Genomic DNA, 574399 nt, shown 5'->3' with positions numbered 1-574399 from the left:
TGCTTCAGATGGAGAGTCAGACCTATGCCCCAGCTGGATCCTGAGCTGGCTTGTGCTTTAGATGGGTGGTGTGGGGGTGTGGGTGTGTCTATTTAGAAAAATGCATAAAACATATTCTAATGGTGGTAAATGGCTGGATATTTCTTCTGATTTATTGGAAACAAAGCACAGTTCTAATGGAAAGGAGTGGCATAGAAGAGACAAGGACACGCTGATCCAAGCCATCCCAGCCCCAGAAGCAGGTTCCTGAGACAGACTGGCCAACAAAGAAGACTTTTTCCAGCTCTTGCCCCTCCTGAGGCTAGAGTTGAGGAGGAGGGCTCATACTACTCAGGGCTCAGCTTCTGGGTTGTGTCTTTTTTGCTCTACTTTGTCAAGAATTAATACCGTGCTCATGTCTGTGGAGATGTGAATGGCTGCCTATCTTGTGTGTCTGCCCAAGAGAACTGTTGCCCAACAGAACTGCAAGTGTGAGGAGAGGAGGTGGGAGGGTCAGCAGAGACATGAGAAGTGTTTCTTACTGAGGGCACAAGGCCTGATGAACACCCACAGGCATGGAGGGCCCCCCGGGAAAGGAGTGTGGAAGGAGCACCTGATACAAGTGGGCTACATGTCACCACTGGTCAGGGCCATCTCTGTGGGAACTTTGGAGGATGTCTGGAATTACCATGGAGTCTCTCCTTCTTTTCTTCACTTAAAAACATGTATTAAATCTCACCATGTTCTAGACTCTGGAAATCTAGCTGTGACCCCAAGATACAAAGCCTTGTCCTCATGGAGCTTACCTTCTAGGAGGGAGAAATAGTCAATGAACAAATGAACATACACACAGACTATCAGATGTTGGCATATTAATAAAGCGAGTCATGGAATGTAGGAAACAGAAGTGGAAGCGGGGTGTTATTTTGCATTGGATGATCAGGGGAGCCTCACTATCACTTGACCTAAAGGAAGTGAGAGTAAATGGGGAACAACATTCTGGGCAGAAGGAACAGTAAATGCAAAGGCCCTGAGGTGGAAGTACACCTTACATAGTCAAAGAATAGCAGGGAGGTGAGAGTGTTTGGAGTAGAAAGGAAAAAGTATGAGGAGATGAGGTTTGTGCAACAACTCAGCACCTGAGTTTGGGAATCAGGGATTCAAGGCAGCATTTCCCAGAGCATATTCCATGGAATGTCAACATAGAGCAGCCTGGTTTGGGAGGGGCTACGCCTCTGGCTGTAGATTCCGCTCTCTGCACTCTTGGTGCTCTTCTCTGTTAATCTCCAGTGTTCTCCTCACTTACAGGGGACTCCTGAACCCAGGCCAGTCTTCACCCTAATCCTGTCATCACACAAGGTGATTTAAGTGGCAAAGGTGAAAGTCCTCCTTCTCTCTGAGCTCCGAGTTCCCCAAAGTGTGTCCCAGTTACAGGAGACATTAATGGATGTAGGGATGGAGAGATTAATTGAGATCTAGGACCAAATAAATTTGGGAAATGATGAATAAGCAAAGAGCAATGGAGAAAAAGGAATTTTCACTTAAAATCAAAGCTGAGGGAAGCTACTGCTTATCATCTAGGGAGGGTGGCCTGGTCTATTTAATAAGAACATCGTACTCTATGGCTCCATTCCATTCATGAGGAATGACGAGAGGAGGAAAGGGTAGAAAGGAAACAATAACATTTCCAACCCTCTGCCACCTTTTCTGTGTCAATCAAGGGCAAGTCCAGGAGTAGACAGCCCTTTGTTGTAGTGGAGATGTATGCTTGTCATGTGCCCTGGTGTGCCAGGGATTTGCCTGGTGTACACCAGTTGTCCCGGTGACATCATTATGACATCCCCTTTCACTCAAAAGTCAGAGTTTGGATGGTACGGTAGGCAGTCACCCATTAACAATACTTTCAAAGTGCAAAAGTAGGTCTGAGACCAAGGAAGGAGGGTAAAGTGAAGATATTTTGTACAATAAAGTGAGAATGAGTTGAGTGGGGGTAGAAGAAGCTGGAAGAATCATGATTTAGGGGGATAAAGGGGAAAGTTTTGAGAGGAAGGAAGGTCAAAGTCACATAAAAGACTTCTACCACTACAAACCTCAGGAAAGCCTGCTGAGCACACCAATGCCTCGTGCAGGTATTTTGGGGAAGGGGAAGGGGGCCTGAAATACACGTCTTGGTCAGCATAGAGCAGAAATAAGAGGGAAGTGGTGAAAGGTGCTATATGAATGAGTTGGACAAATCGGGAGGAGGCCGAACTGAGAGCTGGAAGTGAGTACAGGAACACAAACCCTCTGGAAATTCTCAGAAATCTCAGAGAGGGCCCCAGAGTTTCTAAACCAACGGCTAGAATATTGAACCAATGATATTTAAATCTTAATGGGTAGATTGACCTTCTCATAAATCTGGATCGTAAAATTTATTTATTTATTTATTTATTTATTTATTTATTTATTTATTTATGAGAGACACACAGAGGGAGAGGCAGAGACACAGGCAGAGGGAGAAGCAGGCCCCATGCAGGGAGCCCGACGTGGGATTCGATCCTGGACCCCAGGGTCACACCCTGAGCCAAAGGCAGATGCTCAACCACTGAGCCACCCAGGCATCCCAAGGATTATAAAATTTAGACAGGACTCTTTATTGCAAGGCTTCTCAGAGCCTTCAATATGTAATATATTCTGTGAAAGGCCATGTAGTATTCTTTAAACTCCCTTTCATTTCCCTAAGGGGCATCCATAGGACGGGAAGTATTCCTTGTAGTGCTCATGGGAAGAACTGGTAAAAGAGGACACCTGCTCAGGTGGCACTGTCGCAGAGGGACCGAGTGACTAGGCTAACTCTGCCTCTGCTCAGGGAGGGTGCAGAGTAGCCATTAGGTTTTCATCGTGGCAAATGGGGTGACTGCTCAGCCTGAAGCCAGGACACCCTCTCTACCAACACTGATTTGTGCACAACAGCTCCAAATTCTTAGTGAGGCTGCAAGAGACATCTCTCTATGGCAGTGGCTCTCAGCTGGGAGAAATTTCACTCCCCCCTCCAGGGGACATTTGAAAATATCTGGAGACATTTTTGATTGTCACAATGAGGTGGGGTGTGTGTGTGTGCACGTGCGCACGTGGTGTGTTACTGGAATACATTGGGTAGAGGCCAGGGATGCTGTTAAAAAACCTAAGATGCACTGGACAGACCCCCCTCCCCCGAAACTAGAATTATCCTTCACAAAATGTCAGTAACACTGGTCTTAAGAGATCCCGCTCTAGGGTCTTCCTGGAGCTCATGTGTGAGCCTGTCTTGGCGCTGGCTCCTATAGATATCTAAAATAAAGATATTTCTCAGGCTTTCTCTAATCTTTCCCCTAATCTGGGGGCCCATGGTGATTTTAACAACAGCCAAATGAACACTTAGAAGTAATTAAGAAATCTTAGCAACTAGAAGGAAGGATGGTCAACCATCTCAATTTCCTGGGGACTGTCCCAGTTTTAGCACTGAGAATTTGAGGTTCTAGGAAACCCTTCAGGTCTGGGCTAACAGCTGGGACTCCAATCCTAAATCAACCTTTGTGACTTTGTAGAAAACAGCTACTCTTCTCAGTTTGGAAGGGAGAATTCTGGATATTTCCAGCTAAAGCCTGGAGGGCAAGTAAATTATGTGCTCCAAGAAGGTCCAGGTCTTGGGCTCTAAGATGATTTCCTCCAGCTTATCCTCAAAAGAAGTTGTCCACAGCTCCCCAGCCTGGTAGGAGCCGCCTTCCTCTCCCTGCTCTCTACCTGCACCCATGGCTCCTGCATTACATCTCTCTGAGGAGCTGCTTAGTGCATTTGGTGAATGAGTGAATTGATGTGAGTCTTCTCTTCTAGAAGATTCTTGGGAAATTCTGTTAAGTAGGTTGAGGAGCTTCTAGACATTGTGTCCACTGTTATTTCTCCTGAAAAAGCACAATCCTGCAAGGCTCTGAAAATCCTCAAAGAGAATGTAACTGTTTTAACAAGGACGGGGATTTGGAACATAAAATCTTTTCCAAAGTCCTGAGAGAAATCTCTGTGTGTGACTGGAAATAAGGCTCACTTGCTCTCTTAATGTTTCTATTAGAGCAAGTTTCTCGGTGCCCAGAAGTAACAGTTATCACTGACATTATTTAGAATTACTGGCGCATGGTGATAATAAAAAATAAATTGCCTTTAGTTTTATTGTTTTAAAATCCTTAGAGACAACACACCCCTTTAATGCCCGCTGCCAAGATGGACAGGTCCATTGCCACCTGCACAACCCCGTTGAGTCATCACTGTTGGCTCTCAATCTCAGCCCTTCACTTACTGTGTCCAACCTTTCCCAAGTTAACTAATTTCCCTAAGTTCAGGCTTTCTCATCTGTAAAATGGAAATAATAATGGCTACTTCCACAGGTGTTTTCTGATAATGTCTCACGAAAATATTCTATAAACTATAAGATACAGGGGATCCCTGGGTGGCTCAGCAGTTTGGCGCCTGCCTTTGGCTCAGGATGATCCTGGAGTCCCGGGATCGAGTCCCACGTCGGGTTCCCGGCATGGAGCCTGTTTCGCCCTCTGCCTGTGTCCCTGCTTCTCTCTCTCTCTCTCTCTCTCTCTCTCTCTCTCTCTCTATGTCTATCATAAATGAATAAATAAAATCTTTTTAATAAACTATAAGATGCAATAGAAAATGTGAAGAATTAGTAACTGGTTATTACAATTGATTGTATTATAAGGAGTTGTGTCTCATTGGTTACTTGAGGGAACTAGATCAGCAGGACTATGTTGCCAACATTAGAAGGGACTGGCCATTATCCATTACCAGAGGTTTTTTTGTTTGAGAACCTGCCTCAGGTATCATTCAGCAGTAGCTCCTCATAATCAGAAACTCTGCCAATAAATAAATCACATGACCCCCACTTTTTCACTTCCTTGGTTGCCGATCATCTGAGTGGAGAGCCAACATGGACTCAAAACAGTGGAAGAAAATTTATGTGCAAGGTAGGCGAGGCCAGATGGAGGAAAGAACACAACGTACTACAGTGCAAATTTAACGAGACTGATGAGTGCAGAGGGATGTCCTTCATTTCCAAAGGATTCTTGTTTTTAGAAAAGGGTGTATTTCAGGCTTTGCAAAAATAGTGTACTCCTCTAATATACTCTGAAAATATGTTCCTGGACATGGAATGTTGAAAACTTGATCCAGTAACTTCATTGACATCCCCTGGAAACACACCAGCTGGGGCAATATTGACTGCATAAGGGAAGTGGGGGGACAGCCAGGAGCCCCAGATGTTAGATGGATGTCCCTTGAGGCCTAGCATCTGTCCACTCCTGTCCTGTTCCTGCTATGTCTTCATCATGATTTTGGGGTCTCCTGCTCAGGCTCCAGCTGTCCTTCTGATATTGGAGCATCTCAGGGCTTTCTCTTGGGACCTCTGTGTTCTCACTCTACTCCCAAAGTCTTCAGGAGCATCTGCTTGCCTGTGCCACTGAAATCTGTGGCTCTACCTGCAGACAGAAGCTGAGGCTTCTCTGACCAAAGACTGTGATGAGCCCCACTGCTGTCTGTTCACTGACTCCTTTCAACTTTCCAGAATACAGCCTTCATCACACCTTTGTGTGACTTATTTTTATTTATTTATTTGTTTATTTATTTTTATGTTTTGAGACAGAGAGAAAGTGAGAGCAAGAGCAAAATTGGGAGAACGAGAGTGAGAGCAAGAGCCAGAGAGAGAGAGAGAGAGAGAGAGAGGGAGAGGAGGGGCAGAGGAAGAGAGAGAATCTTAAGAGGGCTCAATTTTGAAATCCTGAGATCCTAAGATCATGACCTGAGCTGATCATGACCTAAGTCAGACCCTCAGCCAACTGAGCCACCCAGGTGCCCCCCCTCTTTGTGACTTCTTGCCTGAAGTCTATGATCCCAGTCACATGAGGATAAGGACCACGTCTATCTTCTTCACTCTGTATCCCAAGCACTTAGCATAGGGCCAGACACATCACAGACCATCAAGAAATAGCCACAGAATGAATGGGTGGCAGAACCATTTAGGGGGAATAACACAGATGCCATAGTAGGAAAGCCTTCGATTTTTTCCATAATTCTTTTTTAATAGTAGCTTCATTGAGGTGGAATTCACATACCATAGAATTCACTCATTAACAATCTTGTGGTTTTTAGTACATCGGCAGAAATGCACAACTAGCACCACAATCAATTTTAGAACAATCTAGAAGGAACCCTGCTCTCGGTAGCTGTCACTCTCCATTTTCCTGTATGTTATTTTTAAAAGATAATATAGCCTGGGGTGCCTGGCTGGATCAGTCGGTAAAGCATCCAACTCTTGGTTTCTGCTCAGGTTGTGATCTCTGAGTCGTGGGATGGAGCCCCACGTCAGGCTCCTTGCTCAGCGGGGACTCTGCTTGAGAGTCTCCTCCTCTCCCTCTCCCCTTGCCCTTTCCCTGCTGGCATGTGAGCTCTCTAAAATCAATCAATCACTCTTTGAAAAGGCAGAAAAAGAAAGATAATACAGTCTAACATTTGTAGAGTGTTTTGTAGTTAACAGAGTACTTCATGTGGGCTCATTGATTCTTGAACAACTCTGGAGGTGGTCATTGTAGGGCATCTGTCACTGAAGGTAAGCTTTAAGTTATGGAGCAAGCCCACCAATCAATAAAAAGTTAAAGCTGAAAGAGGGGGCAGAAGTGGTGGGGGTGACCAAAGGCAAGTAGCTCCTGGCTGTAGACCACTGACTCTGGAAAAGTGCAGGGCTCGGTGATTCATATTGTTGTCATGCGAACTTAGGGCTCTGCAGTGCACGCTGCCCATGGCATGTTGAGTGTCGACCTACTCACCAATGCACAAAGTCCATTAGGGGGTACAGAATGTGTACAAATATCGCATAAAGCAAATGGCTTTTGAAATAATAATGAAAGATCTGAATTTGAATCCTTGTTCTGCTATTTACCAAACTCTCAAGAACCTCCCCAATTTTCAGTTTCTTCATTTTAAAATAATACCCTTTTCGCAAGTTTGTTCTGAGGATTAAATAAATTAGTGTACAGGAAGCAACTGGTACAGTTCCTGGCACTCAATAGATAGTAAAACATGTTATGACTAATGATAAACAGATTAGAAAAAATAAATTAAAGCCCTCCTGGCGGGCAGCCGGGGTGGCTCAGTGGTTTAGCACTGCCTTCAGCCCAGGGTGTGATCCTGGAGACCCGGGATCGAGTCCCACGTTGGGCTCCCTGTATGGAGCCTGCTTCTGTCTCTGCCTGTGTCTCTGCCTCTCTCTTTCTCTCTGTATCTGTCATGAATAAATAAATAAATCTTAAAAAAATTAAAAAAATAAAACCCTCCTGGCTGTAACTATCATTACTGAAAAATGATAACTCATTGCTCTCCAGATTGTAGATAAATGAACACGCTCAAATACTGCTAAGAGGATACATCTTCTGAAAGCAGAAGGTCAATATGATGCAAGAACCATAAGTGCACTTTCCTTGAACTTAGATATTCAATTCTAGAACTGAATCCTAAGGAAATAGTCTGAAATAAGGGGGAAAAAACCAGTGTGTACAAAGTTAACTATGACGGTGTTATTTGCAAGAGTAAAAACACTGGAAACAACTAGTGATGACCCAAGGAACGGTTTGGAATTTAGGGTTATGCCAGCAAGGTGGGATATTACATAGCCATTAAAAATGCGGTGACGGGGCACCTGGCTGGCTCATAAGCATGCCACTCTTGATCTCAGGGTTGTCCGTTCAAACCCCACATTGGGCGTAGAGATTACCTAAAAATAAAATCTTAAAAAAAGTACCATGAAAACCACTTGGGCACAGAGGGACCCATTTGAGCAGACAGCCTGTGATGGAGGGGGTCTGGAAGAGGGTGGAGAGAAAAAACCAAGCAAAATACCTGAGCTACAGCTTTAAAAGGGCAGGCAGCTGCCAGGTAGGGGGAGCCTTATAGATCTTATTCAGGATCTTGGATTTTGTCCTAAGTACAATGGGAAGCCACGGGAGAGTTTTTAAGCAGAGAAATGACATAACCAGAGCTGTGGGTTTTAAAAGTTCATTTGATATAATGTGGAAAACAATTTGGAAAAGTATTTTTAAAAGACAAGTATGCAGGGGAAGTAGTGTGGAGAACGTTTTAAGGGGATGGCATGGTGAGCAAAAGGTTTTCCCTTTGCCAGAAAATCCCTACTCCCGTTGCAACACCACCTTCCTCTCTTATAGATGGGGAGACTAGATCACTTCTCCTGCAGACTGTACTGTGTTCTCTGGGAGACACCGTGTCCCGCAGGGGTCGGAGACATTGCGCAGGGGAAAGGGCTTTGGGAGGGATGAGGTCTCATACACTGTCGGGGGAGTATAGGGGAAGGCGTGTTAGCGACGACCATCAGCCACTCCAGCAGGTGATAAACTATCAAAAATAACTTCCTGTTGCTGTTACAGATGTTATAACTTCATTTATCACTGTTCTGATCTCCCCCCAAGTCCTGCCTTTGGGGCTGGGGTCTGTTGAGCTCAAAGCAGACAGGAGGGCCCTTGTCATGTGGGACTCGGCAGACGCAGCCCAGAAGGGAGCCCGGGCGAGGAACGCGTTCCCAGGGGCCTCCAGGCAGGAGCAGGCTAAGTGCGTTTGTGGGTGAATCCTCAGCTCATCCTCGTGTTTGTGTTTAGATGGGATGTGAGCTGCAGGTCTGCGTGTGTAACTGAGCACTTGAATTTATTCACTCTCTTATTCATGCCCCTGCTATATTTGTTGAGCCCCTACTATAGATACAGGCAAAGGTCTGGCCACCCAGGACCCAGAGAAGAATAAGACAGAGACCCTCAGAGCCCCTTACTTTGCTGTGCAGAGTCACGAATGATCTAATCAGAACTCCTTCTAGTTCTATACCAGGAAAATGCAGTCCAGACCTGCCAAGTGCCTCAGATCTCTGGGGCACTGACGTCCAAGTCAAGTGGACTTTTTATTGTTGCATCACTGTCTAGTGAGCGTGCACACATGAGAACCCCACATACGTCTCGTTCAAAGATCCTCAATAACTACATGGCACTGTGAGCCTCGGAACGGCGTCATGGAAGGTTCAAGAGTGGTCCACACAGAGGAGCTGAGCGACGTGAAGCTCACACAGCTCTGGCTGCTGCCACAGCTACACCGGGTTCATGTCACACGGTGCTGGAAATGTTGAGACTCAGCTTGGTTCCCGTAAGTTAACTGTGGCTTGAGTTAATTACTCAGCGAGCAAGGCCAACCCGGAGCAGAGGGGAGAGTATTTGATATTGGCAGGTGAACCCGGAGGGTGTGGAGAGCCCAGTTAGGAAATCACTCTTGTGGGCTCCTAAATCTTGAGTGATAGCAGGGCTCTGTGTCCTTAACACAACTTCTGTAAAGGAAAGAAAACGGTAGCTCCAGCCGCAGACTTACTTCCACAGTGAGCTGATGATACATCAAGAGTCACTGAGCAAGATTCAGCCTAAGGGATGGCTTTCTAGAATAAAAATATAGATGGCTACTATTTGTTGTTTACCCCAGAAAGGATCTTCTGTTAAGTGTTTTGCCGATCTATTTGTATTATTTAACTTTAAACGAACTTAGGAGATTTTTTAAAAATTAGGTATTTATTATTATTAACCCAATTTTACAAAGGAAAAAGAGGTTAAGCAACTTTAAGCAACTTTCCTCAAGACGCACAGCCACCAAGTAATATAGCAGGGTTTACATCTGAATATATCTGATTCTGAAGCCATTGTTCTACACTGGTTCTAACTTGTTCTCAACAGGGAGGTGATGTCACAGAGACCTATACATTTCTGCTTTCTTCACTTTATAGCAGGATCATTTTATCCTCCTCATGTCTTCTTCACCCCCAAATTTGAATCCTGGGGCTTTAGCTTGAGACCCACGAAAAGCCTGCAATTGGCCTTCCTTGCCTTCCTGGTGTGATCATATAAACTGCAACAACCGTCTTGGGTTGGCTTCATTTAATGTTTAATGGCAAAGAAATTGTCTTTGGAAAACGATCCTCATCAGCTCCCCAAATCTGTCACACGCATCTTTTAATTTGGGGCCACATCACACGCAGATTCAAAGATGGGCCAGGCTGGAAGGGACCTTTGCTAATATCGAGACACCTGTTTCTTCATTTTATAGAGGAAGAACACGGGTTGTCTGATGGAAAGTGATATGTTTGAACTCATGCAACAAGTTAATACAAGAGATGGGACTTGAACCCAGGCCTCTTGGCTCCCCCATCAGTGCTCTTTCCATGTTACCAGGCTACGGGCATATTTGTGGTCTTTAAATGTGCGATCACATGGAGATAAAGAGACTACTAATCTCCTCCATCTACGTAAACTGTCTGCAAAGAGGAGCAGGGTAGAGCCCTGCTGAGAGAGATAGAAGGTGTTATCTATTGCTTCACTCTGCTCTACTCAACTGAGCTAGATTATTATCTTCCAAGCAGCATGCCCCCGCCCTTTTGGAAGTGGTGAAACATTTGTGACTGACCACCAATGACTGAGAAGCTTCTGGGTGGGGCTGGGGTGTTGGTGGGGATGATGTTTCCATCGGGACATTGCTGAAGCACAAGCTGGGGTCAGTTAGACCTTGCTCGTGGTCCTGGGGGTAAGTATTGTCCGGGTCAGTAGATTTTTACATTAGTTGGAGGAGTGTGTGTCTGTGAACATATATGTGCAGACGTCTCGGAGGGGATTCTCTGTCTCTGTGTTGGGATTCCAGAGTGTGGAAGTCACTTGTATTTGGCATGGCAGGAGCCTAAGATGGAGCAATTTGTATTTGATGGACATTAGTCTCTTGTTCCTGAGACCTGAGACCTAAGATGTATCTACGCTAACCAGCAGTTGTAATCAGGGCTCCGGCTAAAAGGTGCACAGACCTTGGATTCAGACAGAACTAGAGCCAAAGAACTCTGTTAAACCTGTGCAAGCCTCAGTTTCTTCATCTGTAAAATGGACATACAACCAAGCCACCTTACAGTGTTGCTATGAGGATTGCAGACCAGTAGTAGATACGGTGCCCAGTGAAGCCCTCTATCAATATAATAGCTATAAATTAATCACTCCTTTTAAGTCGAAGGGAAGCAGATCCCAGGAAACATCTCCCTGCAGAAGTATTTTCCTTTAGATTTGCTCTGAGTTGCAAAAAACGGGCATATGCGGAAGGGCAAGCCTGGGGTGGCAATTTGAAGCATTATGAATGGGAGTCAGAATGCAGGCTGCTGCAGAGGAAAGTTGTAAGACAACAGCGAAGAGTAGTAGGTGACCCTTACAGAGAGTTTACCCCCGACAGGAACTGCGCTAAGAGCTTTACAGAGATTAATTCATTTTATCCTCACTGCAACCCTGAAAATGCCGATGCTATTAATAGCTCCTCTTTACAGTTGAGGAAACTGAGGCACAGAGATGTTAAGTGGCTTGACCGAAGTTAAACCGGGAAAGCAAATCTCTGTTTAGTTAGTGCCGAAGAGTGTGCTTAGAGCCATCCTCTGGGAGTTCAGAAGGCGCAGGGCTCACGGGTGTAGATGAGGCACTCAGGGGAGACTTGGTGATTGGCTGACCTATTTCTTGCTCTGTATAGTGACCTTGTTCGAGCTTTGGCAACTCTGCTCAAATCAATACCGTGACTGAGGACGGCTGTACAATAGGCAGGGTCCAGTGTAAATGAAAATCTGAAAATCTGGGGTTCCTTTTTAAGAAATTATTAAGAATCTAGGGATGCCAGCATGGCTCAGTCAGATAAGCATCTGCCTTTGGCTCGGGTCAGGGTCCCACGGTCCTGGGATCGAGTCCCACATTGGGCTCCCTGCTTGGTAGAGAGCCTTCTTCTCCCTCTCCTCTCCACTTGCTATCTCAGTCTCTCTCAAATAAATAAATAAATAAAATCTTAAAAAATAATAAAATAAAGCTGGCAACAGCAGAGTGGTAAACCAATTGAGGGGCCCTTGCATGACCAAACTGCATAGGTTGGGATGCCCATGAAGCTCTGAGACCCAACAATGAGGCAGGAATGGTGTTGGAAGCTTCCGCCGTCTCGATTACCTGCCTTGAAAAACTTTAGGAGGCAGGCATTTGACTCCCCAATTAGCAGAAGAGAAACTGAGATTCAGGACATTAAGTGGCTCCCCCAGGGTTAGTGTTTCCTCTAGGTAAATTGATTGAATTGCAACAGAATGTTGCAAAGTGCTTCTCCTACCCATGGTCTCTAAGTATTGTGCCAGGAATTGTGGTGTGTAAAATATGGACAAGACATGGTCTGAGCCACCAAAGCACTCACAAACTGATCGTAATCTGTAGAGGTGCTTAGCTTCTCTGAAAAATAGCTGGGTGATCTATGAAACCAAATGACTTGGCCCTTTCAATTCACCCGGAGCTTCGTGGGAACCAGCAAAAATGAATCCAGGAATACTGCTTGAGTTGCTCGCCATTCTTTGTATACTCGCTGATTTAGTTTTAGAACTAAGTTACATTCAGGTTACATTTATCTATGGTCATTGCTGATAAAAGTGCCTTCCCCAAAATTACGAATCAGAAACTTTGAATGATTTGTTTTCTTCCTTAAAACTTGGCGATGCCTGTTCCTATAAATATGTATTATGAGAGGTGTGGTGTATCTGGTTGAAGCTTAAAGTTGTATTTCTGGTTATTTTGAGTCTCTCATCATTGATGCCCATGGTAGACTCAGGGAATTCTAGTACAACAAAATGCCCGAACTAGATCTATTTAGCACACACACACACACACACACACACACACACACACCCGCTCAGTTTTAGACAGAGAAGTTTAGACAGAGGCTCAGAAAGAAGCAACATACCCAAGGTGGCTGAATTTACAAAGTCATCATGCTGGAAAGTTGATCTGGGTTCTCATTTCACATTCCAGATGTGTCCCAACCACCTGGGGTGAGGCCCCTGCCATGGGGCACTGAAGGGAATCCAGAGACGATTTTTCTGACACCCAGGACAAAGGTGATGCCCTAACTCTCTGCTGTCTCCTTCCCCGTGGTATTTGGCAGACTCCATTCCTCCCTTCTCACTGCTGGATATTTTTACTTTCTCTGTCCCCTGGTGAGTGGACATGGCAACAGTCATGGGAGCAGGGACCATTTAGGACTGAGGACTTCCCAGGACCATATGCCTATGTATCTTGGGTTGCTTATACCTCTTATCTGAAAATCATGGGTGAGCCCAGTTTTTTTGCAGGGCCCTATGGAAATGGGTACGATTTTACAGTTAAACCAGTTTGTGTTAAGTCCTCTGTTTGGGTCTGAGGATCACCATCTGTTGAGCACGTATATAAGCAAGGCACTCGACTAAACTTCTTAAATATTGTATGCAGTATGGTGATGGCTGTGGCCCCAAACAGCCCGGGTTTGAAGTCTGTCCTCCTCGTGGGGAATTAAAGCCTGGCTTTCTCCTATGTTACATGGTGAAAATAGTAGCTACCTCATAAGTTTGTTGTTCTGATGATTAAATAAGATAATTTGTAGGGGCACCTGATTTGCGCATCAGTAGAGCACGTGACTCTTGATCCTGTGGTTGAGCCCCACATTGGGCATAGAGCCTACTTTAAGAAAATTTAAAAATAAAAAATAATGAGATAGTTTATGCAACATGTTTTGCATGATGCTGGCATAGAACAAGCACACAACCAACACGTGAGTTAAAAAAAGAAACAGGTGCTGTCCTCATTTTTCAGATAAAACACTGAGGCCCAGAGAAAGAAAGCATAACTAACTCATAACCAGGAAGATCAGAGCTGAAATTCCAAATCCAAGCCATCTGGCCACCAAGTCCCTGCTCCTCACCATCTTCCTGCACTTATTTGTGAGGATGTCTTGCAGCGTATCCAGCTTTCTCGCGCAGTATCTTATTTATGTGTGGCCAAATCTATACCAAACCTTGTTGAAGGCAGTGGCTTCCCCGACAGTCAGGGCTGGCAGACACATTTAGCTGGACTGCTCTTCCCCCACTTCTCCATCCATCCATTGCTTTTTCTTCCAAGATCCTACTCAATGACTCCTCTCTGTGGAGTGGGGATCAATTTCTCCTCCAAGATGGTACATATTATGGATACCATTCCTTCTGATGATTCATCATGCTTTGTTGTGACATCTCTTCTGCTTTTTGATTTTTCCCATATTAATATCTTGATTTTCCAAGTATAATGTGAATTCCTGACTGTTCAGGTGGTGTTTTCTCTTTCCTCTTGCCCATCAAACTATTACGCATAAGGACATACATCTAGACCACTCCATATGTATTTGATTGATTGGAACTCACACATTTATCTGATTATCTCAATGTTTTATTAACATGGTGAGATACAATTTAGATGGTAGATAAATTTTTTACGTAGATAAATTTGGTACTATGCTAACTGAGGGGCTCAGAATTTCTGGGCTTGTTTCAATACTCTTAAAATATTTTTTTCCTTGATTAGAAAAAAGATACGGTAATTGCAGAAAACTTTGACAATGACAGATAGAATAGTTAAATAAAACATTGTCCACAATCCCAACACCCATTTTTGTTAACATATAGGTGTATTTTTTTTCTATTTGCTCTTTTTGAACAAAGTACATTTAAATGAAATCCCCAGTTTAATTTCCATATTTACATTCATGAATAAATCTATATTTGATAAGCAAAATTACTGTCAAAAAACTATTCTGGATTTGGTGAACTGAATCAGATGACTAGGGGTTATTACTAAATTAATATAAAAAAAGTTTAATGATCCAAAGTTTTCTTTTTTTTACAAATTTTCTTTCTTTTTATATTTTTAAAATATGTTTTGTATGTAGCTCAATATACCTGCATGGTACTTCTTCATGGAACAGATTCCTTCCCCAGATTAATTTTTTCTCAATATAATTTTAAATGTTGGTGTAATATTCCATTCTATACCCTCACCGTAATTTATGTAACCTTTGTTTTTCAATTAGATTGTTTCCCATTTTCACTTTTATAATCAATAGTGGGTAGGGCTACCATGTGATAATAGCTTTGGTTTCATTCCAGATTGTTTGTAAATTGTTTGTTCCATTTATCTTTTTACCATTGGAGATGGGAGGGTTTTTCTTAAGAATTTTTGTAAAAAAAAATCTAAGCCTTTTAAAGTTATATATTGCATACATTGGTTCTAACGTTTTTGTCTATTTGCCTTTAAATTTTGTTTATTTGATTTAAATACATGAAATTTTAATATTTTAGAGTAAAATGTATTTTTCCTGTCGCTTTGTTATTTCTTTCATTGTGTGTAAGCTGAGAAAGTTTTCTCAGCTTTTTATTAAGTCTAGGATTTAATAAATGTTATTGAATATGTGAATATCCAATCCATTTCCTTCTACTTTTAGTGCCTCAAATTGAATATATTTACTTCTTTAATCCCTTTGGAATTTATTTTGTTATATCATGTCTGGATGCAAGTTTCTTTTTTGTTTTTCTTATAGGAAGCTAATTCATTATTCTGTGTGCAACGTTTCTTAAACGACACTTTCCTTCCACAGCTTTGTGAACCACTTTCGTTACTTATTTATCATACATACCAGTGAATTTTTTAAAGTCTATACTACCCTTTAGAAGTGGTATGTCAAGGGGCACCCAGGTGGCACAGTTGATTGAGCCACTAACACTAGGTTTGGGCTCAGGTGGTGATCTCAGGGTGGTGAGATGGAGCTCTGTATTTAGCACAGGGTCTGCTTGAGTTTCTCTCTCCCTCTGCCCACCCACCCCAAATAAATAAATCTAAAAAACAAAACAAAACAAAAAAAAACATGATATGACAGGAACCCACCTGGTCACAATTCCTTTTCACATGTTTCAGCTCTTCTCAACTGTTATTTTTTTCCCCAGATAACTTTCAGAATTAATTTGGAGTTGTAAAATAATTCTCACTGTAATTTTGATTGGAATTATATAGAACCAACAAATTAATTTCAAAGTGATTTTTTTAGTTTTCTGGATTTCCAATCTGAAGTATCACGTGTCTATTAATGTCTTTTTTTACATTATTTATTTTTTAAGAGATTTTATTTCTTTTTTCTTTAAAAAAATAATTTTTTTTTTTTTTTTTTTTTTTTTATTTATGATAGGCACACAGTGAGAGAGAGAGGCAGAGACATAGGCAGAGGGAGAAGCAGGCTCCATGCACCGGGAGCCCGACGTGGGATTCGATCCCGGGTCTCCAGGATCACGCCCTGGGCCAAAGGCAGGCGCCAAACCGCTGCGCCACCCAGGGATCCCTAAAAAAATAATTTATTTATTCATGAGAGATACACAGAGAGAGAGGCAGAGACATAGGCAGAGGGAGAAGTAGACTCCTTGAGGGGAGCCTGATGTGGAACTCGATCCAAGGACTCCCGGAGCACACCCTGAGCTGAACGCAGGCGCTCAACCACTGAGCCACCCAGGCGTCCCTAAAGATTTTATTTCTAAGTTTCTGCAACCAACGTGGGGTTCAAACTCACAATCCTGAGAATGAGAGTCGCATGCTATACTGACTGAGCCAGCCAGGTGCCCCAGTTTTTAGATATCTCAGCACATTTTTATTATTTTCTTCAAATTCTTCTTCTTTTTTTTTTTAAGATTTTATTTGTTTATTCATGAGAGACACAGAGAGAGAGGCAGAGACAGAGGCAGAGGGAGAAGCAGGCTCCATGTAGGGGGCCCGATGCAGAACTCGATCCCAGGACCCTGGGATCACGACCTGAGCTAAAGGCAGATGCTCAACCACTGAGTCACCCAAGTGCCCTCTTCAAATTATTCTTAGCTCTATCTGGTGTGATGGCTGCTAAGGCTCCTGGTCCCCACACCCCCTTGCAATTCTGTTTCCTAACTGGTTATTGCTGATATAATAGGAAGAATAGCTGGTAATTTTAGAATATTTATCATGCTCTCAGGACTTTTTTGAGTACTCTCATCAATTTCACTACTTTTTCAACTGATTCTTTGGGGATGTTTAGTTATGGAATCACATCTTTTGCAAATAAGGATGATTTGACTTGCCCTTGCCCGAAACCATACCTTTTTTTTATTGCTTTCATGTATCCATTAATAGCTCAGGCTCTGGTGCCAACCTGCCTGGGCCCAAAGACCTATCATTTTGAGCAAGTTATTTAAACTTCTCCATGTCTTAGTTTTACTCTACATAAAATGGAAATAATAATTATGCTTCAATTTTTAACAGAAGAAAAGGAAAAAAGAATAAACTACCTCTTGGTCATGAGAATTAAATGAGTTAGGTTTGTAAAAGTGTCACAGAATATGCTCAATAACTATTCCACACCCCTATTATTATTGTAGGTTTGAGGTTGGAGGAACTTCCAACTTCTCAAAGTTAGAATTTCCAGGATTAATTTTTTTTTTTTTCAGGATTAATTTTTTTAAATGGTTACAGCACACATGCTTGTTTTCAAATCACCGCTAAAACATTTTGCCGCTTGGTAAGATGTTGATTAGGTATAGAAGGGATATTCTTTATTATAGTAATAATTATCAATCACATTCTTATTTCATTAACTTAAAAAAATAAGAAATGAGTATTTTATTTCATCAAATGAATCTTTTTTGACACTTTAGTGAGATCATCATTTCAAAAACTTGATCTATTGATGCTCTATTCATATTATAAAAGAGGCAGTTCCCTGCAATGATGGAGAGCTGAGCTTGGTTTGAAATTTGGTTCTTCCAGCAGAGGGACGAGGGCAAATTGCTCAACATTCTCAAGCCTCACTGTCTTGTCTAGGAAACAGTGATTAATGTCTATTCTTGCAGAGCAAGAGCATAAAAGAGCATGGTAAATACTCAACACTAGTATTCATTATTGTCATAGTTGATTTCCTGGATGTCCCTGGAGTAACTTCGTGATATTATCATATATTTAATCCTGTGTTCATAAGGTGTTCATAAATGACATGATCCTGCAGAGTTTTCCACCTTTTTCCTGTGCCCTGGGTCTGTATATATGCCACAAAAATTACATGTTCCTCAAAAGTTTAAAATAATTCACTTCCTAAAACTATTTGGACACCAATTTTGAGTAGATTAATTCCAAAATGCTTTTAATTTCTAAATAAATAACTATCATTTGTTCCACACTTATTACTCTGTGACAAAAGCCATAATAACTACATCACATAGCTCATCTATGTCATCCTCAGAAGCAAGTATCATTTATATTCATCTTATTCAAACCTGAGAACTAGTTACTATCGCTCCCATCTTACAGATAAGAAAACTGAGACTTTGAGGAGTTTAAGAACTAGACCAAGCTCATGCAGAGAATGAGCTGGGACATGAACTCAAGCTGACTCCAGTTCTCTCCCTTTCACTGCTAGATATCATGCTGCCTCCAAAACTTCTTTCTTGTTTCTTTGGTTTGATTTTGGTCTCGTTAAGTTTCCTGTGCCTTGTGGAATCAATTTTGCTAATTTATATTTTTCTAGGAAATCATTAATTTTATTGAGATCTCATTTTAAAAAATACACCTTAGGAGCCTCGTAATTTTTTTATCTCCTCTGTTTTTGCAGCTAGATTCATTATGAATTTGGCTTATTTATGTTTTCTCCTCTTCTTGATTATTCCAAAGTGTGCATTAAATTAGGGGAGAAAAGCCTAGCAATGTGGAGGAGACAAGATGATATTATAAAATGAAAACAGATATTTTTTTCTTTTAAAATATCCCATTTCCATCCAAATTTGCTTATCTTCCCTCTTCCTTACCTCAGTCTTTAAAGAGCAGAGTGCCTGGAGCTCAAAAGAGCCTGAGGATGACTTTCAAGTGTCTAGCACTTCATTCTCCAGGGCCTAGCAAGGACTTCTACCGGTCTCAGCTCCACGATGAACAAGGGGCAGGGCTGGGAGGAGAAGCCAGGCTCTCATCTCCTTGGCTTGTTCTCTTCCCACACCACTCAGCTGTGCTATGGCTCAAGTTTTTAATTTTAAAAATAATAAATCAATGAAGATTGCAAAAAATATTTTAAAGGCTCTTAAAACTCTTTAAATCTACTTAATTTTATTTTTTATTTTTTAAGATTTTATTTATTTATTTATTCATGAGAGACACAGAGAGAGAGGCAAAAACATAGGCTGAGGGAGAAGCAGACTCCCTACGGGAAGCCCAATGTGGGACTCAATCCCAGGAATCCGGAGTCATGACCTGAGCCAAAGGCAGATGCTCAACCATTAAGCCACCCAGGTCCCCCTTTAATTTAATTTTTAAAGGTTTTATTTATTTGACAGAAACAGAGAGAGAGAGAGAGAGAGAGAGAGCACAAATAGGGGGAGTGGGAGAGAGAGAAGAAGACTCCTTGCTGAGCAGGGAGCCCGTGTGGGGCTCAATCCAGGACCCCAGGATCATGACCTGAGCCAAAGGCAAATGCCTTACTGACTGAGCCACCCAGGTCAGTAAAGCTACTTAATTTTAAAAGATCAGTAATGCCTTAACAATATGAGAGCAATTATTGATTATTGCAATCCATATTATTTTCATATAAATAATTTTCTATTGTGCTCTAGTTTTAAACTACTCTTCATAAAATGACTCTCCAAAGAAAGCATGTCAGGCAGGAATGAGGTGCATCTTTATTATTTTACCTTAGTGTTGGGCTGTACCAACCACACAGGTCCCCAAGAGCTCCTTTATCAGTCTTGGGATTTCCACCCGGGGCCTGAAGCGAACAGAGGAAGTGTTCCCAGTACTCTGCTGGAGTGTGGTTGGGAGGTCCCTGACACAGCGCTATATTACTGTTGGTCCAAGTGTCAAAACTCAGCCAGTGAAGGAGGGCAGGACTATCCCAATCTTAATGATGGAATGAGCCGGTGGCAAACTCTCTCATGGTCCAGGAACTCTTTTCACAACATAATTACCCTAATTTGCTCATTTCCTGGTTATTTGGTATGTGTGTGGGGGGAGGTACAAATAAGCAGATGTTTTTGCCCACTGTCTGATCAGCAATCTGCAATTAGACCCCAAGGAACAACCTGTTCATTGCGGTTAGGGGCCATTAGCCACTTAAATAATGACATCTGTCATCATTTTCATACCTCATCCTGTCCCGGATCTTATCTTCAAACTATACTTAACATGAATGCCTGAGTTTCCTAAAGCAGACCACTCAATTTTAATAGCTCTACTCAAGTTGCCATCTTGGTGAAGCATTTCAGGGTTGAACAATATGGAATCTGGATCTTCCTCCATTTACGTCGGGGTTAGGTACCAGTAATCCCATCATAAACTGAAAATATCCTAAATCAGAAATGCATTTACTCCACCTAACCTACCAAATATCGCTTCACCTAGCCCACCTTAAGTGAGCTCAGAACACTCATATTAGCCTAGAGTTGAGCAAAGATCATCCAACACAAAGAGCCTACTGTATCGTAAAGTGTTGGATATCTCATGTAGCTTATTGACTCCTGCACTGCAAGTGAAGAGCAGAATGCTTATGTGGGTACAGAAGGGTTGTGAATGTATGGGATGGTTGATCTTCATCGTTGCAGAGCTGACTCGGAGCTGCCCAGCATCAGAGAGGGTAGTGCACAGCCCACAAACAGATCCAAATTAAAAATTCCAAGTATGGTTTCTACTTTTCCACCACTGTAATGTCTAAAAATCATTAAGTCAAACTGTCATGGGGACCCATCTGTAATCACTGAGTGCTTCCTACATGTCTGGTGTTGTATATTGGTCTTTAGAAACAGCATAAGGCACTGAGCCCACACAAGAATGCTGTGGTGTAGACATGATCAATCTCCACATCTTATAGGTACAGAAGCTGAGGTACTGAGAAATGTAATAATTCACATTTAGAAGGGAACAGAACTTGGATTCTTACTGAAGTCTGTTGGGTTACATACTGACACAGGTACTGTGTGTCATTTGGCCAGCAAGATGTTCATAATATATTAAAACAATGGAAGGAAGTATACGCATTATAGTTTTGTGTAAAGAGCCCAAATAAGATATTGGTTTTAAAATAATGGAACATTGATTTAGTGCAGTGATTCTCAACAGGGTGCAAGAGCTGCTGCCTTGGGATGAAGCATTTGGAAATGTGCGGGGCCATTTTTGGTAATTTTGGTTGTCACAGTAACCTGGGATGATGGTGGTCTCCTATGATGCTGAATGTCTAGCACAGCGCAAAATAGTTCTAGACAACAATGAAATGTCTGGCACTAGATCTCAGAAAGTGCTAAGAAACACTGATAAAGGGGAATCATAGTAATTTACAATGATGCCATAAAACTCAAGAGTAGTAAACTCAAATAGCTTCAGGGATCAGTGACTGAAGGATACATAATCCTTCTTAGGGCATCCAAAACTCAGTCTTTAAAGCAAGCAAAATCACCTAGGCACCAAATTTGGCCCGTGGGCCTCCAATTTGGAACTTTTTAAGGGAGGTTTTTCTGATCTGGAAACATGTTTACGACATACTCAGTGAAGAGGAAAAGCTGCTAATCAGTATGATGCCATGTTTAGAAAAGATTGTATATATGGATACATATATTTACATGCACACATATACAGAATACTTATAGAAATCTGTAGAAAATGTTATGGGATAAAATGCGGGTGATTTTGTGAAATGTTTTGCTCATTTGCATTTTAAATTCCACCACAAATGTCTATTAGTTGTTTAATTTTTCATAAATAAGGAGAGAGAGGAGCCTTAAAAAAATTAAAATTTGAGTGTGGTTTCAGAACACAGCCCTTAGTGGCTTTCTGGCCATCCCCTTTGATGAAAGGAGAATAATTTCTGTGATTTAAGGACACATAATTTCTGTGATTAAGACATTGAAGATGAAGTCATCAATACTAAAGCACTAGAGCGCTTTAAAACTGAAACAACGCTGTTGGTTTCCCAGACACATTGGCTTTGCTTCTAGCCTCTTTCTGTGATTTTCATGTCTTTCGTCATGCAATAAAGCTCTCCTGGTAAAGTCCAATCACCCTTCTGCAGCTGCCTCAGAAATCAATACTGGAATCCATTTGAGAGATCAGAACCTGTTGAAATTTTAAAAGGCTTTATTCAAAATGAGACAAAAGCAAGGCATTAAAACCCTATCTCTGCCTTTTTGCAGTCAAGTTGCCCAGTCCTTCAAGATCATTGTTTTTTTCCTGAAAAATCCCCATTTGCCTCATCTTCATCATTCTTGTGTTTTATTTCCAGCATCCTGGCTCTGCAAATTTTATTTTGTGCACAAGTCATTTTTGACTGAGCTCTCTTTCTGGAGTTTGCTGACTGCTGTGTGTGTGTGGGGGGTGGGGGTGGGGGATATACTGGATTTTCTACTCACTTGTCTGTGGACTTTGGGATCTTCCCAGAGTCCTTTCTCCTCTGTCTGTCTGGGTTGTGTCTACTTCCCGCCTCCCTGCAGCCCCTTCTTACCAGCACCTGATTCTTACAAGGCAACCTGACAGATTTTAATTTGAAAAGCAAAGGGTAGAGTTAGGTGCCTTCGGGAGAAGTAGCTAGAATTTATTATGTCATAAAGGGGGGTAGGTTGAGGAAGTATGATGATAAATTGGGTGTGTGTTGCTCCCAGCTTTTGATCTTGTGAAGAAAAGTCACTGCCAAGGGCTAGCTTGTAGGTAGGTATGTGAAAGAGATGGCGGTGTTTTCTCTCTGGAAACTTCTAACTGGCCAATGCCTCCAGCCCTGGGGAGGCTTTGGTGGCAAATCCCACATATCTTCTTGCCCATCTCTGCTTTCTCTCTCTCTTGACTCTTGGTCCAAATTCTTAGAAAGCCCCAGTGTGAGAACCACAATCAAAACAAAAGTTTTCAAGACTTTCCACACCACCCTTAGCATTTGGAAACTCTAATGGGGAAAATAAGCCTCGGTGGCACTTAAAGTCTTTTGAAGGTTTATGGGCTGCTGCGGGACAATAGGTGGTTGTGTCCCTGTCTCAATGCCGAGTATCATTTTGAAGGCTTTGAAAATATCTTACCTTTGTCCTAGAGTAAACTCCATATTTGGCAACATGCTGATGAAATTCAAAAGCTTGATTTTTAAAATCAACATATTCATGAGATATAATGGCATCCAGAGTCTTGGTCCCCAAAACCCCATGAAGCCATGCCTGGTGTGCATGTGAGTGCATGTATGTAAGATTTGGATTTCTTTTTTTTTTTTTTTAAGATTTTTATTTATTTATTTGAGAGAGAGAGAGAGAGAGAGCATGAGCAGGGGGAAGGGCAGAGGGAGAAGCAGACTCCCCGCTGGGTAGGGAGCCCGATGTGGGACTCGATTCTAGGACATGGATCATGACCTGAGCCGGAGGCCGACACCCAACTGATAGCCACCCAGGCACCAAGATTTAGATTTCTTTAATGACTCTCTCCGACTCTATTTGCTTGAGTTGACTCCCCTGGTACTTCTGGCAGCAGACTCTCCGGGAGCTGAGGCCAACGGGCGAGGATGCAGGCTTGGATTTAGAACCCAAATCCATGCCCAGCCGCTGCCAGCTGCGCGACCTCCAACGTGTCCCCCTGCAGTCTGAATCTCCCACTGCTCGTCCTTAAAGGAGGGGTCGTGATATCCCAGACACGGGACCGTGTGGGTTAGGTAGGTGTGTGTGCCAGTGGCTCAGCGCTGTGGCTGGCACAAGTGCATGCCCACCCGCTGTCAGGTGCGACTATCTAACTACTAGTTACTGCCTATTTTGTAGGTTCAAAAACTGAAAGCTGGGGAGAGCAAAGACTCCCCCCACCCCCGGCCGCTGAGTTTGCCTGAGGGGAATTGGGGCATAGATTCCAGGAGTCCTGACCAGCCACCTTGCCTCCTGCAGTTCTCCTGGCCTGCCCTGTGGGGGACGCAACGTGCAGACGTGGTGCCCAGAGTGGTTGCTCCCAGCTCTCTTCCTTCTGCCCCCGTAAGAGCCTGAGCTTCGTTGATTCCCCGGGCTGCCCTGCAAGCTCATCATGCTGACAGAGTGAGTGGGGTTCCAGTGAGACTGACTGGTAAAACTGGCTTTGGGGCATGCACACCACCCTCCCCGGCTCCCCATGCCTTACTGTCCGGAGAGGCAAAGGGACGTGCCCTGAGACACACAGTAGCACCAGATGGCTGGCTCTGGCTGGGGGCAGGGACGGGTTTGCAGCTGCATTAGAATCTCTGCAACCTCTAACTCTGACCTTTCTCCTTTCCCAACAGAGACATGAAGGTCTGGCATGGTTTAGTGATTGCAGTGGTGTCCTTCATCCTACAGGCCTGCCTCTTCACTGCCATCAACTATCTGCTCTGCAGGAACATGGGTAAGTGGCCTGGCATTTCCCTCCTACCACTTGCAGACACCATCCTCCAGCCTATAGCACGACGATCCCCCGAGGACCCTTTTGAATACCTCCTTGAGGATTCACTGGGCAGATCATCCTGTACGGGGTAATCTCCACTCTGACCCGACCTATTTCCAGTTGGGGATGACAGCCCAGAGCCCTTCCACCACCCAGACCCTCTACCTAGAGACAACCTCCTGCAATGCTTAGGATGATGGGCTCATATAGCCTGGGTCTGACTAATTTTCTTCATCACTGCCAAAGGACTCAGTGTGGTGAAGAAATGGCTTTGAATTTCAACAGAAGGAAGTCTGGCTAGACTAAGAGATTAGCTTAAATTCTTAAACTGATTCACAGTGGAAAATAGAGAAGTTCTGTTCTGGGACGGTATTAAAATTAGGGAAAATAAAATAAAGGAAGTCTAGGTTTCTCTAGCCATTCATTCATTCATGCATGCATGCGTGCATTCATTCAATATAGCAGGAAACAAAACAAAAGTCCCTGTCCTTATATAACTTATATTCCATGGGGGGCACAGACAACAAACTAGATAAACAGGTATACACACGTGTGTTGGATTATGGTGAGTCCTAGGGAAGAAGAAGAAGATGAAGCCAAGCAAGGAGAGATGAATTAGATGACGGCCAGCATCACTGACATGCCGACATTTGAGCATAAACCTCTGGAAGTGAGGAAGCGAGGGACATCTGCAAAGGCTCTGAGCAGACGGGTATTTGGTGAACAGCAGGAGCAGAGAGGCCAGGGTGGCTGGAACTGAGAGGAGGAGGAACAGTGAGGCTTGTACTCCAAACGAGTTGAGGGGTGCTGCAGGGCTTTGAGTGCAGTGGGAGGTTTGAAGAGGGCTCTCTGAACGTTTTGCCCTATCGAGGGTGGTGCCAGAGGCAGGATGTGCCTGGCCTGGAGAGCTGCCACTTTTGACTGTGGCTTTGTCCGCTTTAGCCAAGAAGAGTGAGCGGATACTGAAAGGGGCCAGGCTCCAGACCCCCGGGCCCGGCCCTGCCCACCGTCAGCCACTCGCTGCCCAGGAGAAGGAGACTCGGAGCACCCCTGTGTCTGAGCCCCATTATAGACGTGAGTGAGGGGGGGACAACTTGTCATAAAGCTTATTCTTCTGTGCCCGGGCCCCTGGGGAGCCGCCCTGCAGCAGCGAGCCCTGCCCCTGCCAGCCCGACCCCCGGCTGGAGGATTCCTTGCACCCACCTCCGTGAAGGCCCCAGCAGCCTGCCTTTTTCAGTAAGCTGCTCTTCCTCTCGCATCGGGCCATCCCCATGGGTTTGTGTGGCTCTAAGTTCTTGTCCAGGTTTGGTTGAATGTGAGCCACTGCAGAGGGGGACTGGGCTTGTCTCTGCTCCTGTCTTTGAAATATTATGGTGCCTGTTTTACCTGGCCACTTCGTGGGACAGCCAGGATGTCTGCCTGCGTCTGGCCACGGTATCTGGATATTTTAATAAACATGAGTCTTGGGAATGGCTCAAATCTCCATTCCCATGTGGTGAGTGACCCAACAAGAACGCTGCCCTCTTGTTTTCTCTCTCAGGGCCAGGGAGACGCACCGGGTCACTGGTCACACAATGGAAATCACTGCTTCCACAGCAAAACAACTGCCGCACTTTACTCACCAAGGATCACACTTTTTCTAATGATTTATCTCTTGGTTGATTTGCATTTGCTCCAGCCTTCTAATTTTATCTTTTCAGTTGAAGAGATCTGGTTGTCAGGCTTCCCCTGCACTGAGGTAAGACCTCAGAGAACCACAAGAGACCACTCACAAGAATTCAATGTTCCAATGGAAACGGAGGGACCCTGGCCCCATCGTGACCCTGGCCCTAGGGTTTCCCCGGAGCCTGGCCAGAATCTGAGACTCTGGTTGCCAGGGACCTCAGAGGTCATCATCTAACCCTCTTGCTTCACGGGGAGCAAAGCCAGACACAAAAAGGGATATCACTTGCCTAGAGTTAGTGACACATTTAGTGCCAAACCTGTGCCCAGGACTGAGGAGGCTAGAGCTGTTTGCCCGGGGCCACACCGTGTCAGCGTGTCCCTGATTATCCCTCCCAACACAATCAAGCCCAGAGTGTTTGCTATTCATTTCAGATGGAGCTGGATGGAGCAGCGGTGCCTGGACTCTTGGGCACGTTCCTGCCTATTTGGAGAGGCTCCCAATCCCTCTTCTCCGCTTACCTTTACGTGGCTGGCTCTGCCTCTTTGTCTCCTTCTTCCTTCCATTGTGTCCATTCCCTGCTAACACCCTCCAGCTTTCCTTAGAAGAACAGTTTCTATTTCTCCCTAGATGGCAGCGACACATCCTCAGATAGCTCCAACAGCTCCGACAACTCCGACAGCTCGCCTCAAAACTGCCAGGTAATGGATACCCCTAGTGACCCCAGCCCTTTGTATGCAGTTGGGGTCCTTGCTGTACAAGACTGAGCAGCCAGGTCACCCCTGCTCCAGAGATGGGAGCAGGGAAGGAGGGGCTTCTTAGCTTTTACAGCATCCTTAGGTGACAGGTGGTCAGGCTCGTAGCAATATGGATCATCCCCACACAATGGGTCTGGGTGGGCTGTAAAAATGCAAGTGCCAATGGACCACCTCCTCCTCCCCATACGCCAGTCACTGGGCCAAAGTCTGCTTTGAGTCCTGAGACTGAGTCTCCACATCTTTCCTTAAACTGATGAATTCCCTACAGACAGCATTGGCAATCTTCCCCACTCCCCCTTCCCTGCTCTCCAACACAGACACCTGCAAGCCACTTCTTTCCCTTCCAGCCTAGGGTGAGCTGAGCCTCCTGGAGTGAGAGTTCCATCCTGGGGTCCCCTGGTAGGAATTTTGATGCATATTTCTCTGTTTCCCCCCCACTAAGGCCACCAAGGATGTGAATTACACACAAGTGGTCTTTTCAACCCCTGGAGGACTAAAAAATGAATCTGCTCTGGACTATGAGAACCTAAAGGAAACCACAGATTATGTCAATGTCTATCCGAAAAGCCACAAGCCCAATTTCTGGACTTTTGCGAACCCTGCTGACTCTGAGCCAGTGGAATACACTCAAGTGGCCATGTGAATTCTAGGTTTTAAAAGGGGTGAAGTTCTCTACAAATTCTTGCACTTACTTTGTAGGGGAATTACTTTTTTCTTCTTTAAACAAGTCATAGGAGACTAAGTAGGCCTGTATCTCACTCAGCAAGAAAGATTGAGATCAGATGTCAGGAAGAACTTCCAAGATAAGTATGGATGAGTGGAGGTATCAGTAGAGAAAGCAGTAAAGTCTTTCTCCACAGAAAATTGTGGGGGGAAAAGTCTTTAATCAGCTGTAGTAGAGTTCTGTTTGGCAATCTTACCATTTAATAACTCTTTGAGCTCTTTAATGTTTGGCAACAACTTCCTTAAAAGTTTTAAATAAAACAGCAACTGCCACTTGCCACTTCTTCGTCTCTCTTGCCCAACCCTGCATGTGACCCCTCCTTGGGTCTGTGTCTTGCTGAGCAATCCTGCTCTGTCCTCAGCACTTTGAACAGGCCACTTAGAAAGCTCCCTATCCTTCAACCTTTGAATTCCCTATTTCTGAAGAATGAAAGCTGACAGAGTCCTGGTAAATACCAGCTAGCATCACAACCTGTGATTCCAGGGAAAAATCTCCCCAAACTCAACCCAATAAAATGTAATATTCTTTCCTGGTTTGTTGTTTGTTTGCTTTAAGCCAATTAGGAATAAAAGGACACTTTCTTAACTTGATTAAGAACAGCTTCTCTCAGGGCTGCCTGGGTGGCTGACTCAGTCAAGTACCCACTTTCAGCTCAGGTCATAACCCCAGGGTCCTGGGATCAAGTCCTACATTGGGTTCCTTGCTCAGCGGGAGCCTGTTTCTCCCTCTGTCTCTCTGCCTGCTGCTCCCCCTGCTTGTGCTATCTCTCTCTGTCAAATAAATAAATTAAATCCTTAAAAAAAAAAAAAAAGAGCAGCTTATCTCAATCAGCTGATTGCATGATACTTATCAGTAAGGTCACAGGTGCAGTTTTATTGAATCCTGAAAGAAGTGTCCACAAGCCTGTCATTTCCTTCATCGAACATTGCCATAAAAGTTCTAATTGGTGGAATAAGACAGTTGACTAAAATGAGGGCTATTATAAAGGAGGATAAAATTTGTCATCGTTTGTAGATACCCTCGCCCTACGAGAGCTCAGACAATTAACTTAAAATGTTTTAATTGATAACATGCAGTAAGTAAAAACTAGATAAATATACAATATATTTTTCCAACAGCCAATTAAGACATGAAATGAAAAAAAAATTTGCTCACAATAGCTAAAAAACCATCTCAAGAAATGGATGACCTAGGAACATGCCTGGCCAAATTCAAGCACTCAGGTCTTAGAGAGGATTTGTTACCCGTGCTCTACCTGCTGGCCATAATCGACCTTTCTAGCCCTGGAGCACAGGGGGCAGCTTTCATCTTCCCAGGTTCCTCTTCCCAAGATGATCTGAAGAAATGGTTCTGGCTTCAGTGTCTGGGCCTGCGCAGTTTTGCCAGTCTACGTGTCCCTCCACCTTTTGCCTACCACTGTTGTTACTTTCCTGCTATAATTTGAATATTTGTGCCCCTTAGAATTTAAATGTTGAAATCCTAACCCCAAGGTGATGGTATTAAGGATGGGGCCTCCGGGTGTGATTAGATGGGGAGGGTGGTGTCCTCATGTATGGGATTAGTGCTTTCATAAAAAAGACCCTGCAGAGCTCCTTAGCCCCTTTTGCTTTTTGAGAATATAACCCATGTAAAGTCTGGGTTTCTGGTTGAAACCCAGAAGAGGGTCCTCACCAACCGTGCTGCTACCCTGATTTTGGACTTCTAGCCTTCAAAATTGAAAGAAATAAATTTGTGTTGTTTACAAGTCACCTAGTTCATGGCATTTTGTTATGGTAGCTGGAATGGACTAAGACATCTTCTTAGGAAGCTTTTCTTAATAGAGAAAAAGAGATTTTTATTGATTAGGGAGGCAGAATGAGGAATAAACACCAACAATGTCACCACCAAAACACTGCCTTTGTATCTAGAAATGAAACTGCTTCTTATTGATCTCTTTTAAAAAGGAAAAAAAAAAAGGAATTTACAGGTATGTTGAAGAGGTTCAGATGAGTCACCATACACACTGAGTCTGGGCAGGGACACCTCTGAGACAGGTCCAACACCAAGAGAGGGGACAGCTAAGGTAGCGTGGATGGAGTGCCTGCTTTCTGCAGGATTCTGGAAAGGCCCTGGGATTTGGAGAAGCATACATTTAAAGAACACTTGAACATCTGGGTGGGTGAGGTCAAGGCACTTCAGACCCAGTTGCGGGGACAGGCAAGAGCATGTACCAAACCTGTGACAAAAAGGAACTAACACAGAGCAATGAAAACAAACCCTAGAAGTGTTTGGGCAGAATGGGTATGGAGTGTTAAGATCAGATGTCATCAGACTAAACATCCCAGAGAAGGGTGATTTCTGACCTCAGTTTAGAAAGATGGCTAAAAAATTGATTGATAGGAGAAAAGGCAGAAGGAAAGGGAGCAGGCCCACCTGATGCAGGCTCTCCATAAATGCTCCAGGGACTGACCTGTACGGAACTACAGGAGAACTATCTGTGACTGGGCCCCTCGGAGTGAGGAGTGATGTCGGGGAGCACAGGGGTCTGAATGCTACTGACCATCTAATCAAGGTCTGTAATGAACTCTGCTGTGATTGGCTTCAAAGGTATGACATTTGTAACAAATGAATACGTCATGGAGGTTAACAATATCTGGGGATGGCATTCTTAGAGAACACCGTCTCTGCATGCAGTTGAACACGTGACTCTACCCAGTGAGTAATAGAGACTGGGCTGACCGTCGGTGACGCAGAGGACTTCTCCGATGCCCCGATAAGGGAAGAGGCAAGTTCATCTTATGTCCTAAGGAGTTTGGGCCAATAAGCTGATGACTGAGGCCAGCTAACAGTTTGAAGTGATCCTCAAATTCATTGCTAACCATGTTGCTAGAAATAAAATGTCCTTTTGTATGTAATATCTCCGTGAACTTAGAAGGTCAGCTGTGTAAATCTGTACCAATGGTTGCTTGTATGAGTAATTACTTTTCGAAGAACTCAGTGTTCAGCAAAACGAAGTCACTTTCTTCCATGTCGTATGCCATCGGAACATCCAGGGAATGACCGAGTGCCCCACTCTGGATTCCTCCATGAGTGTGCACTGGATAAAGATCTCTTCCAATTTATCTTACAGGGGCACCTGGGTGGCTCAGTCAGTTAAGCATCTGTCTTCTGCTCAGGTCATGATCCCAGGGTCCTAGGATTGAGCCCCATGTCTGGGTCCCTGCTTGGCGGGGAGCCTGCTTCTCCCTCTGCCCTTCCCCATTCCCCACACCTACTCATTCTCACATCTCTCTGTCTCAAATAAACAAATAAACAAATAAGTAAAATCTTTTTTAAAACTTTCTCTTACAAGATACAGAGAAGCTGATTTGCTACTAGCAACATGTAGATGGTTGATTACACATCATTAATGTACTGGGACTAGATAGTGGACCAGAATAAATGTGACTAGTCTTCAACGGAGTCGTAATCTAAAGGAGCAAGCATCCAAATGCCCACTATTACTGCAGTAGAACTCCGTGTGGTATTACGGGCCATCGGGACCTACTGGGGTGAGGAGGTGTTTTACGTCCGCCATCAGTGGGTTTTTTGCTCCCGAGATCAGGACACATTTCTGGGGCCAGCCGGACTCTCAAAAGGCCTCCTTCCGGGCAGCCCTGGTGGCCCAGTGGTTTAGTGCCACCTTCAGCCCAGGGTGGGATTCTGGAGACCCAGGATCGAGTCCCACGTCGGGCTCCCTGCATGGGGCCTGCTTCTCCCTCTATCTGTGTCTCTGCCTCTGTCCCTCTCTCCCTCTCTCTCTCTCTGTCTTTCATGAATAAATAAAATCTTTAAAAAAAAAAAAAAAGGCCTCCTTCCCCATGCCCCAGTATCTAAATTGAACACATTATAATAACTCCAGCTCCTCTGTGTTTTTGAGCTCTCTCAAACACTCATCTTTTCAGGCAACAATTTCTACATTTGGTCCCTCACCTTGCCTTTGTTCTTTGCCCTTTCTTGACAAATATATCCTCCATGAGAGAGAGAAGCATGTGTTCAGGTTATCTCTGGAGAACTGGGTCAAACAAGGAGCCAAGACTCCAGAACTGTAGGGAAAGGTAGCAGATACTAGAGTGAGAGGCTGCCGGCTTCCCCAGCCTGCCCTGGGGGTCAGCTCAGCTTCACTCACTTTCAGCTCCAGACTGCCACCGTGTGGCCCCAGGGCAAATGCCAGGACGCTCCTGTTTTGCTCTTAAGTGGGTGAAGGTCCCTCCCCATCCCTCAAACTCTCTTCCACATCACTACCCTAAGCAAGGGGAACAAATCTTATTTCAGCTTGAACATCCTGTTGTCACTGCCCCTAGGAAACAAACATGGCCAGACATTTCCTGGTTATGGAGTTTTATTGGTCACTTTCAACCCCATCTCTGGATTCCTCACCTAGGAGTGAGCCACTGCAGCCTGGGCTGAGTCTCGAGCTCCTTGATAAATAAAAAGACCTATTTACATACAAAACACAGACACAGACATCTGGAAACATACTGGCCTATATACCAAACGACATAAAAAACCCTTCTGAGAAATCTCCATAGTCAACCAATTCGCCTCCTGCCATCCTCTGTCCTGCCCACCCCTACCCCCTACTCCCACGGGGGTTCTAAGGGATTGAAGTATTTCATAGAGTCCACAGGATGGCACAAACATTTCACAAAAGTGCCCAGCCCGGGGACAGCCTGGTTCCACTCCTCCTAGGGTTAGCTGTCAGAAATGAAAACAGAGACCCTCCTCATGCTTCCCACAGGAGCTTACTCACCAGCTGCAATCTGGAGCCAGGCCATGGTAGACTGTCCTATAGTCCAAGGTCTTATAGCAACTCCCACCCGCAACAAAGTAGACATTATTGTTTCTACTGAGCACAAAAGGAAATCATTGAGCAGAGAGATTAGAGGACTTGCCCAAGATCCTGTGAGAGCAGGACTCAAACCCAGGGCTTTGGAATGCAAAGCTGATGTCCCTTCTCCCTCCTGGTCATCACGATGAGCCATGGTTTACTCGGCACTGACTAGGGCACGAGGGATGGGATCCGTGGTGAGAAAGGCAGGGGCTTGGCTTATGTACACAGGGCAGGAGGACCTTCAGCAGCTCATGCTGACAGGGGAGGCCCCTGAGCCCAGCTCCACCAGGACAGATGCACAGGGAAGGAGCAGTTGGATGTCAGGGACTGATGTAGGCAACAGAACGTAGTGAAGAGAGGCTGTGGGCCCTCACGTCTGCCCTGAACCTGGGTCCCATTAGGGTCTGTGTCCCACTCCCTGGTTCCTTAGCACTGAAGGCTTGGGATGCTTTGCTCTCTCATAACTCAGCTTAGGTTCTTTTCTTTTAAGGAAGCCGAAGAAGGCTTCTCAGAGCTGAGTGACCTCTTAAAGCTCAAAGTTGCAGTCATTTCCTACAGCTTCCCTCAGAGTGAAGGGCAGAGAACCTGTTCCCTGGAGCTGCTCTCAGGAGCTGTTTGTTAGCCTGGCGGCCTTTCCACTGGTAGACAGCTCCTGAGTCCACCAACCACTTTTACGTCCACAGTCCTATTTGACCTCATAACAGAGATGAAGGATCAGTCAACATCCTCCCCATGTCGGTTATCATGGTGGCAGAACCAAGACCCGGTTCTCCTGACTTTCCAGCTGATGCCCTTTCCACTGCCAAGACCATCTCTTAGTTTAGAACCAGAATTCGGGTGGGGAAGCCACCCCGAGATTTAAGTCCCACTGGAGATAATGAGGAGGAGCAGGGCAACGTCCCAGAGTCTATCTGCTCTGCTGCCTCTCCCACTTCAGTAGCACTGAGTTGAGGGCAAAAGTAGACAGTCTGGCCATTGCAGGATTCACAGCCACCAGAATTGAGTCAAAGGGTATAAATGTCATTGCCATGAGAATCCAACAATTCTTCTAGAGCTTGCTGGTTAGAAAAGGCTCTGCTGTAACCCCAGGCCCCAGTCTTGCAAACTCACGACAGGGTAAAGCTGGGAAAGATCTTTTGGATCATCTCTGTCCTAATAAGTGAGAAGACAGAGGCCCAGAGAAGGGAGGGGACCTTCCCGAGGTCAGAGTCGTGTCTCAGATCCTGGGCTCTTGACTTCATCACAGCATGCATGGCTCATAGGGAAGCCCTGAAAAACCTCAAGGAAATCCAGAGCCATGATTCAGCCACATTTTCTGTAAGGTTGTTTCCTCTGGGCCAGCCCCGAGGAGGGCGAAGTGCAAATTCCCTTAGAGAAGGAAGGAGAGCCACCAACGAGTGCTGCCTCAGAGGCTTCGCCCACTCTTAATCTTACTGTGATCATTTTCATCTTCTTCTTTCCTCCCTCCTTCGCATACTCCCTTCCAGTGGGTCACACCGATGAGTCTACTTTGCCCTATTACCTGTCCTGTAAAGGTGGATGATACGGGGAGAAGGAACACGAGCATTTGTGGAATTTTTACTAGCTGCAGGTGCTGTGCCAAATCCTGCATCTCCCTTCAGTAGACAGGTGGGCACAGCAGGCAAAGCCGAGGTACCTGTTCACCCACCCCTCTTTGGTTTCCTTCATTAAAGAAGCCTCCCGCTACAAAACAAACAGACAAATCCAGGATGGAGATAGAGAAATAGGATCCTTCTCACAGGTTTTCACTCCTCCCCTCTCCCGGCTGGCTGGGTGTGCTAGTCGGGATAGGATGGGACAAAGAGTCAAGGCGGGAGACCGGCCTGAGTCCCGGTCCTCTGTGAACCCCTAGTCAAGGCCTTCCTAGGCCTGCCTGAGATCTGGGGCACCACATCCACCACATGGGTGAGTTCCAGGTACACTGTAAATGTGCGGGATCAGGGAAACAGAGGCTTGACTCTCCCCGATTTCCAGGGTGTGAGACTGCGAGCACACGAGGGTCCGCCGGCACACCAGAGGCACCTGTAACATCAAGGGCAGGGCAGCCATTCTGGCCTCAAAGTGGTCTCCCCCGAACTCCAACCCCAGCCCCCCCAGCATTTACACCCAGTGCTGAGATTAGCAGAGATCCTCTGCTAGCCCCATGGGCGCACCCTGCTCTGGCGAATGTTCTCTAAAAGGCGACGGTCTCTGTGGAGGCCTCTGCGTCCACCTGCGCTGAGTCTTTGGGTGAGCCTTCAGGCCCGGGGCCCCCACTGAGGCTGGGGCTGAGGGTGAGGGGGGGCAGGCCGCTAGAGCGGGTCAGCAGCGTGGTGCGGCGGCTCGAGGGGCTGTGGCTGGAGAGCTGGGGGCGTGCCTGGGGCCCCCAGCAGCAGGGCAGGCGGCGCAGCGGGCGCGGGCGCAGGTGGCTGTTGAAGCCCATATAGATCCAAGGGTTGCAACAGCTGCTGAGGTTGCCCAAGAGCATGGAGATGGTGAAAGCCACATTGGTTGAATCTGCAGAAGAAGAAGCACGAAAAGTCTTGGAATTACAGAGCTGGATGGCACCTGGGAGAGAGTCCAAGACCCCACTGCGCAGAGTGGGGAGACAGAGGTCAGAGATCCGAAGGCGGGGAAGGACTCCCTTGAGTTCTACCATGAGAAAGGGCATAGCAGGGACTTGGAGCTGCCTCTCTGGCTCCAGAGTCCTTCATCTCTGGGTCTTGCTTGTAACTTCAGAATAAGGTTAGGAGCTAAGGTTTACTCCAAGTTGACTTTGGAGGTGTGAACATAGTCTGGGAGAGACCGGCCTGAATAGGAGGTAGTATCTTTGTTCCAAAACTTAGACCTCTAATGGATGGAGATCTAGAATGACAGCTTCGGGCTTCCCAGGTGGCTCAGTGGTTTAGCGCTGCCTCAGCCCAGGGTGTGGTCCTGGAGACCTGGGATCGAGTCCCACGTCAGGCTCCCTGCATGGAGCCTGCTTCTCCCTCTGCCTGTGTCTCTGCCTCTCTCTCTCTCTCTGTCTCTCATGAATAAATAAATTAAATCTTTAAAAAAATAGAATGATACAACTTCTGTAAATCATGCAGGGAACATAACTGTGATTCTAGACCAAGTTCAGACCCCTTTGATTCCCATTCTCATTTATGTCAAACAGATGGGTGCATCCTGTCCTCCTTGGCCCTAGGGACAGTCCCACTCATCAGGCAGTGAGCATATGAGACCTGACAGTGCCAGGGCTCTGGTGGGGGCTGGGTGGGCAACAAGCCTGACTGTCCTGCAGGTGCCATTGCATCATCTCCAACAGCAGTGGATGGGCAGCTTCTAGGTACAGAGCACCCAAGCATCTTATTCCAGACAAATACTTGTTCCACGTCCACAGAGATTATACCCAGGGAAGCACCATCCTACAGGGAAAAACTAATTTCTCTCTTGGGCAGTCAAAACGTGAGGATGCAGACTGAAAAGATGTCTTCCAGACACAATATTCTTTCTGAAGACTATATAAAGCTCTACATACCAGGAGGAAACTTCCAGGCTGGACCCTGAGTACCCGCTAGATGCACCACATTCCAGCCATGGCACAGGCTGCACACTGAGGTAACTTATTCTTCAGCAGAGCTTATAGAAATAACTGAGAACAATGTCAAAGCTCTAGTGAATCTTAGGGGTTATGGCATAGACTGGAAGCCAGGTCCACGGACTCTAAGGCAGCAATCCCAAACCCTTGTGCAGTTTCAACCAACAAACTCTAAGGCAGAGCTCCAATGCCTGCTCTGTAAAGCTCTGTGAAATCTTTTTTTTTTTTTTTAAGATTTTATTTATCTACTCATGAGAGACACAGGCAGAGGGAGAAGCAGGCTCCCCGAGGAGAGCCCGATGTGGGGCTCGATCCCAGGACCCTGCGATCATGACCTGAGCCAAAGACAGACGCTCAACCACTGAGCCACCCAGGTGCCCCCAGCCCTGTGAAATCTGCAGATACTCTGGTTCCTTGGGCATCTCTCTTCCATAGCCGGGCTGTGAGACCAAGCAAAGGGAAGACACAGGGTCAGAACATTTGAGAGAAGACATGAATCACAGTGGTGAGAAGCTAAAGTCATCTCGGCCTGGACTGACCTATGAGGGCATAGAAGTGGGGGTGTGGTGGGAGCACCTAGAGATGCAGGAAGGACCAGCCTCAACAGCAAACAGAGCCTCCTTCATTTTCCCTGCATTCTGGTCTGCTCCCCAGTTCACAGAATACCGGGGAGCTGTGGAAGATGTGAGAAGTTACTTTGGTGAAGGGGGTGGTGTTCACCCTAACCACTCCATCAACACATATTCAATGCCCAGATTAGGCCGGGGACTGAGGGGATCTGCAAGTGCCTTTGCTTGGGAAACATCTGTTTGATTTGACTCCCTCTGAGCCAGGCCCAGCACAAGGGCTGGAAATGTGGCCGGAGGAGCAGGGTCTGCAGAGGCTCCACCTCTCAGCCCTTGAGGGCAGACCCATACTGTACCCTGCAGGAACTCAGCTGACAGTTGTGGGGAGGGCAGCAGGAGCAAGGGCAAGGAGACAGGCAGGCCAACCAGAGACTCAGGGACGAGAGGCTAGGAGGCCAGCATACTATGGAGAGGAACTGAGTGTACTGGAGAGTAAGTATTTTAAAATAATGGCTCTCAGCTCAACTAGAAGGCCCTCAAAGGGCTTCCAGTTTTCTGGGAGAGCACATTGTCTGTAAGGTAACACTTCATTCCTGCTCTCCTTGCTCAGAGAGGCCATTGGTAAGTGGAAAATCACTCTATGCAGGTGAGCAGGTGAGGCACAGGTATGTACTGAGGGGCAGCCTTGTGATGATAGTGACACAGCAGGCCTGCAGGGAAGCCTGCACTGGCCTGGTGGCCAGGTCTCCATCCTCTTGTGGGTTTCTCAATGAAGGATCAAATGACTACTCACCCCTCTTCCCCCCTGCCACTGGCTAAGCTGGATTATTGAAAGTAAAGCCATGTCACAGCTAATGTTTGGACCGTGGGGATTCGAATCCTGACTCCATGTCTTACTCGTGGTGGCACTTTGGAGATGGCCCAGTTATTTCACCTCTCAGAGTCTCAGGTTACTCACATGTAAAGCAGGAGAAGGCTACCACTAAGTACCAAGGACTGGATGTGCTGCTTGGCACTAGGAAACCCTCCTCCTTTCTGTTCTGTGCTTGACTAGAACAGGGAGGTCCCTAAAGTTGGTTAGAATCAATACATTTATTGCTTAAAGGGTAATTTGCAAATAGCCTCTTGTCCAGAGGGATGTTCCAAAAAAGGAGGATAAAACAGGACTGTAACAGTTTGGTATTGTTTTCACACTTCTCTTGCAGAGTTGTGCTCAATTCATGAACAGTCTGGCCCTACTCTCTCCAGAAAAGCAAAGTATTTGGCTTGAGTGTGTCCTAGGATAAGCAAAATGAGATTAGAAACAAAAGCATAAGGGAAGGGGGAACTACTCCCTAGAAGCTGGTAGGAATTGGTAGTCTGGATCTGCTGGTCAGCAAACTGTCAGGAAGCTTCCAGGAGAATCTATGGATAGGGCCTCCCTAGGGTAGTTACATGCGGCACCCATTGTACATCCTGGGCTATGTGCATGACAAGCACTGTAGAGCACACAGTCACCCCTATTCCCAAACACTCAGATGAATTGACTTGCACTTGTCCCCATGTCCCACTCTACTTGGGAGCAGAAAAGGGTGTCTTTGAACACTACTCTTCGACATTTAGGCTGCCCAGACTCAGCCCTACCTTCCTGAGTACACACCGTCCCCAGGTGGCTAGACCATCTGGCAGTGTCTAAAACTTAGGAGGCTTCCTTCTACCTCACCGCAGAAAAATGACAATAGCAAGACCTCCCAAGTGCCACCTGGAGCATGGTGTTCATGGAAGATCCCAGGATCCCATTTTGTTTTTCACATAGGAGGAAGACCCGGCTTCTCAGGACATTCAGAGCCAGAATTCTGAACAGAGTAGGGGGTAAGGGAAAAAGACGAGATAGCAGGCCTAGGTTTTACTTTTCACTTCGCCACTCCCTAGCTGTGTGGCCCCGGGCAAGTCACATTTCCCCTCTGAGCCTTTCTTCCACATTAGCAAAATGAAAGGGCTGAACTCAAAATTTCAGAGCTGTCATGTGCCAACAAGCTAATCAGTTGGAAGTAGCTGTTGAGAAGGAGTTCAAAGTCATGCCCAGGCTCAGGAAGGTAGAGGGCTGAGAGACACAGCTCTCAGCTGTGGTCACGAATTGTCATCCTGGACAATTTGAAAATTCTTTTCAATTCAGCCATTCCATGATTCTAATGCTCATCTATGCAACTGGCAGTTAATTGGTTGGCCGAATCTGTCAACAGTCGTATTTCATTAAGGCCATGTAACAATTTCAAGCGTTTATATTTATTTATTTAAATTATTTTTGAGCATTTAAATTAGGTGCCCAAAATTTAAAATATGGAAATCTTACATAAAAGATACATGGCATCTGCGGGCTGCCCGGGACTTATAGCTACCGCTTTTCACGGGGGATAGGCACCACCTTTCCTAATTCCTTCACTCATCTGCTCCCTGCCCAGCCCTGGGAAGCTGAAGAACCCTATCCTAAGCCTGCTCTTCTCCTCTCCTTGCTCTTTTCTGCCCCCACTCCCCCACAAACACACACTCGCCTTCATCAGGAGCGTTCTTGTCCCACACGGACCACATCTGGACGCTGAAGAAGGGTGCCCAGCAGGCGATGTAGGCCAACACAATGACAAAAGTCATTTTCACAGTTTGGATCTTGGCCCTGGAGATGGTGCTGATGCTGCTGACTCGGCACGGCAGCCCCCGAGTGGCTGCGGCTGGGCCAGAAGGCAAGGTCCTGTCCCAGGCCTTCCAGCCTCTTCCTTCCACCTTCCGAGCCTGCGTCTTGACTTTTAGGTTCTTACAGATCTCATGGTAGATGAGGCTGTAGCAGGCTGTGAGCATGGCCACGGGCAGGATAAAGATGGCCAGGGTGGTCCAGGTGATGTAGACCCGAGGCCCCCAAGGGAAGCGGAAGTCTGCCCAGCAGTCCAGCACCCCGGTGCCCTCGATCACTTCCCGCAAAGAAAAGATGAAGACTTGAGGCAGGCTGAGGACGGCAGCCAGCAACCAGGGAGCGGCGATGAACGGGTAGGTGGACTGACTGGGTTGCTGGAGGCTGCGCAGAGGGTGACAAACAGCCAGGTAGCGGTCCAGCGTCATGGCCAGCAGCATGTAGGTGGAGGCAAACATGCTGAGCACCTGGAGATACTTGACAGCCCGGCAGAGGAGGTCAGGGCCCTGGAAGCGGTAGGTGACGTCCCACAGCAGCTGGGGCAGCACCTGGAATAGTGCCACGCCCAGGTCAGTGAGGGCTAGGTGCAGAACAAACAGGTGCACGCGGGAGCGCTTGCGGCTTGGCTGTCCCAGGGTCAGCAGCACAGTCAGATTGCCCCCTGTCGCCAGCACCAGGACGGTGGCCAGGACTCCGATCTCCACCTTGGCCAGCTCCTCATCCCGGCCCAGCCAGGGTGTGGTGGCATTGGGGGCAGAGAAGGCGCCCCCGGGAGTGGAGCTGGCAGCCCAGGTAGGCCCAGAAGTCATGGTTGACTTTGCTGGGAGGGAAGAGGAGGAGGTAGAGAGAGGGATGGATAGTGTTGGGGGTGGGGGGGAGAGTGGAGGGCTTTGATGGGTGAATTGGAGTGGGAGGCTTCAAGGTTTTAGGAGGGGAGAAAGAAGACAATGACAGGGAGAAGGTGAAAATAGGTAGAAATGGTTAACAGGATCAGAGAGAGAAAGATAAGGAAGGAGAAGACGCTGATCACACAGTGTGGAGGTAAGACCTAGGAGCGAAGAGAAAGAGGGCTCAGGGATGGAAACAAGGTGTCAGGAAAAGAAGAATGGATGAGGCTGTGCAGGATGAAGCTTCTGGAAGGGAAAGGAGCCTGGGGAGCTGCTACTACTTCCCAATCCATTCCAAATTCACTTTCTCCCAACTTTTCTGGAAGCCGAAACCCATGTCCCTAAGCCTGCCTGGAGGCGAGGTTGGGGCCTTTGGCATCAGGTGCTGGGCTGGAAGCCCCAGGAAGCCCGCGGGGCGGGGAGCTGCGGCCAGGGGGCCCCGAGCGCAGCCACCGGAGCGGAGCGGGTTTTATGGGCTCGCAGCAGGTGCCCAGCAGCCCCTGGGCGCGCGGGTTGGCTCGTGCAGAGGGGGGCGGAGTGAGGCTCCCGGGGCTCAGCCCGCAGGAGGGCCAGAGGCTGGGGGTGGGGGCGTGGGCAGGGAGGAGGGCAGCGGGACCGCCAGCTGGGAAACAGGAGACGCTCGCCAGGGCGTGCCAGACCCCGACTCGCAGACACAGGACCTCCCCCGCCCCGGAGCCCACGGCCTATCTCCCGAGACAGGTGCTCACGCAGGGAGTAGGGGGGTCAGTCCCCGACGCGGGGCCCCTGAGGCTGGCCGCACTGTTGGCGTGTGCCCTGCCCCAGGCTCCCTGTTAGCTCCAGAAGGGTCCAGACTCTGCAGGGCTGGCCAGGTGGGCGAGTGGGTGCCCCCTTTGACAGCAGCCGCTGGTGGGAGACGTGGAGCCCTGAAGCAGGAAGAAAACGCGAGCCCGCGTGGAGAGGGAGGGGTGGTGAGATAGCAGGGACTGGACCTGAGAGCCCGGGGCCCTGGGTGGGAGGGGCCCACCGGAGGAATGTCGCTGTGTGTGTCCCTAGAAGTCTCAACCCAGCAGTTAACCACGGGGGAGGCAGGATACAGGCCCAGAGAAGTGGCATGACTTGCTCTAGAAGATCACGGAACCAGGATGCTGGAGAGGCAGGGCTGGACCCTCGCAAGGAGCGTTTCCAGGAGCAGACTTGACCAACGCCCGGTATGTGAGAGACGCTGGTGCTCCAGGGGACAGATAAATCCACAAGGTGGATTATTGGAGTAGATTAGAAGTTGATTAGGAGTGACAATAGGGTCCGCCACCCTCAGAAAGCACAAGACCTATCATTGCTCAGAGGTCCTCTTGTCTCTTCCTTTAATCAAACCAGATGCCCCTTTACATTGTCACCCACCCACCCAGCAATTACCATCGCCCTGGAAGAGGGGTTGCCTCCTAAACACCTGCAAATTCATGGCCACTGCATCCCAGTGCCGTGGTTCAAACACCATCTCTTCCCCAAAATACGGTAGCGTCCTCCTGCGCTCCACCTTCTTGAGGATTTTGCTCTCTATCACTGACAATTTTGTCTCTCTACTGGTTCATTCCTGTCTGCAGGCAAACAAACTCTAGCATTATCTATTTAAAAAAAATGTCATAACCTTCCTCAGACACTACATCTCTACCTCCAACTTCAGCAATCTCCTCCCCTTCACAGCAAAATTTCTATAAAGGGCTGTCTAGCTGGTCTCTATTTTCTGATTCCCATTTATTTCTTGATATATTCATTAAAATTATATATATTTATAGGTTTTAAAAATATTATATATTACATAAATGATATCATACTAGAGATGGCTCTCTAGAACTTATTTTTAAAATTCTACTTGATCTTTCCATGAGGGTACATAGATCTAGTTCATTCAGTTTAATTACTGTGTGGTATTCAACCGTGTGACTATTAACACATTTAATTATCCCCAACCCTACTTTTCTCATTGAATTTATTTCCAGCTCTCTTTTTTTTCTTCTGCTATTTTTTAAATGCTACAATGAATATTCCACGTAGGCCTCCCTCTGTTCATGTGTGAAAATTTCCTTGGGTGTACATCTGGAAGTACAGGCTGGGTATTGGTATTCTTGGGTCATACAATGTATGAATTTTCAATTAGGTAGGACCATGTCCTAACTTTTATCTCTAAGTGTGTTGTATTGATTTATTCTCCCACTGGCTGCCCTGAACTTTCCCGACATCCTCACAGTCAGACTTTTCATTTTCATCAATTTGATTAGTGTGATATAGCATCTCATTTTGCTTTTATTTATTATTTCTCCGATGCCTAACTATTGGGGATATCTTTCCATATATTTATCTGTGGTTTGGGTTTCCTCTTCTGTGAATTGTTTCACATCCTCTGCACAATTTTTTATTAGGTTGTTTTTCCTACTGATTTGTAGGACTTCTCTACACATTCTGATATGAACTTTTATGTATTCTGATATGTCACAGATATTTTCCTCTATTGGCCACTTATCTTTTAACTTTGTTTTTGTTTTTGTTTTTGTTTTAAGATTTATTTATTCATGAGAGACACAGAGAGAGAGAGGCAGAGGCACAGACAGAGGAGAAGCAGGCTCCATGCAGGAAGCCTGATGTGGGACTCAATCCCAGGACTCCAGGATCCTGCCCTGGGGTGAAGGCAGGCACCAAACCACTGAGCCACCCAGGGATACCCCCATCTTTTAACTTTGTTTATGGGGTCATTTGTGACAGAAAAAATTTAAAATTTTATGTCATCAATACTTTCATTTATCATTTGTACTTTTTTGTCTTGTGTTCCCTATCTCAAGAACAGAGGTATTCCCTCTGTTTTTTTTTTTTTCTAATGTCATATTTAGGTCTTTAATCCATCCAGAACTTATTTTTGTATATGTGTCAGGTAAGAATCTAACTTCATTTTTTTTCCCACGTGGCAAACCAATTTCTTCATTTATTGAGTAGTACATCATTTCTCAACTGTCATCTGTATAATAAACATATCAAGTTCAAAATATATATGAGCCTGTCTCTGGGATCTCTGTTCTGTTGCATTGTTTTATTTTCTTTTTTTTTTTAATTTTTTTATTTATTTATGATAGTCACAGAGGGAGAGAGAGAGGCAGAGACACAGGCAGAGGGAGAAGCAGGCTCCATGCACCGGGAGCCTGATGTGGGATTCGATCCCGGGTCTCCAGGATCGCGCCCTGGGCCAAAGGCAGGCGCCAAACCACTGCGCCACCCAGGGATCCCTATTTTCTATCCCTGCTCTAATATTTCACTATTTTAGGCACTAAAGCTTTGTATATGGTAAACTCATATATGGTAAAACTTAATATGGTAAAACTAAGTCTGACTCTCTTTCTTATTTTCAAACTGTTTTTCACAATTTTAAAATTATGAATTGAGGACAGCCGGGTGGCTCAGCAATTTAGCACCACCTTTGGCCCAGGGCATGATCCTGCAGACCCGGGATCGAGTCCCACATCGGGCTCCCTGCATGGAGCCTGCTTCTCTCTCTGCCAGTGTCTCTGTGCCTCTCTCTGTCTCTCTCTGTCTCTCATGAATAAATAAATAAAATCTTTAAATAAATAAATAAATAAATAAATAAATAAATAAATAAATAAAATTGTGAATTGATATCAGTTTGTCTGTTTTCACAAAAAAATCTGTTAAGCTTTTGGTTGGAAGCATTCAGTTTAGAGAATAACTTGGGGAGAATTCACATTTATGATTTTAATCAGATCTATTTTTATGTTCTTCTATCATGTTTTATGATTTTCCTCATAAATATCTCATCTTTTGTTAGAGTTCTTTATCTATACCTAATAGTTTCTGTTGCCACTATATACAAAATTTTGTTTTATCACATTTTCTGGTTAGTTCCCAGCATATGGAAACAATATTTATTTTTGTGTCTTGCTCTTATGTTTAGCAATTTTGCTACAAAAAATTATTAGTAAATTATTTTGGATTATCTGTGCATTTAATATTGTCTGCAAACAACAGTCATTCTTTGTCTTTTATTCCTAGTCCATTTCTTTTTTCTTGTCTTATTGTAATGGCTAAGATTCCAGTAGAAAGTTGAAGCGCAGGCATCATTGATATTTCTGCCTTTAATGAGATTGCTTCTTAAGTTTTACCATTAAGTATTATATTCATGGCAGTCCTCTTCACTTTTAATTTTTAAATATACTTATTTTTACATGTACATAGTATAAAAAGTCAAATGATTCTATAGTGATTGTTATGAAAAAAGCAATCCTTCCAAAATTGCTCTATTGTTTAACTCCCTAAAAGTAATCATTTTCTTCTATTTTAAAAGTTTTTTATTAAATTTTTTTAGCCATATAAAAGTAGAGAGACTAGTACTTCATAGGAGAACATAGTTGTTCCTCTTTCCTTTTTGCAGTTGCTTGTCACTCCAATTTGTGGACCTACCATACTTTATTCATCCAATCCCTTTTGATGGGGACTTTGATTGTATCCAGTCTTGCTATTACATATAGTGCTTCAAAAAATTGCCTTGTATATATTTCTTTCTATATTTTGCCAGTGTATCTCTGTGGTAGGCTTCTAGAAATGAGATTGCTGGGTTAAACATTAACAGTTTTACTATATATTGCCAAATTCTCTTCTCCAGGGATTGGGCCAAATGCAAGTTGGCCCAACTTGCATTCCCACTAGGAATGTATGAGGGTACCTGTTTCTTTATAGTCTTGCCAAGAGTGTGTTCTTAAATTTTGGATTTTTGCCAATCTGATAAGATAAAAATAGTATCTCAGTATAGTTTTAATTTGTGTCTTTTATTATGAGTGACGTTAAGCACCATAAGGTCAAAAGCTGTTCTTTTTTTTAAGATGTATTTATTTTATTTGAGAGAGAGAGTGAGAGAGACCATGCACAAGTAAGGGAAAGGGCGGAGGAAGAGGAAGAGAAGCAGACTCCCTGTTAAGCACAGAGGACTGGAGCAAGACTCAATCTCATGATGCTGAGATCATGACATGAGCTGAAATCAAAAGTCAGCCGCTCAACCGATCCACCAAGTGCCCCTGTCAAGAACCATTCTTATTTCTTTTTCTAATGATTACTGATATCTCTAATGAATTTTTCTGTGATTATTGGTCTTTTTGTTTTCTCCGTTGGAAACTTTACATCCTTTGGTAATGAACCCTTATCTGACATTTAAATTGGAAATACTTTTTCTCATTTTGTCATTGATCCCTTTACTTGGTTTATGGTATTTCTTGGCAGAGGCCACCCTTTTAAACTTATTATTAGATTTATTTGCTATCAACTTTCATATTTCTAAATAACAAAATACACCGTTCCTTCTTCAGCTTTGGGTTTTAAGCATTACCTATTGGTCTTCCCTTAGGTAGGTGAGCATATAGTACCCTTTTAACACAGACTTGCCACTCACATACATACTTACTATATTCCCATCTTCCCGATGTAGTAATGGGAACAGTGACTTGTGGGTGCCCACTGGAAACTGACCTTGCATAAATTGAAAGTTGAATCTTTAAGGAATCATAAAGACTTGTAAAGCCTTCTACCAAAAATATTTTAAAATTAAAAAAGACATGATTTGTCCTCAAATAATTTAACCTAATCCTTTACAAAAGGATTTGCTTCCTTGGATTTGAATGTTGGTTTCTGTATTACTAACTAGTAGACTAAGATACAGAGAAATCAAAATCAGAATTGGTAAGTGTCACTTCAATTAAAGAAGAAAGAACTGTTCTATTTCCATACATTCATCTTGAACACAGCATTTTCAGGAATAGAGCTATCATGAGAAAGGAAATTTGTTTCTTAGAATATATATTTGACAGTATTTCTTCTCTAAATAATCTTCCATTTTGGGTGAACTCAAAACCCTTCCTGCATTATTACTAGCCAGTGAAGTGTGGGGCATGTGTCCCTCTTATGTGACACCATGACCTGGGCAGAAGTAAATGGATAAGGCCATTTCTCTCCTGCAGTTTCTGGGTGCCTGGACTGGGGGCGGGGGGTCTCTCCTGGGTTGGGACTCAGAACACATTGAGTTACTTGCCAGAGCTGGGATTTCATAGAGATGCCTGGTCCCTTCTCATCATACTTGTCATCTACCAGGCCCTCACCTTTCTGCCTGCCTGGGTAACCCTTGATTCACAATCCCATAAACATCTAGATGGAGGAAGTGGTCTGGGGAAGATGGGCCATTACTGGGACTAATGCATCTTTTACAGCCGGGAGCAGGCCTTGCTGTTGCCACTGTCTTCTGTTAAGTTTGATTAACTCCGAGATTGATGGAGAGCCGATGAGTAAAAGGAGTACATATAGAGGACAGGATGACAGACTAAGCAGTATTGATTTCAAGGACTCCCAGAAAGTCTCTAGTTGTTCCTCTTGCCATAAAATAGCTTGTACAATCACAGAATGTTGGAGTTGAAAGGGAATTTATTTTTTGTTTCAGAACCAAGAGGCTGAAAAGTGATGGAAAGGACCTCAAAGACTATCAAGTTCCATCCTCCCATTTTCCGGAAGAAAGTCCAACCTGAAAGCCAAAGATGCAAGTGAGGGTCTCAACACCACATGGCTATGAAGGTGAGAGTCAGGACCCAAGCCCACTCATGTGCTCTTTTCCCCATCTTTTCCTCAGAGCAGTGATTCTCCACTCTGGCTGCATATGAGAATCTCCTGAACAAAGTAAAATGCCTAGGGCTCATCCACAAAGATCGGATCCACTGCTGTGAGGCAAAAGTTTCAGCATTGAAACTAAAAGGCCAACTCCGTGCTTGGTGTATACTAGAAGCTCAATAAACTTGTTGAATGTGAATTCACAATTTAATGGGCACAGATGTGTAAATGAGATATCCCTGCCAGTTAATGTTCCTTCATTTTTTTTACTTTACTTTAGAAATGTTTAAATATTCACAAAAGTAGAGAGAGGGGTATAATGGTTTGCATGGTATATAATCTGACTTTTGACAGGTTTTCTGGAGAGTAGAGGGAAGGAGTGACTCTAATGCCACTGAGAATTCCAACAGCCCTACTAGGCCAGACTCAAGTTACCTGTGTGCAGCATCTTTGGGAACCTCTCAGACCACATCCCACTGAACATGTGGCTGTGAGAGGTACAGGTGTGGGGATCCAGTGCCCGGACATCCTGGCACTCAGAAACCTCGAAGGTAGCTAAAAATGAGTGGCCCTTCATATGATCCAGTGCTACCCTTGCCTGGCCCCAGGGCAGAGCTTAGCTGCAAGGGAAGAGAGGCCTACTTAGTGCTGGATGGTATCCCAGGTGCTGGGATTGAGTCTCCAAAGGGTGCCTGGCTTTCTGGCATGGCTCTTAGAACAGCAGATGACTCTGTCATGCTCAAATAATACCGCCCTTGACTCCCTTTGCAGGTTGGTTGACACTTCTCCTATTAGTTATCATCAGTTCATGAGAAAGCTTTAGTTTTTCTTTTAAGCTCATTGTAGCTCTCAGATCTCCACTAAGTTTTCCTGGAATTTAATAAAATGGTGGCAATGACTCCCAGAGAATCAAGAGCACAGCATAGCTTTCTAGTTTCTGGGAAAGGTGGTTCCCCTCTGACTTAGTAGGCCTGACTGCTTGAGGCTAGGAGCCCTGGAGGGAGCAGCCCTGGGGGTGGGGACAGGAGTGGGGAGGGGTACAGCTGCTGAGTCCCAGAGGCAGGGACTGTGGAGAACAGCTGCTAAATGCCATTTGCTTCTCCGGTGCTCCCCTTGCCCTGCCCCAGAGAAATAGCATCAAGATGTATCGTTAAGAAGTCCGATGTACCTGCCCCACCACCCGCTTCAGCTCACATGCAAGAGGGGGGTTTGCGCTCATAGCCCTCACAAGCCTATTTCCAGCCATCTGCACTGTTTTCCCCCATCCTTCTTGCCCCACCCTCCTACCATGTTCCCTGGGTACTACCACCAGGCCCAGCACCCCAAGTACCCCCACAGCTAGTTTTACTGCCTAGGTTGGGCCGGTGGATGGGTAGATAGTAGCCCACATTAGAGACACTCCTCTCCATTTTTCTTCTCACTCATCAACACTTCCCAATTCTGTGCCCCACCGGGAGGTGGCCAGTCAGGGAGCCCATTCATGTTGCTAATGTGTACAGGTAGGTCGTGTGAAAGGGCCAAGGGGTCTATTATTCACCCTCCATGACAGTATCCCCAGCTCTTACCACGTTCTTGGCACGTGGTAGGTGCTCAATAAACACCTGCTGGAAAGATGCATCAGGAAAGATCATTGGCTTCGAAGCTGGGAAACTTGACTCACCTCTTGTTACTGTCAGGAGTTTGGCGCTGTGCCCATGATGAGGTCACCTCCTCACTCTGGCGTCAGTTTCCTGTCATGTAAGGTAGTTGAATTGGTTGAACTTGAGGGTACCTGCAGGGCGTCTTTTTTTTTTTTAAGATTTTATTTATTTATTTATGAGAGACACACAGAGAGAGGCAGAGCCACAGGCAGAGGAAGAAGCAGGCTCCCCACAGGGAGCCCAGTGTAGGACTCGATCCCAGGACCCCGGGATCATGACCTGAACTGAAGACAGATGCTAATCTGCGGAGCCACCCAAGTGCCCTACTGAGCCACCCAGGTGTCCCACCTCCAGGGCCTCTTTTATGACTCTCTGGTAGGACAATTCCACCCTCTCCTGACCCATGCTGAGCTATTCCAGCTAAATATTACCCATCTCAGGACGGAGATAAGTTATCAGGAGATAACTTACTTTTAAAACAGACCATCTGAACAACAGTACCTAACCCAAGAAGGAGCTCTGATTCTGAAAATTCAGAGCCGAGGAGGCCAGGAAATTCAAAGCCATGATGAGCCAGATTAGTTCTGTGGGGACAGATCCTGAGCCTGCGTCCCCATCAGCCACTGGTTTCGGCAGCGGCCCCACAGAGGACAATCTGCATGTCACACAGCGGCACCAGGCTGCAGGCTGTTGTGGGAACTTGGGGCAACAGAACTCATCCTGAGAGGCCGTGCCACCCCACAAGATGCCTCCCACCTTGACCCTCACCGGTGTCCCCTTCCCAGAATCAGACCTAAATTCATACCTAGATCGAACATATTTCATTTTGGTCACCATTGAGGCAGAGCTGAAGGAAAAACTGCAAGAAGCAGAACGAGCATTTAGCAGAGCTCGACACCGGGCCAGGGTGACCGGGACGTGACCGGGACGGAGTCCGAGCTTACGGACATCACACGGGGTGTGCGGTGGGCGTCCAGGCCATCTTCTCCAGATGCGGGGGAGCAGGTGGTTCAGCTGCTAACGAAACGAGCACAAGAGCCCCAAGCTGACATCCTGGCCTCTCGAAGCCCCCTCTAATGAGCCCCCTTTTCTGTTGCCTGATTATTTATTCTGAAACACGGTTCCCATCACGACCTTTCCCCATGCACATAGCCACATGGTTTCCGGCTTATTAAATCACATCAAATTTCTTAAGCCTGGCCCCTGATGCTGTTGTTTGTGAGCCTTCTGCTTTGCTAAGGCTGGTTTTCCATGGCATTTCCCGTCCACACTGCTGCCCACGCCTTGTCCCACACCTTGGCTTTGACGTTCTCCTCACTTGAAGATGCTTTCCCCCGCCCCCCTCGATTTACCCGAATCCTGCCAGCTTTCAGGGCTCCCCTTGCCCACAGCTCTGAACTGCACAGCTCTGAACTCATCCAAGGAGGAAAGGGTGACCATCAGTGTGCATGCGAGCCTCTCAAAGCAGCAGAGCACAGTGGGCCCCAAAAGCAGCTAGGCAGGGATCCTCAGGAGAGGAATATTTATGAAGTAGAAGAGTGAGAACACAGAGCAGAGGCCACTCTGGCTGGGCACCTTATAACAAATCCTAGCACTCAGTGGGGTGACTTTGGAAGCAAAACAGGGAAGTCAGCACGTCCACTTGGAGGCAGGAATGACACCCTTGTCATGCAACCAAGCCTGTCAGTCCTGTGACAGGAGAACCTGTAAGGAGTGGAGGACAGCAGGAATGAGTGAAGGAGGGTGGGCAGAGATGCCAGCCAGGATCTGGGAGCCACTTGGTGAGCATGGGGAATCCCAGAGAGGGAACTTCACCAGGTGACCAGAAGGACTGCAGTTCTGCAGTTCAGGAGTATAGGTGAGGAGGACCCCCAAGGTGAGCAGAGATTTCAAGCCTGGGATTACAGCAATTTTGCTGATGGGTAGTCTGAGCCAGGGAGTTGTTTTTATTTCTGAGCTTGTAACGTTGATTGATCAATGAAATGGAATCAGTGCCTGAGGCGGTGTCAGTTACCTTTAAAGACTCATCTTTGGCTGGTAATGACATGAATAGATCATAGAGCCCCCAACATTTAAGGCCTGTTGGGATATTCATACCTATGCCAGAAAAAGTCAGTCCATGAGCTCTTGGGACCAGAAGGGTCATTTCCTACCCCTTTAGGGAGCACCTTTAGACTGAGCTTTTCTTCCCTCTTTAGGCTCTTTCTCCTTTTGGAGCTTCATTACAAACGTGCCTGATGGTTGACTCTGGAATAAGTGGTTATGTTTCATGCCGTTTTTTTTCTTTTTTTAAAATATTTTATTTATTTATTCATGAGAGACACAGAGAGAGAGGCAGAGACATAGGCAGAAGGAGAAGCAGGCTCCATGTGGGGAGCCCGATGTGGGACTTGATCCCAGGACCCCAGGATCACGACCTGAACCGAAGGCAGACACTCAACCACGGAGCCACCCAGGTGTCCCTAATACCCTGTTTTTTTTGTTTTGTTTTGTTTTGTTTTGTTTTTCCTAACTGCCCTTCCTTGAGTCATTGTGATGTCATGGAAGGTAGGCAGGTAATTTCCTTATCTATGAAATGGGGACACTTAATACCCATTTGCAGGTTATTAAGGATTATATGTGCACGGTGCCTACCAAAGCTCAGTACATAGTAAGTGCTCAATGAAACACACACTGTATTATTTTTTAATGTTGTTGCTGCTCTCTGCTGCTCCTTCCGGCTCTGGCTCTCTTTTCTCTTTTTAGAAAGTGAACATTCAGGAATGCCTGGGTGGCTCGGTAGTTGACTGCCTGCCTTCAGCCCAGGGTGTGATCCTGGAGTCCAGGGATCGGGTCCCACGTCAGGCTCCCTGCATGGAACCTGCTTCTCCCTCTGCCTGTGTCTCTGCCTCTCTGTGTGTGTGTCTCTCGTGAATAAATAAATAAAATTAAAAAAAAAAAAGAAAGTGAACATTCAGATGGGAAATTAGGGCCTAAAATATATTTCCATCAACTATAGCTACTTTTGGCATTGTGCAGTGGAGGGGCAAATAATGGTGGGGCAGGCAAAGATGGGAAAGACTTAACGGCCAGACATCACTGACAACACCGTTTGCCTCTGCAGTACCACCTTTCTAACCCCCCAGGGGTGCAGTGGAAGCCATTGAGATGCCCCTTCCTCCTTTTTTCTTCTCTGAATATTTTTAAAAATCACTTCAGCATGAGATTAATCAATACTCTACTAGATTCTGGGGTGAAGGAAAGGGGAAGAAAATCTTTTGGGGGCACCTGGGTGGCTCAGTCAGTTAAGCATCTGCCTTCAGCTCAGCTCATGATCTCGGGAGCCCTAGGATCGAGCCGCATTGGACTTCCTGCTCAGCAGGGAGTTTGCTTCTCCCTCTCCCTCTGCCTTACGCCCTGCTTGTGCCTGTGTACTCTCCCCTCTTTCTTTTTCATAAGTAAATAAAAATTTTTGTAAAAAGAAAGAAAATCTTTTCAGGGCAGATAAAGTACAGACAAATTCATTTCAGAATGACTCAACTTTTATCCATTTATTAGGTCCTTACCAGATTTAGAAGATAACGCTTCTCAGTTTGTAGTGTAGTCTATAGACCTCTGGCACCACAGCCTTCTGGGGGGACGTGCCTGGAAATATAAGGTGGATTCCCAACTTCATCCTGGTCCTACTAGATGAGAGTCTTTGGAGATGAGAAGCAGGCAGTTACATTTGGAATAAGTTCCCCATCAAAGTCTGAGAGGCACCACGACATAGGAAATATAAAGAAGTGTAGTTTATGCCTTAGGCAGCTTGCCATGCAGGTGGAAATGACCAAAAAGCAGGAAGGTAATATAATCACTGTGTGTTTTAGAAAGATTATTCTGGCAGCAGTGCACAGGATGGCCCTGCGAGGGGTGTTAGAAGCAGGAGGTCTATTCAGAGGTGTTGGCAGTAAGCCTAGCCGGAGATAAGGGCAGGGGTGCTGCAGAGGAGGGACAGATGCCACATGTCAGCCCTCGTCATAGATGTGAGTTTTTTTTTATGGCAGGTGGTCACCAATTCCTTTTGGTTGCTGGAAAGCTGTAGATGACAAACATATAAAAATAGTCCAAAAAAACACCAATTCCATTTATGCTAGCAGAGGCCCCAAGCCCTGAAAAGATGACGGTCTGGCTTCTCTGGGTGTAATCCAAAATAAAACCACACTGAAGGTTCACATGGCTGCTGACATTTTAAAAACTTTCTAGATTCTCCAGTTGTAGCTTTCTGGACACATTCATTAGAGCTGTGCTTCTCTTCTCTTTTTGGTTTCTGCTTTGCTGGGCCCTAAGTATGGGCTTAGTCTTTCTATGAGGTTATCAGAACCAGCAAGGGAGGCAGGCTAGGAGGGAGCAAGTCAGGAAGTACTTTGGGAGGGGTGGGTGGTGGTGAGCTTTGAGGCCGATTTAACATGGAATGATGAACATGGGCTAAAAGCAAGAATGAGGAAACTCATTGTGGGAGGTGAGATGACCTAGCTGAGGAACTGCAGCTTCTGGATAGAGCTGAACTGTTCTAGAATCTAGAAATTGAGCTGGGTGAAAAATGGGAGCATTCTTCCAGAGTGGGGACAGGCTGTCTCTGATCTTGAGTTCCACTGCTGTCAGCATGGGTGCACGGGCTCTGAGACCTCAGAGAACTGTGCCTCTGAACTCAGGGGAAAGGTCAGAAAAAGCCACAGGCTAAAATGAAACCAAATGAGCTACTGAAAATGCACACTTGGCCATCTTTAGACATTGTCTTAGGCCATGCAATGAGCCTGAGTTGGAGACCCAAATACACAGTATCTATAAGTATTTATCTATCTTACTAATATTTAAAGGGCCCTGCTAAGTTCTTTTTTAAAAAAAAGATTTTATTTATTTATTTGAGAGAGAGAGAGAGAGAGTGTGTGCGCAGGAGCACAGGGAGGGAGGGGCAGAGGGAGAAGCAGACTCCCAGCTGGGCAGGGGGTGTGCCCCTGGGCTCGATCCCAGGACCTCAGGATCATGACCTAAGCTGAAGGCAGACGCATAACCGACTGAGCCATCGAGGTGCCCCAGCCCTGTTACGTTCTATAGTTAAAAAACAACAAAAATCTGCCTGGTTTTTTTCTGCCTATTTTATTTTTTAAAACTAGTATTTTCTAAAACATTTAATCATGGGATCCTTTAATCATCCAAGACAGAAGTTTCAAACTGACTGCCTGACTGAATCTGGCCCTGGTATGTTTTGTTTATTTAGTGGAGCATTTGCAAAAAAATTTAAACTGATTGCTGCCATTAAAAAATCAGGTGATTTCACCTAACAATCCAGATTCCCAACTTCTCTTGAAAAAAATCAGATCTGGTCATTTCAGGACCTCATCCCCATGTGGCCACCCACCTGCTGGAGCTGAGCGCTGATCATTTTGAGAAGGGACATGCCCCCTTCTGTTTGCCAGAGTCCCCAGGGCTCACCATCATCCCCTCACGCCCCTGAGCATCAGCTGCCATTTATCCTCACATCTGTGCTATTTTTTTCTTAGGAAAGAGCGCTAAGAAGCATATTTATACTGAAGCTCCGATTGAAGTTGTTCTTTTATCCAGCCTGCGTCACTCCTTTGTACGCACACCTGGCCCTGTGACACTAAGTTGGGAGCCCTGTTCTAACCTCTGTTATCATCACACAGCACCAGAGGGAGAGGAGGGCTGCCAGGCTGCATTTGCAACCAGTCCCTCTGTGCATCGGGACAGAAAGGCCAGAACTATGAGAGGATAAGAAGCATGGCATCGAGAACATGGTCAATAATATTGGAATAACCTTGAATGGTGACAGATGGTGGCCACACTTACCGTGGTCAGCATTTCATAGTGTATAGAATTGTCTATACTGTGTTGTACACCCTGAAACTAATATACAATGTGTCAACTATACTTCAATTAATTTTTTTAATTAAAAAAAATGCTAGAACTGGTGCATTAGAGACCCTTGGGCAGGGAGTTTCCCAGATGGTCATTAAGTCATCTACCCCCCACCTAGAATCTCAAGACAACCTCAGGAAAGTACAATTGAGATGAACAAAGCTGTAATCTTCCGAGATGTGTTATATGGCTACCAAACAAATAGGTGTTTAGAAAGAAGCATATTGTGAAAAGAGTCCCCCTGAGGTATTCTATATGTGGAAAGATCTGAGTGGAAAAATCCGTCTCTTCGCAACCTGAGTAAAACCTCCTTCGCAGCCACCCCCCTCCTCTGGGCTGATTCTGTGCTCACTAAGCAACCTCCTGGTTATAAATGCCATTCTGGGAAATGGGTGTCTCAGAAGGCAGCTGTGAATATTCTGGTTACCGGACAGCCATGCTCATTCATTACTCATTTGCAGATTGGCCTTCCAGCACGCGTGCTTCTCGTGACCTGTGATTACACAGGCCTGGATCCCGCAAGACCTGAGCTCCTGACCTTGCAACGCTAAGGGCAGCATATTGACAAGGACCATCCTCGCCAATGGGCGAATCACCTGCCAGCCGCCCACCTCTTCCCTGCTGCAGGGAGAGGGGCCTGTCTGGGGTGCAGAGTGGGGCGGCTGCCGCCCCAGGCATGGGTCTGCAGTCAGGGGCCGGGGTGTCTAAGTGTCCAGGGGAGCAGGAAGTCTCTTAGTTGTTTGCTCCTGAGTTCTCACTGTCCCTGGAAGATATTCCTGGCCTCTGGCCCTGACGAGGGCCCTGTGCTGTCCCCGACACAGAGAAGCATTCTGTAAATGTTTGTGGGAAGGGTTTCAAATGGAGACATTTCAGCAGAAGCCAGGTGACCCCTATGCTCCCATCAGCGATGTCTGAGGGGCTCCTTGCTCTGCTTGGGAGGCTGTACTTCTTGATTTCAGAAGTCCCTTCTGTCCCAGAATCTATAGCTCGGCTCCCTAGGCTGACTTTGGCAGAGGACAGAGCAAGAAGGAGCAAGAACAGCGCTGGCTTCAGCCAGGGGTTAGTGGAAGATGGTTCTGTGAAGGGAAAGGGCTCCCAGGAGGGTCTCTGTCAGCTTCCTGGTAACGAGAGCCGCTCTCCTAGGGTCCCTGGATACCCAGGACAGGGAGAAAAGGCACACACTGATCAGCTCAGTTTTCATCTCAGGCAGCAGGTGCCAGGGTAGAGCAAGGCACAGAGGCACTCCTGCCTGCACGGAGGAGAGAGGCAGGAGGGGCCCAACAGCCGGGGAGGACGCGCCTGGGGCCAACTCAGCGCCTCATGCTAACAAATGTTGTGCATCCTTTACCTAAGGACACTTTTGGGGTGTAGCCTGATGTCCTGTCAACACTCCAGGTGGTGAGTGGCTGCAGAGGACACAGGAGACCCCGCCCCATGGCCTCTGTGCCCTGCCCTGCACCTGGCTTCCGAGGCCTCCGAGGCAATCTGTGTGGGTGACCTATTCCTTCCTACTGTGATGCCCGTGACCCTTACAGCCTAACGCACTGCTTTTGCGTTTTTCAGAAAGGATATCATGATAGTGCCACCTGGCTGTAACATTTTCGTGTTTCCATATTTACTTCTTTTTTATGCAAATCCCAGACATCGTGAAATAGGAGTCTTTTAAAAACTCAGGACATTTTCTCACATAATGATACCATTGACTTTCTCACATAGCTGCAATACCGTATTATACCTAACATGAGCAATAAGTCCTTTGTTTCATCTAATCCCCAGTCCATATTCCAGTTTCCCCTATTATCCCACAAATGAGTTTGCCTGGTTGGTTTGTCGGCAGCAAAACTTTCTAAACAGTGTTCCCAGCAGCCTTGGGTTTCTGCACAAATGTCTCAGAGACCAGCCCAGCAAAGGTGAGGCTGAGGGGGCAGGCCCAGGCCCCCTCCTCTGTTTCAGCCAGGGCAGGTTTTATTATCAGGAACAAAAGGGGTTTTCTGTTAAGAAAAAAAAGGTTTGAAAACTGTTTCCATAAGGACATGCTTTCATACTTTCAAAGAGAATACCTCCTGCTATAATTGCCTTAAATCAAAGGGATAACTTTGGATACTCCAGCAGTGGGGTGGTGGGAACCCAGGGGTGGGACACAGAGATTTGACAGAGTCCAACAGTTAGAGAAGGAGAGATTTTATTCCCACTGGACATGAGCCTAGACTCACAAAGTCGACTTTTCCAGAATTTGGAATACATTGCATCCACTTGGTAGTTCCTCCTCCAGGTACTAACTCATAGAATATTTTCACTCTTTCCTATCTAGGTGCCTAGATCCTGCTCTATGAACCCCACCTCATTCTTGCTTATTCATAGGGCAGATTGGCACATTTTCAGCCAATGAATTTTTTTTTGAGATTTTATTCATTTATTCATGACAGACACAGAGAGAGGCAGAGACACAGGCAGAGGGAGAGGCAGGCTCCCTGCGGGGAGCCCGATGTAGGACTCAACCCCAGGACCCCAGGATCATGTCCGGAGTCGAAGGTGGATGCTCAACCGCTGAGCCACCCAGGCATCCTGAGGCAATGAATTTTGAAACCTCCCTGCTCAGTTCATACTTCTGACTAATTTTCTAAGTCTACACTACAGGACCTGACCTCAGAGGAATCGTCGTCCACGGTTTTAATCATTACAGTTTGGCATTACCAAAACAAAATTAACACAGAGTACCAGTAACACAGACCTGTTGGTAGCAAAGCAAGAGCTCTTCTTATCACAGATGCAGCACATGAGTGAGCAGCTGCCGCTTTGTTATACTAGCCTGGGGAACACAAGCCCTGGCAATGAGAGGAGGGAGAAATTCTAGCAAATTCTGACCTTTTCAGGGAACCTTACTAATCGTAGCTATCAACAACAGCTCGAGACGTTTCTCCTCCTCCAGCACATGTGCCCAGATGAACCTGTCAAGATTTGCTTTCGAGTTCTTGAGGTTATATTTCAAAAGATGATATTTGCCCATCTTGTTCAACTGCAGAATGCTAAGTTCCATACAGATAGTGACAGTGTCCATTTTGTATATACTCACATATATCAGTGAACATGTGTTTATCCACTAATATGTGGATTACACACAAATAAACCTAGCTTGGGTAGAGAAAACCTTGGGACATCTGAAAGGAATCATCCTTTCCCATCACCAATATTTTTGTAATTTTTCAGTTAAAGGCATATTAAATTCTAGCTTGCCTTTGAATCTGACTAATATTTATGACCATCTACTAAATACCTAGTTCCCAGGGTGGGAGGTCTGGGTGGTACAGTCAGTTAAGCGTCAGACTCTTGGTTTTGGTTCAGGTCATGATCTCAGGGTTGTGAGATTGAGCCCAGCAGCAGGCTCGGGGCTCAGCGCAGAGTCTACTTGAGTTTTTCTTTCCCTCTCCCTCAGGCTCTCTCTCTCAAATAAATAAATAAAATCTTTAAAAAAAATACCTAGTTTCCTTTAGGTTTTTTTTTTTTTTTTTTAGATTTTATTTATTTATTTGAGAGAGAGAGAGAGAGAAAGCAATCACAAGCAGGGTAGTGGCAGGCAGAGGGAGAGGGAGAAGCAGACTCCCTGCTGAGCAGGGAGCCCAATGTGGGGCTCCATCCCAGAACCCTGGGATCATGACCTGAGCCAAGGCAGACATTTACTGACTGAGCCACCCAGGCGCCCACCTAGTTCCCTCTGAATATAAGAGATGCATAAACCATCCTTCCCTAGGATGTTTGCGATTTAGTTGGTGACACAAAGCTGCCCACAAGAAAGTCGAAGCCACGTAGGACAGGATACACTCTCCCTTCCTGCCTATTCAAACATGGCCCTGCTTTCAATGTCAAAATCAAACCTTCCTGTCACACAAAGCATTCCTATACTCAACCAGCCTCTACTGAGGACCTATGAGTTCCAAGTATGGTATTGAAACCAGAGGTAGAACGGTGAAGGAAATAGTTGTGCTTCCTATTCCAGTACTTAAACTGATCTTGGAAAAGTTATTTAATTACATATGTAGTCATGCTCAATACTATCAAAATCATATGCTCCTACAAGGTGGTGACCATATCTTACATTCTTTTGTCATCCCCTCACTAGCTAGACTCTAGTCATAGAACTTATTAAATACAGTTTGAAAGGTTGGGTTGTATAGGATTTTCAGGAGACATGAAAAGCTATATATTGAAAGTAAAATCTTAACACAGAGAAATTCCAAAATGCTGAGAACTCCTGCCCACCCTTCAAAACACAGCTCAAAAGTCATCTACTCCATGATACCTTCCCTCACTTACTGAGGCAGATTTAGTTCCTGTCTTCTCTCTGAGTCCATACTCCTTGGTGAAAACTCTATGGATAAAATTTAGCAGAGTAACTATAATTATTAGTTTACCAAGTTTCCCCTGAGACAAGCATAGTTTGGGGGAATAAGAATGGGATCCCATGCCCTGCCCAGGAAGATAGTTCCTCCCTGTTTCTTGGATGGAGGGTATATAGAGGATACACATGTCTGCAGGCCTTTTCCTGACAGGATAACAGATGTGCAAATACACATTTGCAAAATTACCACTCCATGTAAATACATAACAGTCCTCCCTAGCCTCTTTCCTGAAAATATAAAGAAAAAGCATTCTAAGGGGAAGGGAGGTGAGAGGTAGTGGTCAAGGGCAGCAGCTTTCAGCTATGCAAGATGACTAAGTCCTAGAGATCTACTGTACAGCATAGAGACTATAGTTAGTAATACTGTGTTGTGTGTTTCAACTTTAGCCAAGAGGGTAAGTCTTAGTGAAGTGTTCTCATCACAAAAATATATAGTAGTAATAATAAAATATAGGCTGGGAGGAAACTTTTGGAGAAGATGGATATGTTTATGGTATAGAGTGTGTTGATGGTTTCATGGGTGGATACTTATCTCCAAACTCCTTGAGCGGAATACGCTAAATCTGCACAACTTTTTGGATGTTGGTCATATCTAATGAAGTAGTGGAACAACAACAACAACAAAAAAAGAATAGAGTTCTAGGCCTTTGAAAGAGAGAAAAAGAGAAAGAGATGATCTAATCAGAAGGCTGTAGATTTTGAGGTTGAGTGAAGTAAGGACACTTGGGAGAGTGCTCACTCAGCATTTCCGAAACAAAGAAAATAGTCATAGTAGATAATATTGGCCATCAGAAGGGGGTGACATCTCAAAATTTTACCTGAGAAGGTGGGCATCTGAGGGGAAGAAATCTGGTAGCCACAGACATTGTTTTAGTGGACAGGCTCCCAGGGAATGGGAGGTGATGGCCAGGGGCTGAGGGTAGCAGGTATCTATTTCAGGAGGTGGAGTCAGAGACAAGACAGTGCCCCGAAGGAGCAGGAGGGACAAAGCAGGACTCTGATTCCAGGAACTTCATTACCAGAAGAAAAAAAAAAAAAAAGCAAAAACCCAGGCAGCAATTCAACTTTCAGGGACAAGGAGAGGACCCAGGCATTGTGACTGGTGAGGAGGGCACTATATTACAGTGGCTTTAGAGCTGAACCTCTGGAGCCAGAGACACAAGGCCGGACTGATCCTGCTCATTTCTCTCAGTGGTCCCAGCTCAGGGGCTGTGGTTTGGGGTCTGGGGGACAGAGGCTGGGGGAGGAGTGGCGGAGAATTAGCTCACCATTTTCCCCCTGGACCAGAAACCACCTCCAAATGATGCTGGCTGTGACCCCCAGAAAGCTAAAACTCACTCTTGAAGCCAAACTTTGAGTTAAAAGGAAGCTTGAGGGATCCCTGGGTGGCGCAGCGGTTTGGCGCCTGCCTTTGGCCCAGGGCGCGATCCTGGAGATCCGGGATCGAATCCCACATCAGGCTCCCGGTGCATGGAGCCTGCTTCTCTCTCTGCCTCTCTCTCTCGCTCTCTCTGTGACTATCATAAATGAATAAAAAAAAAAATTAAAAAAAAAAAAAAAAAAAGGAAGCTTGAGAATCTTTCTTTCACTTCCTTGGGCATTTTGGTTTTAAACTCATTTGTAAATGTTGGTTTGAGAGGAAGCCTGGAGTAGATTGAAGATCCAGGTTTGTGATTTTAACTTGAAGCCAAATTTCTAGGCTTTCTTGTAGCATACCCAGCTAACTGGAAAATTTGAAAGTAAATACATTTTGAAGAGAAAAAAAAAAAAGATGTAAGTTCCCGCTGCTCTCAGAGGAGGGCTTTGCAACCTGTGAATGATGTCATCGTTTTGTTGCCTGTGAGAGAACTGGATGGAAAGTCCTGTTTTCACTTTCTTCCAAAGCATTTATGTGTCTAGGAGGGTGGTAGTGGGTCTCTAGGAATTATTTCTTAACTGCCCTGGTGCCCTCCTTTGGAAAACAAAGACACGTTATCCAAGTAGAGCACTCAGTGAGATGGCTCTGGGCACAGCCCTGCGGTGTTTGCTTTCTGTGGACATCTGGAGTGGGAGCCATGGTGACTAGGCATATCTGATAGCCGTACATCTATCCCCCATGACTTAAGGGAGCCATCACATGGATACTGGATCAAATGCACATTTTAAAGCCTGCTAATGCTCTCATCACAATGTATCCAACTTGTCTGGTGGATCTGGTATTTGAGTTGAAGATGGGGGTGGGTGGCCACCTGCCCTATTGTTAGGACTAAGGGATTACCTGGAATGTGTGACTAAAAGCAGGACAGTACCCCACACAATGGGATGGTGGCCACCCCACTAAAAAGCATCCCCATTTCCCACTGTTGATGCCAACAAGAGAAGACCAGATGGGAAGAGGACAGTATAACTCCTTAACTCAGTGGCTGTCAAACATTAGCCTGAATTGAAACCACCTGGAGGGCCCATTAAAGTGGATTTCTGGGTCCCATTGCCAAAGCTTCCGATTCAGTGGGTCTGGGTAAGACCCAAGAACTTGCATTTCCAACAAGTTCCCAGATGCTGCTGCTGCTATGTTTAAGAACCTCTGCTCTAATACACTGGGTTCTTGGCTGCCCATTGAAATCATCTGAGGATTATATATATATTATATACATACATAGGTGCTGAGTCTCACCCCCAGACATTCTCACCCCTAGCTGTTCTGATGCAACTATCCGCTATGGGGATTTTTAAACCTCCGCAGGTGATCCTAATGTGCAAAAAAGTTTGAGACGGCTGTTCTCAAGCTCTGCTCCCCATGAAGTGCTCTGATCTGAATTCATTTCCTGACATTTATTCCTTTGACATTTAATATGCATTTGTTGAGCAGCTACTACGTGTCATGCACTGTGCCAGAAGCTGGGATGGCTAAAATAGACATGATCCCTCCTTAAAGGAGCTACTGTTTAAGGAAAAACAGTATAAACAAGTCAACAAAAAACGCTGCACAATGAAAATTTGTGACAAGAGCCTTGGAGAAGAAGAGCAGGAAGGAGGTGGAAGAGAAGGTGAGGGACTTTGGGGGTGGGGGGTGGGGGGTGGGTTATCTGGGATAGAGATGTCTACGAGGATGTCGACTTCGGAACCGGATATGACAGGTGTGGAGAGAAAAGCATCCCAGGGATGAGAAACAGCTTGTATGAAGGCCCTGGGCTGGGAAAGTGCTTGGCATATTCTCGCTGCTGTCAGATGGGAGCACTTCTGGAGACACAGCACCAGGGCGGAGCAGCTGGGCCGCATGCAGCAGGGTCTCCCAGGCTATAGGGGCGAGCTAGGGTCAGAATCTAAGGCAACAGCCAGCCATGGAGAGAGAGTAACATTACTGTTTATGTTTTTGTATATTTTTAAAATATTTTAATGATAAATAAATAAAATCTTAAAACAAAACAAAACAAAACAAAAAAAGGTGCCTGGGTGGCTCAGTCGGTTAGGTGTCTGACTCTTGATTTTGACTCAGGTCATGGTCTCAGGGTCATGAGATTGAGCCCCAAGTCGGGCTCTACACTCCGGGGGACATCTGCTTGGGATTCTCTCCCTCCCTCTCCCTCTGCCCCTCCTCCTGCTCATGCTCTCTCTCTGTCTCAAATAAATAAATAAATAAAACCTTAATAAAATAAAATATTTTGATGACTGTGGTGTGGAATGGAGGTTGGAAGCACCTGGCTCAGGTTTTTCACCAAAGACCCATGAGGGTGAGAGATTCGGGCACCTGAGAAGTCCCGAGAAGTGCCCGCGGCAGGCAGCCAGGGCTCCGGAAGGGCTGTGCGGGGCTGTAGCTCCGCGGACGGGTGGCCCTGGGATGGCCCATCACAGACTGGAGGTGGCTGGCCTTGCGTCTCCTTCGTGCCCTGCATGGGCTAACTCACCAGGTATTAGGTTACGTACAGCGGTTTAACACCTCTGCCTCTTTTCCGCGTGGACTTGGGCTGGAGGCTGTTCTAGCTAGGGGCCAGCTTTACAGCTCCCTGCTAGATGAGCTGGGGCTTCCAGGGCTGCCAGCCAAGCAGGGAAGTCCAAAGCCAGGCCCCATGGCCCCGGGGACTCGGGAGTCCCAGGTGCACGGCCATCTGCAGCGGCCCTCGGCGCTGGGTGGGGGTTTGTAATCTATTGCCCAGATGGAGAGCTGCATGAAATGCTTCTGGCAGGTACACAGACACCTGAGGTGGGAGGGCAGCGTCGCAAACAAACTGTGGAAAAGCCTGTCCTAAGTAAGTAGGTGCCGAGACCCTCAGGGCAAGACAAGGGGACCATTGCTTGATGCATAGGTACACTCTTTGTCATTCAAAACTAATTGCAGAATCTATATGAGCTGAAAGTAATGGTTCTTCTTTTTTTAAAAAAATATTTTATTTATTTATTCATGAGAGACAGAGAGAGGCAGATTCATAGGCAGAGGGAGGAGCAGGCTCCCCCCATGGGGAGCCTTATGCAGGACTTGATGTGGGACTCAATGTGGGACTCAATCCCAGGACCCTGGGATCATGACTTGAGCCAAAGGCAGATGCTCAACCGCTGAGCCACCCAGGTGTCCCTGAAAGTAATGCTTCTAAGGAGTAATTGAATATGCCTCAGGTAGTCTTCTGTGGTCAGAAACTCATACCCTGTTCTCAGCCTCATGCAAGGGAAAGACAGAAGGGCAGGACATGCTTGACGGTTTTATAGTCAGGCGGACAGAGACTCAGAGGAGGCCTGCAGAGCAAGAGCTGAGATCAGGTGCCAGGGCTACTGTTCACCGACTGTCTTAGCCTAGTCCCCAGCACACTGCTTCCCCTGGGTATAGCTCTGTAAGGAAGGATTGGTGTCAGAAGGTGCAGCATACAACACTTCATCTGGGGCCTGAGGGGGGCAGGACTGGGGTGAAATGTGTGAAGATAGGTCTCAAATGGGTACTCAGTAAACATTTACTGATGATGCTGGGCTAGGTGCTGGGAACAAGAGAGGCCATATCCTGGGCAACGGAAAGAGATGGAGTAAGTGCTTGGGCACAGGGGCCATATTTTATCCATCTCTGTATTGTCAGTGCCTGTCACATAGCAGACACTTAACACAAGGGATCGAAAGAAATGCTTTAAGGATTTAAAGAGTCCAGCAAAGCATCCCTGGCTATCAGTAAGCTCTCCATGCCTTTTTCTTAAGCACATTGGAGTGTTTCCTTGACAGAACTAGATCTCAGTCAGTTAAGGGTCAGATTCTTGGTTTTGGCTCAGGTCATGATCTCATGCCCCATGTAGGTAGGCTCTGTGCTTAGCCAGGAGTCTGCTTGAAGACTCTCTCCCTCTGCTCCACCCTCTGTGCTCGCTCTCTCTCTCTCTTTCAAATAAATAAATCTTTTAAAAAAGAGAATAGGTGAGATGATGAAGATTTGAGGAAAATAAAAGAGAGGTGAGGATAAAGGAAATAGAATGAGAAAAAAGAAAGAACTGTAGACACTCAGGATGGGGAAAAACTAGAAAAGAAATGTAATCAGAACACATTCCATGTCCTGGGTCAACAATATTTCAGGGTCATAAAAAACTAACAGTATGGCAGATGGCAGAGAGAAGCTGGGAATGCATAAATGTGTGAAAGACTCATCTACCACTGCTGGAAATAAATAATGTCTAAGTATGGAGGTTCCTCAAAAAATTAAAAATAGAATTACCATATGATCCAGTAATCACACTACTGAGTATTTACCAAAAGAAAACACTAATTCAGAAAGATGCATGCATCCCTATGTTAATTGCAGCATTATTTACAATAGCCAAACTGTGGAAGCAGTCCAAGTGTCCACTGACAGATGAATGGGTAAAAAATATGTGACATATATATACAATAAAGTATTATTCAGCCATAAGAAAAAAAATGGAAACCCTGCCGTTTGCAACCACGTGGATGGAGCTAGAGCGTACAATGCTAAGCAAAATAAGCCAGTCAGAGAAAGACACTCATGTGTGGAATTTAAGAAACAAAACAAATGAACAAAGGGGGAAAAAGAATAAGAAACAAACCAAAAACCACCCCCCCCAAAAAAAATTCCAGACGTAACTGTAGAGAACAAACAGATGTTTACCAGCGGGAGAATGGGTGAAATAAGTGATGGGGATGAAGAATACGCTTATCTTTTTTTTTTTTTTTTTTTATGATAGTCACATAGAGAGAGAGAGAGGCAGAGACACAGGCAGAGGGAGAAGCAGGCTCCATGCACTGGGAGCCTGACGTGGGATTCGATTCGGGGTCTCCAGGATCGCACCCTGGGCCAAAGGCAGGCGCCAAACCGCTGCGCCACCCAGGGATCCCAGAATACGCTTATCTTGATGAGCGCTGAGAAATATATGGAATTGCTGAATCACTAGATTATACACTTGAAATGCATGTAACACTCTATGTTAACACACTGGCATTAAAATTAAATTTAAAAATGGATATTTAAAGTTGAAAAATCCACACAAAGCATTAGAAGTTTATTTTTCAGGTATACGAGGGACAAAGAATTCAAAGTGGTTGCCCTTTGGGAACAGGATAGGAGATGCTCTAAAGACTTCTTCCAGCCCCAGGTTAGTCTCCCGGCCCTAATACTCTCCTCTGCTCAGACCCAAGCAGCAACCTTATCCAGATCCGAGTCCCCCAGGCAACCAACCCCTGTTAACCAAGGCCAGAACTGTAAAATGGAGAAAAGGCAGGCCCTTGAATAGGAAGAGATCATGAGGCACCCCAGGCAGCTGCAAGGCTGACTTCCTAAGCTGAGATCTGTTAAAATGATATTTGATTTTCTGGGTTGAATGGGAAACTTCAACCAAATAAAAAAATACCTTCCTTGGGCAACAGCTGAAATCATGGAGGAAGCCGCAGGAGGTAGGATGTCAGGAGGTCAGGGTGGGATCAAAGCTAATCTTCAGGTTGCTTCTTGCTCAAATGGCCCAGTTTGCCCCAGACTAATTGGGCCTCACACAGCTTGAACACAAAGGCAAGAGGCACTTCATAGACAGGAGCACAAAATAGAGGCAGAGAAGAGAATGCCAGGGCTGGAACCAGTCTCAGCGAGCATCTTCGCACAAAATAGAAGGTGGGAAAATTCGTTATGGTTGAACAATCCAAAGGACACAGAGGCAGATGGGGCAGACCTGTCAGCTGACTTTAGGCGTTCCGATTCCTGTGTAGTTCTCTTTTCCTTTCCACACCACTGCAGAGGGAGCAAGATAAGCAGAACAACAATCTGGTGTTGTGAGCACCAGCTGGAAAGCTGGAGACTTGGGTTCCAGGTGCAGATCCAATGAAAGCCAATCGCTAAAACTTCAGAAAGTCACTCAACCTTAAGCCTGAATTTTCTCAGTCATAGACTAGATGAGATTTTATAAGGTTCTGGTTTCACCCCCAGAAGGCCAAATTCCTATCTTGGAGAGAGATATTTCATATTCATGTCATGCCTAGAAGATCTAATTCCATATCTAACAGGTCTCTACACAGAAAGGCCCAGATCCCACAACTAGAGAGTAGATTCTATGCCCAAGAGGCAAGAATTCACATCAGGATACACTTTCCATGCCTAGAAAGTCAGACTTCATACTTGGAGGGCCAAGGTTTATGTCTACAAGGGCAGGTTTTGTGTGGAGGACCAGATCATATACTCGAAAAAGCAGAATTCACACCTAGGGAAGCTAAATCAATGCCTCAAAGTTCAGATTTCATAAACAGAGCTCAGGCTCCATGCATGCAGAACCTACCTCTATAATCCTTATACCAGGTGCCGTGCCAGGAGTTCGAGGCTCCACACATTTTTCATGATCAGACATTGACTTCTACACAAAGAGTGCCAGATTCCAAGCTTGGAGATTCGGATTCTGCATATAGAGTACCACGTTTCCTGTGAACAGGGCAAGATTTGATTTTCTTGAGAAGCAAATTTCTACTATTGAAATCCTACGATTCGTATCTAAAGTTACATAGCCCACATTTGTAAGGACATGTTCCACACTTGGAGATTCAGGTTCTATACATGGGGCACCAGTCTCCATGTTTGTAGGGTTATGTTCAGTACTTGCAGATTGAGATTCCATACATGAATCGCCAGTTTCCAGCTTTGGAGAATGGGTTCCATGTCTTCGACTTTTTAAGAGAATCAATTTCTAATTTTCAAATTTCTAAAAGTGCTCCTTCTCAAAATTAATCTGCCTTCCAGTGTGCCAGAAGTTAAGATGCCACACTGGCTTACCTTTTCTGCCTCCCCATTCATAATCGCTACTTTCCATTTTGGTGAAACAGAATGAATGAATGAGTGACTAGTACCCTTCCTGTACTGAATTTGGAACACCGCACTGGGGTGAAATAAACTCCAGAGTGGTAATGCAGCAATTTAACATATTGCTGTTAGGGAAGCTTCCTTTATTCAACACACTGTCATCCTACACTAGGGCAGTGTGTCTTTTTCTGTCTTATCCATATTTCTGATGAAACAAGTGTAGAAACAAGATATTTTGGGATGTCTTGAATTCAGGTATATTATAGAATGAAGTGGCAGGAGGGATGACAAGTTTTGTTTAATGATCTTGCCTTTTCTATCCCCTGGTTATTGTTAAAGAATGCATTACTACTATGGGAGAGTTCTGTGAGAGCCAAGCAAAGAGGGTCAAACTACTAAATTTAGCAGAGCCTTTTCATCCAGGTGACAAACTCCTGGCAAGGCAATCCACCCCTTCCTCCCTCCCTTCCAAGGCAATCCACTTGCCCTCCTTTCCTTCCTTTCTTCCTTCCTCCTATCTGTCTTTTTACGCATCTTAGAATTAATAAATTAGAATGTATTAAAAGTATGTCGGAGAGTAGCAGTATGCTACAAAATGTCACCTGCATTCACCCAATCTGAGTTGACTATTTTGCTTTATTTCCAAGAGGAGAAGATGAGAAGCCCCACGTTCACTTCCAACATATCAACATTTGATATTCAAGTTGGGAAATGACCTTGAAAATAAGTAGAGGTGCTCTACATTTCCTTAAACACTCATTGAGACTTGTAGAAAAAGCATGTTCATTTATTTTGGCCAAAATATTACTGATATCATAGGGACACATAGGTGGCTCAGTCAGTTAAGCCTCTGCCTTGGGCTCAGGTCATGATCCTGGAGCCCTGCATCAGGCTCCCTGCTCAATGAGGAAGCTGCTTCTCCCTCTTCCTCTGTCCATGCTCTCTCTCTCTCTCATTCTCTCTCTCTCTCTTGCTCATTCTCTCTCTCAAATAAATAAAATCTTAAAAAAAAATAACCAATTGATATCATAAGCGTATATTCAGTTTTCACGTAGGTGCAATCTCCTGCTATTCCTTATCAACCACTGCTCTGTTGGGCCAGTTATTTGTATTATGTAAGAATTGGACTTAGATGAACTTAATGGAAATACATTGTGAAATCAACTGTAAATAATGCACTTAAAATAAGAATTAGTATATCTTTTGTAAGCACCACATTTACCAGTGGCTCAAAACCTTTTCCTTTTGATGTTTATTTCCGTGAGGTAGATTAAACTGCACTCTTAAAGGTAGAATGTTTACTTATGTAGAAAAAAAATGTTCCTAAAATGCACCTAGTACATAATGACCGGAGCACTTTAGAAAACCAGGTTCATTAAATTTATTTTGGAAGTACATAAATTAAAATGTTTAAAGACCATTATTTTAAAGGATGTTAGGTCGTTTGCATAATCTCAAGGAGAGAGAGACTGGAGTGTGGGCAGCCAGAACCAATCCTGTTGCCAGGCAGGGAGACTCTGTGAAACCCCTGCTGCTACTTGGTCTGGAAGCTGGATGTCTCTCTGTCACCCCTGCACTCTCTCCCTGGGTCCTGCTCACAGTCCCGGTCCCATTGAAATCACCTGCAGGAGCACCACTGGGAGGAGCCTGTGCTGCACGCCTGATCCCTAGCTTTAAGGGAAATTTGGCTTCTATTTTTAAAAAACAGACTCACTGGATAGGAGAGTTCCCAAAGCATCTAGATGACTAAAAAGAATGATAAACGTTACTACCCAAAGTATGGAATAATGACATGATTTTAAATACAAATATTTTACTTTAATCAGCACATGCTTGAGGACTGCATTACGTTCATTTTACTACAATACTTTATTGTCACAATTCCCTGCTTTTCCTCAGTTCACGAATGATGCATGCTTCTTAATTTACTTTAAATTAATCACATTAAATGGAATAATTAGTCGACAGATAAATCTTTTTTAAAAAGACATGTTTTATAGTGTTTGGTCTGGGGTTTGCATATTAAAATACACACTGAAATTCAAGGCTTGAAATTTTATTCTCCCATTCTGTACTTGAGAAATGTATTAATTTTTATAGAACTTTTAAAAATTAAGTAGACACTAGTCCCACTTAAGTATGGAAAGCCCCTGGGACAACATAATAAACCTGGTAGGTGTCACAAGTCCCTGGTTGGGAAACACTGCTTTCCTCTTCTTTGGGGGATACTTGAATCTCAACCTTCTGTTGCTTACGCATCAGCTTGTGACATAATCACAGCTGGAGTGGCGATAGCTAATACCAGACTCACCTGCTGCCGGAGATCCGGCTAACTAGTCACCCTTCCACCTCATCTTCGCTCTCTTGCTGTTGAAATCCTATTACATGCTTGAACTGATCAAGAAATGGATGACCAGGGCCACATTGAGTGGCTGCCTTCCAATTCCCCCCCAAAATTCTACAGGAAATGAATGACCCAAACCAAGGAACCAGAGGCCTCGCCAGATCCAGAAATCCACAGTGGCTCTAGAGCGCCCCCAAAACCTGGAACTGGAACCCTGCAGCCTATGCTGTATGGTCGAGTGCAAGGGGTCTCAGGTGGACCTTATAAAAGCCTATCCCATTTGGCTTTTCATTTACTGGGAATGAAGACTCTTTACACCCACAACGTGCTATTTGCTGAAAAGTGCCTATAAATCGCACCCTGTAACCTTTTGTCATATTTGTTCATTTAGAAACAAAACGGTTGAGACCTTATCTTTAGTTAATGCATATGGTATTCCGGTTGTAACCAGCGACCTTTTAGTTAACAGACAGTGACAGCAGCTTTTGCTTTCAACCAACTCATAAAATGGAGATGAGGAAACAGATTAAATGTTAAAACAGGGACCTAATCCCTTAGCAGCCCAGTCGGTGTGAGAACGGAGGACTTCACTATTGAGTAGACACCTCTTGGAGGTCGTGGAAGATACAAGTTGGCAAGGATCCCACTTTATCTACTGCTTCTCCTTGAGAGGCCCCAGCCCAGAGTAGCCAGAGCCTGTGGTTGTGTAGATGGTGCCTGGAGAAGTGTGCCCTTATCCTGCCACTCAGAGCCCACGGCAGGGGGACATAGGCAGAGGGAGAAGGAGACTCCCTATGGGGAGCCCGATGCAGGACTCGATCCCAGGAACCTCAGATCTAGACCGAAGGCAGATGCTCAACCACTGAGCCACCCAGGTGTCCCTGTCCTGCCACTCTTTAAGAGAAATGTATTGTTGCTGTATTATGCTGATTATAGTCTTACTAAATTATTGTCCTATTGTGCACGGGTAATGGGTGGACACTTACTAAAAAGAAAACCACAGGCTACCTGGGGTGCCTGGCTGACTCACTTGGTAGATAGAGCATGTGACTCTTGATCTCCAGGTCGTGAGTTCAAGTCCCACTGTGCTGGGTGTGGAGATTACTAAAATAAATAAATAAACTTAAAAGGAAAACAAAAAAACACAGGCCCAAAATGGTGCCCCTTAAGCCACATTACAACCCCTGTCCCCCTGAAATGTAGTCTTAACCAGGTTAGTCAGGAATTTTCTGATCAGCATGAACAGGTCCTGCATGATCTGGCTTCCACCTACCTTTCAGATTTCATCTTCTGCAGCTCCTACCATGACACAGCAATCACTGACTCTCTCCTGGTGAGCCTCTTGAGCCTCATCTGAGGCATACTATTGCTCCTCCTTAGGACAAACTCATACTTGTCCTTCAAGTTGTAGTTTATGTTGCTTCTTCAGGGCAAATATCCCTAAGAACATCTCAGTTTTCATTTCCTGCCCTTCCCCAGGGGATCCCATCATCCAAAGCCTCTCTCTTTGTGGCACTGATCACTCTTGGCTATGGATGTCCGTTTGACCACCTGCCTCCCCCACTGGACTAGGAGCTTCTAGAGGCAGAACTAGTGTTTTTTGTCTATTTATCCTTCTCAAGCCTCAGCCAGCACCTGGGATGCGCAATTGGAACCCAGTTATTATTTGTTGGCTGGCCGATTGAATGAATGATGTATGAGATTTCTAAATCGAGCCTGGGCCCAACTGGGATCAAAGGGGAAAGTCCAGGTGGGTTGCATTGCATTCCCCTGTGGCCTGGGGAGACAGGGTTCCCAGCCTGACTGGCCAGAGTGCAGGCAGGCCTCTCATACAGTACAGTCAGTAAAAAATGGAGTGGGTACTTGCCCTAGGCCTCCTGAGACTTTGCACATCCTGCTATGGGGAGTTGATCTCAACATAGAATCTGTCAATGTTGCCTCCTCTTTAGGTCCTGCTTCAGAAAAAAAAAAAATTCATGAAGTCACTTCAGGTTTTGCTTAAGTAGGATCCCATTTGGAAGCCAAATTCAAAAGGTTACAAATATACAGGACATTTGGCACCTTTAGCAGGTATTTGCTGGGTGACCCTGAGCAAGTCACCTAAACTCTCTGGGCCTCCATGTCCTCATGTACTGTCAGCCCAGTGTTCCTGACCCCCACACCCATGGGTACCAGTGAGGCCACATTAACACCAGTGCTGGAATGGATTGACCTCTTGGATCTAGCTGCGTAACAGCAGAGCCACAGGGCCATGTTTCCATCTCCTCTGTTATTTCTGGAGTCTAGAGGAAATCTCTCCCATATGTTCATGTTCTGCTGACAAGTTATTTGGGGAGGATCCCTGGCCACTGTCACCACTGCCAGACCTGAGGTTTGATTTAAAAAACAAGTTTGTATGAACTTTTCTTGTTGAGAGAACTTTAGAGGCACCCTCTTATGATGCATTTTCAAGGGACCAGACCGCTAGGTAGAAAGCATAAAAACATGGACATACAGGAGAGACCTAAATCGATAAACATAACCTCAGGGAAAGCCTAGTGAGGACTGGAACTCTCTCGCCAGTTGAACACATTCAGAACAAGGCCCTATCTTTTCCAAAGTTGTTTCTGGCGTATGGACAGCAGGTGGCAGCAAAATCAAGTTTTTTTGATAGCAGAAACTTCTGGAGCTTTGCATGATTCTCTGAAGGAGGAGAAGCAGCTTTTAGTGAAAACCTTTCACCTAAAAATCTAAACTCGGCCCAAGAACAAAAGCAAAACAGAGCGAGGAACTGCCATAACCAGCCTTAAGTCACTTCAGATCCAGGCGTCAGTTCCTGCCTGCCACCCACAGAGCCACACCTTGCCCCTCTGAGGAATTCTGGAATTTCTGTGGATGGGGGCCAGGAAAGGAACCCTGGGGTCTGTCTCTCCTTGACTAGATACTCAACAGGATTCCTGTCCTGATGGTGCCCTTGTCACATGGTGAAGCTGGTTCACAAGGAAACAGGCTCCGGTCAGGGTTGGACTCACTGGAGAACACAGCCCAAATTCAGAACTGACTTGTACATGAAGGAAGGGTTGTTTTTTTTGTTTTTTTTTTTTTAAGGAAATTTTGTGGGCAATGAAAGGAAATGGAATACTGATACATGCTACAACATGGATGAACCCATAAACATCACACTAAGTGAAAAAAGTTGTAGAATACCACCATTTATAGGACATGTCCAGAAGAGGCAAACCTAGAGAGAAAAAAAATCGATTAGTGGTTGTCTAGGCCCGGAGAGGTGGTGCTTGGAGAAGGACTGCTAATGAAGACATGGTTTCTTTGGGGGGTGATGAAAATTCCAAAATTAAGTTACAGGGATGATTGCATAGCTGTATAAATATACTATCCAATTATACACTTTAAATGGGTAAACTATATGGCATGTAAATAATCTCAGTAGAACCATTTAAAAAAAGAAGAGAAAGGGGAAGGATACTTCGATCACTAATATATTTCAAGTGAAAATAAACTTCGACTCACTATCCAAGACCCTGAAAATGGAAAAATAGGTCAATGATAATATTGAGTAGGAGGGACCCCCACTCCCCAGCTACCTGAAGCACAAGACAAGAGTGAACAAGATATGCCTAAAACAGAAACGTGGACAACAACAGGAGGATAGAAACACTGCCCCCACCACCACAACAGGTTTCATGTTAGAGAATTTAAGGCATTATCATCAGAAGTATTTCTAGAAATTATGGAATATTAGGATAAGTCAACACGTTAGCCAGTATTGTAACTTAAATTCATGCAAGTTATTAACTCCTTAGGCATCCTACTAACTTTGTCTGGGGGTGGGGGGGGGCGTAAATTATACTGTTCATGGCATAATGAATAAAAAACTGGGTTTCAAAGCCAGGCTGCCTTATTCAAAACTTGGCTCTGTCTGCTGTGACACCAGGTCAATAGAGGGAATAACAGTATCTATCTCATAAGGCTTTTGTAAGGATTCTACATGTAAATGCAAATTGCTTAGAATAGTGCTTGATATAGTAAGCACTCAATAAATTCATTCATTCAACAAATATTTATCGAATGTAGTGGTGGTTCAATATGTGACTGTGTTAGATGTTGGGAATACTAAGGTCAATAAAACAGATTCAGTCCTTGCTCTCATGGAGCTTACTTCCTGGAGGCAAGAGGCAAACAGCAACAAAAATTACACATATATCGCTATGGGGTGAATTGTTTCTTCCTCCCCAATTCATATGTTGAACCCCTAACCCGTGATGCAAAAGTATTTACAGGTGGAGCCTCTGGGAGATAATTTCAGTAAGTTGAGATCATGAGGTTAGGGCCCTCATGATAAGATTAGTGCCCTTATAAGAAGAGACACAAGAGTGCTCCTTCCATCATATGAGGACACAGTGAGAAGGTGGCCATCTACAAACTAGAAAGAAAGCTCTTACCAGGACCCAAATCTGCTGACACCTTGATCTTAGACTTCCAGCCTCCAGAGCTATAAGAAATAAATATCCATCATTTAACCATCCAATCTATGTTATTTTGTTATAGCAGGCTGAGCAGACTAACTCAGATTTGTATATTAATATGTAATTGATGTAAGAACTTTGCATAGGAACATAACTGGTTTAACTGATAGAAGGAGCCATATATGGACTCACAGTGAGGAGCCTCCATTCCCATTTTAGCAGTGATACCTGCCCTTCCACAGTGTAGCCACTTGAAGGCTACATGTATAAATCGATGACCAATAAATAAATAAATAAACAAACAAACAAACTAGATGATCCTTGAAGTGTTTGGTTCTGTCCATGTCATAGTTGGAATCACAGTTCACCTTTTAGGTAAATCACACACACACAGGTATGCCAAATGCAGGATGACAGAGAGGACACCCTTAGAGTGGATATTGATTATTTCAATTGTACTCTCTAAATGGAAGGTTAATTAAATCCTTAAATTTGGATTTGACTTCCTAGTTAACAATGTTTCCTTCCTGGAAAATAAATAGTGTGTGTCAGACACAACAGCTCCTTTGGACTTTTTTTCCCCCTTCCTTCGCTTATTATGAGCTCTGACTGTGTTCTCCTGGAGTCTCTTCCTTACCAGATAACAGCAGAGAGAATAGAGCTCTTGGTTTCCCTGAGGTTCTTCTGATAAACGACTGACATCTGATTGATCCATCCTCATTTCACTTGTTACCTGCACAGGAAAACCATAGAAAGTGTGATGGCACAACAGAATCATTTAAAAGTTATTCAAGGGACGCCTGGGTGGCTCAGTCAGTTAAATGTCTGCCTTGAGCTCAGGGTGTGATCCTGGGGTCCTGGGATCGAGTACCACATCGGGCTCCCTGCATGGAGCCTGCTTCTCCCTCTGCCTGTGTCTCTGCCTCTCTCTCTTCATCTGTCATGAATAAATAAATAAAATATTTAAAAAATAAAGAAATAAAAGTTATTCAAACATTTTGTAAAATTTGATTTTTTTGCTTCTCTCACCTCTGAACACTTTCAGTTGGGTGTCTTGGACTTAAGAGATTTATTCAAATTATTTTGCTCTTGGACTATCCAAATTCTCTGAGCAGGTTACAGCCTGTAAGAACTGTATCCAAGGAAACATCTCATTTCCATCTTTTGACCTCCAGAAAGCTTCCACCACCAAATATACTGAAGGAAACAAAAGTGTTCTCCTGTTGTCTGTGGGGCAGAGGAATTGAGGGACAACCCCCCAGAATTCAAAGAATGCAGATGTCTCTTGCTTTTTGAAAGTTCCTGTGACACCGCTTTGCCTTTATGAAAGACCTACATTAGTACCAATTTTGACTAACTGAAAGAAATCCAAGGAGAATTTATGCTTTTATGAAAAATGCAAAAAAAAGTGAAAATAACATTTTACTGTGAGCCCTTACACGGGCAGCGTACACCCCTGAGCAGCAAGAGAGGGACCCCCGCCAAGCCCCTCCCCTTCACTGGGAGCCACACTCAACACCTCAGTATCCAGCCGCCAGAGCTCTGAACTGTGTCTGGGAGCATCTGTGGCTTATCTCCATTTATTTTGTGCCTCTGTTAGCAAGATGTGTCCCAGCGTATCAGGAAAGCCTAAAACAGGTTATTTCTGGGGTCTGGAAATACTCAAAATTTTTCCATATGAATTAATGGTAATTACCGCTTTGCTTTACATCATCTCAGGTTAAGAAAGGTTTTGTAGGAAAACTCTACTTTCAGGTAGTGAGGAAAGCCTGTTTTGTGTAATGGAACAGCCAGGTAGCTTGTGATTGCAGAAAATTTTTCTTCTGGAGGCAAGACTAAAAGGGTCCTCATCAAACCAGCCATATCTATTATTATTTTCACTTATGAACAGTCCATTTTATAATAGACTTTCTCAAAAAGAAAATAGAAGTGAGATTTTTAAAATATAAAAATATTCTCAATCCTCACTCTGAAATGCAAACAGAAATTATAAGAGGATGTTTGGTGGATTGGCAAAAAAAAAAAAAAAAAGTGAATAACCTCTTCTGTTGGCATTTTCACATAAAGGTTGTGGGAGTATCATTCATTGTAGGGAGGGCACTTCAACAATATCTACTACTAAATTTTATAGTGCACAAAACCTTGATTTCAGTGATTCTACTTTTAGGAATTTACTCCACAGATGTTCCAGATGTGCTCAAAGAGGGTAGGTATGAAGATATTTATTGTAGAATTGTATATGAGATCAAAACCAAATAAGCCAATAAACAAACACCAAAAATTTTTTTAAAAAGTTTTTTAAGCCCTTAGAGGTCTATGAAGAAGACTGGTTAAGTGAGAGAGTAAGCTAGAGCACATTCCTACAATGGGACATCATTATTAAAGAATGACCTTCACCATGTATTGCTGAGGGAGAAAAAAGGTACAGAAACATTTGTAAGTAACTACATTTGTTTGATATACAGAAACTACTGGCACAGGTTGCATCTGGAGAGGGAAATTAGAAAACAGTTTTTCATTTACACCCTGATCTTTCATTATATATCTTTTTTTTTAATGTTTGGGTTTTGTACCATCTCTATGTATTACATATCTTAAAAGATAATTAAAATTTCAATAGCCACAAGAGTGACACAAAAATTCTGTAGGAGTAATATATGCACTGAATTTTGCTAGATGTCAGGTACTGATTTTCTAACACTTTGTTTATGTTATTTGGTTTGATTCAACCACAACCATGTAAGGTGGGTACTATTTTGTTTTTAAGAGAGGGGGTCGGGGGGTGGGCAGAGGGAGAGGGAGAGAGAGAATCCCAAGCAGTTTCCACACCCAGCACGGAGCCTGATGCCAGGGCTCGATCTCACAACCCTGAGATCATGACCTAAGCCAAAACCGAGTCAGATCCTTAACTGACACAGCCACCCAGGTGCCCCAGGAGGCTACTATTATCTGTATTTCATAGAGGGGGAATATTGTGGTAAGAGAGAGACTGTAAGTTATTCGGATTCACATCTATCTTGTCAGTGGATGAGCTGAGATTTGAACCCAGGCAGCCTGGTTCCAGAGACCAGACTCTTAGCCACTCTACTATACTGCTCCTATATAATCTCAGACCTTCATAGTGAACTCTTCATTATAGTGTAGCCAGTATAAAACTTAAGTGACAAACTCAGATGTGCAAGAAATAGCTCACTTCTTTATTTTCTTTGAATCAACTAACATCTGATTCTCAGTCCCCATCCAGCTTTATTGGAAGAAAATATAATCTCAGTCATTTCCAAGGCTTCCCCATCCAAGGGTTGTGCAGGATCTTGGGGGTCTTACCTGGAAGCAAAGCCTGGCAGAGACCCTGCCAGTTGTCAGTCCACAGTGATGATCACAGAGATGTCCACCAACCCAGTTCAACGTTCTCCAGCCACAGAATGGAGTCTTGCTAACTCTCACACCCAAGCTGCAAACATCTTTATATTCTCAGGAAATTTGCTCTTTCCTTTTTCACACAGCCTTCAAAGGTGTGAAGAATACTCTCTTCAATGAGCTCAGGTTTTGTCTAAAGACAGCAAGATCATTCTGCTGAGAAATTACTTAGAGCCTCTCTAACTTGCTTAGATAAAAGGGGAGGAGAAAAGTATAGAAGAAGACCAAGAAATTCATATCTTAATAAATTATCCTGCCACAGAGTCATAGTCATGAAAAACAGCATACTTTTGGATTTGGAATTCATCTTCCTCATCATTTGCATCTTCAAGTGTTTTAGCTTGTGGTTCTGGAATGATGATTGTAATAGATAAATAAAACTATGTCTTCCATTGGTAGCAGATTTAGATTGTAACGTGGGACAGTTAGTTTGAATGCAAAAGCACACAGAGTTTATTTTGAGGAAGGGACAAAAACCTAAAGGAGAAATGAGGATATTTCCCCTTTACACCTTAAACGACCTCAAATAAAAATCAGTCAAGTTCCCAGCCTCTGTTCAGCTCATCAACCCATAAGTGCAGAAAAGAAGACAAAATTGGAATCCAAGGCAGTAAGTGTTAGAATCCATAGGTCTGGAATCAAAGAAACCATATTTAAATAGAAACCAGGTTGATAGCAGAATGTTAGCATGGTTATAGCAGGCAGGAAAAAGAAGACATATGATCTAAGCATAGGATCCTTTGACTGTAGGAGCCTGGGTGAGAGGTCTGCCCCAAATTCCATCTGCCACCAATGAAAGCAGAAAGGAAATGTGTAGGGAGAGCCAAGCCATGGGGAAAGGCTCCAAGATGGGTGTGCCTCCTGTGTGTTTAGTAATCATGTCCAACTCAGCAAATCTGAATTTCTTTATTCTTTGGACTACTATTTGTTTTAATGAGCAGGGAACATTTGATCTTAAGCAGTTTCCACAACCCAATTTTCCCCTAGCCTTTGTAGAGGAAAAGAAATGTCTGCCCTGCTGGTCATATTTGCTTGTGAAGGCTTTTGGTCAGCTAATTCCTGGTTCTTTGCTCCACCTAGTGGATTTGCAGGCTAGAGAGGATCTGAAAAGAGACCACTGATGCAAAGGATGTGCTTTGCTGATAAATCTGGACTTCTGTTGGTTTCTTTATGGACTATACCCTGTTCCACCCTAATCTGTCCTTGTTCATCTTGAGTGGGCTCTTTTATTTATTTTCATTTAAGCAAATGTGTAGCTGTGAGTCAGCAGAATCTAATGCATTCCTTTTCTCTTCTCTATATATCATATAGCATTTTATGATCAGGAAGGAGGCTCAAATCAGCACAGAAAAGCCTATTCTACTCATAATTATATCTCCCGATGGCCAAACTCAAGCAAACATCCACAGGGTCATTTAGTTAAATAATGGCCTACCTACTTGTTAATCCCCATGGGGCTACTTTGAGCAATAACTGGTTAAATAGTCATAAGGCTTTTTTTTTTTTTCAGAAGTTTCACATGTATATAAAAATAGATGAAAGAACTTTATAAAGCATGGCAAAGGTAAGGACTTCAGGTACAAAGGGATTTGGAGCTGATTCTTACACAAAATCCATATGTGGAGCCAAAGATAAGTACAGTGTAGGCTTAAATCATTAGAGTATACAAAATAAATTCAACAATCTATACTTATTTATTGCCTACTCTGCCCCTGTCAGCTACCAGCCTTAAAATCAATCAAATCATTGTTCTTTATTTCCTACATAAAGGTGATATTTAATAGCTTTTATGGGTTGTATTGTGTCCCCCCAAATAATCATATGTTGAAGTCCTAACCTCGAGTACCTGAATGTGACCTCATTTGGAGATAAGATATTTACAGAAGTAATCAAGTTAAAATGAGGCCATTAGGGTGGGCCCTATTCCAATATGACTGGTGTCCTTATAAAAAGGGGAAATTTGGCTACAGACATGCATAAAGGAAGAACACCACATGAAGTTGAAGATGGCCATCTACAAGCCAAGGAGAGGGTTCTGGAACAGATCCTTCCCTCCTGGCCCTCAGAAGGAATCAACCCTCTCACCCTCTTGCTTTCGGACTTCTGGTCTCCAGAACCATGAGATGATATGTTTTTATTGTTTAAGCTACACAGTTTGTGGTACCTTCTTTTTTTTTTTAATTTATTTATGATAGTCACACACAGAGAGAGAGAGAGAGAGAGAGAGGCAGAGACACAGGCAGAGGGAGAAGCAGGCCCCATGCACTGGGAGCCCGACGCGGGACTCGATCCAGGGTTTCCAGGATCGCGCCCTGGGCCAAAGGCAGGTGCCAAACCGCTGCGCCACCCAGGGATCCCCTTGTGGTACCTTCTTATGGCAGCCCAAGCAAACTAATAGAACTGCCTCTGGCAAATGATTAAGGAGCTCTCTGCAAAAAACAAAATTAATCCATAGAATGCTTGAACTAGAAAGGATCTCTGAAAACATATTGCTTGACATCCTTGTTCTGAAATGAAATGCCTGAGGTCACACAGCAAGTTGGTGACTTAGTCACTCTTAGTTGCTCAACCTTTAGTTCATCATGCTCTGTCATAGCCTACTGGATGTTTCAAAGATGATGGCAAAATCAGCCTCTGGTGGTGATTAGATCCAAAATTTTGTTGGAAAGAATTTCCTGGGAGACAATATGCAAGCACTGGCCCTCTCTAGGTATCGGCTAACGGAAGCAGGTGCTAAGTAGATGAATTAATTGCTGGTTGGATGCCAGCCTGATACCCAATGGAATAGTAAGACAGGTAACTTCACCTTTGGCTCGGCTGATAGGCTCATGCCTGTAGGGCAGGCACTTGGTGGTAAAGGTCTGGCTCTGGCTAGAAGTCTATACCCCCACCCCAATGAGGATGATTCACCAAGAGTGACTTAATCCTCTGTGGGTCAGAAGCTCAGGTTCATGTGAGCAGGGTGAGGGCTCGGAGAATAAAGCCTGAGTAATGCTTCACAGTGGGTGTGGAGACTTGTTATAATAGTAAGCATGCTGTTGATTAAAGCACATGACACAAGTAATTGCTAGAGATCCCAAAACAGCTATCACCTAGGATTACAGAGATCTGATCTAATGTCAGACAGAAAGCCCAGTTTCGACTCTGCAGCAGAGGCCTTTGAAAAGTGTCCAGGAGTAATTGGCATTTAATCAATGCAATCATTATCACAGCACATGGCTCCTGCAGCTTCCGACTCCCTTGCAACCACTGAACTGCAAAAGGGAGAATATGTCCATACAATTTTTACTAGCAATAGCATTTGATTCACAGTCCCAGACTAGATCCAAGTGGAAATACATTCATATCTTTATATTTGAGAAACACAAGTTCATTGTCAGTAAGAATTCAGTCTTATATCAATGATGGTATAAACAGTGATGGTTATTTTTCCCATAGAGAGGCCTAATCAGCATTCATTTTGATAGAAGAGGAAAAGCTACAGCAAGCTATTGAGCATTTATTTGCTTTTCATCCAATTTTCTCTAAAACTACCATGCAACATGAGGAATAATAGGACTGCTATTTCCTCCCTGAGATATGGAAGGAGTATATACTAATAATTGTAGAAAGAAAAATACTGACTTTGCTCTCATAAAGTACATTTTGCTTTGTTAAGTGTTACTTCTGGGCATCAAACTGGATATTTAAAGGAGAATATACCCCTTTTGGAGGGTAGACGCGACTATGTTTAGGCCTTATCCTCTCTCCTTGCCCTGGCGGGAGTGTACGGTTTGCTTTCGCCTACCCTATGAAAGGCGGTAAGAAAAAAAGAGAAGGTCCAACTTCCCCTGTGAGCACCTAACAAGTCTTTTATGCATGACTGATGAGAGGAAGTGCAGAGAAAGAAGTATCCTTGAACTTAAGGACCTATAAGAGGTTTCCTAAAATGATCGTAATCTATTTCAGTGCTTTTCAAAGAGTACTTCCGAATTACCCATTTCAGAATGACCTAAAGAGCTTGTCAACAATGCAGACTGTCAGGCCTCCTTATGTGCTCGAATCAGAATTGAGGGGATTAGAACTCTGGAATCCACATTGTTAGCAAGTGTCTCCGGGGCCTCCTATATACATATATATATATATATATATATATATATACACTAAGATGGATTCTACTCCTCTTCCCAGTCTCAAAGAGCTATGCTCTGAGGCTCAAACCCTTTCTCTATCTACACTCCTCCCTTGATTACATCAAGTCTCATGCCTTTAAATGTTTTTATATGCAAATGGCTCTCAATTTATCTGCAGCCCACAGTTTTTTCCCCAAGCTCCGGAATTCTATATCTCACTGCCAGATTGGTGTCTAATAGGCACATTTAAAAACAAGCATTTTAATTTTCTCTCTGAACTTGTCCTTCCTTGTTTCAGCAAATAGCATCACAACTCACGCCAAAACCTTGGAGTCACTCTTGACTCTATGCTTGATATCTTCCTCACTTTCTCTTCTATTCACTTCCAGTCCACCAGAGTCCTGAGCCCTGTCAGGCTATGCCCTAGGCTTCTTCTGCCTCCTGGGTTATGGCAGCAACCTGCTACTTGGTCTCTGTGCTTGCTTTCTATAGCAGTCAGAGTTCAGTGGCCATCACAGTAGCCATTCTAGCTGTTTGAAGCAGAAAAGGGATTTAACATGGTTGTAGTAGATTGATGCTACAATGGTCCTTTTTATCCATGTGCCTCTTTGCAGTGTGACTTTGCCACAATTCCCCAAAAGAAATTAAGTCTGATTTTCCCTTCCCTTGAATCTGAGCCACCCCTCTGGTTGATCAACAGAATGATGCAGCAGTGATACTGTGCAATGCCCAGACCTAGCCATAAGAGGCTCTAGTGGCTTCCATTTTTACCCTCTTGGAAGGCAGCCTTCATATAAAATAGCTCAGCTAGATGATCGAATGATGTGAGACCACATGGAAAGACAGGGTTCAGACTTTTAGGCATCTGTGCTAAGATCCCAGATGTGTGAGGGAGGCCATCTAGGACCCTCCAGCCTGATGTAGCTGATAGCCAAATGCAACCACATATGTGAGCCCAGATGAGATCAGCAGAAAATTAGGCCCAGCCAAGCTAAGTTTTGGGTAGTATTCATTACACAGCAACAGATAACTGAAATGTCAGTGAAGCTGGAGCTTGTAAAACCTTTGGAAGGCTATAGGGGCAGGCTTGAGGCTAGGCCTGCCAGAATAACTCTCAGAACAATGCTGCAGAATTGGCCTGCCAGAAGAACTGCTAGTTCTGCCATAATCTAGAAGCTAAGTGTCAGGAAGCCATCCAGCACTTTCTAGCCCCAGAAACCTACAGCCTCAGTTATAATCTGGGCATCAGGAAATCACCACAAGCTCTGCTGGCTGTGGAGCCATACCATAGTCATGTACTTTAGAATGGCTAGTTCAGATGCTGCTGCCACCTTTCCTTATTAAGTTCGTTCTGAATTCAAGACTTGTGTGAGTGCATAAGATGGGCAAAAGGTAAATCATGAACTTTTGGCTGCAAGAGGATCTGGAAAATGTACTTTATAGTGCTTTAGCCTGTACACTGCTGAAAAGCACAGAAGGATTTTTAAAAAGTGTTTATTCACTGTTACAGCACCCAATGCCTGCACATAAGAGATGCTCATTAAATATTTGTTAAATGATCGAACTACAGTCTGATAAAGAAAAGGCATAATTTAGAGATGATTGTCTCTAGTTAGCCCAGAGAATGATATTCTGTATGTTTAAAACTCTGTCTCTGACCTTCCCCTTTATGACTATATCCTGGAATATCAAGGAAGATTTAGAATTTAAGACTTTTGGGGGGGAGAAAAAAAGAAAAAAAAAAGACTTTTTGGAACACCTGGTGGCTCAATTGGTTAAATGTCCAACTCTTTTTTTTTTTTAAATAATAGATTTATTTTTTATTGGTGTTCAATTTGTCAACATACAGAATAACACCCAGTGCTCATCCCGTCAAGTGCCCCCCCTCAGTGCCCGTCACCCATTCACCCCCACCCCCTGCCCAATGTCCAGCTCTTGATTTTGGCCCAGATCATGATCTCAGGGTGGTGAGATAGAGCCCTGCCTGAAGAGTCTTTCCCCTTCCCCTCCCCCATCTCGCACATGTGTGCACAAGCACTATCTGTCTCTCTCAAATAAATAAATAAAAATAAAGATAAAATAAAAATAGAATTCAAGATTTTTTCAGCCTAATACTTGCCCCCCCCCTTACCGTTACCATAGAACCATCTTGAATCATACACACTGAACCCTTTTTTGTAACAAATTTTCATTTAAAAAGGTGAATTTGGAAGGATGGGAAGAAGTTCTTGAAGTGCAAACTCTTCCATCTTTCCGGCTTCCCATGGCTTTGGCCATCTCTCTTTGAGAGCTGTTCTTCAGGATACTGACAGCTTGATTTCTCTGGGTAACATCATGCAAAGGAAATTAGCTCAGTGTGTCTTCTACTGAACTCCATCTGTAGCTCAATGTTTTAAGGTATTTGTTAACAAGGCTACAGAGCGATTTTGGTAAGACAAGGCAGCATTCCAGTCTCTGAGAATTCTCCTGAAAACCCTTTTTTTTTTTTAAATACCACTGAACAGCCTGAAAATCCGCCCACACATGAGCAATCTCCTGCAATATACAGAAAGCATTTCAGGTGTCACAGCCATAATAGCAGGTGGTTCCTTTGGGTAGAAAAATCATGGCAAGGATATAGAGACAGAAAGCAAACTGTTTTGATATTCTGGGTACAGCTTTCCCTGAGTGAATCATTCCCATATGCCTTCTTTTACCATGGGCCCTTTTCCAGAGGAAGTGGGTTGTGTGAATAGAGGTGTAGAGATGGATTGTGGTGGGCAAAATTCTATGGTGCCCATATTTGGCAAATCCAATTAATCTTTTGATATTTGTCATCCCACTCTTAATACAAGTTAAGGCAAAATTCGAATATAGATTTAATACCTGTTTTTGCTGTCCTCAAAATAAATACATAAACTCATTATGAAGGCTCAGTAGTGCTCACCTGTGGCAAGGCTGCTTCTGAAATTCCATACAAATAGATTTTAAATACAGGCTTATAAGGAAGTCTGAAACTACAACCATTTGCAAACGGTAGTCATTTAATTCACTGTTTTACATACAAAAAGTTTAAAGAATAGGTATATACTCGTTAATGAACATTTGTTGTGTTGCTTCTAAGATAAAAATCTGAGTTAATGAAAAAAAACTTCATTTCCAGATAAAAGTGAAGCAAAGTTGGAAATTGAGTTTTGCCTAAGTTTTTTTCTTTTTCCAGAGTGTGTAAGACTAGCATTCTTATCATGTACAGGCATACCAAGTCTTCCTTACTGAGAAGGGAGATGATGTTGCCACCATCTTAATTAAGAGAAAAAAAAAATCAACTAAGATCTAATAGCAAAAGATGCATACAGGAAGCTTGTTAATGGAAAACTTGACTTTTTTGGATGGAAGACAGCTACATTGAAGACCAGAAAGGAAACATGGTCATTAAGCTAATTAATTTGGGTCCTTCAAATCTTCAAGTGGTGTCAGTATGACATTGGGCCAGTTCCTTAGTCTCTCTATACCTCAGTTTCCTGAACTGTGTGGTGACTATACCAATAGGATTTACTTCTTAGGGTTGTTAGATGTCAAGCCCTTAGAACAGAGCTGAGATGTAGTGAACCCTCAATAAAAGCTACCTCACTTTCTCCCACTTTCTCAAAGAAATGTTAGCATCACAGGAGAGGAGGAGCTTTGTCTTACTTAGTGCTGTGTCCTCAGCTTCTAGCTTTCCCACAGTAGGCACTCAATAAATATTAGGTGGATGGATAATTAATGACAATAGCGAGGTTTTGAGGCTGAAAGGAAAAAAGTCCTGAGTTTGACAGCTAATGAGGAAAAACTAGACCTTGGGTTTAGAATAAGCTAAGGAGGGAGGAAAGAACCCTAAACTAAGATTAGAAGACTCACATTCAAGTTTAAAATCTTTTTTAATTTTATTTTTTAAAAAATTTAAAAAGATTTTTTATTTATTTGTGGGGGGAGAAGTACAACCAGAAGGGAGGGGCAGAGGAAGAGGGAAAAGCAGGCTCCCCACTGAGCAGAGAACCTGACTCAGGGCTTGATTCCAAGACCCTGAGACCATGACCTGAGCTGAAGGCAGACACTTAACCAACTGAACCACTCAGGCAACCCCTCAAGTTTAAATTCTTTTAGGTCTCTGGGTGTTGAGACTAAGATTTTCTTTCTTAACTTGTAAAATGGAAATAATTCCCAAGGTTATTCTGAGGATTACATTAAGGTGTATGTAAAAGTTCGCAATAAATTAAAAAGGGATATACAAACACGTGATGTTATTAATTTTTATCTCAGTAAGTTTATCCATTGGATGACAATAAAATGATTCTCTGAGAGTCTTGGAAGAAAGAATCTTTAGCTAAAGATGTAAGTACTAAAAATATTCAACCCCAGAGGTACCACAGACATAGACTAATTTTTTCCATCTGTGCAGTTTAGGGTAGATTTGGCATACGCTCAATACCAGGCAAGAAAGAAACTATGGTTTAGGCTGCTTTGAAAGTTAAAAAAAAAAAAAAAAGGCAGAAAAGGAAACTATTTCCTTTTATAAGCATGAATGTTAAAATAGAGAAAACCTTCATCGAATAATTTACCACTGAAGCAGGACTATTTGAGCAGTATTCTCTCTCACCTTCCCCACTCCCCACATACGTTCTAATTAGTTAGTTGTTTCATACATCATGATTTATAGATTATGGTCACTTCCTCCTCACCAAAGTAAAACAATATAGATTATTCTTTATCAGCCATGTGTGACTCAGAGGTCAAAAGAGCAATTCTTTGTAGGATACTCTCCCTAGATTCATACTATTTAAAGACCTGGTTTTCAGACCCAGGGATTATATAAAATATTATGGCCTTAAGATTAGCCCCCACCCAAGATGCCTCAACAGAAGAGCCTGAATTTGAGGTTGAGAAACTGACATGAGGAAAAAGATAAAGGAGAAAAAAAAAGCCACAGTGGGTCAGCAGATGACTCACTGTCCCTTCCTTGAACTTCAGGAATGACAGGATGGAAGAGGAAAAAAAAAGAGGCGGTGCCCCACTGCAGACCAGATGTTCCATGAAAGTAAAGAACCTCAGGGAACTTCATGATCTATGTATGTTCTTAGGGTAAAGGCAATGAATACAATTTCCATGGTTGAGTTGTTAAGTGCATCCACGAAAGGACACCAGGAGAACTAAGCTTGATTGCACTTCACCCTCAGAGCTACCATCCTAAATCAGATGGTCTTGTCCTCCCACTTTTAAACCTCAGTCACTCCACATTGCTATTGGACATAGTCTAAACTGAACAGTGGCATAGACTGTTCTCCATTGCAGCATCTCAACCTTCCTTGGTAGCTTTATTTTCTAATTACTTTTTTTTTTTTTTTTTTTTAGTAGGCTCCATGAGACACCTGGGTGGCTTGAGGGTCTGCTTTCAGCCCAGGCCGTGATCCTGGAGTCCCAGGATCAAGTCCCGCATCAGGCTCCTTGCATAGAGCCTGCTTCTCCCTCTGCCTGTGTCTCTGCCTCTCTCTCTCTCTCTCTCTACCTCTAATGAATGAATGAATGAATGAATGAATGAATCAATAGTAGGCTCCACGCCCAGCATGGAGCTCAACACAGGGCTTGAACTCACGACCCTGAGATCAAGACCTGAGCTGAGATCAAGAGTCAGATGCTTAACCCCTGAGCCACCCAGGCACCCCTAAATGCATTCTTATCACATATCTTGGAAGGTATAGGGGACTACTTATAATTTGCCAGATAAAGCCAGATATGTTTAAGCTCCAGTGCATTTGTTTATACTATTCTCTCTGTCCAGAACTCTCATCCCAGCTGGCAAACCCCTAACTGTACTTCAAAGCCTGGCGAAAGTATTATTTCTTGTCTGTAGCTTTCTCGACTCCCACTCGCTCCTACTACTCAGAGAGATTGTTCTTTCATCTATGGTGTCTCTGAACTCTGAGCATTTATTTGTTAAATCACTTATCCTGATGCATTAGGTAGATGCATCAGGTTTATCCTCTTTCCAACTTACTGCGTTCTCCACGAGGGCAAGTGTGAGGCCATCATTGTTCAATTCTTGGCACACCATATGGGCATAAGACAGATTTGTTGGATTGAATTAAATATTAGAAGAGGGCCAAAGCATAAATGGGTTTTCTAGGCCTACGAATTATGCCAGGTCTAGGAACTCTGCTAAATCTATATATACGGTTCTGCTTTTGTTCTTATCAAGGTGTGTGTCATTTGCTTTTATTAAGAAAGTGTCAAAAAAAAAAAAACCCACCAATGTCACGAATATATTTCTTTAGATAAAACATTACTAATACATTTGTAGCTTAGAACTGACCTTCCCATAACCCCGTTAGCTAAAAGGTAGTTGAATAATTTGAAATATTCTCCAGCTGGAATGGGATCACCTTTGGGGGTTGCTTTAATCACTGCACCCCTGTCTTGCTTTTGCTCTTCAAAGAGCCCCTCAACCATAGTCTTTGAAGGCATGAGCACAAGGAAAACCAGATGAACTCTGCTCAATTTTAAACTTGCCATTTTCTCTCCTCTAGTATCAAACTTTTCTTCTCTAATTAATTGAACAAGTGAACTGAAGATGTATATAATGTAGTATCAAAATATTTTTTTAAGCTCTATTCATCATGCCACCTTGTTCCAAAAAGTCTTTAAGAGAGGCTAAAGGGAAAAAAACCCAAACAAACCCCAAATCCCAAACCAAATTGTTACACATTTGGTCCACATTTGTCTATAGCATCACAGCACCGATCATCAGTCCATGTGAAAGACTTTTGGAAAGTTTTCTGGGTACTAGTAATAGCATTTCCTGAAGTTGGATCTTGGTTTATAGCAAAGGATTCTGTTGATGCCACAGGTTGCTTCTATCTTATGATCCAGTATGAGTGTTCAACCTTGAAATCAACCTCAGAGGCCTCCTTTTAGGATACATAACAAGGTACGTGTTCCCTAGCATGGATCCTGGCTAAATAAAATTGTAGCTGATTCATGCCTACAAATGCATCTGAAGACAGCATAACAAACAAGAGCAGGAGCTCTGGAGTCAGTCTGTCTGAGTCAGAATCTGGCCATACCTCTGACCGGTTATCTGACCTTGGAGAAGCTGCTTTAACCTCTCTATGCCTCACCTGTAAGCTGCTTTAACCTCTCTATGCCTCACCTGTGTCATCCGTGAAAATGGAATAATATCTACCTCGTGGGTGTGTCATGTGGAATAAGTGAATGAAATCTGTAAAGAGTTTAGAACAGTGTCTGGTACATGGTAAGCGCTCAATAAATGTCAGCTCTTGTGTGACTTTCACATTTTGGGGTAAGAAAAATGGGTATGATAAAAAAATCAAAGGAAGGCTGGTAATTTTTACAATAGAACTTTATTCACAAAACCGTAACTCAAGTCTGTTTTGGTATCACTATCAACAAAATGCCTATGGCCAAGTTATTACAAAGGCAATATACTGATTTTAGCTATACCTAAAACCACAATCCAGCACTGTCCCATTTCCTATTCCTGTGTGGCTCTGAATGCAGCTTAAAACAAAAACAAAACTCTCTTTATAGTGTACAATGGCTTAAGCAAAACACTTCTTTAGTTTTTTCCTATTCAGGGTTGGAACTGAGACTACTCATTTAATTTGCTATTTACAGAGAAAGTCCTAAGGAATAGAATAACTTCAAGTTGGATCTGCTTTCATGACATAATAACCAGAGGACTTTAGAAAAATGTAAATAAATAATGTTGGCAAACAGTATATATTGATAATTTTGTGACAAATTCATTTACCTAACATTGTGCCAAGGAATTAGGAGAATTTCTCCAAACATTTTAAACTTTCATTATTCCATTTGCTGATTCACAAAGTCTTACTCCATTTTAAGGAGTTTTCACCAACATAATGCAGGATAACCAGTACCTATGGAAACTCAACAGCTTGGTTAAAAAAATTTCCTGTTAAACTTTAATCCCCAGTTGAGCTTGTCATATGTATACATGGTTACACGCATGGATATATGCTTGGTTGACATACACACATATATACGTACTAATACCTCTTATTCAAGAATGTAAAATCAATGGTATCCTGTATCTAGTTGTAAGAAACTCCCCCCACCCCCAAGATTGTGAGGTAGTTGAGTGACACACGAAATGACCTTCTCCAATCTGAATTCTAGAATACACCTTTACCACGTGGAGGGGTGAAGAGAGGAAGAGGAATCAGTAGAAGGAAAGAACTAAAAATGGCTCAAATTAAATTCATGTAACAAATCTGAGATAGCAAATAAATAAATCAATAAATGTCCCATTTGCCCTCCCCAAAAGAGAAATTGGTAGTAAATCCTTACTAATACTTTTACAGTTGATCCATTACTGTGTATTTTAAATAGGAAAGAGTCTGAATATCATACATATCATAATCCCAATCATCGAATACATTCCTCTGCTGAGATATCTAATGTGTCTTCATCTGTGCTCTCCTCTATCTCTGGCAGGTTGCCCCAAAGTAGGAAGTTCACACCTGAAGAGAAGAGATCATATAATTACTCAGTACTATTACAACTCAGAACATGCTATATGAAACCATAGCGTTAACAGTAAAGAGAAAAGGTATTAGAGAGGGTACCGTGCGTAAAAATGATCTTATATATATATTTATTTGGGACATAGACATTTTTAAAGCCCGTTTAAGCAAGGCTTTGAATTCTAAAATCTGAGCTCCAAACGACCTCAAGAGGCCATTTCCTCAAACCCTGCCCCCAACTATATTATGCCATAGTCACTTTACACTGATAATTTTCAAATCTATTTTATTGATCTTTAAGGATGGCAATCTCACAAGATTATTTTATTTTTAAGGTTTTATTTATTTACTCATGAGAGACACAGAGAAAGAGGCAGAGACATAGGGAGAGGGAGAAGTATGCTCCCCCACAAGGAGTCTGATGTGGGAATTGACCTCAATACCCTGGGATCACGACTTGAGCCAAAGGCAAGATGCTCAATCACTGAGCCACCCAGGTCCCCCTCACAAGATTATTTTAGATTAAGTATCTCTTTGGAGGGCACAGGGAAAAGGCTTAAATAAGTCTCCTCATCTCCTCAACAAGCTTGGAAGTAGCTGATGGCTTTTTTGTAATTAAAAAAAAGCAAGGTTTTGAAGTCAGTTCTAATACGAACTGCAATCCTTTCATTTAGGATTTAGGCTATAGCTGCCAATACAATAAACAAAACAACAATGTAAAGCCTCATAGTGAAAGGACAGTCAGACTTTATACTGAAGAATCTAGCATAGGCATATAGTAAAATATGACACACAATAGAAGATAATGAGATAGGGATTCCTGGGTGGCGCAGCGGTTTGGCGCCTGCCTTTGGCCCAGGGCGCGATCCTGGAGACCCGGGATCGAGTCCCACGTCGGGCTCCCTGCATGGAGCCTGCTTCTCCCTCTGCCTGTGTCTCTGCCTCTCTCTCTCTCTCTTTCTGTGTGTGTGACTATCATAAATAAATAAAAAAATTAAAAAAAAAAAGAAGATAATGAGATAGTTTATTCTGGGCACGTACTATATTACATAACTTGGAAGTACTAAATTGGGGAAAAAAATGTTAGGAGAGCTGATGGTGTCCAACAAGGAAAGCAAATCTCATGCTCTCCAGTTGTCAGTGTGGATACAAGGACTCGGTAACCTGGATACTCACTCCATACACACTGAGATAGTGGCCACGTAGTGAAATGGAATAACCAGGGTTTGGCGATTTGGCTTGAATCTAGTTTCCACTACTACCAGTACCCTATGGATGTTGTTACTACCTTTACTACAAATGTATGCAACTGCAGACTATATATTATTTTGTGTGTGTATTTAAATTTTTTATAGTATGGTATTATATGTATCTTTTCTAATTGGCTTTTTTCATTCAACATTATGCTTTTGAGATTTACCTATATCCATATATATAGCTTTAGCTGATTTCTCTTAATTTCTGTATTCTGTTGTGTGAATTAAATATATAAATAGCAAATACAGGGGGATCCCTGGGTGGCGCAGCGGTTTGGCGCCTGCCTTTGGCCCAGGGCGCGATCCTGGAGACCTGGGATCGAATCCCACATCGGGCTTCCAGTGCGTGGAGCCTGCTTCTCCCTCTGCCTATGTCTCTGCCTCTCTCTCTTTCTCTCTCTGTGACTATCATAAATAAATAAAAATTAAAAAAAATAAAAATAAAAAAAATAGCAAATACATACATATATAGCAAATAGAGCTCATCATTCATCACTTCCTCTAACTGCCTATCTTCCGCAAGTATTCAGGGAGACATGTCCAAGGAGGTGCATTGTTGCATTGCTGAAACCATGTAAATAATCAACTGTCTCTCTTGGTTGAGATACTAGAATCTAATCTGGTAAGAAGTTAGCATCTATTTCATGCAGGGGATGGGGGGCTATATAGATGTCTATCATATTACTTTCTGTAATTTTTTGTGCGTTTGCATTGTTTATAATAAAAAACACCCTCCCCCCCCCCCGCCCCAGACTGAACAGTATTCTGCTTCTGGTAATATGGCACTGAGGAGCTAACAAGAATTACTAGGCCAAAATCTAAGGGATTATTAGAAACCATAAGGGGTGAATGAGAGCTGAAGTCAATTTGCCTTTGAGGGCATTTGCCAATCCCAGGGAATCTAAAGGTTTCTCAAACTCCTCAGTAAGTTTCAGGAAATCGGGTCGACATGTGAAGCCTAGCTTAGAACAGAGACTTGGGGCCTTTTCAGTCTAAACATTCTAGAATTTCATAAACCTTGTGTATATATTCCTTTGATGCTGCTGACTCAGGTGATTCAAGGACAGTCCCAGCATCATGAGAAAAGCTGTTTTATAGCAAGCATCTAGAAAGTCTTGCTTTAAATCACAGTATTGGGGTTACAAAGGAGAAGTTTGATATTCTTGGAGTGAATACTTAGAGACACAAGTAGCTCGGCACAATTGGTTCAAAGGAGAAAAAATAAACTAAGAGATTGGATCTGACAGAAGGAGCACCTTCCTTTCTCTGTTAAGAAGGGAGGAAGGAAATCCTGTGATACATCTGTTTCTCATGGATTAGATTCAATGCGAATGGAAGAATGCGGGGCTTTTATCTTTGAAAAATTGACCAATATTAAAAAGTAAATCAAAATGGAAAAATCCCCACCCTGTGTTTTGAATTCTATGATGCAAGAAAAATAGTATCAAAGCAGAAACTTCCTTTAATGTGTCCCATGATCAACATAAATATAAAACTAGAGCCCTAAGCTAGGAGCCTGTATCTCAGGGGAGTTCAGATAAGCCCTTCCTCAAAAATGGCCCTCTTTACATCCCAGAGTCTGAAATTAAGACCTGCAAATGATGGGCTGAGAGCTACAATTGAACACCAGGTGATTAAAAAAAATCAGAGTCTATAAAAACCCAAGCGTAACTGGCGGATTTGAGATCCTGAGGACCTAGCTTACAATTCATGATCATTAGTCTGTGAAGGCAAATCATCCTTGAGAAAAGGAATATATTTTAAGTTCTGAAGTACATTTAAAAACCTGAGAGTGTGAGTGCCAACCTGGATTGTTGAGTTCTTTAAATTTGTTCTGTCAACTTTAGTTTCCACTAAAAAAATCCCACTAAAAGTCAGCTTGATCTGTTGTGCAAAATGGATAGACAGAGAAAACAGGTGTCCTACAACAAAATGACATCATTCCAGACAATATAAAATGCATTATGTAAATATCCTTTAAGAATTGATTGTATATTAAGTAGTAATTAGTATAACATACTGGCTTTAAATATTTCCCTTGAATAAAATTCCATCATGTTTATTAATATAGATGTCCAAGTGTCTGTTTTTATCCTGGAGCAACATCACCAACTACAAAGTACCCAGTCATCCTCCCTCCCAGCTCCCTCACACACACAACACACACCACACACACACACACACACACACACACACACATGCCAGTAATCTAAAATCTCCAAAATTCTCTGGAGCTATAAGGTACACCAAGGCAACAATTTAGAGCAACTAACATATTAATTTAGGAAGATCAAGAAGAGCCTATGGCCATACCACCGTGAATGCACCCGATCTTGTCTTAAAAAGACCAAGAAGAGCCACATTTGAGGCTCTTATACACAATAATGACAACAGACATGGTGATGAATCTTGGCTAGTAGTTTCCCTAACTGAATGTTTCAGAAAGCACTGAAACTGAAAGCATCAAGTTTCACTCTTTCAACCCACATAAGAGGGTTTCAGAGGGAGTCCTAAAACGATCAATTGGGAGTTTCACTCAGGTATTGATAGACATTTAAGTGTTAGGGGAATATCTGAGTCAATTGTTTCTTACCAGTAGAGTCTAGTCTGTTGATATCATAAACTGCCTGGCTGTGAAACATCCAGAAGTGCCCATTGTTGCAGGAAAGAAGGCAGGAACAACATGGAACAATCACATGATAACCTACAATGTTCCCACTGAGACAGAAAGCAAACATGGTTAGATACCACCTAATAACTGGCCATATATGCATTTTTATGTGCTAAAGTAAATACATAGACCATATGAAGACCTCATTTCCTCCTAACAACCTCCATTGCCAGGACCTTTGGGATAGGAGTTACTCTGGTAATGTTAAATTTGACAGTGCTACTGCCAAATGGGAAAATGGCCTTTCAGTGAAGTGAAACAGTACTAACACATTCTCCATTTCTTCGCTAGTATTAGTTTATGTGTTCTCCTTCAGCTAGCTTCTGGATGCCACGCTCTAGGGTTGTGGTGTGTTCTGTAAAGTACCCAAAGCAGATGTGCCATACACACAAAATACATGAAATAAACTCAGATCTCTGGGTCAAAAGGGTTTTTGCGATCCCCCAGGACTGTGGCAGGTCAGGTTCTTCTATGTTCTAGTTCTATGCCAGCACCTAAAATTGTTTCAACAGATGGAGGAGTAGGAAGACAGCATGAGCCCCTGTAAACCAAACACAAGCTGCCTGCTCTAATTTTAGTTTTAGTGTTTTTGAAGGAATTCAGAAATAAAGCAAATCCTTAGCTTCTAGAGAGTTGCAAAAGTTTTTACTGTCTTTAGGATTATCCATCTGATCATAAGTACCTCACTTTTCCAGATTTTTTTTTTTCCTATGTGGTCACTATTATATAGAGTGAATATGCAGGGCATGTTTTAGCTAGTGCTTTAAAAAAAAAATGACAACATGAACTACTTATACCTTGGGTTGTAAAAATTCTTATTTATAGCTTGTTCCCACCCTGTGAGATGTGGGAGTCAGCCATTTTTGTAAGGCCCTATCAAAGATACTATAAAAGGTACCAGCCTACCTAAAATATGTCTTCAAACCATAATCTGCTTGAAAGGCAAACAAATGAAAGCAAGTTGTTCTTGGACCAGGACTGACAGTTATTTGTAAGACTATATTGCAAAAGTAGATTCTATGCCTTTAATCATCATCCATATTCATTCACTCATTTAACTCATGTTTATTGAGCATCTACTATGTGCCAGGTACTGTTCGAGGTGCTGGGAATATAGCAGTAGACAAAGTCCTTGTTCGCACGGAGCTAACATTCTAGTAGGGATACATCAGATCATTTTGCACCCTTGTTAAAAAGCCCTCGGTGGCTTCCCACTGGCAAAAAATCAAAACAAAAAAACCCCTTCACACCAAGGTCCAGATCTGTGCTATTCTAAATGTGGCTATTGAGTACTTGAAGTTTAGCTAGACTAAAGTTATGTATAAATTTAAAACATACACTAGATTTCAAAGACTTACAATAAAAATAGACAGTAAAATATTGTGTTAATAATAATTTATGTCGTTTACATGTTGAAAATATTTTGGTTATACTGAGAAATAAAATTTACAATTTAGTTTCACTTGCTTCTTTTTTACTTTTAAAAATGTGGTTATTAGAAAATTTTATTTATTTACTATTTTTTAAAGAAGACTTTAAATTACAGATGTGGCTTATAGATTTTTATTGGACAGTGCTGCTCTAGATTACCTGGATTCTAACTACATCTCTAATCTACTCATATAACTCACCCTGGATGTTCACAATGTCTCAGCCATGCTGGCCATCATCTTCTTATTCCTTGAACAGAAGCTTCTTCTTGTCCTGGGTTCTCTGCACTTGCTGTCCCATCTACCTAGAATGTCTTTCCTTGAGGTCCTTCTCATCCTTCTGGATTCAACTCCAATGTTACCTTTTCATGAGAAGGCTTCCCTGACCATGCTGTCTCAAAGAGCTCTTACTTGCTCTCCCAACTTCTATTATTCTTTATCATTTATTATTATTATTTCCTTTGGAGCATTTTCCATCCTATTCAATATCTTTTTTTGGGTTAAAGTAGGCTCCATGCCCCATGCAGGGCTTGAACTCATAATAACCCTGAGAATCAAGAGTCGCATACTCTACCAACTGAGCCAGCCAGGAACCCCAAACTAACTAACTTTCTTTTCTTTCTTTTTTTTTTTCTTTTAATTTTTATTTATTTATGATAGTCACACACAGAGAGAGAGAGAGAGGTAGAGACACAGGCAGAGGGAGAAGCAGGCTCCATGCACCGGGAGCCCAACGCGGGACTCGATCCCGGATCTCCAGGATCGCGCCCTGGGCCAAAGGCAGGCGCTAAACCGCTGCGCCACCCAGGGATCCCTTCTTTTCTTTTCTTTAACATAGGCTCCACACACCCAGCATGGGGCTTGAACTCATGACCCTGAGATCTAGGGTTGCATGCTCCACTGACTGGGCCAGCTGGCGCCCCTCAACTCTATTCAATATTTTATTTATTTAAATCTTACTGACTGCCTTCCCACTAGAATATAATGTCTAAAAGCCAGTGACTTTCTTATTTATTGCTAGGTTTCTAGGCCCCATATCAATAACTAGCACATAGTCTAGACTTCATTATATAGTTTGAATAAATGAATTTATTCAATAAATAAATAAAAGAATGAATTTAAGTTATCATCAGCACATAAGAATTTGAATTATTAGGATTGTAATTTATAACCCAAATCCCATTTAAATGTAAAAAAACCCCTCAGCTTTCTTTTCTCTAAAATGGGACTCTCAAAAGATAATAGTAATAGTTTTCATCTATGTTATCATTTATAGTCTTTTTAAGCCTTTTAACATTCATAATAACAGTCTATAGGGTAAATACAAAAGATATTTAAATTTCTATCTTCTTAAGCTGGAAGATAGTTTCTGTCTTCTTAAGATATAAATTAAACAAGGAGACAGAGGTTCAGGGTTTAGAGGTTTAAGGGGTTTACTCAAGATTACACTGAGAGTAAGAGTAGGGCCAGGGCTCAAATCTGATTTTTTTGATAATTGCAACTCTATGTCTTTTTTCTTCCTAAACTACATTTGCCTTTTTCTGAAAATGAAAGCAGATATTTGTCAATGCACTTTGAGAAATTGTAAAATGATATACAAATGTGCCACGAGACCCTTTTAAAAAATCACTCTAAATAACAAATGGTTTTTCAATGGCTCATTGCATGGGTTATAACCAGTGCTCGATGCAGCCCACTGAACCTTTCTCTGTGCTGTGGTGTTAACATCCGTCTTCCAAACGTGGGGCTACATCTAGAATCTTGCCAAAAATTACCATTTTAAACATGCGATGTCCTTCAGTTTACATTTGCAGATTTCAGTGAAATAACATCTTCCAATGAAGTCCACTGCGCTGGAAAGGGAAATGTGCAAACACAGTCAAAGGCACTTTTTAAAAAAATTGTTGTAAAAATCTCCTATCATGTAAAATTTACTAACTTAACCATTTTTAAGTATATGGTTCAGAAGTATTCACATGGCTGTATACTCACATTGTTGTGCACTGAATCTCCACACCATTTTTATCTTGCAAAACTCAGACCCTGTACCCATTAAACAACTCCCCATTTCCCTCAGCCCTCAGCAACCACCATCTACTTTCTGTTTCTATGAATTTGACTATTTTATATAGCACATATAAGTGAAAGCACATAGTATTTGTCTTTTTGCAACTGGCTTATTTGATTTAGCATAATGTTCTCAAGGTCCATCCATGTCAGAGCATGTGGCAGGACAGCCTTCCTTTTTAAGGCTGAATAATATTTATTATATGCATAGACCACATTTAATTTATGCATTTTCATCTGAACATTTAACATTTGTGTTGTTTCCATCTCCTGGTTATTGTGAATAATACTGCTAAGAACGTGTATGCAAATATATCTTTTAAATTCTGCATTGAATTCTTTTGGATATATATCCAAATATAAACACATACTCAGATATACACACACCCAGAAGTGGGATTCCTGGATCATATGGTAATTCTATTTTCAATTTCTTTAGGAACTTCCATGCTATTTTCCATAGCAGCAGCACCATTTTACATTCCTACCAATAGTGCACAAGGGTTCCAATTTTTTCATATCCTTGTCATTAAGTGTACTTTTGGTTGTGATTTAGCATGAATTTCGTAGACCCAAAGAGCTGAAAAAGACTCCAAAGTAGAAGAATAATATATTGTGTATATTTGTATCACAGTTAATAGTTGTGATTTTACCATAAAGGACACATTTCCATTTAAAAAAATCTTATGTGTTCATTAATTCGTACACATCTTAACCCCTTCAAGGAAGAATAGGCAGTAGGAAAAAAACTGGTTCTATTCTAGACTCTGGTCTAACCTCTAACAATTCATGTATCTGAGCCCTTATCTTATCGTTTACTACATCAATTGCAAGATGAACGGGTTAATATTTTAGATTTGTGTGTGCGTGTCTCTGTCTGTGCTACTAAAAAGAAAAAGCACTAGACAATAAATCATAGAACCTGTGCAATAGTAGGTTCTAGATTTATTGTCTAGTGCTTCTCCTTTTTTGCAACACACACACAGTGGTATTCAAAACATCAACCCAAATATCTTTGCGTAAGTGAGAGCTGTTGGCTTTGTCATTAGGCATGGCTGCACTTAAACCACTTCAGAAAAGATTTCAAGAAAGGGAGAGTTCACAGCTTGAAGTAGATTTTTTTTTTTAAATGTTCAAGTTTCTATCATCACAAAGTTCATTTTAAAATATGATTATTAGCCTGCCTTCCTCTGACTCTGTGTCCAAAGAATAGCTGTTCACCCATATTCTGGATAGTTACTCTTTGACTTTAATGATAAAGTTTCAGTTGAGACCTAAGTCTTGAAAATTATGTAAGGGTATACACATATATGCTGACTACGGAAAGAGAAAGTACCTTTTAGAGCTAGACAAAGGTATGTTTGAGTCAAATAAAATGGCTATTTTCCCAAATAGGCAGCAAGATCTCAAGCACTCTGCCTACGAAAGTGAGTAGTGTCTGAAAACAGACTTTAAGAGGATTTAATAATGCAGACGAGTGCATAGTATTTGAATCGGCGGACAAGGACTGTTTCAGGGCCAAGTCTCTATTTCGTCGCATTACAAATCTACTTCTCACTCATTGAGAGAGATTTGAGTGAAGAACACCCACTTACAAGGGCAAAGGATCTGATTCAGCCTGCCAAGGGCAAATGATGGCAGAAAATCATGAATATTCTTTTGGTCTAAAACTTTATGGATAAGAACGAAACACTCAGAGGCCTGTTCTCTTTAGCAGTGCAGAGAATCTTGCTGGACTTTACCTAGAGTCTAGAGTCCAGGTCATGGACTGGGTCCAGTGAGATCAGGATGGTTGGGCAGGGCCCAGCGCCAGGGAGTCCACTTAAGGGATGTGGCCACATGACTATAATTGAACTAGAAGCATTACATCAGGACTGACCACTCTGGCTAAACCACAGACTTTGTCCAGACAGTCTGCCCGCTTAGTTATGCTCCAGGGGGGATCATCAGACTGTTGGGAGTGGCTGGAACACCAAAATGATAACCTCCTTGTTGACTTCCCAGAGGGTCAAACCATACACTTTTCCCATTTTAGTTAGAGGCTACCGTGGCCCGCCACTGGAAGACTTACTTGGTAGGAGGGATGTCTGTAGAGAAAAGGTCTATTTCGGTATCAGCCAGCAGCACAGCCTTCATGCCCCTAGAGCTGAGCACTTGTTTACAGAATTTGCAGCACAGGATGGACACGCACCGGTCCTTGAAGCTACAGGTGCTGGTAGACATGACGTCCCGGCGAGGATGCAGGATGCGGCGCGGGATGGCGACAGAAGGAAACGAGAGCAGCACCTTTCCCAGTTTGGTCCCCCCCACCCCACCCCCTACCCCCCACCCCAGTCCAGGTTCAAAAACCAAATCGCGAGGTCTGGGGCTGGGAAGGAGACCAGTCCTTTTCTGTTTTCCCTGGGGGCGGTGAGAGCAATGTTTATTGGGGAGGAACAGGGCGAAGCAGCAGATGGGGCTTTCCTGGTAACTTTCGGGGGAGGGAGTGGGGTGCGGAGAGGGGAGGCGGCTGCACTCCTCGGCCCCCGCCCCAAGCTCTCCTCCCGCCGGGTCTCTGCGGGGCGCCCCCCCGCCCCCCCGCCGGCCCCTCCCCGGAGCGCTCTAATGCCTCGCCCGCGGTCGCCGGCCAAGCGTCCCCGACCACGCCGCCTCTCTGCACGTCTTCCTCCGCGTGCCGGGATCCGGGAATCCGCTGGGCTTCGGTTCGCCCCCGCCCGGGAGCAGCCCGTGTCGCCTCCGTCCTCCCGGGACCCTCCGCCGCCTTCCCCCGTGGCAGCCCCCGCCCCAGCCCTCGGCGCGCCGGCGGGCTCTCGCGCCGTCCCCCCGCTCCGACCCCGCGGCCCCGCCGGCCCCTTGGGTCTCCGTCGGAGCGGCCGCTCGGGGCGCGCGGTGGTGCCGGCGGGACGGGTCAGAGGTCGCCTGTGGGGCTCAGTGGGCGCCGGGGTCTCTGTCACCGACGCGTCGTTTTCTGCTCGCTCTTCCGCTCTCTCCGCCTTCCCAACCGGCTGTCAGTTTGAATTGCCGGCGCCGCGCACCGATTGGGAGAACTAGAGCTCGCCCGCGTCCCGCATTGGCCGGCTCGGGAGGCTGCAGAGATCTTAGTGGCTCGGAGACCGTAGGCCCCGCCTCCGCAACGGTGCCGAGACCAGCGCGGCTTCTGGTTGGCCGAGCTTGGCTCCGCCTCTGCGCTCATTGGGCGGCGGCCAGGCTGGGCCCGCCCTCCTGCCGCCCCCGTGGAAGCGGCGAGGCCCGCCCTTCGCGCCTCTTATTGGGAGGCTTCCCACAGGGCCCGCCGGCCTCTGCTCTCCATTAGCTGCAATTCTCCGCAACGCCCCTCCTCCCTGCCCCGGTCCAATTGGTCGTGCTTTCCCTCAAGAGCGTGTGCTTGGCTGTTGGTTCCCTTTTAATCCCGCCCATTAATTCTACCTCGGGGCTCGGCGGCTCTGGGAGGAGCTTACCCTGTGACCACGCCTCCGCGGGGCTAGTCCCGCCTCCAGGTTTCGCCAGCTCCTCCCCCCATTCCCGTCCTCGCGGGATCGGCCATTCCTATTGGCTCCCGGGTCCATCGGTCGATAGAAAGTGGGCGTTGATTGGTAAGGGGGCGGGCTCCGCTTCCCGGCGGGGTCCTGCGGAGTTGGCGGAGGCTCCTCTGGGGACGAGGGGACCGATCTGCGTAGAAGCGGGTGGCGGGGAAGAGGGGAGGAGATCTCCGAGTGGGAAGCGGAGCCGGGGCCCGAGACCCGTCACGTCAGAGCCAGGTAAAGGCTCCTTGCCTCTCCCCTCGCCTCCTGCGGCCGCGGGGCTGGAGCCCTGACTGGACGAACCCGGGCAGGGGCGGGAAGGACGGGGCGCGGATGCTGCTTGCGGCGTCGCCCAGCGGTGCCGCCCGGAACCCCTCTGACCTCCCCCCGACCCTCTCCGGAGCTCCCAGGACAGCCCGTGATGCTGTCGCCGCACAGCGGGGCTCTGCCCTGGGACCGTGCCTCCGCGCAGCCCGCACCCGGCCCGCTCCCCAGCCCTCCGCGCGCGGGCAGCCTCGGCCACTGCTGGGCAGCCGTCGCCGGCGTCACCCGTAGCCATCGGCTGCCCGCTCGCCAGCCGCCTTACAGCCGGGACCCAGCCCCCGGCCCGCCTGGGACGGCTCCTTTCACGCGCTCGCGCTCGCAGACCCGTCGCGGGGCCCCCGCGCTGCCCGCACTGCCGCCCCTGTAACGCCGCGGCCCCCCGTCCCGCGCTCCCCCCCGCCCCGGCCGCCCAGGCCGCCCTCCCTGCGCCCTCTCTCCACCCCCAGGCGCGCGCCGAAGCTCCCGTTATCCCCGGCTCCGGTGCAGCCGCTGGACCCCACCTCACACCCCTCCCCGCTTCCTGCCGGCCTGAACCAGCACGCCGCCCGGGCTCCCTCCTCCTCCCCGCGCGGGAAGTGGGAGCCCCGGCCCCGGCGGGAGCCCCCCCGCCCCCCGCCCCCCGCCGAGGAGAGGGTAAGGGGCGACCCAGGAGGGAGGGGCGCCTCCGCGGCACGGTGGGGAGCCTGACGGCCGACTGCGCTCCCGCCGCCTCCCTCCCGCCTCCCGGGCCTGGGCCAGGGCGGGATTTCCTCCGGCACCTCCTGGTGCGAGGAGTCGGGACTGCGACCCTCCCAACACCCCCCCCCCCCAGCCTGGGTCTGGGTGCGGTATTCGGGTTGGCCGGGCACAGTGACAAAAAAATATTGGGGGTGGCATTTAAGAGTCGCTCTGGTCCCTGGCTGGGGGGAGGCGGTGGCTGCCTCCCGTCCCCCGCCTCCGGGTTTTCCCGACTCCGACCCTAGCCTCTAACCCGTTTCCTGCTTCTGTCCACCACATTGTTTTCCTGGATGTGCCCCGTGCCGAGCAGGCTTTTTCCTGCAGGTCTCCTCCCCCCCCCCCCCCCCCCGCCCCAAACATTTTGCTGCCAAGAGAAGCTAGTAACCAAAAACAAAACAACTGGGAGGAGGGGCGGGAGGGGAAGAAAAGTTGTGCCCGGGTGGCTTGTCCCTCCCTGGCTTTGATCCCTTTTGATGTCCCGGGAGTTGCCCCAGCCCGGGGTCAGGGGCCGCGTCGGAGCCACTGCGGAGGGTGCTCCCCGCGGCTGGCCGCTCCCCAGCGCTGGCGGGGCTCGGAGGCCGCCGAGGTGCCGCAGTCCCCGCCCGGAGCCCCGCGTTCCCGCCGCAGTCCCCACCCGAAGCCCGCGCAGGCGGCTGCTCCAAAGTGTTTTCTTCCAGCCCTAAAACAAAATCCGGAGGGAGCTTCCTTCCTCCGCACCTCGCCGCGCCGGGCTCTGTGGGCCGGGCGGTGTTTGGCCGAGATGAATGGGCCAAGGCCCGGCTCGGAACGACGTCCCCTACCCCACCCCCGCCGCGCTTAGGATCTGCGCTGGGGCTCATCGCCCCCTCCCCTTTTCCCTGCATTTACAGGCAAGTGAACCGGAGCAAACGACTTCCGATCCAGTCTGCGCTGCTGCGGCTCCCGTTTGGGATTTGATTTGCAGCATCTTCGAGCCTGTGCAACAAAAACCCGCGAAGCACGCCCAGCCCTCCCCCGGCACCCTTTTACGCACCCACTCCCTCCCGGGGACACAGCTGGGCGCGTCCACACCCCCGCACCCCCCACACCATGTTGTGCGGAAGGACTTCCACTCCCTGCCTCTGTCGTTGATGTCAGACCCCGGGCCAGCCTCCGGGCGCTGCAGTTCTCCCGGCTAATGCTGAGGCTGCGGCTCCGGCTCTAGCACAGAAACCAGCCGCCGCCGCGCCCGGCCCCAGCGTCCACCGTCTGCATGTGCCCGCCGTAGCCTTCAGCCCAGCCCGCAGCCCGCGCTCCCCGGAGCGCTGGAGACCACCGCGGGGGGCCCCTTCTGCCCTTGGGAGAAGCGGTCTTGGAGGTATTGATTTCGGTGGTTGGATTTTTCCCGTGGATCTATCAATTCATAATTTGAATTTGGAAGAAAGAAGGAAAACATGACGTCTCCAGCCAAATTCAAAAAGGATAAGGAGATCATAGCAGAGTACGATACTCAGGTCAAAGGTAAGGGCTTTGAAAAATTGCATGATGCATATGCTCTGTGGACCATTGAGGCATGTATTTCCACCCTGATTTGCAGGATGTTCATTTCTCTGGGTGGAGCAGGTGGGGGCAGGCTGAGCCCAGAGGTGGTTTCATAGGTGGGTTTGAGCCTCCAAGGGATGGGCTGTGCCAGGGGCCACCGGCTCTGGAAAGGAATTTTTAGAGTGGGCTGTAGGTTTGTTCTTGTAAGGGCTGGCCCTGATTTTGGCAGCCCTCTCCCACAAGCTAGATAGGGTGGGGGGAGGGGCGGGAGGTTCTTGGGGGAGAGAAAGGTGGCAGTTTGCCTCTGGGTGTCTGGGTCAGGTTTCCTTGAAGGACAACTGAAATCTGACAGGTGTTTGGGAATTTATGTCAGAGGTTGAAGAGGAGTCCAGGTAGAGAAAGGCAACCTTGAGAAGGTATACCATTTGGGGAGCCCCTGGAGAGGCGGGGTTTTTTTCCGATGCACTATATCAAAAGGAGACATTTGCTATGGCATCGGACACTGAAAGTCTGTAGCCACCTTGGGTGCACCTTGTACCTGCCAGGTCTCTGGTTGCTCTGTATTCAGTCAGAGATCAGAGAACAGAAAGAATAAGGTCATTTCACACCCGGTCTCCGCCCTCACCTAAACATGAATGGAGTTGGGATGTTAGGGTTGCTGGGTGGTGCTGATTCTGGAGAATGGGAAGACATAATTGTTTAACCCTTCTGTGTTGTCACTCTCTGCTCCAGAATGCATGCTTTTAAAGGCCCACTTGCCTCTGCAAAAATGTGAAGGCTAAAGCAAAATGTGGACCTGGAGAAACCAAGTGATCTGTCTACACATTTAATTGACTACCTGACTTGGTGCTGCATGAATCAGGGCCCCTTCCCAGACAACCTTTTTTTTTTTTTTTTTTTAACCAGCCATTCCCATAGGACGGGTTCCCGCCTGTTAAAGAGCCCCAGGATGTGTTTGTGCAAGGCACTGTCCCTTCCTGGCCAGTCACTGGGAAGAGCCATGTGCTCTAGCCCATTGAGACTTCAGCTGGGGAGTGGGAGAGGTGGGTGGCCTTGAACGTTACACCACATGGTTGGAGCTCTGGGTTTTCCTTTGTTTCAGAGTACAGAGGGAGGGGCCCCTCCTTCTTTGCCTGCACCAATGCAAGGAGACCTTTTCTATCATAGAGGACTTGGGAAGGGCCATGTCTCCCTTCTAATGATTGCCTGGGGTGGGGATAGTGTAGAGCTTGAAATGGGCAGCTGCCTTATCTCTTGGAAGGTTGGAATGTAGTTTCAAGCCCCCGTTTTGCCTGTAGGATCTTTTTAATGTCATCAGCTTGGTCAATGCTGGAGGTGCCCTGAGGGACCTTCTATCCACTTGGCTGCAAATATTGGTGGGTTTATTACAGAGGTGGGGGAGTTGATTGATTGATAGCTTCAGTTGAGCAGGGATTGGGAGAGGTGTGGTTGTGAGTTATAATTGAGGTCTTGGCCTCCTGTCACTGTTCATAATCTGGACCTGTTTTTGTAAACAATAGGCCACTGGCCTCTGTGTCCTGTCCAGATGCACTGTATTCTGCTCCTGGAATCCCCCTTGCCATTTTAACCAGATATGTCATTCTATTTTTTTTTTACACATCCTATTCTTAACTGTTGCAGTAGGGAACGTTAATAACTTTGACTTTCCCAGATTTCTCTCCAGAAGCACACCATTTGACTAAGGTGCAAAGTGATTTTATATGTTTATTTTTTGGAAGGTTCAGGGCTGATAGGTGTTAATAGAACCTTGTCTGCTGATTCCTATTGGTGAAAGATTTCTCACGAGTGTCTCAGAATTGAATACTTGCGTATTTACAAACATTGCTCATTGAGATGATGTAATGCAGTTGGCTATTTGGGGTTTCTCCTCAACCTTGCCGCAAGCAGGAAAAATGTTTTTGCTTTGCTCTGATATTTTCCACTGACACTTCAGGATCATAGAATTTTATAGGTGGCCGAGCATGACGTCTTACTTAGAGAAGCTGCCTGATAAAAAATGGATTTAAATGATTTAGTCCCTCATTTTATAGTGGAGGGGAGTACAGAGAAATTAAGAGGCTTGTCCAAGGTCACACGGCTAGGTGGTGGTAGCTGAAAGTAGAAGCTGGTTACTGACTTCAAATTCTCTGTTTTGCCCTATTCTTATTTACTATGAAACATCATCTGACCAGAGTAGGAAAAAAGAAATCCTTAAGAAGCCCAAATCTATCAACAAATAATAGTAGTGGTAATAATAATAATAGATTACATTTTGAGTGCTCATGATGTTCCAGCCTGTCTCAGGTGCTTCATATGAGTTGTCTTGTTTAATTCTGACATCAACCCAGAAGATAGATATTATTTTACCCTACATTCACTGCATGAAGACACAGGCTTCGAGAGGGTGAGAAGACTTCCCAAGGTCACACGGCCAAATCCTGGCAGCTTGACTCTGTTCCCTTATTCACCAGCCCTTTATTTAGTGAATTCTGTGCGTTCTAGGGGTTGGCGGTATAGCAGTGGCTAAGACAAAGACCCATCTCTTATGGAGCATAGGAACATATGTTCTAGAACCCAGGTTCTTCGTTGAAGAGCATCGAGATTGGAGACAAAGGACCCGGGTTCTAGGTTGGCTCTGCTCCCCCACCAGGTAGAAGCCCTCAGTCAGAATTCTGCATTTCAGGTTTTAATGTGTTACATGAGCCTGGTACTGCTGCTGGCCTTCTCTTACAGATGCCAAGATAAAAAAGAAAATTGCTCTTTTGGTCTGGTGGCTAAGAGCACACAGGTTTTTTTGAGTTTTTGAGCTGACCCAGGTGTCAAATCTCAGTTGGGTCACTTGCTCATCTTGCGCCGGGGGTGAGGTCCGTGACTTGTTTGAGCCTTAACTTCCTAACTGGAAAATAGGCAAAATAGTGTGCATCTTAAGGTAGCTGTGAGGAGTCCATGAGATGGTCTGTGGAAATCATTTGGCATGGTATGTGTGCTCGCCACCCACTCTGTTAGCGAGCCCTGCGTCCTGCCACGTCAGGCTAACCGTAAGGCTAACTGGCCCTTCACCCTCAGCGTGACCCCTGTTCAGGGATGGGAGACGAATCTGGGTATGAAGCTTGAGTTCTAGGTTAGGTTCCTCCAGTAGCAGTGAAAGGTATCTTGAACCCCAGAGCCCTCAGTTTCCCTTTCTGCAAAATGAACAGATAAACTGTCTAGTTGTTGGCAGCCGTTATCTTGTTCCTCTGACCAGAGTCCTGGGCTTTATGCCTTTTTCTGTCAGAACGGCTTGAACCGAGTGGACTCGAAATGGGCTCTGCGGGATCTTGTCTGCCCTGTGGCTTTTGCTTCTCTGTCAGCCACCTGCTTGCACGGGCCCCCGAGGGCTTCTGAGGCCGCAGCCCCAACCCGAGGCCGAGGCCGTGGCCAGGGTACATTTATGAGGGGCGTGCCTCCTTCATCAGCCTGCCTGTAGCCGCCTTCTTCAAAACCATCATTGTTTCTGGTTTGTGGGTGTTCAGATTCCTTTGAAAGTTCATGCCTCTCAATGTCTGACTCAAAAGCAATAATATTCATAGTGCTTTTACATGGCTCTTTCCAGTTAATGAAACGCTTTCATATCCGTGAATCTCTGGAAATTCTTGACAACTCTGGTCAGGCTCCTGGTCATAACCTGAGGCCTTCTGGCCTATAGCCTGTTAGCTTCTTGCAAGGTTGGAGCTGCAAGAGGTGGTACAGTGCAAGACACGGTGGAGATGATGATCTGGCGAGCCTTGGGGAGGCTTCACATCACCCTGTAGTCTCTCTGCGAGTGTTGTCCTCGGCTTCTTCTGGAACCCTTTCCTTTACCCTCGCCATACCTTGAGTTTTTCTAGTGCCCCAGAATGCTTGAGATTGACAGTTAATGCAAATATTCCAGGAGGAATCCTCTGAAACAGAGTGGCACTGTGTGCCGAGCAAATTTTCTTTCTTGAGAACATTGGGGGTCTTGTCCTTTTTTTTTTTTTTTTAAATGTCTTAGAAGGGCAGTATGTGTGCACCACAGAGCTGAGAAGTGAAATTCTCTAATTTCCATCTGGAGCATTTTGGTAGAACAGCCTCAGGCCTTTGCCTGAAACAGTTTAACCCTTTTAGGACCCTTCCAGAGCTGGAGACGAAATTTAAAACTCCGCACATATTGTGGGCGTGCGCGCGCACGCACACACACACACACACACACACACACTTGGAAATGTGGATTGCTGGTATTTAAACAAGGTTGTTCCCCTGGGAGGTCTGAGCGGTTCTTCACTCATGCCAACAAAGGTCTTCTCTGAAGCTTCTTTCCTCCCAGCCCCCAGCCCCCAAGGGAGCTTTAAATATAATCAGTTTGTGAAAAGCTGCAGTAAAACATCTCCTTGGAATCCCCAAGCAGATGCTATCATCTTCCTGCGAGATGATTGAAGGCTTCTCTTCCATTGCTCAGGGAAAATAGGGCTCTGCAGTAAGCTGAACTCCTGGAAGGAAAGGAAGCTCTGGGAAAAATGAAGCACTCTGTGTGTAAGGGTCGGAGGAAGGTAGTGGGCAAGGAGCTGGGATGTTGTGTGCTGGGCAAAGCCGCAGTGTTGAGACGTGTGTTTGTGAGCAGCCCTTTTGAAATTTCAGACATTCTCCTAGGGCACGGGAACAGAAATCTCTTTGGAGAAGCCCATCTGGTGGTTATGGCCACATCCTCATGCACCGCACAGATTGAAAGCCAGGGCAGGACCCAGTCATTTCTCTGCTGCCAAGTTTACAGAGTCAGACCTGGCCCTGATCTGTAGGATCCACACCCTTTAAAATCAGCAGGTGCCCAGCTTCTGACTCCTAGGCTCCCATTGTTCACTCCAGATAAACATGGGCTGCCAGTGGTACCTGTAGAGCCCTTCTTCCAGAAGAGAAGTTTTTGTCCTGGGAATTGTGCCTTCTTTAACACCCTAGACCTCCCAGGGCTTTGTTCTGGAAGTATTATGTCACATGGCAGGGGAAAAGAAGTCAATATGTAGATCTCTACTGGTAATAAAATTCAAGTAAACAGTTTTAATGATGTAAGCTACAGAATTGGTCTTTTAGGGTATCTGGAAAGGGTACTTCGGAAGGTATTTGACTTAAATATCAATGAAAGCGCTGAGTGAAGTAAGTCAGTCGGAGAAGGACAAACATTATATGTTCTCATTCATTTGGGGAATATAAATAATAGTGGAAGGGAATATAAGGGAAGGGAGAAGAAATGTGTGGGAAATATCAGAAATATCAGAAAGGGAGACATAACGTAAGACTGCTAACTCTGGGAAACGAACTAGGGGTGGTAGAAGGGGAGGAGGGCGGGGGGTGGGAGTGAATGGGTGATGGGCACTGGGGGTTATTCTGTATGTTGGTAAATTGAACACCAATAAAAAATAAATAAAAAAATCAATGAAAGCACTTAAAAGCATTTTTAAGAATTACAAAATAACACCTTTACTGATTTTACAATATTGTGTAGGAACTTTCATCTCTTTACTTGTGGGAAAATACACACAACCTAAAATTTACGATCTGCATTGTTCTTTTTTTTTTTTTTTTAAGATTTTGTTTATTTATTCATGAGAGACACAGAGAGAGGCAGAGACACAGGCAGAGGGAGAAGCAGGCCCCTCGCAGGGAGCCCAATGTGGGACTCGATTCCAGGACCTTGGGATCACACCTTGAGCTGAAGGCAGACGCTCAACTGCTGAGCCACCCAGGTGTCCCTATCTGAAGCATTCTTTAGTGTACAGTTCAGTGGCAGTTAGAACATTCCCGCTGTGCAAACCAGCACTACCATCCATCTCCAGAACTCTGCATCTTGCAGAATTGAACTCGGTACCCATTAAACAATACCCCCTTACTCCTACCCTGGATGTCTGACTCTCACCCTGTATGTCTGACTGTTCTAGGTATCACATATTGTAGGTGTATACCACATTTTGTTTATCCATTCATCTTTCCATGGACACTTGGGCGGTGTCTGCCTTTTAGCTATCGCAAATACTGCTGCTGTGAACAGTATGATGTACCCCTATTTACAAAAATGTCCTCTATAGCCAAGTTTTACAAGCCTGTATACGTATTTCTATATAATCACGTGTCCTGATAAGTCTTGTTAGAGTTAAGATTTAAATGTACGTGTTCATGTTTTCTTATTATGAATATGTATTTATGCTCTAATATGAACATTGTATGTAGATAACAATTTAATACCTCTTAATAATTACATGAATTACTAAATTTTTATTGTATTTTTAATCGCTTTATTAAAGTTTAATTGACATGTAATAACCACACATGTTTAAGGTATACATTAGATACATTTTGACATATGCTAACACACCCATGAAATCATCCCAATCAAGATAAGTGAGCAGAATGATCATCACCAAGAGTGTCTTCATTATAGTATATTATTAAATGAGTAATATAATAACTACATTACAGAAATGACATTAACTTAAAAATAAATAAGTAAAAACCAGGTCTTAATTAAATTTAAAAAAGTAATAAATAAACAGTGATCCAAGCTACCCAGGTTAGTTCCTGGAAATTTTATTTATTTATTTATGTATTGCCTTAGTGAATAAAGACAGCCTTCCAGAAGAGCTTGGTTAATAATTGTGCCTCAGCTATTACTATGTGCTTAGGAGGGGAGGGGGCGAGAAAAAAAAATCTTGGACATGTTAGATGTTGATGAGTGACAGTATCTGTTTTTCCTAAAGACCTTACTTGAATCAGTCTCTAGGGCCTCACACTTCTTCTGAAAGGGTCACAAGTGAGCCAGATGCCAAGGGGTGGGGCTGGGGGCTCCCCTGGGAGATCTGCTCAGAATGCCATGAATGTGGCTTATTTCCTCTCATGATTGATTCCCTGCTGAGAAGAGACCAACTTCCCAGGTGAACATTAACTGGGTCCTCAATCTTAGTCTCAATTCTATCATCAACCATATCTCTTATTTTACTGTAAGAGGATTGGAGGCCTATCTGGATGATTTGCCATACTTGAAAGACATCTATTAGCTAACATTCTGCTGTTTATTTGGGGCTTACCATGTACTTAGGCTAAGTACGTTACATAGATTGTGCCTAAACCTCACACCAACCCTAGGAGGAATACATTGTTCTTACCCCATTTTGCTGATGAATAAATGGAGGTGCAGGTGAATCAGTGACTTGCCCAGGGGCTACTGCTGGTGCATGATGGGACAGGAATTAGGACCTGGGCTCTCACCAGAGTCTGAGTCCAAGTGCTGCTCCTGGAGTGCCCCTTTCTCCCTGTCCAGTTCCACAGTTTTGCCTACTAAGGTCTCAGGCTGCTGGGTGCCTTCCATGGTCACTCTGACTAGAAAGGACCCTTCTCTCTGGGATGACTGACACAGCACTATGGCATTCATCTTGTACTGCCTTCAGTTCTAAATATGTGTCTAGGTGGGAAGTTTTGAAGGTGCTTAGTGCAGTGCAAAGAACCCAGGCCTTGGAACAGGCCCTCAGTGGGAACCTCAGCAGCAGCACCTCCTTGCCCTGTGGCCTTGCTCGGGTTACTCAGCTTCTCCTCCAAGCGTGCTCTCTTGTGACGTAGAGATGGCAAGACCTACCTGGCTGGTTTATTGTGAATGTGTGTCAAGTATCTGCCAAATAGAAAATGCTAAATACGTAGCTCTTTTTATAGGGGACCCTTCAGGTAGGAGCACATCTAGAACAGTATTGTAGCCCTCAATGGTGGCTCTTGGTAAACATTATCAAGTATTATGATAAATGCATAAATTACTGTAAATAATTTTTAAAAAACGGTTTCTTATTTTGATCTTGATGGTATATCTTACATAATATCACCAAGGTGATTTATTATTTTTTATTTTTTTAAAATTTATTTATTCATGAGAGACACACAGAGAGAGGCAGAGACATAGGCAGAGGGAGAAGCAGGGAGCCTGCAGGGAGCCAGATGCAGGACTTGATCCCAGGACCCCAGGATCATGACCTAAGCCAAAGGCAGATACCCAACCACTGAGCCACCCAGGTGCCCCACTCAGCTGATTAAAAAAAAACAACCCACTATTATACTAAGATCATAACGTAGAAGACTATTTATACCCATCACTTTGCCCTTACTCTGCTTATGTCTTTCACCATCACAAAGCTGAATTGCTTCTAGTTTCCTTACCACTTACCGTGTTACATTATTTCATGCTTCTTGTGTTATGCATGCTGTGTCCTCTCTTTGGAATGGGTTCTTTCTCTTGGACTTGGAAAGCTCAGTTATTCCTTAAAAGCCAGCTCAGATGCCACCACCTCCAGGAAGTCTTCCTTGCTTCTCTCTTCACAGTGATCTTGTGCAAGATGCCAAGCAAGGTTCCTCAGCATCTCCCTTTACTTTCTGCACAGGGCTAATCAACACAACCCAGAGCATTTCCTTAGCAATGTCCTGATGCTTCTATGCATTCATTATATTCCATTGTAATCTCTTTGTTTACATCTTTTTATTTACAGCTCACTGAGCACCTTGGGAACAGACCTATCTTTTATTTGCTGCCATGTGTCCAGCTTCTGGCACAAAGAAGCTCTAAAAAATGCTTGTAAATAGAACCAGACATTTACTGAATTGAGGTTGGATGTGCCTGTGCCATATTTCTGCCTTTCTCCCCCTACTCCAATAAAAAGCCTTCTCCTTATGTTGATGTTATTTGAAATTCAGAGTGGATCAAACATGATGAAAATTGTCATTATGGAAGGGCAAGTACACACCATGTAGCATGTGAAGGCTCCCCAATGGGGGAGGGGGGTGTTTTTCCTTATGTACTACCCCCTCTTCCCTCTTGAAAATCACTGCCCTGGAACTGTAATTGAGTTGATCTTCAGTCACATTTCTTTCCTTGGAAACCAAGAAAAATATTAACTCCCAAGTTCCAGAGTGTAAAACAAAAAGTAAGGTTTTCTGTAATTGAAGCAAAACAAATTCTACATTTGTCCAGGATTTATTTATCATTTTAAGCAGATATTTGAAATCTAAAGTTGAGAAAGTTGAGGTCTATTTTAAAACAGTTGACTCAGCAAAAGGACTTTGTGATACTTTTTTGAAGCATGTGTTTGGAGAGAGCTATTGGCTCCTTCGAAGCAGCTGTATGATCTATGGAAAAACGGGGAGGAAAGGTTCAAAGGGACTAACAGGGAGACTCTCCCCTCTGATTTTCAAGTCATTTGGTATTCAGTTGCCTTGACCTTATTTATACATTGTGAATGAATGGTCCTGAACTTGAAATATATATTCATGAGGAAAGGAAAACAGCTGGGGAGTGTGCCTCCTGCGTTTCTGTGGGTATTTTAGGATGCCATCTGTTAGGGAGAAGGCAGTCTTTTAAAATAACCTTTTCTTCTAAAAATGCACTAATCAGTGGGCAGGTGACCCGAGAGGCATTATGAAAGTTGGAACTGAGTCTTTGCTGTCTGATCCCAGATCCTGCATCTCAAATCACCACTCGTAGGGCAGGGTCTGAGCGCCCTCTCCCAGGAGAAGGTGATCTCATCAGCCACAGGCGTCTGGGTGGCCAGGGCTCCACAGGAAGACCAGGCACAGAAAACAAAGGGGTCTGAGAGCATGAGTTGGCCAAGACATGCCATGCCATCAGCTTTAAGAAGTACATCCTGTTTCTGAAGACCTGGCAATGATTTCTCCAAACATTGGGATCCTTTAGGGATCTGTTCTCTTTTCCACTAGTCTTTCTCTTGTGTTTTGATTGATTGATTGATTGATTGGGGTGGGGTGTATTGGGGCAGATCTTGTCCCATGAATAAGGTGCTCTTTGGGGAAGCATCCTGACTCAGGTACTTGCTTTGGACCAATACTCTGTGCAGGGAGAATGGTTCCAAGGGAAGGAGTGCCATTTGGAGGCAGAAAGTTTGGGTGTTAGTTTGGCTTTGTCATTTACCACTGTGATTTTGGGGGTAACTCACCCTTAGGTCTCAAGGCTGCTAGAGTCCTCATCTATGAAATGGAGACAATCATTCTTGGCCCCAGCTAACAATTGATGATGATGACAGTGGCTGGCATTTATTGAGTGCTCCTTATATTTAAGCTCTAAGTGCTTTATGTATACTAACATGAATCTCCCAACAGCCCTACAAGGTAGTTGCTTTTATGATCCCCGTTTCACAGATGAGGCACCAGTAGGCTACAGAAGTTACTCCAAAGCACATAGCTGGTAAGTGAGAGATGGGCGATGAACCCAAGCTGACTTAACATTGTCCTGGTTATAGATCTCATTTCCTAGGATCAGGATGCAAAAAGTAGTTCATGCAGTGTTCTAAATGTCTTTCTGGGACATACCTCCTTGACCCCCTTCCTCCCCTCCCTGCCTTGGTTTTCTCATCCAGGAGATTTGGGCTTGGATTAGAAAATTTCTAATACCCTCCCAGCTTTCATGGTTCTTATTTTTCTACCTTAATATATTGACAGTTTTGCCCTATTAAGCAGGCGCACTTGTAAGAACAAAACCTATTATATTCTGAGCTTCAGTCTCCTCAGTCCCAGAGTTGGCCATGTCTGCCTGGCTGCCGCACACGTACAGGGGCAGCAGGGGTGGGGTGGTGGTGGTGGAGACAGCAGGTGGTGGCAAGGTGGCAGCTGCTCTGGAGAGCAGTTGAAGTGGTACTTGGTCAGGTGTCACTATCTGTTAGGAAGATGTGCTTCACAGTTGGAGAGATGGAGGGAAGGGATGGTTACTTGACAGGCCTCGTGGTGGACCTGTGGCTGGATTACTCGGAACAATAAATACTTTAATCAGGATAAATATGTTAAACCCTGGACTTCTGGTGAGCTCAAAGGCCTATGGATTTGAGACAGTTCCTTGCCGTCACCAGTGTGGATGGTTTTCTTTGCCCATGTTGGTGGGCTAGAGGTAGAACTTGTGTAACCCTTGGTATTGTAGACATGTAATGTTGCTGTGTGCTGTGCTTGAATTAAATAAGAAAAAATAGAAAAAGGAAGTTAGGTGCTTGTCTTTAGTTACGATTTAAGAAATAAGGAAATGGGAGGCTTTTAAATCCCTGACCTCTGGGCTGGGCTGAACTAGGGGGAGGCCATGTGGATGTGGAACTGGAATAGGGTTAATGTGGACATCTGGGTTGTGGGGGAAGTGACTGCAGGCTCTCCTAGGATGCAGGATGGCCTCTTGCCACCTACACCCTTCTTCATGGGTTCGGCCCTTGGTCAACTAAAGGATTTGTGTGGGGATCGTGATGAGTTATGCTGTAATGTGGAGTTGAAATGTTTTCCCGTTTGTGTTTGTTTTCTTTTCACCTAATGAACAGGCTAAGTCTGTTGTTTTTAAATGAGTACTATTAATAATAATGACAGCTCATATTTTTATCATTATAGCATTTAAAAAAGATCATTCATAGGGAGGCAGGGATGGTTGTAGGGTAATGGAGGACTAGCTGCGTAATGTCAGACAAGTCCTTCCACCTTTGGTATTCCCATCTCAGCTGGAAAGTAGAAAGATGGATTGCTAGTTCTTTGCTTCATCGTTTTTAGGACCTATGACCAAAACCTGGTTATTATAAAGTAAGTTGCTGCATAGCATTTCCATGTTGATTATTGTCCCGAGGGAAGGATAGAAACCAGAGAATAGATACCATAGATTCTTCCTGCTTGTCTCTCCTACTCCTGGCTTAAAGTTTTTATCTTTAAACGACATTAATAGGTTTTGTGTGTTAGTCGTTGGAGTCAATTGTGCTGTATCTCTTGATCTGTCTTATTTATTCATTGATTTGTGGTGATGTAACTTATCTCAACTCTCTGCTGTCAGCAATTTTCAACGAAACATTGAAGCGTTTTGGGTAGATGGTGTGTGTTGCTTTGATTAATGAGGTTCTTGATCTGGATATTTTAAGGCAGTTAACAGCACAGTTTAAAAATACCTAGTATTGGGCAGCCCCGGTGGCGCAGTGGTTTAGTGCCGCCTGCAGCCCGGGGTGTGATCCTGGAGACCCAGGATCGAGTCCCACATCAGGCTTCCTGCATGGAGCCTGCTTCTCCCTCTGCCTGTGTCTCTGCCTCTCTCTCCGCTCTCTCTGAATGAATAAATAAATAAATCTTTAAAAAAAATAAATAAAAATAAAAATACCTAGTATTCCTTAAAACTTCAGTAGCACTCCCACTGCCAAAGTCTGAAACTGATTTGTGCCACTTATTTCCTTCTAACAGTAAATATGTGCATGTGAGCCCATATTTGTTCTTTTGACGGGGCAGCAGGATTGCTACTACAGAAATGCCAACTCTTCTGAATTTAGCAGCAAAAAGAGTTAATCATTATTTAGGTAGGAACAGAAACCTCCCAAGTTTCTAACCTGCCGTGGCCCCACATCTCCTCCTTACTGCTCCTAGAAGACCAGGCACTCTTGGGCACAAGCCTGTGCACACGTGTGCATGTGCACACATACACATGCACACAACTTAATGTAAAACGATCTCATGTTTATAAGAGCTGGAATTACTTGGAAATACTTGTGCTCTGTAGGCTCAGTGGACATGATGTGAAAGCAGGCCTATTTAGCCTGTGGAGATTGCAGATAACAGCATGATATGTAATTGAGTAAGAATTTGAAAAATTATCCAATAACATTAGGAGCAACAAAGCACCCGCTTGTTTGTGTTTCTTTTTTTTCTTTCTTTTCTTTTTTTTGGGGGTGGGGGGGTTCTTTTTTGCTGAAAAACTATCCAGAGGAGGAGTAAGGAGCTAGTATTGTTTTCAGGGTGTGGGAACCCCCTCCCCCGCCTCCCCCCTTAACCAACTATGTTTGCCCAGGCAGAGAGTGTGAGGTCTCAGAGATCTTGACAGATCATTTAGTACATTCTTTTGCCCTTCGGGCAATTCTTCAGTCTAATCATTTCAGGAAAAGAGCTGTCAGCTAACCTTTAAAATCTTTTCCAGAAGAGTACACCACAGCCTACCTTCCCATCTTGTTCCAGTGACCCAAACTATAAATGGTCAATTCCTTCATTTGCAGAACTTGAAACAGGATAAAAAAGGAGGCCTGATGAATGGAACTCATATTTTTGCTGTCGCCACCACACCCTCTGTACAGACCTTTGCTTCATTTGGGTTCTCAGGCTTGAGGAAGGAAGAGGTCATTGATGAAATTCTTGAGGCCTTAGTACAGGCTTCTAGTGTGTTCTTCTCAGCCCCTCCCCTCCTCACTTCTACCAGTGTTGGGATACTTTGTGTTAAACACAGAAATCATGAACTAGTTTCAACCAGTACCCATTTATCTGATACCCACTCTGTGCTTGGTTTTGTGCTAGGTTGCAGGCATATAGAGATACAGAACAAGGTTTTGGCTTTCAAGGAGCTTCAGTGTATTAAAAGGGATAGACAGATTGCATTAATACAGTGAAGGACCACAGTGGAGGGATAGGAAAGCCCAGTGGTTGGACATTTAGTGATGTGGCCAAGGCTGATTGAGGTGGAAGATGGTGATTGTACCTAGTATTACCGTGTGCTTGGTGATCTGTGAAGTGCCTTTCCGTACTTTATCTCATTTAACCTCTGAATGGTGCTATAGCAGGGCAGGGTGATTTTAGGCCTTTTAATAATTTTTGGTCACTTTTGAAATATTTTATTTTGAGATGATTATACATTCACATGCAGTTGGAAGAAACAATAGATTGTAGTACCCTTTACTTAAAATCTTTAAAAACTATAGTACAATGTCACAACCAGGACACTGACATTGATATAGTCAGAATATGTACAGCCTCATTACTACTGGGTGGCTCATGTTGATTTTATAGTCCTGCCTCTCTCCACTATTCCCTCATCCTACCTCCCTTTATCCTTAGTCCTTAACTCCTGGAGCTGCCAGTCTGTTCTCATGACTGTAGCCTTGTCATTTTCAGAATATCATTCAGGGAATCATATAGTATGTAGCCTTTTAGAATTGGCTTTTTCTCACTCAGCATAATTCTCTGGCAATTTATCCAGGTTGTTGTATGTATCACTAGTTCCTTTTTATTACCCATGATAGGGATGTACATGGGTTTGCTAACCATTTACCCATTGAAGGACAGCTGGGTTGTTTCCAGTTTAGGGTTAGTATGAGTAAAAGTGCTATAAACATTCATGTATAGATTTTTGTGTGAACATGTATTTTTTTAAAAAGATTTTATTTATTTATGAGAGAGAGAGAGAGAGAGAGAGAAAATGAATGAATGAGGGAGGGGCAGAGGTGGAGGGAGAAGCAGACTCCTTGCTGGGCAGGGAGCCTAACTCATGGGGCTTGATCCCAGGACCCTGAGATGATGACCTGAGCTGAAGGCAGACAGTTAACCAGCTGAGCCACCGAGATCCCCCTGAACATGTATTTATTTTTAAGAGTGGAGGCAGTTTTGTCTTTTTTTTTTTTTTTTTTTAAATGGAAAGATTACGGATTGGAAGGTGGAAAATCTAGGTTTTGCTTCTCACTAGGAAGTGCTGTATATGTATCCCCGAATTTATCCTTTGCCTTCTTGAGTCTTGATTTCCTTGTCAGTAAAACGTTATACTATGTGTTCTGCCTACGTGCCAGGGTTGTTGTGTGGATAAATTGAGATAATAATATGATAACAAATTTATAAATGGCAATAAAATATACAGAAGTGGGATAAGATGCTACCTCACTGTTTCTGTCCTTTAAAGTCTGGTAGATGAGCTGGAACCTTTCCCCGAGTAGTTCTTGAACCTCAATCTAGAGATGGCTCTGTTAGGTTGTTTTTCTTTTTTTTTTATTGCTGTGTACATATTTCTTACATATCTTTGTCACCCATCCTTTGTTGGTGATACAGATTATGTACGCCTCTCCCAGAGCTGGCGTATCTTTTCACTTTTTGCTGGATTCTCTGATGTATAAGAAATTTTGTTGTAAGATACTCACATCTATCTAGCATTCTCTTTGTTGTTTGGACTTTTATTTTTTTTTAAACACATGCAGCCTTTGCTCTCCAGAAATTATAAGGATATTCGCCTGTATTTTTCTAAAGGTTTTTAAGTTTTGCTTCTCAAATACTTGCCTTGAATAAATGAGGAGTTTATTTTTATGAATGGTGAGGTAGGAATCTCACTTTATTTTATATTCCATATGGCTAACCATTTGTTCTGTTTCATTTATCAAAAGAGTCCATGTCTTTCCCCATTTATTTGTAGTGTCCCATTAGTATGGATGTTGAGTTTACACATATTTGTGGGCAAGATGACTCCTCAGTCCTGCTGTAGTGGTGTTAACACTTTGCCACCTGGGATGAGAACTTCTTTCACTTGCAAAATATTTCCTAAGGGTTGAAACTATGGTTTTAGCAAATTATGTTTTGAAAGATTTTCAGACACCCAGGGGTCTTCTATCTCATCTTGAGTAGGACACAAAGTTACCCCTGCAGAAGCCAGGGCCTAGCAAGCTGTGAGGGGAGCAGGTGTTTGTCACAGTTAAAAGAATACATATTTTGTGGTTGTCAGTATTTCCAAATATATCTCCCATGCCACAAATAATTACTATGTAGGTTTCATGAGAGATTTAGAGGTGTCCAGAGTCTCATCTATATCCTCCTTGATCATATAAACTGGTGGAGAAAAACAGCCAATGTATACGAAAAGTAATAAAAAAAAAATTAACCCACAGCAACAAAAGAGATGACATCAGCCAGTGGATGACTGAAGATGAGTCATGTTGATAAGAACTTGAGGAATTCAGAGATGGAGAGGGGTGGGCCAGAATGAACAAGATCTTGACTGATGGCATAGGCTCTTGGCTGACTCCAGAGTAGGAGGGAAGAACAGAGGCAGTGTGTGCGCCTCCCTCGGTGTTCCCACAGTCCCCACCGAGCTGACCAGTCCTACATCACTTCCTACACCACAATACAAGGATGGTTTTATCCGTCCTCATGTCCACCTTCAAGCCCCTTTCCTTAGAAACAGGCTCCCTGCCAAAAAGCCACTTGTGAGCTCGCGAGGGTAGACAACCTTTCATTTCACATTCCCAGCAATCAGCACCGTGTTTGCTTGTGGTGGGCACCAGTAAATGTTTGGCTGAGTCAGTGGGCACACCCCCCCCCCCCCCCCCCCACCGCTGAAGAACAGGAGGCCAAGACAGATGAGTAGTATGGGGCCAGATGATTTTGGATGATCTGGACGGTCAGCCAGAGTCTGGCTGTGTGCTGAGGCAGTGGGGAACAATAGAGGCAGTCTGATGGAGGACTGGTGTGATGAAGTTGTGTTTCAGAGAGACTCCTGGCTTGCTCCAGGCTGGCAAGGGAGGCCTGCTTCTGCCCACACAGTGTACTCTAGTAGTCTGTGCCGGCCCCCTGCGGTGGCTGCTGGGAATATGTTGGTAACTGTGACCAGTTCTTAGAGCCACCACAGAGGGAAGCAGTGATTCTCCATTAACTAGAAACTTGTGCTCAGGCCCTTGATCTATGGTGACTGGGGACTAACGCCCAGGTCTGTAGGACTCCAAAGTCGGTCTATTCTTTTCCCCTTGGTCCGTGCTGGACCACACTATGTAGTCCAGAGTTTCTACTGAGATGGGGGAGCCTAGCTGCAGGGATGAGTGTGGGAGCCAGGGGCCAGGCGAGAGTCACGCAGGGCACAGGGTTCTGAGCTTGGGGCACAGCGAGAAGGCTGGTGGCAAAGGGAGAATTCGCTGTGGGGAAGTCAGGAGAAGATGCTGCACTCTGCAAGAGAATGAGGGTTATTTTAGACTTCTGAGTTTGAGGTGACAGTTCCATTCAAGGAGGAATATCACCAGGTAAGTGACAGTGCCAGTCCTTCCCCACATCCCCCCCTTCATTAAATCTGTCATTTTCTTTCCTAAATTGGGAATGTTGCAGAGAAACTGCGAGATAGATGGCATCTCACCTACATGCCAAATACCTGACCTCGTTTGCAGCTTTTCTACATTTCGGTTTGAAAAATATCTCCCCCCCCCCCTCCTAGGGGACTCACTGTTTGTGTTTGGGAATTAATAGCATTTTCTTTCCCAACATCCTGTAGGGGATGAGCCCTGGCTGAACAAGGAAAGGAAAAAATTGCGTTCTGAGTCTCTGCTCTGCTGATGAGCATCTCTCTCCTGCTCTGAGAATTACAGAAAAGTCGATTCAAGCCCCCCCCCAACACCCCATCCGCCCCCCCTAGCTCCCATGGTTGACAAAGAGTTGGCTAACGAACAAGTTATTTTAAAAGCATCCCAGGGAGTGTGGGAGAGGCTGAGTTCAGCAAAACACGACTGGGTGGTGCTGGTGCTGGTGCTGTTTCGAGGTGTGGAGGCAGGAGTGGCTAATTCACCTTAATTTGAATAACTTTGGGATGGTGAGATGGCTCCTGGATAGAGGGTTTGATTAGAGATTGTGATGTGGGATTTGTTGGGAGAGGGGATCAAACTAAAGCTATTTATAGGCAAATATATTTTAGGTATTGGCAGTGGAACTGAATGTCTTCCATCATCACCTCCAAAGGCTTTGAATTTTTAGTGTTATTTCTATTCTGAACAGAATGGCCTGTGATTTACTGTCATCCAGTGTGTTGGATCCAGGGAGACTGGAGGAATTCTTGTTCTCCTTTTTATTTTTTCTAAGTGACAGAGATTACCAACCGTTGGCTTGGGAATCTTAAGCCCCAATTTGGTAGAAGGAAACACCCAACTGGGGGGTCAGAAGGCTTGAGTGCCAGATTCAGCTCTGACCCTTGCCATTCATCGCACGGCCCTGCATAATACCCTAACCTCTCCTGGCCTCAGCTTCTCTAGATTAAAGATGACCATATAATACTTACAATGAGGGGTTGCCATGTTACTTAAATTAAGAGATAACCATTTCATAAATGCTTTGTAAATGACACAGCCCAAGCAAATATAAACTAAGATTTAATTTGCTGTGACAGAAGAAGGTGGATGGTCTTTTGGAGTTGTTTCCATGGGACTTGACCTACATAACATTGACTTGAGCATGTTTGTTAAAGTGAATCACCTGTTGCTCCCTGGGCCATGCTTGAAAGGACATGCCAGTGCTGTGGTGAGCCCTTCAAGAACCACTCCGAGTTCAGGTCGTTCTTACACAATTTGGGCGTCATTTACACACACACATTCTTCCCCCTTGGAAACAAAACAGTGACTTGGGCAGGGTAGACATCGGGCAAGTGACTTAGCCAGCAAATATGTGATTAATAACATAGATTTGGCCTAAGTGTCAGTGTGAGCCTCTGTATATAGATGGGTAAATGATAAACAGCAAGTCTGCCAAGCAGAGCGTGCTGGGGAAGCCACTGGGCTCTGTTTATGCTGGAAGCCTCCTGTGCCAGGGCTTTGGTCGCTGAACTAAAGGAACTCCTAGCAGTCGACTATCTGGCACTTGTTTACGGGTACATCCTTCTTGCCTGCCAAACCGTGAGCTCCTTGAAGGCAGGGGCTGTCTCCGCTTACGGCTGTTTTCCTGGCATCTGGTGTGGCGCTTGGCACGTAGGAAATGTTCATTGGATTCGTGGACGAAGGGATGAGACTCTGCACCTTTATTCAGTTAGAGGGATTTTTGTGGATTTCACAGACGTGTGATAATTTGTGTGGTCACCTGATAATGTCGTAGATGTCTCCTCAGCATCAGCCCTTGCTGAGGGGGAGAGGCCGTTACTTCTGCGCGGCTGGCTCACGGCTGCTGGCGCCTCGTCCCTCGTAGGCCTTGGCCTGATGGTGCGTGGTGAGGGTGAACGGAACACTCTTCCTCATGCACGCTTTACTAGAACGCTGCCTTCCCTCGGCTTCCAGCCCCCTCTGCCATTTTTCCTGGGCTGGCAACTCAACTCATTCTCTGTCACACCTGTGTCCATCGTCCTCATCACCTCTTTTCCAGTGCTTACCTAGCTATCAAGAAATTCTTCTCAGACCTTTCTGGATGGTGTCTTCCTGTTTATGAGTTAAAACCCAAGGGCAGCCCCAGTGGCTCAGCGGTTTAGAGCCGCCTTCAGATCCAGTGTGATCCTGGAGACCCGGGATCGAGTCCCACGTCGGGCTCCCTGCATGGGGCCTGCTTCTCCCTCTGCCTGTGTCTCTGCCTCTCTCTCTGTGTCTCTGCTTCTCTCTCTCCTCTCTGTGTATTCTCATGAATAAATAAATAAAATCTTAAAAAAAAAAACAAAAAACCCAACCCAACCCCCTCCTCCATGTACCTGAAGCATGGCAGGTGAACTTGAAAAGGCAAAGACAGTAAGGCCCAGGGCTGTCATTGTCTAAAGTTTCTAAAAGTGCCCTAAGCCTTATTTTGAATCACTAAAAGTTTCCTTTTACCTCCTCATCTTTCTCCTGTGAAATTTCCTGTCTCAGGCACCAGTCTTCAACAATAAAGCAAAACCAAACACTCCATGCCTATCTCTCTCTCTCTCTCTTTTAGAGATTTTAGTTATTTACTTATTCATGAGAGACCTAGAGAGAGAGGCAGAGACACAGGCAGAGGGAGAAGCAGGCTCCCTGTGGGGAGCCCGACGTGGGACTCAACCCGAGGACCCCGGGAACACGACTTGAGTGGAAGGTGGCCGCTCAACCACTGAGCCACCCAGGCATTCCATCCCACACCTATTTCTCATCCCTGTCTCTAGCAGATTGGGAACAGGATCTGGAGTTGGAAGAAGAGCCTTGGAGTTTCCTGTTGCCACTGTAGCAGCCTTGTGACTTTGAAGCAGTTTTTAGGCTTTCTGTGCCTCCACTTCCTCAGCCGTTGGAAACATTACCATTGTTCTACCAAATACCACCTATTCACAGGGTCATGGTGACATTTATGTATATGAGAAACTAACAAAGCACCATAAACACGCTAGATATTTCTGGTGTTAAAGCAGTTTTCTATATCAGGTTTCATCTGCACATACTCGGTATTCCAGTTACATTATGAGCCAAGTCAGTTCGCTACCCACCTGAGAACTGAAACTAGTGAAATGTGTTTGAAATTACAAATAATCTTACTATGTAACGTATTCTGTTGGTAAATTAATTGAGGGCTGTTTCTAGATTGTTAGGACTGGATAACAGGAATTCTATTTCATATTTCTTTGGTACTCATCACTGGAGTTTAACTAGTGCTGGGCTTTTGCAGGTGATTGTGACATACTGTTGTTGATTGTTTGAAAAGCCAACTTAATCTTGATTTAGAATCATTCTTATTTACAGCAATCTAAGCGTCCTGACTTAATGTTAAAAGAAATTTATTTTAGAGCTGAGAGTGGAACACTGGAGGATCTTAGAAATCTGTTTCGGTGTTGTAAACTCCAAAACTGGAGACATTTGAGTAAAGAAAATCAAATCTGCTTGCAAAAATGCTGTACAAAAGAATGGCATGGATCTGACAGTTCCCAGTACTTATGAGGGCCTTTTTTTTTTTTTAATCTACTTCTTCCTTCTTCCTTCTTTCTTCTTTCTTCTTTTCTTCTTCTTCAGTAGGCTCTGTGCCCAGCGCGGAACCCAGTGCCAGGCTTGAACTCAGGATCTGAGATCAAGACCTGAGCTAAGATCAAGAGTCAGACACAGGGGGATCCCTGGGTGGCTCAGCAGTTGGGCGCTTGCCTTTGACCCAGGGTGCGATCCTCGAGTCCTGGGATTGAATCCCGTGTCGGGCTCCCGGTATGGAGCCTGCTTCTTCCTCTGCCTGTGTCTCTGCCTCTGTGTGTGTGTGTGTGTGTGTCTATCATGAATAAATAAATAAATCTTTAAAAAAAAGGAGACACAACCAACTGAGCCACCTATGTGCCTCCCTCTTTTTTTCTTTATAAAGTTGACATTCCTTCTCAATCAATCGAGGGAGCCATTATCTCACCTCTTATCTTATTGGGGTGTTTTAGACCAAGACATACCAAGTGTGAGAACCTGTAAGCATGGAGTTTCTTAATCAGCTTAAAACCAGTTTTCTTTCAAGGAGGTGATCTTAAAGGCGACCATTGTACTTTTGTCTACAGGAAACAACTCAAGTTTAGTCCTGTCCCTTAGTAAATGGTTGAGAGGCAGGGTTGACATCAGGCAGAAGCCAGGCATTTGTAGCACGATAGGATGAAAGTACGAAGGAAGGCTGTGGAATAGTCTGTTCAGGAGAGTTTGGAGAAGAGAAGAGAATGCTTTTTTTAAAAGAAATGTATGGGTGGGCTTCCATGGGGAGGGTATGGAGGCATACGATCTTCTGGCCTTCATCCATTCTTTTCTGGAAGCTTCCTGAATGTGTACCAGGGTTGTATAATTGGATATATTCTTGGTTAGGTTCCTTTTGTCTTATCTCACAAGGATATCGCTGTGCCTACTTAAATCATTAACAATTCATTAAAACTCTTTTGGCCATTTTCATTTTCTACCAAGCTGAAGCCTGGGTGTGGTGGAAACCTGTGCTGGCCTGCTTGGCCCGGCACGCCTCAGCCCCTGAGCTGCTCGAAGCATTCTGGCTGTCAGAAAGTCCACCCAGTCAACAGCCTATCGCGAGGGAGTCTGATCACTGCCCATCCTTGAAATCCTTGAAGAGAAGAGCTGGGTGGCCAAGGGCGGGGGTGGGGGGGTGTGGGGGGGGTGGAGGATGGCTCTCTTCAACCTGAAGGGCTCTTCAGTAAGGAGCACCTTGATTCTCTCTATATGCAACATCTCCCCTCCGCTCCCATAGAGACTGTATTTGTACTTCTTTTTTTCCCTTCTTATTCTTTCAGGATTTCTTATAGCTTCTTTCTTGCAGGGTCTCAAAACACTTTTAGTTCTGTTAACTCATTTGTTCTCGATGGGGCCAGGAGTCTTCACTCCTGTTGTTGTTGGAGATGCCTTCCTGGCCTTAGAGTTAATATCCTGCAGGCATTGCAGGAGGGTATTGAGGTGCTGGTAGTAACTTCTTTTCGAATTTATAGATACATACATACATACATAGGTATATGTGTGTATATAAATACATACACATCCATCCATCCATCTTACCTTCTTCCAAACAAAATGGGTGATGGTGTCACAGTGTAGTGTCTCCTAAAAGAAAAAATTAAGTATCAGTAATTTTCTGTATTTTCAATTATCTTACTTAAGTCTTGTAAGTAAAGAAAGAAAGAAAAGGCTTTCTGCTTCTGACTTGAGTTGTTGAACTATTTGTCCCTTGGTAAGCTGATCAATTGCCACTTGGATTGTGAGAAAGATGTGCAATCAATCAAAATATTTCTGCTACATTGGCATGCTTTGTAATGGAAATGAAAATGACAGCATGCTTTTGTCAGCTTAAATGAATAGATTTCCTTCAGATCGATGCCAGAGTTGGTGTTATGGATATCTCAGACTAGGAGTGTCGATGATTAATTAGGGAAATGCCTGATGGAGGCACATGATCTCCACCTCCCGTCTTACAGATATGTTTCCCTGTTGGTAAAGTGTGTGCCAGTGTTGGTATTTCTTGTGAGTATAGGTGTGACCCTGGACATTGACTCTGTGGGGCCTACCAGAGGGTTTTACCCAATCTTGAAAGACATTCACTTTGTATAAAAAAATATTCATCCATTCATTTTTTTCATTCATGTACTCGACATGTAGTGATGTGTGTCCACGCTGTGCCAGGCTCTGGCCTGGTGCTGGAGATAGAGTTATCAACAAGATGGAACAGCTCTGCTTTCATGGAGCTGTAATCTTAGTGGGAGAAATATACAGTAAACAGATACATGAAGGAGTGAAATCCAGGAAGTTGAGTGTAGTGAAAGAAATAAAAAAGAAGGTGGTGTGCTCAGAGTGGCTGGCAGAGGCAGGGCATTGCTTACTTAACCCAGGTGCGGTTCAAAAAGCCTGTTGGAGGTGATATCTGAGCTGACCATGGGATGGGAGGAAAGAGTCCGCCAACGACACATCCGGGGGCAGAGGGAGCAGCCAGTGCTAAGGTCTGAAGGTGCATAGAACTGTGCATGTTTGGGAAACAGAACCAGAAAGAAGGTCTGTGTGATCAGAAGGCAGAGAGTAAGCAGGCAAGGGTCTGGAGTGAGGTGGCTGGCAGGGTCAGACCACACGGAGCCTACAGAGCAGGGCCATGACTCTGCATTTGATTCCCAGCAGTGGGAAGCCCCTGGAGGGCAATAAGCAGGGGAGTAGTGGATACATTTGATTTGTTTTTTTTAAAGATCACACTGGGGCAGCCTGGATGGCTCAGCGGTTTAGCGCTGCCTTCCGCCCAGGGCCTGATCCTGGAGACCCGGGATCTAGTCCCACTTCGGGCTCCCTGCATGGAGCCTGCTTCTCCCTCTGCCTGTCTCTCTGCCTCTCTCTCTGTTTCTCGAATAAATAAATAAAATATTAAAAAAAAATAAAGATCACACTGCTTGCTGTGGGGGAAATAGATATAGGTGGGCAAAAAGTGGAAGGAAGGGTGCCAATTACAAAACTCTTGGCGGGAATCCATTGAGAGATGATGGTGGCTTTGACTGGGTTAAAAGTGGTCAAAGAGGGCAGCCCGGGTGGCTCAGCAGTTTAGCACCACCTTCAGCCCAGGGTGTGATTCTGGAGACCTGGGATCGAGTCCCACGTCAGGCTGCTTGGAGCCTGCTTCTCCCTCTGCCTGCGTGGAGCCTGCTTCTCCCTCTGCCCATGGAGCCTGCTTCTCCCTCTGCCCATGTCTCTGCCTGTCTCTCTCCCTCCCTTCTCTCTCTCTGTGTCTCTCATGAATAAATAAATAAAATCCAAAAAAATAAAAAAGTGGTCTAAGAGATCTGTTTTCTCTCTCCACCAGGTGAACCCAGAGTGAATGGTATTCTTAAGACATGGATTGAGAAGGAGCATTTGCAACAAAGAATGACAGGCTGTGTACAGAGGCCTGATTTCCATTTAGGCAAGACCTCTGTAACACACCTTTCCGTGGGACAGTGTTACTGCTTGTGGGGCAGGCTCTAGAGGATGATAAGGCAGGCTTTTGGATAAGCCCTGAGCTCTGCAGGCCCACTTGAACTTCTTTGTTAGCCCACTTGAACTTATCTGGGAAGGGTTTCAAGCTTTAGTTCTCTATTTGCCTAAGGTTGGAAAGAAAACCAGCTATTGGGTATGATTTGGGGGCTTTTGCCTGGGCCCCTGTATGAGGATGGGCTGAAGACATCTCTTCCACTATTAGCTTGACCTATTAAAGAATGATCTCTGCCCCCGTCTTACTCAACAGTGCCACTTGTTTATTTACATTTTGGTGTGAGATCACATTTGTTTCCCATAAGAGCTTTGGATAAGGGTCTAAGGCTCCTAGATGCCATTGTGGGGAAGGGAAGGACCTTAGGGATAGTGACTATATATGGGTGGGGGGAGGTTTGTGGAGAGGTTGAAGCACCTGCATGGGAACCTACCTAACAATTTTGCTTAGCCTTGAACTCTTGTTCTCTCAGGGAATTAATTTCCTAGTTTTTTTTAAAATGAAGGTTTTGGATTCGATCATCTTAGTCCTTTTTAGCTAACCCTCCCAATTAGATAAATTTGTACCTAGCTGCTCAGGCTTCTGTGCTTCCCCCCCCCCCCCCCATTTTGTCCTTCTATGAGGAGCTTTCTGTGGCAACATGTGAAATGCCAACTCACTAGTTTCCCCAGGAAGGGAAGAGTCCACAGTTTCAGAATGGTATTAGCCATGGCGTCTGCAGTCTGGTCAATCAGCTGTGTTCAGAGGCTGTGTGTGTTCCCATGTCAGGGTGCTTATCCGTGGGAACCAGAAAAGCCTATGCACCCACAGTAAGTCACATTTACAGAGTGAAGAGGTGGGCAAGCAGATAGCCAAGAGCAAGCAGAAAGAATTCTCAGGTTAAGGTGTTGCAGGGGAAAGATTTCTGAACCATTAACAATTAATTAGAACAGAATTTCCCCTCCATGCCTTATGATCATCAGGAAATGTATAGCAAGGTATGTCCCAAGTGTCACAGAACAAACATTAACTACAAGGACCTCATATTTGTTTAGCATCTTGTGCTGTGTGATGTAAATTCATAAATATGATGCCATTTGATCTTAAAAATCCTGTGACGTAAGCAGGGCAAAAATTATTAACCCCGTTTAACAGATGGGATAACTGAGGCAGTAGGTAGACTAAGTTTGTCCAAGGTTACACAGTTAAGAAGGGCAGAATTAGACTTTTGAATGAGATTTTTTTTTAATTTTTAAAACTTTACTGACGTGTAATTTATATACTATAAAATGCACCTATTTTAAATGCACCTATTTTAAACTTACGTTCCAAATGAGTTCTGACCAGTGCACACACTCGTATAACCAAAATCATAATCAATGTATCAGACATTTCTATACCCCAAAAGTTCCTTCATGTTCCTTTGCACTAATTAATCTCCCCTATCCTCACCCCTGCCAGGATCTTTTGATGTCTAGTCCAATGTTCTTTTACTGTCCTACACTCTGATTTGACAGCCTTTTCAGCTCTATCCTTTTAGGGAGAATACTGGCTGGCAGGCAGCCAGCCAAGCCTCGTCATGTTGAGTTATGAGAATGAATGGGAAGCTGGTGGGTTGGTTACTCCATTGTTAGTTCCTTCCTTCCCTTCTTTTACCAGCTCCAGGCTATAGAAAGATAATGTGGGTTCTCCTTGCCAGGAGAGCTTGAAGAACAGGCCAACTGCTCACCTGTCTGTTCTGGCTTCCCTGTAGTCTGCAGATGGCAGGTGGGAGGTGATGGTCTACTAGAGGGGATGACCTCTAGAGGAGGCCCCACTCCTGCATCATCTGCTGAGTCTCCTCCTTGGAAACCAGCTCTCTGCTGCTTAGTTGCAATTCCCTAAGGCCTTTACCAGTCCGAAACCCACATCTGAGGAATGAATCCCAAAGGCATTGAAGATCCTGCTTTGAAAAATGAGCAAACCCTGGATTTCTTAGCTGTGTAGGGCAGGTCCTGGATAGAGCCACCCCTTTGCACCTGAGTTAGGTTCTAAAGAAAGACACTTCCCAATATGCTGTTCCCAGGTCCTGGATTTTTTTTTTATTTAATTTATTTATTTATGATAGTCACACAGAGAGAGAGAGAGAGAGAGAGGCAGAGACATAGGCAGAGGGAGAAGCAGGCTCCATGCACCGGGAGCCCGACGTGGGATTCGATCCCGGGTCTCCAGGATCGCGCCCTGGGCCAAAGGCAGGCGCTAAACCGCTGCGCCACCCAGGGATCCCGCCAGGTCCTGGATTTTGACCACAGTGTCCAGCACATTCCAGAGGGTTAAGTTTCTGGCCAGGTGTTATGTGGCATTCGGGGGAGGGGGGGTGGAGGGTGGGGAGGCAGGGGGAGGACCCTAGGTCGCCTGGGTGGCAAAGTTGGTTAAATGTCCAATTCTTGATTTTGGCTCAGGTCATGATCTCAGCATTGTGAGATTGAGCCTCACATCATGCTCCACACTGGGCATGGAGTCTGGTTAAGATCCTCTCCCTCTCCTTCTGTATCATCCCCACCATCTGCCCCGTTCATGTGTGCTTTCTCTTGTTGAAAAAAAAAAAAGGGTGGGGGAAGGAGCCTGACCCCTTTCATAGCTGGCTTTGCCCCCAGACCAGCAGGATAGGAGATGGTGCCCTAGCCAAACCCCTAGGGTGGCCACAGGAGATAATTCAGAATGCGGTCTCTGCTTTTCTTGGTGACATTGCTTCTATTTGTTGTGAGCTATGTAAAGTTATAGGGCCCTTTGATGTCCACTATCTTCTCGTTCTCTTCAATAAGTCAGTACCTTCTTTATATATATATATATAAGATTTTATTTATTTATTTATTTATTTATTTATTTATTTATTTATTAGAGAGAGCAGAGTGAGAGAGCAAGAGAGAGAGAGCAGCAGAGGGAGAAGCAGACTCCCCACTGAGCAGGGGGCCTGACAGGGAGCTGGATCCCAGAATCCTTTTTTTTAAAGATTTTATTTATTCATGAGAGACACACACAGAAAAAGAGAGGGGCAGAGACACAGGCAGAGGGAGAAGCAGGCTCCATTCAGGAAGCCGGATGTGGGACTCGATCCCGGGATTCCAGGATCATGCCCTGGGCCAAAGGCAGGCATTAAATCGCTGAGCCACCCAGGCATCCTAGGACCCCAGAATCCTGACCTGAGCCAAAGGCAGACCCTTGACTGGCTGAGCCACCCTGGTGCCCCAAGTCTGGTACCTTCTTTGAGGGTAAAGCCTCATCTCATTTGACCTAGGACAGCTGCCAGGACAGAACAGACTCGAATTTCTCTTCTGCAAAAGCTCATCTTAAATCTGGGGCTCTGGAGTATTGATTTTCTTCTAGTTATCTTTGCAAATTTCACTGGCTTTGCTGAAGAGGGAGAAACATCACCAGGCTGCGTGCTTGAGCTTCAGGTTTCTTCTCAGCTGGCAACACCAGGCAGTGAAAATTCTTTTTCAAAGAATTGAGCCCCGGCGCTGGTTTTGCCCTGTCCGGCTCTCAACAGCTGGTGGCCATTCCTCACCCCTATCTTCAGTTAGCTGCCTCCCTCGGCTCAGTGAGTCTCTGGTCACTGCCCTCTCTCCCCGTGCAGGGGCCTCTTGCGCTGTGTGGCCTTAGGAAACAGGGAGCTTCCTGTGTTGTATCTACCAGCAAAGCTGGTTACCCAAAGGCCCATGTTGACAGCGCCACGTGTCTGACTCCAGTGCACTGTGGGAACACACAATGTGGGGAACAAAGACTTACTTGAAAGCCCCAAGGGTGGACATTGGAGGTGGTTGCACAGAGTTGGGGGTCAAAGCGCTGCTTGTGTCTGCAGGGAGGGGGTCATGCCAGTTTTGCAGAGGCTACCGGCTATAGCAGTGCTGTTTCTTGCGTTTCCCATTGGAGTTCGGTTTGTAAAGGTCCATGAAGGTCTTGTTCCTTTTTGTGCCCCAAGAGAGCTTTCCAAAGCAATGAAAGAAATGCAGGAAATGGGTAGGATTACTTATGGCCCAAGAAACAAAAGCACTTTATTTTAAAAGAAAACTTTTTGGAGATGCTCCGTGGGTGCTGCAGCTTACCTGGGAAGGTCTTGGATTTATTTGACAATTCCCATCCTTCCCTTTGGCTTCATGTATATACCCTTTTGGGGACTAGGGAGGGAAATAATTCCCTTCCCTAGGATCTGTGGCTGAGCTCCCAGTCCCTGGAACCAAATGGAGCTGCCACAGCTAGGATGCATATTGGCTCTGCTCTCCCTGCAGAGCTCTGAGCCACGTGGCTATTTCCTTTTTCCCCTAGTATTTTCCTCTCCGAAGTCATCATGTTCCCTTTGCCACAGGAAGTCTCGACTGCCTTGTCCACAGATGGACTTCTGCTCCCTTCCCTTTTTCCTTATCCACCTTGTCACTTCTTGGTCATAGACTCCCTGGGAGGGAAGCAAGGGTTTTGTTTTGTCACTGCCTCCTGGAAGGGCTGCACCCCAGCGGCACAGATGCTGCCTGGGCTATTTTTAACTGTCTCTAGGGAAGAAGATTCCGAAATCTATTTTGGAACCTGTTCCCCTGATTGACAGCTCTTAAATTAGGAATTTCTGGCTGATACCTGACTTAAAATTCAACAGCTGTAATTGAAACTCTTTTTTTTTTTTTTTTTTTATTCCTTTGGAAGGAGAGAAATCCTGGAAGTCATCTAGGCTTACCCCTAATGAAGAAAAGGCGACCCACAGATTTTCTGACTCCGAAATGAAATGGAAAATAGCTCCTCATCCTCTCACTGAAAATCCCATCAGTTTGGGGAATCTGCCTTTGAAAGCACACGTTTGGGTGCCATTCTGAGACTCAATTTAATTTTCTCGGGGAAAAACAAGTGATACTGGAGTTGGAATTGGAGATGTAGAATGCAGGCATTAACTGCCTTCCTCTGTTTTGTTTCTAGGGAGAAAGTTAAATGATGCTTATAGAATTACCTTGCCTCTGTTGGCAGAGAGAGTAAAAATAAACTCAGCCCTCAATATACAAAAGCTCCCCCAGTTTTTTTCCCTCCTCTCATACCAATTTCTTGTCTTTAAAGGAAAAAAGAAAAAAAGGGGGGGGCTGGTATTTTTCTCTCTATATGGGATGCTCTGTATATTAAATATTTTTTAAGAATATCATCAGGTGACTGAAATATTCTGCGGAAGCATCCCTCTGCCCCTGTTCCATGCTGCTGCAGACTGCGCTTGACAGGACACCCTGCACAGCCTCCCCTGACAGATTGCATCTCTATGGCATAAAGCTCCAGCAGGAAGCTAATGATGTTGCTTCAGTTTCAGTGCCTGGAATTGTCATGTGGCATAGAAATCCAGCGTTCTATGCAAATAAACAGAAACCTACTAGACTGGTGATCAAGGGGTCTTGAGACAGGATCTCACCCCCTTCGCACTCCTTGATACTTGGTACTGGTGCCTTTTCTCCATAAAGCATCACTTGAGACATTTTCTCCTTTCAAAGATGGCATTGCATGCTGGGGTTGAAACATCAGAGGTTGAATCGACCAATGGGCTGTGTCCAGACCTGTGGCCAAAGCTGAGCTGGCACTGGGGGACATCCCTCATCTCACGGCCTGTGCTTCAGACTATGAGTAGTCTGTGTGGCTCCTGCTTACAAGAATAAGCATCTTGGGCTCTGGAAATATGACTAAAATTCAGTATCCTACCTGCACGTTTTCTGTATGAGAGGTATTTAACAGGTCTGTTTTATAAAATCCCAGGTCAACTTTCTCTGCCACCTGGTTAGATTGGACCAAGAGAACATGAATTCATTTTGCTGTCGACCTAAGAGAAACAAGCAGGTATAGAGGTAACATCTGGGACAGTTGGACGAGTAGTTGGTTAGTCAATCCCAAAAGTCCATTGAATAAGAGAATCTGAAAAAGAAAATAGAATCCCTGAGCATTAACTTAAGGATATATAAATGTACCTACATTTACAAATCTCCTGATGTGGGCCAGAACTTTTTCTTCAAATGTGAGTCTTCGGAGTGGAATTCGTTTGACTTTATTTCATAGGGTACATTTCTGACACATCATCTGTGGTTTCCACTTTCACTTTGTTTTCTTTAACTTTCTTTAAGATTTTATTTATTTATTCATGAGACACATAGAGAGAGGCAGAGACACAGACAGAGGGAGAAGCAGGCTCCCTTTGAGGAACCTGATGCGGAACTCGAACCCAGGACCCTGGGATCACACCCTGAGTTGAAGGCAGACACTCAACCGCTGAGCCACCCATGTGTCCCTCCACTTTCACTTTCTTTAAGTGAAGTGAGTTCTTAAATACATTGAAGAAATGAAATGCATAGTATTTCTAGATTTTTTTTTTTTTTTTATGATAGTCACAGAGAGAGAGAGAGGCCGAGACACAGGCAGAGGGAGAAACAGGCTCCATGCACCAGAAGCCCGACGTGGGATTCGATCCCGAGTCTCCAGGATCGTGCCCTGGGCCAAAGGCAGGCGCCAAACTGCTGCGCCACCCAGGGATCCCGTATTTCCAGATTTTTAAAGTTCCACCACCACAGTATTTAACCATTGCCTTGCCCACAATAATTTATTTTTGGCAACTTGTCTTCATCAAGTCTTTCCAAAGCATTCAACTTATTTTTCATAGAAACACTTTTTTGTACTCCTATTTAATCAGTTTCTATAATGATTTAATAACTAATTAAAATGATAAGTAATGTCTGCTATGAACAGACTATTGACCCTGGGTAGGTACCCAGCCTGGCTGATGGGAGCAGAAGGGAGCAGATACACAAAGAAAGAGCCTGCTAGCAGCCCAGCCAGTGTAGTGTAGAGTAAGTAAAGTCCATGTCTTATTAATCTGTGTATCTGTAGTGCCTAAGATAGTGCTTGGCTCATAGGAGGTGCTAAAAAATGTTAAAAACGTGTGTGTGCATATGTGTATATTTAGTGTAGCATTCTACGCATGGTTAGTGCCATATAGCTCCTTCTTGATAAATGGATCTATGTATGTATCACTGCACATATTGTACTCAAAATCTGAATAAGAATCTTTAGAATATTTATTGTTTAGGATTTTTTGTCATACTAGCTTTTTTTGTTTGCATGAGAAACTGAAAATTGACCATGGAATGTTTATACTTAGTTAGAATGACATGCCTTTTAGAAAGAGTTTTTTCTCTTTCTTTTTTTTCTTCTTCTTCTCCTTCTTGTTCTTGTTCTTCTTTTAGGAAGATACTTTCTTAATGACCAGTATACCTCATTTTTATCATAGTAAAAATAATACCAGTGAGAACTAATGTATTGAGTACTACCAATGTGCAGGCACTGTGCTAAGTGTATATTATCCCAGTGAGTCTGTACCACCCTGAAGAAGACACAACAAAGCCTGTTGTTATTCCTCCTTACAGATGACGAGTGTTCAGGGGCTGGTGAGGATGTGGGAGAAGCCTAATCTTTAAACGGTTGAGTAATGAGTAGTTTGTTTTCAGAGCACTGCTTCTCATTTTAGGGATCACGGGTCCCTCTCGGTGGGGTGAAAGGAGCCCTTGAATCTAAAGAGGCTGCCTGGAGGGAGAAACTGATACTTGCTCTTGGCTTTCTGGGAACCAGAGTTGCTCCGAGTGTTTGAATAGCTTCTGGCAGGTGGTGAGGTAAAGCCAAAGTGGCAGTGAAAACAAGCTACTGAGGGTATTAGATCCTGCCTGTCTCTTTCCTCCCAGGTCCCTCACTTGTTGGAGGGCCCTTCTGAACTCTCTTGTTCTAGTAGTCTGGATGTGTGTGAACAAGCTGCTTGCAGGTGCCAATACAAACAGCACTGTGGATCCCCAAGGGCCTGGGCTGGGAGCTGGGCAGAGGGTGGAGGGGCTCCGTTTTGGAGCAGTGATGATGGAAGTTATTTTCCGAGCTGTTGGCATCACATTGGTTCTGGGCTGAATTTAAGAGCGAGCTGTGGTCTTTTGTCTTTCCACACTTTGGGGATCCAGCAGATACCACAAACCTTGTCTTTACAAATTCACTCAGAGACAGAAGTGAATCTGAAAAAGCATTAGTGTGTGAGCCTCTTGTTCAGGAGGGTGGGGACAGCAGCAAGGCCAACAGACAGAGACACCCGTGGGCTTGCAAACACAGTTTCTCTGCAGGGCTAGGTCTGCATGTCAGACTCATTCCTTCGTTTAGGTTGGGAGAAGAGAGCATTTGGAATCACCTTCTCTCAGGGCAGCCTGGGTGGCTCAGCAGTTTAGCGCCGCCTTCAGCCCAGGGTGTGGTCCTGGAGACCCCGGATCGAGTCCCACGTCAGGCTCCCTGCATGGAGCCTGCTAATCCCTCTGCCTATGTCTCTGTCTCTCTCTGTGTCTCTCATGAATAAATAAATAAAATCTTAAAAAAAAAAAGAGAGAGAATCACTTTCTCTAATCCCTCTTCTCAAAAGAGAAGCAGCAGCTAATTTTGTGGTTAGCTTTAAATTAATCTGGACACCCTGGCCTAGAAGTTAAATGAAAGAACTCTGGATGTACTTTTCAGCCAAAGGAGTTTTTTGCTGCTGTGTGGCCGTTTTCTCCTACTTGTCTGCAACAGTTATAATTTTTGACAGATGTCTTGACAAGACTAGATTGTGATTGAAGAGGGTGATTTTTATTTAATAGCAAGGCTGATTTCATGTTAGAATGAATTCTCTTGATCCTTCTTGGTTTCCTTTATGTTCTTTGAAAAGAAAGACGTTGACTGGTCTTGGCAGTCTTTGGGTTTTATCCTGAGCTGGATAAAGTTGGCTACCTCAGGAATTCTAGAGTAGGGAGAGAATTTTGCAGTGGTGTGGACCATGTCTATGGGAATGTGCTGTGTCCACCATGGTAGACAGCTTCTTCAGTTTGGTTTCCTGAAATGCCAGCATCCTAGCCATGCACAAGGGTGGAAATGGTCCACACCCAGGCCATATCTGGACGTCGTTCTTTATCACTTTCGTATTTGGCCAGAAACCACTGGCCTTAGCAGCCCCCCAAAAACATAATCTTCACAAGAGCCTTGGAAGGTGGATATTGATGTTATTCATTTCATGTTACAGAGAGGAACCTGAGGCTTAGAGAAATGAAGTCACATGCCTGAGGTCATATAGATCCTCTGAGATTCAGGATTCCAAAGTCCAACTTAAAGTCTGTGCTTTCCCTATAGGGCTTTTGAACTTGATTCAACCCTTTGCCATTTATGTTGCCTTTTGCATTCCTTGGAAGTAATGGACTGAAATGGGTTTGAGAGAGAAAAAGGGAGAAGAAACCTGACTGTGAGGGTTCAGTCAGGTGCTTGTGGAGGACCCTCGCTGTCAAACAGGAACAGCCAGCCCTGTCATTTTCATTGATGCTGACAGACTTGTTCCTCCCCTGCTGGTGGCCAGTGGGTAGGAATAGGGATGCTGCTGCTGGGAAGAGAAGCTAAATGTGGCTTCTTGTGATTTACATAATCAAATAAGAATCTCCCCAGTGGCCCTTCCTGTCTGCTGGTGGCTGTGGTAGAGTGGGCCACCCTGGGGACAGTCTTACTTCAGGGCCTCCCTGGGTCAGCAGACTCACAAAGGGCCTTGGGATCAAATGTGCAGTTAAATTGATGAGACCAATTCATTAGGATAAAGACTCCCTCTACTTCCAAAGCAGCATGGGGGTCGGGCCAGTCTCTTTCCTTTAGAAGTCAATCTAAGATTTCCTATCAGGGAGGAATCTATGCTACCCTTTTCCACAGCTTTGATTATGTGATGGAGGGAAAGATTTCTTCAGACAACATCAAAATATTCAACTTTGAAAGAAGAATTTTTTTGAGGATAGTTTTCTACCTGCTGTTTCTTTTGGAAATGATTGCTCTATAGGTTTAAAAGGTAACACAAGTGACTTTTTTTTTTTTTTTAAGTCCAGGATGGGTTTTGCAGATATTGTGTGTCGTGTGTATGTGTGTGTGTGTGTGTGTGTTTTACCTCCTTCAACTGTGACTGCCTGACAGCTGGCCTAATCTTTTCCCTGCTCTTGATCCTTTAATCCAACATTTAATTACCTATTTTGGTACCCATATAATGAGTTTTGTTTTTTTGCTTTTTCTGAACTCATAAAAGGCACCCCAGCCCCCAGAGGGAATAATATCACTCCCCTGGCACCTCCAGTGGACACTCTTTTCCAAAAGACAAATGAAGAGTGGTTTGGGTTCACAAAACACCTTTCATTCCTTTGGTCTTGATGGTCTTCTACTTGTAAAGTAAGGAAAATCAATTGAAATCAAAAGATGTTAAATTGAGAGAGAAAAAGATGTGGCCACACTCCCAGCTAGAGGCTGACTTTAGTCTATAATTTCAGACTTAACTGTGATTATAAAGCATAGCACCCTCCCTCCTTTTATTCTACTTTTCTTTCTAGTTCTATAATCAGAAGTCTGCTATTGTCTTTCTAGTGCTATATAATTCATAGTCTGGTTAAAATCTAAGAACCTTAAAATTCTTTTTTTTTTTTTTTTAATTTTTATTTATTTATGATAGTCACAGAGAGAGAGAGAGAGAGAGAGAGAGAGAGGCAGAGACACAGGCAGAGGGAGAAGCAGGCTCCATGCACCGGGAGCCCGATGTGGGATTCGATCCCAGGTCTCCAGGATCGCACCCTGGGCCAAAGGCAGGCGCCAAACCGCTGTGCCACCCAGGGATCCCAGAACCTTAAAATTCTTAACAGAAACACTGCTTACTCACCTCATTTTACAGAGCTCTCTTAGCCTCTAGGGGTCATTCAGTCATTCAACAAATACCATTAAGCACTGACTATATGCATAAACTCTGCTGGATTCTGGAAGACTCAAAGACAAAGGGCACATGGTTCCCGCCTACCCACCCCACCCCACCCCACTCCCGCCCAAGTGTTGCATTGTCTGATCATGAGGCCCACCTATGAACAACCAGGCCTATACAGTGTAAGAATTGTTGTAATCGAGCTACCTACAGAATTCTGAATTTGCACGTGTCCATAGCATAGCTGTGTCCATACTGTGTTGTATTTGCCTGTTCACTTGCTTGTTCCTCCGTGAGCTCTTGAGGGCTGGGAATGGATATGGATATGGCCTGAATGAGTGGGAAGATGCCAGGACTGTCCTTCAAGGTGCTCCATGGGTTTTAACCAAATATTTTGCAAAATATTTTCGTTACTGAAGACCAGTAAGAAGTGGTCTTGGGGTGGAGCCACCTGGGAGATAGTAGCTTTTGCATTCTTTCTTTAATGAAATGTCTGATTTGCTTTTTAAGGATCCTTTTTGGTTAAATCTTATGGAATTGTCATTTTGCAGGTAGTTTCACTTGGTTCAGACCAATACAAAGAGACCATTTTTATGGCCTTCTGGTCTCCTTTATGTTTAGGATATGCACGGAGGTGAGGTTCTGGGCAGGGACTGTGCAGCCTAAACATGTTGCTGCTGGGTTCGTGTGAGTCTGTATTTGGAGAGGAAGCCTGTGTACCAACTCCTCCTGACACTCAGCTCCGGAGTGGAATTCCTCTAGGCGGTGCCGTTTTGTGGACTGGACAGGGAATGAAACTTTTTCTCTGTGCTTATTTAAAAATAATTTCATTTACCTTGGAGAATGTACAAGAACAGGGTTTCCTGCATATATGAGAGGACACAGCAAATGAAAAGGATGAGTAAATTAACACAACAGCGTGAATGGGGTGCTTAGCTGGGGCTCTGAGAAGAACAGGACATAAAGTGCTTCTGGATGTGGATCCCAGCTGCTGCAGATGAGAACCAAGAGGCTTCAAGACATAGGGAAACTTGTGATGGCTGCTGGTGTCCCCTAGACTTTCCTCTAGTGATAGAATATCTTACACTCTCTGTGTCTCAGGCTGAGACAGAGGAGGGGTGGCTCTTTCCTCAAAGGGATATGAAGAGAAAGAGCAGATCAAGGCTGGGGAAGCGGACTCCCCACCTGTTCTTCCACAGGGATGATCTGGATCTCCATGGTGGATGGAGCAGCTGCTCTCATTCTGAGTGGTTTAGCTCCCGAGAAGGAGAGGGGTGCCTTGGCCGTCTAGACTAATCTTTCTTTGGCAGTTTAAAAATTCTGTGATTTGTTGTTCCATCTCTCATGTTGGGGTTGAGCCTGATTTGCTTTTGAAGGTTGAAGACCAGGAATAGAAATGCCTGATGTCTGTTACAGCCACAGTGGAGTGCCAGCCACTTTCTAGTTGCTCAGTGGCTGCTGATTGATTTGAATATATCGGTGTCTGGAGGTTGGACCAATAGCCCAGCTTCCCTGTCTGATCATGTGATTGATAGGGAGGAACATTTTCAGGTAGGATTTTTCCCCAGCATTGGGATGGTGATGGTATTAGCCAGGCTCTGTGTTGTCACTGTCACTATCATGGAATGATCTTTAGCACGCACTTACTGAGACTGGGTATAGTATGGTGACATACATCCAGCCCCCATCTTACATGATTGTTGTCTAATACAATCATGTAAGCTTGTAAACTGACAACAGCTACAAGTCAGCATTTATAAAGGGCATGTCTTTATTTATTTGTTTTCCTATCTATCTATTTAGATATCTATGCCCAACATGATGCTTGAACTCATGATTCGGAGATCAAGAGTCACAATGCTCTATTGACTGAGCCAGCCAGGTACCCCAAAGGATTTGCTTTTAATTAGAGTCTGATATGAGATGGGATTTCTTCGAGGAGGGCCTGAAATTGTGGTATTACCTCCAAGCAGATTCTCTGAAAGGGACAAAGGGATGGGGTCTGTATATAAACTATTCTGCTTCCTCATTTCTCTAACTGGCAAAAAAAAAAAAAAAATCTGATTTCCTTTCTTTCTTTCTTTCTTACTGGGAACACGGAGTCCATTCAACCACCTCATAAGACATTGTAACCAGGGTAATCCTCTTAGAAGTGAGGATTGTTCTTCCTGGAGAGTGTTGCATAGGAGCCTCACATTCTCCTTTCACGTCTCTCCTGATCTGATTAAGGTTTGAGTGAAATGAATGTTGAGAAAATATGGACTGTGGACAACTGTGAAGCTGTTTAATGGCATGGTGTCCGTGGTAACTATGTGCTCTGACTACGTGAGGTCCCTGTATTTTCCAGTTGTCATGTCTCCTTAGATGAGACACATGCCAGTTGGCTGTCTTCACCTGATGGAGAGGTGGGTGGGAGAGAACAATTACTGTTAGCTTCTCCGTGGAAGTGGTAACCATGTTAGAGCCAGGCCCTGGAGACCTGGCTTGGAAAAGCATATAAGTTCCTGTCAAGAGCCCCTGTAGATCCTCAGACTTTAGCCTCTCAGTGCTGAGTTTAGTGAGTCATACAGACTTCAGGTAAAGTCATTTCCCAGGGATTGGGAGCACCAGCCCAGTTTGGTTTGGATGGTGTCACATTTACTTTTCCTGGCTTGTATTTGCTACTGAATTTTTGTGTGTGACTTTTCCCCCTGAGTACTGTCAATGATTTCAGTGACACCAAAGATTCCAGTGAAGATAATTTTCTGTAAGTGCCATGGAAGCAGGAGGGCGAGATCTTGTCCCCAAACTGACAAATGGTGGTCATTTCTGTTGAACACAGTAAGGCTCCGAGTTGTCATTTGGATGTGTTCTGGGACCTTTGAAGTTTGACATGAAGTATGTAGGGGGGAGGCTGGGCGGGGAAATGGCTTCACAGAATAAAATTTTCATATGGATGCAATCCCAAAGAACTTGCCTTTTGGTTTAGTGATGGCAAGGTCCTAGACCATTTTTCTGTGTGGATCCAGAGTATGTAAAGCTCTCTGAAGTAAAGGGCTGTTGGGACAAGAGAAATGATGAGTCTTTATGGGCTCTACTAAAGATCAGGTGTCCTGATCTTTAGTAGAAGTTCTTCGGCTGTGGAATGTGTTTTGTCTATCTCACTGGAAGTATGGTCTGCTTGCTGTTGTGAGAGACATTGCTGTTAGCCTTGGACTACTTAACTCTCTGCTCACCAAATTGATGCCACCAGTAATATGGCATGGCATATAATGTTTAGAGTAAGTTTTTGGGCTATAGGTTCCTTGGGTTCTTCAGTTAGCGGAGAGAACCTGGAAGAGGCAGTATGGAGTAAATGCACACAGACAAAACCCCAAACAACAAGCTGTAGCCTCCAGAGAGACCTGGGGTCAGGTCCTGGCTATAGAAGGTGTATCACTTTGGGTAAATTGCATAATCTCTTAGAACCGTAGTGTTCTTGGAGTACCTGGGTGGCTCAATAGTTGAGCATCTGCCTTTAGCTCAGGTCATGATCTCACATTGGGCTCCCTGCAGGGAGTCTGCTTCTCCTTCTGCATATGTCTCTGCCTCTCTCTGTGCCTCTCATGAAAAAATAAATAAAATCTTTTAAAATTTTTTAATAAATAAAAACTTAAAAAAAAAAAAAGAACCTTAGTGTTCTTATTGTATCATGTGAACAAAACTGGCTACCTTTGGGGAGGTTGTGAGGCTGGTGAAATACTAGTAAGGGCCTGGCATGTGGGAGCACACATCAGCTCTAGTCGTTTCTGTTACTAGCAACAGACTTAGCAGTGTACACATCTGTCCTCCAAGCCTCCCCCTCTTCCATTTGTAAAATGAACTTGACATTCCTTACTCAGTGGTTGACAGGGAGCCAAGTGAGGTAGGTATGTGAGTTGGTGAGGGACCCAAATTGGGGCTTTCTAATTGCAATATATGTTATAGGACTCTGTTAAAAACAAAACAAAAAAACACACCCTGCCTGTTTCCCCTTCTTGGCCTCCCATTCAGAGGGGGCTTGCTGGCCTGTGCTTTAAATAGTCCTCAGATCGTAAGTCAGATAGTAGATGCACACAGTCCTCGTGAGTCCATTTGCCTTGTGCTTGGAAGCTCTATTCTTAGACCACAATCACCGGAATAGAAAGCCTGTGACCTGACATCCTACTGGAGCCATGTGTGCCTGGTCATGGATTTTTGGGGGAAGAGGAGACAAAGGACTGGGTCTGCTTCTGTCATTGAGTAGGCCAGGTCTGGGGCGGTCCCTTACTAGCCAGACACCTCCTGATTGGAGTTTATGAGCCTGGCTTACCTGGGACATCCCACATTATGACCCTAATTAAAGTTGAGTGTGTTTACCCTGCTCCAGCCGAGAAGTTATAGGAAAAGAAAGGCAGATAAGACATTTATGGGTGAACCCTTTCCTGTTTCGTTTTTCTCTGGATCTGTGATTAAAGGATTGACAGCACTTGTTATTTACTGAGTAGAGCTCCAGGAAGGAGCAGGGCCTTAGCACTTATTTTGCTCCTTCTGTGAGCCTGGGGCTATGCCAGCCACTTTTCACAGGGTCCTTCATTTAAGCCTAGGTGTTGGGAGCCCTATAATACAGAGGTAGTAATTGAGAGCCAGGACTTGCCTGGGGGTTCCCCACCATGAGTCTTTACTGCTTCATACCTTGCATGCCATCTCCTGATAGGCAACAATGTGGTCATGTCAGGGAGATACTGGTGATTTAAAAGCATCGCTGAATGTTTATGAGAATCTGAATGTAGCTATTATATATGTGAGATTGGGTTCACACATAGGGCTCCTGTCGTTATCTGCAAAGAGGCTGGCCCTAATTCTGAGTTTTGAACTTTATGTAGTAATTTGGTCACCCAACTCAGGAGGCATGGTGCTGGGGAGTCTGCTCACTGCGGGGTGTCTAACAGCAGTCTGACTCCTTTATTATTTTGCTAAAGACATTGTTCATGTTCATAGAGCGTCTTTCTCCAGGAAACCCCTGGAGCTTCCAGAGACATGATCTCAGCTTCATAACATCCCTGTTAAGACGGGAGGGGGCTGAAATCATTTGCTCTCCTTTACCGTGAGTGGGAGACTTAGGCACAGCAGTTAAATAATTAGTCTGAGGTCACATCAAATGATTTCTGACTCGACTGACAAATCTATCCAGGACTTGGTCTCCCAAATGTTGAGCTTCCCTTAACAGTGTAATTTGGTCTCAACCACTTTACATGTCTTCTCTTTCTTCCTTCTTTTTCTAATTTGGTAAGTAAGATACTTTTCACACCTACTGCCTGATTAATGTTGAGTTTTAATTTAGCCTTTCAAGATGATCAATGACTTCATCGAGAAATCTGCTGCCAGAATGTGGTTTATGAAACATCTTTGTTGTTATTTCTCCCCAATGCTGAATTTTCTGCTCCTGTATTTTGCACACTGCCAGTATCTGTGGGTTAGGAATCCGGGGACTCTGAAGGACTCTCACCTTCACAGAGAAACTTCTGTAGTTGGGAATTGTCACCTGTTTCAGATCAGCACTGTCAGGAGGTAGGGAGGAGGGGAGGGGAGGAATGTAGCTGAACACAGCTTCACAGAGGAAGGGGGAGCACAGTCAAGAGTAGCCCATTTGCTTGTCTCATAAGAATAGTACCGAGTCGGCTTGTGTTTGCCTTGCTTGTTGCAATAATATTACTATTCATAATTATACCTTTCTAGTTACCCTCATGACTCAGTATTCATAAAAACATGAGATTACTCATGAAATGCTTCTCCCTGTATTTTAGAGGGGAGTTGCTGAGGTGGTGTGAGGCTTGGAGAATACACATGGCCCCTTAGGGGATGGCCGAGTTGTTCAGATGCTCAGCTACAGTACGTGAAGTTTTTGATTGGCTTCACTACTTCCTATCATGAAGTTAATTATAAAGGGGGAACTTTTTACAAAAAGAGATTCGCCCAAAGGAGGCAGAGCCTTTGTTCATAAAACATATCTAGTACCAAATACTTTTTGTCTCCTCATGACTTCTAAAACTGCAAATCTCTTGGCTTTATAATGTATTTTATTTTGCATTCATTAATTCATTCAACATTTTCTGCATACGTGTTATGTGTCAGGTAGCCTATCATGATAGATGACAGAGGTGAACAAACTCCTAAATCTTAGGATCTCACAGTGAATGTTAGAATTTAGTGTCATTTGACTTCATTAGATTCTGTAGTAGTTCCAAGATTTTCCAAGATCCTGTCCTCCACTGTCCTGTTGATCCTATTTCAGAGTATGTCTCAGACTCTGACTCTCCTTCATCACCCCCCACAGCTGCTGCGCTGGGTCTGTCTGCTATCATCACTTACCTGCTACCCTGGGTCTATCTGCCATCATCAGTAACCTCCTATCTGGTCTCTTGTATTCATGCTTGCCTTCTTTGGACTGTTCTCAGCACAATAGCTAGCAGCAGCCTTTTAAAAACTGGAATTCAGATCATGTTTTACTCCTCTGTTGAAACTACCAGTGGTTTTCCATTCCCTAAGTCATCATTCCTACTGCCTATCTGACCTTGCCTTGTACTACTCCCCACTCTGACTGGATTGGCAGGAATCTGAGAGACCATGAGGCTCACTTCTCTTTTACTGATGTGAGAATAAGAGCCCAGAGGAAGTAGGGGAGTTACCCAGAGTCATAAAGCTGGTTAGGGGGTCAGTTTGAAATTAGGCCTTTGACATCTGGTTCCATTGTCTTTACTACATCTCGTCTCCCATGGCTGAGAGAGTTCACAGGCTTTAGGATTTGACAGTTTCTCTCTGGGCTACAAAAAGGAACTGTGATTTTATCTGGATAGTCTGGGTTAGTGTTAGGTGGATAGTGACCTTGTAACATAAAAGATTGGCCAGTGGGAATGAGAACTACCTCAGACGTGCCAGGAACACCCCAGGCACGCTCACTCTTCCACTGGCTGGAGGGCATAGGGTGGAAAGGAAACCAACATCAAGATCCTTGGCCGCTCTGGTTGTTTTATTACATGTCACCGTCAGAACGTGTCTTCCATTTAAATTCAGAGTTTTTAATGAATGGCCAGACCAGCTGCAAGCCCTTTAGGCCTTGATCTCACCAACTGTTCATTTTCTTGATGGACTTCCTTATTTCGGGTGCTTGTGTCTAGCTAGTCTATTGTGGACTTGTCAGAGGTGCGGATCCTTCTCTGGGACACTCACTTCCCCCAATGCAGCATGTGTCCTGAAGCTGGCCTGCATCCATCATCTTTTTAAGTGCGTGTGGTCTTTTGTTAAGTAGGGTGAAGTGAGAGGACTTAAAGAGAGAAAAGCTCCTTCTGCATTTGCTAGAACATGTTTGTGAGCTGACAAAGCTGTAATTGGGATGGCAGGGGAAAAAAAGCCTTAAACTTATTAATTTCTTGCCATCTGTTTTGTGATGTAAGGTGCCCCAATGTGAGTTTAGGAGGCACTTTGATCATACATGAAGTATGTGTCATATTTCATCCTACACCATGCGCCCCCTTTGACAGTACCAATCACGCAAAAAGCCTGTGCTTTTGCTGCCTCTAGTTTTGCTCAAAGCTGCCTCTAGTTTTGCTCAGAGGCTGTGGACTTTCTAATTCACTTCAACATATTTCCTCTTTCGATATGAAATGCACTCTGGGGATGCTGATTTCAGACAGCCATTTTGGTGTCAAAGGCAGTTTAGTTATCCTGAGTACAGTGGTCATACTACCCGGAGGGTTTCATTTTGGTTTGGTTACAAAACTTATTTTAGCTTAGTTTTCTTACATTAGGTGGGCAAAATAATAAAGGCCAGAAAGTTTAGGTACCCTAAGACACCCAACAGAACAATAAAACCTAGAATTAGGAACCAGGAGTTACTCTATTTGTAGATTTTTTTTCTTTTCGGGCTGGGCTAGTGGAGCTTCTGAGCACCACTGAATTATCCCTTTTACATCATCAAATTTTGTAAGGTTGCCTTTTAGCCTTCTGGGATTCTTAGATCCGGAATGCAGTCACTCATGGGAGCCTGTGATGTATACAAGGTGAACCTTGAGTAGTTGATTTCACACAACTAGGGAGGTGAGTGAGGCTCTACTCTTGGTCGTGTACATTTTCTTACCAAAGAGCTAAAGGAGCAATCTCAAGGTCAGGAGAACTCACCCTGAAGTTTAGGGTTGCTGGGGATTACAATGGATTCTGACTTGGGTTCTCTCATCAGATATAGAATGCCCTGATCCTCAGAGAAAGAAGCAGTCTGTGGGGTCACTAACCAGGAAATGGAATTCTTACCAATTCTTATTTTCTATGCTAAAAGTTCTACTTTGAAAATTGCTTTGGGATGCCTGGGTGGCTCAGTGGTTGAGCGTCTGCATTTGGCTCAGGGTGTGATCCGAGTCTGGGGATGGAGTCCCACATTGGGCTCCCTGCAAGGAGCCTGCTTCTCACTCTGTGTCTCTGCCTCTCTCTCTGTGTCTGTCATGAATAAATAAATAAAATCTTAAAAAAAAAAAAAAAAAAGAAAATGGCTTCTTTGAGGCCTGCTTCTTTTTCTTTCTTTCTTTCTTTCTTTCTTTCTTTCTTTCTTTCTTTCTTTCTTTCTTTCTTTCTTTCTTTTCTTTCTTTCTTTCTTTCTTTCTTTCTTTCTTTCTCTCTCTCTCTCTCTCTTCTTTCTTTCTTTCTTTCTTTCTTTCTTTCTTTCTTTCTTCTTTTCTTTCTTCTTTCTTCTTTCTTTCCTTTCTTTTATCCACAGTAGTTTTAAATTGCCTGTTCTGTTAGACAAAAGAAAAGGATATTAACCCAGGCTTGGATATAAATGTGAACCCATATATTCCTTTTCCAGCTTTTCCTTTTTTTCTATTTGCTATCTTGGTAGGAAGTTAATTGTATTTCCTCTCCCAACCTTTTCTCCCCGTTTCTTTGGCAGACATTACTTGTCTTGGAAGAACAGATGAAGAGCTGTTTTTAGGACTCTTTGTAAGGGTACACAGTATAGATGACAGCCTCAGCTAATGGTAACCAGAGCCAGGGAGCTGGGGTCAGCCGTAGGAAAGCACTGTCAGTGGCAGCAATATAGGTGACCATAAAGTGTTAAAGACATCTGGAAAGGGATTCTGACATCATCCCCAGCATCTGTGGGGAATACATACAGCCGTAGACCATTCCTCTTTGACCCTATAAGAATTCTTTAAAGAGTAATGCCCTGAGTGGTTTTCTGGCCAGCATGCCTGCTCATTTATCTTTGAGGAGATGGAAGGAGACAACCTGCCTGTGGAGTTCCATGGGCCCCGGAGGTGAATGGATTCTGCATTTGAAAGTGCTGAAGCTAAGAGACTGGATCTTAGGGGACCCCAAGGGATCTGCTTTTCCTCTGCTCATTGTCCCTACGAAACTTTCCTGGCAACCGGCATTGCTGTTCAGATGGACTGTTCTCTGCTACTTAAGTTGTTTGGCAGTGGTGTGTCAGGATGCGGGTTTCCTGAATGCTTTCCCAGCTGGTTGCTTGAGCGGTGGTTAGAGTGGGGACTTCTGAGCTGCTGAGGTTGGCTCCTATCTGGATGCTCACAGAGGGACCCGTGGGGGAACACCTCTGTCTTCATTCAGCTGCCCTTGGTGGTACTGGTGGTGGCTCTTGAAGTATAGATAAAGGTGAGTTGAGGAATGATAAAGCCTATTTTTGTTTCTTTTGGTGAAGTAATCCTACAGCTACAGGATCCAGTGCGACTTTTACCCTTATTCTTGCCATTCTTCTGTGCTAGCCATTGCCACCTTTTTTGTGCCTTTAATTTCCCCAGCTCCTCTTGGTTGAACTTGTGTAAGACCTCCATTTTCAAGATTTCCTAAGCCACTTAGGACTGAAAAGTAAGCTCTATAAGCAGCCTCAGATCCACCACCTGGTGACCCATGCTACCAACCAACCTGGGATCTGGCGTTCCAGGTCAGGTGCTGGACACCCTGAGGCCTCTGGGACTTGGCATCTCTGTACATCCTTCCAGTTGGCCCAGCGCATCAGGGCTAAAATTACCCCAATACATCCTAGTCTGTCTTACAGGCAGAGGTCTTGCCTAAATCTTAAGCTTCTTGACTACTATTTTCTATTGCTCTTGTTTTGGTCGTGGTGGTGGTGGTGGTGGTGGGGTTGTTACATATGCACAAAAGAAATAAAAGGAACCTCCATTTACCCAACACCTAGATAAAGCAGTTATCCCATTTTGTCTCAGATTTGCCCCAAATTTGTTTCATCTTTTCCCAATCCCCTGAATATTTACTTTTATACAGGAAAGACTGGATAAATACTTAATTCCCCACCTTTTAAAATCACTTTTCAGAATAATGAATTAGTAGCCTAGTAACCTCCAGAGGTGACCAATAAATTTTTTTTCTGAGTACCATTATGAAATCAATAGATTTATTGTGTATTTGATGTGTTTCAACCCATTGCAGTCTTTATTTATTTATTTATTTATTTATTTATTTTATTATTTTTTTGAAGATAAAGTTTTTTTTTTTAAGATTTTTATTTATTTATTCATGAGAGAGGAGAGACACAGGCAGAGACATAGGCAGAGGGAGAAGCAGGCTCCATGCAGGGAGCCTGATGTGGGACTCCCTCCCGGGTCTCCAGGATCATGCCCTGGGTTGACAGCGGCGCTAAACCGATGAGCCACTGGGGCAGCTCTGCAGTCATTATTTATTAACTGTTTTGGATGCTCACCTTGTCTCATCTTAAGTCAGTCGGTATCCTCTCAAGTTGACCCTGATGTTCATTTGACATGACCCTGTTTAACTTTGATAACTTTCTTGCTTTCTGGCACAAAATGTTCCAGGCTCTATATTCAGCGGCAGGTGTGGAATCAGCCATGTCTTTGGGGGCCTTGTTTCCTTTTAGTAGAGAACTCAATCTGGGCTCTAGGACTGAATTACTTTTGTGACCCCGCTACCTCACCCGAACCCCTCAGCCCCAGGCCTACAGCTTGCTCTGCTCATAATCAGTATGGGATTCTTGCTAGGAATGAATAGCTCAACAATCAGCCATAGTGGAGTTCTTCCTCACTCTGGTAAACATTCATCTAGAATCTTGTGCTTTACCCCTGGTTCTGACACTTATACTTCAATTCCCTCTGAATTTTGCTAGCTCTGTGTATGCTGTGCCTTGGACTGCACAGCTGCCATGGCTAGACAGCTTCCTTGGCTAGAATAGTTATCCCAGCCCCCTAATGCCTAATACCCCATAACAAAGGTTCTGTCTGGGCTCAGCTTAACTTTTGCCCTTTTGGGACCTATGTTTTACCAGTTCCTAGCATTCCATTTATCTGATTCTCTCCTTCTCCTCTTCAAAATCTTATCTGGTCTTTAAAGATTGGCTGCTGAAGAACCAGCTCTGGAGTTCCTGTTTCAGTTTGAGAACCTATAGGTCTGTCTTACCAGTTTAGTATCAGCCTACCTAGGATTAGGCAAGGTGGGGTGGAGGGTTAGAGTATGCTATTGGCACAGCATGTACCTTGCTCACTTCTTAACCTTTTCTTTCCTCTTGTAAATCATGGGTTTCAGCATCTTCAGAATGGTGTTTCATAGGATATCCAGTTGATTTTCTGTCAGGGAGTAGGATGCTCTGGCTCTATACCATTGGCAGAGGGTAGGTAATAGGCTACCATTTTATTAAATGGAACAATATGGGAAGATGGCCTTGTGAACAGACTTGGCAGCTGGGCTCATTTAAATGGTTGGTTCTTGGGATGCTTGCATGGCTCAGTCGTTTAAGCATCTGCCTTTGGCTCAGGTCATGATCTCTAGGTCCTGGGATTGAGCTACAAGTCAGGCTTCCTGCTCAGCAGGGAGTCTGCTTCTCTTTCTCCCTCTGCCTCATCCCCTGCTTATTCTCTCTCTCTCTCTCTCATAAATAAATAAATAAATAAATAAATAAATAAATAAATAAATAAAATCTTAAAAAAAAATTAACGGTTGGTTCTTAGGCCCCATGTTGGCACATCTTTGACAGGAATTTTGAATGGTCCCAAATCTGACAAATCACTGGTACTCACTTCAGAGGCAAGTCACTTAATCACCCTCAAGGCTGACTGTGTAACTGTCTTGAATGCAGTTTTGTGGCTTTCTGGAGGTTCTGTGTATGAGGTTTAGTCATTTAATTATCTTAGTTTAGACTGCTTAGCTTCTTTATGTGGAGATAATAAATGTGGAAGAGAAGCAGACATTAGGGTTGAAAAACCTGGAGCCTTGCTTCCCCCCTCACCTATTTGGGTTCTGTGTTTGGACCTATCTATAAGTGAGTAATGAAGAACTAGAATCAAAATGAAGTCATCCCAAATCTATGTCTCTCTGTGCTTGCTCCAGTACGTCAGCCAGATTTTACTTGGAGTAGGGTATAGAGTGATCACTCAGGACTGCAGTAACTTGCACTCCATTATATCAAATGGTAGACCCAGTAATTTATAGCCTATCATTTTAGGAGTCTGGCGATGGCTTAGCATAAGCTTTGCAGAAACAGAGTCTATTACGTTAGAAGAGTGCACCTCACTGGCTGCACCCAAGATGCTAAAGTAAGGAGGCCACACAAAGGGAATAGGATGACCCTGGAAACTCAATCCCCCACCTGAGAAAGAGAATAATAACACTCTGGCTTGGCCTCTTTTCATTTCCCTTTGATTTTGAGTAATAAATTCACTCTCTACGTCCCAGCTGAATGATTTGGGAATCTGTATTCCCTAGAAAGACTCTCTTCTCGCACCCATCAGACTGAATTAGGTGCAAACTCCTTGGCCTTAATGAATGTTGAAGGATTTCAAAGGACTAGTGGAAATTCTTCTAGAAGTAACAATTTCCATTCTATTGGTAAAGCAGTTCTGCAGAAATTCCCTGAATGCCTTGGGTTATTTTAGACAGCAAAACAGCTAGCATTGGGTATTTTTTGCTAATAGATGACAAAGAGAATGTGGACATTTGGAATTCATGGAGAATCCCAAAGTTGCATCTTAGCCCAAGCTATGTCGTTTTTCTTAACTTCTCACCAGAGCTGCTCACTAGAAAGGGCTTAGAGAGATTCACTTTACTTCTTTCCCAGCCTCCTCCTACTGTTCTTCCAGAAAGTGGTGAGTGGCTGCCTGCTGGGTGGAATCGGGGACAAAATCTAAAGCTAGTTTCAGAATTACAAGCACAGCCCCTGCCCAGGTTGCTTACAAAGAAAGGAAAGGAAAGCAAAATCTTGCGTGGTTGGCTTTAAATTTGGTATTCATCATCAGTTCTAATTTAGCATTGTGCTAGTTGCTGTACTGCTGTTGATTGATTAATTCCATTCAACATTTATGGAACACCTACAATGTTCCTAGCACGGTGCTGGGCACCTGAGATAAAAAGATGAACAAGATGTGGTTCTTGCTGCCTAGAGACCACAGTCTGTTGGGAGAGCATCAGAAAGTGTGATAGGAGCTATAGTAGCCTGGTCACGAAATGTACATGTGTATCCTAAAACCAGTGGGGAGCCATGGAATTATCCTAAGCAGGGGAGTGACCTGATCCAATTTGTATTTTAGAATGAGTATGCCAGTGATATAGAATTGGTAATGGTTCAGACAAGGAGGTTAGAGGGCAAGTGGTATTGAGATGAGGTTGGAGGACCTGTGGGCCATGGGAAGGAATTCGGATTAATTCCAAAGGAGTGAGAAGCTGCCATTAATTAAATCAGGGGCTGGCAGACTACGGCCCCTGGGTCAAATCTGGCCCACTGCCTATTTTTGTAAATAGAGCATACTGGAACACAATCACGCCCTTTGGTTTACGTATTGCGTGTGGCTGTTTTTACGTTAGAAGAGCAGAGTTAAGTAGTTGTGACAGAGAACATATGGCCCAGAAGCCTTAAAATATTTACTTGCCTGCCCTTTACAGAAAGAATTTGCTGACCTCTGAATTAAATGATCTATTTAATTTTTGAGAGGATACTCCGGGTGCTATATAGGGAATGGTAGGAGACAAGAGTGTATCTGAATGGTCCAGATAAGAAATAACTAGATGCTCAATGCCAGAAAGCTAGGATCATATTGCTTTTCTTCTGTTTAAAAACACCAAGCTATGATCTAGACACATGAAATATTGTTGAATGAATGAGATCCTGAATAAGGCAGTGACAGTGAGAATGAAGAGAAAGCAAGACTTTGAGAGATATTTAGGGGCTAATAAAATCAGTACAGCTTATCAGTGACTAAGTGGACTGAAGTGGGGGCAAGCAGAAGGAGCATCAGAAGTCTGGCTTAGGGGCACCCCAGGTGGCTCAGCGGTTTAGCGTCCCCTTCAGCTCAGGGCGTGATCCTGGAGACCCAGGATCTTGTCCCACGTCAGGCTCCCTGCATGGAGCCTGCTTCTCCCTCTGCCTGTGTCTCTGCCCCCCTCCCCGCCCCCCCCCATCTCTCATGAATAAATAAATAAATAAAATCTTTGAAAAAAAAAAGAAGTCTGGCTTAGGTATTTTGGTGCCTGGCAATGCTATTGACCGAGACAGGGAAAGTGGAGCTAGAGAGAGCATATGTTGCCAGGGAGAAGGATCTTTGGACGTGGGATATCCAGCCCCTGAGTCACACGTGCATTTATCTACTTGAGGATATGGATTGGTAGGAGAGTCTTTGTTGTCCTTGGAGTTTTGTTGGAGCAAGAACTCTCTGATACAAGGCTTAGACAATTGCCTTAGTGTTACTCATTTGGTGCTCATCATCTTAACTCACAAAGCTAGATAAACCTCCGACATGCCCTTCCTCTCTCTTTGTTCTTGTCTGGGGAAGGGGGACCACATAAATGATTTATAAAAAGCACTTGGGTTGAAAGTAGCCTTAAGATCATTATAATCCTAGACATGGATGTAAATCTTCCATTTCACAAAAGTCCATTATGAAACCCCAAGAAAAAAAATCAAAATTGTAAAGGGAGAAAAGAAGGAGGGCCGCTCTTTACCTGTTTTCCCCCACCTGCACCATTTTTTAAGTGTCACAATTCTGCTGTTTGCACGTTTTTAGAAGCTTGAGTTAACCCCTTCTTACATATAGTATTCACATTTTATCTGTCCTTGCGTGTGATCAGTTTCTCCTTCCCTAAGGAAACAGTCAAGTAATAGCCTTGACACTTTTTGACAGAAAGTACTACTTCCCTGAGGTTAGTGACTTCTAGCAGGCTGAGGTAAGAAGTCTGAAGCTTGATTGCTTGGTCCCCAAAGTGAAGGTAATAGAGTCTCCCAAACCCCACCACCAAATGAAGTAGGTTGTAAAGATAAATTAAAAACATGAAAACATGATTTTTAAAATGTGCATATTGAGAACTATTACTTCTGTCTCAGTTCTGGTCTACCCCATAGGTCCCCTACCCCTTATTACATGCCTCTCAGTAGATTCTTATATAACTGTCTAGAGTTTCTTTATGTAAATACAAGCAAATATGAATGTGTTCTTATTCCTCCCACTACTCTTTTATACGAAAGCCTGCACGTTAGTTATGTAACCCGTTCTGTAACTTGCTTTTTTTGTCCTTAACGGTTAAGTTCTGGGTATCATTCTATGTTGGTGCAGCGAGGACATCCTCATTCTTTTATCAGAGCTGCATGGTATTCCACTGTGTGGTTGATTGCCTCCTGACTAATTGAACCAGTCTCCTCACATGGACACTTGAGTTGTTCCCAGGATTTGCTGTTACAAGCAGTACTTCAGTGAACAAAGGCAGCTTTGTAAAGGGCTATACAGCACCATACATGCTACTTAAAGTGAAATTATTATTCTTCATTCTTAGAATGCTGGTTGGTTTTATTGGTTGATAAATTCCCAATTACTGGTATTCATGGATGAAGCATTGATGATGGGACTGACATCCCTTCATAACTCAAGAATCATTAGTATGACTGCCCCATGGAGGCACACTGCTCTATCTTAGGTTTATTTTAATAATAAAACCTTTGGAAATTTTAATAATGAAACCTACTTAAGGCCCTTTGCTCAAGAAGTCTGAATCACTGATCACTGCAATTACTGCCATGGCAGCTGTAGAGCAATTTAACAGGATAATAGTGAATAAGATAAATTACACTTCAGATTCTTAATGGATTGATGTGCAGAAGTATGCAAGGGAAGATGGGGGCAGGGAGGAGTGCTTTTCACATTTCAGCACATGGCTTTATAAAGTAGGGAACTGGGCCACTGTAGTCATTACTACTTGGAATGAGTCATTCCATGCCAACCTCTGGGCTCTGTGGTGGGTAGAGCGTCCTGTTTATTATAGACAACAAATTGCGTTAATTCTCTTGTTTGTGTGCCTCTGTGGAGTGGGTGGAAATTCTAGGTGACTTGCTAATTGTCTTGTTTAGAATACTCCCCCTTTCTACGAAAGAAATACTATCTTTGGTGTGAAAATAAGGAGACCGATCAGTTTTACAAACAGCTGCTGGCCAGGAGAGTAACAGTTTCTGCCAGGTGAGTGGTTAAAAAAAGGCAGACTGGAAAAATAACTGTGGGATGGTAAGTGTTCTGCTCTTATTTACAAGGCTAACATAGTCTGCTTGTGTGTTGGGCATGGGGGAAGGGATAGATCAGTTAAGAAGTAAGTACAGTGCTTGCTTTGTATGTTCCTCGATTGGTGTTTAGGCGAGAATAGTAAGGATGTCGGTCACGTGGTGGGGGAGGGGCTTTCAAAGGGGCCAAAGGAAGCAAATCCAGAAGACTTGGCTGCAGTTCCACTCAGGGGACATTCCTTGGCACCTGGTCACATTGTGGGTGCCTTAACAACTGCTGGGTATTGATCTTGTACCTTCATTCTAAGTACGAAACACTTAACGCCCATTATCTTGTTCATCCCCACCAAAGCCCTGGGAACACAGGAGACAAGAGCGGAAAAATAAGTCTTTTCTTTCTTTAATGTTTAATCAGCATTAACACACCATAAAGTGCCATTGGATTTGGAGTAGCGTTGTGTTAATATTAAAGCAAACTAAACTGTCTTGAAATGTACAAAGTCCCTTTGGAAGAAGGAGCAGGGATAAACCAAGAGGATGATGCAGGTGAGAGTGCTCTCTGCTCCTCTGAGCTCCTCTGAGCTAGAAAAGGGCTTGTGCCCAGAGAGAATGCCTCAGACAGTACCGTCAGAGACTTTTGTGTTCAAATGCTAGTCTTGCCTCTTGTCTAGTTATATAATGTCTGATTTATAGTTATTGTAATCTGTCAAATAAGGAGAATGATATCTACTGTACAGGCTTTAAAAATGATTAAATGAGATAAGAGATATGAAGTAGGGTCTCACGTAGGTAATAGCTGGTACTCTTATTAGCAGAGAGTCTTCTAGAGGGGCTCATTTATAGATTTGGCGAGAAGGAAGGTGCTCGCTCTTGCAAGAGGAGACTGGTACTTCTGGCAGTAGATCAAGAGGGCTGAATTTAAGATTGGGAAACATATTGACAGTTTGGAGGAAGGTGTTAGTTACCATGGCAATGTGGGAATTCATTTGGAGGGAGAGTTGTAACTGGAGGTTATCTCACTGTAAGAGACTGATGATGGAGATGAAAAAAAGGCCCATCTAACAGGAATGGAATCATATTTTATATCGGCAGGAAATACCAAGAGTCATGCTCTAGAGAAAGTTCTTCTACACGTGGGTCAGGCCTTTCATGGTGGTAGGGGGTTTGTCATAGTGGGTCTCAATGCTGCTGCCAGTTCATTGCTTTTGTTCACATGTAGTGGGTAGAAAAAATAAATGTATGAATGGGATGTCAATGAATTTTTTTTTTTTTTTTTTGCTATCTGAAAACATGACATCAAACTGTTGCACATTTTCCTACAGTTGGTTATTTCCTAAAGAAGGTTTCAGTTACAAAGAGCATGAGTACCAAATGCGCCTTAATCATTCAGTTTGTTCCTAAGGTAAATAACACAATGAATACTGGTGTTTCCTCTTGATTGGGCAATTAAGATGTATTTTCTTTTTATAAAGGCTCTTTTAGAAATATCACTTGATTACTGATGATGAAAAGCTTTTTGGTATGATATGTGTAATGCCCATTGTTAGTTTGATTCTATAGTACATCTGCTATTACCTGTTACCTTTTTCTAATTGCAGCCTTGCCCAGACATGGAGGAATGGACTAAATGAAAGCCTTTATAATAGCATGATTCTAGATTTGCTCTTTAGTTCTGCATAGGCTTCCAGTGCATATCATATCCACATCTCTCCTTTCCTGTGAAGTTGGTTGTGGCCACGTGACTTGCTTTGGCCAGTGAAATGTGGCCATACGTGGCACTTCTGGGCAGAAACAATTGGCAGTATGAGACAATGCAGCGTTCTTTTTTCCTGCCTTGGTAATGTGAAAGTTTGTGAATAGGTGGAGCCTCTGTCACTGGATCCTTAAATGGCAACGATGGACATATTTTCCCTTCTTAACTCCTTTTGGGCACATATAATAATGAAGAAATGAGCTTTTGTTGTGTTAAATCACTGAGATTTGGGGGGAGATCTCTTGCTATATCTGAACCCAGCTCATCCTCACTACTTCAGCAGACATTTAGCACATACTTATTGAATATTTACTGCATGCTGAGCATTGTTAGGTTGGGATATAATGGAATAAGACAAACCTCTCTCCTTATAGAACATAAAGATTCTCGGGATCCCTGGGTGGCGCAGCGGTTTGGCGCCTGCCTTTGGCCCAGGGCGTGATCCTGGAGACCCAGGATCGAATCCCACGTCGGGCTCCCGGTGCATGGAGCCTGCTTCTCTCTCTCTCTCTCTCTCTATGTGTGTGAGTGACTATCATAAATTAAAAAAAAAAAAAAAGATTCTGTGAGACAGACAATAAAATAAATGAATAAATATAATTACAAATTGAGATAAGTGCTCTGAAAGAAAATAAACAAGCTCATGTGATAAGCAAATCTCCAAAGAGCAAAGAGATTGTGGGAAGAAAATGGGAATCCCGGGCAGCCCCAGTGGCTCAGTGGTTTAGCGCTGCCTTCAGCCCAGGGTGTGATCCTGGAGTCCTAGGATCAAGTCCCACGTCGGGCTCCCTGCATGGAGCCTGCTTCTCCCTCTGCCTGTGTCTCTGCCTCTCTCTCTGTCTCTCATGAATAAACAAATGAATACAATCTTAAAAAAAAAAAAGAAAGAAAGAAAGAAAATGGGAATACCCTAGAACCATTGTTAATGTTCTTTAATAGTTCCTGATATGTTTTAAGACTCTGAGTGCTTCCAGCATAGTTTCATTTGCCTTGAAAAAGAGAGAACACTAAAGGTAAGAGAAAGATGTGTTGTATTACTTGGCAGCATTGTGACAAAATTAAGTAGCTGATATATTTCAAAATAAAATGACAGCAGAGAATGAGATCAGTTTGCTTTTTTGTCTTTGAAAACTCATTAGCATCCCACTGAGTTTATTGGAGATGAAACCCGAGTTTTGTTTATGTGTTGCGTTAAGTCTCCTGGAGAGCACCCATTTTCAGCAGCCAGCCTGCCCTGACATCTGCTTGCTTGGTGGACACTGGTCCGGTTTAGAAGTGTTAACCTGACTCTTCCACTGAGGGGAAGTAGAACAGAAATAGATACAAAATCCTTTTATCTTATCAAATATGATTTTGGAAGCAAATAGAATGATGACATATTTCCTAGAATTATCCATAAATGGCCCCAGTGAAAGTCTGAACTGACTGTACATTTTCTGAAAGAAGCATAGGGATAGAGGTTAGGGCTGGTTGTTGAGAGACATTAATTCCTGCTGGCAATGATTTGCTTTGTGAGACCATACGACCATGAGAGGTCTCTTGGTACAAGAGTGGGCAGTACCTCCTCTGGTTTGCTGGGAACACATGAGAAAAGTGCTGCTTGGGAATTGTAATGGGTAAAGAGGAGCATTATCTTTTCTTTTCTCCCTTTTCTTTGGGGCAAGCCAAACCAATGAGACTGGGAGAAGGTCAGGAGAGGAGACATGTTTGACTGATGGTTAAAAGGAGAACTGACTCATTCGAAGACTGGGCATTAGGAGAGAGAGTGTGGACTGCTGAATTCTATGTGAAAAATGAGAGAGTGTGGACTGCTAAATTCTATGTGAAAAATGCTTTTGCCACCACACTGAAAAGGAATCTGGTGGCTTGTGCATGCTGAAGTTTGCTCTTCATCAGTCAAACCAGTCTTTTGATCATCATCCTCGGAGGTAGATTAAAAATCTGTAAGCTAGAGCCCAGACATTTTTTTTCCTTGTCTTGAATATTTTAGTCATCTCATGTTGGCACATGCTCTGAAAATCCCATCTGGGTGAAACTTCAGGGAAGTAGGAAAATGGATAAAAGTAAGAACTACCCAGCATTGAAGATATATATGTCCTTGCAAATACATGGGTAGGTTGATGTAGTGTAAATTTTCGTGCCAGGACATATGCCAACAATTTAATGATGTATATAGCAAAGTTCCTTGTTAGCCCCATTCAGAAACCCAAAAATGAGTTGCAATACTGAAAGTATTGAAACTGAAGGCCAAAAACAACGATCATGTTACGTAGGGTCTCATGAATAATTCAGCTAACTTTAATGCTTTTTCCATGGTGAAAATAAAGCTGAAATATTTGGCAATAATGCAGGCAAATTATAACCTCTTTTTGGGGGGGGTGTTGGTTGTGAGGAATGTGAGGAAGGGTGGAGAAAAATAAGGAATCTTTTCATTTCTTTTAACTAAATATGAGAAATCTCTCAACATTCCACGTCTAAAGAATTAAATGTATAAAAATTCAAGTTGGGAACTTAAAGGTGGTTTTCCTTTGAATGCTCATTAATAGTGAAAGATTTTGTTTGGGCCTAAGAAACACTCAGAAAATTGCTCCTGAAGTCATAGAAGGGTGGTCAGAGACACACCAGGGGAGAAGGAGTGTCTGATATACTTGGTGATATGCAAGCCAAGCAGTGTTCTGTTTTAGGAAAATAATAATAATAAAATAACAATAAAGTAATAGTCCTTAGACATGAACAAAAAGAGCTTATAGGTGTTCTTGAAAGTGTGTGCAAATTGGATTACTGTAATTGAATCATAATTTAATGAGTCTTTTTAGGAAAACATTATAACAAGACATGCCAGAAGATTAGACTTATTCTTTGTAAAGTGAACATGTTTTCTTCTCTCCAACTTTAAATCTCCAAAGTTTCTCTTTAGACTTTTAAATCTAGATTTCAACTTAAATTGAGACTTTTGCTATCCAGGGGATGAAAACTCTGGACATTGTATATCTTCAGACTCTAGCTCTTATCTTTTAAATAAATACACGAATTCCCCTTTTTCTTTCTACTTTTGTCCTAAAAATAATGAGAAGACAAGTGAGTTAATAGATTCTAAGAATGTCCTGGCTAGTAGGAACTTAGAGGTCAACTAGTGCAAGTCAGTAATTTGACAGAAACTGAGGCCTAGAGAGGTTATGTGACTTGTCCAGAGACTTTTATTACCATAGATACCATAGAGAAGGTGACTTCTTATGAATAGGGCAATAGAGTCCAAAGTAAAAAAACAAAACAAAACTCTACTTTATTTAAAAATATTTTTTTAAGAAATAGGAAGAATAAGAAAAGGAAACAGACCTGGTTGACACGATCCATTTCTTTCATCTTCCATGCTTTTTATTGCTTGAATATAATGTGATACTTGGAAGTTCAGTTGCCATTTTGTCATATAAAGTGCTATGCTAATTCACTAAAGAAGAACAGATGGTGTCCTGAATCCCTGATGACACCATCAAGGTGCTTCACTAGCTATGCACTTGCTACCTCCAGGCATCTCATTGAAATTCTTCTCTGAATATCATGGACAAAGTAATTTCACATATAAAACCAACAAATAGGACACAGTTTTTTAAAAAAAATCTGTTTGAAGTCGTTGGAGAGCCAACAAAGCAATAAGACATGATGGGGCCAAGGTTCTAGAGAGCAAGGAAATGTAGGGTGGCCTTGGGGCAACTTCCCACGCCCTGAGCCAATTGGAGCTGAGAGGCTAGAAACCTAGTAGAATTTTCAAATAGTCATAGGCTGAGGGGTAAAAAATTGTATTCAGGACCTGTCCAGAAGAATGGGCTCTAGTAAATACCCTGAGCTTTGGGTTGATAACTCTGCAGGGCTGAACTTTGGGATTAAGTATAACTGAGAATTGGCTAGCCTTCCCAAGGACTGAGGCTCAGCTTCATCTCTTCTCATTCCTTGATTGTATCAAGGATTTTGAGTGGATGGTCAGTTTTTTTGGCCATATCTCAGAAGCAGAGGAAAATCCTGTTTTGAGAAAAATGATGTCATCCTACATATTACATTATTATATAATCTTTTCATATAAAATGCTTAGTATGCAATGAAAAATAACCAGACATATGAGGTGATATGACCATATGGTTTGAAACCAAGAGAAAAAATAGACAATAGAAACAGATCCACAGAGGATCCAGATAGTGGAGCTGTCAGACATGGATTAAAAAAATAGCTTTGCAAAATAGGCTTAAGAGTAAGAAAAAACCAAAATTGGTAATTCTGGCAGAGATCTGAAAACTAAAAAACTGATATGACAATTGTAAAACTAAAAAAATAAAATAAATGAAAGTAAGAAGGTATTGGATGAGTCTCATGCAATCGAAAAAAAAAATGAGTAAGCTAATAATAGTAGAAAGAAGCACAGAGACCAAAATTATTTTTTAAAACATGAAAAAGGATACTAGAAATGTAAGGAGTCCCATATAGAAGAGATCTAACACACTTAGTAATTAGAGGCCCAGAAGGAGAGGACAGAGAAACCAGGATAAAAACAATATTTAAACATGTGATACTGTATTGTTTTTTCCCAAACTACAAAATATATCAAACTACAGATTCAAGAAGTACTTTGTTGTTTTTTTTTTTTTTTAATTTATTTATGATAGTCATACAGAGAGAGAGAGAGGCAGAGACATAGGCAGAGGGAGAAGAAGCAGGCTCCATGCATCGGGAGCCTGACGTGGGATTCGATCCCGGGTCTCCAGGATCACGCCCTGGGCCAAAGGCAGGCGCCAAACCGCTGCGCCACCCAGGGATCCCCTCAAGAAGTACTTTGAACCATGCAGAATAAATCAAGAAAAAGGCAATCATAGTAAAACTAAGAAACAAAGATAAAAAGAAAATCTTAAGAGCAACCAAAGGGAAAACAAAGATCTATTATCCTCCATGAGGAATCGATGAGATTGATAGCTGAATTTTTTTTTAAGATTTTATTTATTTATTCATAAATAAATGAGAGACACAGAGAGAGAGAGAGAGAGAGAGAGGCAGAGACACAGGCAGAGGGAGAAGCAGGCTCCATGCAGGGAGCCCGATGTAGGACTGTATCCTGGGACTCCAGAATCATGCCCTGAGCCAAAGGCGGTGCTAAACCACTGAGCCACCCGGTCTGCCCGGAGAGAATGATTTTTAATTCCAGTTTATATTTGTACTGTCTCTAGGCTCTTGAAGGCCATTTCCTTTAACTTATGATACCTCAGGATTGCTCCCTTGATTTGTTTTTGCCACCTCCACATTAAAAATAGAATCTGGTAAAACAGAATAGAGGATTTCAGAAGTCACTCTAAATCCACACAGGAATTTAGCATCAAGTAAAAGAGTATGTTATTTCAAATTGGTAGGATAGGAGAGAAGAATGGATTTTTTAATAACTAGTTTTTAGACAACTGAGTAGCCATTTAGGAAAATTTAAATTGGATCCTTATCTTCCTCTTTAAATGAAAGTAAATTTTAGATGGGTTAAAATATACATGTAATGAAACTGTAAAGATAGTAAAAGAAAACATGGGATAATATTTTTTATAAGACCAGTGCTCCAACTCCTGCCGCATGTGAGAATATTTTTTAAAACCATAGAATATAATCACATGGCATAAACACATGACAGAAAATTTAGCAGCTATATGAGTAAAGATCGATAAATTTTTAAAAGTGCTGAATGATTAAAAAATATAAAGTCAAAAGAAGAAGTGGGAAATATATTTGTAGCACATTACAGAGTGCTAATTTCTTTTATAGATAAAGTGCTCACACAGTCAACAAAAAGTAAAAAAAAGAAATCAGTAATCCAAAAGAAACTATGAGCAAAGAACATGAACATGAACAAAACACCACAGACTTATTGCAACATGCAAGCATACCAATGTAGGAAAAGATGCCTGGATCTCACTCATCAGAGAAAAATACAAATTTAATTACAACTATGTTCCTTAGTCATTTTTCACATATTAGATAAAAATATCTGCTAATACAGTGTGTTCTCAGGCTACGGGGCAGCAGGCAGTAGTCGTCTTATTATTATTATTATTATTATTATTATTTGTTTTTAGTAGTCGTCTTATTTATCTTTGGTTGGGCAACATCTGAAAGAGTTTGAGACATATATACCCTGTGACCTAGCAGTTCCCTTCCAAGACTTTATTCTGTGGGTATACTCATGTGTGCATTCAAAACAGCATTGTTTATGGTAGCAAAAAATTGGGGACAATGGCTGGGACCATCAAAAGGGGACTGGTCGAGTAAATGAGAGCACAGCCATCCAGTGGAATGCTGTGCAGCCAGTGGAAATAAGGAGCAGACGGATGTGTACTAATATGAAAAATTTTCCAGGATACACTTTTAAATGAAAAGAAACATGATGGACAGCCACGTTTTAAGGAAGAGGGAGGATGCTTGTATACAGAAATTTGTTCACACATAGAATATTTCTGGAAGGATACATAAAGAAAGAGTACCAGTGTTTCCTCAGAGGTATAGAACTTTGAGGCAGGGGCTGGGATAGGAGAGAAACCTACTTCTCATTGTTTACTCTTCGAAAATGGCCCAGGTGTGTCCTTGTCCCTCTCTCCGCCCCATACATGTTATACCCACTTAGGAAAACATCAGACAAAACCACTTCTAATCTCCATAGAGATTATTAGCAGAGATGCTGCTACCCCTTGGGGTGTATTGTATCCCTGTCCCTTTGGAATAAATGCCGGTAGCACTTCCCCAGTCATTGTGGCAACCCCATAATGCCTCTGTTGACTCTAGCACCCCAGCCTATGAGGTGGGGTGGTGGTGCTGTTTAAGAATCTTTTTTTTTTTTAAGATTTTATTTATTTATTCATGAGAGAGAGAGAGAGAGGCAGAGAGGCAGAGACACAGGCAGAGGGAGAAGCAGGCTCCATGCAGGGAGCCCGACGTGGGACTCGATCCGTGGGACTCTATCCCTGGGACTCAATCCCGAATCTCCAGGATCAGGCCCTGGACTGAAGGCGACGCTAAACCGCTGAGCCACCAGGGCTGCCCTTAAGTTAAGAATCTACTCTTCAGGGTTTCTCATTTCCCAGGTCCCGTTGGCCTCCTGGGGCCTCCGCATGGGCAGCTGTGGAGGGGAACCTAAATAACCATCCCTTCTGTAACTCAGGGTTTTCAGCCGATAGCAGGGGAGTTGACCTGGGCCATAACTGGTTAGAAAGCTCTAGCTAGGCAGAATTGTACCTTCACTGGGGAGATGTGTAGCCCTCAGGCTTTGATAGTAGTGGGTGAGAGGTGGGAAACAGGATCTTGATTCCCTTCTCTTCAAAGGCATGGAGGATTGGTTGTATCCTAATAGGAGTGGTTCATTTTTCTGTGGTGTGCTTTGTAGCTTTCTTGTAACAGAAAAAGAGATCCTCCCTCACTCTTCTGTGCCCACAGAGTTTCCTGAGCTGAAGGACAGATGTTTCAGTTGGAAAATTGGCATCTGTCTGGCCTCTCACTGTGGTGTGTGCTTCTTCCAAACCCAGGCCCTTGTAACACTGAGTTAACATTATGTCTCTCATGAGACTCATGGTGAGGAACCTGTTAGACTCTAGTCTTGCTGGAGTCTGCAAGAAGAGCAAACGATAAGGAGGGTGAGCAGCGATCTCTCTGGACAAGGGGGAATGATGCTCTTGCCTTGTCTGCTTCACAGTGGCCGAAGGATGGTTCTGGTCCTCATGAAACAGGAGACAAGCTTTTGAGACATCAGAGGAACCCTAAGTCTTTGGGATTCTGTTATCAATCAGGGTCCTACAGGCCTGACACATCTAGGGGTAAAACCATGTCTTCTCAGAACATACCCAGAAATAGTGATTTTTTTATTTTGTGCAGAGCATTGATCAGGTGCCTTCTGTTATACTTTTTCTTTCCTAAGTGGCACACTAAATTGTAGGAAATTCCCACCTTTTCCCAGCCCTCCAAGTTTTCTCCTTAAAAAACAAAAAACAAAAACAAAAAACAAAAACCTGGGTTTTCTTTCATTCTTTTTCTTCCAATTCTCATCCCCTGCCTCCCCTCACCACCATCACTTCTGGCCCCTGTGCCAGGATTGGGGCACCCCAGAGCACTGCCTCAAGGCATTCGGGATAGTGCTTATGCTGATTTTTAAAAGCATTTGAAGCAGGGCAGCCCAGGTGGCTCAGCGGTTTAATGCCGCCTTCAGCCCAGGGTGTGATCCTGGAGACCTCCTCGGGCTTCCTGCATGGAGCCTGCTTCTCCCTCTGCCTGTGTGTCTGCCTCTCTCTCTCTCTCTCTGTCTCTCTCACACTCTCTTTGTGTGTGTGTCTCTCATTAATAAATAAATAAATAAAATCTTAAAAAAAAAGATTTGAAGTCATGTATATTGCTTTTTTTTCTAATTGGAAAAGCAACATATTTATCACTGACAACTTGGAAAATACAGGAAAGCAAAATGAAGAAAATAATTATCAAGAAAGTCAATACCCTTTTCTTTTAAAGCATCCTTTTTCTCTCCCTCTTGGCAGCCAAAACTCCTTCAATTCTCATTTTACATCTTTGAAAATTTGGGAATTGGCGCACAGATAGTTGTAGGTCCCTGGAACTCTGCGTTACAATTGTACCAAAGTATCACAGGCAGCCCTAGGCTCCCCTCTGAAGCCTTGCAGAACGGGGGAGGGCATCGCATCTCTGGAGGACTTTTAACTCCAGTCACCTTCCACGGAGAAGTGACTTCTGGAAGGGAGGAACAAGCAGAAGTAGTGGATGTACTAGACGGTGAAACAGTTTTCCTTCCTAATTCCTGGTCCTACCTAATTCTCTTGCTCTTGGACAGGGGAAGAGGATGTCCAGGGATTTGCGTTCTCTACGAGAATTCAATACTGTCACCCTGGCTTTTTGTGTCCCTGCATTTTTAGGGCGGAACCTCTTTGTTATGAAATACTGATTATTCATGCGTTGAACTTTTCAGAGAAGCATTGAGATCCAGAGTGAGAACCCTTCTGCTAGAAGATACTAACTGGGGCAGCCCCGGTGGCCCAGCGGTTTAGCACCGCCGGCAGCCCAGGGTGTGATCCTGGAGACCAAAGATCGAGTCCCACATCCGGCTCCTTGCATGGAGCCTGCTTCTCCCTCTCCCTCTGCCTGTGCCTCTCTCTCTCTCTCTCTCTCTCTCTCTCTCTGTTTCTCATGAATAAATAAATAAGTCTTAAAAAAAAAAAAAGAAGAAGACGATACTGACTGTAGGAATAAGTGGCTGAGAGGTCTCATGTCCCTTCAATTTCAGACTGCCCCAGGCCGTGGAGCCCGTCTTGAGGACAGCAGTGTGAATGGTCAAAAGAGATTGACTTTCAGAGTTAAGGCTTTTGGGAGAACTTCATTTGCTCAAAATCCCTTCTGAGGGAAGTGTTATGTTTGAGAGGTGACAATTCACAAGCTTTTCCAGTTGATGCCGTTGTTGTGATATTAGTTCTGTGTTTCTACAATTAGGTGTTAGGCTTAGGAGTTAGGTCATCATGGGGCAGGCAGCTTTGCAGAGTTCCTTTGCCCACAAATGCTTTATTTTTTTCCCACTCTTCCACCCAGTCGATTCTGATACCTTAGTATCTTTTCCTATACCAGATTAGGAGGTATTTTTATTCCTTCTTCTCTGAAAATTCTGTATCTTTTAGAACAGGGGAAAAGGAAAGCAAGCAGGCTTATAAATAACTATGGTGGTTTAAAAAAATCTCACAGATTATAATTTTTCAGAGAAGAATGTGATGTAAAGATTCTTTCTGCCACCCTTCCTGCCAGGCAGCTCATCCAGAAGCATGTATTCCTGAGCATTGCTGGCAGCCATCTGATCTCTCCCTCCGCTTCTGCCTTTGGTTCTTTAACTTTCCTCTTTGTCCGTTCTGGGATGGGGGTGGCTGATGAATCCAAAGAAACTGTTTAGAGTGACCTCTAGTTGGGCGTAGCTTCTTTATTATGTATGTTTAATCAAGAGCCTTTATTATGTATCTCTAATCAAGAGCTCTCCCCATTCTGTAAGGCTTTGGAGCAGAGCCAAGGGCTGCCTGTGATACTTTGGTACAATGGGGACCGAAAAGTCCCCATCTTGGTACATAGATAGGAGCCCAGTGTGGTTTTGTTGATCAGGGTTCTGACCAATCACATTTTGTCTTTCCTCACTGGGCATAGTAGTAGGTGCTCAATAAAGATTTATTGGATTAAAGTGGTTAGGATTAAACCTGATTTATATGTAACTTTATATTCAAATAAAATTTGAATTAAATTTTAAAATTAACTTGTTCCCAGTCTAAGTTACTTTTATATATTGCTGCTCTGAAGATTGTAATTTCCTGAATTCTCCTTTCTTCGTTCCTTCTTAGCCATTTGCTTCCACCGTTCCAAATTTAGGCGTATCGGAAGTGAGACTAGGTGGGTGTGGAAATAACTTTGTTGAATTAAATTGTTCAGTCAGGGGAAAAATAGGGGAAATGGCTCAAGCTATCAGAATTTTCTGTCTGGGTTTTAGGGTCAGAACGTGGAAACCGTGGTGGAGCAGAAAGGACTCAAAGTGTCGGGAATACCTTGGCTCAGTTTTAAGTCCCAATTTGCCTTAGAGCCTCCATCTGCCATGTGGTGACTGCAGGCTTTCCAAAGTCCTGCACAAAGTCCAAAGTTTAACCCCCACAGGCAGCAGCTCCTGTGAGATGGCTGGGTGGGGAGTATTCTTCCTTTCCAGGGGGGGCCTTCCAGAACCTTCTAGGCCTACCCTACCCTTATCTCCTCCCCTTGGCTTCCCATGTCTATTTCCCACACACCTACCCCGTGAAAATGAGGTAAAAAAGCCCTTAGCTTTCTGTCTGCCCTGCTTTCAGCCCTCTTCCCAAGGCAATAGGAAGCACAATCCCAGCCCATTTCAACCCCTTAGAAGACGTGGGTGTTAGATGGAGCGTTTAACTTCTCCTTCATGAAAATGCACATTAGCTATTCAGGGACTTAATCTCCTAATGATTTGTGTACGTTGGTAAAGAGGCAAAGCCATCAGCCCTGCCTGGTATACTCAGATGTTCCCTTTGGTACACTGATGGCAGGATTTCAAAAGCGAAGGACCATTTAATTTAATTTTGCAGATGGCAGGAGGTACTGCAGGAGGCTTGGTCACAATATGCCCCTTCCCGGGAGAGTAGCTTCAGTAAATTCAGGTTGCCCGAGGGGCTTTGGATGTGAGGAATCTAACCCTCTGACTTATTTTTGCCTCTTCCATTATAAAATATGTTTTTGAGAGGAGGGAGGAGAAGGAGAGGAGAGAAAATGGCCCTGGGTTGAAAAGCCAGGGACTGATATGGGATTGCCATTTGTAGCGATGCTGCTCTGGACATATGGATTATGACTAGCTACAGATTAATCCGTTCCCTCTTTAATTGTTTTATGGCCTTATCCTTCTGAAATTGCCCCCTTGTGGCCTGAAATCTTTCCTAGGGTTTTCCTTCATCTGGGGTCTGTGCTTGCCATTGAGAAAGAAATCTCTCCCTTTCCTTGGGATTAGGTCCTCATTGACAAAGGAGAGGACCAACGGGGAATGTTCTTTTAACTGTTAATTTTATTTTTACAGTGATGTCTTCCTATAGAGAAGTGGGCTCAGGATCCTGAATCTGCCCTGCAGAGCAGCTGGATGTTTGCTTCCCCATTCTGTTAAGGTCTCAGGATTGGAAGTCCCAAGCTGTTGGCTTTTAGGCCAGACCCCAAAATGTGTGCATATGTCACTTGTGGGGCCAGTAGACTCACCCAAGATCTTGGTGGCTTTCACAGTCTGGCCACTGGGTCAATTTGATTTCATATCTTGCCCGAGTGAGGACAAGTTGTTTCTCTTCATGTTTCAGAGCCCTGCTGCCCTGTGAAGATGTCTGTGTTGGATAGGTACCAAGCTATTTCTTCATAAATCATTGTAGTTGTAGCTTTATGCATTTAGAGACTTGAACAAAAATATCTTCCTAAAACCATGTCTCCGTAGGTGAAGATAAAACATAAATTGCTCGTGGATAAGTTGTGAGCTTTTGAAAGTTTCTGGCTTTTTTGGAAACATCTTTCCTTTCTTTGTTCTGTATCCTTCGTTTGTAGTGGCTGTCAGTCCCACCTGCAGGAAACTACATGTGAACAGAAGAGGATCTGATAGTATTAATTTATACTTTTGGCTTAACCATTATGGCTAAGTATAACTGAACATTTGTACTTCAATCGTTGATCTCCATCTGTGACCAGAAGGCCCTATTCTCGTTTTAGCCATCACCACATAGGTGATGAGAGAGGTGTAATCTGTACTATAGATTTATTCATTTATTTTTTCACTCCCTCATCTGTCCATTCAACAGATATTTATAGATCATCTATCATACCAGACAGTACTAAGATGTGTTGTTTATGTCGTTTAATAAAACCAAGAGCTCTGAATTAACATTCCTGTGTTGGGAAGTGGGAGATAATAAACATGATGAATATGCAAATTACTTAGTATTTACAAGGTAATAAGTATAGTAAGAAGGGTCAGTATTGCCGAGTAAAGGGGTCAGGTTGCATTTTATTTTATTTTACTTTATCTCATTTTATTTTAAAGAGTTTTATTTATTTATTTGAGAGACTGAGACAGAGAAAGAGGCAGACTTTCCACTGAGCAGGGAACCTGATGAGGGACTTGACCCTGGACTCCAGATCATGACCTGAGCCGAAGGCAGGCACTTAACCCACTAAGCCACCTAGGCACCCTCAGGTTGCATTTTAAACTGGGGAGTGGGGAGTTTTTTGGGGAGACCTTATAAAGTAGGTCACATTTGTGCTCAGATCTGTGTAGAGATTGGAAGGAGGCGAGAGCATCTAAGTGGATATTGGGGAAAGACCATTCCAGGCAGGGGCGACAGCCAGCCAGTGCAAAGGACCTGGGGTAGGGCCTTAAGGCCCAAGTGTGCTTGCTGTATTTGAAAAATAGCAAGGAAGCCACTGTGGTCAAAGCAAAGTGGTCTGGTAGGGGAGTGGAGGGGAAGCAGGAGATGAGATCAGATAAGAGGGGTGGGGCATATAGGGGAAAGACATGTTTGATCACATTATGCCATATATGGGTTAGGGTTAGGGTTTAGGTTAGGGTTAGGGTAAGGGTAAAAGCCATTGGCTTTTACTCTGTAAATAGTGTGTATATATATATATATCTATATATCTCCATCAACATCTGTATCTATATCCATATCATACGCATATCAGTAGATCTTACAGCTTTTCATCTCTTCCATGTTTTTAACTCCATACCATAAGGCCTCTCTTTAGGAGTTGGAGGGGAGGTTGATTATGAGGGAGGATATAGGAAGACTTGCATTAAGACTTGCTGGAGACCTGGAGCATGTGCTCCTTTGAGACTTGGCAAACTGATGAGATTCCTACCCTCCCCTTCCCTGGCACACAGAGCAGGAGGACTGCATGGCTTTCTCTTAATCCAGCCTCTCCCCTTCTTCTGTTTCAAGAATCACAAATAAGATTTCTGGCATATTTGGCATAATTTTAGTCACTTTCTCAAGGTGTTTCCCCACTGTTAGCCCTTTCACCCCAGAGAGCATCCTGAAATGCTTTTTCTTTCTATACCACCTACACAATACTTTCTCGTTCTCCTTTCCAACAGTGATTAGGTAAGGAAGTGGAAGTGAAAGCACCCCGAAACTCCCAACTCCGGGAAGAGAGAGGCTGGCTGCGTCACTTTTCCTTACCCACATGTACACCCACAAAAACATAGTCAGAGGCTTACTCATGAGGTATTTCATTAGGGGAAGGAGTTCTCTTTTGGCCTATTTGGGTGGATAGTGGATTGGTTTATTCTGGATGAGAATTTCATCTTGCGTACCTGATTTTCTGTTTGTTTTCTTTTTTTTTAAATTTTTTTAAATTTTTATTTATTTATGATAGTCACAGAGAGAGAGAGGCGCAGAGACACAGGCAGAGGGAGAAGCAGGCTCCATGCACCAGGAGCCCAATGTGGGATTCGATCCCGGGTCTCCAGGATCGCGCCCTGGGCCAAAGGCAGGCGCCAAACCACTGCGCCACCCAGGGATCCCTTTTCTGTTTGTTTTCTTTTTAAGAGCTGTTGTGTTACTGCCTGAAGTCTCTAAATTGATCTTGAAAAACTGACTGGAGCCCTATCCATACAGTATTTTTCCAACTGCAGATCATGACCCTCTTTGCTGAGTGGATTGTGAAACCAATTTAATCGGCCACTCACCAGCTTTTTGCAAACATAAATAGAGTAGGTTTAAAAAATGATAGAAAATATTAAAGTTAATTGGATGTAGAAAAGATAAATATTACTGCATCAAACTTTTCTTAAGGATGTGTTTGTGTGTGTGAGTGAGTGCACATGCTTGCGCATACTGGATCACAGTGTAATGTGCATTGCATTATGGACCATAGATAAAGTTAACATGGTCTTGGACTATCTAGAAGTTGCGTTGGCTTACTATGTGACTGATGAAGATAGATGAGCAGTGAGTTCTTCAGAAGGTTGTATGTCTGTGAGATAAAAGTCAAAGTTCAAATGACTGGTTTTAGTTAGAAAAACAACCCAGATTAGGTCCATTACTCCTCCATGAAGATAGAATGTGCCAGAACACTATGCTGTTCAGGTCAACAGGAACTAAGCTTGTTGTTTCTCTCTGCACAAAGAATTGTGCAATTTCCAGTGGGAACTTCCCTCTGGAGGTGGAGAGTGAAGGGGAAGGAAGAGTGGAGAAAGGAGGCAGTTAGGCAGAACTCTGCATTGTGAGTCAAGTTGACCCAGGATCCACACATAGTTAACTCAAAGGCTTTGTTGGAATCTGCTGGAGAGTCATTGTTGAAGACAGGGAAAGCACGACTCATTTCCATTTATTTCAATTCAACATTTATGCCAGCTCTGTGCTAGGTGCTGGGATGTAACAATGAATAAGACATGGTCTTGGACTTGTGGCGTTCCGAGCCTGGCAGGGAAGACAGATGTAAATTGCTAATTACCGTACATTATGCTGAGTGTCATAATAGAGAGTGTGTATGAAATGCTCCAGGATAGGGTTTATGAATTAGAGCAACTATGCTTTCAGGCCTTCATTAGGAGAAATGTGCCATTTAATAATAAAGAACTGGAATAGAGGTTTCTTATCTGAAAGTTGGAAAAGTTACTCTATTGGAAAGGAAAATGAGATTTCTAAGAGAATCAGGTTCACCCCGTCAGGCTACTGTGTTATTTTTGTGTCCTTTAGTTTAAACGTATTTTGATGTTTTTTAAAAAACTATTTTATAAAACATTTTGACATAATCCCTTCCCAGGAAGTCTAGAGACACATAAAATAATTAAAAGAATTTTCTACAATGTCTTTTAAAAAACACTGACAAACGAATAGGAACTTGAGTGCTTCCTCTGATGGAACCTGTGACACTTTGCATTTGCTTTCCCATTGATCTTTAAAATCAGTAGTAACTTTTCGGGACATGTAAAATAATGACTAATTCTACATGAGAAATATGAAGTCACAGAGTGTGTTCAAGGTCTAGAACATGGCTCCCCCAAATCCAGGCTAATTTACTTCTGTCAACTGCATATAGCCTATTAACTATGGAACCAGACTGAATCAAGAGCTGAGTTTTAATGTCTTCTATTTCATTTTTATTTTGTGAAGTTCAGTGATGTTTTTATTTATTTATTTATTTTTAAAGATTTTATTTATTTGTGAGGGAGAGAGAGAGAGAGAGATAGGGACATAGGCCCAGGGAGAAGCAAGCCTCTTGCAAGGAGCCCAATGAGGGACTCGATCCTGGACTCTGGGATCACACCCTGAGCCAAAGGCAGACACTCAACTGCTGAGCCACCCAGGCGTCCCAAGATTTATTTCTTTTAGGGGTGGGGTGTGCAGAAGGAGAGGGAGAGAATCCCAAGCAGATTCCGTGCTGAGCTCAAAGCCCAACGAGGGGCTTGATCTCCGGACCCTGAGCAGAAACCAAGAGTTGGATGACTAACCAACTGTACCACCCAGGCACCCTGTTTTTTGTTTTTTTAGTTGTCAGCTGACTTCCCTGTGAATTTTGTTCCTGCTGACAAATTCTGAATACACCCATCTATGGATTTGAGCAGGAGAGTGTTTTTTTCAGAGGTGTGAAGTGATCAGGAAGCCTCATAACTGTAGACATACTGTATGGTCTGAAGGATTTTCTTCTTCTTGTCTCTTTCTGGGACTGAATGAAAGCAGCTGGTACATCGTTTGAGGCATGGCCTTCAAATGGTGTGAGGTGGGTGGGCAGGAGATAAAGACTTACCACAGTTTTCAGATGAGGAAAGTGAAACCCAGAGACCCTTATCTTCTGACTCATGCGGAGATCCTGCTGCTGCCTCTCAATGTCTAAGTGAGGGCACTGATCTACTCATAAGATCAGAGCTTGTGTTTTTATTGTTGTAATTGTTGTTTTGTTTTGTGCTAATATTTGGAAGCACTAGGCTTTTTGTGTTTTGGGAGCTGTTTGCATTTTGACTTTATTTGGAAAATTCAGGTTGAAGGAATCATTGTAAGGAGGGTTTCGGAACCCTTGAACCTTCTGAAAATAAAAAGTCTCGCGTTTCCCCTTTGCTTTGGCTCTCTGTTAGAGGAGAGCACTTAAGTCATTAAAAACACTGTCGTTTGCTTACCTGATTTCTACTTCGGTTCAGATTAATGGATTCCCATTGCTCTTAGCAAAAAATGCCACTCTTCTTCAGACTATTTGTAGTACTCTCCAGGCTTGACCTCTGCCTCTCTCTTTAATCAGTCTTGTCTTTTTTCATTCTCCTACTTAAAAAGCTCTATATTCCAGCTACTTTGAATTTCTTAGATTATTTCAATTCCTTGCACGTATGTGGCTTCTTTTCTCTTGCCTCCGGGCCTTTGAACAGGCTGTTCCCTCTGGCCTGGAACGCTTTTCCTACCCTCTTCCTCTGGCTCACTCCATTCCTCTAGGTCTTCTGGGAGCCTCTTGCTGAGCCCTAGACTGACCATTCCCACAGCATCCTCTTTTCTCCTGTTAATGGGCTCATCGCATTATAGTTCCTTGTTATAGCTTGTCTTTTATAGCTATAGCTATAGCTTCCTTGGGAAGTCAGGCCTAGAGTCAAGAGAAAGGAAACTAGTTAAAATTACTGAAGTCTGATTAAAAAGACTTTTATGTTAGATTGGCATTTCACAACATTTTACAATTTATGAAGTCCTTTCAGACTAATAATTTAATGAACCCCTGCAGGAGTTTAAAAAATAATGTTGTCATTTTTATAAACTATGATAAAGAAGTGAATTTTCCTTTATATCAACATTATTAAAATTATGCTGTACAGCTTATTTTAATATAGATTTAAATTTTTAATAGCCTCCGTTATTTGGAAGATAATTTTTTTCTTTCCTCATTGAACAAGTGATGTGCACTATTTATTTAAATAAATGGTGTAACAAAGAGCATGATTTGTCAAAATAAAAATAAAATATTGTGCATAGTTTAGGACCAAATATGCATGAAAGTATAGTTGGAAATTTAATGACCTGTGAATACATTTTTTTTAAATAAGAAAAACCTTTTTTCTTGACAGTGTTTAGAATTTTTGTATTTCGCACTGTAAAAAAATGACTTCTTAAATATAATTTTCAAATTTTGTTTCTAAATGGTGAGATACCACAGATGGTTCCAACTGTATATCTGCAAGGCAGTAACAAATTATAGGTATAGAATGCCTTTCTTTCAGCAATTGAAAAGCCAATTTGGATATGGCTATCCCTGTGTCTTACATCTTTAACATTGGATCCATAACATTGAGTCAGATGGTCTGGTGAAGCTCGTCTTGATGGGAACTAAATGACTTGATGCTGTATTTATTCTTCTGGCAATTCTATTTCATCACTAGTGTCCTTAGGCTTCTTGTTCTTAATCCATAGTCCACTATGATTATAAATTTTATAATGTGTGACAAAGAATTGAAAACAACGAAAACCTGTAGATTGCTAGAAACCACCTTGGCTTTAATGGAGGTTGCTAGGGGTTCGGGGGAGGGGAGACTGGGGAGTTGATATTTAATGGGGACAGAATTTCAGTTGTGGAAGAGGAAAACATTCTGGAGATGGATGCACAGCAATGTGAATAAACTTAGTGCCACAGAACTGCACACTTAAAAATGGTTAAAACAGTAAATTTTATGTAGTGTGTATTTTACCACATTAAAAAACCACCTTGGCCTAGTTAGTGATGTTTTAGTCATCACTACTAACCATTGTGCACACCCATGTGATATACAGAGGCTCTAAACTGTCCAATTTTAGAGGGAGGGAAAACATTTCTATTGTTGATTTTTTAAAAAGACAATGAAGCAGCCGCCATTGGCTGTGTGAAGGCTTGAGAAGATGTATATCAACTGTTGAGGATTCACAATCTACTACTTGGTCAAGAGCCTTAGCAAACGTAGGTGGAAGTATCAGGAGACCAGGTTTTGCGTTCTACCCAGGAATGGATAACCTCCACAGTAAGTCCCATGATGCCAGGTTACGAGACCACATTTCTTATGCAGACAGGCTATTGCTGCTTCCTTCCTAATCATGAAAAGAGCAGAAGATACAGGTAAAACTGGTGACAGGAATATAAAGGAGAGACAGTGAAACCATGGCCTAGCTTTGTGTGCCACTCATGTCTCATATTTGCCACTGGCTTCACCCATCAGTGACTGGAGATAGTTCTGTGTGCTCCCCCTTTCCCTGGGCCTCTTGGGGTGGGGAGGAAGCAGATTATGCCACTTGCTGAGTGACACTGGTGGGTGTTGCTGTGGATTTGTTGAAGGGACAGGAACATGAATTTTTCCGGTTGTATGTATGTCACTAGGGCTCACAGGAGCCCTCTGTAATCTTCTCACTGGTCTATGTGGTGTGTATGATTCTGTTACCCTGGTTATTGCATGTTCAGAAAGTGTGAGCTTATTTGAAAGTGATAGTTTTATTTTCTATGTGAGTATTACCAAAAACCATCACAGCTTTTCATTTGTAGTTTGGTAACGGACCTTGGCATCTGGATGATGGAAGCAATGTTGAAAAAAATATTGTGATGGGAAGTGATATTTAGGAAAACCTTGCCAATTTACATTCTCACCAGGGAGCCTTGTCTTCACACTATTTGGTCAGCCCTGGGCAATTAAAACTTTTGTTCCAGTAAAGTTTCCTCCTAAAAAGGTTTCATTAATTATGAAAAATGCCCTATGGGCATTATACTGTGAACTCTTTTGTGGCTCTCATAAATAATGGAGCAAAAACACTTGTCAAAATATGGCAGAGCTGATTAGATAATGCATCTCTCCTTTGATTTTTGATTGGTTTTCTGTTTTAATTTTTAAAGGAATAGCTATTGCTTTCTTACAAAATGCGAAATGCTCATTATAAAAAATCTAAGCAAAACTGAGAAGCACAAAGAAGCTAGCAATAAATCGTTCCAACTCTCATTACACCCAAGGGTTCTTCGTTCATTTGTTCAATGAGTATTCCTGAGTGACTGCTTACTATGTGTGAGGTACCAGGGATCAGCAAGTAAAGCAAAGTCCTTGCTGTCACTGGGCTTATGTTCTGGTGGAAGGAAAAAATGATAAATAAATACCTAAATAGATTTATAAATGTCATGAAAAAAAATAAAGAAGGGTAAGGATATAGAGGAGCTCTTTTAGGTGGAATGGCCACAAAGACTGAGAAGGCGACATCTGGGCAGGGAACTGAGTAAAGTAAGGAAGCTAACCATGTGAATATTGGGATAGCATGCTTTAAAGCAGGGAAAGCATATGCAAAGGCCCTGAGGTGGGATTGTACTTGGGATGTTCTGTGAATAGAGAGACCAGTGTGGTTGGAGACCAGTGAGTAAAAGTAAATGTAATGGAGAGACTGGTGACACAGTCAGGGACTAGACTATGTAAGGTTTTAGAAATCCTTCAGCTTTTTTCTTCAACGGGAAGCTGTTAGAGGATGATGAGCAGGGGATAAGATTACAGGGGAGTGAAGGTGGCAGCAGGAGGACCCTTAAGGAAGCTCCCATAGTAATTCAAAACAAAATGATGCTGATTTGGATTAAGTTGGGAATGGTGGGAATGGTGGAGGGGATAAGAAATAGTTGCATGCTGGACACATTTTGAAGGTAGAGCTAATTAAAGATTAGCTCATGAATTGAATTGGGAGTTGAGAGAGAAGAGTCAGTACTAACTTAAGGCTTTTGGTCTGCCAGGTGAATGAGGATGCTCTTATTGAGTTAGGGAATGTGGGCATCAGGGTGAGTATCATCAAGAGCTCAGGTTTGGGCATGTTTAGTTCTAAGTACTTGTTAGCCATCCAAGAGGCTATAAATATTAAATCATTTATAGGAGACAGGAGTTCAGGGAGCAGTCTACTGGAGGTTCAAATTTGGGAATCACCAGACACAGAACTGGAAGAGATCTGTTGAGAAGCAACCAGAGATGGAAAAGAGGCTCCAGAACTGAGCCCAGGGAGAGTCAGCAAATTAGTAGCTGGGAGAGAGAAGGGACGTCCAGTAAAGGAGATTGAAAATGTGTGTTCAGGGGCATATCAGGAGAAGATGGTGTCCCAGGGCCAGGGAATGATCCCCTCTGTTCAGCCTGGTGGCCTAGAGTAAGCCAGGTCCTGAGAATTGGCCACGTTTGGCTTTGTGGAGGCATTGGCATTCCTGCCACCATGAGAAAAAGGGAAGAGAGAAAGTGGAAGCAGGGAATATGGACAACCATTTTGAATTTTCTTATAAGAAGGCGGGATGGAAAAAGCTCAGAAGGAAGGGAGAGATAGAGGTCAAGGGAAATGAGTGTGTGTGTGTGTGTGTGTGTGTGTGTGTGTGTAATAAGATGGGGGAAATAGAGCCTGCTTGTTTGCTTATGGGAAAGATCCAGGAGAGGGGAAAATGATGATACAAAACATAAATGTGTGACTTTAGTGAGCAAGAACTAATTTTCTAAGAATGGCATTAGGCCATATGTGCTTTAAAAATAATAACAATGGGGATCCCTGAGTGGCTCAGTGTGTTTAGTGCCTCCCTTCGGCCCTGGGGCGTGATCCTGGGGTCCCAGGATCGAGTCCCACGTCAGGCTCCCTGCATGGAACCTGCTTCTCCCTCTGCCTGTGCCTCTGCCTCTCTTGCTCTCTCTCTGTGTCTCTCGTGAATAAATAAATAAAATCTTTAAAAAATAATAATAACAATGCTTTAAAAATAAAAACAATTGAATTTAACCTTGCTTGAATTGAGCAGAAGAAAAAGAAATTAAAGTGAAGGTGAAGGAATTGCTGAATGCCTCATAAATATTTCTTTGCCACAACAGATCACAGCTCTCACAAGCTCTCTCAAAGGCTAAGGAAACCAGGAATATCTTTAGGAGGCTGAAGTCATTATTAATATTTTAAACTATATTTCTAGCTAAATCTTCTCTTTGAGACAAATTGGCTGATTCCTTGTCTGGCAGGATTAGGTGATTCATATTTTTACATTTTCTGTACCTCTCTTCCCCATTTCCCAATTTTTGTAGCTTATCTGGGTTTTTTTTTTTTTTTTTTTTTTTTTTTTTTTTTTTGCGGCATTGCTAACATTTACATTCTGACCGGCACGCTCTCATGTGTGTTTTTGGTGCTGTATCTACTGCCTGTTTCACCACAGTGTCTCTGTTCCTGTGGTTTTATTTTGATTTATCTATTGGGTGCAGGATTTCTGTTTCTCCAGAGGGGTTCATGGGTCTATGTAGGCTGCAAATGTTGGGGTCTTTTTTGTACTTGAACAGTGACTCAGCTTGCTGTATTATTCTTGGATCACAGTTATTCTCCCTCAGAATTTTTTTAGAACATGGCTCCGTCACCTTCAGGCCTCCATCGTGGCTATGGAGATATCTGGCCCCTATTTTGTTAGAAGTGTTGCTTTTCCTCCATTGATTCTTAAAATGACTCTATCCTGAAGTTCAAAAATTTAAACATCGTATGTCTTGATATTGATTCTTTATGTACATATCCTGGTATACAGGTATTCTTCTTCTACCTGCAGATTTAGTTCTTTCATTTTAAAGAAATAGATTTGTATTCTATTTCTGGTTATTTTTTTTCCATCCTACTTATCTTCTTTTGTATTTACAGTATCTTAAGCCTTTTTTTCCCCAACATGCCATTAATTAGATTTTTAAAAATCTTTAATTATGAAAAATCTCAAACATATAGGAAAGTAGGAAGAATAGTGTTGTCGACCCCCATGTACCTGTAACCCTGCTCAGCTTGTGGTCAGGCTTGTTTTTGTCTATATCCCGCTACCCCTGCCATTCCCCTCCATCATTTTGAAGCAAATACCAGACATTATTCATCCTTGAATATTTCAGTACTTATCTCTCAAAGGTAAGGACTTTTTTTTTTTTTTTACTTAACCACTAATAAAGTTCATCTATTCTTTTTATAACCCATTTATTATATATATAATGACATTGCTTTGTTGTGTTAGATCAGCAGCTTTTTTTTTTTTTTTCTTCAAAGATACGATGACTATAGTTGCTGTGCCTCAAAATCAGGAAGATGAAACCAAGGGGACAAGCCAGGGAACTCTCTCTGGTGGAGATGGTGGCACATTGGATTGGGCAGTCACAGAAGTTGCATAGACGGGAAGTGCCTGCTGGTTTCTTGGTGCTTCTCTGAATTTCTAGTGTTCACGTGAACTGTGGAGGGAATGGGAGGAGGACCCAGGATGTACAGTTTCTTTTCCAGCAAGAAGTGAAACTTAGGCCCTTTCTGACTTAATAATAACCATGAAGAAAGAGCTGAGCGGTTTGAAGACTGTGTTCTAGTTCTGTTTTTGGTGGTCATGTGGTTTATTCCAGTGCTTTTAATCTGCAGGTCGAGAAATCAGTAGGTTATGAAATGAAATTTATAGGCTGCAACTAGCATTTAAAAAGACATAGAGGGGCCCCTGAGTGGCTCAGTCTTCCTTTGGCTCAGGGCATGATCCTGGGATCCAGGGATCAAATCCCGCATTGGGCTCCTTGCAGGGGGAGCCTGCTTCTCCCTCTGCCTATGTCTTTACCTCTCTCTCTCTCTGTGCCTCTTATGCCTCTTTTATTTAAATAAAATCTTAAAAAAATGTAGAGTTTAATAGCATGTACTAAGAATACATAGTTCATGAAACTTCTGTTGTGTATGTGTGTTAGCTTGTAAAAGTTTGGAAGCCACTAATTTTTTCTATTCAATTCTTGCTACTTTCTATACCTTCTTGTCCAAAAAGTTATAGGATCCAAGAACCCATGAGACAGATTTAATTTATGTATTTGACAAAAACATATATAGTACAATGTACTTGGAACTATTCTAATTAGTTTACAAATATTAACTCATTCAATCTCTGAGAGGGTACTATTATTATGGAACTTTTACACATGGAGACATTGAGGCACAGAGTGGTTAAGTAACTTGCCCCGGATCACACAGCTGGTAAGTAGTGGAGCTGGTGTTTTGAGCCCAGCCAGACTGGTTTCCAAGCAGATTTTGCTCTGCTGCCTCTCCACTTAAAAGCATCTCTAGGTGGGGGCATGGACTTTTTCCTATTATTGCCTTCAAGAAGAAATGAAAAAAAGCGTTTTCCTTTTCTACTTCCTCACCCCCTACCCATATACTTAAACATTCAGAGCTAAGATAGTGAGAATGAGGAATTTTATTTGTTAAATTGAAGAAACTCCAGGATCCCTTTAATTAACCAATCAATATTACCAACCTAGAACTGTAGGATTCCAGTGTGAAAGACAGCCAAATGAGTCCATATCTCAGCCTTATACAAAGATGCAGGGGAGGGGTTAAGAGCACTGATTTTAGAATTAAACACATCTAGGTACAAATGCTATTATGATCTGTAACTATCTGGAAGACCTCAGGCAAGTTAGCTGATCTCTGAACCTCAGTGGTCCTGCATCTGTAAAGTGGGAGGGGTCATGGTTGACTTTTAATAGAGGCTTACTGGGCACCAGGCATATAGTAAGCCCTTCATCTCTTCTACTCTTTGAAACAACCCACTGGTGTGGCTGCTGTTGTAATCTCCATTTTATTGATAGTGAAACAGACCGAGAGAGATTAAGTATCTCATCCAGGGATATACGACTAGCTTGTGGCAGAGCTAGAGTTGAAGCTCTACTCTTTCTGAATGCAGAGTCTGCACTCTTAACTACTCTGCTTTACTGCTTACCCCACTGGGATGTTTTGAGGATTAAATGAGATCATGTACCTTTACACTTGAATGGTGACTTGACTTTCTGTGAGCTTGCTTGGCTCATAGTAAGTACTTAATAAATGGTTTCTGTGATCACTGTTGAATGTACAAGACGTGCCTGTCTGTAACTTCTGTGTAGACAGTTCACCTTTCCTGAGAAAATAAACTGTAGTCAACTAAAGCAGTTCTTATAACCAACCAATCACTTCATGTACATGTTGAGTTCTTGAAAAATAATTGATTATCGATTCTTAAGGATCTGCTAAGCAGATACTTCCACTGGAATAAATTTCGTCAAGGAAGAGACTGTCGTACATAGCATCTAAAACAATGTCTGACACATGGTAAGTGTCTTAGTATGGGTTTCTTAGAAAATAGGGCCAGTGACACAGGCTTACACGTTATTTAGGAGAGCCATCCCAAGGAAGCAGGAATGAGGAGAAAAGGAAAGTGAGAAGTGGCAGGGAGAGAGAGCAAATGTAAGGGACTGCTTGTAAAATGGCTACAGTTTCATGAGAGTCTGATTGTTTGTCTTGTGGGACATCTTCAGAGAAACGAGGTGAAGCTTCTGCATCTCTAAACAGTTCACTGGGGAAAGGAGAGAGAAGATTCCATTTGCCCACTCCCGTCTATTGGTTGAGGGCTGACCTCATGGAGGTCGACTCTCCTATGCTTCTTGGTCGCATAGCTGGTGGCTGAGGAGGTCCCTCTAAACCTCTCAGTGGCAATAAGGAGACCACGGGGCAGGACTTAAGAAGGAGGCATGCTGCATGGGTACAGGGCCAGGCGCTGTCAGGCTGGCCCACTAGCAACTTGAGGACAAGGAACAGCCATGGTGGCTGGAGCAGCACAGGCAGTTCCAGCCGGCCAGCCAGGCCAGGCAGTTGTGTTCACCTTGAGTGATACATAAACTGACCCTGGCTTAGCAGGCTCTTGGTATGGATGGATTCCTAACCGCCAAAGTGAACAAACTCTGCGCTGCTCTCTTATTTAAATGATCGGCAGTTACTGACGCTTGTAGATACCTCTTTCACTCTTCGTCTACTTTCCCAAGTCCTCTTCCTTCACTTTCCATCTGAAGGAGGGTGTCCACAGGCCTTGGCTTACTTCTCGTTCATTCTGCATGCTTTCTATGGACAACTGTGTTTGCTTTTATAGTTAAACTTCATACTTCTGTCTACTTGCTGATGGCTTCCAAAAGTCTATTTCCAGACTTGCCCTCTCCTGGGAGCTCCAGACTGGAAAAGAAAACTACCTTTTCCAATAAGAAGTTCTACAGGCACTTCAAAGACCAAGTGAATGTCTTGGTCCTCTCTAATCATCTTTGTTCTCTTCCCAGGAATAAATAGGTACTCAGTCCTTGCTTGTTGAACTACACCTGGAATAGCACACTGATCCTGCTGGATCCTGCACAGGATGAAATAAAACCTTCCAGAGCCAGCTCTCTAGGAATGTTGGGTCTGGATTTTAATAATCATCGGGTTTGTTTTCAGTTCAACTGTGCTGGAGCCTCAAGCAACATACAGTTTGCCATTGTCCATTACCATGGTGGACGTGTTTCAGTTGACATTTGTTCTTTTGAGTTGATTGATAGATTGCTTGTTTTTTTTTTTTTTTTTAAAGATTTTATTTATTTATTTATGATAGACATAGAGAGAGAAAGAGAGGCAGAGACACAGGAGGAGGGAGAAGCAGGCTCCATGCTGGGAGCCCAATGTGGGACTCAATCCCGGAACTCCAGGATCACGCCCTGGGCCAAAGGCAGGCGCTAAACCGCTGAGCCACCCAGGGATCCCCGATTGCTTGGGTTTTGACTCTGCGTATGCTGTCCTTTTCCTTTTTAAGACTCTTACCTTGCTTTGTTCATAGTTCACAGAGCCTTTTGAACTGTGTTTGTATCTGCTGCGCATCCTGCTTTTCTACTCCTGCCCCCCGCCCCCCATTCAGACTAAGAAGTGCCACTCAGAGCCTCCTGAGCTGGATCTGCCCATTTCCTCCTCCTGACCTTTTCTTTTTTTTTTCCTTCGTTTTTTAAGGTTTTATTTATTTATTCATGAGAGACAGAGAGAGGCAGAGACACAGGCAGAGGGAGAAGCAGGCTCCATACAAGGAACCCGACATGGGACTCGATCCCGGGACTCCAGGATCACGCCCCTGGCTGAAGGCGGCGCCAAACCGCTGAGCCACCTCAGCAGAGGTGGGCTGCCCCCTCCTCACCTCACAGCCCCCCTTCCTCTGGCAGCCTTCTTTTTCCATAAATCCTCCTCAGCTCAAGGCCCCAAGACTAACTCAGGTCAACACTGGTTTATACTGATCTCTCCTTCTCTGAGCATCTCAAACATTATTTTGGCACTTAGCACGCACAGGCTTATACTGTTGAATACTTTTGGATTTAGTCCCCCCCCTTTTTCCCAATTGGATTGTAAACTCCTTGAGAGTAAGACAGTGCATTAAATTTTCTTGTGTGGTCCAGTGATTCATCACTCAGACCTTTGCATAGAGACAGTGTAAGATAAATATTTGCTGGAGTTGTTGGTTGATTACTGTTGTCCTCGGGAACTGACTTCCAGTTTGCCTCCAGCAACGAATCAAGGCCATCAGGTGACATTTCCTAGAGGAGCTGTTGGTCATCTCATTGCAGATCTTTAGTTTGTAATACAAGTTAATTCTAGACCTTGGACTTTGGGAATTTTGTTTCTTAAACATCTCAGGCAAGGCCTAGGAGATAAAATTACTACTTTGGCATTTGATGTGGCAGCTTGTTCATTTGGGAACCTTTTGTCGTTGACTTTCTATTGAGTCACTTGAAAGAGCCAAGGAAGCTTGCCAGAGCAATCACGATGATTCAAGTTCATTGAGATCTTCCCGTTCACATCCTCCTTCCCATCAGCTTTACGAGGTTGCTTTTTGTGTTCATTTGGAGACTCAAAAGTTAATGGATGACTGAGCATCCTTTGGAAACCCTTAGGACCATTTTTCTCCTCTTTCCACTGACTGGCTTCTCTTGGTCTCTCGAGCTGTATGTGGTGTTTTTAGGTGGTATGAAGTTAATGGAAGGTCTAGGGGTGGGGGGAGAGGTTCTTTCTTTCACCACTTTGGGATAATCTACTGCTCAGGGGAGACAGTTATGAAGATAGCCAAACTTTAAAGTTCAACAGAAAGAACTGTAGTCAAAAGGAAAGCCAGGGAGACTAGAACCTCACTCCTGCCTTCCTCCTGCCAAGATAACTGTCTTAACTTTGAACCCAAAGGTCTCTCTTACCTGTCCCCTTTGCTCACCACTGCCTAGGGAGGGATAGTTTAGAATCACTAGCCTCAAGACCACTGGCTCTAAAGCGTGTATTATTACTAATTGGTAGAGTTGCTATGGACAAGGGTTTTCCACTCATGGAATCCTCCTGCTCATGGTGATTTCTGTATCATTCAGTCTGGATTGCTCATTAATGCTCACTCCGTCTCTTCACTCAGAAGGCCTAGGAATCCATCCAGCAGACCTCCTCTGATCTTTCTTCAGCTCTGTTTTCATCATGATGCACCCTTTCACCAGCTCTATTTCTGGCTGCTTGAAATCCAGACTTGTCTCTTAGCTCCTTTATGTATACCTTATCTCTGACCAGGCCTCAAAATACCCTTCGTTCTAGCTAAGCCATTCTTCTCACTACCTCATGGAAGAGCCATGTTCGAACATTCTCATTTCTTGGCTTGCATCTTATCTTCCTCTGGAATATGGTCTCGCTCTTCCATTTGCTAAAATTCTATCCATCCTAGAAATACTAGTTCAGACTTCTTTGTCCTCCTTTCGTCTCTCCGTCCTTCTCTTCCCTCTATTCTTCCCTCCGCAAGTTTGAAGGCCTGCCAGATACTGTTCTGGGTCCCAGGAGTATGTTGGTGAACTGAACAGACAAATTCTTCCCCTCAAAGAGTTTAGTCTTCATCAAGAAGCCATACTTTATAATGTTTGTCCTCACTACACTTTCTGAGCCCTCAAAACTTTTACTAGAAGTATTTATTCTTAATTTCAAATATATAATATGCATTACACAATATACAATAACATAAATTATGTGATGCAGATATTTTGCACAAATATCTATTAAATAAATATCTGGTATAATATCTAGCACAATTTTTGTAATATATCAGCATAATTTATGTAGTATATTAATATATAATTTTTGAAAATGTATATTTTGATCCTGTCTTCACAATTAGATTGTAGGTTCCTTGAGTGTAGGGACCTTTATGCTTCTGAGCACTTTAGAATCCTTCACTTTATTCATTCGGATTCTTTTGTTTCCAAAGAACCAAAAATCCAATGCAAACGATTTTAAGCAAAGAAGTGAATGAGTTGGCTTATGAGACTAAAAGGACCAAGGATAGGGCTGGCATCTGTCCATGACTTGATTCAAGGGCTCAAGTTTCCTTTTTCCATCTCTCAGCTCTGTTTTCTCTGGGTCAGCTCCATTCTCAAACAGGCATTCCAGTCATGGTGGCAAGATGGCAGCAGCAATGTCAGACTCTCGGTGTCTTCAGGTCTGGGCCTACAGGTGATGTCCACCATCTTTGGAGAGGGCGGAAGTGGAATCAGCTTTACCAAAAGCACATGGACTGAGAGTTGGGGAGGATAGAGATCCAGAGAAGGAGAAATATTAAGTATTTATCACATCAACATACTTTTTGTAGTCTTAGTAGCTATTATTGGTTGGTTGTTTGGATTAACACATGTCTAGTTCTATGTTGTATTTAATAGGAAGTAACGATGAAAAAGGCCATTAGTCACTCTTCGAGGAGGAATATTTGCTGTTTTTAACTTTACCAGAAGTAACTTGATGGCCTTTCCTTGGAACAGTGACTACTCAGACATAAGTGATAGTGTCAGTCATTGAAAGAAGGGGTATAGCAGGTGGATTGAAGCTGATATATGTCCTTTTCCTTTGCTTTTATATCACTATGTGCAGACCTCGTTTATTTCTATTATTATTTCACCTTGTTTGCTATAGGTTTTTTTCACTGGCTTCGTCCCTACTAGTGTTCTAATTCTGTGCTATTCTCAGAGCACCTGCTAGGTACACAAATACATTTTTATAAGAAGAGTAAGTAAGCAAGGACATTGGCTTGGGAACCCAGTGACCCAGGTTTCAGTCCTACATCCACAACTAAATAGCAATATGATCTCCAGCCATTCCTTTCTCTGGGCTTTGGTTCTGTCCTCTGTCCAACAAGGATTTTTAAGGGCCCTCCCATGACTGAATTTGTAGAAAAGCAATCCAGTAGGGTGAAGAGCAGGACTTGGCAGGACATCTCAGCATTTTGTTTCCTGGGAAACAGTTTTGATAGGGGCTGATTACCCTTGCGATAAGAGGTCTTGGAAAGAGATTTGGAGGGTAGAGCCTGATGAAAGCCTCAATTGTCTTCTTATATAACACTTGCTGGAAAGGCACTAGGAATTAATATTCCTGAGGTGCCTGAGGTGACATCATGTGTTTGTGAAAAGGCTAAAAGCAGGTGAGGCAGATTTTGTGGCAAAAGACTGGTGGCCAGTCAGTCCCAGTTTCTGATGAGGAACACAGGCCGACCTCATGCCCTATGTTCTGAATAGAACCTGTGGGAGTCGAAGCTCCTGTCCCTATGCACACACCAGCCCATCGAGGAGAAGGGAAGGGAGTATTTGTGATACCCTCCCAAAAAGATTATGTGCTTCTCCTGGCCTGCCCTCCCACCCTCATTTTCTCCTAGAAATGTGGGACTCAAAAGAGGGGGTTTTGTATGCCTTAATCAGAAAAAATACCTGAAGGAGGAGATGAATTTTGAAAGAGGGGAAGAAAGGGACTAATATCTTTGGATTGAAAACAACAAACTGAACAAAACTCCCTTAGACTCTGCTGGCTGATAAATTCCCTGGGTGTTCTCTGAAATGGGGACAGTTTTCAGAGGACTGTGTCGCCTGTTTTGGCAGATGTTATATATTCAGAGTCTATGTGATTATTAAACAGTGTGGCAAGGACCTGTTTTTGTTAAATGATGGTATCCTATTAGGGCTAGTTTTTCTTCTAATTTCATCCTTCTGTGACCCTTCACCCTCTTTCCAAAATGGAAATGAGCCTCCCTTGAACTTCTGAGACAGGTGTAGTTAGGATCTCAGCTATGGCCAAGCACCGACAAGGAGTCTGCACTTCCCAAGGGAAGTTTGCTGGATATGTCCGCCGGTCCTGTATTTGAACTCATGCATAAAAGCATTCCTTGCTGGTTTTGTTCTGACACCCTTCAGAAATGATGGAACGGTGATCTGCCAGTGGAGTTCAGTGTCATGGCCAAGCTTGCCATCCAGAGGGGCAGTTTCTGGTATAATCTTCAAGAATATTCAAGGCAGGGCAGCCCTGGTGGCGCAGCGGTTTAGCGCCGCCTGCAGCCCAGGGCGTGATCTGGAGACCCTGGATCGAGTCCCGCGTCGGGCTCTCTGCATGGAGCCTGCTTCTCCCTCTGCCTGTGTCTCTGCCTCTCTCATTCTCTCTCTGCATCTCTATGAATAAATAAATAAAATCTTTAAAAAAAAAAAAAAAAAAAGAATGTTCAAGGCAGAACTGAGATTCAGGCCATGCAAATGGAGAAATGGAAACCAAGAATTCCTTCCTCTTTTTGGTGCCAGTTTGTTGGGCCATTTTCCCCTTAGCTAGCAGGATGGTGCTCAAAAGAACATGCTTTTGGTGGGGTTAAATTTTTTAAATTAGTTGTAACCCATATACCACAAAATTCACCCTTTTGAAGGTACATGAATTCAGTGGGGTTGTTTTTTAGTCTATGTGCAAGATTGGGCAATGACTACCACTATCTAATTCCACAACCATGGGGTTAAATTTTGGCTTGAATCTTTGAATGAAGTAACAACCAAAGGTCAACTCTGATTTTCAGGAAACTAGTTCTAAAACTTTGGTTCTTTTTGCAAAGAAAGCTACAGAAGTGCCATTGGGGAAAAAAAAAAAACTAATAGAAAAAAGAGCCAGAGGATGTTGAATTTTTCTTAGGTTTGTTGTTTGGTGTGTTCTGTCTGCTACTGATGATTTTTTAGTTGTTAGTCCTTGGGTTGGGACTTACTCCTGTGGCTATGTTATGACAAAGAGTATTCAAAGCAAAAGCAGTAAGACTGGCTTTGCTTTCTTTTCCTCACTGTTTTGTCAAGCCATGCTTCATTAGGGCAGGGAATGGATCTATTTTGTTCATCCTCACCATCACCTAGCTCAAGATCTGCCATACAGTAGGAGCTCAGTAAAGATTTAGTGAATAAATGAGCTGTGTTTAGGTACCCACGGGAGGTCATTTTGGTGTGTATCACTCAAAGCTCATGGTAACCTTTGTACTCTGGCTTTGTGGATGTCCATGGAGTTCATTTGCACCCCTGAGATACAGCTGCTTCTAGAAAATGAGAGCTTGACTGCTTCCCATATAATTCTAGGAACCGAACCTATAAAGACCCCATCATCTCCAGTCTCCAGGGATGCTCATCCAACTGTAAACTGGATCTCTAAAACCTTCTTGAGTTGATTCAGTGAAGGACAGTGTGGGTAGTGTGAGTGTGTGGTTTTGAGTGTACACCCGCGTGCATGTGCATACTCGCCTAAGCACACGATGGAATTGCGAGGAATTCCTCCATGTTTTTATAAATTGCTCCTTTCTTCTTTCTGCCCCTGTAATTTATTGGTAGGCCAGGGTGCAGAGGGGCCTCCAGCCTGGGCACATGGCCCAGGCAAGCTGGCATTCAGTGGCCTATTGTTTCCTGTCCCTTATATGCACGGACAGGACTGGAGCTGGCACAGCTGCCTTCTTGGGGACCATTGTTTGTCTTTGCAACAGCAGCAGCAGAAGTCTGAAGCAGCACATTTTGTGCTGGACAGAGCAGCCATTCTGTCTTAGAGCTGCAAGCCAAGAGACGGGGGTGGTTGGAGTCTCCCTTACATGTCTGTGTAGATACCCTGAGGTTGGGAGCCAGGGAGGCTTCTCTTTCTAGGCAGGTTGCGGGGGAAGGGAGATGCTCGGTGGAGCATCAACCACAGTAGCGGGCGGTATCTATTAGCAGAGACTCTTCTTTTTATGGATGGGGTGTGGAATATCATTGCTTTCTCACTTTCTCTACCTTCTGGGCACACTGGCAGACCTCAGAGTGTGCTCCTGGGACAAGAAAAACACTTCCTCCCAAGCTGCCCTGTAGAGTAGATCGAGGAAGCAGGGAAGAGACCCAGCCCAATTGTGAACTAGTTGAAACATCAGCTAGTTATTGAGTTAGTGGGCTAGTTCATACTTGATTCTGAATCATTCCTCAGCTAGAGGTGGTGAAGGGGATGTCCTATGGGTGGGAGCCATAGAAACTGTAATTTACCCAGAAATACTTTCAGAGACTCCAGACTTGTGTTCTGTTTCTCTTGTTTCCCTGGCCCACAGTCAACCTCTTTGGCAAGTTAGACAAACCTTAATTTAGTTTCAACCTCACTTTCACTTAGTTGTATGACCCTTTGATAACTGACTTTACAGGTCTTATTTCATTTTTCTTACCTTTGTCATCAGGATAATTGGGGATACCTTATGGGCTAGTTGTGGAGATTAGATGAGATGATGCATATAAAGCCCCATAAAGGGTGTTCAGTAAGTCTTATCCTCAGGGTCCCTGAGGGGATGCCTGAGGTGGGGTGCACTTTCTCTTGTGTTACCCACTTGAGGCACCTGGAAGAGTCAGGGTGTGATTCTGTGTTGGCTGGATGTGCTTTGGGGGCTTCTTAGATTAGTTCACATATTTCAGAGGCTACCTATGAAGTACTAATTCCTTCGACAGGGCAACCCTGTCGAAGTGGCCTACCTCTGGAACTTCATGGGTATCATGGGAATTTGTCTTGACCTCTTTTTGTGATGGAGGGTGGGCATCATGCACTCTACCATGTTCCCTTCTGCTCTCCTACTTAGTGAGATTGTTGAGGCAGTCTTATGTGATTATTGGTGACTCAGAGGGGGCTGACAGCTCCATTACCCACCCACATCCTCTTGCAAATCTGGAACTGACTGGGTACCTGGAGAGCCTTTTTTGCCCTGAGATGCCCTGATTCCTCCTTTATGGGCCAGTTGTAAGTAACATCAATGAACACTGTGAAAGTGCTCTCCACTCACAGTCTGCCCACACAATGGCTACTACTGCTGGCTTCTACTTCTATCTACCAATAGGTAGAAGGGGTGCAGTGCCTCTAGGAATAGTCTTGACAAGGGCTGTTGCCTTTAAGAGGCCCAGAAATCTGACAAGAACTATATGCCTGACATTGCCCTCTGCACATCTTTCCCCAACACTCTTGTAATCAGACTCCCAAAAAAACACAGAACAAGAGAGCTTTGATGAGTGATGAGGTAGGCGGCTTTTCTGCTCAGCCTTCTGTCTGCTTGAAACAATCCTCCGGGGCTCAGTTTCAGTTCAGGTGAGGTTACTGTAGGCCTGATTGGCATTGATGGTCGGTGAGGAGGAGGCATAGGGATGAAGAGGGGGAGAACAGCACTTACAGATAACCCAAGATCACCCATAAAGGACCAGATCTTGTGCTGCATTCTGATATGGGTGAAAACAGAGACAAAAATGAAGATAAGAATAGATTATGGATCCCCAGCTACTTCGAAGCAAAGCTAAGTGCACTGCATTCACCCATCACCATTGCTTCATAAGAGTGGTCAGCAAACTTTTCAACATCATAGGTCTGGTCTTGGATTTGCCCCTCATTTTTCCTTAGCTCAGATGAAAAATCTAGATCTCCCTTCGAGCCCCACCCCTATGCATTACATAGTGTAGACAGAAAGCATTGTTTTAACTCTACGATTTGGGAATAAATTTGGAACATGCATAAGGAAAGGCATAATAATATAGGTGCTCTATTTCCTTGGGATTGGAGCCACTGTCACAACATAATGCACTGGAGCTGAGCAAGCTTGCAAGGGAAAGTGGTGAAAGAAATGGCTCCATTGCAACTGGAAAGGGGATTGGGGCATAACTTCAGCAGGATACACAACTGTAGGCCTTCTCTGAGCTGAAAGGCAGTCTGGTTTTAGCAAGCTGCTTCCTGTGAGTGCCAGGGCTCTTGTCAGTAACAAATGCTGTATTGCATTTGAGGCAGCTCTGGTTGCCTCTGGAGCTACCATTGCTGCAGTTCTAGAGAGGGTGCTTGCTCGCCTTGTGGTGAGGACTCTAGGCCAGGCAGAAATCTGTCAAGCTAGAGCTTAACCCAAAGTATTTCTACCTTTGACATAGCAGAGGCTCTGAGCATCACTGAGGATGAAGCAACATTGGTATGCATGATATTTTTTGGTGGAAAAAATCAACTTCTTGAAGATTGATTTACATTCTGTGATACTGGAAACTATGGAATCTGAGTGACAGTGCAAGGTTGCTTGCCTAGAAGTCTGGGGCTTGTTTCATTCTTGATTGCCACTATTTGACCTTGTGCAGAACTCTGTATCTCCATTAAAATATCTTGACCCTCATCTTCCTTCATGAAGATGCAGAAAAACATTTTGAAATGATGGCAGAAAATATAAAAAGTAGGAGCTTGGGCTCTGGAGTCTGTCTTTCTGGGTTTGAATCCCAACTCAGTGACTCTAACAGCCTGACTTCCTTAAGAGTCAGTTTTCTCATCTTTAAAATGGAGATGAGGGGCACCTGGCTCAGTAGTTGAGTGTCTGCCTTTGTCTCAGTTCGTGATCCCAACATCCTGGGATCGAGTCCCACACCAAGCTCCCCAAGGGGAGCCTGCTTCTCCCTATGCCTAGGTCTGTGGCTCTCACTCTGTGTCTCTCAGGAATAAGTAAATAAAATCTTTAATAAAATAAAATAGAATAAAATGGAGATGAAAGTAGTACCTGCCAAATATGGTGGTTGAGAGAGAAATCATTAGGCTTTTAGCCAAAAGGGAACCCAAATTCTGACACTGTGCCAGAAACCTAGTAAATCGCTCAATAAATGGTAACTGAATATCATATTGTCTAGTAAGTAGTTTCTCTTAAGTGATTCAGCAGATTCCTGGTTCCAGTTTCTTAGTGGTCCCAGAAGAGTTGGTGGAATTTTTGGAGGTGCCTCATAACATATGGCCATTTGAAGCTTTAGCCTTTTTTTTTTTTTTTTAAATTAAAATCTTTAAGGTCTTGACTAAATGGAAGGGGTAAATGTTGGCATGTGTGTTTTTGTTTTGTTCTGTTTTGTGTTTAGGGTTTTCCATCTGATTGTCTGACCTTGTTTCTATTGCAGAGATCCGCGCCCAGCTCACGGAGCAGATGAAATGCCTGGACCAGCAGTGTGAGCTCCGGGTGCAGCTGCTGCAGGACCTCCAAGATTTCTTCCGGAAGAAGGCAGAGATCGAGATGGACTACTCCCGCAATCTGGAGAAGCTGGCTGAGCGATTCCTGGCCAAGACACGCAGCACCAAGGACCAGCAGTTCAAGTAGGGACTCTGTGGCTGTTTCTCACAGAGACCTTGGGAATGGGGCTGGGGAGGGGGTCAGGCAAGGTGTGCCATCTAGATCCATGTGCATTCATGAAAAGTGCCCCAGGGACTTCAAACTGGCTGAGGGTTGAGAGTCCTCCAGGACTTCTCTTTTGCCAGATCATGAAAGGTCAAGATCCTAGAGAGGTCAGAAGAAATCGAGAATTGTGCTAAGAATAACAGCAGATACTTTCAAAGCTCTTTCCTGTGTGCTAAACGTAGTTTTAAGGGTTTTACATTTATGGTAGCTCATTTAAGCTCTACACCAAGTTTGTGTGTTGGTTGTTGTTGTATCTCAAATTCACAGATGAGGAAACTGAGCCATAAAGAAGTTAAGGAACTTGCCTAAGTTTTTTTCTCTCTCTCTCTCTTTCTCTCTCTCTCTCTCTCTCTCTCTCTCACACACACACACACACACACACACACACACCCTTAGTAAATCAATAGCAAAGCTGGGATTCAAACCCAGGCAGTTTGGCTCCAGAGTCTGTTCTTAACCAATTGACCAAACTGTCTTTAACTGGAAGAAATTAATGATGCTATCGCCATACATCTGACTCATTGCCCACATGGTTGCAAAGATCTAGTCCTTGTGTAGTATTTTATGTAAGTGACCCTTTTGCTCTGTCCTCACTGCTGTTGCCCTAGTTTAGATCATCATCCTTGCTGTCTGAATGATTGCATTACTCACTGTATCATCTACAGAAGAGGTTCTCAACTCTGGCTTCACATTAGAATTCTCTGGAGAATTTTTAAAAATGCTGAAATCTGGGCCTCATCCCAAAGCAATTAAGTCAGAATCTCTGCGAGTGGGACCTGGGTAACAGTATGGTGAAAAAACTTCCCAGATGATTCTAACAAACAACCAGCCAGCATTGAGGTCCACAGTGTATGGCTTTTCCCTGTTCCAGTCTGCCCGATGCACTTGTACCGGATTTAGCCTTCCTGGAACACACTGGAGATTGGGCAGGTTCTCTGTGCACTGGCTTCCCACTTTCTCTGTTCTTGATGCTCAAGGTGTGGTCTCCCAGTATCGACACCACCTAGGATAGCAATGCAGAATCTCTGGTCCCACCCCCAGATCTACCCTAACAAGAGACTCACATGATTTGTATGCACGTTAAAGTTTGAGAATTGCTGCTCTACTCATAAAGGTATACTCTCCTTGGCTTGTTCCTTCAAGGCCCTCTACATCTGGCCCTGACTAGCTTTCCAACCTTATTTCCTGTTTTGTTTTTTCCTTTCTCTATTATACCTTAGTCAAATGGAACATTATCTCCAAAGAGCCTTTGCCATCCTCTTATTTAAACTTAGGTACCCATTCTTCACATCTCTGCATGTCAAAGTCATACCTATGTTTTGAGACCCATCTCAGATGCATCATGTTCCAAGAAACTTTCTTGATTCTCCCAGAGGAAAGAATGTTCTCCCTTTTCTGAATTCTTACAGCATTTTATTTTTCTTTTATTATATTAGGGCATTTGGTATTGTCTGCCTTTCATTTTCTTCCCTTAGTAGACGGTATAACCTTTTCGGATTCATTTTTCAGCCTCTCACAGGGCCTAGTGTAGTATGTGGTTTATACTAGATGCTTACTAAACATCATTGGATGAGTAAATAAATGAATGAATGTAGGAATGAATGCCACATATATCTTGTTTTCCTCTATTTTCTTCTTTTATCACTCTAATAATTTGGGACACAAATTATCCTTTACAAACCAGCTCTGAGCACTGGATATGGAGGCTAAGTTTGAGGAGAACATATGACACTCTCAATATAAGCCAGAATGAGAATTTCCTCCAGATGTTTTGTCCTCGGAGTTCCTTATCTTTCCCAAGTCCTATTCTCTTTATAATAAGCAATCCTGAGAGAATAAAATGTTATTTTAGTATATGATAAATGAAGATTTGGGAGAGAAATCATTTGCTTTAAAAAATGACTCAGAGTTGGATTTATTCTGTTGGTAAGCTACTCCTAAGTTTAAAATAGCATTTGATTTTTAGTACTATATCATATTTTCAGCTTAAAGACATATTTATTTACAGTACAGATGTGCCAATCTGTAAGTCAGCTGGATTGCTCTAATTAAGATCACATACAAAGAATAGAGTGTTTTGGAAGAATTGATTTCCCTTCTGATAAAGCTGGTACCTGGCTTCATGTTCCCACAAACAACCAGTGAGTATTTATTAGAGCCATCTGTGTACTCTGTTATATGGGCATTGGAAGATACAAGAGAAGTTTATTGTGAGTCTCCACAGGGGACCATATCTGGCTGGGGAGGAAAGATTTTTAATACAAGAAGCAACTAGAAAGTAAAGCAATAATGATCTCATTAAGAAATCATTGGTTTTGTGTAGAATTGTAGATGTGATAAGAGGTCAGAGATAAATCATCAGAGATAGATAAAGGATCTGGAACAATCAGAAGAGTTTTCAGGAAGCACATGGGACTTGGGCTAGGCTCTAAAGGTAAAGCTATATAAAGATTTATATAGCAGAAGACGATGGCACACACTAGGGAGAGGAAATGAGAATGCTCTCTGCAGAGGACATACAGGGATTAGTGGGGGATCCAGCCTCATTAAAAACAAGTTTCTTTTCCATTCATTCAACAAATGTGCATTGCACATTCCTTGAACTCCTTCAGGTCAGACCTTATGCCTTGGGATGTAGCCATGAACAGGCACTGCCTCCAGCACAGGGCACTTAAACAGAATGAGGAGACCGCGGGAAACAAATCACACAGTTAGTTGAGTTGAGGTAAGTGTTGTGGAACAGAAGTACCAGGTCCCCCAAGAGCCTGTAAGGGGGAACTTCTCCACTCCTTTTGCTGTCACTTGATGGCTAGTTTACTTTAATAGCTTCCTGTCTGGTCTCATCCTGAGTAATGATCTACTTACCCAACAAACCCCTCTTAAGCATCTACTGAGTGCTGCGCCCTGTGCTGATTCCTGTAAGACTGAGGTAAGCTCTGGAATCCTGGCTAATAGGGAAGAGAGACATGTGAACATTACATTTAATGTAAAATGGGCTTCATGGAGGTCTGAGCAAAATATTTTGAGAACAGATATATTTTCAAAAGCAGTGGAAGATAAGGTTAGATAAGTGGAATAGACCCCAAATAATGGCTCTTTGGCAGGTAGGCAGCGTCGTCCGGTCCGAGGCCAGGGCATGGTAGTGAGCCCTCTGGGTTCTTGTGTGGGGAGACCAGAGGAAGAATTTCTGTTCGTGTAGGAGAAGAGGAAACATAGTGGGGGACTATTTGCAGCCTTGCCATATGGTCTGTGAAAGACCATGTCCACCCACCCGTACAAAGTGCCACAAGTGCATAGAGAATAGACATTTCTTCAGGTTGGGGACTGGGCGGGGCCTCATGAAGGTGAAGGACAGTGGGTGGGAAATGGGAAAATACAAGTGTGAGTGCTAGAAACTGGTCCTATGAGCTGAATTCAATTGAGACAATGTGGAAATTGTAGAAGGAGGATAGAATGATGGGGGAGGAAGCATTTTAGGGAGAGGGAATAGCGTCGGTAAAGGCACAGAGTTGGAAAAACAAGGCTGAGGGGTAGCCCGTTTGTTTTGCTGAAGAACGGGAATAATAAATTTAAATGTGAAATGAGCTTGGAAAAGTTGTAGGGGCCTGATCATAGTGGTCTGGAAGTGCCAGGTGACAGGGTTTATTCTGTAAGCGTGGGGAGCTATTGATAGTCTTTTTTTTTTTAAAGATTTTATGTATTCATGAGAGACACAAAGAGAGAGGCAGAGACACAGGCAGAGGGAGAAGCAGGCTTCCCGCAGGGAGCCCAATAAGGGACTTGATCCCAGGACTCCGGGATCACGACCCGAGCCCAAGGCCGACGCTCAACCACTGAGCCACCCGGGTGTCCCTGCCGTTGATAGTTTTTGAGCAAGGAACATAATTATGGCTGTGCTTTGGGAAGGTAACTATGGCAACACCACATAGGATCAATCAGAGGGAAGAGACTGGGAAGCCTGGTAAGAAGGCATGGCAGTGAGCCTAGGGTTAACCTGACCTGAAGTCGTGCCCGCAGAAACAGAAATGGGAGGGCAAGAAGCAATCAAAGTCAGAGAAGCTGGGACAGAGGAAGGGCTGTGGGCTTCCCGGGTCTCTCAAGTGGCAGTCATGCTGCATTTTCCTCCAGCCAGTCAAGTGTATTCTCGGTTTTGCTGATGCTAGGGCTGATCCCTAGAATAGTTCGTTCTCTGCCCAGCGCGTCTCAGCGGGCACTCGTCACCTCCCCCGGAGTTGTAGCAGCTGCTGGCCCAGCAATGCCAGGGATTCGTCTCTCTGTGCTGCCAGGAGAGCAGCTGCCAGCGGCAGCCCTGGACGGACGCGTCTCGGGGCCCCGGCTGGGGTGCGCTGGCCAGGGCCGGAGCAGGTCTCCAGGGACTGTCCCCACTGCCCTCCCGGCCACTCTCTCAGCCTGGCTCCCTTTCAGCCATTTCGGCTCCATTTCAGCCGTTTGGGTTTGGTATTCAGTTACAGTTTTCAGGGACTGCATTTAGGGACAAACATTGCTGAAGTGCTTTTTTCATTCTTCTTCTAGGCACCTTCTTGCCCTGGAAGCCATTAGCCTGTCACTCCTTCAGCTTTGCTTCCTATTCTGCTCTGCTCCTGCTCACCTTTTGTCCTCGCCCACACTGTGCTCTGTGCAGACACCCTCATTAAAGCCCTCACAGCTCTGACTCCATTGCAGAGTCTGACCCTGTGGTCCCATCACGCTCCTTCTCATCCCCTTCCCCCACGGAAAGAGCGAGAGATGCCGCAGATAGAAGTACAGAGCATGTATTTGCTTCTAGCGTATTCTGCTTTGTTGAAGCTGGGGAACATGGCTCCCTCCAGCCTTTGAATTGTGGCTGAACCCTGTGCATGTCTGAGATTCTCTCCACTTGGTTTGATTAGGAGCAAAGATAAAATACTAGGTAAGGGTAGGAAGTCTTCCTAGGGAACATGTTCTTGCATTTACTTTGGCTCCTTGAAGAGTATAAATGTATTCCTATTTGTTGCTGAGCCTTTGATTGTCTCTTTTAAGTGGAATCTGTGTTAATATTGCCCAGCGGGACTCTAATTGATAATGCATTGGCTCTGTGTGTGTGTGTGTGTGTGTGTGTGTGCATGTTTACAGAGACTTGCTGTAAATTACCTTTCAGTTATAGCTCATTTGGTTTTTATCTCCTACTTTTAATAGCTCAGTTCTTTCTTTTATTTTTTTTCCTGTTGAGTCTTTGGAGGAATACTCCTATATTGCTATCCTGCTGAGTTCTTTCCAGAGACCTTATGCTACTTGAAAACCCACTGCCAACCTCTTTTCTTTTTTCCAGCTTTTCCAACAACAAGTATTTGTTGAATATTTTAAAGATATTGTTCTAGACTCTTAGAGGAGGGGGATCCAAAGAAGTAGAAGTAGTGGTTCTTTCCCAAATGAAATTTATAGTCTAGTCAGGGATGAATTGCACCTGAATACAATAACACATCTTCAGTGTAAGGCAACTTGTGGTAAGTACCAAGTGGGTGCTACAGAAGGGATGGTGCACAGTTGGTATGGTCAGAAGACTTCCAGGGATGAAATGGAATTTGGACCAGACATTGAAGAAAATGGACAGGATTTTGATAGATGGAGAAAGAGGGAGGGGGGGGGGATGTTGTAGGCAGGGAGGAGCACAGCAGGAGGAGAGTACAAAGCACTTTCCAGCATATAGCAAGTGGACTGGTTTGGGTGGTTAACAGCTATGTAGGGAGGAATGGGACAAAGGTAGATAGGACCATACCATCCTAGACTTTTCGATGAGGATTTGGCGCTATGCAATAGACACTGGAAACCACTGAAGGTTTGAACAGCTAGTGCCCAAACTGAGATATGAACCCTGCTTACAGAAGATTATCTTTAACCTTAATGGTGGTGAATTGCTAAATGACTGGAAACTTGAGACAGTGAAACCTGTTGCCATAGTAGATAATAAGGATCTAAATTAGGGTGGGATGGTAGGAATGAAAAGAATAGAAATTGATCCTTGGGAACATTTAGCAAGTATGTATTGTGCTCTTACCATGTGACAGATACATACCAGGAAAGAGGGATACTGCCCCCCTGTACTCCTGGAGCTTACAGTCTAGAGACAGATGGAAAACACCTGGTACATGAAGAACCTACAGGAATTGCTGACAGATGGGATTCAGGTTTCAAGTGAGCTTGGAAGCACAAAAGAAAGAGGGCCGTGAAGTTTCTTTTGGACTCGGGTGACTGGTAGATTAATGGTGCCTTTATTAGAAATACTGAAGTTAGGAAGAGCTGTTTTTGAAGGGCTACAACATGAGAAATTTGGTTTTGGGATGTTAAGTTTAAGATACCGGAAGGATATCAAAGCTGAAATTTTTCGTAATTGACAAAAAATGAATGTGTTCAGGGCTGAAATCTGGGTTGTGGGTAGATATTTGGGCACATTCACAGAGAGCTGACAGTCAAGGTTGTGACAGTGTCTGATTTCCAACATGAAGCGTCCAGGAGGAAAAAGGAGAAGCATCCTTTGTATTGTTTGTCATACTCAGATTGTAGAGAGTGAGAAGTGATTTAAAAGATAAATTTATTTGTACATTTATTCAGTACACATTTTGAGGACCTAATGATGTCCCAGGCATTGAGCTAGGTTGAGCATAGGAGCAAGACAATATCCTATTCTCACTAACATAAAATTTTCAGGATATTAAAGAGATACACATGAAAAGTAAACCTGCTTCTTTGGGTGATTATGAGTTGTGCAACTATGGGAAGGGAGGTGAGGGAGCAGGACCCAGGTATCTCAGGAATCTGGTAGACATTCAACCTACAGTACGCCTTTCAGTGGGAGGTTAGGTACACAGTTAATTAGAGAGAAATTCTTGTAGAGTCCATGTTCTTGGCCTTGGGCCCAGTGTTTGTGCAGTCTCTGCTGTTACATCACCTAGTGCCGATGGATTTTTCCTCTGGAGTTAACTTCAGAATTGTTCATCAGCCTCACAGGATAGCACTGGGTTGAAAGGAAGAGTCAGTTGGCCATGGAGATTGTTATAGCTGTAATTGCAAATCAGAAGACAGTGGTGGACTAGAAAGTTCCTTCTTGGGTAGTAGCAGATGACTTTGAGGAGGGAAGTAGCAGGAAGCAAGAGGCTGCCAGAAGGGAGAACCCCTCATTTCCTGGGACCAGTGTGTCACTCCTTCATTTTGGACATATTGGGGAGTTGTTTGTTCCCTCAAGGAAGGTTTTGCCCAGATGTAGCATCTGGTGTTGAGCAAGGGTTGGCTTCCCTTTGCCATGGCTCAAGCTGCCTTTATCAAGAAACTAACAAAAGGTCCCCTGGTGAGTGTCTCGCTGGCCTAGTTCATACAGAACTTAGGCAGTGGTTGGATCCTTTCTGGAAGACTTGGGAAGTTTTGCACGTGGACAAAGCAGTATAGAAGAGGCACAAGAAGGCAATTTGCGGGGGGTGGGTGGGTACGTGATCAACAAGACAGGGTGCTGGCCAGTCTTTGGAACAGAGAAGGAATTCATTTGAAAGCTCTTCGGGTGGCCATATGACAGCAGTAAAAGCTGAGAGCTTTAATCCAGACAATACTTGTGTCTGAATCCTGTCTCTTTCACTTGTAGCCCTGTGACATTGAGCAAGTCACTTAACCCCTTTTAGCTTCAGTTCACTCATTTATGAAATGTAAGGAATAATTAATACTTACCCTGAAGAGTTAAGGATCAGATACAATACATATGTGAAGCACTAGCCTAGTGCTGATAACTTACTAGAAACTGAAAGAAAGGGTAGCTGATGTAATTATCACGACCACAGGAGGATAGTGTGGAAGTCAAGATCACTGGTTCTGGAACCACATTTCCTGGGTTCCCAATCTGGGTCTCCCTCTTACAAGCTGGGTGATTTTAGATGAAGGTTCTTGGTTGCCTCAGTTTCCTCATCTATAAATTGAAGGTAATAACAGTGCCTCATGGAGTTGTTCTGCTGAGTAAGGGAATGAATGTATGTGAAGCTCTTAGGACAGCACTTAGCACATAGCACATGTAAATAGCAACGACTGCTCTTGTCCTCAGGAAATGAGACTGAACGTGGTTACTGTAGGTAAAATCTTGGTGGATTAGATTCACTATTTATTCTCTGTGCAGAGTTAAGCATTTTTAAGCCTGACCCCAGGTAGTATCCTGTCCATTTCCCCTTTCCTCAGTGACCCCTGTGTGTGGGCCCTTGTGAATGACAAACTCATCCTTCCTCCTGATTTTTATGATAGGCTGCATTGGGCAGGAACTATGCAATCATGTGACTCTATATAATTGTATGTCCAGTTCCTACAAAAACTCAGCAATTGTACGTTTTGTCTTATAAGCTGTCATGTTCCCAAGGTGTCATGAGCTATGTTGAACCAGTAGTTAACCCTGGCATATTACTTTTAGATCCAGGCTCATAATCATCAAGAGGAGGAAATTTGCCTTACACTCGCCCTCTAATGTCCTTATTGTCACAGAGTCACTAGTTAGTACTAATTGCCAAATCGTTGGGTTTCCATAATGGTATGTGCTGATGTCCTGATTGCAAGCTGGGTGGATAGAAGCGTGCCAGTCCTGTTCAGCTCCTGCAGTGGCCGCTATCCATACCAGCCAGCCAGGTTGGTATGGGTGCCGATTTCTACTTAAGCCTCAGCCATGAGCAGAACAGATTGTGGTTTACTGGGTTGTCCCATGAGGCCAAACAGAAGCTCCTATTGCGTCTGCATAAGTGACTTTGTATCATCCTTTTAGGGTAGGGAATGATGGAGGGCAGTTGGGAGCAAAACACGCTTTAATGAGCAGTTGGGAGGATGCTACTGAGGGCTTCCTGTGTCTCCCAGGCTCTGCCTTTGGAATGCTAGGAGGACACACCTCAGGCTCTCCGCTTTTAGGAGCCAGACACTGCTGATCATGCCCCTTAACAACAGTGTTGGGGTGCAGGGAACTTTCAGTATTTGTTTTCCTGGCTTTCGTAAGTCTCATAATAATTCCGGGGTAGACACAGGAAGCAATATGCGTCTGCTTCGAAGGATCTTTAATTTTCAGGAATTCACAGCCAATTAAATGAATTGACTTTGATCCAGTTCCCTTTTAAAGGCAAAAGCCATGTCATCTTTATTGGGAGCTGAGTGCATTAAGTGGGAAGGTTTATAAGATAAGAAAAGACCATCTCTGCTGTAAGGACTTTCATAATTGAAATGGGGAGCATCAGACAGGCTGACAGAGAATAATAAGAACACATATGCACATGGGCACTTGGATCTAAAAATAGGACCCCCATCTACAGCAGGTTCTAGTAGTCACCGGGAAGGGAAGGAAGGTGGATCATTCGGGAGGGACTCATGCTTGACTTAGGCAGGGAAAGGTAAAAGATAGCAGTTATGTTCTCAATTAGATTTGGTCCCAAGTTAATTGAAGCAAAGACTTTAATATCTAATTCCTGTGCTGTGCTGAAGTATCATGCTGGGAAGAGACACAGAGTCATATGGGAAGAGCTCACTGTTAATGAAGGATTTAGGGAAAATGAGAAAAAAAGGAGGGTTTGGATTTTTCAGCATTGAAAAAGGATCATCCTTTCTGCTATTTCCTGGCCTTTTACATGCCACCAATCATTGGATCATTGCCCCCTCAGGTTTTTAACTCAGGGAAGATCAATGAGCACAGCTCTGCTTCTTAACATATTTTGGGTACAGCTGGTTAAAGAACCAGGATTAGAAAATGAGTCGAACAAAGTAGGATTATCTTCAACGGTAGGATGCTGAGCTGTGTTTGCCGATTTCTACTTAAGCAGTCGAGACGGGGCATCCTTGCATGAAATTCAGACATCCCTCCCCAGCAGCCTCTGTTAAAGTAGAGGTTGTGGAACAAGCCTGGCAGCTCTCAGCCTGCACCCTTGTAAACACCAGATGTTCCGAACTACTGTGTTCTGGGGGTAGAGGTGGGGGGTTTCTGGTGGTGCTTGAAATTCTTTGAATTTATAGGCAGCATCTTGAGGATTTAGCAAAAGGAGGAAGTTGGACAGACTTGATTCCATGGCATACAGGTGGAAATGATGCCTGAGACAGTTTCTTTAGAAGACAGAGCCCATGCTACTGAGTGGACTCTGACAGAGAGCTGGGGAAGCCAGGACACCAGGCTCGGTAAAGAAGGATTCAGCTTCCTAAGTGTATTGACTTTCTGCCCTCCTCCCTGACCCTCTTCTTATACAGGGACTGGATTTGTCAGCCATCTCCTTGCTTCTGTCTTGTCTGGTCATGGGTGGAAACGTGTGTCCTTTCCTGCCACAGTGTCCCACGTACACATGCATGCAGACATTCAGGTGGGCGTGCCACATAGACTTTTCCATTAGCACCTCCTGAAGCCATTTAGGTTCTTAAAACGTGCGGATTAAAATGGTATTGTTAGGGGCTTTGTCTTGGCTGCTAACCTTATTCGTTTGCTTTTTCAGTGTTGGTTTTGCCAAGTCTCTGTTACACCATCAATTGGACGTGAATGAAGGTTATGTTCCTGGTAGAGAACAGTTAGGCTTCTTTTCTCTCCACCCCACTCCCAGCCCCCAAATACACATAGTGAGTTTCCTGCTGGATGGTAATGAGTGCTTAGGACACCTACTTTACAGCATAGTTCAGGGAAGCCACATGGAAAAAAGATACATGGTACGTATTTTTTTTTTTTTAAGTACACTCTATGTTGGGGGCTTAAACTCATGACCTCCAGATCAAGAGTCACATGCTCCACCAGCTGAGCCAGCCAGGCACCCCTGTAATACATCTTTACTAGGTTTTCTTGGTGCCAAATCAGAGAAGACTTTAGAAAAGTTCTCACCTTTAATCAAACGAAAAAAGCAATTTATCAGGTCTGGACCACTTTCAAGGCACACTTGTCAGAAAATATTGGCTTGAAAATCTTTGATAAACTCACTTATTATTTGGGGGGCTAAGAACATCCTTGTGCTTTTATTTCTTCTGAAAAACAAGTGCACTACTGGCCCTTTTGTTCATTAACAGAAAGTTTTGGTGAACACCAGTCTGGTAAGTGAGATTCACTCGTACTTTTCAGCAAACATTTATTCAGCACTTTGTCCACACCAAAGGCTATGCTAGAAATTAAATACATACAGAAAAATAAGCCACTATTCTCATGGAGGTTACCATTTAACATGAAATATTTTAAGGTTATGCCCCTGTGTATGAGTGTGTGCCTTCACACACGTGTGTGTTCTGAGTGCTGAGTTCAAGGTTGAGGGGCCAGAATTATTGAGTGATTCTTGAAGTTGCCTGTATTGCACGTGATTCATTCATAGACACTTGGCTTCATCTTCATCATCAGTATTGACTGACAGGTTCTGGCAGATGCCGGGGTCACAAAGAGATATAGGACCCAGCTTCTGCCCTCAGGAGGCTCATTGGGTCATGTAGAAGACAGGGGGTTTGTATGAAAAAAGGATAGCACAAAATAACATATATTTAGTTCCAAAGGAGAGATGGGAGAAATGATTTCATTCTTCTCCAGAATGGGATCTTTAAACATTGTTTTTGTTATCATTTTAGACTTACAGGAAAGTTGCAAGAAGGGTCGGAGAATTTCTTTTATTCAGATTGCCCAAAAATGTTAACATATTACTACATTTGCTTTATAGGTCTTTTTCTCTTCATGCAGTACTCATTGACATACATGTTTTCCTGAAACACCTGATCTTGATTTGCAGACATGATTCCCCTTTATCTCCACATACTTCAATATGTATTCTCTAAAAATAAGGTTGTTCTGTGGCATAATGGCATAATGATCAGTACAGTGACCAAAATCAGGGTACAGATATTGATAGCATAATATTATATAAACCACAGACATTCAGATTTACTATTCTCCAAATTTTCTTCTTGGCCAAAGAAAGTCCAAGATTATGCATTTCATTCAGTTGCTTCTTCTCTTTAGTTTCCTTTGATGTGGAATGATTTCCAGGTCTTTCATTGTAGTTTATGCCATTGATATTTCAGGGGAACATTCTTCTCAGTTATTTTGTAGAATGTCCCTTAATTCGATATCTCTGAAAATGTCGGGTATTTCTTTATGATTACATTTAGGTTATGTGCTTTTGGGCAGGAGTACCATGCGAGTGATGTTATTTTTTTTTAAGATTTTATTTATTTATTCATTAGAGACAGAGAGAGAGAGAGAGAGGCAGAGACACAGGCAGAGGGAGAAGCAGGCTCCATGCAGGGAGCCTGACATGGGACTCGATTCCAGGTCTCCAGGATCACACCCCAGGCTGAAGGTGGCGCTAAACCGCTGAGCCACCCGGGCTGCCAGCGAGTGATGTTATATTCTCAGTGCATTCTATCAGGAGTCACTTGCTAATGATTTTCCACTACTGGTGATGTTAACTTTGATCATTTGCTTTGAGTGATGCCTGCTAGATTTCTCTACCATGAAATTATTCCAGTTTGTGCTTTGTAATTAATGCATTTTGGAGAGCTACTTTGAGACCATGTAAATACCATGTTATTCTTCAGAACTTCTACCTGTCTGTTGTAGCATGTGGTGATGATTCTTGCTTAAATCAGTTATGATGATGATAGTTACCAAATGGTAATTTGCCTAGTTTCCATCATTTTTTTCCTACATTATCAGTTGGGATTCTACTATAAGGAAGAACTTTTCCATCTCCCTCAGATATTTGTCTGGTTATTTGTTTCTATCAATCTGGTTTCATGGATCCTGATTTTATTCAGCAGGTTATAATCCTTTACTTTTTTTTTTTTTTAATGTTCATTCCAGGCTTGGCTATTGGAGTTTCTTCAAGCTGGTTCTTTTGTCCTTTTGACATGTCCCCACCATTCAACTTTCTGGCACAAAAAAAAATGTTCTAGGCTCATCTTGTACTTTCCTTGCTTTACCTCAGGACCCCTTGCTTCCAAGAGCCCTGGATCCTGTTAGTGGCAAATGGTAGTTAGAAACCATGGATGCTAAGTGTGCTTTTTGTTACTGACTACCACTGTTTGTCATCCCTCTGGGCAGACAGGGGTAGTAAACAGGTGTGTGTGTACAAATGCATATGCCCACATACTTCTCTATGTCTCTGTCTCTCTGCTTATCTATATTAAAGCCTATAAGCCATATCGATATCTTCAATTCCAATCCAATACTACTTTTTATTCTGTTTCCTGCCTTTTCCACATTTATAACCCTGTTGTCTGAACAGTGAGAAATTTGGCACCCATTATCCATAATATACGTATTTAGTTGCTCAGTCCTAGAGTATCACAAAATAGTTGCAGAACCGCTGACCCATGCCTCTGAAGAAGACTAAATAACTAAGATTTTAATAATGGTTTAGAGGGGTTTGTTCCCAGCCTTAAGGGACCAAAACACAGTGTTCAAAAGTTAGTTGCTCGTTCCTACTCTTCCAACTCCCCGACCTTTAGTGTGGTTATATTACTTGTTTGAAATGCCATTTGGCTTATTTATTTCTGTTTGTATTTCTCCCCACCCCCCCCCTTCAGAATGAGGTCTGGAAAGACATTTCTCACTGCCAAATCTTTTCTCTTGATTATAGATTGAGCAGCCTTGGGAGATGGGAGAGACCTGCTTATCCATAGATGTACTCAGAACATTATCAGAAGTCAGTGCTGGGGTCATAGGCCAAACACAGGGTGGACACCGAGGCCCATCCCAAGGCCATTTCCCCTCATTGCTGGACTCACCGGGACTGTGGGGAAGCCACCTGATGGATTATGACCCTTGCTGCTTTCTCCTAAGAGAACTCTTCTCACATTCTCCCTCTGTTCTGCATGAGCACTTCTCTTGCATTTAGAGCATCAAGAATCCAGCTCTCAGGACACCTGGGTGGCTCAGTGGTTGAGCATCTGCCTTTGGCTCAGGTCATGATCCCGGGTCCAGGGATTGAGTCTGGCATCCTGTGGGGAGTCTGCTTCTCCCTCTGCTAATGTTATATCTCTGCCTCTCTCTGTGTCTCTCATGAATAAAGATACAAAAATCTTAAAAAAATAAAAATAAAAAGAATCCCGCTCTCATCTCAGTTCTAGGCTGTGATCCTGAAGACTGTTTACCAGCAACTCATGTAATATGCTTGATGTTATATGTTGGATTGTCTTGACCTGGTCCTTCAGAGGTGAAGCTGCAGGGCACTGCTCATTGACACGCAGACTTGAAGAATTTTCAGCTCTGTGGCTGGACTGTTTGTTAGTGACTTGTTCTGATGCCTCCACTGTTTCTTCTCCTTGGCTTTCTGTGCTCAGATGCTCTGGCCTCTTTAAAAACTCTTTTGCGCCAATTCTGACCTGGCCATTGTCTGCTTTCTGCTTGGAGATGGCTTCCAGATTCCCCTTTCTTTACCCCATTTAACTCTTCCTCCGTCTCCCACACACTTATTTGATTTCTCTCCTTCCTCCAGACACATATAATATGGTCAGTGCTGCTGATTCCAGCTGTTCTGAATCTTGTCTACAGCTTAAGTTCAAAAACAGATGGACCCAAAGCATCCTAGATGCGGTGCCAGTTTCCACCACATGAAAACAAGTTACTGAAAAGCATCAGGAAATTTTAGAATAGTTTTGAGGTTTGATTCTATGTCTTCTTAATTCTCTGCCCAACTTCTCCATCTCTCCTGACCCCTCTCCACGTCACATGTGCCTCATTGGACCAACGCTTTTTTCTAAAACCTTTGCCCCCAATTTCACCCTCTCTTTGTACAAATGGCTTTAACCACTGGGATGAGACCATGGTGAGGATCAAGCTCAGTTGTTGCTCTTTTCCTGATTGTCTCTGCCTCTTTTTTAATCTTCCAGCAAGGGCTAAGGAATTTCGGTCCTTTTGGCCATAGAGAAAAAATGAGTCCGAGTCTCTGTGTTTATAAATATGTGTGCATTTGCTGGTCAAAGAAGTCAGTCACTAACTTGGGGATAAAGTTTATGTTCCTCCTCTGACTTTATCAGTAGGGGGTGCAAAAAGGTGCCAATCCCACAGCCTACCCTTGCATTATTATAGACAGGGAACATATTCCCCGGGAAACTCTGACATTGTGCCCACACTACTGCACTCCCCATTCTTGCAATTTGTGAATGCTTTCTCCCAATGTTCTGAGGAACACTATTTAACTTCAACATTTCTAGTCACCCTGAATCTGAGAGAAAGAGAGTCAACATGGTGGGGCCACTTACAGGTGCATCGGCAGACACTGGTGGTCATTTACAGAGCATCAGGAGGAAGTTGTTGGCACTGTCCAGTAATTATCAGGTGTCCACTGTGACCAGAGTACTAGACACTGTAGGAATTATCCTCAAGAGGAGTCCTCAGGGCATGAGCTTCTCAATATTCAGGGACCTGTAACTCGTGTTATGGTATGGTGTGTACGTATATAACACTCCTTCCCTCCCTCCCTCCTCCTTCTCTCCTTTCTTTGGAGAATACGTGGAAGAGTTCTTAGTTTCTCAAAAAGGATCTAGGGTATGTAATCAACCTCAAAAAGATTTTATAAAAATATGTTGTAGTACAAGCTGGAATACACACACGTATAGACATTTCATGGGGTATTTTTAAATAACTGAGAACAGCACTTATGTAAAACAGTCCCTGTAGGTCTTTGCTCTGTGTTGTACTCTGATATTTTCTTCTTTGTTCTGTGGTATTATGTCCTACTGTCTTCTCTTTCATTTTTTGAGAACTGCTTTGTGGTGACCTGCTAAATTGGTCTATTAACCCCACTAATATGTTGTATCCCAGTTTGAAAAACATTGCTTTAAGACCATTGGTTCTTAAAATTTTGGTGTGCATCATATTACCTGGATGTATATTTAAAATGCAGATTCCCAGGGTGCCTGGCTCACTCAGTTGTAGAAGTGTGTAGCTCTTGATCTCAGGGTTGTGAGTTTGAGCCCCATGCTGGGTATAGAGATTACTTAAATAAATAAAACTTTCAATAAAATGAATAGAATAGAATAGAATAGAATAATAAAATAAAATATAAAATAAATAATAAAAATAAAATAAACTAGAGATTCCTGAACATCACTCCACCCCTAGTGAATCAGAATTTCTTACAGAGGAGCACAGGAATCCATATTTTAAACAAGCACCCCAGGTGACTCTGATGCAAAGTGATTTGGGGTCCTGAAGATACACCGAGAGCAGCCACTCTCTCTCAGACTTAGGAGCCTGGCTGCTCAAGGCTTCAGATCACACACTCATTCGGTGATGGCAGATACTAGTGGGTATCATCTGAATCCACACTGAGAAGCTTCCCATGGATTTTTCCCTCTCGTATCTCGATTTCTCTTGATTGTCCTTTTTTTCTAACACTGCTCTGGCCCTTGTGGAAGCAGAGAAGGAGTTAACTGAGGCCATAGAGCAGAGAGTGAAGGAACTCCAGGGTCATTTTACAGAGTGGCTGGGGTGTGGCCCAGCGCTTCAGTAGGTGCCCAGAGCCATTCCCAAATTAGAATGGGGTGGGATTCAAAACTGCTTTTCCTAGTCACTTGCCTTTCATGTGTAACCACATGCAGTGTGTCAACATGCTTTCTGGCGCCGTCAAGCACTAGCAGTTTTGCTCCCTCTGGGTTCACGGACCCTTGGTATTCCGGTTATGTGTTGTCTTGAAATAGCTCTGTGCCCAGGCTAGGGCAGCTGAGCATTGTCCATTAACTCTTTCAGCACCAGTGCTCGACAGATGCTAAGGGCTCTTTAGTTGAAATAAAACACGAGCTGAGAAAAGGATTGCTACTCAAGAGACCTGGGTCGTTGCCCTGCTCCTCCACTATTTGTGTGGCCTCAGGCTCCCTGAGCCTCAGTTCCTCATTTAGAAAATGATAAGTTAGCTCCAGACTCTAGGCCACCGAGAAAGTCTCTTCTAGATCTGAAGTTCCATGATGCTGCTTTTTGTACCTTCTGGCTTTTTCTCTCTGCACTTGACAAGTCTTCCTTCTAAATCCTCTTTTCTAGGTTGGACACAGGAGATTCACTGATTTGGGAAGTTTCCAGAGAACCCAGATGATAAGTTAAAAATCACAAAATGTATTCCTCATTAGTGCAATGATGAAGTATACAATTTATCAAGCCACGTTCACTGCAAACTTGGGTAATAAGGCCTGGGACATTTGAGATGTGTGTCTCTTCAGACACGACTCTAGCCACTTTGTTTTGTGGGTGTGAACCCATTGCATGGACAAGGGATGATAATACTTATCATGGTAATAACAAATGATGACAATACTGATTCTTAGATGTAGAGCACTTTAGTGTTTATGACCTTTTTTAATGGACATCATGCTGTTTGACCTGTTCTTCATGATACCCATGTGAGTTAGGCAGGGCCAATCTGTTTCCCCCATTTATTTTTTTTAAGTGGATAAAGAAATGTTGAGGCCCAGAGTGTGTCTGTGGCTGATTCAAGATTACCCAGCTCTAGCAAGGAGCAGAGCTAAGACTAGACTCCAGGTCAGAGGCATGGTTCAGGGTGCTTTGCGGAGTACTACCTCACTGAGACAAGATACCATCGTTCGCCCGTATTACTTACAGACCTGTAGAACTCAGTAACCTGCTAACCTGGAAATTGACCAGGGCATCTCCTACTCCACTCAACCCTTTACAACTCTGCCAGTGAAGTACTGCATGGTTAGTACTACGCTGTCATTTAGAGCACACAGCCAGTGGGCGTACAAGCTCAGTTACTCAATAACCACCCAGATACATGCTCCAGCAGTTGATTAGGCAGGATTGATGGAGGCTGAAGATGCTAACTATTCATTAAATGAATTTTTTTACTGTGCTCAACATTTACAAGATTTCTGTGACTGTGGCATCTGTCATTAGCTAGTGCTGATTAAGTACCTGCCCAATTCTTAGTGATCGATGTTCACTACTATTCCAAAATATACCCTGACCTCAAGAGACTTCCTTCCAATAAGGCGAGATAAAATACAAAATAATACATAAAAATGGATAGCAATGCATGTAGCTGATCTGATGAGTCTTGAGACTTGAGTCCATTTAGCTCTGTAGTTTCAAAGAATCAAGTGATATTTCTTTATTCCTCCTTCACTATTTTTGTGAGCCATGTTTGGGAACTCATTGTCCCATTAATAGGTATTCAGGAGGGGGAGGTCTGAAACTTAGGGATACCCTTTCTTCCCAAGTGGTTTGTTGGCACCTGACATGCGTAAGCACTACTTGCCAGGCAGGAGTTACTGGCTGTAGATCAAGCTTCTCTGCTCGTGCCTCGTGTCAGGGAGATGCCTACTCCCAAGGTAGTGGTTACTGCTTTGAAAAGAAGTGTGGATTTTTGAGTGACATCATTCCAGTTTGGCACAGACAGGTATCTCTGTCTCTGGAAGGAGCTACTATGGGTGAGCCAGGCTGTCTGTCTCAGTTCTCTCCCAAGATTTCATTCATTCAAAAAAAATCTGTTAAAACATCTGCGTGTATTTTTTTTTTTTCTGTATGTTTGTCATGTGCTGTAATTACTTATGAGGTTTCTGGTGACATCTTAATTAACTAGAGAAGAAAAAACTGAAGATATAATTTTAGAGTTAGTCACACATTATCCTTTGCATTGTTATATAAGGGATATATGTTAACTGCTAATGTAGATGGTTATAAAAATATTTTTAAACTGAGAAACATATATTTTTTGTTTCTTGGTCATCAGTCATATCTTTGTTAAGTCTTTTGCTCTTGCTATGATGTTTTCTTTTAAGTGAATTAGTCAGCTCCCACCTATTGATATAGTCTCAGCCTCTTTGCGGGGGAGAGGGGGTGGATTTCAGGATGGAAATGTGATACCTGAATGCATTTCCAGGCTGTTGATTCTATGGACTCTATTGGGTTAGAGTGCATAGTGTTTGTTCTCTAGCATGTAGATTGTACCCAGAGTACACAGGGAGAGTTTAGTCACCTCTTTGTGTATACCTTCCAATAGTTCTGAGGATGCTAGTGGCAAGACAGAGGGTGTAAACAAAGGGAAGGTCCCAGGTCTGCAGAAGCCATAGAGAAGGCTGCTGAGCAGGCAGATCTTCTACATCAGCTGGATCAGGGTTCCATAACATGTCAGTGTACACACAAGCATCGAGACCAGGATAAGATGTGAATTGTGGTTGATGGACAGTCTAGGAGCAGGAGGACCATGTGTTGGATCCAGGAAGTCCTCCAAACATGGGAGAAGCAGGTCAGAAATAAGAATGTTGTTCCCTTTCTCTCTACTGTCCAGAATAGTACCTGGCACATAGTAGGTGCTCAGTATTTGTTGAATGAATGGAATAAGATGACTAGAGATCAAGGACTCAGAGAAGGGACCTGGACAATAAGATGTCAGGGATCTAGGCAAGAAACCTGAATGATGGAGATTTAAATCTTGTGTAGGCACCCTCCACCCCTGCCGTGTCTGGTCTCATGGGGTCCATGGAGCTGTCTTGAGATTAAAGGAATCTCTAGCCTTCCTCTCCCTGCCATGAACACGGGGTGGGTGGGGATGGTTGGAGGGAAAGCAGAGTCTCTTTCCTGTCATAAATTGATGGAGACATCTCCAGTCAGGGTCCATGATGACTCAGAATTGAGAACCCCTACCAGTTCTCTGACCTAACCCAGGGGCACATTGGTGCTATAATCATTCAGGAAATAATTATTAAGATCTCAGACATGGTGCTAGTCCAGTTCTCAACTTCAAAGCAGACTCTTAAGCTTTCAGCTCGGGGACATGCCATGGTCCCCAGGGTGTGGCTGGGCTCCCTGGAGCTAATCCAGAGCCACAAGAATTCTATTTCCATACAGCGTTTCCCCCAAACCTGATTATAGGGGACAACTTAGACTATTTTGAGTAAGGTGGGTACACCACTGCTTTAATCCTTTCTAATCATCTGTCTAGGCTACTGAAAACAATTTGTGGGATTAACTTGTCCCTGAAATTGTGGAAGCTCATTTCTCCATACATAGAATATACATTTTTGCCTTTGGCCCTTTTTCTGTCTCTGAGCTCTCCTAGCCTGATCTCACTACTGGCAGAGCTGAAGCGGAGCTGTGAGAAGTGTGCCTTCCCCCTCCTTCCCTGCCTGCTGTCTTTGAAAGATGCCTCTAGGCTGCCACTGCACTCCTGGGTTGCACAACCAGCAGCCACCATTACAGGAAGAATCTTTTTCAAGTCACTTCCCACCTTGGTGATTTTTTTTCCCCTCCTTCTTTAAACACCTTCCCCAACAAATCCCATCCATCCTCTGGCTTATCTGGGTCAGAAAGGGTCTGATTTTATGCATGGCACTGTCAAACCATAAATCCGCTGCAGCTTTGCCTCTCCATCCAGCCCGTCTGCTTCTGTCAGCATCAGCAAAATGCATAATAGAGAAAATAAGCCAGAAAGGCTAATAACATTCATCTGAATAAAATAATCTCTTTGGCTGCCTCAGTTCATTTCATTTTAATCAAGGTGCCAGGAGGGAATTTAGGCTTAAAAATCCAACTCCCTGCTTGTCACTAGTTCCCTGTCCAACTGTCACTAAATGATCCCTTTTATTAAGCAGGTACTTTTTTTTCCCCCCTTTTTAATATCCTCTTCATAGTTGGCTGCTTACTAACATCTATTGGATGTATTTAACTCATTTTGGGTTTTGTCTATCATCACATATGTGCCTGTTTTTGAATGTGAGAAATGGCATTTCTCTTAGATATATTGATATTTGCCAATGCTGTGGACAGACTGGCAGGTTTGATAGGAATTCCGAGAAAGAGGGGCTCAGCAGAAGTTGCTGAAGCATCTCGGGCTCTGGTGATCTGAGTTCTCTTTGGCTTCCTTCCTGTCTCCTTCAGCACATGGTTCCCTGTGCGGAATGCAGGACTGATTCTTCCACCCTGGTCCGTAGGGGAAGAAAGGACAGTGGAAGATTAAATCTTGCTCTCCCGTTGGTATCTCCCTCACGTCTTCCCAGAGACGTACAGCTGCTTGGTTAATTGCCTATTGCTGCTGTCTTATCCCTACCACTCTTGGCCAAGGGCTGTGCATTTTCAGCAGACTGCGCTCTTGGCCCTGGCCCAGGGCCGGGTGAGGAGCCTGTTGGAAATTGACGAAAGCTGATCCCAGTTTGTTTGGAAATAAAAATAATAATATTTCTTCACATTTGTACAGTGTTTTACTGTTGATGTCATTCTTTTGCTCTTGGCATCTCATTTTACCCGCACAGCAGCCCCGTAGGTGGGCAAGTCAGAGACTGTGGGAAGGAAACATACCTTGGTAGAGCTGCACAGAAGCTCAGGCCAGCCGCTGATGCTGAGCTTGTGTCACGCGTCCCATCTGCAGAGCTGTGAGCCCAGCAGTTCTTCACTAAATAGCACCTTCGGCCAGGAGGGCTTCGGGATGTTACAGTCGGGCTTTGCAGATGGTTAGGGAGCTAGATGGACACCAACAGGGCGCATGCCCATTTTATAGGGGAGACAACTGAAACAGAGTGGAGAGGGCAAAAAAGAGAAGTGGAACATGGAGGCCAATTTGGACCTTTATAGAGTTCTCTCTTTGCCCTAGATATCGTAGAGAAATCCCTTTGAGCATTTGCCACTAAGTTTGTTGAGCATTTATGAGTAGCCTGTAGTTGAAGGAGAAAAACTGGCCTCATATATTTGAAGCCACTGATTCAGCTGTGCAGGTTTATCAATTCAGTGCATTTATAATGATGATCTCTTTTGTGGATGCATAGCCAGCTTGTAACTTTCTGGGCCTGCTTGCTTTCTTTCTTCCTTTTTTTTTTTTTTTTTTTTTTTTTTTGACTCCAGCATCATTCCCTCTCAAGTGCAATATTATGTTTTCTTGATCTGCCTCCTGAAAAAAAAAATTTAAGTAAGAAAAATACTTCTGGATATTTTGTCTGCTTTTTAGGGATTAGTGTTTGAGGAGGTTTGCAGCTGTTCAGTACATTCCTGAGGGACGGAGACCCTTTTCTTTAAATGCCCAAGTATTACACAACCTGACTCCAGGGGCGGGGAAAGTAAAGAAACTGTACAAACAAATGATAGATGGAAAAGATATAAAGACAAATTTCAATCTCCTAACCGAATGAAGTTCCGTTGGCTCTAGCAGCCCCAAATAAAATAAGGCTGCAAAGCTGCTGAAGCAGGAAACCACTCGAGCAGAACCTTAATATGCTCCCTATGAAATCACGTCTCGTTGACTTGCTTATTTTCCAGCCCGAAGTGTGTTTCATCTTTGTTCGTGTTGGCTGGGAAAATTGTCTCTATGGTATATTTGTATTCCCCTCCTACGACATGCCCTTCGCCTTTCCCGCTCCACCACTATCCCAAAATAAATAAATGAATTAATTAAAACACCTCAGTTGAAAGGAGGATTATGTCCAAGAAAGCATACAAACTCAAAGAACTAAAAATATTGCCTGAAAAGTGGCAGTAATAGTAAAAAAAGAGTAACAGACCCATAGAAGAAGCGGACAACAGAGTTTAATACTATCTTGAAAGGCTTTTTTAAAATAAAAATCTTGCATAGACGTAGCAGATCCAAAGCAGTGCCTTACTGGTGTAAATCCACCTTTGAAGTGCAAGTTTATGAAGAGAACTCATTACAGGGTCAGTTGGTGAGAACAGTGAGGCTGTGTTCATGACCCAAAATATTGAAATTGGGATTATGAATCAGAGTTGCAATTTTATATCAGTTTCAGCATCCAGGTTATTCCTGGCTCTGATTTGGGTTGCCTAATATCAAGAAAATCCTGATTCACACAGATGAATTATAATCCTGAGATAGTTTTAAATTGGCCAAGGCTTTTGAAAAAGGATATTTTGTTTTTAAGTTGAATCACTAACATTACCTAGCAGCGATCCCCATTCCCCTTAATATTATTGGGTAAGCCCGAAAAAGTGTAATAAGTGTTAAAACAATTGTTAATGATGGGGTGATATTGAGCATTCTCACTACCCAACCATGGTCTACTATGGCATGTAATTAAACTTGGCCACTGTGTGTCAAATCACGTGCTCACATGCACAGCATTACCTAAGGAGGCACACAGGCTGGAATTAAAAATGAAACCTGTGCAGGACATCCGATCTAACCAACATCACATTTTTCAAAAGTCTGGATACACTAATTGATTCTTTATTCAAAAGTTTGCACACAATGTAACTCACCTAGAAGCCCAGGAGACATTGTGATAGTGTCTAACTCAGGGAATCTGGGTCCCTGACACATTTAACTGGGGGTTGCTCGTTTGAATGGATGTGTCACAGTTGTTTGAAATTGAATTATTTCTCAATAATTCTGGAGTTTCTCAGAACATACTTTAAGAATTCCTACTCACTGAAACCAATAATAGCCATCACAGCACCTGCTGTAAGGATAGAAGAATATGTGCTAAAAGTACATTGCCACCTCAGAACTTCTTGGTATAATTATAAATATATAGTTCTTAATGTATTTACAAATTTATTAGTTTTAAGGCATAAAGCTTTTTGTTTTAAAAGATTCCCACTTCTGGGGTGCCAGGGTGACTCAGTCAGCTAAGTGTCTGGCTCTTGATTTTGGCTCAGATCATGGATCTTGGGGTCCTGGGATCGAGCCCCATGTCGGGCTCCCCACTCAGCAGGTAGTCTGCTTGTCTCCCTCTCCCTCTGCTCTCTCTCTTTCTCGCAAATAAATAAATAAATAAATAAATAAATAAATAAATAAATCTTAAAAAATAATAAAAGAGTCCCACTTCTGCCTATCCCTTGTATTAACTCATCTTCGTTTACTCATCCTTTCTTCTGAGGGCCCCCTTGGGATTTATGCTCTGTATCCTCTTCCATGGTATTCGATTGGTTTTGCCTCTCCTGCCATCACTTGTGATCTGCGGTGTACATTTGTGGGTAACTGGCCCTTTGTTTATACCTCTAATGTTCTGCTATATTATAGGTCTTTCTTTCCCACTGTGTCCTGTGATATCAGCACTTTTTTTTTTTTTTAAGATTTTTGCTTATGTATGAGACACAGAGAGAGAGAGAGAGGCAGAGACACAGGCAGAGGGAGAGATATCAGCACTTTTACAACTAAAAGCCCCTAATACTGTACTTTGTTCATTTAAGATACAAACGTTTGTATGTTGGTGAAATTGAGTTGCAGTGCCATTCTTATGTGCATGAAGCACTATAAGGAAGGACCTAATAGAGACTACTAACCCATGTCCACCCCTAAGAAGCAGATTGAGCAGTTGTCAAGTTCAGATCTTGTGAGGCCTGCTCTTTTAAAGAAGCAAGTGTAAGTGCCTGATATATTCCATGCTTACTAAGGACATGGATACTTTGCCACCCAACAAAAATGGAAACTCAATTATTTAGGATTTTGTAACTGAAACCGATTTGGAATGTATTAGAAAGTTTTCTTGCAGTGAAAACATCAAAGGTCCCTGAAGGCCTATGCTCAACTTTGAGTTTAAGATTGTTTCCTATTTGCTTTTTTTGGTTTGTTTTTCAGATGCTAAACATTTTGAAAGGAGTGGATTAATTACACATGTATCTCTTTCAGCTAATATATATATTTTTCATTTCCATAGAAATCTTTTGATTTTCCTAGAACAATAAAGGACATAATGTTGCTGAAGGGGTCAGAAATGAAATATTAGGTGCTCTGACTACAGAGGTGTTACGCTGGGGGGCAGAGGTGGGGTGGGGGGCAGATATAGATCAGTTTCAGTTTGGACTCCAATGCTCATTGGTTTGAAGTAACTTCTCAGTGCTGGTTAGATAGTTGATGAAATGGTCTGGTGTGTTCTGAAGCCAGAGGAGGTGTGGTACGATTGGTTGCTAATAATTACCTTACTACAGATTGGAAAAAGCCCCTTGTAAAGTTAAATTCCAAGCTCTACAAATCACAGCTGCCCAACAGCTTCCAGCTCTGAATGCAGGCAGTGCTGATGCAAGAACCAAGCCACTGTCCACTCACTTTCTTTGCCTTAAGAGTCTGACTGTAGGGAGGAAAGAAGGGGAAATAATGTGAACAGATTGTGATTCTTTGCAATGATTAATCCCAATTCTCTACAACGACAAGGCTTGGTTTTTAATTCCATCATTGCCACTTGTGTAGCTATGTGACCTTGAACAAGATATTTAACTTTTCTGAGTCAACTTCCCATCCCACATCTGCTGAATGTGTTAATGATACATCCTTCATCAGGCTGTCATAGGGTTCAAATTAAACAACGTTGAGTATAGGGCCCCAGCCACATGCCAAGTGCACAGCAAGCCCTTGATAAATAATATAGCAAACAACTCCTACTTTCGGTTTCTCTTTTTAAAGAAATCCAGCTTGCGGATACAGAACTTTCTGTTGCTTGAATCTGTGCTACACACCGAGTAGATAATCAGTATATTCTTTTGGATCACAGTGTTTTCATTAGAAAAGAACTCCTAGGTTTGGCACTTGACTGCTCCAATCAGGTGTAGAGGTTTTAGGAATACATGTGTTCAGATATAGTTTGTGCTCTTGGTTGTATGGGACATGACATGATGGCTCAACCCATGAACTCAGAACATCCTTAGATGTGTCCTTGGGACTAAGGGTTTTTAGGGACTTTTTTCACAGCAAAAGCCTTGAAGGTTGTTGTCTTCACTGAATCCTAATATGAATAAATGTGTGGAGATGTGGTCTGTAGTGCTCTTGTAATTCTTGTCTTTAGACTTCTAAGTTTTGCCTCTAAACCTAAACACAAACCAAATGATTTAATGACTAAGATTATGGGCTTCGGAGTTGGATAGCCTAGACCTGTTCTAGTCAGAAAACGTAGAGCTGTGGTACTAGTCCCTGACTCTTCCTTAATGTCTCTATGATTTGGCTGTCGGCAAGTGACGACTTCTCTGAGTTTCAGTTTTCTAATTAGCAAAATGGGGATAACAGTAATGTTTTCTTAAGGGGAAATTATGAAACTTATGGGATAATGCATGTAAAACATTTACCAAAGTCCTAGAACATTGTAGATACTCAACAGATAATCCTGCTTCTCCTCTTTCTTCTCCTCTTTCCCTCTTCCTCTCTCCTCCCTCCTCTTCTCATTATTCTTATTTTCTCCACTGAGGTTTCAGATAAAGAGAAAACTAGAGGTGCAGGCTTCAAGGAAAGATGTCTATTTCTGACTCAGCTTTGATCACTGTGATTTTATGACATGGACTATATTCATAGCTGTTGGCCCTGGCTACTCACCTACACTGATTTTTTTTTTCTTGCTGTTTCTCTGCAGGAAGGATCAGAATGTACTCTCTCCAGTCAACTGCTGGAATCTCCTCTTAAACCAGGTGAAGCGGGAGAGCAGGGACCATACCACCCTGAGTGACATCTACCTGAATAATATCATTCCTCGATTTGTCCAAGTCAGCGAGGACTCAGGAAGACTCTTTAAAAAGGTATATAGCTATTTCTAGGCATGGAGATCCCTGGGAGGAGCGATGACACCATCTTGTAAATAAGAGAAAGACTATAGTATTGGCCCAGTTAAGAGGCTTTTCATTTTCCTACTGTGATCTCGTGGGAGAAAAAAAAAAAAACCCTGAATAGTCATTCTTTTCTTCCTTTCTGAGTTGAATCAACAGTAACCCTGTGAGTAACCGTTTGCAAGATACAATCCCAACACTGGCAACATAATTCATAATCTGCATATTTTGCTGATGATGGTGTTTCCTTGATGTCCTTGAGTGATTTGTGAAACTGTTGAGATTTGGGAACCTTCAGTGTGGTTTCACCTTTCCCTCTTCTAGTTCATGTATGTTTGTGATTCGGTTTAGTTTTCTTTCCAAGCATTCATCTTGGCCGAGGTGAACTCATGAATTTAGTGGTAATCTTACAAAACTAATGCCAAATTGACCTTACCTGTCAGTGGTGGAAATAATCTCTTGGAGACTAAGGAACCTTATTTCTAAGCTCTCTCAACCTAAATTCTCTCAATGGAGTCACTGGTTACAAATGATGGCAAAAGCTCCAACCATTTTATATAATGTATCATGTCTAACATTCAAGCTCTGATATCCCCAGATTTTTCAGAAGGCAAATAGTCTTCCCACAATGTTATAGATATAAAGGGGGTAGGTATATAGGGCTATTTCGTTGGTTTCCTATATAGGAAATCCATTGGTTTTCATTTGACAAAATCCAGTGTTAAAATTCAAGGCTGGGAGAGAAAGAACTTTGGTAAACAGGACTGTGGTCAATAGTAGCCAGTTTTTCAATTCTTAACATTAGGAAGTTTTCCAGATCTCAGTAGGTCTGGAATTAGAACCCAATTCTTTTGTTTATACCAGCATGAAAAAAGAACTGATTTAGAACATTCCATCTACTTAATGCATCTGTGTAGAGGCTTTTCCTGTGTCTTAAAGACAGGATATGAAGAGTAAAAAGCACCTGACAATGAAAAGAAGGAAGAGAAAGAGAACTTCTCCCGGAGTTTACTGGCTATTTTTAGCAGCCTGGCTGCACTGCGGTTGGAGCCATACTTCATTTAGGGGTGAAGGTACTTTTCACCATTTCCTCATGGTTTCCAGCATCTGCTCTAGCTTCCTTGTCATTCATCTGAATTATTCTGCAACCCTTGGTGACATGAGGATGTAGCTAAAATGAATGCCTGTAGTTAATTTAATACTGTACTGAATACTGGAAATATGCTAGAGAGTAGATTTCAGGGGTTCTTTTCACACACACACACACACACACACACACACACAAAGGTAACCGTGTGAGGTGTGTGAATTGGCTTGACTGTAGTAATCATCTCACTATGTATATATCCACATCAAGTCATAATGTCATACTCTTTAAATATATAGCTTTTATTAGAAAAAAAATTGAAGGCTATTTAGGTAGAACCTTGACAGTAATCAGATGCCACTTCAGCTCTTCTCTGTGACCTTGACAGCCACTTAGATTAACTCTAGAAGGACAGGGACTGACTGACTGTTTCCTCCTTCATTTTCTCTGTTCATCTGAGAAAAAACTTCTGTGAGGGATGTTCAGCTATCTAGACTTCACTGAAACTCTCAGCTCTCTTTTCTCCCAGCTTTAGAATGTTAGAGAAGAGCCAAGCTGAAGGAGGATTCTGGCCCATCCAGAACTCAGAGATGTGTATGCTGAAGGCAACCCATCATCAAAGCCTTGAGTGCTTCAGGTTTTTCAGGTGCCATTCACATTTCACCAAGAGCCTAACTGCATGGTTCATATAGAAAATATGGGGCCTCTGCCCTCCAGAAAGAAAATCTGCCCATGAAAGATATTCTTAGCCATGGTCTCAGAGTTGACCTCCTTACGTAAATTGTGTATTTCTTTGGTCGGGGCATAAGAAAGAATTTCTAATTACTCATGGGACTGTTTATGTATTACATTTTATTGAAGAAAGGTGCACATATAACAGACTTACAGCTACATGCACTTCTACAAACTGAACACACATGGTAACTAGCTCCCAGATCAAGAAATAGATTATTTCAGTACCCTAGGATTCCCACTCTCACTTCCTCACAGTCCTCAGGGGGTTGGGAAGGGTGGTCCCAACCCCCAAGGATAGCAACTGTCTTGACTTTTAACATCGGACATTCGTTTTACTTGGTTTCATACTTTATATAAATAGAATCATACAGTGTGTACTCTTTTGTGTCTGGTTTCTCTCATTCAACATATGTTTTTGAGATTTACTCATATTGTATATGGTTGTAGCCCATAGGACTTTTTCTTGATCTTAAAACTTTTTCATCAGTTAAATATAGTTGTAATTAGAGATATGTATAGGATTGTTGAATAGGCAATGTTTACTATCCCACTGGGTGAGTAATCTCTTTTCTCTCTCCCCTGGGGTCCATTGTAGGCAGAGGGTTCTAAGGTAGAAGCTGGCTTGGCTGATCACAAGTGTAAATTAATTCTGTTTTGGCTGGGTGAGAGCCTCTCTGCTTTCTAGTAATGGGCACAGAAGGATTCTTTTTCCATAACTTAATTTTTTATTCCCTTTTGCTTTAGGTGTGTTGCAGGTGAAGGATTAGAATCCCATTTATTAAGATGTAGTAATCAGACCAGAGAAATAAGGAGTGAGCCGGGCCACACTGGCAGTTAAGAGAGTCTTCCCAGGGCTTGCTCTAGTCTATCACAGAAGAAAGGTCTCTTCCAAGTGACCCTTCCTCTTGGTCTCAACTCTGCTAGTAACTCTGAAACCTTGGGCAATTACTTACTTCTTTCTGTATACACCTCAGTTCCCTAAAGTTAAAGATAAAAAGGCTTGGCCTATATGATCTTCATACTGCCTTCAAAATCTAGCTGGTAACTCTGAAACCTTGGACAATTACTTCTTTCTGTGCCTTAACTTTAGGAAAAGTTAAAAAAAAAAGTGCTTGGCCTATATGATCTTCATATTGCCTTCAAAATCTAGTATACTATAATTCTATGATGAATTTTATGATACCCAGTATTGGGTATCCTGTACTGGGGGCTTCCTTCTGGTTATTGGGTGACCTTTGTTAAATTATGATAAGTAAACTGGAATGCTCAAGATATGGACAAACAAAAGTGGATGTGGGTATGGAGAGTGGGCTAGCTCACACAATTAAAGATCAGATTTCTTGAGGAATGAAGCATTGTTTCAGATTCCCTTAGCTATAATGGCCAGCAACCAAGAGTCACCAAACAGGAATCCAAGTGTATAAAATAGATATACCTTTTGTTTTACCTGTAAATTTAGTTCCAGCACCAAAAGGGAAATCCACATTTCTCTGGAAACACACTGTTTAGGAAAGACATTGGAAAACCATTTCTGGTTCAGCCATGGACACCTGTGAAAATTCACCTGAGATTTATGTGAATTTGGATCTATTTCTCACCGGCAAAAGTCATGGGTTTTCCTCCTTTTTAGATTCTTTTTTAAAAAGCTATAAAACTTAATGGTTCACTAGCAAAGGTTATGATAAGAAAACCAACATTTGTTGAACTCTTTTGTGCCAGGTACAATATTAAGCACTCTATATGCTTAATCTTTACAATAATTCCATAAAGTAGTTGCTATTAATACCGCTGTATTAGGAAGGAGGAAACTGAAGCTTAGGGAGATTAATCAAAAATGAGGTGAGGGGGCACCTGGGTGGCTCAGTGGTTGAGCGTCTGCCTTCAGTGCAGGTCATGATCCTGGGATCCTGGGATTGAGTCCCACATTAGGCTCCCTGCAGGGAGTCTGCTTCTCCCTCTGCCTATGTCTTTGCCTCCTTCCCTGTGTCTCTCATGAATAAATAAATAAAATCTAAAAAAAAAAAAAAATTGAGGTGAGGTTAGTATTTAAATCCATTCATCTGACTCTAAAACTTTAGGTTTCCTCCCACATATTCTGTTAGGACTCTGGGTATGGTGTGCAGAATAGAGGGTATTCTGGATTTTCTTACCCTTTTCTGTCAAATCCAGATATTTCACTTAGTTACAGAATTAACCTAACCTTTTCTCTTGCACACAAACCTTCAAAAGGTTTGGAGGTGTTAAACATCAACATTGGATTGTTTTTCCTACTTGGTGTCTGGGTAAGCAGCTAGAAGTTGACAGTGAAATAGGACAGCAGGTTTTTTTCTCCCCAGGGGCAGGATCTCTAGTAAAGAGGGAAACAAAGACTTATTAAATGTGAAAGCTGGCCAAAAATCTGGCTCACAGTTTTAACTCAGCTAATTCGGGGATGTCAGGGTGCCTGCACAATTGGCCCCTCTGTACTACTGAACACCCTAAAGGGATGCTCCTTGCCGGCCCTCTGGTTTGTGGTTATGTCTGCTGGGACATACTTTGCATTTTGCATGAAGCCATGATGGAGATTCCTTTAGCTAAATATAACATCTAGAGAAAGTAGCCTCCTGTCCAGAGCATAGAAACAGACCCGCTTTGTCTAGGACTCCAGGGGAAACGGAGCCCATTTGGTGCTCCTGACATCTCCTTTCGCTTAGTGAAAGCTCAGTCTGTCTAACCCCTGTTGGAACCAAGGTTTAGGCAAATATTATTGCTGCCACCTTCATTTGTTTAATGCAGTAGCTTCAAAACCCAGAGCCAAACATTGCCAAATTTTACTTCCAGCTCCATGTCGTCTCTGTGAGAGACACGTTCTAAAGAATCTCAACAAGAATACAAATCATTTGTCCCACGTTCTGATCTTAAACCGAAGTAAACTTAGGTGTGCATTTTCCCACAGGGGAGAGGACAGCCTTGCTCTCTCTTCTTCCTTTCACTTTGCTGGAACACACTGAATGTACCTCTGACTTGGCTTTTCAGCTCACTGTTTCTAGCCCATAGTTATTCATGCTTAGCCTTGGAAGCAGTCAATTTGTATAGTCTCAATACTCTCAATTGTGCCCGCCTTTTTTTTCCTTTTACAGTATTCCAGTTAACTATACTTTTGTTTTGCCTGTAGTACCCTAAGTTTCCATGGTAGAAAGGTTAAATTGAGCAAGTTAGGCAGATTCCTGGTAGACCAGTTGTTTAGTAGTTCTCAGCTTTCCCTGTGAGAGTCATTGGGAGAGTTTAAGAAAAAAAAATCTTTGTGACTTTAAAGAGACAGATTTCTTAGGATACAAAAAGCATAAATAATAAAAGAAAAAAGATAAACTGGACATCACCAATTCTTAGACTTTTGCTCTTAGAAAGACATTGTTAAGAAAATGAAAGAGATGTCACAGATTGTGAGAATATATTTGTGATACATGTAACTCAATAATAAGACAAACTACCCAAAATTTTAAAAATAGGCAGAAGATTTTATATAAATATAGTGGCCAACATGTAAATGGCCAATAAGTACATGAAAAGATGCTCAATATCAGGAAAATGCAAATTAAAACAGTAAGTGTGATACATACTCATTAGAATGGTTAAAATTAAAAAGACTGACAACATGTTAGTAAGGATGGATGGAATTCTCATATGTTGCTGGTGAGAATATAGAATGGTACAACCACTTTGGAAAATAGTCTGGCAGTTTCTTATAAAGTTAAGTATGTACTTACCATATGACCCAGCAATTCTGCAGGTAGATATTTAGCTCCAAGAGATCTAAGAGTATATATATCTACACAAAGACTTGTACCTGATTATTCATAGTAGTTTTTGTTATAGGCTGAGTAATGGTCCTCGCCAAAGATGTCCACGTCCTAATTCCTACAACCCGTGAATTTATCTTATCTACATGAAGACTTTGCACATAGGGTGAATTTGAGGATCTTGTAATGAAGATATTCTGCTTCGTATCTAAGTAGGCCCTAATGCAGTCCTGAGTGTCCTTATTAGATGGAGGTAGAGAGAAATTACAGACCAAAGAGAAGAAGGCCATGTGATGGAAGTGGAGGAAAGCAGAGTCACAGAGAGAAGACACTAGGTCACTGGCTTTGAGGATGGAGGAAGAAGCCATGAGCCAAGGAGTACAGCTCTAGAAGCTGGAAAGGGCAAGAAAACGAATTCTGCCTGAAAGCCTTCAGGGGAATGCAGCCCTGTTGACACCTTGGTTTTGGCCTGGTGAAATCGGTTTTGGATTTCTGACCTCCCGAACTGTAAGAAAATAGAAATTAAAAATAGAACTACCATATGATCCAGCAATTCCACTTCTGAGTGTTTATCCAAAGAAAACAAAACACTAATTCCAAAAGATAGATGCATCCCTATGTTTATTACAGCATTATTTGCAGTAGCCAAGATATGGAAGCAACATAAGTGTCCATCATTGGATGAATGGATAAAGAAATTGTAGTGTATGTGTGTGTGTGTGTGTGTGTGTGTGTGTGTGTGTGTTTGTATTTATATATATCCTGGGCTGAAACCAAGAGTCAAACACTTAGCTGACTGAGCCACCCAGGTGCCCCCAAATTAAAAAAAATTTAAGAGAATAAATGCATGTTGCTTTAAGTCACCAAGTTTGCATTAATTTGTTATAACTGATGTAGGAGACTCATATTGTATTAATAATAGTCAATAATGGAGACAACTCAAATATCCACCAACAGATGAATATAAAAACATATTGTGATATATCCATATATGAATACAACTCAACAATAAAAAGAAATGAAATGCTGATAGATGCAATAATATAGATGAACTCCAAAAACATAACTGATTAAAAAAAGCCAGACACAATGAATACATTCTGTATTATTCCATTTATGTGAAATTTTAGAAAAGATAGGTCTAATCTATAGTGATAGAAAGCAAATTGTGATCACCTTGGGGCCAGAGTGGGATGAAGGGTTGACTGACTCATGGTGGTTACATGAGTGTGTACATTTGTCAATACTTAAAATGTGTACATCTTATTGTATGTAAATTATGCCTTAATAAAGTTGATTTAAAAATAATTTAGAGGAAAAAAATAATAATAATTTAGGGGCACCTAGGTGGCTCAGTGGTTGTGCGTCTGCCTTCGGCTCAGGGTGTGATCCTGGAGTCCTAGGATCAAGTCCCACATCGGGCTTTCTGCATGGAGCCTGCTTCTCCTCCCTCTTCCTATGTCTCTTCCTCTCTCTGTGTGTCTCTCATGAATAAATGAATAAAATCTTTTTAAAAAAATGTTTTTAAATAGCATGCCAATGCCTCACCCCAGGGCAGTTGTATCAGAGTCTCTGGGATAGGGCGTAGCTGATTCTTTCATATTGCCAGGGTTGAGAACCAGTGTTGTAGGTATTCTGCTTTCCATCCTGGGGAAACCCAATAACATAGCAGAAGCCATAAAATCCTGTCTATCTGTATGTGAGCCACATTTGCCCAGGCAACAATGTCGAAGCATCTAGGCAACTCATTGTGATTTTCCTACTTTATTCTTGGAGAATGACAAAGGGTAAATCTGGATTCAGATGAGTAAGTCGCACTGCAGAAAGTGGGAGATAGAGGAAGGGTGCTGAAGAAGAAATGTAATAATGGGATATCATTAGTTCTTTTCTCTAGGGTCTTTAGATGTCCTTTCCCATTGGTTGGTCAGTTTCAAGAGACTTGTCATGACCAGTCAGATTTCATTTGGCACCAATGAAATGTGTCTAGCAGTAAAAGCATAAAAGAGGTTTAAAACCAAAAACAGTGCATGTTACTTACTTACCTACCTACCTGTTTATCCCCTGTAGATGGGGACAGGATTTTTTAGTCTTTGAGTCCAGCTGCTTCACATATGTAAAAAGACTGGATATTGTAAAGAGGCATGTTCTGCGGTGGTGTTATAATTAATAAAGGAGGAGCAGTGATCCATAATGCCAGTATCGTCAAATGTCCCTGATGAGTAGTGTAGAGAGAAAGAATGGACTTCTAAGGGTTATGCCCTGCCCTTCTGAGAAAAAGTTTAACCTGGAGACATCTTTGGGAGAAGGAGTAGCTGACTGATTTACCCCACCCTCTCTTCCCCAGTCTACCCTACACCTCCTTGCAAAGGGACTCAGGATATCTGCGATCGATTGGATTTCCTCCGTGTTAGAACATGATCACAAACAATGTGGTGGTCAGCTTTACAGACAGCTCTTCCAGTTGCCCAATTTGTCTTGATGGTAGCAAAATCTGTTCTGGTTAATTGAGCTTTATTAACTCTGTTATCTGATGAAGAGATCCTCTTTGTAGAAAAGAATAGGATGGGAAGCTGAGCGTATTTGAGTAGGGGATGGAAGGCTGCCAGCTACTTCAAAGGTATCTGCTGATAAGGGGCGTCAGGTTTGCTGCCAAAGCCAACACTGAGGAGAGTTTGCAGCTAGCCCTGTTGGTTTCTGTGACTCTTAGGTCAGCAGCATCTGTGTCTTTGCCCTTGGGGCTTCTCTCTGGGTGGTCTAGGCTTTTTTGGACTTGGGAAGATTCAGCTCAGAGGGCGTGTGCGCCTCAGATGCCTGCAATCCTGCTTAGGTTAGTTTATATGTTTGCCTTTTTGGTGTCTTGGTCCTCAGCTATCTATCTGCCTTTTCTGAAAGAGCCCAAGGTGTTGTATGTGGAACATTCAAAAGGTATAATGGTAACTCCATCTTCATTTTTTTTTTTAATTTTTTTATTTATTTGTGATAGTCACACACACAGAGAGAGAGAGAGGCAGAGACATAGGCAGAGGGAGAAGCAGGCTCCATGCACCGGGAGCCCGATGTGGGACTCGATCCCAGGTCTCCAGGATTGCGCCCTGGGCCAAAGGCAGGGCGCTAAACCGCTGCGGCGCCCAGGGATCCCCTGGTAACTCCATCTTCATAAGCCAGTGAATGGTTAGGAGAATCTGCATAATAACAACTGCAAAATATGCAATGTGAGAAAAAGAGGTGTAGCGGGTAGAAACAAAAGTGTCCAAATGCAACCTTGTGTCTGAATACTACTCTAAACTGGAAAAGCGTGCAGTCAGTAAGTATTTTAGTGAATACTATAAACACAGCATTGTGGAAGCTAAAAAGAACTTAAAATGGAATTGATAGGGACGGTTTGCCCCGGCTTCTCAGTCCGCTCTTAAGACCAGTTAGATCTCCCCAAACTTGCCGTGGGATAATGATAATAAGACCAATAATAATGAGCTTTCATAAAATGCCTGCTGTCTCTGTTATACACTGTAGTACGCCCTAAATGTATATATTGTTTTCTAATCCTTTCATATATTTCATGATGGTTTTTCTTTCCCCTTGACTTTTTACAGAAGTTTAAAATACTTAAGAGAAATGCACATATTGTAAAGTGTACAGCTCTAATGAATTTTTACAAACTGAAAGCAACTATGTAATTAGCATCCTGATAAAGAAAAGAATGTTACCAGGATCCCAGGAGCCCCCCTCTTGTCCCCTTCCATTCATTTCCCCCTGAAAAGTAGTCACTATCCTGACTTCTAACACAATGAAAGCATTTGCCTGCCTTTAAAAAAACCTTATATTAATGGAATCATAAAATATTCTTTCAGCAATTTAAATATGTCATTCTTTTGTTTCCTGGCTTCCATTGTTTCCTTTTTTAAAAAAAATATTTATTTATTTATGATAGTCACACAGAGAGAGGCAGAGACATAGGCAGAGGGAGAAGCAGGCTCCATGCACCGGGAGCCTGACGTGGGACTCAATCTTGGGTCTCCAGGATCGCGCCCTGGGCCAAAGGCAGGCGCCAAACTGCTGCGCCACCCAGGGATCCCCTGGCTTCCATTGTTTCTAATGAGAAGTCAGCTGTGTGATGCCAATTGTTGTTCTTGAGGGCTTTGGAGGCTGCTTTCATTTTTAATTGAGGTATAGTTGATATACAATATTATATTAGTTTCAGGTGTACAACATAGTGATTTGACAATCGTATACATTATGAAACACTCACTATAATAAGTGTAGTTACCATACAAAATTATTACAGTACTTTTGACTATATTTTCCTGACGTTATATTTTTCATCCCTGTAACTTATTTATTTTATAACTGGAAATGTGTATCTCTTAATCTTGAAGGTTGCATTAATATATTTTTTTAAAGATTATGGGACACCTGGCTGTTGAGCATCTGCCTTTGGCTCAGAGCATGATCCCTGAGCCCTAGGGTCAAGTCCCACATCGAGCTCCCTGCATGGAGCCTGCTTCTCCCTCTGCCTGTGTCTCTGCCTCTATGTGTGTGTGTCTCTCTCACGAATCTTTTTTTTTTTTTTAAGATTTATTTATTTATTTGAATGAGAGAGGGGGCATGTGCTCGTGGATGAGGAAGGGCAGAGGGAAAGAATTCTCAAGCAGACTCCCCGCTAAGTGTGGAGCCTGATGCAGGGCCTGATCCCACAACTCATGAGATCAAGACCTGTTCCAAAATCAAGAGTCAGACACTTTTTTCTTTTTTTAAGTTTATGTATTTATAATCTCTACACCCAACATGGGACTCGAACTCACAACCCCGAGATCAAGAATTGTATGCTCTTCCGACTAAGCCAGCTAGGTGCCTCAATATTTTTTTCTTCAGTGCTTTGAATATGATGACTCTAAGTGTAATTGCCATTGAATTTCTTTGGCTTGGGTAAGTGCAATATCTAAATATTCCAGGTTTATGGGTAGTGTTTTTTTTCCTTCAATTTGGGAAAATTTCTGGCAAATACTTTTTTCCATCCCATTTCTCTTGTTGCCTTGACCCTAACTGCACATTTATTAGACTCCTTGATACAATCCCACAGATCATTAAGGCATGCCTTTTTTATTTTCTGTGTGCTTCAGTTTAGATAATTTCTAAAGTTAATCAATTCTTTTGTTGTATATAGTCTGCTAATAACACCATCCAATGAATTTTTCATTTTAGATGTTGTATTTTTTAGTTTGATGATTTCCACTTGGTCTTTTTTTCAGTGTCCATGTTACTTCTGAAATTTCTCTTTTCTTGATATTTTCAAAACATATGCGGCAACATTTTTAAAACGTTATCTGCTATTTTCAACACCTATATCATCTGTGTTTCCGTTTCTGCTTATGGGGTTTTCTCTTGACCATGAATCTCATTTCTTTATTTTTTCATGTTTACCAATTTTTTATGACATATCAGACATTGTAGTTGACACATTATAGAGATTCTAGATTATTTTTATGTTCCTCTGAAAAGTGTTAAGTTTTGTTCTAGCAGCCAGTTAAATTACTGGCTGGTCACCTTGAACTTATAGGGATTCATTTTATGCTTTGTTAAAGTGAGTCTAGTTTGGTTTTGTCCGTAGTTCTGGAACATATTCTATATATTTAAGACGACCTTTCTAGGGCTTTCATGGAAAGTGGGCCTTGAACTCCAAACTCTGTCTCCTCTACAGTGGGCAGCAGCTAGGATGACCAGTGTTCCCAGTTTGGTTAACGGGGTTCCTGGGACATGAGATTTTGTTTTATCCATTCTTCGGTTGACGACCTTTGTGTAGTTCCAGTTTGAGGCTATTGTGGATAATGCTGCTATGAACATTATATTGGAAGGTTATTTTTCTTCCCATTGTATAGCTGAAAACATTAAAGCTCACATTGATAAAATACTTCTTTGTAAGGACCACAAAGAGATGACGATGGAATTTGAACTCCCTAGCTCTTTCTACTATGTCCCACTACCATCCAGTTTCAGGATTGATAGGTGGTACCTTAAGCAAATAGTTGTTGCCAGATCACATGGTTGAGGGGGACAATCTGAGCTTTAAGAATAGTTAATTCAAAACTTGCTTCTCTCCTCCCTCTTTCCTCTGCCTCTTCCCTTCCACTCCTCTGCCCTTCCCCCTCCATCTCCTTCTTTCCTTCTCTTTTTTCCTTTTCTCTTCTTCTCTGTTCTCTATTCTTTTGAATAATCTATTCAAAGGTTATAGTACATATACACTGTAGGAAATACAAGAAGCAAAAGTATGATAATGAAAAACCAGGTTGTAGTCTACAAACTATTTTGTAGTTTGTTATTTTAGTCAAGATCTTCACTTTTCTGCAGCACCTGGCTGATTAAATCTGTAGAGCATGAGACTTGATCTCAGGATCATGAGTTTGAGTCCCATGAGTATGGAGCCTACTTAAAAAAAAATACGAAAAAATAAAGATGGGGGCACCTGGGTGGCACAGTTAGTTGAGTGTCCAACTCTTGGTTTTGGCTCAGGTCGTGATCTCATGGGTCATGGGATCCAGCCCATGTCAGGCTCCATGCTCAGTGGGGAATCTACTTCTCCCCTGCTCTCTCACTCTCTTAAATAAATAAATACATCTTTAAATAAAAAAAAGATCTTAACTTTTCCATTTTATCTCATCTAAGTTTTCGTCTCTTCTAATGGCCAGGCTATAGATTTCCCTAATTATCTTTTTTTTTTTAATTTTTATTTATTTATGATAGTCACACAGGGAGAAAGAGAGAGAGGCAGAGACATAGGCAGAGGGAGAAGCAGGCTCCATGCACCGGGAGCCTGACGTGGGATTCGATCTTGGGTCTCCAGGATCACGCCCTGGGCCAAAGGCAGGCGCCAAACCGCTGCGCCACCCAGGGATCCCCCTAATTATCTTAAAAATGCCCTTGAAACTGGTTTGTCCAAGCTAGTATCTATGCACACTAATTTTTATGTCCCTTAAGTCTTCTTTAATTTAGCACTATTCCTTTTCCAGGACATTGATTTGTTGAATAGACCAGGCCAGTTGTCCTGCAGCTTGTCCCACCTTCTAGATTTGTCCAGTTGCTTCTTTGGGTTGTTGCTAACTTCTTCCTGTATCTTGTATTTCCTATATATTGGAGGTTGGTTCCATTGGCCAAATCTAGTCAAGTTATACATTTTTGACTAGTATGCATAATGGGCAGCGTTGGTTACTTCATGTCGTATCACATAAGGAAATATATATAATATCTGGTTAGCCTGCCAATGTGATGCTGACGTTGACTCCTCAGATTAAGGTGATAACAGTTTGAACCCTCCATTTTGCAGTTAGATTTTTTCTCACATGATAAAAAGGCCATTGTGTAGTATTATATGTGATGCCATCATACAAACCTCGGGTGTTCATTCAGTCATTCATCTGAAGGCTTTAACATCAATGATAATTCCAGACAAGTTACTTTTTACCATCTCTGTACCTCTTATACTTGACTGCAAGATGCCTCTCTGAGAAAAGGGAAGGATTATTAATAGAACTCATCAGGTACTATAGAAATAAACAGTTTATAGAAACTTAGTACTCCCAGGAGAAATCCCACTAATGGTGTGGAAGCTGACTAGGTACCAAGTTTTTATTATAAGAGTTACAGCAATAATAAAAATAATAGTAATTATAACTAATACTAAATGAGAGCTACACATGCCCAGGGACTATGCTAAGTACTTTATAGGTATTAACCTATTTAATCATCACAACAACCCTTTGGGATGGTTTCATCTTCTCCATAGCACCTGGGGAGAGGGGTTAAGCAGTTGACTCAAGGTTATGGAACTGGTTAGGGGCAGAATTGGGATCCATGTCTAGGCAGCCTACTGCCCCTGAATCATCTCTTCACATCACCATGCTCTGCTGACTCACAGGTAGCAAGGTGGCAGTGATTGTATTGGTCAGCTGAAGGGCCAGGGCTGTGTAGGGAATTAAGGGCTCGTGCATTCTGCAGCCGTATTCCGTCATGCTATTCTGATTCTGCTTTTTGCCCAGCTTGTCTGGGGAGAGAGAGAGAAGCATCTTTGATTTCAGCCTCCCCTCTTGCAGGACTGACTCTTTTTTTGTTTTCCTATGTATCTCTGTCAAGAGTTTCCCTTTGAATTTCTCCCTGCTTGTCTGAGCGTGATTTTTGTGTAAAATGGGGAGGAAAATGAATTCTCTTTCTTTTGAGATAACATCTTTAGTTTTTCCATTCCATTTTCTTCTTTCGGTACGATAGTGGATTTTTTTCCTGATCTCTTGGTTTTTCTACCTGAGCCTACCTTTCTTTGCTTTTAAGCCTAGCTGTGAGGGTCCTCCCCGTCACACACAGACACACACACACACACACACACACCTACCTTTTACTCTGTGCTTCAGAAACCATTTGGGTCTATATCCAGTGTTTCCTAATATTGACTCAACATAAAACTTCCAGTCTCAGGTTAATTTTAATTGTCTGCACAATTCTTATCTTTAAGAGATGATAGGAATCTGGGCGCATCCTTCCTCACTGTCTCAAGAGCTCTCAGAATCATCCTCTTATTGAGCTAAGAAGTTATGGTTAAGGCCTAGGGAAAGGACTGAGAAGTAACAACAAAAATAACAATTTTTATTTTATGTTTCCTTTGATTTTGAGGCAGACAGGAAACCCTGTAGCTTAGTTTTCTTTCTTCTTTTAAAAAAAAGATTTTGTTTATTTATTTTTTAGAGAAAGGAGAGGGAGAGAAAATCTCAAGCAGACTTCCTGCTGAGTGCAGAGCCAGATGCAGGGCTCGATCTTATAAGATGAGATCAAGAGTCCAATGCTTAACTGATTGCACACACCCAAGTGCCCAGCTTAGTTTTTTTTTTTCAATTGTAAAAGTAATTAATATGTATTTTTCAAGCTATTGCAGGGAAATAGGGACGCCTGAATGGCTCAGTAGTTGAGCCTTTAGTTCAGGTCGTGATCCCGAGGTCCTGAGATGGAATTCTGCATCAGGCTCCCCAGAGGGAGCCTACTTCTCCCTCTGTGTATGTCTTGCCTCTCTCTGTGTGTCTCTTATGAATAAATAAATAAAATTTTAAAAAAAGATATTGCAGGGGAACAAAAATAATAAAAAGAAAATAATGATTACTGGGAATCAATTATTCTAATATTTTTTTCTCTGTGTATTTTTCTTTAGAAAATTAGGATTGTATATTAAGTTTTGTGTAATTTTTTCACTTAACATTTTAAGTGCGTATTTTGTCTGTGTCATTGCTCCTTCTTTAAAAACATTGTTTTTGATGACTATACAGCATTCTATTCTCTGGCTATTCCATAGGTTATTCATATATTACTTATGATTCTTTGGCTGTATGATTTTTACTCTACTGGACCGAGTTCTGGTACATCCAGGAGCAGTCCAGTATCTCATTGGTATCTTCTTGGAAACTACTTGTTTTTAGAATGACTAGGTTGCCTGTGCTCTCATTTGGAAATACCCTACTTTTGATATGAGTAAAGGAGAGAGGGTTTCCCCCTCTTCTTCTTTCCCTTTGTCTTCCTCTTATATCTTCCTCATTGTCTCTGAGCTCAGCTGGGAATCTAGACCTCAGAGCTGTGTCTGAGCCTCTGCCCTGGCTGGCTCAATGGAGTACTTATGCTGTGCTGGGTTTCAGTTTCCTCATCTTTACACTGCAGAAAATTGCTCATATCCTTACTTTGCCTGCCCAGAATGTCAGAGGAATCAGTAAAGCCTGGGGAGAAAGGGCTTTGCCGTTGTCAAAAAGACAAGAGATAACAAATGTTCGTGAGGAGATGGATGGAAGGAAATCCTTATACACTGTTGGTGTGAATGTAAATTGATACAACCACTGCAGAAACCAGTATGGCAGTTCCTCAGAAAATTATAAATTGAGCTACTATATGATCCAGCACTTCCTTTCTTGTGTATATATCTGAAGGAATTGAAATCAGTATCTGAAAAGATATCTGCACCCTCGTGTTCACTGCAGTGTTATTTACAATAGCCAAGATATGGAGACAACCTAAATGTCTTTTGACAGATGAATGTGTAAAGCAACTGTGATGTGTGTGTGTGTATGTGTGTGTGTGTAAAATGGAATATTATTCAGTCATTAAAAAAAAAGGAAATCCTGCCATTTGTGACAACATGGACAAATCTGAAAGGCATTATCCTAAGTGAAATAAGCCAGACAGAGATTTACTTATGTGTAGAATTTTTTGAAAATCCAATTTCATAGAAACAAAATAGAATGGTGGTTCCCAGGGGCTGGGAGAGGGGTAATGGGGTGACATAGGTCAAAGGGCATGGAGTTTTAGCTGTAAGAATAAATTCTGAGGATCTAATGCACAGCATATAATTAATGACACAGTAAACCACACTTGAAAGATGCAGAGAGTAGATCTTCAGCATTCTTACCACACATGCACACACAATCAAAGAGCTGACGATGGGAGGTGATAGATGTGTTACTTATTTTGATCTTGGCAATCATTCCACAATGTGTATGTATATCAAGTGTATGTTGTACACTTTCAATGTGTCCACCCCTATTTGCCAATTATTCCTCGATTAAAGTCAAGGAAAAGAAAAGAAAGTGCTCTGTGGAGCTCGGTTCTTCTCAGAGGAGAGTATGCCCCTGTGCCTTCTCCCTGCTAGGGTGGTCTTTGCTTCTCTAAGCTAATCTTTTTCCTCGGTGTGCTCTCATACAGGGTAGAGAGGAAAGAAAGAGGGCGAACTGGGAGACCCATTCTGTAGCTTTAATCATCTCCTCTCCAAAGCCAAGATAATCCAAGCCTTCTGCCCACATAAGCATCGCATCTCTTCCTGCCTTGCCTCTTCCCATGACCTTGTTTTCCTTTTGATGTTCATTTTGAGGGTGGAGAGTAGAAAAAAAGCCTTCTCTTTTTGTGCTTTCTCTGAGTCAGTGGCCTTTCTGAGTCTTTGAGGTCTCAGGCAGGAAAATGACATAGCCCACCTGACTCTTCTTTCAGGGACCTTAAAAGAAAAGAACATTGCTTTATTTAAATCCAAAAGCACAAGTACCACTACCAGTTCATTCAGTTCAATTTAATCACTACTATTTAATTGCCTGTAATTGCTCAATATTCAGCTTGCCGCTCTAAACATACTGCAAGGCAAAATTAAAACATGGTTCAAGATCTTGGAGTGTGTGTGTGTGTGTGTGTGTGTGTGTGTGTGTGTGTGTGTGTGTGTATTTCAGCTGGATGGGCGGCCAGAGGCTCTCAAAGCAGGTTATAACTTAAGACATCCATTTAAGGAGTGGTGCAGATAACGAGTTGTCTGTAGGAGCTTGGAAAAGGAACAGATTCATGAGAGGTGATCAGGCAAGCTTCTTAGAAGGGAAAGAGTTGGGCTGATGTTCTTTTAATCACCTGCTGCCAGGAGTCTTAATTATTCATCTGTTTCTTATCTTACAGAAATATCTTTTGAATATTTCCATATTATCTGGTGCTGACTTCCTCTCCTACCTCTTTGCCCCTATTAGAGATGTTGTTCCCTGTAATATAGCAGCAGAAGCTTCCTGTTGGCCAGCAGCGAGAGAAGTAGGTGAGATGAGCTTAGACCCTGAGCTCTTTGAAGGCCAACTCTAGGCATCCCAGCCACAGGTCAAAGAAAGCCATTGTTCATTTTAAGTAGGGCAATGAAATACTGAAAGCCATGATCTGCAGTGATATTGGTGGCTTTAGGATGGAAGAAACTATCTGGGAGCCTACTACAGTAACTCAGGGGGATAATAGAAGCCAGTTCTTGGATCATGGCAGTGGGAACTGAAAGGACAGGACTTACAAAAAGACACAGCAAAGAAATTATAGATGGGAGTATGAGTGACCTGACATGAGGTGGGAGGAGGTAAATACTAGAAAGGAATCACAGTTCATTGAGTCATTCAACAAATATTTACAGTGTGCCTCCTGTGTTCCAGACACAGTGGTAGGCACTGTAATACAGCAGATAACAACAGGAAAAGTGTCTGGCTGCCTATGCTCTAGTAGGAGAAAAACACAATATACAGATGAACTTGTGAATGTATAAGATGCTAGGTAATGATATAATAAAGCAGGGCAAGGAATATGGCTGTGCTGGGGCTATTGGTATTTTATGGAGGGTGGTCAGGGAAGGCCTTACTGATAAATCGGCATTTGAATTGCTTCTTAAAGGCAGTTAGGGCTTTTGCCTCTGAGGAGGGTCTTTCGGGCAGAGGAGACAGCATGTCTAAGGCCCTGCAATGGGAGTGTGCAGAGAAGCAGCCAGGCCTTGTGCATAGGAAGGAGGAGGCAGAGCGGTAGACATGGTTGGGGGATGGAGACAGGCTGCGTCAGGAAGGGCCTTGGAGGCCACTAGAGAGGCACGTGAGGATTTGGAACAAAAAGGAATGATATAATCTGATTCCTGTTTCAGTAGGATTATTCTGGCTTCTGTGTTAAGACTGAAGGAGGAACAAGGTGAGTGCAGAATAGAAGAGCAATTCAGGAGGCTTCTGTAAACTCAGGCAGGAGATGATGGCGGATTGGAACAGAGTGGTGGGCATGGTGATTGCGACAAGTGTCAGATTCTGGGATTTGTTCTGAAGATGGAGCCAGAAGGATTGTGCTGAATTGAATGTGCCTGTGATAAAAAGAAGTGTCAGAGATGACTGCAGGCATTTTGATCTGAGCCATCAGAAGTTGGAGTTTGCCATTTATTGGGGAAAGTATGTGAAAGAGCCTCTGATTCTAGTCCTGCCCTGCGATTAGTGAAGAATTGAAGTGCCAGCTAGCAGTGACTTGCGTTAGGTCACCCTGGCTAGTAGTAGCAGAGCTGGGGGCAAGGCGACCAGGTCTGCTAACCTCTGGCCAGTGCTGTCTCCAGGAAATGACCCCAGTCTTCCTCAGCTCAGAGTCACACATGGCACAGCAAACGTGTAGTGAGGATTACAGTTGGAAAGGAGATCTGAACATTGACCATGTATTAAACTGATAGCTGAGCCCTGGAAGTGAAGAGGCCTAGTGAAAGAACTGAGGAGAGATAAGCAAATTAAATAAGCCAAAGAAAATGAGTAACATGGTTCATAGAACCGATGTGAGAAGAGGCCTCTCTGTGGTGGGTACTTGGAAGCAGTGAGGAAGGAAGGGATCTGAGCAGATGCCACTGGGCTTGGGTTTTGGAATGAACCTTAGGGAACTGTGGTATCCTCAGGGGAGCTTTTAGGCATCTTTCTTTCTTTCTTTCTTTTCTTTCTTTTCTTTCTTTCTTTCAGATTTATTTATTTATTTATTTATTTATTTATTTATTTATTTGAGACAAAGAGAGAGGCAGAGACATAGGCAGAGGGAGAAGCAGGCTTCATGCAGGGACCCTGATGTGGGACTTGATCCCAGGACCCCAGGATCACACGCTGAGCTGAAGGCAGATGCTCAACCACTGAGCCACCCAGACATCCCAATTTTAGGCATTTTTCTTATCCTTTCCACTAATGGGGAGAAGGAATACAACAGTATGAGGCTGAAATAGGGAGTTCAAACAAAAGATCTCTTCCAACTCTAGTGTTACCTTCTTGTGAGCCTTATTCAAGAAGTTGGCCTTCCCAGACCTCTGTGGGCCCGTTTGCAAATGGAATGAGAAAGCATCCTTTTTGCCGGCTTATTCTCCTAGAAATGGTGTGAGGATGACGATGGCAAAGGCCATGGAACTGTTTTGGATGAGAAATGTTGCATAAGTCAAGAAATCCTTTTCCCGTTGATTTTAGCAAGTTTTTAGTTCAGAAAACCCTTCATAGAGTCATAAAAAACTTTGCATTAGGGATATATTAGATGCAGAACACATTACCCAATAAAATAGATATTCCTCTTTGAAACAGCATAAAATATGTCCGTATCACTTTGATTAAATCTTGCTTAATTACTATGTCCGTTAGACTCCAATCAAATCCTGCCTGGGCTTTTAAATTTAATTTAATTTAATTCTGTAGTCACTGTTACCCAACCACAAAAGAATTAGCCTTGCCCTCAAGGCCACAGAGGTCTCTCAAGCACTATGAGGGTTAGCATTGGTCCCTGTGCTGAAACACAGGGCGAGGTTGGCCATGCCGAGTTCTGAGCAGTCTGCCTGTTTCAGGGCTTCAGGCTGCTGCCCCAGTGGGGTTTAATTTTGTCCTTCCAGTCCCCTTCACATAACAGTATATGAAGAGCAGGAAAGGAAATTAATTGTACCTGCTGGCATTATTAAAGTTATCAGTGCATATCCTCTCCTGAGCCAGGAAGATGAAAAAGGGTGTTGTAATCAGAGCAGATGATTTCTGACACACAGGATGGGTTTCCTCCCCAGGTTAGATGTAAGGACCTGATGTCAGCCTGTTGCCTCTGGCCTGACACCACATAGCTCGGGGCTACGCTGAGTTCTGCCTCATTCTCCCACCAGCCCTGGAGGAAAGCTAGCCTCTGGCTCTCCGGATCAGATGTCTCTTAGGTAGGAAACCAGGCCTTCCCATTGCAGACAAAGAGTCTTCCAGCTGTATGTTCCTGGCCTCGAGATGTAATCCGGTATCTCAGTTAGGCCAGGTCCCAGACTCACACCTTGTGCAGCTTTGACCTGGATGAAATAAGGCATCATGGTGCTGCTCCCTGCTGATTCAGTTCATTTTAGCAAGTACTGATTAACTGTTCTCTGCCCTCATGCAAAACCTACAGCCGTAGGCCGTAGTCTCAGGATTTGACAGGATCAGGGAAACTTTTTTTTTTTTTTTTTTTTATCGGCTTTTCCAGAAAAGAGAAAATTTGGGCAGGTTAGCCAAAAGAGGGAGGGGAACAGGGCAGAGAGCCAGTTCTTACCTTAAGAAGCTGCAGAGGAGAGATGCTTCTTTGCTAGGGGGTGGTGAACTTTTTGAGGACAGCTTTGCAAGGGAGCTGAAAGCTTTCAGTTTTTTGACTAGGAGCTTACTTGGGTTTGTAAAATTACACAAGAACCCTGGGATTAGCCTAAGCATTCAGGGTTGTCCTGACCCCAGGCCAGTTGCCTACTTGAGCCAGACAGGAAGAGAGCACAAGATTCTTTTTGCTCCAAAAGCTATGAAGGATACACTCCTCTTGTAGTCTGGAGTCCTGCTTGCTAGGTTTCTGCAAACCCCCTTATGGGTCATGAAACAATAGCTCTTTGACTACATTTCTGTCCATAGTGATGGGAGCTGATTAAACTGGCAAGCAGATAATGGAGGGAATGGGTTAGATGTCCTAGGCAGGAGGTCATGGCAAAATGGATCTGTGGTTGACAAGAGAAATTTCAACATGTGTTCTAATCAGTTCTCAGCTAGGTTGCCTGAGATCCCCTGCCTCATGCCTTCCTTGAATAGATTTGACTCCTAGACCACAAGACTTGGGTATCAGAGGTTCAGCTGGGCATTTGCAAATCAACTCAGAAAGTGGCAATGAGCAGTGAGGCTCTCTTTGGGAGACACCACAGCATAGGGAAAGAATGAGACTGGGAATCAGGTAACCTGGGTGGGGACCCAGCTTCCAGATGGTTTCTTTGTTTATTTTTCTTATTGCTTTAACTCCCTACCACAATTTTGAGATTCTCTGGAGATTGGCTGTGGTCAGAGAAGCAAATCTGCATTAAAATCTGGTTCTCAGATAGGACAAAGTTTTCAGATTTTAAAAATCATGGTGAGTGGAAGGGAGATTGGACAGAAAGAGCAGGCATAATTGTGATATCAAGCTCTCTTCTAGTTCTATATTCTAGAAACAGCCCTGACTTAGGGCTGTTGAATAAATTTTTTTCTTTTTCTTTTCTCTCTTTTTCTTTGCTTTTCTCCTCCTTTGCTTCTGAATGTTTGTGCACTTGCCTAGGAAAACATTTCTCAGCCTTTTCAGAATATTTAAAGAAAAACGGTAAGAATATATCACAAACTTAGTGTACCCTTTATGCATTGGGTTTGCACAAAAAGTTGACATGCCCTGGCTTGGAGACCTGACCCCATCTCCTCAACCTGCTGTCTTCGGCCCTACATATTTTGCTTCAAAGCCCTACTGCCGCGAAGAATGCGGAACTGACGAGTCCACCATCTACGAGCTAGGACATCTTGATTAAATTAGTATGTGTGTGTGGGGGGGTGTGTGTGTGCCGTGGAGAGAAAGGCACAGTGACACAAAGGGCGTTTTGAGGAGCCCCGTAGTGCCTGTGGAGAATGAATGTTCTCGTTAAATATGGCCATGACCTGCAGTTCCACACATGCCAGAGACACAGCTCAATTGTCCCCAGGAGTTGGGGGCTGGGGATAATCAGGGGGAGAGGCCAGCCTACAGCCACACTCTCCATCCCCAAGTGGAGAGGGCAGCCCAGCATAGAAAGGCAGGAATGCAGGAAGGCCTGCTGTTGCTTTTTTTTCGATAACAAATGGCAAGCGATGCTTTGATCGTGCTTCTTGTTATTGGTTTGGATCAAAAAATGCCTTCCTTTCCCTTCCCTCTGCTTCTCACTTCTCCACTAGGCACTAAGGGAACTCCTGAAAGCACGCTTTGCTTTATGCCTATTTCCACTGCCTTCCTTGGGGCTCCCCAAGAAGATTGGTGCCTGAACTCTCGTAGGACAGTGCCCCCTAGAACAGTGCTCACTCTTGTCATTTACCACTGTCCTCATCCCATTCATCCTGAAGTCCCAAGACCAAAGTGAAGAACAGACAGACTGTTGAAGGCTTCCACCCTGGCCACCACGTCAGTGGTGAAGCAGTGGTCGGTAACCTCTGGCTCCCTTTCATCTGCACCGTGAGACATGAGACATGCGTTTGCCATTTGCCCTTTGAACTGCCAACCATCCAAATACAGCAAAATGGATTTAAGAGCTAATTAAGTTTTGGATTCACTCCCTCTCACCAGAATATCCTAGCAGCTCGTTTCTACAGCTCTGTATACATGATTCTCTTTTCAATAGATGGAATCCTCGCCTTTACAGCAGTATAGACCTGAGGATTTGAAAACTGATTCATCGAGACTATTGTTTTGTATTCTGCCTCTCTTTCTTGCTGTGAAAGTTGTTGGCCTTTCATTCTCTCGTTTCCGCCCAAGAAATAATTACTGGGGGCTTCCTGCATGGAAGGCCTTGGACTAGAGGAAGAGGCTACAAATGTGACAGACTAGGAATATTCCGAGTTCGAATTCTAACTCTTGTAATTTTTTTTTAAAGATTTATTTATTTATTTGAGAGAGAGAGAGAGCATGAGTGGGAAGGGCAAAAAGAATCTCAAGCAGAGTCTGCACTGAGCAGGGAGCCCAATGCCGGGCTCAATCTCATGACCCTGAGATCACAACCCAAGCTGAAGTCAAGAGTCTGATGCTTAACCCAGGCACCCCTAACTCTTGCACTTAATAGCTGTTCCTATGGACAGATTGCTTTACCTCTCTAAGCTGGAGCATCCACAAAATAGAGAGAATAATAGCTTGAGTTATTACTAAGATTAAATAGGATTATGCCTATAAATGACTAGTGCACAATAAGCCATCAGGTAAATGTAAGCGACAGTTATTATTTTTATTAATTACTGGTTGTAGAGATGTAGTCCAGGTCCTTCAGAAGCTTATGTTATAATTGAAAGGGGAGAAGACATTTGCATAAATAGCTCTAATCAAGATCATGTAGATATGATACATGTCCTGTAAATAAGAGATAGTGTTCCACGATAATAATTGCCAGAGAATAGAGTACAGGTGTTAGAGGGAGAGCTTATGTCCAGCGTGGTTGTTCATGACCTGTGAACCAGTGTCAACCAGCAAAAACCCTCTTTCCGCATTTATGATAGATATCACTCATCCATCATGCAACTTTCTTTTTTTCAGTTTTTAAAACTTGAAAAGTGTGTAAAATATCTGTGTACAATAAATGAGTGACTCTAAAGCAAGCACACAAGTAACTAGCCACACAAGAAGGTACTGAGAACCTTATCAGCACCTCAGAAGTCCCTGCTGTGTTCCTTGTAGTCACAACTCTGTTTCCTCCGCTGTCCTAATTTTGTGATAATTATTCCCTTGCCTTTTTGTGCTTTCCACCCCCCCCCCAAGATTTATTTATTTATTTGGGGGGGGGGGAGGGAGAAAGCAAGTGTGAGTAGAGTAAGGGGGGCAGAGAGAGAGGGAGAATCCTCAAGCAGCCTCCCCACTGAGCACAGAGCCCAACTCAGGGGGCTTAGTCCTAGAACCCCAAGATCATGACCTGAGCCGAAATCAAGAGGTGGCCCCTCAACCAACTGAGCCATCTGGGCGCCACTCCCTTTCTTTTCTTAAATTACATCTTTTAGTTATTCACCTCTACACAGTGTAGTTTAATTTTGCATCTTGCTTCTTTTGTTTGCCACGGTTTGTGAGTTCCATCGCTATAGAGCCCCATTTATGAATTCACCACAATTTACTTATCAATGCTCATTTTGTTATCAGTGGGCATTTGGGTTGTTTTGATGTGGGACTAATGCAAACTATGCCCCTGTGAACATTCTCATATGTGCATATCCATGTACACATGACCAGATTTCTAGGGGAAATGCCTAGTAGTGGAATTGCTGGGTGAAAAAATACACATATCTCCTTCTTTACTATGTAATGCTAAAGTATTTTCCAAAATGTTACTAGTCATTTTCACCCCCACCAACAATGTATGAGAGTTCATTTTTCTACATTCTTGCCAACGTTTAGTATGATAAAATTTTTAATTTTAGCTCTCATTTTGTTTTGACCTGTTTTAATGTTAGCTATTGTCATATTGGTTTTAGTTTGCATTTTTGTGATTACTAATGAGTCGGAGGTCCTTTCCATATTTTTACTGACCATATAGATATATTCTCTCGTGAACTACCTATCCTGAATATTAGTCATTTTACTGATTATATCTATTAGACATATATTCTCCTACACTGTGACCTTTTTTTTTTTTTTTTTTTTAGTATTTTCTATTGACTAGTAAAAGCTCCTAATTTCAGTGTGGTTGCACCCATTTTCTTTTATGGTTAGTGTTTTTTCTATCATGTCGAAGAAAGCCTTTTCTATCCTGAGGTCTTGAAGATATTCCATTGCATTATCTTCTAAAAGTCATAGTTTTATCTTTCACACTGTGGTCTAAAGCCATCCCCATGAAGCCAGTTTTTATATATAGTGTAAGGTAGGGCACAATTTAATTGAAAAAAGAAAGTTGGGATTTACTTCCATATCGTTGTTGATTGAAAATTACATCCTTCCTCCCCTGCAACCACAGACACTCACCTTTTTTTTTCAATTTTTTATTTATTTATTCATGAGAGACACAGAGAGAGGCAGAGGCATAGGCAGAGGGAGAAGCAGGCTCCCTACAGGGAGCCTGATGCAGGACTTGATCCCAGGACCCCAGGATCATGACCTGAGCCAAAGGCAGACCCTAGCCACAACCACTGAAGCAGACACTGAGACACAACCACTGAGCCACCCAGGCGCTCCAGCACTCACTTTTTAAAAAAATATGTATTGAAGATTTACCCTATGACAGGTGTGGTCCTATATCCTTTCCATACAGAATGCAGAGAAGTGACATTTGGGCTGGGTTTTTAGTGAATGAAAATGATTTCATAATTAGACCTGGAAAAGGAAGGTATTTGCGAGTGTTGGGGGAACAGGGTGGAAGGGCCTTTCCACATAGAAGTGACTGGCTCCGGGACGAAAGAGCACAGGAATGAGTGGGGACTCTTCAGAGGGTGGTGGGTACAGTAGTTTGGCTGAATCAGAGTATTTATGAGGCGAGTAGTTGAAACAAAGCTGAAAAGAGCCCCTAATGCCCAACCAAGGAGTTTAAACTTGATTCTCTGGAGAGCATTTGGGAACCGTGGAAGGTTTATTGCTAGGAGAATGATGTCATGGAGCTGTTGTTCAGAAAGATGGGGCCTCTAATCTGGGGGCAAGGGAATGAAGGCCTGCAGCCTGCTAGTGGTGCCAGGAGGGATGAAAAGAGGACAGATGTCAGACATGTCGTGAAGGAGAAGTCAACAGCTCATGGCCACTTCTTGGAGAGAGGATGAGAAGTCGATGATTACTTCTAGCTGATTTTATGCTGGTGTCACATAGAAAAGGCCAGTTTGGTGCTAAGGAATTTGGGATAGCTGGGGAAGCTGACATCTTCTCTTATGTCCCAGGAACTAGATGGCCAAACCATCCTTGGATCCCCAAATGGTCCATTGTATGTCTTCATTTTTAGAACGTCATGTGAAGTTCCTCCATTTTGTGGACTCTGAGTCACCAGAGAATGCCTGAGATTTGAATCTGGATTCTGAATCACTACAGCTAATTTCATAGATTCCTTTTATGTGAGGTAGATTCAGCCCCCTCCTGCCCTTTGATGGACTGTGGTTTTTGAAAAGCCCCTAAGGAAGTAATGAGGAACTGTATTTAAAACCTCAGATTTGCTTCTTTTTTATTTTACCAGAATATTTTGGTCACCATGTCCTGGGAAATGAATAACTTTAAAACATAAATGTGGTAAGCCTTCACTTTCACCCCTACCCATTCACTCTTTTATACAAAGCATATTTCATTACTTGTTAGGTATCCAGTATTGCACTGGACCTGGTGAGGGCTACACATAAACATAAAATAATCTATGTCCTCAAAGTTTAGACTTTGGGTTGAACTTCTAGAAAAGGCAGCTTAGGTAATGTAGACCAACCTTCTGCTCCTTTGGAGCTGTTTTTCCCCAGGAGTCATCTACTATTCTAGAAAAAAATCACTGAGAGCCAAGAAGCCAAGCAGAGCTTTTAGTAGCCTTGTGGGGCTAACAGGACAAAAACTGGAATACAAGGCCAAGGAGGGGGAGCCCTGGTAAACTTCTCCAGGCTTTTAGGACCCCAGAGGGATACAGCTTAGAAGGAAGGATGAACCAGAAATAGACTTTAGCAGTCTCACAGGAATGAAGCCTGGCTTCAAATTATCATAATCTCTAATTGGATTAAGGTGATCTAGGATAGTAGTGGCTAGAAGCAAATTTAAATCCTCTCTAGTGGAAGATACTATCATCTTAGGCCTAATAGTTCCCACTCATCATTCTGTGTGAGTCGTGCTTGTAAGAAAAACAACATACCCACAGGAGATCCATATAATGGTTATCAGACAAACTTTAACTCTCTTTAATACAGTTATGAAATAAAATAATAACAAAAAATTGGATATTATAAAGAAGAAACTGGGTAGCCCTGGTGGCTCAGTGGTTTAGCGCCGCCTTCAGCCCAGGGCGTGATCCTGGAGACCTGTGACCAAGTCCCATGTCAGGCTCCCTGCATGGAGCCTGCTTCTCCCTTTGCCTGTGTCTGTGCCTCTCTCTCTCTCTCTGTGTGTCTTTCATGAATAAATAAATAAAATCTTAAAAAAAAAAAAGGAAGAAACAACTTAAAATGGATGAAACAAGTACACATAAGAGCTTAAACTATTGGAAGAAAACAGGAATAAATCTTTGACCTTGGATTAGGTAGTATTTCTTAGATATGACACCAAAGCAGAAAACAGGCATAAATCTTAGTGACTTTGGTGGGTTAGGTAACTTTTCTTAGATATGGCACCAAACACGAGCAATAATAGAAAAAGATACATAAATTGAACTTCATCAAAATTATAAACTTCTGTGCTTCAAAAGACATTATCAAAAGGATTAAAAAGATAACCTGTAGACTCAGAGAAAATATTTTCAAATCATATATCTATCTGATAAGGATCTAGTATTCAGAATACATAAGAAATTCTTACAACTCCGTAACAAGAAGACAACCCAATTTTGCAAAACAAGAAAGGCTTGCATAGACATTTCTCCAAAGAAGGTATACGAATGGCCAATAAGCACATGAAAAGATGGTCAACACTGTTCATCATTAGGGAACTGCAAATCAAAACCACAATGAAATACCATTTCATACCCACTGGGATGGCTATAATTAAAGAAAAATAAGAAAAGAACAAGTGTTGGCAAGGATGTTGAGACATTGGAACCCTCATACATTGCTGGTGGGATTGTAAAATGGTGCAGATGCTGTGAAAACAATTTGGCAGTTCCTCAAAAATGTAAGCAAAACTTATGCAAAAACATAAACGTAGAGTTACCCTATGACCCAGCAATTACATTTTCCTACATATGTATACCCAAGAGGATTGAAAACAGGCTCACAGAAAAACTTGCACATGAATGTTCATAGTGGCATTATTCATAATAACCTCCAAATAGAAACAATCCAAATATTCACCAGCTGATTAATGTGTTAAAAAAAATGTAACCTATCCATTCAATGGGATATTCCTCAGCCACAAAAAGGAAATAAATTCTGATATGGCACAGATGGACCTTGAAAACAATATGCTAGGTGAAAAAAGCCACATATTAAGTGATTCCATGGATAGGAAATATCCAAAGTGGACAAACCCACAGAGACAGAAAGGAGATTAGTGGTTACCCAGAGCTGGGGGAAGTGGGTGGTGATGGTGGGAGTGCATACTAACAGGTATGAGGTTTCTTTTTGGGGTGATGAAATGTTATGGAACTAGATAACGGTGGTTATTGCACAACCTTTAGTATATTGTGAATATACTAAAAACCACTGAATTGTACATCTTATTTCTTTTTTAATTTTGCACTTTAAAATGATGAACTGTATGGTGTGTGAATTTTATCTGTATTAAAAAAAAGGAAGACTGAAGCAGAAATTTTAATACTGAAAACATACAGTAAAATAAAGAGCTCAATGTCTGGATTGAACAGATTAGTCAAAGAATAGAGAATTAGCCAAAGCATAAAGAATTAATGAACTGAAAGGTAGGTCAGAAAAAATTTATCTACTGAAGCTTAGAGAGGTAAAAGGACGGCAAATAGAAAAAAAGAGCATAGAAGACTTATGGGATATGGTGAAGGGGCCTAACATGCATACACATTAAGTTCCAGAAGAAGGGAATAGAGAGAATGGGTGGAAACAATATTTGAAGAGATAATGGTGGCGAATAGTCCCAAACTAGAGAAAGATCTCAAGTTGCCGGTTGAAGATGCATTATGAACCTCAGGTAGGATAAACAAAGAAAATAACATGTAGGCACATTATAGGGAAATTGTTGGAAACCATGACAGAGAGAATCTAAATCCTTAAAAGATTTAGAGAGAGAGAGAAGGCATATTACCTTCAAAGGAATAACAGCAAGATTGATAGCTGAGTTCACAGCAGAAGTAGTGGAAGACAAGAGACAGTGGAATGAAAAGCTGAAAGAAATATCTTTTAAAATACAGATGAACTAGACTTTTTCAGGCAAGAAAAAACTTGGAGAATTTATCACCAGCAGCCCTGCTCTAAAAGAAATACTAAATGATATTCTTAATGCAGAAAGAAGATAATCCCAGATAGAAGCCTTGAGATACAGGAGAAGAAATAGTGTACACCTAAATGATTGACTATTTGAAAAATAATGATTCCATGTGAGGTTTTAAGCACATAAAAAATTAAATGGCAACGATAGAGTCTATTCCTAGGTAGGGGTGGGGAAATTGGTTGAATAGGATTGTGCAAAAAGTGGTAAGAGTTAATTTATATTAGACTTTGGCAAGTCAAGGATATATATTATAGTTTATTTAGGTAGGGTCACTAATAGAGAAATATCACTGTACCAATCTAAAAGAGCAGGAAATTCAATTAATAAGAAATGGCCCCAAAGAAGGTAAAAATAATTCTGGTAAAGGCAAAACTGTTGGGTCATTGGAACACAGCAGTGGCTTCCAGGGGTAAAGGGTGGAAGAGAGTTTGACTATGGAGGGGCAGCAGGAGAGCTTTTTTTTTTTTTTTTTTTTTTTGGGTGAGTGATGGAACTATCCAGTGTTTTAATAATGGTGGATTTCACAAAACACATAGAATATGCCAAAAGAGTAAATTTCACTGAATTTTTAAAAATGGAAGAGAAAAAGAAGATAAAAAATAAGAGGAAAGGAGGCTATAGAGACAGGTAGACAGGTAGAATGGCATATAGCCGTTTGGTGGATATAAATGTATCAATAATTACAAGGATAAATTGACTCATGTAAAATTAAAAGGTAGATTGTCAAACAGATTTTAAATAAAACCGAAGCGTATGTCACTTATTAAGAGAAGACACATGCCTTAAATATAAGCATATAGAAAGATTTAAAGGGAAAAGAGGATTTGATAAGATCAGACCAAGTAGATTTTAAAATTCAAAAAGTATTATCAGTGATAGAGGGAGACATTTTATAATAATTGGAGATTAAAGTTACCAGGAAATAGCATATACTTAATAACAGCCTTACAGTACTTAAGTCAGAATTAAAACAAGGAACAGACAAATCATCAACCTCACTGGGAGATTTAATACTCCTGCCTTGATGAATGATTAAAACAATTAGAAAAATTGAGTAAAGATATAGAGAGTTGAAAAACAGTTAACAGACTTTGCCTAAATAACATACATGGGCACAGTGCCTAACTGCAGACAACTACGCGTTCTTGTCAAGGGTGCCTGGAGCATTTATAAAGCCTGATCAAAGAGGAAAATCAAAGCACTTCGGTGCAAAGTCAGAGCCAGAGATTGGAAATTGCCAGTTTCAAACCCTGGACATTTTCCTTCTCATAATCCAATGATTTTTCATCAGGAATGAGGTACTGGCAAGAGGAAAGGTGCCCTCTTCCAAGGATGTAGATTGTGAGTGTACTCGGACCATGCCGGATGGGAGTGGCAGTGTGCTAGAGTGCTGACCAAGACAAAGGGCTGCAAGCCACCTCGGTATCTGAACAGAATTGGCCCACCCCGGTCCCCACCCCAGCCCCAATGAAGTGCATTCTAGTCCTTCTGCCAATAAAGAGCTCTACTTGTGTCCTAGAACTGACTTTAATCCAACTTTTTGGGTTCAGCCCTGGTACTGGGAGTGTCAAGAAAATGGTCCCCCCACAGCTGAAGCCCCCTGGAGCCTCTTCTCCTCTCGAGGCAGTGGGATTCTCAGGCAACTCCAAAAGTACTGAAACTACACGGATCCTTCAATGAATTGGCTTCGCTGCTGGGTTCCTCTTTCTGAAAGTATTTAATCAGCGATTTTCCCAGTGCCCCAGGCATTTCCTGGACGGGTGCTGCTGACTGTTTTACTTCCTACCAGGCCGCCCTCCTCTCGGTGTTCACGCTGCCAACTTTCAGATGAGCTCTATTAACTTGTGCTCTTCCAGCCTTTCCCGGCCATCTGGGAGCCACACAGGCATTCTTCCCATCCCCCAGCTCCTGGAATTCCTTATTGTGGGAGGGCCTATGCATGCAAGCACCTTATCATTCTGGCTCTCCCCACCCCTCCCTTCTTCTTGCCCAGTTCCAAGCCATCGATTGTTTTTTTCTCCAGTGTTCATTTTACAGTTGCTGAGAGATTTGTGTTCTCATGTTGCCTGTTTGCCTTTGTGTCTTTTGTCCCCTGTGTCCTGGTCTACCCAGGGCACCACAGTTACCTAGACACCATTTCTATGCCTTCCGTGTCCTGCCTGGGAGATCTTCAGTATGACCTCAAGAAATGCTTTGGCGCTAGAGATCAGAGCCTGAAGACATTATTATATTCTGCTAATAACATCATTATCCAGAAGAGCTAAAGATGGAAATTTGCCAAGAAAAGGGTCACAGTAGTGATTTAAAAAATGAAGCCTCATACTTGGTTATCTCTTTCCTTTTAAGGGATTTTGCTTTCAGCTTATTTTCTTAGTCTTAGAATGGGTCCTTCTAAGAGATAGAACGACCGTAGAGGAACATTCGAGTTGTTACAACACTGTGTTTTAGTCTCTGCCATCTAAGGTCCTGGGAGAGCAGAGGGCCTTTGGCTTCTTCCCAGCCCCCAGCCCCATCCCTGGCCCTGGTCCAGTCCAGTGGGACTCAGTCTTGTCTGAATTATGTGTTTCCATAGCAAGAGGTTCTGGTGACTTGTCACAGAGCAGGGTGAGCATCCATGGAAGGTAGGAGCTGAATCCACAGAGATCACTGTCTTGCTAGAGAATGGATTTTCTCCCAGGGCCACTAGCGTTCCTGTGGTTATTAAGTCTGACTGTTCATACATTGCAGAACTTCTGGAAAAGCCTTAAGGAAATGGCTTTCAGAAACAAGTGCTCTAGAGGACAAAGCCCCTGGATTTCATTAAACCAGAACTTGGTAATGGGTAGTCTTTGACTTTTCTGACCTAGGCAGTAGGGAGCTCCTACCTTTGTTTCTTTAATTTATGACCCCAATTGAACGAAGTCCCAGTTGTGCAGTTGAGAAGGATTTTCTCTGTTTAATCTTTCTGAAGGGATAGAAGGTAATTCTATCCTCCTTATTTTCCTTCTATACTACCCTTTTCCACTCCCAATTCCCTCCTTTGTGCTACACACCTACTTTTTTTGTCTCCCCATAGGAAAACTGCGTATTTCTAATGGAGTCATTGTTACTTTGGTTCTTACTGTAACTGAGGAGGAGATTAGATTGTGCAGCAGGGGGCATAAGGAAAAGCAAAGATTGTTCTTCCCTGTGGGTTGATAGAACCCTTCCATCAGAGATTTAGCTGGAATCCTGCCTGGGGGTTAGCTTCTGGGACCTTCCCCAGTTCACGATCATTAATGTATTTTGAGGGCACATAAGCAGGAGCACGGTGTGATGGGAGAGCAGTCAAGTGGGTGTTAATAGAATGATACCTAACGGTTATTGAGCATCCTAGGTGTCAGATTCTGTTTTAAGGACTTTACGTGGATTATCTCATTATCACCCTATTTTGCAGATGTGGAAACTAAGGCGAAGAGCAGTCATATAATTTACCCGAGGTCATGCAATCAGGTAGTGGAAGCAGGATTCAATTCTTGCTCCGTCCAGAGCCTACGTGTGTCTTCACCCTCTCCCAGTACTGCTTGTGGCCTCCACTGGGTGCTGAATAGCTGTGTGACCCTGGAAAAGTCATTTCACCTTTTGTGTCTCATCTGTGAACTGTAACCTGTGTATGTGGGCACCTTCTGATGGAGTTTCCACTTTTAATGATCTATATGCTGTAAAGGCAACTCTGTTGTTTTATTTCTGTCGTTACATGAAAGCACGATGTTTAAATTGAAACAGACATTTTATCTAATTGACTCAACAACTGTGACTACCTCGCAGCCCCTGTACAGGCACAAAGCAGGGATTGACACCATGGGAGACAGAAAGTGCTTTAAAAGTTATAATCTGTTTGTTTTGTTGTTTAGGCTAAGTAATTCAGATCATTAAACAAGAATCTGATTGAGAAGTCAGTTGTGTTAGAAGGTGAATTCTGAGCCAGGTATTTTGAGCCTCAGACGGTATCAGGTTTCAGACATTTTCTTTTAAGTTATGACTCTTGTCTCCAGGAGCACGTAACTACACCCGTTCACTTCTGAGTGAAGGAGCTACTGGTGAGCTTTGTTTTTACGGTGCTGACAAGCTCAAGAGATTCTTTAAAAGTAGAATGTGCCCACTCTGGGAGTCACTGAAACAATGTCATTATAAACTGAAATATCTATTATCACTTATAAAGGAAAATTCAAAGAAAAAGGATATGCTGTAGAATAGCAAGATTTTTTGAAATCCAGATTTCGGTTTCTGGCAAGCTAGATTCACCATTTAACTTGCTCTGGAGTTAGGTTAAAGTGCAGAATCCTCTTGGTTGAGGTAGAAAAAAAATATTGATCTTGAATAGAAAACTAGCTTAAGAAATTCCAATTCTAGTAAGGCCTTTGAAACCAGAAGAGCTGTGTTCTGATAGGCTTGGACATCCAGATTAATGTCCATCTTTCTCGGTGGCTTGTAAATTTTAAACTGTTTTGTATACTGTTGTGTTCCCAGTCAAACCACAAGTGCTTGACACATAATAGGCATTCTATAAATATTTGCACACAGACTATTGCTCACTCCTTAAAATCCAGCATTTCCCCCTTGCCAAGATCTAAGAGTTGAACCTGCTTCCAAACATCTCATCAGCTACCTTGAGAGGGCGAGTCATTTAATGCCTGTCTTAGTTGGTGGGCTCTAGTCCCTAACCCACTATTTTCTTTATTAATTCCACAATTTCAGCATACCCAGTCTTTTTAAACCTGTGCATAATGACTCATTAATGAGTTGTAAAATGAACCTAGTGAGTTATGACTAGCATAAAAAAAAATAGAAGAAAAAAGAATAGGAAATAGAATGCATTGCGCGTAATGAGTACTTTTGTTGTAGATACACCATAATATGAAAATTGATTGCAGTTTTTAAAAAGTACATTTTGAAATCCTGGTCTACCCTGTCTTGAAGGTAAAAGCACTTTTAAGTGTCCCTCTCATGGCAGTTCCCAGCCTACCTCTCTATAAAAGTCTTGCAATTCAGTATATTTGTATTTTATACTAGCTGGGGCTCCCCAGAGTATGAAGTTGTAACTGGAGCACAGCCTTCCTGAAGCCGTCACGTGGTATCTTAATGAGCACATGCTGAATAGAAAGAGATCCTCTGCATATACACAAGTAGTGTGGCTGTGGGGAAAATCTAGAAATCATTTCTGAACTCTGACCTGCAGGATCACCGCCGCCCCCCTCCCCGCAACCCTGTAACTTCACACTGTGCCACTTGTTTTGAAGAGCTGAGGTGGGTTGGGGAAAGGCCAGACATAATGTCCACCAACCCCAGCACTGGCCATGCTGCCAAACACCCACTCTTTGTACCCCTATCCTCCCCACCACAAGCATTGAAGGCAAAGCTCCAACTCCTGAAACTTGACCTCTTTGAGGTGGTGAATGAGTGCCCCTGAAACTGTCACTGTACATCTGGTGGCGCGTCTCCTGCTGCCAGAGCTTCATGTGGATTTCGTATCCCTTTCCTCAGAAACCTGTAAATGTAAATTCAATTTTAAAACTGGATTTTTTAAACAGTTCGTCTCAGAAGTATCTCTGGGGGTGGAGGGGGAGCAGCACTGGTGGAGGGAGATACGTGCCCTTGAAAATTAGATTCTTTTTTTGGAAAACAGCTGGCACAGGCTCATCGGCAGGGAACTAAATGACCCACTGTTTCTACCTGCTGACAAGCTAAGCCTTGGGACGGCGCTGAGATTAGCTCTCACCACATGGCAGAGGCATGCCTCCTCTCTTTTTCCTTTCATACAAACGGGATAATTTTGTGCCTGTCAAATACTGCGGCTTTGTAGTACAGATAGCCCATAAACAACAGCCCACCCACCGCACTAGTGCTGAGCAAAATAACTAGAGGATAAGTTAAAAGGTAATCTCCCTGATGAGGACTGGTTTTAGACCCTTTTCATAATCTGTGTTCTTTGGTCAATGCCGATAGACAAACCCATGCGAGCTCAGGAGATGGATCCATCCAAAGAAGTGTACCCAGCCCAGTGTCGGGCAGCCCAGACCACGTGGCCTCTTGTTTCCTTGCATGTCAACCGCTACATCTTTTCTTTGAGGGAGGAGGCTTTGGAAGATTATGGTCTTGGGGAAATGAGGCTGTGCGTTTCATTTCTGTCATCCAGTGCTGTTCTCTGTTGGAAAAGGAGGATTCCCTGCCCATTTTGCAAACGCACAGCTGGCAGGAGCTGTAGCAATCTCGGATCAGCTCCGCCCCAGCAGCAGGCAGAGGGGGGCCCTCCTCCCCGGGAAACACACTGGCCACACGGTTGTAGTGAGTTTCAAAATAAAAGATCCCCGCCTAAGACACCATGCCACTTCCTATCCCATAGAACCAGCATTGTTAACTGTGCCACATCTCTATTCTAAATTTAGGCATCCTCTTTTTTTTTCCAGGCAAAGATTACTATGCAAACATTTAAGAGAAAAACTTTGCCCAAAGTAATTTTTTCCCTCAACTTCTATTTGGTTTCCTGCAATGTTTAGATGACTCATTCTCTTCCAAGAAATTGTAAAGAAAAGAGATGCAGGCTGTGTGATAGCGCACAAAGACGGCTCTGTAAATTCTCTTTTTCTTCCCTGCCTAGAAACCCATTGCGTTTTTGTTTTTTGTTTTTTTTTTTGTTTTTTTTAACAGGGAACGGAAAGGCCCTGCAGACTTCATTGTCATGTCCTCGGCCTCATCAGATTTTGTTGTTCCCGGGATTAAATGTCCCTTTTGTCTTTGGGTGGGGCCCCCTGGTAGCTGCCCAGCTCCCACAAGCCTTCCACGGGGCGGCCAGCACGGAAGCCCTTCCTGGCTTGCTGGGCTGCGCTGGCCCCCAGAGGCCCCCAGTGAAGGTCTCTGAAATAGAGACCGGTGGCCCTTTAGCATCCGTGAGAGGAGAGGGAGGGGAGGCCTTGGCCATTTCCTGCCTCTCTCCTTGGGGTAGAACTGTTCCCATGTGTTGGGGGCTTTGGGGGCCACCTTCGCTGGGGTAGCTCCCCATGTGTGCCCAGCCCAGCCAGCCCAGCCCTCAGCCACAGGGAGCCGTAAGTCAGGATCGCTTCAGCAGCTTGTTCAAATAAACAGGGATAATAGTTGAGTCGGTCCTTTTCCAACTAATCGGTACACGAAAGGAAACATCTGCCTGGGCTTAATTGCTTTTTTATTGGTTATGCTTTTTCTCCTCCCTCTTCCCCTCCCCCTTCCTCCTGCGGCTAAGTTATTGAAGACCTGGGTAAGCAACAGGGTAGGGGAATGGGAGCTTTCTCCCATAACCTCCACCATTTAAACACAAGGAGGTGGTAAGGGAGGTCTGGAGCCTGCTGGCAGCGGGGTTGACCTGGAGGTGGGAGGGCAGGGCATTTGGGGGGCAGGGAGCTTGGAAGTGATACTCATGGTCACTTCCTGGCCTTGTTGCTGACTCTGGGGCTGGCTGGTGAGTCATTTTGCCTCACTTCACCTCCTTGGGTCTCTGCTGCTTCAGTGGAGCTCAGCTTTCCTCATGATGGGAAGGAGAGGCTGGTACGCTAGATTCTAGATAAAAGGCATTTCCTCTTGTGGCCTCTTTCAGTGGTTAAGGGCATTGAATGAGAGACGTTTGGGAATGGTAAATTTAAGACTGACAAGATAACCCCGAAGCTGTGCATTTTGTAGAACATCTCAGCCCCCAAGGAGAACTTACTCATTATCTTCTACTTTGGGAAGTGAAGCCAACGAGCTGTACACTGAACTGGGTGGTGGTTGAATCTAATATGGACTCAAGAAGACAGGCAAAAGATCATGAAGAATCATAGAATGGCCAAGGTTAGGGAGGGGCCTTAGGAATGCGTTAGACTTTCATTTCATGGAAAAGAAAACAGGGGCCCAGAGAGATGAATCTTGTTGTTCAAAGTTATCTTCTTGATGGTGGAGGAGCCAGGAATAGGAGAGTCTTGTGATTGCTCCTTCAGGGCTCCTCTTACCCATTTCCACACTACCAGGTGTAAAAAGTCCTGCCTTCCCACAACGAAGGTCACACATATGTTATATCCCATAATTAATTCCATAATAAAACAAAGGCAGAGCATTAAAGAGACATGAAAATGACTGAGGGACATGTAAAAAAAGAAGTTCAGGTTCAGTACAAAGAACTGCAGATCACAGTAGGATGCCATACCCAATCGTCAAGAGAAAAAAAGGTGAAGTGACAGGCTTATATGCTTCTGGTGGTATTTTTCATTGGTACAGTTTTTCTCAAGGGCAGTTTAATGGCATAAATGAATAGTTTTTGACTCAGCAATGTGACTTCTAGGAGAAAATGATGAAAGGTGTGTGCATAGATGATACACAAAGTAATGTAATATGGCATATTTTGTCATAAAAATTTGTAAGCAAAGTGAATGTCCAAGAATTGGAGCTACATCAATATCATCTTTCATTATGTTCTAGAATAATATAGAGGTAACTGTTCACAAATATTTAAGTGAATAAGTTACAGTGTGTATAATGCAACCCTGATTTCATGAAAATCATACAGAAAAGACAAGAAAAACGTGTTGATTTCTTAGTGTTAAGAATTAAAAGTTACTTTTTCTTTTTGAATGTTTCCTATGGTTTTCTTGCATTTGGGGTTTGTTTTTGTTTTGTTTTTTCTTTTTCCAGTTTTCTTATTAATTACAATAAACATATATTCCTTTGGTAGTAAAAAAAATGGTTTTAAAGTCATACATCTTGAATATAAAGCAAGATCATAAATGATTATGTTTCTGACGTGCAAGACCTCTCTCTTTCTTTGCCTGGAAGCAGAGCCATGCCAGAGGTAGTACTCTACCTTCTGTTAGAAGGGCATTGTTGTTATCTGATTGGTAGGAAAGAACTAGAAGGAGCTGGCAGACAATAAAACAAGGACTTTCTCTCTCAATGACCCAGTGATGCCAATCAGTTTTATCCCCTGCTCTTGACCTCAGCTTAAAACACTCAGTTTAAAAAAAACAAAAAAAAAAAAACAAAACAAAAAAAACACTCAGTTTAGAAGGCATGGCTCTTTTCTCCTTCCTGCTTCTTTATTTCAACTATTCTGTACGTGTAGTTAGATTCCAGCCCTGGGTGGTAGTAACAAAGAACCCAAGAGCCACACTGCTTAAGATTAACCTGTTGGAAACCCCTTAATATGTATTATCAGAATCCAGTAACATTAGCTAATGTCCAAACCAGTCATTATTGGGGTTCCACTGCCCTGGGAGTTTGTGGTAGAAATGAATCAAGTAGGACCTATCCCTCCTTCCTGCTTGGAGGTTCCTACGTAGTGAGGTACTTTGAAGTCCTTGGATATTTATATATTTCTTTCTATGGCATCCTATTTCGCATCTGACTTTCTTGCACAATTCTCAAGAAAGCTCAAGTGCAAGTGTCCAAGAAAGCTTACTCCACCTCCCAACAGTCACTAGGTAGGATATGGCTTTCAGGCCTGCTCTTCGGAGTGTAGGCTTCTGAAAAATCGAAGCTTACACTCATTCGCCCTCCACACGGTTGCCTTAGCAAGGCTATAGGAGGGGCACATTTCATTTTATTCAAACTCTTTGAGTAATCTGACCATAATTGGGTCTGATCGGAGTGGTTATCTGATTTGCTGGATTAAATAATGGGCCTTAATTGAGTCTGTGTTAGTTATAGAGCCAATGCAGATCTTGCCTTTGTCGCCCCCTACTTACTCCTTCTGTTCCCCAATTAACCTTCATTCTTCTTTCCTTGCAGAGTAAAGAAGTCGGCCAGCAGCTCCAAGATGATTTGATGAAGGTCCTGAATGAGCTGTACTCAGTAAGTCAGATGGGTGCCTGGCTCTTTAACAAGCAGAGGGAAGCAGCATTTGGCAGCTTGTGGCCATAGTCACATCAGCAGCAGAACTGAGCTGAGGTTAACAGTGCGTGGTCCCCATTGGGGGTGACTCCACCCATTTCTTTTCTTCACATTCTTAAACTGAATGAGCCAAAACTCTTAAAATAAGCTCCTTCCTCAGTTGTGCAGACTAACTCTGGCCTCATTGGGGCATAATCGCCAGAGACCAGCCCAGGCCTTCATCAGCACAACTGATGCCCATTAGCTGCAAGCCAGGGACCCCAGACCTAATGGCAAGGAACACAGTCTGTTTTGCGCCATTCATATATGCCTGCTGGGAAGGACTTAATGTTCAAGGTTTCGCATCAGTTCTGGGATGGATCTGTGGGTTTGAGACGAGAGCAGGTACACTAGAGGAAGCACAGGATCCTTTTAAAGGCACCTGATCAAAGGGGCCAATTCAGGCAGAGAGGGCTTGGCATCAACTCTCTGGGGTTTTCAAAGGCCAAACCTCAGTAAAGAGGCAGGCTTCAGGTTTGGAGAAGAAAACACAATCGGTTTTGAAATGGCTGGTGCTTTAAGGCATGTGATGCCTGTGGCTGGTGCATGTTTCTTCATGCGCTGGGAGGAGGAGGTAGTGGTGGTGTCCTCTCCAGCCAGGGTTTGTTAATTATAATTAAAACACATATGCACACCAGGAAACTTAGTGTTGTCATACGGGGAATATTCCAGTTGTGTAGCTAAAGCCTTTCAGGGCCCCCTTCTTCTGCAGGGCTGGCCCAGCCTTTGTGTCATTCTCTGGGGTTGCCCCATTGTGTTCTGGAGGCAAAATAGATTTCCTGTGTTTACTTGGTTATTCACTGTGGTTTCTTCTTTCTTTCTTTTTACTTCTTTCCTTCCTTCCTTCCTTCCTTCCTTCCTTCCTTCCTTCCTTCCTTCCTTCCTTCCATTCTTTCTTTCCTCCCTCATAGGAAAACAGGCCATGGTGACATGCATCACAGGCATTTGGAATCAGAGAATTCCATGTTCTTGGTCCAAAAGCCTAGGTGTGGCTGTTTTGTCATGGCAACTATGAAGCAAGCAAATAGGGTAGAGTAGTCATCAGACTGGTCTCCAGTGACACTCAGTTTGTTTGGAATTTCTGCTCTGTGATTCTTCTGCTCTGAATCCAAGTAGATAGATGGTACTCTTTGATTCAACTCCCAAGTTTTCATTTCTTTCAAGTGCAGTTAAGGCTTTTTAAAAAAAACAGAAGCATGCTGATGTGAACCATTTACAGACTAGATGGGTTTTCCTAAACCCCTTTGTCTTTTCAGTGCTTTGCTTCTGCATTTTACTTTTCAAGCATCTTCTAGGCACCAGGAAGAGCTATTAGTCCCTTCTCCTGGCAGAGAATTCCCCAAGATAGACTGTGACACAGGAAGTCATTGTATGAATCCTTTTATTTTCTCATAAGCATCATGGGCCTCTGCTACTTGCTCCTTCTGAGGAGGAGTAGGATGGAGAACCAGCAAACCCCAAACCAGCTCAACCCCAAGTTGCCACTTCTGCAGGAGGACTTGAGGTAGCCACAAAAGAAGAGTGTCCAGGGATCTACATACTTTGCTCAGAGTCCGAGATCTCCTAATATGCTATGATTTTTAAAAAATAAGTAAGTGAAAAGGTATACTTTGTGGGAAAACCATGGAACTTGCTGCTCTGGTTTGAAGAGGACTGAACTGTCTCATAGGACTGCAATCTCCAGGCAATCGAATATTGGCCAGTGCTTTCCTGCTCTGCACAGAGCCTAAAATGTTCCTGCCTGGCGCACAGGCTGAGAATTGGCTGGGCATGGAGTCCTCTGCCATGAGGCAAATTGGTATACACTCTTTTATTTTTATTTTTGTTTTATTTTATTGTAGTGTAGTTGCCACACAATGTTATGTTGATTTTGGAGGCACAACATAGTGATTCAACAAGTCTGTACAGCATGCTGTGCTCACTGAGTGCAGCCACAATTTGTCACCATACAATGCTATTATGTTACCATCCAGTATATTCCCTTGTGTTCTATCTTTTATCCCTGGATACACACTCTTCTAATCTGTCCAAGGCCAAAAGAAAAATTTAACATTTTTCCTAGCAAGCGATGGGAAGGGAAGAAAGAGTAGAGAACCCTGGCAAGTTCCAGGGAAGGCAGAAGGGTCTGGTAGGGCGATTCTCAAGCACAGTGACTTTTTCCTCCAAGGGGACATCTAGAAATGTCCGTAGACACTTTTTTTTTTCATGGCTGGGGTGGGGCTGTACTAGAGTTCACGATGCAGCTATAATCCTGTAATGCATGCGATAGCCCCCTACAACAAAGAATTATCTTGCCTAAAATGTCAGTAGTACCAAGATTGAAAAGCGCTGGTCTGTTGACTGGAGTCCACCAAACTAGGCCACCAGATTCCACCTGATGTGCCACTAGCTACACCTGGAGGATGCGGTGACCTCCATGACCCAGGTCCCCATATACTTCATACACTGATATCTCCAATCACATTTTCTGAAATATCAGACAGTAGTTAACGGTCAAGTGAGTGTGCGGATTCTGTAGGCCATTTGGAAGTTCAGAGGATAGAATTATGAGTTCTTTCTTCTGTAGGATGAGGTACGTGTAGGCCTGGCCTCAGTAAGGCACCATGGCATTAGGGTGGCTGACTATCACAGTTTGCCTAGGACCTGAAGGGTTTTCCAGGGCATGGGACTTTGAGTGCTACACCTAGGAAAGCCCTTGGTAAGCCAGGATAATTGGTCACTCAACATGGTGATTTCATCAAGTAGAAACTTGGCACTATTATATGCTGGCTTTGGGAAGCTACTTGCAGAATGTTCTTTCTCCTTCTCTCAGAGGAGCTAAGAGAACAACAGAGATCTTTTGATAAGGAGCTTTTACCTTATTTACTTTTTGGGAAGGCAAAAGGGGCCCTTGCTTCAGTGACCCTGTGGGCAATAAAAGTTATTTGTGGGCATGGAATAAAGGGAACCAAGAATATAAGGAACCCACCATGTCCGGTGCTCTCCTTAGCTTGTATCTCCCCTAATGCTCAAAATATTTCTTTTTGGGAGACTGATTACCTAAGGGGGATAATTTAAGTATTTTTGAACCTTGATGATCCAAGGGGCAGAGCCTCGGTGTTCTCAAATAAAGATGCTTTTCGGCAAGAGGCCCAGACTCACACCATAAGTGGCCAGCTGCCCCTCTGTACCCTCCTTTTTTATGCCTGAAGGACCTTTGATTTTCCTGACTTGGCATTCTGTGCGAGGGGCTGCTTCCCACAGCTGCCATTCAGAGAGCAGCTCAAGTGAGCATTCTCCTCCATATGTTTTTCCCCCCATAATGAGCCTAGCTAGTTTGTAGGCCATGGCATAAGTGGTTTTCATTTTCCAACTGGTGACCCCAAATGCCTTTGAAGTTGGAACACACAAAGAACTCTGGAATTCTCTGCCTCATTTGTACTCATAGTTTGTATCTGGAAAAGCCCAGCAAGTACCCACAGGAAGGAAGGTATGTGGGAGTATGGGAGCCACATGGATTGGCTAAGTAGGAAGAGTCAAGCCCTATAATTAAGAAAGAAAGAAGAGGTGTTGTGACACTGGGGTATTGTTGCCCTAGAAGTTCTGTTCTTCTGTACTCCCCCTGAATATATGGCTCCTTGATCTGGTGCAGCAGCTGTCTGCTGGCGGAGCCGCTGAAGACTGCTATTTAGCACCTGCTCTCTTGAAATAATGTCAATGAATAGTACCCTCACTCTGCTTGCCTGTTTGTCTCCAGCACTAGGCACTAGCAATACGAAGACAAATAAGAGATGTCCCTGAACTAAAGGCATTTAGTTTTAATAGAAGAGACACAAGAGTAAAGCAGCAAGTAAAATATGAGGTGATAACATTTACATGTCTTCCCAGAAGAAGGGCATAAAATCGGGCTCCTTAGAGAGATATTTGAATTGAATCTTAATTGCCAAGATCTCTCTTCTTGTTCTCTAAATGTTCCTCTTTTATTGCATTCTGTTCTTATTTCATGATACAGTGTCTTTTCGTTTTTCATTGATGTATCTAGAGATACTATTCATTGGTTTTGAAGGTTTCTTCTTTCTGTATACCTTCTGTTCCCTCTCAATGGTTTTGGCCTTTCATATTAGATATTTTTCTTAAATGTTTGGTAATCTTTAGCTGCCTTTTCATATATTTTTTTAAGATTTTATTTATTCATGAGAGACACAGAGAGAGAGGCAGAGACATAGGCAGAGGGAGAAGCAGGCTCCATGCAGGGAGCCCAACGTGAGACTCGATCCCGGGTCTCCAGGATCACGCCCTGGGCTACAGGTGGTGCTAAACCGCTGAGCCACCGGGGCTGCCCTACCTTTTCATATTTTAAAGGGAGGCATTGAAAAGCTAGTTGGAAGTTCTGTGCCAACGGTGGTCTTTACTGGAGGGTGATCTGACTGGTGTGTCCTTAGGGAAGCCCTGATATCAGTATTTCTAGGTCTTTTATCTTGGATAGTCAGATTCCCCAGACAAGGCTCTCCTGACCTCCTGCCTCGTCTGTGACCTGCCTAGTCTGTGAAGGTGCCAGGGCCATCACAACATTCAGTATAGCATTTTCAGTTGATCTTCCTATTCTAAGTTCAGTACCCCCTATCCTCAGCTGAGCCTGGTGTCCCAATCCATAGGCCTTCTATAAGAGAATATGCCTCTAGTTCTCCACAATGGAGGGGGAGGGGTGGGATCTGGGAATCTAACAATTCTTAGGCTTTCAGTAGTTTCTCTTGTTTTAGCTCCACCTTCATCCCACTGCCACCACCAGTTCCTCTTGGGGCTTCTGTGATGTAAGGCTGGTTGCTTCTTGCCTCTGCCTACTTTTGGTTTAGGGTTTGGTAGATAATTTACTACTTGCCTCCCTGCTTTTTAGGTGCTGCTTTCATTCTTTTTGTTTTCCTCAGTTTATATCTAAATAATAATAATAATAATAATAATAAATTCTTTTCTATTATTTTAGTCTGGCTTGGGGAGAGAGCAGAGCAGAGCTAATGGCATGAATTAAGATTTCATTTTTTTGAAGTAAAGTGAATTCTCTTTGTAGAACTGAGAATTTCAACTTCTGGATTTTTTCCCTAGTTTATATTTGCCTCACTATATGTATATATTTCTCCAGGTCCTATTTTGACTTCTCTATTTCTCCCAATTGTTTTGGCATCACTTATTCAAGCTTTGGCCTCTGGATACCTCAGTTTTTCCTTGAGTTGAAGGATACTAGCTATACTTCTTCCATATTTCCACAGAGGAGAGACCTGGTGTCATCAAGTCATTTGGGCAACCACATTGATTTTAAAACTACCAACTATGTACATGACACATTTCCCAACTGTGGAGAAGAGAACACAGAAGAGGTACTTACCCTTAGGAATTCATAGTTTTATTTAGATGAGGTAGTGTAACTCTTTTAAAGAAAGTTCTTTAGTGGAAAGGAGCAATACAAATCACAAATCACTAATTTTTATTACTTCATTGTTGTCTTCCGGGTATTATTCCTTTGAGTCCTTTTTTATCTCATATTCATTCTTAGTGTTTCTTCTTTATCCATCATGCATCCTCATGAAATGGAAAATCACTTTTTAAAAACTCATTCATTTTTATAACTGTTCATTCAAGCTTTTGAATCCACATTCAGATAAAAAGAAAAAAAGTAGTCTCCTGAATACCCTTCTTCAGTCTGGATAACAGATGACTCTTCTTCACTTCTTAGTCAACCTGGAATCTGGAGGACTGTTTGAATTACTTAGAAGGGTTTTTAATGGTACCAGGTATTAAATATCACTTCTCCTCTGTAGAGAATATACAGAGTTGATCTTATACTTACAGGAAATAATGTCAGGTTGAAAATAACGTGAAGCTGATTTAAAACATTCTGTATCCAAAATGAGACATCTAAACTCTAATGTACTTTGACTTTGTCAATGTCCCAGTATTCTTTATTCTTTCCACTACCTCTCGCTGATTCTAAGGCATTAGTACATCCATAAGGTCCCTCTAACCCAGGGTTTCTCAACCTTGGTACCATGGACATTTTGGGTAGACAGCTTTATTATGGGGTCTTGTGCACTGGCTGTTTAGCAGTCTCCCTGGCCTCTACCCACAGGATGCCAGAGCAAGCTCCCAAGTTGTAACCATTAAAATCCTAAGGGATTTAAGGGATCTCTAAGGGATCCCTGGGTGGCTCAGTGAGTAGAGCCTGCCTTCAGCCCAGGGCATGATCCTGGAGTCCCGGGATCCAGTCCCGCGCCGGGCTCCCTGTGTGGAGCCTGCTTCTCCCTCTACCTGTGTCTCTGCCTCTCTCAATCTCTATGTGTGTCTCTCATGAATGAATGAGTGAATGAATGAATGAATAAATAAATAAATAAATAATAAATATCTTAAAAAAAACAAAGGTCTCTAGATTAGCCCCCAGTTGGGACCACCACTCTAACACAAAGCCATTGATAAAACCAGTTCCTCTTTTCAAACTAGTCTTGGTTAAACCTAACCTTTCCTACCAACTAACCCGGCTCTGGTCTATTTAGAGGAAGACACTGGTGCCTAGTAGCTCAGAATGTGGACTTTATGGTCTGACAAACCTGAGTTTGAATCCTGATTCTGCCATTTACTAGTTGCGTGACCTTGGGTGAGATAGTTTAATCCCTTTGAGCCTCGGCTTCCCCATCTTTAAAAGTAGAGATAATGACATGTCTCATAGAGTTGATGTGAGGGTTCATTGAGGCGACACACATAAAGCCTCTGACACACAGCACATACTAAGTAAGCGATAGAAATTATTATCAATATTATGCCCCTCCTCCCCTCTGTTATTCAGTCTGCAACCCAACCCCACATACATGCATCCCACACTCTCTTTCTCCCTCTTAAAGAGATTGCACAGCATCAAAATATCGGCACTCTTACACTTCAGCTTGCTTAGTTGTAATCAGCATTTTTAATTCCCAGATAGAAGCTAGAGACTCCCTGTGTGGAAACAGAGCTCCAGCAGGGAAGAGCAGGCACCGTGTGGCTGGAAGTATGCTTGGGAGGAAATATACACAAGTTCTAGGCTTCTTTGTTAAGAAAAGAGATTGGACTCCCCAACAGTGGCTTTGGTGGGAAACTTGAAAATTGCATTTCTCTCCTTTAACATTTCTTCCTTCCTGTGGCAACTCTGGTTTCACCTGATGTGGGTTTTATTCCTTCTTAGGCTCTTACCTGAATTGTTGGCTGGATTAACAGTCTTCATAGGGTTGTTTTCTAGATCACAGGGTTGCTGTATTTGTGTGTATAGCACTTGGCACAAAGCCAAGCATATACTACGTGCTCAAGAAATGAAAGCTGCTGCTGTCGTTGTAGTGAGTTCAATGTACCTGAAGCAGACAGACGGGATCCCTAGAATGCTAGGCCAGCACAAAGAGCTTTTGGAGCCTTTCTTCTTCCCCATTTTATATCTGAAAGGTCTGAAAAGATTGGCTATTCTGCAGGCTGTGCTGGCCTCCCCAGGGTTCCTACCCTGCTTGGGAAGGGCTTTGTTCTTGAGATCCAAGTGGTGAGGGGGTTTCTTGTGTCTTTGGTGTTGTGTGATGGCAAAGTGATAGAAATTACTTAGCCGATATGAAAGAGGAATGATTATAGGTGTTAATAAATAGAAGTAAATAATACGTGACGGAAGACATGAAGCCATTTTAATAAGACTTATTGGCTCAGTTCAAATGCTGCTTTCCTGTGCTTTGGGTGGTCTTTAATATACAATGTTTGCTGAACCAAACACTTAAGAATTTTTCCCTTAAGGGCATGAGGATATTGCTTCATGTGGGACAGGTCCCTGAATCTGTTAGTCTGTAAAGCAGAGAATTGACCCCATTGGCTTGACCTCTGGGGGCGGGGGTGGGGGATGTCTTGCAGGTCATGAAGACATATCACATGTACAATGCCGACAGCATCAGTGCTCAGAGCAAGCTAAAGGAGGCAGAGAAGCAGGAGGAGAAGCAAATCGGAAAATCGGTAAAGCAGGAAGACCGGCAGACCCCACGCTCCCCTGACTCCTCATCCAATGTCCGCATTGAAGAGAAGCACGTCCGAAGAAGCTCGGTGAAGAAGATTGAGAAGATGAAGGAGAAGGTGTGTATGTTTCAGCATCTGTGGGGGCTGGGGAGGAGCACTCTGGGAGTCAGGGCTAATAGAAGTTTTCCAGTAGGGGCTATGAAGAGAAGGACAAAGAAACTCTGGTTTCCTTAGTGCCTAATGGTCAAACGTGAGTCTTTGCCATCTGCCCTGGAAGAAATTCTAGGTACTGGAGGAACATGGGCATGGAGGCTCCAAGTTTTTCACCTGTAGCAGATCCACAAGAAACATTAGAAACCTTTCTCATACCTGGCAGAGGGACTGCAGACCTAGGGTTTGGCTTCAGGTGCCCTGTATCCTGGGGCAGATGTAGTGATGCCTTCTTCCGGGTCCGGTACAAGGATGGAGAATGGTGTTAGTAGTTACAATCAAAGTGGGACGTGCATCTAAAGTAGGGAGCCTCATTAACCTTTCCTGAATTGATCTACATTATGCCCTTGAATCTCATTAAACAGAATTAGAACCCAATTTAAGGCAGACGCGCATAGGGAGTAGCAGTACAATTGTGGTTCTCGAATGTACTGTACTTTCATCTTTTAGAGAACAGTCTCCCCTTTAAAAAAAGTAGAATTGAACTTTTGTTCCCTTTTCAGCGCCAAGCCAAGTACACAGAGAATAAGTTGAAGGCCATTAAAGCCCGGAATGAGTACTTACTGGCTCTGGAGGCAACCAATGCGTCTGTCTTCAAGTACTACATCCACGACCTGTCTGACCTTATTGATGTAAGTGCTTAAAGCTGGGGGCTCAAGGGCATCTTCTTCCTGGTTTTGGAGAATTGTCCGGATGTTCCCTAGTCTGTTGCTCAGGCATCTTCAAGCATTTTTAGAAGAATTATGAAGATAGTAGCTGTGGTCCATTAGGGGCTTGCCATGTTTCAGATACCAGGTGAAGCCCTTTATACTTTATCTTATTCAGTTCTTACTAGGATCCTGAGAGGAAGGCACTCGTCCATTTTTAGAGTTTAAAATTCAGAGTTTATTTGATTTATTTTTTTTTAAGATTTTATTTATTTATTCATGAGAGACACACAGAGAGAGAGAGGCAGAGACATAGGCAGAGGGAGAAGCAGGCTCTTGCATGGACCTGATGCAGGACTCGATCCCAGGACCACAGGATCACGACCTTAGCCGAAGGCAGATGCTCAACCACTGAGCCACCCAGGCGTCCCTAAAATTCAGAGTCTAGATGACTCATCCAGAATCAGCTAATAAGTGACAGAGCCAAGATTTATCCCTGGGGCTGATTATTAAACCCATGCTCATAACTGTAGTGCACGTCTCTCCCAGGAAATATTTCCTTAGATCAGCCACTTGCATGTAGGAGTGAGTGGCAAGAGCTAAAGGGCTAAAATGCCATACCTCATATTTAGATAGTTAATATCTCTTGGTATTATTTCATTTGACTATCACATCACCCTGTGGATCAGTGTTACTATCTCCAATTTGAAGATTAGGAATCTAGGCTCAAGGTTACCTGCCCTCAGTTACACTGCAAATGAGGGCCCTGGTCAGTAGGAAGCTGGATGCCCTTGACGTAGGGCCCATGCCTTCTGACATATGGCCCAAAGATGATGAGAAAAGCAGATGAGTAGACACCTGTGTTTTGCATGGCTTAGACACAAGGAATATGCTTTTTGTCTTTGACCTTGGGGGTCAGCCTTGCAATCTCTCTCACCTGCAGACTCCCAGCCGGTCCATTGCCTGAGCCAGCCTGGACTATAGCTGCAAGAGTACGCTCTTCCCTCCAGTCTTCAAAGTGGGGGGCCTGGAGTCAGCTGACTTTGTGTCAGCAGCCACCCTCTGGGGCTTCGGGCGGACCTGAGCTGGTATCCTCTCTGAGGCCTGCTATTTGCCTCTAGCTGTTAGCGGGCAGCCACTGGACTTTCCTGGCCAGACCTTGCCCCCTTGCCCAACTTAGTTTCTCAGTGAATGAACCTACCACGCTTCACACATGAGTATTTGGTGTGTGGTCTAAGATTCAGGTCATATGGGGCTTATCACTGAACTGTTTTGCTCACTTTGCTCCCCTCTCCCCCACTTCTTTCTGGCAAACAGAAAAATTGGACTAAATCATTGGTACTGAAATCTGACTCCACATGCTTGGGGAACATTTCTAAAATAGTTCCTTGAGCCAGGGATTTTTGATTCAATAGATGTCAGCCTCTTCATGCCCCGGGTATCATTGCCTTACTGGGTAAGTGGAGCCCTGATGCCTGTTCAGGCACCACTTTGTTCTCCTTGCTTGTTGATGCCAATCTGAACACTGTCCTTCAGTGGAGGTCAGAGCCCTACACAGGATCCTTTCTCCTCGTGAGGGGAATGGTTCTTTGCTACTGGGAGAGACACCTGTTCTCAGCACAAGGAAGAGAATCAGTTCTTTCTATGTTCCATTTCTGCTACTTATCTCACATTTGTTGAAAAAGAAAATTAGGCCATGCAGTCCATTACACCTCTTCCTCTGGTTTGTCCTTTCCTTTCTTGCCCCCAGGGTAACTTCCTCACCCCTTTCACCAAAATGCTGATCTGGGAGTGGGGTGAGAGAGAGACCTTGGCAATCCATAGACCCTCCATCAGATGTGAGTAGGTATTTTAAAATGTCTAAGAAACAAGCTATTTTGCTACTTATTCTCACTTTAAAGAAGAAGAATAAGAAAGGTATGTTAAGAGCCTGTCTTCATGGGATGTGGTATGAAGTCTCATGAAAAAGCAGCCTGCCAGCCTCCTTAACACTCGGGGTGTGGGTGTAGGCTACTGTGAGCAAGTCTGGGTTGGCACCATTCCAGGCCACTCAGTAAGTTGCTTTTGTTTTGTTTGTTGTTTGTTTTGTTTTTATTTTTTCTAAGGTGAGGACAGATTCATTACTCTTTTTTTTGTTTTTTTAAGCTGGTAACATTATTCGGCTAAGTAAATATTTATTTGGAATGAGGCTATGTGCTTAGCATCAAGGGTACAAAAGGTATAAAATAATTTTTGCCCTAGAGGTATTCATAGACATTGTATGATATTTTCTATGTAATTGGCTAATTGCAGCGTTAAAGGTAAGCCCAAGGGGCCCCAGGACAGTGTTCTTCAAACTATAGGTCATGATCCATCAGGGGGGAGTCATGAAATCACTTTTATGGGTTTGACTTATTTTTTTTAATGAAGGGATTAGAATAGAATAGGAAAGAAAATAAAATATGTGAGTACATCATACTAGTAAGATTAAATTTTATTTTGTGAATTTGTTATGTTAGGGGTGTGTGTGTGTGTGTGTGTGTGTGTGTGTGTGTGTGTGTATGACAAGATGTATTTCTTACTGTGAGTTAGAAGTCAAAAAAAGTTTGAGTCCCTGCACTAAGAACAGAGGAATGTCTCTTAGTCTCTGTAAACTCCATGAGGGCAGGAACCAAGTCCTCTCTTTACCTTAATACATAAACTGGGGCACCTGGCTGGCTCAGTCAGAAGACATACGACTCTTGATCTCAGGGTTATGAATTCAAGTCCCATGTTGGGTGTAGAGATAACTTAAATATATATATTTTTTAAACTTTATATATTGGGATGCCTGGGTGGCTCAGTAGTTGAGTGTCTGCCTTTAGCTCAGGGCGTGACCCTGGAGTCCCAGGATCGAGTCCCACATCAGACTCCCTGCATGGAGCCTGCTTCTCCTCCTGCCTATGCCTCTGCCTCTTTCTCTCTGTGTCTCTCATGAATAAATAAATAAAATCTTTAAAAAAAACTTTATATATTAAGATATTCTTTTTTTAAAAAACATGCACAGTGCTTAATACATAGCTGAGCACATAGTATAATTCATTGAAGGAAGAAAGGAATAGAAGGAGGAGGAAGAACGTGATTTCGTAAGGCAAGATTTTTTCCCCCTTTTTATGCCTTTTAATACAACCTGCAGATATAATTTATATACACTGCTTGAACTTAAGTGTTAATAGTTTCAAGAGTTTTGATAAATTCCAGCACCCTGGTAACCTACATGTCCATCAAAATAGAGAACATTTCCGTTACCTCAAAAAGTTCCTCTATTTTCTTCCCACTCAGTCCCTTACCCCAAGGCAACCACTGTTCTGATTTCTTTCAACATAAATTAGTTTTGCCTATTGTAGAACTTCGTAAAGATGGGATTTTATAGTATATACTTTTCATACCTGGCCCCCTTTTTATCCAGCATGATGTTTTTGAGCATCGCCACTGCTCGTCTGTGTATCAGTAGTTTTCTAAATGACCCAGGCAATAAAAATGGCCCAAAGAACACTTTGGCAGCAAACCAATCGGTAGGGCGGGAGTGGGGAGCCTGGGTACCTTGGCTTTCTGATCTTGACAGTATCCAGAACTTGCTTTATGACGTAGGATGAGTCTTGTGCCAGTCTGTCGCCATCCATGTTACATGCACCATGCTGCCTCCTTCCTCCTGGTGCGGAAGCGCAATGTGTGCTAAGGGCATTGAGGATAAGTCAAAGGAAGTTATTTTTATCGACACCAGTGCACGGACACAAGGACTACCCTTTGACTTCATTTTATAAGATAATAAGATTTAAACTTAGACTGTAGAAACCCACACGAAGCATCTAACACACACCAGAGAAACCTTGACTTCAGGCCAAAAAGACATTCTGAGCTGACTTGATGGAGTCTAAGAACTGTAGGCTCATTGGAATGTGGCTTTCCTCCCCCGTACTCCTGTGGCTTTCCCAACCCAGGAGCAGATGGATGAATGAAGAACAGGGCATTGTGCTCATGCATAGCTGGAGGTTTGTGAAGGCTACATACATGGGTAGAGAGAGTCTGTGACACCTTGTGCACCCAAGTTGGACATGAGGGAACTCCGCCTTCTTCACAGGAAATTTTATAAAGGGCATTTATTTTTCTCTTCTGTGTGAACTAGAAGTGGATATTATGAAATACCCTTTTTTTTTTCTAGGCCTTCTCTAGAGTCTCTTCATGAGGACGTGAACCAGTAAAGGGTTAATGAGCTGTCAACTCAAGTCATCACACATCTGGATGGGCTATCATTAAATTCTTATAAAAATTTGATTTCCCCTGAGAGAGTTTTCATCAAACATTTATATAACCCAGAAATGGCCAGGGGAGCTCAGCGTGGCCACAGAACTCATCAGAAGCCACCAAAAGCATACTTTGTCCCCATTGTGAGGAAAATAATGTGCTGCCTCTACTCACTGGGATTCTCTTGGGAACAGAGATGAAATATTCAAATCTCGTTTACCTAACCTTGCCAGAAATTGCTTCTTTGCTAAGGCCTCAGTTTCTGGCTGTCGCACTCACAGAGATTTGTGGATAGCCACGGCTCTGTAAAACCAATTCCAAGTCTCCCTGGTTGGCTGGAGGCAGAGAGGAGCCAGACGGCACATTGTGAGGCAGACCCCCACTCACTGGCACAGAGAAGCTACAGAACAATTGTATCAGTGAGGTAGCCGGCAGCTGGAGAAAGCTCCCTGCTTTCCATAGGCCATACAGACTGAGCGATATAAGGGGCTTCCAGTGGCCATGTCTACCCACATGACTTAGATTGGTATTCAGCCTAAATGGGTTATTTCCTAAGAGGCTAAAATCAATTGATGTGTATTAAATGCCTACTATGAGCAAGGCTTCTTGGTGAGGGATACAAAGGAGGAATGACACTGGCCAGGCCCTCTTTGAGGCTTGTCTTCTGCTTGGGGTGATAGGAAATGGCAAATCTCAGAGTGAGGCAGTGTGTTTGCTGTCACATGAGGGCTGGTGTGCTTTGGCCCTGAGTAGAGGCCAAGGTTAATAGATGCCAGGGTTGCAGGGCTGGCTGGCTTCCCAGAGGCTGGGAATTAGGTTTGGATTTTGAAGATTGGGTCCATTTCCACCAAGTGAGAAGAGTGGAAAATATGTCAAGAAGGGAGAATGCTGGGGTAAGGGCAGAGGTCAGTGGATTTGGGGATCTTGGTGGTTGATGTCGAAGTATCTGCATGATGCCAAACATATGTAAATACATTGCCTTTTTTCAGCCTCACTATGATCTGTGAGACTGCTGTTGTTCCCCTTGGAGGCCAAGGGGAGTTAAATTCCTTGCTTGTGGTCGTGCAGCTGATTTGAGGCCTGAGGCCTGCTGTTTTCCCATTGTCTATCCTAAGCAGGATCATGTCATTGGTTAGAGCAGAAGAGGCTGAGGAATGGAATAGAGGGGAGATGATGTGGATGGTCAGACTGCAAGGCAGATTATAATTTGTTCTGGCTGTTGACTTTGCTTAACTTCACGGAGCCTCAACTTTCTAGTCTGAGAAAGTAAGATAATACCAACCTCACTAGAGTTATTATGAGGATTCAGATGCAGAATGTCCATAAAGCACTTAGTGCACATCAGGTATACAGTACACACACTTAGTAAAGTCGAGGTGTTTTTAAATTTCCAAAATGAGGAAGGTGGACTTCACTTTAGAAAAAACTAAGCTGGGGCACCTGGGTGGCTCAATTGGTGAAGGTAAAGTATCTGCCTTTGTCTCAGGTCATGATCTCGGGGTCCTGGGATCTTGCCCCATGTCTGCTCTCTGCCCAGCAGGGAGTCTGCTTCTCTCTCTCCCTCTGCTCCTCCCCCCTGCTCATGGTCTTGCTCAATTTCCCTCTCTCTCAAATGAATAACTTTTAAAAAAAATCTTAAAAAAAGAAAGAGAGGAAAAAACTGAAAGCTTTTGTAAGTTCTTTAGCTGGCAAGTGGCATAACAAAAGCCATTTCTGAAGACAGTGAAGCAGACAGCACTGGTGTAGAAAAGGGTATGAATCAGGGTAGAGGTAGAGAGAATGAAGAGGAAAGTGGAGTCACCAAAAATAGGTAAAGATGATGAGAGGCACCCCGCCCCCCCCCCCCAATTCTCTTCTGCACTCAAAAGCTCCCTACTTGCTCAGCCCTATAGGCCATGTTACTTCTGTTCACAGATTCACAGGCATCCAGTTTCATCATCAGCATCTGCATAGAACTAGTCAGGAAGGTTTGCAGGTTCAAGGGCAGCCTGGCTAGACCAGCAGTGTCTTTCGGAGGAGAAATGGCCCCTGCACATGAGTCTCCCAGTCAGCTGCTTTTGTCTTGCTTCCATTTGCTCTTCCATCCCAACTGAATTTAATGTCTTTCCATCCTCTGCCCCTAGTTCAGCTGTAACTGCTGTTCTTGAGCTGCAGCCAGGCACCTGCCAGAGCTTGTTGGCATTGACCCAGAGCCCAGCCCAACAGGCGCTGTGTCACTGAGCTTCTTGTGGGATGCTGGGAGGAAAAGCACACGTCACATGCTTTTTCTTCCCCAATCATGGCTGCTCCCAACGTGAACATAATGAGGGGAAGGGCTGGGGAAGTTAATTTGATGCCTGCCTATAGACTGAAACAGTAGTCAGGCAGATGGTCTTACTCTATGCATGGATTCTTCTCTGATGTTTCTTCTCAGGTTCTGGATCTCAAAGCTGCTTAAGCAATAGAAGGGATAATGGATGACAAAGGAATTTGAGTCTCAGGATCCTTTGGGAGAGATGGGGAATATTATAAGATTTTAGAGTGCCATTGCTGAAGACGGCCTTGGGGATTATAATTAGTCCATGTATTTTCAGGCTTTTTCTCTAGCAGAATTCTTTCTTCAAACCAGACCTTACATAGAATCCCAATGTATTAAGTAGACAAAAGAGCAGAGCTGATTTGGTTGAACCAGAGAGAAGGGCTCCCAAGTCCTACTGGTTGCTTCCTTTTACCCCCTTCTCAAGAGCAGCCTGAGCAGTGGCATTGAACTGTACAGCTCTGATCCACAGCTTGTAGACCACTGACCTGGCCAGATCTGTTCATTTGACAGCTGAGGATATAGGTTCAGGGTTGGGGAGTGGCTTTTCCAAGGTTGCTTGATTTCCTGTTCAGTGCTTTTTTTTTATACTCTTGCCTCTCTCATACACCCCCCCGCTCCCCAGTTTGCTTTAGAAAGTCAGGATCCTTGACATGATCTGAGTTTTCCCAGTAAGACTGACACTTAGAAATGTTTGGTCTTATAAATGCTGTTTCTGTCGGGGAGGAGCTTTAGTGCAGAAATCCAAGTCTGGAGCGAAGGCTGTCCTCGAATGTCAGGAACTGGTGGGGGTGACAATGGACGACAGAGTCTGATCCCCATTCTCTTCTCCCACTGAAGTTCAGTGTTTGTGTAAACCAGCTGCTCTTGCGACACTTGTGCACTGTGAGCCTGGAATGGTGAAATGGCCTGGTTTGATTCATAGGTAGTGACTTGACCACAGTGACCTTCAGGGAGTGGCAGGCTGTATTTTCATGGTTGTATTTTGTTAAAATGGTATCCACAGAGAAACCCCTGAAGTGGAAGAGGGTTCCCTTGAACCCTTAGCTCTTCTCATGTTTACGGAATACCCCTGGGCAGCACATGATGAAATAATGTCCTGTTCTGTTGAGTCCTCTTCCTTTCAACCAGCCCATAGCCCTCTGAGGTGTGTCTACCGTTGAACTGGGAATGGAAACCAGAAATTTCACCTGGATCTTGGAAGTCAGAATGTCAGCCTTGTTCCGGCTGCACAGCCAGTCCTGCTGACATGGTCCGAGCTGCCCTGGGGGCCACACTCCCTTTCTGCCCAGCTGTGAGATTGTCCATGGTTTGCTCACATGCCTTCTCCATCCCACAGCAGTGTTGTGACTTGGGCTACCATGCTAGCCTGAACCGGGCGCTACGTACCTTCCTCTCTGCTGAATTGAATCTGGAGCAGTCAAAGCACGAGGGTCTGGATGCCATCGAGAATGCTGTCGAGAATCTGGATGCCACCAGTGACAAGCAGCGCCTCATGGAGATGTACAACAATGTCTTCTGCCCACCTATGAAGTTTGAATTCCAGCCCCACATGGGGGACATGGTGAGGCCTCCTTCCCATCAGCACACCCCCTCCAGGGCTTGAGCTCACTTGTGTCTGGATTCACTACACTAAGGCCATGTTATTCTGGGGAGAGGAAGGCCTGGGGTTGGCTTACTTTCAGCTGAGTGAGGAGTATTCCACTCATTTGGCAAAGAGCTACTGAGCGGCTGCTGGGCTTAACTGTAGAAGGTGGGGATTAGGGCCCTCTGGGAGCTTCCAGTCTGGGGAGTTGAGAGAGGGTTCCAGATATGCATAGAGTGGGGCCCCCAGAGAGTCCAGCAGGATCAGAGGAGGTGGAAAACAATAGGTGTATAAAAACTAACAGTTCAGTATGGGAAGGGGGAAGGATTTGGAGGAGGCCTCCAAATGGTGAGTCTGGAAGAAGAGCTGAGATGCAACCAGATACTCAAGGCTTTTGATGGGGAGGGAGAGCCAAGTGGGCAGAAGTGATGTGATCTTATGTCACTTGGCAGAGATCTGAAGGATCTTATTCTCTTGAGTTTAGAAGATTACAATAAGGGGTATAGCTTTGCTGGCGTATTGAACAAAAAAGAATGGGCACCTACAGATAAGACAGGAGCTAAGATGTCATCCCAGAGGCCTGATGCTGTCTGCCCAGGCTAGGGAACATGGGGGCCCTGTTTTGAATGTTGAACCTCTAAGACTAAAACAAGAAGGATCTGAACAAAGTGAGAGTAACAAGAAGCTCTTTGGGTTTCACTGCTCTGAATATTTGGTTCCACTTGGAGTGGCTGTGCATGCGAATCAGAGTGACCCTGATTCCTGCCAGTAGGAGCTAGCCTTTAACCTTCAGATGAAATTGGGAGGAGAATGTATAGGCTTACATAATAGAAATAGATGGATCTTCAGGTGTGGTTGGATTTAGGAGTGGGGATTTATCAAGACTCGGGTTTTTGGTTTTTTGCTTTTTTTTTTTTTTTCTCTCTCTCTGCTTCACATCTTGTATCTTGGCTCTATTCTCAAGTAGGCTCTTATCCCATAAGGGCAAGGTGACTATATTTCCAGCCTGATTTCTTATAGGTCCAAATCCAATGGAAGGAGTATCTGCTTCCCTTCTAGAAGCCCCCACAAAATTCTCATTGTGTCTTCTTCGTTCTGACTGGCTGCTATGTTTAGCACTGAGCTAGTTATTGTGGCTGGGTGTCTGCAGTTGGCTGGTTGGTTTAAGCCTAAGTCATAAGCCTAACCCATCCCAGGGTTGTGGAGAGCCTCATCCAAAATACACCACTTGGATTGTGGGGTAGGAGGTTCTGCCAAGGACAGTCAGGCCAAAGTCACCGGAGAAGGAGGAAGGGATGCTAGGTGGCTGAAAAATAACTATGTCCTCTCAACAAGGGAATGGTGTTTTCATTAGGATTAGTATCTAGATGTTTTTTAGAAAAAAACCCTATTCTAGAATGACAACTATTACAGTCTAACTAGAGGATTTGCTGTCATCAATAAGCCATAACAGAGAGTGGGACATATCTATCCTAAAGACAAGAACATGGAGATGATTTCTTTCCTCTCCTCAGGGAAAACCAAACCATGTATAGTTTGTTTCCATTTCTGTGACTAAGGAAATGTCAGTGTCTGAACAGATGGGGAAGTGAAATGGCAGCGTGTGCAGTTGGGGGGAATGTCACCGAGCCCCAGGAAGCCCCATTCCTCACCTGCCCTGGCTTCTGGTCCAACTTGTCTTCCAGTCCCCTTCTCCAGCTGCCACTGACATTCCTTCCCAAGAATCAGTGGAACTTGAGGACCAGCTGAGCAGAGTGATACATTTTCTGGTGTTGACTGAGTTGCCCTCTGAGCCAAACAGCTTGTCTCCATAAAGGGAGAATCCAAATGCTGGGTGCTTAGGCCCCCTCGTAGCCCTGTCAGTGCCTTAGTTTCATACTGTGGAGCACAGCTGGAATGTATTACCTTGCACCCCGGTAGAGGACCTCTGCCAAAGCTTGAAGCACAGCCCCGCTGCTTCTTAAAGGCACAGGCGTGGAGGTCATTTTTCCCTCTCTGAGACCTCCCTGCTAGGTCTGGGTTACTTTAACATCAATAGTTCACTCTTCTGCCTGGGTCCTCCCTTTGTGTGATACAGCTGATCAGTGGCTGAGCCAGGCAGGGGCTGGGGTCGGCCCTAGATCTTGCAAAGGTTCTGCATTCTGGCCTAGCCTTCCTAGGGGTCAAAAATAAAAAGATGAGAAGGCGAGTTTTTCTTGGTCCTTGCAGCCAGTCTGTCCCCACGAGTGTGGGCTGTCTGTAGACCGTGGAGGCAACAAGAGGGAGCTGCCTGGAAGTCCTTGGACGAGGGCCAAGGTTCGGGTAGCATTTTGACCGGAAGCCCTGAAATTGGCCAAGACCCCACACTGCCTGGTGTTCTGGGGTGCTCAGCACATGAGTTGATGCCAAACACTCTCAGATGTACTAGGAGGAGGTGCTTGGCTCTACTCTTGGTGCCCCCAGAGGCTTGTGGGGCTCTGGATGCCTGACCAGTGACATCAGGCAGCCAGAGAGTTTCACTCTTGGCTCTAACCCATCCTGGCCACTGAGCTTTCTCCATTGTGTCTGCTTATCCAAGAGCCAGAGTGAAGTCAGCTCTCTTCAGATCTGAGAGCTGGCTCAGGCCAGCCCCTCAGCTGGGGGGAGGAGGTCAAGTCAGTTTGGAGCTTAAAAGCCAATGGAGGGAAAGGTCAAGTCCCAGCCCCCTCCATTTGAAGAGAGGTTTTGTCTTCCAAGCAAGAGAACAGTCTGTGGGCATGTGAATGTGCCCACTCATTGCTGAGGAAGAAGGGGGCCAGTTCTATCCAGATGTCTCTCTTCAGACAAGAGGCTAAGGGACACATGGTGGCAAGGTGACAGGAGCTGCCTCCATGTGGGTCCTGCTTCCTAATCTGCCAGCCTTCTGTTCCTCATCTGTCATCCTGGGGACTAGGATAGATTTTTGTTCATTTGTTTTCTCAGGACGTAGAATGTTTTGATAATTTTATTAATTTTAGTGGGTGACCTCGTGCCCATGCCATAGCCATGCTGCCACCCGGAGACAGTAGCTCAACCATCTTTGCATGGAGGCTGAAGCCTATTGACGGTGGTCCTTCGGGGAGGGGCAGACGCCTTTCCCATACAGATCTGGTGTAAGCCTGGGGCAAAAGGATGGCTCTTTGAAAGTGCCAGGTGCCACCAGATTCTGTGCCCTTCGGGGCCTTCTAGCACAGCCTGTGGACTCATTCCTGGCTTTACTTTCTCTCGTTGAGTCAGAGCTCTCATGCATGGCCCAGATTTATAAACACATGCTGGCTGCCAACAGCGGCAGGCTAGCCTCCTGACCCACTTCTCTCCTGGTTTCACTCTGGTGCGTGCATGAAGGGGGATGAAGGAGGGGCTGGAGAGGTGGCCACTCGGACTTCTAGCAGGAAATCCTCACTGCCAAAGCATTGTGTGTGTAGAGCCGGGGCTGCCCAAGGCACCTTTCTCTGGCCTAACACCGGCTTCCACAGAGCTGCAGACCCTGCCAAGCACCAGCCTCGGGATCGGCCCCAAGTGGAGAGACCTGGTCTTTCCACACAGGTCCCACTCCTTGTTCCCTCTTTGTGCTGGTGAGTCCTGGAAGAAGTTCACACAATTTGCCTTTGGATTTTTATTTTCACACAGAAACTGTGAGGCTGACAACTTGAACACGAGTACTTTTATTAGTAGTAATGGGACTCTGGAACCGCCAGAAGAACCGTGTCCTCTTCCTGACCTGGTGTTGCTTTCTTTTGGCAGGCTTCCCAGCTCTGTGCCCAGCAGCCTGTCCAGAGTGAGCTGGTACAGAGATGCCAGCAACTGCAGTCTCGCCTATCCACCCTGAAGATTGAGAACGAAGAGGTGAGTTTCCTGCTTAGGAGACTTGGAGCGACCCTCCGTGTTTCCCTGTTCAACCTCTTTCTTGCTGCCCATCTGGGAGCAGGTGGAAGGAGCATGCAGAGAATGTCCGGGCTGCTGCAAATATTTCCTAGCCAAATGTAGCCTTGGATTTTCCCCCTCTTCTACATCCTGCCCTTGAACTCCAGGAAGTTGCTCTTGCATTGCCAAAGGTTGAACTCTATTTTGAGCTTTTGCAAAATGCTTTTTTTCCTCCCTCTACACATTTAATCAAAATGGCACTTGGCAGCTGTGTGAACAATATTGTGTCTCTGAAACCACCCCCTCATGCCTGGTTTTTTCCAGCATTTTCAAACAAACAGAGGCCTTTGACTTTGACACTTAAAACATCTCCATCCTCTTAGAAAATGAAGACTTTCTTCTGGGCCTGGTGTGCTTGCTTTCAACAACTAGTTCAAAAGGGCAGCATGATTAATTATCCAACTTCTTTCTTTTGTGCTCACATGACTTCTTACCTGGCATCTCAATCGGTCTTACATTTCCCAGGAAGATCAGGAAGGCCTGGGGGTGAGTCACTTAGTTTGTGAATGGGGAAACAAGTCCCCTGATTTGTTGAAGCGCAGATTGTGGGGCATTATGGGATGAGGCCCATCTCACATTTTAACAAGCTCTTTGCATCATGAGGTCAGTTTGGATTTGTTTTACTCTCTTAGCACTTCGATTATGGGCAAGAGCTAATATTAAACTTAAAAAGTAGACATTAAATAAAAGAGCTGGGTCAAATAAATAGCATGAAGAGGGGTGGTTTTTAGGTCCTCGCTGGACAGTGGCACTGTAACACAGAGTCCAGGTGATGGTTGTCACTCACCAGGCACCAGCCAACTGGCAGCAGAGCCCTGCCTTCAGCAGCAGCTCCTCCGTTCCCCTCCAGCCACTCCTCTCCCACATCTCCAGGCTTCTCCGGTACCTGCTCCTCTGCAGCCCACTCCTCACACATTATGTTGGCCCTTGTCGTCGCAGGTAAAGAAAACAATGGAAGCCACTCTGCAGACCATCCAGGACATTGTGACCGTTGAGGATTTTGATGTGTCTGACTGCTTCCAGTACAGCAACTCTATGGAATCTGTCAAGTCCACGGTCTCAGAAACCTTCATGAGCAAGCCCAGCATTGCTAAGAGGAGAGCCAACCAGCAAGAGACAGAGCAGTTCTATTTCACGGTGAGGGCGGTTCAGTGGCTCTTGAGGAGTACTTGCAGCATACAGGGACACTTGGAACCCAGAGTCCTTGTCAAGTGTTGCAAGGTCAGTCTTTGAATATCTTAATTTGGATATTCAGAGACCATTCCTCAACCTAAATTAAGACACAGATATCTCCGAGTTATATATGTCTAAAGGGACCCCCAAGAGAAAGATGCTCTCAAGAACACTACTAGGAAGATAGTCTTTTCTTTATTTTTTTTTTTTTCCTTCCCATGGAAGACTTTTAGAATTCTAACCACTAGTAGGCTTCTGTTGAAAGAATTCCTTCTCCATGGGAGTCATAAAAGGAGATCTTCATTTCTTGGTTCTTGGGAGATACATCCAAATATTCTGGCTAACGCATGTCTTATTTTTAAACTCCATAATCTCTTCTAGGTGAGGCGATGACAGTATTTTATAATTTTTGTTGATGGGAAATTACCTTTTGTAATTATAACTAAAATTCAAGAGGACAGGTAATAATGCAGCATCATTGGTTTGCAGAGAATTTCCAAATACTGTATTCCCCCACTTCTGTTAGACAAATGGACCCGATTTTCTTTCAAGTTGTGTTAACAGTCCTGTGGAAGGTTGCTGGCTGGTCTTTGGTGCTGCTTTTTAATAATTAAGTTATTTTGAGCTTGCCAAGTAGGATTCATTGCCGGGACTAAAATTTATTTTCTCATCTTCTGACAACGAAGAAAGGAAAAATTAAATTTGCAGATGTGAGATGAAATATAGCTAGTGAATATGCATACTGATTCTGAATGAGAGGGATTAACTTGTTTTTCAGTCAAGAAACACAGTCTGCATGCAATAAATTGAATTTTTCCTCCAACTAGAATAATTTGTTTAATTCTTCTTTGAACATTGCCCTTTCTCCATTAAGAACTCTAGTGATTTGCTATCTTTTCTAAAAAATGAAATCTGTTTTTTAACTTAAACTAAGAATTCTTTGGATTTATTTTTTGATCCTGGAGAAGACTGTTGAAAAGGAGTGACTTAACAGTATTATTCTTTTAAAATAACTTTTTTCTTGTTATAGGAATCAAAACATGCATATGTTATAAATTTAGAAACAAAAAGGAAGAAAATAATCATTCATAATTGCACTACCTTGAGATGACAATGTTAGGGTGTATTCCCTTTCTTGTTTTTTTCCTCTGCATACACAAACATCTATGTGAATATAAGTATTTATACTTTATGTCAAAAAGTGGAATGTTGCTGTGCACATTGTTTTATAATCTGCTTTCATTTAACAAGTGATTAATATTTTTCCAATTCATCATTTCATCATAATATCCTTTAAATATATTCATGAGTAAAATGCTAAAACCTAAAATAACAGAATGATATTTTGGCCCATTCATCCAGTTTTGTAAAATATTTTGTTGTTAGTGCTCAATAAGTGCTAAAAATGTATTATCACCACAATCATTATTAACTTATTCATTAATCATTGTTGAGTTCCTCATCGATAATTTATCGAGAATCTTCTATGTGCCAGACACTGTGCTAAACCCAGGAATGCCAAGGGTGTGGAGGAAAGAGGGGGAATGATGGCATTAGACATGCGAAAGGAAAACTTTCATTTTCACTTTGTATGTTTCTAAATACTTACAATAGATTGATTTTTGCAATCAAAAAAAAGAAATATAAAAAATGTTCAATGCATACATGCACACGTGTGTGAACGGTAGCCAGGGTGGATGGAGTTGGGGAAACATCACGCACAAAGTGACTTTTGTGCTTGATCTTGAGGGATAGGTGAATGAGGCAGTGACTCAAGAGGGGAATGGCATTCCTGGAGGAAAGAGCAGTCTGTGCAAAGCATAAAGACATTTTGAAGCCTGGGCTAGACAGTATGAGAACTTCTTGTCTATCACAAGGGCTGTCTCACCACCCCAAGCTTCCTTATCTCAGGAGGTTGTTGAACACTCTCGAGGCTTTTAATAATAGGATTGTTTGGCTGGTCTGTCTGCAGTACTTAGATATAACACTACTTAATGACCCAATCTCATTACATTGCAGAAGATTTCCATTTTTTTTATGGAATAAGAAATTTTGACTTAAAAATCTGTATTTAAGACTGTCAGAATTACTTTTTGGCTTTCAGTGAAGCTATGACATGTGTATTCAAGGTTGACCTTTTGTAAGAGCAGGGACGACCACATACAAACTGGTGACCTCTCAAATCCTGCCACCCTTTCACCCCTAGCCCACTTCCCATCATTTGTGGCCAGAGAGTGCTACTTATCAAAATTGTATGCAAATTTCTGCAACTAACAGGAACATTTTTTTGTCTGGGCTTCTGTAGTAATGGATGTATTGTGACTGGTGCTTGGAATGCATCAAATAATTCATTTCATGATAAAAGGGCTTTGGGGGGGTGGTGAAATGGACATTTTAAAAAAGGGGGTGTGCATACTAGCCTGACTGCCTGTGCTTGCCAAACCATACAAAGCCCACAGAACTGCAGATGTCAGATGACTCCCTACTCCATAGATGTCACCCCTGGCTTTTTTCTGTGTCCTTCAAAGCCATCAGAGTATTGCATCCTAGAAGCTCCTTTCTTTTGGAAAGTTGGGAAGAGGTCCCTTATCATGGCTTTGACTCATAGGTTGCTGGTTGTGCCTAGCAACCCAGAGGTTCTGCTAGAAAGCTGTTTGCCCATTCTCAGCTGTCATCAGATTGATCTGCCTGGGTGACATCAATTAGAAATCTGAAGCATGTCCTAGAAAGGTCAGTCATTTGCAGGAGTCCCAAGAAAATAAGCATGGAATTTAAAAGCTTGAAGTGATTTTTAGAAATCTTCTAACCAACCTTCTCATTTGAAAGATGAAAAAACAAAAACAAAAACACTCCAAATCCAGAGAAGTTCGGTAGCTGTTCTAAGTGACCCAGCAAGACTAAAACTTAGAACTCTGAGGGCACCTGGGTGGCTCAGTCGGTTAAGCATCCAACTCAATATCAGCTCAGTTCATGACCACAAGGTCATGAGATCAAGCCCCTTGATGGGCTCCATGCTGGGCATGGAGCCTGCTTAGGATTCTCTCTCTCCTTTCCCCACCCCCGCTGGCACACACATGTTCTAAATAAATAAATAAATATTGAATAATTAAATAAATAATTAAAACTACAACCCTGGTCACCTGGTCTCAGGCCACTGGCTTCTTTCTCTATACCCTGCTAAAGCAGCTGAGGTGAAGGAAAGGCTCTAAAACTAGCTTAGCAGGTTTCTCCTCTCTTTTGCCCTACGTGAGGCTGTTTCCTGATTTCCTGAGGTTTGCATCACTAATCTTTCATAACACACAATCCAGCAGTGTCTACTTTTTATCCTGTTTCTTTTTTTATTGTGATTGTAAAAAAAAAATTTCAAAAGTTCAAAAGAGCATACAGAACAAGTCGAGCTTCCCCCAATCTCTGACCCTCACTTCCTCTCCTTTCTGCCAGGGATTGAAACCAGTTTCTCTGTGTTCTTCCAGGGATATTTATGCATGAACCACACCACCGATGTACCCTTTAATACAATAGAATTACATTAGAAATATAATGAAATCAAATAAAGAGAAGTACAAATAGAAGCATACCACTCACACTGTTCTTCACTTTGCTTTTGTTCACTTAATTTTTTTTTACATTCTTTTCATGTTAGTCCAAAAAGATCTGTGTCCTTTTTTTTTTTTTAAATCGCTGCGCAGAATTCCATTCTATGAATGGATGTACCATCATTTATTTAACCAGTTCCCAGCTGGTGGGAGGTGATGCTCACTGTTTAGCCAAGGATTGTCAAAGCCTTGTAAGGCTGGCATTTCTCCTAAGTATTTCTTTGTATAGGGATTGGAGTAGAGAAGGAGTTAAAGCTCATGGCTCATAAAATAAACAAAGATAAACTGCCTGAATTCTTGGGAACAGAATTGGTAAGATCATAGGAGAGAAGACAGCAGGGCAGTTCTCTAGACCCCTAGATTTTATATGGTCCGAGATCATTTTTTATCTTGGTCTTCTATAGGCACTCAGGAAATGTGTGCTAAGTAGGCACCTACAGAGCTCCTGTGCTGTCAATTAAAGTGGGAGACGTGCTGCCGTTTACAGGTCTGCTCTATTACATATTCTGTCTGATAGCCATTTCCTGCCTTCAAAATTGATGAAGAAGAGAGAAATGTTAGCGTGCCTGGATAATGGGGAAGCAACCACCCTATGATGACATCTGTGTGTCTCTGTGCGTGAGGCTAGGTGGACATGACTCCTTCCTCCCGCCCACTGCACCCCTTTATAATGGTAGACATTTATGGCCTTCAGTTCACTCAGATTAAATTCACTCAAGATTAAACTCAAGGTCCCTGAGTTTTATCCTGCCATCATATTCAAGGGAAGAGGTATTTTAAATTAAATTTGAAAAGCGTTCTTTGCCTTTTTTTTTTTTTTTTTAAGGCCAGAAACCTGTTTTGATTCAGCTGTATGATATATTAGCACAAAGCAAAGAAGTTTAGGGAAGTTCCATTTTTAGGTTTTCTGAGCGAGTGATTCAGGTACAAGGAATACTCTTGACTACCTGCAGGGTGGCTAGACTGTGTGCTAATAATCACGGTCCTGCTTGTTATCCTGTGTCACCTGTTAAGAACCTTGGGAAAAATATTTTATTATCCCTGTTTTTCAGATGGGGTCAGTGACTTGCCCAAGGTAAGCAGTAGTGATGAGGTTTTAGAATTTAGGTGAGGTTTGGTGGAATGAGGTCCGAAGCCGATGACCAAGAAAGAATTCTTCAGACATCTTCGGTGCAAAATGGTGGTTTTATTAAAGCCCCGGGGACAGGACCCGTGGGCAGGAAGAGCTGCTGCCCCAGGCCTATGAGGGGTAGCTGATTATATAGCTGGGAGTTGGGAGAGGTTTGAGGAGAGGGGAGCGTACTCACTAAGGAATTTGGGGGCAAGGTTTCCAGGAACCTTGAGGGGCTCTCTATTGTTGGGAAAGGTCACTTATTACCATCTAATAAAACCTTAGTCATGAGACCCTTCAGATGTCTATCGGTGGGCCATGTGCTGGGAGATGATCACCAACATGGATCTTGGGGGTTTAGAGATAAAGGAATTTTTATATGTTAAAGTAGACTTACAGGCTCCTGGGGGTCAGGCTAGGATTGCCTTCTGCCCTTAGCAAAATGTGAACATTGAGGCAGTTGAGTCTGTAGAGGAAGTTCCGTCTGCCTGTTTCCAGAACTTGTCAGTGTGCTTTGTCCTCAGCTGGTCCTCTGTTACCCCATCAGCAGGACTACAATATCTCAACTAAGACTCTTTCATTTTGCTGCAACAAAAATGTCTGTCAGGGAAGAAGGGCCTTGAGAGGAAAACTATTACATTTTATTTTGCAATAAATAAAACTCATCGCCGACAGTTAACCAATTAGGAATTATTAAGAAATGAATTAATGAGATCATAAAGACTGAATTGAAGACTCACAGTGGCAAACAAAACAAAACCATCCCCATAGATTCTTTGCCTCTCTTCCTACTTTTTAAAGAAATTCCCAGTTTTTATAATATTGAGTGTAAAATATGGAGGTGGGAGAATGGGTCTGGTGAGACTGCGTTTTAGGAACTTGGTTTTATTTTGGTGCTCCAGAATAGAACTCTGCCCTTTGTCTTCTCCTCCATCCGTGACAACTCAACACCTGTGATGTTACTTATGGATGTTTGGGAAGGGAACAAGGTGCGGGGAAAGGAGTGAAATAAATAAATCACCTGCATCAGAACACGGTTTAAATAAAGAAAATGACCCTTACGACACATAAACCATTCTTTTCATGGCCTCCTGGTCAACCAGAAGTCATCCGAAAGCCGTGTATGCCTTCCTTGCCTTCAGCCTCCTCAGCTTGAGTTCTTCCACCAGTCATGGCCAGGTTATTTCTCCCAGCTTCTGTCCTGTGCAGAGTGCTAACGGGTGGGATAGAAAGTTGGCAAATAACAGGCCTGCGAACTTTGGGATCATTTTCCCCTCCCACCCCACCCCCCATTCCCCACCTACCTAGATAGAAAACTTCCAACCATTGTTTCCACTGTTAGGAATGCAGGTCAACCTCGATATAGTTTTTGATCCTCCCGGATTTCATGGAACTGAAAAGGTAATCCAACATATGTCTTTATCAGATTGTTATTTATTTTAATGGTTCACCAAGTGACAGCCCAGAGTTAACTCGCCAACCGTGACATGAATGAAAAAATGATTTCTGGAGTCACAGGTAGAAACATGAGTGAAAGGAAGGAATTTGCATCCTTCTCCTTTGAGAATTTTGGCTGTTTTCTGAGCAGTCTGGTTTTGTCTTAAGGGTTACAGTTTCTTGGTGAATTTTTTTTTTTCCTCATTAGGAAACCTCTAGAGTCTCCTGGGAGACTTCCAAAGAGGGGCCTTTGAGGGTTCAGATGCTAGCAGTGGATATTTCCTGCAGGTTTTCACCCCTGGGCCCTACAGTGCTGTTCCCAGCCCCACAATTAGGCATTGGTTGGGGATTAGGGTATCACCCAGGGAAGGCTGACAGCAGGTGAGCCGGCAGCTGAAGCAGATGGGAAGGGGAAGGTGACAAGGGAGCCTGTTTTCATGCAGATGTTCTCATGCAAAGACAGAAAAGAGCAGAGAGAACAGGCCAGGAGGAAAGCAACAGAACTGATTTGGTATAGGGTTTGTTTTTATTTGCTTTACACTTGATTTAGAGAGTAGGGGTACACTTGGGGGCTTGGGTTGTGACTGCTGAGGAAGGTTCTTTCAGAGGAGAGTGAGGCTGTTTGTTTCTTTACTCCTCCTTCAAGCATTTATTGAGTGTCTGCTGTTTGCTGGGCACAAACTAAGCATCAGGGATGCAAAGAGTAATGACGCCGACCCTAGAGGAGAGGCAGACTGGAGAGAAAGACACATGACGATGAAGCCCTTGTGCCGGGGCCATGTGAACTTTTCAAAGGTACACACAGGGGCATCTGAGTGAGCATGAGAAGGCCAGGATGTGCATCCCAGAGAAAGCAGGGGTTTTTTTCTTTGTTTTTACATGAGAGAGAAGAAATACACAGTCTTGGTTGAAAGTTTACCCTGAAAAAGAAAAGAAAAGAGAAAGAAAGAAAGAAAGAAAGAAAGAAAGAAAGAAAGAAAGAAAGAAGAAAGAAAGAAAGAAAGAAAGAAAGAAAGAAAGAAAGAAAGAAAGAAAAAGAAAGAAAGAAAGAAAAGATAGTTAGTTTACCCTCTACAGAAAGGTACAGAGTAAAAGTAACTCACATTTTTTCACCTTCTTTTTCTGCCTTCCTCCTAAATTATAATAGCCATAAAATCAGAGTTTTGATGAATGGTTACATTTTTTGCTTAGTACATTGGAAGAAGGACAAGGTATTACAATTTAAAATGTTTTATCCACTTCCCCCCTCCACTATGTCATGTATATTCAGAGAGTCACAGATCATACTCAGGGAGACACTGCTGGTTTTGCCTCTGAGTTGAGACATTGCAGCAGGAGGCAGCCAAGGTGAATGACAGTCCCCAGGAACCTGTTGCAGGGTAGAAAGACACCAGATTAAGGCACCAAAGGCCTGGCACTCCCACTTCCTAACTGGCAGCGATCTGCAATTCAGCACCCCTCTCCCAAGATCATCCTCTCATCTGTTACAGGCAACCAGCAATGTCTTCCCTAGTGTGCTCTGCAGAGTTACTGTGCCAGTCATGTGAGAGAATATGTGCTAAGGGCTCTGAAAACTCTTGAATTGCTCCACATATATAAAGAATTAATACTATGAAGTTTTGTGCTGCCTTTCCTTCTGCTGTGCACCCTAATAGATGGAGCGTGCCGTCATGATGGTTGAGCACACACACCGGATCATCAAACTGCAGATGTCTGGACTCTACCACTCACTCACTCTGACTTTGAGCAACCTGTTTAATTGCTCCAAATCTTGGTGCCCTCATCCGTAAAATGGGGACAGTGATAATCAGTTTGTAGGGTTGTTTTAAAGATTTGATGAATTGTCCAGGGAAATAGTCTCTCCCTGGAAAGACAAGGGTTGAGAGAGGTCAAATCAGAAAATGCAGCACAGCAATTGTATTTTGACTGGTAGAGCAGATGGAGCACATTTCCATAACTTCATCTTGTGTTGAGAACTGGCATTATGTGTCTATGCAGTGGGGGGCGGCAGCCCCTCTCTCTGAAGGCTTGGAAATCCCAAGCTCTCCACAAAGTCTCCGTGCAGAATAGAGCAGGGAGCTGATTAAGAGATGGCTGAGAGAAAAAAAAAAAAAAAAGAGATGGCTGAGAGGAATATGCTCTGCATGCTGGGGTGCAGCTGAGGCCTGAGGCGAGGGGCTGAGCCTGCCATTAGCCTTGCTCCTGATGTGTTGGAATGCACCCTTGGGAGGGGCCGAGGTGGGGCTAGATGTCCGTGGAGGTGACAAGTGGCATGTGTGTGTCCCCACACCAAGAGGATCTGGGCTCCATGAGTCCATCCACCCCATCCCCGCCCTCTGTTCTTTAGTGGAACTGAGAGAGATGGATGATGGGCTCTCTTAGAGCCAGTGGCTCTCTCCACTGGCCAATGTGGAGCTAGCTCCTAAGAGAACATAGAGCAGGATACTAATAATCCACTGTAGAAGTCAGCAGCTGTCCAGATGCTCAGGGCCCTAGTAGAAATAGAGAAATTTAAAAAGGCAGCTAGTAGAAATTGGGTCAGAATGAAATGCCCTCATAGAGAAAGGGAATTGCACAGCTGAGAATCTGTGATTTCTTTCTTTTTTCTTCAGGAGTCTGATTGCTCTTTCTTTTCCTCCCTTACAGAAAATGAAGGAGTACCTGGAGGGCAGAAACCTCATCACCAAGCTACAAGCCAAGCATGACCTTCTCCAGAAAACCCTGGGAGAAAGTGAGTGTGGGAATTCTGCTGGAGGTTTGGCAATGAGGGGAAGGCCAGGCCCCAAGCTGCATGGCTGAGCCTCCCTCCTGATCCTTGTGGGCCTGATCTTGTTAGATGAGTGCATCTCTTTTCCTAGCCTGTTTGATGTGAAGCACACCGCCCCAAACGACTGGTTGAGTAATGGGAGAAGGCCAATGCTTAATGCAGCACTAATGTTCATGATCTATTTGTTTAAATGGAGCATTCCTGCTCACCACCCTGTCCCCCTTCTCTGCCACGACTGGGATAAAAAGGCCGCTGGGTCACTTACTCTCCAGACACTTTGTCAAAAAACTCAGCTCTTCTGTAGCAGAACTGAGACTACAGGGCCAGTGAGCCAGGATGGCAGCTGCTCTAAGGAGAGAAGAGGCTTCTCGAAGGCAGGATTGACCCACAGTCGGCCGCATCCCATAGCGTCAGGTGAGAGCATCTCTTTCCTTCCACTTTGGAAGGTCCTGATGCTCAGTGGCAGCCCTCTCTGCTGAGGACAGGGTAACGAGTGGCCTGTCTTGTCCATGAATCGAGGATGATTTTAACCAGACCCTGGAAAGTAGCAGAGCAGAGAACTGGACTGGCACTCTGGACTTTCTCTCCTCAGCTGTCAAACAGAAGGCCAAGGTTGAAAGAAGCTTCCCTGGGGTTTTGGGCACCCTGCCCGGGTGCTGCCTAGATCATACCTCCTGTGATTAATGGGATTCCCAGGTGGGGGATGCCTCTGAATGCCTGGCCCCTCCTCCTTGCCCTGCTCATCCCTTCACTTCTAGATGGGACCAGGAGGCTACAGGCAAAATATGGGAACACCAGGGAAAGACAAACCTGCACGGAGCCTAATGTTTTAAAACAAATTCTTGAGCACTCTTCAGACAAACTGCATAGTGTAGAAAGGCAGATGGGACTCGTTAGCTCATTGGCCTCAGGAATCAGAGGCACACTTTTCATACCAGAGCCTCCTACCCACCCTCTTGTCCCATCCTCCTCCCGTGCTGGACAGTTCCCCTAGATGATGAATTCTTTTTATCTGTGATATCTTTGATCTTGTGATTATAAAGGCATTTTCTTTTATGCGAAGAATGCCTGTTAGGTAACTTCTGTTCTCTTCCCTCCCTGCCACCCAAGGGACTCAGTCTGAACAGGTTTGAGCATAGAGAGCCCAGCTTTGCTTATAGAAAATCTTTGCTTTTGGGTTATCAGATTGCTTCATAGGGAATCAGACAAAAGAAAGCCCAGAACTATTTGAAACAAGTTATAACCATGGTTTTGTGTGTGTGTGTGTTTTTCTAAAATAATCTAAGCGTAGTCCATAGGTGAGATGGAGAGCAAGGCCTTGGGAGTGTGCGTGTGTGTGTGTGTGTGTGAGTGTGTGTGTGTGAGAGAGAGAGTGAGTGGCTTTGCACACACACAAACATGCACCAGCTTTGCTACTGTAGAAGGGCAAAGGTTGGTGACCATTCATTAGTGCTGCAAATTGCCTTCATCTAAAGATGACAAGTTCCAGTAATAAGGAGAGAAATAGCCACACATCTTTCTGTGTGCAAATCATCATGTCCCTGCCTTCTGAGTAAATTTGTCACCATAATGCAAGAGCCCCTTGTTCTTGCCATAGAGGCATAATTGATGTGTATGAGTATTCCAGAATGGAAATGGTACAGATGTTGAAAATAATGGCTCAGAATAATATTTTTGCAGATGAAAGCTGAGCCTTTAGTAATGAGAGGCTGGTAGGGGTGGGGGAGGATGTTGCTCAGGATGAGCTGAAGAGTAATCAAAATTAGCAACCTTTAAAGGCCAGAAAAAACCCTGCCCTCCCCATCCCTGGTCCTTGGAGCTGTTTTTCCAGGAACATGGATGAGGCCTGTGGGGGATGATCTGTTCCTTAGCTCAGCACTTGCTTGCCTTGTCCCCGGTTTATACAATACAGACCACACTTGGTTAACTGGTTAACTGTGGATCCAAAGAAAGCAAACAGATCACATCATGGCCCGTGTACACATGCATGTGTATATTTTAAAAACATAAGAATTCTTAGGGACTTTAAGATTTTTCATTTTTTAAAGCTGGCTGTGACCCATTAAACTTAATCTTAGGGCCTCTATTGGATGAGAACCACAGTTTGATAGCAATTAAATCTCATTTCTCCCTTGCCACCCCAGCCCAGCCTAAGAGAATTTCCTGTGAATCTAAAACTAGAACATCCTTATCTTCTCCCTCTTCCCCGCAAACAATTCTTCCTCCTTTCTTCCCCTGCGGCCCTCACTGTGTATGTGTGTGTGTGTGTGTGTGTGTGCATTACTCTGGAGCAAGCCAGTTCATCCCTCCCTCCCTCACCACACACACCCGCATACACAGAAGAGAAGCTGGATTTTACCTTTGGGAAGGCTTCTAGTAATTTGTTCTCTAAAATGTGATCTGCCTTGCTATTGTCCCCTGCAGCTGCCCTGTTCTCCCTCTGGGAAGCACGGTTGGCATACCTCAGCTTTAGGGACATATCAGCAGCCGTGGGAATAAGCATTAGAAACAGCACTTGCCCAGGAAGAGGCTCTGGGCATCTCTCTCTCTCTCTCTCTCTCCCTCCCTCCCTCCCTCCCTCTCTCTTTTTGCTTAGAAGGCCAGTCACGCAGTGATGCAAGCGATGGGAGCTCAGCTCTCTGGGGGAGATAGGCAGGGCATTTCAGGTAACTCCTGGGAATGTCTTCCTCTCTCGCCCCTTCTGCTTCCACATGAGCTTTTTGCCTTTGTCTTTCCAACAGGTCAGCGGACAGACTGCAGTCTGGCCAGGTAGGTGTGGCCTGAGACAGCCCTGGGAAGGGGTGAAGAGAGGCCCCTGGGATAGATGATCCCAGGCTGGGAGAGCCGAGGAGTTGAAGTGGGAAGGCATTGGGTGACTTTGCAAAGGAGGGGACTAGGGCGGGGTTGCTCCCTTCCTTTTGCCTTGCCAACCCCATCTGGCCTCAAATGGAAATGGGGCCTGCTGTGACTTGGGGAGAGAGCTGAGCAGACTGGGATGAAGGGAGCTATCATTTGCTGAAGTAGTTTCAGAGACTCCCCAAAGCCACCATGTTTGCAAGAAGTGTTCGACTCTGGAGGATCCTGGTAACCTAACCTTCGCTGCTAGACTTCAGCATGTGGTTTTGGGGAAGTCTCTGACCCAGAGAAGGAAGATCAGAAGATAGCATTTGATCTGAGATTTTATGCATGGAAAAGATGACAGCCCTTAATTAGTGACTGTTGCTGGATAATGAAATACTACATGGCACTGGCTTGCCAAACAGCATTGGTAGAAATCCTTGCCTGATGTACAAGTATGCAACCCTCCCAATCTTTCCCCACCTTCCCCTCCCTCCCGAACCCCAGCCAAATATTTTCCCTCCCAGTCATGTAGCTGCTATGAGAAAACTCGTGAGCTAGCGACAAGCAAGGCAGTCATCCAGCCAGCAGTTCTCAGATGCCTAAAAATGTGCTGATTTAACTGGGGAAAGAGCTTTAATGGGCTAGACTCCTTAGAGACCCCGGGTTAGCCCATTATATCAACCACTTAGATCTGCCAACACACACAATAATCATGAGGCCATTTACAATTATAGGCTCATTATTTAGAAATAGCTTCATTTGGCTTTCATCGTTTTGTCATTGTGGATTACAGTAAAGATCCCATTAATATACCAGTCTTGTTGACTGGAGAGAACCAGGATAATGGAATTCCATGGAATATAAATCTTTTTGGTGATAGAGTCTTTATTGTAAGTTCACCTGAAGTCCCATATCTGTGGAAGGCTCTATGGAAATGAGAAAAAGCTCAGTTGAATTGAATTCCCTTATGCTGTGATCGTGGGCTGCTCTTTTCCCTCCTTCAAACTCCAGTCTCATCATCTGTAAGACAAGAAAGAGCATTCCACTAGATCCGATGAGCTCTAGGATTCCAAAGAGGCTCCACAGGAGCAGCCTGGTGGAAGGGGCAGAGAGGGCCCAGCAGCCAGGCTCTGGGCCTTCATGTCACTCGGGGGGGGGCGGGGGCAGCTCTGTTCTCCTAGTTTGGGGGATCCTGTGAGTCCAATTCCTTTGGAGAAGAGGCAGCTGAGGCTTCAGGTCTCAAAAAGCATTCACCTGAAGGATTGCCAAGGTTCCTTCCAGTCTGACTGCTCTGTCCTCTTAAACTCAAGGAAAATTGCTCCTGAAGGATTTCCAAGAGAAGGAAAACTGTAGCTTCCTTTGGCATTTACTTAGGTCTCCTGCAAACAGAGAGAATCTTACCATCTAATGCACGTAGATTTGCATGGAGCCAGTCCCCTCCTACCCTAGTTATGAATGGTGGCAGATAGTGAGTACGGTGACCTCTGTGCTCTGAAAGAGCTTTATTGGGCCTTATTCAGAAAGTAACTTATCAAGTGTCTTAGCCAGTCCTGGGACTGAGCTGAGTAATGTGACTTGCTTCATTAACTAACACACAGATTGTTTTTAATCCCATTTTCTCTTTTTTTTTCTCCCTGTTGCCGGTTCGGTCCTCTCTGATTTGATGGGGTCAACCTCAGGCGTAGCTCTACGGTGAGGAAGCAGGTAAGGGCCCCAGGTGAAGATGATCCCACCTATAGACATATATGGAACCCTACTATGGGCAGGATACTTTCCTGACTTCCTGCCCCCATTTGGAATGTACCACTCAGTCAGAGTATGTTTAATATTATGGCAACTTCATGGATTGAGCTCATTCCACAGGAGTGACCATGGTCTTTCTGATTTGGTCCTCCCTTCTCCCTCTCTAGTCATGCTCCGTCTTCCTGGCTGGAGATTTGGTTTGACTGTAGCAGACTGTGCCTGAATTGCCCATGGTGTTGCTTCTCTAGGAAACTGTGAAATAGGCTTCACATTTTATATATAAGTTCCAAATGTGAGTGGCTCACAGCAGCTACTCACCTAGACCAGACACTTAGACCCAACCACTAGATCAACCACTTAGATCTGCCCACACACAGGTTGGCTTAGGTTTCCAGATTTTTGTTTGTTTGTTTTCTGGTGGTGTGGTCCATCCTAGGTGTGTTTCTTAGACATGCTAAAAATGTGAAGATAAGTCTGGCCTGGCTTGAGAACAGGAGAACAGTGGCAAATTGCTGTTCAACTCTGTGATTTTGTGCATGATCTTCAGTGTTGTATTAAAATCTGAGCTGGTCAGCCAGCTCTCGGTACCCATTTGAGGGCAGGATCTCAGAAGGCAGGGGCTGGGTAATGCACATCAATGGATAATCTAAATGGCACTTGTGCTTGTGTAAAAAATAATAACAATAATTGAAATATTTTTTGCAGCAGCAAATTTGACTTCCTAATTATACTTTACGGCAAATACTGAAATGATTTTGTGTCTCTTAAGCTCATACCAGATTACGTAGCAGGCAGTTAGCAGGGAGGAGATAGAGCTCTGAAATGTCTTCATGTCTGCTCAGGGGAAAACTGATCCAGGCTTTAAAAAACTGTTTTGGGTAGTAATTCACAGTGGCTGTAGCCACAGAAAGATAATCAAATGTAGAGGATGTAGAGGGCACATGGTTTCTGTTGTGTCAGCAGCCCCAACAGGGTCTCCAGCCCATGTGACCATTCCAACTAGCTGAGCAGTCCAGCTGGACACTCGGATGACATAGCTCTCAATTGTCTTAACTTTGCTGTCAATATTTTTCCCCCTTCTCTGCTTCAGATCATTATAATGATAAAAATTTATACATTTTTAAATTTATAAAAATTTCATTGCATCTTTCCTTCCTCTGGTTCCTCTATTTCTTGCTTCTGCCCCTTCTCCCATAATTTCATTTAAAAGTAGGGAAAAGGGATGCCTGAGTGGCTCAGTGGTTGAGCGTCTGCCTTTGGCTCAGAGTGTGATCCTGGAGTCCTGGGATTGAGTCCCACATTGGGCTCCCTGCTTCTCCCTCTGCTTGTGTCTCTGCCTCTCTCTGTGTGTGTCTCTCACGAATAAATTAAAAAAAAATATTTTTTAAAAATAAGTAAAATAAAATAAAAGTAGAGAAGAATGGGGGCACCTGGGTGGCTCAGGTGGCTAAGCATCTGACTCTTGGTTTCGGCTCAGGTCATGATCTCAGAGTCATGAGATTGAGTCCCATGTTGGGCTCCATGCTCAGCGTGGAGTCTGCTTGAGATCTTCTCCCTCTTCCTCTTTTACTCCCCCTCCCCTGCTTACACTTGCTCTTTCTCTCTCTCATAAATAAATAAATAAATAAATAAATAAATAAATAAATAAAATAAAATAAACGAACTAGAATAGAATAGAGTGCCTCCCAGGGATGATCTATTGCATTTAAAATTAATGGTGGGGGCACATGGGTGGCTCAGTCATTTGAGTGTCCAGCTCTTGGTTTCAGCCCAGTTCATGATCTCAGGGTCATGAGATTGAGCCCCATGTTGGGCTCCATGCTCAGCATGGAGTCTACTCAAGATCCTCTCCCTCTTCCTCTTCTTCTCCCCCTCCCCTGCTCACATGCTCTTTCTCTTAAATAAATAAGTAAAATCTTTTTTAAAAAATTGTAGAAGAATGGAGTACCTCTCAGGGATAATCTATTACATTTAAAACTAATAGGTGAGGGGGCACCTGGGTGGCTTAGTCAGGTGAGCATCTAACTCTTGGTTTTGGCTCAGGTCTTGATCTCAGGGTCAAGGGATAGAGCCCCAGGTCAGGCTCCGCGGTCAGCCGGGAGTCTACTTGAAGATACTGCCTCTGACTCTGTCCCTTCCTCTCTCCCCGCTTATACACATGCTCACACTCTCTTTCCCTCGGTTTCTCTAAAATAAATACATAAACCTTCAAAAATGTTAAAAATAAAGTTAATAGGTAGATATCTTAAAGAGGGAGCCAGCTTTTCCCCCTTCAACACTAAGAATAGAGTTGAACTTAACACTTGTTCCTTTCAGTTCCTGGGCTGAAACTGGACCTCCAGCATCTAGATGGAGAATAGGTGTGAGGGCCTCACAGCCTCCACTGTGGCCACGGGCATGCCGGAGACCACGGCTTGGCGGGTAGTAGCCCTGCCCGGGTTCACCATCAGAGGGGAGCAGCGCCCATCTGTTGTGCCTCCTGCTGCATCTAAGCAGTTGCAGGAGGAGCATTTGTGCCTGGTACTAGACTGTGTAGGAGCTCCAGGATGCACCCAAAGCCCCAGTCAAGTAAAGACCTTATTTTCATTCTGTTGCCCCAGCAGTTCAAATCTGATGGTGGATCAGTAAAGAGTTTTTCTACACTAGGCAGGCAGGTAAATAGTTAACCTGGAAGATGAGTGGTCTTGTGTAAGGAAATAAATAATTGTTTGTTTTTTTATGGCAAGTCAGCCAAACAAGACAAATAATCTGGTAGCTTTTTTTTTTTTTGCGGGTCCCTATTGGGTTTCAGTCACTTTTGACCCTAGCAGGGCCTGAGTTTAGACCATCCCAGCCTTTGTTGCCCCAGCTGCTGCTTCTAAGCTTTCCCTCCTACCCTCAGGCCTAGCATTTTCTCTTTCCTATCACTTCTGTCTCTTCTTTGTTCGTCTTTCTTTCTCCATTCCTCTAAAGGTATGTGTGCTCCCAGGCTTGGTGCTCTTTTGACTTCTCTCCATATTCTTTCCTTTCTAACTTCATTTCCATAGTTGAACCTGTCTCTCCTCCTCCAAGTGTCCATCGTCCTGAGTCTTTGGATCGAATTTTGAACTGATTGGCTGGACATCAGCTTGAGAGTTGATATAGCACCGCCTCCCTTGTGCATTGCTCCCCTCATCTTCCCCCTGCTTTCTAACTCACTTGGCACACCCCCTAATTTTTCTGTGTCTCGTAATGGGGAGGGGACTCCATTCTTCCCAGTCCTGAAGCCCTGAGTAGTACCTCTAATACCTCTTTCTTTCCCATCACCACATCCAGTCAGTCATAGAGACTTCTATTTTCTCCCTGGGTAGAAATGGAAATCTAACGAATGTAACAGAGATGGGTACCTGGCAAAAATCCTAACCTCTCTCTCATGAGAAATTATGCCAAACAATGGCCTTTTTAGCCACTAGCTGGCCACTTCCCAATTGTTTTCTCCTGCAAATCACAGGGCCCCTGCTTTCCTCTTTTCCAAGTTATGCATGTTACCTTTTTCCCTCCGCCTTTGGTTTAAAGGTCCCTTACCTTATCAAATGGAGACTTGCCCCAATTGTCCTTAGAGGCTCCTTCCAACCCTAGGATTATACCACCAGAAATATTGTGAACTAAAGAATTAAACGTATATAGATTAGGGAAAGGAAGGAGAGGGGAAGAAAGGGAGAGTCAGACACTGAGCAAGAACACGCATGGACACTCCTTGGTCAGGTGTATGCAAAATCATTGGTAAAGTGTGGGGGGTCTTTGGAGTCCCATGGGAGCACACAGGCACATCTTGGGAAAATGAATTCACTTGGAACTTGGAAAATTAAAAAGAGAGGGATGGATGGTAGGAGGGTCTGAGGCCTTCATGGCATTGTCCACTTTTTGCTCCCACTGGACTCTGGCTTAGGCTCCGCTGGAGGAGCCCATAGGAAAATACTATTATTCGGTCATGTAGGTCAACTCTGGCCCACTCTTGTCTGCCACAGATTATCCCTCTGGGCTACTTATGATGCGCCAGTGGTAATCATGGATGTGCACGTTTGGTGTCTTGCTGTCTACCACCCTGCACGCTTCCCTTTAACTCCTGTTGATAATCCATTTCCCGTAAGTCTAGGCAGTGCTTTACATTCCCATAACTTGTTGAAGCCAGTAACCTGTGAGCTTCCCAACCCACCTCTCTCTGGGTCTTTAAGTATAAGTCTGCGGCCAGAAAAAACCTCATAACACTAACCCTCATACAAATCCCCATATCACTAAGCTCATTATCACTGTGACTACTCTTTGTAAATGAAAACTACAATAATGGGGTACCTGGGTGGCTCAGTCAGTTAAGTGTCTGCCTTCGGCTCAGGTCATGATCCCAGGGTCCTGATCTCAGCAAGGAGTCTGCTTCTCCCTCTCTCTGCCCCCTCCCCAGCTCATGCTCTCTATCTGTATCTCAAATAAATAAATAAAATGTTAAAAAAAGAAAACTGTAATAACAATGTTTGCAAACACAAAAAGACTTCCAAAAATTGGAGGGTTGTTTTGTTGTGTTTTGTTTTTAATGGTGGAACCCAGTTTCTTCATTAGAGTATGGAAGGGCTGACCAAGATTCTTTCTCTAGGATTGTCCTGGGCTGACTCGCAGAAGTCAGGGATGGCAACAAGAGGGCAGATGCTGGCTGCTATGGCTGGAAAGCTAGAGGAAGCAGGATGGGCTTGAGGGTCATGAAGATGAGCATTTGGGTCGCTGAGACCTTCCTGACCCCAGCTCTACCTTGGCACACTTGCTACTTCCTTTGGCAGCATCCTGCATTCCCAGTAAGCTTGGGAGCTGGAGGCCATGCCAGCTCTTCTTACAGTCCAACTTCTTCATAAGATCCAGCTGCTTCCCTAATAGTGGCCAAACCCCAGGGCCACAGCTAAAATTTTGAGGATATAGGCAAACCTGTGAAAGGGACAGAAGCCACAGGACCCATGCTGCTTGAGAACCAGTCTCTGCCCTGAACTTCTTATTTTATTTTATTTTTTTAAAGATTTTCTTTTTAGGGGCACCTGGGTGGCTCAATCAGTTAAGTGTTGACCGAGTTCGGCTCAGGTCATGATCTCAGGATTGTGAGATCTTGCGCCATGTTGGGCTCCATGCGGAGCATGAAGCCTGCTTAAGATTCTCTCTCCCTCTCCCTTTCCCTCTATCTCCCTTTAAAAAAATAATAAAATAAAATATAAAATATTATATTTTTTTAAGTAATCTCTGCACCCAACGTGGTACTTGAACCCACAACCCCAAGATCAAGAGTCACACGCTCTACCAACTGAACCAGCCAGGTACCCCTGTCCCGAACTTCTACAGCCCTTCCGAGCTTGGTATAGGTCCCTTTGTTTGATGTCTTTCTTCCCCATAACTGAATTATTTTGTGTTTAGCTGCCATTATAAAGCCCTACTGGTTTTTAGTAATGCTTGGTATGCATACCGGGTAATGTTTGCTGAGCTCCTGGGATGCAGACTGGGTATGTACATGGCAATGTTTGCTGAGCTCCTGGGATAGATGCTAGGTAGCAGTGAGATGTGCAGTCTCAGAGGGAGACGTCCTGGGTTAGATCCAAGCCCTGTTTCTTACCGCCTGTGTCAGTCTTAAGCAACTGTTTCACCTTGCTAAAATTTCATCTCTTCATTTATCAAATGAGGAGAATAATAATACACACCCCATAGGGTTGTTACCAGGACCGATCCATTTAAAGCACCCAGTGTATTCCTCTTTAAATGGTTAGCACTAATGTTCTTGTGCCAATAGGAAATACTCTTCTCCTCACCACCCATCTCCTCCACAATTTGCAGACATCAAATCAAGGCCCAAAAAAGTTAAATGGCAGAGCAAAGGTTGATATCTGGGAGGCCTCCTTCTTAGTTTAGTACCAGTTAATTTCCACTATTTCTAAGAATTGGGTTTTTTTTTCTTTCTTACCTTTTATGCCAAGTAAATACCCTTTCTGATGCTCTCCCTGGTTCATTTAGCTATCCTCAACTGAGATTAATTGAGCACCTACCTTGTGAGAGTATCGTGGGCAGCCATGGAGATCCAAGAATTGACAGTATCTGCCCTGTGGCACATGAGATATAGCGGTGGCACATACAAACAAGATGTTCATACCCACCTACAGTTAAGTCACAACCAGGGCTATGGGAGCCACGTGCAAGGTGCTGAGATCTTGTAGACAGGGGCCCTGATCTCATCTGGGGAGTCTGGAAAAGCATTCGTAAGAAAGTGATACTTGCACTGAGACCCTAAGGAGGGGAGGGGGTTCCAGGGTAAGGAGAGCATTCTAGAAGCAGGAGCAGCTCATGCAAAGCTGTGGACAAAGACCTGATCTAAGGAGTAGAAAGAAGGCTGGTGTGGTTGAAATAGACTGGAGGATGAGCAGAAGAAGATGAAGCCGGAGGCAAAGGCAGGATCCTGGACATGCAGGGCTGTGCAAAGAAATTCACAAGAAGTCTTTGAAAGAGGTTAGCCTAGGAAGTGAATTACAGAGTGTGCACCTTCAGAGATCCCCCAATCACTATGTGAAGGAAGGATGACATGGTTTGGAAGATGACAAGGGTGGGAAGGAGATATTGATGTATGGCCCAAGTGGGTAGCAGTAGAGATGGAGAGAAGTAAATGGGTTTGAGAGGTATTTAGGAAGCCGCCTTGACAGAACATATTGATTAATTGATTGATTTTTGGATGGCTGAGGGTGGGAAGCTGGTTTGCAATAAAAGATGATCAGTCGCGGGGATCCCTGGGTGGCTCAGAGGTTTAGTGCCTGCCTTTGGCAGGGGGCGTGATCCTGGAGTCCCGGGATCAAGTCCCGCGTTGGGCTCCCTGCATGGAGCCTGCTTCTCCCCCTCTGCCTGTATCTCTGCCTCTCTCTCTCTCTCTATGTCTATCATGAATAAATTTTTTTAAAAAAATTTAAAAGTAAAAAAAAAAGATGATCAGTCGCATTTAGGACATGATGAATTCAAGGCATCCCTGTGACATTCAAGTAGACGGTTGTGTATGTGCTCTGGAACTTGGAGGACAGGCCAGATGCTTCTTTGAGAACCAGCAGCCACTGATCCAGCTGAGAAAAGTCCCGCACAGTCTGGCCTGTTTTCTCTGACTCTGGGCTATGCCTGTTTGAAGATTGTGATGTTCTGTTTCTCTTTGGCCTTTCAGGATTCCAGCCAGGCAATTCCTCTGGTGGTAGAAAGCTGTATCCGGTTTATCAGCAGACACGGTAAGCAGGATTACAGCCTTGCCCATATTTGTGCAAAGTGGGGAAGAACTTCCAGGAATTCTTTGTAGAGTAAGAATAGTTTGACTTCTCATCCTGACATTCTCAGAAACGGAATAAAAGTCTAACTACATTCACGTAATGTTTGCTACCTCAGAATGGCCACACCTAGACATTGAGAAAAAGACATTCTATGTTTTGACTCAAAATGCCTCAGCCACTTACCACACTCCCTTTTCTAGCCTGAGAGTGGGTTTTGAATTACAGCCGTGATGTGAGTAAGTACAGCTGGTATGATGTGATGGTAGCTTCGCCATTACTCACCATCTTTGCACATGTCAGCATCTCCTGCCACAGTCTGAGTCCTTATGTCACGTGGCCCTCTGCATCGGACAGCTTTGAGAACTCCTTCCGTGATGTTGCACTGACTCCTAATACTATTCAGTGTTTGTTCTGGTGTGCTCTCACCTGGAGCTCAGTTAGTGATAGTTGGTCTTCAAGTTGTCACCACCATTTGAGAGTCTCCAGGGGCTGGTCCCTCCTCAGCCTAAGTCAGGTCACGCTATCTGCTGCCTGGATGAAACTGGGTCTCATAAACTCCATTCCTCACCAGTTCCCAGGCTGGTTGGACAGAATCTAGGGTGGAGATGAATGGCCGCACAAGCTTCTAAGTGTAAGATTGTTTAGGAAGCAAAGATATCTCTCAGCACCATGAAGATTTCTAGGAACTAGACATCAGAAATTGTTTTATGATGCTGTCTTATCTGATGATAGGAAAAAGGACAGAATGACCTTCTTGCAGCTTGAGAGGTATAGAGGTGATTGCTGGGCTCAATGCAGACATTTTCTCTCCCTTTCTCTTAGTTGGCTATAACATTGCTTGGGTTCATTTTTGGAATAGTAATTATTTTAACATACTTACAATTTATCCCATTCTAATCAGCTACAGTTTTTTCATTGTGTCTCTATTCACTTGAAGTAATAGCATTATAAATCACCAGTCAACAAAAATATTTATCAAGCCCCTGATCAATGCTGGACACTGTGTTTTCCTATTGTGAAATAGGAAAACAAAAACAGGGATAATATGCTATTCCTGTCTTTATTTGGTTTTATGATGCAGTTGGGAGAAAATAAATAAGCAATTGGAAAGCTAAATAAAAAGAGATAAGATATAGCCATTCAGAATTGCAGTATAAGAAATTTCAAAAGATAGTAGTGATTAATGATCAAGTAATTGGCAGAGATAAGTCCAAACTGAGTTCCGGGGAGGAAAAGTTATTTGTGTCTAAATGACAATAGGAAGAAGAGAGTCTGAACTCCTGTTCTTTCAGCCATGCATTCTCTTCGGTCATCCAAGAAATATACAGAGAGAGATAGACTGCTCATTGTGTGCCAAGAAAAAGTTCCCGCCTTCGTGAACCTTATATTTTACCAAAGGACAGATAAATAGATGATTGGCTGGTCAGGTAATAAATAAACACGATATTATACAGTGTGTCTGGTGATGGTGAGTGGAATGAAGAAAAGCCATACAAAGAGCTGGAGAATGAAGAGGGGACACTGTTCTAGGTGGGTGGCGTGGGGAAAGACCCTAAGGTCGCTTCAGAGGGTAACATTGGAGCAGAGTCCTAAAAGGAAGTGAGGAAGTGATATCTGAGAAGAGTGTTTCAGAGAGAGGGCACATCAGACACAGAGATCCTTGGCATATGCAGGGCCTGGCATGCAGGAGACCCCGGGTGGCCAGAATGGGGACAGAGGAGAGGGAAGGGAGGCAGATCAAGCTGGAAGCCAGACTCTTAGGGCTTCCTCACCCAAGGGAGGTGTTTGGATTTTATTGAGTGAGGTAGGCAGCTACTGGAGAATTCAGAACAGAGAGAGCTCTTTACAAAGAGCTGCTGAATGGGGACAAGGCCATGGGAGGAAGGAGATAGCTGCAGCTGCCCAGGGAAGATGTGACCATGGTCAGGCCCAGAGTGGTAGCTGTGGAGGAGCCAAGGAGGGGACACTTCGGGATATTTTGGCTCAAATATCCCTATCACTGCCCCCGCACATGATCGGTGCACGTGGGGACATTTCTGTGGTGTGGCTCTGGGGAGATAGGTGTGTTCACAGGTTGCTGGTGGTATTTTGCAAACTGGCACAACCCTTTTGGAGAGGAATTTGATGATATCTGACAGAACTACATATCCATTTATCTTCTGATCCAGCGGTCCTTGTAGGAATTTAACCTGAAGGTTACACCTCCAACAATATAAAGATACATCTGTTATTTGTTGCAACATCATTTGTAAAAATATTAGGAACAATCTAAATACCCTCACACAGAAGAGTGGTTAGATCAACTATGGTATATCTGAATTCTAGGCAGTTAAAAAAAAAAAAAAAGAATGCACACAGTCTCCCTGAAAAGACATGGAGAGATTTCCAGACTATATTATCAAGCCAAAAAAAGCAAAGTGCAAAAGAGTATTTAGGGCATGCTACCTTTTATGTAGAAAGAAGAGGATATAAGAATGTACATGTCTTCTCACTTTGGCAGGAAGGATGAATCCATAAACTAATATTTATTTGATTGCTCATCCACAGGAGTCGGGTGCAAAGAGGGGGTAAAAAGGATGGGGAGTGGGAATGGGAGGGAAGTGACATTTCTCTGAACATTGCTTTTTGTGTAATTGTGACGTTCAGAACTGCATTAGTGTTTCCCATGTTTAAAAGATAAATAAAACAAGGATGTGGATAAAACCCCAAGTGAAATACAAACAGTAACAAATAAACCTAGCTGCAAAACAAATAACATAAGCACACTGAGGAGATGGAGAGAATAGGGGCAGCCTGGGTAGCTCAGCGGTTTAGTGCCACCTTCAGCCCAGGGCGTGATCCTGGAGACCTGGGATTGAGTCCCACGTCGGGCTCCCTGCATGGAGCCTGCTTCTCCCTCTGCCTGTGTCTCTGCCTCTCTGTCTTTCTCTGTGTCTCTCATGAATAAATAAATAAAAATCTTAAGAAAAAAAACACACACACAAAAGCTGCTGGAACATGTTCATCTTTAACTCTCTTCATGTTCCCTGGGCAATAGATGTTAGAGTTCCCATTGTGCAGATGAGAATGCTGAGGCTCAGCTGTAAATGGTGCATCAGGGTGATGCACGAAGGCTTAAAGGACAGGCATGCAGGGAATGACAGACTGAGTGACAGAATCGGAGGGGAGAACCCCACCTGGCTTATGCAGAAGGGAGCCAAGTAACATGAGCCGGTACTTTGTAGCAACCATTTCAAGAATTCTCTAGGAGAGCCCCTCTTAGCAACAGCCAGATCCAGTGCAGAGTGGAAGGTTTGTGCCATTTCCAAGTAAGTTACCCAAGAAGAGTGTTTTTCTACTTTTATGGTAGCATGCTCTAAGAGCAAATGAAAAAGGTCGCAATGTGTCAGGTTAGCCATGTGAGGCCTGCCCTGCCTTCTAATGAAAAGCCTACTGCTCTTCCCCTTTACTTCTGGAACCCAGCCATTTATCCGTGTCTCTACTCCCAGAGTCCTTAGATTAGATAGACACTCTTAAGGATTCTGTCTGTTGAGGAAGAATGCGTAGTGATCCTTCAAAAGCACAGGTTTTAAAGGGAAATGGGAACCAGGCCGAAGGATAAGTCTTAGTGTGTCTCAGGCCTGCCGCCTGACTTCCTGTTAACTGTCCTCTGATTTCTTCATGTTCTGGGCCCCTGGGCCAAGGTGGCTTCTCTTTTTTTCTTTTTTTAAGATTTTATGTATTCATGAGAGACACCGAGAGAGAGTCAGAGACATAGGCAGAGGGAGAAGTAGGCTCCCTGCAGGGAGCCCGATGTGGGACTCAATCCCGGGACTCCGGGATCACTACCTGAGCAGAAGGTGGACGTTCAACCACTAAGCCACCCAGGTGTCCAAGGTGGCTTTTCATTGATGGTCTAATCTACTGAAAAGGACCTAAGTGATCCTCTCTCAGCAAACGGTTGGCTTCATCTAGAGCACTGAGTAGCCTGGTCCCCAAGGGGACATTTCCTTCTCCTATACTGTGTTTTTGACAAGTCACAGGGTACGTGGCTGTTTCTGTCAGAACACTTGCTGTTCTACATTCTGTGTTTAAATTACGTTATTTGGCTGTTACATCCCATTGGTAACTAATATGGTATTATTACATTGGTACTAATGGGGTTTTAACATTGCCTGCCATTCTCTGAGGAATATTCTGGAGATTCCCTTAGAGGAGCAGACAACTTAAGTCCTATTACAAGCCAGGTAATTAAATTCCCCCTGCTTGCTTCTTAATATTACTTCAATTGGATTCAAGATTGTAGCCCTGGCCTGCATGATTTATTTACCTTTAAAGGTCTAACTGAGAGAATCCAGTCACCCCTCACCGAGAGGATAGCCCAAGAACAGTAGGCAGTTCTATTTTGTTTTCTTAAAAAGAAATTTGTTTGAGATTTCCCTGATATGTCCAAGTTTTTGATGAATCATGCTGTTACAGAGGAAGTTGGACAAGATGCCCAAGATGGAGACACAGGGCTCCTGAGAAGGGCTGGCAAGCCTGATATGATTACAGATGCCAGTTCAGTCTGACCCCTGGGGCTAGCACTGGATCTCTTACCACCTCTGCAGCTACATGTGTGGGGCTGTGAGCCACATCTGTGTTCAGACTACCAAGCAGGTTCCTGCCCTCTCTGTCCTTTGCCTCTGGTGGGCCCCACCAGCCTGGTGTTGAGGAGTATGCAATTGCAGCTGGATGGCCTCCTGACTCTGGTTTTTATCACCTATATAACCTAAGGCTGCTCATCATTCATCACTTCCTTCATCTGGAAGATGGGCATGCTGGTGACCCTTACCTTAGTGGCTGTTGTAAGAACCAGCTGATTTATTTCTATGAAGGCATTTCTTAGCGGCAATCACTGCACATGCATTATTTTTTTATAATTGTTTCTAGACCAGATTTTCACACCCATCATCCTACCGCAACATCCATGCACGTTTGTCTTGGGAGTCAAGCACCAGCAGCTAGCACGGTGTCTAGCAGCACTGGCTATTGACTGTGATCACTTGCCTTTTCCTGTCCTCTCTCTTTCCTAAGTATTCAAAACGTCGTGCACTAGAAGAGCCAAATAGTATTTGAACAGCCAAAGCAATCATTGTATCTCAGACCTTATGAAACTCCTCCAGTGGTGTCTAGTGGCCTGCTTGCCATCCCCCTAGTTCCCATTCCTGGCCCTGGGTGATAAGTGCCAGGGGTCACCTCACATCGCTTTGCAGATGGGAACAGAGAGGCAAAGGCAGGGGAAGGAAACTGCTTCTAAGTCTCCCTCAGAATCAGACATGGAGCCGGATATAGACATCTATCCCCTTAAATCTTTGACTCTGTGCTTTCTTTACGCCTTATATCTGTTCCGGTGACTTCTCCAGCATCCCTGCACATGCTTTCTTGTTTGGCCTGAAGAAGAGAGATGGTACTTAAATGCACACAAATGGAGGACATAGACATTCAGCTAAGCTTGGAGCTGTGCTTATGACTTTGTTTCTTCTCCTTGATCACTTTTCCCTGTCTTTCTAGGACTACAGCATGAAGGAATCTTCCGGGTGTCGGGATCCCAGGTGGAGGTGAATGACATCAAAAACGCCTTTGAGAGAGGTAAGGAAACAGGCTTAAAGATGAGACCAAATGTGTGCCAGCCTCCTGGGATATTGGCTTCATCCATCCTCCCCAGAGAAGTACCCAGAGGTTACCAAGCCACTTGTTCAGCCTGACACCTACTCTCTTGTAGACAGTCTTCCTCAAGATGTACAGGGAGGTGCCAGGGCACATCCCAGCCTCCTTCGTTAGCCCCATTCATCCTGCCTCTCTCCTGCGGATGATCTGTCGAAACCCAAGAAGTTAACTATGATATCTGGGCGGTTTACGGCTTCATCCAGAACCCTCGGTGGCAGTTAATATCAAGGCTAATGCGCCTGTTCATCGTAGCCCATTTATTATCTTGTGGGCTATTAAGGTAATGGGCAAGCTTTGGCAATTTCCGTCACTGTAATGGATATATATAGTTTCAATTTGAGGTTGGTCCTATCATTAAATCTAATTACATCTGATATGAAATTTTCCATAGGGAGCTCCACCGTGATTGTTCTCCTGTAAGTAGGTGTCCTTTGTTGCAAGCCAGGAGGGGTGAGAGCCAGTCAGAGGGACTAGCCTCCTTGGCCTCATTTTCCTTCCCTAGGGACTCAGTCCCAGCCTGGCTTCATAATTCTTGTGAGAGGGCCAGTTGCAGTGTCTTACCCCAACCCATAGGGAATGTCCCTGAGCTTGTCTGGCGGAAGTGAATTTATCCTAATGGACCCTTGTTGCCCTCCTCTAGCCTTGGGGCCCCTGAGCCTAAGCAATCTTTGCTTTAGTCTAGTCTCTGGTCTGCCCTACTCATGACCACCATGCTGGGCAGTGAACTGACAGACTCAGGAGGACTCAGCTCACTCCTGCCCTACCACTTGTGCTCCATCCTATGTGTTTTTATCTCCCTTGTTCTCTCTTTCCTTTTTGGGGGGCTGCTTATCCTCAGGAGAGGACCCCCTGGCTGGGGACCAGAATGACCATGACATGGACTCCATTGCTGGTGTCCTGAAGCTTTACTTCCGGGGGCTGGAACACCCTCTCTTCCCCAAGGACATCTTCCATGACCTCATGGCCTGCGTCAGTAAGTACATCCTGGCCTCAGACTGGCTTCTAAGCAAGAACACCTTGTCTCAACAGACAAGAAATTTCCATGGGGTCTTTTTATCTCCCATAAGCTTTTCAATAATGTGTTTTTTTTTTTTTTTTCTTTTTCATTTTCCTCAGTGAAGTTTCTCCTCCTTGTCTTCAGTCCTTTAGCCCCTGGTGGGGAGGGAGGGAGGATGACTTTTCAGTGAGAGGCTAGGACCACAAGACAGCTTTCTGATTTGCCTTAAACTCCTTGCTTTGCTGGGCTTTATTTTTCTTCAATAAAATATGTTTCTATTCATATATAAGGCACAGTCTTTTTCAGTTCTTGGAAGCTCACATATTAGTGCCTGTGCTTTTTATGATATAAAGGGGAGATATTTTTTGCTCATTGCTTTATTTTTTTATAATTAAGATTAGAATTGATTTTTCATAAGATTGATTGATTGATTTTAAATAGGGGGTACAGAGGGAGAGGGGGAGAGAATCTTAATTAAGCAGGCTCCATACCCAGCATGGAGCGCAATGCGGGGCTGGATCCCATGACCCTGAGGTCATGCCCTGAGCCAAAATCAAGAATCAGACACTGAACCAAGTGAGTCCCTCAGGTGCCCCTGCTTATTGCTTTAAACATGGTGTGGCTTACCTTCTAGATGTGTCAATATGGGTTCTTTTAGGAAGAAAAGCCCTCTGCACATTTAAATATAACAATATGATGTTTTCCTAGAAAGAGATAGTCTCTACTTTATCCTTTTCATAGGTTCCTGCCTCTTACTCTCAAATTTGGGGCTTGAAAAGCTAAGGCCATTTAGTTTAGCTCATTATCCTGAAACACCTTCTCTTTTGTTTTCTATGGAAATGTAGATTAATACCAGGTCATCCTGGGAATAGCCCCAATGGAACGGTGGCTCCAGAGGCTGGAGAAGGCAGTGCTGGTCGCTGGGGCTACCAAGAAAGTTCAAGAAACCTTGGCTGCCCAGTTTTCTCCTTGAGACAGCCTCCTCACCCACTGCTTTCCACTTCTTTTTCATAGAACGGCACTCATAGAATATGACAGTGTCCACATGGCACACTGTAGTAGGGAGGCTGGCCACGATGGAGGCCACCAGCCTTACCTGTAATTGATCTGTCCAAAGCACAAGGGACAGGAATCCTTGGGTCTCCTCCCCAGATATTACGACTTATGCAAGGATCTGCCATCTCTTGCCTCTGGCCACGTTCTGCTCAACCCCACTGCAGATAAGAGAGGCGGAAGATAAGCCAGACCTGTCCAGAGGATGAGGTGATGCATGTGTAGAGCGAGCAGGACAGGACCCACACCGCCTGTCTCCCACCCCACATGTAGATCCTCCAAAGCTGGATGTTGAGCTGTCTGCCGTAGCAGGTTTTTGGAGGTTGTTTTAATAAGAGAGTGGTAGGTGCTTGGAGAACATCTCCAACCCTTTCTGAACCCAAAGAGCATATTCCTTAAGTCTTGCATCACTAAGCACCTGGAGCCCAGCATGTGCCCTATGGCAGCAGTCCTGCCCCAAGGAGCCACCGAGATGGATCTTCTCGCATAGTGCACCCGTGCTGTGTGGACTTGACCCGGCCACTGTCTGTGTAGCACCTGCTGGTAGGAAGGGTCTCCTGACCATTACTCCTGCGGATCTCAGTTGTAGTGAAGGATAACGCTTGGCTTTCTTCTTTCAGCAATGGACAACCTGCAGGAGAGAGCTCTGCACATCCGGAAAGTCCTCCTGGTCCTGCCCAAAACCACTCTGATTATCATGAGATACCTCTTTGCCTTCCTCCATCAGTGAGTAGACTTCCCAGTGAGCAATTGGACCAGGTGTTGGCTTCAGCCCTTGGGCACCTACATATAGAGCTATGTCAGTTCATCTAGCCCAGTAGATATTTGTGGAGCACCGACAGGGTGCTGGGCACAACTGTAGGCTGTAAGAATAGATGAAAAATTAGAGACAAGAGCCCTATACCATTTAACTCACATTCCAGGGTAGAGACAGACAGATAACAGATATGTCAGATGGGAATAAGTGCTTAGATTAAAAAAAAAAGAAGAAGAAGAAGAAGAAGCGTAAGTTAAGAAGTAGAGTGCTGAATGGGATCTGAATGGGGGCAGGAATGAAAGAGGGAGAGCCGCTATAGAAAGCTGCTCAGTAAAGGCCTCTCTGAGGAGACCGTGTGAGGGCAGCAGCCTAAATAGAGTGATGTTCACAAGAGATGTTCAAGGCTATCAGGCCCTGAGAGTCATGGTCATAATGGATCTGGATTTGGGAAGCCACTGGAAGCTTTTAAGCAAAAGAGTGATAAGATCTGATCTCTCTATTTTTTAAGCCCACTGACAGCTTTGAGTAGTTACCATCAAGTCTGTGAAGAGAAGCAGGGACACCTAGGCAGAGGTTAATGTGAGGTCTCAGCCATGGGCACTAGGGGCTCAGACAGGGTGGTGGGTGTGGGTCATGAGGGAGGGTGACTCACCCACCTCAGTGGGACCGGGTTGGGATTCCATTTCAAGCATAGTGTTAGGGTTGACAGGACTTCCTAATGGGGACGATGTAGAGTGTGAGGAAAGAGAGAAGTTCTGAATGTTTGGCATGAGCAACAAGGAACTAGTGACTCCATTGTGGAGTTGAGGAAGACAAGGTATGGAAGATAGAATTGAGACATCAACTCAGCCATGTCCATTTGAGATGCCTGTTAGGCCTCCAAGGGGAGGTTCTGTGTGGGCAGTGGGACATAGGAGCCTGATACTCGGGAGAAACCCAGAGTAGAGATATGAGTCTGGAGTCACCATGTCCTGATATTTTAGCTGGTTACCTAGGGAGTGAAGGTAGCTAGAGAAGAGGTCTGAGGGCCAAAGGGGCCCTGTGCTTGAGTGGAGCATGGCTTCCCATCCGAGCAGTGTGTTCTTGCCTAGGGCAGGCGCTGGGTCCCCATAGGCTAGCAGAGGCAACAAGCAAGGACTTGTGGAGCTTGCCCCATGGGCACCTCTGTCTTCACGTTGCTTTCCCTGCTGAGGCTCCCTCAACAACTGAGAGCAACGTGAGGGCCAGCTGAGGCCCATAGATGTGTTTCCTTTCAGTCTGCTGTGGCTTGAAAACATTAAAACATTTAAATGTGAGAGGATTTTACTTAAAAAGATGTAGATTTTCAGCTCCTCTCGAAAACACTATCAGGTCTGGCAATGATGGGCATGCATTCAGCAAGATGGTGGTTCCCTGTGGAGGAAGGACTGCTGCCAGATGAGGCGGGCCCTCCCAGATACTCCCTATACCAAGGCTGAGTTTAGCTGCCGTTGATCATCACTCTTGCTTCCTGGGTTTTCCTCTAGTAGAGAAACATTTTGCTAGCTCAATGATTCTATCAAAAGAGAAAATAGAGACCCTAGCTAACACAAATTTCTTTGTCTTCTTAGTCAGTTTGGTCTTTACTTCACAGGAAAACAGATTTAGTGGCCATCTCGTGAGCTTCAGCTTGCTTATGAGTTCATGGTCAGCCTGGCCCTCTAGGCACCTAGGTTAGCAGCCCCTCTGGAGACCTTGCTGGGGCACCCACGCCATCCTTCAGCCTTGCTGCTCACCATGCAGAGCAACAGAGTGTCCTGGCTCTGCAGCCTGCCTCCTCCTCATGGCTGTGTCTGCTCCTTCCATCAGCCAAGCCCTGACTGAGCACCACAACTTTGCCTGAGTTCAGAACCCCTCGTGACTCACATAGGGTGTTCATATGCTATGCATTTGGGGCTGATAAAAATGGAAATTCTGCAATGACTCTGGACCTGTTCAGCCCCTTGGGGCCACCAGTCCTTGTCTTCCCTCACTGATAAGACACCTGCCCTCAAAGGAAGCCTGGTCTGCTCCCCCAGGCCAAGAGCATGACGGTGGTGGATAAAAAGGTGGGGGAGCAGGCTGGTCCTGGGCATGGGCCTGTTTATAAGCACAGTGGCCTCGTTCTTTGCATTGTCTTCCTACATTGTCTTCCTGCTAAGTGAAGGTGGCGGGGAACTCGTGGGAGAGGAGGAACAATAGAGTGAGCATCATGCAGAGCTGGAGATGGTGGCCACTATTATAAGAAATGTGGGAATTATGCCAATCCAACAATTACTTTTGTTTTGTTTTGCTTTTTCGTCTGGTTAAAAAATGATATATATGCTCATCAAAGTATTTTGGGGGAAAATGCAGCCTTAAGAACTGCGGTGTCTCCTAAAACAATAAATGGAATTGAGGACACCGGTGATAGAGAATACCACATCTGTGGGAAGATGACTGGTCCTAAGTGTACACTTACCAACAGATGTGGCAACAGTTGACAGTTAGCTCCTGAGAGAGACTCTGCTGGGCCCAGATTTCAGGACTGCTCTCCTTTGTTGTGTCCTGGGGGGTGTATACTTTATTTCTGGCTATGGTCTTTCTCTTGGGTTGTACACATCCTTAATCTCAAGGAGCCAAAAAACTAATATGTATATAAATGTATGTGGAACTCCTTACACAGACCTGGTTCTATATATACACACATATATGTGTGTGTGTGTATATATATAGATAGATAGATATAGATATATCTAGAGTCCTCTAGAGTGCTCGGTCCACAGCATGAACCCCGGGTATGTGCCCATCCAGCGGGCCTTGTTAGTTATTAATATCCTTTCTAGCATCTGCATTAACTACCTATTTCTGTGTAACAAATTATCCTAAAGTTTAGCAACTTAAAACAAAAAGCAGAGATCCCTGGGTGGCTCAGTGGTTTAGCGCCTGCCTTTGGCCTGGGGTGTGATCCTGGAGTCCCCAGATTGAGTCCCACGTCGGGCTCCCGGCATGGAGCCTGCTTCTCCCTCTGCCTGTGTCTCTGCCCCTCTCTCTCTCTGTCTGTCATGAATAAATAAATAAAATCTTTAAAAAAAAAAAAAAGCCATTAAGGATCACCTGGGTGGCTCAGTTGGTTAAGTGTCTGCCTTCAGGTTGGGTCATGACTTCAGGGCCCTAGGATGGAGCCCTGAGTCAGGCTCCATGCTCAGCAGGGTGTCTGCTTCTCCCTCTCTCTACTCACATTCTCTCTCTCTGTCTCTCTCAAATAAATAAATGAAATCTTTAGAAAAACAAACAAACCCCAAAAGCATGAATTATTATATCACAGTTTCTGTGGGTCAGGAATGAACAGTGTAGGTGCAGTACAGCAGGGGGCTCTCTGGCTCTAACTATCTTGGGGTGGCAGTGAGGGTGTTAGGGGCAGTGCTGTAGTCAGCCCTAATGAGGAGGATCTGCTTTCCAAGCTCACTTTGTGGTATTGGCAGGAATCGGTTCCTTGCAGGTTGCTGGACTAAGGATCTTCCTAGCTGGCCGACTGTTGGCCAGAGGCCTTCGTCAGGTCTTCACCATGTGGGCCTCATCGTAGAGCTGCTCACAACATGGCAGCCAGCTTCCCTCCTAGCCCATGAGTGAGAACACCCAAGAGAGTCCTTGATAACCTAGTCTCAGAAGTGACATCCCATGCCAACTGCCATTTTCCATTTACTATAAGTGAGTCCCTGAATCAAGTCTGCACTCAAAGGGAGAACGTTACACCAGGTGTGAATACCAGGAGGCAGGGGCTGTGGGGTTCATTTCAGAGGCTGCCTACCACAGCCTGTGTGTTACCCAGTGAGTGTTTGCCCCCCAACAAAGCGTCGGTAGCTCCCCTGTCCATGGCTGACTCTGCTGCTTGCCTTTTAAAACCTGCTTTCTCCACATATCAAACAATATTGTCTTCTAGGCTCTTGATCATCAAGTGAGGTCCACAGAGCAGCTTCATCAGCATCATTTGGGAGATTGTTTGAAGTACGGAATCTCAGCCCCTCCTCCCCCAAAGACCTAAGAATCAGACTCTATATCTTAACAAGGTCCCCTGACGAGTCTCATGCATATGAAAGTTTGAGAAGCATTGCTCTAAAAAAAAAATAAAAAGAGGGGATCCCTGGGTGGCTCAGTAGTTTAGCACCTGCCTTCGGCTCAGGGTGTGATCCCAGAGCCCCCGATCAAGTCCCGCTTCGGGCTCCCTGCGTGGAGCCTGCTCCTCCCTCTGCCTGGGTCTCTGCTTCTCTCTTTCTGTCTCTCATGAATGAATAAATAAATAAAATCTTTAAAAAAAAATAAAAAGAGAGAGAAGCATGCTCTAGGTCCTCAAACACTGCACGAAGGCGTGAATCAGGGCTGCTTTTTTTCTGTGATTGAGGTGCCCCCAGTGGCTCTACAAAAGTGGAGTCATCCTCGAAATCTCAACAATCTCCAGGGGCCTCCTAGTTTGGAAAGCTCTGTCTGGAGCTTCTTCTGACTTCACGAGGGGTGTTTTGGCTTCCCCATGCAGATGGACAAGTAGAGTTGTGGTTGGGTTGACTTGGAGATCCAGAACTGCTCATATACTTATTTATGCACTTATGCAAATGTTTTATGAAGCATTTTCTGTGTGCCAGGCCCTGTTTTAGGAGCTGGCCATCTCAGAGTACACCAAGCAGTCCAGGTATCTCATGGTGTCCCTTTGGAGTTTATGTTCTATATGAAGGAGACAGATCAAACTAATAAGTACACATACCCTGTATCAGAGAAAAAGCACTCTAGGGAAAGACAAAGCAGGCCAGGGAACCATAGAGTGCCAGGGATCAGGGTGAGAGTTCGCTTTTCCTGCAGAAAGCCTAATATGGAACTTGATTCCAGGGCCCTGGGATCATGACCCAAGCCAAAGGCAGACGCTCAACCACTGAGCCACCCAGGTGCCCTGAGAGCTCACCCTTTAATATATGGCAGTCAGCAGACACCTCACTGAGCAGGTGACAGCAGGCCTTAAAGTAGGAGGAAAACCTGGAGAGGATGGTGCCTCAGAAGCCATGTAGAGAAATGTTGGGAGGAGGTCATGAAATCAGAGTTAAAGGTGATGACAGGTCAGCTAAGAAAAGGGCTAAGTATTGTGTTCACAACAGGGAAAATACCAGTGACCCTGAGGAGTATTGTCCTGATGGGGTAGAAGGGGCCAGACCCTGATGCTGTAGGTTTAGGAGAGAAGGGGTACCACCAAGGGGTGAACAGAATGTGGGGGTCCATGCAGTGGGATGTGTTCAGTCGTAAGCAGTAATGGGGTGCAGAGGCATACTGCAACACGGATGCACCTTGCAGACATCCTGCTGAGGAAAGGAGCCAGTCCCAGAAGCCCACATGGTTGTGAGTCCGTTTATCCACAGTGTCCGGAGTGGACAAATTAGTGGTGATGGGAGATTGGCAAAGCCAGGGCTGGAGGCCGGGGAGCATGGGGGGTGGCTGCTAATGGATCTGGAGTTTCCTTTCGGGTGGTGAGAGTGCCCTGGAACTAGGCAATGGTGATGGTTGCACAATGTTGTGAATATGCTAAATGGCACTGAATTGTACACTTTAAAATGGTGAAAATGGTCAGTTTTACAGTATATATATTTTACCACAATAAAGAGGGGGAGGGGGCAAGAGAGAAGTTGTATTAGTCTGTTCTGGCTGCCATAGCAAAATACCACAGACTAGGTGACTTCAACAACAGAAATTCATTTTCTCACGGTTCGAGAGTCTAAAAGGCCAAGATCAAGGTGCCAGCAGGGCTGGTTTCTGGTGGGGAGTCTTTCCTTGGCTCGTGGATGGCCATCTTCACTCTGCGTCCTCCCGTGGCTTTCCTCTGTGCACACACAGGGAGAGCTCTGGGGTCTCTTCCTCTTCCTATAAGGACAGTAGTCCTATTGGGTTAGGCCCCCACCCTTATGACCTCATTTAACCTTAAGTATCTATCTCCTTAAAGGTCCTTTCTCCAAATACAGTCCCACAGGAGTTGGGGGGAGAGTTTCAACATAGGAATTTGGGGCGGAAGGGGCACAATTCAGTCCATAACAGAGGGGTGGAGATGAATCAGAGAATTAGACAACAGGTATGGACAACTCCCAGATAGTCTCATCATGAAGAGAAAGAGAGAAATGGGACAGTATTTTGACATGGATGTGAGGTTGAGGGTATTTTTTTCAGGTGGCCAGTATTACTGCATGTCGGTATGCGGGTGGGGATGACCCAGTGGAGAGGAAAAGCTAGTGATGCAAGGGAAATTGCTGGACTAATATTCTGGCTGGAGAAAGAGGATGGAGTTCACTGCAGGGAAAGAAAGGCAGAACACGAGGGCGCAGAGGCAAGTCCTGTGATAGATGCGGGGAGCACGAGGATGCTGACACGCGGCCTTAGAGGTAAGGGGAATGACAGGACGCCTTTGAAGGACCATCAGAAAAAATCAGCCAGAATTACGTTTGACTTCTTATCTCTTAGAGAGCTTTTGGGAAAGTTGGGGAAGCCCGTTAAGTCATGGATTTATACAGGGACATCTGTAGTGTCTCCTATTGGAAAAGCTTTTGAAGGCCTGATGGATTCTCAGCCCCACGATTTGCCTGGGGCCATGGTGAATAAGACAATTTCTCTTCATCCCTTTCAGACCTAAAATCAACCCTGATGCATTCATTTCTTATCCAAAGTCTGTTGATTGTTGCCAAATCAAACCCCTGGGGCCTCTGAAGCTGAAGGTTTTTAAGTGAAATGTCATGTATTTAAAACAGTCTGTCCAAAGCTTAGCGTTCTCCCTGAGGATTTAAAGTTTCGATTTGGGGATCTAGAGTCCTGGGCTTGATGATGTCTGTCAGAAGAAAGTGGCTGGACTTCTATAAATCAATTGCTGGCAAAAAAAAAATAAAAAATAAAAAATAAAAAATAAAAAAATAAAATAAAATAAAATAAATCAATTGCTGGCAAATGTTGGCAGCCCTGCTTCCCATCCCCTGACTAGAATTGAGGGTCCTTTATCAAGAAGCAAATCAGATATTATAATTACAGAAAATATGGATTGAGCACCACCTCCACCTATGTGCCAGGCACAGTGCTCAGAGCTTTGCATATAATACCTCATTTAAGCTTTACAGCAGCCCCACAAAGGAGGTACTAAATAAATCTCTTACAAGGAAGAGATTTAGAAACTAGAATACTATCCTGGAACTGGTACGTTATGGGGCCAGGATTCAAAACCAGGTCTAATTGACTCTCAAATTCTTGGAATGCTTTGTTTTTCTTTTTTAATTTAATCGAAGAGACAAATGCACGTCATTAAAAGGTAAAAAGTCCGGAAGAGTGCATGATAAAAAAGCAAGTTTCCCACACCAATCCTGATTTTCTCATTCCTCCCCAAACCTGTGTTCCCAATCACTATACTGAACTTCGTTAAGATACACAAAAGATGAGTTTGACTCAATTAGAAGAATTCACTAATATTATAGATAGAAGCTATAGAAATATAGTACAATTCTTAGAAGAGATGACATTGTACAAGTCGACACCAAAACAATTTTAAAGAGGGACCTGTTACCAGTGTTACCTGTTTTGGTTATTTCTTTAAAAATAAAAATCCAAAATTTGAGTTCTTATACTGGATACAGAATTCGGGGCCTTCATGGATTATTAGCACCATTATATTGTATATAAAATGATATGTATCTGAATGTGTACTTGTATGAATTTTTCTGGGAGAGAATCTCTAGTTTTTGTCCAATTCTTGAAGGAGGCCGTGACCCCTAAATAGTTCAGAACCACGGCTTTAATCCCTCAACCTAGATGTTCCCATTGTAGATTGGAAGAGAGAGAAGAATGCCAGTTTATATTTCAGTGGGAGTAAGAAATGGCACTGGTTCATGAGACCCCAGTCCATGAAGATGTGGCCTCCTCAAGCCCCTGGTCATTGCAGCCACCTATGAATCAGACAGCCCTTCCCTTAGGAAGCTTGTCAGAGTTGCCCATCTTTCATGGGCCTTTGACTGGGACTCTCAGAACTATATTTTGTTTCCCTCTGACTGCCAGCCTTCCTAGAAATGCCTGGTTTTCTTCCATGCTCCCAAATATTGTTGGATCGCGCCAAAGAACCAGAACCATCCTCCTCCTTATCCCTGCTGGGGTTACCACAATAATTATCTCTCCCGTCTCCAATGTTTGCTTGACCAAGAAGTAGACTTGGAAACTTCTCCCAGTCTTTTCTAAATCTCGGCTCTCTTTTAACTCAGGAGCCAGTTTATAAACTTAAGGTTTGTAAAATTCAAACTTTAAGACCCTCTGTGAAGCAGTCCAACCACTAAGATCCATAGCCTCACCCCTCACTGGCCTCCTTGCATTTGACTAGGTCCTTGAGAAGAATGATTCTCAACCATGACAGTTTTCTCCCTGTGACAGCTGTTCACATCCATGGTACTGCTTCTCCAATGTGGACAGGGGACATACGCGAATCTGAGTAGAGGAGAGAACCATTGGGTTAGAGAGAGCCCAGCTTGGTCATTTGAGTCTGGGTGTGGAATACACTAGAAATGAACTCTGTCCAGTTCTGAAGAATACCCACTCTGATGAAGACAGCTGGGTCTCAGGCCTCTAGTTCAGCATCAGAGGGCTTTGGTTTCTCCTCAGATCTGTCTGAATCAGGTGCTGGGAACCTCTTGCTAATGCTCATGAGGGAGGCAGAACGCCTTAGGAGAGCTCACCGCTCTGCAGCCTAGGGCTGGGGTCTGGGGGCAGACATCCAGGGCTGGCCGAGCCTTCAGCCCCAACAAACAGACTGGTGGGGGCTAATGAGGCCTAGTGGCTCACTGAAGGCTGGGGTCCTTGACCAAGGTTGGGGGTGTGGCCAGAGCAGCTGCTGGCTGAAAGTGGGGAGTTCCCAGGATAAATATCCAATAACAAAGTCAGATTGCATCCAGAGGAAACCTGTGCAGAAACTGAGCAGCATGCTGACCTTTTCCTGAATAAATCTTGATTGTAATAATAGAGGATTTTATGAAAATGAAAAACAATTACATTAGCTGTTCCAGAAAGAAATTCACTTGCTTGATGGACTGCAAAAGCTAATTGGTTGGCAATTTTTTTTAATAAGTCTAGAGCTTAGAATGGAATATCCCTAGTAATTTGATTATTTTGCTCTGCAAGAAGGTGCACAATGCACAATGCCTGTGTCTTCTGACCATATTATTATGAGGGCAGCCTGAGGGTGTCCATCTGCTCTGGCAGCTTAGTGGGTTGGTGTGTGGGAGCCGTCTCAGCCCTCAAAGTAATGTGTTCTCAAGTCAGGGGAGATCTGGCGGAGAAGGTATGGAGCAGGGCTGACCATGAGGTGGCAAGTAGAATTCGAATGCGGAGCTGACAAGAGAGAGGTTGCTCCTGAGTGACCAACCTGGTGGTCATTCTCTTCTCCCCCCAGACTTTCTAGAAGGGCTCTGAGGCCCAGAAAAGCAGGTGGCAGTTTGTGGAACTTGTGCTCTTGTTCTTGGCAGTGCCTCCCATGATTGTGTTTTCTGGGCATTCATGCGAGTGCTCTCCAGCTTGCCCTCTTCCCTTCTCATCCAGTTTATCACAGTTCAGTGAAGAGAACATGATGGACCCCTACAACCTCGCCATCTGCTTCGGGCCCTCACTGATGTCGGTGCCTGAGGGCCACGACCAGGTGTCCTGCCAAGCCCACGTGAACGAGCTGATCAAAACCACCATCATCCAGCATGAGAACATCTTCCCAACCCCCAGGGAGCTGGAGGGCCCCATCTACAGCAGAGGAGGAAGCACAGAGGACTACTGGTAGGGGGCTCTGGGCTGGAGAGGGGGAGGGCATCCCCAGTACACACCGGTGTGGCGGCCAGATGGCCAAGCGAGACCCGAGGGAAACACCCAGATCCTCTCAGCCTCCCATTCCCAGGCAATGCAAGCTGCCAGGATCTGGGGGTGGTGCTGGCAGTACCCCCACCTCGGCCTGACCTACAGAGTGCCACTTTGTGCCACCTCCCTGGGGTTTTTTTTATGAGTTTTTAGTGGTGAGGAACATTCTGGAAAATAATAACAATAATAGGAGTATTAATAATCTCCAGGAAAGGAAAAGGTAGAAAGTTGTATTTAGAACAGCCGTTTGTCAGTGAACAGTGTCTGTCAGGCTCCTGCTCTGTGGTGTGCCCTGTAAGAGACACAAGCCTGGATCCCAGAAATAAGAATTTCTTTCCTCTTGTGAAGAGTGTAGACATGAGGCATAATTTCCTCAGTGTGGGTTTGTACACTGATAATTGAGAGTGATCACAGAGATTTGTGAAGAAAAAAGGGGGTAAGCTCCGTTTTCGGCGGGGTAGGCATACTTCCATCCTAAAGCGAGTTGCAGTCCTACCGGGCAAGGTCTTTCGTGACCTAGCCTGGGAACAGAAGTATAAAAGGAATCCCTAGGGCACATCTTTACTAGACCCTCTGTTGGACAGTTGACAAATGACTATTTCCATGTTGCAGGTGCAGTCACTGTAACCTAGAGAGGCCGGTGACGATCCTAGGCCATCATAGTGGTGGGGATTCCAACCCCAAAGGGTCTTAGTACAGGACACCATCCAGGACCCCTCACGACACCCCAGGGTACCGCTTACAGTGTCATCTTCCCGTCAAACACTACCTCTCTCTTTTACCCCCTAATGTCCCTTACCTCCTCCACCCCCACCCCACATGCCTGTTAGCCCATCTTCCCCCTCGAGTGGTGCTTCAGCCTGGGCTGAAAACCTCAGCCAGCCCAAATCAGATTCCATCTGAACTCAACATCTGGAACCAGTTCAGCAGCCCCATTGCTATCCACTAGGGTAGGGGAGGACAGCAGAGGTATCTACTTAATTAGAGGCCAGTGAGTCCACGCCTCTCCCTGATGGCCACAGAAGGAACCTCTTGCCTGAGGAGTGGAGACTGTGATATTTGTGTGTCTGTGCATATAAAACTACCACGGACACCCCTGGGTTGGGTCTTGACCGCTGTCCTGCGGATCCCAGAGGCTGGAGAAACTTATGCTTGCCCCTCGGAGAGAAAGCTTTTTGTCACTGCCAGATGGTTGGTGGGGACGGGGGAGGTTGTTCAGGTCTCAGCCTGCGAGCTGAGGAGCTCCAGGGAGCTGTCCTTGTGCACATGACCGGGAGAGTTGGTTTCTCTCTCGCTTGTGGGTTAAGAAGCTGTGCACTAGGGTTCCCAGTGCCTGCTTTATGTTCCTTCCAAAGCGTTTCCTCACTTCTCAGACATCTCTGAACCGATCCCAGGACACAGAGCCCCCCACGGCCCTGGTCCCCCAGAGTCGTTGTCGGGGTGGCTGGCAGGGGCAGAGACGGGGGCACCTTCTGCCAATTCTTGCCAAAGCATCTCCACCCCTGCTGCTGTTTGTTCTGCATCCGAAATTTATTAGCAGCCTCAGGAAAAACCACAAGATTAGTCAGGGAATGTTACTACCACAGACTGGGTGGGAAGCCAGAAGCACCCAGGGATCAAGAGTAGGTGACCTTGGGTAAGAAGGACCATCTGACTGCTGGACTCATACCCACACTGAAGGCTCCCAGCCTCTCTTCTTCGGGAAGAGAAGTGCCAGTGAAGCAGGAGATAAGATAGATGAAGGAGCAGGGGAGGGGGTGGCACAGGGGATGCTAGAGCCTGAGAATCCTGGAGGATGGCTAGGAAGAGGGAGCTCCTAGCTGCTTGGCCTCCCTGCCGCTGTGGAGAAGAGAGGCCCATCCCACTTCACCATGCTTCCCAAGCCCTGATGCAAAAATTCAGTTTCCAAGGGCTGCCTGCTGTTGGGCCGGTTGGGCTTCCTCAGACCGCAGGCATCGATGGGCTGAGGTGTTGCTGAGGTGTGCCTGCGGGACAGCCTAGGAGCCTATCACTAGAATTGGCCTTAGAGAAGCATCATTTTGCCTTTAGGTTAGAGCAGGAGCATTCCAAGTGGGGTCCTTGGACCAACAGCACCTACGTAACACAGGACTGGCTAGGAACACATACACTCTAGCTCCGCCCAGCCCTTGAGAATTAGAAAGTCTAGGGGTGAGGCAGCCCACTTTTAACAAGCCATCCAGGACTCCCTGAAGTTTGAAAATTGTTGCCTCGGTGGATGGCCACGTAAGTAAACTTGGAACTCTGGAGGGAACTGAGGTTCCGCCTTGTCACCCCACCCTTAGGGCCCCAAGGTGCTCTAAAAGGTCATGAAACTCCGCAGAGGGCTTTTCGGCACAGTAAACAGTGAAAAAATGTGCCCATGTTTTTTGATAAGGAGGAATCCGTGTTGATGTGCTCCCAGGATATTCTCTGGAGTCTGGAGAAGCTCCTTGGAACTGACTTCTGAACTGGTCCCCTGGTCTTTGAGGAGATTTTCAGAGTGAAAGACCCATCCCCAGGGGAGGGAGAGGCTATAGGCTCAAAGGTAGGAACCATGAGGCCAGGTGGTGGATGGAGGAGGTGATAATGCTTCCGTAGAATTGCCTGGAAAAGCTCCCTTGTTTTTGTCTGTTTCTCAGGAAGTCAGAACTTCCTGGTGTCCATCTCCATCCACTCTCATGTCCACAAGCCAGGAGACCAGGAGTAGAAATGTCTTTCCTAGTAACTTCCCTGGCCATTTTCCATTCTCAACCCTGGATGATTTTAGACTCTGAACTGTTGAAGAACTTGACTAGCTTGCATGTCCTGCCCTCTTGCAGAGTCCAGCCCACGGCAGGCTCTTCTTCTCCCTCTGATTTACCTCCCATTCTCTCACCCGTACACAAACCAAACCACAAAGCCTAGAGACAGAAGCAAAATGAAAAAGAAGGGAAGGAAGGCCACTTACTAACCAGTCCGTCATGTCTCTGGATCCTCACTCAACTCTGTGAGGCATACAGACCACTATCCTCAATTCACTGATTAGGTGGCTGTGGCTTGAAAGAGTTTCACTGCCTTGCCCAGGATCACACAGTTACCAAGTGTCGGAGCTGATTTTCAGGCTCTGTTGTGTCCCATGCCAAGGCCTAGTTAGTGTTCTCCTCCTCATGCTCTGTTCAGGGATCTATTCACCTCAAGAAACAGCCCCAGAGAATTTGAGTTGTTCTGTCTTTTCGAAAAGACTTATTTTGTAGATTCAAAAGGAGTTCCCTCTGTCTCAGGATATTCTAAGTCCCAGGCGGTCTCAGTTTTTCAGCAGGGGCTAGATAGACTGGAGAACCCTGGGAGCCTTGTCTTTCACCAGCATTGTCTGTAGTGAGCAATTAGGATGTAGGGAGCGGGAGATGGTTTTCGAGCCCTTGCTCCAAGGAAGCTGCTTGAAGGAAAAGACAAGAATTTGGTCAGCGAGGGCTGAGGTCCCCATGACTCTTGGTTCTGTTGCAGTGACAGCCCTCATGGAGAGACTACCTCGGCTGAGGACTCAACCCAGGACGTGACCGCAGAACACCACACGAGTGATGATGGTATGGGGCCCTGCTTCCTGGGCAGTGGGGCCACCGGGGGTGAAACGGAAGGGAGGGATCATGTAGCCTCTGCTGCCAGTGCTCCTTCCTGCTCAGCAGCCCCCTGAAGACAGGCAGAGGGCTCTCCTGTCTCTAATTTTCATTGCTTCCTTTCCTTGGAGAGATAGCCCACCTTCCCAACCAGAATGGTCTCTATGTTCAACCAGAAATGGAGAGAGAGACCTTTCTGAGCCTTTCAAGCTTCTCGCCTCAACTCCCTATGCCCCTCACCCACCTCCTAGCTCCTTGTCTCGCCTGCCTGTCTTGCTTGCATTGACGTTGGTCCCCTCTCACAGCCCGGACTCCTGCCAGGTAGCTGGAGACCAAAATCAAGGAGAGCTCATTTGAAAAAACTGTAAGCCTGGGCAATAGAGAAGCTGGGTGCCAAGAACCCAACAGAAGCAAGCCAGAGGGGAGTGGGACTCAGGATGTAGAAACCACACACTTTCATGCCTGCTGACTGGAAAAATTGACCCTTTCCAAAGTACAGACATGTGAGCGCTGTGCAGCCTGGCGGGTGTGTGTCGAGAGGTGGAATGCACAGCTGTCACCACAGGCCCCTCGGCAGCGCCCATGATTTATTAGGGTCTGTCCAGCCAGCACGCTTCCCCTCCTTCCAACAGTTCCACACCTCCATTTCTGGACCACTTGGGCTCTTGGAAGACTCAGCAGCTGACAAGGGGCCTCAGAATTTTCTGGGCATGAGAACGAAATGGCACAGTCTGTGGAGCTTTCCCCGCTTTCCACCTTGCTATGAATTCTGCAATCCCAGGCCAGCTTTTTAGAGGAGAAAAAAAATTAGGGCTGCTTATTTGGATGCTGAAGTCAGATGGATCAATATGATAATCTGCCCCGTTACAGGAGGGGAGTAGGTGAACTAGGGAAATTTGTCCCTGCTGCAAGTTTTGTGTGTCTTATCTCTAAGACCCTAGTGAAATAGAGCTATTTTATAGCTGAGAAAACAGAGGCCAGAGAGGTCAAGTGATAAGGCCCAAGGCTATACAGAACTGAGATTTGGGATATTTAGATGGGCTTTCTCTGATGTGCTTCCTTATAGTAAAACCTCCAGCCCTGCCTATTAAGGAGCAGGCTCACCAGTCATGCTATTTGGGCATGGGCTGGCCTCTAGGCAGCCTTCCTGTCCACTACCTGGAACATCCACTTGAACCTCAGGTTCCAGGTTTCTGGGAGCTTTATTTCTTCCTCTGTGACCTCCATCTGCTGCTCAGCACAGATAATGGTAACGATGACCAGTTAGAAAACTGGCGAATATCTACACAGTGCTGACGATAGGCTGGGCACTGTTCTAAAAGCTTTTACAAATTTCTGCTTATTGACTCCTCCTAATAACTTCATGAAAAAAGGCACTATTGTCTCCTGTCCCCAGAGGGGGAGACGAAAGCACACTCAAAAATAAAAAGACATTGCACTTGCAAACCCCTTTTAGTTTTCAAATTACTTTTATGTATGTTTTCCCATGTATTATCCACAAAATAGATTTCCATGTTTTGCACCTTGCAAAGGGGATTGGGTGAGTTATTTTCTCCTTATGGAGACTAAAAGCTCGTGGTCTACTAGGGGGAGTGGATAACATAAATAAAATTTACTGTATTGGGAGTACCGTACAATAAATGTTCTGCAATTAATGGAGTTACTTTATGATCGGAGAAGAAACGATGCATACCAATACAGCACGGCAGGTTCAGTGATAGGGTTTGGCGTAAAGAGCTGTGGACACACCAGAGAAATTACTCTCTGCCCTGAGTGGAGCTCAGCCTGTTGGGCAGCTGACTGTACCCGAGCAAGATGAGACTCTGCACGTGTGGTTCATTTGTGCACAGAAACTGCTGAGAGAATAAAGTATTCTTTGTTTTGTTTTTTAATGATGATGTGTACAATTGTGACTCCGTGTGCTACATCAGGAAGATGACAGAGAGAGATTTTAGTGGGGGGCAGAGCCTGATGAAAGGCAGGAAGGGGCACACAGGCACTTTCAGAGTGATGGCCAGCCTCCACGGGAATCCCCAGCCTCAAGCATAGATGGGCAGTGGCTGCTTTGTCACACCGGGTTATCTTCCCACCAGGGTGAGTTCAGCTAATTGGGCTTTTCCGCCCAGTTTCCTGAGTCTGTTGGTCCCAACAACATGTGTTTCCTTCTTTTCTGCCCCTTGCAGAGTGTGAGCCCATCGAGGCCATTGCCAAGTTTGACTACGTGGGCCGGACAGCCCGAGAACTGTCCTTCAAGAAAGGGGCATCCCTGCTGCTCTACCAGCGGGCTTCCGATGACTGGTGGGAAGGCCGGCACAACGGCATCGACGGACTCATTCCCCATCAGTACATCGTGGTCCAAGACACGTACGTTGGGTCCCCTGCCCGTCTGGGTGAGCCCCTGCTGCACTGGGGCTGGGGGGGGGGGGGCGGCTGGATTTCTGGCGCCACAGGAGGCTGAGGGAGACCAACCGCTAGGGGACGCCAACACGTTCTTGAAACCCCCCCCCCAAGACTCCGTGGAGGATTGTTTTTTAGCCTCTTCCCCCTGCAAATCGCTCCCCCACCTACCTCCCCCCTAGTCATTTTGGAAACTGGCCAGTGCTCGTGCTCATCCACACTTAAACCTGATGAGTGATAAGGAAGAGTTATTGTTTGAGCACTTACATTTCCTTCTGGAAGGCTCAGGCTGGGGAAAACACTTTTACTTTTTTTTTTTTTTTTTTTTTTTTTAAACACCTATGCTCATCCCAACCAGTTGGGCCACTGATGGGGCGCTTTTCCACTTGCAAACGAAAAGTGATGCTTTGAAAAAAAATAAATAATAAGAAAAAAATGATGCATTGCTTTTTTAGGACATCTAGTTTAAGCAGCCTTGTGGAAACGAGCCAGGTCATTTAACCAAGATGAGGTCGACGTGGGGGAGGACGGGAGAAAAGGGGAGAGGACCTCGGGGAGCAAAGGGAACCGGGAACCGGCCCCAGAGAGACTTCACCAGATGGGCTGTCCGTTGGCTCCAGCTCTTTGAAGAGCTGGAAGCAAAGTCTCCAGGGCAGGGGGCTTCCCTCCCAGCCCCCCAGCAAGCCTGCCCCCCCTGCCCCTTTGCCCCGCCGCCCTGCCCCTGACGCCCCACCCCTGAATAGATGCTGTCACTGTTTTTAGCCCTTCCCTTAATATTATTTTTTAAAGGTTGATATCCTGAATGAGTCTGCACCCTCCCAGCCTCTCCCCGGCTCGTTCTGCAGGGAGATCCTCCCTCTGTTGATAACATCGCAAACCTGGTGGTCATCTGTGCGTGGACAGGACCCTCCCAAATTTAGCATTATGACTTCACGACAGGACCGAGAGAAGATGAATTGTGGGGGAGAAGGGGCTTTCTTTGTCATCAGTAGCCAGAGGGGCCGGGAGAGCAGTGGAATGACCCGGGACCGGCCTGGACGCTCTAAGCAGGGCTCGATGCTCGACGACTGAGTGTGCCGGTGTCCTGCCTCAACGCCGGCATCTCCAGAGCCAGCACAGAGCAGCCTGTCCTTGCCCCGCGGGGCTCGGGACCTCAGCAGATAAACCGCAACCTGGACCGGCCGCCTCCTTCTCCAGAAGGTGGCCCCGGCACCGCTGCCCCAGGAAAGCTGCGTGGGGTAGAAGGCAGATGCCTCCAAGCCAGGTGTCCCCCTAGCTCAGCTCTCCGGCGACGTTGAGGATCCCACAGAACGCAGCGGGATTATTTATTTTTATTTAAACAACCCTCCAAAGGCCCTTAGCTTTCGGCACAGTCTGTTTGCAGAGCTAGCCCAGCCAGGTGTCACCGCTGCCTCAGGGGTCGCGCGTGTGTGTGTGTGTGTGTGTGTGTGTGTGTGTGTGTGTGTGTGTGTCGGGGGGCCATCTTGCCGATTTAACACTGCTTTTTGTGTTGTTGTTGTTGTTCTTCCCCCCTCCTCCCTGCCTGCCTGCCCCTTCGCCCCCAGCGAGGACGGTGTCGTGGAGAGGTCCAGCCCCAAGTCTGAGATTGAGGTCATTTCTGAGCCACCTGAAGAAAAGGTGACAGCCAGAGCGGGGGCCAGCTGTCCCAGTGGGGGTCATGTAGCCGATATTTATCTTGCAAACATCAACAAGTAAGCTCTGCTTTTCATTTTCTGCTCCCCTGAATGCCTTGTGACACCCAGCCTCACCGTCCGGCCTCCCTCTCTGAGCCTGTGCTGCATGTAGGGCTCCCCGCACTCCCCCACACACCCTCAGGCCTAACATCGCATGTGCTCACTGCTGCTGCAGGGTGGACAGGGCTGAGGAGGCTTCCACAGGCCCCACCGGCAGGTCCCCGGGCTCCGGCCAGCTGCCGCCCTGCTGTGGAAGGGTGCCCCAGCCTGGGTTTCTGCAGCATCTGTCAGCTCGGGCCTCCCCGGCCCCATCTGACTACTAAAACTTGGCCAAAGCTTTGGTCACTTTATGCAACTTGGTTTTATACTGTTTCTCAGAGGTGCCTTCTCTTTTCCAATTCCTGCCCAAATAATGGTTTTTGATGTCTTCTTCCTGGTCCTTCCTTGTCTGTCCAAAGATCCAACATCTTGTGTGTCTTCCACTAGGCTCACGTGACCCCGGATGGGTTTATTTAGATACCATGTGTCTGTTTCCTGCCCTGTCCGGCATTCACTCCGTCAAGGAAAGGAGACTACTCTGCCCCCGCCCACCACCAGCACCCCACAACGAAAGCTTTGTCCTGAGCTTTTTAATCATTGCCTAACTGCCAGCTCCCTTCTGCCCTTTCATACCAGTAGAAATAATTGTCCGTGTTTTCCCTGTTGCTTTAGCCCTGTGTCATCCTCCCCTGTTAAGTCCATTTGCAGATTCCCATTCCTGTCCGGCAGGCTCTTAACTCTGGCCCCAGCTTTCATTGTGGCTGTGAGCAGCATCCCAGGGTTTTAACTCCACCCACACCCGATCTGGCCGGCTAGAGGGATTCCACGCCTGTGTGCTGCTGCCTCCCCTAGAGACATTCAGGTTATTGGAGAACTAATCTCATCTCAAGGGGCCAGACACCAAGTCCCAAAGCCTACCGACCTCTTTCCGCCAGACCCTGAAACTTGGCCCAGTGCCAGCGGGATGACAAGCCCCAGGGTGTTCCTGATGAATATGGATTGCAGATGATGTACAGTTTTTATTCCCCCCTGGCTTTGGAGGAATGAAATGATTTGCACATTGAAAACCTGTTAACCGTAGCCTCTGGACACTGAAACTGGAAGGAGAATAAAAGATGCTTGTTGTTTTGAAACTGCACCAGGTCGCCCAGATCTCTTGGCTTTCTTCCAACCAGACGGTAGCAGGGGGAGTGGTTGGGGCACGTGGCTCTCTTCCATCTTTCACCCTCAAGTTAGCAAAGTAGCTGATTCAGCTCACTTAGTGTAGGTATAATTTAAGTCAGACCAGTAAAAAAGAATGAGGATTTTATTTCCTTCCCTCCAGCGTAATGCCCTGCTGGGAGGGCGAGCTAATAAAAAGTAACTGTGGACTAATCACATTTTTTTTCTTTATTTACAAGTCTGTGTTAATTATAAGCCTATAATCATAAGGTTGTAAGCCTCTAATTAACCCAGAAACTGAGGTGGGGTTGGTGGAGGGAGAGTTAAATAATTAGTTAGGTACATGTTTCTAAGCCATCATATATGTGCTGCCATTTGTACAAAGAAATTGTAAAGGATAATAGCCGAAATAGTCAGAAGGTGAACACCAGGTGGAAAGTCAAGGCGGTTCCCTTGAACTCCTTCCTTGGTGATGTCAGGACGGGGTTCTCAGAGGATGTGGTCTCCCCAGACACCAGCTAGTCAGTGGGTGAGTGGCAGCCCCTGAGGAGTGACTCTGCCCTTCCAGCCTCGCTGCCTGCCCCACACGTCGCTCCTTCCCAGGGCCCCGGGTTCTTTCACACCCCTGGACCTTCACATCTGCTGCCTCCTCCCTCTGATCAGCTCCTCCTCTCCCTTCAAGACGTAGTCAGAAGATTTACCTCCTTGGGGAAGCCTTGCTAACACCCCCGAGGGCCACCTAACCACCTGAGTTAGGTGCCCGCGTTCTGTAGTCCCACAGTAGTTTGAGCGTCTCTCGGGACTCAAGCTGCACTCGGATAAAGCACCAGGCTGAGCATCTTGAACCCAAGAGCTCTGCCTTCCTCTCCTCACGTCCCAGGGGCCTGGCCAGGGACCTGGCACACACCAGCCACTCCACAATCTGCCCCCTCAGCAGTTTGAGCTTTGTGAGTCAGCCATCCTCAAGTGGAAAGAGGAAATCAGCGAGAGAGTTAGGCGGGTGTGGCATTCAGTTTAACTTCACACATAGAGCGAGGGCCCACTGCCGTGCCAAGCGCCCGTGCTGGTTATTCAGAGGTGAATAATGCAGTGCCCGGCCTCCCTGCTCATTCCCGCAAGGTAAATACCATAGAGACAGGTAACAAAAAAGCAGTGCCATCGAAGCTCTGAAGGGAACAAAAGCGGGAGTGTGTGCTTCTGCCTGCTGTTGGAGTTGGGGTACCAGGGAAGACTTTGCAGGGGAAGTCATTTCAGCTGAGCCACATAAGACTCTGAGAACATCCTTCTGCTCGAGAATGGCTGACACCCAAGGCTAAATGGCCTGAGCAGGCAGCTTCAGGAAATGTGTGCCAGGTTCCACGCTGGCCCCGAAGTAGAAGACCTAACCAGTGAACGGGACCAGGACTGGGTTAGGACACTGACTCTGCCACACAGACTAGCTCCTTATCTCCAGTCCCTACCCCTTCCATCTCAATGCCTGCCTCAGCCTTAGTCGCCCATAGTAGGTTCCGGATCAGAGTTGCCCCGCTGCACCTCCCAAACCAGAAGTTGTATTGCTTCTTAGGCTAGGTCCTTAAGGATCTGATCCCAAGAAAAAAATGAAATTATTCAGCAGTAGGCAACACCCATACTACTAGGACTCTGCCAAGCTGTCTTGTATGAGAGTCTCAGTGGTCTGAAGGAGACTGGCCCAGAGCCAGGGTTCAGCCCAGTGCTGGGTGACTTAGGGTCATGTAGATGTATTTCCACCCTAAGAAAATGCACAAACTTGGCCCTAACCCTGCAGCACTGCAGCCTCTTTAAAAAGACTCTGTTCCATGTTTGCAAATAAGAAGCAACAACAGCTTCTTGCCAGAGCCCAAAATGATTACAGTCCTATAGTTGGCCAAGAAACATGCTAGAATTTGGAAAAATCAACTCTCCTCTTGCGTTCATGGTGATGATGAGAGTTTTTCTCCCACCTGGGCCTTAGTGTCTGTTCAAAGCAGGTCATGGAGGGGGCCTTTCTGTGAATCTGTCCCCCCTTAGAAACTTTCCCTTAATCAGACATTTTTCCTGGCAGCACCTTACATCTTGACAACTCAAAGCCCACGACCACCAAGTAAGTATCCGTTTCTCCTTTGCCCAGGTTGGGGGTGGCAGGGGAACGGAGGCACAGAGACAGCAAGGGGGAAGGTAAAGCCAAGGAGAGAACATGCTGTGTGTCCCTCTCCTTCCAGAAGTCCCTGGATGCCAACACCTGTCCCACTCTCACTCATCCCAGCTTCCTCGGGGCCAGGGCTCCCTGATCACACTGCCCTTTCTGTTTGTGATTGAAGGCAAAGGAAGCGGCCAGAATCTGGGAGCATCCGGAAAACATTTCGGAGCGACAGCCATGGGCTGAGTAGTTCCCTGACTGACTCTGCCTCCCCGGGGGTGGGGGCTAGCTGCCGCCCATCTTCCCAGCCCATCATGAGCCAGAGTCTCCCCAAGGAAGGGCCAGATAAGTGTTCCATCAGTGGGCATGGGAGCCTCAACTCCATCAGCCGCCACTCATCCCTGAAGAATCGGCTGGACAGTCCACAGATCCGGAAGACAGTGACAGCAGGAAGGTCAAAGAGCTTCAATAACCATCGGCCTGTGGATCCCGAGGTCATTGCACAGGTAACTGGGGGCTTCTGGACACATAGCTGGCCTGTCTACGTTTGTCACTACTGCGTAGTGCAGCCCACATTCGTTACGACAGGCCTTGAAACAGCGGCTTTGTACATCACATACCAGGTTCAGAGGCTGCTGGATATCTGGACCCCACAATGCAGCTCTCTAAGCAATTTGCCAACCCCACTAACCTAAGAAGAATTCAAAGACAGAATAAAAGAATTCGGACTTCTGGCTCATGTTCAGGCTGTTTGCAAGGGGCTGTATGTTTTATTTTTTTTAAGATTTCATTTATTTATTCATGAGAAGACACAGAAAGAGACGCAGAGACATAGGCAGAGGAAGAAGCAGGCTCCTCGCAGGGAGCCCGTTGTGGGACTTGATCCCTGGACCCAGGATCACACCCTGAGCTGAAGGCAGACGCTCAACCGCTGAGCCACCCAGGCGTCCCGGGAGTGTACATTTTAAAGCAAATAATTAGTCTTTTGTTGGAGTCCATTCTGCCTAGGTTTCAGGTCTTGAGAGGGTGGTAGGCTTTCGTGAAGCTGCCCGATTGTTGAGGCTCAGATGTAGTTCTGGCCATATTTTTCTGCCACCCTGCCCATCCCCCTCTCCTGTTCCCCGAGGCTAATCTCTCATCCGTAATGGGAGGTAGAAGATCAGTCATTAATCTGCTCCTGTTTTGACAGCCCCAAAATACTTTGCTGGCAGGGGCTTGGGTACCAGAAGGGTTTCCAGCCCAAGGCTTCAGATGGCAGTGGCAATGAGCTCCCTGGTTATAGGGTCTTCCTTCCATGTATGCACACCACACTGACAAGTCTCTGTTTTCCATGAAACATTAGCGATCCAGCCCCACCTCTAAAACTCCGACTTCCGGGGCCACTCCAGGCAGTTCACTCAGACGCCTCTCCCAACTCTATAATTTTCATTAGACCAGGTAGGAGCTATGGGCTCCCCGTTGCCCTCTTATGTTTCAACTGAGTTGAGATTCTTGTCACCCCATCTTCCAGGGGGCGATAGAGGCTGCCTGTGGTCTCTATTGGCTTAATTGTGATGCTCTGCTTCGGGAAGGCGAACCTGGCGAGCATAGTATTAAGCTTGGGGCCTGAGATATCTTGCTTGGCTAACCCTCCATTTCTGCGCCCCTACCTGAGCTCTTGGCTGCGACCTGCCTTGCACCGCGGGAACCCTCCTCCCAGCTCCCTCCTGAGCCAGGGCTTAGTAGGAATGTTAGACTACATTCCTGGCACAGACCGCGCCCCCCTAGCTGTAGAGTGGGACTGAGGAGGGAGATGATGAAGTTCTTCCTGAGCAGTTTTAAGGCTTCAGAACATCATGGGGGTGAGTAAAAATCACTGTCAGCAGAAAGCATGGTTCACCCCGTAAGGGCCAAGGCCTTTGCTTGGAACGTGTCATCTTTCCAAGTGAGCCTGATTCCAAGGGAGGAGCCCTGTGGTGGTTTGAGGGGTGGCGGACACAAGGGTGTGAAAAGGCTGGGAGGGAACTGGGAGGTCTCCCTGAGGGGCAGCTGGCTGTGGATAGAGGGTCTTTGGTTCTGCTATTCTTGAGAGCCGGTTTGTTCCACTGTGACTGGAAAGAGCTGATTTACCTGTGTGGGCTCTGGCTCCCCCTCCTGGTCGCTCCTTGGTCCCCTCTCCTGGTGATGGTAGAAGGAAATGGCTTCCTCAAGTGGGCACTCCAGTGGGTGGGGTGGGGTGCGGTGAGGTGGGGCAAGGGAAGGGGAGGGCGGGGGTGGGAGCACTGGGAGGTGTCCTGATGAATATTCAAGATCAGGGTCTGGAACCTTTCCTGACCTTTGAAGTCCAAGAAAACAAAGATCATACCACATCTCTACCATTTAGTCAAAAATGGTTTATTATGTACAATTTCAAGCATACACAAAAGCAGAAAGAATTGGATAGTAAATGCCATGTACTTGTCACCAAATTCCTGGCCACTGTTAGTTCACCCAACTTTCCCCTCCCCACTGGATTATATGTCATTTCACCAGAAATATTTTAGTGCATATCTCCAAAACCTGAGGACTTTATTTAAAATAACATTTCAGCCATTCTTTTCTAAAGGCAAAAAAAAAAAAAAAAAAAAAAAAAATCTCGTGATAATGAAAATCCCTTTTTCCCCCTTCCCCACATTCTGAACATTCGTATGTTTAAGAATTTTGGCCAAAAAAAAAAAAAAAAAAAAGAATTTTGGCCAAGTAAAATAATCTGGACATCTCCCTCCAGTTGGTTTTTTCGTGATTCGGCCTATGCTGTTGAAACAGGATCCTTGGGGACTTCTCCCTACAGCAGCCTCACCTCCTCCTTTTTCCTGTTTTGCAGGATATTGAGGCAACTATGAACTCTGCCCTGAATGAGCTGCGTGAGCTAGAGCGGCAGAGCAGTGTCAAGCACACCCCCGATGTGGTTCTGGACACCTTGGAGCCCCTCAAGACCTCCCCAGTGGTGGCCCCCACATCGGAGCCCTCCAGCCCCCTGCACACCCAGCTCCTCAAGGACCCCGAGCCCGCCTTCCAGCGCAGTGCCAGTACTGCAGGGGACATCGCCTGCGCCTTCCGGCCTGTCAAGTCTGTCAAGATGGCCGCCCCTGTTAAGCCGCCAGCTACACGACCCAAGCCCACCGTCTTCCCCAAAACAAATGCCACTAGCCCTGGTGTCAACTCCTCATCTTCCCCACAGTCCACTGACAAGTCTTGTACTGTCTGAAGGATATAATTTAATTGTTCTAGACAAGGGGACTGAAGGGACTGACTGTTATTAAAAAAAATCTTCCTATTTAACTAGCTTGGGGACTTCAGTTGAAAATTAGATTCTAAGTTGTTCTTGCAGGAATTAGCCTTCCCGTCACCCATAACCTTGAGAATGAAGCCCTCGTTGTCACCCTGCCTTGCCCTTCCCACTGCCCTCTGCTTCTCCCCGTCGTCGTAATCCAGCCAGCTGCAGTACATACTGTCCTTAGGTTAGCCAGAGATAGATTTTTCCATTATCAGGTCACTGTGAAATCTGGCACGGCAAGTCATGAGGACACGGGCTCAAGTCTCCGTCCCCTCAGACACAGGGGATGCCTGACCAGATGGTTGGCTACTGACAGCCAGCTTTCAGTGGCATCTTGTTTTGGGTACTGACTTTAGGGAACCATATATAGTCCATTCTCATTTTACACACACACACACACACACACACGTTTTCCTGGTCTCTGGCATGTGTAGCCTCTCCTGGTCCCAGACCAGTCTCCTTGTAAGTTATTGTGGCAGTTCGCACAAGAGCCACCAGGGGTCTCTGTTTCCGTTACAAATCTTGTTCTGTCTGGGCCAGGGAACCTAGCCTTTGAAGTCTCTCCATCATAAAAAATTGAACAGGATGGAACTCGATCCTGTAATCTGTCTGGGGTTGGGGGCTTTCTCTCTGTCTTCTCTCTATTGGTGTGAATTGGTCATTGGTGTTTGCTCTCGCTCTCCTTCATCCTCTAGGAATACAACCCAGTCTTTTTATAGAACTTCTGAAGTTTTTCTGAATGTATAGACATTTCTCGGGTTCCCGTCTTTGTCTCCAATGGACCATTTTCCATTTAAGACACTTTCCTGTATAAGACAGTTTTATAGCTGGTTCCACTTAGGTAAAGAGTCTTAAGAGAGTTTCATTGTGTTTATGGCAGGTTTGGAAAAGGTGAGAAATGGGTCCTTCTGCCTCACTTTTTGTGGGCACTTAAGAAAAAATTCATTATGCTATTCAAAAATTAAATTCACCTTCACTAACCCCCAAACTGTTCCCAAATGAAAATGTATCCTAAGTTCACCCCTCTAGTTTGGTTATTCTACAAGATCTCTCTTTAGGGACCAACAGGGGCTTGGAGAGCCCTAGTTAAATTAAAGAGAGACATTACTCCTTAAAACCTGTTTTCTTTTATCCAAATAAGGACAACTAAGAGAACTTTGGCCCCACAGGCTCTAAAGTCTTCTTGAGGCCGGAATCTAACAAAATAAAGAATTGGATGCTGAATATTTTGGCCTGCCTTTGGCCTTTTTTCTGGTTCTCTCCAAAAAGCAGAAATGATGCCCTCGCCTACTTTAATCCGGCCTCCAAAACTGGTGCCCCTCATCCCAGTGCCCTGGCTCCACGCTATCCTCCAGGGCTGGAAACCATCACACCCCTGTCTCATGAGTCTCAGACAACTACTTGAGTTAGAGCTGAAGCTCATTCCTCTTCTCTGTTTTCTGGTTTTAAAGCTACGCTTTTAGCCTTATTTTCTACAGGTCAAGAGAGGCGATGGGTTGCCATTCAGATAGGAAAATCTGAGTTTCCTTATGTTTAGCCTAGAAGATTCTTTTTTGGACCAACCTTTTGAAGTTGGCAGTTGGTGCTGTGGAAGATGGTAGGATTTTTTCCTCACTGTGCAAAGGAAAGAGGAGCTTTGTGGAGAATCGCTAGATTATTAGGATAACCTGCAACACCAGGAAAACTATCCCAAGAGCTAGGAAGGAGAAATGAAGAGCTCCGTCAGTAAAATGAGTCTGGCTGTGGGAAGCGACCCACAGTCCTCTGGATTCTTGGCTTTGTTGCTCTATCCACTGGCCTGTCCTTGTCTGTCATCTGGACTTGCACAGGTCTTGAGCCAACAGTGGCTTTCAGCCCCAAGGATCTGTTTCCTTGATGAAAATGGAACCCCCTACCTTTCCCTTTACATTCCTTTGGATCCAGCCGATCAAAATTGGTACCCATGCCTGCCCTTTCCCCTCCTTCTAGCACACTCCTGAGAACGCAAAGCTTTCTTAATGACAAAGCTTTGGGCCTGTTGTGTTGTTCCTGCCTTATTTCTCTTGCAGCCCTTGTACATGACTGTGTCCACTGTCCCCTTGGGCCGTGTCCATCTGCTGATTGGCATCATGAACTGGACAGTGTGTGAGTGGCCGGCCACCTACTCCCCCACCTTCCACCCCAGCTCTGGGAGCCAAGTTGTCTTCCCTCTCTGGTGCTCCTGACGCCTGTGAGATGGACCTGTCGAGAGGACGAGGAACCCACAGAAGGAGAGTCCTTCTCGGCAGAGCTCCTGCAGTCAACTGGAATTCAGGTCGCACACTGTGATTTTTACACCGAAAAAGCCAAAAGGAGCTGGCCACCTGGGGCCAAGGGAGACCAGTCTTCCTCAGCTCTGCTTGCCTAAACCAGCATGATGTTTCAGAGAGCCCTGCTCTGCCCCTCAAGGCATGGATCCTTCTCTCGCTGTGGATTCTGATGGGTCAGGCTTTGGGGAACAGAGGTGGGGTGGAGCAACCAGCATCCCCATTTGGAAAAGAGAGGAGTTTGCAGCCAGCAGCCTGTAAACTGGAAACACTGGTCTCAGCCAACCTCCTCAGGGCGCCCTGGTTTCTCCCCAAGGAGATGAGGAGCGATGACACCAGCAACAGGATGAACAGACCACTGGAAGGGCTGGTGTGTGTGTACTTCACGTGCAGAAGAGAAGTTTAGATCTTCCAGGGAATCGCAATGTTGTGGCGTCTGACTTGTATGTCACGTTTGTGTAAAATGGTATATTCTTTAAAATAGTGTTGATAACTGGAATATTGTATGTATGCTTGGAGATGCTTTGTGTGAACCTAAGACTGTCACTCAACAGATGTTGGATTGGGGAAAATCCAAAGCACAACTTCGAAATAAAATACGTTTTTAGGTTTCGATGCTGCAGTTCCTATCACTTCCCACCCCCTGAAATCTCCAATCCAGGAGTCCAGCTCCCCAGGAGGAAATGTAACTCTGTGCTGGTAGAGCCCCGCCTGGCAACAGGAGAAATGTGGTGACCTCAGGAGCCGGCCACCTTCTCCCTCCCAGCAAGGCATGGCAGAGGTGCATCTAGAATGTGGATTCCCCGCCCCCCAGCATTTCCCATTAGCCCATTAGCCCGTGTGCGGAGCCTAAAAGGTTTCATAGAAAGCCTTCCAGCTCACCATTGGGCAGTCTGTTGCCATGAGAACCATTTCCTCCACAGAATCTACCCACCCTGTTTTCAGTGAGGATCATTCTCGATTCTATCGCTGGTCAGATTTCCCCACTTGGGGGGAGTGGGGCCTGTCAGATGGCCTACAGGCTTTGCCAGCCACAACCAAGGGTGAAGGGGGGGGGGGGTCTTTCTTTCTTCCACATGTGGAGCCCTGAGTCATTCTGCCCTCGGATGCCCTGTGCCTCTGGGAGAAGAGCTGACCCATATGCTTGTGCTGTTGGTGTTGAGCACAGGGGTGGGCATACAGGAAATGCCTTCTCTCCTTTAGATTTTGATTCTAGCAGATCATGAGCTCGGGTGAAATTATTCAAAGGTAGCAGCTGATAATGCATCCTAGGGCTTATACTTATTTTTACTGGGCTTATTCCAATACCAGAAGCCCCTGGGGAGGGATCAGATCTCTCATATCCAAGAGGATCCCCAGTGTTCAATGGTAATACAAGGAATCCTATCCCGGTCCCTGGACCAGACACAGTACTCTGAAGTCCATCACCTCCATCTGTCTCATGCCCTTCCAACTGTTGTCTCTTCCCCCTCCTTCATTTTAATAGAGCTCTATCTTGAGCTTCTTGCTGGTCCCTTGGAGTCAAAGGTGAGGCTGTTCAAGGGATCCCTGAGTGGCTCAGCTGTTAAGCGCCTGCCTTCAGCCCAGGGTGTGATCCTGGAGTCCTGGGATCAAGTCCCACATCGAGCTTTCTGCTTGGAGCCTGCTTCTCCCTCTGCCTGTGTCTCTGCCTCTCTCACTGTGTCTCTCATGAATAAATAAATAAAATCTTAAAAAAAAAAAAAAAAGTGAGGCCGTCCTGCCACCCTGAGCTCTGGATGAGTTCTTTGACATAGAGCTGGTGTATAAGCTATAGGCAGGGGACCAAGGAACCTTTTCAGAGAGACCTCAGGCAAAGGTGGGCTATTTTGGAGGATCCTCTAATTCAATTTATATATTCAGATGGGAGCCTGATGGAAGGTAGTGACAACACAGTTTGAAGACAGGCCCATTCCACCCAGATAGAAATCCAAAAAGGAGACCAGGTACATATGAATTTGAGAAATGGCCTTAATGAGTATCTACTCTTAAATGTTTATCACAATGTGTATGTGAAGCTTCTTTTTTTTAAAAATTTTTAAAATGATTTTATTTATTCATTTGAAAGCGAGCATAAGCAGCGGGGAAGGGCAGACGGAGAGGGAGACTCCCTGCTGAGCTGGGAGCCCAATGCCAGGCTTCATGCAGGGCTCGATCCCAAGACCTGGGACATTTAACCACTTTAGCCACCCAGGTGCCCTGGTATATGAAGTTTCTTATTAGTCTGGAGTTAGCAACCCTGGCATATTGCATGTGCCAAAGACTCATTTGTCAGTCAACAAACTCTAAGACTCACTATGTGCCAAGCACTGTTGTATAGTGTTGAACAGGTGAAACATAATGGAGCTTGCTTTCCAGTTTGAGGAAGAACAGATCAATAAGCCAAGCATGATTCAGAAAATGAAACAATGTAATAGGTAGTTAGTGCCTGGGAAAGGAGTAGTACCGTTAATCAAGAATTCCTGGGGTCCCTGGGTGGCACAGCGGCTTGGCGCCTGCCTTTGGCCCAGGGCGCAATCCTGGAGTCCTGGGATCAAATCCGAAGAAGGATTGCCTCTCTTGTTGGCCTCACCTTACCCACTGGCATTTGACAGCCAAGCCTCCCTTCTTGAAACATGTCCTTCACTTGGTGTCTGTGACACTGGGCTCTCCCAGCCACCTACCTGTCACTTGCTTCCTTCTCTCTTCTTTGCGAGCTCCTTCCTCTCTCCTGGATTTCCAATTACTGGCACCTTCTTTTTTTTCTTTCTTTTTTTTTTTTTAAAGATTTTATTTATGTATTCATAGACACAGAGAGAGAGAGAGGCAGAGACACGGGCAGAGGGAGAAGCAGGCTCCATGCAGGGAGCCCAACGTGGGACTCGATCCCGGGTCTCCAGGATCACGCCCTGGGCTGCAGGCGGTGCCAAACCGCAGCACCACCGCGGCTGCCAGGTTTTTGCTTTAAAATGGGCATCTTTGAGACATGTTTGCTTGAGAGCAGGGCCAGCAGGATGGGAAGGAGGCATGTGAAGGAGAAGGCGAATCACGGAGCACAAATGGAAGGGTTGGCCGTGGTCATGAGAAGAGACGCTCCCGTCTCACTAGAGGGAAAGCAAGTGTGATGCAAGGCAGGTAGCAGATGTGGTGGTGAGAAGATGCCGGGGTTCCCTTTCGATTGCTTCTTGTATTTCCATGAAGTTTAAGGCAAAGACTTCAGCTGAGGGTAAGAGGGAGTGGGGAGCGGGAGGCTTAGAGAGGCAAGAAAATGAGTGAAGTATTTTTCCACATCAAGAAAAACAAGACAAGGGGATCCCTGGGTGGCTCAGCGGTTTAGCGCCTGCCTTTGGCCCAGGGCGCGATCCTGGAGACCCGGGATCAAGTCCCGCGTCGGGCTCCTGACATGGAGCCTGCTTCTCCCTCTGCCTGTGTCTCTGCCTCTCTCTCTTCCTATGTCTATCATAAATTTTTTTAAAAAATTCTCATTTAAAAAAAAAAAAACAAGACAAGGGTTCAACTTCTCTCAGTGGCTTGGTGCTGGTCCCATGGCTCTTTTCCCCGCTCCTTGGGGAGGAACGCCAGATGTGGCTGCAGAGATGTCCCTCCTTCCCCACCCAAAGCTCCAGGCTAGAGCTAACTGATGAAGGCGGCAAGATGCAGGGCTCTGAGACCTCGTCGCTTAGTGCCTCATCAATGTTGGAGCATGGTGGGTTCGCACTGCCTGCCTCTCCTGCACACCCACCTGCCCTTACCTTCTTTCCCGTGAGGTGCCAGACAGGTGAGGCCACTGTGACAAACAGGTTCAAGCCGTGGAGGGGCAGAAGATGCAATCAGTATTTATTCAGGGCCTACCGGGTAGCAGGTACTTCATCTCATGTTGCTCTTACAGCAACTGTCTGAGAAAGGTTGGGTGACTAGCTCAAGGTCAAGACCCCGTAGGGTGGGAAGAAGGAAGGTGCAGGATAAGGGGGACTTACGGAGCACAAATGGAAGGGCTGACCATGCATGCTGTGCAGAGTAAGCGGCAGTTAGGATGCCAGCCGCTGTGTTAGTAAAGCTCCTGTCCTTTCCCCTACACCTTCGGCCTCCCTTTGTAGAAGGTAGATGGGAGCTTTTTCCCTGAGAGTTGCCATCAAAGACCCTCTTCATCCCACCTTTGGTCTTTGTCCTACCTTTGGATTGCCACTTCTATTTCTAGGACTCCTCAGAGCCACTCAGGAAAATATGCTGTGCCCTCTTACAGACTTCCTCTTCCCCTCAGGAGCCCGCCAGACTCTCGTGCCTCCCCACAGGGAAACAAGGGCCATACTGCGCAGCTGGGACCAGAGCTCGTCCACACAGAGGATGTGACCTCATGGAGGATTCCCAACAAAATCTGATCTGTCAAAAAAAAAAAAAAAATCTGATCTGTCACCACACAGGGCTTCAGCGCTGCCTCCCCCACCCGCCACCTTCTCCAGCCTTACATGTGGTCCCCTCTCCTCATACCTCTCTGCTTCTGCACCTGTTGCCACTGCCTGGAATGCCTCATCTCTGACCCCCAGTTCTCTGCCTCACTCCCCTCCCTCCAAAGTCTGGTTGAGTGTGCTTTCTCCTGGCAAGTTCTTCTTAGAGACCACCTCGTCTCCACTGCCTGTCCCCCTTGGTGCCAGGTTCAAGTCACCACCAGCCAAAGTATGGATCCCAGAGTGTTCACCATGCCGGCCAACCCTGGCTCTGGGGAAGAAGCCTAGGTCTTACCATCATGTCCCCAGCACACGCTGCCTGCTTCCCAGTAGGTACACTGGGATAGACTGGGCTTGCTGGAGAGAGAAAAGTAGGGATGCTGGTAAGGCCTGGGCAAGTTCATCAGGAAAAATGGGTAGATCTTTAGGGAAAGGCTGGGGTATGTTGCAAACCTCTGGCCTAAAACCTCAAAGGTTGGGGTCTTATCAAAGGTGCGTGTCCTGTGTGGGTCAGCAGGGGACCCTGGTTCTGACTGTCCCTGGAGGGCAGTCCTGGAGTCCAACGGAATCACAGGGTCAGAGGGCAGGCGCCCTGGGGCGGGGGGGTTTAGGGCAGCAACTGAAGGTTTTGGTTGGCCCCACCTCATCAGAAGGTACCAAGGATGTGCAATTCTCTCGCTGCCAGGCCCGCGGACAGCCGGGAATGCCGGATGGAGAGCTGGGAGGGTCTGGCGACCCGGTTCTGCCGGGAGAAGAGGCGGGCAGCGGCGGGGCAGGCCCAGCACCCCCCTGTGACTGGGGGTTATCACAGGTCTGCTCGGTCTGGTCTGCCTGAGGGCAGAGGCAGTTCTCAGCCGGGCTCCTGTTCTGGTGCAGGGCGGTCGGGGTGCGGGTGCGGCTGCCGGAGGAAACCACCAGGTGTTGCCATGGGAAAGTCCCTCTGACATTCTCTAGAAATGTGGAGTTTCCTGGTTTTAACCATTTCTTATCCAATTGCCATCTCACAGTTGACCAGAACAGTGCAGGCCTGTCCAGTCTCCTGGGAGATTGGTTCGGGGCGTTGGGTCGGGCCTGGGAGGCCGGCACACCCGGGACGCAGCCCCAGCAGCCTCTGGAGGCGCAGGTCTCTCCAGGTGTGGGGGCCTCAGTGGCCTCGAGGCTTCCTTCCGGTGACCCTCGGTGACCCTCGCATTCCAGCCCATGGCTGCGTGAGCATCACTGGCTGTGGATGAAGAGGCCAGGAGGGGACGTGGGCTGTGCTGAGGGTCGCCCGAGAGGTCGAGGTCGAGGTCGAGGTCGAGGTCGAGGATGAGCGGCCGCAACCGGGTTTCGGGTCCTGCTCGGGGCCTGCTGGGGCCTGCTCGGGGACCAGGCGTCAGAGCCAAGCCCCGGGCCTCCCGGGGGCTCCGCGGTGCTCCCCGCCTGGTTCCCTTGCCCGAGCTGCGCGGTTGGCTGCGGGCCGCGCCCCGGACTCCCCGCTCCGCGGCCTCTCGGCGGCGCCCACCGGGTCCCGTCACCGCCACTCGGGAACCGGGAACCGGAGCATCCTCCCCGCGGGCGGGCGGCGTCTGCGCTCCGCGGTCTCGGCCCCTTTAAGAGAGAGAAAGAACGAGATCAGGAAGTGTGAGGGCGCGGGGCGGGCCGGAGCCGAGGCCGTGCGCCCGCGGGGAGCCCGGGAGCCCGGGAGCCCGGGGAGGCGCGCGCCGCAGCCTCGCAGCTCCGGGGGCAGCTCCGGGGGCAGCTCCGGGGGCAGCTCCGGGGGCAGCTCGCGGCCCGGGCATGACAGCGAGTCCTCCCGAGAGCCCGGCAGGTGCGCGGCCCGCGGCCGAGATGGGGTGAGTGTGGGGGCGGGGCCGGAGCTCCGCGGGGCCCGGGGCGCCCTCCCCCTGCGCCCCTGCGCCCCTGCGCCCCTGCGCCCCGGCAGGGCCCCCCCTCGCGGAGCAGCGCCCGGGAGGGGGGGCGGGGAGGGGCGCGCGGCCCTGCGCCCGGGTCTCTCCCCGCGCCCGGCTCCCGAGCCGGGGCCCCCGGAGCCGCGGGGGGATGGAAAGCCCCGGCGCCGGGGGGGGGGGGGGGGGGTGCCAGGAAGGGGTTAAGGGCCGGCGCCGGGGCCCCTGGCGGAGGCCGAGTCACACCGCACCGCCGCGCTGCTCTTTCCGGCGCAGCTCAGCTCCTGCAGCGGCCACGGACGCGAAGCACGACCCGCGCTCGCCCCGGACGGCCTCGGCCTGACCACGGCTGCTCGCAGCGCGGGGTGAGTGCGTTGGGCCCCGCAGCCCCCCGCGCCGCAGGTGCCCGGGCTCCGCCGCCGGGCTGGGGCCGCAGAGCTGGCGCAGCCGACCCGAGGTGCCACCGGCAGCCCCGGGCACAGCCTGGCGGGGCCAGGAGCGCGGCCCAGGACGTGCGGCCCGCCCCGGCGTCTGCAGCTGTGCGCGGGCAGCCCCCAGCCCCAGGGCGCGCGACGAGGGCCCGCCCAGGGAAGGATTGTGCAGGTGGCATCACCTGCTCCCCGCCAGGGCCCCAGACCGCACCCCTCGGCCTTGGTCTCAGCGCGCTCTGCCGGGCGTCCTGAGCCTCCCTCAGCCCCTGGGGTCAGCGGGAAGGGACTCCCTGATCAGCTCGTCCAAGCTGAGCTCTTCTGTCGCCTTCTGGAGGTCTCCCTGTATCGCAGTGGCTTCTGGAAAATGCAAACACTAACACTTTTTCTGAAACTAGGAATAGGCCACTGAGCCTCTTCAAGTGGCCTCTGGCTCAAGGAAATGACATTCTCAAGATTTGCATTTTTTTAAAAAAAAAGATTACAGACAGAAGGCTCAAAGAAATCTTAAGGAACTGTAGGATTCCAGGTGACCCTAGGGTTAAGAACCTATCAGATGTTAGAAGAGGAAGAAGCCCTGTCTAGTCCGGCCTTCTCCCATCATCCCATTGAGGCCAGCTCTGAACCTGTTTTTCAGAGAGGACTTGAGTTTAATTTCTGGGGCTACACTCCCTAGAGCCAGTTGCTTTAGGGGAACTGGCCTTTGGAGAGAACGGGATGGGGGCAGAGATGGGGAATGGAGTTGTAGAGGGTTTCAGATTCTCCCCTGGGCTCTTGAGTTCTTGGATTCGATGGTCTCCTGCCCACCCCCACCCTCACCACAGTGTGCGCACGTGCACACGCACGCACGCTCATACACGTATGCTCCCTGCAGCAGTATACGCATCCCTCTCCGGAGCAGCGCTGACCTGGCCACACTGGCCGCCTGAGCAGCTGTTCGCTCACAACAGCAGGAAGTGGTGGGCCCAGGCAAGTGGGTGGGGAAGGGCTCCAGGCTCGTGTTGCAATCCTGGAGATTTGTGGTGGTGTGGTTGACGCTGCCTGACCTGGGGCCCTGCCTTCAAGCACTATTTCTGCTTCCTGGGACAATCCCAGGTCTGGATGCCAAAAACCCAGAATTCTCGGTGCCTGGGAGAGGTAACAGGGAAAAAGGTCTGTCTCTGAAGAATGGCCTCTGGGGAAGGGGTTGGAGAAGACTGGGCGTGAGGACAGGTAGAGTGCCCCGTGGGGACAGGCACAGGCTGTGGGCTGAGGGCCCCGGTGGCTGTATTTCTTTTTGGAGAGGTTTCTTAGCCTGCCTGCGCTTCACACTTGCTCCATCCCCTTGCCTCTGGAATGGCCACATGGAGCCCGTTCTGGGATGGTCGTGGTCACAGCTACCTGTCAGGCCACCAGTGTGCACCCCAGGAGTGGAATCCTGGACTCTCGTATGTTCTTTCTCTAGGCCGAAGGTGGCCAGCTGGCCAGGGGCAGGAGATGCAGAGCACCATCAATTACCTATGGCACACGGACGACCTGCTGGGGCAGGGGGCCACTGCCAGTGTGTACAAGGCCCGAAACAAGGTAGGATGCAGCCCTGGCCAGGCCCCTTGAGGCCGAGGAAGTTCTTGGCCCTGTCGGCCCCTGGTGGGCAGCAAGGGTGCTGTGTGGCTGGGCGGACGCCTAGCACACTCTGGAGCCAGGGGACACTGTGGCTTTGGGAGGAGGTGTGGGGAGTTCTAAAGGGCTCCTTGGGATGTTGCTTCTGTCAGGCAGAGTTTGGGACTGGAGAGAAAGAGAGGAAGATGCAAAGCCATCATCCTGGGGAGGTGGCAGCAAACCCAGGAATAGCAGCACTGGGAAGTGGGACTTGTCTGAATTCCCCCGCCTTCATCATGGCTCTGCACTGACTATGTAGACATATCACAGTCTTGTGTCAAGAGCTGGAGCCAGAACAGGTTCCAGTCCCGCTTTGCTGCTAGCACCAGGGGTGGTTGGTGCCTATTGTCACTAGAAACAGTAATAGCGGGGTGCCTGAGTGGCTCAGTGGGTTAAGCCTCTGCCTTTGTCTCAGGTCATGATCCCAGAGTCCTGGGATGGAGCCCCAAGCCCCATGTTGAGTCGGGCTCCCTGCTCAGCGGGGAACCTGTTTCTCCCTCTCCCTCTGCCCCTCCCCCCGTTCCTGCTCTCTCTTGCTTGCTTATATTCTCTCTCTCCAATAAATAAATAAAATCTTTAAAAAAAAAATGGTAATAGCAACGACCGAACATCCCCTGTGGGGTATCAGGTACACAAAGCCCTTATCCCGTCTCAGGGTTGGACTGGGCTGTGTTCCCTCTGATTAGGGGAAGAAGCTGAGGGTGGGAGCCCCCAGCCCCAACCGGGCTGTCTTTGGTCCTGGCTGGTGTCAGGCAGGTGGGAGAAGCTGTGTGGAGGCCTGGGGGCATATGTGTGCTTCCCAGGGCAGGAATGGGACTTATGTTATCCCGCACGGCAGAAATCCGGGGAGCTGGTTGCTGTGAAGGTCTTCAACACGGCAAGCTACCTGCGGCCCCGCGAGGTGCAGGTGAGGGAGTTTGAGGTCCTGCGAAAGCTGAACCACCAGAACATCGTCAAGCTCTTTGCAGTGGAGGAGACGGTGGGTCCAGTAGTTGGTCAGAGGGAGCTGGTCTTGTCCTTGACCCTCACAGGCTGGAAAAGAGTCAGGTCACATAGTAACGGAGACATGGTCACATGCTTGTCAGCAGCTCAGCCAGAGCAGCAACCTGTAGAGTAGAATAAAGAATGCTGGGGTGGGGGTATGTGTGGGAAAGCAAAGATGGGAAGTAGGGCCTAATCAGAGAGCGCTTCCTGGGAAGGTGACCTTGGGCTCAGGTGTGTGGGGTCACCGTAAGGCCAAAGAGAGAAGGCCAGGCAGCAGCTGGGACCTAGACAATAAGGGCTTTTCACCTAGGCTGAGTCACCCTCCCCTTGAAAAAGCTGGTTCTTCACATAGTGATGGAAGGGGAAGAGATTTGCCTTCCCTGTCCCCAAGCTTCTCTCTGTCCCACCCACAGGGGGGCAGCCGGCAGAAGGTGCTGGTGATGGAGTACTGCTCTAGCGGGAGCCTGCTCAGCGTGCTCGAGAGCCCTGAGAATGCCTTCGGGCTGCCCGAGGACGAGTTTCTGGTGGTGCTGCGCTGTGTGGGTGAGCCCCTCCCTGACCATCCCCCAGGAAGTCCCCTTCCCCATCAGACCAGCCACAGGCCCAGCCCTCGGTGGAAGGCGAAGTCTCAGGGAGTCCAGCATTTCTGAAACAATGACCCAAACACAAAAGACATCTGTACCTGGGAGGCTCTCCATTCACAGACCTAGGGCAGCTGTTTAAAACTCCATCTTAGGGGAACCCTGGGTGGCGCAGCGGTTTGGCACCTGCCTTTGGCCCAGGGCGCGATCCTGGAGACCCGGGATCGAATCCCACGTCGGGCTCCCGGTGCATGGAGCCTGCTTCTCCCTCTGCCTGTGTCTCTGTCTCTCTCTCTCTCTCTCTCTCTCTCTCTGTGACTATCATAAATAAATAAAATTAAAAAAAAAAAAAAACTCCATCTTAAAAAAAAAAAAATTAAACCAGGTTGTACATCATTGTTTATAGCAGTGTTATTCACAGTAGCCATTAAGATGAAAACAACCCAAATGTCATGGGCAGATGGATGGATAAAATATGTACATATGATGGAACACTATGCAGCCTTAAAAAGAAATGAAATTCTGACATGTGCTGTCTGTGGATAAACCTGGAAGACATTGCTAAGTGAAGTGAAGTCACGGGTACTATATGAATGATTCCACTCAGATGAGGGACCTAGTGCGGTCAAAACCACGGAGACAAAGTAGAACAGTGTGTGCCCGGGCTGGGGGGATGGAGGCATGGAGAGGGATGGTGTGATAGGTGGTTTCTATTTGGGACAATGACCAAGTTCTGGAGGTGGATGGCGGTGATGGCTACACGGCGCTGCTAGTGTACTTGATGCCACGGAACTGCACGCTGGAAATAGTGAATTTCGTGTTAGGTGTATTGTATTACAACTCTTAAAAATAAATCAGACAGGAGAGGGGGCGCTGTCCTTGGGGGAGCAGAGCTGTCATCCCTCTTGATCTCTTAGGGAATCCCGGTGGAACTTCAATACTCATGTCTTTGGGACCCCCTCCTTTGTCCTATGCCCATCTCTGTTCTCCTGCTTTTCCTGTGGCCCTGCCAGCCCATGTGCACTCTTGCTCCGGACCCAAGGACAGGCTTCTGCCCCAAATAAGCCACAGACACTGAGCTGTTCCTGGCCGGGAGCTAGCAGCCCTGTCTCTCCACAGTGGCTGGCATGAACCACCTGCGGGAGAATGGCATCGTCCACCGCGACATCAAGCCTGGAAACATCATGCGCCTCATGGGGGAGGAAGGGCAGAGCATCTATAAGCTGACGGACTTTGGGGCCGCCCGGGAGCTAGATGATGATGAGAAGTTTGTCTCCGTCTATGGCACTGAGGAGTACCTGGTGAGTGGGCCGCTGGGGACCCTGTGTTCAAACTCGGGGCTGCCCGTCCACTTGTGACTCTCTCTGGGCTCCTCCAAGGGGCTCTGTTCAGTCCCCCTGCATGTGGTAAGGGGTATGTCACCTCTGCACCCCAGCCAGAAGAATGTATTCTGGAAAAGGTGGTGCTGTTGCCTGCCTGGGCCTCCCTGCTGGAGTGTCCCTGCCCGGGGCCCCTCTGCCCAGGCCCCCTGCCTGGGCCTCCCTTGTGTAGTTAATTTCTTGATAGGATCCTCACCGAGGATAGGGCACCACTGGTCACCACTTTCCCCAGGGCAGAGGGTGGACAGATAGAATGCTCTGGATGGTCTAGCTCCACACGAGTTTTTGAGATGACAAAGGAGGTGGTTCTGATAGTTCTGTTTTCACTGGAAGGTGGTAGAAGGAGGTTGGATGGATGGGGGCTCAGACCCTTGCCCACCCTCCCCCTCCATGGCTGCTCATTGGTTCTCTCTCCGGCAGCACCCCGACATGTATGAGCGGGCAGTGCTTCGCAAGCCCCAGCAGAAGACATTCGGGGTAACCGTGGATCTCTGGAGCATTGGGGTAACCCTGTACCACGCAGCCACTGGCAGCCTGCCCTTCGTCCCCTTTGGTGGGCCACGGCGCAACAAGGAGATGATGTACGGTGGGCCTCCAGCCCTGGGCCTTCCCCCACCACTCCCTGCTGCATCTCCTCTTCCACCTCTCACTTTGTGGTCCTCCTGGGGGCCACCCCCACCCAGGCTCCTTTTTAATACTTGGTTCTCAGCCCGTCAAACAAAAAGCTGAGCCCTGCCCTGATAGGAGAGCAGTGCTTATGGCAGCCCCGAGCTCCCGAGCTCCCGGTCAGAGCCACTCCCTCTGCTCCCTCCGTGGGCGTGTGTGGCTCACCCACCTCAGCTGAGGCTCGAAAAGACACATGCCCAAAATTGGGGAGCCCGCCAGGGGCAAAGGGGGAGCTGGACCAGGGCGGGACACAGCCTCCTGGTCCCAGATGCAAGGCCTTCCCAGGTTTCCTGCTTCTGATCCAGAGGTGGCTGGAGGCAGTGGCTGTTTCTCCCTCGTGGGCACCGTGGGAGGAGGTTTAAGGATTGGTGGGAAGGCTCGGGGTCCAGCTGTGTGGGACCTGGATTAGGTCAGGGAAGGGGAAGGAGACTGCGGGGCGGGGGCTGGCCGGGAAGGCTCTGGACGGTGACTGGGGGCAGGGCAGGGGGCAGAGGTGCAGGGGCAGCTGGCGACCCAGGCAGGGGGGCGGGGGAGGCGGATGGCGATGGAGCCCAGAGCTTGCCTGGGGGCTGCCTTGCCTGAGGGCCAGGACTCTTAATTCGGTTTCGGGCCCATCTGGAGTGGCTGGCGGAGAGCAGGGGCCCTGCTCCGGAGCCCTCCGTGCGCAGTTCGCCGTCCCTCGTCCCTCGTCCCTCGGAGTGTGACGGGCCGGGGGTCCCGCCGAGCTGGTCCCTCCTCGCCCCAGGTACCGGATCACCACCGAGAAGCCGGCGGGGGCCATCGCGGGCACCCAGCGGCGGGAGAACGGGCCCCTGGAGTGGAGCTACGGCCTCCCCATCACCTGCCGGCTGTCCCCGTGAGTGGCGCGGGGGGCACGGGCCCACCTGAGGCTGGGCTGGCATCCCTGACGCCCAGGGCACGGTCGGGCCTGCGGGGAGGGAGGGCCCGGCGCAGGGGCAGTCGGCTCAGGGGACCACTTTCCCTGTCGGGCTCCCCTTTCCCCTCTGGAAGCTCTTCCTCCCCACCCACCCCCACCCCCACCCCGCCTTGGTCCGAGCTCTTCAGGACCTTATGGTGGAATGCCCTATTGCATCCTCAAAGAGGACAAATCTGGGCCCTGGTGCCTGAGCGTATCCATGTCCGGGGTACAGGGGGCTGCAGAGCCAGCTGGTGCCCATCCTGGCCAACATCCTGGAGGTGGAGCAGGCCAAGTGCTGGGGCTTTGACCAGTTCTTTGCGGAGACCAGTGACATCCTGCAGCGAGTCGTTGTCCATGTCTTCTCCTTGTCCCAGGCGGTCCTGCACCACATCTACATCCATGCCCACAATACGTGAGTGCATGGGTCTGAGGGACAGGCGCCAGAACCTTCTCTACCCAAGCAGAAGGGTGTATCCTAGTAGATATGAGAGCTGCTGGGTCCAATCTTACTTTGGAAAAGCTAATTCCATGAAATTAAACAGTTCTTCCTTGCTGCTAGACTCCAGGGATGCAGCAGCCTTTCCCATGCTAACGAACATTAGGAATCTGAGGGGTGCGTATGTGCGTGGATGCGCGTGTGTGTGTTGGTGATGCGTTTCCCAAATGTGTTGCTCATGGAACCCATTATTTCTCAAATTCTAGGTGAATTTTCACCTTTGATAAGAGTGATAGTCATCCAGTCCCTCCCTTTGAAAAGCTGAGCCCTCTCCATGGATGAAGACTTACCTGGGGTTTGGGTCACCTGGGCCCTAGATCATGCTGACACTTCCTATCTTCTCCCTCCCACCCCCGGGACCCTTTGTGTGTCTAGGATAGCCATCTTCCTGGAGGCAGTATATGAGCAGACCAGTGTGGCTCCCCAGCACCAGGAGTACTTCTTTGAGGGTCACCTCTGCGTCCTTGAGCCCAGCCTGTCAGCGCAACACATCACCCACACGACCGCAAGCAGCCCCCTGACCCTGTTCAGCAAGGCCAGTGAGACCCCCAAGGGGCTGGCCTTCAGGGACCGTGAGTAGGGCCCTACCGGCTGGATCTTTTCTCCTTCTTACTTTCCACAAGGGACAGGAGGTTATGATCCAGGATATTGATTAATATTTTTTGTGGCTGTTTCTTTGGGCCCACAGGGTCCAGAAGGCAGATCTGGCCTCTAATTCTATCATGCCTCTCAAATGCTGTGGGACTCACACTTCACCTCCCTGGGCCTCACAGTGTCCACAGAGCTGTGAAAGAAACTTCAATTGAGACAGGGAGATCTGGATTTAAGATGATTTCCAGCATCTCTGCGATTGGTGGGAGAGCCTCGGATGGTTTGGGTTGGAGAAAGCCGGAACCCCAGTTGCTAGAGCAAAGAAAGGTGGTCAGGGGTCCAGAGTTTTGTCTTCCAAGTTCTAGAAAAAGTACCATTCCTTCTTCTTTGAATGATGCCGATGTCATCCTCCTTTTCAGGGTCTCCAATGCTGGAAAGCAGACTTAGCCTTGAAACTCCTAGGCCTGAGGGTGGTTTTAGCCCATTTTCTGGCTGTTTCTGGGACCTTGGGCATGAGGCTGTAGTTCTCCAAAGAGGACACCAGGGGGCAGTGAGGGACAGTGATTGTAAAGAAGCGCAGCAAGTGCATTTATTTAGGCTTGGGGGTGCTGTGCACAAGGTGGGAAGCTTGCTCTGGAAGATGGGGTGAGGGTGAGTGAGTGGGGAAGAACAGAAGATGAACTTAGGGTATGTCCGGGACACACAGGCAGCCCCCTCAGATAGGGTCTTTGTCTGCAGCCGCTCAGGACATCTCCAAGTTCTTCCCCAAAGTGGACCTGCAGGCAGATTACACCACCGCCAAGGTGAGAGGTGGCCCCGGTGGCCGTTGGCCAGGAAGGGTCACACAAGGGGTAGGGGTGGGAGTCCTAACCCTGCCCCCTGTGTATTTTAGAGTATACTGGGTGCTGGCTACCAGGCCCTGTGGCTGGCTCGGACCTTGCTGGCCGGGCAGGAGATGATGCTTCGGGGACTGCACTGGTTTGTGTGAGTACACCCGGGGGCTGAATGCGGAGGGCAAGGTGGGCAGGTGGGGTTGACCTCTTCCACACAGCCCGGGTGCGTTCCCTTGGCATGGGCTCTTGGTCCCCTGGGAGAAGGGAGCTCTGACTCTGCACCCCTCTGCAGGGAGACGCTCCAGGCTACATGCAGACGGACGCTGGAGGTCACACGGATGGCTCTCCTCTTCCTCAGCAGCAGTCTGGGCACCGAGAGGTGGGTGTGCTGCTCAGGGTAGGGGGTGGGGGTGCGCTGCAGCAGGTGTGAGGCTGGCTCAGACCCCTCGGCCCTTCTCTGTCTGCCTGTTCTTCACCCCCAAATGTCCAACAATGCCCCTTGCCCCCCCCCCAGACCTCCCACTCTCCCAGCTGTTGGAGAATACAGAGGGGACCCCTACTCTGTCCCTGATCCCCCATGCTGCCAGGTGACTGTACAGACCTCTCCCACCACCTAGTCACTGCAAGGGGAATGGGGCAGCCATGGGAGCACTGCCTTAGCAGGTACCAAGCCCCAGAGCAGCACTCCAGCAGAAGCCCTCATAGCCTCACCCAGCCCCCTGGACCTGACAGGATGGGGATCTGGGTGCTCTCATCCTCCATGCTCTTCCTTCTGGCTCTGCGTCTTTTTTTTTTTTATGAGAGAGAGAGAGTGAGAGCACGCACAAGCAGTGGGGAGGGGCAAAGGAAGAGGGAGAAGAAGACTCCTCCCTGAGTACAGAGCCTGATGCAGGGCTGATGTGGGACTCCATCTCAGGACGGTGGGATCATGGCCTGAGCTGAAGGAAGACACTGAACTGAGTGAACCACCCAGGCGCCACCTGTCTCTGGGTCTTAAACTGTCCTCACCTTCTTCACATTTCCTGGGCCCGCCTTGGGGCTCTGTGCCCAGTACTGCTCTGACTTGGGCTAATTAGGGGTGATAGACCGACCAGACAAAGGGAGAGACTGGGGAGGAGGGAACCAAGCCAGAGAGTCTAGACATGAGAAGCAGGAAGACTCCATTGGGCAGAGGACTTCCAAGGAGTGGGCATAGCCCCCCAAGTCTCGGAAGGCATGGGGCCGTGGTACGGTGAGAGGAGGGGGCTCTGCAGCCCAGGGAAGCTGATGGTAGCTGGAACCTTCCCTACTGGGAGGAGACGTGGGATAACAGGAGCAGAAGCTGTGCTGAACATGTCTCATGTCCCTACTCCTCACATCCCCCGGCTTTTATCCTTAGGAAGGTCCTGGGAGTTCCCAGCAGTGAATTGACTCACTGCTGCCTTGCTTGGCAGGAGCGGTTCAGACAATGGGGCAGATGGGGTGGCAGTGTTGTGGGAAGAGGCCGAGGAGAGTCTCCAGATGACAAGGACAGAATCCCTGGCCTGGCTGAGCGCCTTTCAAATGGTGACAGAGATGCGGACCTGCAGGGGCACAGCACTGGTCCTTGAGAGGAGCTCTGAACGGGGCACAGAAAGGGGGTCCAGGGATAGATGTGACACCAGGCACACAGAGGGTCCACATTCTCCTGGAGGAGATAGCCCTTCCCAGGGACTTAAGAGTGATGGGATGGTTGGATAGAGGAAGACTAGAGGTGAGGAGGGGCAATCATGGAGGTCTTCCTGGAGGAGGTGATGCTTTTAAGGCCAGAGTGAAAGAATACCTTGAGTTGTTTGGTCCTGTGCAGAGACAGAATAGGAGGACATGATTGGGGAGATTGGAGGAGGGGTGCTGATGAGGTTTGTTTGAAGCCACAGTTAAAATGGAAAATATCCCAGGGTGAAGGTGGAGTGGGGCAGAGGGATAGGAAGGGAAGGAGAGAATGCATGGAGAAGGTCCAGTTGGCAGGTTGAACCCGATAAAATGACCAGTAGATTTCTATTGTAGGTTCTTGAACAGGAAAGACATGGAGAAAGTATTTGGGGTATTTGCCCCTTTGCCCTAGACTGAGGCCTGTGGAGAAGGGACTCCCTGGAGCTGGAGTCCTGGGTCTTTGCCATTCTGGATGCCAGGCCCCCTCGGAGGCACGGTGTGCCTGGAGAGCTCCGGCTCGGAGGAGCACCTGCTTCAAAGCATATTTCAGCCTCCGTCCCACCAGAGAAGAGTACAGAGCACAGGAAGAGCACTGAGCAGAGCGTCAGAGGGCCAGTCCAGGCTCTTCACTTGGGACCTTAGGCCACTGTTCTCTCTCCTAACCTGAGCCACTATTTTTTCTTTTTCAAAATAAGAGAACTGGATGATCTTGGAGCCCTCCCACCTTTGACCCTTTGTGATTCTGTTCTTTTGTGAACATCCTCAGACCTGTAGATTCTGGAATCTGACACATTTTGACAAGTACCAAGCATAAAGTGGCTGCCATTGCCCAGCCTGGTCACTCATCTTTCCCTCGGGCTCCCCAGGACGGGCTCCCCAAAGCAGACTCCCTTGGCAGAGTGTCCTTGCCTCTGTCGTGAAGCTCCCTGGTCCTTCTCAGCTACTGCTGTCATGTGGTGGCTCTGGCTCGGAGAGCCCCAGTGCTTCCCTCACCACCAAACAGCGTATGTCCCTGCTCTGTAGCTCGAGCGCTTTAGCTCCGAGGTCCTGTTGGATGCCCACAAATGCTTTGTTGGGAAGCAGGAAGGAGATTTATCTCTCTGTTAGGTCCACAAGATCCCCAAGTCTTGCAGAAGTGAAGTGACCCCAGGTCATGGAAGACAGGAGGGGTGGCAGCTGGGACTAGCACTCAGACCCATCTCTGCTGACTAGGTCAGCCTCAGCCGCTTCTGCCAGCGAGCATTGCACACCCTAAAATCCATTTGTACACTCACTAATCCATCCAACAACCATGTACAGAGGAACTACTGCGTCCCGAACACTGCTGGGCACTGGAGATAACAACAGTAAACTCCTGCCTTCATGGCGCGCCCACTTCGTGCCTAATTCTCCCCTGTCCTCTCGCCTTCCCCTCTGCCAACACCATTCCCAAGCCAAAGCACGCAAGATTCTTTTTCCCATGGTTGTTATTGTGATAGAAATAGTATATGCTAATTGCAGAAAGTGGGAAAATGCAGATAAGCAAAAACGAAATAAAAATGCCGTGTCCTTGTCACCCAGAGCTAGGTCGTTGCACGGTAATAGCAGACGCCCTTCTAGGTTGTCTTCTGCTCTGTATATAAGTATATGTATTAACTGACGTGAGACCCTCTAGTACTTGCTCTCTTACAACCTGCTTTCCTCAGCTGATGAGCTCTCCGGCCCCATGTCAGTACATTTTCATCTCGTCTAAAGTCATCCATACTCAAAGGTCTCTAACTTGCTCCCTACTTTCCTTTTCTAGCTGGTTTTATCCAAACCAGGATCCAACCCAAGACCACACTTTGTGTCTAGTTGTTCTGTTCCTTAAGTCCATTTTAATCTAGACAGACTGCCTCCCCCCTCCTCCCTTTCCCGACACGGGATGTCGCAGGGGCAACACCCCCCGCCCCACTCTCTGGACTCTGCTGTTTTCTCTAGATACCCTTTGGATTTGTTTTCTTCTTTCCCAACATTTCTTATAAACTGAGAGCTCTGAAGCCTGGGTGGATTCAAGTTGAACATTCTTTTGGCCAAATGCATCAGAGAGGACACCAAGTACACTTCAGAGCCTCCCACCACTGGGTGGGGACAGCCTGATTCCTTTATCGTGTGGTCACATTTTCCCTGTGAAAGAACCAGTGTGAAAGAACCACTTTGGCACAGTCCAAGTGCCCGTGCCTTGATCATTAATCCTGGATTTTAGCCCCATGCCCAAGCAAATAACTTCACTGGGGGCAGCATGATGCTAATATTCCAAGCCTGGAACATTATTGGCTAATATTCTATAAAATAAGGCTTTTCCCTTTTCCCTTAATAGTCAGCTATTGGTTACCATAAAATACAGTTTCTATTGGAAAGGAACTTTATTCTTTTCCTTCAGTGATAAACATTTCTAGGAGGGAGTTAGTTTATTAACAGTTGCCTCGCTGCATGGACTCATGAATTTTCAAGATTCTCGTTTCCAGCTATCTCCATCTTTATTCTTTACAGTGCTCAACAACAGTACAACTTTGTTGGGTTAGGGGCCTCTTGACATTGGTTCCTTTAATCCAACCACAAAACTCCGCAGATAACCCCAGAAGCCAGCAAGGCTGTCCCAAAGAGGTCAGGCTCTTCATGTGGTCGTGGAGCTCTGCCTCCCAATCCCCCAGCTGTGTCCTTTCTCTGTCCTTCCCTGGAGGTTCAGCAGTGTGGCTGGGATGCCTGAGATGCAGGAGCTGAAGAGGGTCACAGAGCTGAGGTCCAGGCTGCGGGCTGTGAGTGAGGCTGGGGGGTGGCTGGGGCTAGGGGGGCAGCTGTAAGTACAGAGCTGGGGGGGCAGAGGTCCAGCCAGGCTGCTATCAGAGCCCTGACCTGAGGACCCCCCGGGGGTCTGCCTTGTTTTATCCTCCAGTTGGTGGAGGCCCTCTCCAGATGCTCCCACAATATCACAGAGACCCAGGTGAGCCTGAGCAACCTGAGCTCTGAGCTGGTGAAGAACCGGGATCAGGTACATGCGGACAGAAGGTCTGTGGGATTTTCCTTCTTGGTGGGGTGGGGGTGGGAGCAGGGACACACAGCTCCGAAGGTCCAGTAGCATTTTTAGGAACCAATCTGCTTTCTCCTTTATCTTAGCAAGGGTGCTGGGGTGTGGGGTAGTGGTGTGGGATCCAAGAATGTGCATGGCCCTCCCCTGAGGCTGGCCTAAAGGAGAAGAGCACCTGGGGTCCTTCTGGGAATTTAGAGAGAGAATTGGAAATCCTAGCAGGTGCAATGGTTCTTTTTAAAGATTTTATTTATTTATTCATGATAGATACAGAGAGAGCGAGAGAGAGGCAGAGACACAGGCAGAGGGAGAAGCGGGCTCCATGCAGGGAGCCCGATGTGGGACTCGATCCTGGGTCTCCAGGGTCACGCCCTGGGCCGAAGGCAGACGCTTAACCACTGAGCCGCCCAGGCGTCCCAGGTGCAATGGTTCTAAGTGAAAGAATAATTTCGTTCCATTTCCCTTTCTCTTCATTGGCTCTGCTCAATCCCTGGATTGACCCTCCTACTTCTGTCATCTCGTTTAATCTCCACAATGATGCTACTACTAGTAGGCCTCTTTTGTAGGTGAGGAAGCTCACTCTGGGAGGTTAATATGCCCTGGGTCACAGCCAGTCAGTGACAAATGATAGACATGGGGCTTCGTGTCATGTTTGCCCACCTCCAAAGCCTATGTTCTTGGCCTACACCAGGGATTTATGGCCTCGAAAGCCTCATTCAACAAACATCTTTTTTTAAAGATTTGTTTTTATTTGAGAAAGAAAACGAGCAGTGGGGAGGGGTGGAGGGAGAGGGAGAAACAGACTCCCTGCCAAGCAGGAAGCCCGATGCGGGGCTTGATCCCAGGACCCTGAGATCATGACCCAAGCTGAGGGCAGACGCCCAACCATCTGAGCCACTCAGGCGCCCCCTCAGCATTTTAATGTCCTCCCGCCTACCTCACAGCCTGGAGCGTGGGGCCCGCCCTGACCAGTACCCATTCTCCCCGGTACCTACTCTAGTCAGTGCTGACAGGGATCCCTAACCCAGGCCCTCAATTCTAAAATCAAAGAGCCCTGAGAACTGTAGGGTTTTATTTGTTTGTTTTGGCCGCAAAACCCGACCTCAGCTTTCATGAGTCTCTTCTTAGTGTGTTTGATGAGGTTTTGGAATATAGGTGAGGTTTGGTGGGGTGAGATCCTGAGCCAACAACCAAGAAAGAATTCTTGAGACGTCTTTGGTTCAAAATGGTGATTTTATTAAAGCCCCGGGGGGATCCCTGGGTGGCGCAGCAGTTTGGCGCCTGCCTTTGGCCCAGGGCGCGATCCTGGAGACCCGGGATCGAATCCCACGTCGGGCTCCCGGTGCATGGAGCCTGTTTCTCTCTCTGCCTGTGTCTCTGCCTCTCTCTCTCTGTGTGTGACTATCATAAGTAAATAAAAAAACTTAACAAAAAAAAAAAAAAAGCCCCGGGACAGGACCCGTGGGCAGGAAGAGCTGCTGCCCCGAGTCTGTGAGGGCTGGCTGATTATATACCTGGGGGTTGGGAGGGGTTTGAGGAGAGCTACTCTCTAAGCAATTTGGGAGCAAGGTTTCCAGGACCTTGAGGGGGCTGCCTATTGTTGGGAAAAGGTCACTTATCACCGTCTAATAAAACCTGAATCATGAGACCCTTCGGATGGATATCGGTGGGCCAGGTGCTGGGGGATGATCTCCAACACGAATCTTGGGGGGTACAGATGAAGGAGATTTCTAAAGGAATTTTTATATGTAAAGTTGACTTACAGGCTCCTGGGGGTCAGGCTAGGATTGCCTTCTGCCCTTAGCAAAGTGTGAACATCGAGGCAGTTGAGTCTGTAGAGGAACGTCCCTTTGCCTGTTTCCAGGACTTGTCAGTGTGCTGGTGCTGTCCCGGGCTTGTGCTTTGTCCCCAGCTAGTCCTCTGTTCCCCCATCATGTTTATCCCACTTAGAGTGAATCTTCTTATAGTTCCCTAAAGGTTGAGGGTATTTGAGGGGCGCTACCCCAGACCGTGCTCAGGCTGTCCCTGACAGCCTGTGTCTACTGAATCACCTTTCTAAAATCAGAAGACAGTTCAGAATTCGGCACATATCTGGCCTGAGTCTTTTGGATAAAGACTGAATCTGAGGTCTTGTTCACCCCGTGTTCTCCAAAGGGCAGGCGCCTGGGACCTGCAGAGCCCTGGAAGCAGCTTGGGCCTGACCCAGAATCCAGCTCCAGAAGTAGCTGAGATGGGGTCACTGGGAGGAGCTTTGGAGGAAAGTGGAGCTAAACAGGCCTGAGGCTGGGGAAGAAGAAACATCCCCCCTGCGCGCGCACACACACACACACACACACACACGTATGTGCACACACATGCACAAACCCTCACGTCACACCTGTTTGTATCCACTTGAAAAGGGGAAGGAAGAAATACTACTGACTTTAAACCTCAGGAGGTGAAGGTCCTTGAGGTCATCTCCCACATCCCCCTGCCTACATGCAGGACTGAGGACCGTGGATTCATCCGTGTTTTAAATAGGGGTTGTCCATTCATTATTTAAGCGCCTTCCATGTGCCAGGTGTTGGATACGCTAGGAGGGCCCTCCTCCTACCCTCCCCAGGCTTCTGCCCCACTCCCGTCTCCACGGGCACTGCTGGCCTCACAGGACCCAAGGCTCCTGCCTTGATTCTCTTCTCAAGCCTTCTAGTGTAGCAAAGGCCATTGTCCTGTGGCCTGTTCTGCAGCTTTTTGTCTGTCTCATCTCTTACTGAACACCTCGAATGTGTGTATGTGTGTGTGTGTATGTGTGTGTGTGTGTGTGTGTGTGTGTGAGAGAGAGAGAGAGACATGGGACTCAGGTGGCTGGCCGGCCCCACGGCAGCTCAAACAAGCTTAGGGACAGGAGAGACACCCCCACTCCCAGTCTGGCCCCCAAAACTGTGGCAATGAGGTTCCTTCTGCAGGCAGACAGCTTGTGTGCTCCCCAACCCTCTGCCAGCCATGCCATCCCCTCTCCCCCCTTTATTCTGTGCTATTTTATTCTCCCCTTGCCTAGTCCCTGTCTCCTGCCCACAGCATCCAGCAGATTCAGTGTTGTTTGGACAAGATGAACCTCATCTACAAACAGTTCAAGAAATCCAGAATGAGACCAGGTGAGCCATGGGGGAGAGCAAACCACCCCCTGCTCTCCCTTCCCACCCTCCGTCCTTCCTTCCCTCTGCTCCTCCCGCTGTTCCTTCATGCTCCACCCACTGTGTGGATGCTGCTGTGGGGTGCCAGGGTGCCGCTGCTCCAAGGCAGGGCCCCTGCCTCTAAGCTACCTGCAGATGCTGAGGGACGGGAGCCCTGTGCCTATGGCCAACTAAGAGGCTTAGACAGCATGCATGGGGCGCTCCGATGGCTGGAGCCCCGCTGTGACAGCCGAGGAGGCCCTTGGAAGAGACCCCTCACCTCTGTAGAGCCCTTTACAATTTAAAGAGTGATTCCCTATCCATTGTGTCTTTGGCTGTTAAAACAGCTAGGTTTTCCAGATAAGGGAGAGTCTGAAGAAATATCCTATAGTCACTGGGCCAGCTACCTTGCCTGTATTCTCTGCTCATCCTCACAAAGGACCTCTGGGCAGGAGCCACTCATTTACAGGCTCAGGGATGCAGCTGCTTGCCCAAGGTGCCTGCTGTCATGGGCCAGGGCAGGATGGAACCTGGGGGAGGGCTGGGGCTGGGGGTGAGGGCCCCTGGGAGATCCCAATTGACTCACACATCAGAAACCAACCCCCTGTCTCCTGGGGCTCCTCCTCATGTGTGGACTGCAGGCCCTGGATTTGATGCCTAGATCTCTAGCCCTGGGATTATCTAAAAAGCTCTGTCTCTTAGAAATGTGATGCCAGCAATGTACCTAACTCTCCAGTAACCAATATTTTAAAAATAGAAACAAACAGGTGAAATTAATTTTCATAATACATTTTATTTAACCCAATATGTCCAACATGTCATTTCCGCATGTAATCCATATAAACAAAATTATTAAAGAGGGATTTTACATTCTTTGGTGTGTGTGTGGGCGCCAAGTCCTTACAGTCCTGTGTGTATTTGACGCTCACAGCACGTCTCTATTTGGAAGCTGATTTTTTAGCAGACTGAACTGTCGTCGTACTAAAGCAGTAAAGCTGCATTTATTGGGAAAACAACATTTTGCACTGCTCCGGTCTTAAATTTTTAAGTGATTGAATTAATTGGATTAAAATAAAAATTCAAAAAAATAAAAAATAAAATAAAATAAAAATTCAGTTCCTCAGGCGTGCTGGCTACAGGTCAGGTGCTCGGTAGCCACACGTGTCCAGCGGCCACTGGCTCGGACATAGAGATCTAGATGATCTTCTCTCCTTCGGACTCAGTTCTGCCTCTGGGGTCTGGCCGTGGAGCAGGTGAGGAGAGCAGCGCAGGAGAGGGGGAAACTGAGACTCTCCCATTCCTGACACCCCGCTGGCCTTTTTTAACTATGATTTCCAGAGAACCAGAGAGGCTTTCTGCCTCCGTCACTGGGATTCATTCCATCATCCTGCCTCACTACCCTTCTGGGCACCTCCCATGTGCTGGAAACTGTCCTCCAGGCTGTGCATGATCTTAATTTATTTAATGCCTGCAAAGACTAGAGGCACCATTACCCTCCCCCGTTTATAGATAAGGAAACCAAGACCCTAGGAGGTCCAGTAGCCCAAGCAATCCTGGTCTGGATGCTCTTAACCACTCCGCTTTATGGCCTCAAAGAGATTTGTTTTCATTGGTCTGCCAGAGTCCCTTGTGAAAACTAACAATGAAAGGAAGCATAACCCTTGACAGCAAACCCCTGAATGTGGAAAGACGCCTCTCTGAAAAACGCTTCTGGTCGTCCCTCTCCCCTCACACCAGCCTGGGTGATTGTTACCTGTGACGAATCAAGAAGCCGATTCGGTGTCACGCCTCTGCCACCTCCGGCGACTGGGAGGCTGGGCTGGGACTTGGAGCTGGGACTTCGCTAGTGCTCAGCTGGCCGAGAGCAGGGCCCAGGATGAAATGCCAACGAGGGGCTTCTGCTGTTAGGGACCTGGGTGGGAGGCCGCTGGGCAACCGTCCTGCATCTTGTCATCTTGGGGAAGCTTCTAGCTGGGAGGCCCGTTCCCTGGAAGCCCAGGAGAGGGCAGCGTCTCCCAGCTGGGAGCTTCGGCAGTAGGTGACTCCCTCAGTGAACCAGCGCTTCAGGTAGAAGTGGCTGGTCTGTGACCGGGAGGAGGCAGTGAAAGAGGGGTACGGGGTGCTGGCCTGACTCACCCAGCTCATCGCTACGGAGTCCAGCTGGCCCTGCCGCAACTTGAGGAGCAGGAATGGGGCCTGTGAGCTGTCGGCATCAGGCACGCCGGGAGGGGTGTTGGATGAGGAGCGGGGGCTGACCACACGTCCTTCAAGGACCACTCATCCAGCACCCCCCACCTGAGATGTCCCCCCAAGTACTCATCTCTCCACTCCTGGCCCCAGGAGCCCTGCAGCAATTTCTCTGCAGCTTCCCTGGGCTCCTCTGTACCTCGTGGCTCCACGGGGCTGTGAAGTCCCAAAGGGCCAGACTGAGCTTATCTTCATCTTTGTAATTGTCCCCAAGCTCTTGTGGCATTCGGTTTCATTGACTGATTGGACAGGTGACATCATTCCTGTCTGTTTCCTTCAGGGCTTGGCTACAACGAGGAGCAGATTCACAAGCTGGATAAGTGAGTAGCCCGTCCCCCCTGGCAGGTGGGTGAGCAGGAGGCAGGAAGGTGGGTGTCACCAGGGAGGAGCTGTCCTCTGTGCCTGACAAGGTTCGATGAAGGATCCTGATCCCAGGCTGTAGCTGGGCAGCAGCAGAGCGGGTGACTGTCGGGCAGGTTATCTGGGGCCCAGGGAGGGAGACTGAGTAGCTGACTCAGAAGGAGCTTTCTCTGAAGTTTGATGTAATTGGACTTATCTCTAGCGGGAATAAGACTGTTTGTAGTATTTCTTTCCCTAACTCTCCTCCCTGATTTACTGCTTCCTGCTTCCTGCTTCTGACCTTCCCTTGTGCTGTTCTCTGCTCCTCTGTCTCCTAGACACTAATCTTCCAGGACGCCCTCTCTGATTTAAAGTGGTTATTTGGAGACACAGTCCTCCAGTTCGATGCCCACCCCTGACCCTTATACACTCTTCTCTCAATCTCCGGCAGCATCTCGCCTCCCCCGTGAGGACGGAGCTGGAGTGTGTCTGTTCTCTGAAATCCCCTTGTCCTTCTCCCACATCTCTGTCGCTGTGCTCTGCGTCCCTGCCACTCTGACCTCCAAAGTTCGTGTATGTGCGAGCCTCATGCCGTCCTTGTCTGGAGAGGCGGCCCTACTGTGGATCCAAGGGCTGGGCGTTTCGGCGGTGGAGACCCAGGGATGCTAGCCGTGGGCACAGGTGGGTCTGGCTGATTATCTCTATGCCTCGGTGTCCCTGTCATTTCAGGGTGAATTTTAGTCATTTAGCCAAAAGGCTCCTGCAGGTATTCCAGGAGAAGTGTGTGCAGAAGTATCAGACATCCCTGGTCACGCACGGCAAGTGGATGAGGTAACAGTTTGGCCCTCCTTCCTGAGCTCTCGGACCCTGGGGCCCTTCCTGGCCTTGCCCTTCGGGCTTCAGAGAACCCTGTGATTTGCAGAGCCCTGATTGAGGGGAGATGGTAGTTAAGGAACAAAAGCAAAAAAAAAAAAAAAAAAAAAACGGTGGTTTTGTGCACTTATTTAATCCCACAATATACTCTATGCAGTATATACTCTTACCCCTCTTCACAGATGAGGAGACTGAGGCTCAGAGCACAGGTCTCCTCAATACTACACAGCTAGGAAGTAGCAGATCCAAGACTAGTAATGGGTATGACTGCCTCTAAAATCTGGGTTCTTGCCATGTTCCCAGGTGGTTGTGTTGGGAAGCCCCTTCTCTGGGGAGAGCACAAGATTCCTCTGGGATGAGGCCGGGCAGTCTTATAGACTTCTGGTGGTCAGGGATGCAGGGGCCTGCAGAGGCCCTTAAATGGAAGCCCCTTACACTGTCCCCTCTAGGAGTTTCAGGCTTTTCCCCTCTCACATGAGCCCCTCCCTCCTTCCTCTGGCTGTAGGAATACTGGCCCCTCCTGGGAAGAGAGGACAGGGTCCCAGGCCCATATGACCTGTGGGCTTTTTACGGGACTGAGACCCAGGCACTCACCCACCCTCACAGTAGAGAGTACAGCTTCTCCACCCCTAACCCACCCCAAATTCTGCTTTAATTGGTCTGAAGTCAGGCTTCATATCAGCATTTTAAAAGCACCTCCAGGGGGATCCCTGGGTGGCTCAGCGGTTTAGCGCCTGCCTTCATTTGGCCCAGGGTGTGATCCTGGAGGCCCAGGATCTAGTCCCACGTCGGGCTCCCTGCATGGAGCCTGCTTCTCCCTCTGCCTGTGTCTCTGCTTCTCTCTCTGTGTGTGTCTCTCATGGATAAATAAATAAAATCTTTAAAAAACATAAAATAAAAGCACTTCCAGGTAATTTGAATGTGTAGGTAGGGGTGAGAACAACCACTGGCTTGTCTGTCCTCGGATTGGTTTCCTTTCTGTGCAATAGGGACCGGTGGCTGCTCACTCCCTCCACTTAGAGAACAAGAAAACTCCTAGAGGAGTCCGGCCCTTGATTGGCTCTGGCAAGGGGGCAGTTCTCATAGGAGGTGCCCTGGGATGGGCTATCTGCTGCGGGTCTGGAGCCTGGCCTGGCCCTTAGCTCATCCTCACTGGCATGTATGATGGGCCACAGCCATGTGTGGTTTCACTGCCCCTGTGGTTCTGGCGGGACCCTTGGCAGCGTTTGTCAGAAGTGTCATCAGCATCCCCCCAGTGAGACAGGAGTTGAGGGCACACGAGGAGTTGCAGACAGAGGTAGGGAGGGAAGCAAATGCCCAGACACAGCCATCTGCTCCAGCCTCTGCTGTCTGGAAAGCCTCTTCCCCATGTCTCTGGACCCGAAGGACAGCTGGGTGGGCCCCGGGAAGAGTGAGCAAACCTAGATTTCTTATCTGTTCTCTCCAGGGAAGTGCATGAGACCAGGAACCATTTGCGCATGGTCAGCTGTTCTGTGGCTGCCTACAACACAGAAGCCCAGGGAGTCCAGGAGAGCCTCAGCAAGGTACGAGATCTGCAGGCCACAGTGCCACTGAGAGGAGCCGAGTCCATCGGGCACCCTGGGGACGTGAGGCCGTTCCCCTGCCTCTGGGCAGGGCCATCCTTGACAGAGTCTGCGTCCAAGCACACAGTGGCTTGGAGGTCTCTGACACACAAATGTGCTCTGAGGTGGGGACAGAGAGAACGGAAGGCACTCCCTGGTGATCTCAAACTGAAGGGCACTACAAGGACAGAGCTTCCAGAATGCTAGGACATCTTCCTCATGCCCTGTGCAGCCGGAGAGGTTCCAGGCTACTCCTGAGAGCAGCGATGTGAACCCTCCTTGGTCTTTAGGTCAGCTCTCTGGGGAGAGACCAACACCGAGGCAGCTCCGAGAAGGCTGCTCCTCTGGTCCCCAAGCCCCCAGCCCCCGCAGCAGCCTCGTTCCTTCGTGACTTCGAGGCTAGCTGGGCTGCCCTGCCCCTTCTCCGTAGTTCCTGTAGCTCCAGGCTCATGCTGAGCCATCAAAGGTGTGGGTTGGCCCCAGGGGAGAACTTGGCGGGCTGGACAGTTAAATCCAAGCACAGATACATGAGGGTGGTTTGTGTCAACTGCTTCCAGGATGGGAAGAAAGGGCCTGCAGGAAAGGCTGGGGCATTCAGGAAGCTCCAAGGATGCAGGCCATGGGCCATTTTGTTGCCCTTTTCTTACCCTTACTCACACCTCCCTTGTGAACAACCACACCTGTTGGCCCATCCCCCCTGACTACAGTGTGGCTTCCCTTCAGATCCTCGACTGGTTATCTCACCAGCGTCTTCAGGACAGAACAAAGGAGGCTCAGGCCTCACCACCCCCCACAGCCCCCTATCCCAGCCCTGCACTGACAGACCTGGTTCTCCAGTAAGTTCTAGAGAGACGGGGTGTGTGTGGAGGGAGGGGAGTGGTGGAAGAGGGGGTATGGTACAGATGTTAGAGCCCGAGGGGTTCTGCCTCAGGCCTTGGAGGCAGGAATAGAGAGAGTCTGGATGTCCGGCTTCCTGGGGGAGCAACTGGCAGGACAGCCTCGGCCCCAGATGCCCTCTTGCCTCTGCCTCCAACAGCATGCAAGAGCTCTGTGAGGAGATGAAACTGCTGGCCTTTGACCTGCAGGACAACAATCGCATCATTGAAGGGTAAGGAGCCCCCACTGTGTGCGGGGAAGGCTGGGGACAGGTGTCAGAGCCCTGCCCTGTCCACAGCTGAGTCGCCAGCCTTGTAAGGTGTAGGCTTCCACTGTAGTCCTGAGGACACGCGCCTCAGTGCAGTCAGGAGGGGGGCTTGCAGGCATGTGGGATCCAGGCCGTGTCCTGTTCCCCTCCATGCCGACTCTGCCCAGTGGCTCCCCCAGACCCGCTCCCGCAGCCATTGGCACCCCGTGCAGAGGGCTGCGGTTCATCTCCACGGCCTACACCAGGAACGGCAGCGCGGAGCTTGGGTTAGCGGCCTGAGGCCTGTGTTTGTCTGGCCTGCTGGCCTCTGTGTTCCTGTCCGTGCACAGGCTCCCCGACTCTGGATCCTGCCCCTGTTAGATTCCCCTCCTCCTGGGGAATGAGGGGGACTGGAGGGGGTGCAGGGAATGCGCCTCAGGCCTCAGACTTTGGGATTTTTTGCACTAGTAAACTTCACAAAAGGAAGCTAGGAGATAACAGTGACCAACTTCCCATAGAACCAAGTAAGCACATTTAAAAGGGAAAAAAAATCCTGCCACCTAGTAGTCCTGCTTCATAAAGCACATTTTTTTAAACACCAAGAAGGAGGGACATAATCTCAGCATCAGGAATGGTCCTTGCCCTGAAGCTCATGGCCTGTTTCCGTACATACACACTTGAGCATGTGCGTGCATGTGCACGCATGGGCACAACCCCCCACAGCCACACACACACACACACACACCCGCCCTATGCCTGTCACTCCCCCACGGGAGGACCAAGTGGCATAGTGGAAAGAATCTGCAGAGACTCCAACAGGATTTGTCTCCTCATGGCTCCTTACAAACTGCATGACCCTCGGAGGTTTTGCCGGGCTCTGGGCTTCAGTTCCCTCCCGTGTGAAATGGGATGAATGATCCCAAGCTCCTGGTGGTAACTAGGGGTGAATTCAGATGAGCTATGCCACGTGCTGGGGCGGAGAGGGGTGCAGAGGGAGGCACTCACTAAATGCTCAGTGTTCCTCAGAGGCTGTGCCAGTCTGGAACCCTGGAATTGGGGCTACGAGCTAGGAACCCCAGAGCAGAGCTTGTGTTTGTCCCCAGAATTGCAGTGTCCTCAGGCTGAGGAAGCCTCCCTGCCATATCCCATCCCAGCAAGGGGAGACTCCATCCTCTTAAATACCCTCGAGGAGGAGATTCTTTCTAAAACCTCCTTCATGGGCAGGAAGTTCTAATTTTAGTGCCGACATAAATTTTTCGTGCTGTGATATGGGGTCTATTTACAGATAGCTCAAAACTTTATTTTAAGTGAATTTTTACTTCCTCCTTCAGAGCTGTAGCCAAGGAGCCCACAGTAGCTATTTGAACTCCTCTTTCCCTCCTCTTGACCTTTTGGCTGCAGTGGGTTCACCAGGGGAGCTTTTTAGATTATGGCTCCCAGCTCTGGCCTCCAAAGACTCTGGGTGCCTCCAGGGGTTTATAACCCGCCCCCCCCAGGTGATTCTACTGTGTAGTCAAGGAGGAGAACCAGAGAGTTCTTGTGGGCGGGGTGGGGGGTGTCAAGCACTGGACAAGGAGATAGCTGAATGGCTCTGTACTCCAGAGAAGTTGAGTGTGTTGGGTCCTGGGGTGTGGCCCACAGGCTTCTCTGCCTGGGTGGGCGAAGGTAACCTTTATTTTTCCTTACAGGCTAAGTAGGCCCCCATCGGCTCCTGACTCCTGACATCTGAGCCCCATGGGGTGCCCAACATCCTGAAGCATTAGAATCGTTCAAACACTGCTCTCCTGCCTGCAGTGTGGGGCCTAACACAGGATGATGTCTGGTCCCGTCTCGTCAGCCTACCTCCCTCCTGGCCAACAACTGGGAGATGTCACCAGCATTACCTTCCACTGCCTTTCTGGCAGCAGCAGCACAGCAGGCCCCAGGGCACCAGGCCACCCCTGTCAGGACCCACTGCCTGGGCTGACCTTTGTGCCTCACACAGGCTCAGGTACATCTCCATCGCTCCGGCCTGCATAGCTGAAGCCAGCAGGCCACGGGGAGAAGAGGCTCGGATCGGCCCGCCCAACCACCTCCTCTGGTTTACAGGGCTTCGATTCTCAGGGAACAGAAGAGGAGGCCTCTGGGAATTTCCCTAGGATGCTGGGTCAGACGACCTCAATTCAGTCTTCCTTCCTCTTAAGGGGTTTCACGTTGAACATCCTGTGATTTCCGGGAGCCCCCACTCTCAGCCCCAGGCATTATAGAGCCTGATTTGTTTGGGGGTTTGGCCTGGGTGCTAGGTAGGGCCTCAAGGATCCTCACCTTCCTCTCTCCCTGAGGCACTGTCAGGCTCTGGGATATGCATCCAGCTGTGGTCAGCAGGGAGCACAGGCCTGTAAGTCCAGATCAGAGACCTGTACCCTCAAGAAGTGGAATAAACATGGCCTTCTTTTCTATTTCTGAGTGGCTCTCACTGGGCTGGGTCTGTGAGGCAGGAGGAGGCTCTTGGCTAAGTGTGCTTAGCATCCCAGCAGGCACTGGGTGGGGATATGGGAGGACAGGATTGGGAAATGGAGGTGGGACTGGTCACTTCCTGATCCCTGCCTTTCCCCTAAATGGGCCCTAATTTCAGGGAAGGGCCCACGGAAGATGGCATCCTGCTGGGAGGGCTGGCCCTCCCATTTCTTCGCCTTCCCCCAGCCATTTTAGGGAGCTAGATAGGGGCCCGGGACCCTCTCTTTTCTCCCCCCTTAAATCCACCATCTAAGTGCCTACTCCTTCCCATCCCCCACTCTTCAAAGCCGAGGCTGTGTCCTCAATCCTGAGCTTGAGAAGTACTTGGGTCATTTTGAGGACTCCTTCATTCTGTCTAGAGGCTAGAATGGTGCCTGCACATTCAGATTTGTGCAGACGTAGTCTTTCCCCTGCCCTACTTCCAGCCTTCCCTTAACCCGAGCTGAACTACGCACCCAGCCTAGGGCGTGGGGGAGAATGCAGTAAGGTAGCCCTGATGGGGGAGGGAGACACGTGGGAGCTCCATTTGGGCACTGAGGCATCATGCTTGGACTCTAGATAACCCCAGAAATCTTTCCTGCCCATCTTCATGAAGCCTCCATGTCCTCAGAGGCCACACTGCCCCATGACCCATCAGGGCAAAAGTAAGGAAGCCCAGGTCCTGATGTCTGGCACCTTCTGTACTGATTCTCTATGGAAAAGGCCCAGGGGAAGGTCCCTGGGGGGTTGCTGGCATTGAGCCTAAGTGGCTTCGTGTGTGCCATTTGGTCGCAGTGGGGTGAGGAGGTGGTCCATGGGGTCGTTGAAGCCCAAAGGGTTCAGATTCTGGGGCCCCTGGAGCCAGCTGCCGCCTCGATGCCCCTGGGCCCTGGGTGCCCCCCGGACTGCTCTGCCTGCGTGAAGCTCTGGCTGACATTTCTGGCTCACCAAAGGCCCGGCAGGGGAGTCCCAGAATGGACTTTCCCTGGCAGCTGTAGCTGCCTCTGGATCACACATGCTTGGTGGAGCTCAGCAAAAGAGCCAGGGGATCCCTGAAAGCCAAGTGTAGATTTTTGGGGGATGATATGATCCAGAGCCTATGATCTCATGAGAAAAGCCCAGCGGAGACATACTCAAAGGCTTCAGCTTGTTCCTGCAGAGCCCTCGACATGCATGCCCCCCCCCACTTAAAACTTCTGCAGAGGTTCTGCTCCTATGGCAGTAGGGAGTGAGGAACTGGACGAAGGCCCACGTCCAGGAGAACTTTTTTTTTTTTTTTCAGGAGAACTTTATAAGGTCCTCAGGTGTCTCAAGGCTTCTTAAAAGTCCCTTTGTGTTCCCTATAGTGATTCCTAACGCTTGAGATGAAGAGTCCACTCGGTTCCTTGGACATGACCTGAGCACCCACAGTGCGCTGGGCTGTTACAGGTGCCCACAGGGGACTGTGATGGCTCGCCTGCCCCGGAGGAGCTCACCTCGGTGGTGGAGGCATTCCAGTGTCATGAGCAGAGTGCTCGGCTAGGAACACCCAGCTCAGGCGTAGCATTACATCACTGTCATCCCAGGGGACCTGCCCATGCCAGCCTGGGAGGGTATCAGGGAAGGACATAGGGAACGGTGGGCTCTGGACTGGGGCCTCGGCAGGTGAGTGGAGTTACTAGCAGGGAAGGCATGGCAGGCATCCCTGGCGGCGGGGCCAGTGCCCGTCGTGGCATGGTGGGGACTGTAAGTATGTGTGTCACTGAAGAGTAAGCTCCAGTGGGACGTCAGTGTTGAGGAAAGGGAGAAGGCCATGCCAAAGAACTTGAGCTTTACCTCAGGGAACCATAGAAGCCAGTTTTAGGTCAGTCCGACCGGGGACTTTCTTTTTTTCCCCAACTGGGGATTTTAAAGACTGGACTCAGGTGCCTGCGTGGAGGGTGTGCTGAGACACTGTGCCTCGGTCTCCTCATCTGTAAAATGGTGATGATATTTTTCAAAGTGACAGGATTAGATCAGCTATTTACACAAAGTGCCTGAAACACAATGTTCATTCTCTGCCCACCCTCCCCACCCCGACCTGGCTTGGCTGTGAAGCCCCTGCACAGGGTGGGTCAAGAAACAGAAGCTCTGGTTTCAGGTGCACCAGGCAGTGGCTCAGTTCAGTCATCTGGGAAGAATCCATACATTATTCAGGTTCATGGAGAGCATCCTCTTAAAACAGACCAGGCCAGGTTAAAAATGGGCCTACCCAGGAGGATGTGGGGGCACATCCCAGCTCTGCACGCCGGACACACAGCCTGCGTGGAGGGCCTGAGGTCTCTTTTCTGTGCCCTAATGCTGGAGGCCTATGGTCTCTGTCTGTCTTGGAAACCACTCAGTTTCCTCTTGAGAGGTTGATGTCCTGGTTCAAAACATAGATTCTGGGACCCACCCACATGATTCCAGTCAGTACGGGTGTGGCCCAGGAACCTGCATTGTTGATGAACTTCCCTGGTGATTCTTACACAAGCTAGAGCTTGAGAACACTGAGGCAGAGTTTGCAACCACCCTGCAGAGGACGTGTGAATGGCCCAGGACAGGCCAAAGGGCAGGAGGTGGTATATGCCTAAGTGCGCCCCCCTCCCCACCTGACAGCTGAGGCAGGTGAGCCAGGCGAGGGGACAGGACAGACGCTCCCACTGCACCCACTGTCTGCTCTCATGGAGCTGTCTCACTTCAGCAGAGTGAGCCTCACGTCCTTTGGGGTTCTCTGGGGTTCACGTCCAGGCTGCTTCAGTGGTTTTGTAAAGGGTGGAATTCCTGGCTTCTTTCCCCTTCATCTTGCAAAGAATCCTAAGCCAAGTGATGGCAATGTGGGGGGTGGTGCTGGTAAGGAGTGGGCCAGGATGGCCTGAAGTAGCTTCAGATTATTTCCCTTGGAAGCTCCGAGTTTCAGTGGTCACCTCAAGCAGTTGGGTCTTTTCCTTGCACCCTTTGCAGAGAGACAGGGTGTGTGGGGGGAGACAAGAGAAGGGAATGAGGACAGGGGAGAGGGCGGGAGGGAGGACGGACAGGAATGGAGTGATAAAGAGATGGACAGGGAAAGGGAAAAGGAGAATGAGGGGGAAACGGGGGCCGAAATGAAGAGTACAAATACCCAGAAGAGACAGGTGTGTGTGCGTGTCTGCACACGTGTGGTGGGCTGGGGTGCGAGCAGGGCTCGCCTGGAAGGCCATCCAGGCCACTGTGCTTGTGCTGGTCTGTCCCAGTCCCAGTCCCTGGCTTCCTGCCACAGCGATGGGCTCAGAGCTAGCTTAGTGCTGGAATGCAGTGGCTGTGGCTTGGAGCCTCCCCTCTGGCTGAAGGGGAAAAGCTGCTGACAAATCGGCCTGGAATAACTGAGTTTTTCCAAACGGAAAGAAGAAACATACACACACGACCCAGTCTTATCATAAGCTCTGCAGTGACTTGGGATGGAAAAGTTTCATCATTGAGATGCAGACAGGGGAGGCGCCACCGAATTGCTGGCAAACAAGCCCCACCCACCCCTACCCTACACAGTGATACCCTCACATCCCTGCTACATTCCGACCCTGATTTGTCCTAAGTACTGTCAAGGACCGAGATGAATCCCTGTGGGAGCACTGGAGCTCAGTGACACAAAACTCATCCTCCTGACGTGGGGATGGTGTCCTAGCAGCCCTCACCCCCGGCCGAGGAGGCGTGAAATCCACCCTGGTGACCATCAACTTTGGAGGACGTACAGGAGTCTTAGGTGGAGTTTCCCAAACCCCTGCCACTTCTCCCCAGCCCCTGCAGGTCGCTGAGTGCCTTCTGTTCTCCCCCGGCCAGGCAATTCCTTGTTGCCCTCCCTGGGTGTAGGGGCCATGGCCCAAAGGGTGTTAAGAGATGGGTTCTGGATTATGTACTGATTGGGAGCTGACAGCTGAATTCATCTCATTAAACATTTAATGAGCATCTTTTACTTGCCCTGTACACTGTGATCAGAAAGACCAACAAGACCCAGGCGGGGAAGGCAAAATGTACAAACGTAACTGTGACTCACATTAGGATGATGTGAATGTTAAGAGACACAAGTGCCTTGTAGGATTTGCCAGAGAAAGAGTGATGGATCCGGTCTAGGCAACTCTAGGAAGGCTCTATGGCAACTCTAAGGCTCAAGACACTAGACCCTGAAAGCTGAACAGGGCTTCAACAGGGAAAGAAAAATGGGGAAATATTTTCCTGACTCTTTAAATTGCACCTGCAGAGTGAGATCAGAGATGTTTAAACACTGCCCTTTTGACCACACCAGCTGGGGAGTGCAAAGGCAAAACTGTGCATTTGAGTCCAGATTGTGACAGCTTTGACATCTTTTTGGGACAGTCACATGACTTCTCTGAGCCCCAATTTTCTCACCTGTAAAACAGGAATGTCAGCCATCTCACAGAGTTACCATGAACATCAAGTCATCGAAGCCCAAAGTGCCAGGCACGTCGTGAGTATGGGATGCTTATCTCTTAAGTACACAGGTAGAAAACATGGCATTGGATGAGAGACCTCGACGAACATTTTAATTCTCCAACAGCATTTTATTATGGTCCCTGCTCAGTCTAGCAATAGGCGGTGTTATCCCCATTACTCGGACCCCCATCACTCCCCACTTCCATGGGAGGCGAGCTCTGTATGCAACCACAGGGAAGCTGCCCCCACAGGGAAGGAAGTAGCCTGTGGAGCTGTAGCCCTGCAGTCAACAAGGCTAAGAGTGTTTCCCCTCAAATGTCTATGGATGGGTCACACCATCCCAACTACTCACTGCCTTGGTCTCATTTTCAGGGAGTCACCTTAACCAACTCCTATAGAACTCAGGACAATACCCAGACTTCCTGGATCTCTGGATGTGGCGTCTGGGAACACACATTTGGAACAAGCTTGTGTTCCTAAGGTATGGGAAAGTTTGGGGCTGCTCTTGCCTCAGCCTGGATTGCCCTTGCTCGGAGAGACAAAGGGCTTACTCCATTCAGCTCTGTTTAAATGTCTGCTCCTTGGAGAGGTCTCTGCTGACCACCTGACCCTAATAGTTGCCTCACTATTTTCAGTCCTCTTGATGGCCTTGACTTTTCACCATAAAGTACTCAGGACCTGACATTATATCACACTTACGTTTGCATGTTTATTATCTGGCTCTCCCACTGTAATGGAAGCTTCAGGAACATGTCCATTTGGCTCTTGGAACTTTATGTATTTCTAAAGATTGTATTTATTTATTCATGAGAGACAGAGAGAGAGAGAGAGAGGCAGAGACACAGGCAGAGGGAGAAGCAGGCTCCATGCAGGGAGCCCGATGTGGGACTCGATCCCCTGACTCTGGGATCACGCCCTGAGCCGAAGGCAGACGCTCACTCAACTGCTGAGCCACCCAGGCGTCCCGGCTCTTGGATCTTTAGTGCCTACACCAGCGCCTGCTAGCAAGTGGATGCTGGCTACTTGGTAAGTGAAGAACTGCTCTGTGCCCCTGAAGTCTGCACTGGTCACTAGTGTTTGCCAAATATTTCCAGCTCTTCCTCCATTCTGAGCACAGGCTGGCACTGCACTTGCTCCCCTTGTGGAGGGCAGGCTATGCACGTAGGAGCCTCCAGGCTCTCTTGGCTTCCCTCCGGCATGGTGTCCGGCACCATTCGATGTGGTGGCTGCTCCATCAGCCTGGGTCCCTGAGCAGCTCTGAAGAAGAGCCTCCCTGGCAACTGGCAAAGGGCATGTAATACGAATGAGAGAGAAGTTTCTGGTTTAAAGGCACTGAGATTTGCAAGTTGTTTATCACTGCAGCTAACCTAACCTGTCCCGACTGGTCCAGTGAGCCTATGCAAACAGCTGTACTCTCAGAATCACTGGGAGGTCCCCTAAATGCTTTGGGGATTTCAGCATCTTCAAATACCTCAAAGCCAAACAAAACCAAAAACTTCCCCCCTTCAGAAAGTCGGGATGCCTTCTGTCCTTCCCCTTTCCTTCCTACTGGGACTCTCGCTAGGAGACTGTGGGGACCAGCCCCGAAACAATTCAGCCAGTGGAGGAAGCAGCACACTGCAGGACCACCTCTGAAGTGACTTCACACACTGACCGCGCACTCAGGCTACTGCCATAATCCTTCCCCTTGGCCAAAAATAAAAACAGCACACCTACTCTTCTGGGAGTGAGTCACAAACAGAAAAAAAAGTCAATGGCTCTGAGCCAAGAGGATCTGCGAACATGGGAAGAACTCTCAGTGGAGGCGTCTCAGCAGACGCTGTGGTCCTACCCTAGCAGCCTGCCTGACCAAAGACCAATCCAAACAATTCTGAACCTTGAGCATCAAACACTACTACGCCCGGCATCGTCCTGACCCTAGTATGAGGCTAGAGTTTATTTAGTACTTCCTCCCTGGGGAAGGAGGACTGACTGGTGTGAGAGAGAGAGAGAGAGAGAGTGTGTGTGTGTCGTAGGACTGCTCCTTCAGGGGAGAAAGTGACAGGGCTGGGAAAGATGGTATCAGAGGACGTCCCAGGCAGGGAGCCTCCCGTTGGGAGTCAGGGGTGGCAACTACCTCTCCCAACCTCAATTTCTTGGCTCAGGCAGATGAACCTTCAGATAAACTTGATAAACTTTTTGGGTTGGTTACATTAGTTATGTTATCTCCATCTTCATCTCCATTCCCATCCCAGAAGCCAAATGTAGGGCTCTGGCCCTGCACAATCTCCTCTGCCATTCAGGGCTGACAGCAGCCACCCCCATTCCTCCAAATCAGAGCTGTAGCAGGAAGGGAAAACCAGTGCATTTTTCCGTGCAGCTCAGGCAACTGGGAAGGGGTTTCTGTCTGGTTATTCCAGACAGTCCTCAGTTTCACAGGGTTAAAGGAGACACTCATCCCACGAGCCCCTCTATCCAGGGCATCTGGGCTGGGCTGCCCAAATTTGTGCTTGGGGCTGGGGGTAGGGATGGAGGACAGAGATGGCAATTGTTGGCAATTATTTCACAAATGGCATTTCAGAACTGGCCTCCCAGTGATGGACTCGTTGCCAGGTCCTTTCTTCTTGCCACATCAAGCTGTCACCTGGAGCTCAAGCTGGGTCCACGCCCTGGACCTCACCCAGCTCACTGCCCCCCTGCGAGGGAGTGATCTCCTCCAAGGAGTCTCAAGCCTGTGGTGATGGATGGTTAACAAAGGGTGGGCACAAACAGATCTTTATATGCAACACAGGTGTCTGCAACAACTCCAAGAAAATGCAGAAAAAGTGGAAGAGGTGGAAATAAAAGACCAAAAAGGCAAATTGTACTTTCCTGTGTGAATATTCCGCAGAAAGCATTCAGGGAGAGCTCCCCAGATGAATTTTTCTCAGTGTGTCCCCTGAAGCTCATCTGCCCTGTGGGGAAAGGAACAGAGAAGCCCACTTAATCACCGCCTTAGATCTGCTTCTCTGGAAGCAGCACCACCACCTGGGAAGATGTCAAAAATGCATAACCTCAAACCTCAGCCCTAAACTCTTACTGACTCAGAAAGTCTGGGGGTGGAGCCCCGTAATCTGTGATTTACCGAGCCCGTTCTTCAAGTGACTGTGCTACATGCCGAAGTTTGAAAACCACTGATGGTAGAGAAAGCAAGGTTCAGCCAGGGCAGCAGGCTGATGGGAAGGGAAGTAAGAGGGGTGGCTCCCGGGGCACACGTCCTCATCTCAGCTCCTTCTGCTTTGTAACACTGTGGGGTTGGCTATTTTCCCTTGTGCCCAGAGACCACCTCTTGAGGTGAGAAGCTCCAGCCTCCGGTGAGGCCCGGCACCTGGAACATGTCCCCTGCCTCAACGCAAAGGGCTCTCTGATTGCCATCACCATGAAGGAGAAGCTGTGGACGGAAGCAGGCTGGGAATTCCCTGATCACTGGACTTTCCAAATTTTAGGAATCATCTAAAACTTACCTCCAAAGGAAAAGCAAAAGCAAAAGTGAAGATTCCCCCACCGGGCGCTGGGGGGAGTCCCATCTCTGACCTGGGAAGGAGAGGGTGCCAGTGGGAGGTCGAGAGGACTTTAGATTATTTTCAAAGTTGGTGACCTCTGTTGAATCAACCAAACTGAACCCCAGGTTTTACGAGGACGGGCGGTGATCACTGCGTCAGAAGAGTGGATCGCAAATGCAATTGCCTGTCTTCCCACTCCCAGACTAGTTTACAGGCAAAAAACAAACCCTGGAGGCTGGAGCTGGAGGCTGGAGGCTGGAGGCTGGAGGCTGGAGGGGGCCCAGGGCCATGCTTCTGGCCCCTTCCAAGGTCCAGCAGTCCCGTTCCCCGCCCGCGAGAGACGGTCAGGACAGGCTGCTAACTTGGCGGGATCCGGTGTAAAGAAAACCTGCCGGGCTCTCCGTTGAACGAATATTAAGCCTCAAGACGGTGGAATCGGAGCCACCAGATGGAAGGGACAGAGGAGGCTGTGAAGCAGGCTCGGGGGCAGCGGAAAGCGACCCGGCGTCGGGTCCCCGGGGGCGCCGTCCTCTCCTGACGCAGGGGGGTCCCGGGGTCCCCGGGCAGCCGCGGGCAGAGCCGGCCGCGACCCAGGAAGACGCGCGCTCCGCAGCCGCGAGGGGGGCGCTCTCGGGGGCCGGGCCCGGGGTCATCCGCACCCCAGGCTTCCGGGAAAGGGGAACCCGGTAGGGGAAATCCAGCCCGTCCCGCGGTCGGCGAGGGCAGCGTCCCCGCCGCGCGCCCCTGGGGGTCACGCGGTTCCGCCCGGCGGGGGGGGGGGGCGGGGGAGGCCGAGGATGTGCGCGCCCCGGCCCGGGACCTCGCCGTAGACCCCCCCCCCCAGCTAGTTCCTAGGCCCCCCGCGGCCTCCTGCGCCCTCACCTGGGCGTGGGGGGGCGGGGGGCGGGGGAAGCGGCGGGAGAGCGGAGGAGGCGGGGCTGCAGGCGGCGGCGGCAGCAGCGCGTCTTGAGCGGCCCGGGCCGTCCGCTCGGCCTCCCGCAGACGCCCCGGAGCGCGCGCTCGGCGGCGGGTGGTTCCCCGGGCGGCCTCCCCGCCGCGCCCCGCCCCGCCCCGCCGCGCCCCGCCCCGCCCGCTGCGGCCCCTTAAAGGCGCGCGGGGGAGGGCGGGCCGCCCGCCTCTCGAGCGGACTCGGGAGCCGCCGCCGCCGGCGCGCGTGGCCATGGCGTCCCCGGCCATCGGGCAGCGTCCCTACCGGCTGCTGTTGGACCCAGAGCCGCCGCGGTACCTGCAGAGCCTGAGCGGCCCCGAGCCGCCGCCGCCGCCGCCCCCCGGCCGCTCCCCGCGCCGCTGCGCCCCGGCACCTCTGTCCACCGCGCCCGGGGCGCACGAGGGGCGCGGCGCCCGCAGGGCCGCCCGGGCGGACGCGGAGCCCCAGCCGCGGCCGCCCAGACCCCCTCGCCCCATCCGGCCGGGTCTGCAGCAGAGACTGCGGCGGCGGCCCGGAGCGCCCCGGCCCCGCGACGTGCGGAGCATCTTCGAGCAGCCGCAGGACCCCCGCGTCCCGGTGGAGCGAGGCGAGGGGCACCGCTTCGGCGACCTGGCGCTGCGGGGCGGCCGCGGCTGGTGCGACCTGTGCGGACGGGAGGTGCTGCGGCGGGCGCTGCGCTGCGCGAGTGAGTGCGAGGCCGGGGCGGGGGGGGGGGGGGCTCGGGGGGCCGCGGGAGGCCTCCGGGCGGGTGTGCTCCAGGGGCTGCCGGCACGCCAGGTGTGCCTACGCCGGCTTAACAAATGCCCCTTTCCCTGACAGGTGCGTAGCTTCCCCTGCGCGCACACACGCGCGCACACACACACGCGCACACACACACACACGCGCGCGCTCTCGGGTTGCGGATGAGGACCACCGCGGCAAGGTCATTCCGTTGTCTCCCACGCACCCGCTTGCTTTTGTTGTAGCTTCGTGACAGTGGCTGCTGAGACTGCTCTTGACACGGCCATTTGACCCGTGCTTATTAGGGTTAATGGGAAAACGGCTTGTCTCCCGCGGTCCAGGCCCGCGGTGCGTGTCCACCTGTGGTGCACCCCCCTCCAGGGCGCACTGTTGGGACGGGAAAGAGACCCGGTTCGGCTTTGGATGGAAAGGGGCTGCGGGTGGAAGTGAGCCTGAGGTCACCCGGACCGTGCCCCCTCCCCCCTCGTTGCCTTCCGCTCTGACCCTCCCCCTAGGCGGTGCACCAGTCATCAGTGTCAACTCCCTGTCCAGTACTTTCCTCCCTGGAGCTCTCAGGCCCCTCCAGCCTCTTTCTGAGCCAGGCTCTGCTTGAAACCTGACTGTAGAACACTGGACACCCAGCGTGTAGACTTGCTGAGCAAATTTGCAGTCTTCTTGGGGGTGAGGGTTATTATTTTTGTTTCTTCATCCAGTTAGGCACGGGTATCTCTTTAACCGTGTCCTCTCCCCGCCCCCATATTTGCAGTTGCCGTGTTTGGTGGAGGATATCCATATCCATGTGTTTACGTGTTTACAGAGATATTTAAATATCTGAAGTACAAAGCACAGAGGATGGCACAGCCCCTAACAAGCATCTCTGGAAATGGGTTGTGGTTTGTATCTGTCCGCGAAGGGCTCTTCCCCCAGGACCCAGGGCCCACATCTCCCATCTGACCGCAGCTGCTTCCCCATCAGGAAAACCCTACCTTGCCGGTCTCGTCTCTGCAGTTCGCAGCAGAGGCTGTGCAGGGTGTCCCCTGCTGCGACTGGCTTCAGGGGAGGAAAGCTCACATTCTAAGCCAGGGTCAAGCAGAAGGGAAAGATTGGAGGGGAGAGTAGGTGTTGCTCCCTCTGCCAGCAGAACTCACGGTTTAGGTGCTAACACGAAAGGAAAGAGCAGACTTCATAGAGGTGGGTGTTGTGGTTGGAGGGCAGCTGCCACTCGGTAAATGCTCCCGACCTTACAGTAGAATCAAATGTCACTTGCCCATGGACGTCTTGGCAACTATTGCCCTCTCAGGGGTCCTCGGGTACTTTACTGTACCCCCCACGTCTATAAACACAGACAGAGGGAGCACTCACCGTCCTGGAGTTCGCTGTGCTGGAATCCTGGGAAATCCACTTCAGTGGAATTCTAGTCTGTATTAAGACGTTTGGGGACTGTATCACCCAGGGATGTCTGAACACCAGAGAGGGAGCAGAGCTGGAATCAAGGGACTAGGAGCGGAGTCTCTGTTTGTCATTATTAATATTTAACTAGCTGGGGACCTGTGGCTGGGTGGGAACAGTTGAGAAATGTTCTGATGTGCGAATGAGCGCTGGCAGGTGAAGACACAGCTGGCTGCACTCCCCGAGCATCTTCCTTTAAGTTGACCATCTAATTCCATGCTGCGGTTGGTTTGTTTGATCTTTGTTTTCAAGAGCAAGGTTCAGAAATAGGACTCTAAAAAGGCAATAGCATGCAGCGATTAAGAGAACAGACTGAAGCCAGAGGACCTGTTTCAAATCCCTACTCCGCCGCTTAATCTCTGTGTCATTCTGGGCATCTCTGTGCTCTGCTTTCTTGCTCTTAAAAAAAAATGAGGCTAACCCTGTCGGCTTCATTGTGTTAATGTGAGAATTAAATGAACGAATATATGTAAAGTGCTTTAACACAGTGCCTGGCAAAATGCATTGTGAACGTTTCTGTTATCCCCTCCCATCCGACAGCCGCAGTTATTTGTCTGGCCTCACGACACCTCTGAGGGTCACCCTTCCATGCAGTGAGTGTAGTTCTCAAACCCTGCCTGGTTGAACTAAGTGGGGAAGCGAGTGCCATGAGCATCCCCGGATGTGCGGGTGTCGGCTGTCCTCCAGAAACACCATTCCTGCTGGGTGTGGCCGAGGAGCATCCTCACTGAATACCAGTGGCTTAGAGAGCACTTAGGTATTAGTGTCTTGCCTTTATTTCATCTGCCCCTAACAAAGTGCCAGGCACAGAGCAGCCTCAGTAAGTAGCCTTTGATGAAGGTGGTGGCTCATTTTTTCTCTTAAATTTCTCTGTTCTTAGAAATAAACAGAAGGGCAGTGGTACATGAATGACATCTGTCTAGGCAATAGGCTGACAAGGGGTAGGAGCCGTGTTGGCACGACCGGCTTTTAACCAGGGAAACGTTGGGAAAGCTGTCTTCCCACTCTGCCTGCCTGCTTGGTGAAAGCCCCTCTAACTTCAACTTACCCCTACTTCCCGGTCTGTAACTGGTTCTGGTTAATGCCGGATTTGCCAAAAGGGAGGTTCAGAGTGAATATTAATTTCCAAGATTAAAGAAATCATGTTTATGAGATAGAGAAAGAAATCTAGTGGGGACTGGGGGAGAGAGAGACAGAGAGATAGAGACGGAAAGAGAGAGAGAGAGAGTATGTGAATGCGTGTGTATGCTTTGGGGTAGGGGCAGTGGCAGTGGCGAGAATCCGGTTCCAGCATTCCAGGAGGGCAGGGTCCACAGCAAACAACGTGCGAAAGTCACCGGCTGCCCTTCGGCTTGGTATCAGGAAATGTCCTTTACAGGTCACGGACCCTTTCTTCTGTAGAAGACACACAGCGTTGACCTTTTACCTTTCATCTCATTTTGTGGATATGTAAGCCTTCCTGGACTAGAAGTTTGGAAAATGGGAAAACTGAGTTCCAAGTCAACATTCAAGGACATACCTTACATAATGGTAGCGAGTGCCTAGAGTCTTCTCTGGAGGCGTCATTGGTCAGACCTATGAAGTGTTAAATGACTGGAATTGCAGGGTTGAAAGGGGAGCCCTGGGGCTCCCTGTCCTACCTACCCCCCCAATAGACATTTAATTATGATGTGGGAAGGAGAGCTTGCCAGGAGACCTCGGGGGCAAGGGACACTTTCTGTGGCGAGTGAGACTTATGTCTCATAGGGCCCCTTGTCCTACCTTCACAGCTCTGTCTTGTCCCTTCCTTCATGGTTGGGCTCAACCTGCCTCTCTGTAAAGACTGGAACCACCCGTGTGACAGCCACTGGATCCTACGGAGTCATCTCTTACCGTGAGTTCGTTGTAAAAGAGGTCACTGGGACATCGACCCTTCCTGGGATAAAGGCACCGGGCTGCCCTGCAGCAGACCCTAGAACACTTGGGCACTTGGAAAGTACGTTATCTGTCCAGTATACCTGGGAGCACTGAAATGCGTGGTTTGAAGTATTTTCATGGACTCAGGCCCCTGTTTGGCTGTGGAGGTTAGAGGAAAGGACATTCGTTGAGTTGTTAAAGAGAATGGAGCCACCCCCCCTTTCTAGTTCCTCCCACCCCTGGCTCTAATTGGGGGTCTTCTCTTAGGAAAAGTCCTAGTGGCATGACTGTGTGTGTGTGTGTGTGTGTGTGTGTGTGTGTGTGTGAATTTGGGGACAGAGAACAGATCTGGAATGTTTCGAGGGAGGCCTTCTGAGGTCCCCAAGCTGCATCCTGTTTCCTCTCCTCCCTGCTTCCTGTCTTCTGAAAAGATGAAAGTGAAAGCATTAAATGTGGGCTTAATTGTCCCCCCTCTTCATCAGAGCATGAAATTTTCTGATTATGGCGGGATGGGGGCTTGAATCCCAGGTACAGTCAAAAATGATTAATGCCACTTGTCTGCCAGCCTAATTAGACTTGGTAATGAACGTGCGTGTTCGCCTGCTGATCCTGCGGAGTTATTAGGTGGAAGTGGATTGACGTCCCCCCTCGGCGCTGAGGGTTTGGTCTGGTATCGTCTCTCTTCCCCCCAAGTTTATCAGTCACCCGGCCTGTGCCAGGCCTGGCAGGTAGGCCCTGAGCGACAGGGAAAAGACAGCCCTCCGCCGGGCCCCAGGGTCCCCGCCCGGCTGGTGACGTGGCTCATGCCACAGGAGCTGGGCCGCGAGGGTTAGGAGTGTGTGAGGAGCGGGCCGGAGGCTCAGGAAGGACCTTCACCGGCCAGTGCTGCCCATTCCCTGAGGGGCCCAGCGGATCTTGCGCTCGCGACCACGGTCATGCTGGGGTGGCTGGGATGGCTTCTGGGGTCCGAATGCAGGGATGCTGCCGCCAGCTTGCGGCGGGGCGAGCCCTCTCAGGTGGCGCCGATGCTGGCTTCCAAGGCCTTGGGCCATTTCAGGCTTTCAGGTCATTTCCGTCCTTCAGGCCGTGCCCAGCATCTCTGTGCCAGAACCCGCGGCCCGGCTTGTCCCCCACCCCCACCCCCCCCCCCCAGCATCCCGGCGGAGGCGCGGCCACGCTTGCTCCTTGCCCCGTCAGAGGGGTGTTAGCAGGGCCCTGTCAGGGCTGGTGCCGAAGCTCTAGATGCGCCTTATCAGAGGCCCTTCCTGTTCGCATTCCTCAGATGACAAGGTGAATGTTCTGGGGCAGGTGAGTGTTTGCAGACTTGGGGGGAAGAGCAAGGGGGCCAAGGTGATGAAGTCAGACGGGGCAACGCGCTCCCTTCCCCAAGCGGCCCAGGTTTGCTGGGAGTAGTCGTGGGGAGCCCCGCCCCGAGGGTAAGACTGTGGACTCAGACCTGGGGAGGTGATGCTTGGGCGTGCTCTGAAGCACCCCACACACCATGCTGGGGAGACGTGCACCCCAAGAGCTCTCCATGGTGTGGTCTTTGGCCACAGCGGCTGACGAGTTCCTGTGAGGCCTGTTCCAGCCTGCCTGTGGTTCCTGGCACAGAGAAAGTTCCCGAGAGATGCACCCATGGAAAAAGCAGTGACGTTGGGTTCTCATTTTGCCCTTTGTGAACAGGAAGGAAGAAGAACAGCGGCATCCCTCCTGGCAAGGTAGCTGGGTGTACGGCCTCCCCGGGGAGGATGTCCTGTCCTGACTGAGGGATCCGGGGCCCCCTGGTTTCTGTAGAACATCCCAGGTTTTCTTCAGGATTTTCCTACCCACACCTACTGCCTTGGCCCCACTGAGGCATCAGGGAGAAAAGTTCAAGCTCACGTTGTACTGAGGGTTTGTGAGAAGTGGAGTTGGAAAGTCCAGTCTGTTCATTCCTGCGTGTCACTGGCAGGCAGGTAGCAGGGTATGTCACTCACCTGTGACCACAGCGGGGCCAGGTCATGTTTACTCCGCCGTGAAGGGCCTGCACCCCACCTTCTGCTCCCCCTCCCTGTTTCTTGAACAAACATTTCCAGGGCAGGGCAGATCTTACCCAGGTGCCTGCTGTGGCTATTGGCTATGGCTGCTACAGAATGAAAACTCGCTTACGTGACCTGACCTTTAAGAAATCACACCTAAAAGGCCTAAAAGGAGAGTGATGTTCTTTACCCATCTGTTTTTTTTTTTTTTTTTTAAATCCTTTCATGTTTTGTTTCTACTGGACGCTGGCTTTGGGAAAGAATTATCGAGTGTTTGCTGTCGATACCAGTTGTTGTCCTAAGACCCTGCTGGGATGGGAATATTTTCGTGGAACAAGGGAAGTTGAGAATGAAAAGAATTGTGGGAGCAGAGATGGGCCTGGCCCGGTATGAAGCCTTTTCTTGTACACTGGCTTGTGAAGTAGGCAGGGCTGGTGGGATCATGGCCCTCTCACAGGGAAGAAAACACCGCAGTCAGGGAGGCAAGTGACTGCTCTAAGATGACCCAGATTTGTAGTAGCAAAACCTGCACCGCAACCCAACACAGCATTTTGCCTTAAAGCTACTGTCATTTGAACATGCAAGTTCCTTGAGTCTCCTCTGCTCCCCTTCTGCCAGCGAATGTTGAAATGTCCATAAAAAGAGGTGCGGAAAAAAAAAAAAGAGGGTGAGCCAAGGGGTGGGTAAGCCATGTGCCAGCTAGACAGTCAGCCAGTGCCTCAATAATTGAGAGTTGGCTACACTTAAGCTTGTTTCCAGTGTGTGGTTTCTAAATAGATTTTCAGCATGTGTAAGTCATGAGATCTTTAAACAAAAAGTGAACTTTTTCTGCGTTCCAAGATATAAAAAAAAAAAAAAAAAAAAAAGATTCTCAGGGCACCTGGGTGGCTCAGTGGTTGAGCATCTGCTTTCAGCTCAGGATGTGATCCTGGAGTCCCGGGATCATCAAGTCCCACATCAGGCTCCCTGCATGGAGCCTGCTTCTCCCTCTGCCTGTGTCTCTGCCTCTTTCTGTGTCTCTCATGATTAAATAAATCTTAAAAAAAAAAAAAGAAAAAAAGAAAAGAAAGAAAAAAAAAAGAGAAAGAAATAAGAGTCTCTCTCTGGCCCTGCCCTACCCGATTGGTCTTGGGAATACATAGGGGGGTTAGTATGGAAATGCAGGTAGGAGGTCTTTTCCTGTTGCATGCCCCTTCTTGCTGTGACCCAGGGTCAGAGTTCATGACACAGGGCTAACCAGGAACCAGGGTAAAATTAGGTTGGGTCTCAGAAGGGACAGCTAGGGTGAAGAAGGGTTGGTTAGGGGCTTTCATAGAAATGGACGCTTGCCTCACGACCTCTGGGTCTATCCCAGGCAGTTGTGTGGCCACATGAGGACCAGCAAATCTGGGGAAGCACCCCTCCCCACTCTCTCCCCATCTCTGACTCCCTGTCTTCCTCCAGACCAGTCTTACATTTGGGTCTCATTGCTTACTTTCCTTGCTGACTCTGAGGAAGCTGTTTTTTCCATTCAAGCTGAATGGAAGCTGAGGTTTTGTGGTTTCTGTTGAAACAATTGTGTCCTTTCTGCAAGGGAGGAAAGGATTTAAAAGACAACAAAACGCCTCAGAGATCCCTCACTATTCAAGGGAACAACAGATCCCAACTGTAACTTGATTTGTGAGAGAAGGAGTTGAACATACCATACGTAAATGTCTATTTGGTGACGAGTGTTTTCAAAAGCGATCTGGAGTTAACCTTTCTATGAATGGGGTATTTCAAGGTAAGAATGTATTGTAGCCCAGCTCTTGAGATAAGGAAGGCTGTTCCTTCTTCCAGTTGTTTTGGGCCTTGGCTGGACTCCCTCCCCAGCAGGCAGGTCATCTGGTCGGTGCTTAGACATTGGGGTTGTAAGAGGTGATCACATGCATCCCCTCGCCCCTAGATAGCGCTGCTCCTAAACTATCCCGACAGTTTTCTATCCAGTTTTCAAAGGGTCAGGAAGGAAGATTCTAGAGCCTCCCAAAATTCCTTCTCCAGTCTCTGCCAGTTGTTTCCTGCTGGCTTCCCTGGTGGCTTGACCTGTCAAAGAACAGCTCTGTGATGAGGAGAAAGGAGAAGTGAGACCAGTGTATCCTCGAATCCAAAAGGGACCTTCGGGGGGGGTTTTCCCCCATCACCTGTGACTCATAGTAGACGTCCTCAAGCATGCATGTTTCCTTCCCTGAGAGCGGGGAATGGGAATGCCACCCCCTGCCTGGCACCACCCGGGTGGGAGTTCTGGACGCCCCTGGGGATCTCCCCACCCTTGCTGGGTGGCTCCAAGTGTTGCTTTAGGACCTGGCCTCACCTGTGACCCTCTTCTATGCAGAAGTTGCTGGGTACCCTAGAGAGCCTTGAAAAAGGCCATTGGCAGCCCGGTCTCGCTGAGGAAGAGTGAGGGAGAAAGAACCAGTGCCTGGGCCTGAGAAAGGGGCTCTGTTAGGGCATTGCTGTCTTAAATAAAGGACTTGTCAACAATGTGCTTTTATTGTCGAGCTGACAAACAAGTTTTTATTGTTGTTGCACCCAGTACTGAGGCCCTCAACAGTGAGGGGTGATCTAAAGGGGACCTTCCAGCCAGATTTCCTATGAGGAAGGCAGACGATGGGGGGGCCTGTGTGGAGGATCAGAGTGCAACTTAGGTTTGTTCTACCGACAGTTTCTTCTCTGTGTGAACCTGAGGACAGGGCCTTGGGATAGGATGGCATCCAGCATTCTCTGCGACCCGGGGACAAACTCTAGCACAGAGGAGGGGAGGCAGGTTGGCAGTTGCTGGAGGAATAGCAGAGCCCACGTGACTTCTGGACCTAACCCTGGGGGCGGGGGGAGGCATCTTCGTTTCTGCACACACCTGAGTCCCCCGCAGTGCAGGACGAGTGTCCCTCCTTCGTCTGCAGCTGTCCTCCACGGGCAGCGGGCAGATGAGTTCTGGAATCCCCGGGCGGCCCCTGGGTGCAGGCGCCGCTCTCCAGCGGCTTTCCTGGAAGGTTCCGCTGCCTGCCCTGCGGCTGCCTGTCTTGGCCCGGGTGACAGAGCTTCTGGGGAGTCAGTGTTGAGGGGATGCCTTGTGAGCACCGTTGCAGGGCAAGAGGACGGCTCTGTCCTATGTGTGAGAGACTCCGTTCTTTCCTTCTGTTCTCCTCCGTCCTCCGGTCACCTCTCCCTGCTCCCGGCCACTTGGCCCGGCTCACGCTCTTCCCCGCCCCGCTCCTGCTCCGTGGGAGGATGTGCAGGACCCCGTGGTCCCCCAGGAGCCTGTGTCGCTGGCGAAGCATTAGTAATCCGCCATCCCCAAAGAAATCCACTGACGAGCTCCCGGGTGGCCGCGGCCTGCGATGACCGGTGGCTTCTGCCGTCTGTGGACGGAGACCTGGGTTTCAGGCCCGCCGCACTCCGGAGAAGTGAAGCTCGGGCGGCTCTGTCCTGCAGCCTGTTTGGTGGGGGCATTTTTATCTTATCAAGCTAAAAGCCCCAGGAATAGAAAGTTTTCCATTGGGGGAGGTGAGGGAAAGGGCCTCAGCTGGGAAGGAGGAGGCCGCGTCCCAGGTGCCTGCGGCTTCCGTCGGGAAGAGGAGCCGGCTGGGCCGAGGGGAGCAAGGCCCAGGCCTCCCCGGGGCCGGGGAGCCCCACTCATCGGTGCCCCCCTGCCGGCCCAGAGGGACCGCGGACCCCCAGTAGCGGGATGACCGAGGGCTGGGACGAGGAGGCGGCTCCTGCCTGCTTCGGAGCAGTGGTGGCGGGGCTCCAGCGGCTCCTCCGCAGGCTCCCCAGGGGCCGCCCCGGGCCCCAGAGGCTCCGGGCCCTGCACAGGTTCTGCCGCCGGGCCCGGCTGGCTCACGGTAGGTGCGAGCTCTGGCCGGGGCCTTCCGGGGCCTCGTGGCGCCCAAGGGGGGGGGGGGGCCTGCCGGGCCTGGGCCCCCTGCTGAGCTCAGCACCGCCGGCTGGGGGGAGACAGGGGGGCTGACACCCCACCAGCTTTAGGGCCAAGGGCGGGTGTGCGAGCAGCCTGCTGCAGAGGGTTTGGCTGTGGGGTTTAACGGCTCTTCGTTGGCTGAGTCTTAAGGCCAAGCGGTCATCCTCGCCGGGGCCCCTGAGCTGGTGGAAGGTGGGCCCTTGGGTGACCGCGTTCTCTACTCCGCGGCCGGAGCCTGAGGGCTGTAGGGTGCCACCGCGGGAGTCACGGCCCAGGCAGGGGCCACTTGCCTGCATGGTTAGGGGAGGTGCCTGTGGGCCCCAGCCTGCGGGCTTTGCAGGGCTGCGGACTACCGGGGACACGGGGGACAGGAACCCAGCCTCTGGCAGCAACTGGGCCACCCTGGGCACTAATTAGTGGGAGAACTGTCCTTGCCTGGAGAAGGATAATGGCCGTGTGTCGTGTGAGTGAAAGATAAGGAGAGACAGGAGCGTTCACAGTTTCACGAAACCTTAGGTCATCCTACTTCCCCCCGGCCTTTTTTTTCCCAAAGAAAGTAAGAAGCTGAGGCCAACCAAAGCTGGTGGCAGCCCCAGCACCAGGGTCCCGGGCACCTGCCTTCCAGCGCGTGGTTCTTTCTGCTGTGTCATGTATCTCAGCACCTTATATTTCTAGAGCACCCTTCTGCCAAAGAGCTGAAGATTTATGTTTGTTTCCATTGAATATCACGTATTCCCTCCAGACCCCTGTGCAGGGAGAGTGAGAAGAGGATCCCCTCACACCCCTGCGCAGGGGGAACGGGAGGAGGGTTATGTGATTTCACAGATGCGGAGAAGTGAGGCCCCTTGCTGGGTGCCAGAGCTGCACGGCCAGGCCTGGAACCCCTTGCCCTGGGTCCTAGTCACCTTACTGACCGTTTGCTGCTTCTCTTTGATGGCTGGATCTTCAGAGCACAAAAGCTTTCCTTGGGGCTTCCTGTCCCACTTGTCTGTGCGCTGTTCTTGTACACGTTCGGGAATGAGTGGGTGTCCAGTGGGTCATAACACTGAAACACAAAACCAAACGGTCATCTCTGGGCTGAGATTTTGGGAGGAGAGTTTAAATCTTTTTTTTTTGTTTTAAATTTATGATAGTCACACAGAGAGAGAGAGAGAGGCAGAGACATAGGCAGAGGGAGAAGCAGGCTCCATGCACCGGGAGCCCGACGTGGGATTCGATCCTGGGTCTCCAGGATTGCGCCCTGGGCCAAAGGCAGGCGCCAAACCGCTGCACCACCCAGGGATCCCCGGGAGGAGAGTTTAAAAGACAACATAACATGATCTTGACTCTAGAAAATACAATTTCTCTGATTGAGGTTTTACCTCTTGAGAAGCAGAAATTTTAATTCAACCAGACCTTATCCCCATTTGGAGACAAACAATCTTAGCCAGCCTGCATAATTTATCCTCATCAGTGGCCTAATACATTCTGCGGCCCTCCCTGAGAAGACAGCTGGATGCTGAGTTCCTCAATTTAAATGCTCACTCAGTGTCTTTGTGTTCATCCTCCCCCCCTGCAAGAATTATTCAACAGATCATTCCCTTGCTCCTTTGCTATTCAGCCCAAGGAGTTATAGATTTAAGAAATCAATCAGGCCTGGAGTGGCAGCATTAAGGTCAGGGCAAAGGCCGTATTGCACCTAAGACGTGCTCCTTTAACTCGTGTCAGCATTTGGACTTAATGGACCGGCAGAGGGGAGACAGGGCACTCAGAGATGATGAGAGTGGTAGACAGTGGCTGCAGATTTCTAGAAGAGCTCATCTTACTTACAGGAATCCCATCAGTAACCTGTAGTACTGCATTTAAGAACATTGGCTTGGAGCCAAGCTGGAGTTGAGTCTGGATTGGATTCTTGGCGGGAGGGCCTTCCTCGTATAGATGAACCTCTGAGCCTTGTTTTGTTTTCCAAGTGTAGACTGGGCAAAGAATCTCGACCTCAAGCTAGTGTTATATAGGTTCAGGATGGCATCAGATATAAACCAGTTGACATGATGCTTGTCACATAGCATGTCCCTCTTTGCAGCTCTTATTTATTGCTCCAGAGAAACTTTTTTTTTTTTTTTTAAGATTTTACTTATTTATTCATGAGAAACACACAGAGAGAGGCAGAGACACAGGCAGAGGGAGATGCAGGCTCCCTGGGGGAGATCCTAGTGGAGGACTTGATCCCAGGATCCCCGGATCACGACCTGAGCCAAAGGCAGATGCTCAACCACTGAGCCACCCAGGTGCCCCCTCCAGAGAGACTTTGGTAACCGCTCCCAGTAGGTCACCCATGCAGGCCCCAGCAAGGCTGTCTGCTCTTCCATCACACCTGGGCTAGGGTGAGCTAGCCACCTGCCTCTCAGTCACAGGGTTCAGAGGTTGCGTGGGCAGAAATGAGGGAGAGGCAAGAAACCCAAATACTTTCTCTGGAAAAATCCCTGTCATTGAGTTTGCCATGCCACTTAGTTAACAAGGAAGGCTAGTTAGCCCACTGGGCGTCATTAGAGCTGAGCAAGCATGTTGCCAAGGAGCCAGACATATATCATCTTAAAAGGCTGCTCGTGGGTCGGTGGGAAACGGCCTGGGTCTCTCCAGAAGTCTCTGGTGGTCCTGGCTCTACAGGGAACAGCTGTAAGGAAGCCTTTGTGAGTCTCCTGCAGAGGGCCGTTGATATAATCTATTTACTTTTCTTCTCACTGCAAAAAAGTCTCCTTTCACCCAGTTGGTTGGTGACCTGCACTTGGTATGCAAGTGACATCAAAGCAGGTGTGGAAAAACCAGTTGGATGCAGCAGCCTGGTTGTCCCATAAAGGACTGAACTTGTCTGCTCCTTGGCTTCTGCGGCCTTCTGGCTCTGATGGGCATACCTGTGTGTACACCTGTGTGGGCATTCATAGTTGCACACCTGCCTGAACTTCTTCCACTGCCCTGCAGCCTGCAGATACCCAGGCAGAGCTTCTTGCAAACGTATTTAGCTGTTCTTATCCTTGGGGTCTGTGGGACACTACCAAAAATATACTCAAGGCTAGCAAGAGGCTAGATCACCCTTAACCCCTTCTCAGAGATGGTGTCTGCTTTAAACACAATAAAACAGGGGGACCTGGGTGGCACAGTCGGTTAAGCATCTGACTCTTGGTTTCAGCCCAGGTCATATTCTCAAGGTCGTGAGATCGAGTCCCAATGTTGGGTTCCCTATACAGTGCAGCCTGCTTGAGATTCTATTTCCCTTCCACTGCCCCTCCCCCTGCGCATGTGCACGCTCTCACGCTCTCTAAAATAAATGAGTGAATGAATGAATGAATGAATGAATAAATCTTTAAAAAAAAAATAAAAGAGAAGCAAAACAAAAAAGACCAGAAAAGACCTTCAAGCTCCTCATTCCATATCTGCCCCTCACTACCAGAGATCATGTTCTTTCTTTATCAGCCACCCAGACTCCTCCTTGTGTCTTCTCAGGGGCCCCAGGGATGGGTGGAGGGGAACCTGAGCCTGGGGGAGGGAGACCCCACCTGCTTTGTTTCTCTTACACTCAGAGCAAAGTGACACATGCCTAGGGGAGGCAGAGGCCCCTCCTGAGCAGACCTGAAGCCGAGAGGGCATCTGGCAGCTTCACACTGGCTTTGGATAGCAGGGGCTTGTTACTATTTGTAAAACTCCCTTAAACCCAACTACCTACAATGTTTTTTTCGTTGTTGTTGTTTCTACTATTTATTTATTTATTCGTGAGAGACACAGAGAGAGAAACAGAGTCTTAGGCAGAGAGAAGCAGGCTCCATGCAGGGAGTCTGAGGTGGGACTTGATCCAGGACCCCAGGATCACGCCCTGAGCTGAAGGCAGATAGATGCTCAATCACTGAGCCACCCAGGCGTCCCACTTACAATGTTTTAAAATATTTTTTTTTCTTTCCTTAAGGTGCTCTGGCAATAGAATTAATTTTTTTTCCATGGTGGTAATCAAAATAGGACATATCTATACCGGAAAAAAAAATGATGTGTGTATATATATATATATTTTTTCATCTATTTGTTCCTGTTATGGAAAGTCTCTGGCTTTAACGTGCTATCTTTTAGAACAGTGGTTCACTTAGGAGGCCCTCAAAAAGTGTGTGTTGAATGAATGCATGCATGTGCACATGAATAACAGACTAATAGCTAGGTTTATGTGGAAAGATGGGCATAACTGTATAAAAAGGTTTAATATTCTCTCTGTGGATCTCTGACTACATGTGTCCTGATGGGTGCACATAACTGCCCCTGTTGAAAAATTGTGCCATATCTTTGCACTTCTGTCTGGCCATACCCTAAATACAACTTGAACTTTTGTGGATATGGTGTCAGAGGGTCCAGAGGACAAATCTGCGGACACTTGCACACAAAGGAGATCCATGTGGCTTTTGGGCCCCCGCCTGAAATCATTTCCTTTGACATTTCCCCAAAACATTTTGCCTCTTACTATTATTATCCAAGGGTGTGAGGGGATTCTCAGAGGTGCTTTGTGATATCGCACAGAGGCCAGCAGACTCACCCACTTCTCTTTTCTTCATCCACATCTCCTCTCAGCCACCACTGTCATCAAGAAACCACTGCACGAAGCCACAGTGCCATAGTGCTACTCATAATATATGGGTGCATCTCTTTAAGGTGCTTGAAGCATTGTTGGGAAACACAGGGCATATAGAAATAGAATACCAAAAAAATTTCAGTTGACCAAAAGACTAACTACAATACATGAAAAATAGTTTCAGGGTGCCTGTGTGGCTCAGTTGTTTGAGCGTCTGCCTTTGGCTTGGGTCACAATCCTGGAATCCTGTGATCGAGCCCCATGTCCAGCTCTCTGCTCTGTGGGGAGTCTGCTTCTGCCTCTCCCTCTGCTCCTCCCCCTGCTCATGGCTGATGAATAAATAACATTTTATTTTATTGATTTATTTTTTTTAATATTTTATTTATTCATTCATGAGAGACACACAGAGAGAGAGAGAGAGAGGCAGAGACACAGGCAGAGGGAGAAGCAGGCTCCACGCAGGGAGCCCGAGGTGGGATCCGATCCTGGGTCTCCAGGATTAGGCCCTGGGCCGAAGGCAGGCACTAAACCACTGAGCCACCCAGGGATCTTCATAAATAAAATTTTAAAAGAAAAATAGTTTCACTGATATAAAAAGACTGAATTCAAAAGTAGAATGAACTGTAGAGACTGTGGAATCATGGCTACAATAGGGTGTCCATGTTATAAACATCGGAAGTGTAAATAATATATTACAAACCAGGGTGTGGGGGCAGAAGGGCCGGAGGGAGCACTCTGGCATAGTACCAGCTCAGGTTGAAGCATGCCTCGTTAAAAATGGCTCAACCCTATTAAGTCTATTCACAATTTTAAACGTATATACACGTATGCACGGGACAGGGAGCATGCAAATACACCCTAGGGTATAGCACCCCCAAAGACTGAAGTGGCAGGAAACGGCCAGGTGGGAGAGGTGCACTGTGGCCAGGCCCTGCGCCCTGCCTCACGGGGCCCAGGGAGGGCACCGTCCGACGCTTCCCTCACTTCCAGCATCTGTCTGAACTTGTGAACTGTCCTGCCCTCCCTCACTGCACCTGCCCCTCCCCGGACACCCCCAGCCCACATCCCCAGCCTGGCCCGGCCACAGTACCTTTCTTTTGTTGGTGCTTTCAGCCTCGGGATGTATGGCTGTGCTGGAGGTAGATGATTAATGGGGCAAGAGGCACACCCACCCACACCCACTCACATGGGGCAGGATTGTGCCTCTGCAGACCAGCCTGGGCACCCAGGGTCTTCCAGGCCGGCAGGGGACGAGTAGGGGAGAAGCCAGGCTCTGGCATCAAGGACTGATCCTTGAGGCCCAGCGACCAAGGTCCCAGAAAGAATCCTGTTGTTTGCTTTAATCCCCGAGCAACAGGGTAGGACCCTTTAACCTTCCCTTCAGTACCAAAGTGTCACTCAAGAGCGCACATCAACCCCACCCGGCCCTGCCACCCGCCAAACCCACCTGGGCACTTTGGGAGAGGGTGGAGACCGGGATCTTGGGGTGGCTGTGTGTCCTCAGTTCACCTGAGGCACGCCAGCACCACCCCACCTCTGCAGCACTTTCCCTGCTCTGAGCCTGACCCGGGGGAGCCTGCTTCCCAGAAGGCCCGCCCGCCCCAGCCCTCTGTTCTCTGGGAACTGAACGTCTGATCCAGGCCTGAGCATGTGCAGGCGCGTCTCCTCCTGGCTCTTCCCTCAAAAGCAGTGGTCTGAGTGCAACCAGCTGCCCACCTTCCCGGGAGGGACCTGCCCACAATCTCTCACCTGGGATGTGGGCCTGGCTGCCCTGTCGCTCCTCCCCCGCTACATCGACCGTTCCTGCTGGCCTCCCGGCTTGCTTTCTGCCACATTCTGTGGGCTATGGGCTGTGTGTGTCTGTGTGTTGGATTGGGGCTGCACAGTGGCTCAGGGGAGGCAGTTGTGTGTCTCCAGACTGTCCGGGCTAAGGTGGGGCGTGCTGAGTGCCCTCAGGGGTGGCCTGCCCTCTCAAACAAGAAACTCCAGTATATGGTCTCAGCAGGGCTTGAGGGACTTCCCGGAAACACAGCTGTAGACGCCCTGAGCTGGCTGCCTGACCCCAGGAGTGGGGAGGTTCCATTCCCTTGCTCCGCCCTTACCAGGAGTTTAGCCAGGAGCGTGAAAAACGTATATAGATGGTGTTGATTCTGGCAATTGCTACAGACCTCCAAGCTTGACAAATCATAGTCTCTCTACCTTCCCGCCCTCCAATACAACGCCCCCTCTCACGTCCCTGGCTTATTCCTCTGGGCCCATCAAAGACAGGGCAGGAGGGAGGTTGGAGCAGGTAGGAGGAACTTCTTGGAAAGTTGCATGCCTCTCCTAACTGTAACACATTGGAAGACAGCACCAAAGCAGAGAGGTTTTTTGGCTGGCATCACATGCTGAAGCAGGGCACCCAGACTCCCACAGTGTTGAAGATGACACCTGCCATTTATTGAGCACCTACTATGTGCCAGGCAGTGTTGGATGCTTTCCATGCATTCTCTTTCATTTTGGCAACGTATCTGCTGGCAAGGGAGATATTACTACTGCCATTTTGCAGGTGAAGACATTGAAGCTAAATAAATTCTATGTTACTGAGGTTAGATAAATTGTCCAGGCATCTTATACTCAATTAGAAGTGAACTTGGGCTCTTACTCTGATCCATGTGACTCTGGAGGCCAGATTCTGTCCATTTCCCAGCTCCTGATTCAGTGCTCCATCCCCTGCACTTCTCAAAGACCTCTGTCATGCGCAGCAAGCAGTGCAGTTCAGGGCACCTCATGGTCTAAGGATTTCTGATTTACTGCTGATGAATGGGGGGCATTTTGGTGCCTCTGTGAGGCAGCTGGTTCTGGAAGCCCCGTGTTCATCCTGCTTGCTTTCCTGCCATGCTCTCTCTCCACATGATGAGGCTGTTGGCTCTGCTGTGGTGTCACAGAGAACAGCAGAGGTACAGAGGCCAGGCCTCTTTGCGTGGGGGAGGCCGAGAGCTCACTGCTTGTGGAGCTTGACTGTGGCTGATGAGCCAGCCTCTCTGGAAAAGCTACCCTGGGATCTCAGCGCAAGAACCGCGAGCTATTGCCCACATAGTTCAGTGTCTCCCAGATGTGGCATCCCGGAGATAAAGGGGCCGTGTTTGGAGAGGGGGTCTTGAGCTCCCAGGCAGGGTGGCTCGGCTGGGCGGGGGCTGGAGCTGTGAACTGACTCTTCCCAGGACCAGGTGGAGAGCTCGGGAGGGATACTGTGGCCGTTACCTGCTGGGGTGGAGGGTGGAGGGTGGAGGGTGGAGGAGGCACTCACTGCTCAAATCCCTTTGACTCACACTATCTTCTGGGCTTGGATCACCTGCTCCCCAGCTCTGATGAAGCCTGCCCTGGCCTCAAGTAGGGCAAGGCAGGGGGCCTGGGACCCCGTGAAGAGAACTCTGCTGCTATTGAGCTGTGAGGCTCCCAGCAAGTCTTTTCACCCCTCTAAGTCTTTGCATCCTCATCCCTAAACTTGGGGTAGACCAAAGGAGCGAGAGAACTACATCCACACAAAAACCCACAGGTGGATGTTTCTAGCAGCCTTGCTCATAACTTCCAAAGCCTGGGAGCCAACGAGACGTCCTTCAGTAGGCGAACGGACAGAGGAGCTTGGTCCATGCACACGGTGCAATGTTAGGACCACATGCACTATCCAGCCATGAAAAGACACAGAGCAGCTTTAAATGCACGTTGCTAAGTGAAGGAAGCCGATCCCAAAAGGCTACATACTGTATGGTTCCAACTATGTGACCTTCTGGAAAAGGCAGAACTACAGAAGCAGTAAAAAAATCAGTTGTTGCCAGTGGGGAGAGGGTGGGAGGGATGGATCGGCAGAGCACAGGGGATGTTTAGGGCGATGAAACTCCTCTGTATGGTACTATAAATGTGGATTCCCTATTATTACACACTTGTCCAAACTCATAGAGTGTGCACCACCAACGCCGAGCCCTAAGGTGAACCAGGGCTCTGGATAACGATGTGCAGTGTAGGCTCATCACTTAGGGCAAACGTGCCACTCTGCTGGGAGCAACCCATCCCATGAGGGGTTTTGGCGAGGGGGTGGCAGGAAGTGCACGGACAGTCTCTGTGTACTTGTGCTCAGTTTTGCTTCACACCTAAAACTGCTCTAAAAAATGAACTATATTTTTAAAAATAGGGATAGCAACATGTCATACAGGCATAGTACTGATTTTGTGAAATGACATATATAGATTGTCAGGCATGTTGTAGGAGGCATATAATGGCACCTGCTGCCATTGCAGTGTGGGTACATGATTTTTCTTTGTTCCTTTTTTGTGACATTTTTCCCACTGGCCAAGAACATTCATTATAAAAACTTAGCAACTGTGCAGAAAGGAAAACCCCCTGAAATCCCATTTCTCAGCGTCAGCACGCCACTTCCAGGTAGCTCTCTGGGACCAGTGTGTATATAGGCATGTGCATATTTTGATATAATGAGGACCATAGAACAAAACTTATTTTTTCAATGATACGTTTGTGGACATTTTTCTAGGTTGACCAAGGTCCATCTACATCATGATTATATAATGGCTAAGTAGTATTTATTTTTAAAAATATCATATATGTGGGGCAGCCTGGGTGGCTCAGCGGTTTGGTGCCTGCCTTGGGCCCAGGGTGTGATCCTGGGGTCCCAGGATCGAGTCCCACATCAGGCTCCCTGCATGGAGCCTGCTTCTCCCTCTGCCTGTGTCTCTGCCTCTCTCTCTCTGTGTCTCTCATGAATAAATAAATTTAAAAAAATATATATCATATCTGTAACTGGCCCCCAGTAGGTGGATACGGGGTATTTTTGGCAATTTGTGGTTATAAACAACCATGTGATGAACATTTTAGTGAAGAGATATTTAGATACAAATAAATATACACTCAGGATGAATTACAGTAGGAAATTCGTATTATTGATTAGGTAAGAACCTTCTCGTTTACCCACATCCTCTTTGGTATGGAACAGTATCAGCTCGGTTAACAGTTTCTGAAACCTGAGCAAGATTTTAAAAGTTTGAATAGTAGAGGAGTGTGGGTAGGAAGGAAGGGAATGGACATTTAGGGGAGGACAGAGGCGCTTCTCTGAGGTAGGGAAGGGTGGCCAGTTACCAGGCTCCATGTCTACCTGGTGCCTCACGTACACAGGGAGCTGAGCCCTGAGGCCTCCCTTGCTGGAGCATAGGGGTTCAGCGGAGGTCTGAGGGTGCATCAGGACCTTTTGCGTCAGATCTTGGAGGAAAGTCAGTGGGCACGAATAGGATCTGCATAAACAGGCTTCTGGAATGAGGATGCCTGATGCTGTGGCCACTGGTGAGATCCACCTTGGATTTCGGCCAGGTAATAAGAATAGTTAATATATGTTGAACTCTTTGTATCAGATCTTGTGTTCCTATTTACGTAAGGATCTCATTCAGTTCTCATGGCAAGCCTGCCAGGCAGATACTGCTATCACCTCCATATGACAGAGAGGGAGCTGAGGCACGGAGAGCACTAGCCTGCGATCAGATCCCGCTCACACTCCGGCCAAAGGCAGAGCACCACTCCTTACTCTGGTCCCTCATCCAGTTCATACCAAACCCCCTCTGAATGTTTAATAGTGCCTGGTCCTCTCGAGCACTGAGCGGGGCCCAGAGCAGGGCTTGGGACTTGGGGGAGCGGTGTCACAGAGAGTCCATGAACCCATGGGTCCTTTGGAAGAGGGCCTGAGGTCTGAGGGGAAGTTTGGGGGTGACATGGAGAGGGGCGCTCCTGGCTGGGGGAGCAGGCAGGCTTGAGGCTGCGGGGTGATGGTGCGGTGGGGCTGCAGGTGATGGAGCGGGATGGGTGGGTGCAGTGGTTTTGGAGGCGACCTGGCTGGTCTCTGAGCAGCCACAGCTGGTCCAGCTGAGAGGCTTGTGTGCAGTGACTCCCAGTGCAAGAACGGGGGACCTTTGAAGGGTCCCGCGAAGGTCTGAGAAGGGACCCCTGGTACTGAGGACTGTCCTCATGGACTTGCGCTGGATGACCAGGCCAGCCTTTACTTCTGCTTTTTAAAAACTTAGGTTAACACTGTATTTTTCCAGTGCCCTTTTTTGTTTTGTTTGTTGTTTTTGTTAGTACTGTCTCAGAACAAAATTATTTTACAATCAAAAAGCCACTTGTGTGTTGCTTTGAGATGACTGGCTGGAGGAAGGCTGGTGAGACTGCAGATCACCCACCGGGAGCTGAGTGGGGCAAGGACTCTGGCTGTCAGTGCAGTGCTGGGGGCAGGGGGGCGGTCACTGGGGGTCCCCTGTGCAGTGCTCTGCATCAGGAACCCCACTGAATCCTCATGGTAGCCCTGCGAGCTGGCTCATTCTCCTTGTGTCGAGGGGATTAATGCTCAGAGAAGTTCAATAACTTACCCAAGGCCATGGACCTGGTTGAGTGTGACTGAAGGCCTACCACATCGTTCGTTCTCTTGCCATTATACCTCAGTACAGGCCAAGTCCCTGGGGGCAAAAGGGGGAAGTAGAAAGGTTCGTTCTGAGGTTTACCTTCTCCAAGAAGGTGTGGGGTGCCCAGAGAATGGGCATGGGGCTCCTGGATTCCCTGTTGGGCCTCAGAGGTGGCTTGGCCAAGCAGGGTGAGAAGGTGCTCTTCACTGACCCTAGAGTGACTGCGAGGAAGGCCTGTGGGCTCGCTGCAGACCAGGCTGTGTATCCTGGGTGCCAGCCTCCGCCCTCGCCCCGTGCCTTGGCCTCAGAGGGAGTGCAGTAGAGAGCTCCGTGTCATCTCAGGGTCTTGCAGGCAGCTCTGGGGTGAAAGGGCCTGAAGTTTCCTTATCAGACTTGCAGCCTTCCAAACCCATAGAAATCTCTGTGTTAAGCCACTGGTTCGTGGGGCTTTGTTACAGCAGCTGGGAAACTAGAGCAGTCTGGGTGCTGAGGGTGGTCCCAGCAGCCCCGTCTCCATCCTGGCACAGGGGTCCCCCCTTGGAGAAGGACCTCTCTTATGATTTGTCTCCATCACTTCTCTTTACGGTTGGCCCCTCTATTTCCACAGGTCCCTCTTGCAGGACCCGGAGGCACATTTATTTTTGTCCATGCATCCCCTGGGAATGGGGCCAAGGTTAAAGCTGGAAGGGAAGGGTGGAGACCGGAAGGGATAATAATTCTATTTTATAGATGACAGTACTAAGGTCAAGAAATGCCAGTTGTCCCAAAGATACTCCGATTAGAACCTAGGAGCGCTGCTCCCTGAACTTTGCTGCCTCTTGTTGGGGAGATCCTCATCCTATTTTGTGACGTCAGAGCGCCCTGCCCTCTTTTGGCCCCTGCGATGTGGGGATGGAATCGCCTGGAATCTGGTCCATTTTTCAAGCTCCCTAGAGCCTCCCTCACCAAGAAAAATACCCTGGCTGCTGTGGCTGGCAGGGGACTCTGTCCCCTGAACAGGCTCCCTGGAACGTTGGGCAGCCAGGCCCCGCTCGGTGCTGCTCACTCAGTAGCTGTCTCTTCACCTGCGGATCCCGGATCCCGCCTGCCCAGGCAGCAGGCCTTCGCCCACGGCCTGTCTTGTCCTCCTCTCCCTCGGGCGTGGGGAGGTCTGCGTGCAAGGCATTGGAGTTGTCGCCAAAGATCGTGGTGCCAGCTGTTCTGGGAAGGCTGGGCCGTTCCCCGGGGGGCCTGTGTGGCCCTGAGCCTCCCAGGGGCCCCCACCTTTTCTGTGTCCAGATTGAGCACCAGCTGGAGGCCGTGGATACCACGGAGTTTGCTTGGCAGCACCTCACGATGAGCCGTGACGAGGGAAGGAGGGCTGCGGGGGCCAAGCACCGGGTCGGGCAACGCGGCCCTGCCCCGGGAGTCTCGAAGTCTCGTGCGTGTCTCCACAAGAACAGGCCTGCGGGCCGCTCGCTGTGCTGGCGGGGCCTGCTTCCGTGTTTGGAGAAGGCCACGGGGGCTCTGACCTCATCTCTGCTGGCCTGGCCATAGTGTTTCCAGGGCCTGGAAGCATCAAGATGTGCTTCAGTGGTTTTGCTGCAGTCTGTGATTACACCGTCTGATGGAACAGTCGTTGGTGCTCAAATATGCTTTTTATAAAAATCCCCAAATACTCTTCCTGGAGTCTTCTGTTCCCTGGCTCTGTCTAGCTCAGCACTGGGACTGTAAAAACAAAAAACAAAACAAAACAAAAACAAAAAACCCCCCATCTCTCAGAGGTTTTTGGTGCTGTTTTCAGGGGGCACGCGTGCGTGTGTGTGCGTGCGTGTGTGTGTGTGTGAGAGAGAGAGAGACGGAGACGGAGACAGCAAAGGGACAGAATATGAGAGAATCGGAGGCACACGTGGACATACAGAGCCTGTGTCAACGGTCCCAGGAGTTCAAAGAAGAGACTGGAAGACTCCGTCCCGTCTCGAGACGCTTTCCCACTTGTGAGTTGGTGGCAGCTCTTGCTGTGAGCTAGGAGAGCTTCTAGCCCTTGCCTCCCTGCCTTGTTTGCACTTCTTGGCATCCCTGGAACATTCTTCATGGCTCAGAGCGCGGCCAGAACCTGCACAGGTGTGTCCCCGGAGCGGGGCCCAGAACAAAGCTTCTCTGTGTGGCTCCGGCCTCGGTGCTGCCTTATCTAAGCCCTGGCATTTCTAGGCACTGTGGGCAAGGGAGGCTTGGCCTGCACATCCCCCTGCACGGTTCACCCCGCTGGGAGTGAGGCCGGCAGAGATCTCCTACTGGCAGGGGCAGGAGGGCATGTGGGCGCTTGGCAGGGGCGGAGTGCAAGCCTCAGACCATGGCTTCACCATTCTGTCTCCAGGTGCGGGGGCGGCTTCCGGGGTGGGGGAGAGTTAGGAAGGCCTAGGCAGGGGTGGGGTCTGCCGGAGGGGACGATGGTGGCTTTCGGGCATGAGGGTGGTAAGCCAGAGAGCTTCTAAATGCCATCCCTGAAGGGTAGCCCAGAGCTTCAACCCACTGAGTCAGAGGCTTGCGGGGTTCTGGGATCTCTGTGTGTCCCTGCATTTGTGAAAGTGCTCCCCTGCAGACAGCAGTGGTGCTCCTCCTTGGGGGCGTAAAGGAGGAGGGCAACTGCAGGGAGGGGAGGTTTCACTCCAAAACTCCCTAGTGGAGGAGCATGAGAAGAGGAGGCCCGGCCCTGGCCCAAGACGCAGTGCGCTACAGCAGCTTTCAGAAGAGTCCAGGGACGCCTGGGTGGCTCAGTGGTTGAGCGACTGCCTTTGGCCCAGGGCGTGATCCTGGAAACCCGGGATCGAGTCCCACGTGGGGCTCCCTGCATGGAGCCTGGTTCTCCCTCTGCCTGTGTCTCTGCCTCTCTCTCTCTGTGTCTCTCATGAATAAATAAATAAAATCTTAAAAAAAAAAAAAAAAAACTAAAGAGAAGAGTCCAGATGGGTTTTTGGAGCTTGTTACCAAGGAAGGCAAAGACAGGAGCCTGAGCCCTTGTCGGCCAGAAGTGGTCCCCTAGTCCCCAGATTATCCAAACAAGCACAGGCTGTCGTGTCCCCTGCCACAGCCCATCCCCACAAGTACCACACTCAGGAAGTCAGTCTTCCCAAGGGAGGCTGCACACCCTCCTGGGCTGGGTCTTCTGGCCAAGCTGTGGCACCTCCAGGGCAGTGACCCCAGCTGGCCCAGCAGCTCCCTGTGGGAACCCCACCGAAACCGGCACAGATCTGAGCATTTTACCTGCTGGTGGACTTGCATGGATTTCTTTCGCTGCCAACCTTTGCTTCACTCCCATCCTCCCCGGTACTCTCTCTCCCTTGCCTGGCCAAGCTTCACTGCCTCTTGCCAAAGAGGCTCCAGAGAGACCTCCCCAAGAAGCTGGCAGCCGTGAGCAGCACTGGCTCTGTTGCTAAGCTATGTGTCATTGGGGAAACTCCCTTTACCCCCTCTGAGCCTCAGTTTCCCCACCTCTAAAAAGTAGTTCCCAAGGCTCTTTTTAGATCTGGAGATGAAGTCCTGCTTCCATGGAAGTGAACATTATCTATGAAATGTATGCTCTCCCTGGAGCACCTGATTTGGGATGTTGTCTAGAGGCCCTTTCAGCTGGAGTAGAGAAGTCACCTCCACATTTCCAGTCGGAGTAGGGTCAAAGACAGATAACAGCCCTTCCTGTTGGTGATATTGCCTCTGTCCCTGGAGGCACTTTTGATTCCTTAAGGCCTGTTCTCCCCTAGAACCATAAACTTCCTTATGCACCAGGTGGGGAAGCTAATACCTGTGTTTTACAGGTTGGCGGAATGAGGCCCAGGAAAGTTGTCTTTCTCCAGGGATCCGTGACCCCTGGTGATTAAATTAGCAGAAAGAGCACCAGCCTGAAGTCAGATTATCTGACCTTGAGAAAATCACTAAGGTCCCTAGACCCCAATTTCCCATCTGTAAGGTAGCAATAATAACGATTGCAAGGTCCCAGAAAATAATGGAGGTGAACACAGCTTGCACACGTGTAAAACACACATTAACTCTCACCAGCCCTGGTGGCCCCGAGGCGTTCTCCCCCCTTCCACTTCCCTCCTGCACATTCTTCCTTCCTGAGCTAAATGCAGTCTCCCGGGCTATTTCCCTGGGTGGAAGGGGAGAGACTCCTGCCTGACTCCTAATCCTTTGGTGGTTCTTTCCCTCCAGACTGTAAATTCACCTGCCACCCGGAGTGCCGCAACCTGATCCAGCTGGACTGCAGCCGGCAGGAAGGCCCATCCCGGGACAGACCTTCTCCAGAAAGCACCCTCGCTCCCATCTCCAGCCAGGTAGGCAGCAACGTCCCAGGACCAGGCTGGGAACAACTTCTGCTGGTATCCCAGGCTGCACTCTGCCCCGGAGCTCCGGTGGGCAGGAGGGGGCAGGACTACTCCATGCATGCTGGATGTTGGGGTCCCCTGCTGGCCAGATGCACCCCTTTCCGAGGGATTGGGAGGATGGAACAGAAATTCAGAGGTGCTCTTTAGGGCTCTCCAAGCACAGGGTCTGGGTTCCAAGCCGGAGGTGTGGGTCTAGGAGGGCAGGAAGGAGAGGAGGCTCCCAGAAGGTCCTTCGGAGCCTCATAGTCCTGGGGAGTGGGGATGTTGAGGCCGAGGCTCCTCAAGCATATCGTCGTGACTGCCAGCCTGGATTCAACTTGAGAAGGGCCAGGCAGAGATTCTTTCCTCCTGTTAAAGAACCAGGAAACTGATGCTCAAAGTGGCTTTTGGCTCTGGGTTTTGCCAAGGCACTTGAACCAGGATGTGTCCAAACTTTGATGTCTGGGATTTGGAATGGAGACAGGAGAACATTTTTTGATTCTTGCCTTGAACAAGCATTTATTGAATATTCACTGTGTACCAAGCACTCGTGAAAGTGGGGCTAACAAACAATACATCACCGCTCTTATCCACACAGAGCTTACATTCCATCAGGGGAGGCAGGATGCAACCAAATAGTATATACCATGATGCATGTTGCAGTGAAAATATGAATCAAGTGTTTTGAGTATGCGAGGCGGTTGGTTCTGTTGGGAGAAATCAGAGAGGACTTCCCAGAGGAGGTGACATTCAATCTGATCCTCAATGTATGAGTCCACGGTTACTGGTCAAGGAAGTGAGGAGTGTTCCCAGACATCATTCATTTCTTCATTTAACAAATATGTTTTGAATGTTGACCATATGCTAGGCCCAGGAATGCCAAGGACTTAGTGATGAAGGGAACAGACCTGGCCTCTGCCCTTCCTGTGCTTGCAGTAGAGTGGGGGGGGGGGGGGGGGGGAGGGGTGAGATTTTAAACAAATAAACACCATATTTATGAGGAAAAAACCCAGAGTACTCTGAGAGACAGTATAGGTGCTGCCTGACTGGTTATTTCCTGAAGAGAATACCAGTGGCCCTGGGAAATCCCAAGTCAGCCACAACTTCCCAGACTAGCCCTCTGTAGGCATCTTCTGGCCACGATGCGCATGATCAACAATGTAGTCACTTGATCTGCCTATGGGTGTTATCAGCCTTTTTCTCCCACTCGGAAAGCATTGTCAGAAAGTAAATATGATGTATGATTTTATAAGAATGAGATTGAATCGATTCTAAGATACATATTTAAGAAATTCTGTGCATCCTCCATACACTTTGGAATAGTACCTGTTTATAGTGTAGCCTGAGCGTAACCAGGCCTCTTGGGAGGGCCTTGCCCCACGACAGGTGAGGAGGAAAGGGAGACAGATCTGACTACCCAAACCCCGGTGAATGATGCACAATTTTGCTAAAGATCTTCCTTATAAGATGGAGGAGGTGGGGCACCTGGGGGACTCAGTGGTTGAGCGGCTGCCTTCAGCTCAGGGCGTGATCCCGGGGTCCTGGGATCGAGTCCCTCATCGGGCTCCCTGTAGGGAGCCTGCTTCTCCATCTGCCCATGTCTTTGCCTCTTTCTCTGTGTCTCTCATGAATAAATAAATAAAATCTTAAAAAAAAAAAAAAGGGAGGAGGGAGGTTCCATAGTACATATATATATATTTCCTTAAAAAAGGCAGTTTCTGGAGACAGTTTTGGTTGTCTGGGGTGATGCTACTGGCATTTAGCAGGAGAGGCCACGGCTGCTGCTGAACACCCTTCATCATACAGGACAGGCCCCCACAACAAAGACTTATCAGGCCCCAAATGCCAACAGTGCGGAGGTTGGGAAACCTGGCCCTGGGGCCGGTTAGCCAGGCCCCAAGTGTGGGCAGAAGGCCCCAGGGCAGGCCCTGGAGTTGGCTGTGTACCTTGTCTCAGCAGACAGGGGCTTCCGCGTCTGAGTATTTGGAAGCAGAGTGGCCTCTTTTCCCTCTGTTGGGAAGAGGAGTTAGCCTCAGAACCCTCTGGCAAGCTGAATCAAAGCTTTGTCTAGAGGAGATCCATCACTGATCTATAGAATGAGCCATATAGAACCCCATAGAAGGACCCCAGAGTCCCGCACGGGTGCTGAACGGCCCCCAGCCACACACAGCCCGGCGTGGGGCTCGCTCCCGGGGCCAGGTCAGGCTGTCATGTTTGCCTTGGACAGGCCTGACTGCGTGCTTCAGCAAGAGGGCAGGGCCCAGCCTTCGATCAATAAAGCCTGGGCCCTGCTCCAGGCTCACTCCCCTTCTCTATAAAGCTTGTCTGTGTTGGTTTCCGCCTTGACCAGGCTTTCAGTGAAATAGCAGGATGCAGCTTTCCTTCACCTTGACGTGGTCACCTGGGCTGAGCTAGCTTCACAGGCCACTGCCATCTTCAGCGGGGGGAGGGGGGTCTGTTGTCGCTCAGCCAGTTTGGGGGGGTGCACATCTGGCTGCTCAGGCGACGTGGTGTCATTTCTCCTTTCGACTCTTTAAGGAAAAGAAAATCCCTCATTTTCCACCAGCCAGAGGAGACCAGTTAGTTAACATTTTTATATTTTCTTCCCATACATTCATACACTTTTCAAACACATGGTTGAGATCATCCCCTAGATACGTTTTGGGCCTCCGCCTTTTAAAAGCCGTGATGCCAAGGTTCTGGCTGTCTCCTGGGTCTGCCATGCCCAAGGGAGGCATGGAGGGAGGAGGGGGGCAGGAGTGTGAGGGGGTGGAGATGGACGCAGAGCCCCCCCCCCCAAACTCACAAGGCCATGGGGGTCGAGCCTGTTTCCCCCAAGTGGAGAAACAGATGACAGGCAGCTGCTGTGCTTTCTCCACCACAAAACAGTGCTTTTCCAGTCTCTCCTCAGAGAGCTCTCTGGTCTGTGATAGGCGACCTTTTCCTTAGGCCCCCATTGTTGACCTAGCAAATCTCCTCGTTTCTCCTCCCTAGATCCCTTCTTCATTTGAAGCCTGATTCCTAGAGAACATCGTTGGCCCTGGCCAAAGACCACAATAAGTTGCCAGCGTGGCTGTTGTTCCTTTGTTGGGCGCTTATATTCCAAAGGCTTTAGACTTCAGGTGGCCTCGGGGCACCTGGGTGGCTCAGTGGTTGAGTGTCTGCCTTGGGCTCTGGTCGTGATCCCGTGATCCCGGGTCCTGGGTTCAAATCCCACATTGGGCTCCCTGCAGGGAGCCTGCTTCTCCCTCTGTCTGTGTCTCTGCCTCTCTCTCTCTCTCTATCTCTCTCATGAATAAATAAATAAAATCTTTAGACTTCAGGTGGCCCTAAAGTTGCTCCCCGGTTGAAAAAACAAACAAACCTGTCAGGGACTCCCCAGTGCTTCCCAATGGAGTGCGACTTTGCCAGTTTGGTCCAGGCCTTTCATTGCCTTCAAGGAAGCAGACCCCAAGGATGGAAGTTCTCGGCCCCCCCACCTTTGGTTCTCATCACCCCTGGCAGCCCAGGGGAGGCCCAGCAGCTCTGCCTCTCCGGCCTTTGGTGCCACTTGTCTGGGTACATCGAGGTCCAGATGATAAGCAAAAAACAGAAGCACTCTTCCTTCTCAGCAAATCACTCACAGCCGGACACGGGACTCTGTCTTCGGAGCCCAGGCTCCTTCCCCCTGCCCCTGCCCCTCCTGGAGCTGGGAGCTGGAGCTGGGAGCTGGAGCCAGGAGGGGCTCTGGGAAGCCAGCCCACCCCTGGCCCCACACCAAGGCCCCTCCCTCAGCAGTTCCCAACCTCGCTCCGGGCCTGTCCACACTTGGGAGCCTGGCCATTCCCAGGTTCCACCTGTGCTACTATTTACTTAACATTTCTCTTTAAATAGATCCATTTTATTAAATTTAAATAAAACGTGTGTCAAAGGAAATTTGGAAAACCCTCGAATCCCTGGTTTGATGTACTGAGGGTTTTTTTTTTTCCTGACACATATTCAACTAATACTTAATCTCTGAAATTTAAAAAAAAAATGTGTTTCTCAGGACTGCCTCAGATTCTTTTTTTAAAAAAATTTATTTATTCATGAGAGACAGAGAGAGAGAGAGAGACAGGCAGAGACACAGGCAGAGAGAGAAGCAGGCTCCATGCAGGGAGCCCGACTTGGGACTCGATCCCAGAACCCCAGGATCGCCCTGAGCTGAAGACAGATGCTCAACCACTGAGCCACCCAGACGTCCGGCCTCAGATTCCTTCCACACCTATGTGCTGAGCCAGGCGCTGCTCTAAAATCCTTTAGGCGAGGTCAGTGGGAAATGCTGTGCTCAGAGGCTGGGCTCTTAGGTCATCCCGCGCTTCGATTACCAGGGCCCTGGGTCCAGCACTGCCCAAGGGACGCGGTGAGCAGCGGAGAGCCCGGGGAGCCTGGAGAAAACCCCAGCCGTGGGAGCGGGGGCTCAGGCACTCATCCAAAGGAGAGCTGGATCCGTACGTCCCCTGGAGAGTAGTGGGAAGCAAAATCAAACAAGTCACCCCACGGTACACGCAGGGCAGGCCGATCTGTGTTTTGTACCTGTGTGTCCGGCGTGGGTTAGAGCAGAGGGAGGGCTTGGGAGGCGCCCAGCAAACCCCTGAAGAGATTTCACCTTGGGGGAGGGTAGGAGTCAAGAGGGGTAGGAGTTAGACAACATCCAGGTTTGCTGTTGGCGTCGGTGCTGTTTTTTGTTTTTTAAAGATTTTATTTATTTATTTTCATGAGAGACACACACAGAGAGGAGACACAGGCAGAGGGAGACGCAGGCTCCCTGCGAGGATCCCGAGGGGGACTCGACCTGGGACTCTGAGATCACACCCTGAGCCGAAGCAGCCGCCCAGGCGCCCCTGCGCCCCTGCATCGGTGCTGATTGAATGACTGATGCTCTCCTGTGTTTACAGGGTAGGATTTTAAGAAGCAAAAAAAATGTTTTCTTAAAGAAAACACAGAGCATCTAGGTGGTAGAAGAGCTGCGTTCTGATCCGCGTTGTGTAGGCCACAGACTTGACACGTGTGACCTGGGGCAAGCCCCGGGGTGTCCGGCCTGGGTTTCCGGGCTGAGCAGCGGGGGCGCGCCCCTGTGCTGAGGCTGCGCAGGGCAGGTGTGTGCGGGCGCGGACCGAGGCCCGGGCATCACCAGGCGGCCTCCGTCGGCCCTAGTGGCCTTTTTTATCCCGTCATCCCTGTGCTGAGGCGCGGGGGGCTCCCCATGGCCCCCAACCGCGGACCAGCCCGAAGCTGGGCCAGCCCGGGAATCCTTCGTGGCCGCTCGGGCAGCAGCTCTCCGCGATTCCCGCGCTGGGCCGCGGCCACTTGGCGGTCCCGCCGGCCCTTCTTGCGACCAGACTTAGGACTGTCCCCTCCACCGGGGCGGGGTGTGGAAGGCCCAAGACCCCGTCCACCCGCCCGGCTCCAGGGCGCAGCGCCCGCAGGTGGCCGGCTGCTGCCTTCTCCCTGCGAGGCCCCCCTGGACAGCGGCGCTCCCTCCCCCTGCTCGCCCCGCGCTCCCTCCCCCTGCTCGCCCATCGCTCCCTCCCCCTGCTCGTCCCACGGCCCCTCCCCCTGCTCGCCCCGCGCTCCCTGCCCCGCGCTGCCTCCCCCTGCTCGCCCCCGCTGCGTTCCCTCCCCCTGCTCGCCCTGCGCTCCCTGCCCCACGCTCCCTACCTCTGCTGGCCCCGCGCTCCCTGCCCCGCGCTCCCTCCCCCTGCTCGCCCCGCGCTCCCTGCCCCGCGCTCCCTCCCCCTGCTCGCCCCACGCTGCCTCCCCCTGCTGGCCCCGCGCGCTCCCTCCCCCTGCTCGCCCCGCACCTGCCCCACGCTCCCTCCCCCTGCTCGCCCCGCGCTCCCTCTCCCTGCTGGCCCTGCGCTCCCTGCCCCGCACTCCCTCCCCCTGCTCGCCCCGCGCTCCCTGCCCCGCGCTCCCTCCCCCTGCTCGCCCCACGCTGCCTCCCCCTGCTGGCCCCGCACCTGCCCCACGCTCCCTCTCCCTGCTGGCCCCGCGCTTCCTGCCCCGCGCTCCCTCCCCCTACTCGCCCCGCGCTCCCTCCCCCTGCTGGCCCCAGCTCCCTGCCCCGCGCCCCCTCCCCTGCTCGCCCACCGCCTCTCCCCGGCGCTGCCCCTGCTGCCCCCAGAACGACCACACGGGGGAGCCAGAAGCAAGCCGGGAGGGGGGGCGGGGGGGGGGTGACTACGCTTGTGCCTCCCTAACCTCCCACTACCTAGGGACACCTGCGCCCTTCTTGGGGGGGGGGGGGCGTCTGGGTACTAGGTCTCCTCAGAAATGCTAGACAGACGCTTATCCCATTGAATTGTGACTGATAACAAGAGCGGGTAACAGTGTCGAGGCACACGGTGTGTTCGGAGGGGGAGGGACTGAAAGGCCCAACTCTAGGTGTGGACTAGCCTATCTCTCCTAAGGTTCTCTCTTCCTGAATTTTGAAGCTCCGTTATTCAGTACATAAGCATTTAGGATTATTATATTTCCTTCATTAACTGGCCTCTTATCATTATGAAATAACCTTTCCTATCCCTGGTAATATTCTTTGCTCTGAAAGTTACTTTGATGCTAATATAGCCACTCCAGCTTTCTTCTGATGACCATGAGCATGATATTTATTAATCCATCCTTTTACTTTTAAGCTATTTGTGTCCTTATATTGTATTTTATTTTATTTTTAATATTTTATTTATTTATTCATAGACACAGAGAGAGAGGGGCAGAGACACAGAGAGAGGGAGAAGCAGGCTCCATGCAGGGAGCCCGATGTGGGACTCGATCCCGGGTCTCCAGGATCACACCCCAGGCTGCGGGCGGCACCAAACCGCTGCGCCACCAGGGCTGCCCGTGTCCTTATATTTTAAAATCATTTCCTGTAGACAGCAAAGAGTTGGATCCTGTTTATTTTAAAATCCAACTGGATAATCTCTGCCCTTTAATTGGGTTATTTAGATCATTTGCATTTAATGTGATTACTGATATAATTAGATTTTAAATCTATCATCTTTCTATTTTTTCCTGTCTTTCCTTTCTGTTATTTGTTCCTTTTTTTCCCCTGCCTTATTTTGGATTAATTGAATATATTCTATGATTCCATTTAATTTCATTTGTTGTCAGCCCACCCACATGTGCCAAAGGCAGGAGCCAGTTCCCAGCTGTCCTGCTCCACTCTGGCTACATTTAAGACAGCCGCTCCACCTTCCACAGATTTCCTTCCACGCTCTAGAAGCCAGAGGTGCTGGCCAAAGCTGTCGGTGATTCATCTCCACTAGACAGCCGCCTCTCATTGGAGCTGCCCTGAGGCCTATCTGACCAGCTCAGGCCAACCCATGGAGCTTGTTTCTGATGAGGCAGAGCTGAAAGGTTTCCCAACCAGGAGGCACCTGAGATCCTGGTTCTGGGGAGAGACAGAACTCTAGTACTTATTTCTAGAGAAACCCTTAAGTATTGGAGACATTTCCCTGCGATCCTCACAGTCCCACTCCCTACTGCTACCCTGGAATCAGGGGCTGCCTGAGATGGGCCTCTGGCTGGACCAGGTCAGTCCTGAGTCTCTGAGAAGGCAGCCAGGTCTCTTTCTATGTGTCGTAGTGCAAGGGCTGTTCATGTCTCACCCTGGTGACCACACTGCCCTGGCTCACTGGTCTTGTCTGGAAAGGGGCAGTGGAGAGATGGGGACTGTAGACCAGAAACATCTCTTGTTTCTCTAGTCCCAGCAAAGGAGGACAAGCATAAGGCAGCCTCCCTGTGCCTGAGTCAGATGTGGCATGAGCTCTTCAGGACGTGTGCCTCTTGGTCAGTGTGCCTCTTGGTTTGCATTCAGTGTTTTTAAGCATCAGGGCCCTATCAGAGCTGTTTACCTAGCAGCCAAGCAACAGAAGTGCTGTGTGGGCTGGAGCCCGCAAGAAAGTGAATCTCCTGTGAGTCTATCCTAAGTGGTGTGTAGCCGCTTACCTTTTATGACAGGAAGTCGTCTGGGGAGAAATTGAGCTCTCGGCTCTGCACAGCTGGCTTAATGCTGTAAAATGCTGCTCTCAGGATGGAGAGTGGAATTCTTAAGATTCAACGCTGAGAGGACATCTGGGAAAGGCTGCCTCTGAAAAAGCATGGGGAAGGTGGGGGTGTCCGGTATGATTGGTGAACATGTATCAGGAAGACAGGAGGACTTGGGGGATTTTGACAGGCAGAGAAAACAGCAAAAACAAACCACAAGAGGGCAGGGCAGCTGCTAGGATTGTGAATCAAATTCTGCGCAGCTGCCGGGAGGGAAGCTGCCTTGTGGCTAGAGGTGGGTATGAACTGCTGGCTGGGCACGGGTTGGGAAGGGCCTTGAAGGTCCTTGGGGACCTGCTCTGGAGTTTGGAACACCTCTAGGTACTGGGGAGTTGTTGGAGGAAGGAAGTTGTAATGGAAAGCTGTCAGACACAGGGAGTCTGGCTTTGAAATCAGATTCTACTGGTTACTTGCTCTGTGACCTTGGGCAAATGAACCACCCTGAGCCTCAGTTTACTCATCTGCAAAATAGCTCCTTGCAGGGTTGGGCCAATCGAGAGAGATCAGGAAACATATAAGATTTTAGTAACTCTAATATAACTTCTTATTTCATGTTGTTCTACTAGACTGTCTGGTGAGAGACAGAGACTGTCTTATTCAGGCCTGAATCTGAACTCCTCGTCTGGTACTTGCCATGTGGAAGGATGCCTGGTACATGTTTCTTAAATGAATGGATGAAGGAATAAGAAACTAGAGCCAGACACATAGCAATAATTATAATATAGTATAGTAATAGTTACTCAATAACTATTAGTTGAAATTAGAATAGGTTTTATGATAGAACAGCCTTGATCAGATCTCAGTATAGATCTGATCTATATACTCAGGCCACAAGGGGGCCGGGAATTTGGAGAAGGCAGAGATCAAAACAAAGGAAATTACTAGAAGGCTTTTCAATAATCTACATTAATGGCATTCATTGAGCCAGGAATACTAATGGTGAAGGAGCAGGGAATAACGAGCTCAATTTTGGACATGTTGCCAGCGAGGCTCCAAAGAGGAGGGCTGGGTACCCAGTGAGCTGTGCAAGTATCCATCTGGAGCTACCTGGGATGGAGAGGATTTTTAGACATGAGCCTGTGAGGTATAGGTGATACTGTTGGCACATGTGAGACTGAGCTCCCAGGGAGAGCACAGGCATATGGCGGTGGGGGAGGAAGAGAAGAAGAAATCAATGGCTGGACCCCAGAAAGCCCTAACAAGCTCAAGGGAAGACAAGGGCATAGGCCCACTGAGAAAGTAGTTCCTGGCTTGTTGGTGATGGGCTTTGGTTTCAGGCAGGATGGTATTACGGGAGCAATCACTGTCCTACTGTCCTACTATGGAATGTTCCAGGGCTTGGTTCTGGAGTCAGACCAGCTGGGTTGATTTTGGCTCCACCATTAACTAGCATGTTTGACTACCTGCAAATTACTGAACTTGCCTGCACCTCCTTTTCCTCTCAATAAAAGAGACATAGTAACTGTAGCTGCCTTGTCAGTTTCTTATAGGGATTACATGAAAAACAATGCCCTAAGAATGATTTCAAAACTATGTTTCAGGGGTCCAGTGGCACTTCACCCTAGTTTTCAGCCTCTGAATATGTTGGTAGATCATAAGGCCCCAAAGCTGACCTCCACCCTGACACCCTTTAGCTGGACAGATGAGGAATCCTGAGGCTCAGAGCTGTTCCAGATGCCATATCAAGCTGGAGTTGGAGCTGGGATAGAATGCCAGCTTCTGACTTTCAGTCTTGTGATGCGGCTTTTCTGGAACAGGCAGAACCACACAGTGGATCAAACGAGGAGATCTGGGCACATGTCAGGATCACATCTGAGAACGGATGAAAAGCTTAAAATAGTGTCTTTCATCATCTGAAACTTTGAGCCAGGAAAGCCACCCATTTCACCATTTCAGTGAGGCTTTCTGAACCCCAGCAGGATGCCATGGATTTAAGGCTCTGGAGGCTGCATCCTAAGGTCCGGATACCTCTTCTGCGGCCCAGGGACAAGAACAGCCTGTCCCTATTCTTTGTGTATTCACCACCAGAGGCTTAAAAGGCTATTGCTTAGGCTTTTGCATTCCCCTACCCCCTTCTCTTCCTCTAGGCAGGTTCTCACTGCTGTTGATTATTCATGGGGAAGAGGTGCCGATGGGGTCATTAGACACTGGAAGAAATCCTGTCTTCCTTTTTAGGGCTCCTGGAGCTTCAGTCTGGATTTTTCCTCCTGGAGGAAACCTATTGTATTATGTTTGATCTTTGCAGATTTCTTCTAGTCCCACGGTCCTCACCAACATAGTCTCCAGGCCTAGAGTCATTGAGAGGTGGAGTAGGGTGGGGAAAAGCACAAACTAGGAGGTAAAAGACTTGGAAAGCATGAGCTGTGACGAAGCATATTACTTCCCTCACTTTCATATCTGTAAAATGGGTATCATAACCTGCTTTTGAGATTCTAGAGCCATCTGAGTCATGAATGCTCAAAAGGCTTTCAGGAGCCCTATTCAGACACCAGTTTTTCATAATATTTGGAATGGCATGGAACAGCACCCTAAAAGAACACAATGGCACTTAGAACTTTTCCTAACCAGGGCTGGCAGCTAGCCTGTTGCTCACGAGGAGAGATGCATGCTGACTCCTGGGGCTCTTTGGCTTGGCGTTCAAAGAGGTTGTTCCTAGCTGAATTTTAAGATTGTGCATTTTGAATGCAGAGATCCCTGCATGACTCCAAGGACACAGTATGGCCACAAAGAATCTGGGGCCTGTTTTTTCTTAAGTATTGGATTCCCACTGAGCCAGGAGGTTCCTTTTATAAAGAAAAATGTGTTACTTTGCTGGCTGGACAAAGCAGGTAGGCTATGGGTGGCCCGAGGATTATGCAGCCCCACCCCCACCCCCCCACCCTAGCATTCATCATTCTGGCACTGCACTGCACTTGGAAGCACTTGTGAGGCTAATACCAGGTTCCTTTGCCTGAACCACTGTCTCTGGGGACACCCTCCCCGTCAACCAGTCTCTAAAATACTCATTTGAAGAAAAGATTGTTCCAGATCAAGCCAGAGGTTCTTCCATCCTATAAAATGTGAACTCTTCCCCCAAAACACCTGGTAACTCACTCCTGCCCCCATCCCCAACTGCTTACCTCCGCCCGGTATCTTCCCGCTGGTGTTGACCATTCTCTTGAGCCAGGACGTCCTAGCCAGGACGGCCAGCCGGCTAGGGTGCCAACTCTCAGCTGTCTCGTGTTTGTACCTGCCAGGCACTCACGGGCTTCTGGGAAAAAGATTGTGTGGGAGGATGGAGCCCAACTGGGCTGCAGTTTGAAACCCTCCTGAGCACTGACAGATTTGGCTAAGGTGGGGGAAGGTGGGGGTTCCTCATAAAAATAACGACAGCTGAAAATGGAGTTGGCAGCGTGGTATCTGGGGGCTGAGTCTAGCCCTCTAGCCAGCTTGTGCTTTCTGGGACTGGATTGTTTCAGACCTGCAGGGAAAACCACGGAAATCTACCTGGAGAGTCCTGAATTCCCCTTCAGCCACTCTCCGGGCGGCTCCTGGGGCCATAGGCCATCAGACCCTGTGAGCGCCGTCTCCAAGGGTTTGTTTTCCTTTCCTGGGACTCTGGGCGCCACTGTGCTGAAAGATGGCAAAGTGCACACCAAAACAGTCCCAGTCCTGCTGAGAGCCGAGATTCCCAGTGCCTAAGAGCATGGGCCCTAGGCCTGGGTCTGAGGCCCAGCATACATACCCTACTTGTATGACTCTGAGCCTCAGTTCCCTCATCCATAAAATGGGAATAATCATCTCTATCTCAAGGCTGCTGAGCAAGGTAAATGACTGGACACATGCAGGAATTATGCAAGAGAGGGTAAACTGCTATGACTGTACAGACAGGGTCTGAGAAGTTATTGGGGTGCCCCCTAATTGCTTTGAGGGCTAAACCCTAGTCAAGGAAGATGTTCCTCCATCCAGTCTGATGGTACAGGAGCTATCTTTGATGGGAATGACAAGAACCGGCAAAGACCCACTCCTTGGCCAGACCCTGGTGGTGGAGGGGGAGGGGGATGAGCAAATAACCTGGGTGGTGTCTTCGGGCTCTGGTATCCTGAGTCTGGGGGGGAGGGAGAGGAAGGCCTGCGCTCCAGGTTGCCATAACTTTGCAAATGATCTGCATATGCGTGTGGGGCCTCTGCAGCTTGTTCTGGCCTTTCCAAGTTAAAATATTGCTGCTTCTCCAGGCAGACGCGAGATCCGGGTTTTCTTCTCCGCTTGCTTCCCTAAGCACTCGGAGAGACCGGGCTCCTTCACCCGGTGATGGGGGATGTGGCTGGAGGGGGACGGGCGGCGGGACGCGGAGGCCCAGGACCGTGGGGCACGGCCCGCCGGTCCAGAGGGATGAAGACAGGCCGCCCGGAACGTTCTCCCCGCATCCCTAACCCGACCTCTGGCGCCGCGGGGCCACCTGCGCGCGCCCGGGATCCGGCGCCACCGCCTGCGCCAGGGCCTCGGGGAGGCGGGGAGGGAGGCGCGGGAGGGGGAGGGGCGCGGCGCCCGCCGAGCCGGGCTTCGGGGAACCTTGCGAGAGGAAGTGGCTTCCGACTGCTCCGCGCGGGGCGAGGGCAGGAAAGGCGCGGGCAGGCGGGGGAGGTGTCGCGGCGGCGCTGCGCGGGGCGCAGGGGACGGTCCCCGATGCCGGTGCCGGTGCCGATGACCAGGGAGGCGGGCGCCCACGTGCCCCCCGAGCTCGCAGCGCGGCCGGCGCCGGGGAAGGGGCTGCGCCTGGCCGGGTGACCGCCCGCCCGCAGGGGCCGGGGCCGGGGCCGGGGCCGGGGCCGGGGGCTCGCCCCGGGCGGGGACCCCCCTGCCCTCCCCGCCGCGCCCCACGAGCTCCCCGGGCGCCCGGGCTAGATGACGGTGGACGGCAGCATGAGTAGTGGGTACTGCAGCCTGGAGGAGGAGCTGGAGGACTGCTTCTTCACCGCGAAGACCACCTTCTTCAGAAGCGTGCAGAGCAGACCGCCCTCCAAGGTAAACAGCCTGAGCCCCGGAGCCCCTGCCGCAGAGGGGGGGGGGCGCGAAGGGGCGCCAGGTCCAGGCCAACAGGAGGAGGGAGGAGGAGGGGGGGGCGCTGGCCCCGGCGACCCTCTCGTGCTCCTCGGTGGAGCGGACCCAGGTCGGATCTGGAGCCACCAGCAAGCACTTTCCAGTATTTCCTGGCCCTGGACCCTTTCAAAACGGCTCTCTAGGACTTGGGGACAGCGCTTGGCCCGGGGTGTGGGGCATGCTCACCTGTGCCTGGGAGGGTGACGGCCAACCGCTCTGTTTCACTCCCTCCCACCCCCCCACACCCCCAGCAAGTTCTGAGCCCTGAAGCCCTGGGTGGAAGGTGGATGGCGCCCCGGAGGATAAACATCCCTAGGTTGAAACTTCCGTATTGTCAGTGGTCAGAAACCATCTTTAGTGACTTTGCAGAAGTGCAGGGTGTTTGTAGAAGCAAACTACAACTTCCCTCCTAAGTCGCCATCCTACTCCCCTCGTCACCTCCAGGCTGGGTTGGGGTAACCTAAAGGGCGTTGTGTGTGTTTCCCCAGAGGGCTGTATGTGCTCCCCACTCCGGACACCCGGCGCGCCTGAGTCCCCTGGGAGAACCATCCCAGTTGCTACAGATCACGTATCTGTCACAAACGGGGTGGGGGGTGGGAGTGGTGGTAGAGCTCTGTTCGTTTATTTGTTATGCTGTTTGGATGAGAGGGTTCCAAGTCAGGTCCTTGGAGAGGTAGCCTAAAAGGACTGTTCTGTTCGCAGACAGAAGTGAGCTGTTAAATATCCTAGGTGGGTACAGGCTCATCATTAACTTAGCAGTCCTACAGGGATCGATTGACCAAAAACTTACCCAAACCTGACTCTGGGGCCTCCTTTGTGAGTGATTCATCTTGCCAGTTGGCCCTGTGTTTGTCGGGCTCTGACATCACACAAAGGTACTGGACGTCTCCTTCTGAGAGGACACCCAAAAACCAAAGGAAACGGTTTCAACTTTAGTGTTTGAAGGCATCAACTAAAACGGGCCCCTGGAACTGGCACCTGCTTTCTGGGGCACCCCCTCATGAGGCTGGGGAGCAGGGCCGGTCCTGGAGGGCTGGGGGCAGGAGTGGGTCGGGCCGTAGATCGGGCTCATGGAGAACAGAGTGTTGGCCGAGAGGAGGTGTCCTGCTCCCTCTTGGGCTTCTTGCCTTTTTGTGTGGACTGCCCCCCTGACCCCTACCCCACAGGCACTCCAGCTGCCTGGGTCTTTAGATGGGCGGTTCTCAACCTTAGCTGCACACTGGAGTTACCTGGGGAGCTTTAGAAAATGTGGGTACCTGCCCACAACCGGAGAGTCTGACTTAATGGGTTTGGGATGCAGCCGGGCATCAGGATTTTGAAAAGTTTCCCAGGTAACTCTGATACGCAGCTGAGGTAAAACCATTGCTCTACAGAGTTTTGCTGCTGCCCTGGGCGGAAATGGTTCCTGTTTCTTTAGAACAGAGTTTAGCGGCTGCACTTAGAGCCAGCCAGGCTGTGAGCCCTTGGTCCCAGACGGTGGGCTTCTTGCATGATGGGGTGGAGGAATGGGCCCCAAGAAGCTGGGGTTTCTTTTACTTGGCAAAAGAAGAAGGTAGCTGTGTCTGCTATTTCTTGGGAGAGATAGAAATATCTTATAAGAAACTATGCTGGGGCGGCGTTGGGGATGGTGGGTGACTTGTTCTTGGCCCAGACCGCCTCCCAGCACTACTTCCTAGCATCACTCCTGAAAATACTCCTTTGATTCAGCATCACACATCCGCTCTTTCTTGACTTTGGTTCTTGAATCCATGCCCTCACATGAGGCCTCTGCGTGACTCCCTACCTCAGTTTGGCCCAGCACAGAAGCCCGGTGGGGGGGGGGGGGGGCAGCGTAATCCCTTCTAAGGAACTCATGTGTTGGACCCCCGCATGGGGTGATAAGGATGAATGCTTCTAAAAGGAAAGGATGGTGGGCCCGCCCCGCCCAGCGCCTGGCCACCGCCTAGCCCCTGGATGAGATGTGGACCGAAGGGCAGCGCTCCTCTGGCCAGGACTCGATTTCAGCGCAGGCCTGTCTGGGGAGCGAAGGGCTGTGTGCCCGCCTTGGGAGCTGGGGAAGCTTCACCCAAACGTTTCTTTCATCCTTCCAAGTGTCTGTTGTTCCGCCTTTAATCACATTTTCAGCTCAGGCTTCTCCCTTGCAGCCACTTCTGGAAAGGCATTTCCAGGAGACCTGCCCTATCACAATCCCATCCTGACCCCTAACGACGATGCTTTTTTCCTACCCGAAGACAGATCACCCCTGAGCTCCTAAGGGAATTCCTCTTTCCAGTCTCCAAGGAAAGGCCTTTGTGTTTCCCGAGGGCCCCCATCCCGGCAACATCAGGACAGGTGGTGGCTATAAATAGCCTTGTTGGAACAACCTGGATCTGCCCTGGGGTGTGGGGGGGGGAGCTGCCGGGAAGCATCACTGCTTCTCCTGTTGCCACCACGTGGGAGTTGTCACTGGCTCTGCCTCCAAGGAGGCCCCCCTCTCTCTCCAGCCCCATGGGCAAGAGGTTGGGGAGTGAGAAAAGCCTACCCATTCAAAGAAAGGAGGCCCCAGAAAGTGGAGAGACAGCGGCGCAGCAAGTTTATGATGGAGTCAGGGTCAGAACCCACACCGCTTGCCTCCAGACCCAGAGACTTTTCTACATTAAGCCTATGGACGGCAGCATGTGGCCATTGACAGGGCTGGTGACGGTGAAGCTGGGGCCCCTGGCCATCCCTGCCATCTACCTCTTTATTCCCACCTGGGGTATGACCTTAGATGTGGGGCCAATTTCTGCTCTATTGGTTTCCCGAATGCCCACAAGTGGCAGCAGTTTGGGTTTTGGCCTGTGAGCTCTCCAGGACCCCAAGGCTCTGGAGCCACCCAGAGCTTCGAGTGGGTCCCCTGAGAACACATGAAGGCTGCTTCTTGCAGAAGATCGGGGCTGAAAGAAATCGTTTGGGCTAGTGCTTTGCTTTACAGATGGAGAAACTGAGCCCCCAAGAGGCAGGAGGGCTTCACCAGGCCACCTGGGCAGTCAGGTGAAGCCAGGGCTAACATCCTTCTTGGACTTTCTGTCAAGTATTCTTCTTGATCCTCGTCACTCAGCAGGTGACACGAGGCAGACTTTTTCCTTGTCCTCTCAGAGCCTTCTACAAAACGGAAAGACCCACACAACCTCATGCTCCACTCCATGAGGCACGCTAGCCGGGGGACATTGACTCTACAGTTGACTAGCTGGGAGTTCCCTGTCATCAGTTCCAAAATTTTACAACTTAAATCATTTAAAAGTTCTTGTTGGTGTCTATCCTAAGATACTGCTTGCTGGGAATCCTCCTCACGTGTTTTCTTTGTGGATATGGAGAGCAGAAGGTTGACTCTATCTGTAGTTAAATATCCTTGAGCGCATGTGGGGCACACTCCCATCCCCCGTGCACTCCCATCCTCGGTTTTCTCTGCTCTGTGTTGACACCATTGATTCTTGAAAAATTCAAGGCAGATGCCAGGGATCTCAGAGGTCAGAGCAGAAGCCAGCTCTGTTTCTGTTCCTGCACTTGTCTGGCTGGTCAGCCCCCTTCCTGGACAGGGCGTCTGTGGCACCCCAGGGATGCCAGCCAACCCTGGTGGTCCTGGGACCAGTCAGGGAAATACCGGTCTCTCCACCAGCAGCAGGCACACCCAGGCCTCGGGCACGGCACCTGCACCTGCCCCTCTTGGCATGAGAGAAAAGAATACTAAAAATAAATTAGTTCCAAATTTGAGCAATAGTAATAAAAAAAAAAGAGAGAGTCTTAAGAACTGTGGGACTATTTCACACTTCTCTGAGACATCTCAGGAGCCTGCACAGACCAACACTAACCTCAAAAGATGTTTCATGCTGGCCCAGCCCCAGGATAAGCCTTCCTTTCAGGCTGGAGGCTGTAGCCCCCTCCTGTGGAGTTCGCTGCCCGTTGCCCTCTCGGGCCCTTCCTGGTGTTGCTTTTGTCCGTGAGAGCGGTGAAGACCACCACTCACATCCCCTTTGGGTGCGGCGTAGCACCACGCACTGGTTTCAGAAGCAGACTTCTGTCTAAGTGCTGGTTCGGTTGAGTTGCTCTGTCTTCTGTCTTGCATCCGGTATCCTCAGGATGGACGAAACAAACAGCCCCTGTTTGTCAGTCATGGGACATAAGAGCCGGTGATTTTCCTCTTTAAGTAGAGTTACAGTAGCAGGTGGGGGCTCCGGATAACACATGGGAGATGTCTGTGGGCCAGGCCCAGAGTGGTGTTTTTTATACCCACACGCTATTGGCCAGGACCAGGTCACATGGCCACACCTAACCACAGGGGAGGTTGGGAGGTGGCTACAGCTGTGAACTCAGGTGGCAGAGGAAGCAGGTTGTGGTGAGAGCGTTTAGCTGGCTCTGCCTCCCAGCCTTCCAACCCTCTTCTCTGCCCAACCGCTGTGGAAGCTCTGCTCAGACTTTCTTGGCAACTTGCGGTAACTGTGTACCTCTCCTTCGTCAGTCACCAAGGACCTGCCGTTCCTGGGTTGAGGTCCTGTCTTCCTCTGCTACACTGGCAACTCCTTGAGCACGGATGCTTCTCCTCCCTCGGCCCCCCTCCGTGCCTCTGTAGCATCTGAAGCCTCTGGTGATGCTCCAAGATGGTCCAGCCCCTTCCCTCAGAGGAACTCTCTGGATCACTGTTTGAAAATGGAGATGCGGGGACCCCACCTCAGTCTCACTGGGTCTTGAATCTTTGTAGGTAGGACCCTCACATCTGCTTTAATCCAGGTGATGATCCTATTTCCTGAAGTCAGGGAACCACCCATTTAGGAAATATTTGGTAACTTCAATTGAAATGCAAGATGGCACTTATCACAGATTCCAGAGAGGTTCCTAGGCAGGAAACTGAAGCCGGGAGGTACAAAGATTTGTCCTTTGTCACACAGCTAAGCACTGAGGACTCAGAGCCCCTGGGTCCCCGTTACCTTCACTGTGACCCACTGAACAAGGCGTGTCGGAGCAGCAGCCCTTTGCCATGAGGGTAGTAGAAGCATCACAGAACGGTGAGCCAAGTCCTGGCTCTTTGTGCCAGCTCCAGCTATCCACTGAGGAGCCGTGGCCAAGTCACTTCATCTCTCCAGACTGGGGTCTCCGTCTTCCGTTCAGCAAGAACACTTGTATGGGAGCCTATCTTTATTTCCTTCCCCGAGGGTCCCTCCTCTGCCCAGGAGCAGACCTCCTCACCACCTTTTCATGGAGCCAGTGGGGAATTTAGGTCTCACCTACCAGGTTAACCTACCAGGTTCTCAGCTGTAAGGACTTCCACGGGGAGCGGGGAGCGCTCTGGAAGAGGACCTGCATAGCTGGCACACATCCTCCCCACCCCCCCACCCCCGCCCACCCTCATTACTCAAGGCATCCTCACCTCTGCATTCCAGTTGCCTCTCCTCCGGCCCACCCTTGCTGCTTCCCCAGTTTAGACCATTTATCCTGACTCAGCTGGTTTTTCCCTATAAAGCAATTCTGGCTACAGTTTGGGGCATATGCAACATCCATCCACCCAAGCAGTTTAAGGAGGAAGGAAGAAAGACCCCTGCACTAGAAGCCAAGTCTGAATCCTGGCTCTTAGTTCACCATGTCAGGTTGGACTCTGGATCCAGGTTCTAGCCCACGAGCTTTGAAAAGGTGGCCTCACTGGGCTCAGCCTGAGTATCCAGGGGCCTGGGCTCCCTTTTCCACTTTCAACTCTCCAGGTGACCCACACCTGTGCACTTTCTGGCTTTGGGATCCTTCCGTATGGAGGACCCAGACTTGTCCTCCTCCAGCGTCTCAGTTTCCTCTTCTAGATGACTCAGTCTACCCATAAAAGAGCATGGATACCTGGGCCTGGCCTCGCATATTCCCTGGGGACCAGATACATTTGTCAAGAATCAGGAGCATTGAATTTCAGGGCCAGGAGGAAGAAGGGAGCTGTAGAGGCAGAAAAGCCTTAAGTCACAGGGCCTGTGGCTTCTACCCACGGTGCTGTCCTGATTCCTCCCCCTCACCCCACTTAGCTAAGCTCAACACTCCCCAGCCTGTGGCCCCCGTCCTACCTCTCCTCCTGGCTCTAGAGCAAAATTTTCTGTAGCCTATTGGAGGTTTTACATGGCCCCTCAGATGGCTGAAATCTAATATGTCCAGAACCGACTCATAAATGATTTCCTTCTGTGTCTGAGGTCTTCTCCTCCCTCATTCAGCCTGTCACTGTGGGTTCTGTCTCCAGCGCTGCGGATGCCAGGCTCTCCGTTCTGCCCAGCACCCTCCCGCCCTGCCTGGGTGTTCATCACCTCTCACCTGTGTACCTCAGGAAGTCACCCAACGGCCTCCATCCTGTTTCTTTCTCTTTCGTGCACCCTGCTTACGACTGCCAAGGGCCTACCACAGAGCCCTCAGGGCCTCCCCACTGCTTCCAGAGCGAAGTCCACACTTGGTTCCTGTTCTTTATAGCATCCCAAACCCTGCAGTACCTAGGTCTGCAGGCCTCAATCAAACCATTGTGTTTTTAACTTTCTTACAGCACTGAACGCCGGGGTTGGGGAGGACAGATAGATACAACTCAGTCTGCGCACTTACAGACCTTACGGCCCCCAGACGTGTTGTGCAACAGACCCTAGCTCTTCCCTCGCCATCCATGAAGTATTTGGATGCGGGCCACTAGGCAGAGGGACATCCAGGTGGAAGAGGCTGCATCTGCCCTGCAGCCACATGGCTTTCATTAGACCAGGGCAGCAGCTCCCAAGGCGGGGGCTGGAGGGGCCGGCTCCCAGAGCCCAACGGTTTGGGCATGAGTAGCCTATAGGGGGGCCGGGGGCAGGCTGGCTGCAGACTGACAATGACGGGGTTACAGCAGCCCCTGGGAGGGTACAGCAGATTCAGGCTCTGAAAGGCATAGACTCCCGGAGCCGGAGGAGACTGCCAGGAGTTGCAGCCATCCTCTTGTTCCCAAGTGGCCCTGCACAGGATCCATCCCAGGCAGGGGAGGGGAAGCTGTGGTCATCACCTCCATCCTCCCACAACCCGGTTTTCCATCCTTCCTTGTCCAGGGTGCTGTATGGCCTGCTTCCAGCTGGTGGGACCCCTGCTCCCTGGGGTGCTGCAGACCTAGGGAGGTGGCAGCCCGGCGCTGAGTGGTTCTGACGGGCCACACATGCAGAATTGCTATAGCTGTCAAGCCAAACGATTGGCCCATTCTGTGAGGTCATATGGGAAAAAGGGCTAGCCAAGGGTGAGGCCCCCGCCCCACATTTGTCGTACTCCAAAACACGTGTTTTTTCCATTACCCACGTGGCACCCTGGGTGAGAGTCGAGTTTGAAAAGCTACAAATGAGCTCCAGTCTCCTGCCTCAAACTCTGGTGACCTGCCATAGGAAGCGGGGGTTCTCATTCAGCCGGTTCCCTGGTGCTGAAATCCAGGTCATTTTTTCCTGCTCTGGGCTTGGGGAATCCGGGGCACCACACCTGCATCTCTGTCGCATCAGCCTCCAGCCAGTGAGCCTTTCCTCCTCTTTCTCATTGCCTGGCTGCCCCTCTGCCCCCCCCCATGAAGAGTGGTGTGGGATGGTCCCCTGTACCCCGAGGTGGATGGCAGGCAGGAGCTGGGTCTGCAGGGTACTGGCCTTCCCGCCGCAGGGAGGGGGGCAGGTCCTCCGCTGGCTGGACCATGTGCAGAGGCAGTAGGCATGGCCAATCTCCAGTTCACACACAGCAGGGAAAGTGTGGAAGCTGGTGAATCTGGGGTGTCTAGAGACCATTTCCACTTGTTCTCACTTTCCTGAACACCAGCGTATCTTTCCTATCCCTCATTTTGATGGGCTGTAATTTTCTGGACCAGGGGCCACATCCTGGTCATCATTGTGTCCTCGGCATATGGGAGGTGCTGATGCATGTTTGATAAAGGAGGAGTGGTCTTGGAGCCTCCTAAAGGGAGAGCCCTAAGGGGCAGCAGCAGGGGCTCCCCAGAGGGCGCATGCTGCAAGGTCCTCAGGGCACAGTGGGTGAAAGCTGATCTCCCAACTGTTCTAAAGGGAAGCTTGCGGAGATTCTGGATGTGGCATCAATGGATTTTTCCAGTAACTCTGAAAAGAAAAATCTCACTGAGTGAGCAGAAAATGCAAAGACAACTTTCCAAACATAGAGCGCCTCTCTCCATCCCATCTGTGATTGCTCAGCTGTTTGCCCTGGAGGATGAGGGCAGGCAGGACTGGGTCACTAAGCAACCAGCAGGACACCTGCTGGCAGGAGTTGGCCTGGTCCTTCCTCAAGTGGGGCCTGGCGGTGGGGCGGCGGGGTGGAGGCCGAGGAGCCCACGTGAGGAGGCAGGAGAGCCTCCTGTGACAGGTGTCTTCTGTCTGCCTTTCCGCCATGGAGAGGGGCAGGAATCAACACCCTTCTTGTTTGTCTTCATCTCCCAGTTTAATTCTGAGCACGTGAAGACCCCGGTTTGGGAGTCCCAGTAGTTGCAGCATCCTCTGTTGGCCCGGGTGGAGCGGGAAGGGCGTATGCTGCTCAGGGAACTCAGGCCCCTAAGCGAGCCCATGCCTGGGCCTGGGAAGCCAGCCCCAAGCCTTTGCTGTGTGTGCCTCAGGAAGCATGCTCACGGCCCGAGGCCTCACTTTGTCCTTCTGTACAATGGGAGACCTGCTCCTCCAGGGGACAATACGTGCTAACAGAGGGCCCAGCATTTGATTGTGGGAGCTCAAGGAAAAATCCCGGGCTTGGGGTAATAAGGGCCATTTCGAGAAATGCAAATGGGTGGTGAATTTTGACATGGGGAGGTGGAGGTCATGATTGGGGTGCATGGAAGCATTTAGCTCTGTTCACAGAACAGAGAAAGGGCAGGAGCTAGGGGGCTGCCGGGAAACAGTCAGAATGTATAGTAATAGCAGTGAATTATTGGGCCTTGACGTGTGGCAGGCACTGTTCTACGTGCTTTACGTGTGCAGACTCATTTAATCCTCATAACGACCATCTGTGCTCTCCATGGAACAGTGGGGGAAACAGGCACAGAAGGGGTCACACAGTGGGAAGGAGCAGATCCAGGGTTAGGGCCCACATCCGATGCTTAACTCCTAGCTTCTAGGCTATACTGTTTCTCCGAAGGCTCTTTCCAGAATTCCTGGTTGAAGCCTGGCAGTGAGGTCCCAAGGTGCCCACCAATGCGACCCCATGTCAGTAGCATCCATCGGGGAGTCTCTGAGGATGGTGCACTTTGCCAGGCCATTTAGGAGCAGAAGGAAACCAAATGTCCCGGCCCTTGTGCCTTTGTGTGACACCGTGAGACAACACACACTTGAGAAGACTCAGAGTGACTTCATAACCAATGAGACACGTTCCCGTGTCATCACTTGGGGTAGTGGAGTGGGGTTAGCTGGGCAGGCTGCACAGTGACAAGAGGACATGTGTGGGCTGGTGAAGAGGCCCCCAGCACCCAGCACCACCCAGCTTGCGGAGCTGAGCGCACAGGTGGGGTCTCCAGTTAGAGGGAGCCAAGAGGGACTGCGGGCCTTCCCACAGGGCAGCGCCGGCTGCCGTCCTGGCTACTGGCACAAGTCCCGGGGGGGTGTGCAGTGTGGGTGCCAGGCGCCAGGCCCTGCCTCCCACGAGCCACTCTCCGCCTCTGAATTACGGAGTCACTTCTGGCACTGGGTGCCCTGCACTCAGGGAGCTCCGGCCAAGCTGAAGCCAGCACCCAGTGCGAGAGGGGGCTCCTGCAGCTGGGGCGCCCACGTCCTGTCAGCCGGGTAGGAGTGTGTAACCAGAGCACACGAGCTGGGCTTCGACAACCCCCCTGCCCCATGGCCCCCACATTCCGCTGGCCTCGACTGGGCGCTCTCAGAGCACATGGGATTGTCCATGAAGCTGAGGAAGCCTTTCTTCCGAGTGTTTGTGTGTAGGGAGGCCCGCTGTGTGAGAGGGAGGAAGTGGTTTGGAGGTGGGGGTGGATGGCTCTGAAGGCGAGCCCATTCCCAGCGCCCAGCTCCATGACGTCAAGAGCATGCCATGGCTCTGTGGCCTGCAGAAGAAAGACGACACAGAGAGAAAGAAGTGTTCCCCACATCTTCCTCTGGCTGACGCATCCATTTTCCTAGGAGTGGATGGGCTGGAAAGGCAGACCCAGCTCCCTGACCGGGGCCAGCCATGGTGGGTTGGAGGGGGAGCATCTGAGGCAGGTTGGGGAGTCCCCACTAGTTGTCAGTCACCTAACAACTCCAGTTGCTTCAGAATGGGGGTGCCTGGGCCAGTTCATTTCGAGGCCCCTTCTAGATCTCTGAGCCCAGGCTTCTGTGTGTCTCTGTGGAGAGTCCCCTGGGAAGCTCTAAGACCCTCACATCGCTGCAGAGCTCCTCTGAGTTGGGCTGCGCTGTCTGGATCAGCCCCAGGGTCCGGCCTTTTCTTAGCGCGTGCAGGAGGGGTTGGGGCCTGGGAAAGAGCCTGCCGCTGGCGGAGGAGGGGGCCACCCTGCTCAGAAGCGGGACTGACTGCTCACTTGCTTGGAAAATGGAAAGTCAGGGACACTCCCGACTGTATGGGACCAGACAAAACCAGCTGGCTACAAGGCCTCCAGTTTCCCTTGCCCTTAAGAATCCTCTTTTTTAAAAGTTGTGATAAAATATACACTACATAAAATTGACCATTTTTAAGTGTAGAGTTGGGTGGCAAGAGTGCTTTCACGTCGTGCCCCCGATCGCACCATCCATCTCCAGAATGTTTCCATCTTCCTCGCCTGGGCTCCATCCCCATTAGCCAGCAGCTCCCCACTCCCGCAGCCCCTGGCGGCCACCCTTCTGCCTTCTGCCCCTGTGAATCTGACGACTCCAGGAGCCTCCTGTAACTCGAGTCATGCAGTATTGTCCTTTTGTGACTGGCTTATTTCACTTAGTGCAGTGTCTTCAGGGTTCCCCCATTTTGCCTGTGCCACAATTGTGCCACAATTTCCTTCTTTTTATGGGTGAATAATACTCCATTGCAGGTCTGTCCCACACTTTATCTACCCGTCTGTCAGTGGGTTGCTGTCATCTTTTGGTTATTGTGAATAATGCCACTGTCGGCATGAGTGTACAACTACTTGTTGAGTCTTCATTCTTACTTCTTGTAGGTACCAACCCAGAAGTAGGCCTGCTGGTTAATGTGGTGATTCTTTCTGTTTAATCTCTCAAGGACTTGCCAGTCCGTTTACCACGTGGCTTCACCATTTCACGTTCCCACCAGCTATGCCCAGGGTTCTAATTTCTCCACGATCTTGCCAAACGCCTGCTATTTTCTTTGTCTTTGATAATGGCCATCCTAATAAGTATGAGGTGGCATCCCATTGTGGTTTTGATTTGCATTTCCCTAGTGATGAGTGATGTTGAGCATCTTTTCATGTGCTTATTGGCCATCTGTGTATCTTTGGAGAAATGTCTATTCCAGGTTTTTTTCCATTTTTTAAATTGGGTCTTTTTGTTGTTATTACTGGGTTGCTGGGGTTCTTTATATGTTCTGGATAGTGATCCTTTGTCAGACATATGATTTACAGTGGCATCCTCTTTTTTAAAACATTTTTTAAAAATTTATTTATTTATTTATTTATTTATTTATGATAGTCACAGAGAGAGGCAGAGACATAGGCAGAGGGAGAAGCAGGCTCCATGCACCAGAGCCCAATGTGGGATTCGATCCCGGGTCTCCAGGATCGCGCCCTGGGCCAAAGGCAGGTGCTAAACCGCTGCACCACCCAGGGATCCCTACAGTGGCATCCTCTTTAATTGGCTCTGAAAGAGCAGTGTCCAGCCTTCAGAGAGACTGGAGCCTGGGATGGGGTCTGGGGATGCACTCTGTCACCCTGCCCACCGTCATCCCTGACTGAGGCCACAATGCTCTGGCTCTGGGTGCTCTGGGGACACAGAGATGGGAGAGATACAATCCCTAGTTTTGGAGGCAAAGTAAGGGGTCACAGAGACAGAAAGGGGGATCTGAGTAAGGAGAACCGATCTGGAGAAAGACCCACTCATGCTCTAGAAACCCTCAGGGCAAGGGAAAACACCCCAAGGGAAAAGTCCTATGGCTGTGGCAGTAGAACGGACTGATGCCACCATATTCGGTCTGCATTCACATTGGAGACCTCTGAGCTGAGAGGGAGGCTTCAGGAAGGCCCAGGGTAGGCGAGAACAGAGAAGGAAGGGATTTGCATCATCTGCTCTCAGAAACAGGCAGAGGACAGGAGTCCCCTTTGATTTCCAGCTGTTTTCTCAGAGGTGGAGCAGAGTGCCATGGACCAGGAACCCGATAGCAGTCTTACACAATTCTGGAACCTTTTGGTCTCCCTATATTTGTTCTGGGGTTTTGTGTTCATGTCTTATTATTTCTTTGTGTTTTATTCAGATCATTAGGCAGATGTTTAATGAGCCCGTCCTGTCTGCCAGGCACTGTTCTGGAGCTGCATCAGTGTTCGGGGCAGCCCCTGCCCTCGAAGAGCTTGTGTTCTGTGATCAAGCTGATCAGCAGGGTGTGTGATGTGTGGGGATCAGCAGAGGCGGCCAGGGCCACAGTGTCCAGGCCACAGCCAGGCTGCAGAGGAAAGGGTTAAGGAGGTCAGGAAGGTCAGGAAGACCTCCAGGACTGAGTACATGGGTAGCTTTACAGAGGGCAGGAGAGCAAGCAGTGTCCCTGGGGCCCACAGTCACAAGGAAAAGGGAGAGGAGTCCATCTAGGTCCCCAAGGGGGCCCCTGGGACTAGAGTAACCAAATATGCAGGTTTGCCAGAACTGTCCTGATTCTAGCACTAGAAGTCTTGCATCGCAAGAAAACTCTCATTCCCAGGTCTCTCTATGTGGGACTCAGGAGTTGAAAGCACTGCTGACTTCTCCGTGAGGCACAGTGGCAGATGGTGTCAGAGGGGCCCATGATTCTTTATGGGCCCACAGAAATGTTTTAATTTATTTTCAAATCAGGAGGGAAAAAATGAACTTCTAGGTTGAAGAATGTGTTTTCTTATATGATATCAATATTTCTTTATGTCAATGCTATCATAAAATAACATTTCCAATCTACTTGTTTATGGAGGAAGAGGGGCCCACAGCCCCGAAGACAAAAGTGCTTAGGATACACTGAGTCGTGACGCGGCTCTGGCTGAAGGGCCTGTCAGAGAGCAAGGGGGCTCCCACGGCGAGTCAGCCCCACCAACCAGCCTCTCCTCTGCCCTGCCAGACAGCTGCCTACCGGTGCTGATGGTGGCGGCCACACTGATGGCTCTCCAGCCACTGCTAGCTCTGGACGTGCAGTGTGCTAAGCACTTCCACACGTGCAGTCTCATGTCATCTCTATGACAAATGTGTAGAGAAGGCCTTGTTGTCTGCGCTTCACAAAGAAATCTGAGTCTTGGGGAGACCGACTGGCCCACGTGCACAGACCCCTGAGGGCACACCAGCTGCTGGGCAGGGCAGTGAGGTCTAGGGGTGAGGTGCAGGAACTCTGGGTGATGACATACCATCCTCACTGAGTCATTTCAGGGACTAAATGAGATTGTGACTAGGGGGGCCTCAGCCCATTGGTGACTTATTATAATACTGAGGCACACAGTAGGGCTTGAACCCAGGTCACCACCTGCCGCTCCAGGGCCACAGGGCTCTCCCAGCCTCCTGCAGGAGAGGCGGCTCCTGGTCCTTCTCTGGTACTGACTCACCCCAGACGACCTGCCCCTGCTTGTGGGCTGAGGAGGCCACCTGCCAGAGGGAGGGACACTGAGCACAGGCTCCGGGCGATGCTGGCCTCCCGGGGAGCGGCGTCTCCCCCTTCCGTCAGGGGTTCTAAGTCAGAGGTTCCTATTTAGGACAGGCATTAGGGGAGCATCGAGGGGGCGTGTCTGCAGATGGTGGTCCTCACGCACCACGCCTGGGGCTCTGCCCCTTGACGGAGGCCTGGGGGTGCTTTCCGCGCAGGGGGCATGAGAATGGCTGTTGACAGATTTGCTAAGAGCTGAGAAAGAGGAAATGTGGCAAAGGCTCAGGGTGAATGGCTTCCGGGGTAGTTTTTGTTTTCTTTTCTTGAGTTTTGTGTCTTCGGAAGCTGTACACACCTCCTGGAGATTTGCTTTCTCCTTGTGAAAGCAAGTGGCCAGGACTGCCGTAAGTCATAGACATTACAAGTGTCCCGATACTGTCTTAAGCCAGTTACTCCCCTGCGATCACCCTAGGACGGCTGAGCGTCACCTCCACCCTCAATTCTCTGAACTAGAAGAGGAAGCAGTGATGAAAGAAAGCACCCTCTCCTAGAGGTAGACCCGCAGAGCTGCAAACACATCTCCCTTCAGGATTTCACAGAGGAAACTGAGGCTCTTGGAGGGGAAGCGACTTGCTGGAGGTGGTGGGTCATGATGGTCTTGTGTCCGTTCTGACCAGGAAACTGCAAGAGCTGAGCAGAGGTGACCGCCAGCTGAAGCCTGCGGCCCGAGCAGCCTTGCCTTGGCACCGGGCCCCCGGGGGCCGGGTCACTGGGAGGTGCTCCTGCGCCTGGCTGCAGGCCACGGCGGGGCTCTGGGCTCGGGTGCCACCCAGGTGCCTCCCTGAGGTCACCGAGAGCCCGACGGAGCCTCGCAGGGCGTCCGAAAGCAGCACAGTCATCAGACGTGATCGGGTCTGTCTCCCTCCGGGGAACGGCTAATTGGGAAGACGGGGTTAATACATGTGAAATAATAATTAAACAATAAAAGCATATACTTAGATCCAAAAGCAGCCACACAGGCGGTGAGGGCACCTCCGCGGTCCTTGTGGTGGCGGCTTTGTCAGCAGTGCAGAGGCCCACGGCCTGTGGTCGTTGGCAGCCGGCGCCCGGCGGGAATCCGAGGCTTGGGGCCGCGGGGGTCCGTCCCCGAGCCAGAGGGTGACCCTGGCCGCCCACCTGCAGCTCTTCCTCCGCCGGCTTGTTGCCTCCCCACGGGAGCCCCGAGGAGAGGAAGCCCACTCCAGGGAAGCCGCGCAGCCTTTCCTACCCGTGCGAAGCGTCCAGAAGCGAGGCCGAAGCCGGAAACGCCGAGCTGGGGTGTGCGGACACCGGGGCACGGCTGGCAGCAGGAGCGTCGCCCGCAAACCTGCACGGCCCGTCTCTGTCTGCGGAGGAAAATGCCAGGGATCGCGGGTATTAGGAGAGCAGAGCATGAGGAGATGGCCACGGGCCCGGGAGATTTCATTCGCGACGCCGAGGAGATGGCAGGAGGGGACACGGGGCTCTGGATCCTAAGCGCAGGCGCAGACTGCTGCCGGGGGCCGGGGCCGGGGCCGGGGCCGGGGGCCGAGAGCGGGTCCTACTGGGACACAGCCAGGCTCCCCGCGCTGCTCTGTGCTAGGCGGGGGAGCTGCGGAGTTGCCACAAAGATAGGGCCAGCAAAGCCCCAGATGTTTATTACCTGGCCCTTGACAGAACAAGTTTGCCAGGGACGCCTGGGTGGCTCAGCGGTTGAGTGTCTGCCTTCGGCCCAGGACGTGATCCTGGAGTCCAGGGATCGAGTCCCGCATCGGGCTCCTGCACGGAGCCGGCTTCTCCCTCTGCCTGGGTCTCTGCCTCTCTGTCTGCGTCTCTCACGAATAAATAAATAAAATCTTTTAAAAAAGAAGAAGAAAGTTTGCCGACCACTTGTATAGAGGAATGAACAGACTCTGTGGCCTGGTGGCCAATCCTGAGTAAGCGCTCAAGGAAAGTGAGAAATGGGATTGGCCCATAGGGGTAGGGATGGTTATTACCTGGGATGGTAGTAACAGTATGTGCCTTTGGATGGTTGATAATTTCCAGAATGTTTTGGCACGCATGACCTCGTTGGGTCGTACCTCTGCGTGAATCCTACTAGGCAACCAAGGATTTGTATTTCAGATTGACAGATGAGACCGAGAACAGAGACTGAGGCTTGAGGTTATCGGATTTCCTCAAGATCACTTAGTTAGTGATGGGGGTCAGAACCCAAACAAGCTTATGTTCACCCCACAGGCATTTCCTGAGCCTCTACTTGTTCCAAGCTGCAGCGAGGCTCTGGGGTGCCAGAGCACCAGGTGCAGGTGCTTCTCTCACGGAACTCAGTCTACACTGAAATCCAAGTCTCACTGCACTGGAATTCCTAGGAAAAACTGAGATCTTTCCCCTGACCCCCTGTAGGCAATGGGGAGCCATTGAATGTTCTTGAGCAAGTATGTGTTGTCGGCTTCATCCTTGGTGCCACTGGGCATAAGAAGAAATAGAAGTATGGTATAAGTCATTAAAATTCACTCTGGTTGGGAAGACAGCTCATGATAGTCTACTTGGAGGTTGCTATAGGTAGATGCATGTGCCAGACAGTGCTAGCTTTAGACATGTGTTAGCTTTAACCTTGCTGGGGCTCAGTTTCCTCATCTGTGAAATGGGCATTCACGTGAATTTGTGGTGAGGATGGCGTGAACGGATCCATGCTAACGAGCAGGACGGTGCCTGGCACAAAGGTAGTCAGCACATAATAACAGGGATCACCATCACCATCATTCAGGGCGGGAGTAGCCAGAGAGGGCTGGACAGAGTAAAGGACCTCAGGTGGCCAGATGGCAGCCATATGATGAAGGAAGAAGAGGCTGAGAAGTTTCAGAAGAAGGAGAGTAAAATGTTTAGCAAAGGTGAGGTGTGTGTGGTTCAGGTGGAAAGAGAATGGGCACGGAGGTGTCTGACATATCAGAGTGTATCGTTTGCTTCTCCTCAACGAACTCCTCACCCTGAGGCTCCCTGCACCGCTGGGGCTTTCAAGGGCTACCCTGTGTCTACCTGGGGATACTAGAAGCCACAGGATTCATTCAGAGCCTCTTCTTCCCCCGTGACCAAAATTAGGACATGTGTCATTGATTAGAACACAGAATATTTTTTTTAAAGATTTTATTTATTTATTCATGATAGACAGAGAAAGGGGGGGGGGGAGCAGAGACACAGGTGGAGGGAGAAGCAGGCTCCATGCCGGGAGCCTGACGTGGGACTCGATCCCAGGGCTCCAGGATCACGCCCTGGGCCAAAGGCAGGCGCTAAACCGCTGAGCCACCCAGGGATCCCCTAGAACACAGAATTTACCCATGTTTGGGTTCCTTCTTAAAACAAAATAAAGTGAGACTCAACAGGGGGTAAATCTGCTCTGAGATAGGCCCCAAAATACAAGGGATGGTCCTCTTAATTTTGTTGTTAAGGATATATATTTTTTAAATTAATGAATTGAGAGAGAGAGAGAGCATGAGTGGGGGTAGGGACAGAGAGAGAGAGAGAATCTCAAGCAAGACTCTGAGCTGAGCACAGTACCCAACATGGGGCTCAACTCGGGGCTTGATGCCACCACCCTGAGGTTGACCTGAGCCGAAATCAGCAGTCAGATGCTTACCCAACTCAGCTACCCCAGGTACCCCAGGGATATTTTTTTTTTCCCCAGGGATATTTTTAATAGAAAAGTTTGGGGATCCCTGGGTGGCGCAGCAGTTTGGCACCTGCCTTTGGCCCAGGGCGCGATCCTGGAGACCCGGGATCGAGTCCCACATCAGGCTCCGGGTGCATGGAGCCTGCTTCTCCCTCTGCCTGTGTCTCTGCCTCTCTCTCTCTCTCTGTGACTATCATAAGTAAATAAAAATTAAAAAAAAAAAAAAAAAGAAAAGAAAAGTTTGAGGCTCACTCTCAGGAGAGCATCTGTTTGGACTGGACTCCCAGCACTAGCCTCTTCACGTGGCTGTACCCCAATACCCTTGAGCAGCTGAGAGGCAACACAGCCCTTTCCATGGCTCAGGGTATGGGAGCACAAACCTACTTTTCCCCAGTGCCCTGGAAGCGCCAGCTGTATTGGGAACAGCTAAACCATCTGCCACCAGCGCCAGGGGCTTAATCATAGCAGATGAATTCCATGCCAGATGCACCGAGATGCACAAACCCCCTCCGAGAGACACCTCACAGGCCATTGCCGGTATTTGTGAAATCCTAACAGAGTGAGTTCCCCATTCTGTCTCCATCTTGGGCCACCCCAGGAGACAAAACTCTATCTGTCTGGTCTCTTGCTTTGTATCCATGGGTGGAAACAAATCTTGCACTTTGAGGACTTGAGAATCTGACAGGTGAATACAAATTGAGGCCTTTGCCTTACGCTGTGAAGATTACTATATTCTTATTGCTCTTGTTCACACAGCAGATACTTGCGTCTTAGGTACACCTTGGGGTACAGAATATCTGTGGGTGCCAGAGCATTAATTCTGCTGCTGGATGGGGACCCTTGGCATCTGAAATTTCCTGCAAGGGGTCTATATCTGTTCTTCTCAAACACTGCTGCCTGTTAGAATGAACTGGACGTTTAAAAAAAAGAATGCCTATGCCTAGGCTGTACGCCAGACTGTAAATCAGGATCTCCAAGATGCAGCCCAAGCAGTGTTTCTAAGAGATTCCTCTACATGAGTCCGTGTGTAGCCAAGTTTAAGAACCACTGGCCTAGATTCCGCACCATCCCTGGGCGGGCAGAGGATTAGCAGGCTCTCGTGACTGGGGCTGGCTGCGATCGCTGGCCTACTTTGGCAGGTGATTCATTCAGTCTGTGGGGCGGACCTCGTCCGCCTGTTGTGGTGTGGGCAGCAGCCAGGCCGGCCCTGGGTGCTGACATTCCAGGCTGTGGGACTCCACGTGTTGGCCTCACGGGCGCCTGGCACTCCCAGATGGGTGGTGAGATCAGGATAGCTGCCTTGTGCGTCAGTTCTGGAAGGGGTGGCCGAGGATGCTTGCGTCACTTCCGTAGGTTTGTGGTGGGCAGGGGAGGTGGGGGATGGGTGCTGAAGGAAGGGGAACAGGAAGAAGAAACCTTTCGTTATGGCAGCTCTGACTCTTGCTGTATACAAACCCGGGCCTGGAATAACTGACTTTTGAAAGCCATGACCCAGCTGCCTTTTCTTCCAGGGAAATGGCTGTGGCTCACTTGGAGACTGTGAGAGGAGATCTTCCAGAAGCTCCTAGAGTTTCCTTTCTCTCATTTAACTCTTTTTTTTTTTTTTTTGTAGACGAATAGGAGAAAGCTGTAAACTTCCGGGGAGAGGCGGGCCTGTGTGCTTGAGTTGGATAGAGTGGAGCACGTGAGAGTGACCAGGTGACTGGTCTTTCTGACTGGAAGCTCCCAGGGGTGAGCTGTGGCCAGGCACATCTGGTCCCACGGAAACGCACCCGGTTGTGTGGAGGGTTGGGAGGGTTTCCGGGGAAGTAGGTGTCTCCGGGAACTCTGTGGGGATGGACAAGGAAGGAGGAGCTCCATTTGAGGATCCCCGGATTAAGGAATTGCCAGTGGGTAGAGATGCTCTCTGAGGGTCACATCAGTTGCTGCTTACCTCAAGCAAACAGGAGCACACCCTGGGGCGTGCCTCCCCTTGGGTGGTCTTGGATGGGATCGAGGTCCAGTTCCACGAGTGGCCACATAGGTCCAGGGTGGGTCCTGCATCCTGGCAGCTGCATCCCACTTGAGAGATTAGAAAAGCCTCCCCTTGGCATCTTTGCAGGTGACATGGTGCCCCTGGGGCCTGAGTCCTCTGGGGCCTAGCCCACTGATCAGAGACACCTTGGACGAGTGTTTCACAGGCCTTGGTCTGGCAGCTGCACACCTCAGCCCCGAGGCGTAGAATTTCAGTGATCATGACGGGAGCGGCGGGAAGGGCCGTCCTAGAGTGGCCATGGGGTGCATCGAGAAGACGTGGGCTCCAGACGTGGATGGACCCTGTTCCGGGCCCTGCTCAGATGCTTACTGGCAGTGGGACCACGAGTGTGTTCCTTAACCTGTCTAGGCCTCAGCCTTGAAATCTGTGAAATGGGAGCGACGTAGGTGGTACGTGAGAGGGGGAATGTGAAAGGATGCAGCACAGCGCTGGTGCCGTCAGGAGCCCCCTGGAAGAGGACGGGGGGGATGCGGGCAGGCCAAGCAAGATGCTGTGATGGAAAGGGGTGTCGGCTCATCTCCATGCCCGGCAGGGGTGTGGGGGGGCGGCCATCCCAGCTCCCCGTGCCAGCACCCTGCTGGGGGTGCCCTGTCTCCACAGCCCGCTTGCAGGAGGGAGGCCTGCGGGGCAGGCTCCGGCGGGGGCGCCTGTGCAGTCCCCCAGCTAGGCCGCACCCCTGCAGGGACAACCCGGGCGCTTCGCCTCTCTGGGTCTGTTTGCTCGTCTGCCAAAGGAGAATCCTGACCCGCCCCGAGTCGGCTAGATTTCTAAAATCAGGTGAAAAATAAAATAAAATAAAATAAAATAAAATAAATAAAATAAAATAAAATAAAATAAAATAAAACAAAATAAAATAAATAAAATAAAATAAAATAAAATAAAATCAGGTGAATTCTGGGTGGGTTTTTACCAACCCGTTTGTTTTCCCAAACTATGGCTCCCGCCTCCTGGCCTTACACGGACAGCATGAGGACAAAACTGGGAAGGTGGGTGGTGGTGAGGTGGGGAGAGATGCGGGAAATTGACTGAGGGACAGAGTGGCTCAGGTCCCCGGATTCGCCCCACAGCGTGGGGAACTTTGACCCCCATCAAAGCCTCAGCGTCCTTCCCCTTCCCTGGGGCGGGGCTGGGGGGCAGCAGGCCAAGCCCTGGGATTTCCTGTAGGTCTGCGCCTACTGACTTAGGGCTTTAGGCGAGTTGCTGAGCTCCTCTGAGCCTGGGTCATCTCACCTGAAAACGTCGGTACTAAACTCCATCTCACGGAGTTTTGGTTCGTGCGGATTAAAAGAGACGGGGGCGGGGAATGCCTGCGTGGCTCAGTGGTTAGCGCCGCCTTCGGCTCAGGGTGTGATCCCGGGATCCCGGGATCCCGGGATCGAGTCCCGCATCGGGCTCCCTGCAGGGAGCCTGCTTCTCCCTCTGCCTGTGTCTCTGCCTTTCTTTCTGTGTGTCTCTCATGAATAAATAAAATTTTTAAAAAAACTTAAAAGACTGGGCCTGCCAAGTTCTCGGCACAGAGGTTTGTTGTCCCCACGACCCCGGGGAGGAGGCGGATTCTCTCAATTATTGCAGAAGGACAGCCCCCTGTCCCGTTTGACAGATATATATAGTTGACCCCCGTCAACTCGGGGGTTGGAGGCGCTGACCCCCCCTCCCCGCACCAGTCAATAATCTGAGCATAACTCCTGACAACCGTCCCCCAAGCTTAACCGACCCTGGAGACCTTACTGATGACACGAACAGTCAGTTAACACAGGTTTGCATATCACACGTGCCATCCCCGCATCCTTACCCTAAAGGCGGCCAGGGAGGAGAGAAGGTTATTAAGAAACCCCAAAGGAAGAGGCCTGGGGGGCTCCGTGGGTGGAGCGTCTGAGGCTTGATCTCCACTCAGGTCAGGACCTGGGTGGGGGATCAGCCCGCCGGGCCCCCCGGCTGTTCAGTCTTCAGAAGGCCGACCCTGCCTCAGTTTCCCTGCACCTCCCCGTAGCATCTAAATGCAATTTTTCCCCGGTGACCCTCGGTAAGCAAATGCTGTTTTGCTGATTCACCAAATTTGTAGCCACTGCCTGGGTGCTGGACACGTTCATGTTAGTCTCACAGCAAGCCTGAGCGGGGCCTGTCCCCATCCCCGGGGGCCAGCGTGGGGACCCCCGTGCCTTGCCTGGCGCCCCGGGGCCACCCCTGCGATTTCACCTCTGCTGGTTCCCAGCCTCAGCCCAGGAAATCAGTTTTCACCCCGCGGGGCAGGTGCTCCCTTCTTCTGGGTCAGGGGCTGCTCTGGGAGGGCGAGGTCCTCCCCTTTCTCGTCCAGAGAACCCCCACACCCCCTCTCACTTCTGTGTCTGTTCCAGAACATCTGTAAAGTGGCGGAGGAGCCGCAGCGCCCGCCCACACTGCAGGAGCTCAGGCAGAGGATCGACAGCTACAACAGCCGCGAGGCCAACTGCCTGGGCATGAAGCTGGTGCGCACCCCCCCCACCCCATCCCCCTGGGTGCCGGGCCTGCCCCCCCACCCCGGTCCCTCTGGGTGCCGGGCCTGCTCCCCCCACCCCTGCCCTCCCCACGCCCCCGTCCCCCTGGGTGCCGGGCCTGCACCCCCCCCACCCCTCCCCCTGGGTGCCGGGCCTGCCCCCCCCACCCGTCCCCCTGGGTGCCAGGCCTGCCCCTCCCCCCGTCCTCCTGGGTGCCGGGCCTGCCCCCCCCACCCCATCCTCCTGGGTGCCGGGCCTGCCCCCCCCACCCCATCCTCCTGGGTGCCGGGCCTGCCCCTCCCCCTGTCCTCCTGGGTGCCGGGCCTGCCCCTCCCCCAGTCCTCCTGGGTGCCGGGCCTGCCCCTCCCCCAGTCCTCCTGGGTGCCGGGCCCGCCCCCCCCACCCCATCCTCCTGGGTGCCGGGCCTGCCCCCCCTCCCGTCCCCCTGGGTGCCGGGCCCGCCCCTCCCCCTGTCCTCCTGGGTGCCGGGCCTGCCCCTCCCCCTGTCCTCCTGGGTGCCGGGCCTGCCCCCCCACCCCATCCCCCTGGGTGCTGGGCCTGCCCCCCCACCTCCCATCCTCCTGGGTGCCGGGCCTGCCCCCCCTTCCCCCCCCCCGCGGCCCCGGTCCCCTGGGTGCTCTGCCTGCCCCCGGGTGCCCCTCTGGGCCCCTCCCCTTCCTCCGGCCGCGGGGGCCTGCGCGGGGCTGGCGCCTGGGGCGGGGCGGGGTGGGGGTCCCGGGCGGTGCCGCAGGGAAGCAGGACGCGCCCTAGAGGGAGACCTTCCCCCTTTCCGCTCCGGGGAAACTTCCTTAATTTCCCGCGCTCCAGGGTCGAACAGACACGTGGCGCCCCTGTCGGAGCCGCAGCCGGAGCCGTGGCGGGCTCGGTCCCTGGTGCTGCGCGGGGGCCAGGCAGGGGGCTCGCAGGGGGCTCGCAGCCCGGTACCCCCCCCCCCCGGGGCTGCCCTCCTGGGGTGGGTGCGTGGGGAGCCCGAGGGGGGAGGCGCGGGCTGCCCGGCTGGGGGGGCGGGGGGCGGGGGGCGGGGGGCGGGGGTGGGGCTGCCCCCTGCTGGCGGCCGCTCGCAGCGGCTCTCGGGGACCCCCGGGCTTGGGAGGAGATGGAGGAGGAGGTCAGCGGGCCGGTTCCTCGAGGACCTCGTTACGGAGCCCTCCTGCGCCTCCCGGGGCTCGAGGGCCAGCTGGGAGCCCAGCAGACGCTGCGCCCTGGGGGTGAGGGCAGGGAGCCTGGGCCGCGGGAAGGAAAGCCACAGCAGCTCCCCATCCTCTCTGGTTGCTGCCTACTCGAGCCTTCTCCGGGCCCAGCGCGGGCAGGTGGGGGGGCGGTGTCTCTTCTGCAGCACCCCCAGGTCAGCAGAGACAGTAAGGAACTCGGGGAGACAGGAGGGGGGCGGACCGGATGGCCCAGCTATTAGGAAAGGCCTCTGCAACACCCCTTCCCGGCACCCCCTCGCCCCCGACCTGGGGCAGTGGCCCAGAGTGGCGGGTGGGATGTGCAAGGTTGACCTGAGCTGACCCACGTGACATCCCCTGCCCCGCAGAGTGAAGACGGCACCTACACAGGTTTCATCAAAGTGCATTTGAAACTTCGGCGGCCGGTGACCGTGCCCGCAGGGATCCGGCCCCAGTCCATCTATGATGCCATCAAGGAAGTGAACCTGGCGGCCACCACCGACAAGCGGACGTCCTTCTACCTTCCGCTCGATGCCATCAAGCAGCTGCACATCAGCAGCACCACCACAGTCAGCGAGGTCATCCAGGGGCTGCTCAAGAAGTTCATGGTTGTGGACAATCCCCAGAAGTTTGCACTTTTTAAGCGGATACACAAGGACGGGCAAGGTATGAGAGGGCGAGCTCCCCGTGAGAAACCACCTGACCCGCTAGAGCCCTGCCACACCCGGCTGGGGGGACTGGGCTTTCCCTGGACGCCACGGGCCAGCCACGCGGAAGGGCCACACCGGCAGCCCGAGCAGAGAGCTTGACGGGAGCTCAGGCTTGCTCTCCGTGCTTTTCATTTTATATATGACGGCCGGGACACCATGCCCTGGGCTCTCCCTTCCTAACCCGTGGAGTGGGAGAGAAGCCGCCCGCCACTCCTCCTGTCTTGCGGGCGTGATGTGAATGGAAACACGCTTCAAACTCTTGAGTAGACACCAAAGATAAAAGGTCAGGTTCATTTCATTAGGTTGAAAGGATGGCTACTTGCGGTCATGACCACCCCACGTCTGCTTTTCCGGGCCTGTCCCACCATCCCTGCCCCTCTCTTCCAACATGAGCCTCCAGCTCCCTCCCTCTCTTGGTTTGCAGTGCTCTTCCAGAAACTTTCTGTAGCTGATTGCCCTCTCTACCTGCGCTTGCTTGCTGGGCCTGACAATGACGTCCTCAGCTTCGTGCTCAAGGAGAACGAAACTGGAGAGGTGGAGGTAGGTCTGGGCCCTGGTGCTTGTGGCACGAACCAGTCCTCGGGGCGCCCTGGGCAGGTGCAGGTGGCTGTTGTCCTCACCCCCAGTGTTGGTGGGGGCCGTGCAGCGGCGATGGAGGCAGCTGGGAATATGGCCTGGGAGAGTCAGTCGAGCCCGGGTAAGGGCTGGGCCTTGGAGGTTTAGTGTCTGAAGCCAGGACAGTAAGCGTCCTGGGGGAGCAAGTCAGGGCCAGTGTCTGGCAAGGCCGATGCAGAGAAAAGATTTTGTGTGCTTTTCTCCGGACACCCAGGGTGGAGGGGAACCGAGAAACGCCTGTGTTCAGGCCCAGGGGGTTTTTGCTCCAGGATGGCCTGAGGCCCGCAAGCTTGGGTTCTGGGCTCCGCTGGATATAGAGGTTCTTGAGCCATTTGTCTTTTCCTTCTTCCTGGTTCTTAAAAACTGGCCTCCTTCCTCAAAGGGGAGCTAATCAGAGTCCAGTCTGGCCGCACAAAGTTGCGTGGAATCAGGGGGGTGATCTCCGTGGCCGGGGATACTTGTGAGTTGGGAGTCAAGACAGTCGAGTGGCCGAGGGCAGCGTGTGTCACGCTGTGTTCACTGGAAGCCTAGGGTTTGGGGGACTGTGGGGATGAGGCAGGTTTGGGCTCCGTCCCTTCTCCCCACGTCAGTCAGGCAGCTCTGCTTCCATCTGACTTATACATTGGAACGCAGAAGGTTTTGTCTGAAAAAGGTGCCCTGTGAAAATGTTTGAACACTGCTGGCCCGTGCAAAGCTCATGGGCCTGGGAGTTTAGAGATCGGGCTCGAATTCTCGAGCTGCCACAGGCTCTGTACCTGTAGCTGTACTACCTTCCCTCTGCGGACGCCAGTCTTCTCAGTTACGCAATGTGGGGGTTAAACTAGATAAACCTCAATATTCTTTTGTGCTCAGAAGAGCTTAGGAGTCAAAACCCCTGACTCCGCAGGGTGGTGGGCTCTGCTCCTGTGTCAGCCTGAGAGGCGTCAGACTTGCCTGCTGTCCTGAGAGACCAGGTCCCACTGGGGCAGACCTGGGCCAGCCGGGCTCTCCAGAGCTTTCCAGGTTCTGTGATCTCATTTCCTGCTCTGCCAGCTAAGGGAGGCGGGGACCCTGATTCTGTGGCAGATGAGCAAACAGGACAGAAGGGTGCAGTGGTGTGCTCAAGGTCATGCGCTGGAGCTGGGCTGAAACCCGGTGTCTGGAGGCCTGTTAACGGCCTGTCGCTTGGCACCCCAAAGCAGCCAGCGAGCCAGCCAGCCGGGGCCCCGGCACCTCCAGCACCACTGCCCAGACCGCAGCTGCCAGAGAAAATATAAGATCATTGACTCTCCGGATCGAACACCGCTCATGGGCTGGTACCTCTGGGTCATGAGATGTCAGGATTTGAAGTGTGGTTGCTGCTCAATGCAGGAAACCCAAGCTTTATCCGCTGCACTTGCCTGTTGGGTAGCAAACCCTGTGTCAACCATGTGCAGGTGGAGGTGGTGGGGCCCCTCACGTCGTGCGGCTTCTGACCAGTCTCCTGTCCTGTCTCTCCCCCGTCTTCCTTGTGCCTCGCAGTGGGATGCCTTCTCCATCCCCGAGCTCCAGAACTTCCTAACAATCCTGGAAAAGGAGGAGCAGGACAAAATCCAGCAAGTGCAGAAGAAGTATGACAAGTTTAGGCAGAAACTGGAGGAGGCCTTAAGAGAGTCCCAGGGCAAACCTGGCTAACCGGTCCTGCTTCCTCTTCTCCTGGTGCCCGCGGTTTTATTTTTATTATTAATTATTATTTTGCAACAGACACTTTTTCTCAGGACCCCTCTGGCGGGTGCCTCTATGCCCACCCGGCAGTTCCAGATGTGGCACGAAATCTCTGAGGGACACGTGTGCGTGCGGGCCGGGCCCTGCCTGCCACACGCTGCCAAGGAGCAGGATCGGGGCGGGGTGGAAAGAGGAGCCCGGGGCCTCGGCAACCTGGGAGCCCTTCATAAGCCAACCAGCTGCCTCTCTCGTCACCAAACTGGAACCGTTCGCACCGGCCGGCAAAGGAAAGAAGGAAGGTTTTAGAGCTGTATGTTCTTTCTCCGCCTTTCATTCTTCTTCGGTTTCTCTTATTTGCCACCCATAGACCTTTATTTATGAGTCAAAAATTGTAGCATATCCCTTTAGTGGGTCTGAGCTATGCCCCGGAAAGCAGGATGATGCTCGTGAGAGCATTGTCCCTCACTGTCCCCAGGTGCCCGTTCATGCTCAAGGGAGGGTCCCAAAGCCACTGGACCCAGCTGCTCAGGTAGGGAGCACCAAAGCTGAGGTTGGCTCAGAGAATTCCCGAGAAGCTGCAGCCTGCCCTCACCCTCATCGCTCGAGAGTCTGTGCCCATGTGAACCCAAAGGCATACAGATGTGTGCGTGTGTGATGCTTCATCACGTCTTTGTCAACAAGTGTTTGTTTTTAAGTTACAACTTGGAGTTTCACGTTGCCATCGTGTTTCCACCAAAGGGAAACCAGCCATTTACCATTTTCAATGTCTCCTGCTGGGCATGGAAATCAGGCAGTTAGGCAGAGCCAAAAAGCTCTGCAGAGAAATGTGGCCACCTTGTCTTCAGCCTCCCCCAGCTCGAGAGCCAGGGAGGGCCTGGCTGCCCTGCTCTCCTGCTTGGCCTTGGGCACTGCTTCCTCCCACAAGGACTCTGGGGACTCCAGGTGCTGCCGGAGGAGCTGCCTTCATTACAGACGGGGGACCTCCCAGCTCGGGACCTCCCAGCTCAGGCCAACGTGGAGTCCTTTGTGATCTGAAGCTCGGCCAGCCCGTGGCACTGCGCGCAGGGAGCCTGTGGGCTGGCCTCCCGCTGACCTCAGTGCCTTTGTTTTCAGAGAGAAACAGGAGCAGGGCGCCCTTGCTTGACGCTCTGCCGCGCACTTGCTCCTGCCAGGAAGCGGACCATGGTGGTGTGGGAGGCAAGGCCGGGAGAGCCCTTCTTCCCCGAGGAGCAAGAGTCACAGACCTCCTTCCCATCTAAGGTCCTGAGCTTTTGACTCCCAATAAGTGATGTCAAACCACATGGAAAGGGTGATTAGATCCCCAGCCTACATCTGCATGGGCTCCTTGTTCAGGTGCAAACTTAAACTAGCCAAACAACTGAAGCAAGTAGCCGGGACTGCAAAGACACTCCAACCCAGAGGGAGGACTTTGAACTTTCAGAGCAGGGCCGGTTTTCCAGTCCAGCCTCTGAGACATCAGTTCTTTGCTGTCCTCTGCCTCCCCAGGTCCTTCTTGGGTTGGCTGGGTTGAGCCCCGGCTTCATTGTATAACCTCAGAAGTCCCCTCCCTGACTCTTGCTGTGTGTCCACGCGGCCCCGATGGCAGAAGGAATGCTGATGCCACGTCAGACAAACTGTGTGCAGTCTTCAGAGCTGCAAAAGCAGGACAAGCTCGCAGCTGAACAAGATTTTTTAGACCCCCTTAAAACCCTGCTTATCTGCCATCTCATGCTCAGCCTTCTTGCTTCCCTCCCTTAAAAACAAAAAAACCTCTCACCCTTGCTGTATATTAAAGGGAGCGGGTTGAGAGTCCTTTTTCCTTCCTGCTGCATGTCCTTAACATGAGTGGAAGGCACAGCTCCTGCTGCAGCCGCTGTGAATGCTGCTGAGATCCTCCCTCTGACGGGGGCGGCAATTTTATTTTTGAGAAGGAAAAAAAAAGTCATGTACATATATACATAAAGGCATATAGCTATATATAAAGAGATAGGGGTGTTTATGAAACAAGGGAGTTACGGGAAAATTCTAACTTTATCTGAAGCACGGTTACACCCAGAACCTGAGGCCCGAGCCTCGGCAAACAGTCTGGATAAAGTATCCCTTCCCCCAGAGGTGGGTATCACTGCTGGTAGTGCCTTCTATCCTTGTGTTGCCCCTTGTGTGTATGTTTGAGGATATTTTCTTTTTAAATGTCTTTCTTATCTGGGTTTTAAAAAAGATAATAAAAGCTTGTTGCAAAAATGATTCAGACTGGAGACATCTTCTTTGCCCTTCACCATGTCCTGGAAATGGGGAGCTGGGAGAGAGGGTGAGAACAGAGAAGACCACGTACTTCTGGGCACAGATTTTCTTTTGCCAGTGAACAGGAATGAAGGCTGCTGTTCCAATCTTGAGAACACAGTCCACGTGCATGGGCTGGAGGGTGCTGCCCTGGTGCCCGGCTGCTGTGCATCCCCACAGAGCAGGAGAGGAAAGGGGAGGTGTTCTAGATCCTGAGTGAGAAGAGAGGAGGGGCTGGCTTCCTCGAGTTAGGGATGTTGAAGCATTAGGACAGACTACTGACGAGGACGAGGAGTCTCCTATTTCTGGAATTATTTAAAAATAAGGCAATTAGGATGCATCTCTGCAAGTTTCATAACATCTTCCCTCAAGGAGGAAGGCTAGATGAGGGGAGTAAAACAGTCCTTTCCCATCAGCATTATCTAATTCCCATCAGAGGAACAGCTCCATCATCACGAAAATAACCACATAAGGTTATTAAAGAAATTCCTGCCTGCCTCCCAGTAGCGACCATACTTCATAAGCACTGAGGAAGGGCCTTTCGGGCCCCAGGGAATGCTCAGTGTGGCCAACTCGCTCCCTACCTTCCTGGTGGAGAGAACATCCGATAGACATTCCTAAAAGTACCCGAGAATGGGGGACATCTGTAACATTTGTTTGCCTAGACCTCCAAGAAAGTGGTCTTTTAACAACTTTGCCAAAACCCAGACATGAACCGATTTCTGCTTTTCACTGAAACTCATTTGGTAACAGGATGGGATTAAGTTCAAAGTTAGGAATTTGACTTTGAAACAGACTGTTCGGTTTAGCACAGAGAAAAAATAAATCCATTTGACAGTCTAACCTTTCCCAGCCTTCTTACATGCCCCTAAGGTGTTCCCCAGGAGAAGGAAGGTGAGTCAGCACAAATGGGTCATTGTTACTGGAAAAACCATTGAAAGTACAGTTCCTGACAGCACGGTCATAGCAGAGTTGGTCATAGCAGAACTCTGCGCTAAACCACAGGCAGGAGTGGACACGGAGTTTTAGGCCTGCCCTCGCTGTTTACTGGCTTTGTGTCTGTAACAAGAGTTCAACACGGTGGGACACACCCTCTCTCAGCCTCCCATCCCATCAAGATTGTGCAAGGAAAGTCATGCTTGTGAGAGAACCTGCTACTGCATTCACAGAAGGACCATATTCCACTACCACTGTATATAACATAGTCCCTCAGATCAAACTGTCCAAAGGTTCTGTTGTCATAGAACCTTGTTTGGATTGGTAATTTCAAAAAAAAAAAAAAAAAAAAATCCTTTCCTCAGTTCCATAGGCTGATGCTGGCAGAGAGGATTAGTAAAATGGAAGAGTTTCCTTCCAGTGGGTCACAAGTGACAAGGACCATTATTCTGGGTGTAATAACTGAAGGTAGGAGGCATCCCACACACGTTCACACCCATCCCTTTCTTCCTTTCTAGCCCCAGATGGGTAGTTTGTGAATATTGTGCAGATTCTCAAGTCTTTCTTATCTTGATTAAAAAGAGGAGTAAGAAAAGAAAGTAAATTGAACTCTAATTGTTTTTTGATTATAAAAACAAAGAACTCTAGGGCAGCCCAGGTAGCTCAGCGGTTCACAGCCTGCAGCCCAGGGTGCGATCCTGGAGACTGGGGATCGAGTCCCACGTCGGGCTCCCTGGATGGAGCCTGCTTCTCCCTCTGCCTGTGTCTCTGCCTTTCTCTCTCGAATAAATAAATAAAATCTTAAAACAAAAATAAAAACAAAGAACTCTAGAAAAATTCAGTTCAGCTCTCACTCCTTCCTTTCGTACAAGGAGAGCTCTGGTCAGAGAAGTGACTTCCAGGAGCTGAGCAGGGACCAGAAGGGTAGTTCTGAACCTTTTTGGCAGTAAATGATCCTGCTGGGCAGGTGGCAAAGGCATGGGAACCTCCCTTAGAAATATGAGCATGGTCTTGTGTACCATTTCAGAGTTCACAGACCCTTTGAAGACCAACCGAAGACCTCTTCCATGAGCCCCGGGGTGAAGTCTGGGGCTAAAGAAAGCATTTGTTGGGTAAGACTCTTTCCTGTCACAAAGCCACCATCTCGAAGCCGTATCACGATTTACCACTGCCAGCGGCAGCATGCCAGTGCTGGGGAAGAATCATCGTTGTAGGGTAGCCTGTGTGCTTTCATGATTTCTTATTTCTGTCCAGCTGAAATGTTGCTGCTATTTAGAGCCAAGCCTTTCTTCTTTGGCCTGGCTTGATAGCAGAGAACAGCTGAATGCTGCTTCTGTGTGACCAACTGTCTAGAGATGGAAGGGGACAATTTTAGGGCTAGGACTTTTTAAAAAAAATATTTTATTTATTTATTCATGAGAGATACACAGAAAGGCAGAGACACAGGCAGAGAGGAGCAGGCTCCATGCAGGGAGCCCGATGTGGGACTCGATCCTGGGACTCCAGGATCACGCCCTGAGCAGAAGGCAGGTGCTCAACCACTAGCCACCCAGGCGTCCCAGGGCTAGGAGGTTAATTAGGTGGTAGGAGCAGATGGGCAAGAGGTTGTGGACTATCTGCTAGAAGGGCTTTAAAAACAGGAAGGCCCTACCTACCCAGCCTTTAAAGCAGGAAAGTAACTAAAACCAGTGAAATCACATGAACAGAAAAGGCACTCCAGTACCGCCTCTTCTGTCGATGTAATCTGAGGTATGACTTGAAAATCTAGTACAAGATGCTAGCTAAGTGGAGGAAACAAGAGAGGAAATCAGATTTAGATTAGAATAAAAATTTATTTTGGTAAAGAATTATATTTTTTCATTTGCAAAAGCTGAAAATGCTCATATAAATTACCAGCCTGGATTTCCACCGGACCGACCACGTGAAACAAGAATCTGTTACTTCTTCTTGGCAGGTTTGGGGGCTTTTTCTAGGCCTTGGATGTATTTTCGAGGAAGCCGATACTCTTCTACAATCCAAAAAGCAGAAACTCCTCAGTGGGGCATGAGCTTCCCCTCCCTGCCGCCACCTGCACTTTGTGTCACAATGTCCGTCATTGGCCCCAACCCCAATGGGCCCCGACCCACACGGCTGCCCCCCTGCACACTCATTCCTGTTGTCAACTTTTGTTCTATTAACCTCAGTCACATGACCTGCTCTTCTCCACCCAATTTCAAGCCAGCTCCTCTGGGAAGCTGTTGGGGAGGGGCGATTTATCCTTACATCTCATGGATGAGGTGTCTATTTCAGGCATTTTCACACCAATAGCCACTTTCTAGATATACTTGATGCATTCATGATTTTCTCAGGAGAGGACATGTACGTCTATTCAATCATATGCTTGTCTATTTTCCTCTGTATTTCTTCTCAGCACCTCATGAGTTCACTTAAAGGAGTCAACTCCAAAAGTCTACAAACGGTACTGCCTTAGGCCCTAAAATATCAAGCTTTACTGTGTGCCAGGCCAAGTATGAAAAACAGATGAAGAAGGCAAGGTCTGACAGGCTGCTCAGTCTGGCAGGGGGTTCAGACATTAGAAAAAACTGGCCACATTGTAGGCACTAACCAGAAAAATAAACACAACTGGAAAGTGCTACATTGGCAATTTTTTAAATGCTAACTCAAAGAAAAAAAATGGGACGTGCTCTGAGACAGACTTCCTGTGACCCCTAAACTGGGCTGATGAGGTCCTCCGGTTGGGCAGACGTGGGCTGTGGGAGGGCACACACACTGCATGAGGGGACAGGGACAAAAGCACCGAATGGGCATGTGCCTGGTGTGTGTGGGGAGCAGTAAGGATGGTAGGGGTGGGGAGGTGAGAGCTGCCAGACAGAGCCCGAGTGGAAGGGTAGCTGGCCCAGGAGGGTCTTATTTATTGAACGTAGGGACTTATTCTGAAGGCACTGATGCAAGCAGCAAGAGTGTTTAGAGGGGAGTGCTGGAAAGCTGACTCAGGCAGAGGTGGTGTGACTAGAGGACAAACTGGAGGCTGGGTGACCCAGAGTTGGGAGAAAGAACTCAGGCTCCGGGATCTGACAAAGCCAAGTCCGGAGCCCAGCTGCAGCAGTGAACAGCTAAAGATGTGCCGGCAAAGCAATGAGCCTCTCCGAGCCTCAGCTTCCTCAGCCGCAAAACACAAACAGTTCTGCTCCATCGTCAGGAGGAGAGATGGTGCCTGCGGAAAGCCCAGGGGACTACCCAGCATGGTTTGGATGCATAACAAATGTTTTATAAAAGGGAAAACCAGGAAGGAAACTATTCCAATAGTATGTGGTAGAGAGAGCCCTGAATCGGGGGCCTAGGATCTGGCTCGACTATTAGCTCTGTCTCTTGCTGGCCACGAAAAAGCTATGTGGCTAAACACACACACACACACACACACACACACACACACACACACAGCCATGATGACTAGAGGGACTTGAATTGGTGGAAGATTTTTGCCAAGTTGGACCAACACTTCTGCTTCTTCAGAGGATGCTCACCAAGCAACAGCCGGCTGAGGTGATGGACCTGGTTTCCCTGGATCTGGACCTGCAGGCTGTCCTTGGCCCCAGGGGCAGGAGTGACCGTCGTGCTAGCCTGGCATCGCTGCTGGAGGATGGAAGCCACTGAGCACGGGTCTAGACCATAGGGTTCCAAGTTCCGGACCACAGTCACCTGGGGGGACAGAAGACTGATGGTAGGGCACCACTGCATGCCCTTCCCCACACAGGGCCTGCTGGAGCCTCTGCGGCCTCTTCACCCTCCATGTTCACCTTACTTACAACCATAGTACCTTTTCGTCCATAAAATTTATTTTTATGCTCATCGATCCTTTCTATCCCATCTAATATACGTGTTATATACTTAGTGGAATACTCTCTATTCTACATGTAATATATACCTTTTAGAAAATTTTTTCTTTTATTATGGAGAATTAAACAAATAAATAACAGAATTGAATACAGAGCTCCTATGTTCCCATCACCAGTTTCAACAATTAATTATCGACTCATGACCAATCTCAATTCACCTATATCCCCATCCATATTGCTTTAAAGCAAATCCTCCTAAACATCACATCATTTTACCCACAAATTCTTTATGTTTCTAAAAGATAAGGGTTCAAAAAAATAAATAAAAATAAAATAAATAAAAGGGTTCTTTTAAAAAGAAAGACAAAACCATCATCACACCTAAAAATGGACAATTTCTTAATATTAAGCATCTCATCAAGAACACATACATTTTTCTATTATTCGTCAACTTCACAAATAACATATATGTGATTTTGAGGTTAAAAAAAAAAAAAGGGATCCCTGGGTGGGGCAGCGGTTTGGCGCCTGCCTTTGGCCCAGGGCGCGATCCTGGAGACCCGGGATCGAATCCCACATCGGGCTTCCGGTGCATGGAGCCTGCTTCTTCCTCTGCCTGTGTCTCTGCCTCTCTCTCTCTCTGTGACTATCATTAAAAAAAAAAAAAAAAAAAAACAACAACTGACACTTAAAAAAACCCCACAATTCTCCCCCTTTTGAAGCAAGTTCTCTTGCATTCATGACTAGAGACAGTGGAGTATATCACCATCAGGAGTGGGTTGGGGAGGGCTGCTTTCAATAAAGTAACCGGTTCCAAATATCCCAGGCTTGTCAAGGGATTCTGAGAAGCTCAGAATCGGTAAGACATTAGCAGTTTCATCTATTCCAGCCCCGACCTGAGACATGCACCCTTGACTACCTCTTCCCCCAACAAGTGGTCACCCAAACTTTGCTTGCAGACCTCCAGACAATAACTCCCTATTTTGGAAAGCACTGGTTTTAATTTTGGACAATTCTAATTGTGATCATTAATACTAATGGTGTTTAAATAATTAATATTAATGGTGTTGTTTAAATAAGCTAATAAAAATGTCCCCTGTTTTTACAAAGTTCACAGTATACCACTTCGCTCTTAAGAGAACACCTACAAGAGTACTTTTTTATGCCAAGTGAAAGAAATCTGGAGTTTTTACTTTTACAAAAAAAGGTGAAAACTGAACATAGCATTCAGCATTGGTTTTGCAGGGAGCCCTCAGAGAGGCAGCACATGCTGGGGGGCAGCAGCGAGGAGGGACCCTCTTCAATCTCCTCCCCAAGGAACTACACTTAGCAGCTCAGTGTCCAGCTGAGCAGTGAACTGTGTCTGTGAGCATCTGTGCTTTATCTCCATTTATTCTGTGCATCTGTTAGCAAGATGAGTCCTGAGATGTCAGAAAGGCCTAAGAGTGATTTTTGGGGTCTGGGAAAGCTCAAAATTTTTTCCATATAAAACCATGGTAATTGCTTCTTTGCTTTACACCATTTCAGCTTACAAAAAGTTTCATAGGAATGCTCCACTTTCAGCTAGCAGGGGGAACCTGTTGATACAGAAATTTGCTCAGTAGAGAATTTGGCACATAATTACACACTCAAGAAATAATGGCTATTGCTAGTTATTATTGAGGTTATCATTACTGGTTCTCATTTATTGACTGCTTAAATGCCAAGTACTATTCTAAGTGCTTCACCCATGTATATTCCTTTATTTGGCTCCTATGGTGCCTTCTAAGGTAGGTATTATCCCCATTTTTCACATAAAAAAATGCAGACAAAAAAAAACATTCACTTTTTTAAGGTCAAGCAGTTAAGGCAAAGGTCACATTTGAATCCATGTCTCTAATACAAAACCCATTCTTATAACCATATACTAGAAAGTTCTTTACTTTGAACCCAAGTCTGTTTTCTTGGGTTTCCATCCAATAATCCCTTTTTTGTCTTCTCAAGGCACTCAGCATAAGTGCACTCCTTTCCCCAAGGACAGCTTTTCACACACTCAAGGTCGGACAGTATTTGTTCCCTACGACTCTGTGTATTTACAGGCTATTTTTCCCTGAGCAAGGCCCAGGAAGTAAGAGAATGAAGAAGAGCTGAAAGCCTGTAACAGGTCTAAAAAAATACAGATAGAATCTTGATCACCCTTGGAACTAGGCTCTAGCAAGTGTTCTACCACAAAATCCTAGAGGGCAGGGAGTGAGGGGGCCAGCTTTGCCTGTTTTATACAGGGCCCAGCCCACTCACATAAACACGGCTCTTTCATAAATAATCTTAGTGGCGTTTGAGGACAAAATCTAAAAACCTCCAATCACAGAGCACCTAGGTGGCTCAGTTAATTAAATATCTGCCTTTGGCTTGAGTCATGATCCCAAGGTCCTGTGACTGAGCCCCGCATTTGGTTCTCTGCTCAGTGTGGAGTCTGCTTCTAACCTCTCCCTCTGTAGCTCCCACTACTTGTGCTCTCTTTCTCTAATAAATAAAATCTTTAAAAATAAATAAATAAATACATACATACATACCCTCCGATCACATTAGAGAGACCAGAACTTAGCAGGGACATTAAATCACCATCTTCCAACATTGTGTCTTCTTTTTGTTTTAGATTTTATGGGATGCCTGGGTGGCTCAGAGGTTGAGCACCTACCTTTGGCTCAGGGTATGATCCCAGATTCCCAGGTTCTAGTCCCACAATGGGCTCCTTGCAGGGAGCCTGCTGCTTCTCCCTCTGCCTTTGTCTCTGCCCCTCTCTCTCTCTCATGAATTAATAAATAAAATCTTTAAAAATAAAAAAAGTTAGATAAAAGATTTTATTTATTTGAGAGAGTGAGCGCATGCATGCACAAGTGAGCAGGAGCAGGGGGAGGTGTGGAAGGAGAAGTAGACTGCCTGCTGAGGGGGGAGGCTGATGCAGGGCTCTATCTCAGGACCCCAGGACCATGACCTGAGCTGAAGGTAGATGCTTAACCGAATGAGCCACCCAGGCGTCCCCCCCCCAACCCCGCCCAACATTGTGTCTTTTTAAAATTACCTTTTTATTAGACGCTCTCTGTGCTAGGCTGATATCAATTGGGCAGATTTTGCCTTTCTTCACAATGGGCTCTTGTCCTGGAAAGCTCACTTGATAGGCAGGCTGCAATTTTTCAAAACATCTGAAACAGAAGTTGATGAGCTACAGACTGATAAAGCTAACAGAAATCATCTCATTCCCCACTGCTAACAGGCGGCTGGGTATGAGCCAATCCTGTAGGCAGTAGTTTGCCCTAGGCTGCACTCAGAATCCCTGACATCACCTAAAGGGCTGCACCTAAGATCAATTAAATCAGAAACTCCGATTGGCCATATATATATTTTTAAAGATTCCAAAAATATAGCCAAAGTCAAGGCCCATGGATTCAGGGAAGGGATTCATCAGGGACTTGAGCCCCTGGAAACCGTCTGGTGGCCTGGCCTTCTGAAAATCTGTCCAGGCTGCCTTATGGAATTTACTTCCTGTCTCATGACTCTCCTGTACCGAGCCTGGTAAAAAGCTGCTTTACATTTGTGACATGTTCCAATTAATCTTCTAGAGAAAGCCTTTACCACAAGGAATGTCTACCTTCATCTAACCAGATTTTCTCTTATCATATATACTGGGATTGTACAAGCCTTCTATAAAAGGCCAGACAATAAATATTCTAGGCTTTAAGGGGCATAGGGCCCGTGGAACCAGCCAACTCTGCATTGTAAAGCAGCCCACAGACCATAAACAGGTGCGGCTATGCTCAGATAAAACCTTATTTACAACAACAGGTAGTGGGCCAGATTTGGGCTGTGGATTGTAGTTTGCAAACTCCTGATAGAAGTTATTTTGATATACGTATCGATTTTGTTCTGTAGAAAAGAAAGCATAAGAATCTTTCCTTTGATGAGTTGAAGACAATTCCTCCCAGCCTTTTTGCTTTTAAATCTTCTTGAAGTTCGGGAATCCCTGGGCGGCTCAGCGGTTTAGCGCCTGCCTTTGGCCGAGGGTGTGATCCTGGAGTCCCCAGATCAAGTCCCGCATCAGGCTCCTGCATGGAGCCTGCTTCTCCCTCTGCCTGTATCTCTGCCTCTCTCTCTCTGTGTCTCTCATGAATAAATAAATAAAATCTTTAAAAAAAAAATCTTCTTGAAGTTCTTCTTTTAAATTAAAATTTAAAACTTTTAAATTAAATTAAATTAAATTAAATTAAATTAAATTAAATTATTCTTTTCCTTTCTCCCTTTTAAGTTTTCCTATATTGTGTTGGTTCAAGTCATTCCAAGGATCCTTCATGTCAAAATTACCAAGGCTGTGTGTAGACAAGTATCAGTGGAATTATGGAAAGAAAGTCAAAGATGGAGACAGTGATGATTCCAAAGTCTAAAGTGATAGCTATTACGGGATAGAAATGTTGGAGAGGGGCTGCCAATCCCCACTACCTGGTCAGGAGACTGTCCCATGGAAGCTTCATGACTGTATGCTGTTCGTTTTTCTCTAAGATGCAGTCACATAGGATGGGATCCAATTTCACAAGACTAAAGGGAAAGAAGAGGCAATAAAGAAATGCCAGCCCTGCCCCTCCCGATCCAAGGGCCACTCAGGATTCATCTCATGTATGTCCTTTGTAGTCATTCAGGACATTAGAGCCAATTCGGGGACCACAGTCCATGAAGTGTTGTACCCTGTGAATGGGAGGTATGGTATGTTTTTCTAGAACAAGGAGAAGCAGGTGCTAGAGGGGGGAGTGGGAAAAATCCACAGACCAGGATTCTTGGCTCAGTTCTGCCAACTAACCATGATTAGACTGATAGTTCCCAACTTTTTCATCATGGGGATGTCTTTTGAAAGTAAAGAAACCAAAAACCAAAAAACACGGTAATGGAATGCTCTTTATTTAAGTTTACTTTTTGTACCCACTTACTAAGAAAATAGAAGATACCGAAAAGCCATGATGACTTCAGTAAAATTTTTCCAAGTTGCATTTTATTCCTCACAAGGGCATCTGCATTTGAAAACCAGTCATGGGGGAACCTGGGTGGCTCAGTCAGTTGGGCATCTGCCTTCGGCTCAGGTCATGATCCTGGATTTCCGGGATCCAGCCCCACCCTGGGCTCCTGCTCTGTGGGGAGCTTGCTCCTCCCTCTCCCTCTGCCTGCCACTCCCCCTGCTTGTGCTCACTCTCTGTCAAATAAATAAATAAATAAAGTCCTTTAAAAAAAAAAGAGAAAAAAGGAAACCAGTCGTGGAGGTCTATGAGCTAACATGGACTCAGAATACAGCCAGTGTTGATGCTGTATGTGAACCTGAGCATCCTGGACAAGTCTAGGTGTCCACAGCCTGTGGTTTAGAAATCACTGGTCTTGATTATTTCTAAAAGGCTGTGACCTCCTATGTTCCCCTCTATCCTAGACATCCTCCACAAATGTGCCCAAGTCTGTGTTGCTGGGGCTTGATCTTCAGCAGTTCCCCAATCACTCACTTTTTGTTGTTCGCATCGACCAGGTCATTTTTCTTGGCATAATTGATGATGATTGTCCGGACCTCACCACCCTCGAGAATACTCCCCTTCCTAAGACAGAAGTGACCAAGAGGAGGGGGGAGGGTTAGTTCATGCTGCACCAGGAGACAAACTGCAGATACCAAGACTCACTTTCTACTCGGGAGGCTGCTTTCCTTGGCTTTTTGAGCTCCATTTTCTTCCCTTTCCTGACTGAGGTGAGCAGGACCTTGTGAAGAATAATTACAGGTGGAAATGGGAGACACCTACTCTCCTTATTTGGTCAGACATTCCCAGGGAAGGAGGCTTGAAGCTGGATGTGGGAGAAAGGGAGAACAGGGGCACAGCAGGTTTTGCCAGTCACAGAGGAACACTACTCAGGTTGAGAGGAACTATAGGCCAGAACACCAAGCAGGCAGAGGAGGGCTGCTCTCCAAAAACTCACTTGTGGCCAGACTCCTGGAAGAGCAGGGTCATGTTGGCTGGGACACAGTAGAGGGATTTTATATCTGGAGGGTGATAGGGCTGTTCCCTGCTACCCTCCTGGATAGTCTGGGAGGTCGGGGAGGGCTCGGGTATGACGAAAGATGTGATCCTAAAACCCAGCAGAAGGAAAGAAAAAACACATTTTACACTAGCATCTCGGCAATTCCCGGTCCATGGCCCAGGTGCCCTGGGGCCAGCTGAGCTACGGTGACCAGGCCCCCTGCACTCACCTCGGGTGCTTCCAGTCCACAGCCACAATGCTCTCCACCCCTTTGCTCAGCTCCTCCACCTGTACAATCTGCTCCTGCTGCATTTGCTGCAGGAACTTAGAGAGCTAAGGGAGAGAGGGCCAGTGGTAGGGGACTCCATCGATTCCACGCACATCCTGAGCATATGATGTGCCACACACCAAGCTAGGCTGGGCCTAGGGAGGGGACACAGGACAGTCCCTGCCCTCATCAAACCAGGAATTGGGAGGTCCCCACTGTGAGGCTCAAGGGGTGAGAAGCTGCTACAGGCTAACTTTATATCAGAACTCTGGTTAGATACCAAGGGGTGAAAGGGAAGGAGGGAAATGGGTGCCTGCCCAACTGCCTCGGCCCAGGGAGTTTTCTCCCCCTGCCCTTTTACCTGAAATCAAAAAGCTTAATTCTAGCCTGAGCCCTATGAACAGGGCCTCCCCCGTGTCCATCTAGCTCATGGCACGTGTGCCCCTATACAACTCTCTGGGTGGGTATGCAGACAAGGTACCTGCTTACCTTTCTGTAGCTTGATTTCTTTATGTCCAGCTGTCGTCCTTTGGGGCTGGTGGGAGAGGGAAAAGGCAAGTTAAGCTATCAAAGCAGTAGTGGTAGGACCTGCCTGCCACGGAGAGGAAGGCAACTTTTCTCAGCTTTCCTCCTCCACGTTCAGAAAGCTGCTACTGTTCCAGAACCCTCTGCCCAGTGGTGGCATCAGAGAGGGATACCCGATTTAGGGAAACTCTAAATCACTGCTGTCCAACAGACCTTTCTGTGAATTTGGAATGTTCTCCCTCTGTTATCCAACAAGGTAGTCACCAGCGACTTGTGGCTATTAAGCACTTGACACACAACAAACGTGACTGTGAAACTAAATTCTGAATTTTATTTAATTAGTTTAAATAGCCACATGTGGCTAATGGCTACCGTACTGGATACAGCTTTAGAGTCCTTTCAAACTGGACCACTTTGTATGGCCTCCAAAATTTCACCTCAAGGTGAACCTTTCCAATACCAAGCTCACTGAGGCCAAGGGCAGGATTGGCAAACTACATCCTGTAGCCCGTATCTGGTCACAGCAGTTATCCATCGTCTGTTGAAACTATAGAGCTGAGGAGCTGCAATAGAGATTACATGGTCTGAAAGTCTACAAGATGTACTATCTGGCTCGTTAGAGGAAGAGTTTGCAAACCCCTACCCTACAGCTGTCTTTTTTTTTTTTTTTTTTTTATTCATGAGAGACACAGAGAAAGAGGGGCAGAGACACAGGCCGAGGGAGAAGCAGGCTCCATGCAGGAAGCCCGATGTGGGACTTGTCCCAGGACTCCAGGATCATGCCCTGGGCCGAAGGCAGGGGCTCAACCGCTGAGCCACCCAGGGATCCCTACAGCTGTTGAATCTTTGAGGGTAGGTTCCTATGAAAGCCATCATCAGTCCCTCTTCTCAGAACTCATGTCTTCTCTCAAAAGCTGACAAGCAATAGCAGTGGGATTCATAGAGCCCTCCTAGAATCTACTCCAGGTTAAGAACCTCTATCCTAGAGAAGTTTCTAGGATCTCTTTCCCAGTTACTTATTACCCAACAAGGTCAGGACAAATGACCAAGTATCCTACTACACACGCAGACCCAACACTTGCAAAGGATGACCTGAAGGAGCCCACACATAAACAGGAAGAGAATTACATTAAAATCACTTTCTAAAAAACAGAAAAAATTCTCAAAAAAAGGAAAGCTGACCTGCAGTGTAAAACTCAGGGAGCAAATCTTCTGATAGGTATTTCCTGGGTGCTTATTAAACATTAGGTTAGTGGATCTTGACAATGATCCTACACGTGCTGGAAATTAGGGTTCAGAGAAGCCCAGTAACAAGTTCAATTCACCTTGCTCCCAAACCCTGGGAAACTGGCATTTGAGTCTAAAGCCCAGGTTCTATCCATATGTAACACTGTCTCTCCTGGTGGCTTGTGTTCAGGGTGGGGTTCACGCTGATTCTTCCTCTTGATACGACACAATATGGCCCACTCACTTTGCAGGGAAAGTGTGAGGGGGTTGAACATTCCAGAAGAAGCCTCTTGACAAAGAGGCTGCCCTGGGACTCCTGAACATGAACAGGACATGCTGCTCAATTCATGAGACTGCCCAGAATCACCATAGCAGAAGCAGTACTCAGAGAATCTTGGAAATTTTAACTTTCTTCAACATCCTTTCACTGGCTAAAATTAAATTTTTTAAAACTCAGGACCTAATTTATTGGCCAGATCAACTCTCCACTCCCTCCCTCCCTCCCTCCCTCCCTCCCTCCCTCCCTCCCTCCCTTCCTTCCTTCCTTCCTTCCTTCCTCCCTTCCTCCCTCCCCCCTCCCCTCCCTCCCTCCCTCCCTCCCTTCTACCCTCCCTCCCTTCCTTCCAAGATTTTAATTTATTCAGTTATGAAAGACACAAAGAGAGAGAAGCAGAGACACAGGCAGAGGGAGAAAAGCAGGCTCCACGCAGGGAGCCCGATGTGGGACTCGATCCCAGGACTGTGGGATCATGTCCTGGGCCAAAGGCAGGTGCTCAACCGCTAAGCCACCCAGGCATCCCAACACTCCATTCTTTCCACAGCAAGTCCCTCAACCAATCGCCCCATCACACACCTGTCCCGACACACCACCAAGGTACCAGAGAAAGCCCCATGCCCCATACCATGCCTTCCATACCAGCAGGAGAACATGTGGTTGCCAAGGAATGTGCTGGTGAGTAAAGGGAGGTCAGCTTTTTTGACTTGGCACTTTAAAGCGTGCAAGAAGCATCGTTGTAATAGTTCATCCATTTGCTCTGCAAAGAGAAGATGAAAACACATTTTTCTGAAGGACACAGAATGCCTGGTGCAATACAAGAAAACTCCTCACCCAGCTCCACCTCTGCCTTACTCTCTTAGCTCTGAAAGGAACCCATTCTCGAGTACCAAAGCTCCCAGACTCTCTTGAGCACTGAGCCTTTGAAAAGGGCTGACTCCAAAGAAGAGGTCCAGCCACAAAGTCCCACCCCACCAGGAGCAAATGCTTCTCTGCCAGAAAAGTAGGAGCCAGAAGAAACCAAAAGTAGGAGCCAGAAGAAACCAAAGAGGCAAAAAAAAAAAAAAAAAAAAAAAGGGATCCCCGGGTGGCTCAGTGGTTTAGCACCTGCCTTTGGCCCAGGGCACGATCCTGGAGTCTCGGGACTGAGTCCCACGTTGGGCTCCCAGCATGGAGCCTGCTTCTCCCTCCTCCTGTGTCTCTGCCTCTCTCTCTCTCTCTCTCTACGTCTATCATAAATAAATAAATAAATCTTAAAAAAAAAAAAAAAAAGAAGAAACCAAAGAGGCCTCTGTAGCTGGAAACAGTCCAAGTGCCAGGGCAGACCAACATCCAGGGAAACACAATTTCTGTGGAAAAGACTCCCATTTCTGAGATGTCAAAAGGCTATCACACCACCTTCACCAAAAATCAGGACTTTCCCATTCTCTTAGAGCTTTGGCACCGCTCTAGTAAGAAGCAGAGTAGAGCATGTTTTTCTCAGGTTGAGATGGATCCTTCTGCCCCCAGAGCTATACCTTGAAGGGTCCTGCTGTCTGTAGGGTCTGGATTCAGACCCCTGGAGTTGGAGTCTTCTGAGGCTTCTGAGAGGGACTTCCTCCCACACATCTGCTGCTGAGCTTCCCCATTTTCATCTTCTCCCTCCAGGGTCAGGCACCTCAAGTCTTCCTGCATGGCGGGGTCTGCCATGATGGACTCCTCTTTCTCGAGATCTGGGGGGTCCAGGGCCAGTGGAGCAATGGAAGGTAGAGAAGACTTGTCTCCAGATCGCCTGGAAAAACTGCACGTCAGAAACGCCAGGCAGCGGTCACAACATTCTCGAATTCTAGTCAGGGTCAGCTGGGGGTCCAGAAAGAGTAAGAGCCACAGACAGGGGTGTCCAGGAGAGGGCAGAGCGCCTGGGCTCTCATCTAAATCTTATTGCCAATTCTAGGCCCAGAAAAATCCCATGCCTCAGCTTCCTCATCTCTGAAATGCGGAGAGTAATTCTTGCCTCCTCCTTATCCCAAAGGAATAATAGTATCACTTATCCACATCTGGGGACAAAGATTAACAAAGAGCAGTTCAAGAGAAGCCCCCAAAAGGATTCCCTTCACATGAATTAAAAAGAAAACCATTTTGAATTAAATAACAGAAGTAAGATGACCAATGCATCTGTAATTCCAGTTTGGGGAAACCCAAGCTCGAGGCTCAGGGCATGTGACAAAGTACAAACACCTGAACTGCTCCACGACTGCAAAGTCAGCTGCTTCTATGTGACAGCAGGACGCGATCTAACTTGCAGAGCAGGGATGACATGCTTTTAAGCCACTGAGCCTCCGGAAGACAGGGAAAAAAGCGATGTCACACACAGAGAAGGCAGAGTAAAATGATGGAAATCAAATCACATTTTCATTAATGTCGCAGCAAGTCTTAACAGTATTGTCAACAGTGGGCGGAACTATATACCCAGGCTCTTTTGATGAGATGATAAGGTAAGTGCACAAATGTTTTTAAAAGGTGGGGGCGGGGGAACCAAAGTGGCCACAGGTAGCACAATTTGGGTAAGATGACCTTGCTGACCACTGTCAGACTGGCAGAAAGCAAGGTGTCTGGGGAACATAGGGGAGCAGCCCACGGATGTCTGCTGAGACACACACTGTGCTTAGGCCTCCAGCAGAGCGGGGCTCGGCCAGGACTTACAAGATGAGGAACTCCAAGGCTGGGCTAGAAACGTTAGGATCAATCTATATCCACGGGCCACAACACTTGGCCCAAAGACCCAAGTATATGGCTTTCAAGAAAAGCCCTATTTACTATTTTGGTAAAACGACAAGAAAAGAACCAGAGGATAAACTAGTATCCGGTTTTAGAAAGCAATGGTTAAGGTGAGGAAACGTGACTTCCACACTGGGGAGGAGATCTGAAATGTGAAACCTGAACAGAAAAGTGATGAGGTTACAACCATGGTGCCTGAGGATCTACTCTGCTTTGATTTGGATTCAGAAGTGAGTTCCTGAGCCCTCGCCACGGGGCAAGAAAATGCCTAAATGTGTGTAGCAGACAAGGTTGCACTAACTAAAGCCATAAAAAAAAAAAAAAAAAAAAAAAAAAAAAGGGTATCATGATGCAGAGAGGCAGGGTAGGCAGTCCCTAAGGTCTTCTTCTAGGCCTAGAATTCTACAGTTCACCTAGAAAATCATCAAAGTTTTCTGTATTTCTTCTTCAAACATGAAAAATTCAACCAACCAATCAATCCATTCATTTTTTCCCTCCACATTAAGCGAAGAAATTCATGTCTGGAAGCAGCAACTTGCCTAAGGATGAGGCAGGGGCCCAAGCTCTCACTTGTGAATCCAGGCCCACCCCCTCTCCACCCACCCAGCTCCCTGTAAAACTGAAGAAATGAAGGACCCACCATAAGTGGTCCTGGTAGGTGTGCAGCATGGAGAAGCCCCTTCCTTTCAAGCCCGAGGTCAGCATCTCAGCCGTGGACATGGCAGCAATTCCGACGGCAACAGGGGCTCTGAGGAGGAGGAAGACAGAGCTGGGGGTCACAGAAGACTTTCAGGAGAGACATCAGGGGCATCTTTCCACATGCATACCAAAAGCATGTTCGCAAATTTGAAGCTACTGTCTACATCACGAAGCTACACTCAGTCCAGCCTCGGGTTCTTCAGATTACCTATAAATAGGACTTTCAAAAATCCCTTGACATCCCCCTTCTGTATAAGTAACTCCTCTGCTGACATCATCACTGTTTGTTTTTATTCCTATTATGAATTAAACCCAGGCAGGACTTGCAAGGATATTTAAAGTCCCCTTCATTTCATTTCAAAAATATAAATTACCTCCCCTACCTTAAAGGCCTAGCCATCCTATAGACGTTCAAAAGGAAGGCCATCTGTGTGCCACCTAGGAGGCTGAGGGATGACACAGGGAAGGGAGAAGAGATAAATGGTGGCACTAACTCGAGAGGTTCCTTCTGAGTTGGCTCTTTGTGACAGGGCTCGCTCTGTGTGACAATCTAAGAACAGGGCACGTCCGGGAGATGGAGAATAGTCACACAGACAATAACTACAAAAACTTCCAAAGCCCAAATGAGAAACCTCCTCCCACTAAGTGTTACTCAAGCATTGCCCACACACTGCCTGTAAGGTCGGGTGCCCACCTGGGTAACAGTGCGGGGAAACACAAGCCTGGCAGGGTCCCCCAGGCACAGTGGAAAAGATTCAAGGGCAGAGTTGCTGAAGATGTTTGCTAACCTGGTGGCTCCACTTACTGAGTCCATTGGTCAATTCCTGCCACAGAAACTTGGAATCTGTTTTTTTTTCCTCAGGTCCTAAAAGAGGAGTCTTTTCCTTCCACCTCTGGAGGGATCAATGGCTCAGAAACTTCTGTCTTACACATGGTTCGTATGATTAATAAACCCCCTTGTGCCTTTATTCTCAGCCACAAACCACTCTCAAGCTTCATCCCCATATAAAGTCTAAAGGCCAACCAGAGCAGGCCACTTATACATTCCTGTAGTATTCTCCTATTTTGGATAGAATACTGGGGAAAAGAGTGACACCACCAAACTTTTCACCTGCAGGTTTTGCCACAGTTAAACAAGGAAACATTTCTAGGTGCTTGGTTCCAAAAGGGTCAAGGAAAATAGGAGAACATGAGTGGCAACAATAAGATCTTTGAACATGACCCCTCCATGCCTACAATCTTTCTCTCTTTCTTAAAGAAGCAATGAGCTTTTCTCCCAAATAATGAGATACATTTCATTTCAAATGAAAACAATCCATTGTATCCAGTGTTGGTGGAGAATAGGAAAACAGGTTCCACATATCCTGCAGGTAGGAGTGAAAATGGATATGGCTTTCTTGTAGAGCAGTGGAAAAATGCATGTGATCTTTAGCTTAACAGTTTAGCTTCCGAGTATCTACTCGAAAAATACTGGCATGTTTTTGCGTCCCCAGAGGCATCAGTAAGAGACTATTCGTGATGAAGACCAACCGGAGGCAACCACAAGGTCCATTAGGAGAGAACCTCTTCTATGACCACATAGCAGGTAAGAAGACTCAGTATAACTGAGCTTGCTGACATGGAGAATGGCCCCTTGATCGTAAGTGAAAAAATAACATAGATAAAGTATAATTCTGTTTGTATTTTTAAACATACAATACCCAAATTGTACATTTTCACACACACACTCCAAAAGGTTGGCAAGGATATATGTATCCTATATAGCGGTTACCTCTAAGAGCAAACGGCTGTGGGGTTAGGGAGCTTTGATTTTTCAGAACTGTTCGTATGATTACTTCCTAATTTATTTCTAAAAAGAAGCCATGTAGTGATGGCTGAACGGCACTGTAAATACACTATAAGCCACTGAACTATATATTTGAAATAGGTGAGTTTTACAGTATGTAAACCACACCTCAAGGCTATTAAAATAAAATTTTTTTTAAAAGGATGATGATGTGGGTGATGGAGAAGAAAGTCAAGGCCACGAAAAGCAAGGAAAGACCAAGAAAAATGCCTTAGACAAGAGACTAAGGCGACACAACTAAATGCTATGTGGTACCCTGGATTGGATCCTTGAGTGGAAAAAAAGACATTCCGTGGAAAAACTGGGAGAATATGAATAAAGTCTATAATTGTATTAATAGGATGATACAAATGTTAATTCCTTAGTTTTGATAACTGTACGATAGTTAGATAAAACATTATCATCACAGGAAGCTATAATGTATAGTACCTTTGCAACTCTTCTGTAAATGTAAAATTATTGTAAAAAGAAAGAAAGAGGGACGCGCCTGGGTGCCTCAGTGGTTAAGCACCTGCCTTCCACCCACGGCATGATCCTGGAGTCTCAGGATCGAGTCCCACATCAGGCTCCCTGCATGGAGCCTGCTTCTCCCTCTGTCTGTGTCGGTCTGTCTCTCTCTGTGTCTCTCATGAATAAATAAATAAAATCTTAAAAAAAAAATAAAATTGAAAATAAAAAAATAGAAAGAAAGCAAGCAGCATCAGCAAATACTCTTGGCTGAGATATGCAGATACCCCAATCCCCTATGGTCCACTCTCTGCTTCTGGAAGAACTTGTTTTTTTCTTTTAATCCTTTTCCATAAGCTTTGTAATTTGACCCTTCCTATTTCCTTCCCCAGTTTTACCTAAGTTTTCCCCCCAAAGGCACAGTGGACTGGTACAGTACCTGTTCCCCACCAAGGTGATGGCACAGAGGTCACCCTTCTGTACCTGAGGCAGACCAGCAGGGGGCACCACTAGTCCCGGCAGCATCAAATCTGTGGGGAAACCAAACAAAAGCATTACAACCTGCATTCTGCCTCTAACCAATTCCAAGTTTTCCTTTTTTATTCATTTGCTCCACCAACAAACATTTATTAAGTGTCGGCTAGGTTATTCATAATGAGTATTAAAAAAAATGCAACCTGAGTATCAGACCTTTTCCCTTTAGCGGGGCTGGTGGTCAAACTGCAGCACCAAGTTGAGAGTCTAGTCCTATGATCTTTTATCCTGGTTTCCTAAATTTAGCTTATTGATTTAAAGTATAGCATTCGGTAGTTCATAAAATATTTCTTGACTTAAGTACAAAGTACAAAGCTCACTGAAGCCTTTCGACAGAGTTGAAGTGGCCCAAAGACCTTACTGAAAGCAGCCAAGTGAGAGATGAAACATACACGGGGGGATATTCCATTTTTCAATTGTATAAACACAGGACATGGGTACATTTATTAAAATTGCTGGCCCTTACTAAGTAGATTCAGCCAATAGCCAGAATACAGGAAAATCCTCTTACCTGCTCCCCCCACTAGTTTTTCGAGCACCAGAGGCCATGTCGTGAACGTTGGGAGAAGGTCAGGATAGGACCACAAGGTGTACACTGCCCAAAAAAGACATAGACAGACTTATTGCCAAAAGGTCAATCCCCTAGGGAACTGGCAAAGCCAAATACTAAGGTCATTTTAACTAAGATAGAGAAAAGAAAGTCAACCCATAGCTAGAGAGGAGGCTATGAGGCCCAAAGAGGTTTCTTTCTTAAAGAAGGCAGATACTAAAAAAACTGGATGTCACTTGAGGCTTGGAGGCCCTTATGATCCCACCTGGATGCAGCAGCAGAAATGGACACAGATAAAAGCGGAAACAGGGAGCCAACAAGGATTTCAGCTGTGACCTCAGAAGCAAGGAAACGAAGCACAGGGTGCCGGCCTATAGGAAAATTTGAAACTTCCCCATGTTTATTATTTTTATTCCTTCTGTGTTCACAGTGATTAGCAATAAATCCTTAGATCAAAAAAGGCCTCTGTTTATATGGCCGGAGAGTGGAGTGGGGATCTACGTAGCCTAACGAGACCACACTGCACAGCTTGAAGCCAGGCTTGGGGCAAGAGCTTCAAGTGACAAAGTAGACGTCAGCAGCTATGGAAGAGAGAAAAGGATGAGAAAGGACACTGGATGTCTGAGTTCGGTGACAAAGAGAGAAAGCAAAGGATCCAGAGAGAGAGGTGAGACAGTTGGGCGTGTAGTTTAATGAACCCAGCTTCTTCCCTATCACTGTATTTTTTCTTTCTTTCTTTCTTTTTTTTTTTTATGATAGCCATACAGAGAGAGAGAGAGAGAGAGGCAGAGACACAGGCAGAGGGAGAAGCAGGCTCCATGCACCGGGAGCCTGATGTGGGATTCAATCCCGGGTCTCCAGGATCGCGCCCTGGGCCAAAGGCAGGCGCCAAACCGCTGAGCCACCCAGGGATCCCCTATTTCTTCAGTTCCTTAAGAAAATCCTGATAATGATAGTTTTAAGAATATTTTTTACATGACCTGAAATTCCATCCTGTTCAAGACCTCTGCTCCATTCCTCGTTAACCCACTACCAACTATCATTCCTTCGTCTCAGAACAGCCCTTGGCAACTACCCTCCCTCTTCCTCTGTTAGCCCTTTTATTCTCCGTCCTGTAGCAGTTTTTGATCTTGAAAGATCCGATTCTAAGGACAGTGGGTCCAAGGAGATCCTTAGGGATGGTACTGGGAGATTTTGCACTTCGTTTTAACTCGGAAGGGAGGGAGGAAAGATGGGAGGGAGGGAGGGAGGAAGGGAGGGAGGAAGGAAGGAAGGAAGGAAGGAAGGAGAAAGAGATGTTCGGCCCGGATTACAGTACTGGCCATCTCCATCTATTGGCATACCTGTTGGATATAGATTTTTCTCCAGTTCAAATAGGATGGGGTTACCACCACTCACGTACACAGTCACCGCATCTCCTCTATGAGCATACAGCTTCACAGTGTTGAGCTCTTCCTTTCCAGGTACTAACACGGAGACCTGATCTGTTCCAAGACCGGGGAAGGCAGCCGCCACATCAGCCCGAAGCCTCCTCCTGCAGAAAGCAAACCAAAACCTGGCACAAATCCTGCCTGAGTGGATTGTAATAAATACCAAGGCCCCAGAAGGATTTACGATAAGATCCCAAGGACCAAGGAAAAACTGGCCATTCTCTTTCTCGTTTCTCATGCAACACCTCCTCTATTTTCACATACTCCTGGGGGCGAGGGGGGCGGGCATGTCTTCCCATTTTACAAAGAAAGAGGAAAACTGGACCCCAGTGAGTGACCGGGTTAGGCCGACTTCGGACGCTCGGCCCTTCCAGACCCTATGCCTAGCCTTGGGACCCGCTCCCTTCTCTTATCCGCTTGGCCAGTCCGTCGGCTCGTGGTTGGACAGTAGACGAGGGCACCGAGGGCGACGACGAGAGGCCGCCGGTTCCAAGTTTCGCACCGTGGGCTCCGCATTTGCAGCACCAACAGACACAGCCCTGGAAACACGTCTCCCCTGCCCCTCCCCCCCGTCTCTCCCGCCAGAAGTAATCGCTAACGCTTTTGCTCCTATAGTTGCAGTTTTCCGATCTTTCCTACGGGGTCCGCGGCTCCTTGGAGGGCGGGGCCCCCTCCGTTTCTGCAGCCTCCAGGGCAGCGTACACGGAGCGCGGTCGCTAAGCGCTCACCGAGTGGTTTCCCGCTACACCCACTGGGACATCCAGAAGGCCCGGGAGCCGCGCAGGCCCCTTCCCCTCACCTGTCGGACCCCTTGATGGCCGTGTTGGACTTGACCCGAAAGGCCTTGGCAAACATGTCTGCGGGAGTGGCCTGCGGAGGGGAAGGAGCGCACAGAAGCCAGAGGCCGTCAGGAAAGCGAGAACGCGGCGGCCTCCCGACTCGCAGCCCCGGGAGCGGCCATGCTGCGGGCCCGGCTGGAAAACGGGCCCGGCTGGGAAACGGGCCCGGCTGGGAAACGGGCCCGGCTGGAAAACCCGCCCGGCTGGAAAACCCGCCCGGCTGGAAACCCGCCCCTTCGGCGCTGCGGGGACCGCGGCCGCCCCTAGCGGCAGGGCCGGGAACTACGCGCGGGGCGGGGGCGGGGGCGGGGGCGGGGGCGGGGGCGGGGGCGGGGTCCGCTCTGCGCCTGCGCGGGTCTCTGGGCCTGCAGGTGGCTGCGGTGCCCTCGCCGGCTCCCACGCTGTCCTTACCAGGTGGCGTGGGCTCTGAGCGCTGTGAGCTCCTGTTGCGTCTAACTTAGTTCAGCTCCGCAAAATTAATTGAATAATTTTGTGGAGGCGGAGAAAATTAAGGCCGTTCCACTTTTAAGTTCAGGTTAGCAAGTGCAGGCATCCCAGGCCCCGAGAAGAAGAGCTCAAATTTTCATTAGCTTCAGTTACAGGAAGAAAACAGCTCGCAGCTTAACGTCCTAGGAAGCCCCTATTAGAATGAGAACAGAGGGATCCCCGGGTGGCTCAGCGGTTTGGCGCCTGCCTTTGGCCCAGGGCGCGATCCTGGAGACCCGGGATCGAATCCCACGTCGGGCTCCCGGTGCATGGAGCCTGCTTCTCCCTCTGCCTGTGTCTCTGCCTCTCCCTCTCTCTGTGACTATTATCATAAATAAATAAAAATTTAAAAAAAAATAAAAAAATAAAAATAAAAAAAAAAATAGAATGAGAACAGAGCTCAATGCCCCTGAAGGCCCCATATCAAAATGTAAACAGAACTTGAGGAATTGCTCCAGCCCTTCTGGAGGTCCCCGAGACCAGTCCTTAAAACTAAGCTGGAGCCCACCTGGGGGTCCAAGTCCCTGCTCCGCTGTGTCGGGTGCACTTGGACCCAAGCTCGAGCTTGTAAATAAACCCTCGTGTTTGCATCGGTGTCGGCTCCTTGGTGGTTTCTCGGATTCGCGATCTTGGGCAAAACAATTTTCTTTAGGGGTTTTTATTTATTAAAGTGTTTACGTTTTGTTGCATGCTAGAGGTCTCAAGATTTTCTCCTTTAATTTACATGGGATGGTAATAACAATAACAGAACCCCCGGCGCCCCAGGTTTACCCCTCATGCTATTAGGAGCAAACTGCGGGTCTTCACATCTATTTTAAGATTTTTGGGGCCACGTTTAAGATAAATTTTTCTTTTTTTTTAATTTTTATTCATTTATGATAGTCATACAGAGAGAGAGAGAGAGAGAGGCAGAGACCCAGGCAGAGGGAGAAGCAGGCTCCATGCACCGGGAGCCCAACTTGGGACTCAGGGGTGGAGCAGCTGCCTTGGGCTCGGGTTGTGATCCCGGGGTCCTGGAATTGAGTCTCACATTGAGCTTGCTTCTCCCTCTGCCTGGGTCTCTGCCTCTGTGTGTCTCTCAAGAGACCCATAAGCACATCAAATCTTTAAAGAAGAATGTGGTTTGCCTTCTCCCTAGCAATGTTGATCGGGGGAATAGGGCTAGCCGAGGACAAAGCACAGCTGGCATCCCACTAACGGACCCCACCCCCACCCCCGCCCCAGCCCAGGGTGGGAGACGTGTGACATTCTTAGGAAGTTTCTAATTGTCTCAATGTTAATGCCTTCCTCGAGGGGAAATCAATCTTTAACTTGACAACAGCAAGGCCTACCCTGTAGGTCCTCCTTAGCACAGGAACATCCTTTTGAAATCTCCCTTTTGCTTATTTCCCCCAACTCCTGGGTCTATAATCATCCACCCCTCTGAGGCCCCGGGGCAGCAGCTCTTCCTGCCCACGGATCCTGTCCCCAAGGTTCAATAAAACACCATTTTGCACCAAAGCTGTCTCAAGAATTCTTTCTTGGTCATCTGCTCCAGACCTCCCCCATATTTCAAAACTTCATCAATGTGATCACTGGCCAACAGCTTATTCTTTCTGAAACGCTTTCATCTCTGAAAGATGTGGATGTAACATGCATCTCATAGGGTTTCCATTAGAAACTATTTAGGTAAGGTATGAGATATGTTACATAGCACTTTGCAATTTTCCAGGAATAGATTTAAAATGCCTCCCACCGAGGTGAGAAATTGGGTTTCCCTGAGAGGGGCTGCTGTGCACACGTGGGGTCCTGGCCCTTATACTAAATTAAATTTTCCATATAAAAAGTCAAGGTCAGGATGTCCATTCACCAAGAAAAAAAAAATCCTAATTGTGTGACTGGATGACACAGTTACCCTGAAAAAAATTCCACATTAGCTGCCCAAAGATGAGGCCTTCCACAGTGTCTGCCCACCACCATCATAGAAGGGCTCCTCATCCCACTGGGGCCAGCCCCAGGTTGGGCTCCTCCGATACTTCTGACCCACTGGACCTTTATTCTGAAGCATCCCAGCCACAAGGCCAGTCAAAGGAGCCCAGGGGAGGACAAAGCCGCAGAGCTTTCTCCCTATGGGTCCCCAACCCAGCCACATTAGGGAGGGGTTGTGATGCCAGACTGTGCTGTTGACTAGGTAGATAGCTGAGCAGCTACTGAGGCAGCCTCTGTCCAGGGAGCTGAGGAAGGCAGTTCAGGGGAATATTAGAAATAAATACTAAAAATAAATATGAAAGCAAAGTCCAGATAAATGTGTTAAGTAATCTTCCTTCGCTATTAAAAGAAAGATTAGGGCAGCCTCTGTGGCTCAGCAGTTTAGCGCCGCCTTCAGTCCAGGGTGTGATCCCTGCATGGAGCCTGCTTCTCCCTCTGCCTGTGTCTGTGCCTCTCTCTGTGTCTCTCATGAATAAATAAAATCTTTTTTTTTAAAGAAAGATTAATGAACACTGAAAGGATGTCAGAAACTAATACAAATATAACTTTATTAAATGAGGGAACAGATATGATGGAAGGAAGACTACTCTGCATACTTCTCATGTTACTTTGACTTTTAAAATAGGTAGATGTTTGGGGCATCTAGGTGGCTCAGTCAGTGAAGCATCTGACTATTGGTTTCAGCTCAAGTCATGATCTCATGGTTGTGATCTGGAGACCCACCCACATCAGTGTTCAAGCTCAGCTCAGGCGGCTGTAGTTTCTCACTCTTCCTCTCCCTCTGTCTCTCCCCCTTCTCTGTCTCTCTTTATCAAACAAATAAGCACAATCTTCTTAAAAATGTATTTTTCATATTTTAAAAAAAGTTTAGCTTAAAAGAGGAAGAAGTGAAATCTAAAATTGAAAAAAAAATGCTTGTTGGGCTGCCTGAGCCCAACCCAAAATAGCGGACATCTCAAATTGGGTCAATGGCTGGTCTTCCCGCCAAAGCAGCCAAGACCACCACATCATCTCCAATAAATCGAATCCTAGACGGAACCGAAACTTTCCATCCAGGACTTTCCAGCCAGGGACCACCCCCCATCGTCTGGACCATCCCCAGCCCCAGCCAATCACCTAGGGACGTGCCTAATTGACAGGAGACCCACCCGGTCCAACTGGAACCAATAAGGCCTAAACCCCCCCCTCCCAACCACAGGTGACTTCCCCAACTCGGGCCACCTCTCCCGGGAGCGCTCCCCTTTAAAGCACCCTCCAACCTACTGCCGGGCTCTGCTGTTTGTTTGTTTATTTTTTTATTTCTCTGCCGTTCATTTTGGAAAAAACCTAACAATGCTAATGCAAGTAAATGTAAAATTTTATTAATTTGGTAAGTGAGCCAGCGAGAGGTAAGGATTATTTCAAGTCATTTTTGAGTCCAACATCCTAAGGACAAAATAAATGCAAAGACATTTTTAACCTTTATTCAGTAGTTTACCTGCTGATAGTAATGTTTGCATTATGCTTTTAATATTATTTTTGTAAAGATTTTATTTATTTATTTATTTGACAGAGAGAGAGAGAGCGCACAAGCCGGGGGAGATAAACAGAGGGAGAGGGCTCCACTGGGCAAGGAGCCCGACAGGGGTTGTATCCCAGGACCCTGTCTGGGATCATGACCTGAGCCGAAGGCAGACGCTTAAGCACAGGAGCCCCTAGTATTATTTTTAAAAATATTTAAATATAAGAATATATGAATAAAGAGAAATGACAAAAAATGTATTTAAAGGTTTCTTTTTGGGGATCCCTGGGTGGTTCAGTGGTTTGGTGCCTGCCTTTGGCCCAGGGCACAATCCTGGAGTCCCTGGATCGAGTCCTGCGTCGGGCTCCCGGTGCATGGAGCCTGCTTCTCCCGCTGCCTGTGTCTCTGCCTCTCTCTCTCTGTCTCTCATGAATAAATCAATCTTAAAAAAGTTTTATTTATTCATGAGAGATAGAGAGAGAGACAGGCAGAGACACAGGCAGAGGGGAAAAGCAGGCTCCTCGCAGGGAGCCTGACGTGGGACTTGATCAGGTCTACAGGATCATGCCCTGGGCTGAAGGTGGCTCTAAACCACTGAGCCACCCAGGCTGGCCATTTTAAAGTTTCTTAACCCTGTATTACTTATAACCCTGAATTGTAAGAACCAATAAGAGCAAATGAATTTTAAATTTCATTTCTATTTCAGATTTCTGACAAGCAAAAAAGACATTTGAAGACATTTCAACAGTATTGAATGTTCCCATCTAGTACTAATAGCACAGTTTTTGTGTTCTAAACACTATTTCCCAATAAAAAGAATCAGACTTTTGGAAAGATGTATGATTTGGGTGTTGGTCAGGGAAGTATAACGGTGAACCTGAACATTATACCTGAAGTATACCTGAACATTTTGTTGTGCTAAAAAGAAAAGAAACACTCAAAGACTCGTAGGTATAACAAAACAATCAGGAGCCAGTTTCAAGAGGCACTCACTAGTCAAATTTGGGATAATTTGAGCTTCAAAGAATAATGACTATAATTGTTTGTGACAAATTGAATAAGCAAGAATTCATGAATCCTTTCTGATAGAACATTAAAAAAAAAAAGATGGGCAGCCCCAGTGGCCCAGCGGTTGAGCACCGCCTTCAGCCCAGGGTGTGACTTCAGCCCAGGGTGTGATCCTGGAGACCTGGGATTGAGTCCCAGGTTGGGCTCCCTGCATGGAGCCTGCTAATCCCTCTGCTTGTGTCTCTGCCTCTCTATCTTTCATTTTCTGTGTCTGTCATGAATAAATAAATAAAATCTTAAAAAATAATAAAAATAATACAAAAGAAAAAATCTTTAAAGTCATCACAGAAAGTCACTATCATCAAGTCCTACTCCAAAATTGGAAATTAAAGAGCAAAAATAAAGATTTACCAAATAGTTTTAGGTAAAGGATTTAAGAAATTGGACAATTAACACTTAATCTTTACACAAGAATGACAATAACTGCAGAAAAAGAATAAAATTCATCTTAAAAATCACTATTTTGCAGCCAACAATGAAAATGATTGCTTATAGAATATGTTGATTATAGGAGAAACAGTATGTATGTCAATATTAATAGCAAAGATAACTTGACAATTGTGACAATGTTCTTTTAAACATGAGAAAACTGGCTATCACTTGTGATTCAGATTTAAATAAATCAACTCTATTAGAAACAGCCAGGTTTCTCATTCTAAGAATGCAACTTGATTTGATGCAAAACGAAGTAACAAGTTATCACCTTAAAATATTTTTACTTTAATTTTATCTTTATTTTCACCTTAAAGTTTTCATATTTTTGTAGAATTTAAAAATGTTTACAGTCAGCTGAATTTAACTAATTATGCTGTTTGAAATGTATGCACGCAAAAATCATATTTCAGACTCTTGTGGTTGAATGTTTCCAAAACCCTCTATTGCAACAAACTCATGAAGATGTCATTAGGTTTGAAGATCGTTACCAAAGAGTTCCTCATAGCTCTCAACATGTATCATCCTACTTTTAATATATCTTTATTTTGTTTTATTTTTAAAAAGATGTATTTACATATTTAAGTAATCTCTATACTCAACGTGGAGCTCAAATTCATGACCCTGAGGTCATGAGCACACTCCATTGACTGAGCCAGCCAGGCACCCCATCAAAATAACCACCTTTATTGTGGTTTAAAGGTGATAATACTAAAGATAGAAAAACTGGAAAAAACAGGTGACTTTTTATTTTATTTTTTATTCATTCATGAGAGACAAAGAGAGGCAGAGACACAGACAGAGGGAGAAGCAGGCTCCCCAGAGGGAGCCCTATGCAGACTCTATCTGGGGACCTGGGATCATGCCCCGAGTGGAAGGCAGACACTCAACCGCTGAGCCACCCAGTCTTCTCAATACAGGTGACTACTAAGGGCTTAAACACCAACTCTTACTTCTAGCACCTTTAAATTCAACTGTAGTTATTGTAAATATTTTATTGTATTTCCTGACAATTCTCGTTTTATAAACAGTTATGCTTATACTGTTTATAGATTCTGTTTATAGATTCTATACTGTTTATAGATTCTATAAACATATGTTTATAGTGTTCAAAATATTGTGTGGGTGTTTATACTTGAAATCAGATTTTTTGTCCCGTTTCATGTTATGACAGTTATGCACCCAATTAGATTCTAATTTCTCTTTATGATATGTTTGAATTTTTATGTGTGCTATATAGCCATCTTATAGAAAATCTTGCATTTATAATCATTTTTTGGGTATATGTATCTATTGACAGATAAGCAAAACTAAATAATAACTACTTATATCGTATTATTAATAAGGTATGGCATAGTTAGGTTTTCACATGTTTTTGAAATGAAATTATCTTGAAAATGGTGAAAAGCATTTTCTCCCATTTCCTTTGAAATGGAGAGTCTCAGGCAGACTCAGAAGTTATGGAAGACGTTTTGAGAAAGTTAGAGGGAAAGATGGATAGAAGTAGACACTGGAGTGACCTAATCTCTTGCCATAGATATTTTATGAATAGGACACAAAGCATTTTGGCTTGCCAAGTTTTAATGAGGTGCTTTTAAGAAGTGATTTATTCATTCCTCTGATTATAATTACATCATCCACATCATATTTAATATAAATTCTGATTTATGAATATAAATGAGTTACACAATACTTGACAAAATAAACTGAGAATTGGACTGATAATAAAAATTCTCAGTAAATGTATATACTTTAATTATAAAACTGCATCTTAACCATAACCTATACACAAACAGGATATGTCATTTTCCCTTCATGACAGACTGCTCGGAATACTTGATTGTTTGTCTTTGAATGATATCCAGGGATACATTCAAACTCAACAGTATCCCTTGTTTGAGAATACAGTTTTGTCTCAGAAGACCATCGAAATCGTATGTTATTTCTTCTCATGATGTCTTCTGATACAACACAGGCATCTGAAGGTGAAAAAAAAGAATATAACATCGAGTAGTAAACAAATATTTTCCATAAAACTTTAGATTCTCAAGTAGAATCTTCTACACTGGCCCAGGGCTTTGTTTTTAAAATCTTTTCCAAACCCAATTCACTGAAAATCCATTGCATCGATTTAAATCATTTTAAATGATCAATGATGTAAAATGATGTACCACACTTAAGGTGTGATAATTTTATACTCAAAGATTCATAATGTCAATTATAATATGAAGAAATCCAGAGTCCTTTCAGTAAAGGATCTTTTGTTGCTTGAATAGGAGTTTTTTTCCAACTTTATTTCTTCACATATTAATGTTTGGTAGTCACGTATTCAACAAATGGTTGTTTGTTAATCAATGAACATTCTATTAATAACAGTAAGACATCTTACTCATTATACTGATTTTCCCAGGATCCATGAGAATATTAAAATATTTACCTAAGCATTTTGGTGGTTTTGTCCACTGTCCATTTCTGCATCTTACAATCCTGTTTCCCTGAAGTGCATACAAGGACTGGCATTTGTACTCTACTGTTGATTCTGGAGCATATGCTGATAATGGGAATGAAGTAATGTCTCCATTGTCAATAGGTGGAGGAGGCCCACATTTTCCTTTAGATTCTAAACAAAATATTTATTTGATTTATTGAAAGACTAAAGAAAAGCAGGGTAAAATAAAGCAAATAAAAATATAGCACAATATGCAATATCAAGACTTGTGACTTCTGCTGACAGAAATGATTCACTGAAGACATTTTAATCACTTAAACTGAGAATCAAACTTTTAAGCCTTTCCTTTTATCCTACAGGAAAGCACACCACATAAAGCATTAACAAACTGTCTGCTTTACAGTATTAAGGTATTAAAAATATTTTTCCTATTGAATAAATGAAGGACAGATGGATAGTTAATATAAACAAACCTTCTTAATACATACAACATACTGCAGTGTCTATTGGATCTCTAGTCATTCTTTATTGATTTTCATTTTTATTGCAAAAGGATCATCAGGGCAGCCCAGGTGGCTCAGCAGTTTAGCACCACCTTCAGCCCAGGGTGTGATACTGGAGACCAGGGATCAAGTCCCACATCAGGTTCCCTGCATAGAGCCTGCTTCTCCCTCTGCCTGTGTCTCTGCCTCTCTCTCTCTCTCTCTCTCTCTCTCTCTCATGAATAAACAAATAAAATCTTTTAAAAAACCCAAAAAACCTTTCTGCTTATTCCTTCTACTAAATGTCACTAAAAATCCTGAACATATTATGAAAACCAACATAAGAGATTATTCAAGGATTTCTTTCTTTTTTTCCTTAAAGACTTTATTCATTTATTCATGAGAGAGAGAGAGAAAGGCAGAGACACAAGCAGGCTCCATACAGGGAGCCAGACGTGGGACTTGATCCCGGGTCTCCAGAATCAGGCCCTGGGCTGAAGGCAGCACTAAACCACTGAGCCACACGGGCTGCCCCTATTCAAGGATTTCTACAGCAGTGAGTTGTTTGGGTTTTCATTTTGCCTTCTATGGAGCCTGGCCTGGGCACTGGAACCCAGAAATGATATCAAGTTCAGGCCAAAAAGAAAAAAGAAAAGTCCCAAGAGTTGCCTTCTCTCTTTAGCCAAAGGCTCAGGAAAGGAGTATTATAGCAAGACAGAAATATATATGTATTTTTTACAATACTTGAATTACTCCCAAAAATCATCATAGAAGAGAAACCTTGACCAACCCTCTTCCCATGTTGATCAGAGATCAACAGTGATCAATGGAGGCCAAGTGTGGCACCTAGACTTCTATCCACAGTCAGGGAACAAGATATCTCTCCACTTTCCATGGTGTCAGTGGAGGCCAAGTGGAAAGCCTGGACTTGCACTCTCTGCAATAATGGAGGCCTGATAAATAAGAGATTTCAATAAAATCCAGAGTCTAAAACGTAACACACCAAATGTCTAGAACACAATAAAAAATCACTCATCATACCGAGGACCAGGAAAATCTCAAGAGAAAGATAATCAACAGATCACAACACTGATATGAAACAGATATTGGAATTATTTGACTGAAAATCCAGTGGGAATTATAGAACCAAAAAATGTAGTAATGGAATTAAAAAAAAAAACAAAAAACCTTTGCTAGATAGGCTCTATCATGGTTTACAGATGATGGAAGGATAAATCAACTTGAATAATATAGAATACAAATTACTCACTTTGAAAATAGACTGAAAACAAAACACAACAAAAAACTTCCAAAAAAAAAAAAAAGGACTAAAATTTCCTAAATTGGCCACAAGGCATAAACATTCATATTTATTGAAAAAGCCAAACAAGACAAACCCAAAGAAATTCATCCTGAGATACATTGTAATCAAACTGAGGAAAACTAAAGAAAATGAAAAAAATCTCAAAAGCAGCTACACAGAAATGAAGCAAACTTATAAGGGAAAACGGATTCAAGTGTCAGAGGGGCTCTCACCTCTGTAATCATCAAGCCAGAAAGAAAGAAGTGACAAGATTTTTCAAATACTAGAAGAAAAGAACTGTTACCCCTGAATGCTATATCCAGTGATACTATCCTTTAGGACTTAAGGGAGAAAAGAGGATATTCTGAGACAAAAGATATTTATCTCCAGCAGATCTTTAAAGAATTGTGAAAGGAGTTCTTCAAAAAGCAGGGAAAAGATAACAGAACAAGGACTGAGAGACTTCATGAAGGAAGAAAAGCAAAGGACTGAAAAAATAAGGGTAAATATAATAGACTCTCTTTTTCCTAATGAGTTCATTAGGTTTGATGTTTGCACAACATTACATCATTTGATATGGTGCTCAATATATGTAGAAAAAATGCTTAAGACATTTATGTTTGAAATGTGGACAGGGTAAGGGCACCTGGATTGCTCAGTTGGTCAGATGAGCAGCCACTTTAGACTTCAGCTCAGGTCATGATCTCAGGGTTGGGACATCAAGCCCTCCCTGTATTGTCCCAATAGAGCCTCCTTTATTGGGCTCTAAGCTGGGCATGGAGGCTGCTTAAGATCCACCCCCCCACACACATCGTCCCCACCACTCCCCTCTCACTCTCTATTTCTCTCAAAAAATAAATATGTGAAAAATAAAATAAAATGTGGGGAGGGTAAATGGGCCTAAGTGGAAGTAAGGTTTCCTCATTTCACTTTAAGTGGTAAAATGTCAAAACCAGGGGGTGTAACAAGCTACATATGTGCATCCTAATACCTTGAGCAACCACAGATAAAGCTACAAAGAGATATGCTCTGAAACAACATAAACATGTCAAAATAAAATTATTTTTAAATGTTCCAAAAATCCACAAGGATGGCAAAGAAAGAAATGCGAGTGAGAAATAAAGACGTCTATTCAAGACAAATAATAAAATGGCAGACACAACCCCTAATCTATCAATAATCACATTAAGTGTAAATGGTTTAAATACTTCAGTTAAAAGGCTGAAAATGGCAAAGTGGACACATAAACAAGAGCTAAACCTATGGCAACTAAAAGAAACTCACTTCAAACATGAAAATATAGGTGGGCTCAAAGTAAAAGATTGGAAAATTATATATGCCAAGCAAAAGTTGATTTGAAAAACAAGTGGCGGGCAGCCCCGATGGTGCAGTGGTCTAGCGCCGCTTGCAGCCCGGGGTGTGATCCTGGGGACCCGGGATCGAGTCCCACATCGGGCTTCCTGCATGGAGCCTGCTTCTCCCTCTGCCTGTCTCTCTCTCTCTCTCTCTCTCTCTCTGAATAAATAAAGGTAAAAAAAAAAAAAAAAGAAAAACAAGTGGCTATAATATCTCCTTTGTTGGATCCTCTTATTTCTTAAACTCTTAAATACTGGAGTGTGCTATGACCAAGTTCTCAGACTTTTTTTTATTATCTACACTAACTCCCTTGTTGAGTTTCCTTGTTGAACTCAGCTGGTAACCCACCATTATATAATCCACATGCTGAAGAAGCCCAAATTTACATAACATTCTATGATCATGCCCCAGGTACTCACTGTGTGTCTCAAAGTGAAATTTCATAGGACTGTCAAATGTCCTCAGCGTATCATTTTTAAAAACAGATTTATTTATTTATTTTAGAGAAGGAAGGGGAGGAGCAGAGGAAGAGGGACAAGTAGATTCCTAACTGAGCATGGAGCCTGTCATGGGGCTCCATGCCACAACCCTAAGATCATGACCTGAGGCAAAATCAAGAGTTGGATGCTCAACCCAGGTCCCCCTCTTAGCATTTTAATACATTGAAATAATTGAGTGTCTTAATGCTTAAGATAGAGAATTTTCTGGTTGCCTAGGTGGCTCAGGTGGTTGAGCGACAAACTCTGGATTTTGGCTCAGGTCATGACCTCAGGGTCATGGGATTGAGTCCCACGTCAGGTTCTGCCCTTAGCATGGAATCTGCTAAAGATTCTCTCTCCCTCTCTCTACCCCCCTACCCCCACTGCTCATACTCACACTCACTCTCTCTTCAAAAAAAAAGAGAGAGAGAGAGAGAATTTTCCATGATCCCAACTTCCCTAATCTGGCTAAATCTTTCGTAAAATAAATATATAATATCACTTATGTAGTCCACAAAAAGAAAAGATTGGATTTTAAGCACGATCGTTTTATTTGAGATAAAAAAATGATGCCATTATTAGTCCTTAATATATTCTTTTAAATTTAAGGAGAAATAAGATACTTTACCTCCACATTGAGGTGGGTTTGTCCAGGTCCCATTTAAACATGTCACTTCTGCTTCTCCAAACAGGTCAAAAGGTTTGATGCATTCATAATGAACACTCCAACCAGGTAGATACCTAGACCTCTCGTTTAGTACAATAGCATTTTTCACTTTGGGTGGACTCTCGCAGGACATATCTTAATGGGAAGAAAAAAAAGAAGCATCTCTAATTTAATGATCATTTTGAGTAGCAAATCAACAATGGGATTCCAAATATATCTCAAGGGGAATTTAAGATCAACAGTTAATCTATTATGAAAGAGTGCCAATTTTAAGAAGTTTACATATAAGATTGAAGAAAAGATAAAACAATATCCTCTGATAAGATTTAAGCTTCTATGAAAAGGAGAGTTTTTCTGGACATTTCCCATTTTTAGTAAAATCAATATTATAAATTATATAAATTCAGAATGAAAATCATGGGACACCTGGGTAGCTCAGAGGTTGAGGATCTGCCTTTGGCTCAGGGAGTGATCCTGGAGTTCCAGGATTGAGTCTCACATCAGGCTCCCTACACGGAACCTGCTTCTCCCTCTACCTATGTCTCTGCTTCTTTCTGTGTCTCTCATAAATAAATAAATAAATAAATAAAACCTTTAAAAAGAGAAAATCCTAATAATAAGATTATTTGATATCAGATTTTGTCTTGTAATCATCGTGTTTATGAATATAATTTTAGGCCCTTAGAAAAATAAACATAGTAGGCACTTCCTTAGATAACAAATGAAGAATTAACACACTTTGAAGAATGCCATAGTTGGAAGAGGATGATTAACTGAGGATCCAAACAGATGATGTGGAAAAATAACAGAAATATAAATGTACAGTTTATAAAAACACTCTTTAATGAATTTTTTTTTTTTTTGCAAATGCTTAAGGACATTTCAATGAGTAATTTATAACTAACCAGTGAGGTTCAGGAGGATATTAAGTATAATAGGCTATAGCTATGGTTCCTAAACTGGAGTACATATCAAATCTCTTGGGAATTGTTAAGACCTTTTCAGGGTTGCATCCCCAGAGTTTTTGACTCAACAGGTCTGAGTGAGCTTGTAAATTTACATTTGCATTTCTAACAATTTCCCAGAAGACACTAATGCTGCTATTCCAGAGATCTCAATTTGAGAACCACTGGGCTAGGCTAGAACCACTAGGCAAAAAAAAAAAAAAGAAAAAAAAAAAAGATGAACCACTGAGTACACAATTTTATCCCTTTATGTTAAAGCATAAACCTTCTTTGACCTGGCCTAAAAAAATAATCTATGTCTGTTTTTTTAAATGGTGTTAGTGGGAATTCTATATTATATTACTTAAGACATTTTGATAAATAGATTCTAAAATATTAAAATACCTTTGCATACTGGACTTCCTATCCATTGGCCATTAAGACACTGTACAAAATTGGGTCCATCCATATGGTAATATGTTGGACATCTATAAGTCACTTTTTCTTCTGACCTATATAATACTTTCTTCGGGCCTATGGGTATGGCATTACCAAAGCTGGGTAAGTTAAAACAGTCTGTTTCTGAAAGAAAAAGAACACGTACTTGTTCAGTGAATCTTTTAAAATACATAATGACCAATAACTATAATGTAGGATGATAAGTACACATCAAACCAATGAGCATTGTACACAATTTTTCTTATTAGTTGAAAAAGAAATGTGTTAGAAGTCTTTTGAGTGAATTACATTGAATAGTACTATGCTTATCAAAAGTAAAACATGGGGAAAAAAAAGTAAAACATGGGGGTGATGATATGGAAACCCTATAAAGCTATGGATACATGTAAGTCTTGATATCATATTTCTTCCACTCAAATTCTTTTTTTGCCCACACAAGCCACCTACATTATGTATGTATTTGTATTTTCTGCTTCTGTCAAAATCTGTTACTTTTAATTATGTCAAATATCTTAGAAAACTATATATTTATAAGGGGATAACTGATAAACTAACAATAAATTGAATAATGATTGATTAGCAAGGAGCAGCTGTGATACAAGAACAGAGATGAGGGAGATCCCTGGGTGGCTCAGCAGTTTAGCGCCTGCCATTGGCTCAGGGCGTGATCCTGGAGTCTGGGATCGAGTCCCACATCAGGCTCCCTACATGGAGCCTGCTTCTCCCTCTGCCTGTGTCTCTGCTAGTCTCTGTCTCTGTCTCTCTTTGTCTCTCATGAATAAATAAATAAATAAAATCTTTAAAAAAAAAAAAAGAACAGAGATGAGAAGTCTGAGGATTCCTATCAGAGAATGTCAAATGTGCACACGAAGTGAAATGAAAGTGAAGTAATTTAGGCTCATGCAGTCACACTTTTATTACTACTAGGATTATTCATTCTCTACCAAAATCTACAACTTCCCAGAGATACCTTGTTAAATTCTAGAATTACTGCCTAGTTTCATATTTGTACCACTGATGTCTGAATTAAGAATTGGGGTGCCTGGGTGGCTCAGTGGTTGAGCGTCTGCCTTTAACTCAGCTCGTGATCCCAGGGTCTCGGGATTGAGTCCCACATTGGGCTCCTACAGAGAGCCTGCTTCTCCCTCTGCCTGTGTCTCTGCCTCTCTCTCTCTGTCTCTAATGAATAAATAAATAAAATCTTAAAAAAAAATAGTTATCAACCTTAGAGTAAAATTAAATACACTATACTTATGCATTTTGGTGGATTAGACCATTTTCCTCCTAAACATTTTACAGATGCAGGTCCATCAATTGCAAAACCATCATCACATTTATACATTACTTCTTCTCCATATTGGTAACTGTCTGATTGTTGAATTAGAATACCATGTGTAACCATATATGCTGGTGGTGCACACGGAAGCCCTGAAAAAAAAAGAAAGAATAATTCCATGTTTCATTAATTTTGAAATTTAATTTTATGTACTGGTTGCCGTATTTGGCAGTATTATTTGAAAAGAAATGATAACACAAGAGTTACAATCATAACACAGAGAAGGTGCACAAATGGTTCCTAAAGCTACCACTCTGATGTGTGTCCAGCTGGAAACCTGAGCAAGAACTTGAAACCAAAAATATTCATATATTATCAGCTGTCATCATATCTTTCTATCATATTCTTTCTAGATATGTCTCCTAAGGCAAGGAAAACAAAAGCAAAAATAAACTATTGGGACTATATCAAAATAAAAAGCTGCACAGTGAAGGAAAAATAAACAAAATGAAAAGGCAACCTACAGAATAGGAGAAGCTATTTGCAAATGGCATATCTGATAAAGGGTTAGTATCCAAAATATAGAAAGAACTTATAAAACTCAACACCTGAAAAATGAATAATCCAATTAAAAATGGAAGAAGATATGAATAGACAATTTTCCAAAGAAGATATACAGATAGCCAACAGATACATGAAAAGATGTTCAACATCACTCATCATTAGGGAAATACTAAGCAAAACCACAATGAGATACCACCTTATACCTGTCAGAATGGCAAACAAAACAAAACAAAACAAACAAACAAAAATTCAAACCAAATCAAACCAAAACAAACCGTGAGAAACAACAGGTACTGGTGAGGATACAGAGAAAGGGAAACCTTTTTGCACTGCTGGTGGGAATGCAAGCTGGTGCAGTCACTCTGGAAAACAGTATGGAGGTTCCTCAAAAAGTTAAAAATAGAACTACCCTATGATCCAGCAATTGCACTTCTAGGTATTGACTCAGGGCATACAAAAATACTAATTCAAAGGAATACGTGTACCCTGATGTTTATAGTAGTAGCATTATTTACAATAGCCAAGATATGAATGGAGCCCAAGTGTCCATTGATAAGCGAATAGATAAAGAAAGGATAGCACACACACACACACACACACACACAAATGGAATATTACTCAGCCATAAAAAGAATGAAATCGTGCCAACTGCAATGACATGGATGGAGCTGGAGAGTATAATGTTAAGTGAAATAAATCAGAGAAAGACAAATACCACATGATTTCACTAAACTAATATTATTACACTGTGTTAAATAGCTGGAATTTAAATGTAAACTTAAAAATTTTTTTGAATTAAAAGAATAAAAATAAAAATGTCAATATATTTATGAAAGAGACTATCAGTGCTTCTCAAACCAATATAGTGAATAATAAAAAGAAGAGCATTTAGAATTAATCATCTGAAGATAGGTACCATGTATTGTAAAAATCAGGAAGCACATTATAGGAAAAACAAAAAAAATGTTTTAAACTGATGGCAAAGTAACAGTACAACTTATATAAATAGGTAGGGATATGGATAGGCATACATATATGAATAGGTTTAGTTGCACTACACACCTAGTTTTAATTAAACAATTGCCAGAATTAAAAGTGATTCTATAACAAATCAATCAAATTAACAAAAATGGGATAGGCTTGATTATGCAAACATTGTTTGGTAAAGTACATAAATATATAAATGATTTTATAGATTTAGATATACATGATTTTATATATTTAGAAACTAAAGGATTCTTTCTCCGAGGTTTGATGACAGTTCTGTTTAATGGATTGTATTGAAAATTGAGGATAGAATTTTAGTTTGCATACTGTCCTCACCTACACACCGAGGTAAAGAACTCCATTTTCCCATCTGGCAAGTTATCTCATCCTTTTCAGATACCCTGAAACCATCCTCACAAGTGTAATTTAATTTGCTGCCATGTGGGTAGGATTTAGGTTTTGATGTTTCTTCTATTTCTTCTGAAAATATAGATGATTTAATGGTTCCATGTTCTATAGGAGATGGTTGAGGACATGGGATTTTTTCTGTATAAAAACCAAAGATCAAAGAGTCAAACATGGATATTATGTTTAAACTGAAAAATGCAATGAAATTTGTCATTTGAAATTTAAAAATAAGGACAATTTAAACGAATTAAATTACAAAAACTGAAAAGCATTTGAAACTTTCAAGCATATATATCTCCATACAATCTACGCTATTCTCCATTTGTTCACTATGCACCTTCATTCTTGTCCTGTTCATCACGAGAAGTAAAACAGGTATAAACAAATTTTCTATAGTTGTCTGCACAGTAACCCAAAGTTTTTGCCTGTTCATTTCACAGTAGAAGTGAAAGAATGCTGATTGATTTATATACTTAGTTTGTGATTTACTGTTCAGGTTTAAGTGAAATAGATACAGAGATCTTCATCTTGTTCATTAACACAAAGCCCAAGGAAGAATTAATCTCCTTTGAAAGAAGGTTATAAAGCAAGTTATGCACTACTGACCAATACAGCGTGGTACTGACTGCCATCTTCCATCTTTACACACAATTTCTTCTGCATCCTGAATTATGTAATCGTCTTGACAGACAACAGATACTTTTTCTCCATCCTTAAAATTCACTGTCGTTATCACGTTCTGAGCATTGGGAATCTGAGGTGGAGGGGGGCATGACTGCTTTTCAACTTCTAAAAATATTAAAATTAGATTTCTTGATTAAACATCAAAAGTAAAAACTACTTAAAAGATAATTAAACAGAAAACTCAATAATAATGTATTATTAATGACCAAATAATAACGTTATGTTCTATGTTTAAATGTGTTATACTCTTCAGCTTTTAGAACACTTTAATATATCACGTGGCTTATATTCTCACCATATTACTTGTAGTATCTTTATTCTTTCTGTGATAAAACTTGCAAAATTTATGTAAAACCTATTTTAATTATTTCTAAACATTAGGATGTTCTAACTGAATTGTCCACTCAGTAAAAGGCACTAAATAAATACAGATATCAGAATCTTTTTAACAGATATCCTTAATCAAATATATTGTGATTGGATTAAAATCCTTACAAGATGTGGAATGGAAGCTAATTAGCCGGAGGAAGAACTGCTTGTAGTTAATGATCAAATTATTTGATACAGATTCTTGGAGAAGATAAGAATTAGATATGGTCACTAATGATTTATAGTGTGTTGTTTAAAGTTAGTTCAAAATTCCCTGGAGGTACTGTTTACTAGTTTGCCAACACTATTAAGAGGTATAGAAGGTAAAGAAATACACCCTGTGTGACGGATTAGACAGCCCAGCTTCAGTTGCGTGACCAACAAGGTATATAAAATTTCTCTGTAAATTCATGTTTGATCTCCCAGGGAGCTGAGATACTGTACAGCGTTGTGGCAGGTCATAATCTGAAAACAGAGCATGTCTTTTTCAATGAGGGAAGACTCTGGATAGCTGGCTATACCTGGAGGCTTTGGGACTTCTCTATGAGTCCTTGATTTTGCTTTCTCCTGCCATGTGTTTATTTCATTAAAGGTCTTATGTGAATTGTACACTGGGAAGTCTTATAAGTCCTTTCAGTTACCCAAGATTTTGTACTCAATTCAGAGAAATATTTGACTGAATACACTTCATTCATGTTTACTAATATTTTCGATTTCTGTCTCATATTTTCTAAGCGTAGAAGTATTTTATATTTAACCAAAAATTTTTTCTTATTTCTGTTTTAAATATTTTGGCGTGTTTTTTTCAATGATTTAGTTTCTTCTATATCTGATATTTAATCGTTTTTGTCCTAATAATGTTAATTTGTCCTTCCTCTGATACATTTTGCCAGATGTTGGTCTAGCAATTAAATTTCCCTAAAGATAGAATTACTATTCTGCAAATCGTCTGTTTATCCTTTTATAAAAAGTTTATTTGTATTTTATTATTATTATTTTAAGATTTATTAATTTATTCATGAGAGACACAGACTAAGAGAGAGAGGCAGAGACACAGGCAGAGGGAAAAGCAGGCTCCTCCCAGGGAGCTGGATGCAGGACTTGATCCCTGATCCGGGATCACGACCTGAGCCAAAGGCAGGTGCCCAACAGCTGAGCCACCCAGATGTCCCTGTATTTTATTTTTATATTTTAAAAATGATTTGGTATTTTTTTGCAGCTCTTTTTATAGCAATCATACCAACAACAACAACAAAAAAAGCTGTAAAAGAATAAATTTATTTAGGAAAAATATTTGGAAATTAAGCAACAAAATCTAAATAACTGACCCATCAAAGAAGAAATCGCAGGGAATATTAGAAAACATTCAACATAGAATTAAATGAAAATGAGATGTATATACAAATTTTGAGGCTGCTATACAGTGATACTTAGAAGGAAAAATGGAATTTATCTTTAAAAAGTAGGATGGCCTGACGGCTGGGTGGCTTAGTGGTTAAACGTCTGCCTTTGGCTCAGGGCATGATCCTGGAGTCCTGGGATTAAGTCCCACATAAGGCTCCCCACATGGAGCCTGCTTTTCCCTCTGCCTATGTCTCTGTCTCTCTCTATGTGTCTTTCATGAATAAACAAATAAAATCTTAAAAAAAAAGTAGGATGGTTTAAATCAATGTTTTAATTTCCTACCTTAAGAAATGAAAAAATAAAATTAAAATCAATGTAATTAGAGTGCACAAACTAGTTAAGTCACCAGAAAAGAGAAAATTGAGAAAGACAAACAGAAAAAAAGAAACAGAAAAAATAATGAATGTTAATAAGGCTATAAAAATTAGAAGAGAGTAAATGGAGAAAATTAAGTATTAAAATTGGTTATTTGGAAATATTAATAAAACTGAAGAAAAAATACAGTAAGAATAATTAAGATGAAAGGAGAAATAAGTATCAATGTCAAGAATGAAAGAAGTAATACCAACAAAGAAACTATATAATTAAAAGGAAAATAGAATATTAACTGACTGTTAGAAACAATTATATATACCAATCAATTTCATAAATTAGACAAAATAGAGCTGTTTCTTGAAAAATACAACTTCCCTGCATTGACAAAAGACAATAAGAAAATCTGAATATTTCACTACTTATTAAAGAAATTGAATTCTTCACCGAGAAAACTTTTCAGGGATGCCTGGGTGGCTCAGCAGTTGAGCATCTGCCTTTGGCCCAGGGTGTGATCCCGGAGTCGCAGGACCAAGTCCCACATCAGGCTTCCTGCATAGAGCCTGCTTCTCCCTCTGCTGTGTCTCTGCCTCTCTCTCTCTCTGTCTTTCATGAATAAATAAATGAAATATTTAAAAAATAGAAAAATTTCCAAAAAAGCAAATTATATGTCAGGTGACTTTGTGAGTAAAGTCTATCAGTCATTTGCGGTAAAAATAATAAAATGATATGTGTAATATATAATATTGTGTAATGTGTGTAATAATAATCTTATACATATACTTTCAGAAAACAGAGAAATAGAGAGCAGTCCTCAATTCGTTTTATGAGGCCACGATAATCTTAAAACCTGGGAGAGGCATTAAAAGAAAAATTAACTACAGATTAATATTCCCCATGAATATAGATGCAAAACTCCCTAAAAATAGATCAGCAAATCGAGTACATGAAAATATAGGAAGAATCACAGGTCACCATCTCGTAGGGTTAACTTCAGGAAGGAGAGATTTGTTCAACATTCAAAAATGTATATATATAATTCACTGTATGAACGGAGTTAAGAAAGTCATATTATCATACCAAGAGATAAACAAAAACCATCTAAAAACATTCAACATTGGTTGATCATAAAATTTCTCACTCAGTTAAGTAAGAATAGAAGGAAATCTCCTTATGCTAAAAAAAGGCATCTACAAAAATCCTAAATTGACATTATACTTGTGACATTATACTTATATAATGTTGAATACCCTCCTCCCAGTGATCAGGAATAAGACAAAGAAGTATGTTCTCATCATTTTCTTTCAACAGTTTACCAGAGGTCCTAGTCAGTGATAAAAAAAAAAAAAATTAAAAAAATTAAAATGGACTGGCAAAAATAAAATCTTGTATTTTTAGCGATATTAATTGCTTACAGAAAATTGCAACAGATCTACAAAACAATACCTGAAATGAATAAGGCAACTTAGTATAGTGTCAGAGTATAAAATCAATATGCACAAATCGAATGTGATGACAAAGGCAAAGGAAAATCCTGACCCCATCTCCACTCATAAGACACCTCGAATCTACAGCTATATAGAGAACAATTTCCTCTGAAAAAGACCCGAAAAGGAGCTGAATGGCTCCTTCACAACAAACAATAAGTACTGCCCCGGAGTGCCCAGACAGCTGACTGAAACACACTCCCAGTCTTTCTCGGAAACAGGACTATTTACTTGTCCTAAAACTTTAGCTTGAAGGGCAGACTTCAGATTTGCCACACATCTGGAGGCTACAGAGGTGTTTTCAGGGAACATGGACCAGGGGGATGTCATCTTTGTGCTCTCTTCAGCCTCAGAGAAAACCAAAACACTAATTCTTTTTTTTTTTTTTTTTAAGATTTTATTTATTTATTCATGAAAGACAGAGAGAGAGGCAGAGACACAGGCAGAGAGAGAAGCAGGTTCCCTGCAGGGAGCCTGATGTGGGACTTTATCCCCCATCGCCCTATTTGGGCATCCCCTAAAATGCTAATTCTTTTTTTTTTTTTTAGAGGCATCACATTTAACTTTATTATTTTTTATAATAAATTTATTTCTTATTGGTGTTCAATTTGCCAACATACAGAATAACACCCAGTGCTCATCCTGTCAAGTGACCCCCTCAGTGCCCGTCACCCATTCATCCCCACCCCCCGCCCTCCTCCCCTTCCACCACCCCTAGTTCGTTTCCCAAAGTTAGGAGTCTTTATGTTCTGTCTCCCTTTCTGATATTAAAGATACCTGACCAGATATTAATTCAATGCCACCAAGTTTCTGGGTGGTGTGTTTCATAGCTGACTAATACATGGATGCAATTAATAGTTAGAAATTATGTTTTGGAGCAGAAATTATGTTTTGGAGAGGGCTCAGCAGTTTAGCGCTGCCTTCGGCCCAGGGTATGATCCTGGAGACCTGGGATTGAGTCCCATGTCGGGCTCCCTGCATGGAGCCTGCTTCTCCCTCTGCCCTGTGTCTCTCCCTCTCTCTGTGGGTCTCTCATGAATGAATAAATAAAATCTTAAAAAAAAAAAAAAAGAAATTATGTTTTGGTTAGTTTCTAAATTACCTTCCAGCTTGAAAATTATGTGTAGTAATAAATAGGTAAAATTTTTTAAAAAGATGCAAAGATACTACTTTTACAAGTTAGGAAGAAATAGAATACGTTTTTGAAAATATTATAAATAAGAGCTTACCTATGCAGGTTAGTTCAGGATCCCATTGTCCATTTATGCACGTTGAGTTCTTCTGCTTTAATGTTCTTCTGCATTTATAACTTATGTTGTCATTATGATCAAATATAATGTTATCTAATGGATTTGCCTCATATTTAGTCAGTCTGTATGTACACTTCTTAAGTTCATCTGTTGCTATAAAATGAAAATATTCCCTTGAAAATACTAATTATAAGAATCAAAGAAACTACTATAAATATAGCTTAGAGTCAATAGTATAATAAAATTAGAATTTGTGCCCATAAACCTCACCAATTTATTTCTGATCCTATTGCATGAGATGGGCTCTTATGTGTGAACACAAGTCTTGTGTCCAGTCTTTGAAATTTCAGAGAAAAGTCCTTCATAAGTACATTCTGCACTTTGGGAGTTAGAAAAGTGCTAAGAGGCTCACTTTTTGGGATGATCTACATACTGAACAGTCATCACCTGCCTTAATTTAGTCCCATATTTATCTGTGGAAATAGAATATATGAAGTTGCTAGTTTAAATGTTTTTTTTTCCAATAAAGGTATTATAATATAGTAAGAAAAGTACATCTAAGATGTATTATACATAATGTGAATACTTCAGCAGATCTTTTGCATAATCACTAAAAAATAGGGACAAATAAGAAATTGGGTACTTAAAGTCACAACCTGTTTCCTGTGTATATCCTTATAATCTTTGAAGAGCTACTTTATACACCAGATCAACCTATCATTCAATAATATTATAATGCTATATTAGTAAATTTTTGCTGGCTCTGAGTTAAATATAACATATTTTTATATATCTACATATTTCAAAAATTCAATGCAGATTGGAGCACTTTTTGGATTTCATAAAATATGAGTTGATATAGTTAATGACTAGCCAAAGAAGTAATGATTTTATAATACAATAAAAAAGAAAACAAAGGAGGCTAATTCAAAACATGCTAAAGGCTGAGAATTAGTCCTGGTTTTAGGGCTTGTCCAGTGTTGAGGGAAGCAAAAGAAAAAGTGTTCAGGTGATGGTAATTGGAGGATGATCTATAGTCAAAAAAAGTGGTAGTAGTTGTTGTCATTGTTTTATGATTGATTGGTTTCTGAAAAAATTTCTTTGTTTATTAGGAGAAAATAAGCATTTTGAGAAGAGTGAAAAACTGGACTAGCTGTAGGTACAAAATAAACATTGAGAGGACAAAATTGGGTAAGGTCTATGATAGCTAGAAGGGGATTATGTTAAGCTGAATATAGGTAGGAGATTAACCTTTGGAAGGTAAATTCGAAGATCAGAAAAGAGTAATAATTGAAGCAATTCTTTTTAAAGATTGTATTTATTCATGAGAGACACACAGAGAGAGGAAGAGACATAGGAAGAGGGAGGAGAAGCAGGCTCCATGCAGAAAGCCTGATGTGGGACTCAATCCAGGACTCTGGGATCACACCCTGAGCCAAAGGCAGATGCTCAACCACTGAGCCACCCAGGCGTCCCGATGCAAATGTTTTAGAAGAATGAAAAGCTGAGAGTTCTTATTACCTGTTATAACATTGGGTGTCCCCCCATATGAAATAAGGTGAGATCATTTGGAGAGATAGAAGATGACAAAAATGAAGATTAGTCTTGAAGGACTGACAATGTTCTAATGGGAATGTGTTTAGCAAAAATGTAAGGATTAATAAGCAATGAAATTTATGATTCATTCAACAAACTCCTATTTAATGTCTGCTATATGTCTCGGGTATTGGGAACACATCATGAGCAAAACAGGTATCAATCTCTGCTCTTATGGAGCATGTGCCCAAGCCCTACCTTCTCCTTGGAACAACTGATGCCTAGAAATCTGATGAATAAGTAAGACTGCACATCCAGGGTTCTTTTTGAACGTAGAAACTAGGAAAACTCTAGGAAGAATGAAAAGGGCACCCAATATTCTTCCAGTTAGTCATAAAAAATTTGGTCATCCAGAGGTCGGGATGCTTCACATCATCAACCAGAGTGAAGTCCATCCATCAGATTTGTTTCTCAGCCTGACCCTGACTGCCTCCTTCGACGGAATTATACACCTGACTGAGAAGACTGCAACCCACCTACCCTTCAGCACATTCACTTTTGCATTTGAAACAGATTGGGAAATTGTTAGAAACTTTGAGGGGGGCAAGATTCCTATAGGAATGTAGTAAGTGGATATTTTCTTAACTTTGTTTTCCAGGGCCTGAACACAAGAGTGCCACACATAAAAACAAAAATGGTATTTATGCAAAGAGAGTTCTATTTTCTTGGAAATTAGTACTGAGATTTAAATCACATGAATAATGGTAAGTAAAATTTAGTTTTACACTCATAAACAATGTTAATATCAGGGATAGGAAGACTGACAAAATTTCATCGATAACTTGTAGACACATAAGAAATTATAAACAATGTCTGCCTTCATCGTAATTTAAGACCTGACACTTTCAAAAATAAACATAAATTTTAAAAAGATATTTGCGATTATAGCTTTTACTATAAAAATATTAAATTTCATTAAGTGTCTTCTCACCAATGCACTGAGGAGGTTCGGTCCACATTCCACTAATACAGGTAATAGACTTGGGTCCAACCATTGTATATTCTTCTTTGCAACTGAACTCTACTGAATCTCCATGGTGATAGGGAGAGTTAGAAGACTCAACAACAGAGCCGTAATCAAGTTCAGGTATATCTCCACAAGTACTCTCCACCTCTGTGAAAATTTCACCAATATGTATTTATTTATAAATTGTAATTTAGGTGTTTATATGAATACAAAGAGTGTTGGTTTATGTTTAAATATTAATATTTTTATACATTACCAATACACATAGGCAAGTCTGTCCACTCTCCATCAATACATTGAATTTTATTAAAACCCTTCATCAGAAATCTAGTATTGCAAACATATTCCACCAAATCATTGTGTTCATAGGTTTCCTTCTGTGTTTCCTTAACTTCTCCATTGAGAAGATGAGGAGGTGCAGCACAGTGTTTTGTTTGCTCTACAGGAGAAATATTGTGTAAATAGTGGTTATCTATTTTACGACTTACAAATCCAGTAAAATAGACAGCTTTAAAAATTAATTTATGAAATTTACAATATAATTTATCATAGCCATCTTATTTTTTTAAAGATTTTATTTATTTATTCATGAGAGGCAGAGAGAGAGAGAAAGAGAGAGAGAGAGAGAGAGAGAGAGAGAGAGAGGCAGAGACCCAGGCATGGAGCCTGCATGGAGCCTGTTTCTCCCTCTGCTTGTGTCTCAAAGACAACAGAAAATTAAGAGTGAAAGAAAAAAAGGTTGATATGCAAATCCTAATTCTTGTTTTAAAAATTATAAGGCAGATATTCACCTTTACATATTGGAAAAACAGGGGACCATCCAAAGTGGTAACACTGAATTGATTCTGGTCCAACTCTTATAAATCTTGGTCTGCAGGAGAATTTTAACACATCTCCAACTTTATATTTGTCCTTTTTGGGAATAGGAAGTAATTGTGCATCTATTTTAGGAATCTTGCATTCTATTTCTATAAAAAATGGTCAAATAATTTAGTAAGAATATGTAATTAATCATTACCAAAGCAAATTTTATGTGTGTCTTGTAAGAATGAGGTGCTGGGTACTACATATACAGAAGGGAATCAGATAAATCCTCCTCCCTGAAAAATATTACATATTAGGCCTTATACACCTTCTAAATTCATAAGGAACTCAGAAATATTAAGGTATTGAATAGCAATATATATATATATCTTGAATACTTTTTAATTTGTAATATAAACAAGTTAACATTAGATCTGATTTTATAACTGATATTTATTTATAAAATATAATGTGATATTGTTTTGTACTCTCAAATCATGAAAGTATTCTCACATTAAATAAAAACCGCTGCTACAATTTTAAAATTCACTCAAGTAAGAATTAATATTTTTTTTAATGCAAATATAATTGGAGAACTAGAATGCACACAAGGCATTTCTGATGTGTTTTAGGGAAACTATAAAAATTGCTTAATTTATATTATATTAATTATATTAGTAAAGATATCAAAGTGAACCATAAACTGAAACATGAAACAAAATAAAGAAGCATGTTCAAGGCCATATAACTAGGTATATTCTAGGTGTCCTGAATATTTGTATAATATACAACTGTCTTTATTAAACCTATAATTTTAGCATCTATTAATGAATTATTGATTATTCTGATTCAAATTAGAAGTATGTAAAATTATTCTTTCAAATTTGTCAACTTTGTGACATTTGTGACATTCCTAAATATTATAAAAAGCATTTTTCTTATTTGGAACCCTCTTATCTTGCTAATTCATGCATAAAATTAAAAACTGGGATTTCAATATTAGAATCATACTAAAAAAGAAAAACAATCCTTTGAAATATTAAAGCATTTGTAATTACTAAAACATTTTGCAGATGAGGAAGAGTGAACGAAGCTTCAAATAAATTTGGTTGTTGCTCTAAGATGCATGCTTAGTAAGTGATGGAATTGGAATTAGAATCTGACCAGACTGACTCCACAGGATTTGTGTATACTTTTTTATCCTTTAATCATTTTTTTTCTCTGCACATCTCTGAGAACAATCATTCTAAAATGTTTTCTTCTCCGAGTGTTCTGGGTCGTCCTTTTTCCTATCTACTTTGCCACCTATTCCTCTTCTGCCTGACTCATAAATGTTGAAATGCTTCAGGGCTCAATCTTGAGCTCTCTTCTCTTTTTATTTTGCATTCATTTCCAATTGGCTATCATCATTTATTGGGTGATAATTCCAAATACAGATCTCTGAGCTTGACCCATATATTCATTTACATAGCCAATTTGACTGTCCATGGGTAGCCCAAGCATAATGTGCTCAAGTCAAAAGTTGTGATGTTCCTCCCAGAGGAACATCCTCCCAGAGTGCTCTTTCTTCTACTAGCACCACCTTACAAAAAGGCATTGCCATTTACTTATTTGCTTATGAAAAAAAAAAAAAGTAAAACAAGCATGTGAATCCCTTGATCATAACTATCTCCTGTATCCAATGTTTAGTAAACATCACTTGTGTTTTCTACCAACAAAATAGATCTCTAATGTGTTCTGCTTTGCATCTCATCAGCCATCACCTTCTCCCAATCCCTACACTTATTCACCTGGCATAAACTTCTGAATCTTCTCTTGCCACCATAAGCACAACATATGGAAAAAAAACTTTTCAAAAAATCTAAATAAAATTATATTCTTTCTCTCTGTAAGACTCTTTCATGGCTTTTTATCAATCATAAAATTAATCTAAATGCTGACATGCCTTGAAAATAACCTGGCTAATCCTTTCTTTACCTCCTACTCAGCCTCAGTTCATAAAATTCTCCCACATCTTAAGTGGAATCTGCTCACCCTGATATTTCCCAAATACTGTTTTGCTGTTAAAGTTTTGCACATACTGTTTCCTTGGCTTGGAACACTCTAAATCTACTCAAGTTTTGCACAGATTCAAGTCCTACTCCTAGTTCTAGAAAATAGTGGATTAGGAAACATGAAAGAAATTCTTGTAATAGTCCATAGAACTTGTCAAAGTCAGGAAAGAAAGAGCTTTCGGACCTGAAGAAACTAACACTCAAGGTAGGATGTGTAAAAGCAGAAACTCAGGAACAATTAGTTGATGCAATTGTAATAAACTATAATTTTGGTTTTCTTACATTATATACTAAAAGAACCCCATTTTAAATAATATGAAAGCCTGCATTTAGAGTAACAAACACAATAGCCTTTATTTACAAATCTATCATGTGTATGGCTCACAGGAAATATTAATGTACTGTGTTAAAGATCATTGTCTTTGGGCTTTAAAATACCCTCTTCTCCCAGTTTACATTTAATCAGAAGGAGACACTCTGATTTTAGTCCTTACTTCTTAAAAATGACTTTAAATAATGCAAATTTCTTCAAAATGGAATATTTTAAACATATTTTGTTAATCCTGAAAAAAATAATTCCCTTAAAAAACAGTACTTACCAAAACATGCTGGTTTATGAGACCAACCGTCATCACCACACACTATGGAACCTGTGCGCCCTTGTCTGCCTTCAAATCCATCATAGCATTCATAGTCCACATTGTCATTGAGTCCAAACCATGTGGCATTACTTTTGATTCTGGCATTCTCTGGTACCGGCATGTCACAAGATTCTAATGCATGATAGAATTGAGGGTTTTATTTCCAATATTATCTATCGGACAATGCAATTAAGTCTCATCCCAAGGCAGTAAAAAAAGCTGTATCAATTAGTATGTGCTAATAAATTAAGTATCATATTAAAAAAGTTTAAAAATACCAGTGATAAATCATTCTTCTGAAAAAGTTACTCAAAAATGAAAAAAAAAAATGTTTCTACCCAGCATTTTTCTTATCACTTCAACACTCTGAAAACTTCATTCTAAGAACATTTTTCTCAATCAGTTATACTTATGTGTTCATCCCATGCTTGTAGTAAAATAGGCCGTTATAGACGTATACTTTTCCTAGCAAAACAAAATAGCATTTTGTGAATTAAGATGCCAAACTCATTAGCAGTGCTACAAATATGCCAGATTAGTTGAATAACACTAATTTTCAACAACGCAGGTAACTTTTTAAACATTCTATAAAAGTCTACAACATAACAGATTCTAAAGCTCACATGCTGATTTTCTTTCTGAAATATATTCCTAGTGTCTGTGCATTCTTTTAAACTTACCAAGACTGAATAAAAGATAACTCTATTTTTTTTTTGTAAGATAACTCTATTTTTTATAATTCATTATGAGGAAGCAAATGGTTAAAAGTCTCAATTTTTGCTAGCACTATACTGGGATGATATTAATAAAGGTTGAAATAATTCATCTCAAATGTTATACTGTATTAGGTAGCCAGCTACCTTAAAGCTTTAAAAAACAAAGCAAAATTCTACTAGCAAAAACGAGAGGGACGCCTGGGTGGCTCAGCAGTGGAGTGTCTGCCTTCGGCCCAGGGCGTGATCTGGAGTCCGGGGATCGAGTCTCACGTCGGGCTCCCTGCATGGAGCCTGCTTCTCCCTCTGCCTGTGTCTCTGCCTCTCTCTCTCTCTATGTCTCTGAATAAATCAACAAAACCTTAAAAAAAAAGACCCGAGAGATTTTCTTTTCAATAATAAGACTATTTTAATGGATAGCTGATTACAATTTAGCATAAAATGATTTTGATATAGGAACAAATTTATCATTTTTTCTGTAGCTAGTGCCCGTAGTAAGCATAGAAATTGAAAAAATAAGGAAGTGAAAACAGTGGAAATGGATATGCAAATATCCACTTTACTTAAGGTGAATGTGCTAAATATAAGTTCAAAAATTTCACAGTGTAGCTTTGGAATATAGCATAAATCTTCATAAATACCTAGGGACAGGGAAATCTTTCAACACAGCTGCATTTGGTACTATCAAGAAGCATTTCTGTCTCCAGTAACTAGATGTTTATGAAGATTTCCTAAGGGAGGGGATGTTTTTTAATATTTTATTTATTTATTAATGAGAGAGAGAGAGAGTAAGGCAGAGACACAGGCGGAGGGAGAAGCAGGCTCCACGCAGGGAGCCTGATGTGGGACTTGATTCCAGGTCTCCAGGATCACGCCCTGGGCCAAAGGCAGGCACTAAACCTCTGAGCCACCCAGGGATCCCGAAATTCACAGATTAAAATAAAATTATGCACTATGGACCCAGATCTTCACTTAAAAATGTAACTTATGTCTGGGAACAAAAACTCTGACATAAAAATTTAATCGCCTAAAAACAGGTACAATAGGAACAAAGATGTCAGCCAAAAATAAACTAGTTTACAGGAGAATACACAGAAGTCTCCCTATCTAGTTTCCAAATCACAAGATGCTTTATTTTATTTATTTATTTAATCACAAGATGTTTTAAAGTGGAAGAAAAACTGAAGAATGGACTGATATTCCACCCTACAAGTGATTAATCTTAAAGGCAAAAAATGACATTTTTTCATTTATCTTTTCAAATGGGAACCACGTCAGCCCCTCCTCCCAGAAAAGAAATGAGTTAAAGTAAACCTTTGCCCAATGATCATCAGAATAATGAATATGAACATAATAAATTACTCACTGATGCATATGGGTTGAGGTGACCATCCCTTTTCCAGACATTTAACTGTTCCTGACGTTTTACCATCTGGTGTTAAATATCCTGATTTACACTGATATTGGGTTACTGTAGCCAAGACATATGTAAGTTCATATTCAGAAAAAAATCCATTTTCAATTTTTATCTGTGATGTTGAACATGTTTCTGAAAAGGAGAAAATATAAGGAAAAGACAGCATATAAATAAATATTTTTATAAAGGCTCAAGTAATGTAACAGTATAAACACTAAGGAGTCATTTATAAATGAAAACCCAGAAAAGCCTGAATCACCCAAATTCTTGTGACAGAAAAAATAAGCTAAAAGTTTCTAAAGATATTAAATCAGGATAGTTTATTAAATTTTTTTTTGGAATTTAGAAGCAAAATTCAAAATACAATCCCTTCTAGGAATTTTTTAGAAATTTGTTTGTCTAATGGATCTGGAATTCCATGGCATCTATACTCGCAATGGATCCTTTCTAGGCAATTGTTTTAAATAGTGAGTTATTTAGGATCTCTTTAGCAACCCCAGTATTTGGTTAACTAATTGGGCTATCTCAGATCAGGTGATGATCTCAGAGAATCTGCTGCCATAGCTACTGCAACTCTGATCATTTGAAATGTTTGTCATCACAACTGATTGACTGAAACCATAATGGAGTTCAACAATGAATATGACACAGATTAACACGTTACATTCATTTATCTTCTAAGAACAAAACAATGATCCTCAAATTATGTATAACTTAACCTGAAGCAAGCAAAGAAGACTTCTGTCAGTTATCATCAGGTCTCTTCACGAAATTCAGCTTTATTTATTGAATAGCCCATGGATAAAGAATTCAAAAGAGAAAACATGGAGTATATATTTTTTTCATAATTGGTCATTTTATTCCTTCACTTGGGGCACCTAGTAGACTGGACATGGGATACTTGGAATATTAAACACTGAGGATATGGAATTAAAAGTATATAATCTTTTAAAAAAAGACATTAAAGGGGCTCCTGGGTGGCCCAGTCATGACTCTTAATCTCAGCTCAGGTCTTGATTTCAAGGCTGTGAGTTAAAGCCCTATGTTGGGCTCTATACTGGGCATGGAGCCTACTTAAACAATTGAAAAAAACAAGTCAATAAATAAGTAAAAAGACATTAAGTCTTTTGAATTAAATGATAAGAAAAACATTTTAAATAAAATTTTGTGAGATGATACTAAAGTAGTGCTGAGAGGGAAATTTTTAACATTATACAGATACAATAGAAAAGAATAGACTATATCAATTCATTGTTTCCTCTTTAAGAAATTAGAAAAAGAAAAGCAAAGAAAACCCAATATACACATAACTTTGAATAGGTTATTTTTAGTGAGATGATGGAATAGGGTGTTTCATTATTCTCTATTTGATTTATTTCTGCTCTGATCTTTATTATTTACTCCCTTCTAACTTTGGGCTTAGTTTTTTTTTCTAGTTCCTTGAGGTATAAAGTTAGGTTCTTTATATGAGATCTGTATTTAATGTAGGCATTTGTCACTAAACTTCCCTCTTCTCACTGTTTTTGCAGCATATCTAAATCTTGTTATATATATATTTTTATTTTTGTCTCAAGGTATTTTTAAAAATTCTCCTGCACTTTCCTCCTTGATCTAATTGTTGCTTGACAGTTGTCTTCTTTCCAGGTATTTGTGAATTATATCATTCCTTTTGCTGTCACTGATTTCTAGTTTTACTCCATTGTGGTTGAAAAAGATACTGCATAGTCTTTCATGTGCAGTTGAGACGAATGTACTCTTCCACTGTTGGGTGGAAAATTCTGTATATATCTATTTGGTCCATTTTGTTTATATTGTTCAAATCTATAGTTTCTTTCCTGAATTTTGTCAGAGGGTTCTATTTGCTATTCAAGGTGGGGTATTGAAGTCTCCTAATATTGTATTGCTGTCAATTCTCCTCTTTGCATCTGTCGATATTTGCTATATTTAGGAATTCCAATGTTGGATCCACATATGTTGAAAATTGCTGCATCTTCCTATTGAACTGACTTTTATTATTATGTAATTCAGTTTTAGACAAAGTCTTTTTTCTTTTTTTTGCATATATGTATAACCACTATTTGGTTGCCAATTGCAAGAAATCTCTTTTTCCATTCCTTCACTTTTATCCTATTGTGTCTTTATTTATTTTTTTAAAATATTTTATTTATTTCCCCATGAGAGAGACACACACAGAGAGAAGCAGAGACACAGGCAGTGGGAGAAGCAGGCTCCCTGCAGGGAGCCTGACATGGGACTCGATCCCGAGACCCCAGGATCACACACCCTAGGCTGATGGCAGCACTAAACTGCTGAGCCACCTGGGTTGCCCTCTATTGTGTCTTTAAATCTAAAGTGAGTTCTTGTTGTCTTTTTTACTCATTCAGGTACTGTATTCCTTTTAATAGGTAAATTCAATCCATTTACATTTAAAGGAACTATTGATAGGGAAACAATTACTATTCACATTTGGCTAATTGCCTTCTCTTTAGCAATTGCTTTTTCAAACCCTTCCACTTTTTTTTTTTTATTTAAATTTTTTATTTATTTATGATAGGCACACAGTGAGAGAGAGAGAGGCAGAGACACAGGCAGAGGGAGAAGCAGGCTCCATGCACCGGGAGCCTGACGTGGGATTCGATCCCGGGTCTCCAGGATCGCGCCCTGGGCCAAAGGCAGGCGCCAAACCGCTGCGCCACCCAGGGATCCCCAAACCCTTCCACTTTTGATGACTTCTTTTGTTATTTGATTATGTTTTATAGTTATTTACTTTGATACTTATTATATTTTGTATGTCTATTATAGGTTTTCCTTTCTGCTTTATTGAAGTATAATTGACAAAATTGTGTATATAAATTGTATAATGAGATGACTTGGTCCACATATACATTTGGAAATGATTTTCCAAATCGCATTAATCACCTCACATAAATCCTTTGTGGGTTGTTTTTTTTTTTTTTTTTTTGTAGCTGGAATGCTTAAGATCTACTCTCTTAGCAAATTTCATCTGTACAATACATTATCACAAATTACAGCCATCATGTTGTATGTTAGATCTTCAGAATTATTCATCTTATAACTGAAGGCTTACATCCTTGAACCAGCATCTCCTCATTTCCCCTATCGGCAAGCCATAGAGAATTGCCATTCTATTCTCTGCTTCTAAGAATTTGACCTCTTCTTTTTTGACTTCATATAAAGGATTATCATGAAATATTTGTCTATGTCTGGCTTATTATGTTTAACATAATGCACTCTAGGTTCAACCATGTTATTGTGAATAACACAACTTTCTTTTTTCTCATGGTTGAATAATATTCCGTTGTACATATATATATATACACTACATCTTCCTTTTTAAAAAAATTATTTATTTATTCATGAGATACATAGAGAGAGGTAGAGACACAGGCAGAGGGAGAAGCAGGCTCCCTGCAGGGAGCCGGATGCAGGACTCAATCCCAGGACCCTGGGTTCATGACCTGAGCCAAAGGCAGATGCTCAATCACTGAACCACCCAGGTGCCCTATACCACATCTTCCTTATCTATTCATCCATCAGTGGACACTTAGATTGTTTCTGTATGTTGGCTATTGTGGATAAAACTATAATGAACGTGAGGGTGCAGATATTTCTTTAATATATTGATTTTATTTCTTTTAGATATATACCCCAAAATGGGATTGCTGGATCATATGGTAGTTCTATTAACTTTCTGGGGAACTTCCATACTGTTTTTCATACCCCTATAACAAATTACATTCCCACCCAAAGTATACAAATGTTTCCTTTACTTCACATCTCACCAACACTTGTTATGTCTGGTCTTTTTGATAAAAGCCATAAAACAGGTATGAGGTGGTAGTTCATTGTGGTTTTGATTTGCATATGCCTGATGATTAGTGATTTTAAGAACCAATTAGGCATTTGCAAGTATTCTTCAGAAAAATGTCTATTCAGATCTTTGCATATTTTTTAATTGAATTGGAATTTTTTGTTATTGAGTTGTAGGAGTTGTATTATTTATATATCCCTCCATCAGATCTATGATTTGCAAATATTTTCTTCCATTCCATTGGTCGCCTTTTCATCTTGTTGATTTGCTGAGTAGAAGTTCTTTCATTTGATACATTTGATATAGTTTTATTTATTTCAGTTTTTACTATCTGTGCTTTTGATGTCATATCCCAAAAATATCATTGTTAAGACCAATGTCAAGAAAATATTTCCCTATGTATCCTCTAGGACTTCCATGGTTTCAAGTCATATTTAAATCTTTAATTTATCTAGTTATTTTCATCAGTGGTTTAATATAGTGGTTATAGTGGTGTATCACATTACTGATTTGCATGTTTTGAACCATTCTTGAGTCTCATGGATAAACCCAACTCCATTATGGTGTATGAATCTTTTGGCGTGCTGTTGAATTCAGTTTGCTAATATTTTGTTGAGCTTTTCTGTATCTATGTTTATCAATGATACTGGCCTATAATTTTTTCCTTGTAATTTCCTGTCTAGCTTTGGTATTAAAATAATGTTGATCTCATAAAGTAGTTTTAGAAGTGCCCGCTGTCCTCAAATTTTTGGAATGGTTTGAGAAGAATTGGTATTAATTCTTCTTTAAATTACAATGAAACCTTCTGGTTCTAGACTTTTCTTTGCAGAAACAGTTTAATGATTCGGTCTTGTTCCTTGTTATTGTTTGTTCAGATTTTCCTTTTCTTAATGATTTTGTTTTGGCAAGTTTTGTATTTAAAGGAATTTACCCATTTCTTCTAGGTTATGCAATTTGTTGGTATGTAATTGTTTATGGTTGTCTCTTATGAACATTTGTATTTCTGTGGCATCAGTTGAATGTGTCTACTTTCATTTCTCACTTGGTTTATTTGATCTTCTCTCTCTTAATCAGCTAAAGCTGATTTTGTTGTCAATTTTGTTTATCTTTTCAAAAAAGTCAGTATTAATATATCTGTTATAGATTCTGAGGCTTTTTAAAGACCTTTTTAATAGATGCATCTGCTCCCTATGTTTTGCTACCACTTGAGAGGGAATTCTTAGATTATATGCCTTCTTTCAAACCTGCAAAGTCAGTCAGGGTCCTGACAGCTTCCTGTTTCCTTTCCTGGACACAGTACTGAATGTTCAAGTATATGCTCTCTACCATTCCTGTGGAGTCAATTTGGCTTTCTAAATATGCTCATGAGCCATCTGAAAATTCCTGCACTCACTGTCTGTGAGGCATTCACAAGGAGCTGGCCAATGGATAGCAGGTGTGTGAAATGTTAGGGGTGCCATTAGGTAAGTGGGGTCTGCAGGCAAGTCATCCCCAGTGGCTAGTGGATATGCTCCCTGATGTAGCCTGCAAAGTGCTTAATAGGATCTTTGTCCCTTGATGAATTCTGAGCACTGACTGCTGTGCTCCAAGCTTTCCCCAATCCCTTCAGTCATGAAGATCACCTCAGTATTCTAGATGTGGTGAGAAAAAAATGGGCCTTTTGGTCAGTGACCCACACAGCTGAGGAAGCCAGATGCTAACTCACAGACTCTTTCCCCCAGTGGAGAAATTGCAGGCTTGAGTGGGTCCCTCTTGGCACTGAACTGTGTCACTTTAGGGGAGGAGTGACTCAGATATTAAAACTGTTTCTCTCACCCACTTCAATGCACCCACTCTTGGATCTTTTTGCTGTAATGGTGTGCTAAAAATTCTGCTAGATTCCCAGACCCCCACAAAGATGCTCTTGTCTATAGGTGATTGTCAAAATTGGTGTTCTTTGCCGGAAAGAATAGAAACTTGCATTCTGTCATTTTGCTGATGTCATTCTATTTTTTTCTAGATTGAATGTATGTATTTAAGTTTTAATTTTAATACCAGTTGGTTAATGTACAGTGTTATATTAGTTTTAGGTGTATGATATAGTGATTCAACAATTGCATATATCACCCAGTGATCATCATAACAAGGGCAGTCCTTAATCCCTATCACCTATTTCACCCACCTCTCCTGCCCCCACCACCTCTCACCCTTCTGGTATCATATTGTTCTTACAGTTAGTCTTTTTAAAAAAGATATTTTATTTATTTATTCATGAGAAACACACAGAGAGAGGCAGAGACTTAGGCAGATGGAGAAGCAGGCTCCATGCAGGGAGCCCAATGTAGGACTCGATCCGATCCCGGGACTCCAGGATCACGCCCTGAGCCAATAGCAGGTGCTCAACTGCTGAGCCACTCAGGCGTCCCTTGTCTTTTTTCTTTGTCTCTCTCTCTCTCTCTTTTTCTCACTTTTCCTTTACTCGTTTGTTTTGTTTCTTATATTCCACACGAGTGAAATCATATGGTATTTATTTTTCTCTGACTTATTTACTTAGCATTATATTCTTTAGCTTCATCCATGTTGTTACAGATGGTAAGATTTCATTTTTTAAGGTTTAGTAACATTCCATTATATATTTCGTTTTATCTATCTATCTATCTATCTATCTATCTATCTATCTATCTAATCTATATCACCTCTTCTTTATCCATTCATCAATCAGTAGACGTTTAGGCTGCATCCATATCTTGGTTATTCTAAATAATGCTTTTATAAAGTTGCATGTATCCATTTGAATTAGTGTGTTTGTTCTTTGAGTAGATACCTAGTGGTTGGATTATATGGTAATTATATTTTTAACTTTTTGAGGAACCTCCAATACTGTTTTCCAGAGTGGCTGCAGCAGTTTGCAGTCCTACCAACAGTGCAAGAGGGTTCCTCTTTCTCCACATCCTTGCCAACACCTGTTGCTTCCTGTGTTGTTGATTTCAGCCATTCTGACAGCTGTGAGGTGATAGTTTTGGTTTCCATTTCCCTGATGATAAGTGATGATGAATATCTTCTCATGTCTGTTGGCCATCTGTGTGTCTTCTTTGTAGAAATTTCTTTTCATGTCTTCTGCCCATTTTTAAATTGGATGATTTGGGTTTTTGGTATTGAGTTTTATCAGTTCTTTATATATTTTGGATACTAACTCCTTACCAGACATGTGAATTGCAAATATCTTCTCTCATTCCACAAGTTGCCTTTTAGTTTTGTTGATTGTTTCCTTTGCTGTGCAGAAGCTTTTATTTTGATGTAATCCCAATAGGCATTCTACTTTTGTTTCCTTTGCCGCAGGGGATCTATTAGAAAGTTGCTGTGGGTGATGTCAGAAAAGTTACGTCCAGGATTTTTGTGATTTCAGGTCTCACATTTAGGTCTTTCAACCATTTTGAATGTATTTTTGTATATGGTGTAAGAAAGTGGTCCAGTTTCATTCTTTTGCATGTTCTGTCCAGTTTTCCCAACACTATTTGTTGAAGAGACCATCTTTTTCCTATTGGATTTTCTTTCCTGCTTTGTCAAAGATTATTTGACCGTATAAATGTGGGTTTATTTCGGTGTTTTCTATGCTGTTTTGTCGATCTATATGTCTATTTTTGTGCCAATATCATACTGTTTTGATCACTACAACTTTGTAATACAACTTGAAGTCTGAACTGTGATGCCTCCAGCATTGCTATTCTTTTTCGATCTTGCTTTGGCTATTTAGGGTCTTTTGTGGTTCCATTCAGATTTTAGGATTGTTTGTACTAGTTCTGTGAAAAATGCTGTTGGTATTTTGATAGGGTTTGCACTGAATGTGTAGTAGATTGCTTTGAGTGGTATAGACATTTTAACAATGTTTGTTCTTCCAATCCACTGAACATGGAATGTATTTCCATTTCTTTGTGTCATCTTCAATTTCTTTCATCAGTATTTTAGAGTTTTCAGGGTACAGATTCTTTACCTCTTTGGTTAGATTTATTCTTAGGTATTATTTTTTGTGCAACTGCAAGTGGGTCAGTTTTCTTAATTTTTCTTTCTGCTGCTTCATTATTGCTGTATAGAAAGGCAATAGATTTCTGTACTTTGATGTTGTAACCTACAACTTTACTGAATGTATTTATCAGTTTTAGCAAGTTTTGATGGAGTCTTTTGGGTTTTCTATATACAACATCATGTCATCTGCAAATAGTGAAGATTTTCCTTCCTCCTTAGTGATTTGGATTCATTTTATTTCTTTTTTGTTGTCTGATTGCTGTGGCTAGGACTTCCAGTACTCGACTGAATAAAAGTGGTGAGACACCCTTGTCTCATTCCTGACCTCAGGGGGAGCACTCAGTTTTTCGCCACTATGGATGATGTTAGCTGTGGGTTTTTCATATATGGCTTTTATTATGTGGAGGTATGCTCCCTCTTTTTTTTTTCTTTAAAGATTTATTTATTTATTTATTCATGAGAGACACACACACACACAGAGAGGCAGAGACACAGGCAGAGGGAGAAGCAGGCTCCACGCAGGGAGCCCAATGTGGGACTCGATCCCGGGACCCCAGGATCATGCCCTGGGCTGAAGGCGGCGCTAAACCGCTGAACCACCCGGGCTGCCCGTATGCTCCCTCTTAATATACTTTGTTGAGGACTTTTTTCATGAATGGATATTGTACTTTGTCAAATTCCTCTTTTGGCATCTATTGAAGTTCTTATCCTTCTTTTTACTGATGTGATGTATTATATTGATTGATTTGTGAATATTGAACCAGTCAGCGATTCCAGGTTTTAAATAGTTTGTAAATTTTCAGTTTCTACACACTTTATCATCCACTCATGATTTTTTAATTAAAGCGTTTTAATTCCTTTCTCTGTTCAGCTGTTAATGCTGAGATCCATATTTAGTTTTATAAGTTTCTCCCCCCCCCCTTTTTTTGGCTCATGAAATTTTACTGTTTGTCATGGAAATGTAAGAGTGGAATATTAATACATTTCAGTTTAGTTCTGTAATGTCAGGAATTTTTCAAAAAAATTAAAATATGGACTGGAAAAAAAATTGAACCAGTATTGAAACCCAGGAATAAATCCACTTGATGGTGGTGAATATTTTTTTAAATGAATTGTTGGATTCCATTTGTTAATATTTTGTTATGAATTTTTGTGTCTATGTTCCTCAGAAATATTGACCTATAAGTCCCTTTTTTTTTTGTGGTTTCTTTTTCTAGTTTTGGTTACAGGGTACTGTCTTCATAAAGTGAATTTGGAAGTCTTCTTTCCTATTCTGTTTTTTGGAATAGTTTGAGAAGAATAGATATTAACTTTTCTTTAAATATTTGGTAGAGGGGTGCCTGGGTGGCTCATCAATTAAGCATCTGACTCTTGATTTCGGTTGGTTCAGGTGGTGATCTCAGGGTCATGAGATTGAGCCCCATGTCGGGCTCTGTGCTCAGCAGGGAGTCTGCTTGGATTCTCTGTCTCTCCTTCTGCCCCTCCTCCTCTAAAAATAAACAAATAAATCTTTAAAAAAAATATTTGGTAGGGTTCACCTATGAAGCCATCTCGTCTTGGACTTTTGTTTATTGGGAGTTTTTTGATTACTGATTCAATTTTTTTGCTGGTAATTGGTCTGTTCAAGTTTTTTCTTCTTGTTTCAATTCTGGTAGGTTTATGTTTCTAGAAACTTATCCATTTCTTCTAAGTTGTCCAATTTGTTTGCATGCAGTTTTTCAGAATATTCTCTTGTGATTGTTTGTATTTTTTTAATTTTTTTTATTTTTTAAAGATTTTATTTATTCATAGAGACAGAGAGAGAGGCAGAGACACAGGCAGAGGGAGAAGCAGGCTCCTTGCAGGGAGCCCCACGTGGGACTCGATCCCGGGTTTCCAGGATCACACCCCAGGCTGCAGGCGGCGCTAAACCGCTGCGCCACAGGGGCTGCCCGATTATTTGTATTTTTGTGGTGTTGGTTATTATTTCTCCTCTCTCATTTGTGATTTTATTTATTTGAGTCCTTTTTTTTTTATAGATCTGACTAGGGGTTTATCAAATTTATTAAATTTTTTTTTCAAAGAATGAGCTCCTAGTTTCATTGATTTGCTCTATTATTTTTCTAGTTTCTAGATCATTTATTTCACTTCTAATCTTTATTACTTCCTTCCTTCTGCTGGTTTTAGGTTTTGTTTCTTGTTGTTTTTCTAGCTCCTTTAGGTGTACGTTTAGGTTGTTTACTTGAAATTTTTCTTCCTTCTTGAGGTAGGCCAGTATTGCTATAAACTTCCCCCTTGGAACTGAGCTATCCCAGAGCCAAGCACATTGACCTTTAAAAGCCCAGGCTTTAAGCCCCACTGGTTATAAGAACTTAGGAAATTTGACCCCTCTCACTTTTCAAGACAATCGCTATGGTGATTCATTTTTCCTATGCACTCCCTTCTGCGTCAAATCTGTCTCTTACCTTTCTCTGTAACCACAGCTCTCTCCGCACCTCAGTGGCCACAACCCGTTTCTCTCCCAAACCGAGTCTCTGTACATCTTACTTCTTCTATGTGGCCTCTTCTCGACCTTTAGTTGTGGAATTTATCCTGCCAGTGTTTAGGTCAACTTCTGGGGTATTTAGAATGATTTGATAGTTAACTAGGCATATTCATGGGACAAGGCAAGCCTAGGTTCCTCCTACTCCACTGCCATCTTCATCCCTCCACTGGTGGCATCACTATTATTACAGGTTTTTCCTTTATGGTTCTTTCCTTGTTTTCTTGACTAATACTAATCAGTAGGCATTTATTTTCTATACATGTATTAAGAAGTTTTGTATTCCACTCATACATACTTGGCAAAAAAAAATTAAGTATATCCATTAGTGGAAATACAAAAGTTGATATAAATATGTTGCTATAGTTAATATAGATGAGGGTTAGAAAACCATAAATATACTGGGATCTCAGACCATTTACTTACTGAGAGGAACGCATTCGGGAGGAGGGAACCAACCATCCTCTGTACAGGTCATTATATTGTGCCCATTTTGAAGACTGTGACCATTATTACAGTTAACTCTTACAGATTGACCTTGGTAATAGTTTTTTCTCTGTGGCTTTTGTCCATTTTTCAAATAGTGGAACGTACATCTTCCTAAAAATCATAAGAACAATGAACAAAAATTTTTGAAAAACCATAAATTCAGTAAAAATAGTAAATTAAAAACTATTTGTACAATGTTTAAACTATAATGCCTAAGTATTAAAAAAAAACATATAACCTAAGAAAAACTAAAGCTACTACAAAGGCATAAAAAGAAGAAAAACAATATTCAGTATTATTTATCTTCAGTTTTTATAATCAAAATATGTGTGAATGATATAGGTTGTTTTGGGAAAGCTATCTTTATCTCTAATGGGATTTTTATGGAGAGCTCCTCATAAAGGGGAAAACCTGTATTGGTCTTTTTGTTCATAAAATTCATCTCTAGGCCTTATTTTTGTCATACAAGGCTAAATTATAGTCACTAATGTGTTTTATCCCCTCTACTATTTGAAATATTTACACATACACAATTATAAAAAGGTTTACTTACTGCGACATGGTACTTCTGGTATCCATCCTTCTGGTGTACAATGAATGGATTCCCAGTATCTTTCTGAAGGAGTCACAAAATCCTCATCACAGTGATAGTAAAAACTTCTTCCTACAGCTACTGGAAAGTATGATCTATATCGCTCATCTAGACTTCCATGTTTTATTTCTGGAAAATCACAAGGCTTCACTTGCAATATAAACAAAACAAACAAAAGCAGTATAAATGTTTTACCTTAATAAAAAAATCAAATTAGAAATTAATTGTTTCATTGGTGAATTATATCCTCTTGTTAACATCAGTTTGCTCATTGCATTTGTGTTTCTAGGACAAGAAAAGTTATAAAAGTCAGATGACTGGGATATCTGATGAGGTGATTGGTAATGAAGTTAAAATTATATCTTTTGGGTATATTTACAAGGAGTCTTGACAGATTAAACTGTACAGACCATTTAATAGATTCTTGAATATGTATATTTTAGGTCTGGTTGATTAAATGAGAATCTTGGTTGAGAGATTAAGGTACTGATTTTATTGCTCATATCATCTATCTTCTTTTTCTTTCCTGTTCTCATTAGAAATTAGAGCTCTGCCTTTTTTAATCAAACCAACTAAATGTAGGGAGATAGTGGGATTTTTTGTAGATTAACATTCATTAATTTATTTTTCTGTTTATTATAAGTAGAGTAAGAAATATAGAGAAACACAAAAATTTTTCACTCACCACATTATACAGAAAAATAATATTCTTATTAATGCCTGAAACCAGTCACTGAAGCAAGTTTTCCTCTTTTTAATCAGAGAAATGTACTGAGAATATTTCTTAATATCCAAATAGTTAATTAAGATTATGGTGAACATTTGATTATGTCCAATTTTAATTGGAGAATGAGGTATTTCAAATATGTCATACATGATACATATGACATATATGAGTATTTAAAAATGTCATGCATGTCATACTATATATGGTATATATGACATATATATCATATAATGTAACTCATATAATATCATAATATGTATTTATCATGTACATGAGATGTTTGAAAATGTCATATTTACATATTATGTCATATATACCATATATATCAGGAGCTTTCAAATATGTCATAATATGTATATTTTATAATAAAAGTGAATATTTAATGCCATTATAGTTTGATTCTTTTTAAACGCCAAATGTCCTATTTTTATTGAGGTATAATATAGTTGTATTTTATTGAGTTATTCTTATATACTGAATATTTTTGATATATATCTTTAAGTATTATGTTGTTTATAACACATTTACATATAATATTTTCTAGAAAAATTTTTCCTTTTCGTTGATGATTTAAAGATAATCTAGTACTTTTTTTTTTTTTATGATAGGCACACAGTGAGAGAGAGAGAGAGAGAGAGTCAGAGACACAGGCAGAGGGAGAAGCAGGCTCCACGCACCGGGAGCCCGACGTGGGATTCGATCCCGGGTCTCCAGGATCGCGCCCTGGGCCAAAGGCAGGCGCTAAACCGCTGCGCCACCCAGGGATCCCCCAATCTAATATTTTTAATACCAGACTAGTACTAGTTTTTTTCCATAAAATGATTTGATTATAAAAAGCCTTGTGCAACACACACACACTCATTACCATGTTCATCTCCCTAAGTTCACATTTTCTTTTTTGTTTGATTAGAGAAATTTTCCAGTAGTTTCTGTAGACTTGTTATGTGGATTATACAATTTTAATCCTTGCATATACTGTTTTTCTTCAATAAAGATTTTTTATTTTTTTTATTTTCTTTAAGATTTTTTTTTATTTTTTATTTATTCATGAGAGACACAGAGCGAGAGAGAGAAAGGCAGAGACACAGGCAGAGGGAGAAGCAGGCTCCATGCAGGGAGCCCGATGTGGGACTTGATTCCAGGGTCTCCAGGATCACACCCCGGGCTGCAGGCCGCACTAAACCGCTGCGCCACCAGGGCTGCCCTTCAATAAAGATTTTAAAAAAGATTTTACTTATTTATTTGAGAGAGAGAGCACACAACGGCTGGGGGAGGGCAAAGAGAGAAGCAGACTCTGCTGAGCAGGGACCCCAGTGATCTCAGGACCCCAGGATCATGCCCTGAGCAGAAGGCAGATGCTTAACTAAACACCCAGGTGCTCCTCTAATTAATATTTGTAAATGATACCTTCTCTAGGTATAGATTCTTGGCCTACAATCCGTAACTTTCATTGATAGACTTCCCTCCGTTTTTTTGAAGCTTCCAATGTTGAGATTAAAATGCTCATTTAACCTTCTAGGATTTTTTTTTCCTCTACTAATTTTTAAAGATTTAGGGATCCCTGGGTGGCGCAGTGGTTTGGCACCTGCCTTTGGCCCAGGGCGCAATCCTGGAGACCCGGGATCGAATCCCACATCGGGCTCCCTGCATGGAGCCTGCTTCTCCCTCTGCCTGTGTCTCTGCCTCTCTTTCTCTCTCTCTGTGTGACTATCATAAATAAATGAAGAAAAAAAAATAATTTAAAAAAATTTAAAAAAAAATAAAGATTTAGATTATTTTCTCTTTACCCTTGAATTAATTCCATCATGATACATCAAGATGTGCGCCATTTAACAATAATTCTACCTCAAGCAAGCTTCAGTCTTTGGATTTGCAAGAGGTGAGTCATAAAGAACTCAACTGAATTAGCTATGAAATTGTCAAGGAGAGACTTGAATCATGGTGGTCTGATTTCAGAACAACTATGGCTATTCACCTATTATGGTGTTTCAAAGGGTATCAGTTAAAGAAAACAGCCTGCTGAGATTTCTTTTCAAAGGGTATACAAAGGGGGTAAAATTAAAAGTAGGTATTATTATTATGACAGACATGAACACCCCTTACCATCTTTCTCTTTCATCTGGGCACATTTAAATGTTTTTATACTCTAACAAGATCATCTCTGAAGCAAATACACTATTTCATATATGTTTGATCAGCACTGTGATTGGCAAGACTTACAACAGTCTCATTCTACCTTAGACTTCTATCAGTGCAAGTTGTGGTCTCACTAACAATACTGATGGTTCTGTCATAGTTTTGATTCAAACTAATTTCAAAATTGAATAAAATATTCACTCATTTTTTTTCTAAGTAGGCTCCACACCTAGTGTGGGGTTTCAACTCATGACCCTGAAATCAAGACCTGAGCTAGAATCAAGATTTGGACACTCAATCAATAGAGCCCCCCAGGCACCCCAAATATTCACTAATTTTAAAAACATTTCTAATTTTTCTGTACTTGTACAGCTGATTCTTTTGATCTAAGGCCAGGATCTTTTTTGGTTATCTCTACTAAATGTCATATTATTAGATTCAACCTAGCATATTGGATTCTTTTTGAATGATGAATCTGTGCTAATGCAGATTCACTATCATTATCACCTGAGTAACTCCAGTTGGAGTTACTAGTTGGTAAACTAGTTGGAAACAGAAATAAGTAATGAAATAGGCCTGAGAACAAAGTCCTGAATCTGATACTTGGGTAAGTTTATTTAATGAAATTACCAACTATCTCATAAACCATCTAACTGGTCAATTTCCCCATCTTGTCCACAAGAACTGCATAAGGTCCCTTGTGGAATAGCCTTGCTGAGGTCCAGATATAGTTGGACTGGATCTTCAATTTCCATAAGCCAACCATAATCATGATTAAATATTTTCCTTATGGAAGTGGTTTAAGATGGAGATGTAGGAGATCCTGAATACACCTCTCCCTTTGGGCACACTGAATCTACAGTTACATATGGAATAATTTTCTCTGAAAAACCCTCCCAAATCTAGCTGAGTGATTCCTATACATTGGGCAAATGAGAAAAAATCCCACATTAAAGTGGGTAGAAGGAACTGAGACGCAATCTGATCATAAACCTCATCCCCAGCATGATGACTCACATTTGGGAGGGTCCCAATTGGAGAGCCAAATCCCAACCTTTTCCATGAGGAGTGAAGGATTTGAACCTTACATCTGGCACCCCAATTTTAGGATCGGGACCTGACAGACAAGCTCCAAGACATCTAGCTTTGAAAGCCATGGGGTTTGTGTTCACAAGACCACAGGCAGCAGCTAACTGAGAAATAGTTCTTAAAGGGTCCACATGCATGGACTCACCCACCCCAAGGCCCCACATAGAGGGAGCCAACTGAAAAGTACCCAGATTTTCTGTGAGAGACTTATTTGCCTATCTTAAAGCATTGGCCTGAGGGGCAAGTATTAAATTTTATACACATCTAGGGGCTTACTAAAACTCTCTTTAAAGACAGAGGCCAGAGATCCCCAGGTGGCTCAGCGGTTTAGCACTTGCCTTTGGCCCAGGGTGTGATCCTGGGGTCCCAGGATTGAGTCCCGCATCAGGCTCCCTGCAGGGAGCCTGCTTCTCCCTCTGCCTGTGTCTCTGCCTCCCTCTCTGCGTCTCTCATGAATAAATAAATATAATCTTAAAAAAAATTAAGACAGAGTCCAGGGGCACCTGGCTTCTCAAGTTGTTTCTAAGTTGGGATCTTTCAGAATCTTCTTTAAGAAATATATGATTTGTGGGGCATCTGGGTGCTTCAGTGGTTGAGCATCTGCCTTTGGCTTAGGTCATGATCCTGGGATCCTGGGATTGAGTTCCACATCAGGCTCCCTACAGGGAGCCTACTTCTCCCTCTGCCTCTGCCTCTGCCTCTCTCTCCATGACTCTCATAAATAAATAAATCTTGAAAAAACAAACAAACAAAGACATAGGCCAGCAAGCATCATCTTTATGCCCTCCCTCTGATCATTCCAGCTCACTGGTATTTCCAGGAAAGGAAAACCCCTCTTTAAACACTCCCTGAGTTTTACAGCTGCTACCCAGGAGACTCCTTTAGATCTCAGGTTGTCGTGCTCAGTAGGTCCTAAAGGACTGGAACAAATAGAGTTCTTAACAGAACACCACTCCCAGGGCACAGGAGAGAGTCACAGACTGAAGTACCCATCTTCCTGTAGAAAAAGCCTATTAGAGTAATCTTTGTTGCTGTAGTGTGAGGGGCAGACTTCTAATTAAACAATTGAAGGACAACTATACTCCTTTACAAAGACCTTGGAGGATAGGCACTATTTCAGGTCCTCCCTCTGCTGCACTCCAGAGCACTGGTCATTGCGAGAAGGAAGTTCGTACAAGGATCTGGAGCCCAGTTTTTATGTCTGGTGCACTGCATTTTGTTGCTGCTACCCAGAGAACATTCCTTGATCTGATGGCCAGTGAGGCTTACATTCATAGGTCCCACAGGATTGTGACAAACGCAGACAGTTGAGGGTTGGCTACCACCCTTGGGGTACACTGCAGATAGAAACTGAACTATGATCTCAGTCTTCCTATGAAAGAATTCAGACTGAGGGGCAGGTTTCTAGTTTGGCACACATCTAGGGGCCTACCTAGGTGTTCTCTGGGGATAGAGGCCAGTGGGTGCCAACTTTGTGATCATCCTCTGCGTCGCTCTAAGCCAATGGTATCTGCAGGAAAGGAGTTTATACTTTTCTATGGTGCCCTGGCTTTTGTGGCTGTCAGCTACGGTATACCTCTAGATTGCTTTGCTCTGGTGGCCAGTTGGGCCTATGATTGTGATCTCATAGGACTGTAACAAATGGAAAAGCATTCCAAATCAGCTACCACTGCAGGGCACAGCAGAGAGGCAGGAGACTAAGGAATCTCCTTTTCTGTGAAAGAGGCCTATTAGCCTATCTTTATAACAGGCCAGAGAGGCAGGCTTCTAATTAAACTAAGAGCCAACCATAATCCTCTCTGGAGACCTCCAGAAACCACAGCTCTCTTTGCTGCACCCCAGAGTGCTGGTATCTCCTAGAAGGGAGCTCATACACACACATCTGGTGTCCAGTTTTTGCATCTGGCACCCTGGTTTTTGTGATTGCCTGCCCTAGTGGCCAGTAGGGTTTGTATTTATGAATTCAAAAAGATGGTGGTAGGGAGGCAAAAAGGTGCTTATTATTAACAGGAAAATATATAAATGTATAAATCTCATTGGTAAAGGCCAATATATAATGTAAGGGTTAATCTCTTATAAAGTTAGTGAGTTTAAAGAGATAAAGGAGTAAAAATAAGTATAACTTTGATAATTTATTAAAGGATACATAAAACATGTAAATTGTGGTATCAAAAATATGAGCATGGGGGGCATAAAATGGTAGAGCTTTAGAATACAGTCAAAGTTAAGTTCTTTTCAAGTCAAAGTAGACTGTTATAAGTTGTTTTATGTAAGTCTTATAACCTTTGGTAGATGCACAGAAGTTAAAGACAAAGGAATCTAAGCATACTACTGACAGAAAACAATAAAATCATGGAGGAATAAAGCAAGAAAAGAAGAAAAGATCAGATGAATTATAAAACAGTGAGAAAACAAGTAACAAAATGACAATAAGTACACACTATCAATAATTACTTTAGGGGATCCCTGGGTGGCTCAGTGGTTTAGCGCCTGCCTTTGGCCCAGGGCACGATCCTGGAGTCCTGGCATAGAGCCTGCTTCTCCCTCCTCCTGTGTCTCTGCCTCTCTCTCTCTCTCTCTCTCTCTCTCTCTATGTCTATCATAAATAATAAATAAATATTTGAAAAAAAAAACTACTTTAAATGTAAATGTACTAAACACCCTAATCAAGAGTGTTGTTGTTTTTTTTAAAAGGACCCATCTATATCCTGCCTACAAGAGGCTCAGTTCAGATGTAAGGATACATAGACCAAGGGGATAGAAAAAGACATCCCATGCAATGAAAGCCGAGAAAAAAAAAAAGGAAAAGCAAAAAGAAAAGAAAAAGCTAGTGTACATACACGTAATCAGACAAAATAGACTTTAAAACAAAGACTGAAAAAAAAAAAAACAAAGACTGTAATAAAAGACAAAAATGGGCATTACATAAAGGAGTTCATCCCACAGGAGGATAAAATACTTGTAAATTTGAAGCAGCCAACATAGGAGCACCTAAAATGTAAAGCAAATATTAACAGAAATAAAGGGAGAAATAGACAGTGATACAATAATTAATACTCCCACTTTCATCAATGGACAGATCATTCAGACAGAAAATCAACAAGGAGCAGCCCCGGTGGCCCAGAGGTTTAACACCGCCTTCAGCCTGGGGTGTGATCCTGGGGGCCAGGATTGAGTCCCAAGTCGGGCTCCCTGCATGGAGCCTGCTTCTCCCTCTGCCTGTGTCTCTGCCTCTCTCTCTCATGAATAAATAAATAAAATCTTAAAAAAAAAAGAAAGAAAATCAACAAGGAGACACTGACATACAGTGACATTTTTGACCAGATGGACTTAACAGGCATACACAGAATATCCATCTAAAACTATCAGAATACAAACTCTTATTAAGTACACATGGAACATTCTTAGGATGGACATATGTTACACTACAAAACAAGTCTTAATAATATTAAAAAGATTAAAATACCAAGTATCTTTTTTGACCACATGGTATGAAACTAGTAAATTAATTATAAGAAAACTGAGAATTCACAAATACATGAAGATTAAACAACATGTTATTGAACAACAGGTGGGTCAAATTTTTAAAAAGAGGATCAAAAATACCTATAGGCAAATGAAAATGGAAATACAACATAGCAAAACTTACAGGATGACCAAAAGCAGTTCTATGAGGGAAACTCATAGAACTTGCTTACATCAAGAAGCAAGAAATCTCAAATGAACCAACTTTACACCTCCAGGAGCTAGAAAATGAAGAACAAACAATGTCTAAAGTAAATAGAAGATAGTAATTGACAAATATCAGAGTGGAAATAAGCAAAATAAAAGCTTAAAAAATAGAAAATATCAATAGAACTATCAATTAAAAAGATAAAACTAAAAGCAGAATTCTGAAAAGATAAAAACCATTACAAAAAAAGATTTTATTTATTCACGAGAGAGAGAGAGGCAGAGACACAGGCAGAGGGAGAAGCAGGCTCCATGCAGGGAGCCTGATGTTGGACTCGATCCCAGGACTCCAGGATCACACCTGGGCCAAGGCAGGCACTAAACCACTGAGCCACCCAGGGATCCCCAGATAAAAACAAAATTGACAAACCTTTAACTAGATTCACCAAGAAAAAAATACACACACACACACACACCTATAATCAGAAATGAAAAAGGAGCCATACACCTGATGCCAGGGAAATATAAAGGCTCAAAAGAGACTACTATGCACAATTATACACCAATAAATTGTACAACATAGAAGAAATGGATAAACTCCTAGAAACATACAACCTACTAAAACTGAGTCATGAAGAAACAGAAAATCCTAAAGACTAATAACTAGTAAGGAGAGTAAATCAGGGATCAAAAACCCCCTAACAAACAAAAGTCCAAGATCAGATGGCTTCACTGGTGGAACACTTCTGAAGTCATTTTTTTAAAGATTTTATTTATTTATTCATGAGATACATAGAGAGAGAGAGGCAGAGACACAGGCAGAGGGAGAAGCAGGTCCCAGGCAGGGAGCCTGATATGGGACTCAATCCCGGGGCCTCCAGGATCACAACTTGGGCTGAAGGCGGAGCTAAACCGCTGAGCCACCTGGGCTGCCCCGAAGTCATTTTTTGAGGCCAGTGTTACCCTGCTACCCAAACCAGAGAAGGATACTACAAGAAAAGAAAATTACAGACCAATACCTGAAAAAATACATGTAAAAATCTTCAACAAAATATTTGCAAACTAATTTCAACAATACATTAAAAGGATAATACACTTTGACCAAGTAAGATTCATTCCAGGGATGCAAGGATGGTTTCACATCCCAAATCAATGTGATAAACTAATTAAGAAAATAAAGGTTAAAAATCATATGATTGGGCAGCCCGGGTGGCTCATCGGTTTAGCACCGCCTTCAGCCTAGGGCCTGATCCTGGGGACCCCAGGATCGAGTTCCACCTCAGGCTTCCTGCATGCAGCCTGCTTCTCCCTCTGCCTGTGTCTCTGCCTCTCTCTCTGTGTCTCTCATGAATAAATAAACACAATCTTTTTAAAAAAATATATAAATAAAGAAATAGATAATAAATAAAATCTTTTAAAAAATCATATGATCATCTCAATAGGTGCACAAAAAGCATTTGATAACATTCAACATCTTTTATGATGAAACTCTCAACAAAGTGGGTGTAGAGGGAACATACCTCATTGTAATAAAGTCTGTATATGACCAACTCACACCAACTTTATATTCAATAGTGAAAAGCTTTTCCTCTAAGACCAGGAACAAGATAAGATTGCTTAATCCCACGACTTTTATTGAACATAGTATTAGAGGTCCTGCCTAGAGTTATTAGGCAAGAAAAAGAATTAAAAGGCATCCACTCAGAAAGGAAGAAATAAAACTTTTACTCTTTTCAGATGATGTGATATTATACACAGAAAACCCTAAAAACTCCACCAAAACTTGTTTGAATTGATGGCTGAATTTGAAGTTGCAGGATACAAAATCAATGTACAAAAATCTGCTGTGTTTCTATGCACTGATCATAAACTATCAGGAAGAAAAATTAAGAAAACAGTCCCATTTACAATAGCATCAAAAAGGATAAAATATCTAGGAATAAATCTTTCCAAGGAGGTAAAAGATCTGCACCCTGAAAACTACAAGACAATGATAAAATAAATGAAAGATAGTCCATGTTCAGAGATTGGAAGAGTTACTATTGTTAAAATATCCTTACCACTCAAAGTAATCTATAGTTTCAATGCAATTCCTATCAAAAATCCAATGGTATTTTTCACAGAAATAGAACAAACAATCCTAAAATTTGCTTGGAACTATGAAAGGGTCCAAATAGCCAAAAAAATCTTGGGAAAGAACAAACTTGGAGGCATCATATTTCTTGGTTTCAAACTATGTTACAAAGCTAGAGTAACCAAAACTATGGCCTTGGCATAATAACAGACACATAGAATAATAAGAACAAAATAAAGAGCTAGAAATAAACTCACACATATAAGGTCAGATAATGACAAAGAAGCCAAAAATATACAGTGGGGAGAGGATAGTCTCTTCAATAAATGGCATTGAGCAAACTGGACAGCCACATGCAAAAGAATGATTTGGACCACCACTTACCCCATATACCAAAACTAACACAAAATGGATTAAGGACTTGAATGTAAGACCTGAAATCATAAAACTTCTAGAAGAAAACATAAGGGATAAGTTCCTTTGACATTGATCTTGGTAATTATTTTTTAGATTTGACACAAAGCAAAGGCAGCATAGGCAAAACTATACAAGTGGGGATGCATTAAACTATACATTTCTGCATAACAAAGGAAACCATCAACAGACTGAAAAAGCAACCTACTGAATAGGAGAAAATATTTGCAAATCATATAACCGATAAGGGGTAAATATCCCAAATATATTTAAAAACTCATACAATTTGAGGAGGTGGGGCAAGATGGTGGAGGAGAAGGGTCCTCACCTCACCTGGCCCCCCAACTTACCTAGATAACTTTCAAACCATCCTGAAAACCTAAGAATTCAACCTGAGATTTAAAGAGAGAACACCTGGAATGCTACAGAGAGAAAGGGTTTCACTGCTAACAAGGTAGGAAGGCAGAAAAAAATAAAAACTCATACAATTCAATAACACCAAAAAGCCCAATCTGAATAAAACATGGGCAGAGGATCTGGATAGACGTTTTTTAAAGAAGAAATACAAATTGGCCAACAGGCATAAAAAAGATTCTCAACTTCACTTTTCAGCAGAGAAATGAAAATTGAAACCACAATATTACTTCACACTTGTTAAAATGGCTGTCATCAAAAAGAAAAAAGTAACAAGTGCTGGTGAGGTTGTAGAGGAAAGGGAACCTTTCTTCATTTTTAGTGGGGTTGTAGATTGGTGCAGCCACTGTGGAACAGTATGATTTCTCAAATAATTAATAGAACTACCATATAATCGAGCAATTCCACTTCCAGGTATTTATTTGAGGAAAACACTAGCTCGAAAAGATATATGTACCCCATGTTCACTGCAGCATTATTTACAATAGCCAGGCTGTAGACACAATCTAAATGTCCATTGTTGGAAGAATGCATAAGGAAAAAAAAGTATATATACTATTCAGCCAAAAAAAAAGAAGGAAATATTGCCATTTGTGATGACATGGATGGATTTGAGGGCACTATACTATGTGAAGTATATCAGACAAAGACGAATAACATACGAGCTATATTTGGAATCTGAAAATACCACGCTCTTAGATAAGGAGAACAGATTGGTGGTTGTCGGAGGCAGGGCATGGGGGGTGGGAGAAATGGGCAAAGGAGATCAAAAGGTACAAACTTCCAATAATAAAATAATTTAATTACAGGGATGTAATGTATAGCATGGTAACTCTAGTTATTAATACCACATTGTATATTTGAAAGCTGTTAAAGAGTAAATCTTAAAAGTTTTTCCACAAGGAAAAAAATTTGTAACTATGTATGGTGATGGATTTAAGTAGAATTGTGTTTATAATTATTTCAAAGGATATACAAATATCAAATTGTGTTGTACAGCCAAAACTAAGATAATGTTATATGTCAATTATATCTCAATCAATTAATCAATCCTTTCATTATAATTGTTTAACACCTCAAAGTCTGTTTTATTCTGATGATAGGATCTTTTTTAAGGGTCTTAAAGACAGCAATTTCAGAATAAGAAGTAGGTCAAGATATGATTGGAACTTACAACTACATCTTGGCAGAGGTACCCAGCCTACATCAGTACATGTTGCCTTATTTCCATAGATTGTTGAAAAAAAGCCACTTTTACAATGATATGTGATTGCATCTCCACTTCTGTATTTGGTGGCTTTAGGTGTGTAGTCACCATTTCGAATATTAGGAGGAGGACATAGTGCTTCTGAAAAAACAAAAAAAAAAGGACATGTAGATAACTTAGAAATAACTACCCATTAAAATAATCAAGTACATAAAAATAAAGGAAGTGGATATTATTTTTTTGTCCCTATCACAGCACAAAATGGGATTAAAATGAGTATAGTCTGATATCCTTCCCACCATATATCACTCATGTCCCACCACTATATCTCTCATCTGATGTATCTGTGCCCCCTGCACTCTTGAATCTCCTTTCTCCAAAGCCATTACATACATCATCATATTCCATATGTGGTAATAAATTCATGACATATCACTTTGACTATTTTTTCCAACTATTCTTCAACTTCCTTGGCATCTATGGTTCTCATCAGGACTGTTTACAAATATTGCAAGTCTCTTCCTTCCAGATGGTTAGAAGGATTGCATATCACTATTCATTTGAAGTAGACATGACCCTATGACTTGCATAGGACAATAAAATGAGTGTAAAATAACATGTTTCCCTTAAAGGAGGAAGTTTGAAAAACTATTGTGTGATTTATGTTCCCTTTTCCATAGCTGATTAAGGAAAAGCCATGAAAAGATGATGTCTCTATCCCTTGATTCTTACAGTTAATATAATGAGTAGGGTCCCTTCAGAACTACATTGGAATGAGCATAAATAGGAAAAAAAACCTGTAACTTATGTTGAAGAAAAAATGAATTCAGATTCTGAGGTCTTACTTTGAAGTAAGTAACTTCATTGAAACCTGGAATGATGATTTATTCTAATGTTTATACAGGACAAGGGGACTGATATAAAATAATTGGTCTATATTTTGATGACTGGATGGATAATTTATCTAAATATTTTGAGTGGGGCTCTGAAAGTAAAACATATGGCAGAAGTTAAGGCCAGGGGACCTGTGCACCCATGTTCTTTGTGTATGAACCATGAATGTCATGAAGACAAACAGCTAGATTTCCACACATCATCAGCTGAACAGGGATCTAATTTGAGTGATCATTGTTTGGTGTTCATTAACCTCTTTCTAAAATATTTTCTTAATAATGCCTGAAGGTGAGAGGATATATTTTCCAAGGAGCTGTTTGTGGATTCTATCTATCTATCTATCTATCTATCTATATATATTTTTATATAATATATATATATATATATATTTTTTTTTTTTTTTTTTTTTTTTGCAGGGGGTGGTGGTGGTGCCTGGCTGGCTCAGTCTTGTGATTTGAAACCCTATGTTGTGTGGAGAGCTTACTTAAAACAAAAAAAGTCAAATAAAATCAATTTAAAAAAAAATAAAATTGACTCAAAAGCTAACTCTAGTTTTTATAAAAGAGGCTCATTAAACAAGGTTTATGCATGTAATTATGAATCATACGATTAAAAGTTCAAAGGGCTCTTAAGAGTTTAACTCTTCTCACCATCTCCCCACCTACCCGGGCCCACTGTATGACAGTATCTGTAAAACTTACCTTTTTATTTTATTTATTTATTTATTTATTTTTTTAAACTTACCTTTTTAGAAGGGCACTTGACTTCTGATTTCATAGCACTTATTATTTGTTTCATACACTACTGCAGCCCTCATCAGAAGACGACTTACTCTTTTCCAATAAATGTTTGCAAATCTCAACACAGTTGTTACTGTGTTATAACTGTATCTTCTTGCTATTCTTCTAATATGATTTCCTAAACTCAACTATCTACATTCTCTCTCCTAGGCCATGATAGTTTGAGACCCAACTCTTTTAAAATGAGGTAAGCTAAGTAGAACACAATATCCCAGACATAACTTTTGGTGGGCACCAAACACAGTTGGGATGGATTCTTGCTCTGTGCAACAAAATCCTTCAATTATGAAGCCTAAAAGAGGTGTTTTTGTTTTGTTTTGTTTTTTCCCCAGCATTATCATCACCATTGATTCATATTAGGCCTGTGGATTAATGAAATCTCCAGTTACTTCCATTGTCAGCTGAGAGTTTCCTTATCTGGTGTTAATATAATTTACTTTTTTAAGCTAAATGTTGGGCTTTACAAAAGCAACCTGAGCAAGGTACATACCTGGGAATTAGGAAGCCTGTTATAGCCGTGGCTCTCCTCTAGACTTGCTTTTTGGGCCTTGCATACAAAATGTTAAGTATATTATCTTTACAATAGTTGACTCCTATAAATATTAATACTCTATTGTGAGAAAAAAACTATTTAACTGTAGGGAGTATATGAATGAAGACAATTTATAAAATATGCAGCAAAACATATAGAAAAGAAATATAACATTACCTTTACATGAAGGACTTGGAATCCATCCAAGTTTAGTACATACAGTATCTCCTCTTTCACTGTATTCATAACCCTTGTGACATTTATAATGAAGTCGTTCATTTTCCTTGTAAGTTTGTTTCTCAAAAGTAAGATATCCATTTATAATTTCTGGTTTTTGGCAGGAAATTTCTAAATATAAGAGATTAAATTCCAAGATGTTTGTCATATATTAAAGGGCTCATCTAAGACATATTTATATTAAAGACACAAATTTTGTTTCCATTAGGTAAATCAGGCAACCAAACAAAAGTTCTACTTTGACTTGAATGCTTGAATAATATCTGCTGTTCTTAATTTTCATTTTGAAAGGAAGGTAAAATTCTGAATAAAATGATGTTAATTTTATTTGGTTTGAAGATAAATTAGTCCTTTTCAAATAAACAGCAGTCAGTAATGTTCATCAACTGTATATATAAAATTGAGTATAGCTATATAGGCTTATTGTGATAAGTGTTTTCACTGAATGACTTGCAAAATTACATTATTTTCTAGTTATTGATAACAGTAATTGTTGGCAAAACACTTTGTCAAAGAAGTTCATTTAACCTATTGCCATTACATCTCTGAAAAGTAACTGATCTGCTTTTGCGGCATCACTATCCATCAAAATTTTCTGTTGAAAAAAAAACTGGCCATCATCTTTGGCCTCATTTTCTCTCAAATATTTTCCCCTGGAATTATAGCAACAAATCTAATTCTCCCATCTTTCTTTTTTTTTATTTTTTTTAATTTTTATTTATTTATGATAGTCACAGAGAGAGAGAGAAAGAGGCAGAGACACAGGCAGAGGGAGAAGCAGGCTCCATGCATCGGGACCCCCATGTGGGACTTGATGCCGGGTCTCCAGGATTGCGCCCTGGGCCAAAGGCAGGCGCCAAACCGCTGCACCACCCAGGGATCCCCTAATTCTCCCATCTTTCTAATCTGTTTTCCTGACGGTAACTTAATGGCCTTTTTTCTTGTCCCTTCATTGCTCCATTTAAAAAGTCTCCATTGATTCTCAATTCAGTCTGAATAAAAGCCAAATTCTTCAGTATGACATATAGCACCTTAGAACCTTGTACTGGCTTATCTTCAACCCATCACTGACTTACCCTTACATGCATCCTACACGAGGACCCCCGGGGACATGAGAACAGAGGAGCCTCACACTTACAGAAGCATCCCTGTATTTGTACCTTCCTCTCCATGTGTTCCCGTGACTGGTATGCTTTTCTCCTCCTCAACTTCATTTGAAAAAGTCTCATTCTTCCTTTAAAATGTATTGTATGTATTAGTTACTCCAGGAAGGTTTAGCTAACCACAGGAATTATTTTTAAGAAGGAAACCCCATCTGTGAACCTCTAGAATATACAGTATTTGCTGTGCTGAATATAAATGTTTACAATGTACTGACTTGAAGAACTAGTTCTGTTAGAGCTTTTAAGGAGAGGAATGCTTTTCTCTGCATCTCCTTTTTGGTTAGACTAGACTAAGAAAGTGAAAATAATCAAGAGATTTTAGATAAAGTTAAAAAACAAATATGAAAAAAAACAAATATGGCAGAAATTTCTGCTGAACAAGTATAGGTAAAATTAAGTATGGCATTTTAAATAAATTGACCATAAGGTTTCATGACAAAAGCCCAAATCATCAGACTGGTCATGATGTACTGGTTAGTAGTATTATAATTAAAGAAATCTTGACTTACAGTTTACTATAGAATTTTTTTTAAAAGGCAAAAATTTATTTAGTGGATGCAATTCCTTTCCACATACTTATCTAAACTTACAGTATATATATAAAACAGGACCCCTTTCTAGAAGTATTATTCAAGAACAGAATTGTCATCATCATTCATGGAAGTAAATAATGAATTTTTGACTTTTCAAATGAAAGAAAGCCTATTCTATAGGCCAATATTAAAACTTGCAGCAGAAATGCTTACTATTTGAGCCATGAAAGCCAATTACAGTTTAATCATGGTTAAGACCATGAACTTTAGTTTCAGATGATCTAGGTTTGAATCTTAACTCTACCATTTATGTCATGATAACCTTGATCATAAGATTTAACTTTTTTTGCAACTGTTTCCTTGATTATAAAAGAGAGAGGAAAATAGTGCATAAATCACAGACATTTTGAAGATTAAATGGAATGACACATGTAAGGAACTTGGATCAACTAACTGGCAAATAATAAGTGCTGAATAAATGTTAGTTATTACTATTATACTCTTTGGGATGCACAATATTTTAAAATGCCTATTTTCATGAGAAAAACTAAAATCATTCAATCACATGATCAGTAAGTATATCTTACCCACACATCTCGGTTGTTCTGCACTCCAAATGCCATTTGCTGAGCAATGGATTTCTGAAGGCCCATCAAGCATGAAACCTGAATTACACTCAAATCGTACTACATTTCCAAAAGTATATTCTTGGTCTGATTCCAGTGGAATACTGGCAAGTCTTCCATTCTCTGGTTCTGTCACTGGTAAACACTTAACAACTGAAAAAATAAATATAACTTTTCTTATTAGAATTTGACAACTCCATTTTTTAAAAAAGATTTTATTTATTTATTTATTCATGAGAGACACAGAGAGAGGGGCAGAGACACAGGCAGAGGGAGAAGCAGGCTCCTTGTGGGGATCCTGATGTGGGACTCGATCCCAGGACCCTGGGATCATCCCCTGAGTCAAAGACAGACGCTCAGTCACTGAGCCACCCAGGTGACTTTGATCATTCCAACTGTTTGTCAGATATAAAGGCTTGTAAATTAAAACAACAACAACAACAACAACAATAAGCTTATGTCTCATTGTTTTCTATGAAAGTGGACAAAGAAAATTATTTATTTGAATGACAAAAAATTACTTTTTTATAGTAACAAACAAGTGTTTCTTAAATGATTGAAAAATATAAAGCTTGGGATAATTAAATAAAAATGTTCACTTAAGCCCCAGAATAATATGACGCCATAGTCCTAAAAGATATTGCAGAAAACTTTCTATTTACTTCAATAGACCTTAATTTTCCTTCCTCTCTCATGTCAGTGCTCAAAATAATCTGAGTACTCCCTTTGATTTTACTTCATATTTTCCAGTATCTCTTAGGTTATGGTATTTCAACTTTATTTTATAGTAGAATCATTCAGGATAGAATTAAAATGGAAATTCTATGGCCATCTTCCTGCTCTATTACCCGAGAGATACTGATGTAATAGGTTTTCAATAACCAAAATTTTCAGCATTAAATAAACACTTCAGGTGATTCCTTTGTAGATGTTCCTTAAAGCATTTAGATTTTTCCCCTCATTTCCATAGATGAAAGATCTTTCATTCTCTTCTTTAGGTAACAGGATTTTTGAGTGATTGCATTTCTCCTCTTCTTCTTCCTTCCTCCCCTCCTCACCTTCCTCACCCTCCTCCTCTACCTCCTGCCTCCTCCTCCTCCTTCCTTCTCTTTCCCTTCCTGCTTCCCTCCTCCTCCCCTCTTCCCTTCTACTTATTCCTCAGCATGAAACTAGGAAAGGCTATTCTGACTCATCTCTTATTTCCATGAGGACTAGAGATTGGGATTATTAGCTCAATATTTGGAAACAGGATCTATATTTTCTCATTCTTACTCTTTGCTTTATGGATCAGTAAGAAAAAGCAGAGCTCTTCCTAACTTTCTGTCTCTTTTCAGTAAGACTAAGACCACAAGAAAATCTCCCTTGCAACACAAGAGGGGAGACATGTCAAACTCATGTTCATCACTTCAGATGTTACTGGAAATCCCTGCATTTGGGTGGTTCTTGAATGAAAATGGCTTCATTAATAAAGCTGAAAATCTGATACTTGTGTTTTTTTTTTCTAGTGGTTAGAATCTAAAAGAAAAGGAAAATAGGTTTAGATTTCCTAATCTCTGATACTTCGAACATTAGATTAGATGAGACTGTATTCATATTTGGTTAATAAAACATAAAATAATGTAGTAATAAAACGTCTAGATATTCATTCTGTACTATAGTAGAAGCCACTCTGAGTAAAAAATATTTAATTATAAACTTTAAGGATATTTTAATGTAAAACATCTCAAAAAATCTTATACATTTTAAATATTTGAATATTTTAATAAATCAATTTGACATATACCTTCACATATAGGAATATCATTGGTCCATCCATCTGGTTCACACTCACGGAAATTAATCCTACCTATTAACTGATACCTGAAAACAAAAAATAACAGAGTCGTGAGCTAATATGTATTTATATGCAATTTTGAAACCATCTGAATGCCCAGAAACTCCATTTCAAAGAAAATTAGCAGCATCTGCATTTCCTTCCTCCCTTCCTTCCTCTATTGCATCTTCCCTCCTCTTTCTTTTTTTCTTTCTTCTTTCTTTCTTTCTTTCTTTCTTTCTTTCTTTCTTTCTTTCTTTCTTCTTTCTTTTTCTTCTTTCTTAAATTCCTTTCTCCTTTCTTAAATTCTCTTTTCTTTGTTTCTTTCCATTTCTTTCTTTCTTACTTAAGAAAGACCCTCAAGTCTTCAGGCATGTGGACTTGGAATACTCATAATCCTTGGTTCACAATACAAACTCATTATGATTTTGTGCACAATACCTTTTTATCTTTTCATTGAGTCAATTAGTTACACTTAACAATGTTATAACCTCCTTGACCCAAAGCCAAAAGCCAAAAACATGGTAGTAACCGAGAGCTAATAATAGGTTACCTTCCTCCAGTTTTATTTCATACTCCTACCCTCCACAATAATATTTTTGGAACATTTTGGGCTTTTTACATAATCAAGGATAGCACTAGTCCAAATTTCTTAGCATGTGGTTTATTGTTTATTTTTAAATTTTTTATTATTTTTAATTAATTTTTCCAGAGTGTAGTCATCAAGTCAGTTTGCTTATATAACCTATCCAATGTCAAAATTTTCTAACTGTGATAACTAATCAAGCCCATTCTTAAAATCTAGAATGCTCTACTTGAGTGAGTGTTCCTTCAGACAGATGCAAAATGTGCAATCATTACCAGAGGCTTTAGGTCAAGTCAAAGCATCCTTCTTAAGGTTACAGTGGACACCTAGAGGAAAAATCCTTTTCTCAAAAACAAAATAATGGGCAGCATTTTGATAACCACAAGAGAGATAATTTTGAGAACAAAACTTTCCTACACTCCTAAATAATTCTACCTAGACAAATGTTTCCTTGCTCTACAAATAAGGATTGTTTCATTCATTAAACAAGTAAGGAAAAACTTTCTCCCTCAAAATATACTTATCTTTCTTTGAATGTTACTGATTTGTTCCTAACTCTCTAAAGGAAAAAAAAATTTCAATAGATTAAATGAGAGTCACAGAACTTGAAGACAAACATTTACTCTACATTTCTGTCGTACAAAGGAACAAAATAAATGGCCTTTTTTTTTTTTTTTTTTTTGATAATTGGCTACTAAAATTCCGTCTCTGTCTCCTCTACTTGTATCCCATTCCAACAGAGAAAGTAGGTTTCCTGGTTCACATTTTCCATCTACATGAGAAACCCACTTGCTCCCCCAAAGCTTTTTCAGGAATTCTGCAAAATTCTACACAAAACTACCAAAGACCCATATATGTAGGGAGAGGAGGAAGAAAAAGATTATCTAAATGTTGGTGATTGGGGAAAAGTAACAGCTCATATTTCTGCAACCCTAACCAGGCAAAATGCCAGAAAAACTTTTGGCAAAGTGCTTCCATAAAACTATCTACATGTAGGATACTGAAACTGAATATTCATATTGAATATCCTGATAAGCGGCTAGTATTCAGCTAAAGTGATATTAGGCAGAGAAAAGGTGGGTGGAGGCAAGGGATCAAAACGGGTCAGTTGACGGGCAGAACCATGGGTGTAATAAACCCATTCTACACGGATTCCACAACTGGGTCAACAAAGAGTTACATTCCCTCAGATAGGTAAAATAATCCCTTGAAAATTTTAAAATAGCATGAAATACTGATGCATGTTTATTTTGCAAGGTCCAAGGATTTTTAATTCATTGATGAATACGTAGTCCTTGTTGGAGGCCCAAGGTGAATGGTGGAGATAGTTACTCTTACAGAGTCTCTAACAGAGTTTGCCCATAATTTATATAAGCATAAGAAAGCAAAGATGAATTAAGAATAGCCAGAGTCAGAGGTGAAGTATGTAGCAAATTTCTTCATCAAATTATAAATAGTGTTTATTACTGAGATTTAGAGAATCAAGTGGAAGGAGTTTGTGAGTTTTGATCTCTTTTGCCAAGTCAAATGTGGAACCTAAAGGGGCCAGACTAGCCTAGATTGAAAGGTGTATTTCAGAGGAGAGGCAATTAGAAAGTTTAGGCCCAGATGGGCTGAAAATGTCTTTGAAAAATCTCCCTCAGGTAGTGGCCAAACAGAGCCTAACCTCATAAGAACTAAGACTTATTGGGTGTAAATGTCTAAGGAATTCTTCAAAGGGCTTCAGTGTGTGTCTTTTTTATTTATGCCACCAATTCTATGATGCACCTGCTATGTTTCTGTTTTTATAACTGAGGAAATGAGAGTGAAGAATTGTTAAAATGATAATAGTTATGAAGTGGTGGAGTTTTGGGATGCAGGTTTATCCAAAGCTTAAGCTTTAAAATATATTTTATTGCTTAAAATCAAGAAATAAATGAAAAAAGAATAATAAGAATCAATTTGTAATTTATTTTTTTAAAAGATTATTTATTTATTTACTTGAGAAAGAGAGATAGAAAGCAAGTGAGAGAGAGAAAGACAGAGAGAAGTAGAGAGGGGAGAAGCAGACTCCCTGCTGAGCAGGGAGCCCAACATGAGGCTACATCCCAGGACCCTGGGATCATGACCTGAGCCTAAGGCAGATGCTTTGCCCACTTAGACACCCACTTAGGTGCTCCCAATTTGTAATTTTTGATCCTACTTATACTTATGAAGTATAAAATTGTAGTGATATTGGTTTTCTCAGATATGAAACTTTCTTCAAAACATTTTTTTTGGGGCAGCCCGGGTGGCTCAGCGGTTTAGCGCCGCCTTCAGCCCAGGGCCTGATCCTGGAGACCCAGGATCGAGTCCCACGTCAAGCTTCCCGCATGGAGCCTGCTTCTCCCTCTGCCTGTGTCTCTCTGTGTCTCTCATGAATAAATAAATAAAATCTTAAAAAAAAAACAAAACAAAACAGTTTTTTTACCTGGCTGGGAATATTAGGAATAAATGTCACTGAGGAGGTATCATAGTATTAAGATTAGCTATAAAAATCTAGTAGGTGGCTAAAGAACAAAGAATCAATGATTATGAGCGTAGTAGCATTTTTGGTTCATGTGATAAGAATAATTTGCATACCATGGAAACTTAAAGGATGGTAGTTACTATTATTTCAGTGTAAAATATTTGCTTCTCCTAAATTTTATAAGCTTTTACCAAAGGAGGTGCCATGCAATCTGATTTTGTTACCATTCCCACTGTCCTATATACTCTGCATGTGATAGAACATAGTCAGGACTTGTTGGAATAAGCCCTTATTTATATGTATACTATTTTCCAGCCCTCCTATAGCTACACTCTACCACAGTAAATATAATTCATTTTAATTTTTCAGTGTTTAGATAATATGGTATCCAAATATAATCATTTCCATTATGGTTTAATTTTTCAGGCACTTGTACTTAGAAAAATCTTCAAGCACTGGGTGTTATGCTATATGCTGGCAACTTGAATTTAAATAAAAAAAATATAAAAAGCTCATAGAAAAATAAAGTAACCTCAAGAATGCTAGTTAGTACCGTTCATATTACCTAAATTGCAACTCTCCCAATTATAAACTTCTTTTTTTTTTTTTAAAGATTTTATTTGTTTTTTCATGAGAGACACAGCTAAAGAGTCAGAGACATAGGCAGAGGGAGGAGCAGGCTCCCTGCAGGGACCCCAGTGTGGGACCTGATCCCAGAACTCCAGGATCATGCCCTGAGCTGAAGGCAGACCCTCAACTGCTGAGCCACCCAGGTGTCCCTAAACTTCTTTTTATATTGACTACATACCCTTCATTACATGTATAAACAACCTTTGCACCATATTCAAACTTATTTCCTCTTTCAAGATGAAAAGAACCAAAAGAAGCATCTCCAGGATGTCCACAAGGCCTTCCTAAAATGAAAAAAATAATATAATATTAGAATTATCACAGGAAACACATTTTATGTAAGAGTTTGAGGAAATGATATTTGATGTTATATCAGAGGACATGAATGAAGATGTACAAAAGTGAACAATGGCAGTTATTGTTTTATAATTAAACTTATCTGTATAGTAGGGTTTTTTTAATTTTAGAAGATTAAACTCCTTATTAAGAATAATGATAGTATGTGATTTTGTATTTAAATGACAGTTGTGATATAATTCAGCTAAAATCGCTACAATATCAAACAGCATTTCACAACTAAAGTTTTCACAAATTTCACAACATATGAATTACTTACTCTGACATATCCTTGATGGATTAAGAGCCACCCATTCTCCATTCTTGCATTCCATTATAATAGCTCCAAGAGTTCTAAATCCAGGTCGGCATTTATATGTAGCCTGAGTACCCTCTGGATATGTTTGTTGAAGCCAGGCACCTGACAAAACTTGAGTTTCTTTTCTTGGAGGGGGTTCTTTACAATCTATGAACAATAAAAACGAAGTAAGTATGTAAAGTGCTTATTTAAATTTACAATATATTTAGGTAATTTTTGTTTTTAAAAATACTATGCTGTTACAGGTCCATCCAAAAGTATGCCTTAAGATATATAAAATATAATTTTTACCTTACAGAAACTGAATCTACAAAAATTTTGTAAAAAGTTTTCCACAAAAATAATTTCTTTATTATTTTTTTAATCAAGATAATGATTGAATTTATTATTTTATCACTACATTAGATGTAAAAATAAACTGAGAAGCTACAAGTGCATACCACTTCATGAAGATTATGGAGCAATAGAGGCATCCAGTGTAGAAAGCTAGAAGTGACTTATCCTTTGGGGATGCAAGGACAACATACACAAAAGTCATCAATGGTGAGATTATTGGCAAAATCTGCCAGCTGAAATTTAGGTACCAATGGAAGGTTTAAAAATGAACATGAGGGGAAAAAAATGAACACAAGGGAACATTTGCTACCCCTCACCTCTTAGCCTGGGAGCATGGGTAAGGTATTATATTCTTCTTTTTTTTTTTTTTTTAAAGATTTTATTTATTTATTCAGGAGAGACACACACAGAGAGAGGCAGAGACATAGGCAGAGAGAGAAGCAGGCTCCATGCAGGGAGCCCGATGTGGGACTCGATCCCAGGACTCCAGGATCAGGCCCTGGGCCAAAGGCAGACGCTTAACCTCTGAGCCACCCAGGCATCCCTATATTCTTCTTTTTTAAAAAATGTTATTTTTTTTTATTCTTGAGACACCCCCACACACAGAGGGAGAGACATAGAAAGAAGGAGAAACAGGCTCCTCACAGAGAGCTTGATATGGGACTCGATCTCTGGACCAGGATCTCCCTCTGAGCCGAGGGCAGACACTCACCGCTGAGTCATCCAGGCTTCCTGATAATATATTACTCTTAACTGCTGCACTGCATTCTACTATTCATTCATTGATTTGGAAAATACTTTACGAGGCACTATTCTAAGTTCTGAAGAAAAAAACAATAAATTTTAAAAGAGACGAGGTACCTGTTCTCAAGTATTTCTTTTCCACTCGACTAGGGAACTTAGTTATTAAATAAGTAATTAAAGAGAAATATAATATGAATTATAAGTAGATAAATTCTCTTTAGAAAAATAAAGCATGGCAAGATGATACAAACCTGAGTGGGAAGATTCCGAATACAGTGGAATAAGTTGGAACAGAAATACATTCCTACTGCAAATTGGAACAACAAACGTGTGTGTGTGTGATATGTGTCTATTAAAAGGAACTGGAAATTTTGAGAAGAGAAAGGACTAAATGAACTAAACAGGAAGGGCCTGTTTTATGCAAACATATTGTTTTTGGCCATTTCTTACTTGGTAGTACCTTTGCCAACTCTAGGTATGGATTGAAGATCAGGCTTTGCCTGAATGGAGGAATGTTAATGAGGAAAAGAAGAAATAGACAAACTTTTGGAGGTATGCCTAACATGAAAAAATTTGAAACCCTGAAGGATGAGGGTGCTCTGCTGGAGCCTAAGTAGTTTCTTAAGAGTAGAGTGAAAGTTCCCAGAGTCTCATAGTAAAAGTTCCAATAAGAAAAAGATCCTGCTTCAAATATACAACTGTGTCCTCATCAAGACAGTGCCATATTTGAAAGTCACTCAGGGTGAGATTTAAAAGCAGAGGTCAAAAAACCAGAGAAGCAGGATAAATCTCTCAGAGCATTCTGGGATGGAGGAAGAAGACAGCAATCAGGTCCTTGATAAAAAGCCCAGAAGGTCTCTATTTGAAACTTTTGAAACCAGAAGTAGACTGACTCAAAATAGAAGTGCAACCCAGTCCCATCTGAGTTCACTTCTTTTTTTTTTTTTTTTCTGAGTTCACTTCTTGATTAGATCAAGAAAAGCAAGCACTAGTCAATGGGAGGTAAATAATATAAACACTATCATTACATTTCATATGAAATATATGGCTTTGGATAAAAAAATTAAACACATAAAGAAGCAAAAAAAGTGATCAAAAATGAAACAAATATAAATGGCTCATAGAAGCAGACACTCAGATCCAGATGTTGGAGTTAGAGTCAAGGTCTTTAAAACAGCTGTTTTTAATAGATAAAATGAGTAAAAAGACAAAGATATCCTAAAGAAATAATCATGTGTTATACTAAAATTACAAAATAAATATCTTAAATAAGGATGCATTGGATGGTCTTAAGAGCCAAACAAACATAGCAGAATAGAAACATAATAAATCTGAAGAAGACTGATATAGAAATATCCAAAATGAATGCAGAAAGATAAATGTAGAAAATACCAACAGCAAATAAAAAAGACTACAGGAGGAGATCCCTGGGTGGCGCAGCGGTTTGGCGCCTGCCTTTGGCCCAGGGCGCGATCCTGGAGACCCGGGATCGAATCCCATGTCGGGCTCCCAGTGCATGGAGCCTGCTTCTCCCTCTGCCTGTGTCTCTGCCTCATTCTCTCTCTCTCTGTGACTATCACAAATAAATAAAAAAATTAAAAAAAAAAAAAAAAGACTACAGGAAATGTGTGGAGCAGAGTCAAGTGATATTGTATGTTTAATTAAAGTTCCAAAACTAACAAAAAGAAAAGACAGAAGTATTTGAAGAAAGAATTGCTCAAAGGTTTCCAAAATTGATGAAAAAAATATCAATTCTCCATTCAAAAGCTCAAAAAACAAAAACACCAAGAGTAAATACAAAGAAAAACTAGACTGAGGCTTTGCTGAAAACCAAAAAGGCAAAATCTTAAAAACAGAGAAAAGAACATATTTCTTTTAGGAGAACAATAAAAATAACACCTATGTCTGTAACAGTAACAACTGAGGGATGAAGACAATGTGCTGGCATCTTTTTTTTTTTTTTTAAGATTTTATGTGTTTATTCATGAGACACACACAGAGAGAGAGAGGCAGAGACACAGGCAGAGGGAGAAGCAGGCTCCATGCAGGGAGCCCGAGGTGGGACTCGATTCCAGGTCCCCAGGATCACACCCTGGGCTGAAGGCAGTGCTAGACCACTGAGTGTGCTGGCATTTCTAAAGTGCTGAAAATAAATGGTGACAACTCTGAACCCAGGGAAAACATAATGCAAAATGAAGGAGAATAGAAAAACATTTTCAAACAAACCAAAAGCCGAGAGAATTCCATAACAGCAGACTGATCCTACAGAAGCCCCACTAAAGCTCTTGAGGCTGAAGGAAAATGATCCCATATATAAACAAAAAAGGATAATGTTAAATGAGCAGAACTGAAGAAAATAAATTTACAGGTTAATTAAAAGACTACTGAAAAATAATAAATAATGTGTTGTGTGTATATTAGCAGAATTTTAAAAAGACCATTGACTTAAAATCAATAACAATGTCTTATTATTATTATTTTTTAAAGATTTTATTTATTTATTCATAACAGAGAGAGAGAGAGAGGCAGAGACACAGGCAGAGGGAGAAGCAGGCTCTGTGCAGGGAGCCTGACATGGGACTCGGGTCAGGGTCTCCAGGATCTCACCCCAGGCTGAAGGGGGCGCTAAACTGCTGAGCCACCCCGGCTGCCCAATAACAATGTCTTAAAGTGCTTGCAAAAAATTCAGGAATAAGTAAAATAAAATAAATAATAATAAAATAATAATAATAAAAATGTCAAGTGATAACAAATGAAATTAAACTGTTTTAATGTTTACATAGCCTAGAATGTAGTGAAAGTATTGATTAAGGGTAGACTATAATAATTTGGGTATGCTTATTATAAAACCTTAATATTAGGAGATAAATAACCTATACAAATGATATAGTGAGGTAGTAAAGAATATTTGATTGATATATATATTTTTAAAGATTTTATTTTATTTAATCATGAGAGACAGAATGAGAGAGAGAGAGAGAGAGGCACAGGCACAGGCAGAGGGAGAAGCAGGCTCCATGCAGGGAGCCTGATGTAGGACTTGATCCCAGGACTTCAGGATCATGACATGAGCCAAAGGCAGACTCTCAACCACTCAGCCACCCAGGTGCAAGAAAGGAGGAATAGAAGAAAAGATGACGCAAAAAATAAATAGCAATATGTTAGACTTGAGCTTTTTTTTGTTGGTGGTTCTGAATACTTTAATGCCACATAACAAGATACTATTACAGAAACCGACAGTGCTTCAGTAATGGGAACATTATAAGACCCACAGAGAGATGGAAAAAAGAAATGCTTTGGAGCCAGGCAAGTGCCTATTTACCTCCCATCTCTACCACATACTAGTTGTACAACCTTGGGCAAGTCACACAGCATCAGTCTATTTCCTTGCCTATAAAATGGGACATTAACTTTAATCCTCAAAGTTTTCAAGGATTAGTTAATGTAGAAAACTGGCTCATTGGGGCACCTTACTGGCTCAGTTGGTGGAGTATGTGACTCTGAATCTCAGGGTTATAAGTTTGAGCCCCACACTAGATGTAGAGATTACTTAAAAATAAAACCTCAAATTAAAAAAAAAAAAAAAGAAAGAAAGAAAATGGGGCACCCGGATGGCTCAGTCGGTTAAGCGTCCAACTATTGGTAATCAGTAATTACAATTTACATTTATGTAAATAGATTCACCACATCAATTAAAATATCAACACAGACTGGAGAAAAACAGAAAATAAAACTGGTGTATGCTGATTACTTTTGATAAAATGGGACTGGGGCACCTGGGTCCCTCAGTCCATTAAGCATCTAACTCTTGGGATTCAGGATCTGATCTCATGGCTCGTGGGACGTAGCCCGTGTTGGGCTCTCTGCTCAACAGGAGTCTGCTTGGATATTCTCTCCTTCTGCCCCTTCCCCTGCTTTTGCTCTCTCTCTCTCTTTCTCTCTCTCTCTCTCAAATAAAGAAATAAATCTTTTTTTAAAAAAAATGGGACAGATAAGTTGAAAGTAAATGATAAAAGCTAATACACTATGAAAATATTAGTCAAGGGCAGCCCCGGTGGCTCAGCGGTCTAGCGCCGCCTGCAGCCCAGGGAGTGATCCTGGAGGCCCGGGATCGAGTCCCACCTCAGGCTCCCTGCATGGAGCCTGCTTCTCCCTCTGCCTGTGTCTCTGCCTCTCACTCTCTTTATGTCTCTTATGCATAAATAAATAAATAAAAAGATAGGGCTTCTATATTAATATCAGGCAAAGAATAATTTAAGGCAGAAAATATTGCTAGATAAATGAGGGCCATGTCACAATAGTAAAAGAACTACTTGAACAGAAAGATGTAATAATTCTAAGTGTGTATGAACGTTTAGAATGATTGCTGGAGTGGTCTCATACCAAGTCACAGGAGATAATTATAAACACCTCTTCTCAACACAGTATTTAGTGATGTCACATTGGTAACTTGAAATTGAAAATGAGTATTTAATTTACAACATGGGTATTAGCAAATTCTACAAGTCAAGACTCTCTCTTTTCCTTTTTTTTTTTTTTGAATAGTTGATTGTTATACATTTACCAACATTCTATGTACATAAACCTAATAATATGTCTTCAAGATATAACAGAAGTATGGGGATCCCTGGGTGGCTCAGCGGTTTAGCACCTGCCTTCTGTCTACGGCGTGGTCCTGGGGTCCCGGGATCGAGTCCCACGTCGGGCTCCCTGCATGGGGCCTGCTTCTCCCTCTGCCTGTGTCTCTGCCTCAATCTCTCCCTCTCTGTGTCTCTCATGAATGAATGAATGAACAAATATTTTATTCATTTATTCTTGCGAGACACAGTGAGAGAGGCAGAGATGTAGGCAGAGGGAGAAGCAGGCTCCATGCAGGGAACCTGATGTGGGGCTGGATCCCGGGACTCCAGGATCACACCCTGAGCCAGAGGCAGATGCTCAACCGCTGAGCCACCCAGGTACCCCAATAAATGTGGGACCCAGGAAATTTAACGGAATCCCCTACCTCTGGACAAGCAGAGCAGGACTGACTCTATTTTGGGCTGCACCTGCCGTGTGCTGAGCTGCTTATTACTTAGGGCACCGCCCGCCCTAATCAAAGGCCAGGCCACACCCTAATCGGAAATCCGGCTCAGCGGACCAGCCTGACTGTGCAACTTTCTGCCTATCCCATGGGCCACTGGCCCCTATAAAGCTGCTAAGCCTCTTAGTCTCGGGGTCCACGTCCCTGCTCCGCTGCGTCGGGTGCACTTGGTCCCAGGCTCGAGCTTGTAAATCAACCCTCGTGTGTTTGCATCGGTGTCGGCTCCTTGGTGGTTTCTCGGGTTTGAGATCTTGGGCACAACAATAAATCTTTTTAAAATATATCTTTTAAATATTTTATTTATTTATTAGAGACAGAGAGAGAGAGAGAGGCAGAGACACAGGCAGAGGGAGAAGCAGGCTCCATGCAGGGAGCCCGACGTGGGACTCGATCCCTGGCCTCCAGGATCACACCCTGGGCTGCAGGCGGCTCTAAACCGCTGCGCTACCGGGGCTGCCCGCATTTAGAGTGATTTCAGCTATATAAAATTCAAGAACAATCATATATATTAGAGATGTGTACAGAGGCTGTGAAGCTATTAAAAAAGGGCAAAAATGTAATTCCTAGAACCATGAAGATAACATTTTCTTCCAGAGGAAAGGCAGGGGTATTGACATAATAGAAACCCACTGGGATTTTCTGGGATGCTGGGAACATTTTACTTGTTGACATGAGTGACTTCTATCTTTAATACTGTATATTCATACTTTATTCACTCTTACATATTCTATTTCACTATAAACGTAATAAAGTAACAGAATCTGCTCATACAGTATGATTCTTATTCTGTAAAAAATTAACTAAACGACATATAAAGAGATCACAGGATGTTAATATGAAGCTTTTGCCTACTGATTATAGCTGCTAATATTTTTAATACTTCCTGCTGCTTTATTTAGCTATAACTACCCTTGATATTAAAATGACTACAGGAGGAGGTAAGATGGCAGGGTAACAGGAAGACCCTAGGCTTGCCTCATTCCTTAAACACAGCTAGACACATGTCAAATCATTCTGAACACCCACAAAATTGATCTGAGGACTGATAGAACAAACTGCGCAACTAGAGAAGAGAAGGAGTCAAATGGTGAAGGGCAGAAGGTACAGGAATGTGATTTGGGGGAGAAAGAGATCACAGGGGCTGTAGAGGGGAGCCGTGGTCATGGAGAGAGGCTAGAGAAAGAGACAGGAAATGAGAGAGAGAGGGGGGAGCAGAGGGGGTCACAGAGGGAAAACACTTCCCCAAAGACATTGACTGGGAAAATGAGAGGGGCTGATTTTTGCAAGTTTTTACAAGTTGGGCTCAAAGACTAGAGTTTTTCAAGTCTGTGCCAATGTCAGTGAGGAACCTTCGGGGCACTGTGGTGTTCCTGTGGAGGAGGGCAGATAGGCTGGGGGGGGCGCAGAAGATGCAATCTGAAGATTCTCTGGGACTCCCTGGGAGAGACAGATCCCTCTTCTTGGAGTACATCTGGGAGAGGTGGCACTGCCTCTCCAGGGGGAAAAAGCGCTGGTAGGCGCCATTTCCAGAGACACCTGCTGAGGGCAGTTAACCCAAACACAGGCTCTTTAAATGCACTTTACCCCAAACTCCATGCCCCTGCACTTTGGCACAACTGCCTATCTGGGACAAACCCACATCATCCCAGCGTGGTGAGACCCTCCCCCAGCGGACTGGCACGGGTTCTGCACCATGCCAGGTCCCTAAAGTTTTGAGTTCTAAAACTCAGCTGGCCTGCCTGGGATAGAACACAGGTGCACTGCCCTGCTGGGCAGGCAGATGGCCCAGGCATAGTCAAGGTGAAGGCAGGGATCTGAGGGACACCTGGAATGCATGAGGGGAGCTTTTTCCCTCTTTTGCAAGGGCTTGCCAGACAGCAGTGGGCACGAACTCCCCTTTCCAAGGACATGGAAGAAGAAATGAAGAAGAGCACTACATGGTAATAAAGGGGTCTATCCAACAAGAAAATCTAATAATAGTAAATATTTATGTCCCCCACTTGGGGGCACCCAAATACATAAAACAATGAATAACAAACATACAGGAGCTCATTGATAATAATACAATAATAGTGGGGGACTTTAATACTCCAGTTACACCAATGGACAGATCACCTAAGCAAAAAACCAACAAGGAAACAATGGCTTTGAAAGACACACTGGAGTAGATGGACTTCACAGATATATTCAGAACATTTCATCCTAAAGCAGCAGAATATACATTCTTTTTGAACGCACATGGAATGTTCTCCAGAATAGATCACATACTTGGTCACAAATCAGGCCTCAGTCAGTACAAAAAGATTGAGATCATATCATGCATATTTTCTGAACACAACGCTATGAAACTTGAAGTCACTCATAAGAAAAAAATTGTAAAGACCATAAATGCATGGAGGTTAAAGAATCCTACTAAAGAATGAATGTGTCAACCAGAAAAGACATAAAAAAATACATGGAAACAAGTGATAATGAAAACATGACTGTCCAAAACTTTTGGGATGCAGCAAAAGTGACTCCTAAGAGGAAAGTATATAGCAAATAAGGACTATTTTAAGAAGCAAGAATAATCTCAAATATGCAACCCAACCCTCACCTAAAGGAGCTAGGAAAAGAACAGCAAATGACTAAAGCCGAAAGCCTTTGAAAGAAGGGAAATAATAAAGATTAGAATAGAAATAAATGATATAGAAACAACAACAAAACCCAACAAAACAAGAACAGATAATGAAATCAGGATCTGGTTCTTTGAAATATTTAATAAAACTGATAAATCTCTAGCCAGACTTATCAAAAAGAATAGAGAAAAGATCCAAATAAATAAAATCACAAATGAAAGAGATCACAACCAACATCGTAGAAACACAAACAATCTTAAGAGAGTATTATGAAAAATTATATGCCAACAAATTGGGCATTCTGGAAGAAATGGATATATTCCTAGAAATATATAAACTACCAAAACTGAAATGGGAAGAAATAGAAAACTTGGACAGACTGATAACCAGCCAAGAAATCAGTAATCAAAAATCTCCCAACAAACAAAAGTCCAGAGCCAAATGGCTTCCCAGGGGAATTCTATATGTAAATGATGAATCACTGAATTTTACTCTTGGAAATAATATTACACTATATGTTAATTAACTATAACTTAAATAAAAAACTTTAAAAATGATTCCATTAGCAGATCAACACATTACTTTTAAAAATGGCAAATTTAAAGATACTTATCACCATACATATTTATTAGCATTACTTTCATCACCAAACTTCTTTCTTTACTTGGTTTTATGACAATGGTTTAACATTTCGTTCTAGAATTTCTTTTTAAAAGGCAAAAAGAGGAATGCCTGAGTGGCTCAGTGGCTGAGCATCTGCCTTCGGCTCAGGGCATGACCCTGGAGTCCCAGGATCGAGTCCCACATTAGGGTCCCTGCATGGAGGCTGCTTCTCCCTCTGCCTGTGTCTCTGCCTCTTTCTCTCTCTCTGTCTCTCATGAATAAATAAATAAAATCTTTAAAAAGTAATAAAAAATAAATAAAAGGCAAAAAGAGTAAATAACCAACTGAGCTGAATCCCATCAGGGAACATATCCATTAGGAAAACATCTTACAATTCATAGAAGCTCCATGTAAAGCTATATTTTTGTGTGGTAAATAATGGGATTTAATATATAGTAACTTTTCTTTGAAGTTTTAGTTGAAGCAAGTTTTTAGCACATTTGTGAGGGAATTTTTTTTTTTAAGATTTTTATTTATTTATTCATGAGAGACACACAGAAAGAGAGAGGCAGAGACACAGGCAGAGGGAGAGAAGCAGGCTCCATGCAGGAAGCCTGATGTGGGACTAGATCCCAGGTCTCCAGGATCACTCTCTGGGCTGAAGGCGGCGCTAACCACTGAGCCACCCAGGGATCCCCGGTGAGGGAACTTTTAATAAATGATTCCACAGTATAGTTTTGATTTTTTAGAATTTAAGTAAACATACTTTTTATCCACTAGATGGTGCTAATGCCCTATCATTAAACAACACAAACCCCATCTCCTGGCATTTCCCACCCCAACAAAAAAGCCAGATTTTTTTGTAGTTATTAGTTTTTAAATTTAATGTTCATGTTTTCATGTGAAAATTTTATGCTTAATTACAGGCTAATATGTGTGTTTTTCAGCTTAGAAATTCAGATCCAGTGCTCGCTTTGGCAGCACATATACTAAAGAAATTCAGATCCACTTCTTGGCATTCAGATTTCTGGAAAAATAGTTAAATTTCAAATGTAAACGCCATATTGTGAGTACAGAACTATTTTTCACTAGTGTATTAACATTTTGGTAGAATTAGGTCCTATCCGGGAACCCTGGGTGGCACAGCGGTTTAGCGCCTGCCTTTGGCCCAGGGCGCCATCCTGGAGACCCAGGATCGAATCCCACGTCGGGCTTCTGGTGCATGGAGCCTGCTTCTCCCTCTGCCTGTGTCTCTGCCTCTCTCTCTCTCTCTCTGTGTGACTATCATAAATAAATTAAAAAATTAAAAAAAAAAAAGAATTAGGTCCTATCCTATTAAGTTAATGCAAGAGAAGAGTAACAAAGGATTTTTTAAATCAATTAATCCATTCAATTTAAATAATGATTAATTTTTTAAAAATGTATTTGAGAGAGAGATTGAGAGAGAATGTACGCAGCTGGGGAGGAGCAGAGGAAGACTCTGTGCTGAGCGCAGAACCCCACACGGTCTTCATCTCAGGACCCTGAGATCATGACCTGATCTGAAACCAAGAGCAAGGCGCTTAACTGGCTCTGCTACCCAAGTGCCCCTAAATTATTTTTTTTTAAGGTAACAAATCTACCAAAAGAGTAATCCATCCACAAAACATTAATCAATACACGCACATTCAGCCCATTGGCTAGCCTGAGGCAAATGCATTTCCTTTTGGTTTTAATTCAAGATAATACATTTATACCTCTAATTGTTGATTTTTTCAAATTTAATTACTGTTAACAACCAGGTATAAAAGACAGGGATATATCTCTTTGATATCATCTTCCTACCACCCTCTCATAATATTTACTGTGTATGTATATTTACTCCATGTATGCATATATCCATACACGTGTATGTATATTAGCTCTATCAGTGAGAGTAAGAGAGAATAAGAATTCTCATATTGATTACCCTTTTTACTTTAAGTCATTCTTAAAATTCTGGTGCTTTTTTCCATAAACAAATAGCATCTCTTGACTGTACAAAAACAGTATCACCACTCCCTACCCCATTTATCCATCTTTCTACCACCATTTCCAAAATCTCAGTTCTGATTATTATCATTTGCCACCTCGACTGTGAAGCAGCCTGTTAACTAGTCTCCATACCTCCATCCTCCCATTCTCCACAGGACTCCACAGGAATTTTGGCAAAATTGGTCCTGCCACTCCTGTGCTTAAAATTCTTCAGTGACTTTCCCTTTACCTTAAGACACTACAAACTCCTTACCTCGCCCTTGGAACCCCTTCTCCGGCTCTTGCCATTCTCTCTGATAGCATCTTGTCACCTCTACTGTGTACTCATTGCACCAAAGCTACCCTAGTTTGTTTATATTTTGTCAAGCATCTCAAATGTATTTTTTTTCCCTTTAGATCTCTTGGTTTATTTCTCTCCTAGAACACTTGCGGCAGAGACTTTTGGTGGTTGCTTTTGTCCCATCTTTCAGGCTTTCCTCAAATATTATTTCCTCAAAGTGACCCACTTAAGACCAGCCCAGCTAAAGGCTCTGCACCCCACTACTCCATCTCTCTGGTTTTTCTTCAGCCTCTACTTTACTTCCTTCACAACATAGTTCACAATTCACAATTATTTTTATGTTGACAAGGATTTCATCTATCCTGCCATCAAAATGTAAGCTCCCATTCTGTTTTACAGAACGGAGCAATTTTCATTAGTACTCAGATCCTCTTACCTCACATTCACCTCCTCTCTACTTTTGTTCTAATCTTCAACACACTGAGCATTATCAATTCACCTCATTCTCAAAACATTTAAATGATACACGATCTTGTGTTCTAACAGGAATTAAGTGTATCTTAACAATGTGACTTTTATCTGTCTGAATTCACAAAAACCTGTTCAAGCTCAGTTAAACCACATTCTTAAAAAAGATTTTTAATTAGACAAAAAGACATTTCAGCCCAGGTAATCAAACTGTTGGCATGTGTGTAGAGCAACCACATTTGTTTGAATTAAACTGGCAGTTTTTGAAGAAACAGGGCAAGGGGTTTAGTAAACAGGTAACGTAAATGTATTTCAAAAGTATACAAACATTTTAAGACTTAGGTTATGATTTTCTTTTAATAGCATCTCTCTTCTCAATTTCTTTTTTTTTCTTTTTTAAAGATTTTATTTATTTATTTATTCATGACAGACACAGAGAGGCAGAGACACAGGCAGAGGGAGAAGCAGGCTCCATGCAGGGAGCCTGATGCGGGACTCCATCCCGGGACTCCAGGATCATGCCCTGGGCTGAAGGTGGCGCTAAACCGCTGAGCCACCCAGGGATCCCCTTTTTTTGATTTTTTAAATGAAATTCTACCTGGGTATTCTCTTGGTCTGATATTGTGATTTAAAATTATTCTGTCCATAAATAAGAGTGTGAATGGATTTGGCTATTGAATAAGAATGGAATTCATGGGATCCCTGGGTGGCGCAGCGGTTTAGCGCCTGCCTTTGGCCCGGGGCGCGATCCTGGAGACCCGGGGTCGAATCCCACATCGGGCTCCCGGTGCATGGAGCCTGCTTCTCCCTCTGCCTATGTCTCTGCCTCTAGCTCTCTCTCTCTCCCTCTCTGTAACTATCATAAATAAATAAAAATTAAAAAAAAAAAAAAAAAGAATGGAATTCATTTTGCTTTTATTTGGGAGGCATAGTTACAAAATTTTGGTTAAAGGTAAAAATAAATATCCTTGATAATTTAATAATCATCTACTTAATTTTTGCAATTTTGAATTTTAAAGGGTATTATTAACATGCAACACAGAGCTAATTACTTGTTTTCAAGGTCAATATATCTATAAACTGTTATTTGAAAAGTATTCTTAATCAAATGAAATAAATCATGATAAAATTATATACTTGAGAAAACCTTAATCAAATGTGTACCAGATTGTTTTGGTAGACTAAGGTTGATCTCTTTATACAATTACTCTATTTTTCTAAAATTATTTTGGGAAAAAAAGAACAAGTGATATTACTTTTAGGTAGCCTAATTCTAAATTTAGTAAATATTAGAATATATTTTAAAGCAAAACTACAAATCAATTTAGAAAAAATAAATGGACAAAATGGAAATAGCAAAAGTGGATATTTTATGTTAAATTTCTTTTCTAGGGATCCCTGGGTGGCGCAGCGGTTTGGCGCCTGTCTTTGGCCCAGGGCGCGATCCTGAAGACCCGGAATCGAGTCCCACGTGGGGCTCCCGGTGCATGGAGCCTGCTTCTCCCTCTGCCCGTGTCTCTGCCTCTCTCTCTCTCTCTCTCTCTCTCTCGCTCTCTGTGTGGGACTATCATAAATAAATAAATAAATAAATAAATAAATAAATTTCTTTTCTATCTTCTTACTGATATATATGCATACTAGCTATATGTGCATGACCCAGTTTTCAAAACAAGACAAATTCAGAGTATTTTACAAATAATATGAGAATAATTAAAGACATTTGGCAAATAATAAATATATATACACCCCTATAAAGAAAATATCAGTTGCAATTAAGTTTTAATTTTATTTTTTATTTTAATTTTTAAAAAGATTTTATTCATTTATTTATTTTGGGAAAGAGAGCAAGCGCTTGCATGCACAAGCTCAGGTGTGCACACGGGAGCAGGGGGAGGGGCGGAGGGAGGGGACAATCTCAAGTCAACTGTGCTGAATGGAGCCTTATGCAGGGCTTGGTCCCATGACCCCAAGAAAATGACCTGAGCCAAAATCCTGAAGTGGTCACTCAATGGACTGAGCCACCCAGGTGCCCCAAAGTGAAGTTTTTAAAAAATAACTCTAGGAAGAACAGATAGAGATTATATTGCATTATTAAAGCATTTAAAGACAAAATTATATTTTTAAAATTTGAAAGTATGATTATAAAATATTTTCTTGAAATTTTACCAGTGTAAAGACCATGAAGATAATTCCGGGATTATGAAAAGCAAATAAGCAAATGGGAGACCAGGTAATAGCTATAAGACATCAGCTATGATCATGCCATAGTTAGGTTGAAAACAAGTTACTATGAGGATACTGTTTGAATATTTCACTGAAATCGAGTTTCTTGAAATGGATAGTGTTTGAATGGCTAATACCTAATGCCAAATATTATTATTGTTCAGGTGAAAATGGTAGCTTAAAATAAATTGTTAGTATATATTGGCTGGTTGCTATAAAAAGGAGCTTAGTTAGAGGGTGACATTAATTGAGTGCCTTTAAAAACTCTAGCAGGGGCACCTGGGTGGCTCAGTGGTTGAGCATCTGCCTTCCGCTCAGGTTGTGATCCTGGGGTCCTGGGATCAGTCCCACATGGGGCTCCCTGCATGGAGCCTGCTTCTCCCTCTGCCTGTGTCTCTGCCTCTCTCTCTCTCTCTCTCATGAATAAATAAATAAAATCTTTAAAAAAACCAAAACTCTGTAGCAGGAATGATTTAGCATCTAAATAATTATCATGACAATCTTGAGGATAAATATTAAAAAAGAAAAAGAAAAACAACACACACTATACCCAATTTCAGCTGTAGTACTTGTGGAAATGCAATTGATGGAAGATTTAGAAATGTGGGAGTTGTTTCCAACTCTCCATTTTTACAGATCTGTTAGTCTTTTGTATACCAATTGATGCTTCCTCAGTCTTAAAATCTCCTCCTCCCTGTCATCCTTATTAGGTTAACTCCTATTCCTACCCAAAATGTCATCCAGACCCTGACCTATTTCTTTCTCTTTATTCCACCTCTTACAAATCAACTCCTCAACCCTATCCCACTCCATCCTCTGATTTCTATTTGGGTATCTTGCCTCCTCTAAATAATCCTATAGTCTCTTTTTTGCTTATCTCCATCACAATACTTTGTATGAGAAAATACAACATGTTGGTAAAATACAGCACTCATTCCTTTTGTTTTCCCTGCTAAATGGCCTTTTGGAAAATGTTAGTCATAGGGCCTGGGCACGTAATGGTACCTCAAAAAATGATCATTGCATGAACAAAGAAATGAACGGATGAATAGGGAACTCTCTGGGAGTTTTTCCATTATATCTGCGGATTATAGGCAATCTCTGAAAAGAGTGTAGTGGATGGTAGCAAATATAAAAGATAAGACATGGGAACAAATGTTTAGTAATCTTTTTTTTTTAATAATTAATTTTTTTTCAGATGTTGGCCTTAAGGGATACTGCATATTTTCTTTTAAAAAAATATTTTTATTTATTTATTCATAGAGACACAGAGAAAGAGAGAGAGAGAGAGGCAGAGGGAGAAGCAGGCCCCATGCAGGGAGCCCGATGCAGGACTCGATCCCGAGTCTCCAAGATCACACCTCGGGCTGCAGGCGGCGCTAAACCGCTGCACCACCGGGGCTGCCCTGTTTAGTAATCTTTTGAAGTCAGGAATCATTTTATTTAGTTCAAAAAAAAAAAACCTTTTGGGAGCCTATGAAAAAGTGAACGTCTCAATAACCACTTTTCTGTCTACTACACTTTTGGTCAACAAAGTTCGAGAAACTTGGTGCTCCCAGTTAAAATGCCAAAACAAATAAAAGTGCTATCATATCTTTTATCCCATTCCTTCTGTTATTTTAATTTTTTTTTCTGTTCTATTACTTTAATTTCTCTGAGCCATTTTTATAAATGTTTCCTCATAATTTTAAGCTGAAATGTAACACTTTTTTCTCCCCAGTTATTTCACGTCCTTTTTATGTATCATATTCTGAAACTATTTAAAGTTGTTAAGAAATGGATAAGGTGCACATCGGTTCTGTGAGCACAGGATAGATTGGTTGGCAAGAGTCTCACAGGCGTGGGCAGGTGGGGGATGGCGTTTCGGGTGAAAAGAGGGAGGCATAGTTGGGAAGAAGGAAAAGTGCAAAGGCTGTAGAACAAGTAGGGATTGAGCAAAGACAAGTGGATGGATATAGACTTTGGCTGAAGCCCTAGCCATCAAAGGCCAAAAATGAAGAATCTACTAACTTGTCATTTAGAACTTACTTCCAGCTAAGAATAATTTCAGCAATACTTAATAATTCAGTTCTGGTTTAACACTATATGCAGGCAAAAAAAGTAGCACATGTATTCTCCGGATATGACTACACTTAGAATAAGCAAGGCCTGCTTTGGCATACCTCTCCTCTGACATTCCCGGGCATCTGCTCTGACCCTTCTCTTGGCACTCACCGGTGCACTTCCCCATCGGATCTTCCCCTCCGCAGAAAAACCTCACTTTCCAGATTTGCTTAGTCTCCTTCTTCACCCTTATCATTCATTTCTACCTTTCCTCACTAAAATTGCTACAGAGAAGTTATTGATATATAATAATTCACAGTAAATTACAGTGACTAATAGTAGATTTAACTGTTCTAAAGTATTTATTCAGAGTATTTGTCATTCCACATAAATTTCAGGTTTGTTGAATATGGTGATATCAGCATGTAAGACATTTTTGAAGAAGACAGGAAATTGAAGGCAATTGGGTCATTGCACAACCTTAAATCACAGTACATGGGTAAACACCCCACAGCTATCTCTGAAAATGTGGGGTTTTGGTGAAGGGAGAAGGAGAAATCTTATTCATCATGTTGGAATTAAAACACAGAATTTAGGATTAAAAATCACTACCTCAAGTTTTCTGGATTAGATAACTATGTGTTACATTCATATATACCCTTATGAGTGTTTATAATTAAGTTGTAATTAATTCTTATGATTTATAATATCAATTATTGGGGATCCCTGGGTGGCGCAGCGGTTTGGCGCCTGCCTTTGGCCCAGGGCGCGATCCTGGAGACCCGGGATCGAATCCCACGTCAGGTTCCCGGTGCATGGAGCCTGCTTCTCCCTCTGCCTATGTCTCTGCCTCTCTCTCTCTCTCTATGACTCATAAATAAATAAAAAAATTAAAAAAAAATCATTTATAATATCAATTATTTTTTCCATTTTAGGGCTAACTCAAATTTGAAACCATCTTGTGTTTGAAATATATTAAAAAAATTTTTTTCCTACCCTTTCTGATAGAAGAGAATCTCTCCAGCTTTGATCTATAATATATTTTAAGTCCTGAAAGAACTTTTTTGCCCTTTAAACCTCCAGAATTAGATAACACATATATCTCTCCAGACAAAACAGCCAGTGTGTATTTGGACATGTTTCAGTAGGTTTTAATTTATTCACATTTATCAGCCAGGAATTTCTGGACTGTGGCTAATTTCAAAGAGTATGTGGTACGTTTGAGGGACTGTTATTCTAAACTTTGTCCTGTAAATCTGACTAGATTCTTAGCAGCCTGTGGTGACTCCTGCAACCACGCTGTTTTACAAGGAAGCAACTAAAGTTTCTATACAAATGGCAGTAGGTAGGCAGAGAGCCCATTGCATTACAAAGGTACTAGTCGGTCTCCAAGAAACTTGGGCTAATAAATTCTTCCTATCAGCTATGATTCCTCTTTAGTAGTGAGTACTATTTTTTGATGAATGTTTACTTTAAACAGGACAGAGGCGATTTATGAAATGCTAACAGGTCAAGCGTGGGTGAATAAAACAGATTGTGATAGCATTCAAATCAGTATTCAATCAGCAGAAACTGGTATCACATTTAAACACATTTTGATGAAATATAAAATACAGATGAGATGAGTCAGCTGGAATCAATTACGTAAGTAAGAAGTTTAAATTGCTATTATTTAATTTTTATTACACACTTTGTAGCATCCAATTTTAATATTTCAAATCCCACTTTGTAATCACTTAAACAGTTTAATTAAACTTGGCCTCAATTCTTGAGTTTTGAACATGAACTAGAAATAAATCTTCCTTTCATGATAAATGATATCTACATAAAGCCTCAGCAAAGCACATGTAAATATTGAGACACTGAAAGTATTCCTTTTAAAGAAAAGACAAAAAAACACTTATGTAAAGAGAAAAGATATTTGCTACGACTGGTAACATTAACAGGATTCTGGAACTCTTTGCCAATACAATAATATTTTACTTTTGAATATTAACTGTAGTATTTTTGTGTGCAGGGAAATGATTAAATACCTAGTTTAAAAGGTGGCTGGATATAAAGTTTCCAAGCTAAAAATCAAGTGTACTAGAATGTAAAACTGAAAGAAAGCTCTGTTATAGAAAAAAATTAAACACATTTGAATAAACCTTACAAAAATGACTAAAAGATATAATTAAAAAGATAAGTACTTTTATTTTCTACACAAGTACTTTCATTTTCTACATTGGAAGATGCTCAAGGACAGATTTTTAAATTGTTTGCTAATATTTCTCAATGCTTAGAGGTTGACATGAAGTAAGCATTCAATCCAAACTTGTTGACTTAGTGAAAAGTTTTAGAAGTTTATGAATGATAGGTAACTGATTTGGCTTTAAAATGTCAGTGAAATATTATCATATAATTAGTTACCTATCGTGAATTAGAAACCAAATTTCCTCCAAAGAAACTTTTTGATCTATTGAGAAGTAGTGTTAGGATTAAATTTAATTATGTCTAGGGATTGTCTTATTGATGATACCAGAAAAAAAACTTCTACATTCATATTCATACTCCTAAGACTCTCTTCTAGAATATATCTCAAATACAACCACAGGAAAAAAACCCATTTTGAATAACTTACATGTTACAAACATTCCATGTTCAATTTTTTCAGATATATGTGGTATTTTCATTCTAATGATACAAGTAATGTTTGCTTATCTACAAGACTTTTAAGGCCGTGGCAATATCAGTTGTAAATGATAGACAGATTTTTCTTTAGAGAGAGTTGACATCTATATCTGAAATAAATCCAATCATTGGATGATTTGAAGGCTTCTATTGTCTAATTTCTGTTCTAGTTCTATGTACGTTCCTATGCTTCTTAATACTTTTACACAAAGCATTTTGGTGAAAATTCTAAACAACAAAAACAAAATTATGATGATTTCAAGGAAAATTACTATGATATATTAGTTTTCAAAATATTTATTAAAACATCTTTTGAATTTTTACATTAAATAAAACCACGATAAATAATCACATCATTTAAATATGCTACTTACATTTTTTCAAACTTAACAATGTCATAAGCTACTGGCACACTAAGCTACAGAACAGTAATGAAATCACATTTTCTAGACCAAATTTCTATTACCGCTGTGAAGAGCATATTAGCAAATGTTTATAATATAGAAAAAGTCTTCCTTTTTTTACTCTTACCTTCTGCAACACAAACAGTCCACAATATAAGCCAAATGATCTCCCCTGGAAATCTCATTTTGAGGATCTTTTAGGAGTACATTTAATAGCTGACACCATTCACACTATGTCAACTTCTCTTTCTCTAAAAAAATGTGGGTAGTGCAGGAAAGCATTTGCTCAAAAGAAGTTGAAACGCAACTCGGGGAATTAAAGGGACTGCTAGATGCTCCGCCCATCAGAAACTTTTGCAAGATAAAAGAAAAAAATCAACCACAAGCCTCAGCAATGCTAGTGTTTGAAACTGATTGTCCCTGCATTCCCACTGAATGTTAATGCTGTGACCTGCTTTTGATTTGTTTTTATAAACTCATGCATGTTCTCCGCTGGAACACATTCAGATTCTTGGAATGTGCAAAGATACATCTGGTGATATCCTTTGGATTTCATAAACCCTCAGGAGATCAAATAATAGAAGCTTTTTAAAAAAAATCATGTACAGAACTTGGAGTTAGGCAATGCTTTCACAAATAAGACCCAGACAAGACCCAGACAATGTGAGTAAACTTTTGCCAAGAGTATGGTGCTGGCATGCTTTTCCTGAAACCCAGAAATTATTCTATTAAGAACTTGTTAAATACGTGTGTGAAAACAGGATCCCTTTCATTGGTCATACATATGTCTAATAATTCAAAAACTAAGAAATGTGAATGTAGAATTTTTAAACTTTATATTGAAATATAATATGCATAAAGAGAATATAAACAAATGGTTTGATGAATGTTGAGAAGGTGGAGACATGTATGCAATCAGCACCAAGCTCAGGAAACTGAGCAGCACTAGCTCTCAGAGAAGCCCCGGTTGTCTCCTTGGGTCACAGCCCCTGTCACACTTGCCCTTATCACATGCAGAGTGACCACTATCCTGATCTCAACGAACACGGTATCAGTTTGTCTGTTTTGTACTTTACCTAAATTGAAATATATTTATTTTTGAGTGTTTAGAGCCTTTCACTAAATACTGTTTGTTGTTCAACCACACTGTTGGGTTTAATTACAGATTACTAATTCTTCTTGCTGTGTAATACTCAATTATTTGAATATACCACATTTTATTTGTGTGACTGTTAGTGGGCATCTGAGTAGCTTCTAGTTTGGAGCTAATAGAAATAGGGCTGCTATCAGAAAGGGAGACAGAACATGGAAGACTCCTAACTCTGGGAAACGAACTAGGGGTGGTGGAAGGGGAGGAGGGTGGGGGTGGGAGTGACTGGGTGGCAGGCACTGAGGGAGGCACTTGACGGGATGAGCACTGGGTGTTATTCTGTATGTTGCCAAATTGAACACCAATAAAAAATAAATTTATTATTAAAAAAAAGAAATAGGGCTGCTATTATGAGGTTTTTGGTAAAGACATGTCCTTATTTCTGATGAGTACATACCTAGGAGTGGAATGGTAGGACATAGAAGTATAAATTGCTCCAAATCCTCAACACACTTGATGCTTTCAATCTGTGTAATTTTAGCCATTCTGGTAAACAAAGAGCATTAAGTCTCTTGTTTTTTTTCTTTTCCCTTAAGGTTTTATTTATTTATTTGACAGAGAGAGAGAGAGCATAAGCAGATGGAGCAACAGAGGAAGAGGGAGAAGCAGGCTCTCCACTGAGCAGGGGCTCGATCTCAGGACCTGAGAAAAAGGCAGATACTTATCTAACTGAAGGTGCCCCTCTCTATGGTGTTAATATGCATTTTCCTTTTGACAAATGAAGTTGAACAACTTTCAAGTAGTGATTGGTCATTTAGGTATCCTCTTTGGTGAATTGTTCATTCAAGTCTTTTGCATATATATACATATATTTTTTCTTTTTTTTTTTTTTAAAGATTTTAGTTATTTATTTATTCATGAGACAGAAACACAGGGAGAGGCAGAAGCAGGCTCCATGCAGGAAGCCCGATGTGGGACTTGATCTCGGGTCTCCAGGATCATGCCCTGAGCTGAAGGCGGCACTAAACCACTGAGCCACTAGGCCTGCCCCATATATTTTTTCTATTGAATTATCTATCTTCTACTTATCTCATTGTAGGAATTTTTTTATATTCTTCAGACATTCTTGGACATATTTATTTTTTTAAAGGATTTTATTTTTTTAAAAAGACTTTATTTATTTATTCATGAGAGACACACACACAGAGAGAGAGGCAGAGACACAGGCAGAGGAAGACGCAGACTCCATTCAGGGAACCCAATGTAGTACTTGATCCTGGGACTCCAGGATCACACCCTGGGCCAAAGGCAGGCACTCAATCACTGAGCCACCTAGGGATCTCCTATTTTTTTATTTTAGAGAGAGATAGAGAGTTCAAGGGCAGGTTGGGGCAGAGTGAGATAGGGAGAGAATCCTAAGCCGACTACACGTTGAGCATGGAGCTGGAAATGGTGCTCGATTCCAGGACCCTGGGAGATCACAACCTGAGCTGAAATGAAGGGTTGGAAGCTTAACCTACTGAGCCACCCAAGTGCCCCACTTGGACATATTTATTATAAATATCTTCTCCCAGTCCATGGGTTGTCATTTTGCTCATTGTTTTTAATGGGCAGAATTTCTTCATTTTAAATTGAGCAATTAAATGTTTTGTTTACATAATTATGCTTGACTCTCATTTTTTTCAAACATACTCTTGAAGAGTCCAAAAAAGGTAGCCTGCTGTTGAAGCTGGACACTTTTTCAGAGGGTTCAAATCACAAATTCATGCTGAATTCGCTGGCATGTTTAAACAGAAAAGAATTCTGGATCACTAAGTCCCCTTGCATGTTTATTGCTCTAGCTACAGCAGAACCCATCCTTGTAAATGTCACAGATATGACAATTGCAATGGAAAAAAAGAAAATGTCTGGAGCTTAAGAAGAAAAGACATTTTTAAAATTTTTAAATAGAAAAATTATAAATTTTTTCTACTTAGGTTAGTGCATTTTGTGTCCTATTTAAGGATTCCTTGCCTACTCCTAGGATACAATGATGCTCTCCTCTAAAAGTATTATTTTCTGTTTCACATTTAAGACTGCATTTGACTTTTGTGTATGGTATAATAAAGGGCAACAGATATGTTTTTAAATTTTTTTTTTTTTTTTTTTTTTTTTATGATAGTCACAGAGAGAGAAATAGAGAGAGGCAGAGACATAGGCAGAGGGAGAAGCAGGCTCCATGCACAGGGGGCCCGATGTGGGACTCGATCCCGGGTCTCCAGGATCGCGCCCTGGGCCAAAGGCAGGCGCCAAACCGCTGCGCCACCCAGGGATCCCAACAGATATGTTTTTAAAATATGGCGATCCAACTGTTCTAGCAATTTTTTTTTTTAAGATTTTATTTATTTATTCATGAGAGACACCGAGAGAGAGAAAGAGGCAGAGACACAGCCAGAGGGAGAAGCAGGCTCCATTTCATGCAGGGAGCCTGATGTGGGACTCGATCCCAAGTCTCCAGGACCACATCCTGGGTTGAAGGCAGCCCTAAACTGCTGAGCCACCCCGGCTGCCCTGTTCTGGCACTTTGAATGAAAATATCCTCTTTCCTACCACACCGTTTCACTCTGACTTTCCTCATAAATCAGGCAACTGGATATGTGTGAGTCCATTTCCTAACTTCTTCACTAACCTTAAGGAATTCACACTGCAATAGCTAGAAGTCCCACTTAAATTTTTAAATAAAATTTTTGATGAAGCGTCAATTTCTGAGAACTTAGGTTTTTTCCAGTTATCATTTATTTATCTATTTTTAAAGATTTTTATTTATTTGACAGAGAGAGAGTGCACAAGCTGAAGGAATAGCAGGGAGAGGGAGAGCACAGTCCCTGCTGAGCAGAGAGCTCAATGTGGGGCTCAATCCAAGGACCCTGGGATCATGACCCAAGAGAAAGACAGATGATTAACCAACTGAGCCACCTAGGCGCCCCCTCCAGTTATCTTTTATTTATTTTATAATGATTTTATTTATTTATTTATTCATGAGAGACACACACAGAGAGAGGTAGAGACATAGGCAGAAGGAGACGTAGGCTTTCTGCAGGAGCCCCATGCGGTACTCAATTCTGGAAACCCAGGATCACGCCCTGAGCTGAAGGCAGACACTCAACCGCTGAGTCACCCAGACTTCCCTCTAGTTATCCTTTATTTATTTTCTAAATTTATTTATTTATTTATTTATTTATTTATTTATTTATTTATGAGAGAGAGAGAGAGAGGCAGAGACACAGGAGGAGGGAGAAGCAGGCTCCATGCTGGGAGCCCAACGTGGTACTGGATCCCGGGACTCTAGGATCACTCCCTGGGCCCAAGGCAGGCGCTAAACCGCTGAGCCACCCAGGGATCCCCTCTAGTTATCTTTTAAATCGATTTCTTATAAAGACAAATACCACATGATTTCATTCATATGTGGAATTTAAGAAACGTTAACAGATGAACATGGGGGGAAAGTGGAAAGCCATAAAATAGACTTAACTATAGAGAACAGACTGAAGATGGCTGGAGGGAAGGTGGGTGAGTGGATGGGCTAAATGGGTGATGGGGATTGAGGAGGGCACTTGTGATAAACACTAGGTGTTGTATATAAGTGAGGAGTCACTAAACCCTACACCTGAAACTAATGTTACACTGTATGTTAAATTACTGGAATTCAAATAAAAACGTGGAAGAAAAAAGTTCCAAAGAAGTTGTTTTCTTGTTTAATTTTGTTGTGATCTGAAGATATACTCTCAATAATTCTAATCTTTGAAAATTTAATGGGATTAGTATCTAAAATATATACAAAATTTAAGACTCAAAAAAAAAAGAATTTAAAACTCAACATCCAAAAACCGAATAATCCAATTAAAAATGGGCAGAAGACATGAATAGACATTTTTCCAAAGAAGACATGTAGGTGGCCAATAGACACATGAAAAGATGCTCAACGCCACTCATCATCAGGGAAATACAAATCAAAACTACAATGAGATATCACCTCACACCTGTTAGAATGGTTAAAATCAACACAAGAAATAACTCGTGTTGATAAGGATGCAGAGAGAGGGGAACCCTCTTACAGAGTTGATGGGAATGCAAAGTGGTGCAGCACTCTGGAAAACAGTATGGAGGTTCCTCAAAACATTAAAAATAGAACTACCCTATGATCTAGCAATTGCACCACTAGGTATTTACCCAAAGAATGCAAAAATACTAAGTCAAAGGGTTACATACACCCCAATATTTATAGCAGCATTATAAATAATAGCCAAATTATGGAAATAACCCAAATGTCAATTGATTGATAAATGGATAAAGAAAAGTGGTGTATATATACAATAGAATATTACTCAGCCATTGGCTGATTTGGCTGAGAATGAAATCTTACAATTTGCAAGATTGACATGGATGGAGTCAGAGTATAATGCTAAGTGAAATTAAGTCAGTCAAAGAAAGACAAATACCATATAATCTCACTTATGTGGAATTTAAGAAACAAAACAAATAAGCAAAGGGGGAAAAAAGAGAAGCAAACTAAGAAACATACTCAACTTTAGAGAACAAACTGATGGTTACCAGGGGGAGGTGACTTGGAGGATGGGTTAAATAGGTGATGGATATTAAGGAATGCATTTGTTGTGATGAGCACTGAGTGTTGTAGGAAGTGTTGAATTGCTATATTCTACACTTGAAAATAATATTACACTGTATGTTAACTGGTATTTAAATAAAAATTTACAAAAATAATTTAAAAAATGTGATGAGATTTTCCTTATGGCCCATTATATGGTCAATATTCTACCTATGTCAGCAGGTCAAATTTATGATTCTATTGTTCAAATCTTTTATATTTTTACTAAGTTTTAATCTGTTTATTAGATACCAGAAGGATTATTAAATATTCCATTGTTAAATATTCCATGATTTTTCATGATTCTGGATTTGTCTATTTTCTGTTTACATCAATCTTTTAAATATATTTTAAAGCTATGATGGTGTTTGCATATATATTTAGAATTGTGATATCCTTCTTGGCATTAATCATTTGATCATAAAATGTCTCTCCTTATCTTTAATTTTGCTGCCAGTATGGTTTTCTGTTTTATTTCTTTTCTTTTTGTTTATATATTAAAAAAATATGATACACAGAGCCAAACTTGTCTTTCATTTTGAGGAAAATAAGAAATAAAACAGTCTATGTGAAAAATCAAGCAAATATGAATATTCAGCTATCATTCTGAAGTTGAATTTCATTTAACTGATGACACACAACAGCATAGATTTAAACTTTCTCTTCATTTTTTCCCTTAGTTATATCCCTCTGAGTATGAATCCAAATATCTTGCCATATTTAGAATTCTAATAGTAGGGACACCTGGTGGCTCAGTGGTTGAGGGTCTGCCTTGGCTCAGGGCCTGATCTGGGAGTCCAGGGATTGAGTCCCACATCGGGCTCCCTGCACGGAGCCTGCTTCTCCCTCTGCCTGTGTCTCTGCCTCTCTCTCTGTGTCTCACATGAATAAATAAATAAAACCTTTAAAAACAAAAAAGAATTCTAATAGTTGTTCTTGTCCAAAAACAATACTAACTTAACACTTAGGGGGTGCTTTAGGATGTTTTTTTTTTTTAATATTTTTTTTTGTTTTTTTAAATTTTTATTTATGATAGTCACACAGATTGAGAGAGAGAGAGGCAGAGACACAGGCAGAGGGAGAAGCAGGCTCCATGCTCTGGGAGCCCGACGTGGGATTTGATTGCAGGACTCCAGGATCGCGCCCTGGGCCAAAGGCAGGCGCCAAACCGCTGTGCCACCCAGGGATCCCTTTAGGATGTTATTTTGATTGACACTACTGAATTCCAACTGTATACCAAACACAGATCTAAGCACATTTAGCAACACTGTACTTATAACAACATAATTTAAAAAATGAAATAGGAGACTATCACTATCTCCAATGAATAGAAGAGGGAACTGAGTTGCCAAACATTAAAGCAACTTTGTGAAAGTCACAAGACATTGATATGACCAGGTAGCAAACCCAGAGATGATCTCCTGAATTTTACTTTTAACTTGTGTAGATCTGCCTCTCAAATGATTTGCTTCTGATGCTACTAAGTTTACATAAATTCAGCTGTCAATAACTCATTTATATAATTAAAAATGTTATAAAATATTTACATATGTATTCTAGTGTATGTTTCATAGTTACCTATTATGTATTTTATAATCATATATGCATATTACGATAAAGATTTTTAATGTATACACATGTTTATGAAGAACTTAAAGTATTATTAGCACTAATTTTACCATACAATTTTAATTTTACCTGCAATTATTGAATGTCAGATGCCACTCCATTATTCAAGTGAAAATAATGTCCTTGAATTAATTTAAATAATATCCTTCAGAAGCATTATTTTTACTGTTTGTTTTCTTCTATGTGATTTCAAAGACCAACAGATAAAGCATTAGTTGGGGTGCCTGGGTGGTGCAGTTGGTAAAGTTTCTGACATGGTTTCCGCCCAGGTTGTGATCTCAGGGTCATGAGATCAAGCTTAGTGTCAGGCTCTGAGCTCAGCCTGGAATCTTCTTAAGATTCTTTCCCTCAGGGATCCTCAGGGATCCCTGTGTGGTTCAGCGGTTTAGCCCCTGCCTTTGGCCCAGGGCGTGATCCTGGAGTCCTGCAATCAAATCCCACATTGGGCTCCCTGCATGGAGCCTGCTTCTCCCTCCTCCTGTGTCTCTGCCTCTCTCTCTCTCTCTCTCTCATAAATAAATAAATAATAAATAAATAAATAAATAAATAAATCTTTGGAAAAAAAAGAAAAGAAAAAGATTCTTTCCCTCTCCTTCTTCCCCTACCCACCCTTACCCCTCCATGTGCGTGCACACTCTCTCTAAAATAAATAAGTAAATCTTTTTTAAAAAGATACGGCATTAGTTGAGAGCTATTGTTTCCTTTTTATTCTTCATCAATACTTAAAAAAACCCAATGTTTATATAAACGAGATTTAAGCAGCCTAGGTGGCTCGGCTGATTAGCGCTGCCTTCAGCCCAGGGCCTGATCCTGGAGGCCTGGGATCGAGTCCTGCGTAGGGCTCCCTGCATGGGGCCTGCTTCTCCCTCTGCCTGTGTCTCTGCCTCTCTCTCTCTCTGTGTCTCTCATGAATAAGTAAAATAAAATCTTTTCTTTTTTTAAAGAAGAACATAAGAGAAATACCAACATATTATTTAATAACAAAGTTGTTATGTAGTATCAGATTACCATTAGCAAACATAGACAACAAATATTTAACTATTAATACTAAGAGAGTTATAAATTTGTGTTAGAGAAAAATCTCATATTGTTCAAACTGAGAGTAAGTAACATCTATGCTTAGTGAAAAATGACTTGTGTGGTCAATACATACCATAGGAGTTAGGAGGAAGGAGAAATTACTTTCCCATAAGGCTTGATTGGGGATGGTGTCAAGGATATTTGGTTATTAAATTGTAGTTTAAGGGAGAAGTACACTTGAGCAAAGATTCTAAGGTAAAGGAAAGTAGAGTGTTCTAAAATTAATGAGAAGACTAACAATGAAGCAGTGGTTTTGCACAAGGAAATTGTAGAAGAAGGAAGAGGAACTTTGAATGATAAGGAGTTTGAATTTCACACAAAAGATTAATAAATTATTTATAATCAATATGCAATCTTTAATAAATCTAATCAAGGAAAAGGAATGTAGGATATTTAATATTCAAGTAACATTCCTTTGGCAGTTGTGTTAGAATGGACTGAAGGAATAGGATTTAGGAGAATGGATACAAATTAAGCAGATTACTAAAGGAATTCATCATGCCGTCATTATATGGAAGCCCAATGAGAACAACAGGAGAAAAAACTCAAGAAGACAGTCAGAGCTTGGTTTCTTTTGAGACCAAAGAAGTTTATGCTTCAGGCCATTTCATTTGAACAAACCTCATCAAGGACATGGGAGGGACCTTAGTGATTTTTTTTTTTTTTTTTTTTGGTAAATATTGAAAAGATCTAATTGCAAGAAATAAACTATTGTGTTTTTTTTTTCTGTTCTGATTTCCCCTTCATCCTACTTCCACTGAGTTAGTTGATATTAGAGAATCCTAGGCATTTGGAGGACTCCACCAAGAAGTCAAGGAGAGCATGAATACATTTAATTTGATATTAGTGAGGTATATTCTGCAGTCACAATTGTATAAAATTTGGTCTCTTATGGCTATGTTAGTGTAAGAATGGTTTCTAGAAATACTCCTAGCACCCCTGTGCTAAATGGATTGGCATCATGATACAAAGATGCAGGGTGGAAGAGACAGCATGGATGGATATGTGGCATAATGCTTGGCACCAGAAGCATAGGAATAGTGAAGGAAAAAATGTTTTTACAAGTATGGAGATAATCATCAAATGTGTAAAATTTTAAATAGATGATTCAATTCTCATAGACGCCTAATGAGAATGGAAGTTTGCTTCTGCCCTGCATGCTATATTAACATCATAGAGATACCATAACATTTATTTATGTCTCTACAGTGAAGACACTGAGAGCAAACTAATTTACAATATCTCAATTCAAGTAGTAGTTAATATTAATTACAGCACAAAAACTCATTTAATGCCCTGAAATATTGTAGTTCATTATATCAAGGAAACTTGACAGAGGTTTTCCAAAATTTGACAGCAATCCTAAAAATTTATAGAATGTTACAAATCATGAATTGTGAACCTGAAAGAACTTTTCTAATATTTCAATAACAAGTTACAAATTTAAATCAAACATGCAAAGGAAAAGCTGAATTATTTTTCTGCTTTCTTTATATTGAAAATATTAGAAAATTGTGTCATATGAAGAGATATTATCTCTAAAGAGTATTCAGTCAAAAACATAAAAAATAAAGGTATCATAGAGTTGTATAAGACAATTAATATACATACTGTGTTAACTTTCTGGTTTTTATGATGTCTGTGCTATTGTCAATTTTTTTAACTTTATAATTTGTAATAATTCATTTCTAATTTTAATTTTCTACATTTCTAATTTTATTTTTTTAAAGACTATTTATTTGAGAGAGAGAGATAGTGAGAGAGCATGAAGATGGGGGAAGATGGAGAAGCAGGCTCCCTGCTGAGCCAGGAGCCAGCCATGGGGCTCTATCCCAGGACCCTGGGACCATGATCTGAGCTGAAGGCAGACGCTTAACCGACCAAGCCACCCAGGCACCCCTATTTCTAATTTTAAACAAATATTTGCTTTTAAACCTAATGTTTGTTCTCAGTTTGTGGTATATATATTTCTTTTTTCTTTTTTTTTTTTTTTTTTTTTTTTAGAAAGGTCCAACCTAATTGTACGCTGCATTAAAAAAACAGAATCTTTCCATGTATAAAAACAGAGAGTAAATTGATGATTGCCAGAGAGGACGGGAGAATGGGGCAATGCACAATATGGTGCATGATATGGCAGATATAGGCTTCCAGTTATGCAATGAATAAGTCATGTGAATAAAAGTCACAGCATAGGGGATATACTTAATGATACTGTAATAGCACTGTGTGGTGACAGATGGTACCTGCACTTGTGGTGAGCATAGCTTAACACACAAAGGAGCTGAATCACTATGCTGTATAACTGAAACTAATGTAGCATTGTGTGTCAACTATCCAGTCCCAAGTCAGGCTCCCTGCATGGAGCTTGCTTTTCCCTCTGCTTGTGTCTCTGCCTCTCTCTCTGTCTTTGTGTGTGTGTGTGTGTGTGTGTGTGTGTGTGTGTCTCATGAATAAATAAATAAAATCTTAAAAAAAATGACTAATAACAACAAAGGATACTATGAAATCAACATTTTAAGGCCTCTTATGTAGTCCTAAAGACATATTTTATTTTTATTTATTTATTTAAATATTTAATTAATTAATTTTTAAAATTAATTAATTTATTGATTCATGAGACACAGAGAGAAAGAGAGACAGAGAGGCAGAGACACAGGCAGGGGGAAAAGCAGGCTCCATGCTGGGAGCCTGTCGTAGGACTGGATCCCGGGTCTATTTATTTATTTGTGAGAGAGAACATGGGTTGAGGGTGGGGGAAGAGGGGGGAAGCAGAGCCCAATGCAGGGCTCCATCCCAGGATCCCAAGATTGTGACCTGAGCTGAAGGCAGGTGCTTAACTGACTGAGTCACCGAGGCGCCCTAAAGGCATATTTTAAAGGCATGATGCTTTGTATCTTTGATGTCTACTGAAACTAATTACCACACTTCAAGTTTTGTTGTTGGTTTGGGATGGGCAGTTGATAGCTTTGACTTCTGAACTATTGTCCACAATGGCAGCTATGAACTACTTATTACTATTTAAACTTAAATAAAATAAACTGATTTAAATAAAAATTAAATTAGAATTCCAGTTTTTGACTTCCATTTCTTTTTTTAAAAAAATATTTTATTTATTTATTCATTCATGAGAGACACACAGAGAGAGGCAGAGACACAGGCAGAGGGAGAAGCAAGCTCCACGCAGGGAGCCTGACGTGGGATGTAATCCTGGGACTCCAAGGTCACACCCTGGGCCGAAGGCAGACATTCAACTGCTAAGCCACCCAGGAATTCCCTTGACTTCCATTTCTGATCAAGATAGAGCACAGGGAACTGGATTTACCCTTCCACCTGATAATCAAACACAGCCAAAAACCTGACAAAATCTCTGAAAAACAGCTTTCAAGATAATGGACATCAAGCCATAAAAAACAGGGATCTCTGAGTTGGAGGTGGGCCCCATAATTGATCCAGTTTATTTCCTTGAGAGAATTTCTAATGTTGAGGAACCCATGCAGAGTCAGGTTGACTCCTTCGGTGGAGGAGCCGTACGGAGCTGGAGATAGTAAGGTGGCTCAAGTTTGCAGGACAGGTACTAGAGAAAAGGCAGCAAAACTATCAGTAACACTGTCTGATTTGGGCACAGAGCTGAGTATGTCCTTGTTCCCACCGGCCTGCACAGTTAGAGGGTACTGAAGGGTTTCATTGCAGTAGCTGGGGGTAGTTAGCTCTAAGCTGAGCACTGTTCCACTCTTACCCCGTAAATATTAAAACTAGAACCTAAGGATCAAACTACTTACAAGTAACTTAATTGCATCCCAGAACAAAGCTGAAGGATATGTATAGGAATTTTTTTAAACTCAGAAGCCTACAATTTAAAATTCAAAATGTCCAGTACCATTTAAAAAAAAAAAATCCCTGGGCATGCAAAGCAGCAGAAAAACATTCATAAATTGAAACTGATTCAGAACAGAATTATAAGACAAGGACCTTATACTAATTATTGTGACTGCATTCTATATGTTCAGAAAGTTAGATGGAAACAGAAGAAATAAAAACATAATGAGAAAATGAAAATTAAACTAGACAGGGTTAAAGACTGATTAGGCTGATTAGATATTGCAGAAGAAAATATTAGTGGCTTTTAAGAAGTGGCAATAGAAACTATCTGAAAGGAAACACAGAAATAAAAGAGAACTAAAAAATGAAGAAGAGGGGCGCCTGAATGGCTTAGTGGTTGAGCTTCTGTCTTTGGCTCAGGTCTTGATCCTGGGGTCCTGGGATCAAGTCCTGCAGGGAGTCTGCTTCTCTCTCTGCCTATGTTTCTGCCTCTCTCTCTGTGTGTCTTTCATGAATAAATAAATAAAATGTTTTTTAAAAATGGAGAAGAAACAGAACATCGTGAAATGTAGCTTACGTTCAAACTTTGAAAAGGAGGGACAGAAAAAATTTTCAAAATTTTTATATTTTTAAAAAATATAATGGCTAAAAATTTTCCAAATTTGTTAAACTCAGAGTTCCATGAAGCTCAATCAATCTCAAGTAGGAGAAACCTGAAGAAAACTACACCAATGTTCATCATAATCAAATGGTTCAATATTAGTGATAAATAGAAAATGTCACCTCTCATACAAAGGATAGGAATGACAGAAAAAAAAGAGATTTATCCTTGGAAATAATGCACGTGAGAATATAGTGGAACATTTTTTAAGTACATTTTTAAGTACTGAAAACACTGTCAACTAGAATTCAATATTCAGTATAAACAAAAAAAAGAAGATTTTCAGATACACAAAACCTGAAAGAATTCATCACCAGCAGATCCATGCTACAAGAAATGTTAAAGGAAAAATTCAGGCAGAAGAAAAATGATACATCATGAAAATGTGAATTTGCACAAAGGAATAAAGAGTACAGGAAATGGATATTGTGGCTACTTTGTTTATCATATGTAAATGATTCCTCAATAAAGCTTTATTTTAAAAAATTAGTTTTTCGGTCTCAGTCACATTTCAGGTACTCGATAGCTGCATGCCTAGTGGCTGTTTTATTGGAAAGCACACGTACAGAGCATTTCCATCATCACAGAAATTCCTTTTTTAGCAATTTATTTATTTACTTAAGTAATCTCTATGCCTAAGGTGGGGCATGAACCCACACATTGAGGTCGAGTCACATCTCTTCTGACTGAGCCAGCCAGGAGCCCCTCATCACAGAAAGTTCTACTGGATAGTGCTGTCTAAATGATATGGTGACCCAGTCAGGGTCCTTTATGCTCAGAAAAGAAGGTAGGATTTTTCATAGGCTGATCCTGATATATATTTGAAATAAAAGGATATGAAACAGCATCATAAATTCTTAATAATGCAACTAGTAGATATATTAGAGAAGTAAATCAATTTAATTGATTTTTAATAATTACAGATATAAGTAGTATAATATATATAGGAAGATTCAGGTATCTTTAACTTAATGTATGACATTTATTTTTCCGTGGTAGTGGTTGAGGCTCTTCTATTTGTAACCTCCCCAAACCACCACCACTTGAATTGAGAGCACTACTACTAATGCAAAATACAAATTAAAGTTGCAAAAGGCAGGAGAAAACTTGTGAAGACTCCATTATTATTTCTGTAATTAATTCAAATCAGGAGCAGTTTGCCATCTTAGGTCACTGTTCCTGATTTGAGGTCAAATTTTCCTCCCCTTACTGACACAGATAATTTTCCACTGAAGTCAAATTTTCCTCCCCTTACTTTCCTTATCTGATAGAAAGAGCTTAAAACAGCCTGACAAATTTCTTTGTTATCTCTCCTCACTGATGACATGAAAAATGATATATAAGTTATCCTACGTAAGCATGGCCTAAGGTAAAGGTCATTCTTAATGTTTATTTTAGAATGTCTCCTCACTCGCACAGAGAAGCCCAAACATTCTAGAATTCCCTTTCCTACTCCTGAGGAGGTTAGTACCTTAACTTCTTTCTGAGGGGACATTGCTAGCAGAATCCAGTTTGACAATTTGCATAGACTTGAAGAACATGGACTCTGAATTTTCGGTAATTCTAGTTGTGGGGAAGTAAAAACACACAAGGGCCTCCATTCCTATTCATTGCACTTATTAGGTACATTTCTAAAACTAGACTGCAAGTTCTTCAAATAACCCTTTAGAGGAAAAAGAAAAAAACAAACTACCATCTCTTTTGGCAACTTCCTCAGTCATATGGGAGTACACGTAGAAAGCTTTAAAAGCCTTAAGAGATGGTCCATGTGGCTCAGTGGTTGAGTCTGCCTTTGACTCAGAGCGTAATCCTGGAGTCCAAGGATTGAGTCCCACATCGGGCTCCTTGCATGGAGCCTGCTTCTCTGTCTGCCTGTCTCTGCCTCTTTCTCTGTATCTCTCATGAATAAATAAATAAAATCTTAAAAGAGAGAGAGAGAGAGAGAGAGAAAATGTGTTCTTTCCCTATACCAGCGGCAACTTGTAATGTCCTCTTTCCCAGGTTCCTGTCTTTCTTTCTTCTTTCTTTCTTTCTTTCTTTCTTTCTTTCTTTCTTTCTTTCTTTCTTTCTTTCTTTCTTTCTTTCTTTCTTTTCTTTCTTTCTTCTTTCTTTTTCTTTCTTCTTCTTTCTTTCTTTCTTTCTTTCTTTCTTTCTTTCTTTCTTTCTTCTTTCTTTCTTTCTTCTTTCTAGATTTATTTACTTATTTCAGAGAGAAAGAGAGAAAGGGTGCACAGGGAGGAGTGGCAGAGGGAGAGGGAGTAAGAAACCTAAGCAGACTCCACGCTGAGTGTAGAGCCCAACTTGGGGCTCTATCTAAAGACCCTGAGATCACAACCTGAGCCAAAACCAAGAGTCAGACCTTAACCAACTGTGCCACCCAGGTGCCCCATACCTGCACATTTCTGAGTCTCTTCTAGGCTGTGAAAATCTGTGAACAAAGTGACTTGTTTGGCCCTGCAATGACATTGTTTCAACTTTCCAAGCTCTCCAGATCTAATGATAATTGCTGATTAATGATTAATTTTTATGTTTCAGGTGCTGTATTAAATATGTTATCTGCTTTAATTCCCTTATAAACCTTGTGAGATAGCTCTATCATTCTTTTTTTGCACAAAAGGGAAGCTGAATTTCAGAGAGGGTTAAATAGATTACTCAAGTAGGTTAGAAGCCAGGCTATCTGGTTCCACATTTGAACATTTAACACTAGACTAACCATTTATCCTGACTCCAAGTATATGCATAAACATCCCCTCGTAGCCACAGTTTCAGTTACCCATGGTCAACTGCGATCCAGAAGCAGATGATCCTCTGATATATCATCAGAAGGTCAATAGTAGCCTAATGTTAGGTCAAAATACCTGCATCATTCAGTTCATTTCATCTTACTATGGTAGGTATTTTATCATCTCACATCATCACAAGAAGAATGGTGAGTATGGGGCAATAAGATATTTTGAGAGAAAGAGACCACATTCACATAATTTTTATCACAGTATAGTGTTATAATTATTCTACTTTATGGTTTTTGTTGTTAATCTATTATCAATTAATTTTTAAATTAAGCTTTATCATAGTTATAGATATATATATATATATGTATGTATAGAAAAAAACATTATATATATAGGGTCCCCTACTATCTGTGATTTCAGGCTTCTACTGGGAATCTTGGAATATATCTCCTGCGGATAAGTCGGGGCTACTGTATTCCTAATCTTTGTTACCAGTCTTTGCTCCTGACCAAGGAAACTCTTAAAATTAATCTTTTTCTTAGTCTATGAAGACTTATAGAAATACAATGTAATATTTTGTGTAATGACACTAAACTATATTTGGTAGACTATAGTTTCTTTTTGTAAGTTATCTTTCTAGAAATATCTATTAAATTATGTACTGCAAGATAGAAGTGATCATTTTTGGGGGGAAATAGAATAAGTCTTACCTGTGATGTGTAGTTAGTTGAAAGTAAATGGTTAGTAGCCCAGTTAATATAATAATTAGGTCAGCTTATATGTCATCATTTAAATGAAATTCAAACATAAAATGATAGCTGAGAATTTATGTTTGATTCAGTTTTTTAAAAAATATTTTATTTATTTATTCATGAGAGACACAGAGAGAGAGAGGCAGAGACACAGACAGAGGGAGAAGCAGGCTCTATGCAGGGAGCCTGACGTGGGACTCGATCCCAGGTCTCCAGGATCAGGCCCTAGGCTAAAGGCGATGCTAAACCTCTGAGCCATCCGGGCTGCCCTGCTTAATTCAGTTTTGACATGTATTTAACAATCAAAGGGAATAAAACACGTAAAAATCAGGCTTGGTACATGACTGAGTTTTAATAGATTAGATATAAGATTCTATTTATATCATAAAAACAATGGTTGCTGCTAGTTTCATTTTAAAGTTTATATTCTATTAAGAAATCCTGTTGGTTAATAATTAAACATCGTGTTATTAATAATATTCCTATTGTCATTAGTAACAAAAATACAATTGATTATAAAAAAAAGATTTTTTTCTTTTAGGTACTCTGAGAGAATAAAATGCCATTCAGAAATATTTCTCAAAAGATAATTTTATTTATTTTTATTTTATTTTATTTTATTTTATTTTTTATTTATTTTTAAAAAGATTTTATTTATTTATTTGAGAGAGAGTGAGAGAGTGAGCGAGAGAGCATGAACAGGGCAGAGAGGCAGAGGGAGAGGGACAAGCAGACTTTTTGCTGAGTAGGGAGTCTGCTGCTCGGCTCAATCCTAGCAAACTGGGATCATGACCTGAGCTGGAGACAGATCCTTAACTGACTGAGCCATCCAAGCACCCCTCAAAAGATCATTTTAAAGTAATCACCTCTAAAATTTAATTTTATAGAAATACTGTAATTTAAAAATCAACCCATGGCCAGTTTCAATAAACCAAAAGATGGAGCATACTTTCAATTCCTTGGAATCCTCCTTAATGGTATTCCAGTTTAGAAATAAATTTAAATGATTAGAAATAAATTTGAATGCCCAGGTTATGAAGATCCCTTTGGATTACATATAAAAATCTATTTTCAATTGTTCACAGATTAAAATTGTCACTTACTGAGGATGCAACTCTGGGGTCTTATAGATGAAAAATAATTGAACTGCTGGATAAAATAGTTAACTATACTTGTCTCATTTGTTATCTGTGGTCCTGTTATCTTCAGTTCATGGTTCAAACTGAGGCTTACTGCAAGGATCTATTTCATGAGACTTATGCGTAAGAATGACTATTCTGATACTGACATCTTGAAATGGTTACAGCATTTAATTTTAAAAAGGCATTAATAGTAGGGGGAAATTGGCTGTGCCAGGACAGCCTTATGAGAAGATTTGCTGAAGAGGAGGTAGACAGGGGCAATGGGCTAATTGGGTGATGGGCTTTAAGGAAAGCACTTGTTATGAGAACCCTGGGTGTTATAAGTCAGTGATGTATCACTAAATTTTATTCCTGAAACTAGTACTACACTATATGTTAACTAACTTGAATTGAAATAAAAACTTGGGGAAAAAAGATTAAGTAATCAATAACTTTCTTTTGATACAAAGTTAGTTAAAATCTACTCCTAATGAAAAAAAAATGGCTGCTGCTAGTTTTTGATATAATCCCTCTAGTAGCAGTACCTATCTGATGGCAAACAATACAGGATTCAGTCTTAGAGGAGGCAAATAGAAGTATTCTTTTATTCCTTATGTTATTTTAAGATTGAACTACATATTGACCTTAGTAACAAGAAATGAAATGGTATCCTGATTCTTTGCACAATAGAGCAGGCTGCAAAGAAAAGCTGAATCAGACTATACAGCAGGGAAAGAAAAGAAAGAGAGAGAGAAAGACATCTCTTACTTCATTATGAACTGAACCATGAAAATTGGTTATATAGTATTGGCTAAAATAAATTTAGGAAGGAAATTTTAAAAATGAGAATAAATTTGTGAAGTTACAGATGCTATGAAGTTTTTTTTTTTTATTTTTAATTTAAAAAAAAAAATTTTTTTATTTATTCATTCGAGAGAGAGAGAGAGAGAGAGGCAGAGGGAGAAGCAGAGGGAGAAGCAGGCTCCATGCACCGGGAGCCCGACGTGGGATTCGATCCCGGGTCTCCAGGATCGCGCCCCGGGCCAAAGGCAGGCGCTAAACCGCTGCGCCACCCAGGGATCCCTACTTTTAATTTTTAATTTTTAATTTTTTTTTTTTGCTATGAGGTTTTATGCTACAAACCATTTCAAATTGCTGTCCATGAATGTCACCCTAATTCCCACCCCCAATAGCACATAAAACCATGCTGTTAGAGGTTTTGCTAACCTTGCAAAATTGCTTAATATAAAAATTTTAAATAACTAGTGTTATAATAAGTGAAAATGCATAACTTATTTTTGTTTTGATGACTTCAAAATTTTTGAAATGATGATTTTTGATTATAAAATTAATTTCTTCACCACTCACACACTTCCCAGCTATTTTATTTTTTTTTTTTTTTTTTTATTTTTTTTAATTTTTATTTATTTATGATAGTCACAGAGAGAGAGAGAGGCAGAGACACGGGCAGAGGGAGAAGCAGGCTCCATGCACCAGGAGCCCGATGTGGGATTCGATCCTGGGTCTCCAGGATCGCGCCCTGGGCCAAAGGCAGGCGCCAAACCGCTGCGCCACCCAGGGATCCCCTTCCCAGCTATTTTAATTATGGTTTATGTCTCCCAACTAAAACAGTTATCTTGGAATACTCTCAGTGAGCTTCCTAATCATTTATTTGACCCTTTTCAGTGTATTGGTTTCCTAGGGCTATGCAATAAATTACTACAAACTGGGTGGTTTAGTACAGAAACTTGTTTCCTCACAGTGTTGAAGGTCAGAATTCTAAAGTGAAGGTGTTGGCAGAGCCACACTATCTCCAGAGGTAACTAGGGAATATCTTTTATGCTCTTCCTAACTTCTGGTGGTTTTTGTCATCCTTGCAGTTCCTTACTTTGCAGTGGCATCACCAATCTCTGCCTCCATTGTCATGTAGCCTTCCACTTTGTGTGCTGTCTGCATGTTTCTGTGTCTAAATCTCCCTCTTTCTAAGAACACCAATCACTGACTATTGACCCTACTCTAGTATAACCTAAACTTACCTTGATTATATCTGCAAAGGCATAAATAAATAAAATAAATAAATAAAATAAATAAATAAAATAAATAAAGTCATATTCCCAGTTATGGGAGTTAGGACTTGGACATATTATTTTGGGAGACATAATTCAACCAACAATACTCAATCTTATTAAAAACTTCCTGTATTGGGAGGCCTGGGTGGTTCAACGGTTAAGCGTCTGCCTTCGGCTCAGATCCAAGAGTCTCAGGATCGGGTCCCACATCAAGTCCCACATTAGGCTCCCTGCAGGGAGCCTGCTTCTCCCTCTGCCTGTGTTTCTGCCTCTCTCTTTCTGTGTCTCTCGTGTATAAATAAAATTTTTTTAAAAAATAAAAAAATTAAAATCCCCTGTATCTCTTTGATGCCTTTGACATTATTGATCTTTTTTCTTTGAAACTTCCCCTTCTTGTCTTTCATAATACTGAATTTTTCTTGTTCTTAATCTTCTCTCATCTTGTTTAGTTATGTCTTCTTAATGGTTTAATTTTCTGGTTGTTGTTTCCATATGACATTCTTGTATTTTTATCTTTAGTTCTTTCTCTCCCATGGTCTCAATCTCCATGCATTTAATAAGCATATACTGTTAACCACATGTACTTATGTTTGCTGGACACTGGCTATGAACAGAAAAATAATTATAGCTCATACTTGGGAACTTGAGGTAGGTAAAACAGAGGGACGCAGGTAAACATATTAATAAGTGTAACACTGAGTAGAAAAGGAACATAAATAATGCAATAAAAAAGCCTTCAAAATAAAGATACTCTAACTGAATTTTGAAAAAATGAGTAAGTGTTCAACAGGATAGTTTTCATGAATTTCTACTATACTTTTCTTGGTGGAAGGGTTTTAATTATGAGGTACATTTAAAAATATATAGAAGAATATTCATATTACTATTTCTCCTTGTGCTAACATTTAATAAATTTGGGGGGGGATAGTTTTCAATTTATAGAAATGTTGCAAATATAGTGTATAGAATCTCTGGATACTTTTGTTCAGTTTCCCTTATGGTTAATATTTTACATTACTATGGTACATTTATCACAGCTAATGAACCAATCCTGAGACACTGTAATTAACCAAACTCTATGCTTTACTCAGATTTCCTTAGTTTTTATCCAATGTCTCTTTTCTTTACCAAAATCCAACCTTGAAATGGATGGTTGGCAGGATTGTTGTATCAGGTCCTTGGCCGGCGATACAGGAGCTGTCATACTGGGGAAGGCCACAGGAAGCTTCCACCACTATTCACCCTCTATTTTGGTCAACACAGATCCAGAGTATCATATTACATTTAGTCATTATGTCTTCTTAGAGTCATCTAGACTATGATAGTTTCTTAGATTTTCCTTGTTTCTTTGACAATTTTGATCAGCGATTTTGAAGTCCTTAAGTTGGAGTTTGAAGTTTTTTTTCATTATTTTATTGAGGTTACATTTTTGTGGAGGAAGATCACAGAAAGGATGTGTCATTTTCATTACATCATATCAAAGTTACATATTATCAACATGACATCATTGATAATGTTAACCTGAATTACCTAGATGAAGTGCTGTTTGTTGGGAATTAAGAATTAAGCTCCACTTCCTTATGGGGAGTATTTATATAAATTATTTAGAATTCTTCTGTATGGAAATATGTTTCTTTACTCCCATTTATTTACTTATTCAATCATTTATGAGATCAGTATGAATTTCTGGATGTCTATACTTTGAGTGATAATCCTGTATGCCAACCTAAAAACGTGAAACCAGTTCAAAAAGAAAGAATTTATTTTACTTTAATTTACTTTTATTTGGGATCAAAGAGTTGCAATTTGGGGTACACAGATTTAGGTAGAAATTCAATAGTGTCATGATTACGGGAGGTGGACTCAGGTTTTTTATGGGAAAAAGGAGGAGGATTAGATAAATTGTTTTTAAGAAGAGTTCATTGGTGCTGAGAAGCAAGGTTATATTTGTACTTTCTTGATTGGTCAGGCAAAGTGATCACCAGTTAAAAGTTCACTTTTATCAGTCTTCTCAAACAGGACTATTTGCTTTCCTGTTGCCTTCTTGGAATGCTGGCAATTTAGCCCAATTCAAAGGTTCAGAAAATGAGACATGCAAGGCATTTCCTCTGAAATGGCTACTCTGGTTCCATTTTAAATGGCTCTACTTATGTTTTATGTTCATGAATACTATATTATTTATTTTCCTTTTCAAATTGGCCCAACTTTGGCCATTTTGTCCTTTTTTTAGAGGACAGTATTAGAAACCAAGATCTGGATGCTGACATGCTTGTTGTTCCTGGGGTTATTGCTTCTGGGCTCTCTCAGCCAGCAGAGCTAAGAAATATATGCATAAACACCATTCTATGTATAACCACATATTTCCTATCTATCTGTATCTACATGTTCAGACCAGTGGCTCTGACTCTAACCCAGTACTAGATAGTTCATTTTAGTCTCCTTCCTTGCTTATCCATAACCTCCCTTTCTAACACTAAGAAGCTTGGTTCCAGCCATTTGAACATTGATTTATTTTTGTTTAATTCCAGCATATATGTATAGTATTTTCAGATTTATCAATCCATACCCACATGAGAAATAACTTCATCAACTGCAGCACTACTTATGTACAGTTCCTTTGCCTTTAGTCTTACAGTTCCAATAATTTCTAAAGTTTAAATAACTTTTTATTAAAGGTCAGTACCCTTTTTCTCTCTCCCTTCAGTGACATTGTATCATGCACTAATTTATACAGATAATACAGTTAATTTATAATACATTTAATGCAGTTAATTCTTTTGTAACATTTTGCATTCCATCCTGAGATCCTTCAGCCTCCTAATTGATTTTTTAAATTTTTGAATAAACTAATTTTTACTTTTTGTACTGTAAAGTTTTATGAGTTCGACAAATGCATAATGTCATGTATCCACACCACTCTAGTACCATACAAAAGTTTCACTGCCCTAGAAAAAAGTCTAGGTAATTCACTTAATCAATTGTGAGTTTCTGACTCATTAATTTTTATTAGCTGTCTCCCTCTTTCTTACTATCTTGGCTAATGCCCTGAATTACCTGTCTTCTAGACTGTTATGGAGGCTGGGAGAAGAGAGGAATATAACAGAGAAACATTCACTTTGTTATCATATAAGGAATCCTAGCTCTGCAAAATTACTTTTCTTTCAAGTTCTATTTCTTAATGCCTCAATGGGCTTTTTCAAAGAAACAAATCTGTCTAGAGTTTAACACATGTATAATAAACTTGCCACAGTATTCACATTTTATACACATTAGTTATTTATCTTAAATAATTTTGTCACAACATTAATATAATTGTGGCTAAAGTGTCATGTCCTGATGTCAACAGAAATTCTTTCAATGTTTCATCATTAAAGATCAAATTTTCATCTCTTCCTATTTAAGTCACTTTCTTAAATAAGACAAATTACTGTAAATTTTGCCAAATATCTTTTTTATGATATATGGCAACATCAGGTGGGCTTTTTCTTTTTGGGTTATTACTATAGTTATGTGAAGAGACTCTCCAAATTGAGGCATCAATAACTGGTTAACAATAATAGACATCTCAAACCTAACATATATAAAACAAAATTCTTAATTCGTCATTCCAGGCAATCCCTGGGTGGTTCAGCGGTTTAGTGCCTGTTTTCGGCCCAGGGCATGATCCTGGAGTCCCAGGATGGAGTCCCACATCGGGCTCCCTGCATGGAGCCTGCTTCTCCCTCTGCCTGTGTCTCTGCCTCTCTCTGTTTCTGTCTCTCTCTCTCTCTCTGTGTCTTTTGTCTCTCATGAATAAATATAAAATCTTAAAAAAAAATTCATCATTCCATCCCCCCAAACACCCTACTCTGCTCTTGTCTTCCCATCTTAATGAATGTTAATCAGTTGCTCATGTCCAAAATCAAAGGGTCATTTCAATTTCTCATTTTCTTTTTTATACCACAGCTAATACATCATAAGACATGTTTATCCTATTCCCCAAATATATCCCAAATCCATCCCCTTTCACCTATCCCCTTATGCTGCCTCATTTTCCTACATAGCTCATATATACTTACATACATAAGTTTCCATATATTGGTATATTCACTGGCCAGTTTTGGTGCTTCTTCTCTGTAATACCTATTCATTAGTTTGCCCATCTAAAAAAATAAGTTGTATGTTTCTTCTATTTTTGATTTGTAGGGATTCTTTTTTTTTTTTAAGATTTTATTTATTCATTCATGAGAGACACAGAGAGAGAGGCAGAGACACAGGCAAGAGGGAGAAGACGCTCCTAGCAGGGAGCCTATTGTGGGATCTGATCCCTGGACCCAATCCCCAACCCGATCCCTGGACCTGGGATCACACCCTGAGCTGAAGGCAGATACTCTACCACTGAACCACCCAAGTGTCCCTGTGGGAGTTCTTTTTTTTTTTTTTTTTGGATTTGTGGGAATTCTTTATAAGATGTTAACATATTACACATTTCTTCTACCTCTGAATTTTTTGATATTTCATATTTTTGGAGTGCTTTGCTCAATAGAAATTTTAATTTTAATGTAGTTTAAATTACCTAATGATTATAGTTTAGGGCTTTTTTTGTTTGTACAAGAAGTAATTCCTTACAATGGAGGCACAGTGATTCTATATTTTCTTGTAAAAGTTTCAAAATATTCTTTTCATATTTATATCTATCTAGAACTGAGTTTCTGTAGATAGTGTGAAACAAAATCCAAATGATTTTTTCAAATATAGATAATTTTCTTAACATCATTTATGTACAAGATATTCCTTTTCACATTGATGGACAATGTCACCTTCATTATATCATATTTGCATACATAAACAGTCACAAGCTGGACTCTGAATTTTAGCCCAGTGATAAATTTTTGTTTTCCACTGGCATACCATACTTATTTAGTCATCATAACTTTCTGATAGATCTCGATATTAGATAAAACAATTTCCCCACTTTATTCTAGAATATTCTAGAATCTTTGCTTTTCTAATAATTTGAATCTGCTTGAGTCAGTTGTTAGGAAATTTAGTGAAACTACACTTAACATATAGATCAATTTACATTTTTTTTATTTCCGCAAATATGGTATCACCCCCCTTTTGGTTTCCTTAAATTCTTCCAATAAAATGTAATCATTTTATGTATATAGGTCTTTTCTTTTCTTAAAGTCATGCATTGCTAATTTATGTAATTTTTAAAATTACATTTTCTAAATCTGTCTGCTGCATTGGCACAGAGTTTTAGAACAACATTGATAAAAGCTGAGTAGAGAAAATTCTTTTTTCTTTTGTTCTGATGGTGAAGAGAATGGTATCAGTATGTTTTCATTAAGAATGTTTGCTACATTCCTACTTTGAGGAAGCTTTCATATACTTCTGTCTTCTACCCATTAATGGGTGTTACATTTTATCACTTTTTTCTTCATTTATCGAGTTTATTACACAGTTTTCTGCCTTTTATCTGGTACAGCTATACAAATTTTAAAAATTCTAGAATATCAACACAATCTTACATTACTGGAATAAATTCAAATTACTCCTGTTATGGTAACTTTAATTTGTATAGCTGAATTGGTTTGCTTTTTTTGTTTTGTTTTATTTGCATTTATTTTCACAATTGACATAAGCCTATAATATCTATTTCTTGTAGTACCCAGACCTAATTTAGATAGTACGTTATACAAAAAAAAAAAAAAAAGATAGTACGTTATACTGGCTTTCTAAAGTGAATATTGGAATTGTCCATTTTTTGTATTCTCAGAGAAACTTTGCATAAAATTGGAATTATCTGTTCATTGAAAGTGGGGTATAATTTGCTCTAAAATCACCTGGACTTTGTTGTTTTTATACTGGTTGAGTTTTAACTGCAGATTCAAATATCTTAATAGGTATTGGACCATTGTGGCTTCCTCTTGATTCTTGATTCAGTTTTATCAATTTTGTTTATTTTTGTAAATTTGCTCTCAGAAATGTTTATATACTACTGTCATCATATCAGTTGTAGCTGTAACTGTCGTTATGTCCCTTTTTTCACTCTCAACATTGCATATGTGTGCTCTCTTTTTATTTGATCAATATTGTCAGAAGGTAGTTAATTACACAAATCTTTGCCAAAAGACAACTTTGTCTTTTAAGAAAAATGCTTGTTTCAGTATGATTTGTAGGCAGTAAAATTCATTCCATTTTAGTAGACAGTTCAATGAATTTTGGGAAATACTGTCATATAACTACCACTACAATCAAGAGAATATTTCTACCACCAAAAGTGTTTCTTAGTGTCCTTTTGTGTTCAGTATCCTTTCATTTCCATTCTTTCTCAAATATTAACTTCATTACTGTCCTATAGCTTTCCCTTTGCCTTAATTTCCTATAAATAGAATTATAATATATGGGGCATCCCTGAGTGGCTCAGCGGTTAGCTCCTGCCTTTGGCCCAGGGCATGATCCTGGAGTCCTGGG

General features: G+C 44.7%; 8 protein-coding genes and 8 long non-coding RNA genes across 54 annotated transcripts; 7 read left to right on the top strand and 9 right to left on the bottom strand.

The window, feature by feature from the left end:
- The first annotated feature begins 10520 nt into the window (after nt 1-10520).
- RHEX (regulator of hemoglobinization and erythroid cell expansion) lies at nt 10521-28687 on the top strand. Its single transcript, XM_072814504.1, has 6 exons — nt 10521-10608; nt 23798-23941; nt 24163-24263; nt 25245-25376; nt 26596-26666; nt 27166-28687. Exons 2-6 carry the CDS (start codon nt 23931-23933, stop codon nt 27364-27366), a joined length of 516 nt encoding a protein of 171 aa, XP_072670605.1. The 5' UTR covers nt 10521-10608; nt 23798-23930; the 3' UTR covers nt 27367-28687.
- Nucleotides 28688-28747: 60 nt separating this feature from the next.
- Nucleotides 28748-40464, bottom strand: AVPR1B (arginine vasopressin receptor 1B). Its single transcript, XM_072814503.1, has 2 exons — nt 38980-40464; nt 28748-34816 (listed from the first exon to the last, which is right to left on the bottom strand). Exons 1-2 carry the CDS (start codon nt 39917-39919, stop codon nt 34494-34496), a joined length of 1263 nt encoding a protein of 420 aa, XP_072670604.1. The 5' UTR covers nt 39920-40464; the 3' UTR covers nt 28748-34493.
- LOC140626754 (uncharacterized) lies at nt 40351-54401 on the top strand. 3 transcript variants are annotated; one of them, XR_012025784.1, is made up of 4 exons: nt 40351-40483; nt 41033-41187; nt 46461-46591; nt 53787-54401. It is a non-coding gene; the product is annotated as an uncharacterized lncRNA (long non-coding RNA). The 3 variants fall into 3 exon arrangements; XR_012025785.1 differs by lacking the exon at nt 40351-40483 and adding an exon at nt 40595-40717; XR_012025783.1 differs by lacking the exon at nt 40351-40483 and having other exon boundaries at nt 40595-41187.
- On the bottom strand, nt 46425-52341 carry LOC140626756 (uncharacterized). The gene is made up of 4 exons (XR_012025786.1): nt 51810-52341; nt 49070-49281; nt 48285-48354; nt 46425-46541 (listed from the first exon to the last, which is right to left on the bottom strand). It is a non-coding gene; the product is annotated as an uncharacterized lncRNA (long non-coding RNA).
- A 34083-nt stretch (nt 54402-88484) lies between the features above and the next one.
- FAM72A (family with sequence similarity 72 member A) lies at nt 88485-99389 on the bottom strand. 3 transcript variants are annotated; one of them, XM_072815086.1, is made up of 5 exons: nt 99145-99389; nt 96782-96859; nt 93499-93623; nt 92712-92827; nt 88485-89646 (listed from the first exon to the last, which is right to left on the bottom strand). In XM_072815086.1, exons 1-5 carry the CDS (start codon nt 99294-99296, stop codon nt 89641-89643), a joined length of 477 nt encoding a protein of 158 aa, XP_072671187.1. In that variant the 5' UTR covers nt 99297-99389; the 3' UTR covers nt 88485-89640. The 3 variants fall into 3 exon arrangements, with proteins under 3 accessions (XP_072671187.1, XP_072671188.1, XP_072671189.1); XM_072815087.1 differs by lacking the exon at nt 92712-92827; XM_072815088.1 differs by lacking the exons at nt 92712-92827; nt 93499-93623.
- Nucleotides 99390-100675: 1286 nt separating this feature from the next.
- SRGAP2 (SLIT-ROBO Rho GTPase activating protein 2) lies at nt 100676-335497 on the top strand. 12 transcript variants are annotated; one of them, XM_072815066.1, is made up of 25 exons: nt 100676-100831; nt 102505-103114; nt 191544-191736; nt 218042-218204; nt 256923-256985; nt 264948-265163; nt 265760-265888; nt 273802-274026; nt 277789-277890; nt 278908-279105; nt 287932-288016; nt 290794-290821; nt 292573-292597; nt 299817-299877; nt 305449-305526; nt 306443-306577; nt 308275-308380; nt 317979-318203; nt 321765-321844; nt 324058-324238; nt 325837-325983; nt 329228-329266; nt 329484-329808; nt 330645-330739; nt 332145-332281. In XM_072815066.1, exons 2-24 carry the CDS (start codon nt 103048-103050, stop codon nt 330732-330734), a joined length of 2961 nt encoding a protein of 986 aa, XP_072671167.1. In that variant the 5' UTR covers nt 100676-100831; nt 102505-103047; the 3' UTR covers nt 330735-330739; nt 332145-332281. The 12 variants fall into 12 exon arrangements, with proteins under 12 accessions (XP_072671167.1, XP_072671163.1, XP_072671161.1 ...); XM_072815062.1 differs by lacking the exon at nt 330645-330739 and having other exon boundaries at nt 273805-274026; nt 332145-335497; XM_072815060.1 differs by lacking the exon at nt 330645-330739 and having other exon boundaries at nt 332145-335497.
- On the bottom strand, nt 234396-257960 carry LOC140627047 (uncharacterized). The gene is made up of 3 exons (XR_012026009.1): nt 256880-257960; nt 237391-237529; nt 234396-234834 (listed from the first exon to the last, which is right to left on the bottom strand). It is a non-coding gene; the product is annotated as an uncharacterized lncRNA (long non-coding RNA).
- A 3202-nt stretch (nt 335498-338699) lies between the features above and the next one.
- LOC140627048 (uncharacterized) lies at nt 338700-341003 on the bottom strand. The gene is made up of 2 exons (XR_012026010.1): nt 339967-341003; nt 338700-339259 (listed from the first exon to the last, which is right to left on the bottom strand). It is a non-coding gene; the product is annotated as an uncharacterized lncRNA (long non-coding RNA).
- A 37-nt stretch (nt 341004-341040) lies between these two features.
- IKBKE (inhibitor of nuclear factor kappa B kinase subunit epsilon) lies at nt 341041-366197 on the top strand. Of its 14 annotated transcripts, none has more exons than XR_012026006.1 (22): nt 341058-341159; nt 341487-341575; nt 343083-343201; nt 344115-344255; nt 344674-344803; nt 345961-346142; nt 346641-346801; nt 347632-347742; nt 348038-348217; nt 348677-348873; nt 349631-349695; nt 349785-349876; nt 350018-350104; nt 354098-354173; nt 354311-354406; nt 357480-357576; nt 360122-360161; nt 360749-360861; nt 362501-362597; nt 363360-363472; nt 363673-363744; nt 365448-366197. XR_012026006.1 is itself a non-coding variant. In XM_072815079.1 (22 exons), exons 3-22 carry the CDS (start codon nt 343115-343117, stop codon nt 365479-365481), a joined length of 2088 nt encoding a protein of 695 aa, XP_072671180.1. In that variant the 5' UTR covers nt 341058-341159; nt 341487-341575; nt 343083-343114; the 3' UTR covers nt 365482-366197. The 14 variants fall into 14 exon arrangements, 11 of the variants coding, with proteins under 11 accessions (XP_072671175.1, XP_072671180.1, XP_072671178.1 ...); XM_072815079.1 differs by lacking the exon at nt 360749-360861 and adding an exon at nt 360910-361011 and having other exon boundaries at nt 344115-344183; XM_072815077.1 differs by lacking the exon at nt 360749-360861 and adding an exon at nt 360910-361011 and having other exon boundaries at nt 354104-354173.
- Nucleotides 366198-368526: 2329 nt separating this feature from the next.
- LOC140626931 (uncharacterized) lies at nt 368527-372824 on the top strand. The gene is made up of 3 exons (XR_012025894.1): nt 368527-368859; nt 370626-370693; nt 371032-372824. It is a non-coding gene; the product is annotated as an uncharacterized lncRNA (long non-coding RNA).
- LOC140626933 (uncharacterized) lies at nt 370763-374867 on the bottom strand. Its single transcript, XR_012025896.1, has 2 exons — nt 374142-374867; nt 370763-373592 (listed from the first exon to the last, which is right to left on the bottom strand). It is a non-coding gene; the product is annotated as an uncharacterized lncRNA (long non-coding RNA).
- Nucleotides 374868-375333: 466 nt separating this feature from the next.
- RASSF5 (Ras association domain family member 5) lies at nt 375334-441982 on the top strand. Of its 2 annotated transcripts, XM_072814829.1 has the most exons (6): nt 375334-375814; nt 400354-400475; nt 435421-435531; nt 437099-437396; nt 437865-437980; nt 439556-441982. In XM_072814829.1, exons 1-6 carry the CDS (start codon nt 375361-375363, stop codon nt 439706-439708), a joined length of 1254 nt encoding a protein of 417 aa, XP_072670930.1. In that variant the 5' UTR covers nt 375334-375360; the 3' UTR covers nt 439709-441982. The 2 variants fall into 2 exon arrangements, with proteins under 2 accessions (XP_072670930.1, XP_072670931.1); XM_072814830.1 differs by lacking the exons at nt 375334-375814; nt 400354-400475 and adding an exon at nt 413360-413573.
- Nucleotides 376699-384717, top strand: LOC140626930 (uncharacterized). 4 transcript variants are annotated; one of them, XR_012025892.1, is made up of 5 exons: nt 376699-376742; nt 379068-379273; nt 380878-380912; nt 383232-383311; nt 383563-384717. It is a non-coding gene; the product is annotated as an uncharacterized lncRNA (long non-coding RNA). The 4 variants fall into 4 exon arrangements; XR_012025893.1 differs by having other exon boundaries at nt 376721-376742; nt 379068-379171; XR_012025891.1 differs by lacking the exon at nt 376699-376742 and having other exon boundaries at nt 376764-379171.
- On the bottom strand, nt 404553-411983 carry LOC140626932 (uncharacterized). The gene is made up of 3 exons (XR_012025895.1): nt 411689-411983; nt 408471-408612; nt 404553-404983 (listed from the first exon to the last, which is right to left on the bottom strand). It is a non-coding gene; the product is annotated as an uncharacterized lncRNA (long non-coding RNA).
- A 2784-nt stretch (nt 441983-444766) lies between the features above and the next one.
- EIF2D (eukaryotic translation initiation factor 2D) lies at nt 444767-464359 on the bottom strand. Of its 7 annotated transcripts, none has more exons than XM_072814919.1 (15): nt 464165-464359; nt 463279-463469; nt 461897-461980; nt 461291-461381; nt 458500-458607; nt 456620-456882; nt 455745-455862; nt 453566-453611; nt 453038-453141; nt 452767-452916; nt 452304-452393; nt 451264-451359; nt 449852-449972; nt 446479-446653; nt 444767-444962 (listed from the first exon to the last, which is right to left on the bottom strand). In XM_072814919.1, the coding sequence occupies exons 1-15, from the start codon at nt 464218-464220 to the stop codon at nt 444892-444894; spliced, it is 1764 nt and encodes a 587-aa protein (XP_072671020.1). In that variant the 5' UTR covers nt 464221-464359; the 3' UTR covers nt 444767-444891. The 7 variants fall into 7 exon arrangements, with proteins under 7 accessions (XP_072671020.1, XP_072671021.1, XP_072671025.1 ...); XM_072814920.1 differs by having other exon boundaries at nt 456620-456873; XM_072814924.1 differs by having other exon boundaries at nt 463338-463469; nt 464165-464348.
- Nucleotides 464360-471222: 6863 nt separating this feature from the next.
- On the bottom strand, nt 471223-548650 carry CFH (complement factor H). The gene is made up of 22 exons (XM_072815015.1): nt 548470-548650; nt 528819-529004; nt 528381-528486; nt 524469-524545; nt 522647-522838; nt 520304-520474; nt 517868-518041; nt 506129-506317; nt 505513-505686; nt 494681-494863; nt 492560-492733; nt 489894-490070; nt 489359-489541; nt 489067-489249; nt 486519-486692; nt 481640-481822; nt 480962-481171; nt 479050-479226; nt 477745-477921; nt 476357-476530; nt 472097-472279; nt 471223-471638 (listed from the first exon to the last, which is right to left on the bottom strand). The coding sequence occupies exons 1-22, from the start codon at nt 548525-548527 to the stop codon at nt 471442-471444; spliced, it is 3702 nt and encodes a 1233-aa protein (XP_072671116.1). The 5' UTR covers nt 548528-548650; the 3' UTR covers nt 471223-471441.
- Between the last annotated feature and the right edge of the window lie 25749 nt (nt 548651-574399).

This window comes from Canis lupus, chromosome 38 (assembly GCF_048164855.1).
Source record: "Canis lupus baileyi chromosome 38, mCanLup2.hap1, whole genome shotgun sequence".
NCBI lineage: Eukaryota > Metazoa > Chordata > Mammalia > Carnivora > Canidae > Canis > Canis lupus.
Note: the sequence above shows the minus strand (reverse complement) of the source record. Positions and strands in the feature narration are given on the sequence as shown.

What these genes read in the sequence shown, in the direction of transcription:
- EIF2D (XM_072814919.1), bottom strand. Translation starts at nt 464,220, where the DNA reads ATGTTTGCCAAGGCCTTTCGGGTCAAGTCCAACACGGCCATCAAGGGG. An exon ending in ACCTACCAGGACCACTTATG is followed by an intron (nt 456,883 to 458,499) that starts GTGGGTCCTTCA and finishes TCTGACGTGCAG; the next exon opens with TTTTTCCAGGCGATCTGGAG. An exon ending in AGAGAGCGTCTAATAAAAAG is followed by an intron (nt 446,654 to 449,851) that starts GTAATTTTAAAA and finishes CTGTCCCCCCAG; the next exon opens with GTGACTGTGGTCCGGAACTT.
- RHEX (XM_072814504.1), top strand. An exon ending in TCTGCTCTGCAGGAACATGG is followed by an intron (nt 24,264 to 25,244) that starts GTAAGTGGCCTG and finishes TGTCCGCTTTAG; the next exon opens with CCAAGAAGAGTGAGCGGATA. An exon ending in GTCTGAGCCCCATTATAGAC is followed by an intron (nt 25,377 to 26,595) that starts GTGAGTGAGGGG and finishes ATTTCTCCCTAG; the next exon opens with ATGGCAGCGACACATCCTCA.
- CFH (XM_072815015.1), bottom strand. Translation starts at nt 548,527, where the DNA reads ATGAGATTTCCAGGGGAGATCATTTGGCTTATATTGTGGACTGTTTGT. An exon ending in TGATATTCCTATATGTGAAG is followed by an intron (nt 522,839 to 524,468) that starts GTATATGTCAAA and finishes TTATTTTTTCAG; the next exon opens with TTGTTAAGTGTTTACCAGTG. An exon ending in AAAACCACCAAAATGCTTAG is followed by an intron (nt 471,639 to 472,096) that starts GTAAATATTTTA and finishes TTTCACCTTCAG; the next exon opens with ATGCCTGTGTTGTATCAGAA.
- IKBKE (XM_072815074.1), top strand. Translation starts at nt 343,115, where the DNA reads ATGCAGAGCACCATCAATTACCTATGGCACACGGACGACCTGCTGGGG. An exon ending in ATCACCTGCCGGCTGTCCCC is followed by an intron (nt 347,743 to 348,037) that starts GTGAGTGGCGCG and finishes TCCGGGGTACAG; the next exon opens with GGGGCTGCAGAGCCAGCTGG. An exon ending in CAGATTCACAAGCTGGATAA is followed by an intron (nt 360,162 to 360,909) that starts GTGAGTAGCCCG and finishes CTGTCATTTCAG; the next exon opens with GGTGAATTTTAGTCATTTAG.
- AVPR1B (XM_072814503.1), bottom strand. Translation starts at nt 39,919, where the DNA reads ATGACTTCTGGGCCTACCTGGGCTGCCAGCTCCACTCCCGGGGGCGCC. An exon ending in CAAGAACGCTCCTGATGAAG is followed by an intron (nt 34,817 to 38,979) that starts GCGAGTGTGTGT and finishes CTTCTTCTGCAG; the next exon opens with ATTCAACCAATGTGGCTTTC.
- RASSF5 (XM_072814829.1), top strand. Translation starts at nt 375,361, where the DNA reads ATGGCGTCCCCGGCCATCGGGCAGCGTCCCTACCGGCTGCTGTTGGAC. An exon ending in TCGCTCCCATCTCCAGCCAG is followed by an intron (nt 400,476 to 435,420) that starts GTAGGCAGCAAC and finishes TGTCTGTTCCAG; the next exon opens with AACATCTGTAAAGTGGCGGA. An exon ending in ACTGCCTGGGCATGAAGCTG is followed by an intron (nt 435,532 to 437,098) that starts GTGCGCACCCCC and finishes CCTGCCCCGCAG; the next exon opens with AGTGAAGACGGCACCTACAC.
- SRGAP2 (XM_072815060.1), top strand. Translation starts at nt 103,048, where the DNA reads ATGACGTCTCCAGCCAAATTCAAAAAGGATAAGGAGATCATAGCAGAG. An exon ending in GTACGATACTCAGGTCAAAG is followed by an intron (nt 103,115 to 191,543) that starts GTAAGGGCTTTG and finishes TTTCTATTGCAG; the next exon opens with AGATCCGCGCCCAGCTCACG. An exon ending in ACCTGTCTGACCTTATTGAT is followed by an intron (nt 265,889 to 273,801) that starts GTAAGTGCTTAA and finishes TCCATCCCACAG; the next exon opens with CAGTGTTGTGACTTGGGCTA.
- FAM72A (XM_072815086.1), bottom strand. Translation starts at nt 99,296, where the DNA reads ATGTCTACCAGCACCTGTAGCTTCAAGGACCGGTGCGTGTCCATCCTG. An exon ending in ACAGACATCCCTCCTACCAA is followed by an intron (nt 96,860 to 99,144) that starts GTAAGTCTTCCA and finishes TTCCCTTTCCAG; the next exon opens with CGCAGTGGACTTCATTGGAA. An exon ending in CAACAGACTAGACTCTACTG is followed by an intron (nt 92,828 to 93,498) that starts GTAAGAAACAAT and finishes ATTTTGTTGTAG; the next exon opens with GACACCTGTTTTCTCTGTCT.